Genomic DNA, 576,716 nt, shown 5'->3' on the forward strand with positions numbered 1-576,716 from the left:
CATGACAAAATGTGGTAAATGTTAGGGGTGTGAATACATTTTCAAGGCACTGTATGTCAGTCTCATGGGAGGTCAAACCTGTCATTGGACTCTTTGCTCCCTAGGCTCTGTGCCAGAAAAAAATGCTAAATGTGCTTTTTTGTCCATTCTGGTGCATTGGCAGCCCTTGCAAAACTGAATTGGCTGCCTTAATAAAAATGTATCTAAAATTATATAGAATGTCCTGTGAGCCTCCGCTAACAATAATAGACCAATAAATAATAATAATGTATAAAATAAATAATGAAAAATATATAAAATGACACGTGCTTAATAGCCAAATAATAAAGTGACAATGTGCATTCATATAGTGATAAAAAAATGTTTTTTTAAAGCAAATAAGTCAGTGGAAATTAAAATAGATCCAAATATTGGAATTGTAAAAGTGCTTAAGTGCACTGTCCAAAGTTCAAATTGATCCAATTTACAGGTGCTCCACATTGTGAAAGTGATGCGATACTCAGATTCTGTGTTCTCACTGAGGTGCTCCCCCCACAGGACGGCATGATTAGCAAATCAGCTGTCGTGTCATTTTATATATTTTTCATGATATATTTTATACAGTATTATTATTACGATGTAGAGGATATCTTTTTTCCAGTTCAGAGACTTTTTGCTTATACCTTTGATAGCGCAGCGTTTTTAATGTGATTTTAATAAAAATGTATGTTACTGTGGGTTCAGTAATGCAACACACAAGAAAGTCAAGGTGTGAATAGACCAATAAGTTATTTTGTTGCAAATTTCACTTAAGCAAAAACTGTAAAATTTGAGGCTAATTTTACCTATATTTTGACAAGCCATAATTGATAATTTCACAGTGACAGTTTGCTAAAATCACTCCTTTCATCCCTAGTGACTGTATTTCTTACAAGCCAAATTACACTGCAGGTGTACTTGATTTCTAAACAGGTGAAAAGCATTTGAAATACATCAGACTAGGACAAAGCAGCATTTTACAGAAGCAACACGTGAAGCATACCAATTGCACCCATAACTGCACTACTTAAAAAAGATCCACCAGCAATGGGCTAGTTCTTGGGAGCAGATATGCAAATATAAAAATGCCTTGATGAGGAGTGGATGTCAGCCTGAAGGTGTGGGCATTATTTAGTAGGCTGTATTTGCGTGCAGGTTGCCCTGGGTAACACCTACTTTTGATTGTGAGGCTCCATAATTGAAATAACTATAATTAAATCCCATGAATGAAATGGATGGGCCGGGGACCTTAACCACTCGCTTACTGGGCACTTAAACACCCTTCCTGCCCAGACCAATTTTTAGCTTTCGGTGCTCTCACACTTTGAATGACAATTACTCAGTCATGCAACACTGTACCCAAATTAATTTTTTGTTCTTTTTTTCCCACAAATAGAGCTTTCTTTTGGTGGTATTTGATCACCTCTGGGGTTTTTATTTTTTGCGCTATAAATGAAAAAAAACGCATATTTCTTTGTTTCTGTGACAAAATTATGCAAATTATTAATTTTTCTTAATACATTTTGGCCACAATTTATACTGCTACATATCTTTGGTAAAAATAACCCAAATTAGTGGATATTATTTGGTCTTTGTGAAAGTTAGAGAGTCTATAAACTGTGGTGCGAATCATACAAAATTGATCACATCTGATGTACTGGTGGCCGATCTCACTTCTTGTGACCCGAACAAGCCAGGAAAGTACAAATACCCCCCAAATGACCCCTTTTTGGAAAGTAGACATTCCAAAGTATTTAGTAAGAGGCATAGTGAGCTTTTTGATCTTGTCATTTTTTTTCCCACAGTTCTTTGCAAAATTAAGATTTTTAATTTTTTTTATTTTTTTCCCACAAAATTATCATTGTAACAGGTTATTTCTCTCACATGGCATGTGTATACCACAAATGACTCCCCCAGAAAAATTCTGCTACTCCTCCTGAGTATTACAATACCACATGTGTGGGACTTTTTCACAGCTTGGCCACATAGACAGGCCCAACATGCAGGGAGCGCCATCAGGTGTTCTAGGAGCATAAATTACACATCTAACTTGTTGACTACCTATTACACTTTTGAAGGCCCTGGAGCACCAGGACAATGACACGTGACACTGATGACAGATGGCACTGATACGTGGCAATGATGACACTTATACATGGCACTGATGACAGATGGCACTAATATGTGGCACTGATGACAGATGGCACTTATACGTGGCACTGATGACAGATGGCACTTATACATGGCACTGATGACACGTGGCATTAATACGTGGCACTGATGGCAGATGGCACTAATACGTGGTACTGATGACAGAAGGCACTAATACATGGCACCGATGACAGATGGCACTAATAGGTGGCACCGATGGCGCGTGACACTAATGACAGATGGCACTGATAATTGGCACTGATGACAGGTGGCACTATGTGGCACTGATGACACATGGCACTGATGACACATGGCACTGATGACAGATGGCACTGATGACAGATGGCACTGGGGACAAATGGCACTGACAACAGATGGCACTGGGGACAGATAGCACTAACAGGTGGCACTGGGGACAGATAGCACTAACAGGTGGCACTGGGGGCAGGTAGCAATGGGATGGATGGCACTGGGGAGGATGGCACTGGGGCGGATGGCACTGGGGAGGATGGCACTGGGGGAGCATGGCACTTTTTAAAAAAAAAAATATTTTTTCCCACTTACGGCCGCTGCAGCCGTTCATCTGTCCCCTCTCACACGCTGTCTGTGTGAGGAGGGAGAGCGGCGCTGAGAGATGATCTCATATGTTTACATATGAGATCATCTCACATTGGTCACGCCGATCGCGCTGTAAACGGCCACTGTGATTGGCCGTTTACAGCGATCTGTGTTTGCCTGTCTCCGGGGGCCACTGCAAATACAAAACTTCCCCTGATGCGCGCATTGCGGAAGTAAACACCAGGACATCCAGGGACGGCCTCCCGGACTAAAGCGCCTGCTCTAAAGTCATCATTCGGCTATAGGGCGGGCGGGAAGCGGCTAAGTAATTCCACTTTTGTTGAAAAATAATAAATAAACCCCCCCTGAATGATCTATGTACATTGCAAGGATTTCAACAAACTTTGTTGCAGATTCCTACTTTTTATTATCTGGTGAAATCCCTGGGTGTTTCTCTGTGTCCATGTGGGAAAGTGAGTATAATGGAAGTGGTTTCATAACTATCAGCTGCAGCACCTGCAGGGCACTAAAGGGGACATCCGCTGGGCCTGCATCCCTTTAGATGTGATTCCCTATCGGGAGTATCTCACCAAAAATGACATTTTTGGTGCAGGGGGTGCCTGAAATCTGACTTGTATCTTAGTGCATACTTCTGGGAAAATCAGTGAGACAATCACACAAGTAAGAAACTATGTTTCTAGGAGGTGTTCTGTAAACATTCTGTGTACAGAACACCTCCAGGGAGCCATATTGCAGTGCATTTTCAGAAAATTACAGAGCTGCACATTGAAAAGGAAAAGTCACTTTTTAACAACATAAAATAACAATATGACTTGTGTTGCAATTGTATACACTATATTATTTTTTATTTATTTGCTATTTTTATTCCCCATGAATGTGGGGTTACCCTTTAAGCCTGGGGAGGAATCTATCTGACTTGCTTGTGTGCATCAGAGTATGTCATTTCAGAGTTCCCGCTAAGGGGTGTCTGGGGTGTTCCGATATTTCCACTGGGGTCGACTGCTACTATTACTTATCTAAATATCTCCACTGGGATCGAATGTTACTATTACTTATTTGACTATTTGTACTACTATGTACTCAGGCCTTGTGTTGCAATTGTATACACTATATTATTTTTTATTTATTTGCTATTTGCTATTTTTATTCCCCATGAATGTGGGGTTACCCTTTAAGCCTGGGGAGGAATCTATCTGACTTGCTTGTGTGCATCAGAGTATGTCATTTCAGAGTTCCCGCTAAGGGGTGTCTGGGGTGTTCCGATATTTCCACTGGGGTCGACTGCTACTATTACTTATCTAAATATCTCCACTGGGATCGAAAGCTACTATTACTTATTTGACTATTTGTACTACTATGTACTCAGGCCTTGTAACTATACTCTGTACTCATGATATATATTTTGTTATGTATTTCTTTTGTTTATTTTTGATTATCCTTTGTATTATTTTACTGTTTGAAAACAATAAAAAGATTTGACGCAGAGTATGTCATTTCAGTACAGGAGAGGAGCTTGTACAACTGAGGAAGACTGAAGGCAAACATGGAGTTTAGCTTTAAGGAATTTTCGGTCTTGTGTTTGAAATTATGGAATTTTCCAATCTGGCCTTTCATTAATCAAGGTTACTGCACATGCTACAATATTTAAATGACATGAGCATACCCTCTTCACCGTTTCCTACAAAGAGACGGATAGGAAAAACATGTATTTGCATCATGGGTGATATTTTTTTTTTCTGGTTTAAATATCTATCCTGATCATTTCAGTAAAGGTAGGCCCACCTCTTGGTACATGTTGGCCCCATAAGAACATCCAAGCAGATTGACGACCCCATATATCGGTCACAGTCTTTCTTAATGTGCAGTGATTCTCTCTCTAATCAAGTTAGTCTCTAACTCTCTGATAGAAATGAAAGATAATTTGATTGGTGAGTGATAAGACATTCTTCCAATGCCCAGAAGTATCTTCTACCCAACTGCTCCACAGCATGCATCAGCAAGAAGATTCCTTGCAACCTAGCTACTTCCGGATATCCAATCCATTGGGCAGTTTAAAACTCTGGGCCTCTGGCATATGCCCAGGCAGAGGCAAGGATCAAGTTGAGAGATACTTTAAACACACATCCTCTTACTTACTTATTTTGCAAAGATTCAGTCGCATTTATGGCAGACATGCAGCAAATGTTCTATTGCTTTCTTGTTAAAGAAGAACACCGTAACTTTCTGAGGTTTCTCTGGTTCAGGGACAACAACTCTGGAGACATCACAGAGTACAGCATAAGGGTGCACATATTTGACACCAGTCCTTCCCCTGCAGTTGCTATATATGGCCTCAGACACTCTGCTAGAGTGGGAGAGTTAGAGTATGGATCACATATCAGACAGTTTGTGGACAAGGATTTCTATGTAGACAATTGCTTGAAATCACTACCCACAAATGAAGCTGCAATCAATCTCCTTAAAAGAGCTCAGGCGATGCTTGCTTGTTCCAACTTAAGACTCCACAAGATTGTTTCCAACAATAGAGACGTTTTAGTAGCCTTTCCTGTCCAAGAACATTCTAATGAGTTAAAGGACTTAGATCTAGGCACAGACTCACAAGTAAACACAGAAAAAAAAAAACTTTACCTGTAGAGGTGTCCTGTCTTCCATAAACAGCCTGTATGATTCCTTAGGCTTTGCAGCACCTGTCACCATCCAGGTTAAGGCACTACCACATAGGGTTTGTAATGGGAAAGCAAAACTTGCACCACTTGCCAAACACACCATACCCAGGCTGGAACTTTGTGCTGCAGTATTAGCCACAAAGGTAGCTGAACTATTTGCAAGGTTTACTCACAAATGTTTAGTGACATTTATGGCAGAAGTTACAGCTATCATTAACGCCAGACCTTTGACATCAATTTCAAGTGACTCTGAAGATTCAGTGTTCCTCACACCTGCCATGTTACTCACGCAAATGACTAGTCTTTCCGGGGCTCCAGCTGGAGAGTTTTGTGAGAAGGACCTTTACAAACGTCAATGGAGATAAGTACAAACCCTTGTCAATACCTTCTGGAGCTGGTGGAGGGAACAATAAATATCTACTCTACAAGTAAGGAGAAAGTGGCACACTGAAAAGCCTAATCTTAAACCTGGTGATGTTCTGCTCATGAAAGATTGTCAGACACTAAGGAATATGTGGCCTATGTCTGGTCACCAAAGTACTCCCAAGTAAGTATAATTGTGTCTGTAAAGTCGAGGTCAAGATCTTTCAAAAGAATAAAGCTAAAGTATTCTTAAGACCAGTGACCGAACGTATTCTGTTGCTTTCTATGGATGTCAGGTGGGGAGTGTTCTGTCCACCAGATGTCTATGCTGATTATCTGTACCTGTGTTTTTAAATGTATATGTAAGATGTGTAATTTACATAAGACAATCATATGTGGTGTACAGGCTCTATCTAGCGTTCCTTTTTGGTATTGTTGCAGTTATTTGACTCACTGTTGTTTATTTGACTCACTGTATATGTAGTTAAGGAAGTTGTTAGTACGCAGGGAATTCTGGGTAAAATATTCACAGGAAGTGAAGCAGCCATCATTCTTTGAGAAGATATTACAGGAAGCAAGACATGCTCAATCGATCGCCATCACTCCTTAGAGAACTTAAAAAGTATGTTTTTACTATCACATCTTGTATATCGTTTCTGTAATGTATGCTGTATTGTATGCAATATTGTACTTACTGAGGTCTATTTCTGTTATTTTGTAGTTTCACCTGGCTTGTTCTAATAAAACTGAGATCAAAGAAATATGGTATCAGAAGTTAATGGGACAAGAACATTTAGCTATATGTCCTTGAGACAGAAGAATATGCACCTGTCAAACAGTTGCGAAAACATTGGTCTTTGGGTGTTAATTGTGCCCATGAAACTTACATCAAAAACATTGTTCCAGATAAAAATCAACACACACAACACTAGGCAGCCTAGAAGTCCTGCAGAGAATCCACATCCCAAACACTTGCAACATCGGCATCAGGGTCTTCATAGCTGCTAGTAATCCAGGACTGATTCCTTTTGATAAAAGTCAGACGGTCCACTGAGTCTATGGACAGACGTATTCTATGATCAGTAATAGGGATGAGCTTGGTGTTTGAGTTGAACGCAAAGCCAGAACTCTGTGGGCCGTTTGCGCCATATTAGTGTGGCACTCACGGCCCACAATGCACTGTGCCATCACAGTGCATTGCTGGCTCATGATTGGCCAAGCATGCACTGTGACCTCACATGCTTGGCCAATCACAGCGCCGGCAGCGAGGAGAGCCATAATTGGCCACAGGCAGGATGCCTGTGGCCATTTATAGCTCAGGGGGGTTTAGTACGCGCCCCACACTATATAAGGCCACCAGCACGGCGGCCTTGTGTAGTGTTTTGCAGCAGTTAGGGAAAGAGGATGATAGGCAGGGACAGTGTCTTTACTGCTTGGGAACCTAGTGCTGTTACAGTGGGTGTTGTGTGCTTCCTGCACAGTATACACCTGAAGCTACCCTTTATTGCTGGTGTTCTGTTTCTGTAATACAGGCATCTGCAGCAGTTAGAGTGGGTGTTGTGTGCCTTTTGCACAGTATACACCTGAAGCTACCCTTTATTGCTGGTGTTCTGTTTCTGTAATACAGGCATCAGCAGCAGTTAAAGTGGGTGTTGTGTGCCTCATGCACAGTATACACCTGAAGCTACCCTTTATTGCTGGTGTTCTGTTTCTGTAATACAGGCATCTGCAGCAGTTAAAGTGGGTGTTGTGTGACTCCTGCACAGTATACACCTGAAGCTACCCTTTATTACTGGTGTTCTGTTTCTGTAATAAAGGCATCTGCAGAAGTTAGAGTTGGTGTTGTGTGCCTCCTGCACAGTATACACCTGAAGCTACCCTTTATTACTGGTGTTCTGTTTCTGTAATGCAGGCATCTGCATCAGTTAGAGTGGGTGGTGTGTGCCTCCTGCACAGTATACACCTGAAGATACCCCTTATTGCTGGTGTTCTGTTTCTGTAATACAGGCATCTGCAGCAGTTAAAGTGGGTGTTGTGTGCCTCCTGCACAGTATACACCTGAAGCTACCCTTTATTACTGGTGTTCTGTTTCTGTAATGCAGGCATCTGCAGAAGTGAGAGTGGGTGCTGTGTGCCTCCTGCACAGTATATACCTGAAGCTACCCTTTATTACTGGTGTTCTGTTTCTGTAATGCAGGCATCTGCAACATTTACAGTGGGTGTTAGGTGCCTCCTGCACAGTATACACCCGAATCTACCCCTTATTGCTGGTGTTGTTCTGTTTCTGTAACACAGGCAAGCAGCTGCAGTAATTACAGTCGGTGCACTGTGTCATCTTCTCAGTGTGCACCTAAAGCTACCCAATTGCTGGTTTTCCCATCTCCCTGCAGGCCATTACTATGTCTGGAAGGCCAACAAGGAGAGGCAGACAGTCACGAGCCAATAAAAGAGGGCAAGCAGGCTCTGTGTCTAGAGACAACAGTGCTGGTGGTGGACACGGTGCATCGTCGTCAGCACGTGGCCTTGGGACACGCTTGTCCTTATTTTCGGCAGCTGGACTTGTTGAGCTGCATCATGCCAAAAACTTGGTAGAGTGGATGACCAAGCCCTCCTCATCCTCCTCATCCTCTCTCACCCAGGCTCAGAGTACTAGCAAAACAGCTGCCAACGCGTCCTTTTCCCTCATCTCAATGTCAACAGTCACTGCTTCCCTAAACACACCATGTCCTCCTGAGGAGTCCCCCGCACTGTTTGAGCACAGTGTTGGGTACATGCTCCAGGAGGATGCCCAGCATTTTTTAAGGCTCTGATGATGATACCCAGCTAGAGGAAGGCATTAGCATGAGCGCAGAGAGAGGGGATGCTCAAGAAGGAGAGCAATCTGGCAGTCATGTTCCATCAGCTGCAGCATACTGCCAGGTTTGCTCTAGTGATGAAAAGGGAGCTGATGATGAGGTCACTGACTCCACGTGGGTGCCTGATAGGAGAGAGGAGGAGGAGGTACATCTCCAATGAGGCAGGATGCCCTCCAGGGGCCAGGTGAGGGCAGCACACCGACTGAATCACACCGCATAGCTCCGCCTGTGCAGGGCGCTGCCTCTGCACCTTATTCCAAAAGTTCTTTGGTGTGGGCTTTTTTGAGACGAGTGCATCAGATCGCACCGCTAGACATGTGCATTTTGTTTCGTTCCGAAACGATATTCGGACGAATTTTCATTATTCGGACATTCGGATGCATCCGAATAACCGAATTACAATGCTAACGAATTCAACCGAAATCGGACGAAATTCGAATCAAATTAGAAAAATTACATTTTTTCGACCCGAATTTGGGGCCACGTATCTCGGGGCCACTTGTAGTTAGAAACCTCAAACCCCAAACCCCATTTGGTATGCAAACACAGTAGAACTAGCACTACAACATGTCTCTAGCTATAAAATTGTTGTAGTGCTAGTTCAATTGTGTTTGCATACCAAATTTGGTGTTTCTAGCTATAAGTGACCCCGAGATATGTGGCTCCAAAGTCGGGTCATAAAATGTAATTCTCTGCTGCAGAAAAGTGCTTGACATATTGTCCTTATCTCTGGGTCACTCGGTGCTAGGAACCCCACAACTTGTGGCAGGTGACGTGGCAAGTGTACAATTGTACAATCCACAACTTGGTCATGTGGCACTCGTGGCAGGTCATGTGGCACTCTTGGCTGGTCACGTGGCACTCGTGGCAGGTGTCATGGCAAGTGGACAATACACAACTTGTGGCAGGTGATGTGGCAAGTGGACATTGTGCACAAAATATCAAGCACTTTTCTGCAGCAGAGAATGACATTTTGTGACCCGATTTTGGGGCCACATATCTCGGGGTCACTTATAGCTAGAAACACCAAATTTGGTATGCAAACACAATAGAACTAGCACTACAAAATCTCCAAATTTGGGATTTCTAGCACCAAGTGACCCGAGATACATGGCCCTAAATTCGGGTCGCAAAATATTTTCGAATCCCGTTGAAATAGTTTTGAATGCGGTTGAAATAATTTAGAATCATGTTGAAATCATTTCGTAGAAATATTTTCGAATTTGGTAGGAATATTTTCGAATGCGACCGATTTTTCGAATTCGGTAGAAAACAAAACAAAATCCGAAAACAAATTTAATGAATTTAATGAATATACAGTGGTGTGAAAAAGTGTTTGCCCCCTTCCTCATTTCCTGTTCCTTTGCATGTTTGTCACACTTAAGTGTTTCGGAACATCAAACCAATTTAAACAATAGTCAAGGACAACACAAGTAAACACAAAATGCAATTTGTAAATGAAGGTGTTTATTATTAAAGGTGAAAAAAAATCAAAACCATCATGTGTGAAAAAGTGATTGCCCCCTAAACCTAATAACTGGTTGGGCCAACCTTAGCAGCAACAACTGCAACCAAGCGTTTGCGATAACGTGCAATGAGGCTTTTACAGCGTCCTGGAGGAATTTTGGCCCACTCATCTTTGCAGAATTGTCCTAATTCAGTTACATTAGAGGGTTTTCGAGCATGAACGGCCTTTTTAAGGTCATACCACAACATCTCAATAGGATTCAGGTCAGGACTTTGGCTAGGCCACTCCAAAGTCTTCATTTTGTTTTTCTTCAGCCATTCGGTGGTGGACTTGCTGGTGTGTTTAGGATCATTGTCCTGCTGCAGAACCCAAGTTCGTTTCAGCTTGAGTACACGAACAGATGGTCGGACATTCTCCTTCAGGATCTCTTGGTAGACAGCAGAATTCATAGTTCCTTTTATCACGGCAAGTCTTCCAGGTCATGAAGCAGCAAAACAGCCCCAGACCATCACACTACCACCACCATATTTTACTGTTGGTATAATGTTCTTTTTATGAAATGCAGTGTGCCTTCTACGCCAGATATACTTGGACACACACCTTCCAAAGAGTTCCACTTTTGTCTCATCAGTCCACAGAATGTTGTCCCAAAAGTCTTGGGGATCATCAAGATGTGTTGTGGAGAAATTGAGACGAGCTTTGATGTTCTTTTTGCTCAGCAGTGGTTTTCTCCTTGGAACTCTGCCATGCAGGCCATTTTTGCCCAGTCTTTTCCTGATGGTGGAGGCATGAACGCTGACCTTAACTGAGGCAAGTGAGGCCTGCAGTTCCTTGGACGTTGTTGTGGGGTCTTTTGTGACCTCTTGGATGAGTCGTCGCTGCGCTCTTGGGGTAATTTTGGGCGGTCGGCCACTCCTGGGAAGGTTCACCACTGTTCCATGTCTTCGCCATTTGTGGATAATGGCTCTCACTGTGGTTCGCTGGATTCCCAAAGCTTTGGAAATGGCTTTATAACCCTTTCCAGACTGATAGATCTCAATTACTTTCTTTCTCAATTGTTCCTGAATTTCTTTGGGTCTCGGCATGATGTGTAGCTTTTAAGGATCTTCTGGTGGACCTTACTGTGTCAAGCAGCTCCTATTTAAGTGATGCCTTGATTGTGAACAGGTGTGGCAATAATCAGGCCTGGGTGTGGCTAGAGAAATTGAACTCAGGTGTGGACAACCACAGTTATAGTATGTTTTAACAAGGGGGGCAATCACTTTTTCACCCAGGGCCATGATGGTTTGGATTTTTTTTTACCTTTAATAATAAACACCTTCATTTACAAATTGCATTTTGTGTTTACTTGTGTTGTCCTTGACTATTGTTTAAATTGGTTTGATGTTCCGAAACTCTTAAGTGTGACAAACATGCAAAGGAACAGGAAATGAGGAAGGGGGCAAACACTTTTTCACACCACTGTAACTAAACAAAATTAATTAATTAACGAATTAAAACAAAACAAACTAAACAAACTTTTTCCTTTTGCACATGTCTACGCACCGCTACTATTTGCAACATATGTCTCAAGCGTATCTGACGTGGCCAAAACATCAGCCGCTTGTTTACCACATGGTTGACCAGACATATGTTGACCTGCCATGCAGCTCATTGGCAAGCGTACCTTAAAGATCCACACCAAAGAACAAAGCGGACCTCTCCTTGCTCCTCATCAGCTGGGATCTCCAACCCCACTAGACCTTCAGTCCTCTCTGAAACCTGCACTGAGAGGAATGAAGGTGTAGAATTAGGTGTGTCACAGCCAAGTACTTGCGGACACTCTGCTAGCAGTACACCAAAGTCCAATTATAGCAGGCAAATTTCCCTGCCCCAGCTGCTGGACTGTCGAAAGAAGTTCACTCCCAGCCTTTCACATGCCCAGCAGTTGAATGCTAGCTTGGCTAAATTGCTAGCCTTTTCAGTTGGTAGACTCGACCCACTTCCATGAGTTTGTGCAATGCGCGGTTCCTTAGTGGCAGGTTCCCAAATGCCACTTTTTCTCATGGAAGGCGATTCCGTCTCTCTACCGGCATGTGGAAGGCAATGTCCATGCCTCACTGGTCATCGGTAAGATGCATATTACTGCTTTCTCATGGTCCAGCAGGCATGGGGACGTTGCCTATCTTTCACGGCACATTGGGTCACTCTTCTGGCAGCTGGGAAGGATGCAGAACAAGGTGCAGTAGTGTTGGAGGTTATTCTGCCACCACACCTCCAAAATGCTACTACTGGTTGTGACACACCTCTCTCATCCACCCCCTCCTCCTCTTCTTCCTCTGTGGCCTCTTCCAGTGCTTTGTCCTCCGAACCAGCGGTGCTCCGTAGGCGTTCAAGGGGCTATGCAAGTATGCAGGCAAAAAGATGCCATGCTTGCACTGGTTTGTTTGGGGGACAGGAGCCACACTGGGGCAGATATTTTGTCAGCTCTGCAGGGGCAGGCTGAGAGGTGGTTGACGCCATGCCAGCTTAAGCCAGGAATGGGGGTTTGCAACAATGGCACCAACCTTCTCTCTGCCCCCTCCGACAAGGACAACTGACCCATGTGCCCTGTGTGGCTCACGATCTTAACCTGGTGGTGCAGCGGTTCTTGGGCAGGTATCCTGGCTTACGGGATGTCCTGAGGCAGGCCAGGAAAGTCTGTGTGCATTTCCGCCGATCATATAATGCCTGTGCTCGGCTGGCTGAGCTCCAAAAGGAGTTGAACCTGCCCAAGAACCGCCTTATATGTGACATGCCCACCAGGTGGAACTCAATTTTGGCCACGCTGCAGCAGCTGCACACACAGTAGAGGGCCATCAATGAGTACCTGTGCGACTACGGCACCAGGACAGGGTCAGGGGAACTCGTTTTTTTTTTCACCATGCCAGTGAGGCATGATCAGGGATGCATGCACTGTCCTTTCACCATTTGAGGAGGCCACGAGGATGGTGAGCAGTGACAGTGCATGCATCAGTGGCACTGTACCTCTTGTCCACTTGTTGGAGCATACGCTGCATGGAATAATGGACAGGGCACTTGAGGCAGAACAGAGGCAGGAAGAGAAGGACTTCCTTGCCTCTCAAGGCCCCCTTTATCCAGACAGTGTTCCTTCTGTCCCACCCATCACACAGGAAGAGGAGGAGGAGGAGGATTGTGTCAGCATGGAGGTGGAGCCTGGCACTCAGCATCAGCAGCAGCAGCAGTCTTTTAGGGATAATTTACAGACCCAAGAAGTTCAGACAATTTTTTAGTCCGCAGCTCCAAGGTATGATCAGTTCCAGCAACCATTGCCAGCGTCTGATCTACATGGTGCAGGAATACCTAGGGGCAAGGTCAGACTTGGACACCTTTCCCACCGAAAATCCTCTGGCTTACTGGGTCTTGAGGATGGATCACTGGCCAGAGCTTGCACAGTATGCAATTGAGCTTCTGGCTTGTCCTGCATCCAGCGTTCATTCGGAACGCACCTTCAGCGCTGCTGGAGGCTTTGTAACCGATCACAGGGTACGCCTGTCCACTGACTCGGTTGATCTACTGACCCTCATAAAGAAGAATCAGTCTTGGATCTCCACCAGCTACCAAGCACCTGAAGCTGATGTAACCGAATATTGTTTTTTGAAATGTCACATCCCTTCAAGACTGCCTATGCTGATGCTGAGTGACTGTCCTGTTATCTTGACTGACTATCCTCTTCCTCCTCAATGATCATGCTGATAGCTTGGAAGAACATTTTTGGTTCTGGGTGACGCCACCAGTGGCTAAGGCCCAATTTTTTAGCCCCTGTTTAACAGGGGCATGTAATTACAATTTTTGATGCAATCATTTACAGCAGTGCTCATTCCTGCACTCCAACTAGAGTATATGGGAGAGGTTGCGGTGTCGTGATACCAGCACCAGTGCCTAAGGCCCAATTTTTCAGCCCGTTTTACAAACGTCTACTACTTGCAAACGGAAGGAGACAACAGGAAGGGAGATAAAAAAACAGAGGTGATAACTCTTCCCTATGTTTTCCAAAAAGCTTAAAACTAGATTTTTTGACTGGAGCTACACTTTAAAAATGTACCAGTTCAAAATTACAAACAGATTCTACTTAACACAACAAATCTGCACAGTCCCTGTCTTGTTTGCATCGCCTGTATACTGCTGTTCTGAGTATATAGGGCCTGGGGGCCCTACGCCTTTACTTTTTAAAATTTGGGTACGGGGTGCCCTTTAATATCCGTACAAGACCCAAAGGGGCTGGTAATGGGCAGGGTGGCCACCCATGCCATTTTTCTCAATGATTTTCATCCGTATTGCCGGAACCAGACATGACATTAAAACCGCAAGGAGTTTTAAATTACTTTTTTTCGTTAAATGTCATTTTGTGCAGAGACTGTTCTAAACACAGAAAATACGTGCCACTTCACAGGCATACTATAGACACCCCCCAGGCATGATATTTAAAGGAATATTTCACTTTTTTTTCACTTTAATCATCATTAAAATCAGTGCGCCCGAAAAAACTGCAGTTTACAAAAATAAATTGGCATTGACCGATGTCCCCTGGGGCAGGAGCCAGGTCCCCAAACCCTTTTTAGGACAATATCTTGCATATTAGCCATTAAAATGAGCACTTTTGATTTTGAACGTTCGAGTCCCATAGACTTTAATGGGGTTCTAAAGTTCATACAAATTTTCGGTCCGTTCGAAAGTACTGGTGCGAACCGAACTGGGGGGTGTTCAGCTCATCCCTAATCAGTACCAAAACCTCCAGCAGCACTGAATTTCCCGTTCGGAAAGCACGCTGGATGCAGAGCAGTCCACAGCTCAACAACACACTGGGCAAGTTCTGGCCAGTGGTCTATTCTCATGAACCAGTAAGCCAGTGGATCGATGATTGGAAAGCACTATCTCTGTTTTCACCCCTACATAATCATCCACGATGTGCTGTAGACAAGGCTGATGGGATGTGGAAGCTGATAGCCCTGGGTGGACTAAAAATGCATCACTTAGGCGGCCGCTTTCTCTACCGCTCCTCTCTTGACCAACAGAAGCCTCATAACAACATTTTCCACGACACTGTAGCCTATCAGAGTCGGGAAAAGTGATTGATAACTTCTCTTTAAGGTGTCCTCAAGAAATGTAATCTTCTGCACTCTCTGTGGGGATGGGATGAGTTCTGAGACTTTCCCCTTATAACAGTGGTCAAGGAGGGCTGCCAACCAATAGTGATCCTTTTCCATGTATTCTTGGGTCCTTCGCAGGCTTTGAAGCATGAGGGAGCCCATGCACCGCAAATTTGTGGAGGCATGAGAAGCAGACTTCTCGGGGTCACTGAGGATTAGAGCATCTGGAACTGTCTCCTCCCAGTCATGTACTACTTCCATGGGTTCTGCAGATGGAAACCCAACTCTTACTGTTTGACGTATGTATTCTTCTGCTTCAATGCCTCCTAAACTAACAGAATCCTCCTCTCTCCTTTTGTGTGTTCTGTGGCATAGGAATAATGGTGTCTGCATAAAGTGGTCCTTGAGAGGAAAGGAAGTCCTCCTCTTCGTCACGCTGCTCTGACTCGAGTGCCCTGTTCATAATGTCACACAGAGTCTGCTGCAGCAGGAAGACAACAGGGATTGTGTCACTGATGCATGCATTGTCACGGCTCACTATCCTTGTGGCCTACTCAAATGGTGACATTACATTACATGTATCCTTTATGTTAAACTTGCAGTAATGCACAGAACTATTTGTGCTCAGAGACTCTTGTAATAATAATGGAAAGGAAAATAGAAGAAAGCTGAAAAGATGACCTGGGATGTGCTGTGGTCACGAGGTCAGTATGCCTAAAAGGGTACATAACCAAGTAGTAGCCCCTCCCATGAATTCAGGTGGGCCCCGCCTTTCTACTTGTGCTCAGAGACTCTTGTAATAATAATGGAAAGGAAAATAGAAGAAAGCTGAAAATTTGACCTGGGGTGTGCCGTGGTCATGAGGTCAGTATGCCTAAAAGGGGGCAAAAAATACAAAAGACAGCAGGATGAAAAAATGCAAAGTTTATTTAAACAAATAACAATCAATAGAGATGGACGAACTTCCGACGGGATGTTTCGCGAATGCGAACCGCGAACGCGGCCAAAAGTTTGCGAACCGCAAACTTCACGGCGGACCCCATTGACTTCAATGGCAGGTGAACCTTAAAAACCTACAGGTCATATTTTCAGCCACAAAATACTTACTAGATGTGCACACATAGTCCCACCACATGCCCACTGACATAACAAATGTATGAAGTGAATCTGGGATCGACAACTACAAGCATTCTTTTTTTATCTGTGAAATTTTGACAATTCAGGACTCAGGAGCGCATGAAGGCAATGGAGGGGAGGAAAGGTCAGGGTAGGCTATGAAGAGGGTGCAGGAGATGATCACCAGCACCGTGATAGAGAGCACTGACACCAACACCGTGATAGAGAGCACTGACACCAGCACCAATATAGAAAGCACTAACACCAGCACCAGCACTGAGATAGAGAGAGAGCACTGACACCAGCACCGTGATATAGAGCACTGACACCAGCACCGTGATAGAGAGCACTGACACCAGCACCGAGATATAGAGCACTGACACCAGCACCATGATATAGAGCACTGACACCAGCACCGTGATATAGAGCACTGGCACCAGCACCGTGATATAGGGCACTGACACCAGCACCATGATATAGAGCACTGACACCAGCACCATGATAGAGTGCACTGACACCAGCACCGTGATATAGAGCACTGACACCAGCACCAAGATAGAGAGCAATGACACCAGCACCGAGATAGAGAGCACTGACACCAGCACCGGGATATAGAGCACTGACAACAGGACCATAATATAGAGCTCTGACACCAGCACCGTGATATAGAGCACTGACAACAGCACTATGATATAGAGCACTGACACCAGCACCGTGATAAAGTGCACTGACACCAGCACCGTGATATAGAGCACTGACACCAGCACCGAGATACAGAGCACTGACACCAGCACCGAGATAGAGAGCACTGACACCAGCACCGTGATATAGAGCACTGACACCAGCACCGTGATATAGAGCACTGACACCAGCACCATGATAGAGTGCACTGACACCAGCACCATGATAGAGTGCACTGACACCAGCACCGTGATATAGAGCACTGACACCAGCACCATGATATAGAGCACTGACACCAGCACCGTGATAGAGAGCACTGACACCAGCACCGTGATAGAGAGCACTGACACCAGCACTGTGTTATAGAGCACTGACAACGGCACCATAATATAGAGCTCTGACACCAGCACCATGATATAGAGCACTGACACCAGCACCATGATATAGAGCACTGACACCAGCACTGTGATATAGAGCACTGACACCAGCACCATGATATAGAGCACTGACACCAGCACCGTGATAAATTGCACTGACACCTGCACCGTGATATAGAGCACTAACAACAGCACCGAGATAGAGAGCACTGACACCAGCACCGAGATAGAGAGCACTGACACCAGCACCGTGATAGAGTGCACTGACACCAGCACCGAGATAGAGAGCACTGACACCAGCACTGTGATATAGAGCACTGACAACAGCACCGAGATAGAGAGCACTGACACCAGCACCGTGATATAGAGCACTGACACCAGCACCGAGATAGAGAGCACTGAAACCAGCACCATGATAGAGTGCACTGACACCAGCACCGTGATATAGAGCACTGACACAGCACCGAGATATAGAGCACTGGCACCAGCACCATGATATAGAGCACTGACACCAGCACCGTGATATAGAGCACTGGCACCAGCACCGTGATATAGGGCACTGACACCAGCACCATGATATAGAGCACTGACACCAGCACCATGATAGAGTGCACTGACACCAGCACCGTGATATAGAGCACTGACACCAGCACCAAGATAGAGAGCAATGACACCAGCACCGAGATAGAGAGCACTGACACCAGCACCGGGATATAGAGCACTGACAACAGGACCATAATATAGAGCTCTGACACCAGCACCGTGATATAGAGCACTGACACCAGCACTATGATATAGAGCACTGACACCAGCACCGTGATAAAGTGCACTGACACCAGCACCGTGATATAGAGCACTGACACCAGCACCAAGATACAGAGCACTGACACCAGCACCGAGATAGAGAGCACTGACACCAGCACCGTGATATAGAGCACTGACACCAGCACCGTGATATAGAGCACTGGCACCAGCACCGTGATATAGAGCACTGACACCAGCACCAAGATAGAGAGCAATGACACCAGCACCGAGATAGAGAGCACTGACACCAGCACCGGGATATAGAGCACTGACAACAGGACCATAATATAGAGCTCTGACACCAGCACCGTGATATAGAGCACTGACAACAGCACTATGATATAGAGCACTGACACCAGCACCGTGATAAAGTGCACTGACACCAGCGCCGTGATATAGAGCACTGACACCAGCACCGAGATACAGAGCACTGACACCAGCACCGAGATAGAGAGCACTGACACCAGCACCGTGATATAGAGCACTGACACCAGCACCGTGATATAGAGCACTGACACCAGCACCATGATAGAGTGCACTGACACCAGCACCATGATAGAGTGCACTGACACCAGCACCGTGATATAGAGCACTGACACCAGCACCATGATATAGAGCACTGACACCAGCACCGTGATAGAGAGCACTGACACCAGCACCGTGATAGAGAGCACTGACACCAGCACTGTGTTATAGAGCACTGACAACGGCACCATAATATAGAACTCTGACACCAGCACCATGATATAGAGCACTGACACCAGCACCATGATATAGAGCACTGACACCAGCACTGTGATATAGAGCACTGACACCAGCACCATGATATAGAGCACTGACACCAGCACCGTGATGAATTGCACTGACACCTGCACCGTGATATAGAGCACTAACAACAGCACCGAGATAGAGAGCACTGACACCAGCACCGAGATAGAGAGCACTGACACCAGCACCGTGATAGAGTGCACTGACAACAGCACCGAGATAGAGAGCACTGACACCAGCACCGTGATATAGAGCACTGACACCAGCACCGAGATAGAGAGCACTGAAACCAGCACCATGATAGAGTGCACTGACACCAGCACCGTGATATAGAGCACTGACACAGCACCGAGATATAGAGCACTGGCACCAGCACCATGATATAGAGCACTGACACCAGCACCGTGATATAGAGCACTGGCACCAGCACCGTGATATAGGGCACTGACACCAGCACCATGATATAGAGCACTGACACCAGCACCATGATAGAGTGCACTGACACCAGCACCGTGATATAGAGCACTGACACCAGCACCAAGATAGAGAGCAATGACACCAGCACCGAGATAGAGAGCACTGACACCAGCACCGGGATATAGAGCACTGACAACAGGACCATAATATAGAGCTCTGACACCAGCACCGTGATATAGAGCACTGACACCAGCACTATGATATAGAGCACTGACACCAGCACCGTGATAAAGTGCACTGACACCAGCACCGTGATATAGAGCACTGACACCAGCACCAAGATACAGAGCACTGACACCAGCACCGAGATAGAGAGCACTGACACCAGCACCGTGATATAGAGCACTGACACCAGCACCGTGATATAGAGCACTGGCACCAGCACCGTGATATAGAGCACTGACACCAGCACCATGATAGAGTGCACTGACACCAGCACCGTGATATAGAGCACTGACACCAGCACCGTGATATAGAGCACTGACACCAGCACCGTGATAGAGAGCACTGACACCAGCACCGTGATAGAGAGCACTGAAACCAGCACCGTGTTATAGAGCACTGACAGCGGCACCATAATATAGAGCTCTGACACCAGCACCATGATATAGAGCACTGACACCAGCACCATGATATAGAGCACTGACACCAGCACTGTGATATAGAGCACTGACACCAGCACCATGATATAGAGCACTGACACCAGCACCGTGATAAATTGCACTGACACCTGCACCGTGATATAGAGCACTAACAACAGCACCGAGATAGAGAGCACTGACACCAGCACCGAGATAGAGAGCACTGACACCAGCACCGTGATAGAGTGCACTGACACCAGCACCGAGATAGAGAGCACTGACACCAGCACTGTGATATAGAGCACTGACAACAGCACCGAGATAGAGAGCACTGACACCAGCACCGTGATATAGAGCACTGACACCAGCACCGAGATAGAGAGCACTGAAACCAGCACCGTGATAGAGTGCACTGACACCAGCACCGTGATATAGAGCACTGATACAGCACCGTGATATAGAGCACTGGCACCAGCACCGTGATATAGAGCACTGGCACCAGCACCGTGATATAGAGCACTGACACCAGCACCATGATAGAGTGCACTGACACCAGCACCGTGATATAGAGCACTGACACCAGCACTGTGATATAGAGCACTGATACCAGCACTGAGATAGAGAGCACTGACACCAGCACCGTGATATAGAGCACTGACAACAGCACCGTGATAAAGTACACTGACGCCAGCACCGTGATATAGAGCACTGACAACAGCACCGAGATAGAGAGCACTGACACCAGCACCGTGATATAGAACACTGACACCAGCACCGAGATAGAGAGCACTGACACCAGCACTGAGATAGAGAGCACTGACAGCAGCACTGATACCAGCAACTCGCTGCTGGGCCCCAAAAATATGACACCGCTCAACCTCTTCAAACAGGGTGCAGAAGAGTAAGGCTGAGTGAGCCACTCAACCAAGTCTGGTGTGTCCTTTGACGTAATCTCATGCACCTTCTTCAATTTGCCACTTTGGCTCAAGTCTGTTGCTCCTGCCCTACCCCTACCACCCCTGTGGAAGGGCCTGCCTCTTCCTCTGCCTGTCATTTTTTAAATGACCCTGTGACAAAAGTCTCTAGAGAAGTACAGTATGTATGTGGAAGAAGGTATATAACACCCTGCTTCAATCTGTCATTTTTGGGGGCCACTGGTCTATCACACCAGTTATAATACTTTTTTTTATTGCGTTTGTCACTCTTTGTAGTATCGCTGAAGAACCGCTCAGCAGCCACAATGCTGCACAGTGAAAATGCACTATACTGTGCTTTCTATATGTGCAAGTATTTTATACGTGTATTACACACCTATATACTGCACACCAAATAGTACACCTATGCCAGTCCTTAAAAGGACCTTTGTGGACCTAGTAGCTAGTGATTTGCCTACTGTCCCTCATTCCCTACGTTGATAAAAGACTGCTGCAGAAAGGGGGAGCAGTCAGCAGCAGTGCACCAGCACCCTATATATTGTACACCTATACCAGTCCTTAAAAAGACCTTTGTGGACCTAGTAGCTAGTGATTTGCAGACTGTCCCTCAGTCCCTACACTGATAAAAGACTGCTGCAGAATAGGGCAGCAGTCAGTAGCAGTGCACCAGCACCCTATATATTGTACACCTATACCAGTCCTTAAAAGGACCTTTGTGGACCTAGTAGCTAGTGATTTGCAGACAGTCCCTACACTGATAAAAGACTGCTGCAGAATAGGGAAGCAGTCAGCAGCAGTGCACCAGCACCCTATATATTGTACACCTATACCAGTCCTTAAAAGGACCTTTGTGGACCTAGTAGCTAGTGATTTGCAGACAGTCCCTACACTGATAAAAGACTGTTGCAGAATAGGGCAGCAGTCAGCAGCAGTGCACCAGCACCCTATATATTGTATACCTATACCAGTCCTTAAAAGGACCTTTGTGGACCTAGTAGCTAGTGATTTTCAGACTGTCCCTCAGTCCCTACACTGATAAAAGACTGCTGCAGAATAGGGCAGCAGTCAGCAGCAGTGCACCAGCACCCTATATATTGTACACCTATACCAATCCTTAAAAGGACCTTTGTGGACCTAGTAGCTAGTGATTTGCAGACTGTCCCTCAGTCCCTACACTGATAAAAGACTGCTGCAGAATAGGGCAGCAGTCAGCAGCAGTGCACCAGCACCCTATATATTGTACACCTATACCAGTCCTTAAAAGGACCTTTGTGGACCTAGTAGCTAGTGATTTGCAGACTGTCCCTCAGTCCCTACACTGATAAAAGACTGCTGCAGAATAGGGCAGCAGTCAGCAGCAGTGCACCAGCACCCTATATATTGTACACCTATACCAGTCCTTAAAAGGACCTTTGTGGACCTAGTAGCTAGTGATTTGCAGACTGTCCCTCAGTCCCAACACTGATAAAAGACAGCTGCCGAAACAAGCAGTAATCTGCAGCACAGCAGTGCACCAGCACCCTATATATTGTACACCTATATCAGTCCTTAAAAGGACCTTTGTGGACCTAGTAGCTAGTGATTTGCAGACAGTCCCTACATTGATAAAAGACTGCTGCATAATAGGGCAGCAGTCAGCAGCAGTGCACCAGCACCCTATATATTGTACACCTATACCAGTCCTTAAAAGGACCTTTGTGGACCTATTAGCTAGTGATTTGCAGACAGTCCCTACACTGATAAAAGACTGCTGCAGAATAGGGCAGCAGTCAACAGCAGTGCACCAACACCCTTTATATTGTACACCTATACCAGTCCTTAAAAGGACTTTTGTGGACCTAGTAGCTAGTGATTTACAGACAGTCCCTACACTGATAAAAGACTGCTGCAGAATAGGGCAGCAGTCAGCAGCAGTGCACTAGCACCCTATATACTGTACACCTATACCAGTCCTTAAAAGGACCTTTGTGGACCTAGCTAGTGATTAAACTGACTGTCCCTGCTCCACACAGCGTCCTGTCCCTACACTGACAAAAGACAGCTGCAATCACCAGCACAGCAGTGCACTGAACCCTATATACTGTACTACACCTATATCAGTCCTTAAAAGGACTTTTGTGGACCTAATAGCTAGTGGTTTGTGTCACTACAGTCTCTTCCTGCTGCACACAGCATCCAGTCCCTACACTGACATAAGACAGAATGTAAAATGGCCGCTAGATCAGGTCTATTTATAAGGTAGGGGGTATGTCCAATTGTCCATGTGCTGAAATGTCCCGCCTTCCTACATGGTGTTAAACCTGCAGCAACACACAGCAAAAAAACCAATGTTAAACGGTCGCTACACTCACACTGATTGAACTATCCCTACATTGACACTCGGGATGAGCTTGATGTTCGAGTCGAACGTAAGTTCGTCTCGAACACTGGGTGTTCGCCCGTTTGCCAAACAGCAAACTTTATGGGGCGTTCACGGGAAATTTGTGCACTGAATGCCCCATAATGCACTACGAGATCGCAGTGCATTCGCGTCTGATGATTGGCCAAAGCACGCACCTGACCTGCTTGCTTTGGCCACTCACAGCGTGCTCTGATTAGGGGTGCCTTTTGCCAATCGTGGCTCACTGGGACTAAGTCCACAGCCCACACTATTCAAGGCTGCTTACAGAGCGGCCGCATGTAGTGTTGTAGGCATGAACAGAGAGATATTCAAAAGGGGAAAACACCGCACTATGCTAAATCAACACAAAGAAAAAATTTCTAAAACAGCTGCCAACACTTCAAACAAACAAAGTTCAACCAATATAAGACAAAAAATAGTGTAGCGCTGAATTAGATAACAAATTAATATATAAAGGATAATGTTATTGTGATAAAACAAAAACAAGATATAGGTATACACAAATGTGAAGGCTGTGAATACTGAAAACCATTAATAATTAAATAAGTGAGTCCCAGAGAAAAAAAGGTCCACATGTATTGGATAGTGCACAAATGTTGTGGTAGGTATTCCTCCCAGGGAAATCTGGGAGTCCACTGATCAGATGAAACCAAGTAGATAGTCCAACCGGATGCTAGGAAGATTTAAAATTTAAAAAGTCAGAAAAGTAAACGAAAATTATGACATGTGATCACAAAAAAAGTACTGGATAAAAGCAATGTGGGGTTTTATCCAGTACTTTTTTGTGATCACATGTCATAATTTTTGTTTACTTTTATGACTTTTTAAATAAAACCCAATGGTTACCCACTGATCTGCACCATTTGGAGCTTTCTTTTTTCCTTTATTACATTTTTGCAGACCCTCTTCCACATTTGGGGTCGGAACCCCAAATGCGATACACTTGATCCTGACATCCCGAGAGACGCTTCGAGAGACGTCTACCATGGGCTCATATCCTCCGAAGTTTTCCTAGCATCCGGTTGGACTATCTACAACTTACCATCTGGTTCCATGTTTGGATCCCAAGCGTTTCTGACTCAACTGTCGTAAGACTGAGGAGTCCATCTTCTCTGGTAAGAGTATTCTACCTACCTTTTATATCACTTCAGACAAGCTGATACACTTGGTTTCATCTGATCAGTGGACTCCCAGATTTCCCTGGGTGGAATACCTACCACAACATTTGTGCACTATCCAATACATGTGGACCTTTTGTTCTCTGGGACTCACTTATTTAATTATTAATGGTTTTCAGTATTCACAGCCTTCACATTTGTGTATACCTATATCTTGTTTTTGTTTTATCACAATAGCATTATCCTTTATATATTAATTTGTTATCTAATTCAGCGCTACACTATTTTTTGTCTTATATTGGATGAACAGAGAGATAGCTTGAGCTATATTAGGCAGGCAGGTTAGTTGCAGTGTATTTGATATACATACATACATACACATATACATAATATATATATATATATATATATATATATATATATATATATATATATATATATATATATACATATATGTACACACATATACACACACACACACATAACTTTTCATGTGACAGTATTGAAGAAATGCCACTTTGCTACAATGAAAAGTAGTGTACAGCTCGTATAATAGTGTCATTTTGCTGTCCCCTCAAAATTAGTCACACAGCCATTATTGTTTAAAACGCTAGCAACAAAAGTGAGTACACCCCCTAAGGGAACTGTCCAAATTGGGCCAAAAGTGTAAATATTTTGTTTGGCCACCTTAATCCTCTTGGGCATGGAGTTCACAAGAGCTTCACAGGTTGCCACTGGAGTCCTCTTCTATACCTCCATGATGACATCACGGAGCTGGTGAATGTTAGAGACCTTGCGCTCCTCCATCATCGGTTTGAGGATGCCACACAGATGCTCAATAGGGTTTAGGTCTGGAGACATGCTTGGCTAGTCCATAACCTTTACCCTCAGCTTCTTTAGCAAGGCAGTGGTTGTCTTGGAGGTGTGTTTGGGGTCGTTATCCTGTTGGAATACTGCCCTGCAGCCCAATCTCTGAAGTTAGGGGGAACATGCTCTGCTTCAGTATATGTTGGCATTTATGGTTCTCTCAATGAACTGTAGCTCCCCAGTGCCAGCAGCACTCATGCAGCCCCAGACCATGACACTCCTAATACCATGCTTGACTGTAGACACACGTGTCTATGTGCTCCTCACCTGGTTGCCACCCCACACGCTTGACACCATCAGAACCAAATAAGTTTATCTTGGTCTCATCAGACCACAGGACATGGTTCCAGTAATCCACGTCTTTAGTCTGCTTGTCTTCAGCAAACTGTTTGCAGGGTTTCGTGTGCATTATCCTTCTGGGATAACAGCCATGCACAACAATTTGATGCAGTGTGCAGCGTATGGTCTGAGCAATGACAGGCTGACCCCCCACCCCTTCAACCTCTGCAGTAATGCTAGCAGCACTCGTATGTCTATTTCTCAAAGACAACCTCTGAATATGATGCTGAGCACGTGCACTCAACTTTTTTGGTCGACCATGGCGAGGCTTGTTCTGAGTGGAACCTGTCCTGTTAAACTGCTGTATGGTCATGGCCACCATCCTGCAGCTCAGTTTCAGGGTCTTGGCAATCTTTTTATAGCCTAGATCATCTTTATGTAGAGCAACAGTTCTTTTTTTTTCAGCTCGTCAGAGAGTTCTTTGCCATGAGGTGCCATGTTGAACTTCCAATGACCAGTATGAGAGAGTGAGAGCGATAACACCAAATTTAACCCTCCACATTCACACCTGAGACCTTGTAACACTAACGAGTCACATGACACTGGGGAGAAAAAATGGCTAATTGGGCCCAATTTTGACATTTTCACTTAGGTGTGTATTTACTTTTGTTGCCAGCGGTTTAGACATTAATGGTGTAGAAAAGTGTAATTTCTTCAGTGTTGTCACATTAAAAGATACAATTAAATATTTACAAAGATGTGAGGTGTGTACTCACTTTTGTGAGAAACCACTATATATATTTATATTGTAACCTGGGGGACAGGTAGCAGGTACAAAGCTCCCTGGGATGAGCAGTCTTTCAGGCACAGATACCAACTCCAATGAGGTAGTGGCAAACAAAAGTGCGGTGTGTATTTGTGTTATATACAAGTCTATATACAGGTGCTGTACAGTGTTCCAGAAAATAAAATAGGAACAAAAAATAGCAAAACAAAAAACTTAGCCATGTCTCGGTACTAACCCGACAATATTTACAGGCCCTAACTACCAGGCTGAGCAAGCCTGCAGCTTGTCAGCTTCCACTACACTGAGTGGTTCTTAAAACCAATCTTAATGTTGGTAATATGTTCATTGAGGCGAACTTGAAGGGCTGTTTGGTATGGCCCACATATTGCAGGCCACAAGGGCACTGCAACATGTATACAACCCCCTCAGTAGCACAAGTGATAAATGGTTTTATCACATGTGATTCCTGTGAGCTAGTAGAGGTAAAGGTTGTAATCTGTCTATGGGAACATGCACTCAATGAACAAAACCTACAACGTCTACATTGGTAGAACCCAGTTAGTTGATTAAAGAAACTAGGTTTTGTAGTTGGTTGGTTCAAAATATTTGATTTCTTAAAGAAGGTGCTCCTTTGAAGACAACCTGAGGTTTCTCCGGTAACACCTTATTGAGCACTGCATTACTTCTGACCACATGCCAATGTCTATAAACTAAACTCTTGACACTATTATGCTGCAAGGAATAGGAAGTCACAAAAGGGACTCCAAAAGAAAGGACTTCATTCACACGTGGTCCTCTTTCAATAAGCAGTTCATCCCTATTGACATTTTTGATGGTGTCCAGAATCTTACACAGGGATTCCCTCAAGTATCCCTTTTCTAGAAATCTGCCAGTAAGGACCTCTGCCTGCACTAAAAACTCATTCTGGTTGGAACAGTTCCTTTTGAGCCGTAGATATTGGCTCTTTGGGACTAATTCCAACCAGGGATGATGATGACAACTGTCCATAGGTATAAAGGAGTTTCTGTCAGTTTCTTTGAAAACATAACCACCCTATCGCCACTAACAGAAATTCTTAGGTCCAAAAAACTAATTTCAGTTTGACTTGTCTCATAGTTCAACAGTATGCCTCTCTTATTAGTATTAAGGTAGTACATAATTTCCTGTAAGGCAAGATGCTCATTATCCCATAGGAGGAGGATGTCATCTATGTACCTGTCCCACAAAACCACCTGAGGTGTATCGTGGGCATAGACGACATACTCCTCCCATTTCTCCATAAAAAGGTTCAACAGACGGGGGACATACTTAGCCCCCATAGCAACCCCCATATCCTGTCTGTAAAAATGATTGTCAAACCAAAAATAATTGTGGGAGGCAGCGCACACCAATAAATCCATCAAAAACAACACTATCCAAAAAACTCTTTACCACCTCCAAACCCAGGTTGTGTGGGATTATGGCATATAAAGACGTCACATCTGCGGTGACTATCCACAGGGAGTTTAGGATAGAGTGGGAAGGTGGTCGCAATAATTGAGAGGGGACAGGGTCCAGGAGACAGGTAGCAAGGTGGGCCATGGAGAGGAGATTATCAACTTCATCTGTGGTAACTGGGCAAAAGGAGGAGAGTATTGAGTGTGGTGTTGGACCCGATGTGTTGGTTAGGAGAGGAATTTGCGAATTCTGTCGATTTTGCTATTAAAATGGTTGGAAATCTGTTGAGCGGTAAGTTTGTGCATGGGGGCAGTATGGGGTGAAGTAAGGAATTAAGGGTAGAAAAGAGTTGGCAAGGTTTGGATGAGAGGGTTTTGATGAGAGTGTTGTAATAAGTTTGTTTAGCAGTGTGGAGGCAGGAGTTTTATTTGAGAAGGGCAGATTTGTAGAGGGTAAAGTCTAGCAGGGATTTCGATTTACGCCATGCTCACTCAAGAGCACGGCTGTGCCTCTTGAGACTTCTGGTATCATCTGTTTGCCAGGGTTGTGGCAGGGTTGTGGCAGATGGGGCCTGCTTCTGCATGTAGAAAGAGGAACATGTCTAGGGAGGATGACAACATGGTGTTATAGATGGAAGTGGTTAGGTCTGGGCAGGACAGGGGTGCAATTTTGGCATAAAGGCCATCAGTAGCAGAGTGAAGAAGGGAAGGGATGAGATTGAAAAGGTTTTTGGTGGTAGTGGTTTGTGGATAGTGGTTTGTGGGTTGGCAGCATGGGATGTAGGAGACAAGCAGAGTGTGAAATGGAGAAGGTTGTTATCAAAGAGAGGAAAGAGTGTGTTAAAGAGATTGCAGGAAGTGCAGAGATGGGAGAATATGAGGTCAAGAGTGTTGCAGTTGGAGTGAGTGGTGGTTTGTGTCCATTGTGCATGTAGAAAGAGGAGCAAGTATGTCTAGGGAAGATGACAACGTGGTGTTGTAGATGGAAGTGGTTAGGTCTGGGCAGGACAGGAGTGCAATTTTGGTATAAAGGCCATCAGTAGCAGAGTGAAGAAGGGAAGTGATGAGGTTGCAAAGGTTTCTGGTGGTAGTGGTTTGTGGATAGTGGTTTGTGGGTTGGCAGCATGGGATGTAGGAGACAAGGAGATTGTGAAATGGATAAGGTTGTTATCAGAGAGAGGAAAGGGTGTGTTAGAGAGATTGCAGGGAGTGCAGAGATGGGAGAATACGAGGTCAAGAGTGTTGCCGTTGGAGTGAGTGGTGGTTTGTGTCCATTGTGTTAGGTTAAAACAGGTTAGGTTGAGTAGTTTAGAAGTGGTAGCGTTATTAACATTGATTGGAATGTTAAAGTCAGCTAGGATGATGGCAGGCTCTTCATGTATATATCACAAAATGTACTTGGGACATGGTCATGAGTAGTGATGGACGAACTTCCGACGGGACGTTTCGCGAACGCGAAACGCGAACGGGCACAAACGTTCGCGAAAACGACCGTTCGCCGCGGGCTCCATTGACTTCAATGGGAGGCGAATTTCGCAAACCTTTAGGTCGAATTTGCGGCCACGGGGTAATTATTAGGGGGTAGCACGTAGTCCCACCACCTGGACAATAGCATAATACATGTATGAGGTGAATTTGGGATCGATAACTACAAGCATTTTTTTTTTATTTGGGAAATTGTTCTGACAATTCAGGACTATGGAGCTAATGAAGGCAATGGAGGAGAGGGAAGGTCAGGGACCAGGGTAGGCAAACAAGAGGGTGCAGGAGATACAGAGCACTGACAGCAGCACCGTAATACAGAGCACTGACATCAGCACCGTGACATACAGCGCTGACAGCAGCTCCGTGACATACAGCGCTGACAGCAGCTCCGTGACATACAGCGCTGACAGCAGCTCCGTGACATACAGCGCTGACAGCAGCTCCGTGACATACAGCGCTGACAGCAGCTCCGTGACATACAGCGCTGACAGCAGCACCGTGACATACAGCGCTGACAGCAGCTCCGTGACATACAGCGCTGACAGCAGCTCCGTGACATACAGCGCTGACAGCAGCTCCGTGACATACAGCACTGACAGCAGCTCCGTGACATACAGCGCTGACAGCAGCTCCGTGACATACAGCGCTGACAGCAGCACCGTGACATACAGCGCTGACAGCAGCTCCGTGACATACAGCGCTGACAGCAGCTCCGTGACATACAGCGCTGACAGCAGCTCCGTGACATACAGCACTGACAGCAGCTCCGTGACATACAGCGCTGACAGCAGCTCCGTGACATACAGCGCTGACAGCAGCACCGTGACATACAGCGCTGACAGCAGCTCCGTGACATACAGCGCTGACAGCAGCTCCGTGACATACAGCGCTGACAGCAGCTCCGTGACATACAGCGCTGACAGCAGCACCGTAAGCAGCCCCAGGAGGAAGTCAGCACAGCACAGGGATGGTGTGATCCCCTCATAATAAGAACCCCCAGGAGGAAGTCAGCACAGCACAGGGATGGTGGGAGCCCCTCATAATAAGAACCCCCAGGAGGAAGTCAGCACAGCACAGGGATGGTGGGAGCCCCTCATAATAAGAACACCCAGGAGGAAGTCAGCACAGCACAGGGATGGTGGGAACCCCTCATAATAAGCAGCCCCAGTAGAAATATGACACCGCTCAACCTCTTCAAAGAGGAGGGTAGGGGCATATAGTACGGTGTGCTTTTTTGGGTCAGGGAAGTGAGCCAAATGAATTAAGAAGGTCTGTGTGCTTGATTCCAAAAATTGTTTATAGACATATACATGGTCTACTGATCACATGTGTTGAATTCCTCCGAGATCCATGCCTCATTCATTTTTAGAAATGTGAGGTAGTTAACACTGTCGTGAGCTAGGCGAGTACGCTTATCGGTCACAATCCCCCCTGCTGCGCTGAACGTCCTTTCGGACAGGACACTGGATGAGGGGCAAGCCAACAGTTCGATTGCAAATTGGGCAAGCTCTGGCCAGAGGTCAAGCCTGCCCACCCAGTAGTCTAGGGGTTCATCACTCCTCAGAGCGTCCACATCGGCCGTTAACCCAATGTAGTCGGACACCTGACGGTCTAGGCGTTCCCTGATGCTGGATCCGGATGACACCTGTCGATGGGTCGGCTGAAAGAATGACCTCATATCCGAAGTCACCAACACATCTTCAAACCGGCCTCTTCTTGCAGGCGCTGTTGGATTGGTACCCGCAAATCCTTCTCTGGGAGTGGGAATTGCTCCTCTGCCAGCGCACGCAAAAGCAGAATGCAGCATTTCTCGAAGCAAGGCCTGGAAGTGCTGCATTCTGACAGCCCTCTGCGACGGCGGTAACATTTCCGCCATTTTGTGTTTGTACCGGGGATCTAAGTACGTTGCCACCCAGTACTGGTCCTTGACCCTCATGCTTTTTATACGGGGGTCCCTATTAAAACACTGGAGCATGAAGGCCCCCATTTGCACTCAAGCGGAAGGTATGTGGTGGTGGTGGTGTTGTTGGTGGTAGTGTCTTTGGGGGTGCACATAGCAGAGAGTGAAGAAGAGGGTGCAGATCGAGAGGATGAGGAGGGTGCAGAAGAATAAGGCTGAGTGAGCCACTCAACCAAGTCTGGTGCGTCCTTTAAAGTAATTGAACGCACCTTCTGCAACTTCCCACTTTGGCTCAAGGCTGTTGCTCCTGCCCTACCCCTACCACCCCTGCGGAAGGGCCTGCCTCTTCCTCTGCCTGTCATTTTTTAAATCACCCTGTGACAAAACTCTTAGTCCCTATACCGCTGAAGGACTGCTGCAGTATAGGGCAGCGGTCAGCAGTAGTGCACGTCAACCCTATGTATTGTGGACCGATAGCGGTCCTTACAGAACAGCAGACTGTACTGCACTCAGGCCTATGTACCGTAGCACCCTATACCAAGTTACCAGTCCTTATAAGAACTTTTGTGGACCAAGCAGGTTGTGTGTTAGTGATTAGCAGACTGTACGTCAGTCCCTATACCAATGAAGGACTGCTGCAGTATAGGGCAGCGGTCAGCAGTAGTGCACGGCAACCCTATGTATTGTGGACCGATAGCGGTCCTTACAGAACAGCAGACTGTAACGCACTCAGGCCTATGTACCGTAGCACCCTATACCAAGTTACCAGTCCTTATAAGAACTTTTGTGGACCAAGCAGGTTGTGTGTTAGTGATTAGCAGACTGTACGTCAGTCCCTATACCGCTGAAGGACTGCTGCAGTATAGGGCAGCGGTCAGCAGTAGTGCACGGCAACCCTATGTATTGTGGACCGATAGCGGTCCTTACAGAACAGCAGACTGTAACGCACTCAGGCCTATGTACCGTAGCACCCTATACCAAGTTACCAGTCCTTATAAGAACTTTTGTGGACCAAGCAGGTTGTGTGTTAGTGATTAGCAGACTGTACGTCAGTCCCTATACCAATGAAGGACTGCTGCAGTATAGGGCAGCGGTCAGCAGTAGTGCACGGCAACCCTATGTATTGTGGACCGATAGCGGTCCTTACAGAACAGCAGACTGTACTGCACTCAGGCCTATGTACCGTAGCACCCTATACCAAGTTACCAGTCCTTATAAGAACTTTTGTGGACCAAGCAGGTTGTGTGTTAGTGTTTAGCAGACTGTGCGTCAGTCCCTATACCGCTGAAGGACTGCTGCAGTATAGGGCAGCGGTCAGCAGTAGTGCACGGCAACCCTATGTATTGTGGACCGATAGCGGTCCTTACAGAACAGCAGACTGTAACGCACTCAGGCCTATGTACCGTAGCACCCTATACCAAGTTACCAGTCCTTATAAGAACTTTTGTGGACCAAGCAGGTTGTGTGTTAGTGATTAGCAGACTGTACGTCAGTCCCTATACCAATGAAGGACTGCTGCAGTATAGGGCAGCGGTCAGCAGTAGTGCACGGCAACCCTATGTATTGTGGACCGATAGCGGTCCTTACAGAACAGCAGACTGTAACGCACTCAGGCCTATGTACCGTAGCACCCTATACCAAGTTACCAGTCCTTATAAGAACTTTTGTGGACCAAGCAGGTTGTGTGTTAGTGATTAGCAGACTGTACGTCAGTCCCTATACCAATGAAGGACTGCTGCAGTATAGGGCAGCGGTCAGCAGTAGTGCACGGCAACCCTATGTATTGTGGACCGATAGCGGTCCTTACAGAACAGCAGACTGTAACGCACTCAGGCCTATGTACCGTAGCACCCTATACCAAGTTACCAGTCCTTATAAGAACTTTTGTGGACCAAGCAGGTTGTGTGTTAGTGATTAGCAGACTGTACGTCAGTCCCTATACCAATGAAGGACTGCTGCAGTATAGGGCAGCGGTCAGCAGTAGTGCACGGCAACCCTATGTATTGTGGACCGATAGCGGTCCTTACAGAACAGCAGACTGTACTGCACTCAGGCCTATGTACCGTAGCACCCTATACCAAGTTACCAGTCCTTATAAGAACTTTTGTGGACCAAGCAGGTTGTGTGTTAGTGATTAGCAGACTGTACGTCAGTCCCTATACCAATGAAGGACTGCTGCAGTATAGGGCAGCGGTCAGCAGTAGTGCACGGCAACCCTATGTATTGTGGACCGATAGCGGTCCTTACAGAACAGCAGACTGTAACGCACTCAGGCCTATGTACCGTAGCACCCTATACCAAGTTACCAGTCCTTATAAGAACTTTTGTGGACCAAGCAGGTTGTGTGTTAGTGATTAGCAGACTGTACGTCAGTCCCTATACCAATGAAGGACTGCTGCAGTATAGGGCAGCGGTCAGCAGTAGTGCACGGCAACCCTATGTATTGTGGACCGATAGCGGTCCTTACAGAACAGCAGACTGTAACGCACTCAGGCCTATGTACCGTAGCACCCTATACCAAGTTACCAGTCCTTATAAGAACTTTTGTGGACCAAGCAGGTTGTGTGTTAGTGATTAGCAGACTGTACGTCAGTCCCTATACCAATGAAGGACTGCTGCAGTATAGGGCAGCGGTCAGCAGTAGTGCACGGCAACCCTATGTATTGTGGACCGATAGCGGTCCTTACAGAACAGCAGACTGTAACGCACTCAGGCCTATGTACCGTAGCACCCTATACCAAGTTACCAGTCCTTATAAGAACTTTTGTGGACCAAGCAGGTTGTGTATTAGTGTTTAGCAGACTGTGCGTCAGTCCCTATACCGCTGAAGGACTGCTGCAGTATAGGGCAGCGGTCAGCAGTAGTGCACGGCAACCCTATGTATTGTGGACCGATAGCAGTCCTTACAGAACAGCAGACTGTACTGCACTCAGGCCTATGTACCGTAGCACCCTATACCAAGTTACCAGTCCTTATAAGAACTTTTGTGGACCAAGCAGGTTGTGTGTTAGTGTTTAGCAGACTGTGCGTCAGTCCCTATACCGCTGAAGGACTGCTGCAGTATAGGGCAGCGGTCAGCAGTAGTGCACGTCAACCCTATGTATTGTGGACCGATAGCGGTCCTTACAGAACAGCAGACTGTAACGCACTCAGGCCTATGTACCGTAGCACCCTATACCAAGTTACCAGTCCTTATAAGAACTTTTGTGGACCAAGCAGGTTGTGTATTAGTGTTTAGCAGACTGTGCGTCAGTCCCTATACCGCTGAAGGACTGCTGCAGTATAGGGCAGCGGTCAGCAGTAGTGCACGGCAACCCTATCTATTGTGGACCGATAGCGGTCCTTACAGAACAGCAGACTGTACCGCACCCAAGCCTATGTACCGTAGCACCCTAGACAGACCAAGTTACCAGTCCTTATAAGAACTTTTGTGGAACAAGTGAGTTGTGAATGATTAGCAGACTGCAGCAGAAGGGCAGCAGTCAAGTATAATATTCTTTCTATATTTGGAAGAAAGAATATTATACGTGTACAAGCCTATTACCGTACCACTGATACCAGTCCTGAAAAGAACCTTTGTGGAACTAATAGTAACAGCAAGTCTTTAAAATTATCCTCACTGCCTGACACACTGCTTCCTGCCTGTCCCTATACAAATTGGCAAAAAAGAGTAGGCTGGAACGATTAGCTGGAACAGCTCTTTTGTGGACCTGATAGTAACAGCTAATGATGATGATGATGATGATGATGAAGAAAGACTAATCTGGCTGAGCTGTCCCTAAAATAGCAGCATACAGCGCTCTGTCCCTTTATCTAAACTGACAAAAGAAACTCAGGCTGCTGACCTAACACCTATACCAGTCCTGAAAAGAACTTTTGTGTACCAAATAGCTAGCGTTTTCTCTGTCCCTACTCCACACAGGATCCTTTCCCTACAGTGACAGAAGAAAGAATGTAAAATGGCCACCGGATCGGGTGTATTTATAGGTTAGGGGGAATGTCCAAGTGTCCATGAGCTGTCATGTCTCAATTGGTTGTCCTGTAACACATGATAAACGTGTCACGAAAGGTTAAAGTTCTTGTATACATTAAACACGTAAGTCCGCCGGGGCGAACGACGGAAAAAGGCGTTCGAACCCGCGGACGGCGAAAGTCGGAAATTCGCCGCGAAACGACCGCCGGGCGAACCGTTCGGCCATCACTAGTCATGAGTAGGGATGAGCCGAACACCCCCCCGGTTCGGTTCGCACCAGAACTTTCGAACGAACCCCAAATTGTTACGAACTTTAGAACCCCATTGAAGTCTATGGGACTCGAACGTTCGAAATTAAAAGTGCTAATTTTAACGGCTAATATGCAAGATACTGTCCTAAAAAGGGTTTGGGGACCTGGCTCCCTGCCCCAGGGGACATGGGTCAATGCCTAAAATGTTTTTTAAAATGGCCGTTTTGGCGGGAGCACTGATTTTAATGATGATTAAAGTGAAAAAAAGTGAAATATTGCTTTAAATATCATGCCTGGGGGGTGTCTATAGTATGCCTGTGAAGTGCCACGTTTTTCCCATGTTTAAAACAGTCCCTGCACAAAATGACATTTAACGGAAATAACGTCATTTAAAACTGTTTGCGGTTTTAATGTTATATCTGGTTCCTGCAATATGGTTGAAAATCATTGAGAAAAATGGCATGGGTAGCCCTCCCTGCCCATTACCAGCCCCTTTGGGTCTTGTACAGATATTAAGGGGAACCCCATACCCATATTAAAAAAAGGAAATACGTGTGGCCCCCAGGCCCTATATACTCAGAACAGCAGTATACAGGCGGTGCAAACAAGACAGGGACTGTGTAGATTTGTTGTGTTAAGTTGAATCTGTTTGTAATTTTCAACTGGTACATTTTTAAAGTGTAGCTCCAGTCAATAAATCTATTTTTAAGCTTTTTGGAAAACACAGGGAAGGGTTATCACCCCTGTATAATTTGTTTTGCCGTCTGTCTTTTTTCATCTCACTTGCTGTTGTGTCCTTCCGTTTGCAAGTAGGAGATGTTTGTAAGTTGGATGCTTGAAAGTAGGGGCCTGCCCTATATGCTCTGCAGAAATGGCGGAACAAGGTGTTGGTTTTGCCACAACATTGTAAGCCCTCAAAGTGACTCTTGGTGGGCGCTGGAGCGCCCTGCTTTGAAGGATTATATCAAGAATTGTAATTACATGCCATTGTTGAACAGTGGTAGAAAAATTGACCTTTGGTGGTTGTGGTGCTGGTGCCAAAACACTATAAGTCCTCACAGTTACTCTGGGTGGGCACAGGAACGGGCCCTCCTGTGAAATATTATATCAAGAATTGTAATTACATACCCCTGTTAAGCAGGGGCAGAAAAATTGGGCCTTAGGCACTGGTACTGGTGCCACGACACTGCAACCTCTCCCATATACTCTAGTTGTAGTGCAGGAATTAGCCCTGCTGCAAAGCATTGCATCAAAATTTTTTAATTAAACGCCCCTGTTAAACAGGGGCAGAAAAATTGGGCCTTAGGCACTGGTGCTGGTGCCATGACACTGCAACCTCTCCCATATACTCTAGTTTTAGTGTAGGAATGAGCCCTGCTGCAAAGTATTGCATCAAAAATTGTAATTAAACGCCCCTGTTAAACAGGGGCTGAAAAATTGGGCTGGTGGCATCACCCAAAACCAAAAATGTTCTTCCAACATATCAGCGTAGGAGGAAGAGGATAGGCAATCAACATAACAGGACAGTCACTCAGCATCAGCATAGGCAGTCTTGAAGGGATGTGATATTTCTAAAAAAAATTATTCGGTTACATCAGCTTCAGGTGCTTGGTAGCTGTGGGTGATCCAAGACTGATTCATCTTGATGAAGGTCAGTCGATCAACTGAGTCGGTGGACAGGCGCACCCAGTGATCGGTAACAAAGCCACCAGCAGCACTGAAGGTGCATTCCGAAAGAACGCTGGATGCAGGACAGGCCAGTAGCTCAATTGCATACTGTGCAAGCTCTGGCCAGTGATCCATTCTCAAGACCCAGTAAGCCAGAGGATTTTCGGTGGGAAAGGTGTCCAAGTCTGACCTTGCCCCTAGGTATTCCTGCACCATGTAAATCAGACGCTGACGATGGTTGCTGGAACCGATCATACCTTGGGGCTGCGGACTAAAAAATTGTCTGAAAGCATCGGTCAGACGGCCACCTTCTCCACCGCTCCTTCTGACTGATGCCTCAGCAACACGTTGTCCAGGACCAGGAGTTTGTAACCTCCCAGTCTCTGGGAACGCGTTGCACAGACCTTTCTGCAAGGCCTCCCAGAGATGTTTCATCCTCTGCTCCCTCTGCGACGGCAAGATAAGGTCGGCAACCTTACCCTTGTACCGTGGATCAAGGAGAGTGGCCAGCCAGTAATGGTCCCTCTCCTTGATCCGAAGAATACGAGGATCCTTCCGCAGGCTTTGCAGGATCAGGGAGGCCATTCAGCGTAGGTTAGCTGAGGCATTCGGTCCGGAGTCCTCTGGGTCACTAAGGACAGCATGATCCGCAGCTACCTCCTCCCAGCCACGTACAAGTCCACGGGTTTCTTGGGACTGTAAATCATCCCTACAAAACTGCTTCTGCTGCTGATGCTGAGTGCCAGCCTCCACCTCCATACTGACACAATCATCCTCCTCCTCCTCCCCCTCCTCATCATCCTCATCCTCCTCATCCTCTTCCTCATCCTCTTCCTGTGTGATGGGTGGCACAGCATGAACACTGTCTGGATAAAGGGGACCTTGAGAGGCAAGGAAGTCCTCCTCTTCCTGCCTCTGTTCTGTCTCAAGTGCCCTGTCCATTATTCCATGCAGCGTATGCTCCAAGAGGTGGACAAGAGGTACAGTGTCACTGATGCATGCACTGTCACTGCTCACCATCCTTGTGGCCTCCTCAAATGGTGACAGGACAGTGCATGCATCCCTGATCATGCCCCACTGGCGTGGTGAGAAAAAACCGAGCTCCCCTGACCCTGTCCTGGTGCCGTAGTTGCACAGGTACTCATTGATGGCCCTCTGCTGCGTGTGCAGCCGCTGCAGCATGGCCAACGTTGAGTTCCACCTGGTGGGCATGTCACATATAAGGCGGTTCTTGGGCAGATTCAACTCCTTTTGGAGCTCAGCCAGCCGAGCACAGGCATTAATTGATTGGCGGAAATGCACACAGACTTTCCTGGCCTGCTCCAGGACATCCTGTAAGCCCGGGTACCTGCCCAAGAACCGCTGCACCACCAGGTTAAGGACGTGAGCCACACAGGGCACATAGGTCAGTTGTCCCTGTCGGAGGGTGGAGAGGAGGTTGGTGCCATTGTCACAAACCACCATTCCTGGCTTAATCTGGCATGGCGTCAACCACCTCTCAGCCTGCCCCTGCAGAGCTGACAAAACATCTGCCCCAGTGTGGCTCCTGTCCCCCAAACAAACCAGCGCAAGCATGGCATGGCATAATTTTGCCTGCGTACTTGTGTAGCCCCTGGAACGCCTACGGAGCACCGCTGGTTCTGAGGACAGAGCACTGGAAGAGGCCATGGAGGAAGAAGAACAGGAAGGGGTGGAGGAGAGAGGTGTGTCAAAACCAATAGTAGCATTTTGGAGGCGTGGTGGTGGAACAACCTCCAACACTACTGCACCTTGTCCTGCATCCTTCCCAGCTGCCAGAAGAGTGACCCAATGGGCCGTGAAAGACAGGTAACGTCCCTGTCCATGCCTGCTGGACCATGAGTCAGCGGTAATATACACTTTACCGCTGACCGCCCTGTCCAGCGAGGCAAGGACATTGCCTTCCACATGCCGGTAGAGAGCCAGAATTCCATGAGAAAAAGTGGCGTTTGGGGACCTGCCACTGAGGAACCGCACATTGTACAAACTCACGGAAGGGGGCAGAGTCTACCAACTGAAAAGGCAGCAGTTGAAGTGCTAGCAATTTAGCCAAGCTAGCATTCAACCGCTGTGCATGTGGATGGCTGGGAGTGAACTTCTTTCGCCGGTCCTGCAGCTGGGGCAAGGACATTTGCCTGCTATAATCGGACGTGGGTGTACTGCTAGCAGAGTGCCTGGAAGCACTTGGCTGTGACACACCTAATTGTACACCTTCATTCCTCTCAGAGCAGGTTTCAGAGAGGACTGAAGGTCTAGTGGGGTTGGAGATCCCAGCTGATGAAGAGCAAGGAGAGGTCCGCTTTGTTCTTTGGAGTGGGTCTTTGAGGTACGCTTGCCAACGAGCTGCATGGCAGGTCAACATATGTCTGGTCAAGCATGTGGTGCCCAAGCGGCTGATGTTTTGGCCACGCGAGATACGCTTGAGACATATGTTGCAAATAGCAGCGGTGCGATCTGATGCACTCGTCTCAAAAAAGGCCCACACCAAAGAACTTTTAGAATAACGCGCAGAGGCAGCGCCCTGCACAGGCGGAGCTCTGCGGTGTGATTCAGTCGGTGTGCTGCCCCTAAGCTGGCCCCCGGAGGGTATCCTGCCTCGTTGGACATGTGCCGCCTCCTCCTCCTCCTCTCTCCTACCAGGCACCCATGTGGAGTCAGTGCCCTCATCATCCCCTCCCTCTTCATGGCTGGAGCAAACCTGGCAGTATGCTGCAGCTTGTTGAAAATGACTGCCAGATTGCTGTCCTTCTTGAGCATCCCCTCTCTCTGCATTCACGCTACTGCCTTCCTCTAGCTGAGTATCATCATCAGAGCCTAAAAAAAACTGGGCATCCTCCTGGAGCATATACCCAGCACTGTGCTCAAAGTTCAGGAGTTCAGGAGACTCCTCAGGAGGACGTGGTGGGTCTAGGGAAGGAGTCACTGATGATGATTGAGAGGAGGGAAGACGATTCATTGGCAGCTGCTTTGCTAGTACCCTGAGCCTGGGTGAGAGAGGATGAGGAGGATGAAGAGGGTTTGGTCATCCACTCTACCAAGTCGTTGGCATGTTGCGGCTCAACATGTCCAGCTACCGAAAAGAAGGACAAGCGTGTCCCATGGCCACGTGCTGATGATGACGATGCACCGCTTCCACGACCAGCACTGTTGTCTCTAGACACAGAGCCTGCTTGCCCTCTTTTATCGGCTTGTGCCTTTCTGCCTCTCCTTGCTGGCCTTCCAGACATGGTAATGGCCTGAAGGGAGTTCGGAAAACCAGCAATTGGGTAGTGTATATTGTGCTGGAGGCACACACAACATCCACTAACTCCTGCAGATGGCTCAATTAGAGAAGAGCTATGTAGGTGGATATAACGGTGTATACTGGGTTCAGAGCACGCAGACAGCACGCACAATCTCCTACAACTGACTGCAAGCTCTATTTAAAACGAGCAAGATAGCTAGCTATATAGGTGGATATAGCGGTGTATACTGGGTTCAGAGCACGCAGACAGCACGCACAATCTCCTACAACTGACTGCAAGCTCTATTTAAAACGAGCAAGATAGTTAGCTATATAGTTGGATATAGCGGTGTATACTGGGTTCTGAGTACGCAGACAGCACGCACAATCTCCTACAACTGACTGCAAGCTCTATTAAAAAAGAGAAATATAGCTAGCTATATAGGTGGATATAGCGGTGTATACTGCGGTCAGGGCATGCAGACAACAACCACTACAGAAGAGCAAGAACAAAAAATCGGCCGATAACGATCGGTGTATACTGTGTTGAAGGTACACAGAACACCCACTAACTCCTACAGACGCCAACACACTACACAAGGCTGCTGCGCCGGCGGCCTTATATAGTGTGGGGCGTGTACTACACAGCCTGAGCTATGATTGGCCACAGGCATCCTGCCTGTGGCCAATCATGGCTCTCCTCACTGCCGGCGCTGTGATTGGCCAAGCATATGGGGTCACAGTGCATGCTTGGCCAATCATGAGCCAGCAATGCACTGCGATGGCGCAGTGCATTGTGGGCCGTGAGCGGCACACGAATTTGGCGCAAACGGCGCATAACGTTCGGAATTCACCGAACGGGTGAGCAGCCGATGTTCGAGTCGAACGTATGTTCGACTCGAACACGAAGCTCTTCCCTAGTCATGAGTGTAGACACCTTGCAGCAACCAACCCCTAAACAAGATGACCAGACAATTGGTCACTGGTCGCTGTCCCTTTGATCTGACAGAAAAGAGGAGAAGCCAAGACAATGGTCAGTTCTCCTTCTACCATCCAAGCAGGAACATCTACCAAGTTTAAGAATCGATTACCCAGTTCATCGATCGAACTCTGATCAACCCTCGGACGTTAATTGCAAGTATTCTTCTTCAGATTCTACCTTATTTCTTTGCGGCTGTATATTGTCTTTATCTCTTTGAAACATATTTTTTTATGCAAATGTTTTATTTGCACCAACTTTGACCTTTTCATAATAAACCCTTATGTTAAAAAGTGTTAACCTTGTCTCTAAGAGCCCTTTCACACTGCGCCGCCTAGGGCAGCAGCGGTAAAGGGGTGCTATTTTCTTACCATTGTTTTAGCGGCGCTATTCGGCCACTAGTGGGGTGGTTTTAGTGGCCAAAAAGGGGTTAAATCTGCTCGAAAAACCCAGCCGGAGCGGCGGTTTGCTGGCGGTGTTGCATCGCTGCCTCATTAATTTCAATGGGGAAGAGCGGTGAGTTCACTGATCCAAAGAAGCTGCTGGCAGGACTTATTCAGATGCCCTGCCAGCGCACGGCCAACACACACCATCGCACCCTCGGGCTTTCACACTGGAGTGCATGGAGCAGCTATTTTAGGGCGTTTTGCAGGTGCTATTTTTAATGCTATATCACCTGCAAAATGACCTCAGTGTAAAAGGGTTTTAAAAGCTCTTAATGCAAGCTATAAAGGAACCTGCCTCTTAAAGAGTGCTACTGCTGTAGATTAAGGCCGCGTACACACGGGCGGACTATCCGTCCAACTAAGTCCGTCAGACAATCCGACAGACAGTCCGTCCTACTTTTGAATGAACGGACTTGACCACACACGACGAACAGACAGTCCGCTGAAAGCTTGCGCGATGACGTGTACAGCACGTACGACGGGACTAGAAATGTGTGTCACAACCAATAGTAGCATTTTGGAGGCGTGGTGGTGGAACAACCTCCAACACTACTGCACCTTGTCCTGCATCCTTCCCAGCTGCCAGAAGAGTGACCCAATGGGCCGTGAAAGACAGGTAACGTCCCTGTCCATGCCTGCTGGACCATGAGTCAGCGGTAATATACACTTTACCGCTGACCGCCCTGTCCAGCGAGGCAAGGACATTGCCTTCCACATGCCGGTAGAGAGCCAGAATTCCATGAGAAAAAGTGGCGTTTGGGGACCTGCCACTGAGGAACCGCACATTATACAAACTCACGGAAGGGAGCCGAGTCTACCAACTGAAAAGGCAGCAGTTGAAGTGCTAGCAATTTAGCCAAGCTAGCATTCAACCGCTGTGCATGTGGATGGCTGGGAGTGAACTTCTTTCGCCGGTCCTGCAGCTGGGGCAAGGACATTTGCCTGCTATAATCGGACGTGGGTGTACTGCTAGCAGAGTGCCTGGAAGCACTTGGCTGTGACACACCTAATTGTACACCTTCATTCCTCTCAGAGCAGGTTTCAGAGAGGACTGAAGGTCTAGTGGGGTTGGGGATCCCAGCTGATGAAGAGCAAGGAGAGGTCCGCTTTGTTCTTTGGAGTGGGTCTTTGAGGTACGCTTGCCAACGAGCTGCATGGCAGGTCAACATATGTCTGGTCAAGCATGTGGTGCCCAAGCGGCTGATGTTTTGGCCACGCGAGATACGCTTGAGACATATGTTGCAAATAGCAGCGGTGCGATCTGATGCACTCGTCTCAAAAAAGGCCCACACCAAAGAACTTTTAGAATAACGCGCAGAGGCAGCGCCCTGCACAGGCGGAGCTCTGCGGTGTGATTCAGTCGGTGTGCTGCCCCTAAGCTAGCCCCCGGAGGGTATCCTGCCTCGTTGGACATGTGCCGCCTCCTCCTCCTCCTCTCTCCTACCAGGCACCCATGTGGAGTCAGTGCCCTCATCATCCCCTCCCTCTTCATGGCTGGAGCAAACCTGGCAGTATCCTGCAGCTTGTTGAAAATGACTGCCAGATTGCTGTCCTTCTTGAGCATCCCCTCTCTCTGCATTCACGCTACTGCCTTCCTCTAGCTGAGTATCATCATCAGAGCCTAAAAAAAAACTGGGCATCCTCCTGGAGCATATACCCAGCACTGTGCTCAAAGTTCAGGAGTTCAGGAGACTCCTCAGGAGGACGTGGTGGGTCTAGGGAAGGAGTCACTGATGATGATTGAGAGGAGGGAAGACGATTCATTGGCAGCTGCTTTGCTAGTACCCTGAGCCTGGGTGAGAGAGGATGAGGAGGATGAAGAGGGTTTGGTCATCCACTCTACCAAGTCGTTGGCATGTTGCGGCTCAACATGTCCAGCTACCGAAAAGAAGGACAAGCGTGTCCCATGGCCACGTGCTGATGATGACGATGCACCGCTTCCACGACCAGCACTGTTGTCTCTAGACACAGAGCCTGCTTGCCCTCTTTTATCGGCTTGTGCCTTTCTGCCTCTCCTTGCTGGCCTTCCAGACATGGTAATGGCCTGAAGGGAGTTCGGAAAACCAGCAATTGGGTAGTGTATATTGTGCTGGAGGCACACACAACATCCACTAACTCCTGCAGATGGCTCAATTAGAGAAGAGCTATGTAGGTGGATATAACGGTGTATACTGGGTTCAGAGCACGCAGACAGCACGCACAATCTCCTACAACTGACTGCAAGCTCTATTTAAAACGAGCAAGATAGCTAGCTATATAGGTGGATATAGCGGTGTATACTGGGTTCAGAGCACGCAGACAGCACGCACAATCTCCTACAACTGACTGCAAGCTCTATTTAAAACGAGCAAGATAGTTAGCTATATAGTTGGATATAGCGGTGTATACTGGGTTCTGAGTACGCAGACAGCACGCACAATCTCCTACAACTGACTGCAAGCTCTATTAAAAAAGAGAAATATAGCTAGCTATATAGGTGGATATAGCGGTGTATACTGCGGTCAGGGCATGCAGACAACAACCACTACAGAAGAGCAAGAACAAAAAATCGGCCGATAACGATCGGTGTATACTGTGTTGAAGGTACACAGAACACCCACTAACTCCTACAGACGCCAACACACTACACAAGGCTGCTGCGCCGGCGGCCTTATATAGTGTGGGGCGTGTACTACACAGCCTGAGCTATGATTGGCCACAGGCATCCTGCCTGTGGCCAATCATGGCTCTCCTCACTGCCGGCGCTGTGATTGGCCAAGCATATGGGGTCACAGTGCATGCTTGGCCAATCATGAGCCAGCAATGCACTGCGATGGCGCAGTGCATTGTGGGCCGTGAGCGCCACACGAATTTGGCGCAAACGGCGCATAACGTTCGGAATTCACCGAACGGGTGAGCAGCCGATGTTCGAGTCGAACGTATGTTCGACTCGAACACGAAGCTCTTCCCTAGTCATGAGTGTAGACACCTTGCAGCAACCAACCCCTAAACAAGATGACCAGACAATTGGTCACTGGTCGCTGTCCCTTTGATCTGACAGAAAAGAGGAGAAGCCAAGACAATGGTCAGTTCTCCTTCTACCATCCAAGCAGGAACATCTACCAAGTTTAAGAATCGATTACCCAGTTCATCGATCGAACTCTGATCAACCCTCGGACGTTAATTGCAAGTATTCTTCTTCAGATTCTACCTTATTTCTTTGCGGCTGTATATTGTCTTTATCTCTTTGAAACATATTTTTTTATGCAAATGTTTTATTTGCACCAACTTTGACCTTTTCATAATAAACCCTTATGTTAAAAAGTGTTAACCTTGTCTCTAAGAGCCCTTTCACACTGCGCCGCCTAGGGCAGCAGCGGTAAAGGGGTGCTATTTTCTTACCATTGTTTTAGCGGCGCTATTCGGCCACTAGTGGGGTGGTTTTAGTGGCCAAAAAGGGGTTAAATCTGCTCGAAAAACCCAGCCGGAGCGGCGGTTTGCTGGCGGTGTTGCATCGCTGCCTCATTGATTTCAATGGGGAAGAGCCGTGAGTTCACTGATCCAAAGAAGCTGCTGGCAGGACTTATTCAGATGCCCTGCCAGCGCACGGCCAACACACACCATCGCACCCTCGGGCTTTCACACTGGAGTGCATGGAGCAGCTATTTTAGGGCGTTTTGCAGGTGCTATTTTTAATGCTATAGCACCTGCAAAATGACCTCAGTGTAAAAGGGTTTTAAAAGCTCTTAATGCAAGCTATAAAGGAACCTGCCTCTTAAAGAGTGCTACTGCTGTAGAGTAAGGCCGCGTACACACGGGCGGACTATCCGTCCAACTAAGTCCGTCAGACAATCCGACAGACAGTCCGTCCTACTTTTGAATGAACGGACTTGACCACACACGACGAACAGACAGTCCGCTGAAAGCTTGCGCGATGACGTGTACAGCACGTACGACGGGACTAGAAATACGACGTCCAATACACTGCAATGCAGCCTTCGGCCGTGTAAATCCTTTCTGAGCATGCGCCATACTTAGTCCGTCGAACTAGCCTACTCACGAGCGGACTGTCCGCTGAAACTAAGTTTGGACGGACAATATTACGGAAATTCCGAAAGACTTAGTCCGCCAGACTGTCCGCTGAAAAAGTCCGCTGAAGCCCACACACGAGCGGATTGTCCGCTGAAACAAGTTTCAGCGGACCAAGTCCGTCAGACAGTCCGCCCGTGTGTACGCGGCCTAAGGCCTCTAAACAGACCTGTCTCTGGTGGCAGTGTGTGTTGAAGACGTTTATTCAAAATTTTTAATTGGTATTGCTAAAATTACGAGTCTCTTCCGGCTCGGTCTTTTAAAACGGGGGTGGTGGCAATTAAAGGGTTAATTGCGTAATTGTCAGAAACCATGAACCAGACTGAGACAGAAGTACAATTAAATCACACTTGTTTATTAATAAAAAATAAAAAGGTAAATAGAGTAAGGCCGCGTACACACGCGCGGACTGTTCGCCCAACCTTGTCCGCTGAACAGTGTTTGGGCGGACAGTCCGCTCGTGTGTGGGGCTTCAGCGGACAGTTTCAGCGGACAGTTGGCCGAACAAGGTCTTACGGAAATTCCGAAAAACTGTCCGCTGAAACAAGGTTTCAGCGGACTGTTCGCTTGTGTGTAGGCTTGTTCGGCCAACTAAGTCTCGCGCATGCTCAGAAAGGATTTCCACGTCGGAAGGTTGCATTGCAGTGTATAGGACGTCGTATTTTTCGTCCCGTCGTACGTGCCGTTCACGTCATCGCGCACGGTTTCAGCAAACTGTTCGTCCGTCGTGTGTGGCCATGTCCGTCCATGCTAAGTTTGAGCGGACTGTTCGCTCAAACTGTTGGACGGACAAAGTTGGGCCAACAGTCCGCGCGTGTGTACGCGGCCTCAGTGTTGTCAAAGCATAGCCAGAGTCCAGTAACTAGATCGTGTAGTCAGCCAGTCCAGAGTTCAATAACCAGATAGGGTAATCAGCCAGGCCAGAAGTTAGGGATCCATGTGGATCCCTAACAACAAGCAGGATCCCCTACAACAAGCAGGATAAGGAACCAGAAGGGATGTCTGCAAGCCAGTCTTTAAACAGAACCGCAGGAGATAGTTTCTTGTGATGTGACCAGGGCGAAGGCAGAGATGAAGTGAGCTGGACAGCTTTAAGTAGGCAGGTCAGATGAGCAGGATCAGGAACAGCTGGTAACTGTGGAGAGAGATGAGAGCTGGCAATTAGCCAACAGCTGAGCAGCCAGCCCAGAGAAAGAAGTGCTAAGCCAGCCCTGACAGTAATTAGCTCAGTGACAATCGCTCTCAGGCTGTCGGCACCTACATTGTTGTCCACAAGCTGGAGAATCTTCGTGCTGGGCACAGCTGGGAGTGGCATTCTTACAAAAGTGACAGCATGGTGTGAGGTTGGCCGGTCCTTCGTCGTGAGTTTGCGAGGAGGACAGAGATCTGACACCCACGTTCATCACATATTGGTGCCAGCAGTGGGACGAGAGAGGTGGGTGTCTCGGAGGAGATTCCCACTGTTGTGTTGTTGGGTGCTGATTTAGGTACCCTTGTTTCTTACTATGCCCCTGCTAAGAGCACCCAGGAAGCTCCTACTGAACTCTCCGGACCTACCAAGGTACTGTTTACAGATGTTGGGGTAATATCTGGGCAACTTGTGGATGGACAGAGGGAGGAGGAGAGTGAAGTTGAAGTGCAAGGTTCTCCTTCTTCAGAGACAGGACAGAAGACCCCCTTGCTTGTGAAGATAACTGATGTATGTTCCAATGATGCTGCAATGGTAAATGTTAAATGTGGTGATCATTGATGATGATGACAATGCATTGCCAGTATTGGTGGTCACTCGCAGTGCTGCAAAGGCAGCCCAAGTGCAGGCCCTGATCGCAGAACAGCAGGAGGAGGTCTCTGGGCCTTCTCTCTGTTCTGACTCAGTGGACTCCTTCTCTGTTGAGTCTCAGCAGCCATCATTGTTTGCCACAGGACTGCTGGCTGGGACTTGTTGTTCCACCTTTGAAACAGCACTGCAGACAGATCAAACACTAGCATAGCTCAGGAGTCTAGCTGATCGCCCCCCTGCAGAGAATAACAAAAGGTCTACTGAGACAAAGGAAAACTGTACAGAGAAGGTTTGCCTGCAGAGGGAAATAAGGCTGACATAGGTAGCAGGTAGCTGGTTGCACCAGTCAATTTAGGGGACAGCTGCTAAAATTGGCTCATGAGATTCCCCTAGCAGGGCACCTGGAGATCACTAAGACCCGAGGGTGGTTGATACAAGACTTTTATTGGCCTATGATGCTCGCTGACATAGCTGACTACTGTTGGTCCTGTGTTATCTGCCAGCAAGTTAGCAAGGTAGGGGATGTACACAGGGCTCCGCTAAAACCTTTTCCTGTAATTGACAAACCTTTTAAGAGGGTGGCAGTGGAGATCATTGGGCCTTTGCTCATCCCTAGGAGTTCAGACAAAAGCTTTCTCCTGACAGTTGTCGACTATGCCACGCGTTATCCAGAGGCATTGGCTCTCTCCTCCCTTTGGGAAGACAAGGTCGCTGAAGCTCTGCTGGGAATCTTCACAAGAGTGGGATTCCTGGCCAAGCTCATTAGCGATCAAGGCCCTCAGTTTGTGTCGGACTTGATGCAAGCTCTCTGTCTGAAAATACAGAAGATGCATATCATGGCCAGTCCTTATTATCCACAAACAAACGGCTTGTGCGAGCGTTTCAATGGCACCTTGAAAAAAATGTTACGCACCTTTTTGCACTTCCAGGGCAAGGACTTGGAAAGATATCTGCCTCATCTGCTGTTTGCTTACAGAGAGGTGCCTCAGGAGTCCACAGGCTTTTTGCCATTTGAACTTGTGTACGGACGGAGGGTAAGAGGGCCCTTGGACCTACTCTGTGAGACCTGGGAGGGAAAGATTGCCGACCCAGAGGTCTCTGTTGTGGATTACATTCTAAAATTCAGAGATAAAATGGAGACACTGGTGGGAATTGTGTGGGAAAACATGACCCAGGCCCAGACCAGGCAGTGGTATGACCGTAATGATAGGGAGCGGCATATAACGTTGATCAGCAGGTGTATGTTCTGCTTCCCCTGTGGCAGAACAAACTCCAAGCAGCATGGGAAGGCCTGTACACCATCACCCAGTGTCTGAATAATGTCACCTACTTGGTCAGGTTGAGAGAAGGGAGTAGACGGCAGAAGGCTATTCAAAGCCCATCATGAACGCATTGGCCTATGTCATGCTGGTCTGCAGCAGGCCGGAGCCTGAGGAGGCTGATCCACTTTTAGACCCGCTAGCTGACACCAGGGAGGTAGACTCAGAACTCCTGATAAGCTCCAATCTGACCCCTACCCAGGTACCTGGGTTGAAGAGAGTGCTGGCAGTATGTGGTAGCAGGTTTATGGGAAAACTTGGAAGTATACATCTAACAGTCCACCAGGTGGACACACTGGGGCACATCCTTCCATTATACAGTTGGCCTATCGTGTCTCCCTGGAGGTGCTGGCCGACATGAAGAGGGAGGGTGGAGCAAATGCTGCAGCTGAGGGTGATTCAGAAGTTCCACTGTAAGGGCTTACCTTGGTTAGAGTCCATAGTGCAGAGATGTATGAGATGTATGCTCACCCTTGCAAAAACACACAGCCAATGGTAACAAGGTAAAAGGCTACCTGGGCTGTGAATCTGTGCGCGGGGGCTTGACAGGGAATTTACCAAAGGATTGTCGAGGTGAAGCCATAGTTAGGGATTCCAAAAGTCAGAGTTAACAATGAACAGAGCCAGGGTCAGAAGCCGGGGTCAGTCTTGGAACACTGAAACCTTAAAATAAGAATACAGGAAACAGGACCCTTTGGCAATACAAGAGACAATGAACTGACACAGCCCTCAGAGTGAGGCAGTGTTTTATACCCAGCTGATTAGATAAACTGCCTCAGCTGAACCAGGAGTGACGGGTGCTAATTGCAAAGCAAGATCCAGAGTATAGCCCTCAGTGCTGCATGCAGGACAAGGCATAGTTTGAAACCAGGCTGATTAATGAGCTGAGGTGTGGCTTAGAGGCAATACAACAGAAGCAGTACACAGAAAGGCATGGGTTCAATACCTCCTTGAGCCACCTGAGGGGTGGCCACACCTGGCCTTTTGCATTGCACAGTAGGAACCATGACACCCACAGTGCCTGGGCGTCCCCCGTAGTCTTGGTCCCCAAAAAGGACCAGACGACCAGGTTCTGTGTGGACTACCGGAAGCTGAATGCCATTACCACTGCAGATGCCTACCCAATGCCCCGGATTTATGAGTTGTTAGCTCGCTATATCACAATCATGGATATGAGCAGGGGGTACTGGCAAGTTCCTCTGGTCCCTGAGGCTTGGGAAAAGTCGGCCTTCATTGCCCCAATTGGCTTGTTCAAATTTACCGTCATGCCATTTGGGATGAAGGATGTCCCAGCTACCTTCCAGAGAGTCATGAATGACTTACTGGAGAGGCTGGAAACCTTTGCAGTAGCCTACCTGGATGATATTGCCGTGTTCAGCCCTACATGAGAAGAACACCTGGTGCACCTGCCACAGGTCCTGGACCAACTGACAGCTGCCAATCTGACTGTCAAACCCAGTAAGTGTCAGATCAGCATGACTGATGTGCAGTACTTGGGGCACCAAGTAGGAGGAGGCACCCTGAAACCTGAGACAGGGAAGTTTGTGGCCATCCTGGCCTGGCCTACCCCCCAAACCAAAAAGCAGGTTATGTTTTTCTAGGGGACCACTGGCTACTATAGGAAGTTTGTATGTAACTATAGTAGCCTGGCCAAACCTCTGACTGACCTAACCAAAAAGAAACTGCTCAAAATGGTGTCTTGGACACCAGAATGTGTCCAAGATCCAGAGTATTGCCTTCCTGCAGCATGCAGGACAAGGCATAGCTGCAAACCAGGCTGCATAATGAGCTGAGGTGTAGCTCAGAGGCAATACAGCAGGCGCAGTACACAGAAAGTCACGGATTCAATACCTCCTTGAGCCACCTGGGGGGTGGTCACGCCTGGCCTTTTGCATGGCACAGAAGTAACCGTGACACCCACAGAGTCTGGGCATCCCCAGTAGTCTTGGTCCCCAAAAAGGACCAGGCGAACAGGTTCTGTGTGGACCACCGGAAGCAGAATGGCATCAACACTGCAGATGCCTACCACATGCCCTGGATTTGGATGTGGATGCAAGTAGAGAGGGACTCAGCAGCGTATGTTTGAAGAATACAACAGCCATCAAAAGACCACAGTCTCACACCTGCTGAAAAGAACTATCCTACTCACAAGTTACTGTTGTGGGCCCTAAAATGGGCAGTTGTACAACATAGACAAGCTAAAAGACTACCTGTATGCAAGACACTGTAAAAATGCATACCAGACCTTTCTCTTTAATTGGGTAACCCATGCAGGTTCACCCAAAAATATCCCTCATTTTGGTTTCAAACTGGGATGTTGAAAGTTTTGGGGGGGGGGGGGGAGTGCTCCCAACCCCCCTCACCCCAGGGAAATGAGTATAGGGTACAACGTTTCAAAAATAAATATTAATAATTAAAGGACACCCACACCATAGCAGAGTCTTTTATTGAAAAATAAAATGTATATAATGTCCCACAATGGAAACCCAATGTTATTCACAGTGATTTTGCCTTGTCACCACAAAGACCTGCCATTACACAAAGGTTTCCAGCCCCAGTACAAAATTACAGATCCTAAGCTGGCTGCTGGGATTCCAGGGTGACATCTTTGACCACATATGGCCATCACCATATTTGATCAATTATGTCACCAAAATGCCTGGTTGGTTTGTTTACTAACAGCAACCGGGGATCTGACATTTACTGCACTACCGCTTGCTAAAATGACAGATCCCCAAATTCTGTTTGTAAACAAATCTGCAAATCTACCCTGTACTCATTCCCCTAGGGGAAAAAGAGAGCTTTCAGATTCTGAAGTCTGCCTTCACGCAAACCGCAATATATCTTTTGGGGGGCAAGATGTGGGGATGAGGCCCTTGTTCCTCAACATTGGGGACAAGATGCCTTGCTGGGGGAAGATTTGCACACATAGCTAATATGTTAGTTCTTAAAATAAAGCTTTTTACTGTGTGATTTAGGTATTTCTGAAAAAAATAAAAATAACAAATTATTCATATTGGTTGGTATTTGAAACTTTAATTTTAATAAATTGAACTCTAATTCAGAAAGGTCACAGCTGCAATCATTATATATTAGTGGTAATTGTTGAATTCTTAAGCAAGATTACAGACTCCTACTGTGTACAAACGTAAACTGACAGATTTTGCAAAATGAAGGCATAAAAGGTTAAATTTGCAAGCGTTTTTATAAAATTATTTAGTGCATGCACTACTATATGTAATTAGTTGAAACACTTTGTCTATCAGCTCATGGCTTTTATTGTAAATCTCCCCATCTAGTGGTCAGAAGTATTGCTGCACTGCTTTACATAACACGTCCAAGATGTTCACAATATAGTATATTTACAATAAAAAAAACAAGAATATTGTAGCTGGGGCACTGTAGCTGGGGAACTGTAACAAACAAATACATGTTTAATTTCCTTTAAAGTTGTTCAATGGGGAGCAACCCAAAACCCCAACCACTCCCCAACTATTATGTTAGTAAAAAAAAAAAATCTTGAAGCCCCTTTTACTTACCTAGATCTATGGTCATGTAATAAGTCAGGTCCTAAGCTGGTCTGGACTGCAGAGTGTGAGGGACCACTTCAGGTGCCCACATTGCTGCCTGGGTGAAATGGAAACTTTCCATTGTCTATCCAGTGGCAGGATTCTCACAAGCTCCTTAGACTTGTAGCATCATATTGAACTGGTTTGTGGTGGTCACAGACTGCAGGGCTGAGTCAATGGTTTCCACTCCCAGAAAAGGCCTCCAGCAAGGGAAACATAACAGCATACTTAGGTAAATAAAAACAGGGTCTCTGTTTTCTTTAAGGCTCCATTAACACCTAACACACACCTAACCTAACCTAACCTAACCTAACCTAACCTAAGCGTAGTGCAGTGACGCCTCCTGCACTGTGTTTTCTTTAGCTTTTTTGTGTGTTTTTGTGGTGTGTTTTTGGAGCGGCACAATTCATTAGAATGGGGCCTCCCACCACTTCAAAAATGCTCCAAAGAAGCTCATGTACCAAATTTTGGCACATAGCCATGAGCATTTGGCAGTGCAATTTTTTGCCGTGATTTTAGCGCGTTTTGTCACTCGACAATTGCAAAAATAATGGCATCACAAACGTGCTCTGTGTTTTGCTGAGATTCTGGAATCGCGGGCGGAATTGTGCGATTCCAGTATGTTTAGGTGTGAATGGAGCCTACAAAAATTAAAAATCAAAACTTTCTACTTGGATCATTTTTATGCCTTCTGAAGGTGTGTGCTCAATACTGTGATGCAACCAACTGGATTTCAGCTTTCAGAATAGAAACATTATTACTGGACTTTGTAAATTGCCCTGTGCCTTATTAAAGTGATTGTAAAGGAGGTTCTCTATTTTTCTGATGGAAAAAGTTCCGATCGGAAATTCCGATCGTCTGTAGTAATGCAAAATTCCTAAGCATGCTCGAAAAACAAACTGACGCATGCTCAGAAGAATTGAACTCAGCTCATCGTAGTGTTGTACATCACCGTGTTCTTGACGGTCGAAGGTTCAGAGAACTTTTATGTGACCGTGTGTATGCAAGCCAAGGTTGAGCGGAATTCCGTCAGAAAAACCATCCAAGATTTTTCCAAGATAGAAATTCCACTCGTGTGTACAGGGCATCAAGCTTTTGCTGGCGGAAATTCCTCCAGCAAAAGGCCGATGGAGCATACACAAGATAGGAATTTCCGACCAAAACCTCACATCTGACTTTTGCTCCCGGAATTTCCGATCGTGTGCATTACTGTGAAGAAACCTCATTTGGAGATAAAATCTCTTTTCCTCTAGACGTAAAGAGTGCCCCCTTGTCCTTTTGTCCCCCATGTGTATGCAAGCCAAGTTTGAGCTGAATTCCGTCAGAAAAACCATCCAAGATTTTTCAGACGGAAATTCTATTTGTGTTTACAGAGCATAAGAGCTGTGAAAATGTGGAATAGACTCCCTCCAGAGGTGGTTCTGGCCAGCTGAGTGTTGCTTTAAAAAAGGCCTGGATTCTTTCCTAAATGTACATAATATAAGTGGGTACTGACATTTATAGGTAAAGTTGATCCAGGGAAAATCTGATTGCCTCTCTGGGATCAGGAAGGAATTTTTTTCCCCTGCTGTAGAAAATTGGAGCATGCTTTGCTGAGGTTTTTTTGCCTTCCTTTGGATCAGCTGTAGGTATGGGATTATGTATATGGGATTGTATGTTTTTTTTTGTTTTTTTTTTTGTTTTTTATCATTGGTTGAACGAGATGAACTTGTGTCTTTTTTTTAACCTGACTAACTATATGTAACTATGTAAAGGTATTATCTAAAAAATAACAAACATGTCACACTTACCTGCTCTGTGAAATGTTTTTGCACCAAGCAGTCCAGATCCTAATTTTCTGCGGTCCCCCCGCCCAGCATTCCTGCCCCTTTAACCTTCCAAGTGCCCTCATAGCAAGTGGCTTGCTACGGGGACACTTGTGCGGGACTCGATCCTGAGCTAGGCTCTGTGTGTCCATTGATGCACACAGTATGACTGCCCTTTACTGCCCAAAGTATAACACCACTTTACGATTCTACAGTGCTTTGAAAAAGTATTCACACCCCTTTACATTTTTTTCACATTTTGTCATGTTACAACCAAAAATGTAAATGGATTTTATTGGGATTTTATGTGCTAGACCAGGGATCTTCAAACTACAGCCCTCCAGCTGTTGCGGAACTATACATCCCATGAGGCAATGTAAAACTCTGACATTCAAAGATATGACTAGGCATGATGGGAATTGTAGTTATTGTACAACTTGAGGGCCATAGTTTGGAGACCCCTATGCTAGACCAACACAAAGTGGCACATAATTGTGAAGTGGAAGGAAAAATTATAAATGGTTTTCAATTTTATTTTACAAATAAATATCTGAAAAGTGTGGCGTACATTTGTATTCAGCCCCCTTTACCATGATACCCCTAATTAAAATCTACCCATTGCCTTCAGAAGTCACCTAATTAGTAAATAGAGTCCACCTGTGTGTAATTTAATCTCAGTACAAATACAGCTGTTCTGTGAAGCCCTCAGGGGTTTGTTAGAAAACCTTAGTGAACAAACAGCATCATGAAGGCCAAGGAACACACCAGAGCTTGAGCTCTTTTGCAAAGAACAATGGGCAAAAAAGTCACTCTCTAGATGTGTAAAGCTGGTAGAGACATCACCAAAAAGACTTGCAGCTGTAATTGCAGCGAAAGGTGGTTATACAAAGTATTGACTCGGGGGGCCGAATATAAATGCACACCACACTTTTCACATATTTATCTGTAAAAAATGTTGAAAACTATTTATCATTTTTCTTCCACTGCTTTGTGTTGGTCTATCACATAAAATCCCAATAAAATAAATTTATGTTTTTGGTTGTAACATGACAAAATGTGGAACATTTCAAGGGGTCTGAATACTTTTTAAGGCACTGTAGAATACATTAAGGTAAGAACCCATCTTGCTAAAATCACTACTATATAGATACATACAATACTATAAACCTTTATTTTTTTTAAAGATATAATTGGACTGGACAGGGGATAATATTAGAATCATAACTGAAGTTATCCTTTGCAGAGATAATATTAGAATCATAACTGAAGTTATCCTTTGCCAGCAATGGCAGGTAATTCGCTTTAGCCAAACTTACCTAAATATAACAGCCAACAATGAGTGTGTAAAAATACATTTCAGGCTTGATTGTGGCACAAAGACTACACCATCTCTTCTTTCTCCTGCAATTATAAAGCTATTCCCATATCCAGCACCTTCCTCTGTGACTTTATGCTAGATTTTAATGTTTGCTCTGACAAGCAGGGCTAAAATCCAACATTCTATTATCATTTTCTGTATTAGGTATTCTTCTAGCATGTCAAGGAAACAATCAAATTCCAATCAAGTCTTATCTGTGGTTTGTCTGAATTCTCCCAGTAGTCCATTCTAGAAAAGCCCAAAGGGCGAAACATGTACCTAATAATGTCTGATCATCATAAACAAGTAGCCTGGGTACTGTGCATTTGAAGGCGGTAGTTTTGGTTTTCATTTTAAGCAATCCCGAATATATGGTTTATTTATTCATGAGGCTTCTTGTTTGAAGTGTAACAAGCAGCAGTCAATTAATTACACCTTACATTTGGAATACATGTTTTACAAGGATATATATCATAGCTCAGAGAAAAAAAAAAGAAAGAAAAAAAGATTTTTGGCAGGTAATAGAAAATTATTTTGAAAAAGATATATCAATTCCTTTAGTCTTTCTATTAAAAAAATCTCTAATCTCCATTTATATATAACTGGTAACATAATCTCAGTGCATTTTGAAGCTGAAGTCCAGTATCTTGCCTTTTCTTAGCCCACAAATCTCCCTCCTCCTATGTACAGCATTTTTTCATGAAGATCAATTCTTTAAACATGTGATGTCACCATATTCCCTTTACTGTGCAACAGGGATGTCAACTGTCAGTAAATTTACAAACAGTTTGTAAAACCCATCATTTTTTAATCTGTACTTGAATGTCCATTAATGGTTTGCAGTCTTATGCCCTGTACACACTGTCGGATTTTCCGACGGAAAATGTTTGATGGGAGCTTGTTGCCAGAAATTCCGAAAGTGTGTAGGCTCCATCGGACATTTTCCATGGGAATTTCCGACACACAAAATTTGAGATCTGGATCTCAAATTTTCCGACAACAAAACCCGTTGTCGGAAATTCCAATCGTGTGTACGCAATTCCCACACACAAAGTTCCACGCATGCTCGGAATCAAGCAGAAGAGCCTAACTGGCTATTGAACTCCTCGTATGTGTTGTACATCACCACACTCTTGACGTTCAGAATTTCAGACAAGATTTGTGTGACCAGGTGTATGCAAGACAAGTTTGAGCCAACATCCGTCGGAAAAAAAATATGGATTTTGTTGTTGGAAAATCCTATCGTGTGTACAGGGCATGAGAGGCATTCACAGACAGATGCAAAGATTATGGATTTTACAAACTGTTTATAAATGTACTGACAGTTAGCAACCTTGTTGTTCAGTGAACCCTGAGTGCTTGATCCACATCAGTCAGCATTGATGCATGGAGATCTGTACTTCCTTCTAAGAACTAAGAAGGAGAGACAGCAGTATTGACTGGTCAGTGCTGGCCTACAGTCAGTGGTATCACTACAGAGGGGCAATTGTCCCCCCCCCAGGTTATTCCTTGCTCCTCCCCCCAAGTCCCCCCCTGTTAAATTAGGCTGCCAGGCAAAGGGGATTTCCTTGGTCCCAATGCCATAAAATGCCTGAATTCCTGTGGAGCCGAGACCTCTAAAACTCTTCCTCGGCTATGTGTTACACTTCTGATAGGTGGAGACTGCACTGCGTCGGCTGCGCTGCTCTGAAGCTTTTGTGAAGAGGAGAGTTGAGAAAGAGCTGTAAAAAAGTAAGGCGGGAGAGCAGTTATAGAGAGAACAGAACAAAAGATTACAGCGCACACATATAAAATTGAAATTTCAATCCTGCAAGGCTGTTTAAAACACCTGAACATATTCAGAAAAAAATATGTGGATTTTTTTCAGTTATTGAGAGGGGCAGCTGGCTGACTTAATGCATGGACACCCCTGGGCACTGCCCAGGGGGCCCATGTGCATGAGGAGGCCCTTGCAGTTCTCACTGCCCTATCACTGTAGAAACAGCACTGCAGCAGGAAGGATTCAGCAGCCTAAAAACTGTATAGGAATGGCTGCCAACCAGCCAGCAGGACAAGGAGTGAGAAACTAAAGAGTTAACGGTCAAGCTGATCCATCTCCAGGTGCCTACTGATCCAATGGGCGCTGGTGTTCCCACCCCCTTCCCAAGCCTGCCATCTTTGATTGGGAACAGAATATCAGTGTTAATCTGGAGAAAGAACCAAACTGTCTGGGGCAAGGGGAGAAGAAGAGCTGGGCAGGAGAAGCATAGAGATATACATCGATTTAAGAAAATGTGCACAGGAAAGAGATACTTACTATGGGGGCTCCCCTTCCTCTCTCTTCTCTTACCTCTCTGTACTCTCTTCTGCCACTCCTTCTCTCTCTCTATCTTTCTCCCTCCCACTCTTACCCCTCTTTCTCCCTCTCTCTCTTTTTCCTCTTTTTTTTACCCTCTCCTCTCTCTCCCCCTCTCTCTTTCTATTTCCCCCTTCTCTCCCCCTCCTCTATCACCCCCTCTCTACCCTTCTCCTTCCTCACCATTTATTTCTTCTACCCCCCCCCCCCCTCTCTCTCTCTCTTCTCTCCCCCTCCGCTCTCTCTCTTTCTCTCTCTCTCTTCATATTTAACATAGGAGATTATTTTCACAGCCCTGATGTTTGCTGAAATTGCTTTAAACTATAAAGACAAGCCTTTTAGAGTTCTCCTCTCTTTCTCAGATCTAAAGCAATACCTGAGATAGAAAAGAAAACTCTTGAAAGCTTGTCTTTTAAGTGTTAGGTTAGTACAATAAATTGGTACTATGGTACTGTATTATAGCATACTGCATTACTCTCGTATTTTGTAATCCTATACTTATTTTGTTCCTTTCGATGGTTTCATCTAGCGGTGAAAAATTATTAGTGCCCCTCCTCCCCAGTTTTGACAGTAGTATCGTATGTACCCCCACCTCCCGGCTATATATTGTTCCCAGAGTCGCCTTCAGTGCAAATTTGGCATTTTTATAAACTGCATTTTGGTTACATTTCTTCATGAAAACTAAAAAAAAGGACTTAAAAAAGGAAAATGATTAGTTCTATAATACTATTTGTGTTTTGTTTGCTTTTTTTTCTTCCTTGTTTGTTTGTTTGGCAGTAGTTAAGCTTTAAGAAAACTTACAATCTTTGAGAGAAAAAAATAAGTTTTATGTGAACCACACACAGGTACCAGTGAAATAATTAGAAGTGTACCTATCCACTTCAGCATGCCATTAGTGTAGATGGTAGGGATAGACACAAGCACAACACACCTCCCATTGATGCCTAATAATCTAGGAGGCCCATCTTTGGACAAGAAAGAAGATAATTTGAACACAAATTTGGACAAAAATGGGGCATTTTGGTAGAATTTTTAATTTTATTATGGCAGCAATTATTTAGAGAGAGTGAAAGAAAGTGGGAGTGATTGCCCATTTACCAAAATGAAATGGGCAATCACTGGAAATTGCAGGAATTTGGAGCCATCTGCAATCTGGCTCTGGCTCACTACACAGTGCCTTGAAAATGTATTCATACCCCCTTAACATTTTCCACATTTTGTCATGTTACAACCAAAAACATATTTTATTGGGATTTTATGTGATAGGCCAACACAAAGTGGAGCATAGTTGTGAAGTGGAAGGAAAATGATAAATGGTTTTCAATATTTTTTACAAATAAATATGTGAAAAGTGAGGCGTGTATTTGTATTCAGCCTTCTTGAATCAATACTTTGTAGAACCGCCTTTCACTGCAATTACAGCTGCAAGTCCTTATGGGGATGGCTCTACCAGATTTGCACATCTAGAGAGTGAAATGTTTGCCCATTCTTCTTTGCAAAATAGCTCAAGCTCCGTCAGATTGGATAGAGAGTGTCTGTGAACTGCAATTTTCAGGTCTTGCCACATATTCTCAATTGAATTTAGGTCTAGACTTTGACTGGGCCATTCTAACACATAAATATGCTTTGATGTAAACCATTCCATTATAGCTCTGGTTGTATGTTTATGGTCATTGTTCTGCTGCAAGGTGAACCTCCACCCAGTCTCAAGTCTTTTGCAGATTTTTCTTCTATGGTTGTCTTCTAAAATTGCCCTGTATTTGGCACCCTTTATATTCCCATCAACTCTGACCAGCTTCTCTGTCCCTGCTGAAGAAAAGCACCCCCACAACATGATGATGCCACCACCATGTTTCATGGTGGGGATGTTGTGTTCAGGGTTATGTGCAGTGTTAGATTTGCACCACACATAGCCACCCATAGATAGCTTAAATAACCAATACTAATGCACATGGAGAATGGGAGAAGGGATGCCAGCAACAAAGTAAGTATGTTTTGATCCTGCACTGGTTTTGAAACCCACAATAGATATTATGCAAACTCTTCATTTGTGTTGAAACCTGCTACACACATCAACAAACGTGTTTTGTTTAATGGAGGCCAATGCAGCAATATTGCTTATTAAAGTAAATTTGTAGAGAGAGAAGCATATAGCTGCCGTTAGCTACCATACTATGTTCTTCCCTATGCCCCTGGTTCTTTTGTCTCTAACCCTTTGGAGATTTAATTCACATTACTCCATTACTCTTTTTTTTAAAGCAAACCTGTGTCAATCTATCTGGAGAAAATTATTCATATAGCTCCCTACTGTCTCATACAGCTGTCTCTTATCCTACCTAAAAGTTTTTTTTAATCTTGTGATCCACCAACCAATTGTTTCACTAAAGGGTTTGTATTTTAAAATATTTTCTGTATGGAAGTGAATTCCATGGATAAGACCAGTGTTTCTCAACTCCAGTCCTCAAGGTGCCCCAACAGGTCATGTTTTCAGGCTTCCCATTATTTTGCACAGCTGATTTGATCAGTTCCACTGCTTTAGCAATTACCACAGCTGTTTCACCCAAGGGAAATCCCGAAAACATGACCTGTTGTGGCTCCTTGAGGACTAGAGTTGAGAAACACTGGGTAAGACAATAATACACTCCGGTTTTAAGTTGATTAGTCATTGTTTCGGATGATGTGCACTTTCAACAGTACTTTTTGTACATATTACATATTTTAGAAGGTTATTTAATTTTACTCTAAGTGATCATCTGTATCAATAACATTTGTTGAAGATAAATAGGAAACGAATTAGGACTAGATAATAGCATTTCTATCTGTCATCCTGATAGAACAGAGCCTAGGGGACAAGCTGAACATGTTCAGTTTGGTGTGCATTACTAGAGATTTTTTTTTCTTTTCTTGGGAGAGCACATATGATCAGCACAGGGCCAATTAGCAATGTCCAGACAGAGGGCTAGGGGTCCTGCAGCCTTATAGGATAGTCAGACCAGAATTAAAACTGCTGTTATGAGCTTTAACCAAACACTGATAGAAGTCACAAGACTGCTGATGAGAAAAGATATTTAGCAGTTTATATTTATTAAAAATAATTGGATTTCAAATTCCATGGGAGATCAGATATAATGAATGCAGGGTCCTGGGTTAAGTAACACTTTAAGTGTGCCAATACCTAGTGTCTTCTTAGACAGAGAGGCATCTAGTACTAAGCCTGCACAGTTGCCATATAGGACCTCCCAAAATATAAACATTTTACATTTTAACATATTAACCACCTCCCGCCCGCCCTATAGCCGAATGACGGCCTTAGAGCAGGCGGGTTCCTTCGCCTGGCCGTCCCTGGACGGCCTTGTGTTTACTTCCGCAATGCGCGCCAGTGCCGCCAGTGCCACGTGCCAGTGCCACCTGCCAGTGCCAGTGCCACCTGCCAGTGCCACCTGCCAGCGCCAGTGCCACCTGCCAGCGCCAGTGCCATCCATCAGCCCCAGTGCCGTCAGCCCCAGTGCCGCCAGTGCCAGTGCCGCCAGTGCCAGTGCCGACCTACCAGCACCAGTGCCATCTGCCAGCCGCAGTAACATCTGCCAGCCCCATTTGCCAGAGCAATTAGCCAGAGCAAATAGCCAGCACCATCTGCCAGTGCCAGCTCCAGTGCCATCTGTCAGCGACATCTGCCAGCCCCATCTGCCAGCCCCATCTGCCAGCCCCATCTGTCAGCCCCATCTGTCAGCCCCATCTGCCTCCAGTGCCATCTGTCAGTGCCACGTGTCATCAGTGCCACGTGTCGTCAGTGCCACGTGTTGTCAGTGCCACGTGGGGTCACTTTGTGGGCATTTCCATTGTCCTGGTGCTCCAGGGCCTTCAAAACTGTAATAGGTGGTTGAGAAATAAGATGTGTAATTTATGCTCCTAGAACGTCTGATGGTGCTATTTCAATATTGGGCCTCTGTATGTGGTCAAGCTGTGTAAAAGTCTCACACATTTGGTATCGTTATACTCAGGAGGAGTAGTAGAACGTATTTTGGGGTGTCATTGCAGTACATGCTATGTGTTGGAAATATCTTATAAATGGACAACTTTGCGTAAAAAAAAATGCGTTTTCATTTTTTTTCCACATTTTCCCAAAACTTCTGGAAAAAAAATGAACCATTTAAACGACTCATTATGCCTCATAGATTATACGTTGGGGTGTTAGCTTTCCAAAATGGGGTCACTTTGTGGGCATTTCCATTGTTCTGGTGCTCCAGGGCCTTCAAAAATGTAATAGGTGGTTGAGAAATGAAATGTGTAATTTATGCTCCTAGAACGCCTGATGGTGCTATTTCAATATTGGGCCTCTGTATATGGCCAGGCTGTGTAAAAGTCTCACACATTTGGTATCGTAATACTCAGAAGGAGTAGCAGAACGTATTTTGGGGTGTCATTTGTGGTATACACATGCCATGTGAGAGAAATAACCTATTACATTGAAAATTTTGTGAGAAAAATAAAAATAAAAATCTTCATTTTGCAAAGAATTGTGGGAAAAAGATGACAACATCAAAAACCTCACCATGCATCTTAGTAAATACCTTGGAATGTCTACTTTCAAAAAAGGGGTCATTTGGGGGGTATTTGTACTTTCCTGACTTGTTCGGGTCGCAAGAAATGAGATAGGCCACCAGTACATCAGGTGTGATCAATTTTGTGCGATTCGCACCACAGCTTGTAGACTCTCTAACTTTCACAAAGACCAAATAATATCCACTAATTTGGGTTATTTTTACCAAAGATATGTAGCAGTATAAATTGTGGCCAAAATTTATGAAAAAAAAATTATAATTTGCAAAATGTTATCACAGAAACAAAGAAATATGCGTTTTTTTTTCCAAATTTTCGGTCTTTTTTCATTTATAGCGCAAAAAATAAAAACCCCAGAGGTGATCAAATACCACCAAAAGAAAGCTCTATTTGTGGGAAAAAAAGGACACAAAATTCATTTGGGTACAGTGTTGCATGACTGAGTAATTGTCATTCAAAGTGTGAGAGCACCAAAAGCTGAAAATTGGTCTGGTCAGGAAGGGTGTTTAAGTGCCCAGTAAGCAAGTGGTTAATTTAGGAATTTGCACAAACACTACATAAAACCATTACAAGAGACATTATTTATTTTATTTTGGAGCAGCTTGTCAGCTGTTTTTTGTAGTCTGAGTGACATTCTCTGCTGGAGAATATTAGAATACTCAACGTCCCTCCACACTGCACAACAGATCATTCCAAGGATGGGGAACAAGAACTTGCAACATCATTCTAGCAAGTCAACCTGATATATATATTAATGTAACATTACCATATACATACCTGATAATGCCATTACAATAAATCATTAGTAAAACATATAATAAATCTTTTTTTTTTATCAGAACAGTGTTGGGATTAGGAATACATGAATGTGTTTGGATTTGGTTCATGGAACATTCATCAAACCCATCATAAAGCAAGAACATTTCTAACTTAAATCTGAACCCATTGAAGTCTATGTGGAAATTTTGTAAACAAAATGTATCCATATTCACCGGCAATTTAAATAAAAACATTTTTTTCTAATTATTAGTTCACAATTTAAGAGGGAAAGACAAGGAAGTTTTTATACAAATAAAAAGTATAATATTTCAGAAAAATAGCCCAAAATAGTGTATAGTAGCTGTGCAGTAAATAAGTAGCTTTATTAGGTTGCAAAGTGAAGTGCAATCTAAACAGGCACTATGAAGAGACCATCAATGTCACCAGATTTTTGGACCTCACTGCATATAGATAATTGACAATAAATCAACATGATGGGAAATTTTGTTTTTATAAAGGACTTGTCAAAAACTATGTAATTGTTTTTAATAATGTTTACTTTTATGTTGTGAACAATTAGGGATACATAATTATTTATATACACTGAAGGAGAGTGTGATATCCTATTGTTAAAGAGGGCTTCCTGATAAGCCCACTGTCAGCAGAGGTCCTTGTCCTCATCAAAATGGGCATAAGGTGCTTTACCAGCTCTGGAAAGGTTTCCTTCTTTGTCGAGGGCAAAAGGCTTGGTATGGTTCAGAAGGTGGGGGAAGCTGACCCCACTCCTTCCTGGCCAGCTAGACTGCATGCTTGGATAAGGATCTGGTGTTCCCCCATGGTGGGACCCCATTTTTTTTTCGTGATTCTTGCATGAGGTTACCCACTTAAAATCCATACCAGAGGAGGGACCCCAATTCCTTATCTTTTTTTCTGTGTGGAAACCAAGTCCTTATCAAGGAAAAGTGTATGATGTAAAAGTGTATGATGTACATTTTTAGTAGAACCCATTGCTATTGTTTTTTTGTATAACATCTATACCAGATCTAGAATAAAGGTCTGTTATAGATGAAGGGAATCCCCACTTTATTTACTAACAGAACTAAAGCAGCTGATGCTGTAGTAGGTTGTATATCTCATACAGATGTGTCACTTCACAGGCAGGTTAAGGGCATCTCCCAGGTAAGATATTTAACCTTTTGCCGTCCGCCCACTGTCATATGACGTGATAGATTTTGACGATTCCCTACACCATAAGAACAATCATAGCGGCTGTTCCACCACTTGATTGTTCTTACGGGAGGAAAAAGGGGACGTCCTCCCCCTCCCGCCGCCCTCCAGTGCTTCTACCGACTCACTGCTATGATTGGTGAGTTGGAGACAGGATTTACCAGCCCCGGATGTTGATCATAGAAATTTACGGTGGATCAAATGGTTGCTAGAGTCTCTATGATCGTTGGAGGCCGGGTGCGATGTTATGACGTCACACCCAGCCTCTGCATTCAAAAAAACAGCGTCGCCTCGGCTGGGAAGCCATGATCGGTTTATTTTTTTATTTTATTTCAGGCTTCCCAGCCTAGAGGGGAGATGTGGGGTCTTATTAACCCCATATCTCACTGTAAAGAGGACCTATGGTGTCATATTCCTGATACAAGGGATGTTTACATTCCTTGTAATAGGAATAAAAGTGATCAATTTTTTTTTTCAAAAAAGTGTCAAACTAAAAAAAAAAAAAGTATAATTAACAATAAAAAAAATTATTTAAAGTGCCCCTGTCCCCATGTGCTCGCACGCAGAAGCGAACGCATACGTAAGTCCCAACCACATATGAAAACAGTGTTCAAACCATACATGTGAGGTATCGACGCAAACGTTGGAGTGAGAGCAACAATTTTGACCCTAGATCTCCTCTGTAACTGAAAACATATAACCAGTAAAAAAATTAAGTAGCGAACTTTGGCGCCATTCCACGAGCATGTGCAATTTAGAAGGGTGACATTTTAGGTGTCTATTTACTCGGCGCAACTTAATCTTTCACAATATGCAAAAACATTGGGCTAACTTTACTGTTATGTTTTTTTTTTTTAAACCACAAAACAGTTCTTTCCCCAAAAAAACGCATTCAAAAAATTATTGTGCAAATACCGTGCGAGATAAAAAGTTGCAATAACTGCCATTGTATTCTCTAGGGTCTTTGCCAAAAAAAAATATATAATGTTTGAGGGTTCTATGTACCATATTTATCGGCATATAACACCCACCCCAAGTTTAGGAGGGAATTTAAAAGAAAAAAACTTTTAGGAGGAACGTTTAAAGAAAAAAACTTACATTTAAATGCCCTTCAATGCAGCCTTATCAGTGTGATTTGCAGCCTTGCATTGCAGCCTTGTCAGTCATTTGCAGCCTTGTCAGTCATTTGCAGCCTTGTCAGTCATTTGCACCCTTGTCAGTCATTTGCAGCCTTGCATTGCAGCCTTGCATTGCAGTCTTCCATTGCAGGCTTGTATTGCAGCCTTCCATTGCAGCCTTGTCAGTCAATTGCAGCCTTGTCAGTCATTTGGAGCCTTGTCAGTTATTTGCAGGCTTGTCAGTGTCTTTGCCATTTTAAAAATGGCGCTGCCAAGATACAGAGTGGATGTCCTCTGTATCTCGGCGGCGCTCGTTCTCGGCCGTTCTCTGCGGCCTTCGGGTATTTTTGGCCACACTCGGCCGTTCTCGACTATTTTCGGCCCTTCTCGCCTATTTTCGGCTGCACTCGCCCATTCTCGGCATTCGGCTTTCTGAAAGCCGCCGAGAACAGCCGAGTGCGGCCGAAAATAGGCGAGAAGGGCCGAATATACCCGAGAACGGCCGAAAATACCTGAAAGCCGCCGAGAGCGGCAGAGAAGGTTAGGAATGGCAGGGAATCGGCGTATAACATGCACCCCCAATTTTCCCCTGATTTTAGGGAGAAAAACGTGCACTTTATATGCCGATGAATACGGTAATTTTCTAGCAAAACAATTATGATTTTTACATGTGGAAGAGAAATGTCAGAATTGGCCTGGGTGGCAAGTAGTTAAAGTTTTAAAGTTTTTTTGCATTTTAAAGTTTCACTTTAAATATTATTAAAATCACTCCTCCCTGCCAAACAGTATATTTGTTTTTACAATTTTTTTTTAAATTTTTTCCCACTGCCCAGCTCACTATGCATATGTTTGAACTTCCAATGTTTATTAGCCTAGAAAATTGCTAGAACTGAATTTCAATACTTGGCTCCCATTGACTTCAGGCATCCGAACTCCTTGTAATGTTTGCTGAACCTGCCTCAAACTAAATTTGGTTATCTTTGTGTCATCCATAGTAGCAGGCCAGGAGAGGTTGCATTAGTTGGTAATGTTGGAAGGCCAGGAAAGGTAGCAGAATCTGGTAAGGGAGGCATGAGATAATAATGGTAGCAGTCCAATAGTTGGCAGAAGGTGATAATGGTGACAGTTCATTAGAGGTGGCAGATGATGATAATAATGGCAGGCCAGGAGAGATGGCAAGAGTTGATAATGATGGAACGCCAGCAGAGGTGGTGGGAGATGGTATTTTTAGCAGGCAAGGAGAGGTGGCAAATGCTGGCAACAGTGAGAGTTCAGCAGAGGTGGCAGGAGTTTGAAATGATTGCAGGCCAGGAGAGATGTCAGGAGCTGGTAATGTTGACAGACTGGAGAAATGGAAGGAGCTGGTAGTGAAGGGAGTGTAGCACAAGCAACAAGAGCTGGCAATACTGGCAGGATCTGATGTTGGTGGTAGCCCAGGAGAGGTGGCAGTAGCTGGTCATGATGCCAGGCCAGGTGGGGTGGCAGAAGTTGGTAATGTTCATGGCTGCAGGGCAGGGAACTTTGCAAGAATTGATATTTGTCACAGCTATAGACCAGTAAACATGGCAGGAGCTGGTAATGTTGGCAGTCCAGGAGAGGTGGCAAGAGCTGGTAAGTGTGACAGGCCAGGGCAGGTGTCCGCTGCTGGTGGTATTGGCAGGCTAGGAGAGGCAGTAGGAGCTGTAATGATGACAGGAGCTTGCAATGGCAGCAGCTTAGGAAAGGTGGCAGAAGCTGATAATGGTGGCAAGCCAGCAGAGATGACAGTAGCTAATAATAACAGAAGCAAAAAAAAAAAAAAAAACAGGTGGTCTAGGATGGCTCACTGGAATATAAATTACAAATTCTAAAAACATAATTTATTATAAACATAGCATAAAAGTCTCCCAATAAATGGGTATAAGAGACAACATTTATCACACCATCATAAAAAAGGGAAAATTCCTTATTTTGTATACAAATGTCACATATTACATGATCAACATGTTTCGCAGTCACAAACCCCTTCTTCGGGACTCTGTACTTATATATTACATATATTACATATTTCATGGAAGGCTGATACAGGGACAGCTGACATGTAGATGCATGTTTAAACCTCACATGTAATACCTAGGTAATATAAGTCAAAACCCTTCAAATGCAAGACATGTTCTTGTTATAAATTCAAAGCCAGAAACCAAATTCTGTGAGGTGTTTTATAGATCTATCTATCTTTAAGCAGTCTAGACATGTGCAGAGTAAAATATTTCGTTTTGGAATTTTGTTTTCGTCCGAAAAATTAATTTATTTAGTTACTCCCGAAATTCGTTTTTATTTATTTAATTTTTCGTTTAAAAATTGCATTCGTCCGAAAATACACATGAATTACGGTCTAATCTGTCTTTGAAGGCTTATGGTGTCTGTCGAATGTATAAAGAAGATTCGACGGAGCTAGTATATAGCATACTTCGTGTGAACTTTAGAACCCTAAGTCTATGGGACTCCAACGTTCAAAATCTAAAGTGCTAATTTTAAATGCTAATATGCAAGTTACTGTCCTAAAAAGTGTTTAGGGACCCGGGTCCTTCCCCAGGGGACATGTATCAATGCAAAAAAAAGTTTTAAAAACGGACGTTTTTTCGGGAGCAGTGATTTTAATAATGATTAAAGTGAAACAATAAAAGTGTAATATTCCTTTAAATTTCATAGCTGGGGGGTGTCTATAGTATGCATGTGAAGGGGCGCATGTTTCTGGTGCTTAGAACTGTCCCTGGACAAAGTGTAATTTATGCAGGAAAAAAAGTCCTTTGAAATCACTCGCAGCTATTATGAATTGTTGGCTCCGTAATACAGAGAACACTCACTGAAAGTCATTGATAAAAAAAAAAAAAATTTTTTTAAAAAGCGTGGGGGACCACAAAATTCAATTACCAGGCCCTTCAGGTCTGGTATGGATATTAAGGGGAACCCTGCGTCAAATTTAAAAAAATTTTTTTACGTGGGGTTCCCCCTAAATATCCATACCAGACCCTTCAGGTCTGGTATGGATATTAAGGGGAACCCCCCTGTTTGAAATGGTAAGGGGGTACAAAAGTACCCCTACCATTTCATAAAGAAAGTGTAAAAAATTGTTAAATAAGACAAACACACTTTTGAAAAATTCCTTTATTAAAAAAAAAAAAAAGATTACAGCGGTGGTAATCCACTCTTGCTATCCAGCGACGGACGATCATCTCTCCGGGGTCCAGCGATGGCTCATCTGAATCAGCGCAGCAAATCCATCCATCTTCTGTCTCCAAGGAGGAGACACTGCAGGGATTCCGGCGGCCTGACGTTTGTTATATGCGGAGGGCAGGGTCACCCGTCACCTGACCCCGCCCCCCTCTGACGCAAGGGGAAACACAGGCTTCCCCGTGACGTATGGGTGACCCTGCACCCCACGGAAACCTGCCTGTGTTACATCAGAGGGGTGCGGGGTCACCACCGCTGGAATTTTTCAAAAGTGTGTTTGTCTTATTTAACTATTTTTTTGCACTTTCTTTGTGAAATGGTAGGGGTACTTTTGTACCCCCTTACCATTTCAAACAGGGGGGGCCGGGATCTGGGGGTCCCCTTGTTAAAGGGGGCTTCCAGATTCTGATAAGCCCCCGCCCGCAGACCCCCACAACCACCGGCCAGGGTTGTGGGGATGAGGCCCTTCTCCGCATCAACATGGGGACAAGGTGCTTTGAGGGGTCACAGACCCCCAAAGCATCCTCCCAATGTTGAGGGCATGTGGCCTGGTATGGTTCAGGAGGGAGGGGGGCCGCTCTCTCGTCCCCCCCTCTTTTCCTGCGACCTGCCAGGTTGCGTGCTCGGATAAAGGGTCTGGTATGGATATTTAGGGGGAACCCCACGTCAATTTTTTTTTTAATTTGATGCAGGGTTCCCCTTAATATCCATACCAGACCTGAAGGGCCTGGTAATTGAATTTGGGGGACCCCCACGCTTTTTTTTAAATTTATTTATTTATTTATTTTTATCAATGACTTTCAATGAGTGTTCTCTGTATTACGGAGCCGACAATTTATAATATCTTCAAGTGATTTTAAAGGACTTTTTTTCCTGCATAAATGACACTTTGTGCAGGGACAGTCCTAAGCACGGGAAACATGCGCCCCTTCACAGGCATACTATACACACCCCCCAGCTACGAAATTTAAAGGAATATTACACTTTTATTGTTTCACTTTAATCATTATTAAAATCACTGCTCCCGAAAAAACTGACGTTTTTAAAACCTGGGGCAGGACGCGGGTCCCCAAACACTTTTTGGGACAGTAACTTGCAGAATCTTTTCTCTCTGTCAAATCTTTTTTCTCTGTCGAATATTTTCTCTATATAATCTTGGACTAATAGAGGTAAGGTTAGGCACATTCGACCACAGGTTCTATAGACACAGATTGTTATTGTCAGAGTCACGTCGAATCTCCTATTCTATATCGAACTGTTGTAACAACGAAAACGAAAATAAAGCATTTATTTATGTCGGATCTTTCGTTTTTCGGATTCTGTGCTTTCGTTATCGTTTGTCAAAACGAAAATAGCTGAAATTCGGACGAAAATGCATTCGGACGAAAACGAATGCACATGTCTATTAAGCACTCTCCAGATAAATCAGGTTAACAAGCTCCTATGATAGATATACGATATACATATGTCCATGAGGTGACAGATAGCATTACCTGTACTAGCTGACAGAAACACCTCGATCAAACAAACCAAGGGGTAAAAGGAGGGAAAAGAGAAGGGGAAGGGAGGGGGATGGAATGAGAGGGTAAAGGAGGAAGAAGGGAAAGAAAAAATGCCCAAGAAACTTCACCAACCCTCAGATATCAAAAGATGTCCGTCATTACAAATGAGGACAGTGCCTTTTAAACTGATTCCTCATGTATATAGATAAGCTCCAGTTACAGGACAATAGTCCAGCCTGGGGTGCCTCCAAACCTGGTGTGCCTGGTAACCTGAGTTTGATACAGGAGAGTGGTCATGGTGTGCAGCATTGAGATATATAATTACTAAGAGTAATAGGTTGGATGGTTCTCTGATATGTCTTTTTGATGTCTTATTCTTGATGTCTTTATAGCTATAACACTTGTTGGTAGCCTCCTATGACACAGTATATATTATTAAGAGATCGCTCCTTTGGAGTCACACAAGGTTGTACTACTGCCCTACCTGTAACCGGAGCTTATCTATATACATGTGGAATTGGTTTGGAAAGCATTGTCCTCATTTGTAGTGGTAGACATTTTTTAACTGAGGGTTGGTGAAGTTTCTTGGGCTTTTTGTCCTTCCCTTGCCCTCCCCCCCACACACACATTCACCCCCCCCCCCTTCTTTCCCTTTTTCCTTTTCCTCTATGGTTTGTCTGGTACATACGACCATGTAATATGTGACATTTGTATATAAAATAAGGAATTTTCCCTTTTCTATGATATGTGATGAATTTTGTCTTTTATACCCATGTATTGGTAGATTTTTATACTATGTTCATATTAAATAATGTTTTTAGAATTTATATTCATTATCAGTGAGCCATCCTAGACAACCTGGTTTTGCTGTTTTCTTCTGTTATTATTCGCTTCTGCCATCTCTGCTGGCTGCCACAAATACCAGTTCTTGAAAAGTTTCCTGGCATTCAGCCATTTACATTACCAATTTCTGCCACCCCTCTTGACCCCTTATACCCATTGTAGACATGTCACTGGAGAAGTGGTTGAGGGGGTGTACATCTCACCTAGGTTGCTACACAGTGTGAGATGGTAAGTCCAGGATGGATCAGTTTCTCAGCAGCAATATGCTGCTGAGTTGTTATTTAATCTTGCCGGGCCTGGGTTTATATGGAATGGCAGGTAGGTTTGGTAGAGGGACCTGTCATTCCACACCCCCCATCCCTCGTTCCAGTTCTGGGTTTTGGATCAGGTGAGCTTTGATCCTAATTAGCCTGGGAAGGTAAAGGCTCTGCGGGCCTGCAGGTGTTTGCTCTCAGCCAGGGAAACGAACAGTCTGTGTGTTTGAGGAAGCTGCAAGCACAGCCACTGCTGGAGCTAAAATCCACCCTGCGATATCCAGGCGAAAGACGCTGTGTTTATAAGTGTCAGATAGGTGAGAAGAACCTGTTAGTAAGCGCCCAGCCGGGCTAGGTTGTTTGTTTTTGTTATTATTTTGTTCCTGTTATACACAAGAAGCACGGTGTTGCTGTATACTTTGTTTGTTGGACTGTTTGTACCACGAATAAACGCCAAGGTCTGCTTTATAAAGTCCAAGTCTGCTGTGAACTGTGTCCAAACACACCCTACCCCGGGAAGATCCCTTACAATTGGTGGAGAATGCGGGCAACACGGTTGCTAGGGGCAACGGTGTGGACAGACTTGGCTACAGCTGCTGATGTCCTGGGTGAAAGCTGCAACTACACTCCAAGAACAGTCCAGCAACATGGAGGAGATGCTGAAGCAGTTTATGCAAGTGAGTTTGCAACAACAGCAGGCTCAGATAGAGGCCAATAGACGACATGAACAGTCCATGGCTGCACAACAACAACTTATCGAGCACCTGATAGCAAATCGAGAGGCGCCTGTGGTTGCTAATCCACCCACAGTGATGGGAGCCGCTCCAGAGATTTTTTTTTGGGAGAAGGACTGTGCAGAAAGCGCTGCAAAAGATGACTGCTGAGGACGATGTTGAAGCCTATCTAACAGTATTTGAGCGCGTGGCTGAGCGAGAGAAGTTACCAACCGCTGAGTGGGCAGAGGTAATTGCGCCCTATTTAACAGGTGAACCTCAAAAGGCCTACTATGACCTCAGTGAGCAAGAGGTTAAGGACTATACTCGGCTAAAAGAGGAGATACTTGCCCGACTAGGAGTTACTACTGCAGTCCGTGCCCGGAGGGTACGCAACTGGAGCTACAGTCTGGACAAATCAGCGAGGTCCCAGATGTATGACCTAATCCATTTGGCAAGAAAGTGGTTGGAGCCAGACACTTCTACTCCTGCACAAATCCTAGAGAAGGTCGTGATGGATCACTACCTCCGAGCGCTTCCTACTGACCTGCAACACTGGGTGGGACAAGGTGATCCTAAGAATGCAAACGAACTTGTCAACCTTGTGGAGAGGTTCCAGGCGACTGAGGACTACCTCCGTGATGTTCCTGCAGCATCTTCACCTCCCCGGAGCGCCAGATCTGTGCCGTCAGCTGGTAAGAGACTTCCATCTATTGGGGGAGTGTGGAGGGGTGCTGATGGAGGGAAAAGGGCTCAAGTGGTGTCTCAGGGACAAAAGACTGGTGATGGTCCCGGGTGGCTAAGGGGCTCTGAAAAGGACTCCTTGCCAAAGAGACCAGGCCCTATCCAGTGTTGGAGATGCCATGAGGCGGGACACGTGTCGGCCCATTGCCCTCTTACCACTGAACCCATGGAGTGTGACGCTAGCCGGCGTCAGTCGCTGTTTGCGGAACCATCTTGTGCTGCAGTTCCTGGACTAGAGACTGAACCGCAAATCTGCAATATTACCATCAATGACCTTCCCGTTGAGGCGTTAATGGACTCGGGAAGCCTCGTAACCTTGGTGCATGCTAGCCTGGTGGCTGGGGACTTAGAGTCTAAAAAGCATATGAGTGTTGTGTGCATACATGGTGATACAAAAGTGTACCCTATAGTGCTGGCTAAAGTCGGGACTGAACAAGGCACCGTACAATATGAAGTGGGTGTGGTAAAAAACCTCATGCATAATTTAATATTGGGGCGCGATTTTCCATTATTCTGGGCTCTCTGGGAAAAAAGAAAAATCCCCAAAAGGAGTGGGGATACCTCTAAGGGGGTTGCTTTGTCCCCTGTGAATGATAGAAGTGTGCAGGATGAAAATGATTGTTCTCCTTTGCAGGTCCTGGCTGGGGAGGAGGAGGCTCCTCCCACTGAGCAAAATATACTAGACTTAGAGGTGTCTAGGGATAATTTTGGCGCTGCACAATTACAGGACCCCACTCTCAAAAATGCAAGAGAGCAGGTTGCTGTTATGAATGGGGTACCTCAGGAACCAGATGCTGAAAAAAGATTTCCACATTTTTCGGTGACTAATGATCTTTTCTATAGAGTCAATAAGGTTAAGGATGAGATTGTGGAACAGCTTCTGGTACCTAAGCCGTACCGGCGTCAGGTGCTTGACATGGCACATAACCATGTTCTTGGGGGACACTTGGGGACTGACAAAACGCGAGAGAGGGTTCTCCAGAGGTTTTTTTGGCCGGCGATATATGATGACATTAAAAAATACTGCGAGTCGTGCCCCACATGTCAGGTTAGTGCCCCAGTGTCACATTTTCGCAGTCCTTTGGTTTCGCTCCCTATTATAGAGGTGCCTTTTGAGCGTATTGCCATGGATTTAGTGGGTCCCGTGGTAAAGTCAGCTAGAGGACACCAGTATATTTTGGTAGTCATAGATTATGCGACCCGCTATCCTGAGGCTGTACCCTTAAGAAACACTGCATCTAAAACAATTGCACGTGAGTTGTTTTATATGTTCTCTAGGACTGGGATCCCCAAAGAAATCCTAACTGACCAAGGTACGCCATTTATGTCAAAACTGATGAAGGAATTATGCAAACTATTTAAAGTCTCACACATCCGTACCTCTGTATACCACCCCCAGACGGACGGATTGGTGGAGAGATTTAATAAAACTTTGAAACATATGTTGAAGAAAGTGGTGGGAAAAGATGGTCGTGACTGGGATCATTTATTACCCTACCTCATGTTTGCTATTAGGGAGGTGCCCCAAGCATCCACAGGGTTCTCACCATTCGAGTTGGTCTATGGTCGTCACCCTAGGGGTCTACTGGACATTGCAAAAGAGACATGGGAGAGTGAGTCCACCCCATACAAGAGTGTTATTGAGCATGTAGCACAAATGCAGGACCGTATAGCCACTGTAATGCCCCTGGTAAGGGAACACCTCCAGAGAGCTCAAGAGGCCCAAAGTAGAATTTACAACCGGTCCGCAAGAATCAGGACATTCAACCCAGGCGATAGGGTCCTTATACTAGTCCCCACTGTTGAGAGTAAATTCTTAGCGAAGTGGCAAGGTCCTTATGAAATTGTTGAAAAGATCAGTGAGGTGAACTACAAGGTGCACCAACCAGGTAGAAGGAAGCCTTTCCAAGTTTATCACATAAACTTGATCAAGCCCTGGAAAGACAGGGAATCCTTGGTGGCGACAAATACTGTTAATAATTTGTCACCACCAATCCCTCCAGTCAAAGTAGGTGATGCTCTATCAGTGTCACAGAAACAGGAGGCTCTGGAATTTTTACAGAAAAACAAAAACAAGTTCTCTGACCTCCCAGGGCGTACCCACCTCATCCATCATCACATTGAAACTGAGCCTAGAAGCAGAGTAAACCTAAAGCCCTATAGGATACCGGAGGCACGTAGAAAAGCCGTATCTGACGAGGTAAAACGTATGCTTGATCTGGGGGTAATTGAGGTGTCACAGAGTGAATGGTCCAGCCCGATTGTGCTAATCCCAAAGCCCAATGGAACTTGGAGGTTCTGTAACGATTTCAGAAAGTTGAATGAGATCTCCAAGTTCGATGCTTATCCTATGCCCAGGGTAGATGAGTTGATTGAGAAGTTAGGTAACGCCAGGTACATAACCACCCTCGATCTCACAAAGGGCTACTGGCAGATTCCACTTTCTGGCGAGGCTAAAAAGAAAACTGCATTCTCCACCCCTGATGGGCTATTCCAGTATGTAGTGATGCCATTCGGGTTACATGGAGCGCCTGCAACTTTCCAGAGGTTGATGGACTTGATTCTGCGACCTCATCGGGATTACTCAGCCGCCTACCTCGATGATGTGGTCATTTTTAGCCCTGATTGGGAAAGTCACCTCTGTAAGGTACAGGCCGTGTTGGATACCATAAGTGATGCAGGGTTGACCATAAATGCCGAGAAGTGTGCTCTAGCCCTAGAAGAGGCCAAATATCTGGGCTACATTGTTGGGAGAGGATTGATTAAGCCACAGCTAAATAAAATTGAGGCAATACAGAATTGGCCTAGACCCCTGACAAGGAAACAGGTTAGAGCTTTCCTGGGTATTACCGGTTATTACCGTAGATTTGTGCCGAACTTTGCCTCAGTTGCTGCTCCACTAACTGACTTGACAAAGGGCGGAAAGACAGCAATGGTCACGTGGACCCCAGAGGCCGAGAAGGCTTTCCAAAGCCTTAAGTCTGCCTTGTGCCAACCACCTGTGTTAGTTACCCCCAATTTCAGGCGAGAATTTCTGGTCCAGACAGATGCCTCTAACACAGGCTTAGGTGCAGTACTCTCACAAGTAGTGAATGGTGAGGAGCATCCGGTGACGTACTTGAGTAGAAAACTAACCCCGGCCGAGAAAAATTATGCCATTGTGGAGCGAGAATGTTTGGCAGTGAAGTGGGCCCTAGAATCTTTAAAGTATTACTTGCTAGGCAGGAAATTCAAGTTGGTGACAGACCATGCCCCCCTAACATGGATGAAGTTAAACAAGGAGAGAAATGCAAGAGTGACTAGATGGTTTCTGTCCTTACAAAACTTTAATTTCACTGTGGAACACAGGCCAGGGAAATTACAGGCAAATGCTGACGCATTGTCGAGGGTGAGTTGTCTGTGGGGACAAAAGGCTCAGCCCTCCGGTCTGAAAAAGAGGGGGGGATATGTAGACATGTCACTGGAGAAGTGGTTGAGGGGGTGTACATCTCACCTAGGTTGCTACACAGTGTGAGATGGTAAGTCCAGGATGGATCAGTTTCTCAGCAGCAATATGCTGCTGAGTTGTTATTTAATCTTGCCGGGCCTGGGTTTATATGGAATGGCAGGTAGGTTTGGTAGAGGGACCTGTCATTCCACACCCCCCATCCCTCGTTCCAGTTCTGGGTTTTGGATCAGGTGAGCTTTGATCCTAATTAGCCTGGGAAGGTAAAGGCTCTGCGGACCTGCAGGTGTTTGCTCTCAGCCAGGGAAACGAACAGTCTGTGTGTTTGAGGAAGCTGCAAGCACAGCCACTGCTGGAGCTAAAATCCACCCTGCGATATCCAGGCGAAAGACGCTGTGTTTATAAGTGTCAGATAGGTGAGAAGAACCTGTTAGTAAGCGCCCAGCCGGGCTAGGTTGTTTGTTTTTGTTATTATTTTGTTCCTGTTATACACAAGAAGCACGGTGTTGCTGTATACTTTGTTTGTTGGACTGTTTGTACCACGAATAAACGCCAAGGTCTGCTTTATAAAGTCCAAGTCTGCTGTGAACTGTGTCCAAACACACCCTACCCCGGGAAGATCCCTTACACCATTTATTGAAGATTTTTATACTATGTTCATAATAAATGTTGATTTTATAATTTGTAATTTTCTATATATTACCATTGAGCCATCCTAGACCACACACTTTTGGTGTTTTCTTCTGTTCCCTTTTTGGGCTGATGACCCATGAGTAAAGCTCTAAGTTCCTTCCACAACTATAATTGTACAAAATAAGAAACTAATAATAGTGGTAGTCAATCAGAGGTGACAGAAGCTGATATAGGTGCCTGTGGAATGCCAGCAGAGGTAGTAGACACTAATAATGGTGGCAGCCCAGAAAAAGTGTCAGGATCTGCAATGGTGGCAGTCAAGCAAATGTGGCAGCAGGTGGCAATGGTAGCAGTTCAGCAGCATTAACAAAAGCTGGTAATGGTGGCAGGCAAGCAGAGGTAGCATAAGCTAGTATAGGTGGCAGACCAAAAGGGGTGGAAGGAGCTTTAAATGAAGGCAGCCCAGCAGAGGCAGCAGGAACTGGTAATGGTGGTTGGAGTTGGTAATGGTGGCAGTCCAGACAAGGCGGCAGAAACTGATAATGGTGACGGGTCAGCAAAGGTAATGAAAGCTAATAATAGTGGAGTTCCAACAGAAGCTGATAATAATGACCGTGGCAGGCCAGCAGAGGTGGCAGACGCTAATAATGGTGCCAGTCCAGCACAAGTGTCAGGAATGAGTTATGGTGGCAGTCAAGGAGATGTGGTAGGAGGTGGTATTGGTGGCAGTCCAGCAGAGATAGCAGGAGATGGTTGGGGTTGTAGGCCAGGAAAGATTGCAGGAGCTTGTACTGGGGACAATCCAGAAAAGGTGGTAGGTACTGTTATTTATTGCAGACCAACGGAGGTTGCTGGAGCCGGCATTGGTCACAGTCCAGCAGATGTGGAAGGAGCTGGTAATGGTGGCAGTCCAGTAGAGGTGGCAGGAGCTGGTAATAGTGGCAGACCAGTAAATGTTGTATTTTTAGTATTTTTAGCAGGCCAGTAGAGTTGGCAGAAGCTACTAATGATTGCAGGCCAGGAGAGGTGGCAGTAGCTGATAATGGTGGCAGGGCAGGAGAGGTGGCAGGAGCTGGTAATATCGGCAGGTTCAAAGAGGTGGCAGGAGCTGGTAATGGAGGAAATCCAGAGGCAGCAGGAGCTGGTAAAAGAGACAGAAACTGGTAATGTTGCCAGTCCCAGAAAAGGTTGAAGAAGCTGATAATGGTGGCAGGTTAGCAAATGTGGCTGGCAATGTTGGTAGGCAAGAAGAGGCGGCAGGATCTGGTAATGGTGACAGGACAGGAGAGGTGGAAGAAGCTGGTAATAGTGGGAGGACAGAAGAGATAGCAGCAACAGGTAATGGTGGCAAGCCAAAATCTGTGGCAGAAGCTGGTAAAGGTGTCAGACCATGTGAGGTGTAAGAAGCTGATAATGGTGGCAGGCTGGAAGAGGTGGTAGGAGCTTGTAATAGTTGCAGCTGCAGATCAGGAAAGGTGTGTATCTAGGTGCTTAGCTAGTAGACAGAGAGCAAATACAGACACTGTGCTGCAACCATCTTATGCCGGCTTCAGCCAGCTAAACAGAAAGGACTAACATAAATATGATACAGCTGGCTCATGGGAGCTGTAGTTTGTGGGAAGTACTGTGCTGTGGAAGTGGATGAAGCTGCAAACTATTATGCCCACAAAAACCTGTTAAGTGGGAAGATGCAGGGAGAGTTTCCCAGGTTGGTGACATAGAGAGCACGCTCTTGCTGTGTGGGGGCTGGAGCTGTACACACCTGTGTGCTGTGTGTGTGTGTGTGTGTATGTAGAGAGGGCTGAGAATTGAGCTACTGAGGATGGAGTCTTTGAGGGCCAATTGATAAGGAATGAGCCACTAAGGAATGGGTTTCTGACAATCAGAGTGTCAGAGCTGGGCTCAGCCCTTCCTTCTCAAAGCTGGCCACTCAGCTGTTGGCTAATTGCCAGCTCCTATCTCTCCACAGTGACTCACTTGTTGGTATCCTGCTTGTCAGTCCAGCCTACTTAAGCCATCCAGTCCAGATGATCTCTGCCTTTGCCTTGGTCACATCTCTAGAGACGCTCTCCTGTGTTCCTGTTAAAGACTTGCTTGGCTGGCATTCCTTCTGGCTCCAGATCCTGCTTGCTGTTCTACTACGCTCCTTTCTGGCTCCCTGATGTTTTGGCTTGTCTGACTTTCCGTTACGGTTCCTAAACTCTGGCTATGTTTACACTGTTTACCTTTTTTTATGATTATTAAACAAGTGTGCATTTAACTGTACTTCTGTCTCAGTCTGATTCATTGTTTCTGACACAGAGATAGACAAGTGTCGAAGACCAGGTTTGCTGGGTGTCAGGACTGGTGAGCTGCTACCGATGTGCTAACTTGATCACTGTTTAGTAGATCGGGGTAGTATGAAACTGCTTATTTGCCTAGTAGCCCTAAAAACAAATCACAGCATGCAGAATTAAAGGGACTATAATTAAGTGCACCACTGTATAGACTGGGTCCCACCATTAAGCTGGCTGAAGTTTGCAGGTCAGGGGCCAGATACTGAACAATTGCCCCTCTCATATACAGTTCTGTACAAAGTTTTAGGCAGGTGTGAAGAAATGTTGCATACAGGTTTTGAAGTACCGTATATACTCAAGTATAAGCCGAGATTTTCAGCCTCTTTTTTGAGGCTGAAAGTGCCCCCCTCGGCTTATACTCGAGTCATCGCTGTCTGCCTGCTCGATCAGCGTGTCGAGCAGACAGACAGCGGACATTCTACCATTCAAACGCCGCGCCTCCGCCTCCGCCTTCGCCTGTGATAGGCGGAACACTGAATTTCCCAGCAGCCTGTGTTCCGCCTATCACGGACATCGTCTCATCCTCGTACTACGGACGAGGATGAGACGATGTCCGTGATAGGCGGAACACAGGCTGCTGGGAAATTCAGTGTTCCGCCTATCACAGGCGAAGGCGGAGGCGGAGGCGCGGCGTTTGAATGGTAGAATGTCCGCCGAGGCGCCGACGAAGAGCGGCGATCCTGGCAAGGCACGGGACGGAGGCAAGGCAAGGCACGGCACGGGACGGGACGGAGGCAAGGCACGACACGGGACGGAGGCAAGGCACGGCACGGGACAGAGGCAAGGAGGCAAGGCACGGGACGGAGGCAAGGAGGCAAGGCACGGGACACAGGCTCGGGACACAGGTAGGCTGGACACACACACACACACACACACACACACACACACACACACACACACACACACACACACATGGACACACACACACAGGGATGGATGGATACACACACACACACAGGGATGGATGGATGGAGACACACACACACAGGGATGGATGGAGACACACACACACAGGGATGGATGGATGGATGGAGACACACACACACAGGGATGGATGGATGGATGGACACACACACACACAGGGATGGATGGATGGATGGACACACACACACACAGGGATGGATGGACGGACACACAGGGATGGACGGACACACAGGGATGGACGGACACACACACAGGGATGGACGGACACACAGGGATGGACGGACACACAGGGATGGACGGACACACAGGGATGGACGGACACACACACAGGGATGGACAGGCATGTCTCACCCTCGGCTTATACACGAGTCAATAAGTTTGCCAGTTTTTTTGGGGGTAAATTGGGGGCCTCGGCTTATATTCGGGTCGGCCTATACTCGAGTATATACGGTAATTCCGCAGGTAGGTTGTTCAAAACATCTTGGAGAACTATCCACAGATATTCTGTGAATGTAGCCTGCCTCAAATCCTTCTGTCTGTTCATGTTATGCCAGACAGACTCGGTGATGTTGAGATCAGGGCTCTGTGGGGATCAAAGCATCACTTCCAGGACTCTGTTTTTTACTTCAGTTAGCTTACTGCAAGCACACAGATTTTTTTACCCATTCATTGATATTTGTGCATTGCCATTCACTTTGCCTTGTGACAATATACTTACTTTATTTAACACTTAAGTAGCCTGGTGCCTATTTTCTATAAGCTAATATACAGTGCCTTGCGAAAGTATTCAGCCCCCTTGAACTTTTCAACCTTTTGCCACATTTGAGGCTTCAAACATAAAGATATAAAATTTAATTTTTTTGTGAAGAATCACCAACAAGCGGGACACAATTGTGAAGTGGAACAAAATCTATTGGATAATTTAAACTTTTTTAGCAAATAAAAAACTGAAAAGTGGTGCGTGCAAAATTATTCGGCCCCTTTACTTTCAGTGCAGCAAACTCACTCCAGAAGTTCAGCGAGGATCTCTGAATGATCCAATGTTGTCCTAAATGACTGATGGTGATAAATAGAATCCACATGTGTGTAATCAAGTCTCTGTATAAATGCACCTGCTCTGTGATAGTCGCAGGGTTCCGTTGAAAGTGCAGAGAGCATCATGAAGACCAAGGAACACACCAGGCAGGTCCGTAATACTGTTGTGGAGCAGTTTAAAGCCCGATTTGGATACAAAAAGATTTCCCAAGCTTTAAACATCCCAAGGAGCACTGTGCAAGCGATCATTTTGAAATGGAAGGAGTATCAGACCACTGCAAATCTACCAAGACCTGGCCGTCCCTCTAAACTTTCAGCTCAGACAAGGAGAAGACTGATCAGAGATGCAGCCAAGAGGCCCATGATCACTCTGGATGAACTGCAGAGAACTACAGCTGAGGTGGGAGAGTCTGTCCATAGGACAACAATCAGTCGTACACTGCACAAATCTGGCCTTTATGGAAGAGTGGCAAGAAGAAAGCCATTTCTCAAAGATATCCATAAAAAGTCTCGTCTAAAGTTTTCCACAAGCCACCTGGGAGACACACCAAACATGTGGAAGAAGGTGCTCTGGTCAGATGAAACCAAAATCCAACTTTTTGCCCACAATGCAAAACGATATGTTTGGCGTAAAAGCAACACCCATCAACAACATCACCCTCAACACACCATCCCCACTGTCAAACATGGTGGTGGCAGCATCATGGTTTGGGCCTGCTTTTCTTCAGCAGGGACAGGGAAGATGGTTAAAATTGAGGGGAAAATGGATGCAGCCAAATACAGGACCATTCTGGATGAAAAACTGTTGGAGTCTGCAAAAGACCTGAAACTGGGACGGAGATTTATCTTCCAACAAGACAATGATCCCAAACATACAGCAAAATCTACAAAGGAATGGTTCACAAATAAACATATCCAGGTGTTAGAATGGCCAAGTCAAAGTCCAGACCTGAATCCAATCGACAATCTGTGGAAAGAGCTGAAAACTGCTGTTCACAAATGCTCTCCATCCAACCTCACTGAGCTCGAGCTGTTTTGCAAGGAAGAATGGGCAAGATTTTCAGTCTCTCAATGTACATACCCCAAGCGACTTGCAGCTGTAATCGCAGCAAAAGGTGGCTCTACAAAGTATTAACGCAAGGGGGCCGAATAATTTAGCACGCCTCAGTTTTCATTTTTTTATTAGTTAAAAAAGTTTCAAAAATCCAATGGATTTCGTCCCACTTCACCATTGTGTCCCACTTGTTGTTGATTCTTCACAAAAAATAAAAATTTTAGATCTTTATGTTTGAAGCCTGAAATGTGGCAAAAGGTTGAAAAGTTCAAGGGGGCCGAATACTTTTGCAAGGCACTGTAGTTGGACGCAGTTGGACGCAGTTGGACGCAGAATGATAATACTAACCAGATGTGTCAGAGGGGACAAAGCAGTTTCAGAGTTTCAGAGTCATGTCGAAAAACAGAGAACCCAACATACAAATTGGCTCCTTGGGGTAAGCGCTACAGGTGGTAGGAGCTGGTAAGGGTTGAAGTTACAATTTTTTTTTCTAGAGGCTAGATTACAAAGACCATTTAGTGCCCGTTCACACTACCGCGACTTGTCAGGCGACTTAGCCGCCTGACAAGTCGCGCTCCGTTCTGTACTTAGAAAAAGGTTCCTGTACTATTTTTCGGGCGACTTCAGGCGACTTGCATTGACTTCTATACAGAAGTCGTTTTGCAAGTTGGCGCTGAAGTTGTGTGCAGGTTGCGTCTGTGAGTCGCGCTGCAAGTCGCGTCGCCCCTGTGTGAACGGGCACTTAGGGTCCAGCTAGGCAGCTGAATAAAGGCAGAACTTCTGGCAGAAAAGGCAGCATTAAAAAATGCTCACAGTGGCTCATATTGCACAAGAGTTTATGTGAGTTTATGGGCATTTGCTTCTGAAAGTGTTTTCTTCTAAAACATTCCCCCTGCTCATTTTCTACTATAATCAATGTACACTTGAAATTGCTGAACATTCCTAAACAGCATGTTTAGGCGCATTTAGTCATGCTTATGGATGCCAAGCATTTTTTTATGCCTGAAAGCTCATGTCAAATACGCACTCGTAATGGGGTTTTTTTCAGCCTGAAAATGCTCCACTGCAAATATGTCTGTAAACGTCCAAACATGCATGGACTAATTCATATAAAGGGGTGTTATTTGTGGGCCCCTTTATTGTCAAAAGAGGCTTTCAAATTCCCTCTGCCTACAGATCCCCACAACCATCAGGCCAGTGTTGTGGGGAAGAGCCCCATGTCTTCATCAGCGTGGGGACAAGGTGCTTTGCAATGGAGGCATCCCAGCAGAGTGCCCCTTATTAAAGGCCCCCAAAGACCAAGAATGCTGACACTCACTTCAATGTGAAGCCAAGGCCTGGATTTCAAATCTAACTTGGAAACTTGGCATATGTCTGCCCCACTGGACGTAATGACCATCAACTTTTTTACACTCGATGTATCAGAAGAGAGATAGATCATGTTCTACTTTACAAAGTTTTCTGTGTCAGTACTGACCTATGACCATATTGCCAAGAACAGTGTCTAAATTATGTTGTTTCTGCCTTCTTTATGGCTGTCCTCAGAAGATAGAATCAGACCAGGGACCCTGTTTCAAAAGTGAGCTTCCAAAAATGGTGCCACTCACTAGGCATTTTAAAGTCATACAGTACCTGTATCATCCACAAGGCAATAGGGCATGTAATAGGTTCAGTTCAAGATCTACTAACACCTCTGCCACCAGAGGTGCAGTGGTGACTGTCTCCTGCTTCTCCACCATTATATAAATTTCATAAATTCTGACAATATGACACAACCCAGTGGTCATCCATGCTCTGGAGCCCTCTGAACCACCATCCACTGACATGTCTGAAGACAGAGACATGATGTATGGCACATGCCCTGGACATCACTTGATTGGGAGTTTCACTCTGTGGGCCCAAAAACATTCTCTGATTCATGGAAACTGCATAGACAGTACATGTTACACTCCCCACCCCCCACCATGCTGCTGCCTTTTGCTCTCATGAATGCTTGTGATTGGATGCTAGCCCTCACAGTTTTAGAGCAACCAATAATATGCTTGTCCAGCATTTAGAGAGGGAGGACGTAAATTCTAACTGCCAGTGCTCTGACTCCCAGCTGTAAGGGGGAACTCTGGGGACTCTGATGTAAAGGGGAACTCTAGGGACTCTGATATAAGGGGGACTCTGATGTTTGGATGAACTCTGATGAGGATGATGTAAGGGGGGCAGTCTAGGGACTGTTGATGTAAGGGAAAAATCTGGGGACCCTAATGTAAGGGGGGAATTCTTATTTATACTCCTATTTAAATGTGATGTGAACAGTAGGTTTTTCCTTCAATCTATACAGTTGTACATTGCATAGTCCTGACCTGAATAACCTTAATAGGGTTCTTCAAGATAGTCTCAGTCAGACAAAGAGGTAAATTCACTAATGTTTACCGCATGTAATAACACCGTCATGTGACTCATTTGCATAAATGATTGCATACAGTAAATTAAGTCCAATTCATAAAAAAAAAATTGCCGCAAAATCAAAAATGTGCCACGTGGTAAGCTCTTAAAGAGGTTGTAAACCTCCAAAGAAAAAAAAAAAACCTGCACGACAAAGGCATAATGAGCTAGTATGCCTCGCATACTAGCTCATTATGAAATACTTACCTTAGAACGATGCCCTGAATCAGCACACCAAGTACACGACCTACATCTTTCACCGGAGTTAGTTCCGGGTTTGCGGGTTCCGGTGCTGTGATTGGCCAGAGCCCCAATGATGTCACTCTTGTGCATACGCATGGGAGCCGCCACGGGCCCTGGAGAAATGGCACCGGCGGACCGCATCTTCAGTGCGAATGTGCTGATGGCAAAAGCGTATATAGTGAATATCTCCTAAACTGTGCAAGTTTAGGAAATATTTACAGTACCAACTAGTAAGCCTTATTATAGGCATACCTGTAGGTACAAGAGTTTACAACCACTTTAAATCCAATTCACAAATGGACCAGAGAGTATAAAAAATGCAATATTTATCACCGGGATTTTGCTGGCGGTATCACATGGGGTATTTGTCAAAAAAGCAATGTGGGGGACCCCACAATAGCTGGTTGCTAATGAGTGGGCTGGGAAGCTGGCCACTTTGTCCATAACAACAGATGACTCATCAGCTGTCAATGGGCCCCCACTGACAGTTGAATGTAAAACAATTGCAGACAATGATAAATTATTATATATCATTATTTATTTTTATTTTTTTGTTGATTAAAAAAAAAAAAGCGTGGGGTCCCCCTCCCCCCCCCGAATCCATACCAGACCCTTATCTGAGCATGCAGCCCGGCAGGTCAGGAAAGGGGGGGCAAGCGAGTAACCATACAAGACCACAGTATTACTAATAATTGCTTGTCAAACAACCTTACTGCATTAGGTTGTTTTTTTGTATTATGCTGACATCTAGTGATGGTTTTGGGCCACTACAGTTTGTTTAATGTGATTTTGGTATCTTCCTCTGTCCTTCCCCCTGTTTAGTGCTAGTTGATTTAGTCCTAGCTAGACTCCCTCCACGTCTTCTATGTTCCCTCAGTCAGTGTTAGTTATTCATGGAGACAAGGCTTAGAAAAATCATTGTCTTACACGTGGAAAGACTGGACAAATATCCTCCGTAAAATTTTGTTGTATTCAACTTTTGTGTCTTATTGAAGAGTTAGGATACCTGTAGATGGTTCCAAGTCAGTAGGTGACCATACTTATTGGACAGACTAGGTCCAAGTTGGTATGCCAATGCATAATGTGGCATTTAAAACAGAAAACATGCCTAGAGATCATTGCTTATTTTGTTGAATATTTCTGGAATTTCTGTTTAAAATTTGAAAACCCTTACCTATGTATATAGGTAATCCAGTCTATGCTGGTTATGGACCAGGGTACTTATTCTGTTTCAAGTCTTGTGATGTACTGATTATCAAGAAAGAATGGATTTGGTAACCACTGGGGGTTCAATGTGGGTAGCAGCACTATGGGGTATTCCAAAAGCTATGGTTGAAACTGGAGTTAAAAGTGCCAAAATGTCTGCCTTGGTAAATCTTTGTGCAGGACTGTTAGATCTCAGTGCTTTACAGTAGAAATTAGCTTCACCCGCTTGTTGGGAGTTTAATGTCATGTATAATAGCGGCATTAATACCGCTATTATACAGGACAGCTTCCCACTGTCAATGATACAAATGTCTATTCTTCCCTAACTCTTATACTTATTTTGATCATTACCTATTTTTCTTTCCAAGTCTTATCTCTTTAACCACTTCAGCCCCGGAAGATTTTACCCCCTTCCTGATCAGAGCACTTTTTGCGATTCGACATTGCAACGCTTTAACTGACAATCATGCGATGCTGCACCCAAACAAAATTGACGTCCTTTTTTTCCCACAAATAGAGCTTTCTTTCGGTGATATTTGATCACCTCTGCAGTTTTTATTTTTTGCACTATAAACCAAAAACAGCGCCATTATATATTTTTTATTAGTAAATGAGGTGATGCAATTTTTTTATCATGACTGTGACATTATCGTGGACACATCGGACACTTTTGACACTATTTTGGGACCATTGTCATTTATACAGCGATCAGTACTATAAAAATGCACTGATTACTGTGTAAATGACACTGGCAGGGGAGGGGGTTAAACACTAGGGGGGCGATCAAGGGGTTAAGTGTGTCCTATGGAGTGAGTCTAACTATGGGGGGATAGGATTTCACTCACATGACAGCGATCACTGCACCCGATGACAGGAAGCAGTGATCTCTGTCATGTCACAAGGCAGAACGGGGAAATGACATGACACGATCGCCCGGAGACCGTGAGACATCGATTCTGCCGGTTCCACGGGCACGGTCACGCTGTATGCGGCGGGCACGCACACACGCTAGGCCCGCCAATTAAAGGGGACATACAGGTATGCCCGTTTGCCCACTGCTGCCATTGTGCCAACATATATCGGTGTGCAGCAGTCAGCAAGTAGTTAAATTCCAAAGTGAATTTATTAATTTTATCTGGCAAGGTAAATCTCCAAGGATTGGCAGGGCAGTTCTATATCGTTTACATAGATCAGGAGGTTTGGTAGTCCCTCAAATATGATTATATTATCTTGCAAGTGGATTCTCGCAATTATGCCAATGGAATATTATAGACCCTCAGGTCTACTGGCTCAGGTTTGAACAGGTCTCTATCTCTCCATACTACCTTCCGAGTTTATTATGGCCCTCTAAAGTCCCAATATTGGACATATTGAGCCATAATATAGTGGTTGCCCAATCATTGAAATAATGGGATCTATATAGACACAATTTATCACTTACAGTGCCTTGCAAAAGTATTCACCCCCCCTTGGCATTTTTCGTGTTTTGTTGCCTCACAACCTGTAATTAACATGGATTGTTGCATCATTTCATTTACAGAACATGCACACAACTTTGAAGTTGTTTTTTTATCTTTATTGTGAAGCAAACAACAAATAGAACAAAATAACTGAAAAAAAATCAATGTGCATAACTATTCACCCCTCTAAAGTCAATACTTTGTAGAGCCACCTTTTGCATCTATCACAGCACCAAGTCACTTTGGATAAGTCTCTATGAGCTTGCCACATCTTACTACTGGGATTTTTTCCCATTCGTCCTTGCAAAACTGCTCCAGATCCTTCAAGTTGAATGGTTTGCGCTTGTGAGCAGCAATCTTTAAGTCTGACCACAGATTTTCAATTGAATTGAAGTTTGGGCTTTGACTAGGCCATTCCAACACATTTACATGTTTCCCCTTAAACTACTAAATTCCTTTAGCAGTGTGTTTGGGGTCATTGTCCTGATGGAAGGTGAGCCTCTGTCCTAGCCTCAACTCACACATAGAGTGGTACAGGCTTTGCTCAAGAATATCTCTGTATTTAGCACCATCCATCTTTCCCTCAACCCTGACCAGTTTCCCAGCCCCAACTGCTGAAAAACATCCCCACAGCTGGTGTTCTTTGAGTGATTTGATGTGATGTGTTGGGTTTGCGCCAGACATAACATTTTCTTTGATGGCCAAAAAGTTAAATTTTAGTCTCATCAGACCAGAGCACCTTCCTCCATACATTTTGGGAGTCTCCCACGTGCCTTTTGGCAAACTCAAAACGTGCCATCTTGTTTTTTGCTGAAAGTAATGGCTTTCTTCTGGCCACTCTGCCATAAAGCCCAACTCTATGGAGCGTACGGGTTATTGTCATCTTATGTACAGATACTCCAGTCTCTGCTGTGGAACTCTGCAGCTCCTCCAAGGTTAGATTAGGTCTCAGTGCTGCCTCTCCGATCAATGCCCTCCTTGCCCAGTCTGAATTTTGGTGTGTGGCCGTCTCTTGGCAGGTGTGCCATGTTCTTTCCATTTGGTTATGATAGATTTGATGGCGCTCCTAGGGATCATCAAAGATTTGGATATTTTTTTATAACCTAACCCTGACTTGTACTTCTCAACAACATTGTCTCTTATTTGTTTGGAGAGTTCCTTGGCAGTGTCTGGTTAGTGGTGCCTCTTGCTTAGGTGTTGCAGCCTCTGGGGTCTTTCAAAGAGGTGTGTATATGTAATTACAGATCATGTGACACTTAGATTGCACACAGATGGACATAATTTCACTAATTATGTGACTTCTTTAGGTAATTGGTTGCACCAGAGCTTTTTATGGGTTCCTAACAAAGGGGGTGAATACATAATACGCACATGCCAATTATCCGCTTTTTTATTTCTGAAAAATAGTTTCATGTATATATTTTTAACTTCACCAACTTAGACTATTGTGTTCTGATCCATCACATATAATTCAGTTTAAAAAAACATTGAACTAAAGGCTGTAATGTAACAAAATAGGTAAAAAGCCAAGGGGGGTGAATACTTTTGCAAGGCACTGTATCACCAAAGCTACCCCCTGGGCTTCATTCTTTGGTGATACCAGACTTTCTGCAGCCTTTAAAGTGTCAAAATGCAATTCAATGGGGGATAGGCCGAGGCCTGACTACAGTAATGGATCTTCAGTTTGAATCAAGGTTTATATCCTTTTCTCAGCTGCAGACTCCAAAAAATTTCCCTTCTCGGGAATGATATCATTATTTACAAATTTACGGCATTTTTTTCTAACCCATTATTCCCTGGTCCCCGCAGATAAAAATTCTTATTTTCCGGTCTCCATAAATCTATGGCTACCATAGGTGATGACTCCAAATTACAATATATATCTAACTGGGAATGGGAGTTGGGTACGCAGTATGATATACAGGAGTGGGAGACTAATTGGCTTAATATGCATAATTGCATTAAATCACTAAACATACATGAGACTGCTTTGAAACTTTTTACATGCCGGTATTATACTGCCTTGTGCCTACATACTATCTAAGTCTCCCCCACCTGCTTTTGTGGCTGTGCTCTCCCTGGTTCCTTCTTACACATATTTTGGGAGTGTGATAGATCACAACCTACAAAGAGTTATTCACCCTGATTGACACGTTGGCGGGCAGATATCTTGCTCTGACACACAAACGTTGCCTTCTGTTTGGTAAAATCCCTGATGTCCCCAAACATCTGTTGAGACTTATACATACCACATGTGTAGCTATGCAATGGGCAATTGCCCTTAACTGGAAGTCGAATGGTGTACCTTTTTCCCAAGTAATTTCATGTATTGACCAAATTATGTTGATGGAAAAAAAAAAAACATACATTACATGATTCCAAATCTTCTTTTGATGCATAATGGGACCCATGGTTCATTTACCACCACTCAGATTGAGTTGATTCTAGCAACTATGGGCTTCATGACATTTGGTCCTCATGTAATGGATTTATGCTTTGATTTGTTCTTTTTGTTCTCTTGCAACAGTGTTTTCTTTTCAGATGCTATAAAGTCTTTATATTATACACATTCTTTGTCCATTTACAGACTGTAGTATACTCCTTTGGCTTTTCATTTTTTTGCCAATGGACATCCCTTATTTGGCGATCCAGTTTCTTTCAGTTATATTGAGCATCTCAGTATACATACATCACCTTATTACAATCTTACTGTATTGTTTTATATTTTCTTTTCAATAAAAAGTTTGTAAACAAAAAAGAAATGTGTGAGGTTTCCCCAAATTAATTTTAAAAGGAAACCCCATGCAAAAAAAAATTAAAAAGCGCGACTCCTCCCAAAAAAAGCTACATCCTAGTGTGCAGCCTGACAGGAAATAAAAGGGGGTTATCATGCGACCTTCCCTCCTGAACCATAGCTGGCAACATGCCTCAACATAGGAGGGTACCTTGCCAGGGGGAACATTCTTGACAAAGCACCTTGTACCAATGTTGATGGGGACAATAACCTTTTCCCCACAACACTAGCTTGGTGATTGTGGGAGTCTGTGGGCAGGGAACTTATCAGAATCTGGAACCCACCTTTAACAATACAGGGGCACCCAAGAACTTGCCAACCATCCCCTATGTGAATGATACCATTGTGTACATTTAATATCAGTCATGTCACCCAGCAATGCAGATCCACATCAATCACCATGTCCATCAATCTGCAAAGAGATGAAAAAACCTGTTGACCGCCAACACACATCTGTTTCTGCAGGGCTTTTTTTCTTAAAAAAAAGGTACAGGAACTCTAACACAACCCCCTCAAAAGACCCCCTCCACACCTTCCAAACCGCATCAAATAATGAGTGTGGTCAAATGTCACTAACAGTGGGAGGGCTTAAAAAAGTGCATTACAAACAGAGTCCAGTGTTCGGGGGTGCGCTGCATACAGAGTACAGAGTTCAGCCTTCTTACACTTTTCTTTACCTCTGCATCCACATCTAACTTTCACCCCTTTTCAGCTCTGACCTCTACATGCAATACCCCCCCCACTTCTTTGTCCCCCTTAAAAGTTCCACATGTCTTACTTTTGTTTCTGTATTAGGCTGAAGGACCCAGACAGCTTTAGTACCTCCCCACACACTGTAGTTGGCTCCACCTCTCTCACTTGTGGGGAGCTTATCCAGTGGAGGTGTCAGCATCTGCACTGCACCCCGGGTACTCAGGAGATCAGATCTGTGGGAGCCATTGGGAGACAAGCTGTCACTTGTAAACACAGAAGCCGTACTTCTGTGTTTACAAGTGATAGTGGTGAGCAGGGTGCAGAGAGCCTGAGCCAAAGGTGGTGGAACCAAATTCCACCAAATTCCACCAAATTCCAGCTGAAAAAAAGCCCTGTGTTTCTGTCAACAACACAGGTCCAGTGGATGACAATTGTAATAAACAGAGGGTCTAATAGACCCCTGATGTCGCCAAAACGAGCACCTATTACTACCCAAAGTTATCACAAGGGGCTTGTTCACCCCTTGTGATAGAAAAACTTTAAGGCTTCTTTCACACTGAGGTGCTTTACAGGTGCTACAGTGCTAAAAATAGCACCTCTATAGCTCCTGTAAAGAGCCTCTCCTGTGTCTCCAGTGTGAACTGGAGCGGTGTACTTGCAGGAGGGTCAAAAGTCCTGCAAGCTGCTTCCTTGAAGCGTAGAAACTTTTTGTTATCAAACAATAACATTTGTAATAAAAAAATGTAAAGCTCATGCGCAAATGCACATGCACACGTAGCTCTGACTGGCATATGTGAAACAAGATTGCACCACACCTGTGAGGTATTGCTATGAATGTCAGAGAGCAATAATTCCAGTGCTGTAGATCATGTTTACCTGTAAACTGATAACCTGTAAGGGCTTTTAAAATTTTACCTATGAACAATTTTAGGTATCATACTTTTTGCCATTTTACAGACATGCTCAATTTTATATTTGGAAGAAACACATACACAATATTGGTATAATGTTCAGCGCTAAACCCAGAGGCGTAGTTTGAAGCTTGTGGGCCCCGATGCAAAAGTTGACCTGGCCCCAACTACCACCCACCACTTCCACCGTGTGTGCAGATACACCCACCGCATGCCAAAATACTCAAAGTGGCTTAAGAGTTTAGAGTTCCCAGTGTTCCTCCTTACATTAGAGGACAGGGATCCCCCCTGAAAAATCAGAGGACATGGATCACCCTTGGAGAATCAGAGGGCAGGAACCCTTGGCAGATCATTTGGCAGAGCTCCTTTCCCATTCCAGCACTGTAAACAGCTCCTCCCACCCCACAGTACACAGGGCTGAAATCACATTCCTTTACACAGTCTATCAGTCTTCACAGGGTGTATCTGGCTTTTATGTTGCCGTTCTGTGTGAAATACCCTGGTCAGAATGGCAGTATAGTTGCAGTAGGCAAATACACCGTGTGAAGATCGTGGTTGACTGGCTGTGTTGTAAAGGAATGTGATTTCAATCCTGTGGAGGAGGAGCAGTATAGAGTGATGTACTGGGGAAGAAGCTCAGCAGCAGGCATAGCATCCAGGGCAGAGGGGCTGGTCAGGGGGCTTTGGGGGGGAGACACAACTTAGATCTGGGGGGCAAAGCCAGGTGACACAAAATCTGGAGCCTGCAGCCCTTCAGGGCCCCTCAGGAGGTGTTAAGGGATTTATTTTAGCAATTTCAGAAGGTTTCTCTGTCAGTGTTGGCAGGTGTTGGTGGAAGGTCACCTCCTGGAGGTGCGCGTCTTTTCCCCATTTGTCAGGGAAGAGGGAAGTGGGGTAAGAGGACATCCCTGAGTGGGGGGAGGGTACAGAGAATCCCAGCTAAAGACTAGAAGACACTGAGCGGTGTCATACCTCACCAGTGACATCGGTCCCATCGTGGCTACAGGACGGCACTCTCCTCCTCTTTACTCGTTGAGCTCGGTTACCATTCCATGTTGCCAACACACAGTAAAGACACTTCCCCATCATGGGCTGTTCTCACCCCATGCTTCTCTCCATTCAAGAAATGTCTCACAGCTTCTCCCCAGCCAATCAGAACAGAGGGGTGTGGACTGTGAAAGGCCAAGTGGAAGTCCAGTACGTGAGCGTGGCTGTGGGGCCCTAGGGCAGATTGGAGATAGACTTTGTCGAGGATATGATAATATGACAGGGAGGCTGCAGGGGCCCCCTGGAGCTAGAGGCGATGTTGGGATTGTGACCCCTGTAACCCCTTATGCTATGCCAATGGCTAAACCATATGATGAAAAAGATTAAAGTTTAAAATTTAAATGAAAAGGCATGCATCTGCATTCTGATACATGAAGGTGCAACCATGTGAATGATGAGTGGATTGAAAGTTCTGGGGGATGAACCCCTAAAAATTAGTCTCTAAAAATATATAAATTTTTATATATATGATTCTCACATATTTTTCACACATATATTACACATTTTAAATGATGTGTCTAAGTCGTACACTTGCTTTTTAACAATTACAGCATATAGCTTTTTAAATCATTATCTTCCCAGCTGACACCACTAATTGCGGCTCGGAGTGGGTTAATTGTATCCTCTATATAAATGTGATGTGACTGTTAGAGGATCATCTGATGAAGCAGGCGAGGCCATGCCTTCGAAAAAACACGTTCTGATTGGCCAGACAGCGTGTGGGCAGCACCCCAGTTTGACAGCCCTGGACCACTCCCACCCAGAGACACACAGCCAAGGTCTCCATGAAGCTTATCGAGGCTCCAGCTGCGGCTAACACACGGCGCTTGTGGATTCCTCAATAGAGACTTTCCGATGGTCCTCCTGTGCTCCTGTGACACTGCACATGGAAGCTCCCACCCGCTCTAGCACTCTGCAAGTGCGCACACATTTTTCAAGCAAGTTTTTAGTGTTATTTTATACTGAATAAATTCCTAAGCTTTTTAAAGGATTGGCTTGGCGCTTCTCTCTCCTCCTCTTGCAATTTTAAATTACATATTTGGTATCTATTTACTCAACATAACATCATATTTCATATCTCACTGCCTCCCGTGATTGTGCCCACACCATGCGACCGCTGCAGGGCAAGGGTGGCTTGCTCTGTGATCACAGTCTCTTTTGGATACTGTTAATCACAGCTTGAGGCAAAAAGCCAATCAGTGGCTCTTTACCATGTGATCAGCTGTGTCCAATCACAGCTGATCAAGGATGTCAACAGAAGCTGGTTACCGGCACTCCTTTCCTCATGCTGACAGCATAAAGAGAGGAGAAGAGAGCCAACTTTGTGTAAAAGGGACATGTACACTGATTATCAGTGCAGTCCCAAAAGTGCCCACCAGTGCTACCAATCTGGGCTCACCAGTGCTGCCAATCAGTGCCCACCACTGCTGCCAATCAATGCCCATCAATGCCTCTTCATCAGTGTCACCTATCAGTGCCGCTTACCAGTGCTCATCAGTGTCACCTATCAGTGCCGCTTACCAGTGCTTATCAGTGTCACCTCTCAGTGACCATTGGTGCCACCTATCCATGCCCATCAGTGCCACCCATCAGTGCCCATTTGTGCTGCCTATCAGTGCCTGTCAGTGCCACCTATCAGTGCCCATCAGTGCTGCCTATCAGTTAAGCCTCATCAGTGCCTCCTCATCAGTGGCCACCAGGGCTACCTCATCAATGCCCATCAGTTCAGCTTATCAGTGCCCATCAATGTCACCTCATCAGTGCCCATCAGTGCAGCCTATCAGTACCCATCAGTGCAGCCTCATCAGTGCACATCAGTGAAGGAGAAAAATAACCTGTTTGCAAAATCTTCTAACAGAAACTAAGAAAGATGGGTTTTTTTTCAAAATCTTTGGTCTTTTTTCATTTGTTTAGCAAAAAATAAAAAATAAAACAGTGCTGATTAAATACCACCATAAGAAAGCTCTGTGTGAAAACAAAAAGGTAACAATTTTGTTTGGGTACAGTGTTGCATGACCTCGCGACAGCCCTTCTAAGTTGAAAATTGGCCTGCAAGATGAGGGTAAAAGTGCCCATACTGAAAACATTTTTTACTTTGATATATGTCCACCCCCCCCCCCCCCCCCATTTGTTGGACAAGCGCCAGCATTTTGCCTACATTGGGCAATACTTTTTTTTTTGCATTGCAGCAACCATGACTGATGGATTTCATGTTTGGCACCAAACTTTTGTCATGTTTGCGGAAACTTCCCCAATCTAAACTCCGGTATGCTCAGTTCATCACTACTTCACAGTTTTAAGAGGCATTTAGGGTTAGATTGAATGGTAAGGGGTAAGTTATGGTTAGACAATAGGGAGGGAAAAATTGGGAAGGAAGGAAGGAAAATGTAAATAGAGAATGGTTAAAGAGGGCAAGGAAGGCAGTAAGCAAAACTAAAGGGCGTGAAAAGGAGAAAAGGTAAAATTTGAGGGGGTAGAGGAAAGGAATAAGAAGGAAAGAAAGAAAATGGATAGTAATGGAAATGCAGAAGGAAAAAGAAACAAAAGGAAAGGAAAAGTAGGGGAGGGGAGGAAAGGTGGGAGAAGTAAGGGAAAGGAAAGATGAGAAGGAGAGAGGAAGGAAGGAGGGAAAGATATAAATAAGGCAGAAAAGTAGAAAAGCTTAAAAAAAAGAATAATTGGATATTAGGAAGGGAGGGAAATCAGTAAGAAGGAAGTAAAGAGAGTAAAAAGGAGAAAAGGTAAAGGTGTAGGGAAAGGAAGATGAAAGGGGAAGGAAGGGAGAGAGGGAGGAAGAAAGGAAGGAAGGAAGGAAGGAAGAAAGAAAGGAAGGAAGGAAGGAAGGAAGGAAGGAAGGAAGGAAGGAAGGAAGGAAGGAAGGAAGGAAGGAAGGAAGGAAGGAATGAGGAGAAGAAAGAATAGTTGGGGAAAAGGGAGGAAGTAAAGGAAATAAAAGGAGAAAAGGTAAAGGTGGAGGGGAGGGAGGGAGGAAAAGAAAAGTAAAGAGGAAAGGGTGTAAAGGAAAAAGATGAAAGGGAAGAAAAGTTAATGAAAAAGGAAATAATTCATGAAGGGGAAAGGAAGGAAGGAAAGAAGCAAGGGAGGAAAGAAAAGTAAAATGAATGAAAGGAAAGGTTGAGGGAAAGGAAAAAGGAAAGGAAACAAAATGAAGAAAATGAAAGAGGGATGAGAGAGAGGAATAGAAAGGTAGAGGGGAGAAAGGGGGTAGGGAAGAAAATAGAAGAAAATATCATGGGTAGTGGGAGGAGGCATAAGGCATAAAGGCAGAAAGGGACATGGAAAAGTAATGTGGGACGAGGGAGAAAAATTGGAGTAGGGTTGATTAACAGTATGTAAAAGTTAAGCAAAATAAATGATAGCTAGTTAGATAAAAAGCGTAGAAAATCCTTTTTTTAAATAATAAAGTACCCTCCTATTGAAAGAGAGTTTTTGTTGCATGTAGTCATCATCAACAAATCCAAATAATTTTGACCTATTCATAGATCTACTGGACTGCCAGAGATAACCTGTGAGCAGCATTATATTTCAGGTAAAGAATGTGGTTGGAATTTTTCAGCCAATGCCCAGTTGTTCATGATGGTATATACTGTATAATTGACACACACACACACACACACACAAAAACAAATTGACACACTGATCATTTTGAAACAAAATTAAGTGGAAAATATTGCATATTCATGTTTATATTTTGATAATGTGACAGTTTAAATACGATGTCTGCATTGAAAGCAAATCACCCCAGCAGTCGGGTGAAAAAAATAAAATAAAACAAAATAAAAATTATAAAAATAAAAACACAAAAAAGCCCACACGCAGAAAGGTTGATGTTTTTTTTTTCTTTTCATTTGTAAAACCAATAGAAGGCTTTCTGCAGACAAAAAGAAAATGAAATGTGTGTGTGAATTTTCATGTATGACGATGAAAGTGAGTGTATCCATTATTCAGCTCAGGTCCTGTTCATTTACTCTGGAGAAGCAGAGAGTAGCAGATGACATAGAGGGAGAGGTGTGTCTAAATGTTGATGTGGAGGTTGAGACTGTGCTGAATTGGGGCTGTGCTGTGCTGATGTGCTGCTGTGAACAGCTGAATATCTACTCCGAGCAGCTGAAATGATCAAAAAATGAGCCTTGGCTGGACAGACACATCCATATCAGGTAGGAGTTCTTTTACATCCAATGGGAAAAAAAAAGTTTGCATTTAAAGAAAAAAAACATCATTTCTATACAGTGTGTTTATATTAAATGTGTTTCACCCAGCTTTATGCTGGGAAAATGTATTTACATATATAGTTACTGTAGCAGGATTTATAAGATAAGACAGGTATGAATATTGAAGACAGTCTCAAAAACATTTACATGCTTTTCATCTTGCATGACAATTTAATTTATTTCTCCCAGCTGGGCATTGCATGTGAGGATTTAATTCAGTGTAGATAGCTTGGAAAATTGAAAGTGTATGCGATTGAAAGTGTACAGACGTTATAGGTGCGCTGTTCTCCCTTTGCAGATGTTCAAATCCTGGCTGAGACTGTGTTAGTAGGGAATCCAGCCTGGCAGGGTGAACTGTGACATTCTAATGTTTTAAAGTTAACACATCCAGGATTTTTGGAGAAAATGTAAACGTTAACCTTTACATAGATGTAAATGAATGCAAATTAACTTCACTGCTCATGTATTACATACATTTTTGTTTACCTAACTTCAAAACCATGCACTCTAATTAATTTTAAAAAATAACTGTTAAGATTTTTAGATTTTTTTTAATTACCACCATATCTAAAATAACCAGATTAAAAATGGCTGTTGACGGAACCAAATCGTGTCTATATTTATTTTGAATAATTATGTACAGTATGTATGTTTCCTTTTAATTTTTAGTTTTTTTTTTTAATTCTGTAAAGAAGAACACAGTTTAACATGCATAATAATATAGCAACAGTGAATGCATACATGTTATGGTGACATTAAATATTTTAGGCAAAATACATTTAGTTTGTGCTAAATCGTGAGCAAAAAATAACAAAATTTCCTATGCTGTACAAAGTCAGTGCTTTTCTATATGGTCAGTATTATTAGAAGAAAGTAGAGTTCAAGGAAGAGACAATATTCAAGTCTTTAATATTTTACAAGGGTTGCGAGTGCAGGCATTAACATCACCAAGTTATGGATTAGTGATTAGGTCTGTGCTAGTTGTTCTCTGTCTGTTGCGATTGCGCTGTTTGTCTTGCTCATTTTAATACAGTGGAACAGAGACTGGTTTGGCTGAGCTGTGTGCGGAGTACTGAAGGTATTGGCATGTATCTTCAATACACCATGCATTTATATTTCACAAATGCATTGAAAAATCCAGTAGAGCTTTTAATCATCGCTAAATTCATTTAACGACAGCCACGTTTAGAAAAGGCTTTTATTTTAGGGGATTAATGTTTGAATTTTCTGAAAATTATCAGCTTCAATTAATGTATGCAAATGTATATGACAGCTTGCAGAAGCAAGGTTTCCTTGCTGTTATTATTATATTGCATTTAAGGTATGCATATGTATCTACTTTAACTTCATGGACCATCAGTCTATGCTTGCTTTAAAAGAAACTGGGTCAATTATTGCTTCTGACATGTATCCCTTTCTACAAAAAGCCCAAGGTCATCAATGCTTTGCTTCTCATCGTCAAGGACATGGAATGGTGGTCTTCTTTGTTTTGGGATGACATTGAAGCAAATCGGAATTTAGTACTGAAACAGCTAACTTTAATTTGAACGTTGAGCTTTTCTTGTTGAAGAATCTCGTAGGTTTGGTGAACCAATGTTTTGAACTCATTGATATTAGGATTTTGAGGTTTTTCCATTGGTTCTTGAAAATGACTGCCAATTAGATATTCAACGTCAGACACCTTGGATGGTGTTATTTGACTTTATTAAGGTTGTGTCTTGTATTTATGTCTCAGTTGGAAGGCTATATGTTATCATCATTGAAGCTAGCATAGTACACCTGTAGCTTCATACCTGTAGATTTGTCCACCATATTGTCTTTATACCCATTCATTTGTTAATCTATATATGTTTCATACCTATACTGTAGGCATCTCCTGGTTGCAATGGTTGACTTCAGCTGTTTGCACAAATTTACAGCAATGAAAATTATGTATGCAAAAGAAAATGATACCTTTTATTGACTCATTTTTTATTTACATTATAAATAGCACCAGATAAAAAATGAAAGCCTGTGTTCCCTTTCTTGCTCTGTAAAACATAATAAAATCTTAATTAAAAAAATATAATTTATTATATTTATTTGCAAAATGTCTGCAATTTATTGTAACACACATTGCACCTGCTGCTGGTTTACTACTGCATGTTTTTTTAAAGAGTATCTTTAATGGTTTACATATATCAGTTAAAACTGTTGATTGTTCCCATTTCTAAAACAGCTGTTGAAAGAACTTGCATCTGTACATAAAACAGTTTTTTCACCCCTTTGTGCAGCATAGATAATCATTGTAGAAGGAAAAAAATAAGTAAAAATAGAGGGAAAAAGTAGTTCACGCAACAACCAAGCTTATTCCAGCATTTTTCAGGTATTGGTTATAAAATTAAAGGGTGCAATTAACTTGTAGTTATGAGAAACACCTCCATTATGCCATCTTCCTATACACATTTGCCTCAATGAATAGAATGTCTTAGGGTTCTCTATAGCTACTCACAGATTGTATTGTCATTTTTACATTTTTTATATAGTATGTATAAAATCATATAATAATCAGGCCCACAGTTTACACATTTGAAGGATTAAGTAGGAATGGATAAAGTACATATTTACCAAGTGAATTGCTATGCTTTATTTATTGACTTGTTACCATTGAATATGTACTGTATGTAGATTTTCATATTCCATGGTGATCTGGTGATTTATAAATCCCAGTACCCAGAATTTATTATTTGTTTATTTCAATCAAAATTGGCGTGTGAGTTTTGCCATGAAAAAATTCCTATTCTCCTGGAAAATATCTCATCTAACCCTTAATTTTTATCCAAAATCTGCAATTCTATTTTCAAAACTGATTGTACATACCATTAGGTTTACTATATACAGAGAGGGACACTTGCATAATCCAGATGTGCACAGCTCAACCAAGCAAAAATCTTGCTCTAGAAGGTGCACTAACAACCATAGTTGGGACTGACTGGGAATGTCAGTGTACTCAGAGATGGTTTAGTGGCTAGGAAGTTGTAGTACGGTTTGCTAGTGTTTCCTATTTGCTCATTGGAAATTAGTATATGTGTAACTTTGTCTACACTAAGGAGCTCAGGCTGTGCAACCTGGACAATGGATGTGCTTGACAAGGGGAATAGAACCTGGATCCTGGATCTGATCCTTTGAAAATTAGCAATCTCTGTCTCCTTTATATGGCTGATCTATCATTGAAGACAATAGGTAACAAGAGATTCCCTAAGCTTATTCAATTTCTATACCTACCAGAGAACTACTGCAACTGCCTCCCCCTAATTTGGATGATGTAGGCATGGTCAATGCACAGTAAAGGGTATGTTCCCTTTCTTTGTCAGTGGAAAATCACAGAGTTTTGTAACATATTAGGGCATTTGTCTGAGCTATAATGAGCACTTGTGCTTGAATAGCTAATTATTATTTGTGAATTAACCCCTGCATGGTACCATTGTCAAAAGCATTAACTGAGCTACTCAAATCATCTACAGAAGTTGGCCTTTGGCCACTTTCAACCAACTAGTGCAGGAACATCTTTTTATGTCAGATGTTCCATTGAATGTTATTGAATTGAACGTAACAAAATATAATGGAATGTATTTGATAGGCATAGACAAATGGGTGAGGAAATCCATGAATGAAAATCTCATTGAAATTCATTAATACTAATGATCTAACTCAGTGGTCGCCAAACTATGGCCCAGGGGCCAGACGTGGCCTTTGCTTGCTTTTAACCGGCCCTTGAGGCACTATATCATCCATTGATATCAACAATGGGACATAATTCCCCTCACTGACACCAATGAATGAGCACAACTCCTCACAATGACACCAATGATAGGAAACAATTCCTCCCAATGACACCAATGATGGGACGCAATTCCTCCCAATAACACGAACAGTGAGGTCCAATGACACCCATGACACAATTCCTCCCAATGACACCAACAATAGGGCCCAATTTCTCCCAATGACGCCAACAATGGGACACAATACCAAGGGTGGGGCATCATTTTTTCCCACTGACGTCAGGACCTTTCCTACTCTCAATGGCCACATTCCAGCACCCCCCACCCCCCCCCCTCAAGTCTAAAGGACAGTAAACTGGCCCTTTGTTTATAAAGTTTGGAGACCCCTGATCTAACTGATTAAGGGTAATTTTGGATTTGTCAATTATTGCCTACAAATATTATACTTTTCCAACAATGGCTTGGCTAATGCCAGCTAGAAACATTCTCAGGAATTTGGAGATATTTATGCTTTTTTGAAGTTCCAAGCCTTATATATTGGCCATCTGTAAATTTTTTCACAGTAGGGACTGTCACAACAAGTGTGAGCATGGTCTAAGCCAGTAATCTGCTTAGATAATGTAAAAATATATCAATATGTGAAAAATGAACTGAGCAGGATGATAAAAAGTTAAAAACATTTGAAGAAAATCATCCTAGATGTAGTTAAAAGGTTGGGGTAAGTGGTTGACCAGCTTTCATTCTTTAACTGAAGAGTAGTCAGCATGGAGGTCAGCCATTGGTGCTCACTCTCATTACAAGACTGAAGACAGTAATGGATGTTTAAGGGCTAAGTATTGAGGTTATTGACTTAAGATGAGTGTAAAAGCTTAAATTGGAACTTCAGCTTCTATTATTGAGCTTCTAGGCTTTCAGTAGGTAAGGGGACTTCCATACTTCCATTTACTCCTCACTGTCTTTGTCTTTTGCTCTACTACTGATGCTGCCAAATTCTCTCTACGTCAATGACTGTAATAGAATTTCTAGCTTTGTGACAGGAAGCATCACTCAGGATTTCCTGTCTGCTTTTGTTTACACACTCCCCTCCTTCCCCCAGTAGTTCTCCAGGCTCCAGGCTACATGGATGATGTAACAAAAATACTGAGGCTGCAAGTGGGTTTTAGAAGTGGCTAGTAGTTCTTATTTTGCCACCAGTACCTAGCAGTTTCTGGATGAGTGGTGTGCAGTGATGTAGGTTAAGATGTAGGAGTAAGCCTTCCTCAGATGGGGTAATCCAAAAGGAACTATAAGAAAAACAGAAATGGAAGGCATGCACACCTAGTGCATTACCAAAGATAATTTAATAATCAAAATGTTTTATATAAAAGTAGGTACTCACAAAATGCAACTGACAAAAGGCCATAAAAACAATGCATGGACATGCACAGAACACGGGGTACTGCTAACATGTTTCGGGGGCGCACCCCCTTCCTCAGAGCTAGGCCTACCTCTGAGGAAGGGGGTGCGCGCCGAAACGCGTTAGCTGTACTGCGTGTTCTGTGCATGTCCATGCATTGTTTTTATGGCCCTTTGTCAGTTGAATTTTGTGAATACCCACTTTTATATAAAACATTTTTATTATTAAATTATCTTTGGTAATGCACTGGGTGTGCACGCCTACCATTTATGTTTTTCTTGAGATTTAGGCTTATAGGGGTTAAGTGTAGAGTACATTTCTTTGTTTTAGGCCTTTTGAAATACTGGCACACCAATTTCCCTACACGTGATATTCAGCAAAGCCAAATATATGTCATCAATAAAATGACTCTAGTTTATTGGCACTGGAACTTCATGTGCTAAGGACCCATCTAAACTTTCAAACTTGCATATATCATTTAATACCAAAAACAAATGCACCAGTTATCAAAAGATGATTATCAACACATTTTGCAAGTGTAACTGAAATCTTGCCTGGTTTGTTATCTATGCAGCCAGAGTCTGTTATGTGCATGTGACATCTATCAGAGAGGTTTAGGGACAATAGGCTCATTGAATTGAACTATAATACCTGATTTTCTTTTTACTGCAATATGTTATCTCCTTCTGCCACATCATGCACCTACTTATTGATGGATTCACTGTAGTAATTGTAATTGATCTTTGTGACTGACAGCATGATGTGAAAGATGTATGACAAATAGAAAAGCTGGACTCTTGCATTATCCAAACACTTTCCAGCCCTAGAGCCCCCTTAAACATTTCTAGCTGCAGGAATCTATTGTGTTTTTAAGGCTCTAAACCTGCACCTATGAAGGTAAATAAAATCATTTGACAAGAGGTTGCAGTGCCATATATCTAAATATATCTGGCTGTACATTGTGTAGTACAACTCAGATAAAATATATGAGAATGTTCTGACTCCAGTACAGTTGTAATACTTCCTCTAAAGCATTAGGAGTTCACTTACTGCCATTACTGAATACGTACCTGAATACACTCTGTAGGTATTGCCTGTTTGACACACATTAGCTAGTGATTGATTGCACTTTAATTAGCATGGAAAGTATTGCCAGGTTTGTATAATCAGTTCCTTCTTATAATGTTTTAAGATAGAAGTTTATAAATTGGTTGGCATACTAAATCTGTCTCGATGGGTCAGAGTAGATAGTAGAAATTCTATCACCTTAAAAAGAACATGTCACTGTTATAATACCTAAATGACTTACAATTACAAACACATTTTCAGAAATTTGCTTCTGTGATTGTAACTATTTTATATTAACCAGTTGTTCCAATTACCGCAAATACAACAGGTTTCGTAAGATATATTGTTTTCTTTTTATATAGACTTGAGGGGAACAGGGTAGATGAGTTCCTTTATTGGTGTATGAATGAAACCTTAGTTTTGTTCGAGGTTTGTTTCAGGTAAAATTAAAATGAAGCCCTGAAATACATACAGGGATTATAGCCTACCTGGTTATGACTTCCCATCTTTTCATCTAGGGATGGCTATGTCTTGGGCCACACTCCGATGTTGTCAGTTTTAAAAAAAACTATATTCAGGTAAAGCACGCTGGAAGTCCACATCCAAGAACCGCTCCTCCCTGATGTGTTTCACCCTTATAGGCTTAATTGTAGAGATTGGTGATATTATTAAGAGTGGGGCCTTTGGTTTGTTACAGTGACAGCGAATGGAGTGGTGATGGTCTCCTTTGGCCAGCAAATGATACCTATAGGGTTGGAGGGGGAGGCCTGGAGCCTTGGAGTGGTGCTGCCTTTCTGGATTCTACTAACAGTAGGCATTGCTATAGTCAAAGTTGGATTTCTTTGCATTCAACATAGGCTGTGGCCAATGCAGCATAGCTGCTAGGTGCAGTACACAACCATCCATGCAACATGTTTCTGCTTGATAGAAACGCATTCTTGTATGTAATAAAAGGTTGCAGATTGCTGCCCTGTTTGGCAGAATAATCTGGTCCGCATTTTTCCTGTTGCTGCACAGTTTGTGCATTTTTGATAGTGAAAATCTGCACTGTATACTTAGAGTAATTCATTTTGGGTCTGTTTACGTGCATCCAAAATACTAGCAAAAAAAGGATCACTGCTCTTCTAGTTGTAAGGTCTAGGTTTACTTAAAGAGACTGGACAAATCTTTAATGCTAGACTTGGCATTCCTTGTGTTTCTAATACATCTTATCCTGTTAGTATGTGATACTACAGTTAGCCAGTCAACTGGGGTAGGAGAGGTACAGCACAAGATAGTTGGTCTAAGTGGATAGTAAGTTCATGGCTATAGTGAGCTAGTGTGCTTCACCCTGTTTTGTTGGTGTTCTGGGAAAAAATGTCTTGGAACATACCCATTTTATGCTCCTTGCATCCTTTTACATAGAGTATTGTATTATTGTATTAAAGTTTCACCACTAAATTAAATGGATTTATTTTATCACAGGCATCAGCCAGAGTCAGACCTACACTGTTAGTTTGAAATTAACTTATTACACTAACAAAGAGAGGAAGTTGTACATAACAGACTCAGGAAGCAGACCTACCCATCCGCCATGTGAGAAGCTCTCTATAATCTGACTTCAATGAGTTACTGAGAATGTAGATTAAGGTAAATTGAGTGTACTTTTTGATTTAAGTATAGCTAAACATTTGCAGCATAGAATTGTCATTTCACTTGTCACCTGTAATTGCTCCCTAACTTTCAATCAAAGGGCTAAAAACAACCTGCCAATAATTAGTTCTAATGGCAGGGTAAGAAGATTAAGGATAGTGTTCCCAGTTTTCCAGAGACAGAGATGTTCTTCACTGTATTAACATATTTTACAATTTAAATGTAGCCTTTCATGAAAAAATATGGAGGCCTAATGCAGCCTTGCTCTTGAAAATGCTAGGTGCGTAGCTTCATACCTTTATAGGTACCTTTCTAGTCCTCTTGAGACATTGAGTTGTTCAAAATAGTGCTTGGGTCAAGTAACAATAGTGCAGACTGCTTTGGGGTCGGGGGGCCTGAGATAGAAATTTGTGGGGCTCAGTAGCTAAGGAACACAAAACTGTTAAGTTTCCAGTAAAGAAGACATGAAGGCAAACCTCAGGGCGATTGCTAATCATAGATCTTTGTGCTCTAAGAAGCATTTGCTTATCTGTCCTTGTAGTGTAGATTTATTGCCCTTTTAACTTCTTCTTCAGACTGAAATTAACCCTGTTTGTTTAATACATTCAAAAATACTAGAGTTCCTCATGAGCTAAAACTCTGTAGGACCTTTGATAACATTAAGGTTATTGTTACTATTATTATTATTCATATTACTACTACAATTATAACTTTTATCAACAACATCGTTCCTTTCTAGTGTACTAAGTTGACTATGCTAACAGCTATTGTTGCCTGACCTTTATGTAGGCATACTTTATGTAGCACTTACATTTATTATTATTAAACAGGATTTATTTAGCGCCAACAGTTTGCGCAGCACTTTACAACATGCGGGCAGACAGTACAGTTACAATACAGGAGGAATCAGAGGGCCCTGCTTGTTCAAGCTTACAATCTAGGATGTGCAGCACTGAGAACAACCCTGAAAGCTATACCTTTGAAATCTGTCAAATCATTTAGACTTTTAACTTATGTTCTGTATGGCATTGTCAGGCTAGTAAGGGGGCCTGCTTAGCCTACTATGTTTATGATTAAGGGTGGAAAAGCATGCAACTGGCATACTGCTACCTCTTTCTTATCAGGGGGTACAATAGTACACTGACATATAGACCACAGTCTAAAAAAAAATATGTTCTGCTATATAAGTGATTCATTTATAATATGAATGTCATATTGTGCTGCTAATTTAAAGGCTTTCAACATCTGGCCCATGGGACTATATAATCAAACAAGCCATAATTATGCAGCAGTTACATTTTTACTAGAATCCTTTGTACAATGCAAGTATGCAGGCACATACATTCTTGCAGAACATTTCTAGATCAGACAGTGTTCTCTCATTGGAGTTGTGTGCAATTATTATATACATTAACCACTTATATCAATTATACATTATAACTTTTCTTCCCTGATCCCCCACCCCCACATCCCATTTCCTTTTATGGATTTCTCTCTTTTGTTAGTGGTGCTCAACACTCTCTTGGCTAGACCATCTCAAGCAGAATTGCCACCTAACCACTCATAGTACTTAGAGCAGTGACAGTACACCTTTTGACCAAATGATGGCAATAAAGTGTCAAGCAAGCTTTAGTCAGCTATATTTCTGTTTTACAATAAATGCATATTCGGAACATTTCTACAGTTTTTAGATGAAATAAACACAAAGATAGAATGAATAAAATAAGCAGAGTAAGAGTTGTACATGCAAGAGCTTAGCACGGCTTTAGTGAATTAGAAGGTTACTTCTAGAGAAGACTAGGTGAAAACCTTCAATGCTGAAACTGGTAAAAATGTACTGCCTAGCCCTTAGGCACACTGAGCGTTTAGCCCCTATGCCTCAGATATTTTGTAGATAAAATGAGAAGGAAAATGGGACGTTGTGGGTACAAATAAATTGTCAAAATGTCAAATATAATGTCTAAAAATTATTTTATTTTCTATTTTGAGGAGCAAAATAAAAAATGTAAATATAACAAATGGCTGGTACAGTTAGCCACAATTTCATTGAAACAGCAATATAAGGTGGACTGCAAGATGTTTTGCCTATAGGTTGGGCTTCTTCGGGGGATGCTGTCCAGTTTGTGGGTACAAGCCTTCTATTAAAAAGCACAAGCATATATACATATCAATACATTTTTTAAAACTAATATAGTATATAATATATAAACATTTTCATTTTCATAATTATACATGTGTGTCTTCACTGCCAAGACACCACTGCTTACCTATATCTCCTAGGAATATCGATCCAAGAACTGCCAAGATAACTAGGTATCTAACTGCATCAAAGGAACCGTGCATTACAGGCGGCATACAAGGAACAACTAAAGGGATAGAAAAATGTATCAGATGCGCTTAGATATTAGAAGGTAATATGGAATATCCTTCCCAGTATAAAAATGCAATAGGCTATAATATATAGTCCACTTACAGGAACAGGTTCTGCAGCAGAGTTAATACTGAGGGCCACACACTTTCAACACTCTAAGGTGCTTCTTTCTCTCTAAAGCCCCATACACACTATCAGATTGTCTGCTGATTTTTTCCTTCAGATTTACCAAAACCATGTAGTACAAGGGCCTATAGTGGAGCTATTTTCCAAGATAGCTGGTTAGAAAGTTCCCTGATTAGTAGATAGTGGCGTGCTTGTGCCTCTCCGTTCCCACAGCATCTGATTGCTGCACACAGTGTCCTTAAATGCCATCCATTCGGTCCGAGAACCGGATGCGGATGTGAGAACCATGCTGCATATGCGCAAGCTGCGTCATTCCGCACGTCTCATCCATCCCCGCCACGATTCCAATTGCAAAAGCTTTTGGTCATTGCTACCTCCTCTAACGTCAGGGGGGAATGTGCTTGAGAGCCATAAATTTGATTATATTTAGACTAAAGCCATAGAATAACCCCACATGGAGACTTATCGGCGTTTCCATTTTCCATTTCTTTATAAGAGATATATGATCATTAATTCTCTTATGAAGTTCATATCTATTGGGTTGAAGTTCCTCCACCCCAAACTTGCTTATCCATGTCATTATGCACCTTGCATTTTTGGGGGGGCAGGGAGCGGGGTAATTGTGCTAGTAAGGATAATTAGGGAGTATTTGTGCTAGGTAAGGGCATTTTATGTGGGGGGGGGTTCTTGTGCTAGGAGGGGGAATTGGGGGGGGGGATTTGTGCTGTGAGGGAGAATTTGGAGTGGGGGGAGAGGATGTGTACTCAGAGGGGAAATTTGAGGAGTAGAAGATTTGTGCTGGAGGGGTGATTTTTTTTGGGTGGGGAGAGTTTGCTTGCATTGAGGGGGTTGTGGGATGAGGGACAAAGATTTATGCTGGGAGGGGGGCTTTCAGCAGGGGGAGATTTGTTATGGGAAGAAGGGGAATTTATGCTTAGGGGGTAAGCATACAGATTTGTGTTCAATTTTTGGGGGGGAATCTTTGCTGACACATAAAGCTCATACATCTTGGGGGATGTAGTTTGGCATGTTCGCCCTGGGGTCTAGATGACATTGTCCCAGCACTGGCTGGAATGGTTTATAGAAAACTTATATTAAAGTAAATTAAGTGATTGTACATTAATACAGGTAGCTGCTCTTGAAGACTTTGAAGAAATGGACTTGCAACAGTCAGATTTTTAGGAAAATATAGGTTTTAAGGTTAAGAATTCAACTGGCAATAGCTGATGCTTGAAAATATAAGCAATATCTCAAAGAACCTCCTTGGATATGCGGGGATGATTGAAGGAAAAAAAATCAATATCCAATAAATAAGAGAGAATAGCACATTATCTGCCCATTAAAACTCAGGGTGAAAATGTCGAAGGTTGCCTTAGAAGCCATATACTGCTGTCTCTTTAGTAAATCAATCCTATCACATTCTACCTTTAGCCTCCACTGATTTTCTGACAATCCATAGATAAAGCTCTCCTCACTCCATTTAATCAACGACCTCTGCTGTTCTGTATGCCAAACCAGCTACTATATGAGCTTCCAGGTTGTTATACAGGGAACAAATTGTGAGAAGAATGCACATTTGCTGAAATAAATGTTTGTCTATTTATACTGCTAAATGAAGATATAATAGATACCGTATAAAGTAAGATTTTTCAAGTAACCTTGCACTGTCATTGGTGTCTCTAAAAATGCTACAGTAGTTGGCTGCCTGTCATGGTGATCCAATGGATTCCTTACTTTCTAAAGAGCTGACCAAGAACAAATTTAGAGACTCAAAAAGTATTGATGTCAGAGACAACTAGAAATCAACTGTTCAGCTAGAAATCGGCGGGACTTTAATGGCAACTCGTATATTGTATTTTTTAATGGGTAAGAGTTTTTCTTTGATAAAGTTGGAAAAGTATAATTGGTCTATATCTGAACAGAAAAATGTAAAGAGTAGAGTGTTAGACTCTCAAAAGCCCATGTATCCTGGTATTCTTCAAACTCATAATTATATGAATCGACCATGGTTCTTTTTATTTTTTTGTCACTTACAAGCGGTGACTCTATAGAATAAAATGGTGGCAGTTGCAATTTTATATGTCACACGATATTAGTGCAACTGTTTATTAAACCCATATTTCAGTTCACTGAAATTAGTTTTAATGCACACAAAAACACAATATCATACCCATTTTTTTGTAAAATGTTAGATACCAAACATGTCAAGCCATAAAATTGTGTGCTTTCATAAAACAGCAAAAAAAAAACAGTACCCAAATGTGTCTAATAATGAGTCTTTAACCACTTCCTGCCCGCCACCTGTCAAATGATGGCTGGGCAGTGCGTCTCTCGTTCTAGGTGGACGTCATATGACAGCCCTCCAAAACGACCATTCTTGCGCACATGGTGCCGCACCACTACACCAATCTCTGACAGAGGCTTTTTACCACGTGATCAGCAGTGTCCAATCACGGCTGATCATAATGTAAACAGGAAGAGCCATTGTCTGGCTTTTCCTCACTCGCGTCTGACAGACGCGAGTAGAGGAGAGCCAATCGGCTGCTCTCCTGACAGGGGGGTCTGTGCTGATAATGCAATTACACATTATCACAATTTTTTATTTACATACTGTCATCAGTCAGTGTCCTTTATCACTGACTGTGAGAAAAAAATGGTGAAAAAATATTACATTTCTTCCAAAACATTCTGAGAAATTACAATTTCAAAAAAATCTTCATGCCTCCTACTAAATATTAGACATGTGCAGACTGAAATATTTTGTTTCGAAATTTGGGTTCCTTCTGAAAAATAAATTCATTTAGTTACTCCCGATATTCGTTTTTATTTATTTTGTTTTTCGTAAAAAAATTGCATTCGTCCGAAAATCCAAATGAATTACGGTCAAATCTGTCATTGAAGGCTTATGGTGTCTGTCGAATGTTTAAAGAAGATTCAGCGGAGCAGCGAAACTCACTGTATGATGCTTCAATCATACATTCCCGGTCGAATATTTAGACTACAAGCTATAGTAGGATTCTAATGTTGAACGTCTTCTGAGGTTTTTTTTAAGGTTATTTGCATTGCACACAGGTCATGTTAGCATTAGCATCAAGAAAAAAAAAATTAAGAAAAAAAATTTGTGGGGGTCCCCTGAAATTCCATACCAGGCCCTTCGGGTCTGGTATGGATATTAAGAGGAACCCCCTGCCAACAAAAAAAATGGCATGGGGGTCCCCCTCAAAATCCATACCAGACCCTTCAGGTCTGGCATGGATTTTAAGGGGAACCCCGTGCCAAAAAAAATAATGGTGTGGGAGTCCCCCTTAAAATCCATACCAGACCCTTATCCAAGCACCCAACCTGGCAGGCCGCAGGAAAAGAACCCCCGAACCCCCCAAAGCACCTTCTCCCCATGTTGATGAGGACAAGGGCCTCATCCCCACAACCCTGGCCGGTGGTTGTGGGGGTCTGCGGGCGGTGGGCTTATCGGAATCTGGAAGACCCCCCCAAGATCCCGGCCTCCCCCCGTGTGAAATGGCAAGGGCCTACCATTTCACCAAAAAAGTAACAAAAGTGTTAAAAATTACAGGAGACAGTCTTTGACTTTATTAAAGTCTTCTTTCATCTTCTTTCTTCTGGTCTTCTTCCTTCTTCTTTTCTTCATCCTTTGGTTTCTTCATCTTCTTCCTCCATTTTCTTTCTCCTCCGATCCGCTTCTTCTTGCTCCGATGTTCTCGTCCAGCATCTTCCTCCATGGCGTCTCTTCTTTGTTCTCGGGCTGCTACACACAATGGGAGGCTCCCACTGTGTGACGCTTCTCTTCTTCTGACAGTTCTTATATAACAGAGGGCGGGGTCACCCGGTGACTCCACCCCCTCTGACGCATGGTTCCATGGTTATATAAGAACTGTCAGAAGAAGAGAAGCGTCACACAGCGGGAGCCTCCCATTGCGTGGAGCGGCCTGAGAACGAAGAAGAGACGCCGTGGAGGAAGATGCCGGACGAGAACACCGGTGCAAGAAGAAGCGGATTGGAGGAAGAAGAGGATCGGAGGAAGAAGAAGATGGAGGAAGAAACCAAAGGATGAAGAAAAGAAGGAAGAAGACCAGAAGAAAGAAGATGAAAGAAGACTTTAATAAAGGACTTATCAAAGACCGTCTCCTGTAATTTTCAACACTTTTTTGTCACTTGTTTGGTGAAATGGTAGGGGTACTTTTGTACCCCCTTACCATTTCACACAGGGGGAGGCTGGGATCTGGGGGCCCCCTTGTTAAAGGGGGCTTCCAGATTCCGATAAGCCCCCCCGCAGACCCCCAGAACAACTGGCCAGGGTTATGGGGATGAGCATCCTCCCAATGTTGAGGGCATGTGGCCTGGTACGGTTCAGGAGGGGGGCACTCTCTCACCTCCCCTCTTTTCCTGCGGCCTGCCAGGTTGCGTGCTCAGATAAGGGTCTGGTATGGATTTTGAGGGGGACCCCCACGCCATTTTTTTGTGCGGGGTTCCCCTTAAATCCATGCCAGACCTGAAGGGCCTGGTATGGTTTTTGAGGGGAACCCCCCGCCATTTTGTTTTTAGCATGGAGTTCCCCTTAATATCCATACCAGACCTGAAGGGCCTGGTATGCTTTTGAAGGGGAACCCATGCTGTTTTTTTTTTTACATTAAAGTCGTGTTGTAAGTCGCGCTGTGATTCACACTCAAGTCGTGTCCAAGTTGCCTCCCAAAGTCGCGCTGGAAGTCGTGTTGCCCCTGTGTGAATGGACTGTTATGATACAAGTTTAATAGACACAGATTGTTATTGTTAGAGTAACGTCAAATCTCCTAGATTCCTGTAATGTATGACGTCATTTGGCCTAGCAAGAAACCAGGAAGCAACTGAAGAAATGTAAAATAAAAAGTTTAAAACAAGTCAATTTATTATACCTTCCTATATATTTACTAAGGCTTGTAGCCTAAAGCCGTGTACACACGGGCGGACTGTATGGCCAACTTAGTCCGTCAGACAATCCGACGGACAGTCCGTCCTACTTTCAAATGAACGGACTTGACCACACACGATGAACAAACAGTCCGTCGAAAGCTTGCGCGATGACGTGTACAGCACGTACGACGGGACTAGAAATAGGACGTCCAATACACAGCAATGCAACCTTTCGCCGTGTAAATCCTTTCTGAGCATGCACCATACTTAGTCCGTCGAACTAGCCTACTCACGAGCGGACTGTCCGCTGAAACCAAAGTTGGACGGACAATATTACGGAAATTCCGAAATACTTAGTCCGCCAGACTGCACGCTGAAAAAGTCAGCTGAAGCCCACACACGAGCGGACTGTCCGCTGAAATGTGTTTCGACGGACTAAGTTGGCCAGACAGTCCGCCCGTGTGTACGCGGCTTAAGGATTAACCACTTGACCTCCGGAAGATTTACCCCTCTTCATGACCAGGCCATTTTTTGCAATACAGCACTGTGGGGGTTATTTACGAAAGACAAATCCACTTTGCATTACAAGTGCATTGCAAGTGCACTTGAAAGTGCAGTCGCTGTAAATCTGAGGGGTAGATCTGAAATGAGGGGAAGCTCTGCTGATTTTATCATCCAATGACGTGCAAGCTAAAATGCTGTTTTTTATTTTCCTTGCTTGTCCCCCTTGGATCTAAATCGACTACACTTCCAAGTGCACTTGCAATGCAAAGCAGATTTGCCTTTCGTAAATAACCCCCTGTGTTAGTTTAACTGACAATTATGCGGTCATTAAAGTCAGTACCCAAATAAAATGTATGTCATGCTTTTCCCACAAATAGAGCTTTATTTTGGTGGTATTTGATCAACACTTAATTTTTAATTTTTTACGCTATAAACAAAAAAATAAGGACAATGTTTGAAAAAAAAAACATTATTTTTGTTAAAAAAATATTAATAAGGGTATATTGATTGGTTTGTGCAAAAGTTATATGATGTATATATACTGGAATTTTTATTTATTACATTTTTTTTATACTAGTAATGGCGGCGATCAGTGACTTATATTGTGGCGGACATTCTGACACTAACTAACACTTTTGACACTTTGTGGGAACCAGTGACACTAATACATTGATGATTGCTAAAAAATGTGTCCTGTCACTGTACTAATGACACTAGCTAGGAAGGGGTTAATCATCCAGGGCGATATAAAGATTAAATGTGTGTCTAGCTAGTGTTTTTGTGTACTGTGTTTGGTATGTTTAATAAGGGGAGTGATGGATTTTATTCCCTGCTTTGCAGGGAAAGAAATCCATCATTTTCCCCCTGTCAGAATGGAGCTCTGTCTTGTTTACATAGGCAGAACTTCCTCCTGTGTCTCTTCCACATGATCGGCGGGTGCCAGCGGACATCCATTGGCCGGCACCCATTGATTGGCTTCTGCTGTGACAAATCACAAGAAAAGTGGTGCGCTGGTGGCACACTTGTGCCTCCTACCCTGAAGTGTAAAATCACGTATATATACGTGATTCTGCACAGCGTGGCTGCCCTGTAGCAGTAAATCTGCTATGGGGTGTTCAGCAAGTGGTTAAAGTGGTTGTAAACCCTTACAGACCACTTTGACCTACAGGTAAGCCTAGATTAAGGCTTACCTGTAGTTCCAAAAATTTCTCCTAAACCTACATGGTTTAGGAGATATTTGCAAAAAGACAGGCACTGCTGTCTACAGCGCATGCGCCATAGACATCGGCGTGCAGGCTCACTGAGCATGCTGCTGCTAATGGCGATATGCCATTAGTGGTGGCTCCCATGCACATGAGTGACGTCATCGCGGCTCTGGCCAATCACAGCACCGGAGCCACAATACCCGGAAAAAAATGGACACTCTGTGGAAGAGGAGACAGCGGTGACATCGCTGGCTCCTGTGTCAGGTAAGTGACACATAATGGGCCAATGGACGCCGAATGCAAGACTCAGCCCTGCCCCCAAGGGCTGCGTCATTGGATTTAATTGACAGTAGGGGGAGCCAATGGCCGCGCTGCTATCACTCTATCCAATCAACAGCCAAGAACCCCAGACAGAGAGACGGTGCGTCCCTGTGGGACAAGTTTGAGGGGTCAGGTAAGTAAAATGGGGTGGGCTGGGGTCCGGTCACTGACAGGTGTTTTTTCACTTTAATGCATAGGATGCATTAAGGTGAAAAAACACTTACCTTTACAACCCCTTTAACTTTATTGCTATCACATGTGAATAAACACATCCCTTGTGATATCATGAGCTGTGACAGGTACTCTTTACTGAGAGATCTGGGGTCTGTTAGACTCCAGATCTCTTCTCTTCCCTGAAAAGCACACTTTACAAGCTGGTAACCACTTGAAAAGAACAAACCAAGAATTTTGTCACTTCCAGTTTTGATTTGTTGGGTACAAGCTGTTACCTGGAGGTAAAGCATACGATCAAACCAATTTTACTTTGAACAGATGCTTTTGAGGTCAGAAGAGAGATGTGGGGTCTTATAGACCCTAGATTTCTCAGCAAGAAGTGCATGTCACTGCTCATGCTATCACAAGGGATGTTGATTCAAAAAAAAAGTTTACAAAAAACAGTGTTACAAATTATTTTTCATTCATCACAGAAAAGCCTGGGAATGGCAGCGGGAGAGGGGGTTTTCTTCCGTGTCCTGTAAAATTAATTAAGCAGCTATAGAGCTGCTTGGATCACTTTTACAGGAAAGCCCATTGCTGGCTCCTTACTAGTCATGATCCTGTTATTACTGCTTGTTCATGGGGACATAAAGGTATGTCCTAAGGACAGGAAGCTGTTACCCTACCAGATAGTGTCCTGGCTGGGATTCAAACCAATGACCCCAGTGTTGCAAGGTAGAAGTGCTAACCTCTAAATCAATGTCCTTAAATTTAGCTTTTTCCAAGGGTCTCCTCTGCAAATGTGCCATTTTAGTCTCAGTGAAGTTAAACTTTAGGAGTAAAACTTCCAACACGCGGTATGATTGTTGGCAGGGAATTGTCTGTTGACAATCCTGACTGTTGTCCTAAAACCTTACCATTAGTATGCTCCTTTTGACAATTGTTGGCCAACTTTTGACCAAAAATGTTGGATGACAGGCTAGTAAATTTTCAGCGGGCAACGGTTTGAGGTCAGATTTTCGTATGGTCAGTACACAAATCCGTCACACAAAAGTCAAAAGTAGAAACACGCATGCTCGGAATCAATGCTCACCAAACACAAAATTAGCAGAAGGGGCCTGAAGTGTGGCCCTCAAAAGCTGAAATTCCTCGTAGTACGTCACTACGTTTGTGTTTGTTGCACGACAATTGTGTACCAGTAGTATGCAAGACAAGATCGTGGCACACGCCCTTTTGACATAAATCACACACTCCGTTGGCCAACAATCGGACCATGTGTACAAGGCTTTAGTCTGATTTCAGTATATGCCTGTGATAGTGGCTAACATCTATAAACATAGAAAAAAAAGAAACATCTACACACATATACTGTAATAATATATATTGGTACAAACTCTGTAAAACTGTCTGTGTATACAGTATATCTTAGAAGTCTTTTTTTTATAACTTAATCTCTTCTTCAGAAGTTAGAGAAATATGTGTAAGCAATTAGTTCATGATAATTTTATAATACCACAAATCCATCAGAGGTGCTGAGTTACAAGGTTTTGACTTAAAACTGACTTTTTGGAGTTTAGAGAAGTTCATTGTAATATGGAAATTTCCTAATCTGTAGAATATCGACTTGACTGAAATATTTCATTGTGGAAGTGTCAGTACTATTGCCAGTTGCCGGTCAGAATATTTAGCAGTGTGATGCGTATTTAAAGTTGAGGTGGATTTTCTTTGCATCAAACGAGTCTTTAATTCTAAATCTTCTTTAATATCAGATTTTGTGCTTTTGTGCTTAGCACCACTAGGACTTTTACTTCTGTGTGTATAATACTGTAAATTCCATCTGACACAGCACGTGCCTTTTGAGATATCCTCAACAGGAACTTGTCATTAAACTTTCTTAAAGTGACTCTGACACTAAAAAGTAATCGGTCAACAACAGTTCCATATGGGTCATATTGCTAGTCTACCATGTTATATTGTACAAGTATACCATGTATTACTGAGACATTAAAACTAGCTGAACAAAAAAAATCAAAAAACAGATTCCTCCATCCATAAAAATGAGATGAATGGAGTAATCCCCTTGCCAGGATATTGTATTCTGATTCGGCACCCACTGCTGTCAGAATACACTGATCAACAGCTACAGCTAATTGGCTGCAGCTGCTGATCAAGCAAAATTGTCCAACATTTCCCTTCAATAGAAGTTGATCAAATATTTTTACTGAGTTCTGGTAGCATAGCTGTTGCTGTACTTCCAGTACTCCAACAATGGATCTTCGAGTCTCAGCTCCTGCTCATGCTCAATCACTGAGCACTTTGTATTATGTAAACCCATTCACAAAATACAAAGCCTCCTGTGAATAGACAGTGGAAGAGAGAGGTGGGCAGAGTAAGCAGCTGCTGTATAGGAAAGCAGAATCTCTCCTGTCAGAGCACTGGGAGTATAGTGAAAGCTGTACTCCAGGCGCTTAGTAAAACTGTCAATTTTAATACAAGAGATAATTCCAAAAAGTGGCATGCCCCTACTTGGACTTAACCTTCTGTTTATGAAGCCAGCACATTTTAGAAAATGGCTGAATTCCTGGAGTTCATCTTTAAAGCTGAACTCCAGACAGATTAACTCTGTTATGTTTAATACATTTGTAAATGTATTTTTTAATTCCAGTAGAGTAGCTACCTTTATTTGACACAGTGTAAGCCTCTTGCAATCAACCTTACAGCAAAGCTCAGACTGGGAAAAGTAGATACATTGCACTATGAAAAAGCAGTGTCCATACACAGGCTGGGGAAGGACAAGCCTTTAAGTGTTAATTCCACTTGTTTTTGTGTTTATTAAAAGTCAGCAGCTACAAAAAGTGTAGCTGCTGACTTTTCATTAACACACACTCACCTGTCCCACGATCCAGCGATGCAGTCACCCGAATCCTCAGTTCTCTCCCTCACCTCTCCCCAACACCAGCAATTACAAGTGTGGGCACCCAGTTGTGACAGCTTGCGGCTTCACAGCCGGGTGCTTCACTGCGCATGCGCGAGTCGCGCTGGGCCTAATCAGTAGCCAGGCAATCTTCTGGGACCTGTGACATGTCCCAGAAGATTGCAGGGAGGGGGGGAGAAGAGAACTTTTGCGCACGAGTTGCCTAGGAAGCGGAAGTGGGAGTGGGGTACCTGACAAAACTAGGTACCTGCCCCCCCAAAAAAGACATGCCAAATGTGCCATAGAAGGGATTGAGAATTGCTTATAGCGTAACCTCCACTTTTGGGTGGAACTCCGCTTTTACTGTAAGTGTTAATTAAATACAGCAGAGAAAATGCAAGTATCTGTTCCTGCCAGACAGTGTTGTACAGCAAAGCTGTATAATTATCATAACCAGATGAATAGAAATACAACCCTTTTGGAAAATAAAATGTTCTCTTATATGTATTTCATATGTGCATTACGTTGTTTGCCTGGAGTTCAGCTTTAAGCCTATGTCATATATATAAAATCACTCTATGTAATGCAAAGAAACCAATCGTGCAAACAAAAAGAGTCTAATGACTTCATTCTTGATTTAACGATGAATGTATTGATTGAGCTGGAAATAACAGTTCATTAAGCTTCAATGTAATCTCCAACTTTATTAACTGCTAAGAACCTGTACTGTAATCTAAGCCTTTCTTCCCCCATACCCCAGATTCATAATTACATACCTTTGTGTAGGGTATTACAATATTTCATTTGTCATTGGCAATTCACACTTTTTTAAGATACTATATACATTTCAATGCTCACATACAATTTACCTCATGCATATTTTAAAACATTGAGGCCCATTATTTCAAAGTTCATATGATGGAGTAGATGGCCTAAGATCTCTCATGTACTGTAATCTAAACCTTTCTTCACCTCACAATGACATACCTTTATGTAGGGTGTGAATGGAGCCTAAAGATTCTGTTTCATTCACAATTCACCCTGCTTCATTATGTTTCATGAATCTACGATATACTTATTGAACTAAGGAACCTAGAACACCACCATGTCTGAATAAATGGGAACAAGAATTCAATGTAGCCCTTCAAATGAGACAATGAGTAAAAATACTGAATCTGACAGACACCTCCACAACACACTTAAAAACTGTTGAATCGAATTTTAAACTCTTGCCAAGATGGTATGTAAACCCCTGTAAAAGCACAAATGCTTTAGCCAGATGTATCACCTCTGTGTTGGAGAGGATGTAACTCTCAAGGAACTTTTGCACTTATTTGGTGGAACTGCCCTTTACAAATGGAAACTAGGCATGTGCAATTTGTGTCATAAAAATCAAAATTCAGACGAATTTTACATCTTTCAGGCATTCGGATGCATCCAAATGTCCGAATAATTTTTTTTTTTATTTCAACGAATACAAAAGATCTAAAGATCTAATGAAACAAAAGGTCAACTCAAAGTAAATCTTACAGTCCAATCAGATGATTAATTGTATGCTGGAGGTTGGATTACTGGCAAAGTGCATTCCTGAGAACTGAGTGAGAAGGATGTTGTATTGTATTTGAGCAGAGGAGAAGAGATATTGTCATTGTGTGTGTTAAAAGATTCAATAAACAAATGGCTTTCCAAACTACGAGTCATTATCAAGAATATATATACATATATAAATATTGAATATAAACAAATGAGAATGAAATTATAGCGCATATAACAAATTAATTCGACATGATTCGAGATTCAGTATAACGAATATCGACACTCTACAGAAATAACAAATTATCCAAAAACGCATTAACGTAACATAACACATATAACAGAACAAAATTATGTATTTTACAAATGACAACGAACCCAAACAAACAACATTTTCAGTTGTGCACAAGTCTAATGGAAATGAATGCAGCTACCATATTTAAGGATTTGTAAACTGCAATATATTTTATTTTAGTTTGTGGCTTAGATAAACTTTAAGGCTTTGCCATAGCTAGCCAATTTATTCTCAACAGTGCATAGAGATAAAAGATTCTCCAAAATAATATCTGTACTAAACTTGTTTATGCACCATTTTTTGTTGGGGAGAATTTATGTAGATGTAGCATCGAAAGCCCGTATGGAGTCTGCATGCACTGTTTTTACGATACTGGATTTTAGTGGGTATTTTTTATGCCCCATACCAAATTAAGTACTTTTTGTTTTTCTTGTGATGTTTGGGGGTTGTTCAGTTTAAGTGTAGTGCACTGCACACTTCTGGCTGCTTCTATGCGATCACACAGACTCCTTGGGAGGATGGAGCCCAGAAACTCAGTTCCAACTCCACAAAAAACCCAGCTCACACCTAATCAATCAGTGTGCCCATTGTTTCCAAAACCAGGATCCAGGATTGGAGACTTCATCCCACACAAGGCTCTAGAAAACCTCCAGGCCCCAGGTCCCAAATCTGAAAGAACAGTTTCCTCCTGTCACGTCTACCCCAACGCAGGTGGTCAGACACTATAGCTGGCTACTGTGTACTTCGCCTATGGCAGCCCCTTTCCCATAAGGCAAGCAGACCTGCCAGTACTTGGTTGCCCCCGGGTCTTATACACAATGCTATAGTGCCTGGCCACCACGCCTGGGCAGGCAAAAACTGAGCAAAGCAAACAGGTACGTGCAGTTGGCAGACAGGCAGAGGGGTTCTATGACAGTCAAGGTAAAAGGCAGGCTGAGTTCAGGGAATCTTCCTATATCCAGTCCAAGTGCATACACAGCAAAATACAAACTAGCAAAGCAGGGCAGATGGACAGGGGGCTTGATCAGGAATTATATATGTATCACTCTCTATCACAAGCATTAGACTGAAGGTTTGGCTTGCTTATAACAGGCTTGGTTTCCACCCAGAGACTGACCACATCAATCACCTTGCAGGTGGACAAACACAGGGAGAATGCCATAGCCAAAACCAGGATGCTAGACACTCCCGACACTTCCACTTGAGACAAGCATCCTGGAGCCCCTCAACCTGCCTGGCTGAGAATCCTGCTTGGTATAAAAGCCTTTTAACAATGTGACAAGGCACCACACTGTCAATATATTTTTCTTTATTGATAATTCCAACTATATCTGATCTGTTTGACTGAGTAAAAAATTCTTCATTTTGCTAGGAGAAAAAGAAAATGGGAATTCAACATCTGTTATACGTTTTCTCTACAATCTGATTGATGATTTGTAGGGAAACAAAATGATTAGTCTTTGTCAGCTTGTTTTGCAAGATCATTTGTCGTGTTGTGTATGAGAGATGACACAAGGAGGTGACAACTGTATTCAGCACAAAGACTACATTTGGAACTATGAATTACATGTATTACAAATGCAAAGTGTCTTTTTTTTCCAGCTCTAAACTGTTTGATGGAATATATGTGTATAAAAATTCTGCCAGTGAGCAGTACACCTAGAACAATACGCTATTCAGTCAAATATAATGTTTTAAAAGACAATAGCAAAACAACAACACACATTAATTCAGGTGGAATATTGAACTGGAAAACATCTTACTTGTTTTTCTCATAGGAATGAGATACAAACTATGTTATAATATTTTAAAATCCTTGTTTCTCATTACAGTTGTTGGTTAAAGTGACATACAGTATCTCACAAAAATTAGTACACCCCTCACATTTTTGTAAAATGATACCTTTTCATGTGATAACACTGAAGAAATGACACTTTGCTACAATGTAAAGTAGTGAGTGTACAGCTTGTATAACAGTGTAAATTTGTTGTCCCCTCAAAATAACTCAACACGCAGCCATTAATGTCTAAACCACTGGCAACAAAAGTGAGTACACCCCTAAGTGAAAATGTCCAAATTTGGCCCAATTAGCCATTTTCCCTCCCCAGTGCCATGTGACTCGTTAGTGTTACAAGTTCTCAGGTGTGAATGGGGAGCAGGTGTGTTAAATTTGGTGTTATCACTCTCACTCTCTCATATTAGTCACTAGAAGTTCAACATGGAACCTCATGGCAAAGAACTCTCTGAGGATCTGAAAAAAAGAATTGTTACGCTACATAAAGATGGCTGAGGCTATAAGAAGATTGCCAAGACCCTGAAACTGAGCTGCAGCACGGTGGCCAAGACCATACTTGGGGTTAACAGGACAGGATCCACTCAGAACAGGCCTCACCATGGTCGACCAAAGAAGTTGAGTGCATGAGCTCAGCGTCATATACAGTTGTTATCTTTGGGAAATGGACATATGAGTGCTGCCAGAATTGCTGCAGAGGTTGAAGGGGTGGGGGGGTCAGCCTGTCAGTGCTCAGACCATATGCCGCACCACATTGCAACAAATTGGTCTGCATGGCTGTTGACCCAGAAGGAAGCCTCTTCTAAAGATGATGCACAAGAAAACCCTCAAACAGTTTGCTGAAGACAAGCAGACTAAGGACATGGATTACTGGAACCATGTCCCATGGCCTGATGAGACCAAGATAAACGTATTTGGTTGCTAAAGAAGCTGAGTGTAAAGGTGATGGACTGGCCAAGCATGTCTCCAGACCTAAACCCTATTGAGCTTCTGTGAGGTATCCTCAAATGGAAGGTGGAGGAGTGCAAGGTCTCTAACATCCACCAGCTCAGTGATGTCGTCATGGAGGAGTGGAAGAAGACTCCAGTGGCAACCTGTGCAGATCTGGTGAATGCCATGCCCAAGAGAGTTAAGGCAGTGCTGAAAAATAATGGAGGCCACACAAAATATTGACACTTTGGGCCCAATGTGAACATTTTCACTTAGGGGTGTACTCACATTTGTTTCCAGTGGTTTAGACATTAATAGCTGTGTGTTGAGTTATTTTGAGGGGACAGAAAATTCACACTGTTATACAAGCTTTACACTAACTACTTTACATTGTAGCAAAGTGTAATTTCTTCAGTGTTGTCACATGAAAAGTTATAATAAAATATTTGCAAAAATGTGAGGGCTGTACTCACTTTTGTGAGATACTGAATGTGAATTGGATCAAATGGGCCAAAAGTTACCTTTACCTTCAGCGGGGTTGTGTTGTATTGGACTGACTTTCCAACCCATGTTGTTCTATATTACATCCATAAGTAGGCTTAACCTCTTAGCAGACAACTAAAACAGGGTCCTGAAATGCCACTAGCTTTATTGAACAGTGGAATTACAGTCGTCAGGGCTCGGCCATAATATCATGGGAATTAGATTTTACCGTACAGTCTATTTATTAAATATGATCATATATTCAGTAAATATGATTATATTTAATAAAGAATTAAAAATGTAATTCTCAGGCCGCGTACACACGCGGGGACTGTTCGCTCAACTTTGTCCGCTGAACAGTGTTTCGGCGGACAGTCCGCTCGTGTGTGGGCTTTCAGCGGACAGTCTGCTGAACAAAGTTTTTCGGAAATTCCAAAAAACTGTCCGCTGAAACTTTGTTTCAGCGAACAGTCCCCTCGTGTGTAGGCTTGTTCGTCAAACTAAGTTCCGCGCATGCTCAGAAAGGATTTACACGCCGAAGTTTGCATTGCAGTGTATAGGACGTCGTTTTCTATTCCCGTCGTACGTGCCGTTCACGTCATCGCGCACGGTTTCAGCGGACTGTTCGTTCGTCGTGTGTGGGCAAGTCCGTCCATGCTAATTTTGAGCGGACTGTCCGCTGAAACTGTTTGACGGACAAAGTTGAGCGAACAGTCCCCGCGTGTGTACGCGGCCTCAGAGGTGTTTTAGCTTAATGCATTGAGCACAATAAAAATAAACATTGCTCAGTAAACTATTTGTTAAAATTCTTACCCCAGCACTTGCAGTATAGAATTATTATTTCTGTTCCCAATTTATATATTCTTTTTTTTTCCTGTGGCTTCTTTGATGTCATATTTCACCATAAAAATACTAACAAAAAGATGTAAACTGTAACAGACAAGACAAAATTGTCATACCCCCAACTTTAGATCTTGAGAATGAAGGACACCTTAGGGAGATGAAAATCTGTGGCACACATAGTGCAGAAAAGTGCGCAAGGTTAAATTACACTGCAATATAGGGCTTGGTTTACAAACATTATATACCAATACTTGTTGTTGCACTCCTTGTACTAACAAAATACTCCTTTATTACAGTGGGGCAAATGAGAGTCTTACAGGGATGTACAGTATATCCCTCAGCACAAATAATACAGCAGTATAGTCTGTCAGAACCCAAGGATCTATAGCCACTGTTACCTGTGCAGTGGATTAAAGTGGCACATGTGGGGTTTACTAATTCTTTCCAACTTCTTAGTGAGTATGGGAAAGGATCAGCCAAATTCGATCAAAGATTTTCCAACAAGATGGAAAATGCCTTTTTTGTGATACAATTACTTTTTACATTGTAAACAGCTAATTTTTCCTTTAAAGTGACATGAAATGATATCTTTATTTTCCAATAATAATCAATACACAACCACTACTTAATGGCCCTATAATCTCTTTTTCATGAAATAATTTCTAAATACATTTTTCTGACTAAATGTAACATGCCATATGAGTTCAAAAAACCTCTACTTTTGCCCTTCACTTGAGTTTCTGTGGAAAAAACAGTGCATGTTAATTGCGGACATGTACACTACTCTATGCACACTACACATCCCATATTCTATAACTCCTTGTCCATCTGTGGGACTTTGGTGTGATTGTGTGTGGCCAAGTCCGTTCATTCGGAAAGTCTGTCGGAACTCCGCCAAAAGTCCATCGGAAAGACCGTCAGACCTAGTCCCTCGAAAAGTCCAGTCATGTGTACGCGGCATTAGGCTCCCCCTCAGCTTGTTTTGTGATGCCATGTAACAAAGCCAAGGAGGAACTTATGGCCCCCTCTCCAGTCTGAGCTGCACTAAATCTGAGGTTTGAATGTTGGCGGTGACAAGAGCCACATGTCGTAATGATCGCTTTAGCACTCGACTGTGGGACATAGCCCAGATCTATGAGACACCGGGATTTTGTTGCAATCCTGGGACAAGCCAGTGGAATTCAGGACAAATGGGACATATGGTATTATATATACTGTAAAGCCCCATACACACATCAATCAGTTTTTCTGCTGAGTTTTTCCTTTAGATTTACCAAAACTATATAATATGAGGTCAAACCTTAGGAGTTTCAATTTGTATGCAATCAGGCCGGCTTTGGACTACATGGTTTTGTTAAACCTGAAGGAAAAAATCAGCAGAAAATCTAGTAGTGTGTATGGGGCATAAGACATTTAGTTATGTGAGACCATATTACTAATTTAGAGTTTATTAATTCTGTGATCATCATCAACTCAATGTTTTGAAGTACCACAGACATTAAAGTCTTACAGCTTTTATACACAATAAGGTAATAATGGTTTCTGTTTTTAAAGTTTTAAAAATACGGCCTAAGAGTAGATACTATAAGATGACACATATGTGCCACTCTCTGATTTAGTTCCTCTTTTTTACTGGAGCTGGACTTTCTTTGATTTCATGGCTATACATCACCGACTGTCATTCCACTGTTCAATGAGACCCCCTTAGTAGCCAGTAAGATTCTGAGAAAGAAAGTCCAGACGGCCACACTATTGGAATAACCTTTATTAGAAATCATCCATAAAATCTAAATTAGTGCACAATATGAACAGCGGAGGGAATAGAAGCTGGCTAATGTGTTACTCACTGAACTAGCACTTAATCACATGATTAAGCGATAATATAGCTTGAAACACGTTAGCCAGCTTCTATTCCCTCTGCTGTTTATATTATGGGCATCAGTATATCTATACTGATAGAGCAATGTTTAAAGTGCATATAAAATGATACAAGGAATGTGAATCAGTTTATCCGTTGATATGCACTGTTAATCCACTATATAGCTATACTGATGCTCACGCATTATAACATATGGTACACTTACTTATGTTAATTAGCGCTGCACTTTTTTCTTTATTCACCTATACAATTTTGTCACATCGTAGTGTCAGCTACTGTACGTTTTCAATATTTTGTGGTAAGCTCAGTAATTAAAAAAAAAAAATCTGTTTATATTATGGACCAATTTTGGTTTTATGGACGATTTCTAATACAAATGATTCCAGTAGTGTGGCCATCTGAATGTTCTTTCTTATTATCTATGTCAGCTGAGAGCTGGACTGTCACTTGGACAGTGTGTTAGTTATGTTTTTTTCTTTCTTCAGCCAGTAAGAGTCTCTTGTGATACAAATGCTCATGGAACTCTGGCAAATGTGCTGTGTTTTAAACAAAGTGATTGCACTGTTGGTGATTCTTACATGGTGAAAGTGTGGATACTCACCAGTGTTTTCTAACGTTTTCGATCCATTCTAAAAACAAATTTATGTATAAAAAAACGCTAAAAAAACTCTAATGAGGAAAACCGCTAAAAACACGAATAAACTCTAAAAACGCTATTGCGAAAAAAGTTGAAAAAAGTTGAAAAACTCACTGCAAAGCTACTGACATGCATCTTTTGGCAAGTAAAAAAATTGTGCATTTATTATTTTTTTTATGCTGCAGCCTGTAAGGCATTGAACTTATGAACAGCGGATTGCAAGGGCAATGCCTTGATCCTGCAGACTCTCAATACAATGTCTGCTTGAACCTCTGATATGAGCAGATAGTTACTGAATGAAAGGAGGAATCAATGGACTATGAGAACGCTCACCAGTGCCCTCGTAGTTAAATTGAGAACTATAAGCAGTCAACTGCAAAGGCCGACGGTACTTGCCGTTTATTTATTCACAGAACTTTGTGAATGAATGATGTGGCCATGTACGCGGAGCTGCGCACATCTGTGCTGTTTTTAAATTTAACATGTTCCAAATATGAAATTATCTTTTAACCACTAGAGGACCAGCCACTGCAGATATACTGCCACAGGCTGGCTCCCCTGAGCAAATCGCCATAGCTGTACATCGGCCACTTTAAGACCACTAGGGGGCCCCGGTGTGACTTCAGATCCAATGCGCATGCCCAGAGGCTGCGATGTCCACCGGGCACCCGCGATTGCTCCTGAGAAAGACAGAACGAAGATCTGTCAATGTAAACAAACAGATCTCCATTCTGTCAGGAGAGAGGAGACAGATCTCCTGTTCATACTAAGTATGGACAGAAATCTGTCTCCTCCTCCAGTCAGTCCCATCCCCCCTACAGTTAGAATCACTCCCTAGGACACACACCCCTTGATCGCTCCCTAGTGTTAACCCCTTCCCTGCCAATGACATTTATACAGTAATCAGTGTCTATTTTTTGCTCTGATCGCTCTATAAATGCCAATGGTCCAAAAAAAGTGTCAAAAGTGTCCGATCTGTCTGCCGTAATCCCACTAAAAATCACAGATCACCGCAATTACCAATAATAAAAACAAATTATAATAAAAATGGCATGATTATATCCCCTATTTTGTAGACGCTATAACTTTTGTGCAAATCAATCAATATACACTTATTGCAATTTTTTTACCTAAAAACATGTAGAATAATACAATAATACATGCCTAAACTGAGGAAGAAATTCGTTTTTTTATATTTTTTCGGGGGATATTTATTATAGCAAAAAGTAAAAAGTATTGCTTTTTTCCAAAATTGTCGCTCTTTTTTTGTTTATATCGCAAACAATAAAAACCACAGAGGTGAATCAAATACCATCAAAAGAAAGCTCTATTTGTGGGGACGTCAGTTTTGTTTGGGTACAGCATCGCTCGACAGCACAATTGTCAGTTAAAACAACGCAGTGCAAACAATGGCTTGGTCATTGAGCAGCCAAATCTTCCTGGGTTGAAGTGGTTAAACAGTTACAGAAACTTTTTTTTGGTATAAAAGTTTTTCCTAACTGAATGAAAGCTCTAATTTCCACTTTTGCTGGACAGATCGGTCTGTTAAACAAAAGTTGAAAAACATACTGACTGATACTGATACTGATACTGACTCGTAGAGCTTGCCTAAATTTAATAGCAGTTATGGCAATAGGGGGAATACATTTGTGGTGTTTTGATGCATACTACTTTATTGCACAAGCATGGGGTGATGTGCTACAAACAAAGGGCAGCTTTGGCCATGCTGTATCCTGCAGACCCTGAAATAAAAAAAATAAAAAATAATAAAAAAATAAAATCATAAAAATGATTCCTCTTTCCCAAAAAAATGAACACTAAATAAATAAATGGATAATAATAATGGATAAAGATTAAAAAAAAAAACTCAAGAAAGAAAAGACTGACAAGTTTATGTGTGTTGGGGAAGGGGACAGCAGCTAATCAGCAAGAATATGTAGCCCATCATACTGCAATTCACAGTAATATAGCAAAACACAGGACAGTATTGCGTCATATAGAAACTACCTCGCCCTACGCAGACCTTCAGCTCTCCCTAAAATACTGACAAAAGGCAGCTGGTAACTAACCATTTTGCTGACTGGCAAATTTTGCAGGACGGCCTTTATGCTGAATTTAATATTACATTATCAATTTCAGCTGAACAAGCCGAATAACGTTGCATGCATGCCGTTGTTTTGTCTAACCAGGGAACTTGTGTATGTCAAAATGCTTTACAGGGGGATAGATTTCCTTTAACCGGTTTACGACCACCCTGCGTACATTTACAGTGGCAGGGCAGCCACTGTGAGCAGAATCACATACCTGTACATCATTCTGCACTTCCGGGTCTGGGACGCTCACGAGCGCTGCCAGTGACCCGCTACTGCTATGATTAGACACAGCAGGAGCCAATCAGCGGGTCCAATGAACGTGATGTCGGCTGGGACTTGCTGCTAATATAGGAGAGAAGCAGAATGGCAGTCTGCCTATGTAAACAAGGCAGATCATACCGCTCTGTTAGTAGGGAAGGTAGTGATCCTGTGTTTCTGCATAGCAGGAACACGGATCTATGCCTTGCCCTAGTCAAAGCACCTCCCCCACAGTAGTCAAGCACATTTTAGGCACACATTTAACCCTTTGCTTGCCCCTGATGTTAACCCCTTCCCTGCCAGTGTCATTAGTACAGTGACAGTGCATATTTTTAGCACTGATTACTGTATTGGTGTCATCGGTCCCCACAAAAAGTGTCCTTTAGTGTCTGATTTGTCCACCCGCAATGTTGCAGCTCTGCTATAAGTCACTGATCGCCACCATTGCTAGTAATAAAAAATAAAAATTCCATAAATATATCCATTTCTTTGTAGACACTATTACTTTTGAGCAAACCAATCAATATATGCTTTTTTGGGGGTTTTGTACCAAAACCGAAAAGAAAAGTAGAAGACTACATATTGACCTAAATTGATGAAGAAATTAGATTTTTTTAGATTTTTTTTTATTGGATGTTTTATAGCAGAAAGTAAAAAAAAATTTAGTTTTCAAAATTGTTATTTTTTTTTTATAGCGCAAAAAATAAGAACCGCAGAGGAGATCAAATACCACCAAAATAAAGCTCTATTTGTGGGAATAAAATCTTATTTTACATCGTACGATCGCACAATTGTCAGTTAAAGTAATGCAGTGCCGTATCGCAAAAAATGGCCTGGTCATAAAGGGGGGGTAAACCTTCCCGGAGCTGAAGTGGTTTATATTAGGATATAATTTAAAGATGGAGCTGTCCAGTTTAAGCCTTTACCATTATTTTCTATTTAGCGATATATTACCAGCTTTGTATAATGTATAGGGGGTTCCCCAGCTGCAGAACGTAAATCAAGACTGAACTCATAATGATAATTTATAGACTATTGTCTCTCATTTCATGTTAAATTCATGCTTTAATAAGAAACTAACTGTGCAAGACGAAGGGATGAATAATCTGCAAGCAGTTTGATAAATATCATCTGCATTTAAAGTCTGATTATCATAACTCTTTAAACAGAGCGTGCATTTGTAACGATTTGCATAAAATAAATGCTGAAAATTAGATTTTGTTTCTACTTGTTTGATATTACAGTCTCATCTGTACTTCCTGTGTTATCAATTATTCATTGCTTTCACAAATTTACAGCTGGCATATATATGTATGTGATACAGTATCTATACATGTGTATTAAATGTATAGAGATAGAGAATGCATACTATGTACATATTAACAGAGAATTACAGTCAGGATAACTATCACAATAAAACTAGGGCTGGTGATCGATATCTATATAAGGGCAATTAGACATGGAAGTTTAACAGAATAGGTAATTGACCAAATGATTAGACAGGGACTAACAGTAATGGCTCATTTACATATACATTGCCTTCACCATTTGACAGGCAGTAAAGAAGCAATATATCACCTCCTGACTACTTGTTTTATGCCGTAGAAGCCTACACCAATGTGCAGCATGCATTGCACACATTTGCAGAATGGTTGCGGCGGGACATCATTCACTTAATTGGTTCACACCAAATGTGACAGGGGTATAATAATCCCACCTGGCTGCCTTTGTAGCTTAAGGGAAGGTGAGGAGGTAAAAATGTAATTCAACCACTTGTTTCTACAGTCCCCCAACCACAAGTGTAAACTTAGCCAAACTAAGCCTAGTTTAGCTTAACTTGCAAAGTTAGAAGCAATAATGCAAAACAAGTTTAGAATGATGGAAAAACACTGCAGAGTAAAATAAAAGAGGTTGATAATGGCAAAAAACATGTATACACTGTAGAGTCTAAATATGCACCTACATGTACCATCCACTGCAAAGTCTCTGTAATGCCGCGTACACACGACCGGACTTTTCAACGGGCTTGCTCCGGCGGACTGGAATCCGTCGGACAATTTGAACGTGTGTGGGCTCCAGCTGACTTTTTCTTCCCAAAAGTCCGGCGGAGCTAGAAATAAAACTTGCTTCAAATCTTTACGACGGACTCGAGTCCAGTCGAAAAATCCGGTTGTCTGTGTGCTAGTCCGACGGACTAAAACCGACGCTAGGGCAGCTATTGGCTACTGGCTATGAACTTCCTTATTCTACGTCATCACATTCGAATCCGTTGGACTTTTGGACTGATCGTGTGTGGCCTGTTCGTTTGAAAGTCCGGTGGACTTCAGCTGCAAAGTCTGTTGGATTGTCCGCCGGACCAAGTCCATCGAAAAGTCCAGTCCTGTGTACATGGCATTACTCATTCAAGGTAACGTGTGGATTCATAGCATAGCCCTGTAAAAAAGAAGGTGACAGCTGCATATAAATAAAGGGGCAGTGTCTCACAGGTGACATAATTGATCAGATATGGACATGATCATATTTGGTCAATAGAGAAAGCATAGGCGCAATGAGACTATTCCCCTCAAAGTTCTCCAAAGCAAAACAATAGGGGGAAATGGACTATCTTTGGTACCCTGGACAGATTACACATCAAGTAAAAAGTATATGTTTTATTAATACAAAAATACACATTACACTGATGCTGAATGTACTTCATGATGAAACATATGACATAAAGTGAGTCCTCAGTGAATGAACATCCTGTACATGTTTTTACGGAAAGGGGGGAAGGGGGAGAAGAAAAAAAGGGGGGGCGAGGGGTAAGGGAGGAAAGAGAAGGGAGAGGGAGATAAAAAAAGAAGGGGAAAAAAAGGAGGGGAGGAGCAAAGGGAAGAAGGAAGGGGGAGAAAAGGGGGCTTGAAGAAAATGGGGGGTTGGGGAAAGGAGAGGAAGGGGGAGGAATGGGGAAAAACAAAGAGGGAGACAAAGAAAAAGGAGGAAACTTGATATCATATAGGGACCCAGAGTGAAAAGGGGTGAGAAGGGGAGGAAGGGGGAGGGAAAAAGGGGAGAGTGAAGAGAAAGGGAACAGTGAGGAAAGAAGGGAGGGTTGAAGGAATTTAAACCCATGTATGTCAAAAAACGCTAACCTGAGAAGCTAATAATATTGTATAGTGCCAGGGGGAAAAAAACAAAAGAGAAGCTAGAGTGGGGTATGGATATCCCCACATGCACCTCAGGAGAGCAAAACAATGGGATAGCCAAAACTTGGTGCAACAATTGAAACTTGAGCCGTTAGTGTTCCTAGGCATACAAAGTCTCTGAAATCATTCAAAGTAAGACAGCAAACCAATCACTTTAAACTAAAAGCAATATGGGGAGTATAATACTCCCATGGTATTCTGTTAGGCGTGGTATTTTACTCCCCATATTGCTTTTAGTTTAAAGTGATCACTTTTTTATTTTTATTTTTGTATGTTGGTTTTTATCAATTATAACCAACCTATTTTGACCTGTACCATTGTAGCCCCTATTTTTCTTTCTTTTTTATGCTCTACGGATGAAAGTGTTTTTGGGTTCCATTACATTTACCGCTATCACTGTTTGAATTTTTGTCACATTCAGTGTAGCTGCTTTTCGTTTTTCCTCTTACACTTTAAGGAAGGCGCAATAATCATCTCCACTTCATATTGTCAGGTTCACCCAGCTGTATCATCTATTTTAAAAGAGATATTCAGTACTGTATTCTATCAAATTTATTGTATATAATGTATATAATGTATGTATATAATTTACTCTATCAGTTACTTCTTGTGGTATCAAAACTGTGTTTCTAAGCTTATTTAACTCATTGTACAGTGTTGCTAAGCTTTGGTGACTTTTGCTTTAAAAGGAGAGATATTTGGGCCGTGGACATCAGCTGTGTCTTTTTTTCCCTTCGGCAACATGTGATCACCTGGGTCTGTGGACGGTGTTTGAGAGATTCTTCCAATCCCTCCCCCTATCTGCAAGAGGGCGTGGCTTGGGTCTATTGATTCTTTGACCGTGATCCCTGTGCACATGCAGGCTTATTATCTCCTTTCAGATCTTTGGGCCATCTGTCCAATGATTTCAGAGACTTTGTATGCCTAGGAACACAACGGCTTAAGTTTCAGTTGTTGCACCAAGTTTTTGCTATCCCGTTGTTTTGCTCTCCTGAGGTGCATGTGGGCTTCTCTTTTGGTTTTCCCCACCGGGCACTATACAATATTCTTGGCTTCCCAGGTTAGCGGCATTTGACATACATGGGCTTAAATTCCTTCCCCCCTCCCTTCTTTGCTCTTTTTTCCTTTCCCCTTCACCCCCCCCCCCCCCCTGTTTTCCCGTCTGGTTCCCCATATGCTCTACATTTTCCTCCTTTTTCTTTGTTTCCCTCTTAGTTTTTTCCCCATTCCTCCCCCTTTCTCTCCTTTCCCCACGCCCTTTTTCTTTCCCCTTTTCTTCATTTTCATTATACTAAATAGAAGGTTTGGCTTTCCAATAAATATCTGTTCACATAAGCTGGATTTATAGGACAAAACCTAATTCATTAATACTGTATGTGGCTTTGGTAACTAAGGTGGATTTACAAAACTGAGCAAAGCTGGAGACAGGTATTTAAAAAATCATGTTAGCACTAGGTTACTTTTATATAATCTTTTGGCCACTCTTCCCAACCTCTCCACACTTTTTCCCCTCTCCTCTCTCTAGAAAATGACAATTGGAGCATGAATATCTTGTCATTGTGGTTTATCATATAATGAGAAAGCAGTTACTGTATTCTATAATTACAGTAACTGAGATAATCTATCATGGGCAACAATAACTACTATTTTTCATAAGGCAATTACTAAGTCTCAAACTGAATTTTATGTAAACTGAAAGTGAAGAGTAAAGGACATTATTACATTAAAAAGCGAGAACTCGGCTTTCTAATCCCAAATAATTCCTCAAATATTCAAAATATAGCCTTCAGATATGTGTTTTTAAGAAGTTGGCTAGCATCAGGACAATACTTGAGCACTTGATAAGGCAGCAAATAGAGAGAAAACGAGGCAGGTTTTGTCTTGCCATGAATATACAAGTGTATTATCTGAGAGAATATAGCCTCAAATATTGTTCAGTAGCTTGACAGTATGTAGGCAGCTTTGTTAGGCCTCAATATAAGAGAAGGAGATGAAGCAGGCTTTATCTTGCAATAAACATTATAGTGTATTATGTGAGAAACAATAGTCACAAAAATTGTTCAACAGCTGGCCAGTGTGTAAGCAGCTTGACCATCCTGAACATGGCCCAATGCCCCTCTTTCCCACTTGATGTCATGTATCCTAGGTCTCTGAAACCCCTTAGGAGGGTTAACTCTTTGTCACAAGAGGCAAAGAGGCAAACCACAACAATGCTTTTCACCAGGTGATACATTAAAAAGGCCCAGACTGCAAAGCTCCATGGGCCATCTCTAGTAGCCTGTATATGTGGGGCAATACTGCCAGATGGTTTGGGATGGCTACTGCCTTTTCAAGTTGCCACTGGTTCTAAACACAATCCTCCTTTGCTGTTGTTCAGCCTCTTCCTCAGACTTTTCTTCCTCTCTAATTGGTGGCACTCAGTCTACAGCCTCATCATGCACCCATTCTCAATTGCTAAATCCCACTTGGCAGTAAGCTCCAGCTGCTAGAACATTATAGATTTTTGCTGTTCCTTGCCTGAAGTCCCCTCCCTCTATGGCACTGGCATTATTTTTCATTTTCTAAAAATCTGCAATGAGTAATGCTTGCACATAACCAAAACTATCATCCTGCAGCAATTCAGTGACCATATCATCAAACAATTCCACCAACTCCTCACTGCCAGGGCTATGGCAGGATTAGAAGAAGAGCAGGAGGAGAAAGAGCAAAAAGAGACTATTCTGTGCATGGGAGAAGGAAGAAGAAGAAGGCTTTGTCAGCTTCCTACTGTGTTAGCTGTGGCTTTATAGCATGGCCACTGTGAGGCAAAAAAGGCTGACTTACATTGGTTCTAGTTAACGCATCCTGTTGGAGATTTTTACTAACGAAGGTTTTCTAAATGTATTGGCAGTTATGGCAATAGGTGGAATAGACATGTGGTGCTTTGTTACAGACTATTTTACCAAATACTATAAGTATGCGGTGATGTGCTGAAAATAAAGGCCAGCTTCACCTCGTTCAGCAACAAATGTATGCTGCAGACCGCACAGCTCAAATAAAATAATATAAAACCCTCTCCCGCTAAAATATAAACCCTGAAACACCAACATTTTAAAAATGGCTAAATGTGAAATAAAATAAAATAATAATAAAACAAATTAAAAAGACTACAGGGGGGCAATTAAAAGTAACTACAGTTGTTGCTTACACACTCAAAAAAGGTAGTCCTAAAAAGACTTTTGGGTCTCAGAACTGTGAACACATGAACACAAGAAAATGTAAGCCACCACATTTCAATTCACAGTAATTTAGCACAACGTAGCACGGTGTAGCACCTTATAGCTCAACTATTCCAACACACACTGACAAATGGATTCTGGGAACCCACCCTTTTGTAGTGAAATGCTCAGGAACCACAAACCATGAGCACTGGAAAACTGCCATAAACATGGAATCTCTTCATTTCATTTTTGGAGGCCCTAATTTAGAAGTTTGGAACCCAGATTAAAAAAGGTGCTCACATTTTTGAATTTGCTTTTAATTGAGTATACCCATACTGGGCAAGGTTTTTCAAAACCATGATCAGGTATGCTTGCCCCCCCACCATACTCCACTACAGGTCGGCACTCATTACCTCTGCCAACCAGATCACGGTGGTCCCTGCTTCTGTGCTCTATAAGTGTTCAGTACTCTTTGAGAGTTCTGTGCTTGGCTTGATTTGTGCTCTGACTGAAGTAAAATTTACTTGTCTCCAATTAAATCATGCCTCAGAACAACATTTCCAAGTGGCCCTTGGCATGATACGGTTTGGAGCACTCACAATATACAAATAAACCAGACTAAATCTAGCCATACATAGTAAAAATTTTGTCTGGTTACATAGTTTATAAGGAACCATCAGTAATTCACTCAGCAGGTGGCCCTGTCGGCTACCTCCTGTCCAACATCCTTTAATTGATAAAATTGAAGAAGCCAGGCGAAAAATTGTAATCCAAAAAGTAGCCGTATCCAATCAGCTCAGACTCTGTTTGGGTATTTTAACATCTAGCGGGAACAGCAGTCAAAATATAATAGGCATAGCTATATAGCATGGATGGAGGAAAGTGTTAGCCTGTTATCAGGCTAAATAAAAATACAAACTGGCCAGCTTTAGGGGGTGAACTGTGCCCGAGTACAGTTAAAACACTTAGTACATCCTTATAGTCCACTCTAGGGTAAAACTATTTTTTATTACCATTGCTTCCTCCCACTACCCTCTTGCCCATCTTACTATGCATTTTTTTAAGGAGTGGGACTTCAAAGCCTAACTCCATTGCTAATGTCCCTTTAAATAGATTGTTTAGACCAAGCTGGTACAAACAAACAATTTATTGCACTTACAGGTTCAATTTCTGGGAATTCTGTATTACCTGTATGTAGCCTCAGGTACATACAGTATATAAAGTAACAGTATACAGCGCTTTGTTCCAGCAGTAGGACAGGGACTTCCCATCTCACTCCCTGAACAAAATAGTCAGGCTGAGTGCTTCTCAGCTTTTAACAGGGAGCTTTGTAGTCTATGAATGACTATAAAACTTCTTCTAATTGGCTTGAGGCGGAGTTTGTGATGTCATCTGCCCAGCTTTCTTCCTCAGCCAATCAGAGGAAGCATTATATTCATTCTTAGAATACAAAACGTCCTATGACTGAATGAGCAGCACTCAACCCGACAATATTTTGTTCTGGGAGTGAGACGGGAAGGGTTTGGTTTGTATTTTATCTTTTAATTGGCTATTAATTTGTATCCGATTTTTGGATGGCGTTCTGCTTTAAATGAAGTAAGCTATATACCATAAGTTATATCACTATTCTTTCACATTACTTATTTTATTTGATAAATGTAAAAGTTGGAGAAACAAAATGGTTTATTATTATTATTACTTTCCTATTTTTGTTCCCCACTATCGATTGCATTGAAATCAAGTACTTTTGCTCTTCATCTACTTGATTCTGAAACCATCCTATTGAGCCACAGACACACGCTCTATGTGGAATTGTTGTGGAGTGCTATTACATGTGCGTAAAAAAAATAAATTACTTAACTCTTTCTTCTTAACCTTCTTTGTCAGCGTTTAGTGCTGTAGAATACTGGTAAGTAAAGTGCTCTGCCTTTTAATGTAGCAGTTGTGGGTTTTTTCTTTTATCTATAGCAGAAAACATTAAAGGAGCTTTGATGCAGTGGAAACAAGAAGAAGGGAAACAGGAGAGTACTTCCAGCATTAGTTTATAGCTCAATAAAATTGCCACAATTTTTAAAAAATCGCTCTGAGGTTCAGACAATACCCCTATTCTCAAAAAGTACTTGCCAGCACTATTAAATTCATAGATTATTAAGTTGTGAAAAACTATGGTACAGGTATATACTTTTGTTTGTATTCTACAGAGTGAGTTCTAAATGTAAGTGTAAGTAAAGGAATTAAAAGGCATATCAGGCCTTCAGGATGTTTCCCATTCCCCCTGCTTCTCCTAATTATTAAGAAACTTCCTCTCCCCAGAGTGGAATGCCCTTCTATATTTTATTGGTGATCCTCCGGTAAACTCATTCTTGTTTCCCCAATTTTTACAGGCTAGACATTTTTCAAAGAGCTGAACTACCATTGCCAATTACTTTCCAAGGGAGAAATGTCACTATCCACAACCTGCACATTTGGAATATTCACAGCCCTTATAGTATTATTATTACATTTGAGCTTTTCTGCCTTTTCCAGGCTCATATCAATGCTTTACTTATCTCTCACCCCATGTTAATTGTACACCTCACAAGTTTACAAAAAAATCACATAAAGCTAGGGAGGATTGTGAAAGATCTGGCCTGATGAATCAAAATGCTTCATGAACATGACCTCAGTGGAATATATTGTTTATGGTTTGTATCCAAGCATTATTCAATTTTATTCCTGAGTCTTTGGTCTTTTACACATCATGATTCATAAAGACCCATGGATTGCAAAATAGAAAACCTGCATTAAATACAATAGAAACTCGTTTCTTCTGTCTTTTAGAAGCTAAGCAGGACATGCAGAAGACTTGAAAAAGGGCTAGGATGCACTTTGGTTAAGTAAAAAAGGAAAAAAATATATACACAAAGAAGCACAATCCAAAAACCTAAAAATTTGGAAAACCAGGAGGCAATATCCCTTTCCTTTAAGGCCACCTAGCTTAGCAATCTGAATTACCTGAGTTAACCTGAGTTATCTGAGTTATAATTGAACTGGAGAAGTTCACCACTGTTGCCTCCCTACTCTGCCTTCATTCCATTTCTTTCCCTTTCTCTCTCTACTCTTAGAGCTTGCATAGTTACATAGTTAGTCTATCCAGTTCAACCAATAGAAGGGAAAAAAATATACAATCCTATATATACAATCCTATGCCCACAGTTGATCCAGAGAAAGGCAAAAAAAAACAATAAAGCATGATCCAATTTGCCCAAGCAGGGGAAAAATGTCCTTCCTGATCCCCCAAGAGGCAATCGGATGTTCCCTGGATTAACTTTACCTATAAATGTTAGTACCCAGTGTATCCAGGAAAAAATTCAGGCCTTTCTTAAAACAATCTACTGAGCTTTGCTATAACCACCTCTTGAGGGAGTCTATTCTACATTATCACAGCTCTTATTATGAATAAGCCTTTCCGTAATTGAAAATTAAATCTCTTTTCCTCCAAACGTAAAGAGTGCCCCCTTGTCCTCTAGATGAATAACTCAACACCACGTTAACTATATGGACTATTGTTCTTATTTGTTTCATGGATCCTTATTTCTTCTTTCCTCACTCTCACTTTTTTGTTTTTTTTGTTTGTGAGAGATTTTAATGATAAACGGAGGAAGACGAGCCAGCCTTTTTTTTCATGGTATATCTTCAACTTTATAGTATAAATGTAGTAATCGAAAGCAACCAATCAGAATTGATTTTATTGAAATCATTCCATGATGGATTCTAATCGGTTGCTGTGGGTTTTGCACTAGCATTTGATCATTGTGCTGTTTTACTAATCAAGCCAGTTTATGTGATACAGCTCTTAGGCCCCTTTCACACAGGCTTTCCAATCAGGTCTGCCTTTCAGTTTTTTAGGTGGACCTGATTGGATGCTCCACCTACCCTTATGGGGCAGCGGATGCTAGCGAGTGAAAATGGACTGCCTGTCCATTTTCACCCAATCTTATCCGATCCTGTCCGCCAAATCCAGATGGATGGTGACCCTATTTTCCATCCGTCTGGGGGATCGGATCAGAAACTAGATAGAAACTCTGTCAGTCTCCTCTCTGTTCAGTAAACGTAGACAGACCTGTCATCCGCCTGCTCAGTGGGGATCCATGGTACGATCCCCCTGCTGAGCAAATTGGAGTCTGCCGAGTAGACCGCCCGTGTGAAAGGACCCTTACAAAGGCTTTTTCTGTTGCACTTTTTGGAGAACTTTTCAGTTACTGCGTGTCCTGAAATTACCTAGCTTGTGAAGTTCAAGTCTCCTTTTTCAGCTCTGAATTTAATGGATTACTAAAGTAATAGTGCTATAGATTGTATAAAAATGCACAAGGAGTACTTTTGGGCTGCTACTTGATTTAAGTTTAAGTTTTATTACCTTTTAAAGGGCATTTTACTATCATTATTATTGTTTGGCATGTTTTTCACTCCTATATTGAGGTTGTGCTGCCATGATTGTGCAGGAAGCAAAAATAATAGTATTACATTCTACCAGCAGACACATACAGTTTAAAAGAACTGTCACCATTTATCAGGGATCTGCCCTGATGCTGGCATCAATCTGATGTGTTGTGCAATACAGTAAATTCTTAGTTAACTGATTACATTTAATTACCCGTGTCGGAATATGCACCCATCTTAGTTTATCTCCTGGGACTGCATAATTTCCCTTATTTCATGCCTCGGTCCTTGCATCTGTAACGTGTTTAAAACTGTTAACTTAAAAGAGCTCAGAATGATAGCCTTGGCACAAGAAAATACAAAAGCCTGTAATAGCCATAATAATAGACTTGCTTGAAGGATACTGGTTGCCTTGACAACAATGTATGTGCAATACAAGATAATGTAACTGCTGGAGTGGAGGGTTCTGAGCTGCATATTAATAATCCCAGTTTGTTGTGAGGATTTGCTGATGTGTGGTTGCGCTTTCCTCTGCTGACGATTCATTAGATGGAATGTTATTGTTTCTATGCATCGAAAAAGGGCAAGAGGAGACAAAAAATGATTCCTATATGGTAGACACATAAATAACAATTTGTAGGAGATTAAGATGTGTGTAAAATGGCTTACTCTGTAGTACAAGGCATACATTGCATACACCGAGCTTTGAATTTTTCTCCACTCAGATTGCTCAGAATTGTGTTTCCTTGTTACATCTTTTATTTTTTTCATTTATATCTATATATATTAATATTTTTAACCACTTCAGCTCCAGAAGATTTACCTCTATTCCTTACCAGGCCATTTTTGTCAATACGGCACTACATTACTTTAACTGACACTTGCGTATTTGTGTAAGGCTGTACCCAAATAAAATGTATGTCCTTTTCCCCCACAAATAGAGTCTCCTTTTAGTAGTATTTGATCACCTCTGTGGTTTTTATTTTTTCCGCAAAAAAAAAACAATTTTGAAAAAAAAACAATATCTTTTACTTTCTTCTATAAAATATATCCAATAAAAAAATTTAAAACATCTAATTTCTTCATCAATTTAGGCCAATATGGCTTCTGCTACATATTTTTGTTTAAAAAAAAAAAAAAGAATCCCAATATGCATATATCGATTGGTTTGCACAAAAGTTATAGCGTCTACAAACTATGGCATATATTTATGGATTTTTTTTCTATGGATTCTGCTACATATTTTTGGAAAAAAAATAAAAATAAAATCCCAATAAGTGTATATCAATTGGTTTGCACAAAAGTTATAGCGTCTACAAACTATGAGACATATGAATTTTTTTTCTACTACACATGACGGCGATCAGTGACTTATAGCGGGACTGCAATATTGCGGCAGACAAATTGGACACTAACTGACACTTTTTTGGGGACCAGTGACATCATCATTATAGTGATCAGTGATAAAAATATGCACTGTATGAATGACACTGGCTGGGAAGGGGTTAACATCAGGGGTGATCAAAGGGTTAATTGTGTGCCTAGCTGGTGTGTCATTGTAGTGGTGGAGGTGCTTTTACTAGTGATACGCACTGAATGGTGTCCCTACTTTACAGGAACAAAGGGTCCATGCCTTCTGTATGGACAGAGCGGTAGAGAACGTGTATAGAACAATCAGCGGGTGCTGACAACGGTGCCATGGGACCTTCTGATAAGCTCCAGCTATGTAGATTCACAGCGGGAGCGAGCCCCTGGCGGTGCACACTCGCACCCCATACCCAAAATTGCAGAATCCCGTATATATACATGGTCCCGCACAGCGGTAAGCAGTAGCAGTAAAAGTGCTGTGGGGCAGTCAGCTAGTGTTTAACTTTACAGATGGTCTGCCTATGAGCCACAGCTGTTGAGGAGCTAAAGCTCTCAACCAATATAAAGTCAATAGATACAGAACTTCAACTGTGCTACTAAATATGCACAATATATACAAACACAATCACACAGCAAAATACACGACATTCAATTGACAATAAATGTGATATTTCATATATTACAATCTTATCTGTACAGAAAAATTCTTTCCAGTATATCTGTTCCTGAATCCTCCAATAATATCTGTATCTTCATTCTATACCTTTGTGATGAAGTCATTCCCAACATATCCATTTACAGCTAGTATAAGACCCCTATTACAGGAAGGTCATACTAGCTTAATAGAATTTAAATAACTTTTCTCCATAAATATACTATAATATTCGGCTGACCTTTGATTAATTTTCCACCAGGTGCTTCATAACCGGTGAAGAGATATGAAAAGGATCTATACAGCAAAATGTAATTAAAAACAATGAAGTAGCCACATCACATCTGTAATCCAATGGGAGCCTTAACAATGTCCAAGAGACAAAATGTGGTAGATTTACTAAAACTGGTGCACTCAGAAGCTGCTACAGCTGTGCATAATGGCTAATCAGCTTCTAACTTCAGCTTGTTCAATTAAGCTGTGGCAATAAAATCTAGAAGTTGATTGGTTTCTATGCCTAGCTGCACCAGATTTTAAACTCTACAATTTTAGTAAATAACCCCCAATGTGTCATGTAGGAAAGAGGTGTTACATTATATCTTAATGCTATTGCAACCCTGTGCATGGTCACTATTATCATTATTATTTTTATTGTACAGGATTTATATAGCCCCAACAGTTTGCACCATGGTTTACAAAATAATGGTAGACAATACAGATACAAGTTACAATTACAATACGATGCTACACAAAAGGACTAGGAGGGCCCAATTTTGAGAGCTTACAAATTAAAAGAGAGGGAAAAGTGATACAAAAAAATAGCAACTGCGGGGGAAATAATTAATGGAGAAGGTAATTTTAGTTTGAGGTAAATGTAGGATATGCTTTCCTGCAAAGATGAATTTTCCAAAGGTGGACAGAGTTGAAGATAGCCAGAAGTATTGGAGTAGGGATTTACAGAGGATGGAAGGGACTATTGGGATGTCCTGGAGGTGAGCATGGGAGGTGATCATGAAAGAACTAGAGAGCAGGCAGTCTTGGGAGGGACAAAGAGGATGGTTTGGGTGATATTCTGAAATAAGCATTGTGATGTAGCTCCAGATAGACTTGTGGATTGAATTGTATGTTGTTGTTGTTAGCACTGAATTTATTCATTGGGCAAACAGACACCAGTGGAGGGATTGACAGAGATGGGCAGCAGATACTGAGCGGTTGGTAATGTGGATGAGTAAGATAGGAGCTTTCATGACAGTGTGAATAGCCTGAGTAAAGGTTCCAATAAGGAGGAAGTTGAAATAGTCAAGGCAAGAGATAACAAGTGTGTAATTTAAAGGGGTTGTAAAGGTTTGTGTTTTTTCACCTTAATGCATCCTATGCGTTAAGGTGAAAAAACACCTGTCAGTGACTGGCCCCCCAGCCCCCCCATTTTACTTACCTGAACCCTCAATCTTGACCCGGAGGGGATGAGCTCTCTCTCTGGCCAGAGTACTCGGCTCTTTATTGGATAGATTGATAGCAGCAAAGCCATTGGCTTCTACTGTCAATCAAATCCAATGACACCTGCGCTGGGGGGCGGAGCCGAGTCCTGCATTCGATCTCTATGGACGCTGAATGCTGGACTCAGAAACGCGCCCGCAAGGTAACCCCCTCGGGGAATCGATTCTCCGAGGAGGTTATCAGATGTGGGGAGGAGCCATGAGAGCCGCCGGAGCACCACAGAAGACGAGGTTCAGGGCCACTCTGTGAAAAAAAGTTTTTTGAGGAGGAGCAGGTGGTCAACTGTATTGAAGGTAGAAGAAAGATTTAATGATATGGAAGAGTGACCATCGGTTATAATAGTTAGGTAGTCAATAGTGAGTTTTTGAATGGTTCTGGATGGTTTCTGAAGACCGTAAGGGGTTGATAAGATTGTTATTGGTGAGGTAGTAGTTCAGACAGTTGTAAACCAGACAGTCTATAGAAGCGAAAGCAAGAAGATGGGTCTTAAGTTGTTCAGACTGGTGGGGTCCAGTTGATAGCTTTTCAAGTATGGGGGTGACCAGTGCATTTTTTTAGAGGGAAGGAGAAGATGCCAGTAGAGAGAGAGAGAGATTAAAGATGTGGGTTAGACATAATAGAGCAAGAGGGTGAAAACAGGAGTTGTGAGGGGATGGAATCCAGGGGGCAGGTGCTTGGCTGGGCTACAAAGAAAAGTTGAGCAGCCTCCTCTGTAGTAACGGGATCAAAAGATACAATAATTGAATGTTGTGGTAGACCTGGTATATTAATTAGGGGAGATGTCTGGACAGTAATGATCTCATAATAAATAGCATCTATCAAGTTTTTTTTAAATTATTGGCAATGTCCTGGGCAGTAAGTGAGTTGGTTAGTGGGGGAAGAATGAGAGTAAGGGATGAGGGGGTGGTAATGAGAGTAAGATCATGGGTCTGTCTGACAGAACAAAGGGAGGAATTATATTTAGGAGGGTTGAGTTACACATGATGAAGTCTTGAAGGGAATGTGTTTTATGTCACACTCACTGAAGAACAGTCTTTGGAGACTTTGGGTGTCATCTACTTGCCACGATTGTAGTGGTCGGGACCCAAATCTGTTTAGTGAGGGGATCAAGTGTATCCAGGGATGATTAGAGTAAGGTGTTGTAGACAGAAGTGACCAGGTCAGGACAGGGAAGATATATATTATCATAGAGGGATTTGTAGAAGAATAAAGAAGAAAAGGATAAAAGCAGCAAGTGTTTCTATTGGTAACTGTTTTCTGCATGGAGGGATTGAGGGTTGAAGACAGGGAGACAGTGAATCTAATAAGGTTGCGATCAGAGAGAGGAAAGGGGGTACTGGAGAGGTTGCAAAGAGGTGGGAAGTCAAGAATGTCACCACCAGAGTGAGTAGGAGTGTGTGTCCATTGTCAAAAGATGAAATTAGGTTGAGAAGTTAAAATGTAGCAGGGATGTTAGCATTAACAGGGATGTTAAAGTCACCAATAATGATGGTGGGATAGGCAGTAGAGACAGTATAGACAGTAGAGTAGCCAGGCAGGGAAGTCAACAATTACAAGTAGGTTAACAGAGCTGAAGATAAAAAGGGCATGGACAAAAGTAAGCTTGCTACAAACAAAGCAGGCATTCTAGATGGCACATGAGAATAGAGGACTGGTTCCTGGAAGTTGGGGAATACAAATTAGAGTGTATAGATTGTGGCTGCTGACAGAAAAGAAGGGTGCTGGGTCTGAGGTAAAAGGTAGACAGTGGAGGTCCAAATCTAGGGGAAATATTCACAGAAGTTAGCAGAAGCATGAGAGTGAAGGAAATACGATAGGGGTGATATTTATAACTGGTCTTCACCAGTGCTTCTGATGGTGGAGATGGGCTTCACTGCGTGCTGGTGCTAGGTCGCAGTCCTCAGGATCTCCCCACCAGGAGGATGGCAAGCCAGGGTCCAGATGTAGCAGGTAGGGATGAAGCAGAAACAAGTCAGTAAACAAGCCAAAGGTTGGTAACTAGTGGTTGCAGCTTGGGATCAAGTATAAGCATAGTCAAGGAATAAGCTAAAGATCAGTAACAAATGGTTGCACAGTCAAGAAACAAATCTAGAGTCAGTAAGAGTGGTAGCGAAGATAAGGACAGTTGCAGGTGCACAAAGCAGCAACATATCAGGTAGAGAGAGAACAATAAGTGCAGAAGTACAGAGACCTGGCTTAAAATAGGAAGTTAATTGGAGGAGCAAACAGCTCAGTTACCTGCTCCTAAATACTCAAAAAGTACTTGGCTGGGCACTTAGCTGGGAAAAGGGAAAGAATGGAGGAAGGGAGATAAGGTAAGTATAAGCAGTTGTGAGGACCAGCATTAAAATGTGTATGGACCCTAAATCTGCTTTTTAATATGTTTTGCATATGTTGTTTTTTTATGTAGGAAAGGTGCATGATGGTCCTACCAGTAACAACCCTTCCTGTTAAGCTACTTCCTCATAATTAACAGCAGCATTGTCAACCTGACATGCAAGCTCCCGCAGTTGACTAATGGACTGATATCTGAAAGCCCATCTGAAGCCCAATGGCCAATTGAAGGAGCACAGCTGACGAGGTTATCTTTTTGCTCCCTTTTTCTGTAAAAGTCCTTTTTCAGTTCACCTGACAGTATAGCGCATGGCGATAGAGTCCTGGTGGCCTGAGAATTCGAACCCCCCTTCTCTCTGTCCTAATGCCACAGTGCATTGTGCAGAAAAATCACAGGTGGCTAAGAAAAAAAGAGAGGCAGGTACATATGCCTCTTTTATGTTAAAATATGTTTTATGATTTTATTCATATGTAGAGTATAAAGCAGGGTTCATCGCGAGTAGATAAGAGGTTTTGTACTCTTTATGCATAAGATATCTCCATGACAATGTGTTGTTTAGTCTTTCCGTGTCACGTCTGCTTTAAAAGTCTGTCCGCTAACGTTGCATGACAATCTTCAATCCCAAAGGACGCTATTTCTGGGGAAACAGGATGGAGGGGGCATGCGTGTGATGTCATCATGTGTCGGATGTTGACACCGTGGCCAACTCACTTCTTTCATATAATACCTGTGATACATGACTTTGATGTAAGCGCAATTCTACTTTTAATAAAGCCTACTTAAACGGTATTACACTATGAGTTTTCTCCCTATTACTATTTCACATATGTCTGTGTGAGGAGCGACTTTGTGAGCCTAGGAGGTGGCCTTTATCTATACACAATTGTTTTTGCAACACCTGAAGTGCCTTGCTATTGAAAAAGCCCTCTTTAGAGAAGGTTTTTGTGCGTGTTTGATTTCTATAATATGAGATCCATTTCATCTGGTAAGAGGCCATTTTTCAATATACTGAGCACCTTGAACACTGCAGCACTTTGGAATAGAATCTTTCATAAGCACTAAGCACTTACCACCATATATTTTATATGGACTTTTTAGGAAAAGATATATCACATGATGGTCTTTAATGTTTATCTCACAAGAGAGTGCACATCCAGACATATTGCATTTTGGTCATTTGCACTTGTACTTTATGCGCCTAGAGGCGATTCAGTTCGCATTGTGCGCTATACAAGTATTTCATTCATTCATTCATTCATGATCCTTTTTTCTTACATGTGGTTTCTCTATTTTTATTCATTTATAGGTGATATCACACAATTTTTCATTCATCTACTTTTTTATATTAACCCTTTTGGCTTTGCACTGTTATATGCACATGGTGAGTATTTGCCCTTATTTGTTGCATCAGGTATTTATTTTTGAATTTAAAGGAACAGCGCACCTAAACTTGTTACACTTTTTATACAGGATATGGAGAAAAGTGCAGTATCAAGACTATGGGGTTGATTTACTATAGGTAAGGAAAGTTGCACTTTGCGAGGGAATTTGCTGAAGAGCTTAAGCCCCATACACACTATCAGATTTTCTGCTGATTTTTGTCTTCAGATTTGCCAAAACCATATAATATGAGGTCAAACTTAGGAGTTTCAATTTGTATGCAGTCAGGCAGGCCCTTGTACTACATGGTTTTGGTAAATCTGAAGACAAAAATCAGCAGAAAATCTGATAGTGTGTATGGGGCTTAAGTGTACATGAGGGGAAGCTCTTCTGACTTCTGTGATCCAATCATGTGCATGCAAAAATTCAGTTTTTATTTTAGTTTCCTTGCACGTAATTGGCTATTCTTTGCATTCAGTAATCTCTAGAGGAAATCCCTTTGCAAAGTAAACATCCCCTTTGCCTTTAGTCGATCAAGGCATGGCAAAGATTAGAGGAACTGAATTTATTCTCTCTTGAGAAGAGGAGATTACAAATACACAATGGAATAGGTCCATATAGTGAGCTTGGTTTGAGTAATTCACATTAAGTTCATCACAGAGGACAAGGGGCACTCTTTACATCTATCAAAAAAGACATTTAATCCCCAAATATGGAAAGGTTTCTTCACAGTAAGTGCTGTGAAAATGTGAAATAGATTCCCTCCAGAGGTGGTTCTGGCCAGCTCAGTAGATTGCTTTAAAAAAGGCCTGGATTATTTCCTAAATGTACATATTATAATTGGGTACTAACATTTATAGGTAAAGTTGATCCAGGAAAGATTTTTTTTTCCCTGCTGTAGAAAATTGTATCATGCTTCGCTGGGGTTTTTCACCTTCCTCTGGAACAACTGTGGGTATTGGGTTGTGTATATGGGATTGTATGATTTAAAAAAAAAACACGTTTATTGGTTGAACTAGATGGACATGTGTCTTTTTTCAATCTGACTAACTATGTAACCCTATGACTAGTGTGTGGAGAAGTATGGGATACAAAGTACAAGTTCCACACAATACATATCCAGCAACAACTTATAAAATCGAAAATTAGAATTGTTATCAATAGAAAACATGTGCAGAAAAAAAAACAGAGAGTTAGCAGTTTCAGACTCATAAGTGGCAAACGTGGCAGTAAACATTTTTAGAAATTCACTCATCTCCACGCTTGAAGAAATACGCCCGGGTGATGCAAACTACATCTAACATTTGAAACTAAACATCATAGGAAGGACACATCTGGTGCAATCCTATCTTCAGCCATACCCAATTTACTTTTATTGATTTAGTCCACAGTGTGGGTCATTTTCTTGTTACGAGTTATCTGAATTATAATGAACATAGGTTGGCAAAGTGATTTAAGAACTTGATTCTGCAATGAGCCTAATAGACCTAGCATGTGATGCTATTTAGCTGTTGTCTAGCCCAACATTTAATGCTCCATTTGCCACCATTTTCTGCACAGGTCAAGATTGAAATGTTACAGTTGACCCTTTTTCCTAATCATTGGATTTTGCCAAGACTTTGTAATGTGACTATTTATTATAGAAGCTGGGTAACACCTGAGGTTTCATCAAAGATTATTCATTTATACGATATTGGAGGTTTTCAAGTCATATTCGTGGCTTGTAAAAATGTATCTGTATGTTTGTATAATAGTATTCTTCTATGAAACACTGGGTATAAAATTCTGTGTGCGAATACTACTATGAATCAGAAGAAATAGAATACTTTAACAGCAATTTCTGTTTTGCAAGAACAGTCAGTTTAAAATCCCCATTGGCTTTACATAATATAATGCTGCATGCACATTTTCTTGTTATTTGTGACATAGAATAGCACCCACCTGCACGCTGAAAGTTAGAATTTACAAAGAAGGTCCTAAGGGTAAGTTAATGGGGAGTGATTATTATTGTATCAAACTCTACTGCATATAGAGTAGATTTTTGTCCAAGAATGAAAAGCACTGACAGAACCTTCAACATAACCCGCTCCTTCAAGTAGAGAAGAAATTAGTTTTTGCCTGGTGCTCTCATATTTTGCCTTTGAAAAAATTATACTTGTCTTGAGCAGATCAGGCTTCACGTGGATACATTTTAGAAGACATGGGAATATACGCCATCAGATCTTGAAACTATAATGTTCATTATAATGTTCATGTGCCCTATCAATTAGATTTTCTCGCCAAAACTTTCTCTTTTTTCAATGTTCATTATATGTTTAAATGTCATAAGTAGTTTAGGCTTATATATGCTTATATGCTTCTTTATTTTTATATTTAACATTTTAATTTGATTTATTTATTTATATTTAATTTATATTTACAATTATATACTGTGTGTATATATATATATATATTTACACTATATTACCAAATGTCTGCCTTTACACGCACATGAACTTTAACGGCATCCCAGCATTAGTCCATAGGGTTCAATATTGAGTTGGCCCATCTTTTGCAGCTATAACAGCTTTAACTCTTTTGGGAAGGCTGTCCACAAGGTTTAGGAGTGTGTCTACGTTTGACCATTCTTCCAGAAGCACATTTAAGAGGTCAGTCACTGATGTTGGATGAGAAGGCCTGGTTAGCAGTCTCTAATTCATCCCAATGGTGTTCTATCGGGTTGAGGTCAGGACTCGGTGCAGGCAAGTCGAGTTACTCCACCCCAAACTCGCGCATCCATGTCTTTAACGGACCTTACTTTGTGCACTAAACCTTATGGACAGCTTTCCTAGAAGAGTTGAAGCTGTTATAGCTGCAAAGGGTGGGACAACTACATTTTAAACCCTACAGACTAAGACTGGGATGCCATTAAAGTTCATGTGCATGTAAAAGCAAGCGTACCAATGCTTTTGGTAATATAGTGTATATCCTATATATCATGACATATAATACTGTATATAACATTATTCATCATATATATCATAACATTATAACCACTCACCTTATATTGAGTAGGTCCCACTTTTGTCACCAAATCAGCCCTGACCCATCAAAGCATGGACTCCACTAGGCCTCTGAATGCATGCTGTGGTATCTGCCATCAAGTAGCACCAAGTAGCAAGTCTTTTAAGTCTTGTAACGCCGCTTACACATGACTGGACTTTTCGACGGACTAGGTCCGACAGAACAAATCCACCGGACAATTTGATTGTGTGTGGGCTTCATCGGACCTTTGCTGTCTAAAAATCAGACGGACTTTAGATTTAAAACATGTTTCAAATATTTCCGACGGACTTGAGTCCAGTCGAAAGATCTGTTCGCCTGTATGCTAGTCCAACAGACGAAAACCAACGCTAGGGCAGCTATTGGCTACTGGCTATGAACTTCCTTATTCTAGTCTGGTCGTACGTCATCACGTTTGAATCCGTCGGACTTTGGTGTGCTACTGTGCTTGTGTGTGGTCAAGTCCGTTAGTTCGGAAAGTCCAATGGAACTCAGCTGAAAGTCCGTTGGGAAAAGCGTCGGACCCAGTCCATCGAAAAATCTGGTCGTGTGTACGCAGCATTAGTTGCAAGGTGAGGCTTCCATGGATCAGACTTGTTTTTCCAGCACTTCCCACAAAGTTAACATCTCTAAAACACCTTCTTCCATTGCTCTGTGGTCCAGTCCTGATATTCATGTGCCCATTGTATGCACTTTTGGCTGTGGACATGTGTCAGCATGGGTGCCCTGGCTGGTGTGTGACTATGCAACCCCATACGTAACAAACTACAATGCACAATGTGTTCTGACACATCGGCAACAGCATTACCTTTTTCAGCAATTTGAAATATAGTGTCTCCTCTTTAAATAAAATTGGACTACATGGGCCAGCCTTTGCTCCCTACATGCATCAATGGCTGCCCATGAACCTGTCAATGATTTTTTTCTTTCTTGGACCATACTTGGTAGGTCATGATGACTGTAGACCATGAACATTCCAAATGCTGTAGTTTTGGAGACGCTCTGACCCAGTCTTCTAGCCATTACAATTTGGCCCTTGTAAAAGTTGCTAAAATCCTTATGTTTGATAACTTCTTGCGTTTTCAACACATCGACTTCAGAGATAATGTGTTCACTTGCTGCCTAATAGATCCCAACTGCTTTCAGGTGCCATTATAACAAGATAATCAATGATATTCATATCCATAAATATTCAAAATATTAATTTGTCTGTGGTCATAATGTCATGGCTGATCAGTTTATAGTTTAAAAAGAGAGAACAGCTTTTTTCTTTCAGACACCCTGTTTCTAATTGAAAGCTGAAGCCACACAGAAGGAAATGTGTGTGTTGTGTGCAAATGTCAGTTATTAAAGCAGAAATTTAGTCATTTTTTTAAACTTTCCATCTATTAAATCTTCTGCCCTTGTTGTTTTAACTTTGGATAGTAAAACATTTTTTTTTCTGCCAGTAAACACCTTATACAACCCACTTCCTGTTTCCTGTCTGGTAAAAAGTCTAGGAATCATGAGAATTTGCCAGGAAGGGAAGGGGGATAAGTCATAAGAGGGCCAATGAGAGCTGCAGAGCTGTGGGTGTGCCTCTGTGTGTCTGTGTAAATCCAGGAAGTAAACAGGCAGCAGCTTCAGCTGCCCACAGTTAAAATGGTTGCAGCCAGAACCAGTGGAGGGAGATTTCTGCCACATATTTGGCAAGTACAGAATCACAGTATATATAAAATAATATGCAAAGTGGTTAGAGTGAAGCTTCAGAATGGCAAAGATGTTTTTATTACAAATTATGTGAGAAGACTGCAGTTCCTCTTTAAGTTATTAAGATCTGTAAACAATAGGAGCATAGAGCTTCACCGGGTGGTTGGATATTATAATACAAAGTATACATTTACAATGTTTAAGCTATATTATCTGATTTCAAATAAAAACAAGTAGTTTGTATTTTTCAGTGCTGAAAAAAGAAAAACATGTACAAAACGACTTTTACGTTCCATTTAAGTGCAGCTTCCAAATAAGTCTGGAGAAAATACATGCTGTGGCTATTGTTTAATTCGTTGCTCCTGCATCTTCTGGTGGTGATGGAACACCCTTTATGCTGCATGTCACAGAAATCCTTGTTATTAAAAAAAATGCCAGTTCTAAGACATTTATCACAGCTACCAATCGCATTCAGATCTGCCTCAGTCATTTATATGTGATTGATGATGCAGCAAGAACGTTGGGGGCAGGGACTGAAAAAATGGTTCCATTTTTTTGTATGTCCCTGTTGAATATGTCAATAATAAAGTAAAAAGTAAACTATTATGTCCATTGTTCTTTAAAAAAAAAAAAAAAAATCTGACCACTCTGCATTCTGTAAAACAGTATGGAATGGGTCAATTTTTAGAGCTCACTTTTTGTCAAATTGGAAAAAAATGATAGGCAAAGTGCAGTGTTTTTGTGGGTGATTTCTCTCCATGGAAAACATGTTTAATATATTGTTGCCTTTTTAGAAAGAAAGGTAACTATGATATATTGCATACAAATGTTTCAGATTTACTTTTTATCCAATGGGTGGAGCTCCAAGGTCCTGTTTACCTGCTTCCCGACCGCCTCACACAGATATACTGCGGCAGAAGGGCACGTACAGGCAGATTAACGTACCTGTATGTTGCCCTTTAAGCCCTTGTACACACGGTCAGACATTCTGACAACCAAAGACGGACGGATTTTGTCCGTCTGATTTTGTCCGAAACTGTTGCATACACACGGTCGGACAAAGTTGTCGGAAAATCCGACGTGATGACGTTATTTCGTTAAGACAGGACTACGTTCACGCTAGTAGCCAATAGCTTTGGTGTAGGAATTTGATCTGAGCATGCGTGGCACTTTGTCCGATCGAAATTCTCTACACATAATCGGAGTATGTCCGATGGAAGCATTTTGTCTGAAAATTTTACCAGCAAGTTGGAAAAGTTGGTCCGTCGGATATTCCGATGGAAACAGTCCGATGGAGACCACACACAGTCGGAATATCCGACCGTGTGTACAAGGGCTAAGAGGCGGCTCGGGGGCGTGCCTGCCGGGAGCTCCATGACCGTGATCGTGGATCCCGCGGACCCGATGTGTGCAGGGAAACCCACGATGAGGAAGAACAGGGAGATGCTAATGTATTATTATTATTATTATTATGCACGATTTATATAGCGCCAGCAGTTTACACAGCACTTTACAATAGGGGGAGACAACACAATTACAGTACAACACAAAACGTACAGGAGGGCCCTGCTTGTAGAGCTTACATTCTAAAGGTAAGGGGTGGTGGTACAAAAGGTAATAGCTGCAGAGAATGAATTGATGGGGCTGGCTTGGGGACAGTTGTTAGGTGGGTGTGGGATAGGCTTCCCTGAATAAATGAGTTTTCAGGGATCTCCTAAAGGTGGACAGGGTAGGGGCTGATCGGATATACTGGTGCAGGGAATTCCAGAGGATGGGAGATGCTCTGGAGAAGACTTTAAGGCAAGCATGGGAGGAGGTAAGAAGGGAGCTAGAAAGCAGGAGGTCCTGGGAGGAGCGGAGGGGGCGATTTGGGCGATATCTGTAGATGAGGTTGGTGATGTAGATGGGGGTGATGTTGTGGATGGCTTTATATGTTATGGTTAGCATTTTGAATTTTACATGGTGGGGTAGGGGAAGCCAGTGAAGGGATTGGCAGAGAGGGGCAGCAGTCACGGATCAATTAGTGAGGTGTATTAGCCTAGCAGCAGCATTCATAATAGACTGAAGGGGGGATAGCATGCTTAAGTGTAGGCCATTAAGAAGAGAGTTTCAGTAGTCAAGGCGGGAAATAATCAAGGAGTGAATGAGTTGCTTTGTGGTGTCATTAGCCAGGAAGGGTCGAATTCTGGAGATATTACAGAGGTGAAGGCAGCAGGATTTAGCCAGTGATTGGATATGGGGGCTGAAGGAGAGGTCAGAGTCGAGGATTACACCCAGGACCCTGGCATGTGTGGAGGGACCAATGGTTGTGTTTATGATATTAATGGTGAAGTCACGGGGGGGGGGGGGGGATTGTGAAGGAGGAAATATAACAAGCTCAGTTTTAGAAAGATTGAGTTTTAGGAAGTGGTGTGACAGCCATACTGATGTGTCATTCAGTAAGTTTGAGATCTGTGAGGAGATCGAGGGGGTGCGTTGAGGAGTGGAGAGATAGATCTGGGTGTCATCAGCATAGAGGTAGTATTGGAAACCATGGGAGGTTATCAACTGGCCCAGGGAAGAGGTATAGAGCGAGAATAGGAGGGGCCCAAGGACGGAACCTTGGGGTACCCCAACAGAAAAAGGAAGGGGAGCAGACCAGATGGAGTTGTAAGTGACACTGAAAGTGCGCTGAGATAGGTAGGAGGAGAACCAGGATAAAGCAATGATAATGTAAACAAGCATCTCCCCCTTCTGCCTAGTGACACTGACACTGATCAGCTCTCCCTGTAATCGGGAGCTCTGATCAGTGATGTGTCACACACAGCCCCTCCCCCCCAGAGTAAGAATCACTCCCTAGGACACACCTAGCTCCTACAGCGCCACCTAGTGGTTAACCCCTTCACTGCTGGTGACATTTTTATAGTAATCAATGCAATTTTTTAGCATTGATCGCTGTATTAATGCCAATGGTCCCAAAAATGTGTCAGAATTGTCTGATGTGTCCGCCATAATGTTGCAGTACTGAAAAAAAACGCTGATCGCCACCATTAGTACTAAAAAAAATTATCAATAAAAATGCCATTAAATTATCCCCTATTTTGTAGATTTTATAACTTTTGCGCAAACCAATCAATAAACACGTATTGCGGTTTTTTTTACCAAAAATATGTAAAAGAATACAGATCAGCCTAAACTGAGGGAAAAAACGTTTTTTTGATATATTTTTTGGGGATATTTATTATAGAAAAAAGTTATAATAGTTTAATACTTAAAAAAAAGATACAAAACATCACCTTAAAGTAGTTCTAATCATTTTTTTCCTTAATGCATTCCCTGCATTAAGGTAAAAAACACCCCAATAACTGTGTGTCTATGGATGCACGCAGTCCAGCTTGAAAGCACATGGGTGACCCCCATATCACAGGGATTGCTTGGAAAAAGGAACAGACAGTGCCAAATAAGATAAAGGTACCACGGGCAAGTATAACCTCTTTTTTTTTTAAATAGCTTATAGAATCACTTTAAAAACTGCTAAATATGTCTAAATAAAATTGACCACATACAATTGTAGTTTTCTTTTAAAGAATACAGGCTGGTTATACACAATATTATGTGTCTGAATTATGATTAAGCTCAATTTAAATGCATTAATATAACAGCAGGGAATGGCTTTAATAGACTGATAAAATGTTTATATTAAAGGTAATGAATTTGCAAATATAGTTGTCTAACAAAGCATGAGGTATAAGATCATTGATGGATTTCTAATTACTACAATGTTTAATAGGTAAGTATTAATATCCAGGTAATAGAAAGGGAAAATTATGAGAGGCATCAAATGTAAACTAGTGATTAGTGGTTTGCAGATTTCATTATAATATTAGTGTTTATTGGGCCGATCTGTTTACATGATTAAGGGAAATTCAATGAGACAAGGTAGACTATTTACACACAAGTAATATACTGTATATCATCTTCAATTTTTACCCCAGCGTTTCTTAAAGAACAAGTCCACCCAGAACCACCCAGAACCAATATTTACGTTTTTTGGTAGATGCTGGCATGGTAAATCAGCTACTTCTAGCTCTAAGTTAAAGTGGTTGTAAACTCTTACATATACCCACTGCAATGACAAACCTCTGTTGGTAAGCAGAGATGAAACAAATACTCCTACATACGTTGTACCTGTTTATCTGCAGAAGTATCTCCTCTAAAGCCTTCTAAAACACATAGATCAAAGTTTTTTTTCTCAACCCCAATAGGCAGGGGGCATGGATCTGACCTCACTCACTGCAAAGCACAGGGAGGAGAGATGAGTGTAATCTGAGACCTGAGTGGAGGAAAAGGACATACCAGCCTCTACACAATCTTGAAGGCAAACATGCACAACTTAGATTGTCAATCACCTGTTGTGTGCTATATTGGGGAGGGGAGCCATCTCCAGAGATTCTGTGGTGCTAACATAAACTGTCAGAAATTACTAATGCAGATAGGAGAGGAAACAAAGAGTATGCAGAAATCACACTTTGTGCTTTGGATTGAGGCTAGGACACACTATAGAGGAATATGATCTGTTCATTTTTTCTCAGAGGTTTACAACAACCTTTAATGTCTGTCCACCTGCTGATGTCATCACATGCTCTCCCTGTTAACTGTTTGTTGGTGCATTGCTGTAACATAGGAGGCCTGCCTAACTGACAGCCCATGGGTTACATGAGGTCATAAGGGTTCCAATCCTGAGGGCTATGTAAAATAAGTTTCTTGTGATCATTCCCCAGTGACACGATTTCCAAGGTGCCTCTTACCTTCTCCTATGCAGTGACGTAGGTAACTCAGTTAAAATAAATGTAGTTCTAACTGATTACTCTTCCCCTCATGGTAACACCATTCCCATTACTTGGGTGGCGTTACCATAATTACATCTACCGCCCGGGACCAGGTAGACAGGACTAGTGAAGGAAGTGAATGTCGCCGCCTCGAGGTGTCAATCTCGCCGGGTATGGATTTAAAGGAGAACCCCTACGCCAAAAAAATGTCATGGGGGTCCCCCCAAGGTCCATAGCAGACCCTTATCCGAGCATGCAGCCCAGCCGGTCAGGAAAGGGGGTGGGGATGAGCGAGCGCCCCCCCTCCTGAACCATACCAGGCTGCGTGCCCTCAACATGGAGGGGTGCTTTGGGGAAGGGGGGTCCTGCGGCCCCCCACCCCAAAGCACCTTGTCCCCATGTTGATGAGGACAAGGCCCTCTTCCTGGCAACCCTGGCCGTTGGTTGTCGGGGTCTGCAGGCGGGGGGCTTATCAGATTCCGGCCCCCCACCCAATGTGAATGAGTATGGGGTATGATGTACCCATACCCATTCACCTGGGGAAAAAAGTGTTAATAAAAAAAACATAACACAAGGTTTTTAAAGTACTTTATTAGACATCTCCGGGGGTCTTCTTCCGACTTCGGGGGTCTTCTCGCTAGGCTATCTTCTTACAGCTCTTTTACTAGCGTTGGCCCGGTCTTGTCGCTGTCACCGCCGGTGCCTTCTTCTTCTTCCACCTCTATATGAGTGGTTGGAGAATATAACTTAGTGTATTGTCACCTATCGTAGTCCCAGTTTCTATAAACAAAGCAAGCCTAGCCTACTGGTACATGGATGTCCCAAGGAATGCCATGTTTACTGACTAGCCAGTACAGTTGGTTAAAGAAAGGAAGAACAAAAAAGTCACAGTTACTTTGCTGAGTAACTAATTACTTTCCAATGTAGTTAACCGAGTTACTAATACAATTACTTTTTGGGAGAAGTAAATTTGAACTTAACTAATTACTTTTTTAAAGTAAGATGACCAACAGTGCTCCTATGCCACTGCTCCCTCACTGGTCTGACCATTACTATTTCACTCCAACAGTGCTAATTACAAGGGAGCGCAATACTGCAGCCTTCTGGTCAAGTATTGAAAGTAAAGTTTTGAAGACCAGGCACAAAATAGAGCAAAAAGCTATGCATACTGGTGTCTTATCCACTGCTATACCCAATCCAGCAAAGAGTATGGCTCTCAAAATTTATATTTTGTGCATTCTGTCCAAAGTATCCCCCTGTTGCTCTTTCATAAATTTGGGGCTGCCTCATTAGGCAGATATAAATCTCCATCATAGACTTTGCACACCAAAGTAGAATCTAATACAGTGTTCATATCCAGCACTTCCCTCCTACAGTTCTAGGGAGGTTTTTAATGCTGTCTGAGTTCCTGCATTTGATTTTGAACCCTCTTTGCAGTCATTACACATTTTTAACCTCCTCCCTATGGACAGCTTGTGTGCACTCTCTAGAGAGACGCAACTCTTTATAGTGGTGCAATCTGTGACTGCTGTGTTCACCAATCATTTTACTGGGCCACTGTAAGTGGCCCTGGTACCATGTAATTGCTGTGACCAATCCCAGTGATCACAGTTACAGTAGTAAACAAGGCTTTCATTAATAATGTCTTAATTACTACTGTGTGATCTATGTGATTGGTCACAGCAAACACATGGTACCAGGGTCAATCACAGCTGCCCTGTACCATGTGATAGCTGTGACCACAACATTACAGTAATAAACAAAGGTTTAATGAATGAAACCGTTGAATAGTTTTCACTAGTTCCAGTGTTTCTGATCATATATTCCCTGATCACCACCACTCTAGCCGCATTCTCCTAATTATGGTCACATCAGTTACAATCCCTGATCCCCACCACACCAGTTATGATGTCCCTGATCACTGCCACACCAATTACAGTGTCCCTGATCACCACCACAGTCATAGTGTGACCATAAAGACTTATTCACATGTGTATTGTATTGTGATTTTCACCTGTACTGACCCTGGTGTGTTTGTGTGTTTACTGAAAACATTTGTGCCTGTTTCCCCGCCCCATCCTTTACCTGTTTTCTGACCATGTCTCTGTCTTCACCTAAACTGACCCATTTGCACATCTGACTGATGATGTTCCTGAGAGACACCAGTCCCAGGCATGCCTTGTGCACAACTGCATTCCCAGAACCACAGGAACTCTTTTGTTCTTCCTTTCTTTAGCCAACTGTAATGCCTAGTCAGTAAACATGGCAATCCTTGGGACAGCCATGTACCAGTAGGCTAGGCTTGCTTTGTTTATATAAACTGGGACTACGATAGGTGACAATACACTAAGTTATATTCCCCAACCACTCATATAGAGGTGACCATTACAGTACACTGGTTTTGAAACAATTGGTTGATTTTTTTTATATACAAGATACAATGTCTGACACATAATAATCAGTCCAAAAAGTGAAAAATTCTCAGACATGTGATATTGCCATACTTAGAAGGAGTAACAAAATGTGTTTGGAGGTGAAAATCTAAGTATGCTTATGTTGTGTGTGATAAATATCCTATTAAATTAACACTTTGCATAAAAAAATAGTTTCTATTTTCATTCTGCATTTTCCAAGTCTCCAAGACGCACTATGCCTCTTGGAAAATACCTTGGGATGTTTGCTTTCCAAAATGTGGTCATTCTGTGTGTATTTCCATTGTCCTGGGGCTCCAGGGCCTCCAAAAATGTAATAAGTAGTCAGGAAATTAGAAGTGTAATGTATGCCCCTAGAACACTTGAAGGCGCTCCTTGGATTTTGGGCCCCTCTGTGTGGCTAGGCTGTGAAAAAGTCCCACACATGTAGCATCACCAAACTCGGAAGGAGTAGTAGAATGTGTTTTAGGGTGTAATTCTAAGTAGGCCTATGATATGTGCTAGAAATATCTAATTAATTGACAAGTTTGTATAAAAAAATATATTTTCATTTTCTTTCCTGCATTTTCAAACAAAATGTGGCAAAAAATGACATTATCAGAAGACTCACTTTGCCTTTCATAAAATACCTTGGAGAGTTTGCTTTCCAAAATGGCATCATTTGTGGGTGTTCCCACTGTCCTGGGGCTCCAGGTCCTCCAAAAATGTGATAGGTAGTCAGGAAATTAGATTTGTAATTTTTGCTTCTTGAAAGCACAAAGATGCTCCTTGGATATTGTGCCCCTCTATGATGTGTGTGAAATAACAACTTTGTGGATAAAAAAAAATATTTTATTTAATTTCTTCATTTTCCAAAATATTTTGACATGTCACGGTCATCAATTAGGACTGATTTAAATTAGGGATGGGCTTGATGCGTTCAACTCAAACATCAGCTGTTGGAGCTTTCAGCGAGTTCACCCGCCATAGAGCGCCCGATAATGCACTGCGAGATCACGGTGCATTGAATGGCTACTGATTGGCCAGATCATGCACCTGATCTACCTGCTTTGGCCAATCACAGCACGATGTGCTGTGAGAGCCATGATTGGCCAAAGACAGGGTGCCTTTAACAAGGGGACCCCCAGATCCCGACACCCCCTATGTGAATGGGTATCAAGTATATTGTACCCCTACCCATTCACCAAAAAAAGTGTCAAAAAGTGAAAACCATAACAGAAAGTTTTTGATAATTCCTTTATTAAAAAAAAAAAAAAACAGTGTCCTGCATCCATCTTCAATCACGCCGACACCCGAAAAATTTTTATTTTTTTTTAAAAACTCTGCCTTGATGGGAGGTCTGCAAATGTCTCTTGGCTTCAACAAGAGAAAAGACAGCAGTCCCCGGAGGCCTACCACAGAGGCAGAGTTTTTTTGGGTCTATCGAGCGGCGTGATTGACAATAGATGTACATCATGGGACACTGTCTTTTTCTTTGTTAAAAGGGGCTTACAGATTCTGATAAGCCCCCCACTGTACAGGCAGATTAAGCCCCTGTACACACGGTCGGAGATTTCCATAACCATTTTGCCCGTCGGATTTTGTCCAACGGATCTTGTCCGAAACTGTTGCATACACACGGTCGGACAAAGTTGGCGAAAAATATGATCTTTCAGAACGTGATGACGTAATTTCATTACGATGGGACTACATTCAGGCTAATAGCCAATAGCTTTGATGTAGGAATTTGATCGGAGCATGCGTGGCACTTGGTCCGATCAAAAATGCTCTACACATGATCGGATTAGGTCCGACCGGCCCAGTTGGTCGGGAAATATTTCCAACATATTGGAAAATTGGGTCCGACGGAGATTCGGACGGAATCAGTCCGATGTATACCACACACAGTCGGATTATCTGACAACACGGCCCGATAGGACACATTCCGACAGATTCTCCGACCGTGTGTACAAGGCTTAAGGGGACCCCCAGGCATGATATTTAAAGGAATATTTCATTTTTTTGTTTCACTTTAGGCATTATTAATTTATTATATTATATTATTTATTTATTTGCTCCTGAAAAAATACTTAATGTGATTGTAGCCATATTAGTGCAATTGTGACAGAGAAAATTGAGTACTGTTTGTGATACTTTTTTTATTTGCACTAACATACAATTTTTCAGGACAAGCTTTCGGGCTTGGACCTTGAAGAAGGGGACATACCCCGAAAGCTTGTCTGAAAAATTGTATGTTAGTGCAAATAAAAAAAGTATCACGCACAGTACTCAATTTTCTTTCCTGAAAAAACAATTGTTTTAAAAACTTTTTTATTTGCAATGATACATGTCCCCTGGGGCAGTACCCCGGTCCCCATGCATTTTTTATGGCAATAAACTTGCATATAAGCCTTTAAAATTAGGACTTTTGATTTTTCATGTTCGTGTCCCATAGACTTTAATAGGGTTTGCATGTTGGATAGAACTTTTTGCCTGTTCGAGGTGTTCTCGAACTGGGGGGTATTCGGCCCATCCATAATTCAAATATATATGTCATAATTCGTAATTTGTAGACTCATAGACTAAATAATATAAACTAATTTGGGTTATTTTTACCAAAGAAAAGTAATTTTTGAAATGTTATTGTTTATATAGCAATAAATAAAAATAAAAAGACAGTGGTAATTAAATATCATAAAAAGAAACCTCTAGCTGACTCAAGAAATTATAAAATCATAATTTGGCTATACTATTGCATGACTGAGTAATTGTCATTCAAAGTGTGACAGTGCTGAAATCTGAAAAATGGCCTGGATTTACAAATTGTGAAAATTGTCCAGATTTGAAGTGGTTAATAGACCTATGGAGGATTGCATCTTCTGACAATTATTTTAATGCTGTCAGCGCCTTCTTGTTGCAGTGACAACTGTACCGCCATTTCATGGGGACAAGAAAACTCCTTTCCACTCTACCCAAAAAAACATTTGGCTTGAATTAGGCATTAACAAACTCGTGAGTGCCCGAATTTGTCACCCATGTCCACTGTGAATGCACCATGCAAAGTTTATCACAATACTTTTTATAAAGAAACATTTTTCAGGTTAGAAAGTTTATTTTATTTTTTATTTTTTTTGTATTACACACACACACATGTTATTAAAATTAAAAGGGCAAATTAAAAAAGCCGAAGGGAAAATGTAGACAGATTTCTGGAAATGTTGTTGTGTTCATCAAATGCAATTTGCTAATGACATCGTTTTTCACACAAAAGAATGCACTACATGACTCCATCCGAAGGCTTTTTAATTATCTACAAATGACAGAAAATAAAATTGACCTATAAACACTGCACTTCAAGATGACTTCCCATGTAGAAATATAAATGCAGGAACAGTATACAAAGTGTTGGTTATTAAGTTTAGCAGATATTTCTAAGGTAATTAGTGCTGAGGATAACACTTAACACATGTTACTTGTGTAACTTTATGATCTAATAGGCCAAGTACTTGGAGGTGTCTGTCAACACTGTTAAAGCGTGTGCAACTTATCATTTCTGCTTGTTATATCTTTTTCAATTAAAGCTCAGGAAAGTCTTATATATGCAAAGTGTAAGGCTATTTACTTTTCTTTTCGCCGCCCAGTCACAGACAGGATAAGGGACAAGACCTCTTATGCCGCGTACACACAACTGGACTTTCCGGCAGAAAATGTCAGACGGAATAATTTCATCGGATATTCTGATCGTGTGTGGGCTTCATATGACTTTTCTTTCAAAAATTCTGATAGACCTAGAAATAGAACATGTTTTAAATCTTTTCGACGGAATCAATTCCTATCGGGAAAACCATTTGTCTGTTTGCTATTCCAACGGGCCAAATACGACAAAATGGCAGCTATTGTCTACTGGCTATTGAACTTCCTTTTCTAGTCCCGTTGTACATCATTGTGTTCTAAACGAACGGACTTTGGTGTGATCTTGTGTAGGCAAGTCCGTTTCAGCGGAACTCCGTCGGAAAAACTGTCAGAGTTTATTCTGATGGAAAGTCTGATCATGTGTACGCGGCATAAGTGTTATTAAGTGTATTTCCACTAGTTCTCCTAGTTTATGAAGATCTTTGGCAACTTTGTTTGCAATAGATAACCCTGCCTGTACCGTGTTGGCAGATCTTCAGATTGTAATCTACATTTGAACACTCTCTGCCCTATTAAAGGGTTCAAGCTGTAGAAGCTGCATTGCATTGAATGCCAATAAGGGGAACCTCAACCTATCTTTAGGACAGACTCACTCTGACAATTATTCAAAAAATACTTGCAGTTAGACATGTGCGGTTCACTTTATTCTGAAAGAATATTCGGACAAATGTTTTGTTATTCGGAGATTCGGATATATCCGAATACCCGAATTACAATATAAACAAATTGGGACTGCAATTCAAATTGAATTTTAAATTGAACTCCAGTCATATTCTAACTACACATAATGCTGAAATCAAAGACTGTGTGTTTTATTGGAGTACCATTTCGAAATAATGCTGTTTTTGTTATGCCAAAGGTGATTTAAGTTGTACTCAGTTGCTGAAGATCTTTCTCTTGTTTGTTCACTTTGCTGCATTCAAATTGAAAACAATATAACATTTTCGTTTCGACCGATTCGAAAATTTAACGATTTGAACATTTTGAATCAAAAAAATCCATGAATTCAAAGAAAATTTGAAAATTAGGAATAAGAATTGTGAATATGAATTTAACGAATCAACAGAATTGTACTAATCTAAATAACTAAAATCAAAACAAATGTTTTCCCCATGCACATGTCTACTTGCAGTCAGCCATGAGGCCTTCTAAAGAAAAATATTGAAAAGGTAAGAAATATTAAATATAAAATGTAGGCATTCTGTGTGAATGGGAACACATAACAAACATATAGTGGGGTTTTACTTCAAAAGTGGAAATAAACTTTACCTTCAGCTGAAAAATCAACTCTCCTGCCCTAAAGGACAATATAAATTTGAGGACAAATGGACAGCGATGCAAACCCCTTGGCGGGGAAAACAGCTCCCATACATGTGGTTAATTTGCATATGTGACTGGTTGCCTGGACTTTAGAATTCAGGGAGGTTGAAAATAAAACAGTACAGACAGGAAAGGAATTTAACATTACACGTGGTTTACATAAAGTAGCTATAACAGGAATTAAAACAATTATTACTCAATTATACTCAATAGTACTCAATTATAAACAATATTGTAACACTTTTTAAAATTTGCTGCTGTTTTGTACAATAAGCACATCAATTATTGCTATACAGTATAAACTCTCCATGTGTCTTCTACATCAGGAGCTTCTTTAGATAGGGTTGGTTTTGTAATGACTATCACTTGGTGATGTGGCTGATATAAATAGGGGGCAGCTTGGGTAGGTATCATGGAGGCTGCAGGCAGATTGCTACATTGGTTACAAACAAGAAGGGTTGGAGGGGGCTCAGGACAATCCCCATTGGCCACTATTAGATGATTATCTGTGATTCAGGAATGAATTAAGACCACAGGAGCCCCTTTGTGGCAGACAGTATATCTAAGAAATATGATGAGGTCATGGTGGGGTTTAAATAAGTAAGTAAGTAAGTAAGTGTCTGCCATGGAATACGAATGTACAGCTCCCATGCAGTGATGTATTTTTCCATTTACTATGGAAGACCTTAAATAATCACTTATCTGACCCAAAGATTTTTTTAGTCCCCTTTAAGAAATATTTGGACATTTGCACGTGTTTCGTATTGCTCAATTATTTAAGTGTGACTCTACTTTTAGTAAGAAAGACAAAGCCTATGGACAATCTATGTAAATTGCAAGGATTTTACCAAGATTGTTGCAGATTTCTACCATTTTCCGTTCCTAATGCCGCGTACACACGTACACCAACTATCCGGCGGACTTAGTCTGACGGACTTCCCGCCGGACTGTCCGGCGAACTTTCCTAACGAGCTACTTGCCACACACGGCACTTTTTCAGCGGACTAATACGGCGTACTAAGTCCGCTGGACTATCCGCCGTACTTTTGAAATGAACGGACTTGCCCACACACGCGGAGGAAAGTCCACTCATTTTGAGCGCGTCTCCAGCTCACCTGGTGTGGACTTAAAGGGGAACCCCTATGCCGAAAATCGGTCCCCCCTAGGTCCACATCAGACCCTTGTCTGAGCACGCTACCCGGCCGGCCAGGAAAGCGGGTGGGGATGACCCGTGCCAGGCCGCGTGCCCTCAACATGGGGGGTGCTTTGGGGAAGGGGGGCCGCCCGCAGACCCCGACAACCAATGGCCAGGGTTGTCGGGAAGAGGCCCTTGTCCTCATCAACATGGGGACAAGGTGCTTTGGGGTGGGGGGGGAGTGCGGCACGGCTCAGGAGGGGAGGGGCCGCTCGCTCGTTTTTTGGCGTAGGGGTTCCCCTTTAAGTCCATACCAGGTGACGGGGCCAGCGACACCTCCTTTGCTGGCCCCAGCTACCTGGAGACATGCTCAAAATGAGCGGACTTTTCTCCGTGCGGGAAAAATCCACTCATTTCAAAAGTACGGCGAACTAGCACACACACGGCCGTACTGTCTGCCGAAAAGCGAGTCCGGCGGACAGATTGGAGTGCAAAAATACTTTCTTAGTCCGCCGGACTTTTGGGTAAAAAAAGTCCGCCAGAGGCTACACACGGGCGGATTGTCCGGCAGACTTGAGTTTGCCGGACTTTTCCACCGGATTGTTTGATCATGTGTACACGGCATAAGAAAAATTGGTTTGTTTCAAAAAGTCCTTTAGAGACTTAATGGGAGGGCCTGTGTTCTGGTGCCCTTTCAGTGTCTGCATCCCTTCAGAAGTAATTTACCCTTAGGGAATATTGCACCACAAAGTATGAATTTCCCATAGCAGATGGTGCCTAAAATTCCTCTTGAATCTTAATGCAGATGTCTGAGAAAATTTGTGATTTAATTACACAAGCAGAAAATGACAGCAGCTTCAGACTGAATTGAAAAGGTAATGTTTAATACATTACATTGCAAAATGATCCGTGTGGCAATTTTATATGAAAGATATAGATTTTTTTTATGAAGTGGAATTCCCCTTTAACTCTCACACTGTCCAGTTATTTTAATAGATTTGCAAGCTGGATGTATCTTTGTATAAATGTATACATACATTTTATGTATAATGTTGTATGGTATATGAAAAGCCTAAACTTTCCCCAGTAGATTGGTGTATCAAAGTGATATTAAAGTCTTGTTTTTCCTTGTTTTGTTTTTTAAAAACAACAAACATGTTATACTTACTTGATCTGTGCAGTGATTTTGCATAGAGTAGCCCAGATCCTCTTCTTCTTGGGTCCCTCACTGGTGCGCCTGTGTCCTTCCTCCTGCCGAGTGCCCCCACAGGAGGTAGCTTGCTGTTGGGGCACCCAAGCCGAGTCGCTGCTCTGTGTGTCCATTCAGACATGAAGCTGCGGCTTGGCCCTGAACCTTCACTCTCCCCATTGGCTCACTGTCTTTGATTGACAGCAGTGGGAGCCAATGGCTGTGGCTCAGCCAATTAGGAAGGAGAGTCCTGGATAGCCAAAGCTCTTGGGCAACATGGCTGGATCAAGATGGGGCTCAGGTAAATATTAGGAAGGCTGCTGCACACATTTATCTTCATGCACATAGAATGCATTGCGATAAAATCCTTCTGCTTTTAGAACCACTTGAAGGCAGCGCCCAAAATCAAATTCCAATAACCACAGAAAAAACACAGCAACTGTCTACCAGTTGTACTTTCGACCTTTCACCAAAATACAAAAGACCCCGGCAGATACTAAAAGAGGCCACGCCGATACACATTGTGCAGGGATGCTCTATCTTTGTCACTATTGGGAAGCCATTTCAGAACTATGATGTGCAGCCAAGCCTGGAGTGAAAACATGTAGATAGGAAATGGCTGAAAAAGGCTGGAAGAGATCTAAGATACAAAGAAAAAAGGGTTAAACCGTATTTTAAGAAAAAAAAAAAGCAGTTGTTTATGACACTCAAAGCTTTGACTTGTGTCACACAGTGCTGGTTTACATTTATTTTAACATTATACTGGGCTCACTTTGCATTTGTTTATTTCAAATCTTAGCATCAAGGAAAATGTAGTGATGTTGCCCATAATGATTAGGAAAAAAAGTTTGATTTAATTTTCTAATTTACTCTGGAGGAGCCATAATAGAATGAATACTTTTTGACAGACACTCATGTTTTTATGTGACTTTTTGTTTTTAAAAATATTCTTTCTGAGAAAGTATCCCTTTGGCAAGAATAATGGATTATGTTGTTTTTGCCTGTATTTGCAATGATGGACATAATGATGGGAATATGGCATGATGTCTTATGCATAGATTTTTAACACTAAAATATGTTGGACAGATTGGAGTGATCTATATAGCATTTGGTAATGTATACACATTATTTTAATGCACAGTACTTATAATAGGTGTCAAATATATCTATAGGGAACTTAGTTTTATTAAAATTCACAGTAAAGTATAGTCAAGAAAAAACCCTGAGTGGATAAAATTAGCTTAAATTGCATGTAGCAATAATTATGGTTATTAATCAAGTGGCAGTAAAGTGATTTTTGCTTCACAGATACTTCAATTAGCATTAAAACAGCAGGCCTAGAATGTAAATTTGCTAGCTTTATTTAGGGATCCTGAAAATAAAATCTGAATTAAATTGCTGATGCCCAGAAATGTACTGAATGCTGTGCTTATGTTTTATTTTATTTTATTGTCCTTTTTCCACAACAATTTTTATTTAAAATTTTCAAGGTATAACAGATATGAAAAAGCAGTCAGTTATAGAAAAAACGCATTTCTAACATTCATACGACCAAGGCGATGTACAGTCAGGGGTTTTAGTGATTTTTCCATTTGAAAATAAAGATGCATTTGTTGCAAACCCGTTGGTGTATGACTTTGTGATACATTCCTAGCTATTGATGGAGTCCTCTCGTTACTAGGTTGATGAGGTTGTTTAATTGTTGTGTTTCATTCACCTCCTGTGGTAGAGGGATATTGTTCATACTGTCTGTCACAGGTCTAAGTAGTGTTTTGTGGTGCACCAGTGATAGGGTTAGGATAAAAGCTAAATGAGTGAAAGAGAAGGGGTGCTGAACAAGGAATCATCACTTTTGATATGGGAAGTAACTAAAAAGTTTTCATCCATATTTTATGAATGGGAGGTTGGGTGGATCCTGCCAGTTCATCCCTTCTTTTAACTTCTGGACATAGAGGTTCACATACCAAAGTGTGCCTCAGACCCTACATTGCAGGTAAAAGTGTTACCATGGGCTGTCAATGAAATGAACAAACTAGTCTCATGTGTCTGACAAAAACAAGGAAACAAATTTAAAGTCAGTAGCTACAAATACTGTAGCTTCTGACTTTTAAAATAAGGACACTTCCCCGGCCAGGGAGACTGCAATGTCCTCACCCGAAGCTGACCTGTCCTTCGGCTCCAGGTGGAGACGCTGGCATCTTAAGGAAGTGAAGCTGGTTCCTTACTGCACATGCACAAGTCACATTGCACATTATGAGTTGTCCCTGCTGTCTTCTGAGACCTGTGTGTCTACCAGAAGACAGCGGGGGGATGAAGGAGGGGCTGAACTTGCCATAGATCACCGCGGATACTGCAGCGATCTTTTGCCGGAAGTGGGAGCAAATACCTGTATTATACAGGTATCTGCCCCCCCCCCCCCCAGAGGTCAGGGGCCACTGATACATTTTTTCAGGTCTCTGATGATTCTCCCATTTGGGTGAAGTGCACTGAGCAGAGCTTCTAGGCTGACATCAGACGTCACATCGACTCTTTGGTGTGAGAGATGTATATCTTGCTTTTAAAAGTTTAAATAATAAGCGATAATCACACTGATCATTTTTACCTTGTTTTCTTATGTGAATCATTGTATGATCAAGTTGAGCTTGAGTATACCACCAGCACTGTTTCTCATCACTAGATACCCCCATTACTCAGCAGAGGTAATACCAGCGCCTCTGAACCTAAAAAGCACCCCACAGCTAACTTGTTACCAAAATGGATACTAGAAAGCATATCATGTGAAACCCAGTGCCCAAAAGTAACTTGCAAGCTAGTCCATTAAAATCCAGTCCTGCGTGGTCCAGGTAGGGCATTTCAAAACTTGTCCAAGGAAAGGCCGTTCCGGATAGCTGCCATGTAGAGACCAACTCAAGCAGCAATCTGGCAAGGATGATAAAAATTAAACAGAATCAAAGATAAAAGCTAGTGAAAAATAGACAAACTTTTCCCAACAGAGCTTAACAAAAGGCACCCATCATCTTAGGACACTAGCAAAAAAAAAAGCATGTTGGGTAGATAAGCAGCAGTATAATCCAACAGTATCTGACTTTTTGTGTCCCTGAATGGACAAGTTAGATAAAAAATCTTAACGGGGAGGGAGGGTAATTATTCCCTATTGCCTGCTTTTTTTCTTAAATATATTTTATTACTCCCTCATTAATTTTTCATTGCCATAAGGGATTTGTTTACATTAGGGCCATTATAAGGTCAATGAAATTATTTGTGTCAATAATTTTTTTCTCAATATTTGTTTACATTTACAAACATTATTATCACATAATTGTGAATACATTATTATGTCTTGTGAAATGGACATTTAAATTAGACAAAAAAAAACAAAAACTTTTTATAGTAGGGAATGATTATTTGACAGCAGTTTCTATAAACACCGTACAAAGAAAGGGTTGCTTTAACCCCTGCAAGCCTTCACCTCCTATGCTTTTTTCCACCACAGATGGCTGCTTTTCCTGCTCTCCTCAATAGATGCCCATGTATAGCACCAGCGATAATCTATGGGTATTTTAGTAGTGATTGTTAAGTAATTGTTGTGAACAGTAGATTTTACACCTGAAGTAACCTTATTGGTAGTATAAAGAAGTTGTACCAGCACCCCCTGTAAATGAAGATGTTGAATCCTTACCTGTGGATAGATGGGCAGTGAGTGAAATCTTTGCCCTTTTGCAGGGCTATGGGTGATGCTTCCTGACGCATACAGGGAAACTAAAAGTGAATTTAATTTTAATCTGTAAAAAGTAATAACTTGTGCTACTAAAAATATTATGAAGTCTACTGCCAGTATTGCTCAGTGCAGTTTATAGCAGCTTCAGAGACATGGAGGGGTTGATTCACTAAGGTAATTAAACAAGTTCACTTTGTAAAGTAAATGTTTACTTCAGTGAATGAACTTTGGTTGTTTTCACTTCATTATTTTTTTCTTCATTTAATTTTTACATCAATCACTTCCCTTGCATGTGATTGGATTGGGTGCACACAATAAACTTAACTTCACTTTATTTACTGAGCTAAAAAAAACATTCAATTTGTTGACTAGCCTAAATAAATAGGGATGGTTTGTGCATGGCCAACTGAAGATGCATTCTTACAGGATTTAAAGCACATGGATAATATTTAGCTCTCACAAATCTCCATCGTGCCAGCAGAAACTCCCCAAACTGACAGGGAAAGAAAGGAGAACCCCCTGCAATCCTCAGGGGGAACACACGAATGCAATGATTGGTTATCAAGGGCTTTTTGCAGCAGCCCTAGCAGATGTATGCAATAGCCAGCATGGGGAACCTGGATACAGCTCTGGAGGCATTTCACAAATCTACAGATAAAGGCAGCCCTAGTGCCCCTAGCCCTACACTTCTAGATAAGAACATAGTGATGGCTCACTCTAAAGACTGTACTGTGCAGGTTTACATTTGTTCTATGCCCACAAGAGAAGACATGGACTGGTAAATTCACATAATGGAGAACTCAATATAAGACAATATAAGTTTACAGTAGTAAGAACAAGGTTACTGCCTTGGAAACAGACACTTCAGCTTTTGAAATTAGACTTTCTGCCACCAAATCTCTGTCATTAGCATACGCATAGACTGAACTATGCCATCTACTCTATAGATGACTTTGAGAACAGAAACCGACAGAACAACATCCATGTTTGGGGACTACTAGAAGACACCAGGCCCTCGGGACCTAGTTCCCACTATCCAGTGCATCTTTAATGTGATATTAGATTATCTACTGCTGATCTCCTTTGAAGAGAGCACATTGGACTCTGAGGACTAGAAATTCCAAATCCCAAATGCATCATTCAGCGGGATTTAATTTGGTGTGTCCATTAGCTTGGTATCAAAATAGTGAAATGGCAGCACTAATAAATAATTATCAAATATAAATTACTAAAAGTACAGTGCAAATAAACAAATAATCCATGAATACTAGTGTGCAAAAAATATGCTCAACCCATGTGTTGTGAAAAAACACACACATTATCATGAATGCCCTCTCATAAATAAATGTATAAACTGCATATACATTACACGCTCAACCTTTTGAAGAGCAAAGGTCACTTAAGTGATTTGATAACCAGGTCACAGACCTCAATAAACAATGGGATTTTACAGCCCCCCACACTGCATATGTAAATAAGCCCTTACTATCCTGAGGCCCCTATAAGGTTGCTTTCTCAGGCCGCGTACACACGCGGGGACTGTTCGCCCAACTTTGTCCGTCAAACAGTTTCGGCAAACAGTCCGCTCAAAATTAGCATGGACGGACATGGCCACACACGACGGACGAACAGTTTGCTGAAACCGTGCGCGATGACGTGAACGGCACGTACGACGGGACGAAAAATACGACGTCCTATACACTGCATTATAACTTTCGGCGTGTAAATCCTTTCTGAGCATGCGCGGAACTTAGTTTGACGAACAAGCCTACACACGAGGGGACTGTTCGCTGAAACAAAGTTTCAGCGGACAGTTTTTCGGAATTTCCGAAAAACCTTGTTCAGCGGACTGTTCGCTGAAACTGTCCGCTGAAAGCCCACACACGAGCGGACTGTTTGCCGAAACACTGTTCAGCGGACAAAGTTGGGCGAACAGTCCCCGCGTGTGTACGCGGCCTCACTGATGTGCTGCGGTTTACCTGCAATGGGGGTGTGGCACAGTGCACCTGCAGCTTTCCTGTGGGTAAGTCATAGACTTCTATTACATCTTGCGGGTGTAGTGCACTTTCAGAAAAAGCGCACCAAAATTCAAGCATTCAGGAGTTTTGGTAAACTTTCAGAAAGCACACCAAACCAGCAGTATATGATAAAAGCCTATGGCTCAGTGCAGCTAACCTGCAGGAAATTTGCAGGTGCAGTGCAGTCATCAGTGTAGATCAGTGTGAAACCAGCTTAATAACTGTGACGGGAGTCAATTTGGGTGGGGGGCTGGTAGAACCCAGAATCCCTTGGAGAGGTTGGGAAACCATTGCTTCAGCTCCCCGTGCACCTCCTATGTCTAAGTTACCCTGTGTCTTTTAGGGGCCAAGAAAATAACGAACATTAAGAATGTGGCTTGGATTACTTAAAATGGAACATGGATTTTTATCCACAATATCTCACAGGAAATATACAAAGACTATTCCTGGTTTGTTTAATTCTGAACTATACATGCTAATTAAAAGAGCTGATCACATTGGCCTCTGTAAAATGTAGGAGATGGTCCGTCTGCTACTGGAAGCTCCTGCTATTGTGTGAGGGTGTTCTGTGTTTATCCTTAAAGCACATCGGCTGCTTTAAGGGACTAGGTAATTAGCTATGTTAATTCTGTTTCTGGATACAATTTGTATTGCTAGAGTAATATTATTTGAGGGGGGGATGTCCCCCTGGTGTATATATTTGTGTTTGTTCAAATAAACATTCCAAAAAGAGTGATACAGAGCGCTATTTGACCTGCATTCTTATCTAAGAGGTCAAAAATATCTGCTGAATGCGGGCATATACTGGGGTCACCAAGGGAGCACACAAGCCCCATGGATGAGAGCTGTGGCACAAATTTTGTTTTTGTGGTAGAGTTTGCACATCATTTTTGAGGGGGTTTTTTTGGACTTCTTTTGCACAAGCACACAGCACTGATGTATATGGACTTCTATTATCCAGCACTATGGGGGTTATTTACGAAAAGGAAAATCCACTTTGCACTTTCAGTGCACTTGAAAGTGCACTGAAAGTGCGCTTGGAAGTGCAGTCGCTCTAAATCTAAGGGGCAGATCTGAAATTAGTGGAAGCTCTGCTGATTTTATCATCCAATCATGTGCAAGCTAAAATGCTGTTTTTATTTTCCTTGCATGTCCACCTCAGAGCTACAGCGACTTTACTTCCAAATGCACTCACAGTGCAAAGTAGATTTTCCTTCAGTAAATAACCCCCAATATGTTCTTGGATTGATCATTTATGTGTGTTTATACATTATGAGGGAGCATTGATGATGATGTGTGTGGTTTTTCATCATACATGAGTTGACCACCTGTCATTTTTGAACATTAGCATTCACAAATTATTAGTATATTTTCACAGTATTTATAGTATATATAATTTAATAATACTTTTTTGGCACTGTCATTTTACTCAGTGCTAAACTTTCGATGCTTAGGCAGCTTATGGCAGCTGCTTCACACACACCTATGTTTTTTTGAGGGAGCACAGGAGATTATTTAATTTTTCAGTTTGGTATCAAACAAGAAATCCTGATGGTGGCTACAGCGGTCTATTGACTTTGAATGAGCACACATTTTCCTAATACTAGAATTGTCTAGACAGACTGGCAATGCAGAGAGCAGTCAAACCTCTATTGAAAGCTCTAAGGCAGTGATGGCGAACCTTGGCACCCCAGATGTTTTGGAACTACATTTCCCATGATGCTCCACTACACTGCAGAGTGCATGAGCATCATGGGAAATGTAGTTCCAAAACATCTGGGGTGCCAATTCACCTACAGGCCTGATTTTACCAACAAATGGTAATGTTCAGGGACTATTAAGACTTCCTCAACAAGCTGAAACTTCAGCTTTTTTGAATAGACCTCTTGCAGTGGCTCCAAGTCAGTTTTGGACTGCCAGCCAGACCGCTGAAACAGGATCACGATCCCTCCACACACCTCTTGAGTAACATGCATGTAGTAGCCATTGCTGTAGTGCCCCCCACGAGGGTCATTCCTTCTATGCATTCATTCTCAATTGATCTTCTGTTTATATGTAGTTTTGAAAGATTTATTTTAGTTTTTACTTTATGGTAACAACACTACTGCATGGGTAGTGAAAGTTTTTGTTTTCTGGAATGCATTCACAATTAATAGGGAATAAAGCCCTTAGGATAAGCAAGGCTGGTTGACCTTTAGATATCTGCTTTACTGTCCTGGCTCTTCTATATGAAGAGGCCTTTTCCAAGTTAACCATTGTTTTTATACTGAATCTGAATCTGAATCTCTCTCACTTGTGATCCCTATAATGCAACATAATTATGGGCTAAAATTAGACGCATGCTTGCTCTGTGTATGTGATAATATAGAGCTTCTGTGACCTAAAACATAAATCACAGGTACCGCTAAAGGCTCCACCAGGATCTCTTGCATGACAAACCACTAGGAGTGCTGACAAGGACAGAGCTCATCTCAGCTCAAAACATCTAGTAGGGAAAGGAAGTCGTAAAAGTCACACATCACAGTAAAACCCTGTAATGAGCTCTATGACAGCCTCAGCCTGGGCTCCAATCAGGCCACACTCCCCAACGCATTTCATTCTGCCCCTGGAGCTTAATCATGGGAACCCCTATGATTAGGCCCTTTTCGCTACTAAATATAGAGCTTCTACTATGTGGCATATTCACATTAGCAAGAGAAAGAGGTCCAGTATTCAGTATACTGCCAATATAGTCTTGGGCAAGAGTGCAGTTTTTGACTGCCAATTATGTCCCATGCTCCCACTTTAGTAAAGAACAGACTTAGCTTAAGTCACATATAGAAGTTCTGCAGGTGACATTTTCTTTTTCTCCTGCTATTTTTTGTTTTGTTTTTATTTTTATTTCTGCCCTTCTCTTCACTACTCTTTAGGTAAATCTACCCTAACTAGTCAATACGGGGCAATTAGAATAATTTTTTTGTTTTTTAATCCATTTACCATACCAACAAATTATATATAAGATGAGATAATATAAGAGGGGAGTTATTTTCATTTAAAGTATATATTGTAACACAAAGGAAGTCTCGGAATTCCATATAAGCCATAAAAAACATTTAAGTGCTCTAATGTGTTTACTGTTTATTTTCATGTGCAGGATAGCATAACAGTATGAAAAACTGGTTGCCAGGAACAACAAGCATATATTTTCCACCAGAAACTTTTCTATAAAGATCCCAGGTCCAAAGTATATGCCATGTATATAACTTTGGTAGACATTCTAGTTCTGAAAACTCCCAGAACTGGATGTAATGTGGAACTATTGCTTATAGAAAATTCATCCCATCTTGAAAACAAGCACTGGAAACAAATCGGTGGCTATGACCATCAAACTTATTTGCCTGTTCCAAATTCATCTGATTTTGTAATAACCGTGATTATAATCATCATAATTATTTATCACTGGCCAGGTGGAACTATTATTAGAGTTGGGATATTGTAAATTTTAGTCATTTTAGGTCTGAATCTGAGTATTATTGCTTTTGATAGTGAAAAACATGCTTGACTGGAGCTGGAAACAAGTATAGCAATAAAAGTGCCCTTTTAAGTCAAAATAGTTTATGCATAGCAGAAAAGTGGCAGTATTTTACTAGACAGAAGTTTCATTGTTGATGTCTGTAAGTACAATTTGTTCTTCAAGCAATATTGGTCCACAAAGCATAACATAGACAAAAAGAAGGACAAATAAACCACTTAAAGTGGTGTTAAACCCAAAAGCAACCATGTATTATATTGCAGCTTAAGAATTCTTATATGTGATGGCTGTTTCCTTTTTTAGGCTTTCTTTCTCTTATTTTCATCTGGTGATCAAGACAGTGGGGGTTATTTACAAAAAGCAAATCCACTTTGCACTTGGAAGTGCAGTTGCTTTAAATCTGAGGGGTAGATCTGAAATAAGGGGAAGCTCTACTGATTTAATCATGTGCAAGCTAAAATGCTGTTTGTTATTTTCCTTGCATGTCCCTCTCAGGTCTACAGTGATTGCACTTCCAAGTGAACTTGTGGTGCAAAGTGGAGTTGCCTTTAGTAAATAACCCCCAGTGAGTCAGTTATTTTTCAACAGAGCAAGCTCTCCTTCAAATATATCACTTATGCCCCATACACATGGTCAGACATTCGGACCACAAAATCCGTCAGATTTTTTCCGATGGATTTTGGCCCAAACTTGTCTTGCATACACACGGTCGCAAGTTGTTGGAAAATCCGATCGTTCAGAACGTGGTGACATAAATCACGTATGTCGGGACTATAAAGAGGGCAGTAGCCAATAGCTTGCATCTTGTAATTTATTCTGATCATGCGTGGCACTTTGTCTACACATGATCGGAATTTAAATGATCAGATTTTGTTGTCGGAAAATTTTGGATCCTGCTCTCAAACTTTGTGTGTCGGAAATTCTGACATAAAAAGTCAGATGGAGCCCACATATTTTCCAATTTTCTGACAACAAGACCAGATCGCACATTTTCCGTCCAAAATTCCGACCGTGTGTACAGGGCATTAGAGTGTTGAGCACCTTTTTTTTATTCATGTAAAACCTTTATCCCAATCTCTGCTGAAGGAGAAGGTCAGGTGTGAATTCCTTACCCTCAACAGAGATCATAAATCCAAGTATCTAAGTTTTCTAACATGGAAGGAATACTGAGAGAATTTGCAGCAGTATTTTGTCCAGAAAGGTAGCTATTTTACCCTTTTAATTACTCTATTTTATACATCTTGGTGAGATTGTAAATACTTCTATATGTTAAAATTTGACCATAGTTCCTCTTTAGGTGTTTTGCTTGTTGGTTCTTAACTTTGGAACTTGTTAGCATCTGGATTGCTAATTACAGTATATCTTAACCCTAACTGAATACTAATTAGTTTGCCTATAGCACAGTTTATTATAAACTATATTGATTTTGTTATTTAAAAAAGGAAAAAAACAGTTTTCCCCTTCTTTTCATCCTTTCCCTTTAATCTCAGATTAAAGGGATTTTCATCCTTCTTTTTCAGCAACTTTCCATGTATATGCATCTATATGCACTCTCATTGACTAAAGTAGGATTTTGAAAAAAAAATTTGAAAAAAAATTCTCTAAAAATTTGAATGTTGTTTCAAAATAGTTCAAGATTTAATTTTCTTTTAACTCAATTAATTCACTTAATTAGATATTCAAATGAATGGACTTTACCAAACAAAAACTATACACATTTTTGGAGTACATATGATAAAAACTTTCCATCCTGCTCAAATTTTCTCTTTGCTATTAATTAGAAAAACGACTGAGCGTTATTACAACATTCTTACAATGAAAAATATTGAACAAAATTCTGCTAATGTATACTAAGCTTTGGTTGGCTTACTTATAGTGACGTGCCTATGCAATGTTTTTCAGCACAGACGCCTATAACTTCCACTGGATCAAATAACAATGCAGAAGAGTTATTGGGAGATAGGGATGGAGCATTGTCATCCTATAAGAGGAAGTGCCTGAACAAGGACCTTTATTACAGAATCACTAAGTGTTTTTTAATTAAAGTTATCAATTTAACAAGATCAATTACATTAACATGTAAAAAAAATTGTAAGCCCTTGTACACACGGTCAGACATTCCGACAACCAAATCCGTCGGATTTTGTCCGACGGATTTTGTCTGAAACTGTTGCATACACACAGTGGGACAAAGTTGTCAGAAAATCCGATCGTACTTAATGTGATGACGTTATTTCGTTAGGACAGGACTACGTTCAGGCTAGTAGCCAATAGCTTTGGTCTAGGAATTTGATCTTAGCATGCGTGGCACTTTAAATACATCTATTAACAGACTTAAGGCAGATTAGTTCAACTAAACTCAGTTATGTACAATGATTGCTTGTAAAATTTAAATATGTTGAAATGGGTCACAGGTTGCAGTTACTAGAAGTCATGTCTGCATTTTAGTTTTTTAAATTAAGAACTCAATCAAATATCATTCTAGGTTTTTTTTGTCCCAATAGGTGGATGTATCTTATAGAAGCACACATGGCATGCCCAGTGCCCACTAATCCCATAAACGTTAATTCTTAGTTCCTTTCCACGCTACTGCCCACATTAAAGACCAGTTGTTAACAGGGCAAATTGCTAACTCTACTCTCAACCCTTCTGCTTTCTCAGCAGCTATGGCAGAACAGGAAATTCTCACAAGGTACAATTAGGTCAGATGCCAGTCAACCAATTACCAGTATGATTTTTGACTGTGTAAGGATACCCATGCAAACAGAGAGAGAGAGAAAACATACAATCTTGCTGCAGGCAGGCAAATCCAGACATTAGCAAGAATGCCATTGGCAGGGTCATCTGATTTTCTATTACTAGAAAAATTTTATTGAAGCGCAAAAAAGCAGTGTATTTTGATGTAATATATATATTTATGTTATAAGTTCATTCCATGTCAAATCCCGTCAGTTTACATTTATTACATTTTTATGATTGAAAACAGCATTTAACTTGGAAGGTACCTAGCTCTGAAAGATACCTAGCCGATTCAAAATAATAATAAATAAGACTTTGCTGTTTTCAAGAGAAAGTAATTTCTATGATTTTGTGAGATCAGCTTGCTGTAATCCAAAAGCTTTGGACTGTTACATGTTTTCATTTTGAAAAGCAAGCATGGTATTTGGGTTGGGAATCATAGTTATCCTTTCTTTTGTGATGTGTGAATAAACAAATGTTTGCTACCTAGTTTGATAAAGTGAAGGGCTCTATAGCATACCAAAGATAAACATCAATGATTGGAGAGTCTGAAACTGAAAGTAATGGATTCATTATGTAGTTCTGACTACACTTCTTTTTTCAAAGGACTAATCTAGGTAAAAAGCCCTAATATCGATGGCAATCGCATTATTGATTACAAAGTCAACCTAATAGTTACATAGTTAGTCTGGTTGAAAAAAGACACAAGTCCAATTAGTTCAACCAATATTCCAATAGTTGTTTGTAACATGGGAACCTTCTTATCACCTGCCATACCCATCCCCCCATCTAACCCCATTCCACCCACCAATAGGGACTGACCCCTGTCTGATGTGTCTGACCCATTATAATCTAATTCTCCCTCCCCCCTCAATTCTAGTTTAAATAATCCTCCAGCCTTCCCATGAACCTCTCCCTCATCACAGCAGTCCCTCTTCCATTTAGGTGCAAACCATCTTTAGTATACAGGTTATACTCCAGTGAAAAGTGCTTTAAAAACCCACATCCGTCCTTCTTACACCAGGTCTTTAGCCATGCATTCAGTTCTCTAATCTCCCCCTGACTTTTCTGTGCTGCACATGGTGCAGGCAATATTTCAGAGAATATCACCTTGCAGGTCCTTCCCTTCAACTTGCAGCCTAGTTCTTTCCATTGATTATTAAGGAGCCTCCACCTTCCATATATTCTGTTATTGGTTCCAACGTGCAGCCTCTTCATCTACACTGAGCAAAATTGTAAACGCAACACTTTCGTGTTGTCCCCTATTTATCATGAGCTGAACTTAAAGAGCTTCAACTTTTGCTATGTACATAAAAAGCCTATTTCTCTCAAATATTGTTCACAAATCTTTCTAAATCTGTGTTAGGGAGCACTTCTCCTTTGCCGAGATAATCCATCCACCTCACAGGTGGGGCATATCAAGATGCTGATTAGACAGTACGATTATTGCATAGGTGTGCTTTAGGCTGGCCACAATAAAAGGCCACTCTAAAATGTGCAGTTTTATCACACAGCACAATGCCACAGATGTTGCAAGTTTTGAGGGAGCGTGCAATTGGCATGCTGACTGCAGGAATGTCCACCAGAGTTGTTGCCCTTGAATTGAAGTTTCATTTCTCTACCATAAGCCGTCTCCAAAGGCATCTACAAAATAGGGGATCGTTTTATGTTTTTTTATTATAAATTTTTTTTTTTTTACTAGTAATGGCGGCGATCTGCAATTTTTATCGGGACTGCAATGTTATGGCAGACAATTTAGACACATTTTTGGAACCATTGGCATTTTTACAGCGATCAATGCTATAAAATTGCATTGCATTGATTACTGTGAAAATGGCACTGGCAGTGAAGGGGTTAACCACTAGGGGGCAGTGAAGGGGTTAAGTGTGTCCTAGTATGTGTTCTAACTGAAGGGGGATGGGACTGTGCAGGGGAGATGACAGGTCTTCATTTCATACTCTGTGTGAACAGACAATCTGTCTGTTCTCCCCTCAGAGAACCGGAAACTGTGTGTTTACACACACAGATCTCGGTTCTTGGTGTGCCCCAGCGATCGTGGGAGCCCAGCGGTGATCGCGACTGCTGGGCACTCTCATCGGCTCCATGGGCAAGCAGGGGGACATGCACCTGCCCCCTAGTGGGCATCTATAGTACCGACGTACCATGATGGCGATTCGCTCTGCAAAGCCATGTTGCCGCAGTATAACTGCGGCAGCTGGTCGGCATGCGGTTAAGCATGTTGGGGATGCTCTGGATCGGCATATCCGACAGCGTGTTCCAGTTCCTGCCAATATCCAGCAACTTCTCAGAGCCATTGAAGAGGAATGTATCACCATTTCACAGGCCACAATCAACAACCTAATCAACTCTATGTGAAAGAGATGTGCTGCACTGCGTGAGGCAAATAGTAGTCACACTAGATACTGACTGGTTTTAAGACCCCCGACCCCCCCAATACATTAAAACTGCACATTTTAGAGTGGCCTTTTGTTGTGGCCAGCCTAAGGCACACCTGTGCAATAATCACGCTGTCTAATTAGCATCTTGATATGCCACACCTGTGAGGTGGATGGATTATCTTGGCAAAGAAGAAGTGCTCACTAACACAGATTTAGACAGATTTGTAAACAATATTTGAAAGAAATAGGCCTTTTGTGTGCATAGAAAAAGTCATAGATCTTTGAGTTCAGCTCATGATAAATAGGGACAAGCACAAAAGAGTTGTGTTTATAATTTTGCTCAGTGTATGAACCGATAAGTTGTAATATATTAAATGTTTATTTTTGGGTTTAGATATGCTTTAAGTATATGTTATTTATCCTAGAAGGGCGGTATGAACTAAAGTTTTTACTGTGTTTGATGTAGCTAAAGTGGAATTCCAACATTATACACTTTTTTTTGGCACAATTAGCAATCTACAGCAGGGTATAATAACTTTGTATAGGGTAAAGATGTTTCTACTCTACCCATCCAGGAATGTCTGTAAATCTTCAAGACATGATATAAAATAATGATTCTTGATTAAAGGTTATTGGCGCTACCTCCACCCAGTTAATTTCAGTAACACTCTTTGCTTCCTCAAACCTTTTATGTCTATCTATCACCTTAACGTGTCCCCAGGGACTATGTGAATTAAACCCGTGTTCCGTATTTTATCTCAACAACACCCCATTTATCCAACACCTTAAACTCAAGGCAAAAATTGATTGCACCCCACTTTGTATCACCTAAGTGAGCTAGTGCCACTTATTTTACATATAGTTTCATTAATATTTAAGAATCTCAGATCAAAAAGATATAAATATAAATACGAAAAATAAAATAAAAAGTGATTGGTAGAGGCCTCTGCCGTAGAAAAACCTAACCACAAACCAAAAAGCCAAAAAACACAGAAAAAAAACACAGAAAAAAAGGGGAGAAAAGAACCCCCAGAAATTTTAGTGTTTACCAGTGCCAAACCTCTTCCTAATTGGGGAAGAAAACTATCTCCAATTTTCATACAAATTCTTTGTGCTAGTTATTAAATATTAAATACACCAGATCTCCTTATATTAATAAGTGTAAAAGGAGGAAGCACAAGATTTCCTCATGCAGTAATATCCAAAAAAATATGCAGTAAACAAAAAATCAAAAAAGACAAAATATGTGAAAAGTCCAATTTCATCCAGTGGTCTATACACCAATCCACGAACATGTGAGAATGTGAAAGGGTCAAATGAGACCAATATATGTAAGAAATAAACAATAAAAATATCATAAAAATATTTCAGTCCACATTGAGTCTTCTATAACCGTATCAATGCAATTACGCCTCTTCAGAATACAGGAAAGGTGACTTTCGTGAGATTGCCTGCGCTTTATTAGTGACTTTCGTGCTTGTTCCCCCTCAAGGATCCCCACTCACCAGATCCATTCACCCCCTAGGGGGTTATACGCCTGTAATCTGTATCCTATTTGTCCGAAGATTCCACCATCCAGTTATATCTTCAATGGGTCCTTCTCAAGGTCTTTTAAAGAGATGCAGGTAAGTCCTTATATCCAATAGTGATTCCTCAAATAAAAGAAAATTCCCTCATGGTGTAGTATTTTTGATTATAGTTGGGAAAGAGGGGAGAACAGTCTGATATTCTTCTTTAAAAGCAGGTATTTTTAGTTGTGTAGAAATAGTAGGAGGCTAGTTTCCACTTAAAAATACTTTATTACAAAAAAAGCTTTATACAACACTCTGTGTAGAAAAAGGGTTTTTTTTTATGCAAGATGCAGTCTAACAAACCATGCATCAGCATACACCGTGTATAAGTTGTGTTATACGGCTCAAAAAGATGTAATGTAACAACCCTTTTTCAGCAAAAAAAGAGACAATATAAAATATAAAAAATAAATAAAAAGTAAAAAGAACAAATGCAAGATAAGGAAATATAAAGCACTGATTCCGGAGTGCAAAATTTTTTTTTTATATATGTACCAAAAATCCACCAGTTATGGAAAAAATAAAAATCAAAATCAAAATGAAAAACAGAATCACCTACGGCCCTTTACATAAGTCTGCAGAGTAACTGCACTTAATCCCAAAAAGCCCTATTCCCCCAGTGCTACAGTCCCCTTGCTACAGTGGGGTTAAATGATGGTCTCCTCTGGGGGCCGTTTGTCAGGCTTAGTTTAGGTTAGGAATGGAGCTACGTAGGTAAAAAAGCCGAAAAAGAAAAAACATTAATGTTAAAAGAATTTTAAAAAGTTATCGGGCTTGTTCCCACTAACTTCAGCCCAAGTTCTCAACTCGCCGGTCCGCCGTAGAGACAATTCCCCTGAACGCGCGGCGTACGTTCCAGGCTGCGTTCCAGCGGGTCCAGGCGCACCGGAAGTGACGTGTGTGCGTAATGACGCTGTACGCGTTTCGTCAGAGACGTCCTCAGCAGCGATGATATAAAATAAATATGAACGTTTCCAGTAGGCAACAATGGACACTTGAACAGACTTAAACCATATGACATTGTATTATAGCGCAGCACCAGCAGGAAGATTTCTGAGTCACTTATACAAGTTGTTACTTTCTCATGGTCACAGTTTGCATAAACTCAGGCTGCGTACACACGCGGGGACTGTTCGCTCAACCTTGTCCACTGAACAGTGTTTCAGCGGACAGTCCGCCCGTGTGTGGGGCTTCAGCGGACAGTTTCAGCGGACAGTCTCCTGAACAAGGTTTTTCGGAAATTCCGAAAAACTGTCCGCTGAAACTTTGTTTGAGCGAACAGTTGCCGCGTGTGTAGGCTTGTTCGCTCAACTTTTGAAATGAGCAGACTTTTCCCGCACGGAGAAAAGTCCGCCCATTTCGAGCGCGTGTACAGGTAGGCGGGGCCCGCGAAGGAGACGTTGCGGGCACCGTCGCCTGGAATGGACTTAAAGGGACACCCAACGGCGAAAAAAATCGGCGTGGGGGTTCCCCCAAAGTCCACAACAGACCCTTGTCCGAGCACGCTACCCGGCCGGCCAGGAAAGGGGGGGGCGAGCGAGCGCGCCCCCCCCTGAGCCGTACCAGGCCGCGTGCCCTCAACATGGGGGGTGCCTTGGGGAAGGGGGGACCGCGTGGCCCCCCCACCCCAAAGCACCTTGTCCCCATGTTGATGAGGACAAGGGCCTCTTCCCGACAACCCTGGCCGTTGGTTGTCGGGGTCTGCGGGCGGGGGGCTTATCGGAATCCGGGAGCCCCCTTTAAGAAGGGGGCCCCCGGATACCGGCCCCCCACCCTATGTGAATGAGTATGGGGTACAATGTACCCCTACCCATTCACCTGTGAAAAAAAGTACAAAAAAAAAACACAACACAGGGTTAAAATATTTTATTGCACAGCTCCGGGGGTCTTCCGTCTTCGGGGGTCTTCTCCGGACTCCTCCGCTATCTTCTTGTAGCTCTTTTGCTAGCGGAGGAGTCCGGCTTTCTTCCTCCCTGCCGCCGGCCTCTTCTTCCGACTTCGGGGGTCTTGTCCCCCTCTTCGGTTCTTCTGCCGGGCCACCGCGCCTTCTTCTAGCTCTTTTAGAGGCGGTGGCCCGGTCTTCTGTCGCCGCTGTCGCCGCCTTCCGTTCTTCTTCTTCTTCTTCTTCTTCTTCTTCTTCTTCTTCTTCTTCTTCTTCTTCTTCTTCTTCTTCTCCAGGAGATGTTGACAAGTCGCTCTCTCCGGCCGGAATGCCAGAGCCGCGCTGTGCTGCCACTTATATAGTGCCAATGGGGCGGTGTCACATGGTATATGTCACATGGGTTGGTCACATGGGTTGATGTCACATGGTGACCCCGCCCCCTTACGATGCCATAGTCCCCATGTGACATCAACCCATGTGACATATACCATGTGACACCGCCCCATTGGCACTATATAAGTGGCAGCACAGCGCGGCTCTGGCATTCCGGCCGGAGAGAGCGACGTGTCAACATCTCCTGGAGAAGAAGAAGAAGAAGAAGAAGAAGAAGAAGAAGAAGAAGAAGAAGAACGGAAGGCGGCGACAGCGGCGACAGAAGACCGGGCCACCGCCTCTAAAAGAGCTAGAAGAAGGCGCGGTGGCCCGGCAGAAGAACCGAAGAGGGGGACAAGACCCCCGAAGTCAGAAGAAGAGGCTGGCGGCGGGGAGGAAGAAATCCGGACTCCTCCGCTAGCAAAAGAGCTACAAGAAGATAGCGGAGGAGTCCGGAGAAGACCCCCGAAGACGGAAGACCCCCGGAGCTGTGCAATAAAATATTTTAACCCTGTGTTGTGTTTTTTTTTTGTACTTTTTTTCACAGGTGAATGGGTAGGGGTACATTGTACCCCATACTCATTCACATAGGGTGGGGGGCCGGTATCCGGGGGCCCCCTTCTTAAAGGGGGCTCTCAGATTCCGATAAGCCCCCCGCCCGCAGACCCCGACAACCAACGGCCAGGGTTGTCGGGAAGAGGCCCTTGTCCTCATCAACATGGGGACAAGGTGCTTTGGGGTGGGGGGGCCGCGCGGCCCCCCCTTCCCCAAGGCACCCCCCATGTTGAGGGCACGCGGCCTGGTACGGCTCAGGGGGGGGGGGCGCTCGCTCGCCCCCCCTTTCCTGGCCGGCCGGGTAGCGTGCTCGGACAAGGGTCTGTTGTGGACTTTGGGGGAACCCCCACGCCGATTTTTTTCGGCGTTGGGTGTCCCTTTAAGTCCATTCCAGGCGGCGGTGCCCGCAACGTCTCCTTCGCGGGCCCCGCCTACCTGTACACACGCTCGAAATGGGCGGACTTGCCTCCGCCTTACGTGGGCGAGTCCGTTCATTTCAAAAGTTGAGCGAACTGTTTGGCAAACAGTTCGCTGAAACAGTCCGCTCAAAAAGTGCCGTGTGTGGGCAAGTCCGCTCATGCAAATTTTGAGCGGACTGTTGCGGCAACTGTTTGACGAACAAAGTTTCAGCGAACAGTCCCCGCGTGTGTACGCGGCCTCACAGTAAGCAGATCTCCCATGTACCAACACCAGGGTCAGATTTTAGACCACTGAGGTCCAAACATTGCTCTGTGCATGCAAGTAAAGGGTGTTGTGATAATAACATTCTCAGATCCCACTGCTACAACCAGAATGTGAAGTCTTACACAATCAGCTTCAACCCGTGCACAGATTTTCCAGTTCTGGGACAACAATCTAAGCACCAACAAACTGAGGGTGATTGTCACTGGGAAAGGTAACTTTACTGTTATCTTTTACACACACTGCATTCGTCACGTGTTTTAACAGAAACATGCACTACAGAATATTGACATGCATTAAAAAGGGGATTACCTCAAGAGATAAAGCGGTAATTCTCCCACTCTACAAGACTCTGGTCTGGCCTCACCTGGAGTTTGCTGTCCAGTTCTGGGCACCAGTCCTCAGGAAGGATGTACTGGAAATGGAGCGAGTACAGAGAAGGGCAACAAAGCTAATAAAGGGAATGGAGGATATTAGTTATGAGGAAAGATTGCGAGCACTGAACTTATTCTCTCTGGAGAAGAGACGCTTGAGAGGGGATATAATTTCAATTTACAAATACCACACTGTTGACCCTACAATAGGGATAAAACTTTTCAGTGGAAGTGGGTTTATTAAGACACGTGACCACTCATTAAAATGAGAAGAAATTAGATTTAACCTTAAACTGCATAGAGGAATCTTTGCTGTAAAAGTGGCAAGGATGTGGAATTCCCTTCCACAGGCGGTGTTTTCAGCGGGGAGCATTGATATTAAAAAAAAAAACTATTAGATAAGCACCTGAACGACCACAACATATAGGGATATACAATGTAATACTGACATAAAATCACGCACATATGTTGGACTTGATGTACTTGAGTCTTTTTTAAATCTCTCCTACTATGTAACTATGCATGTCTATATCACTCACTGTCTCGTCCATATAGGAATGGAACAGAGTTTAAAACACATGAGCTTTTTTCAAAGAGGCAAAAGTTTTTAATCTCTGATTAGCATGCCAAGATTCAGTGTAATAAATTTTAATATACCGTATTTATCAGCGTATAACACGAGCCGGCGTATAACACACACCCCAAGTTTAGGAGAGAATTTTAAGGAAAAACACTTTTTGGAGGGAAGTTTAACCACTTTCTGCCCAGTCTATAGCAAAATGACGGCCTAGCGGTGGTTCAGTTATCCTGACTCTATGACGTCCTTCAGGATAACAGCTGCCACGCTGATTATTTATCATGGAATATGAGTTTGGCTCTAGCACCTAAAGCGGACTCTGAATGTATATTTACTGAAACCATTGTATGGCCAACTATTATGAATGGTCTGCATAAGGAGCCTTTTGAGGATTCTGGCTAATGGAGGTTTTTGACATCCAGCTTTGCTGCTAGCTTCTTCTTTCCATTTAACTTTCTTCATTCTGTCTCTCAGGATAAGCTGCATTCCATTGGAGTTTTTATGAAATACATTATGTCACCTTTTCTGGCTGCCCACCACAGACATGATATTTAAGTTTGACTATTTTTTTTATGTCACTGACTTGATAATTACGGAGAAATCAGAGTGTCATTGTGGTCAGTATGATTTTCCTATTCCCTCCACGTAGTTTGGGGTCCGTCAGACCTCATTATCATTATAAGCGTGACTACTCCCTTGTACGTTGAAGGCATTGTACACTGCTATTTTGTTAGATAATACAAATGCAAATTGTCACAAATACATACATTCATGAATCAATTTTAAGGTGTCAATTAGCACACAGGAAGTCAATATAAATATCAGGGTTTGACATCCTAAATATTCTGATTTATGTCTGTAAGGTTTTGTTGATCCCATGATAGGAGTAACATTCATGACAGACTGAAGGTAAACATGTATATGAGCCAAAGTGTTTATTCTGGAAAGATAGCATCTTGATTTACTTTAGGTTCTCAGAATCTGATATAACAGTAATTGTGTGTTGTGTATGGATAAATGAAAAATAAGCTTTAAAATGCTGATTGGATGTAGTGACATTTTGCAAAGAGACAGAGGTGTACTGCTATAGTGAAATCTCACATGGGAGCAATCTGAAAGCCAAAGAAAAAAAATCCAGCCAGCAATTCATTTCAAGGGTACACAACCAAAACTAATGTTATAGTAGGCCTTGAAATGATAGCTACCATTTAAACTCACTTATTTTTTACTTCTCTCCTTCTGTCTGCCAGCAGCTTGGTCATAATTTAAACATACTCATTACCAGGCTCCTGACAGTTCTTCCTTGTAGGCATGTAGGATCTTTCCTATGAACTCTTCAAAATTCTGCACAGCACTATCTTGACCATCTGTGGGCAGACCTTACATTGAAGGGAATAGTGTACACAGAGCACAAGCACTGTTAGTATTGTGCAGAATTTACCAGGGAAATGCTGGATTATAGGCGTAATAAACTATAACTGACTTTGGACGGAATAAAGGGGAACAGTAAAAGATACATACACTAAAAGTGATATATTTCCCCAGACTAAAAAATGTAAATCCTTCCTTGCCCTGTCCAACAGCTACACATACAGGGGTTGATTTACTAAAATTAGAGTGTGCAAAATCTGGTGCAGATGTGCATGGAGGTCAATTAGCTTCTAACTTCAGCTTGTACAAATAAGATTTGACAAAAAAAAACTTGGACGTTGATTGGTTTCTATGCAGAGCTACACCAGATTTTCCACCCTCCAGTTTTAGTAAATCAACACCAGTGTCCATTTAGACCTCATTTTGACATTGTCACTCACCTAAATTTGATTTTTATTATTCAAACCTCAATCAAAATTAATCAAATTAATATTTTAACAAGGGACGTTCATGTACAAAAACGGTTGGATAAATATTGCTCACATTCTTTCACAGCGTGTGATTATTCTAGCCGATAAAAACTGTAGGAGTTTAATTAAACATGTTGTCTACCAATTTCACAAAAAATTATGTTAGCAATGTGAGATATCTAGCAATGTCAGATTCAATTTCCACCTTCAACATTTCCTTGCCATATGCAAGTCTTTGTAGACGTGATTCAGCAAGGGATAAGAGCACCACAGGAGGAGGGATCCTTGGGGTTGTTGCTGCTTGTTCAATGAAATAAAAGCTTTAATAGCTTAAATTCACCATGGGTCTTAGCTCAGAAATAATAATCATTCTGGATTGTTTGACACATGATTTATGTTAGCTCTAATTGATTTGAATGAGCATTTGGAGTGCCTCAGTTGTCTACACATTAGTAGACTGTGCAATGGGTGTGTTTAAGTAAAGCATAAATAGTACATAACCAGAATTGTGTTTTCTATGATCTTGTGGTTGGGGAAGTTGATGTGACCTTCATAGCTCTTATGTTCCTATTTGGTGGATTTGGATCCAATAGGGTTTATAATAAAAAAAAAAGCTGTCCATTCCACACCCCAAAAGTAACACCAGGCATATTGCCTTGTATCCCCACTGCAAGAATAAAGCGATCAGTTGACTCCAGCCTCCAGCTTCGACTCAGCATCAGGCAAATGTTTTTGAACAGAGACCCACTACAGCCTACATTATAAGACTAATCTGGAGCTGAGGGGAATCGGGAATCGAGTTCTATCTCAGGTCCAGTGCCTGGGACAAAATATATGAATTTGGAGTTAAGTGTAGACTACTTTAGTACCTCCTGTCTTAGTACACTACTAAGTGATTCTTCTAGACCCTTTCCCATCTATTAAAATTAGGCAAAAGCGTTTTTTAGATTTGGATAGAGTGATGAGTGATTAAAACTGTGTCAGGTTTTTATTGCTATCTCTGTCCTCTTTCCTCACTCTAATTGTCCTAATGTCATCTGAAATGAAATGGAGGGTAAATGCTAATGTTTTAGTTGTTACCACAACAGGAATAGAAAGGAAATCTTTCAATGGAACACGTGCTCCTGTGACAACTGTCCAAAGGGGGATGCTCTTTACATTGTAAATATGCACATTGTAAACCTAATAAAGCACAAGAGGGATATCTCCCTAATAAAACCAATGGAAAAGGAATGACAGTGATTTTAACCCTCCCCTACTACATACAAAATTAGAAAAATGATATGTTGACTTTAGTTATACTTTAAACTCAAGGAAAGGCTACACCTAACCCCAAAAACTGCTTTAAGAAAAAAATAAGTTACTTTTTTTTTTAAGTAAAGAGTAGAGTAAAGGTGCTTTTCTGTCTGTATTTACATGTTGAGTTCTCATCATCTAAACAACAATTCATGGTAAAATGCCCTTACACTGTTGTTTTGTGACTAAAGAAAAGCATCTTAACGAAATGATAGGCTTATTCACTTATTCTATAGGGCAACATATGCTCTATTTCAATATTCTTATTGATTTTTATAGTGTACTTGCTGGAATATTAACATGTTCCTTACATATTGTCCAAAGTGTGCAACAAATAGAAAACCACATATAAATAGAAATAGTAAAAATGCATAAAATGTAGTACAGGATAACAGTCATGTTAGTTGCTTGTAATATCTTCTATTATGACTTGCAACTCATTCATATAGTGTCAGTAATAGAATTACCCATTATTCAAGCTTTCCCCCACTTTATCTGAATGGATTACTAATTCAGTAACAAGCAAAGAAATAAGGCTACAAATCGGCAAATAAAGAGAGGAAAAGAAATCAGTCATCCTGGCTAGATACCCACCCCAGGCCTCCCACTCACTGCCCTGGTCCCTGAGCAATGGGCCTAAGATGAAGGATGTGTTATAAAAGATGAATATTTAATTGGTTTATTTAGTAGGGCTGCTTGAACTCTTTTGGCAACATGTTCTCTAAAGATCCCATGGATCCCATGCATTACTATAAAAAGTAAAAAGAACCTATAGATTTCTAACAAACTGGATTAACAGATAACCTACGTGGCTACTTCCTGTTCTGTGCTCTTCTTACATGTTGAGGATTTCACACATAGGGGGTTATTTACGAAAGGCAAATCCACTTTGCACTGTAAGTGCACTTGGAAGTGCAGTTGTTCTAAATCTAAGGGGTAGATCTGAAATGGCTGGAAGCTCTGCTGATTTTATCATCCAATCATGTGCAAGCTAAAATGCTGTTTTTTATATTCCTTGCATGTCCCCCTCGGATCTACAGCAACGTTACTTCCAAGTGCACTTGCAGTGCAAAGTGGATTTGCCTTTCGTAAATAACCCCCATAGTATTTCATGGATTCAACATACATTATAGCAGAGGGGAGATCACAGATCAGGGTGCACCTGCTGAAACTTGCCTTGATGATAAAGTTTGAAGCCGCAGGCTGGATGACCAGGGATAGAAGGGTAAATGTACTGTAAACTATACAAAAGACCTGCTCTTTTTGGAGTTGTGCTTAATTAAAGCTGTTCATGTTCAAATTTAACAATGAAGAACACTTTTTTAAGATTGGTACTGATAAACCCTGATTTTGGGAATATAGTGCCATTGTAATCAATTGAGATTTGGTACCATCGTCATTCCTATTTGTGTTACTTGTATAGGTATTTTAAAGATAGTAGCTGATTAGTCATTCTCAAAGAATTTGTTTTTGCAGTGTGAATATAAATCTTTTTTTATGTTTTTGCAGCTCATCATTTAATCTCATAACCAATTGGGGATAATTGGGGGTATACATCTGCAGTCATCAACAAAATACTTCCCAAGCACCTTTGTAACCCTAGTGAAGTCACCGGGAGCCGCGAAGCTGCTGTCCACGTGGACTGGTGCTGAAATCTCTCGTCTGGGTACCAGGCACTGCCATTCCAAACCAAGAGACATGGCAACAAATGGAACTAAAGTGGCAGATGGACAAATTTCTACGGAAGTTAGTGAAGCTCCTATTACAAATGATAAGTCCAAGACCTTGGTTGTTAAAGTGCAGAAGAAAAGAAATGAAGATCCTGAAAGAGACACCTGGAAAGGAAGATTTGACTTCCTTATGTCATGTGTTGGTTATGCAATTGGTCTAGGAAATGTCTGGAGATTTCCCTACCTCTGTGGAAAGAATGGAGGCGGTAAGTTTCTGTTAAAGATAATTATACATACAATATTATAAAGCACTGTTATTTTTGGGGTAGATTGGCCTTCAACATATACTATAGTTTGAAGTTTTACTTTGCACTTTATTAGGTTTAGGCTACCTCTTTGTTTTTGCTTTTTATTTATTGAATTGTGGGACATTTTTATTTGCTCATACAGTATCCGTCTTTAGTTCTGCAGAAGGTGCATGGGTAGTTGACCTACTGGAGTAACAACTTTATGTTGCCTATCAGAATTTCCTAAATATGCCACAATTTTGCATTCAGATGATTACAGCTTATTTTGCAACACTCCATATGAGAATTCACTTAACATTTTCCTAAAATGTGGTAGCTTTGTGGAAGGTACTTATTTAAAGTCAAAATCCAGCCCAAATCTAGTTGCAATAAACATACAAAATGATTTAATGTTTTGAAATAAACAAAGAGGAGAGGCGCCACTAAGTGTAGGAGTAAAAACAATTTATTGAGAACCATACCATTGGAAACTCACATGTACGCGGAATAAAACAGGCACATCTGTGGTGTCGAATAGCCCAAAGGATGTCATTAGTAGACGTTGGTCCCCTCCAAGGACAGCACTGAGTGGCGGTGGTATCCCCGCTGATGGAAAGTCAGCCATGCAGTGAATAGTCCCAGAGTGAGGCTTGGTGCGCAGATAGCTGGGTGGCATGGAATGATGATGTCACTGGAGTGCAAGCACCATTTCCAAGCATGCGCGCTGTGAATGTTATGGCTGCCATGCTCCTTTGTCCAGGCTTGACAAAACAAACCAATGGCACACAGCGCTGTCAGCGCAGGGGCCATGTCTACTGATGACATCCTTTGGAATATCAGATACCACAGATGTGCCTGTTTTATTCCACATACATGTGAGTTGCCAATTGTATGGTTCTCAATAAATTTGATTATGGAATTGATGCCAAAAACACAATGAATTTGGTATAGATCTACTCTGTACTGTCACATGTATATTTAAGAATTTCTATTTTTTTTCTTGTTATTTTTCTTAGTGTTGGGTACCATGTAGCTTGATGGTCCCTAACACTTTATTTTATTTTGTTATGTTTCTGCAGAATTAGCCTATATGTGTAGGTACTTTTCATCCTATTTTGTTTTGTCTGGAGACCCCTGGCTTTCATTTTGGTGACAATGTTTTTACATTCACATGCTCAACTGTGCTTGCCAGAGCCACTAAGTGTGTTGCTATTGACAACATTGGACACCACCTATATGGGGCAAGAGCTTGAGCAATTATGTCTTATGCACATCTACAGTATATTCATCCACTATGAATAGTTGAGATCTCCCCAATGGAGACACAGACAGCAGTAAAAACTTGACAATGGTTCTAATCCTTCTCCACTCTGCCCAAATCTAGAAAGTAAAGTTTTGCCTGGACTTTTATTTTACTGTATTGGAAAGTGTAATGAATGTTGAAAATGCTCTGGGCAAAGCAGCAATAATTCTGTTTATTGTAATAATATCATTAAATGGTTTATTCTGATAGGTTGGCATGTGTTACGGCACTTATATGCATATAATATTTGTACTTTGTTTTACATTGACACCACCTTGGAGATGAGCACACAGATGTCTTTTGCTTTAGTTTTCTAGCACTTGTCTAAAAGAGAGAAAAATGGTGCAGCACAGGGTTTGTTTTGAAAAGAATATTAGGTGCTGTGCCATTAGGTCTACTGCTGAGCAATCGCTATTCACCTTTTGTTGGCTCCCTCTAATGCTTAGGTCAGCCACCAGGAGAAAATACCCGGTACTTCTCGGAGTGGAGGAATGTGTCACTAGGCCAATCACCAAACACCAGAACTGTCACATGTGGAGATTCCATAGCCATATACTGTATAATCTATGACATGAGTGATTGATAGTCTAAGCAAGGTGGCAACTCCTGCTCTTGTTTTTGTTTGTGTTTTCTTTCCCAAATGATAGATACCACTGGTGTAAAGATATGGCTTCACTGGCTTTATGGTGTAGTGTATGTGAACCCAGGGAAACAATACCAGTAAGTTTGTGGTGAGGCAGTACACAAAGAACCAAAAATCCCACCTCTAAAGTACTGTGAGATGCAGCATTACCTTCTTATAACATATCCTCTCTTCCAGCATCCATACAAATTGTTTTACCCCTTTTAGTCAGAACCACTGGTGTACAGCACAGATGTAGCCACACTTATTACATAAAATTATGTTACACAAGGGGCAGAAAAAAAGGACGATATTCATGACTCCACCAGCTTTTTGGTTCCTTTTGTGCTGCCTCAGCATGACCTTAATGGTTGCACTTTTTTCCTTTCCTGACTTGAAAATTAAATATGTCACATCCTGCCAGTCTTTTTGGAAAGTAGATGAAAAAGCAACATCTGTATTTTTCACTCTTGATTCACTTTCAATCTTTATTTTCTACTCTTTATAATATTAAAAGTAGAAAGACAATAGACAGGAATGAAGACTACATACAACTTAAGATAAGTATGTCTTTTTTAATTTCAGAATCATACTTACCAAGGTGGATGCAGCATCGGTCCGATGCTGCATCTGTCCCTCACCGGCTCTAAGACTGAGAACTGAGTGATCAAACACTGCCGATCGCTCGGAGCTCAGAGCTGCCTGAGCAGAGAGTTGCTCTTCCTCTCCAGTGCTCATTGGAGGACTGGACTGTGCAATGGACAGGAGCAGTTGGCTCAGGCTCTCAGCAGTGCATTGAGAGGCTGGGCCAGCTGCTGGTCAGCAATCTGGGTGGATCTCAACACTAAAGTTGGGATCTTTTGAGAGTCTGGACTGACTGAGTGATGTCAGCTGACAGTGAACTTTAGCCCTCTAAATGAGTCCCAGGAAATTAGTGCACTCCTGTGACCCACAGGAGAGGTAGAAACAAAAGAGCTTTAATTCACTTTCATCTCCAGTCAAAACTTTAATTTTACCTTTGCGGTAGAGTGAGTAAAGAAAGAACCTCCATCAGATTTACGACTGTCTGTGCCAACAGAACAAGCAACTAGGACAAAAGACACAGACAATAATAAAAACTGACAGGGTCTGTCAGGTTAAAGCAGAGCTTAACTATGTCTGAGCACTACAAACTGAAAACGCTGTTTAATACATCTTTAATATTCAAAGTGCACCGCTTAGTAATGCTTGTCCCCTGGAGCCACCCTGACCTTGCAAACCCCTCAACCCTTCTGACACTCTAGGTTAGACATAGTTTAGACAAAACTGGTCACCAACAATACCTAACACAAAGTAAAGGCGATGAACACAACTTTCAAGTATCACTGCTGTATTGAATATTTCAAAGTAATTTAAATCAATGCAGCAATACACAGAAAAAATACGGAACAATTAGCAACAAGAAACCACCCCAATAAATGGGAAAAGACCACATTAAAATATCTTGGCATCAAATGAACCCCAAAATTAGAACACCTTCGTGAACACAACTGCCAACCACTACTAAAAGGGATAGACGAGGATCTAAAAAAGTGGAACCCCAAACAATTCTGGGATTCCATCTGCCAAGATTGTTGTACCTATTCCATGCTCTCCCAATAGAGATTCCAACCATCTTCTTTAAAAGATTAACGACAGCTCAAAGAAATGTTATTTGGGCTAGCAAATGACCACACATTCAATTGAAACTACTTCACCTACCTAAACCAAAAGGAGGTATGGGAATTCCTGACTTCAGAAAATCTTATTATGCTACACGCCTGACCAGGATAATAGATTGGCACTGCCACACCAAAAACAAAGATTGGGTAGAACTTGAAAGATCATGGTCAATTTTCATACACAATTCCTTCCTTGGTCAGACCCATCACATTATCCGCCTTTAATTAAAAATCACCTGTTAATACACACAGCCTTTAAAAATTTTCATAACATTGCCTCATCACATAAATTGTCTTCATATCCTAGCCCTCTATTCTCAATAGAAAATAACCTGGACTTGCCTTCAGGACAAGAAAACCATGCACTACCCCAAGCCAAAGGGAATACATCCTAGTATTACATTGTAAAAAAAAAATTTATATAAAATTTGACAAAAAAACTCTAAGGCCGCGTACACACGCGGGGACTGTTCGCTCAACTTTGTCCGTCAAACAGTTTCAGCAAACAGTCCGCTCAAAATTAGCATGGACGGACTTGCCCACACACGACGAACGAACAGTTTGCTGAAACCGTGCGCGATGACGTGAACGGCACGTACGACGGGACGGAAAATACAACGTCCTATACACTGCATTACAACTTTCGGCGTGTAAATCCTTTCTGAGCATGCGCGGAACTTAGTTTGACGAACAAGCCTACACACGAGGGGACTGTTCGCTGAAACCAAGTTTCAGCGGACAGTTTTTCGGAAATTCCGAAAAACCTTGTTCAGCAAACTGTTCGCTGAAACTGTCCGCTGAAAGCCCACACACGGGCGGACTGTCCGCCGAAACACTGTTCAGCGGACAAAGTTGGGCGAACAGTCCCCGCGTGTGTACGCGGCCTTACTTTCTAATCTTTCTAATCATATCTACAACTACATAATTTTATCCAAAATAATAAGCATAAAGCTCTAATGACAAGACCTCTCACAATCTTCGAACAAATGTGTTACAAACAAACACCATTACTAAAAGCTACCTTGTTATCTTACAGATGGATCTCTCAGCCATACTCCGGCTCACCAGATAAATTCAAAAAAATCTGGGAAGAAGCCGTTCAAACCCAAATCTCAGACGAACACTGGGAAAAAGCTTCTGTCTTTACCCACAAATGTTCTCTGAGTACCCGAATCCAAGAAATATCTTACAAAATACGCACTTAGTGGTAGATCACACCAGTCAAAATTAAAAGTTGGTCTTCTAATGAGTCAGATATCTGCTGGAGATGCAGCAATAATAGAGGAACCTCTCTACATCTTTGGTAGCCTTGCACGAAGATCCAAACGTACTGGAATGAGAAAAAGAGATGGATAAAACACATTACCGGCACCAATCTCAATCTCAATAGCCTGTTGTTTACTACATGTAAATAATCTCATCTATAAAAAAATACAAAAACTCCCTAACATGCCACCTTCTAAATGCAGCCAAAGCTTTAATACCACCACTATGGAAAATTAGAAATACTCCTTTGCTCAAAAAGACTGGCTTCTGAAAGTTAAATCTATCTATGAGATGGAAGAAACAATCTCAGATCATGGAATATGCTCACACTAGCTGAAACTTATAAGAATTTAACAGATGTATAAGTAAACAAGTCATTGAGCATTAGCTAAAATCCATCTTAATAAACACAACTAGACATAATTCCCATCTAAAACCTGTCTAATATAACTAAACTAAACGACCTCTCTCTCATATCCATATAGCATTTCAAATATGATTGAGACTCACTTAATACACATTTCACATAACCCCTTTTTCTTAGGATAAAGCTACAACCTATTCATTACCCAAAACCTAAAGAGTAACAAATGTAATTTTCTAGTATATCAATGTGATGTATCTATAAGACTGAAGTATGCAATTGTATAAACCCAATATTTAGCTTGAGATACGCATATCATTGTTTATATACTTGATATATTACATTCTCTGATACAGAGTAAAATGTTAATATATATTGTATTTTTAAACTATATACAATAAACCTTTATTGAAGAAAAAAAAAAGAAAAGGAAAAAGAGAAGAGTCATTTAGTTGTTGAAGCTGAGTTCTTTGGCTAGCAAGTTGGGGCCCTTTATACTTGAGTTACAAGAGCAGAAGATAGTGTCAGGTCTGCAGACAGGAATAAGAAAAGAGCAAGAGCAAACAGAGCAGAGCAGCTGCCCTCTCACTAATCCCCACTGGAAGAAGGTCTCTGGTGCTGTAAGAGGAATTGAGCAGGCTGAGCAAGATGAGGCAGCAAGATGAGGCAGCAGGTAGCGGTGTGTCTATGAGTATCTCTGGTTCCTGGGATCATCAAGAGCCACAGGAAGCTCTTGGTGAAGTGATGTGTGATGTCACAGAACCTATAATGGTATATCCATAGAGGGTCTCTCACTGGTGTCTGAGTGTCTGGGCTGCTGAAACTCTGTACAGCTGTGAGCATAACAGCAGTGTTTACCTGACCCTGGGGATGTCTCCAAGCCAACAGAGAGAGAGCCCGCCAGCTCCAGTCAAATTTACAGACTTTCCCAGAATCCCTTGTTGATTCAACAACCTGAGATTTGTAGTTCTAATAAATCCTAGGGTTTAGTTAGTGCTAACCATGGGGCTACAGGTCCCAAGATCCTCTGTCCTTTAATGGGAAGGCTGATCTCCCTCAGCAGGAGGTGATGTAGCAGCTTTATTCCTAAGCATCGGGGGAAAGCTAGACAGTCTTTGAGTACTTTTTGGAAATGTCTCCTATTTTCTATTTCTTAGTAGTCTGCATCTGGCTACAAAAATAAATGCAATCATCCTTCTATGTCTCTGTTTTATTGAGAAAACACTTTGAAAAATGCACCCAGCATTTCTTGCCAGGGCTCTCTTAAGTAAGGGCAGAAGATTCATATAACATTTACCTACTGAAATACATCTGCCTTTAGCTCATACATGCAGACAGGGTGTAATTAGCCGAGAAAGCTCCTCCTCTAGATTAAAGAAAAATAATTTCCCATGAAGACTTCTGAGATGGCCTACACCAGAAACTGGGAAGAAATTAAAGAAATGTAAAAAAAAGTTTAAAACGAGTAAATATACTGTATCTTCCTATTTGTCTACTAATGCTAGCAGTATGAGGATTACAAATAGTTAATGGGTGTTTTAGAGAATTTGCACTTTAATATTGCCTTGTGTGTCTACACTGAGATTTCCCATTGCTTCCTGTCTCATTTACTTTCTGGCACTAGGACCAAAAAAGAGGGGAGATTTCCCAAACATTGACATAAATAACAATGAAAACCTGACAGGAGCTTTAACTCCTATTTAAGACCCTAGCTGAGAAATCAGGTTCAGAGATCTACTGAACAAACCAGAGTCATAAAGGATATGAGAAGTTGTTTTCTTCCTATTGAACTGTGCTGTCATTAGAACACGACTGGTCACAACAGTTGTTAGGTATCAGTTCGCCTTGCTGTGTGGGCCTTTGCATTACTAAAGCCCTGACATTTACAATTGTGCACACAGTGGAGAGGTAATGGCAGGAGGTTCCCCATACTTGATAGGTTAATGATTGTCCCAATGAAGCCCCATGTGTTCCCCATACCTGCTCATGTGATTTGTTAATTGCTCTGAAGATTAAAAGGATCTGGCTCCTGTCTAGTATTGAAGTCTTCTGTACAGGAAACAACAGGAAATGTGGGTGTGGGGGTGAATTTTGTATTAAACTGTAAAGCCCAGTAAATTCATATTTTTAAAATGGTCGGTACATCAAAGCTTATTTCTCAGCTTTGGTAGATTATGTTAAACTACTGCCCAGTGTTCGTATGCTTCTCAGGGACTTTATTGCTTAAATCTTTATGCTTGATAACTTTAGTCTGTACTTGGTCAGCACAACTGTTCCACCCATTATGGAGAACCATTCTTTTTATTTATTTCATATTATGATGAATGCAGCAAAAGATACTAAGATGCTCAAAGGTGGGCGAAAACACCTCAAAGACAGATGGCAGATCTCACTGTTGAAGTAGTGTAGAAATATAGGAAGCCAGGGTCTAAGTTAGCCCACCAAGCTCCAGTTATTACTAAAATATCATTTTAAATTTGGCTGACTTGTTTACTAGTGAATTGTTGCATACTTAAATGCTGCAGCTGCCTTTAACACTAATCCTCCTGGATTCTGCCCACTGTCCTAGACTGTACACTCACCAGTCCACCTGCCTGACTTCTCCTAAAATGGAGAACTCCTAAATATTCTGACTCTCTCCCGCTGTCCTCACACCTGCTCCCATGCATCCAGGACAGTACTCCTCTGTGTGTCATTCAGGATCCCTACAGCACCCTAGCCCCAGGCCCAAGGTCACCCCCCCAGGCTAGGGGGCACCCTCAAGGGCCACCGACAGCCTCCTCAGCACTCCTTCTCCATATTCCACCTAATGCCCATGCTGGCATGACCCAAAAGTATTTAAGAGGTGCCCACCCCTGGCCAGCCCACTCACTGGGGATTGGCTGAGGCCCTCCTCAATACTCCAAGCAGCTCCTCCTAAACCTGCCACCCCTTCTTCTGGAAGGTTCTCCGAGGTTCCAGCAAGTAGGGGGAGGTACGAGAGGTGCTGCTTGCTGAGTCATCCAGCCTCCCCGAGTCACTCAACTCTAACCTAGATTCAACCCAGGCTTGGCTGCCAGGCAAGCCACATTTACCTACACTAACAAAAAAAACCCTATATAGATTTCACACTAAGCTAGAGGGTGTGGCACTGAATTTAGAAGGGAGCTGATATTGTCTTCTGTCAACAATAGGGAGGAACAAGAGGTCACTAAAAGAACATTTCTGGGGCAGAAAGCCCCATTAATTTCCAATTTTAAAGTGTGGAGGCAGATTTTATAGTGCTATTGGTACTTATCTTCAGTAAATACTAATCTTTAGCTAACCAACAGCTACATTGATTATGTCCTAGACACTCTTACATAGCAATGAGATCCCAGACACATTCAACCTCAGGTATGATTCTTTTCTTAGGGTGTTAAAAGAAATGAGCACTATTGGTTTTAATGAGCATAAAGTGGTTGTAAAGTTTAAAGGTCTTTTTTTTTATGTAAAAAAACTTGGTGTATACACTGATGTATACGCAGAGTGGTGCCCCAAAGGTACCACCACTCTGCGCCTTATGAATGTAGATTGCCCAAAGTTTAAAAAAATATAATAGTAATCTAAAAGCAGCTACTATTTTTTAAAAGGTCATTTTTAAAAGGCAATAAATAAGAGATCTTATATTAAATAAATTACTCTAAAATTTTGCAGCAGCACTTAATTCTGGCCATCAAGCATTATGAACACTCAAATGCAATTATCAAATCAAATCAATATAGTCCATAAAGTCCCAGAAAAAACAGGAAAGATGCACAAGTGGTTTAAGTGAGAAAGTCCTTGCTGCCCTTTTGTCTGAAGCTTCTACCAAATTCCACCACGTGAAGCAAAAGGATCTTTACTTTATCCACTTTCTCCCTGTTATTCCAGATTCTCTCCACCAGATGTCAGCAAAGCATGGGAAGGGTTCCCAACATATACAAAAAACAAAGGGACATCCACATAGTGTAATCCCATTCAATTTATTGATACAAACAAACCCCCACACATCCAGTTCTGCGTACCATAAAATTATTACTTTAGGAGCATAAATGTAAAATATAAGTGCACTGTGCCTTTAGACTTTTCCGGCCGCCGGAAGACTCCGAGACATCCGCTGCATACAGCGGCAGATGATTTCCTGGAAATCCAGCTGGCTGAAACACTCGTCCTGAGGCGCAATCGTCACATGCGGTAGGCCACGTCACTGACGTTTCGTCATAAACTGACTTCTTCTGAGACGCCGAGGTGACCTACATAAGGTCTGTGGCAGAGACTTGTTCTTTTTTTTTTTTTTTTTTTTTTTAACCAATAGTTTTTATTGAAAACTTTTCAGAGTTACAAGTATAAACAGACATAAAAAAAGGTACATCAACTCTCGTACAGGCGAGGCAAATAGTCCGTATAGATAACAGACAATTCAGGCTTGTCCAGGTAACCTCATAACAACATCAATAAAGTGGTAGCATATACTTTCAATATAACATGTTTCCACAATAATGTCTACGTTATAGCCTGGGTCTATGCCGCACTTCCACCAGAGGCGCCCCTTCCGGGATCTAGCTGCACCTCCGGGGGAAGAAACGCCCGGGACTTTTTGCAAGATCCCGCAGTACACAGAAACCAGCCAAATGAGCCCCCATCAAATGAGTTATGTCAGATGACCCTTCGGTTACCATGTTACCATTACATAGAATCACCTGTACATGGAAAAGAAATTCAGGAACAATAGGAAGAACGGAAACGTAAAACCATAACAGGGAGGGGAGAGGGAAGGGACCTTACACTAGGTCCCGTAGAATGAGATTATCACTCAATTATTTGTATGCAGTTATGCTCTCAGTAAGAGGAAAGAATATAGTATATCAGTCAGTGTGAAATATTAGTTTTGTACCAATCGCACCAAGGCTGCCAGTTGTTTTGGAAGGCAGTACGCCTCCCTGATGTCGATGCTAAGATAAGTTCATAGGCATAATGGGTAGCAAGGACTCTAACAACCTCCAGAACTTCTGGGGGATGAGGAGCCTTCCAGATCCTGAGGAGTACCAGCTTAGCTGCTAGAAATAGGTGGGTTACAAACTGCCTAAGTGAAGGGGGAATGTCCTCAATTCCTACGTTAAGCAGTGCCAAGGCGGGGGTGGGGGGGGGGGTCGCTATGCCTGTCACTTGTCTAAATAGCACGAATATACCCTTCCAGTATTCAGCTAGCTTACTGCATGACCATAGGACATGAAATATGGTGCCAATTTGGGAGCAGTTCCTCCAACAGAGAGGTGAGATCGAGGAATTAAATTTAGCAAGACGGTAGGGAGTCAGATACCACCTTTGTGTGGTTTTGTGGGCTAGCTCCCAGAGGGAGGTACTTTTAGTGGCAGCGTAGGTATGATGGATAGCTCGGCCCCACTGATCATCAGGGATCGAGATCCCAAGATCTCTCTCCCAGGCCATCATGGGTCCCGACTTTTCCAAGAGTGACTTATCGTTTAAAGCGTCATAAAACAAGGAGATACCGCCTTTCTTTGCACATCTAGCACTAAGATATTGTTTAACTCTCCAATAAACCACGAAAGGGGGGATAGGCTTTCTTGTGAGATAAGATTGTACCCGATAATAGGTGAAATAGTCGGAATGAGGTAGACCGTATTCCGCCTGCAACTGAGCAAACGGCTTGAGTCGGGGTCCCTTAAAGAGATCCTGAATCCATTGTAATCCCGAACTATTCCATCTGTGCATGGATAGCTCGGGGATTAGCCAGGTCAATATTGATATAGGCATTGGGATTGAAGAGGTTGGGCTGCTACGCGGGTGTGCGGAAACTAATAGTTTCCAGGAGTTCAGAGACGCCACTACAGGGAGTGGGCCGCTTCAGGAGTGGGAATGCCAGTGCTAGATCGAGCAAATTGCGACCAGGAGTACAATGTCGCTCTATGTCGCCCCACAGCGAGGGTGGTTCGATAGCAAACCAGTCCCTCAGTTGTGCCAGAATAGCTGCTCTGTAGTAATCTACTAATACAGGAAGGCCTAAGCCACCAGCCCCCCTGTTTTTGCTCAATTTCTTAAAAGCACTCCTAGCCTTTTTACCTTCCCAGAGAAATCTTGAGAGCAAAGACTGTAGACCAGGAGAGAATATGTTTGCTGAGGGATAGAAGGCCCGTCTTCAATTTATCTATAAGAGGGACATAGTTAGCTTTAAATAGTTGTTCAGGAAAGGGGGTTAAAGTGATGCCTAGATAAGATATCCTGGAGTCCTTCCAAATAAAAGGGTAGCTAGCTTGCAGCATTTTCTTTTCATGTGGGGCAATTCCTAGGTCGAGAACATATGATTTGGTTGTGTTCACCTTATAGTACGAGACTTTGCTGAAATGTTCCAAGGTTCTGGCGACGTGCATCAGTGAGGTTTTTGGTTTAGTAAGCATTAGGATCACATCATCAGCGAATAGGCCTATGACGTGTTTGCGATTATGCACCTCGAACCCACAAATCCTAGGGTCCTGTCTAATGCACGCCGCCAGAGGCTCGATTGTCAAATTAAAAATCAAGGGGGACAACGGGCACCCCTGACGGGTACCATTCGTGATCTGAAAGGGCTTTGACAACATTCCAGAGGAGTAAACTCTAGCCGAAGGCAAGGAATAGAGAGCCAATATAGCCGATAAAATATGACCCGTAAATCCAAATGACTTCAACACCTCCTCCAAATATCCCCAATGAACTCGGTCGAACGCCTTCTCCGCATCCAAAGCAAGGAGCAGAGAAGGCGTTCGCCGAGCCCGTGCTAAGTGGATAACATCAATAGAGCGCCTAGTGGCGTCCGAAGACTGCCTCCCCATGGTAAAACCAGATTGGTCAGCATCAATAAGGTTAGGTAGCATCGGCATCAGGCGAAGTGCAATCATTTTAGCATATATCTTTAAGTCGTTATTTAGCAGAGATATAGGTCTAAAGTTCTGAGGTACCTCCGGGGCTTTGCCCGGCTTGGGTATCGTAACAATAACGGCTTCCAACATCTCCTGCGGGAAGAGAGCAGAGGCAGCGGCATTTTCATAGACCCTAAGAAGATGAGGGCCCAGAATCATTTTAAAAGATTTATAGTAGTCCCCAGTTAGCCCGTCAGGCCCCGGTGATTTATTAATAGGAAGGGTATCTATGGCCCTGTAGGTCTCATCAATCGAGAAGGGCAAATTTAGTTCATCTAATTGTTTAGCAGTAAGAGTAGGGAGTTTTGTTAGGGCAAGAAAGTTTGATATGTCTTTCTTAGTCGGTTGTGGAGTGGAGTCATCTTTGTTCAAATTGTATAGGGAATTGTAATAGTCACTAAAAGAGTCAGCGATCTGCTGGGGATCGCATTCTTTGACATTAGTCTTAGAATTAAGTAAATAAGGAATTTTTGATTTGTATCTCTGGCCCTGAAGTCTACGTGCCAAGGCCTTACCAGCCTTGTTGCCCGAAGAGTAAAAAGATAGTTTAAGCCTCCTCTCCACCTGTTCAAATTTGTACAGTAGCACTAGCCTAAGTTCATGCCGTAGATGGCCCAAGGCAGAATGAAAGGCCGGGGTGGGATTAGATTTATGTAGGTTTTCTAAAGCAGCAATTTTGTTCAGGAGTTCATCCGTCTGCCTCTGCCTCTGCTTCTTCAACCGCGCCCCCTGCTGTATAAAGATACCTCGGATAAACGCCTTATGCGCATTCCATATTATATCAGGAGCGATCTCGGGGGTAGAGTTGAACCGAAAAAACTCGGACAGGTGGTCCTCAATTAATCGTTTGGTGGTGGGATCCTGGATTAATCGGGAATTAGATCGCCACAAATAAGCGGCGTTAGAGGGGCTATCATCGGCAATGGTGATCAGCACTGATGCATGATCCGACCAGGTGATTGTATTAATTTTAGTATGCGTGACTTTTTGGAGGAGCCACCTATCCGAGAGAAAGAGATCTATCCTGCTATAAGAGCGATGCCTATGAGAGTAAAATGAGTAGTCCCTCTCACCAGCATGTCTACAACGCCAAACATCAAAAATGTCATTCCTACGAAGAAAGTTGCCCAGAGACTGAGGTCTCCTAGTAGAAGTACAAGTTGAGTCCATTGCAGGGTCAGGTGCAACATTAAAGTCTCCGCACAGCAGCAAAGCTCCCTGCTTAATTTTGCAGATTTTGACCATAAGTCTATTCAAAAAGCGGATCTGGCGTACGTTAGGTACATAAGTATTCACCAGCGTGTAGCGCACGTTATTAATATCACAAACTAAAATTATGAAACGACCGTTCGGGTCTGTGAGCTCCTGATGCAGTTGAAAAGCGACAGTATCTCTAATGGCTATCATAGTCCCGCTCTTCTTCTTGTGAGCGCTAGAGAAGAAATAATGTTGAAATCCCCTAGCTGTACATTTTGGAGGAGAGTCCTTGCTAAAATGTGTCTCTTGGACGCATAGTATATCACATTTAGAAGAATCGGCCTCCTTCCACAAGGAAAATCTTTTTGCCGGGTGATTTAAACCATGGGCATTAATAGACAAGATATTAAGAGGCATTAGTACTCAGAGGTTGGAAGCTAAACTTGGGGGGATACTGGTACTCACAGTACAATACGACCTGTTGAAACCGTAGCAAGCTGAGAGGTAGGTACGATGGGTGGGACATCTTCTCCAAGTCGTCAACATGAGAAAGGCATGTAAATAGCTTAAGGATGACGGCGTCTGGACCCTGGGAAGGCATTGAAATCTCCTGGGGGAAAAAACAGAACAAGGGGAAAAGAACTAGAACGAAAACAGAAAATGAATAAAAGGAGGGTCGTCATGACCCGAGTGCAGATCTTATCTGCTCAAGTGAGTGGGGTCTGTATTGACCAACAAAGCACAGCTCCATCAGGCGGGCCCCATTAGGGACTAACTAAAGAAGTACAACGGCCGTCAGCTGGTGTCAAGAAAAGTAATGAAAAAGTAACGGCAGGAAAAGACAGTTATTCAGCAGATGATCGACTCTTAGGGCTGTGCACATCATGGGGCAAAGAGGAATCGTCAGGGAGTATCTTCCATTTTCTAAGTAGTTGGAGGCCTTTATCCGGTGTAGAGATCACATAGTTGGACCCGTCTCTGTGCACAACTAGCTTGGTGGGGAATCCCCACTTGTAGTTAATGTCATGATTCCGCAGGACCTTAGTAATATTATTCAAGTTCTTGCGTAGCTGCAAGGTGTGCTGCGATAGATCAGCATAGAATTGCAGGCCAGAGATGTCTGTATTGCGGTGTTCCCCTCGCCTGGTCACTTGCATCAGGCGATCCTTAGTTTGGAAAAAATGCATACGGAACAGTACGTCCCTGGGAATATTTTCTGGGATAAAGGATGGTTTGGGGATCCGGTGGATTCTGTCAATGGACATCTCGATTGGCGAGAGATCCGGCATGAGGGTGGACAGCAGCTTGGTAACATAAGGACGCAGCTCTGCCGGGGTCACGGACTCAGGGATACCCCTTAGCTTCACATTGTTTCTCCTGGCCCGGTCCTCCAGGTCTGCCAATTTGGCTTTAATCCACTGTTGGTCCTCTTCGACCGAGTCATGAGCATCGATCAGGTCGTTGATGGTAGTGGCGTATTCCCCCATTTTGTTTTCGACATGGCTCACCCTCTCGCCCACCTCCTTAAGTTCTGTGCCGAAACTCCGCATGCAGAACATCATGTCCGTGTGGATAGTGCTTCACAAGGAGACGAGCATGTCCTTAAGGGTGGTGTCTAAAACCGGCTGATTAGTGGTGGGGAAGGAAGTAATGGAGTCATGAAACTCCCTAGTGTCTGCTTGAGAGTCAACAGGGGATCTCACCTCAGGTTGGTGCGGTGTGTCAGAGTAGTCTCTTCTGCTCCTGGCTTTAGCTGGGCTCCTACTCAGCGGGGTGGATGTCCGCGAGTCGTCAGGGGAGAGTTCGCCGCTGGTGTGGGTCGATTTCTCCTGTTGTTCCCAGGGATCATGCGGAAGGAGCGGAGTGGAGGACGCGCCGGCGCCATCTTTGGTGTGCTGTCTAGGCGGCTGCACGAAGTAAGCCGTCAGTTTTCTGGGCTTCTTCTCCGCTCTTTTCCGTCTGGTCATGCTGTCGAGAGGTGCCCGAGTCAGATCGCCACTACGGATCCGAAAATTAAGGCCGCTGTGTTCCGTGAGCCGCTTGGTATGCCCGCTATGCGCCGGAGCTCTGATGCTAAGCTGCCATCTTGGCTCCGGTCAAGCCACGCCCCCGCAGAGACTTGTTCTTGATCTGAGCACCCTTTTGGTTGCTAGGCCTGGGGAGAGAAGGACTATCCATAAGGGGGAAAATCCAGCTGTGAATGGCTATTCTCTGGATTTGCTGATACGAGAGACTTTTTTTTACACTAGCACTATGAGTACCTGGATTTTTCCTACCTAACCCTCTAACCTTATGTCGAGAGTTGGTAACTATTTTTCGAAAATAAAAATCCCTTCAAGTGGATCTGGTGTCAGTCTCTGCAGTCTTTGGGCCATCTACCTAGGGAAACCCCTAGATGCACACGAGGTGAAGAAGGTAACGGTAAGCCCAATAAAATCAGCCGCTCCTTTGGGAGTCAGTGCTACAAATATACAAAATGATCATGGACTTTTCATCTGGTTTTGGTCTTGGCGACCTTTTCTGTAGTTTTTTGTTTCAAACTCTTCCGACTCCAGAAGCCATGAAGACCTCCTAGTAGCAGAGATCCCTGTTTCTTTCAAAACCCTAGGGGCAAGTCCTGGGGAGAAATACAGATCTTTTATTGTAACATCTTGACAGAATAGAAGCCCATGAGGGTAGAGAGATCAGGCATGTCCCAAATATTTAACCGTTCTCTTAGCATTCATCAACAGACACAAGCCTACTGACTGGCCAGGTCAAAAAACATTCCTAACACAATATTACACCTCTCTAGCACACCCTGCTGTAACAAGCTCAAACAGCAAGTGGCAGCGAAAATACACTATATGATTAAAGATCACTCCCGTTGAGGTACAGATAGGGTGAATACAACCCATTGTCTCCTACAGAATCTATAAAATACAAAAATAATTTAGCAAAAATACTACATTCCTAGATATGTAATATTTACAAGGTGAATAGGTCTGTAATGTGTCAAACATTTGTCTTGGCCATAAGGTAACTTCATCAGTGAATGGATTATTGAACTGTTGTTCATTTGCAGCTAGAGTAATGCAGGTTGCAGATCCTCCATTTCACATAAAAGGTCACAGCAACCGAATAATGTTCATCATCAAGCTTTACATAAGTGAACAAAAGCAGATTTTTTTTTCCTTTTTGGTACTTGCGTTTAATCAAAAATTACTGTGTCAAATCTCTGCCGAGCAAGCAAGTACTGCGTAGTGCTGAGTAAAACTGACCTTTAGGGAGTTTTCTGTGTTTATAAATGCTCTGACATTAAAGCAGGAATGATTGCACTATAGACACTGTTACATCTGTGAAAGATTAGATATATTGTATTATGTAGCTTAAAGCAAACATTTATGATATTGCAGCTTATCAATTCTTGTTTGTGATGATTGTATTAGTTTCCTTTTTTGAGGCTTTCTTTCTTCTATTTTCATCTGGTGATCCAACCAGTAAATTTTTTGTTTTTCAACAAAAAAGATCTTGCAGTTACAGGGATAAGATAGACCATTTAACGCTGACAAGGGTGCTTAACACCTTTGTGTTTAAGTGTAAAACTAATGTTAATGCCTAAGTACAATTTTACAACTTTGACACGTGTTAGTAAAATGTACATATCACAACTACTTTGTGCATCCAGTTGGAGTATGCCTTGTTTTTTTCAGGACAAATTGGGCTTTTATTTGGTGGAAAATGTCAAAGGATATCCCCTTGGCCTAAAATAGTATATTTTTTTTTAATTTAGCTATATATATCTTGTTGCTACCATAACCTACCACCAAAGAACAACCCAAAATATATTTTCCTGTTCCCGTTGATTGCAGCAATACCACATATGTGCATATTAGTTGTTGTTTGTACCTGTAGTACAACCCAGAAGCAATAGTGCTTATTTTGCTTTTATTTTTTTATCCTACCTAAAACACACCAGGGTCATTTAAAGTGGTTGTAAACCCTTACAACCAACTTTGACCTACAGGTAAGCCTAGATTAAGGCTTAACTGTAGGTCCAAGAAATATCTCCTAAACCTATACGGTTTAGGAGATATTTACCCGAAGACAGCCACCGCTGTCTACGGCGCATGCGCCGTAGACAGCGGTGCACAGGCGCACTGGGGCAGGCCGCAGTTCGCGACGATATGCCTCGAGTGTCAGCTCCCATGCGCATGCGTGGGAGTAACATCATCGCGGCTCTGGCGAATCACAGGGCCGGAGCCGCGAGACACGGAAGTCGCTCCGGGATCCATGGCAGCGGCGAAGAGGAAGACGGAGGACCACTTCGGGGGCTTCATTCTCATGTAAGTTATTCATAATGATCTAGTATGCTATGCATACTAGCTCATTATGCCTTTGCCTTACAGGGTGTGCTTTTAAAAAAAAAAAAAATGTGCCTTTACTTCCTCTTTAATATAGCACCAAAAAATGTTCTGTTACAAATGTTTTTGGAACCAACATCGCTCGGCACGCTTTGATCTAAATGGTAGCTTTTCATGTGGTTGTGTTCCTTTTATATAAGTGGGGGTTTCTACATATCAACACGTTGCATGGAGTTAATTGTTGCAGTCCATTTCAGCTTGGTACTTTTCATCTACCTTTAACACCAGGTTTGTTGTCATCGTATACACGGTACATGATCATTCTTCACATTGTAGGTATTATGGCATCACACCACTGCAGTGTTACCTATCATGTTTATGGGTACTTGCGGGGTTGAGATGGTCGTTTCTAATTGTGTCTAATATGTTTCCCCACTCAACATACATTCTTATGTCAGGGTGTTTTTACTACTCAGATAATGTGGCTAACACATTTTTAGATTTCCTGGGCCGGAATTTGCCTACTACGCCTTAGGTGTTTTAGCCTCACACAAACGTACATTTCCTTTTTCATTGTCACCTCATATATGTCGCATTCATATCTTCACGTTTTAGATCTTACGGCAACAAGCCACTGCAGGTGTACCTATCACATTTATGGGTACCAACGGATTGAGATAATCGTTTCTAATTGGGTTGTGCGATGGCAAATGTCCTCATCCTTTTCTCATGGCTTACGTCACGACTTCATATGTCATGACATCTCACTAACACATATTCAGGTTTCATAGACCCGAATTTACGTTTTTAATTTGCCTGATATGCCTCAGTTAACTCGGCCTTGCTAGTTTCTTAAGACTGATACATTTTCAGTTCTGCACAACATATAATACTTCATCATTTAATCACGGATACCTTTATGAGGTTGTTTAAAAGTAAAAAAAAACAAACAAAAAAAAGTAGAAATTGTCCTTTCCTTAGGGTAAGTTTGGGGTACATTTGGTTATAACTCTTGCTTATGACGGTGTTGTTCTCGATTGCATAGGTAATGTCACAGACAGCAGATATCGAAGATTTTGCCTCCATCCCTCCTGCTCCGGCTAAGGGTTCTGAACATGGTAGCACACCCTCCTTAAAGCGGGAGTCCGCCAGGAGTCCGCCGTTTTTTTTTTTTTAAAGCCAGCAGCTACAAATACTGCAGCTGCTGACTTTTAAAATAGTGACACTTACCCGCCCAGCACACCCGCGATGTCGTCACCCGAAGCCGATCTCTCGATCGTCTCTCGGGTGCTGCCGCCGCCATCTTGGGTATGGGAATCAGGAAGTGGAGCCTTTCAGCTTCATTTCCCGGTTCCCAACTGCGCATGCGCGAGTCGCGCTGCGCAATAAGGATGGTCCCCGCTGTCTCTGGGATCCGTGTGTTTCCCAGCAGGCAGCGGGGGACTTTCGGAAAGGGACGTAGATTCTGCGGAAAGGGGAGTACCTTCTGCAGAATCTACGCTGGAAGTGGGTGCAGATACCTGTACTGTACAGGTATCTGCACCCCCCTCCCCCCTGAAAGGTGCCAATTGTGGCGCCAGAGGGGGGGAGGATTCCAATGAGCGGAAGGTCCACTTTAGGGTGGACCTCCGCTTTAAGAACCTGGACTGTCACAGGACTCATGATGGAACTACAACACAGGGATATTTTGTACCTGGCTTCAGCTCGCAAAACAGAGCTATTCAAATTATTATTCCCCTATGCTTCAGGCTCTAATGCTGAGCAGGTTACCCTACCGTCTGTCACCTCGTCTCTTTCACAGATTCACGCCACCCTAAGCTCACTGGCAAGTTCCTGTCATGAGTTGTGGGCCAAGGTTGAGGTTTTGGAAAACCATCAGAGTCCAGCTCCAGAGGCTCCTACCATTCTAGGAACATCAGCAGGTTCCGGGACCCCCTTGGTACCATGCCCTGTACCTTTAGCTTTAGATAAAAGTACAAGTGCTCCTTCCATTACCCCAACATCCTACCAGGTACGTCCAGGGCATTCCAGAGTTTACTCCAGGCCCCAGCTCATTCAGCTGACATAGCAGATGCTTTCAAACTTCTCGGATTCGGCCATCAATCTGGCAGTAGCATGAGATAAAGTGGAGAGGTCTGTATTATTTTTCTACTAAACTTACCTTTGGGTCCAGAAGCAGCCCTTGGCTGTTTTATACTTTCTCGCAGGCATTCAGCTGGATACTCACCCATATAGAAAGCTGTCAAGAATAGTGATGGACGAACTTCCGACGGGACGTTTTAACGAACGCGGACCGCGAACGCGGCCGATAGTTCGCGAACTGGAACGTTTGCGGTGGGCCCCATTGACTTCAATGGGAGGCAAACTTGGCAAACCTACAGGTCAAATTTGCAGCCACAAAATAATTAATAGCTGTGCAAACATAGTCCCACCACATGGCCAATGACATAACACATGTATGAGGTGAATCTGGGATCGACAACTACAAGCATTCTTTTTTTATATGGGAAATTGTTGTGACAATTCAGGACTGTGGAGCTCATGAAGGCAATGGAGGAGAGGGAAGGTCAGGGACCAGGGTAGGCAAAGAAGAGGGTGCAGGAGATGATCACCAGCAGCATGACATACAGCAATGACACCTGCACCGTGATAGAGTGATCTGACACCAGCACCGTGATAGAGAGCACTGACATCAGCAGCGTGACATACAGCAATGACACCTGCACCGTGATAGAGTGATCTGACAACAGCACCGTGATAGAGAGCACTGACATCAGCAGCGTGACATAAAGCACTCACACCAGCACCGTGATATACAGCACTGACAGCAGCACCGTGATAGAGAGCACTGACATCAGCAGCGTGACATAAAGCACTCACACCAGCACCGTGATATACAGCACTGACAGCAGCACCATGATAGAGAGCACTGACATCAGCAGCGTGACATACAGCAATGACACCTGCACCGTGATTGAGTGATCTGACAACAGCACCGTGATAGAGAGCACTGACATCAGCAGCATGACATAAAGCACTAACACCAGCACCGTGATATACAGCACTGACAGCAGCACCGTGATAGAGAGCACTGACATCAGCAGCGTGACATAAAGCACTCACACCAGCACCGTGATATACAGCACTGACAGCAGCACCGTGATAGAGAGCACTGACATCAGCACTGTGACATAAAGCACTCACACCAGCCCCGTGATATACAGCACTGACAGCAGCACCATGATAGAGAGCACTGACATCAGCAGTGTGACATACAGAAATGACACCTGCACCATGATAGAGTGATCTGACAACAGCACCGTGATAGAGAGCACTGACATCAGCAGCGTGACATAAAGCACTCGCACCAGCACTGTGATATACAGCACTGACAGCAGCACCGTGATAGAGAGCACTAACATCAGCACCGTGACATAAAGCACTCACACCAGCACCGTGATATACAGCACTGACAGCAGCACCGTGACAGAGAGCACTGACATCAGCACCGTGATATACAGCACTGACACCTGCACCGTAAGCAGCTCCAGGAGGAAGTCAGCATAGCACAGGGATGGTGGGAGCCCCTCATAATGAGCATAGCACAGGGATGGTGGGAGCCCCTCATAATAAGCAGCCCCAGGAGGATGTCAGCATAGCGCAGGGATGGTGGGAGCCCTTCATAATAAGCAGCCCCAGGAGGATGTCAGCATAGCACAGGGATGGTGGGAGTCCCTCATAATAAGCAGCCCCAGGAGTAAGTCAGCACAGCACAGGGATGGTGGGAGCCCCTCATAATGAGCATAGCACAGGGATGGTGGGAGCACCTCAAAATATGCACAGCAGAGGGGGCGTGGCGACCGAGCGCTAAGATGGACGCTTGAGCTGAGAGCTCCGTTCGACTACCGGAGAGAACAACTCTACAACGACTCCATTGGTGACATATTTCCACATAAAACTATCTATAACGCAGGGTAGACACCTTCGCTTCTACCGAAGATGCCAAAAAATAGAAAGAATCAACAACCGCCACGGAAACTTCCGAACCTTTTCAAGGCGCACAGAATCACACAAAATGGTGCCGGTTCGTGCGTGACTGAAACTCAAGAGCAGGCCTCGCAACAATCTCACCTCCGAACGACTTCCCTCAGCGATTCCTCCTCTGGAACGAATAGCCCCACGACTAGAAGCCCAGCCAAACAAAGGCAACGGATATCTTCTCCTGAGGTAAACCGAGCGGACATGGAGGTAAGCGGATCCGCTCCCATAGGCCACACTATACATCCACCGGCATCCGACCTGATTGCGGCCTACCCCACATCCAATCGACCGGTCTCAGATACGGTCCTTAAGGAGATGCTTATGTCACTCAAAGCCTCCATACAAGCTGACCTCACTGTAGAAATTACTAACTGCCATAAAGAAGTATTGGCACTAGGTAATAGAGTGGACCAAATGGAACGTAACATGGGGGAATGCACAACTTCTTTCAATACTTTAGTAGAGGCCCACAAATCCCATGATGAAGAAATAACATGGCTAAAGAGTAAAGTAGCAGACCTTGAGGACCGCTCTAGGAGGTGCAATATTAAAATCAGAGGTATTCCTGAAGCCATACCTCCAAACCAATTAATACAGTATGTACACACGCTATTTTCCACCATTATCCCCACATTATCTCCTCAGGAACTGACCATTGACAGGATTCACAGAATCCCCAAGCCAGCATTTCTACCTGAAGGTACCCCTCGGGATGTTTTGCTCAAGATGCATTACTATCATATCAAGGAACAAATTATGACTGCGTTTCGTACTCGAGGCAACAACATATCTCAATATGCTGAATTGATCCTCCTCCCTGACCTATCAAGACATACTCTGCAATTGCGCCGAAACTTAGCAACCATCACTAAGGCCTTACGCAACCACAATATACCACATAAATGGCGTTACCCTGCGAAATTGTCCATCTCACATGATGGTACCACGCACACAGTTACTACTTTAGCTGAAGGTATCGCACTCCTGCGTCAATGGGGCATACTTCCACAACAAAACCCTCTGGAACCACCTGCAACACAACTACGCCCTATTCCGGATGAGTGGCAAGTAGTTTCACACAGAAGAGCCCCCAAAAATGTCACTGATGGCAGTAAATAATCACACACCGTTGACAAATATGTTCTCTCCCTGGGCACAAGGATTTCTTCATCTTTCCTTGTTCTTACCCCTGACATTTGTCATTTTTGCAGCTTTGTTTGCATATGGATCGCTTATATGATTCTATTTTTATTGTTCTACACGTTATTGTTTATTTTTGTGGTTACACCCTTTGTTCCATTAGCACTGGACCTACACGTGATGGACTCTTCATCCCCTGTTCTACTACATCTCTAAATACCATAGCGGCATCTCTTCTGTCAATCTCATGGAGCTCAGATGACTCTAATAATTCTCGAAGGATTCTGTGAGTACACTTACACATCTTTTTTTCTTACCTCAAAAATGACCATTACCTTTGTTTCCATTAATGCCAAAGGCCTCAACCACCCTGTGAAACGCTACTCGCTGTGGACAGAAGCTCAGAAACTAAAGGCGGATATTTTATGTGTACAGGAAACTCATTTTCAACAGGACAACCATCCCAAATGTACACATAAAAACTACCCACATATATTCCTGGCAAATAACCCGAATAAAAAAAGCGGAGGTGTCCTTCTTGCCGTCCGTGACACGGTCTCCTTCCATCTCAAGAAATCCATCACAGCCGACAATGGTCGCTATATTATTCTTCAGGGTGATATTAATTCTAAACCGTACACCATTGTATCTTTATATGCTCCAAACACCCGACAGATTAGGTTTTTGAATAGACTACTCCGTAAAATACAACCTATCCAATATGGTAGTCTCATTCTTTGTGGCGATTTTAACCTCATTGTCGACCCACAACTTGACACTTCTAATGCTAAACGCAACAACAACACCTGCCTAAATACAGTCCTGCACTCTGAAAAACTGTACGACGTCTGGCGATGCACACATGGCAACGAGAAAGACTTTACCTTCTTCTCCCATGTACATGGGTCTTATTCCAGAATAGACTTTTTTTTGTCAGATCAATGGACCTTACAAAATGTTTCATCCTCTGAGATACATGATATTACGTGGTCTGACCATTCTGCCATATCACTTTCTATTCATGAGAAGGGTGTCTCTCCCTCATCACCCATCTGGCGCTGCAGTGTTAGATTACTACAGGACCCCGATACCAAAGTACTGATTTCTCAAAACCTTAAAACATATTTCCAACAAAATGAACATTCAGTAGAGAGTCCCTTCACACTCTGGAACCCCCACAAAGCGTTTATTAGAGGCATCCTTATCCAGCTAGGAGCTAGAGCTAAAAAAAAGTATACTGCAACCATAGACTCCATTACTTCCGATATCCACAATTTAGAAACCCTCAACAAAGCATCTCCCTCTCACCAGCGGACTACCCAAATAACCTCTCTTAGAGAAAAATTGAGAGATCACTTGGCCCAAAACTATGATTTCTACCTTAGATGCTTGAAGTTACGTACCTATGCCTGTGCGAATAGAGCAGGTAAATATCTTGCCAATAGGATTAGAGCAATACGCACCAAAACTAGGATTTCCCACCTGATACACCCTACATCCCTTCATAAAGTAATCAATCCTCAAGAAATCGCAAACCAATTTGCACAATATTATAGTGAGCTTTACAACCTTAACACCGACCCCCACACTCCTCAACCCACTGTTCCCAAAATACAGCATTTTCTCAAAGATTTAGATCTCCCTAAACTCTTCGAATCACAGCTTGAATTGCTGAATTCACCGTTCACAAACCATGAAATAACATCAGTCATTACTTCACTCCCTCATGGGAAATCCCCAGGTCCTGATGGACTAAATAACGAATATTTTAAAACCTTTTCCACTATTCTTTCCACATGTCTCCAAAAGATGTTCACACAGGCAGCACACTCAGCATCCTTTCCAAATGAAATGTTAAAAGCATACGTGACCACTATACCCAAACCTGGTAAAGATCCCACTACCCCTAGTAATTTTAGACCTATTTCTCTCCTGAACACAGATATAAAGATCTACGCCAAACTTATCGCCCTTAGACTATCAGAGTTTATGCCTTCTTTAATTAAAAGCGACCAGATGGGCTTCATCAGGGGGAGACAAACTTCTGATGCTACAAGACGTATTATTGACATTGTTCATTATGCTAATTTAACTAAAACTCCTTCTCTGCTTCTCTCCATAGACGCAGAGAAGGCGTTTGATAGGGTGGAGTGGTGTTACATGAAGGAAGTTCTACAAAAATTTGGCTTTCAAGGTTTTATCTCTAACGCAATGTTGGCTTTATATTCCAATCCATCCGCCCAAGTCTTAACAGCTGGAATGCTTTCTACACCTTTCCCTATTTCTAATGGCACTCGTCAGGGGTGTCCATTATCTCCAACCATTTTTAACCTTATGATAGAGCCTCTGGCGGAGGCCATTAGATCCCAGGCCGATATTACTGGACACGTGTTAGGATCTCGTAACCACGTTATTAACCTATTTGCCGATGACGTTGTACTGATGCTGACAAACCCGACCAGATCTCTCCCCTTAGTCCATGAAACTTTAAAAAACTTTGGTGAGATTTCGTACTATAAAGTTAATTTCGCCAAATCATTGATTATAGATTTAGGAATTGACAAACGTAGCAAACTCCAACTTCAAACCACTCTTCCATATGTATGGAAAGAAGATGGCATACCCTACTTAGGTATAAAAATTACTAATTCCACGAAAACTCTAGTCTCCGACAATATTAAGTCATTGCTTCTAAAGATAGATGAAACGCTCAAATGTATAGCCAAGACCGAATTATCCTGGACGGGCAGATTGGCAGCATGTAAGATGTTAGTTCTCCCTCTCATATTGTATATGTTCAGATCCATACCTATACCTATCCCAACCCATTTCCTTAAGACCTTGTCTACTACTCTGTGGAAATTCATATGGAATGGTAAAAAAGCTCGCTGCTCTCCTAACAACCTGATTCCGCATAACCGAGTAGGTGGAGTAGGACTGATTGATGTTTCTGATTATTTGTGGGCATCTAGACTGGACCAACTCCAACACTGGTTCAAAACTATAGATTCACCACCTTGGGTTGAGCTGGAAAGGCATATAGCCCCAATACCAGATCTAGTGGCATTACTCGCGAGTGATGTCTGGAAACCCTGGGCTCTCCATTCCATGGCTCCCACCCTTATAGCCTCCCTACAAGCATGGAGGTTCTTCATACATCATACCCATAACTCTCAAAATGCTGTGGAATACAAATTTCCGCTTAGCCTGCTCGAGCATAAAATCCCTATGCTGTCCCTAAAGCAGTTCCCCAACCACGGTATACATACCATCCAAGACCTATTGTCTAATGGTACAGCTCTTTCCAGCACACAGATTATGACTCAATACAATCTTCCCAACAAGTACCAGTTTACATGTATCCAAGTGGCACATTTTCTAAAACGTAACCCTCCCCCTATTATAACAATGCCATCCAGTGCGTGGAACTTCTTAACTCGAGAACGCCCCACCAGGAAAGGCATTTCGCTTTTTTACTCCCTTCTACATGCTAAACAATCTTTTGTGAAAACAAAACCGATTGCTAAATGGGAGACGGATTTAGGGAAATCATTTACAGATGATCAGTGGACAACCACATTTCGAGAAATCCAAAAAGCCTCCCATTCTATTAATCATTGGGCAATTACTATTAGAATAATTAACAGGTGGCAATACACACCGTGTAGACTGGCAACATTTTCTCCATCTGCCCAAAATACCTGTTGGAGAAATTGTGGACAGTTAGGACATCTACTGCACATGTTTTGGGAGTGTCCCAACTTAGTTAGTTACTGGAATCAAGTTTTCCAACTTATAACATCGCTCACGGGTATTGTCACTCGCCCCAATCCATCCCTAGGAATTTTACATATGGGTATTGAACAATTTCTGCATGATATGCGGATTGTTATTTCCAACATCCTTCTTTCTGCTAGATCCATGATATTACAACATTGGAAAACTGCCATGACAGTAAACATCTCTGACCTGATTAGAAGAGTGAACCAACACCACACTATAGAGCGTGCTCTTGCCATAAATACATTGAAGTGCGATCTATTTGATAAGCAATGGAAAATTTGGACCAACAAATATAAGAATTCTGTGAACTAGATCTTAACCCTGATAAGATATATCCTGTGTAGTAACCAGTATTTGCATTATTGTTTATGTAACCACCTACTTATCCGTTTCTTTTTCACCCTTTCTTTCCCTCTCCCCTCTTCCCTCCCTCTATTACATTGACTGTTAATTACAATTGTAAAAGTCAACATGTCCTGTACCACTTGCCTTTGTATATCCTTTATAAATTAATAAAAATTTATTGAAATAAAAATATGCACAGCAGAGGTACAGCCCCAGGAGGAAGTCAGCACAGCACAGGGATGGTGGGAGCCCCTCATAATATGCACAGCAGAGGTACAGCCCCAGGAGGATGTCAGCACAGCACAGGGATGGTGGGAGCCCCTCATAATACGCACAGCAGAGGTACAGCCCCAGGAGGAAGTCAGCACAGCACAGGGATGGTGGGAGCCCCTCATAATATGCACAGCAGAGGTACAGCCCCAGGAGGATGTCAGCACAGCACAGGGATGGTGGGAGCCCCTCATAATAAGCAGCCCTAGTAGAAATATGACACCACTCAACCTCTTCAAAGAGGAGGGTACGGGCATATAGTACGGTGTGCTTTTTTTGGACAAGGAAGTGAGCCAAATGAAGAAAGAAGGTCTCTGTGCTCGATTAAATTTTTTTTTATAGACATATACATGGTCTACTGGTCACATGTGTTGAATTCCTCCGAGATCCATGCCTCATTAATTTTTAGAAATGTGAGGTAGTTAACACTGTCGTGAGCTAGGCGAGTACGCTTATCAGTCACGATCCCCCCTGCTGCGCTGAACGTCCTTTCGGACAGGACACTGGATGAGGGGCAAGCCAACAGTTCGATTGCAAATTGGGCAAGCTCTGGCCAGAGGTCAAGCCTGCCCACCCAGTAGTCCAGGGGTTCATCACTCCTCAGAGCATCCACATCGGCCTTAACCCGATGTAGTCGGACACCTGACGGTCTAGGCGTTCCCTGATGCTGGATCCGGATGACACCTGTCGATGGGTCGGCTGAAAGAATGACCTCATATCCGAAGTCACCAACACATCTTCAAACCGGCCTCTTCTTGCAGGCGCTGTTGGATTGGTAGCCGCAACTCCTTCTCTGGGAGTGGGAATTGCTCCTCTGCCAGCGCACGCAAAAGCAGAATGCAGCATTTCTCGAAGCAAGGCCTGGAAGTGCTGCGTTCTGACAGCCCTCTGTGACGGCGGTAACATTTCCGCCATTTTGTGTTTGTATCGGGGGTCTAAGTACGTTGCCACCCAGTACTGGTCCTTGACCCTTATGCTTTTTATACGGGGGTCCCTATTAAAACACTGGAGCATGAAGGCCCCTATTTGCACTAAAGTGGAAGCGGTGTGGTGGCCTGGCTCCTGCTCATCATCCAGGATAATGTCGTCCTCTTCATTCTCATCTCCCCATCCACGCACAACAGGGATCCCAGAAAGGTTTAACGCATGCTCTTCTTGCTCCTCCTCATCCGCCCCGGCACCATCCTCCTCTGACTCCTCTTCAGACTCCTGTTGTTGACTTGTCTCAGATAGAGTAGCCCCCCCCTGGGAATTCATCCAGCATTGCGACTTCCTCATCTTCCCGCTCCTGCTCCTCCACAGCTTGATCAATGACATGACGCAATGCACGCTCCATAAAGAAGGCATAAGGTACCATGTCACTGATGGCGCCATGGCTGCGACTGACCAGTTTGGTGATCTCCTCAAATGGGCGCAGAAGTCTGCATGCGTCGCGCATTAGCAGCCACTGGCGCGGTGAAAAAAACCCAGCTTCCCAGAACCGGTTCTGCCGCAGAGTTGATACAGGTAGACGTTAACTGCACATTTCTACTGGAGCAGCCTATCAAGCATATAGAAGGTTGAGTTCCATCGCGTCGGGCAATCGCAAATAAGACGTCTGACCGGCAGATTGTGTTGCCGCTGAATGTCAGCAAGGCGAGCCATGGCCGTGTAAGATCTTCTGAAATGGGCTGAGATTTTCCTTGCCTGCCGCAAGATGTCCTGGACCCCAGGGTATTTGACAAGGAATCGCTGCACGACCAAGTTTAAGATGTGTGCCATGCATGGCACGAGCGTGATTTTGCCCTGTTTCAATGCGCTAAGCAGATTGGCACCGTTGTCACACACCACTTTACCAACTGTCAAATTGAGCGGTGTTAGCCACTGATCTGCCTGTGAACGCAAAGCTGAAAGGAGTGCCGGGCCAGTGTGGCTCTTGGCTTCCAGGCACAACAGACGCAGCACGGCATGGCAACGTCTCACCTGGCATGTCGAATAGGTTCTGGGGAGCTTGGGCGGCGCAGCGGAAGAGACGCTAGCAGCGGAAAAGGAGGAGTCAGCCGAGGAGGAGAGGGAGGAGGATGGAGTAGGAGGAGGAGGAGAAGAAGAGCCAGGCCTGCATGCAATCTGTGGTGGTAAAACCAAATCTACACGGGTGCCACGGGTTACATGCTTGACGGCCGTCAGAAGGTTCACCCAGTGGGCAGTAAAAGTGATATACCTTCCCTGCCCGTGTTTGCTAGACCACGTGTCTGTGGTTAGATGTATCTTTTCACCGACACTGTGTGCCAGAGATACATTCACTTGCCGCTGAACATGGCCATATAGCTCTGGGATGCCCTTCTCTGAGAAATACTTCCTTCCTGGGACCTTCCATTGTGGTGTTCCAATGGCCACAAATTTACGAAAGGCCTCCGAGTCCACCAGTTTATATGGCAGTAGTTGGCGGGCTACGAGTTCTGACAAGCCAGCCGTCAACCGTTGGGCAAGAGGGTTATCCGGCGTCATCATTTTTTTACGCTCGAACATTAGGCCCACGGAAGCCTGCCTTTTTGCAGAAAAAACGTGAGCTTGGCGTGATGGAAGGTGGAGTGGAGGACAATTGTGAGGAGAGAGGAGAAGGAGAAGTAGAAGACGAGGCTGGACGGTGAGAGCCTGCAGTGTGGCTTTGTGTGTTCCGTTGCTCCCACTCGGCTCAGTGATGGCTGCTCATGTGCCTTCTTAAGGCGGTCGTCCCTAGGTGAGTGTTGGGCTTACTGTAACTAATGCGTTGACTGCAAAGATTGCAGATGGCAACGCTATTGTCAGCAGCGGACACGTTAAAAAAAGCCCACACTGGGGAGCCATGTGCCGGTGTCCTGGGAGCACCAGATGTGACCGTACATGGTCGATGACTCGCTCCTGATACATTTGCAGTCTGCTTTGTCCATCTTGTGCAAATGTAAGTTATTCCTGCTTCTCCTCCATATCTGCTGGTCCATATCTCCCTCTGAACTCCCCTCCTCTTCCTCTCTTGTGAGCACCCACGTGACATCACTAGACACGTCATCATCAACGTCACCTTCCCCACCGCTATAAGTAGAGATCTCGGAGTAGGCAGCAACACCGGGGACCAACCTCCTCCTTGGGCTGATCTGGGTACTGTCGTCAGACTGCTGAGTAGCGGTTGTTGCTGCCTCCTCTTCCTGATCCAATACCAAGAGTGGCTGCGCATCAGAAATGTCTTGATATGGATCGGAAAATAATTCCTGTGACTCAAGCGGAAGGTATATGGTGGTGGGGGTGGTGGTGGTGTTGTTGGTGGTAGTGTCTTTGGGGGTGCACATAGCAGAGAGTGAAGAAGAGGGTGCAGATCGAGAGGATGAGGAGGGTGCAGAAGAGCAAGGCTGAGCGAGCCACTCAACCAAGTCTGGTGCGTCCTTTAAAGTAATTGAACGCACCTTCTGCAACTTCCCACTTTGGCTCAAGCCTGTTGCTCCTGCCCTACCCCTACCACCCCTGCGGAAGGGCCTGCCTCTTCCTCTGCCTGTCATTTTTTAAATGACCCTGTGACAAAACTCTCAGTCCCTATACCGATGAAGGACTGCTGCAGTATAGGGCAGCGGTCAGCAGTAGTGCAACTCAACCCTATGTATTGTGGACCTATACCAGTCCTTATAGAGTAGCAGACTGTACCTCACTCAACCCTATGTACTGTAGCACCCTATACCTTACCAGTCCTTATAAGGACTTTTGTGGACCAAGTAGGTTGTGTGTGAGTGATTAGCAGACTGTACGTCAGTCCCTATACCGATGAAGGACTGCTGCAGTATAGGGCAGCGGTCAGCAGTAGTGCACCTCAACCCTATGTATTGTGGACCGATACCAGTCCTTATAGAATGGCAGACTGTACCTCACTCAACCCTATGTACTGTTGTACCCTTTACCTTACCAGTCCTTATAAGGACCTTTGTGGACCAAGTAGGTTGTGTGTGAGTGATTAGCAGACTGTACGTCAGTCCCTATACCGATGAAGGACTGCTGCAGTATAGGGCAGCGGTCAGCAGTAGTGCACCTCAACCCTATTTATTGTGGACCGATACCAGTCCTTATAGAATGGCAGACTGTACCTCACTCAACCCTATGTACTGTAGTACCCTATACCTTACCAGTCCTTATAAGGACTTTTGTGGACCAAGTAGGTTGTGTGTGAGTGATTAGCAGACTGTATGTCAGTCCCTATACCGATGAAGGACTTCTGCAGTATAGGGCAGCGGTCAGCAGTAGTGCACCTCAACCCTATGTATTGTGGACCTATACCAGTCCTTATAGAGTAGCAGACTGTACCTCACTCAACCCTATGTACTGTAGCACCCTATACCTTACCAGTCCTTATAAGAACTTTTGTGGACCAAGTAGGTTGTGTGTGAGTGATTAGCAGACTGTACGTCAGTCCCTATACTGATGAAGGACTGCTGCAGTATAGGGCAGCGGTCAGCAGTAGTGCACCTCAACCCTATGTATTGTGGACCTATACCAGTCCTTATAGAGTAGCAGACTGTACCTCACTCAACCCTATGTACTGTAGCACCCTTTACCTTACCAGTCCTTATAAGGACCTTTGTGGACCAAGTAGGTTGTGTGTGAGTGATTAGCAGACTGTACGTCAGTCCCCATACAGATGAAGGACTGCTGCAGTATAGGGTAGCGATCAGCAGTAGTGCACCTCAACCCTATTTATTGTGGACCGATACCAGTCCTTATAGAATGGCAGACTGTACCTCACTCAACCCTATGTACTGTAGTACCCTATACCTTACCAGTCCTTATAAGGACTTTTGTGGACCAAGTAGGTTGTGTGTGAGTGATTAGCAGACTGTACGTCAGTCCCTATACCGATGAAGGACTGCTGCAGTATAGGGCAGCGGTCAGCAGTAGTGCACCTCAACCCTATGTATTGTGGACCTATACCAGTCCTTATAGAGTAGCAGACTGTACCTCACTCAACCCTATGTACTGTAGCACCCTATACCTTACCAGTCCTTATAAGGACTTTTGTGGACCAAGTAGGTTGTGTGTGAGTGATTAGCAGACTGTACGTCAGTCCCTATACCGATGAAGGACTGCTGCAGTATAGGGCAGCGATCAGCAGTAGTGCACCTCAACCCTATTTATTGTGGACCGATACCAGTCCTTATAGAATGGCAGACTGTACCTCACTCAACCCTATGTACTGTAGTACCCTATACCTTACCAGTCCTTATAAGGACTTTTGTGGACCAAGTAGGTTGTGTGTGAGTGATTAGCAGACTGTACGTCAGTCCCTATACCGATGAAGGACTGCTGCAGTATAGGGCAGCGGTCAGCAGTAGTGCACCTCAACCCTATGTATTGTGGACCTATACCAGTCCTTATAGAGTAGCAGACTGTACCTCACTCAACCCTATGTACTGTAGCACCCTATACCTTACCAGTCCTTATAAGGACTTTTGTGGACCAAGTAGGTTGTGTGTGAGTGATTAGCAGACTGTACGTCAGTCCCTATACCGATGAAGGACTGTTGCAGTATAGGGCAGCCGTCAGCAGTAGTGCACCTCAACCCTATGTACTGTGGACTGATACCAGTCCTTATAGAATGGCAGACTGTACCTCACTCAACCCTATGTGCTGTAGCACCTTAGACAGGCCAAGTTACCAGTCCTTATAAGGAGCTTTGTGGAACAAGTGGGTTGTGAATGATTAGCAGACTGCAGCAGAAGGGCAGCAGTCAAGTATAATATTCTTTCTATATTTGGAAGAAAGAATATTATACGTGTACAAGCCTATTACCATACCACTGATACCAGTCCTGAAAAGAACCTTTGTGGAACTAATGCAGCGTACACACGGGCGGACTGTATGGCCTACTTAGTCCGCCGAAACACATTTCAGCGGACAGTCCGCTCGTGTGTGGGCTTCAGGGGACTTTTTCAGCGTGCAGTCCGGCGTACTAAGTATTTCGGATTTTTCGAAATACTGTCCGTTGTACTCGCATTTCGGCGGACAATCCGCCCGTGTGTATGTCAATCCGCCGTACTTTTGAAATGAGCAGACTTTTCCCACCTGGAGAAAAGTCCGCTCATTTCGAGCGGGGATCCAGGTAGGCGGGGCCCGCGAAGGAGACGTCGCTGGCCCCGCCGCCTGGTATGGACTTAAAGGGGAACCCCAACGCCGAAAAAAATTGGCGTGGGGGCCCCCCCAAGTCCACAACAGACCCTTGTCCGAGCACGCTACCCGGCCGGCCAGGAAAGAAGGCGAGCGAGCGCCCCCCCCTCCTGAGCCGTACCAGGCCACGTGCCCTCAACATGGGGGGTGCCCCAAAGCACCTTGTCCCCATGTTGATGAGGACAAGGGCCTCTTCCCGTCAAACCTGGCCGTTGGTTGTCGGGGTCTGCGGGCGGGGGGCTTATCGGAATCCGGGAGCCCCCTTTAATAAGGAGGCCCCCGGATACCGGCCCCCCACCCTATGTGAATGAGTATGGGGTACAATGTACCCTTACCCATTCACCTGTAAAATAAAAGTACAAAAAAAAACACAACACACGAGATAAAATACTTTATTGCACAGCTCCGGGGGTCTTCCGTCTTCGGGGGTCTTCTCGCCGGACTCCTCCGCTATCTTCTGGTAGCTATTTTGCTAGCGGAGGAGTCCGGTTTTCTTCCTCGCCGCCGGCCTCTTCTCCCAACTTCGGGGGTCTTGTCCCCCTCTTCGGTTCTTCTGCCGGGCCACCGCGCCTTCTTATAGCTCTTTTACAGGAGGTGGCCCGGTCTTCTGTCGCCGCGGCCGCCGCCTTCCGTTCTTCTTCTTCTTCTTCTTCTTCTCCAGGAGATGTTGCCTCGACGATCTCTCCGGCCGGAATGCCAGGGACGCACTGCGCGGCCACTTATATAGGGACAAGGGGCGGTGTCACATGGCTTTATGTCACATGGGTTGGTGTCACATGGTGACCCCGCCCCCTTACGATGTCATAGTCCCCATGTGACATCAACCCATGGGGAGAGTGCTTTGGGGTCCCCCAAAACATGAGGACAAGGTCCTCATCCCCACAACCCTTGCCTAGTGGTTGTGGGGGTCTATCAGAATCTGGAAGCTCCCTTTAACAAGGGTGCCCCCAGATCCAGCCCCCCCATGTGAATGGGTTTTCTGGTACATTGTACACCAAAAAAAGCAGTGAAATGTGACAAAAAACAATAGCCGATTTTTGACAATTCCTTTATTGTAAAATAAGTGAGTGGGCTTTTCCCCGAGCCGTGTTTCTCCCCGTCTTCTCCTGGTGCTGTCTCTCCTGCCGTCATCTTCTGACGCCACAGCCTACTTCTTTTGCTGCTGTGTTCTTCCTTGCCACCATCTTCATCCGTCGTGTTGTCCCCCGCTGTCTGGCATCTCAGCTATGGGGCATGACCACCTGTTAATGTCACATGGAGAGCCCACCTCCTTTATTTTTGGAAAAAAGGGGGCGTAGAGACAGATCATGTTCATACTAAGTATGAACATAGATCTCTCTCTCCTGCTGGACATTTCTGTCCCCTCTACAGTTAGAACACAGTGAGGGAATACAGTTGACCCCTTGACCGCCCCCTAGAGTTAACCCCTTCCTTACCAGTGACATTTATACAGTAATCAGTGCATATTTTATAGCACTGATCACTGTATAATTGTCAATGGTTCCAAAAATGCATCAAAAGTGTCAAATTTGTCCGCTACAATATTGCAGTCCCGATAAAAAACGCAGATCGCCGCCATTACTAGTAAGAAAAAATACAAATATTTTATAGTCGCTATAACTTTTGCACAAACCAATCTATATACGTTTATTGCAATATTTTTTACCAGAAAATATTTATTATAGAAAAAAGGAAAAGATAGAGAAGAGTTTTTTTCAAAATTGCCGCTCTTATTTTGTTTATAGCACAAAAAATAAAACCTGCAGAAGTGATCAAATAACACCAAAAGAAAGCTCTATTTGTGGGAAAAAAGGATGTCAATTTTGTTTGGGTACAGCGCCGCATGACCTCGCAATTGTCAGTTAAATCGACGTAGTCCCGTATCGCAAAAAATGGCCTGGTCACTGAGCAGCCAAAACTTCTGGGGCTGAAGTGGCTAAGTGAATTCAATAAGAAATGGTGTCCCTGGCATAGCAGAAGCTGAATTACAAAGTCTTGGTTCACACCGACATCAGGAGGAAATCGTGTGAGTTCAGCTGAACTCACACAATTTCATTCCCACATGTCAGTCCCCACTGTGGGGACATCTATGCAGGTTTTTGCACTGATGTCAATAAAAACCTGAAGTCGCCAAAAAGTGGTACAGAAACCCCTTTTGGAAATTGCGGTGCGTACCAATTAGATAGGTGCAATTGCCACCGATTTGACAAGTTAAATCACATTTCAAATCGCACCAATGTGAACCAGGGCTGACACATACAACACTGCCTATTCACCAGCTGAATTCATTACCTGCAATTCTCCACAGCTGTTATATATAAAGATTCCACCTTTATCATTTACTTGCAGGTGTGCTGAAGAGATTTGTTTTTTGGTGCACAAATACAAATAGAAATTATAAGATATAAAAGAAAGATATTGCACTTCCCCAAAACCAACACCCCAAAACTAATTAAAAAACAACAACAAACAAGCTCAATAATGTAGTTATTTTTGCCAGCAGAAACAAAATTATTTACATTCATTTACTAGCTTCAAAAAAATGTATACAGGATATATGGTGCTACATTTAGCAAAACAGTTAGCAATTGGGTTTTAAGGGCCCTGCTCATAGTAGCTTACAATCTAAAATGTGTCTAAACCTTAGAGTGGACACAGATTTACTTTCAGTCTATAACAGTAATACGTCACATTTTTACCTGTAAGATCTGCAAGATTATAGAAACATACTTAACAGTCATTCAAAGCATTCCAACATAATATTAAAAAAGGCACATATTCAAAATATAACACCCACCACCAGCCCACATTCTGCACACATACATACATTGGTGAGTATATTCTGCTGGAAGCTGCATTTCTGTGTACATGATTAAGCAATGAGATCAAGTAGAGGGTCAGCGCATGGTCAGACAGGAACAATACACATACAATATTGACAGCATGGCCACATAAACCCACTTTTGATTGAACAAATGCACAAGAATTTCAGCAAACAGCCTTAGTTGGGCGTTTGTCAATATGCACAATATCATTCTTTCTCCCCACAAATCACAGTACATGCCAACCAGTATCTTTCAATCTGTCTCTCCATGTATGTCTAAAGTGATTGTACCTGATGAGCAGAAACACATAATACTATTTGCAACTGTGTTAGCCCTTGGCTATGTGCATCAAATCTCCAACTACAGGCCAAAGATCAAAGTCCATTTGCATGCACATAAACAAAGCAACAGTTTTCTAAGCATATGTACCTCTGCAGTGTAAACCCTACAATTTTAAATGTCCAAGTGCCTGGGCATGATTGGTGCTAACAAACATTAACATCAGTCCCTGGCTGCAATGAGCTTCCAATCTAAAGTCCAAAACTAACTTTCTTATATTAGAGACTATTTTGACAGGAGACAAATAAAATTCCAGCATGTCTTCATTGTGGTGAGAAAACAACACAGTGAGAACATATAAGCTTCAACACAAGCTAATATTAGCATGTTGGGGAATTGATGCAGCAACCCCAGTCTTGCTCATCAAAATCGCTAGCCACTAAGCCAGCCTCACACATGTTGTCTGCATCTCTGTGGTGTGAACCAGCCCTAAGTCCATAGCCATGCTCAGTGTCACAAGCAATATACAATATACTGGCCTAAGTATTGGGACGCCTGCCTTTAAACGCACATGAACTGTAATGGCATCCCAGTCTAAAGCCCATTTCACATGGGACAGATCCGTGATGATCTGCCCTGTGAACATCCGCTTGCTCAGCGGGGATCACTCCTCTCAGCAGTGGATGACAGCGTGGTCCCTGCACACTGTACAGGGACCGCCCTGTTAGATCTCCACTCTCCTCTATAGGGGATCGGATGAACGCGGACCATCCGTCCGTGTTCATCCGATCCACTCTGCAGACAGATAGAAAAATAGGATTTTTCTCTGTCTGCAGAATCGGACCATAGCGGAGATGGATGATATCAGGTGTCAGTGGATGTTCATCCGCTGACACCTGCTATCCCATAAGGATCCATGTATGTTCGTATTTCATCCGAAAATGGATGGATGAAATACGGACAGTCTTTCTAGCCTTTCCAGAAGCTGTTCTAGCTGCAAAGGGTGGGCCAAATCAAATTTTAACCCTATGGACTAAGACTGGGCTGTCATTAAAGCGGAGGTCCACCCTAAAATGGACCTCCGCTCATCGGAATCCCCCCCCCCTCCGGCGCCACAATCGGCACCTTTCAGGGGGGAGGGGGGTGCAGTTACCTGGATAATCCAGGTAACTGCACCCACTTCCGGGCTAGCTCTCTGCGGAACGAGCGTAGGTTACGCCCCCGTTCCGCAAGCGCCCGCCCCCTTCAGCAAGTGCCCCGCTGCCTGCTGGGAAACACACAGCTCCCAGAGGCAGCGGGGACCGTCCGGATTGCGCCGCGCGGCTCGCGCATGCGCAGTAGGGAACCGGGAAATGAAGCCGACAGGCTCCATTTCCTGATTCCCATACCCAAGATGGCGGCGGGACCCGGCAGCCGAGCGAGCGATCGGCTTCGGGTGCCGACATCGCGGGCGCGCTGGACAGGTAAGTGTCACTATTTAAAAGTCAGCAGCTGCAGTATTTGTAGCTGCTGGCTTTTAAAAAAAAAAAAAAAACGCGGAGTCCCGGTGGACTCCCGCTTTAAAGTTCATGTGTGTGTGTATAGGCAGGTGTCCCAATATTTCTGGCTAGATAGTGTATCTGGCAAGATTTACAACCCTCCTACACATAAATATTACATTTAGACATTGTTTTAGGACCTGGGAGATGAGACAACTTCTCTACATGAAGTGGCATGTTTGGGATTCAAACCCAGATGCTAAGCAGAAATTCTAAACTCTAAGCAACGGAGCTTCCACGTGTGAAAACTTCCTACACATGAATACACATAAATACTGCATTTGTTTGGACATACAGGTAATTAAATTATATTACTCAAGAGTTATTCTTCTTAATTTATTCTGTGATATTTGCTGGTTCTTTGTGGGTGAGTGTGGTTTTTGGGAATTACATTTTGATTTTTGATGTACACATATCACATGTTTTGGCCTCAAATTACGATTATTTAGAAATAATAAAAAGCAATAATAATTGTGACTCATTTTAAATTTGCATCAGCAATGGTATTGTTTGTGGATTGTAAAGACACCTGTGTCAGTTTGGGTAAAGATTGTTGTGAGATGGAGAGTAACAAGTGAAAGTGACAGAGAAAAATTATTTTAGCAAAACATAAAAAACATTCCACATTCTTGCATTCTTAAAAACAAAATAGATTAAGTAGAAGCAACAATGTTGCAAAGGAAAATGTATGTCAGAGAAAGATACATTTCATCTCAACATTAAAAGGATTTATTTGGAGAAGTTACAATTGTACCATTAGAATCAAATGCTAAAACTTGCACTGGACTATAATAGGGCCGATTTTCACTCCCAAAAAATGCTCTTTAATACGGTGCTCATTTTGGTATTTACTATAGCGCCCTGTAAAAAAGACAGAGCTACTTGCAGGTCTGAGCATGCTCAGTTGTGTTGGCACCTAGTTGTACAAAAACGGGGAATTAAAATCTTCTCAGACTTTTAAAGATTGTTCGGTGTAGAAATCACTTTTTCATACAGTTTAAAAACAGATTATCTTTAAATAATATACCGCATATTTCAGTACTAGGCAATTATATCATGCTCTAAATATTATTTCCATGTGCACTACTCCAGGTTTTAGCAGAGTTTTAGCAGAGTAAGGGTTTGGGCGCTATTTGGTTTCAGGGAACTTTAGTAAATTCGATTTTAGGAGTATATTTTTACCAGCGCTAGAGTTAATACCATTTTAGCACTAATTAGTGCTGATTTGTGGTAATTAGTGCAAATTTTCGGGAATTAGCACTAATTAGCGCTGTAGCACTATAGCAAATGACCCCCACTGACACTAACTGACACTCATAATAATTAAAAAAAAAAAATTCCCCAGATATACTGACCATGACCTTTGACCTTAACCTTTGACCCTGACATTGACCCTGACTTTGACCTGACCCAAACATTAATTCTGGCACTGACCTAGATTGACCCCCTAATCTAGTTTTTTTTTTTTTTCATTTTTTCTTTTCTTTTTATCATTATTATTATTTTTACACACTGTTGTCTGTTTATCTTTCTCTGCATGGAGGGAGAGAGAGAGAGAGAGAGATGCAACGGGGTTCATTTACTAAACCTGGAAAGTGCAAAATCAGGCTCACATCTGCATAGAAACCAATTAGTTCCTAACCTCAGCTTGTTCAATTAAAAGAGTTGTAAATCCTCATGTTTTTTCACCTTAAATGCATCCTATGCATTAAGGTGAAAAAACTTCTGACACTGACCAGCCCCCTACCCGTTTTACTTACCTGAGCCGGTTTGTTCCTTCGGCAGAGATCTGCTCACCCTCTCTGCCCAGGGTTGTCGGCTCTTGATTGGATAGAGTAATAGCAGTGCAGCCATTGGCTCCCGCTGCTTTCAATCAAGTCTAATGATGCAGTGCTGGGGTGGGGCCGAGTCCGGCATTCTGTTTCTATGGACCCAAATGCTAGACTCAGGAGCACACCAGCAAAGAAACCCCCCGGGGAGAGCACTTCTTCTAGGGGGTTTACTGACGCGAGGAGGAGCTGCGAGCGCAGTTGCGGGACCCCAGAAGATGATGATCGGGGCCACACTGTGCAAAACGAACGAAAGTATGATATGATTGTTATTTTTTCAAAAAATGAGGGTTTACAACCCCTTTAAGCTTTGGAAATAAAACCTGGAAGCTGGTTTCTATTCAGAAGTGAGCCTAAATTTTCACTCTCCAGCCTTAGTACATAAACCCCCTTTTGTCTTTTCTCTCCATTCACAGAGAGAGTAACTGATCATTGTTATAGCCAATCAGAGGCTATCACAGCAATCATGTGACCCAGAACCAGGATTTAGTATGGGACAAGGGGCTCATGCTGAGACCCCAATTTCTGTGTTGGGTGCGAGCTGTGTGGTGATCTCCCAGCACAATGACAGATACGCATATACAGTATCTCACAAAAATGAATACACCTCTCACAGTTTTGTAAATATTTTATTATATCTGTTCATGTAATTACACTTTTCTACAATGTAAAGTAGTGAGTGTACAGCTTGTATAACAGTGTAAATTTGCTGTCCCCTCAAAATAACTCAACACACAGCCATTAATGTCTAAACCACTGGCAACAAAAGTGAGTACACCCCTAAGTGAAAATGTCCAAATTGGGCCCAAAGTGTCAATATTTTGTGTAGCCATTATTATTTTCCAGTACTGCCTTAACCCTCTTGGGCATGGAATTCACCAGAGCTTCACAGGTTGCCACTGGAGTCATTTTCCACTCCTCCATGACAACATCACGGAGCTGGTGGATGTTAGAGACCTTGAGCTCCTCCACCTTCCGTTTGAGGATGCCCCACAGATGCTCAATAGGGTTTAGGTCTGGAGACATGCTTGGCCAGTCCATCACCTTTACCCTCAGCTTCTTTAGCAAGGCGTCTTGGGGGTGTGTTTGGGGTCATTATCATGTTGGAATACTGCCCTGCAGCCAGTCTCTGATGGGTGGGAATCATGCTCTACTTCAGTATGTCACAATACATGTTCGCATTCATGGTTCCCTCAATAAACTGTAGCTCCCCAGTGGCGGCAGCACTCGTGCAGCCCCAGACCATGACACTCCCTAAATGTTTGAGTGTAGTCAAGACACACTTGTCTTTATACTCCTCACCAGGTTGCAGCCACACATGCTTGACACCATCTGAACCAAACAAGTTTATCTTGGTCTCATCAGACCACAGGACATGGTTCCAGTAATCCATGTCCTTAGTCTGCTTGTCTTCAGTAAACATTTTGCTGGCTTTCTTGTGCATTATCTTTAGAAGAGGCTTCCTTCTGGGACGACAGCCATGCAGACCAATTCAATGCAGTGTGTGGTGTATGGTCTGAGCATGGACAGGCTGACCCCCTACCCCTTCAACCTCTGCAGAAATGCTGGCAGAATTCACACATCTATTTCCCAAAGAAAACCTCTGGATATGATGCTGAACATGTGCACTTAACGTCTTTGGTCGACCATGGCGAGGCCTGTCCTGAGTGGAATCTGTCCTGTTAAACCGATGTTTGGTCTTGGCCACCATGCTGCAGCTTCAGGGTCTTAGCAATCTTTTTATAGGCTAGACCATCTTTATGTAGAGCAATAATTCTTTTTTCAGATCCTCAGAGAGTTCCCATGTTGAACTTCCAGGGACCAGTATGAGAGAGTGAGAACAATAACACCAAATTTAACACACCTGCTCCCCATTCACACCTGAAACCTTGTAACACTAATGAGTTAAATGACACTGGGGAGGGGAAATCGCTAATTACGCCCAATTTGGACATTTTTACTTAGGGGTGTACTCACTTTTGTTGCCAGTGGTTTAGACATTAATGGCTGTGTGTTGAGTTATTTTGAGGGGACAGAAAATGTACACTGTTATATAACCTGTACACTCACTACTTCTTATTTCTTCAGTGTTGTCACATGAAAAGATATAATAAAATATTTAAAAAATTGGGAGGGATGTACTCACTTTTGAGACACAGAAAAAAGCCCCGTCCAGTGAGGACGCATATATGCGTACTGTCGGCAGGAAGGGGTTAAATAAATAAGTTTTTATTTATTTATGTAAAACCTTTATTCCAAAAGAAAATAAACAGTCTGCTGTAACTGAATATAAAGTATTATCTGGAACTCAGATTCAGTTTGTTACTGTATTTAAATCTGCTAGTACCTCAACCAAGACACATTTGTAGTAAAGAAAAAAAGACTTCATATTTATTGCACAAATAATGTCTATTTTATTTGACTAGTGTGGAAAAAAACTATTATTGTCATTTTTATACCTCGTCCCCTTCATGGGCTAAAAACAGTTTCCTGTAGGACCCAGTTTTAATGCTTTTAACCAAGATACCAATATTTCTCCTTTGCATGGTTTTGTACTCACAACAGTAGACAGCAGTTTCAGCATAGGTTTGTGGTCTTCCAGGGCCTTTCTCCATCTTCCTGCTTTTTCAAGGTATGGAGAGTTGCGAACCTATTTGATCATGTAACATTAGACCTGTAGCATCCATTTACAGCTCTGCCGTGCATTTTCTCCACGTGCCCTCTGCACTACAGTCAGTTGACAGTGGAAAGCAAGGTGGGTGGAGTGCTCATCAACAGGGCCACTGATAGGGGGATAGAAGTTGAACTAACCCTCTGGTACCAGGCCCCATCAGTTCTGCAGGAGACCCAGGGGGACAAATGTGCACTAATCCCATGGACTGTGTTTTCCTGGCTCCATTAGTTCCGGGGGCTGGACAGAGAGGGGACTACTTTCTAATTTTTGAGATCAGGCAGAATAATCCGCTGTGCTGCTGCTCTGATGGGTGGCACTGATAGGCACTGATGGGCAGCACTGATAGATGGAACTGTTCAGCAGCACTGATCAGCACTGCGTTATTTTAACTGACAATTGTGTGGACGTGCAACACTGTACTCAAATAAAATTGATGTACTTTTTTCCCACACATAGAGCTTTCTTTTGGTTTTATTTGATCACCTCTGTGGTTTTTATTTTTTGCGCTATAAACAAAAGAAGATGGGCGTTTTTGAAAAAAAAAACACAATATTTTTTACTTTCTGCTATAATACATATCCAAGAGAAAAATGTCCAAAATCTAATTTCTTCATCAGTTTAGGCCGATATGTATTCTGCTACATATTTTTGGTAAAAAAATCCCAATAAGCGTATATTGATTGGTTTGTGCAAAAGTTATAGTGCCTACAAACTACGGCATCGATTTACAGGATTTTTTTTACTGGTAATAGCAGCAATCAGTGATTTTTAGCGGGACTGCGACATTGCAGCAGACAAATCTGATACTAAGTGATACTTTCTGGGAACCAGTGACACCAATACAGTGATCAGTGGTAAAAAAAATGCACTGATCACTGTATAAATGACACAGGCAGGACAGGGGTTAACATCAGGGGCGATCAAAGGTTAAGTGTGCTCCTAGGGAGTGATTTCTAACTGTGTGGGGGAAGTACTGACAGGAAGAACACAGAGATCGCTGTTCCTGATTACTAGGAACAGACGATCTCCATGTTTTCCCCTGTCAGAACAGGGATCTGCCTTGTTTGCCCTGTTGTGCCTCTCTGTGAAGTGATCGCGGGTGGCCGGCAGACATCAGGTCCACTGCACATGCACATTGCCTCCTCCTCCGTGCAGTACAGGTACATTGTTTTGCGCAATAGAGCCGCCCTTCCACAGTATATATTCAGTAGCTGGTCCTTAAATTGTTAAATGCTTTTACAGCTCATCAGGTTAAAGTTAACCTGAAATGATGGTCCTAGAATTATTGCTCTCACTTAGAAATTCACTGAAAAAAAATGAAATAAGCTTACTATTGCAATGCCAATGCAGCTGATAGCTTGTTTTAAATGTTTAAACACTAGGGTTTCCCTCTCTCCAAATTACTATTTGCTCTCACAGTTGAACCTTTGGTGGCTCTAATCAGGTCTTACAAGGGAATAGTTGTTTTTTTCCATGGCCCCATCCAGGAAAAAAATGATGCTTTATGCTGACTATATGCTTTTGCTTTTGGGCGACACAGGACCGTCGTTAAGAGAAGTAACGGAAACAATATACCAGTTTGGGAAATATTAGAGTTTAACCGTAAATTGGTCTAAGTCTGCTCTTTTCCCTTTAGATGATATTGTGGAGCCACTATTTCCTCTTCTTGTTATCTTTTAAATATCTTAGTAAAACTGTTAAGCCCTGTACACACGGTCGGAAATTCCGGCGACAAAATCCATCGGATTTTTTCCTACAGATTTTGGCTCTAACTTGTCTTGCATACACACGGTCATAAAAAAGTTGTCGAAAAATCTGATCGTTCAGAACGAGGTGTCGTATAACACATACTTATAGTAGCCAATAGCTTTTGTCTCATAATTTATTCTGAGCATGCGTGGCACTTTGTCCATTGGAATTGTCTACACACGATCAGAATTTAAACAATTGGATTTTGTTGTCGGAAAATTTTAGATCCAGTTCTCAAACTTTATGTGTCGCAAATTCCAACAGAAAAAGTCAAATGGAGCCCATACACGATCGGATTTTCCGACAACATGATCCGATCGCACATTTTCCGTCGGAAAGTCCGTCTGTGTGTGCAGGGCATTACTGTGAATCCTTATGATTATTGCCAATTAAATGTACTACTCCACCTCTCCCATTTTAGAGACAAAATTAAGCTTTGGAATATGTTATGTTTGTCTTTAATTGGTTGGGTTAACCTAAGTAAAATAATTCTTATACCTCAATTGCTTTACTTTGGCTACTTGCTATTGAACTTCCTTTTTTAGTCCCGTTTTACGTCATCACGTTCAAAATGAATGGACTTTTAAATGGACTTAGTCCATTCGTTCAGAAGTCCGTCGGAAACTCCATTAAAAAGTCAGTCGGGAAAACCATTGGACCTAGTCTGCTGGAAAGTCCGGTCGTGTGTACGCGGAATAAGAAGCGGTCAATGGGTGTTAGATTACTGGATGTAGTAGTGGTGTAGAGGGAGCTAAAAAAACTTGTAAAACATTGCGGTTTCTGCTGCAGGTTCAGTTACCATCTCACCTGATGGGTTCCGCAGGGATATCATTACTGCGGGTCTGTCCTCCCTGTGAGCCATGTATGCTAAAAGCTTTCTCGCTCTCTCTCCATGTTCAAAGAGTTTCTGTCTAGAAAAGAATAGCTTTCTTCTAGATATCTCATATTTCAGCTGGATAACTACTCTAGATTGTAGATTTAGGTGGGATGCTTTATCAAGAGTTGGGTCAGTCTCATACTGACAATCTGCAAGGGAGAGCTCGTACAGCACTTTATCAGCCTTTTCAGCTGTGGTTGTTTTAAGTCTATTTATTCGAGATATCAATGTGGCCCTTACATGGAGTTTGAATGAGTCCCATATATTTGCAAATTAGGTACAGTGAGCGCTTTCCTGGAAGTATATTTTTGATTCATCATCCATCCAACCATCAACTGGTAATAATGAGAGCCAGAAAGGGTTCAATCTCCATGTCCTAGATGGTTTAACTATACAGTTAAAGTTATCCAGTACGGACTATGATCCGAAAAGAGTCTAGGGCAGAAGACTACTAGAATCTAGTAGGCAAGGCACTAGTGTCTGTGACATGAGGATAAAGTCTATGCAGGACATGGTGTTATGAGTGGAAGAGAAGCATGAGTATGCCCTGGCATTTGGGTGTTTAGTCCTCCATGAGTCAGTCAGACGTAAGGATGAAGGATGATATCAATCTGGCAAATCTGGTGGATGTAGAAGGTCTAGGAGTCGAAGGAGGCTGTTGTGCTCTGTCTAGGTCAGGGTTTAAGGTGGTATTGGAGTTTCCCAGCCATATGACAGGTATCGTCGGGTGCTGAGCTACAAAGTTGAGTCTCTCTTTTAATACTTTCATGGAAAATGGAGGTGTTATACAATAAGCCATTAGTAGAAACTGTTCACCATATATTTTAGCATGAATAAAAACATGGGGGTCTGAGCTCAGGTCACACAATTCGAAGTGCAGGGACTTGGTTATGAGCAATGACACCCCTCTTGCATGTGTGGTATAGACTAAATGATATGCCCAGCCAATCCAGGGGCATTTAAGGGCAAGCTGTAAACGGCCATCTATATGCATCTCAACAAGGACTATAACATCTGCTCTCTGTTTTTTAAAGTAGGATAGGACTGCTGTGCGTTTAACTTTGTCTCGCAATCCTCTGACGTTAGAAGTTAAGAATTTCAGAGAGGCAATGGTATAGTGCAGTGATGGCGAACCTTGGCACCTCAGATGTTTTGGAACTACATTTCCCATGATGCTCCTGCACGCTGCAGTGTAGTTGAGCATCATGGGAAATGTAGTTCCAAAACATCTGGGGTGCCAAGATTCACCATCACTGGTATAGTGTAATGTAAATAACAGAGGAGTTTAGTCATGTAGTACCATAGTGTCACACAAGAGGAGGTCATTACCCCATACATGTAGGCAAGTCTTCCAAATAGCATGGAGAAATAGACTGAACATTGCATTCTGAAAATGATAGCATTTGTATTGGTTGCATTGGACTTTTGATATAACAATCCACCCTTCCTCCCATCCAGCCCAACACTGGCCCAGACCCGGACCCCAACTGGTGTGGGCATATTCCCATAACAAAACATGAACTGAATGTGAAGTGGGTCAGGCACTTAATTCAAGTAAAACAATAACATAGAGATAGCCTGAATATGGGCCCTGAGTACTATATCAGTGGTCCAGGTCTCTCTGGAAGTGTAAGGGGGTGAAACTTCGCTGAGTAAGTCTTGCATATTGTAAGACTTCTGTGACTCCTAGTTGTAGTCCGCCATTTGTAAAAGGGGATGTTTAATTTGCTTGCAGCCTTGGCCTAAATGTTGTGCTGTCAAGTCATAGTTTTTGGGTGCACTTGCAAGTGTTCGGACAGGGTGGTGTTAGTTTAGAGCATCCTTAAGGGTTGGACGTGTTGGTCTCCGAATATTGTATTGTTTCAGGTAATGTATATGAAGGATAGGGTCTTTTCATCTCAGGGGTAGATGGTAAGGGGGGAAGAAGAAAACGGGGGGGGGGGGGATTAGTGTGGACAGCAAATAGGGAAAAAGTGAAATTGAAATCGAGGCCCGGTATGAAGTCTACAGTACCTGGGAAAAGTGCAGAGAAAAGAGGCTTGTGATCCCTGGTTGCAGTGTACTGCTTTATGCTGTGTATTGTAGGTTAATCATGCGCTTTCATGTTGGTTTCTCAGCTCTCCAGCCCGCAGCGGTAGTGTCTTCAGGAGTTTCAAAGAAAATGGCGCGGTCATCATCTTCCACGTAAAGGTGTGCAGGGAACAGCATTTATTTAAGGTTTTTAATGCTTAGGCGTCTTTTTGGCTTCAGTAAAACTTTGTCTGCATTTTTGTACTTCAGTGGAAAAATCAGGGAAAATGTTCACCTTGACTTTGCCAGTGGGTATATTGCCTTTCACTCATGCCATACATAGGGCTGCATTGTGATCTTTGTAATTTAGCAGTTTGCCAATAAACGTGCGTGGAGGGGCACCCTGTGGCTGCTGTCTAGCAGGCATGCGGTGTGCTCTTTCAACAGCAAATGTAGCTGAGATGGCCTCTTTGCCATACATTGTGATGAGCAATTGTTCTAGGAATGTGGTTGGATATTTCCCCTCTGTCCCTTCTGGCAGACCAATGAAGTGAAGGTTGCACCTACTGAGCCTGTTCTCCATGTCATCCTGTTTTGCAAGGAGTTGATTGATCTTAGACTGAATACCTTGTCCGTATCTGATCCTGCCATCTCTCGCCCCTCCGAAGTGGTTCTGCCACCATCCTCCAAGTTATCTTTCTAATTTCTGCAATATTTGTCCAGTTTGGCAGCCACATCTCGTTTGTCGATTTCGTCTGAGCCATGGCTGGTATATAGTGGAGGCAGTTGTAAGAAGCTGGGTGATGCTGGTGATGGTATTGGGGGTGAGCTGTGCCTCAAGGGAGTATGTAGGCCGGGACTGGGTATGGGCACTGAAGAAGGCTGTAGTAAAATGGCCACCGGGTATGGCAGGAGGGATAGGGCCCCGACTACTACTCACCTCTGATGGAGCTGGATTCTCGCTGAACCCCAAGCCAGGGATAGTTCTCTGACAGGCCAGGGTGCTTCGATAACAATGTGGGGTCAGACTCTGGCTGTAGAGTGATAGGGAGGCCCAATGAGGTGTAGCAAGATGGCCGCTGTTCCTGGATTGGGGCCTAGGGATCATCTGCAGGCCTGAGCTCAGCAATGACACTCTGTATGGAGTGGGGAACGAGTTAGGCATCTAACAGCACCTTGTGTGTGGCGATCCAGGAGGCAGCAGGGCCAGGATACAGAGCTGGCCAGAAGATCGTGTGAACCAAGATGGCCACTTTCCTAAATAAGGGGAGAGCGATGCTCCGTCCAGGCTGCCGTGTGGCTAGAAGCTTGTGGAGCCAAGGCAGGGTATGCTGAGGGTCCCTAGGCAGATTTCCCAGGCGAATGCAGGAGTTTGCGGAGTGCAGGATAAGTTACTTCAGGAGTAATGCATGGAGCTCAGGGCACACACGTCCTACTCCATGCTGCGTCAGGCCATGCCCCCCCTCCCCCCATTACTTTACTTTTACTTTATTTTTAATACGCCAGTTGTCATTTCTCTGAAGATTTGGGGTAATTTACACTATATTTCACTTCTTATTGTGATGGCTAAAGTGGCTAGGATTAAGATCTGCAGCATCCTAAAGATGGTGGGGAGTTACTCTTCCAAATCCGTGGTTATATCATAGGACAGCTCAGTTATAACACATGGTTAGAAAAATGTTTTTACCTCCATCAATATCTATCAACCATTCCAACCTGTGAACCCTACTCTTGCGTTAATATTATACTTCAGAAAAACTAAAACTTTAAAGGCGGATTGGGGTCTCTATCTTTGAGTAGATTTAACAAATATTTTCTTATATGCAGATTAATGCATAGAATTTGGGAAAAAGCTAAGCAGCTGCTGAATGCTATTGGTTTTACTTCATACCGTCCAATATGGTTAAATGATACATACACTGAACTAGCTAAGTTGCAGTATAGTGGTAAATGACAAACATATGGAGTTAGTCACCTACATCATATTTTGAGGTGAGCTTGTACCCTTTTCCACTCTTTAATCTTAATGTAATCTTCACAATAGTATATATGTTTATTATTTGCAACTTAAAAAGACTTATACCCCAAGGATAGAACTCTGGCATATGTCTCCACCACCCATTTTTTTTTTTTAGTTAATGCAGAATATCACTATAACTAAGGGTTTTATATACAGGTGTTATACTTACTTCTAAACACATATTTGTATACTATACTATTCTTGTGTATTTTTTTTTTTTACTTTTTTGTCTGAGTATAGATCTATGTTTATCCCAAGCATGTTTGAAGCCACTTACTGTTAACTGACCCACTACCTCTGCTGGAAGTTCATTCCAAGCAACAACTACCCTTTCAGTAAAATAATACTTTCTAAGGTTAGTTTTGAACTTCCCTCCAGTGAGTTTCAGGTCATGTCCCTGTGTTCTTGATTTTGGTTTCATATTGAAAAAACTTCCTTCCTGAGCCTTATTCACCCCCTGGATGTATTTAAAGGTTTCAGTCATGTCTCCTCTTTTCTTTCGCTCCTCCAGACTGTACATATTAAAGAGAAAGTAAACCCTGCAAAGTAAATGCATAATGCATAATGTGATGGTATGCATCGTATACTAGCACATTATGTGACACTTACCTCCAAACAAAGGCCGCATCCCTGCTGAAGGTCAAATCAATCTTTGCCCGTCTTCCTTCCGGGGCTGCGGACTCCGGCTGTGTGACTGGCCGGAGCCGCGTGACATCACTCAAACTCATGAGAATGAGATCCGCCGGTCACAGCACAGGCTTCTGGAAAAATGGCATAGATGGCCATTCCTTCAGAGCACATGCACCGATGACATCATCGGCACAGTATACAGTAAATATCTCCTAAACAGTGCATGTTTAGGTAACATTCACAGTACCTATAGGTAAGCCTTATTCTAGGCTTACCTATAGGTACAAATAATACAGGAAGGTTTACTTCTTCTTTAAGTTTCTGAAGTCGCTCTCTATATGTTTTATCCCCCAGATCTTTCAACATTTTTGTTACCCGTCTCTGGATTTGTTCCATCTTATTAATATCTTTTTGTTACTGGGGTCTCCAAAACTTGGCATAATATTTCTAAATGAGATCTCACTAAAGATCTATATAGAGGAATCATGACGTCCTTCCTCCTGCTGATGATCCCTCTGGTGATGTATCCAAGAATGTAGGAATGTAGATAGTAGGTATGTACCTGAAGTAGGTATGTACTTGAGGTAGTTGACCAATTTTTCCAGGAAGCGTTGGTTTCCTAGCAAATTTTGGGGGATGATTATTTTGAAACAAACTGGTGCTCAGTTATATGGGCAACAGCAGAGGTTCTTTTTTACAGAGAGCTGCTTTATTTAAATTTTTACGATTGTTTAAGAGCTTAATATTGTATGTGCCTATTACAGTTATACCAGTACCCAAGAAGACAGAAACAATTTACTCTAGTTTGATTGTAGAATTGGGAGGAAATCAACACAAGCACAATGAATACCTGAGAACATAAACCAGGCAGGTAGGTTAAATCCGACATGTTAACCACTTGCTGACTGCCATACATATATATTATATATACGTCCTGTCAGCAAGTTGTTATACCAAGATCATGGCTGCTGGTATTGATTTTTATGGTGATCAGCTCTCTAGTAAAAGTGAACTAGGTGGCTCTACAGCTGTCCAACCACTTTACAGTACTAAAACAAAACCAAGGTTGTCAGCGCTCAATGGGTTTAGAAGCAGCATAAAACAGCATGAAAAGTTTAATAAGACATGCACATAGGAAAGCCAACATCCAGAGACAATGTAATAATGATGTGGATGAGGGAAATTTTTTATGTATTAAAAGCAGCTTATGGTACGGCTGGAGTTCCCATAGCCACGGGGAGCTGACGGCATCCACAGATGGAGTAAGCCTGGCAGTGGGGAGGGGCCAATCTCCCTGCTGCACTTGGCCAGACAAAGGATCCGTTGGGTGGCCTGGACTCGAAGGCTCAGTCCGGGGGTAGGCCACAAGCTGTGGAGGGGTGGGGCACCATATCCCACCTGTCAGTTTGCAGAGCCAGCTGGTGTACTGACAGGGATCTGGTGGTATACTGGCAAGAGTGTGGCTGCTCTTGTAGGACAGACAGAGCTGTACTGGTCCAAATGGGGAAGCCACGGTGTGGGAGCTGAGGTCAGACTGGGTTGGCTCATGTGGGTGGCGTCCAATGCTGAAGGCAGCCGAATGGGCTGGGGAACCTGCGTGTGCTCGGGAACCAGCATGACTTGCAAGCAGTACGGTTGCCCTGACTACACGTTTCACGCTCATGCAAATACATTTTTAGTGTATTTTTTCCTGAAAATTTGCATTTGATAAATGTCTGCACAAATATTGTGTGGCATAAGGAATTTTAACTACCACCATTTTGTTCTTCAGTGTTTATGCCCTCAGGAGATATATAAGTTCTAGGTAATTTTCTAGCAAAAAAAGCTGATTTTAACATTGCGTGAAAAGTAAAAAAAAATACCTTGGACAGTAAGTGGTTAAAATCATGTTTTTGTACCATACGTGGCCCCTTTCTCTCCTTCTTCATAGTTTCATAGTTAGTAAGGTTGAATAAAGACACCAGTCCATCCAGTTCAACCTGAGTGTCTACAATTGTCCCTATCCCTGTACATTACACACTCACATTTGTCCCTACCCTCAAGGAGCCCACAATCCACGGTCCCCATTCATACTAGGGCCAATTTTGGACAGAAGCCAATTAACCTACCTGCATATCTTTGGTTTGTGGGAGGAAACCGGAGTACCCGGCGGAAACCCACGCAGGCACAGGGAGAACATGCAAACTCCAGGCAGGTAGAGTTGTGGTTGGGATTTGAACCAGCGACCCTTCTTATTGCTAGGTGAGAGTGCTAACCACTACACCACTGTGCTTTGTGGTCCTCAGTGGTGTAAGAATATATATATCCCCTCAATTTGGCTTAATAGTTTATTTTAGTTTGGAATGTCTGGAGACTGTACATTATACAAAGTTACACTCTTACATTAAGAAAATTGACTATTGTTTTTTTCCTTTTAGGAGCATTTCTTATACCATATTTCTTAACCCTTATATTCGCTGGAGTTCCCTTGTTTTTACTGGAGTGTTCTCTGGGACAATACACATCTATTGGCGGTCTTGGAGTATGGAGACTCGCGCCAATGTTTAAAGGTACGTGAGGAACTGTTTTACTTACCGTATATACTCGAGTATAAGCCGAGATTTTCAGCCTCTTTTTTGAGGCTGAAAGTGCCCCCCTCGGCTTATACTCGAGTCATCGCTGTCTGCCCGCTCGATCAGCGTGTCGAGCAGACAGACAGCGGCCATTCTATTCAAAAGCCGCGCCTCCGGCTCCGCCTTCGCCTGTGATAGGCGGAACACTGAATTTCCCAGCAGCCTGTGTTCCGCCTATCACGGACATCGTATCATCCTCGTACTACGGACGAGGATGATACGACGTCTGTGATAGGCGGAACACAGGCTGCTGGGAAATTCAGTGTTCCGCCTATCACAGGCGAAGGCGGCGGCGCAGCTTTTGAACTTTACAATGGCCGCCGACGAAGAGGGCACGGGACGGCACGGCACGGGACGGGACGGGACGGGGGCAAGGCAAGGCACGACACGGGACGGATGCAAGGAGGCAAGGCACGGCACGGGACGGAGGCTCGGGACAAAGGTAGGCTGGACACACACACACACACACACACACACACACACACACACACACACACACACACACACACACACACACACACACACACATGGATGGAGACACACACAGGGATGGATGGATGGATGGATGGAGACACACACACACAGGGATGGATGGATGGATGGATGGAGACACACACACACAGGGATGGATGGATGGATGGATGGAGACACACACACACAGGGATGGATGGATGGATGGACACACACACACACAGGGATGGATGGACGGACACACAGGGATGGACGGACACACAGGGATGGACGGACACACAGGGATGGACGGACACACAGGGATGGACGGACACACACACAGGGATGGACAGGCATGTCTCACCCTCGGCTTATACACGAGTCAATAAGTTTGCCAGTTTTTTTGGGGGTAAATTGGGGGCCTCGGCTTATATTCGGGTCGGCCTATACTCGAGTATATACGGTATTTATTGGGACCATGTCTTCTATTATGATTTCACAATATATGTTACATAGTTGCATATCATTCATGTTTTTTGTGTGTGTAATGTTGAAATGTATGTACAAATATGTATAACATGTCACAAAGAATTTATTAATTTGTAAAAATGTGTGATATTAATGTCCTAACCTAAGGAAGGAATCCCTTCTGGAAAAATTGGTTGGCAAAATATGAAAATACAACATACCTGGACACGTAAGGCAGTGAGAGTGTAGGTGGCAGATGCAGTAAACCTTTATGAAAATTAGAGAAATTAGAGAAATGTTATAAATAAAATCACTGCAGTATATTAATAAGACAGTAGCAACCAGCACTGCAATCTAAGAAAATTGCGTGAATACATGAAATAAAAATGTGCAGCGCTAAATATAAAAAGTGAATATTAACATATCAACATAATAAAATGCACTCTGCAAACATGTGACTGTCACTGGCAGTGCATCCACAAGGCCACCCCCTCTCTCCAGCCACCCCCTCTATCATCAATAGATAGATCAATGCATTGCATGAATCTATCTATGGCCCTGCTGCCACCCCCTATTCAGTCGCCCTGCCCCTTCATTTGCCCTGCCCCTTCATTTGCCCTGCCCCTTTTCAGCACCTGAATTAAAGCAGCGGAGGGTGTTTTTGAAGCATCTGATTAGAGCCATAGGATCTAATAGACATAAAAAAAGGTGACCCGTGAGCACCATGCTTGGCGTTCGCAGTTCTCCCAGGTATGTTAGAAAAGCAAATAAATAATAGCTTTCCTGACACTGAACCGCCTCTCCGCCAATCAGGTGCTCAGGTCTGTTACCCGTCATCTGATTGGCTGAAACGACAAGCTCTGTGATTGGATGTCAGGCGTCCAATCATAGGAGAGGATGGGAGAAGGCATCAAGGAGCATGGAGGACACTGCTTGCTGCCCGTCACCCACCGGCATCACCTGCTGTCCACCAAGACAGGGTAAGTGCCGGACACATGGCGAGGGGGTGGGTGGGGGTGTCACAGTGGGAGCATTTGATGGGCACAGTGGCTGCATTTGATAGCACAGTGGCGGCAATTGATGGGCACAGTGGCTGCATTTGATCGGCACATTTATTGCCGCCACTGGTGACTGCCATACATTATCTCATAAAAGTCACATTTTTGTAAATATTTTATTATATCTTTTCTTGTGACAACACTGAAGAAATTACACTTTGTTACAATGTAAAGTAGTGAGTGTACAGCTTGTATAACAGTGTAAATTTTCTGTCCCTTCAAAATACCTCAACACACAGCCATTAATGTCTAAACCACTGGCAACAAAAGTGAGTACACCCCTAAGGGAAAATGTCCAAATTGGGGCCAATTAGCCATTTTCCCTCCCCAGTGTCACATGACTCATTAGTGTTACAAGGTCTCTTGTGTGAATGGGGAGCAGGTATGTTAAATTTGGTGTTATCGCTCTTACTCTCTCATACTAATTGCTGGAAGTTCATCAAGAATTGTTGCTCTACATAAAGATGGCCTAGGCTATAAGAAGATGGTCAAGACCCTGAAAGTGAGCTGCAGCATGGTGTCCAAGACCATACAGGGGTTTAACAGGACAGGTTCCACTCAGAACAGGCCTCGCCATGGTTGACCAAAGAAGTTGAGTGCAAGGGCTCAGCATCATATCCAGAGGTCATCTTTGGGAAACAGACATATGAGTGCTGTCAGCATTGCTGCACACTACACTGAATTGGTCTGCATGGTTGTCATCCCAGAAGGAAGCCTCTTCTAAATATGATGCACAAGAAAGCCCACAAACAGTTTGCTGAAGACAAGCAGACTAAGGACGTGGATTACTGGAACCATGTCCTGTGGTCTGATGCAACCTAGATAAACATATTTGGTTCAGATGGTGTCAACCAGGCGAGGAGTACAAAGACAGGAGTGTTTTGCCTACAGTCAAGCATGGTGGTGGGAGAGTCATGGTCTGGGGCTACATGAATGCTGTCAGGACTGGGGAGCTAAAGTTCCTTGAGGGAACCATAAATGCCAACATGTACTATGATATACTAAAGCAGAGCATGATTCCCTCCCTTTGGAGACTGGGCTGCAGGGCAGTATTCCAACATAACGACCCCGAATACACCTCCAAGATGACCACTGCCTTGCTAAAGGAGGGGAGGGTAAAGATGATGGACTGGCCAAGCATGTCTCTAACAGCTATGTGATGTCTTCATGGAGGAGTGGAAGATGACTCCAGTGGCAACCTGTGAAGCTCTGGTGAACTCCATGACCAAGAGGGTTAAGGCAGTGCTGGAAAATAATGGTGGCCACACAAAAACTTTGGGCCCAATTTGGACATTTTCAATTAGGGGTGTACTCACTTTTGTTGCCAGTGGTTTAGACATTAATGGCTGTGTGTTGAGTTATTTTGAGGGGACAGAAAATTTACACTGTTATACAAGCTGTACACTCAAGTGTCATTTCTTCAGTGTTGTCACAAGAAAAGATATAATAAAATATTTACAAAGATGTGAGGGGTGTACTCACTTTTGTCAGATACTGTACATAACCAAATATAGAAGATTAGGTGACCTGACAAACATCAACTATATAGTCCAATTGGTGATTCAAAACGCTAGTTCATTCACATAATTTGTGAGACGAAATCCAAGAGTATTGACTTAAGGAGTCACCACGATATGTGCATCCATCACCCAGTGGAGGAGATGGAATATGATTACCATAAGGCACCATCAACCAAGCGTGTAGTATTAAGGATCAGGATGGTAGTCATAAAGATGGTATCCACAAGTAAAGGTGGCAAAGTTTTCCTCCACAGCCTAACCACTTGTTAAGTTACAGATTGCAGCAACCATAAAAAACAAAAGACCTTCACAGAGTGAAAAACTGTTTGACTACGGGTTTTATTTAAAAAGTAGAAAACTCACATAAATCCAGGATATCAAGCATCAATAAAATGTCTCCTTATTGTGATCACAAAGGCATAGAAAAATGGGCGCATATACCCCAGTTGAAGTCTTTGTAGATGAAACGCATCGGATTGGATGAGTCCTTTCCATGCCATTGCACCAATTTTCCTATGCCTTTGTGATCACAATAAGGAGACATTTTATTGATGCTTGATATCCTGGATTTTTCTACTTTTTAAATAAAATCCATAGTCAAACGGTTTTACACTATGTGAAGATCTTTTGTTTTTTATGGTTGCTGCAATCTGTAACTTAACAAGTGGTTTGGCTGTGGAGGAAAACTTTACTGCCCTTAAAGTGGATGTAAACCCACTCTCATCCTTTCTAAACTACTACCATAGTGGTTCTCTATAAGGATATACATGCCTCTCGCATGTATCCTTACATGTCTAATGTCTCCCCTCTGTCTGTTATGTTGTGATAGTGCCAAGTGCTTTATGGAAGAAGACCACCCATTGTGCTCTGTCTGTTATAAGACCCAAAAAACTGCAGATTCTGTGGTGTGCGATGTCAGTAGGCTCCCCACCAACCTCTACACTCCCCTTGTCAAGATGAATTTTCTCCTGTGTATTTCTTACACTGAACTTCTGCTATAATCACTAACATCCAGTCAAAACCCAGAAAAGTCACCACATGACTTCAGAATGCCCAATCATGCTGAGGTGTGGAGCAGCCAATCCTGGGAGAGCTGGAGAACAAAGGAGGAGGGGATGAGAATTACACATAATGCCTCTCTCAGTCTCGTGCATGAGATATGTAAATCACCTGTCACTCGCAGCAGGGGGGGAGGGGGTGAATGGACTGGTGTTTCTCTGTCTGTCCTTTTTTTATCTCACTGAAAAAAGATAAGAGGATTGCTCAGAGCTGGATTAACTCTTAGTGGCAAGAATGGGCACAGATGATATGAAATCCTATATTGTACAAGTTACAAGCCTAAATGAAAAAACAAATCGGGTTTACATCCACTTTAAGTATGGATACCATCTTTATGACTACCATTCCATTCCTTAATACTACACGCTTGGTGGATGCTGTCAATACTCTTGAATTTTTCTCACAAATTTATGTGAATGAACTAGTGTTTTGAATCTCTAATTGCACTATACAGTTGATGTTGGTCATGTCACTCAAGTTTCTTTTTATTTTTATATATGAAAGTATATTTTTGCACAGTGCACTTTATTATGTTGATACGCCAATAGTCAGTTGATGCTGTTCAGGTCACCTAATCTTCTATATTAGGTCTTTTTGAAAATTAAACTTTATATCGGTGTGTGTAAAACCAGAAAAAACAACAAGCTTTTTCATTCCCATTGACTTGTGTGGGGGAAAGCAGAATTTCAAATTCAAATAAAAGTCTATCTACACATGCCCTTTCTTGGTGACTGGATCTGTAAAAACCTTACCTTTTAACTGAAACATGTGTGTCTCTGTTTATCACATTCTACATTATAAGAACATAGTCTGTATATTGGGAAGCCAAATAATTTCTAAAATGGAATTACAGAATTGGTTATGAAAATTGGTCTGATATAGATCTTCTTTGTGCTTGTAGTGCTCATCCCCATAGGGGCCGCTGTGGATTTAAATAGGTTCATTCCCAAGTTAGTGCAAAAAAGCCATGTACATAACAGCAGTCCATCCAGTCTGGCTCAATATATAGTCTAGGTGACTTTTTGTTGCTCCAATGTGTGCCTATCACTTCTGTTTAATAGTGACAGGAAGTCCCCACCCTTAAATGTCCTAACAAAACACCAAATTCTGTCCTCGGCTCTACCATACACAAGGATATGCGCCCTGGATAATATATAATATATATATATATATATATATATATATTTTTTTTTTTTTTTTTTTTTTTTGTGGTACACTAATAGAAGCTAAAATAAGGGTATTAATATGGACTTAGTGCTATATTTAACTGGAACATTTTTGTTCTGGTTTATTTATATTTTATTTTATTATGAGGTTTTATTAATACAGCTGCTGGGTTGGATGGTCGTTGTTATGTTTACCCAGTGGGCCTATTGGAATAAAAAAGATTATTATTGATTACTCACAGAAGCAGACTGGGGGTTATAATGTAATTATTTATATATTGTTAAATGCAATCCACTATATAGACTATGCATCAGTTTGTAGTTGGTTCTAAGATATCGCAAAGGCTATATATGATTTGCGGAGGACTGCAGGTTTTTCCTTAATTTTTTATATTCATTGAGTGTGTAAAGGGTGTTAAAAACATTTTATGCTAGCCTAGTACAGCTTCTAATATTAGCCATTTTTATTTACTACATGGTGAAACACATTTTCATATGTGATGTACAGTACCTTGAAAAAGTATTTATGCCCCTTGAAATTTTGCACATTTTGTCAATGTTACAACCAAAGACGTAAATGTATTTTATTGGGATTTTATGTGATAGATCAACACAAAGTGGCACATAATTGTGAAGTGGAAGGAAAATGATAAATGTTTTTTACATTTTTATACCAATAAATATGTGAAAAGTGTAATGTGCATTTGTATTCAGCCCCCCTGAGTCAATGCTTTGTAGAACCACCTTTCACAGCAATTACAGCTGAAAGTCAGTGACATTTATGCTTATTCTTCTTGGCAAAATAGCTCAGGCTCTGTCAGATTGGATGGACAGTGTCTGTGAACAGCAATTTTCAAGTCTTGCCACAGATTCTGAATTGGATTCAGGTCGGGGCTTTGACTGGGCAATTCTAACACATGAATTTGCTTTGACCCAAACCATTTAATTGTAGCTCTGGTCGTATGTTTAGGGTTATTGTACTCAGTGGCGGCTGGTGGTCACAATTTTAGGGGGGGGCACAAAACAGACCTGGCTCCCTCACTCACCCCCCCCCCCCCCCAAGGCAGGCTCTTGCACTACATAGTAACTGGCAGATCTATAGGAGATTGCACAAACTGTATTGTGTATGGTCTGCTGTAAAAGGGGATTGGACAGAGTATGGACAGATTTAGGACAATACCAAGAAATAAATTGCTTTCATATAGGAAAGAGGAGGGATAGCCAGCATATACACAACCAGCAGGAAGGGGTGTGCAGGAATGGATGGACAGGTAGGTGAGTAGGTGGATAGATGGATGGGTGAGGAGATGGATGTGTGGGAGGATGGGTGGATGGATGGATGGATGGATAGGTGGGTGGATGGATGGGTGGATAGGTAGGTGGATGGGTGGGTGGGTGGGTGGATGGATAGGTGGGGGTGATGGGTGGATGGATGGGTGGATGGATGGATAGGTGAGTGGATGGGTGGGTGGATGGGTGTATGGATGGATAGGTGGATGGATGGATGGATGGATGGATGGATAGGTGGGTGCATGGATGGGTGGATAGTTAGGTGGATGGAAGGATGGATAGGTGGGTGAGTGGGTGGGTGGGTGGATGGATGGATAGGTGGGGGGATGGGTGGATGGATGGGTGGATGGATGGATGGATGGGTGGATGGATGGGTGGATGGGTGGGTGGATGGATGGATGGGTGGGTAGATGAATAGGTGGGTGGATAGATGGGTGAGTGGGTGGATAGATGGGTGTGTGGGTGGGTGGGTGAATGGATGGATGGATAGGTGGATGGATGGATGGATGGGTGGGTGGGTGTTTGGGTGGATGGATGGGTGGGTGGATGGGTGGGTAGATGGGTAGGTAGGTGGATGGATGGGTGGATGGATGGGTGGATGGATAGGTGGGTGGATAGATGGGTGAGTGGGTGGATGGATGGATGGGTGGGTGGGTGGTTGGGTGGATGGATGGGTGGATGGGTGGGTAGATGGATAGGTAGGTGGATGGATGGGTGGATGGATAGGTGGGTGGATAGATGGGTGAGTGGGTGGATGGATGGATGGGTGGATGGATGGATGGGTGGGTGGGTGGGTGGATGGATGGATGGGTGGGTGGGTGGGTGGGTGGATGGATGGATAAATGGATGTGTGGATAGATGGATGGGTGGGTGGATGGATGAATGAATGGGTGGATGGATGGATGGATGGGTGGATGGATGGGTGGGTGGATGGATGGGTGGATGGATGGGTGGGTGGATAGATGGGTGGATGGGTGGGTGGATGTATGAATGGGTGGATGGATGGGCCGGTGGATGGGTGGATGGATGGATGCAGCAAGGAAGGAGATATTTAATGATCAGGAGATGGTAGATCTGCCTGTCAGTGTTCTGATCCAGCACAGATTAGTGTACAGTGAAGAAAGCCTGTCTTCCCCTCCTGCTGTCATCTCCTGTCTTCCCAGCACAATGTCACCATGCCATCCAGTATGATTAGTTCCCCGCTGCCAGGCAGACACTCTAATCTCTGCTCTCAGACTGGGAGTAAATGTAGCTGGATGAGAGGAGAGGAGAGGACAGCCCGAACAACTAGCATAACATTTCCCACTGTGTGCCGAGCTGCCCCTCCCCCTACCTGCCACACATTTAACACTAGCAGCTCAATCCAGATGTACTGTCCTGGGAATGCGCTAAAAGCTTCTCAACCCTTCACTGCCTCTGCACTCCCCCCTCCTCCTCCCCAGATCCACTACACAGACAGCTGCTGTGATCACACTGCAGGTCTGAGAGCACAACACAAGTGCACTCTGCTTAATCTTACCTCCTAGCAGCTTCGTCAGTGATATGCCCCGATCACCAGCTGCCACCTCTGCTCATGTTTCGTGTTCCATCGTACCAGCCAGGATGAATCACTCAAAAAACTGAAAGTGTTTGGCGGGTCCGATAAAAGCACCACCCAATCACTAACCACCAAACGACACATAATGCCAGATGGGAGTGTGCAGAGCGCAGACCCTGGCACTCATGGAAGTCTAAATGCTAGCTTATAGATTTGTTTGCCCGCAATCACATGATTGTAATGACATAATGCATCCCATAGCACCTCTGTATCCAGCGCCCTGACCCCCCGCCCCCTATGGACAGGCCCCCACTGGTTGTACTGCTGGAAGGTGAACCTCCGCCCCAGTCTCAAGTCTTTTGCAGACTCTAACAGGTTTTCTTCTAAGATTGCCCTGTATTTGGCTCCATCCATCTCCCCATCAACTCTGACCAGCTTTCCTGTCCCTGCTGAAGAAAAGCATTCCCATATCATGATGCTGCCACCACCATGTTTCACGGTGGGGATGGTGTGTTTAAGGTGATGTGCAGTGTTGGTTTTCCACCCCTATAGCATTTTGCTTTTAGGCCAAAAAGTTCAATTTTGGTCTCATCTGACCAGAGCACCTTCTTCCACATGTTTGTTGTATCCCTCACATGGCTTCTCGCAAAAACTGCAAAGGGGATTTCTTATGGCTTTCTTCTTGCCACTCTTCAATAAAGGCCAGATTTGTGGAGTGCACGACTAATAGTTATCCTGTGGACAGATTCTCCCACCTGAGCTGTGGATCTCTGCAGCTCCTCCAGAGTTACCATGGGCCTCTTGGCTGCTATTCTGATTAATGTTCTCCTTGCCCGGCCTGTCAGTTTAAGTGGACGGTTATGTCTTGGTAGGTTTGCAGTTGTGCCATACTCTTTTTATTTTGTTGACAATGAATTGAACAGTGCTCCGAGTGATGTTCAAAGCTTGGAATATGTTTTAATAACCTAATCCTGCTTTAAACTTCTCCCCGACTTTATCCCTGACCTGTCTGATGTGTTCCTTGGTCTTCATGATGCTGTTTGTTCACTAAGGTTCTCTAACAAACCTCTGAGGTCTTCACAGAACAGCTGTATTTATACTGAGATTAAATTAGACACAGGTGGACGCTGTTTACTAATAAGGTGATTTCTAAAGGCAATTGGTTCCACTAGATTTTAGTTAGGGGTATCAGAGTAAAGGGGGCTGAATACAAATGCACGCCACACTTTTCACATATTTATTTGTAAAAAAAATTGAAAATCATTTCTCATTTTCCTTCCACTTTATGTGCCACTTTGTGTTGGTCTATCACATAAAATCCCAATAAAATACATTTACGTTTTTGGTTGTAACATGACAAAATGTGGAAAATGTCAAAGGGTATGAATACTTTTTCAAGGCACTGCATTTATATATTGTTATATGCAATCCACTATATAGAATATGCATCAGTTTGCAGTTGGTTCTTAAATACTGTAAAGGATATTTATGATTTTGGGATGTACTTTTTTCCTTAATTGTTTACATTCATTGAGCGTGTAAAGGGTGTGAAATACATTTGCAAGCACAGCTCCTGATAATAGCCATTTTTATTTACTACATGGTGAAACGCATTTTCATATGTGATATATGTGAGTGACTAGCATTTTATTATGAAAATCTTTCTTTCTCTCTTTGTCTCTCTGTTCAATCAATGCACATTTGTTTTCTCTACAGGTGTGGGGCTGGCTGCTGCTGTTCTCTCCTTCTGGCTAAATATTTACTATATCGTTATTATCTCCTGGGCCATTTATTATTTGTATAATTCATTTACCACAGTAAGTATTGGTGCATTTATTTTTCCTGATGAGCTTGTTTGGTGAACTGATTTACAATGTAGTCATTTAATATCTGATTTCCAAAATGTATCCCACGCTTCAAGGCAGATATAAACCACACACAATAATTCAGCTGTGGTTTAAATTAAAAAAAAATAATTTAATGAATGTATCGACATTTAATTAATGTGTCGACAACTGTAAGTACCTGAATTTGACTTAGTATCAACATCCTCCAATCTCCTGCACAGCAGAACTCAAACTGGAATAGGGAGGGGCAGCACTAGGTGTGCTGCATCTAAATGTGTGCAGGGGTATAAACGTAATAGTAAACTGCTGCTCCTTCACTGTTCAATCAGCAGAGAGATGATCCCATTTTTTGTCTTTGCTGTAAAAGTAAAAGGGATGCATTGCAGAACTCTGTAAATCTCAGACCCGAACAGACAGAAATGCAAATCCTTTGGCGGGTGAAGCAGCACCCATATATGTATTTTAATGGCACTATTGGTTGTTTAAAGTGCAGCTTTAAAGTGGTTGCAAACTCTCCCCCACAACTTTGTCCCATGTAAATTAGCATAAAAAGCCCTAATGAACACTGCTTGTAGATATCTCCTTACTTGCTTAGTATTGTAATCTTTTTTGTTCTTTAGAATGACGTCACTGAGCATGCCCAGATCTCCCCTGATTTACGGCACACTCTCTATGTGCTTATCTATCTGTTATCAGGACTTCCTACAGGACATTACTGATATCCCAGGAGACTGCATAATCACTCAGATCTTCCTCCTACACCCCATGTGACCATGTGACATCACATGCAGTGTAAACCTGGCCATTACTGCAGACTTGTCAGCTGAAGCTGATAAGACTCAAACAGGCAAACATTGGACACAAGTAAATACTATGCAATAAAACAAGTCCGCTATGAGCAGGGAAGCAGGGTTGCCATATAAACATTGGATTGAGAAGGAGGCTTGGTTAACAGTACAGGAAGTTCTCAATATAAGGGGGTGGAAATACACTCCACTGTGGACTCAGAAAACAATACTTAAGATGGTGCTGCCTAACCCCTGGAAACAAGTTTTTTTTTAAAGTTTCTTTAAACAGTAAGTAATATGCGATTTGGGCTGGATTACAGTGGCTATAGTTTGATAATTACTTATTTTAATGGACTAAATGAAAAGAAGCGTCATAGTGGGAGAGTTTACTTCCTCTTTAATAGCACTACTTTTCTATGTTTGAAAAGTGATATTGGAGTTTTTCTACATGGTAATATAAGTCTGAATCTGCTGTCCATGGTGCTGAAATAAATTCACCAACATTACGTGTGCCAAATCAAATAGCATGGACTATAAGGTCATTTCCTTTGTATTTCTTCTGCCAGCAAAAACACATACATGCCTAGGTTGCTGGGTCTAAGCTCTTATATATAATATACTAGTTGGATAAAAGTCAGAGCTACAGGTGAAATAATCTTCCAGGCAGTCCAATCTTCATGGAATCCACATGGACATGTCTTCAACCTTAGACAACCCAAATGGACCACTGTAGGTTTTAAGCCAACTGGACCACCAATGTATGTACTGGAGCCCTGTTGCCCTCTTCAGTTTGGAGAAAAAACAGAACTAGAAGCAAACAAAGAAAAAAGAAGCGCCAGCCTAGTGCATTGCTTTATACCGCTTTAATAAATATTTCAAAATAAGTACATTACACTCACAAAAGGAGAAAAATCACAGGCATTAAAAGCGTATCTCCACCAGACCCACAACCATTGGGTAGGGTGCAGCTGATGAATTTGAGGGACATGCTGCCTTCCTCAGGGGTGAAGCATTGTTTTTAATGCCTGTGATATTTCTCCTTTTGTGAGTATAATGTATTTATTTTTAAATATTGGGTAGGGTGCAGCTGATGCCTTATTTATTTTTAAATATTGGGTAGGGTGCAGTTGATGCTTTTTTCCGGGACATGCCTACTTCCTCAGGGAGGAAGTGTTGTTTTTAATGCCTGTGATATTTCTCCTTTTGTGAGTATAATGTATTTATTTTTAAATATTTATTAAAGAGGTATACAGTTATGAACTAGGCTGGCACACCCTCTTCCTTTGTTTTCTTCTTATATACTAGTATTATAACATCACCATACTGCTGAACAAGTGAGATAGCATGTGTAAAGAAACCCACACTATGGAAAATATAAGAATTGTGTGGCAGATTTCAGTTAAAGGTAGTATAGCAAACCCATTAAACATGAAAAACAATATAAAAAATATGTATCGCCACTTATATACAAATTACATAAATGTATCAATCTATGTGCAAAATAAATCAATTCATAAAATAATATGAATGTCCTAGTGAATTATTATTCTGCGTGAAAACTGAAGAAATGGTCCACCACCATCAAAAGTGAAAAAACCCTTCTTTAAAGCGGTAGTAAACCACCAGTGATTTTTTTTTTTACTCTGCAAGGCAAAGTTATAATATGCTAGTATGCATTTGTGTGAAACTTACCTTAGAAACTTACCTTAGAACAAAGCCCTTCCTGCAGCAAGCAGTCACCGCTGACAGGAATCCATCTTCACCCATCTTCCTTCTGGGTGCGTGGATCTCAGCTGTGTGAGTGGGCAGAACCGTGATGACTTCACCACCGTGCATACGTACGGGAGCCGCTATTCACAGCATGGGACTTTGAAGGAATGGGTGGTCGTTCCTTCAGAGCGCATGCAACAGTGATGTCACCAGCTGCATGTACAGTAAATATCTCCTACAAATTGCAGTTAAAGTGCAGTTAAAGTGTAAGTTCACCTTTACAGAAAAATCTGTAAGGCGAGCTTAAACAGGACCCCCTCCTCACCCCCCTTCCCCCAGTTCCACTGACCTGTTGCAAGGCAATCTCCCATTTTGAGCCCTGCTATAGCCTTGTCACATGTCAGGGGCTTAGAAATCCCCTGGCATTCACGCATCTTCTTCCCCGCTGACAGGACGGGCTACACGAGTTCTGATTGTTCGGCACCATCCATGTGATGGTGCCGACCAATTAAAATGCTCCTAAACGTCCTTCCGGATGGGGTACATTTTGGAAATGAAGCTGCAGGGATTTCTAAGCTCCGCACTCGTGATGCAGCTATAGCATGGCTCAGAACGGGAGATCTTCGTGCTGTAGGTCAATGGAACTTGGGGGGCTAAGGAGGGGGTCCTTAGTAAGTTCACCTTTTAGATTCTTCTGTAAAGGTGAACTTACCCTTTAAGTCTTATTATAGGCTCCCCTATAGGTAGAATTTATGTATGGGAGTTTACTCCGACTCTAAGTGTATGAAGACCAGCCACCATCTCCCTGTAGAGTCAACACTCACCAGGACGGATGACTGCCCTTACAACAGCATAAGTGCCTGTGACTCATGTCAGAACTCTCCAGAATGCATGAGAAACTTCACAATAATCTTCATCCAATGGCACTCCAGATGAAGTGCTTTCTTTTGATTTTAATGTGGATTGTTTTTATATCATATTCTATTAAACTACTACACTATTGGAGATAATTCCTGACTCCTGGCAATTTTTTTTTAATCATAGCTTGATTCCATCAGTCTCACATGCCCTTTGGGAAGTTCTGACATGAGTCGCAGGTGCTTATGCTGTTGTAAGGGCAGCCATCCATTCTCAAGAGTGTTGACTCACTCCATGTCTTGTGAGACATGTCCATGTCCATGTGTGTTGACTATATGTAGGCATTAGGTATGCTACATGCCTGATGTTTTATCTTACAGATACTAAGTTACTATACATTCAGCTACACCTGAAGAAGGGAACTAATGCAGGCCATACACGGTCGAATTTCGAACGAATTTTCTTTTCAAAATCAGAAAATTAGTTTCTTTTGTGATCCGATGATGCCACCATTGATTTTCGAAATTCCGCTGACCAAGCCTTCAATTTCACCTCATATTGCTACAGAAAAGAATTTTCTTGGCTGGGAATCTTCTTTTCTCTCCGTACATTTTCTTTTATCTCCGTACATTTTCTTTTCTTATTACGTTTCTCGCACGATTCTCCCATCATTGATTAGAAAATCGTTTGTTTTTCAAAAATTTTCCAACATGTCCGATTCCTCAAATTTGATTTCCGCACGAAAATCGGCTGTTGCTGCAGCCCACTAATGGTGCGAAATTCATACGGAAATTCTTAGATACGATTTTCGAAAGAAAATTCTTTCGAAATTCGAACCATGTATGGCCGGCATAAGAGTCACAAAACGCGTTGAGTTTTTGGATGCAATTTATGTTTTAAATATGTATTGACAGTTGGATTGTATACTACAGGCAACATTATATTTAACTATGTATGGAATACATTAATATGGATTCATTACAAATCAGCTTGTTACCATTTTATCCTCCTTTTGTATGCAATATTTATTAATTTATTAAGCAACAATGTGGGAATCTAGTTATTCATTGGCTGTATGTGTTGTGCCTCATTTAAAGTCCCAGGGCAAATACATTGGTTGTATGGATATGAAGGATGGAGGCACATCACTGGGTGCATCATGCCACATTCTATGTTGATATATTTAAGACAAAATGTCCCCAACTGTTTGCATACCTTCTACCAACAGACCCTTGAGACAATGAGCACAGATTGAATATTTTGGGCACAATGGATATCGTATTGTATTGCTTGTATTTACAATATATCCTGTAGTTTCAGATGTTCCTCACACTCCCAATCATCTAGCCTACAGTATTTGACAATAAAATGTTATTTTTAAAAATAATTTCTGTCATAATGTATTTTTTTGTTTAACACGTTAGGAATATCCTTCTGCTCTTATTACCTCTTTATTATCTGAAATGATTATTCATTTATTTCATCCAGCCCTCTTAGTCTCACAACCCCCCCCCCCCCCCCCCCCATATTTGTGTTCTTTGCCTCTTTCTCCTATTCCTCCTTTCACCTCCATCTTTCTTATTCCACAATCTATATTTTGGTCTGTCTCTTTTGCTTTTTCAACCTCTTCTGACTGTTGATCTTCCAGACTTTCTCTTTCTATTTCTAAAAACGTTTTCCTTTTTAGATTATTTCGGTCTCTCTTAAATTTTCTATCTCTCTTTATCTTGCAGGCTTTCTCTTTCTATCCATTTAGTCAATTGTCTTCACTTTTAAACAATTTATATCTCAATCATATTTTTTTATACCTTTTTTTTAAAGATCCGCTGCTTGCAGCTACAAAATAAATAAGTGAAAAACCAATGCCAACATGTTTTAACACATATAGTGTCTTCATCAGGCAGAGTGCAATTTAGTACCATTGATTAGTGTATGGTGTACAAATAAATCACAGTATCTTGTATTTACAAGCATTAAGGAACAATAGATATTCACAAATGTATATTCTGCTGCCAGACCAAAACAACATATATTTCAGAAAGGTGGGTTCATCCTTAAGCAAGGGATATGCCATTCGTTTTCCTAGATTACCAGAATCTGAAAAAAGAGAAATGCTAACTTGATAATCAGATGACAAGTCTACTTCCTTTATATGGGCACACTTTTTATGTGAATAAAGATATTGTTACATAGTAAGGTTGAAAAAAGACACAAGCTTATCAATAGAAAGGATAAATAAATAGAAAACCTCCATATTCAGAACTATATACACATAGCTAATCCAGAGGAAGGCAAAAAAATAAAAAAATAAAACATGGTTCAATTTGCTAGAGTGGGGGAAAAAAAATCCTTCCTCATCCCCTGACAATAGTTACATATTTCCTGAATCAACAATGTCTGGTGTCATTAGCTATACATTTTAATATCCAGTAATATTTTGTCAATTTAGGAATCTTGTTATTAGAATAATCTACAGAGGTGGCCAGCAATATATATCTTTTGAGGGAGACTATTCCACATTTTTTACAGCTCTAACTGTGAAGAAGCCTTCCTGTACTGTATGAGGAAGTAAATATATTTTCCTCCAGATGTAGAGCGTTGTAGTGACCTTAACGTGAATAACTGCACCAAGCTCACTTTAGGAACCACTTATTTATTTATACATGATGATCCTGAACCCCTTAATTGCCTCTTCTTATAAGAGAATACATTTAGCTCATCACAAAGGGTTAAAAGCACTTACAAGATTGTTGAGTGTTAAAAAGCATGATAAAATCAGGAGTCCTCATCTGGGGCATTTGTCCATCCTCTGCATGGCGGTAGAGAACAGTGTAGAGCCATCCAACAGCAGTAAAGCCTTCTCATACGTGCTGGAGAGAGGAGGCAGCAGGGAAGCCTTTGTTCCGGGTTTACTGCGGGACACGCGAGACTGGTGGCATCAGTAGGGAGAAAGAGGCGTGTGCCGCTCCATCCTCAGACCTACGCCCATACTCCTCAAGCTGGCTTATGAATGGTGAGGGAGAGGAGTAAGGGGAGGAGTATGGGCGGATGTTGGATATACAATGATAAGGGAAGTGACAAGTGTATTAGGAGGACGGCCAAGACATGGACAGCCAAGACGTTATTATCATTAATGTCAGGCTTACATACAATGACATCCTGAAAGAATTTGACACAGACGTACAGGGCACAGATGGCATTGGTTAAATTGGCAATAATAAATAAGTATACAAACGTATGGTAGACATTGAATCAGTATACAGGCGTGTTACATGGTTAGCTGGGAGTCAATATTCACATGTTATAAAGGCGGCCAGGCGTTTGTACACTTGCAAATAAGATCGTAAATCTAATGTTGAATTGACAATGAATAAATATACAACCGTGTTACAAGGGCAGCCGGGCGTCTATACACATGTGTTACGGGGGCGGCCAGGCATCTATACATATGCAAATAAGCTAATAAAGCTATTAAAAGGGGATTATAAAAATAGGAAAGAGCGATATAATATAGTGGATGTTGTGTGAATTGTACTGATTATGGCTGTAACAATGATAAAACAATGCTGGATAATACTTGAGTGTACACTTATTCATAATCAAGTAATATCCAGCATTGTTTTATCATTGTTACAGCCATAATCAGTACAATTCCCACAACATCCACTATATTCTATTGCTTATTCCTATTTTTAAAATCCCCTTTTAATCAGATTTATTACCGTATTTGCATGTGTACAGGCATCTGGCCACCCTGCAACACATGTGTATAGATGCCCGGCAGCCTTTGTAACACAGCTGTATATTTATTAATCGTCAACCCAATATTAGACTTATGACCTTATTTGCAAGTGTACAAACGCCCGGCCGCCTTTATAACACATGGATATAGACACCTGGCTGACCATGTCACTCCTATATACTGATTCAATGTCAACCTTATGTTTGTATACTTATTTATTATTGCTAATTTAACCACTGCCATCTGTGCCCTGTACCTCTGTGTCAAATTCCTTCAGGACTTCATTGTATGTAGCACTGACATTACCCATCCAATTTGCGGGTGCATGGTCGTCTTGGCCATCCTCATAATACACCCGTCACTTCTCTTATCATTGTGTATCCAAGATTGACCCATACTCCTTCCCTTACTCCTCCCCCTCACCATTCATAAGCCAGCTTGAGGAGTATCGGCAAAGGTCTGATGAAGGAGCGGCACATGCTCCAAAACGCGTTACCACCTTTTATTCCCACTGATGCCATCAGCCTCGTGTGCCCCACAGTGAACCCGGAACACAGGCTTCCCTGCTGCTTCCTCTCTCCAGCACGTACGAGAAGGCTTTACAGCTGTTGGACGGCTCTACACTGGTCTCTACCACCTTGCCGAGGATGGACAAATGCCACAGATGAGGGCTCATGATTTTTTCATGCTTTTTAACACTCGACGATCTTGTTGTTGCTTTTAACCCTTTGTGCGCTTTATTAAATGTTGCATACTGCACTTAGAAGCACCTTTCTTTTCATTTTTAGTTTAGGGCAGCCTGGAGAAAGCGAGAAACTCAGCCAGGTGGCTTTATTGCTTTATCTTATGTGCCAAGATTCTTTCTTACTCACTATTCCAAGTGACCAGTATTCCTAGGGCAGAAAATGAGAAGTCTCCCATTATGGTGCACATAAAGCCAAACAAAATTGTCAGAGGTGCTAATATTTCCTTGCTTTTATGGAGAAATGTACCCTCTGTTCTTATTGTAATTACCATTTTCACCAGGACAGGAAGTATTGTTAAGTATTCCCCCAACTGGACACAACCAGGAACTAAAATGAAGCAAGGGCTCTAACAAATATGATATAGTCTGGGATTCCACCATATCTGTTATATGTGCACATTTTAAGTTTTAAAGCATTTCCACTTTTTGTAACCATTTAGGCTCTACCTTGGAAACACTGTGACAATCCATGGAATACGGAGCGCTGTTTCTCCAATTATTCTATCGTCAACACCACCAACCTGACCAGTGCTGTGACTGAGTTTTGGGAGTAAGTAAATTTTTCATCTTCTATGTCATCTGGACTGTATTAAATGTGAATATGATTAATGTTCGCTTAAATTGCATTTACTGATAATGGTTGTGGGATATATATGTAAATATTGGCTTAATATTGGTAGTAAACCCGCAGATTTTATTTTTTTAAACCTGTAAGGCAAAAGGCATAATGAGCTAGCATGCACCGCATACTAGCTCATTATGAAATACTTACCTTAGAACGAGGTGTCGGCAGGTGATCGCGCTCCACGCAGAGGGAGCTGACATTTTCCTTTGGTGTGTGTTCCTGGTATCACGGCTCCGATGCTATGAGTGGCCGGAGCCACAAATGTCGTCGCTCCCATGCATGCACACGGGGTCCGCCAGACCTTTCAGCCAAGAAATTCAGAGCGCATGCACCCATGGAGTCAGCGGCTGCATGCAAGGGGAATATCTCCTAAACCATACAGGTTTAGGAGATATTCTTTTTACCTACAGGTAGGCCTTATTATAGGCTTACCTGTAGGTCAAAGTAAAAAAAAAGACTTTACTACTGCTTTAATTACAAAAATTGAGAAGGCTGATAATATGCTTCTGAAATGTACTTTAGCTGGTCCAGTGGCAGACACATTGTTCCGTGAGTTGTTTTTAATTTATGGCCCACCACCATTTTATTTGGATCATGAATAAGGGTCAGTGTACACAGACATTTGTGTTGTGACATGTTTTTGTGAAACATTCTTGCAGGATTTGGAAGACGGCATTCAAATTTTGAATTTGATCTTATTAAGAAATAGACTGAAAATTACTTATCTGATGATGGCAGGTGGGAGAGTACATAAGGGAATGGAGTGTTTCAGAGTGGCTCTGAGTGTCACCAGTGTCCCCCGCACCTCTGGTCAAATGCGGTACTGTACATCCCATTGGCTTAAATCCTGCTCATCTTGTGAGACAACACTCGCAAACCAAGTCAGGATTTAAAAATAAATAATAGCTCTTATTGTGAAACACTTGTAAACCATGTTACTCGTAATCCGAGGTATTGCTGTATTGTGTATGATCTTAATACAAAGGCTATAGTTGCTGATCCTTCAATTTTTACGTCTTTAAGTCCAAAGACTGGCAGAGCTGAAATTGACTGAAATTGATAGTGCTGAAGCGAAGAACCTTTTCTTTTTCGTTATTATTATTATTGGGCGGCCACATACAGCTACAAAAAGTTTAAAATTTTATACATGTGGATAACGTAATGCACCACAAATAGGGGTTGATTTACTAAAGGCAAATAGACTGTGCACTTTGCAAAATGAAGTTGCACTTTGCAAGTGCAATTGCTCCAGAGGTTTTTACAAAGAATACTCAATCACATGCAAGGAACATAACAAAAACAGCATTTTTTGCATGATTGGATGATGGAGGCCATCAGAGCTTCTGCTCTGGAGAAACTGCACTTGCAGAGTGCCACTGCACTTTGCAAAGTGCACAATCTATTTGCCTTTAGTAAATCAGCTCTATAGTGTTTTGTGTATTCTCAGAGTTTTACGTAAGGACACTGGGTCAGGTTACATGCTCAGTTTAAATGCAAGCAGTGATTAACAGAATTCATTGTAAAACGGAATCTATTTATGCTTGATAAATATGCTAATAAAATCATGATCATGGTTATTATATACCATTGTTTTGATGAATACTATCCACCTTATGTGTTAAAGCTGTATACAATAGTCAGCTAAACTGTAAAGTGGTCTGGCATGGGGTAGTAGATACATTGTGGATGTGTATATTGGTTGACAGTCATCACTGACTGTGAGTCAGTGTATGTTACACCTTGACCCAACTGTAAATATAGCTGATAGTAAAATTATGAGTGTACTTATGATCAATTGTGTAAATTTGCAAGCTCTAGCATGTCTTGTCATGCCTTTACACAGCAGTGTACACAAGCATGGCACATACACTATATTGTCAAAAGTATTGTGACGCCTGCCCTTACACACACATGAACTTTAATGGCATCCCAGTCATAGTCTGTAGGGTTCAATATTGAGTTGGCCAGCCCTTTGCATCTATAACAGCTTCAACTCTTCTGGGAAGGCTGTCCACAAGGTTTAGGAGTGTGTCTATAGTAATGTTTGACCATTTTTCCAAAAGCACAGTTGTGAGGTCAGGTACTGATGTTGAACAAGATGGCCTGGCTCCACTGTAATTTATAAGGGACCATCCACAAACTGTTTCCACAAAGTTTGGAGCATGAAATTGTCCAAAGTGTCTGGGTATGCTGACGCCTTAAGAGTTCCCTTCACTGGAACTAAGGAGCCAAGCCCAACCCCACACCATAGCCCCCCTCCACCAAATGATTTGGACCAGGGCATAAAGTAAGGTCCATAAAGACATGGATGAGCAAGTTTGGGATGGAGGAATTTGACTGGCCTGACCTCAACCAAAAGAACACCTTTGGGATGAATTAGAGTGGAGACTGCAATCCAGGCCATTTTCTCCAACATCAGTGCCTGACCTCACAAATGTGCTTCTGGAAGAATGGTGTCACGTACCTGGATCATGAGCCTGACTTGTAGATGAGAGCCTCTCTTGCCGCACCAGCTTGTGGGCCCCTGAGGTTGAGACAGCAGCCACAGAAGCATGGAGATGCAGGAGTGCCTAGGATCAGTCCAGTATTGGTATGGCTGGATACTCGTGGCTGAAGATGCAGCAGGAAGACCGGTAGGACTGGGTAGACCAAGACTGTGGTAGACTGGATCACAGAGGAAATGGGAACTGGTGTGATTTGAAGAGCAAAACTACAGCAGGCTGGAGGAGTGGATGCTGAGTCAGGCAGGCTGGGTTGGTAACATTCTGATGGATCAGACAGAGCAGCAGGCAGAAGAGAAGTCCAAAAAACAACCCAGAGTCAGGGTATCAAGCAGACAGGGTTATTAAGAGCAAGCCGGGTCAAAGAACAGGGGTTAGCACAGATAACAGGCTTCAGGACACACAGAAGCTGCAGACCAAACAGCGAGAATAGTCTCTTTGGCGCCAACGTTGGTGACAGTGCTTGCCTTCTGTGCAATTCCTGCTGCACGGTCATGCCTTTCCTGACAAATAGTCAAACATTCCCATAGACACCTCTCCTGGCTTGCCACTGCCACCATTGCCAGATCATGGCACTTCTGTTGGACTGCCAGCATTACCAGCCTCTGCCACCTCTCCTGGCCTGTCACCATTTCCAGCTTCTGTCTTGATTACCACTTCCTGTGACCTTTCCTGGCCTGCCACTTATACCAACTCTTGCCCCCTCTTCTGGCCTGCCACCATTACCAGCTCCTGTCTACTCTTTTGACATACCACTATTACTGCTTTATCCAGCCAGCCCTATTCCATTGCTCTGCACTGTAAAAGTGACACTTATAATGTTTCTAATGCTGATCCTTGGCTGCATAATTTTTAAATGCTTGCTGCAAGGTTTTGTCAACTAGTTTGTGGCCTATTCCAGTGCTGCAGCACTAAAAAATATATGTGAGATTTGCCCCTGTTAAATAATTTATTTCAAGAGAAAAACTAGCTTGTCTTTTCCACTTACATTGCAGCCTAACCAAACTGCTTACATACTCTCAAATAAATGTCAAATATTTGTGGCAATTGTCTCTGAAATGAGTAATTCTATTATTTATTGCAAGACAAACCCTTCTTTGTTTCTTTCAATTTGGTGCCTATTCAAGTCCTATTGTTCTGTCCGGATACTAGCCAATTTTTACTAAACACATGCCTGAAGTCTATAGTTGTAAAATGTTGGAATATTTTGGAAACTATTAGGGAAAGGGTTTGAGGAATGTGAGGATGTGGCTCTGAAATGTTTTTGTGTAATTGTGACTTTTAATAAACATTTATGAAACTAAGACAATACTGTTTGGTACTACAAAAATTAAACTCACGAGCTATACTATGAAGCTGTTTTGGCATTGGCCAATTGATGTGTAAATTGAGAGCTTTGTCTTTATTTGTTTAATTGTACACTTTCATATAGCTTTTAGATCTATTGGGGCCTGTTCTACCACTCAATAATTCCTTCCTATTTACTACTGGATAACAAAAAAAATCAGGTGTTGCAGCCAAAACTACCTATTAAGCTTATTTTTTTACATGCCCCCCATGACAGTATCCAGCTCTGCATGCCTTTTTTGACAGTCCCTTGTCTATCAGCCTTGAAAATAGCCAAAATTGATTTTCGAGACTCAACTTCATAGACTTCAACAGAGCTTGGCTTAACATTCACAATGTTCAGATTTTATGATGGAATTTATTAATTGTTAAAAAAATAACTCATTTAAAGTACTGTATATCTAAAACAAAAGCTTTTTCTGCCCTGTTGCACACCAACCTTTCTTTACAATGAACAAAAAATGGCTTTAGATATACTTTAATCTCAAAGTCATTGCAAGGGTCAAGTGTGGATAGAAGCAGTTTTTCCCAATTGTGAGAATTGTGAGAATGGCAGCAGCTTTGCTGAAGTTTGCATTTTAAACGTAATCAAGTTGCCATTGGCGTCTTTTGAGCCTTCATTACTTTAATAATAGTTTTTTTGCTGCCTACAGTGCTTAAAACACAGATAAGGAAGCTATTTATCTGCCAAGAATTTGTATTCCTGTCCATCCAGTACTGAGATTTACATAGCTTTGCCTTATGCCACGTAAACACGACCAGACTTTCCGGCAGACTAGGTCCGGCGGAATCAGTCCGACGGACAATCCGATCATGTGTATGCTAATCCGATCATTTTTTCACATAAAAAAATCAGACGGACCTAGAAATAGAACATAAACGAGAAAAGAACTGAAAATGGGTCAAATAACGGTGAAGTGGTCCAATCCCTATATACTTATCAAAAAAAAAAAGGCTTCCCCCTGAGTGGGTGGGATTTTAAATGACCATCAACTCCGGACACAAATGGACACAATAATATACAATTTTTATTCATAAATTACACAATGTACATAATATTACCAGGAAGTGCAAATGGGCTAAACAATGTCCTCCTGGTATATTAATAAATAAACAAACATATATACAGAACAAAATATGATTAAAACAATGCTTGTCCTATATCACCCACACCCGACGTGTTTCCAGTTGCTGATAATTCAGAACCTTCATCAGGGGTGAACAAACTTGATGATATAGCAATCTAGTGAGGTGTAAGTTCGAGGATCAAAATGCCTGCCATTTAGAAAAATATAAGTATGTCTGAAGAGTACTTCAAATACTATCGAGATGTCAACCAAGTACAGGATGTCCTGCAAATTACTTCCAGATCAGTTAGACGGATTCTATGGCAAGGGGGGGTTTTGTTTCTATGTGAGACATTAATTGGAACAAACAATGGCTATCTGCACTGCCATCCATACACTGCACATAGAGGACTGCTTTGCCATTTGTAATTTGTGGTTGGACTACAGCTTCCAGTTTTCCTTTTGGGCTTATTTCCTGGGAATCGGACAAGGCAACCCTGGGTGCAAGTCATATACATGCTAATTCAGCTTGACACACACATGAAGGTGGACTTGAAACATCCAGATAGCCATTGTTTAGTTGATATAGGACAAGCATTGTTTTAATCATATTTTGTTCTGTATATATGTTTGTTTATTTATTAATATACCAGGAGGAGATTGTCTAGCCCATTTGCACTTCCTGGTAATATTATGTACATTGTGTAATTTATGAATAAAAATTGTATATTATTGTGTCCATTTGTGTCCGGAGTTGATGGTCATTTAAAATCCCACCCACTCAGGGGGAAGCCTTTTTTTTTTGTTGATAGAAATAGAACATGTTCCAAATCTGTTCGATGGACTCAATTCCTATCGGGAAAACCGTTCGTCTGTATGCTGGTCCGACGGACCAAATACGACGCAAGGGAAGCTATTGGCTAGTGGCTATTGAACTTCCTTTTTTAGTCCCATCTTACATCATCACATTCAAACATTCAAAACTAATGGACTTTCGAATGGACTTAGTCTGTTCATGTGTGGGCAAGTCCGTTCGTTCAGAAGGTCCGTCGGAACTCTGCCGAAAGTCCGTCGGGAAGACCGTCAGACCTAGCCTGCCAGAAAGTCCGGTCGTGTGTACCCTGCATTATAGTTTTGCTTGGCAGGAGAGGTGATATGGTATTATGCTTTAAATTTTAGGCATCCTCCCTACACACACCCAGTTTGAGACAGGATAGAGAAACATCCGGCTGATGAGTTCATCTCCCATCACTCTGTTCACTCTTCCCATCAGCATGCTTCTTGCACTGCAGCACATCTGATTGGTTTCTTGTGCTGCTTCTCCGTCAACTTCTCAGAGCTGTGCTGTACAGTGGACAGATGCCAAGACACATCCAGGCACTAAAGCCCTGGTACACACGATCGGATTTTCTGATGGGAATTGTGTGATGACAGACTGTTGGCGGAAAATCTGATCGTGTGTATGAGGCTTTACTCTGCACGTTGTAATTTGTGCATTTTATGTGTGTCTGGAGTCCAGCTTTGAATTTACCCTGAAAAAATTTATTCCAATTATATCTATGTATACAATCACATCATACCTTTTTTCCAGTTAGGCATTAAAAAAAATAACTCCTGTTTATTATCCACTTTAGTTAACATAACTGTTTGCTAGTGAAAGTATTGAGGTATATGCATACTATTAGTATTATAGAATGTACTGCTGTACTATTACCTCTGTAACTTTCATATGTACATGTATAACATGGAAAATTAATAAACTTTTAAGTAAAAAAAAAAAGTGCCCCATCAGCAACAAAGGCTCATATGCCTGCTCTGCTGTCTGACAATTCTCAAATTGTTAAGGGGCATTGCCCCCATGTGATGTCACTGGCCCAGCATGCACTGATCGGTGACGTTGCCTTACCTATTTAAGAACTGTCAGATGGCGGTTAGCGTTCATCACGGCGGAGCTTTTTGTTTTCTTTTTTCCGGGTACGGTAGCGGCGTCATGATTGACCATGAATATACATCGGGGGGACTTTTTTTAACTACTTCAATACCAGGCACTTACTTACTGCCCAAGTCAATTTTCATCTTTCAGTGCTGTCGCTGTTTAAATGGCACTTGCACGGTCATGCTACACTGTACCCAGACAGAATTTTTATAATTTTGTTCCCACAAATAGAGCTTTCTTTTGGTGGTATTTGATCACCTCTACATTTTTTTTTTTTTGCTAAACAAATAAAAAAATACCTAAATAAAAAAAAAATAATAACTCCAGTCATTGGGGAAATGAGGGGTGAAAGTTAAAGTGAATTTAAGTAAGTAGGCCTGCTTGAACAGGATGAATAGTTTTGAATCCACCCCTTGTAGTTTTCTACAGGCAGTGTGCAGTGAGTAGAAATGTGTACACTGAAATATTTTGTTTCAAAATTTCGGTTCTGTCCAAAAAATAAATTGATTTAGTCCCAAAATGTGTTTTTATTTATTTTATTTTGTTAAAAAATGCATTCATACAAAAATCTAAATTAAGGTTGAATCTGTCAATTGAAGGCTTAATATATTCCATTTATAATCACTTAAATGCTTACTATTTTTTTATTTAATCCTGCATTTGTGGATATAATCACTCTAAATAACGAGTACTGTAATTGTCTACAAGTGTATTGCTTTAAATACGCATTTGAAGAATCTACCCTAATAATTTGTAAAGAATTCATAATAAATGCGACAGATGCTTAAAAAAAAAGTAAGACTACGGAAATGATAAAAGTCAGCAAGAAGAGAATTGCAGGGAGACTGTGAAGTAGTCAGCGGGCACCTTATTAAACTAAATTTACAGCTTCAAGGTTTCATATAAAGTATCTTATAAAAAAAGAAGGTCAGAGTAGGCAGACAAATGAAGCGTCGTTGCAAAGTTCAGTTCACTAATCACAAGACTCCAGTTCTGGCTTCGCCACAAGAGATATCTCAACCACAGTCAAGAATACATTCAGATGATTAATGTCAGCAGGGGACCAGTAACATTAAACGTAAAAGATGCTAGTAAATTAAGTATGTCTGCCAGAGTTATTCTTTAGAGTTATTACTTTTTTCATAAGTACAAGGAGCTTTATCTTTCTACAGTGACAGATAACAGTGTCCCCATTATCTTATACTGACGTGTGAAGTAGACAGCCCTTTTATTTTCATTCCTCAGCAAGTTTATACACTTTAATTTAGGTTTTCAAATGGTTCTGTAACTTACATTATTCTTATATTTATGTTGCTGTCAAATAGTTGGAAAAAAAACACATCCTTTTGCACTTGTAACCAAGTTATAGTGTAACTTTTTCTTTTGCTTAAAGATTAATTCCAGGAAAGTATAAAAGACACAAATGAATGCAACTGTGTATTTTTAGATTCATCATTAAGGGCTCATGAACATTGGGCATTAGAATTTTTCCTTTGAACGCCTTTCACTCCTAGTAGCTTAAAAAATGTGCAGCAAGGAACTTATTGCACACGTTTAGCCATGCTTATGCCCCTCAAGTGTCTAAGCATTTATTGATTCCATTAGCCAGAATATTAATGTGTGCATGGACATATAGGCTATTATAGAGGTGTTTTTACAGGCTAGAAAAAAAAAAACATGAAACACCTGTAAAAGAGGCATTTTATAAGCCCTGTATGCATAAACACTAAATGTATATTTTTTTAAAAAAATTTATTGCAAGCAATGTACGTACCTGAATTTGAATTGGAATCAACCACTTGCGATCCCTGTATGGAAGAGCTCAAATTGGGGGGGGGGGGGGGGAGAGAAGCAGCACAAGGAATTTGTCAGCTGTGCAGCAGTGCTCATTTGCTAACAAGGAACAGGTCCCTTAAAAATGTTCTCCAAACATTTACCTGTCCAAGGATCCAGCGCTGTCCTCACCTGGACCAGTTCTTCTCTGGTCTTTAGGTTCCTGGTTCCGGCATGTTTACTAAGGGAAGCCAGATGTGACTCCCTGCGGCTTCGCAGCCAGCTTCCCACTGTGCTTGTACGAGCAGCGCTGCACTTTGTGAATGGTCCCGCAGCCTTCTGGGACCTGTGACGTGTCCCAGAAGGCTGCAGGCCAAGGGGGTGGGGACAAATCAGGTACTCCCTCCCCCAAAAAGAATTAATGTATACAAAAGTGATAGAGGAGGGAGGCAGAAGAGGGAAAATTGGAACTTCCGCTTTAAATTTATTTTATCCATGTATTTCATTTTTTTTTTCCATTAAACAGGTAATGTTTATTGAACATTATTGCAGAGATTACAATCACAGTGGCATACACCGAACATTCAAAAGGTGTTGCGTCATAACCATAACAGTAGATAAAAGACATTTTTCCATTACAGTAGCCATTATGTATCACAGCCAAGGAAAGTCCTAACATTGACATGTTATTTACTGTAACAGTACATCAAATTCCCTCAACACACGTGGCAGCCTCCGGCAGCCATTTATCCCATATTTTATGATATTTAGCTGGGCAACCCCTATTTTTATATAAGAATTTTTTGTATGGGAGCGTAAAATTAACTTCCCGTTTCCAGTCCTCAACCCAGGGTGGAAGGGGCCTCATCCACTGTCTAGCTATTACTTTTCGAACAGAAAACAAGGTTTCCTGCAGGAAAGTGCTAGTAATTTTATCTAATATGTCAGGAAATATCCCTAGTAGACAAGGTTTGGGGTCGAGAGCCAAGGGCGAGCCCATAACATCATGTAGAAATGATACTACTTGTTTCCAAAGTTCCTGCAGTTTGGGACAAGACCAGATAAGATGGAAGAACGTCCCAGTCTCAAGAGTACACATCGGGCAGAGCACAGATTGATTCGTATTATATTTGGCGGTCCTGAGGGGGGTTAGGTATGCTTTATGTAAATCTGCTTTATGTAAATCTGAGAAAGCCTGTCCTGGAGCCTAGGGGACACCAACTTGCACGTCTCCAGAGCCTCCTCCCATTCCTCGTCTGTCAGTTCACCCACATCACCCTCCCAGCGGGACTTCAGAGCATACGCTAAGCATACCATAAAAGCACGAGATAAGCTTTTTGGGATCAGTGTCCTTCACTATGGCGACAATAGAATCGGGAGCAGGCCGAGGCAATGACTGCGGGAATTGTGCTCTAAGTGCATGCTGAACCTGTAGGTACTGAAATAGCATAGTGTTTGGAATACCAAATTCCTCCTGCAGCGCCTGAAACGTTTTAATAGTACCATGGTGAATCAGGTGATGCAAGTAGTATATTCCCCTCGATACCCATAACTGAACACTCTGGATCTTTTGAAGTTCCGGCAATTGTTTGTTATGCCAAAGTGGGGTATAGTCATTTGGTGATGCAACATTCAGTTTAGTGGATGCCAGATCCCAAATCCTTCTGTAATGAAAAAGCATGGAGTGTTTACCTGGCTCCACGACAGAGCTCCCCGCCCCCGTCGAGATAGCAGCTATTGGATCATCTGCAATTTGTGCCCAAGTAGGGGAGAGAAGGGTAAGAAAACGTTGTTTATCAGTCTTGTCTATATGAAAAAGCTGAGACAGTTGTGAGGCAACATAGTAGTGATTTAGATCTGGAAGAGCCATGCCCCCCATATCAGTCGGGCTTTTCAAAGCCTGCCAAGCAAGCTTGTGTCTATTATTCCCCCATACAAAGGGCCTAAGGAGACTTTCAAGGGATTTAAAGTATTTCAGCGGCAAATATACCGGGGCATGCCACAACACATACAGTATTTTAGGTAATAGGACCATTTTAATCAGATTAGCACGCCCCCAAACCCCAAGGGGGAGGCGAGACCAGGCCTGAATCTTGGTACGCACCAGGGAGAATAATGGTTCTACATTCAGCGCAATGTAATCTGCTGGATTCCTAGAGACATATACCCCCAGATACTTAATAGTGCCAACTCGCTGAAGAGGCAGACTGGCCTGAGATTCTGACTGTGGAAAACTGTCAATAGGTAAAATTTGGGATTTTTCCCAGTTTATACGAAGACCGGAAAAGCTACCGAACCACTCTATCTTGTGCAGGGCCTTTGCGAGGGAAGGGCCAGAGTCCGCCAGGTATAACAGCGTGTCATCAGCGTATTGACTGATTTTTTCGGTTAGTCGACCCATCGTCAGTCCCCTGATCGCAGGGTCCTCACGAATTGACACCGCTAAAGGTTCAGCAGCCAAGGCATATAGTAGCGGGGACAGTGGGCACCCCTGTCTGGTACCCCTACTAAGGCCAAACGCCCGGGAGGACCACCCATTCGCCACCACCTTAGCCGTTGGGTGATGATACAGCAGCCTCACCCACCGGATAAAGTTCGGGCCAAAGCCGTATCCCACTAGACACTTCCACAAATACTCCCATTCCACTGAGTCAAATGCCTTAGCCGTGTCAAGTGTCACCACCACACGCTCACCCACCGCCTCATGCGTTGCCTGTAGATTTATATAAAGCCTGCGTAGATTGAACGACGTATTCCGCCCCGGCATAAAGCCCGCCTGGTCAGCCTGAATCAGGCTAAGGATCACTCCGTTCAATCTAGTAGCGAGTATTTTAGCTAAAATCTTAATATCTACCTGCAATAGGGAGATTGGGCGGTATGATTCCGGGAAACCCGGATCTTTTCCAGGTTTGGGAATCAAAACTATCGTTGCCTCCCTCATGGACGGAGGCAATGTCAGTGTATCAAAAAGACTCCCGTAGAGGGCGAGAAGCTTAGGCGCCAGCACGTCTTGGTAACGGGAATAAAATTCAATTGGAAGACCATCTGACCCCGGCGACTTGGATTTTGCAAATTCCGCAATAGCACCCACTATTTCATCGGTGGTCAGGGGAGCCTCCAGAGCCTGCACCTGTTCCTCCGTAACTTGGGGGAGGGAAACCTGAGCCAAAAAGCTGTCCATCGGAGTGGTGTCGTCTGAGACTGTAGTGGTGTATAAGTCCGCGAAAAAGTCCCGAAATCTAGCTGTCACCTCAGAAGGGTCGTGATCATTGTATCACCCTGACCCCGCAAAGAAATAACAACCGGGGGCCTGTCTTCCCTGTGCACCAAATATGCTAGCAACTTACCAGCTCTTTCCCCGGATTCAAAATATTTTTGTTTGGTAAAAAAAAGCTCCTGTCGGGCCTTGTCTTGGTGTAGCTGAGAAACCACTCTCGACTGTAGTCTAAGTGCATCAGCGTTTGCCGTAGACGGGTCATCTATGTAGGTGCGTTCCATGGAGCTCAAATCTGCCTCAGCCTCAATAATGACAGTAGCCGAGTCAGCTTTGAGCCTATTAATGTGGGCAGTCAGCACCGATCGAGCGTGTAATTTAAATGTATCCCACACTGCTGGAACTGAGGCCGTGTGGTCATTATCCTCAAAAATTTTTATCCACTCCGCCTCAATAGTGTCATCTTCGGGTAATAATGTCAGCCAGAACGGATTTAGCCGCCACGCCCGCGGAGGCCTACCCAGGGGTACGTCAAGCACTACAGAGTAGGGGCTGTGGTCCAAAAGTAGTCTGGGGCAGAACAATACTTCCCTGAGTCTGGGAGTGAGTTGTTTAGATATTAGTATAAAGTCAATACGGGAGAGAGAACCGTGTGTGGGTGAGAAGCATGAATACTCCTTCTTTTGAGGGAATTTGTGCCTCCAAGTGTCCACAAGGTGAATGGTGGTTATAAGCCTGGACAACCTAGTGGTCCCAGCTTGCCCCATCATCAACTCAGGGGGTTTGAGCCTATCCAGGGAAGGGTTAAGCGTAGTGTTGAAATCCCCCAGCCAGATAACAGGAACCGCCGGATGTCTGGACATAAAAGACAGTCCCTCAACAACCAACGTCATGGTAAATGGAGGGGGGATATAAAAGGCCATAATAAGGTAGGGTTCCCCATACAATTTAGCATGTAGAAAAACAAACCTGCCCTGTGGGTCAGTAAGAATTTCGCAGAGTTCAAATTGGACAGACTTAGCTACAAGTACCGAAACCCCCCTCGAATGAGACGTGTAGGAGGAATGAAATGCCCACCCAATCCAAGGGCGTTTAAGGGCCATCTGCAGTCCACCCTCCACATGCGTCTCAACTAGCACCATCACTTCCGCCCTTTGCTTTTTGAGGAACGTGAAGGCTGCCGCGCGCTTAATTTTATCACGCAGGCCCCTCACGTTCCAGGTAAGAAACCATATAGATGCCATATAGAGTCATATAAAGTAATAAGTGCAGTCGGCTTACCCCCTAACAGCCCTCCTATGAACGCACCCCAATACAGTTGCGCTTGATCAAGCCCAAACAGGGGCTGCATAGGCAGTAGTGGTAAAAAACATTCAGTAAAAGCAACACTTAGTCCAGATACATATTTCAACTTATTTATAGTAATCTTCTGCATGGAAACCCTAACCAAACCACCCCCTCCCCCCACCCTACCCTGCACCAACCCCAACTTGTGCGGGCATATTCCCTGAAAAACCAAACATGTCTGGCTGGGAAAACCAGTTTCATTAAATCAATAAGAAAATTTAGAACAATAAGTCTGAAAGAGGGTCGCGGCCACCGGTACCAGAGGGCAAGGCAAAGCAGAGCCTCCCGTATAACAGCACACAGTGGTGACCCGGGTAAATAGGCAAAAGTGTCAGTTGCTGTCCAGTCCCAGTGACCAGCTCCCTCATAACAAAAAGAAGTCCCAGCAGACAATGGAGCAGTTTTCCGCTGCACCGTGCAATTAGACCGTAGGTCTAACATGTCTCCCCTTGCTCCGGGAGAAAAAAGAAGAAAGAAAAAAAGGAAAACCAAAATTGTTGAAACAAAACAAACAGGTATGTATTGCAGAAAAGGTCCCTCAACAGGGACACTAAGAAAAAAGGGAAAAAGTTGATCCATAAACGTTGACACCATCAGCAGGCGCAAATGTCCCAGAATCGGAAAGTTCAGCAGATCTCAAAGTATAAAGGGCATAAAGGTAAAATACGCCTCAGATGCAAGCACCCTAGCGATAATAGAGCAGCAAAGAGAGATCAGGCAACCTGCCACAGTTCCAGGACACCAGGGGAGAAACAAAAAAAAGTGTTAGCTCACACGTCCCAAAGGGTCTCAGGCAGCTCCATCTTGAGGCACTCTGCGTTCCAGCCATGCTATGACCTCTCTGGGTTGTTCAAAGAAGAGCGCCCGGTCTCCTGCCTCCACCCTGAGGCTTGCTGGGAATAGCATAGAGTATTTCACTTGCTGTGCACGTAGTAATCTTTTGGCCTCCATGAAACTCTGTCGGCGTTTCTGGACGTCCGCGGAAAAATCAGGGAAGATTGCAACTTTAGTATTGCCCACAGGGATATTACCCTTTTCCCGGGCCATGCGGAGGGCAGCATCTCTGTCCTTATAGTTCAGGAGTTTTGCAATAAAGGTGCGTGGAGGTGCACCCTGAGGTGGAGGCCTGGCAGGCATACGATGCAGGCGTTCAACCGCCAGCATGGGGGAAAAAGACTCTCGGCCATAGGTACTTATCAGCAATTGTTCCAGAAAAGTTGTGGGGTCCTTACCTTCAGCCCTCTCCGGAAGACCAATCAATCGGATGTTGCATCTGCGTATGCGATTTTCCATTTCGTCCTGTTTAGCAATCAGGAGGTCTATTTGCTTCTGCATGTGGTCAGCATCATTTTGCAGTGGTGGGAGAGCGTCTTCCACATTGCTAATACGGGTCTCAGTGTCCCTTACCCGGTCACGCAGTTTCTGAAATTCCTGCCTCAATAAAGATATGTCCATTTGCACTTCCTCAATTTGGGATGTAATGGATGTGCGGCATAATGTAATGGCTTCAAGAAGCCTGTCCGTGTCTCCCGCCACACGTGGCCCTCCCGGCTCCTCCGTGCCGCCATTTTCCTCCCCCTCCTCACTCACATGTCGGCGGTATTGTGACAACCGCGCCGCCGCCGATCGTTGGGATTTCGAGGGAGACATATGCGCCGGAATGGAGGGACGCCTGCCAGACGTGTTCAGGTGAGTATCGGTGCTGTGGTGTCACAGGATCAGCGTGGGAGACAGGATTCCTCGGCGGAGCTCCGGAGACACGCGTCCTACTCCATGCAAGGTCAGGCCACGCCCCTCATGTATTTCATTTTTAAAGAGTTTGTAAATCGAATATTTTTTTAACTTTTGGATAGAGTGAGAAAGTATTAAAAAAAACCTTCAGGTTTTTATTGCCATTTAAGTGCCCATTGTGGAGTATACCTTACATTGATTGTCTTGGTGGTCCTTGTATCTAAAGCAAAAAGTGAGGGGAAATCCACATTTTTGTAGTTGTCATAGAAAAGATAATGGAAAATCTTCCAATAGGCGCTTTTAAAGAGAATATTTCATCCAACTTTGGAGAGATGTTGGCTTGCTTCATCCTATTTCTCTGGGACGGGAAGTGAAAGGATATCTTGTTGGCATGACACAGACACAAAAAAAAAAGATGGGTTTAACTATTCCCTATTCCACCCAAAACAAAAAATGTATTTTACATATACAAACCATTCCAATGATATCCCTCTTACATTCCAATATAACAGAGGCTGTTTGCAAACTCTTTTTTTGCACCCTCTCTCATGTCACAGTTTTCTAGCAATCTCTTTTGAAGGTAATTGATTTTTGAAGTCAGCCTCTATGTATACAATCACATCATACCCTTTTTCCAGTTAGGCATTCAAAAAAATAACCCCAGTCATTGGGGAAAGGAGGGGTGAATGAAGTTAAAGTAAAATTAAGTAAGTGGACCTGCTTGAACAGGGTGAATGGTCTTGTATCCACCCCTTGTCATTTTCTACAGGCAGTCTGCAGTGAGTCTGCAGTGAGTAGACATGTGCGCGCTGAAATATTTTGTTTTGGAATTTCCGTTCCGTCCGAAAAATAAATTGATTTAGTTACTCTCAAAATTCGTTTTTATTTATTTTAAAAAATGCATTCGTACAAGAATCCGAATTAATGTTGAATCTGTCAATTGAAGGCTTATGGTGTCTGTCGGATGTTCTAAGAAGATTCGACGAAACAGCTAAACTGTACGATGCTGCGATCTTACATTTCCAGTTGAATGCTCCGTCCACAAGCTATACTAGAATTTTAATGTTGTTTGACTTAATTATTAATTATTATTACTTGTCACACAACAGTAGAATTCTTCTATAGCCTATGGGTGGAGCATTTGACCGTAAATATCCCCTCGATCGTATGGTTTTAGCTGCTTCGTCGAATCTTCATGTCTCTATAATGTCTCTATAATGTCGAATCTTTTCTCTCTATGTCGAATAATCTTGAACTAATAGAGTTAAGTTAGGCATACTCGATGGCTGGTTCGATAGACACAGAACTCTATTATCACCATCATTAGTGATGGCCGAACGGTTCGCCCGGCGGTCGTTTCGCGGCGAATTTCCGACATTCGCGGTCCGCACGTTCGAACGCCTTTTTCCGTCGTTCGCCGCGGCGGACTTACGTGTTTAATGTATACAAGAACTTTAACCTTTGGTGACACGTTTATCATGTGATACAGGACAGCCAATTGAGACATGACAGCACATGGACACTTGTACATTCCCCCTAACCTATAAATACACCCGATCCGGTGGCCATTTTACATTCTTTCTTCTGTTAAGATAGGGACAGGTTCCTGTGTGGAGTAGGGAGAGATAAACCACTAGCTATTTGGTACACAAAAGTTCTTTTCAGGACTGGTATAGGTGTTAGGTGTTGATAGGTTTGCTGTGCTGCTGATTCTTGCAGCAGCCTGAGTGTCTTTTGTTAGTTTAGAGAAAGGGAAAGGACGGTGTATGCTACAGGGACAGCCAGATTAGTCTTTCATCATCATCATCATCATCATCATCATTAGCTGTTACTATCAAGGTCCACAAAAGAGCTGTTCCAGTAACCACTAATCGTTCTCTTTTTTTGCCAATTTGTATAGGGACAGGAAGGAAGCAGTGTTGTCAGGCAGTGAGGGTAATTTTAAAGACTTGCTGTTATTATTAGTTCCACAAAGGTTCTTTTCAGGACTGGTATCAGTGGTACAGTAATAGGCTTGTACATGTATAATATTCTTTCTTCCAAATATAGAAAGGATATTATACTTGACTGCTGCCCTTCTGCTGCAGTCTGCTAAACATTCACAACTCACTTGTTCCACAAAAGTTCTTATAAGGACTGGTAACTTGGTATAGGGTGCTACGGTACATAGGCTTGAGTGCGGTACAGTCTGCTGTTCTGTAAGGACCGCTATCGGTCCACAATAGATAGGGTTGACGTGCACCACTGCTGACCGCTGCCCTATACTGCAGCAGTCCTTCAGCGGTATAGGGACTGACGTACAGTCTGCTAATCACTAACACACAACCTGCTTGTTCCACAAAAGTTCTTATAAGGACTGGTAACTTGGTATAGGGTGCTACGGTACATAGGCTTGAGTGCGGTACAGTCTGCTGTTCTGTAAGGACCGCTATCGGTCCACAATAGATAGGGTTGACGTGCACCACTGCTGACCGCTGCCCTATACTGCAGCAGTCCTTCAGCGGTATAGGGACTGACGTACAGTCTGCTAAACACTAATACACAACCTGCTTGGTCCACAAAAGTTCTTATAAGGACTGGTAACTTGGTATAGGGTGCTACGGTACATAGGCTTGAGTGCGGTACAGTCTGCTGTTCTGTAAGGACCGCTATCGGTCCACAATAGGTAGGGTTGACGTGCACCACTGCTGACCGCTGCCCTATACTGCAGCAGTCCTTCAGCGGTATAGGGACTGACGTACAGTCTGCTAAACACTAATACACAACCTGCTTGGTCCACAAAAGTTCTTATAAGGACTGGTAACTTGGTATAGGGTGCTACGGTACATAGGCTTGAGTGCGGTACAGTCTGCTGTTCTGTAAGGACCGCTATCGGTCCACAATAGATAGGGTTGACGTGCACCACTGCTGACCGCTGCCCTATACTGCAGCAGTCCTTCAGCGGTATAGGGACTGACGTACAGTCTGCTAATCACTAACACACAACCTGCTTGTTCCACAAAAGTTCTTATAAGGACTGGTAACTTGGTATAGGGTGCTACGGTACATAGGCTTGAGTGCGGTACAGTCTGCTGTTCTGTAAGGACCGCTATCGGTCCACAATAGATAGGGTTGACGTGCACCACTGCTGACCGCTGCCCTATACTGCAGCAGTCCTTCAGCGGTATAGGGACTGACGTACAGTCTGCTAAACACTAATACACAACCTGCTTGGTCCACAAAAGTTCTTATAAGGACTGGTAACTTGGTATAGGGTGCTACGGTACATAGGCTTGAGTGCGGTACAGTCTGCTGTTCTGTAAGGACCGCTATAGGTCCACAATAGATAGGGTTGACGTGCACCACTGCTGACCGCTCACCTATACTGCAGCAGTCCTTCAGCGGTATAGGGACTAAGAGTTTTGTCACAGGGTCATTTAAAAAATGACATGCAGAGGAAGAGGCAGGCCCTTCCGCAGGGGTGGTAGGGGTAGGGCAGGAGCAACAGGCTTGAGCCAAAGTGGGAAGTTGCAGAAGGTGCGTTCAATTACTTTAAAGGATGCACCAGACTTGGTTGAGTGGCTCGCTCAGCCTTACTCTTCTGCACCCTCCTCATCCTCTCGATCTGCACCCTCTTCTTCACTCTCTGCTATGTGCACCCCCAAAGACACTACCACCAACAACACGACCACCACCACCACCACCACATACCTTCCGCTTGAGTCACTGGAATTATTTTCCGATCCATATCAAGAGGACATTTCTGATGCGCAGCCACTCTTGGTATTGGATCAGGAAGAGGAGGTAGCAACAAGCGCTACTCAGCAGTCTGACGCCAGTACCCAGATCAGCCCAAGGAGGAGGTTGGTCCCCGGTGTTGCTGCCTACTCCGAGATCTCTACTTATAGCGGTGGGGAAGGTGACGTTGATGATGACGTGTCTAGTGATGTCACGTGGGTGCCCACAAGAGAGGAAGAGGAGGGGAGTTCAGAGGGAGATATGGACCAGCAGATAGGGAGGAGAAGCAGCAATGACTTACATTGCACAGCAGGGACAAAGCAGACTGCAAATGTATCAGGAGCGAGTCATCGACCATGTACGGTCACATCTGGCGCTCCCAGGACACCGGCACATGGCTCCGCAGTGTGGGCTTTTTTTAACGTGTCCGCTGCTGACAATAGCGTTGCCATCTGCAATCTTTGCAGTCAACGCGTTAGTCGCGGTAAGCCCAATACTCACCTAGGGACGACCGCCTTAAGAAGGCACATGAGCAGCCATCACCGAGCCCAGTGGGAGCAACGGAACACACAAAGCCACACTGCAGGCTCTCACCGTCCAGCCTCGTCTTCTACTTCTCCTTCTCCTCTCTCCTCACAATTGTCCTCCACTCCACCTTCCATCACGCCAAGCTCACATTTTTCTGCAAAAAGGCAGGCTTCCGTGGGCCTAATGTTTGAGCGTAAAAAAATGATGATGCCGGATAACCCTCTTGCCCAACGGTTGGCGGCTGGCTTGTCAGAACTCATAGCCCGCCAACTACTGCCATATAAACTGGTGGACTCGGAGGCCTTTCGCAAATTTGTGGCCATTGGAACACCACAATGGAAGGTCCCAGGAAGGAAGTATTTCTCAGAGAAGGGCATCCCAGAGCTATATGGCCATGTTCAGCGGCAAGTGAATGTATCTCTGGCACACAGTGTCGGTGCCAAGATACATCTGACCACAGACACGTGGTCTAGCAAACACGGGCAGGGAAGGTATATCAGTTTTACTGCCCACTGGGTGAACCTTCTGACGGCCGTCAAGCATGTAACCCGTGGCACCCGTGTAGATTTGGTTTTACCGCCACGGATTGCATGCAGGCCTGACTCTTCTTCTCCTCCTCCTACTCCATCCTCCTCCCTCTCCTCCTCAGCTGCCTCCTCCTTTTCCGCTGCTAGCGTCTCTTCCACTGCACCGCCCAAGCTCCCCAGAACCTATTCCACATGCCAGGTGAGACGTTGCCATGCCGTGCTGCGTCTGTTGTGCCTGGAAGCAAAGAGCCACACTGGCCCGGCACTCCTTTCAGCTTTGCGTTCACAGGCAGATGAGTGGCTAACACCGCTCAATTTGACAGTTGGTAAAGTGGTGTGTGACAACGGTGCCAATCTGCTTAGCGCATTGAAACAGGGCAAAATCACGCACGTGCCGTGCATGGCACACGTCTTAAACTTGGTCGTGCAGCGATTCCTTGTCAAATACCCTGGGGTCCAGGACATCTTGCGGCAGGCAAGGAAAATCTCGGCCCATTTCAGAAGATCTTACACGGCCATGGCTCGCCTTGCTGACATTCAGCGGCGACACCATCTGCCGGTCAGACGTCTTATTTGCGATTGCCCGACGCGATGGAACTCAACCTTCTATATGCTTGATAGGCTGCTCCAGCAGAAACGTGCAGTTAACGTCTACCTGTATGAACTCTGCGAAAGAAACGGTTCTGGGGAGCTGGGTTTTTTTTCACCGCGCCAGTGGCTGCTCATGCGCGACACATGCAGACTTCTGCGGCCATTTGAGGAGATCACCAAACTGGTCAGTCGCAGCCATGGCGCCATCAGTGACATGGTACCTTATGCCTTCTTTCTGGAGCGTGCATTGCGTCGTGTCATTGATCAGGCTGTGGAGGAGCAGGAGCGGGAAGATGAGGAAGTCGCAATGCTGGATGAATTCCCAGGGGGGGCTACTCTATCTGAGACAAGTCAACAACAGGAGTCTGATGAGGAGTCAGAGGAGGATGGTGCCGGGGCGGATGAGCAGGAGCAAGAAGAGCATGCTTTAAACCTTTCTGGGATCCCTGTTGTGCGAGGATGGGGAGAGGAGAATGAAGAGGACGACATTATCCTGGATGATGAGCAGGAGCCAGGCCACCACACCGCTTCCACTTTAGTGCAAATGGGGGCCTTCATGCTCCAGTGTTTTAATAGGGACCCCCGTATAAAAAGCATGAGGGTCAAGGACCAGTACTGGGTGGCAACGTACTTAGACCCCCGGTACAAACACAAAATGGCGGAAATGTTACCGCCGTCGCAGAGGGCTGTCAGAATGCAGCACTTCCAGGCCTTGCTTCGAGAAATGCTGCATTCTGCTTTTGCGTGCGCTGGCAGAGGAGCAATTCCCACTCCCAGAGAAGGATTTGCGGGTACCAATCCAACAGCGCCTGCAAGAAGAGGCCGGTTTGAAGATGTGTTGGTGACTTCGGATATGAGGTCATTCTTTCAGCCGACCCATCGACAGGTGTCATCCGGATCCAGCATCAGGGAACGCCTAGACCGTCAGGTGTCCGACTACATTGGGTTAACGGCCGATGTGGACGCTCTGAGGAGTGATGAACCCCTAGACTACTGGGTGGGCAGGCTTGACCTCTGGCCAGAGCTTGCCCAATTTGCAATCGAACTGTTGGCTTGCCCCTCATCCAGTGTCCTGTCCGAAAGGACGTTCAGCGCAGCAGGGGGGATTGTGACCGATAAGCGTACTCGCCTAGCTCACCACAGTGTTAACTACCTCACATTTCTAAAAATGAATGAGGCATGGATCTCGGAGGAATTCAACACATGTGACCAGTAGACCATGTATATGTCTATAAACTATTTTTTTAATCAAGCACACAGACCTTCTTAATTCATTTGGCTCACTTCCTTGACCCAAAAAAGCACACCGTACTATATGCCCCTACCCTCCTCTTTGAAGAGGTTGAGCGGTGTCATATTTCTACTGGGGCTGCTTATGATATCCCTGTGCTGTGCTGACTTCCTCCTGGGGGTTCTTATTATGAAGGGATCACACTATCCCTGTGCTGTGCTGACTTCCTCCTGGGGGTTCTTATTATGAGGGGATCACACCATCCCTGTGCTGTGCTGACTTCCTCCTGGGGCTGCTTACGGTGCTGCTGTCAGTGCTGTATGTCACGGTGCTGCTGTCAGCGCTGTATGTCACGGTGCTGCTGTCAGCGCTGTATGTCACGGTGCTGCTGTCAGCGCTGTATGTCACGGTGCTGCTGTCAGCGCTGTATGTCACGGTGCTGCTGTCAGCGCTGTATGTCACGGTGCTGCTGTCAGCGCTGTATGTCACGGTGCTGCTGTCAGCGCTGTATGTCACGGTGCTGCTGTCAGCGCTGTATGTCACGGTGCTGCTGTCAGCGCTGTATGTCACGGTGCTGCTGTCAGCGCTGTATGTCACGGTGCTGCTGTCAGTGCTCTGTATTACGGTGCTGCTGTCAGATGCCTCTATCACGGTGCATGTGTCATTCCGGTATGTCACGCTGCTGGTGATCATCTCCTGCACCCTCTTCTTTGCCTACCCTGGTCCCTGACCTTCCCTCTCCTCCATTGCCTTCATTAGCTCCATAGTCCTGAATTGTTAGAACAATTTCCCAAATAAAATAAAAATGCTTGTAGTTATCGATCCCAAATTCACCTCATACATGTATTATGTCATTGTCCAGATGGTGGGACTACGTTTTACCCCCTAATAATTACCACGTGGCCGCAAATTCGACATGAAGGTTTGCAAAGTTCGCCTCCCATTGAAGTCAATGGGGCCCGCGGCGAACGGTCGGTTTCGCGAACGTTTGGGTCCGTTCGCATTTCGCGTTCGCGAAACGTCCCGTCGGAAGTTCGTCCATCACTAACCATCATGTCAAATCTTCTATCTATCTATATCGAACTGTTGTCGTAATGATACGAAAATATAATGGATACGAAAATAAAGTATTTTATTATTTCAGATTTTTTATTTGTTTCACAAAGTTTATTAGGTGTACATCATGGCACAAGAACAAACACCCAAACTTATTGACAATGTTAAATGAGTTGAAGTACATTTTACAGAAGGTTATGGTATCCATACATTTATGACTAGAACATTTATTTGTGGACACATTTATAACATATTTCACGTTTTTTTTCGGATTTTGGATTCTGCGTGTTTGTTATTGTTTTGTTAAAAAAAAATCACGAAAATCCATGAAATTTGGACGATAACGAATGCCCATATCTAGTAGTGAGTTGGTCTAATGGGTCCTCACCCCCCCACAGCTCCGCTCCGTGAATAGGCTATGTGCAGATGATGTCACTACCACTGTTACAAGGTAATATGTGGGTTTGGAAAGGCATTTAGTGCATAAGTGGATTTGGTATCCTTTGTGGGTATTAAAGGATATGTTTAAAGCGGTTCTTCACCCTAAAGGGGAAGTTCTGCTAATCTGATCCCTCCCCCCCTCCGGTGCCACAATCGGCACCTTTCAGGGGGGAGGGGGGTGCAGTTACCTGGATAATCCAGGTAACTGCACCCACTTCCAGCCAGACCACCGCAGACCCCCGCAGACACCCCCCCCGTTGTGTTCTGGGAAACACACAGTTCCCAGAGACACAGCGGGGGACCATAATAGACGCGCAGCGCGACTCGCGCATGCGAAGTAGGGAACCGGGCAGTGAAGCTGTAATGCTTCACTTCCCAATTCCCTGACAGAGGATGGCGGCGGGGGCAGCAGCGAGACGAGCGATCGCTCGTCACCTGCCGCCGACATCGCTGGACCCTGGGACAGGTAAGTGTGATTTGATTAAAAGTCAGCAGCTGCAATATTAGTAGCTGCTGGCTTTTAATATTTTTATTTTAGGTGCAGAACCGCTTTAAATTCATTTTTGTGTCCAGAATTTAGCTTTAGGGGTCCATTTACCCTGTTGCACTGCAGTGTAAAAATAAGTGCATGTTATATTTTTTTGTAATGCAGAAAACAAAATAGGCAACTTTACAGAGATGCATCATTGTAATACAGACATGGGGGGAAATTTACTAGAACTGGAGCAGACAATATCTGCAGCAGCTGTGCATAGGAACCTTTTCACAGCTTAAAGTGGATGAAAACCAGATTCATGAAATTTGATTTTGGCCACATATATCTGCAGTGTTTTCTTATCTCTCTTCAAAGCATTATGTCAGGGATATGCAATTAGCAGACATCCAGCTGTTGCAGAACTACAAGTCCCATGAGGCATAGCAAGACTCTGACAGCAATAAGCATGACACCCAGAGGCAGAAGCATGATGGGACTTGTAGTTTTGCAACAGCTGGAGGTCCACTAATTACATATCCCTGCATTATGTCCCATAGCTGTCTCCAGCTCCGTAGCTCTGTTATCAGCCTGATAAGTTCTCACACGTTCTCTGAGACGGGAGATAGAAGTGTGTGTGTCGGGGGGGAGGTTGCTATAAATAGATTAGCAGTCAGGTTGCCGTCTTAGAGCAGACGTCTGCACATTCCTTTCTTCCTTTGCCTATGAGGAGAGGGGGTGTGTGCCTTTCCTCCAATCAGCTGTCTTGGCTGTATGCCCAGGCTTCTCTGCAGTGTTAACTAGGAATAGGAAAATCTATACCACAAAGGGGGTTATTTACTAAAGGAAAATTCACATTGCACTGCAAGTGTACTTGGAAGTAAAGTCGCTGTAGATCTGAGGGGGACATGCAAGGAAAATAAAAAACAGCATTTTAGCTTGCACATGGTTGGATGATAAAATCTGCAGAGCTTCCACTCATTTCAAATCTACCCCTTAGATTTAGAACGACTGCACTTTCAAGTGCTTTTGCAGTGCAAAGTGGATTTGCCTTTCGTAAATAACCCCCAGAGAGCACTTTCTAAAGGATATATACAGATGAAGACAGCAGATATACATGTAAAACTTATGTAGGGAGATTTGTTTTATATCTGTGTATCATCTGAGGCTGTTAACTTCATTGAGTATATGTGAGGGTTTACATCCATTTTAAGGCTCCATTTGCTTGGGTGTTTACACATGATTACAGATACAACAATATGTAGATTCTGGCAGCTGGAATTGACAGATGCATGTGAATAGCTGCCGTGGTGACTGGCTGTGCGAGCCGTCACAAATAGCGGCCTGTCATTGCAATACAAGGGATCAGTGGTCACAGCTATCCACACACATCTGTCAATTGCAGCCACAGAAATCTGCAGATTCTTGCCGCTGGGATTCCAAGCAAGGGAAAACACCCATTCAAATGGAGTCTAACTGAACAAACTGAAGTTAGACGTTAAAGACTAAGATAACTTCTAAGAGAAAAAAGTTAATGGGCATAGTTTTGCAGGCGAAACAATGTGTCCACAAAGTATTACACCCATGATCAGCAGATTGTGGGTGCAGTATCAGGCTCCTGTGCACACTGCCTATGGCTCTGTTGCCCATACCTCTGTTTTCTAAGCTGTAGGCAGTGTGAATGAACTATGGGTGGTGGAAATCATTAGTTGTGTGTTATTCATTCACAGGAATCTGTGACTGAAAGACACGGCTGTGTGTGCGAACCACTATTTTTAACAAGTGACAGTGGGTTCAGGGAGAGGAATTCCTGCCCACTGTCACAGTCTGACAGAATCTTTTCATCGGATATTCCGTTCATGTGTGGGCCTCATCGGACTTTTCTTTTAGAAAATTCTGATGGACCTAGAAATAGAACATGTTTTAAATCTTTCCTCTCGGGAAAACCGTTCGTCTGTATGCTGTTCCGACGGACCAAAAACGAAGCATGGGCAGCTATTGGCTACTGGCTATTGAACTTCCTTTTTCTAGTCCCATCGCAGGTCACCACGTTCTAGATGATCAGACTTTGGTGTGATCATGTGTAGGCAAGACCGTTTCAGCGGAACTCCGTCGGAACTCCGTCAGAACTCCATAGGAAGAACCGTCAGAGTTTATTCTGACGGAAAAAACGGTTGTGTGTACGCGCCATTATCCTTTAACTGGTTACTAAGCACAGCTGCTCCAGATTCTGTCTGCTGTGGTTTTAGTGAATTTGTCCTTTAGTTCCTTACTAAAAACACCTTTCTTCTTCATACTGATCAGAGTGATTTTGACAAAATTGATTTAATTGAATAAAAGTTTTTCTTCCTGAGCTACTTAGAAGAAGTCTGTTCTACCGTCCCCTTATTTAGATTGGTGTGCTTTTCTATTTATGATAGGGTTAATTTTTTTTTGTGTTTTCTTTTTTTATTGTAAAAGTAATATATAAAAAAATAAAAAAAATAATGAGGAGTTGTTCTTTGGCCCAAGAACAGGTCTAGTATACTTGAAACCCCCAGGGTCCATTGAAAGCCTTAAAATTACCAAAAACATTCTAATTTTGCCTTTATTTTGGTCAAATTAAACTCTCAAATGCAAGGGACTGGAGCACACTCTTGCAGGATTTTAAGAGACCACCTTTTTCTGGTAAGCAGTGAGATAATACAGCAACGTCACCCATGCCTTCCGAATCCCAGGGCTGAGGTAAGTATTTTATTTTTATTTATTATTAATTTTATTTTTCACATGCCATTTAGAATTATGTGTATTTGGGGTTGTGCTTTGATAATAAAGTGGGCCTTTCATTTTGATGGAAAGTCTGCTTGAAAGAATATTTAATTCAATTCAATAATCTTTAAAATACACCAAATCTATATGTTTTTGCACAATATGGATTGACATTTTTTACTTTGCAGTTTTATCGGATGTATGTTTGCTATTCTCTGCACAAAGACTTCCATAAATATGACTAGCAGTGCAATGATTACCTCTTGATTGCTCTTTAAAAGGCATCTAATATTGTAATCTCTCCTTTTAATCATGCTGTCTTCCGAGCTTCTCAGATCAAGGTCACTTTTTGTGATTTAGTGAGAAACTGAATTGATCATCAGAATAATTATGTAAAAATACTTTTGTATACATTTTAAGGCTATATATAATGGTATATTTTATATTTTGCATAAAAAAGTCTCTTTATTTATTAATTTATTCATTTAGCACCATACTGATGAGTATGTACGCAAAGTAACAAAAGTCACATGTTACGAACAGACCGGCCACCGCACCCCCTGCTCCCCAATCTGACAGTGGTGCTCTTCTCCCTCCCCACTGGCTGTCACAATTTTTAAAAACATGGCTGTGCGGGGCTCCGCCCACCCATCCGCGTCACATCACAGTTCTCTGTAAATAGAAAACTACAAGGTCAGGCAGCCTTTGTGGCTGTTGGCTTGTAGCTTTCAGTGAACTACCACGGCGCTACAAGGTACGTGCAAGCTGATACACTGACAGTCTTCATTAGACCTGTATGGCATCAATGATTTGCTGATCACTGGTGCAATGCTTTATGGGTTCCTACAACAAAAAATAATAAATGTACATTTTTTTTTCTTACCAGCATACAAATGTGCATTTATTTTATTTTTTTTAAAAGTGAACTTATACTTTAACCACTTCAGCTCCAGAAGGATTTACCCCCTTAATGACTAGGCCATTTTTTCGATATGGCATTGCGCTGCTTTAACTGACAATTGCGCAGTCGTTGTTGTACTCAAACAAAATTGATGTCCTTTTTTCCCACAATAGAGCTTTCTTTTGGTGGTATTTTCTCATCTCTGTGGTTTTTATTTTTTGCTCTATAAACAAAAAAGAGCGACAATTTTGAAAAAAAAAAACAACATTTTGAACTTTTTGCTATAATAAATATCCCCCTCCCCCCAAAAAAAAAAAAAAAAAATGAATTTCTTCATCAGTTTAGGCCAATATGTTTTCTTTTACATATTTTCGGCCAAAAAAATGCAATAAGCGTATATTATTGATTGGTTTGCACAAAATTTATAGCGTCTACAAACTATGGGAATAGATTTATGGCATTTTTATGGCATTTTTATTATTTTTTATTTTTTTTACTAGTAATGGCGACGATCTGAAGGGGATTGCGACATTGCAGCGGACAAATCAGACACTTTTGACGCTTTTTTGGGACCACTGACATTTATACAGCAATCAGTGCTATAAAAAATGCACTGATTACTGTGTAAATGTCACTGGCAGGGAAGGAGTTAACACTAGGAGGCGATCAAGGGGTCAAGTGTGTTCCCTAGTTGTGTTTCTGACTGTGAGGGGATTGGATTGCCTAGAGGAGGAGCCATATCAATATTCCTACTTAGTAGGAACACACAATCTGTCTCTCCTCCCCTGTCAGAACAGGGATTTGTGTGTTTACACACACAAATCCCCATTCTGGCTCTTGTGTCTGCAATCGAAGGTGGCCGGCAGCGAACGCACCCGTTGGCCATGCGCAGTGGGTCCCCCACTGTGCATCCTGCTATGGCTCTTAAAGGAGCATATATGGCGATCCACACAGATGAGCCAACTTGCCGCCATATATTTATGGAAGCCGGTCGGAAAGTGGTTAAGTGTAAAACAGTGCTATTATCAGTGTTTTTAAGTTATACGAAAAGATGAAAAGCATATTTTTCCTTGAAGGTCAGGTTAATAAACCCCAGCAGTTTTGTCACCTGTGTCCATTTGGAGAGATTTTCGTTTCAACTTCTGTCCCATAAACAATTAGCCACGTATTTCCTGAGTAAATCTACCTTGACCACTCTTTGCTGACAGCAGTCCTTCCAACATGGAAGTTAAACGTTTGTTCCTAAGATCAGTTTTTAACATGTTATACCTCAGCAGTCCAATGGGGAAGGGTGGCATAGTTTTTGCATATTTTACCAGAAGTCGGAATCTAGGTACTTTCAGATTGTCTTGAAGGATACAGCTCTGTCTTACCATGTGCCAATAAGCATCATATGTGAGGGTCACTGTCTGACTCTGGGGAACATCTGGGAAAACTGTTACCTGGTATGCAATAAATTCAGTATTCAGTGTGTCAACATCAGATAGGAGAACAATCTGTGGAAAATACCTAGCTAGTTCGATAACGTGGATGATTTCGCAGTAGACCCGGTATCAGTAATAAAGTCAACAGCTTATTGATTCTGTTTACAATGGACATGCTTTTTTTTAATGGCAGTTATTTTTCTTGTGTAAAATGTTGTTCCTTGGACCATGAACTATTAAACAGCTGAAAAATCATCTAGTGCAGTAAGATGTTCCCGTGTTTGGTAGCCTATGAAAATGCTGTCTGTTGATTTACAGTTAACACGGTTAGTGTGGTCAAATGTAATCAGTGCATGATTTTCAAGAGCCACTAAGAGATTTGGCATGATAAAGTAGCACATAAGACTTTTAAGCAGCTGGCAGTACTTCAAGTACAAGTCAGATAGCATAGGGAAATTGCTCTTAAAAATTTGATTGAATTGGGTGAAATTTGGCAGAACTGCTTGAAGGAACAGAAAGTAGTACTGCATCATCACTTGACTGAATGCGATTGACACACTCAAGCACAGAGGGCCACTAGTAGAACAAAGCTAGAATCTTCAAACAATGTACCGCAACAAATTTGTGATACAGTCGTATGCGTTTGCAACAATGTGGTTATGTATGTCTCTGCAATGTTGCTCAACAGTTTTAGGTATGGCTTTAAAGGCATCTGTAGCACACTGGGCAGCAATATGGCAGGTACAATGAATGTGAAAGATAAAAGGCCACTCTATTTTGAAGCCGGATAGTACAGAGTTTCTTGGACCAACCATCATACTTGCTCTATCTGTATCTTCCACAAATCTGCTCAAAAATTGCATCAGCAGTAGCTTCAGTAAGATCAAGGCGGTAGAACTGGTACTGGGTTTTACCAACATCTTCATCAAAATAAATGACCACCATGGCAAATGTTTTGGTTGTCGAGATATCTGTAGTTTCATCAACCTGTAATGAAAAGTTATAAGAGGAAAGTTTGTGGCACAACAGCTGTTTATTGTATTTGCCAATGATGTTTTGAAATCGGCATGCACTCTTTGGTATGCTTACAACAAAGGGAACTTGCAATTTTAAGTCTGGAAGCCAGTCAGCCATGATATTAGTAAGATCATCTAGCAACCGTAGGGGCTAATTTTTTTTGACAATAAAATTAGCTATTTTTAGTTTTAGTCGCTTTTATGAGCCAACACTTCTGATTCTGTGGTTTGTTTAGAAAACTTAACAATTCCAGAGCCGAGTTGCCTGGCTGCAGCAATAGTTTTGTGTTTGTAATTTGTGGAATTACTACGGACATCACAAACACTGCAATGTGCTACGCTGAACAATTTTTTTGCACCACAGACACTTAGCATTTTGTTTGGACTCATCATCAGCTGAAAACCAGTATTTGAACTGCAGATCCGTTTTCCATGAGCCTGAGAAGGAGCAGTGCCTCAGTTTCTTCTTTTTTTCACAGGTGGCTCAGACATTGCCCCTTCCATTCATAAAGACTGTCACCTTAAAGACTGTCACCTTAATCAAAAAATTTTTTAAACTATTCTGTTATCAACAGCACTGACATCAAGGAGCAAAACTACTGCCAAACCAGCCCTGAATGAGCCTTCTTAAATCTCAGTACACTGAATCAAAGAACCAAACTACTCCAGAATGAGCCATTTACAACTGTGTAACCTGTACTAGTAATGCCTTGTATGCTGCAGATGCCTGTATGTGTACACAAAAGTCAGGAAAGCTATAGTTAATGAAGACTGATCTTTAGAAATTTTGTGAAGAATTTTAAAAACATGGTAGCTGCCATTAGACAGAATTGTATCATGTGTGAAGATTGTTATGGTTGTGGAGTTTTGGAAAGTCTCTCAATCCTGTAGAGTTTGCTAGGGAACAAGAAACAAAAACATTAGCTTGATGTAACCTCAATCCCCAGAGACTCCTACTCCCCCCACCCAAGATCCATTCCCCACACTAACCATCACATAAACAAAGTAGACATTCTAAAACAGGCTTCTATACTTACCAGAGGACAGAGCTCCAAGAAAAGAGATCCGATCCAGACAGACTGGATCAATAGTGGGTGGCATAGGCATGTGCAAAGGGTTTGACGGGTGTGCCGAGGCACACCCTAATCATTTGATGGACTTGTGTCTTTGTGTCTTTTTTCAACTTCACCTACTACCGTATGTAACTATGTAACTGCAAAAACATTCTCTATTTGCTTACTGGAATCAAGCTAAAGGAAATGCTTCAGGACAGGAGTTGCAGCAGGCAGGTGGTACTTCTTGATGGTAGCAGCAGTGGTGTCCATGGAAATTCAACCTAACAGCACAAAAAATAAATAAAGGGGTGGTGGGGTGAAGGAGAAAAGCAAAAATGATAGTGGCTATCAGCCACTCGGCCAGGCCCAATGGCCACTATTATGTTTGCTTTTCTCATTCATCCTCCTGGTCAAGCACATAAAATGTTCAAGATTATCTCAGTGCTGCCAATAGTGGTAGCAGTACACATTCACAATCACATACATGTGGCCTGTGCCAGCAGATGTAGGCTTAGGCAGGCAAGTGGCATGACCCAATTGCACTCTCAAACTGAACTGGTCAAAATAATCTTAGTGGATGAGTGATACTAGCATACTTACCTTCTACGGCTTGTGCAAGCAGAGTTGCACAGGCAACCATGCTAAGTGAGCAAAGTCAAGGCAGACAGAGTAGGCCTAAAGTACAAAAAGGGAGAAAAGAACTCTAGAGCAGATCATTTGTTGACACACTACAGAAAATTGTGTATTTGATCACCATATTAAGAAAAGGGAATACTTCTCAGGAGTTGTGGCAGGCAGGCATGGAAAACGTCTTGTGTAGCGGCAGTGGTGGCACCATGATTTGGAAGCTGACATGATTGGGTGTCCACAGTCCGGGGAAATCCAGAAATCCAAACTAGTAGCACAAAGAAAGAAGGGGGGGGCAGGGTGAAGGATGAAAGAAAACATTATAGTAGCCAGTGGCCACTGCCTTTTTTTGGTTCAAATTTAAAGGCTGTCTTTACATTTATGGACAGTTGACAACCCTGTGGGTGGTTAGACATCACAGAATCCCATGACAAGAGTTTGCAGTCCTACCCAGATGTTTATATAGCAGCTTGCTAAAATTGGATACAATGGATTTTAATAATAATGTCAAATTAAAATTAAAGGCTTTCATAGAACTGTGGGTTTTCCTGTACAGTATTAGCCATTCACTTATTCTCTGAAGTTCCTGATTGGTGATATTGCTTACAAACCATAATGCGCTGTAAGCTTTGGCAAAAATGTATCCATTTTTATCTAGCATGCTCCCAGCATTATTATTGGTGCTCTTTGCAGATCTGCATTTTGTAGTTTTTGTTACGTTTGATGAGATTGTAAACTCAACAAGCAAAACTTGTATGCCTTTGTCTTGTTTATGCATTGTATTATGTTTCCATATTGGTTATAATTTGTGGAAGCATAATAATTAAAAGGTAATAATGTAGAGGCAGATTTTTACTACCTATTGCAATAGCAGTCAACCATTTGAATTTATCCACTGACGAATGATAGGCAAAAAAGGAGGGCATGAAGGCTGAGTGTAAGAGCCATGAATTGCAGAAGAGAAGCAGATTGTCAGGTGTGTGTAGACAAAGATGTGACATACAGTTGTGCTCATACCCTGGCAGAATTTATGATTTCTTGGCCATTTTTCAGAGAATATGAATGGTAACACAAAAACTTTTCTTTCACTCATGGTTAGTGTTTGGCTGAAGCCATTTATTATCAATCAACATTGTTTACTCTTTTTAAATCATAATGGCAACAGAAACTACCCAAATGACCCTGATCAAAAGTTGACATACCCTGGTGATTTTGGCCTGATAACATGCACACCAGTTGACACAAAGGGGTTTCAATGGCTATTAAAGGTAACCATCCTCACCTGTGATCTGTTTGCTTGTAATTAGTGTGTGTGTATAAAATGTCAAGATGAGCGAGTGCCCCCCACCCCACCTAAACCATACCAGGCCGCATGCCCTTGACATGGGGGGGGGGGTGTGGGTGCTTTGGGGCAGGGGGCAATAGAACATAATAGGGAAAGAGCTAAAGCCTAGTACACACGATCAGATTTTCGGGCAACCATTCGTCCATTTTTTGTTGCATGCTAGTCTCATGTCGAAAGTGAAGTGGTTACTCACCATATGAAAATTTTCGTATGACAGAATACAACTTCAGAAGTGATGTAATGTGTTAAATTGTTTTGTATGTGTTCTTTCGTTTCTAAGCATGCGTAGTCTGGCTCTTATGATTTTTTTCGTATGAAAACCATACTAATTAAACGAAAATCGGATGCTGAGTTTACGTACGACAAAAAATGTATAGTCTGCACAGCCAGCTTTTGTCATACGGAAAACCGCAAAACCGCAGTCGCCTGTTGAAAGCACCATACTAACGATCTGAAAATCGGAGGAAATTTTACTTCCAGTTTTCGTATTGTGTGTATGGGCCTTAAAGTGCTTGTATACCGATTTCAACGACTTATGTAAATGGACAATTGCAGGTTTTAAAATGAGTTGCACTATATGAAAGTCTCCTTACCTACTTGCCTTTCCTGTATTCTGTATATTTTTCACTTCTGACATCACCTACACACGCACCTTATTTCCTATTTTTCCGGCAAACAGAGACCCTGCTGGAGAAATGCAGGGTCTATGCCGGGGCTGAGCCATTTCCGAGTGTCAACTTCAGTCCCGACATCACACGAGACTTGATTGTACTTCTGCAATGTGAAGAGGATTGTGGACACTTTGGATAGCGATATTACTGTGCATGCGCGGGATCAGGGACAATGATAGCTACTGCGGCGGAAGTAAAATAGAATATAGAACCCGGAAGACCACAGTTCCAATCGCGGCGGCTAATATCAATGATGAGCATTTAGAATATAAAAGAAAAAAAAACAGTAAGAACAATTTTTTGGGCATACTCTTAGTGCCCATTTGAAAATCGATATTTACATTAGAATGTTGTTTAAATAGGGTATGTTTTAGAGAATTTACTACCGCTTTAAGGCTTCTGTGCCCCTACTGTGATTTTGACAATTCATTTTTCCGCAATGCCTATAGCTACAGAGGTAACTGTGGGCTTGTTTTAAAATGCTTCTATTGTTTAACAGTCTGGGTTTTTCACCCTTTTGTTCTGGCAACAGAACTAGCAGTGACACTCAGAAAACTTAACTATGGTTGAGACTTTTGGAGAGACAAGGGGTCCTGCCAGCAATCTCATGCTTGGCGTTATTGATCTTCAGATACGTGCACCTTCCAGTAATCCTGGGATTAAGCTTAAGATACTTTGAGTATTGTTCATAATATACCCAAGTAGAAACATGCACAATACATTCTTAACCAATCATGGTTAATAATAATAAGCTTCTGAACCAATCATCATTGCTAAAGAAGCATAGTAGAAGTACAGTGTATGAACACTGCATTACAAAGTATCTTCTATACATATGCTCCTAGCTAATCATGTTTGCTTGTTTTAAATACTATTATGGACTTTGTAAGCTATTGTGGACTTTGTAACCATAATTTTCTGCAATCCTTAAAACTAGCAAGCTTAAAAAGCAAGCTTTTTCACTATCAAGACACTGGTAGGACCTGGCAAAGGCCTACCTTCAGCCTATGTCCACATGCAAGGTCTTTGCTGACCTCTCCTGAATAGAAATGCAAGTTGCTTGACTATGTCAAACACAAGGCCTGCAGGCCAAATTCAGATCACTAATCCATGTCATGTGGCTTTTGTGACCCAGTTTTTCAGCTAGATCATCACAGAACATGGAGTTCTGCCACTTCTGACTCTCACCCTCCACTCCCAGCTGTAAACACAAGTCTTCTGTGTTTACAAGGACAGCTGTGCTCTGGGCAGATCACAGATCCCTGCAGGCAGTCATGGCAGGGCACGGACAGATCTGAAGAATTCCGACAGACAGGATGATCTCCCTGCAAGGCAAGGCAGAGCTGCCTACACTGGTACTTGGGTCGTCTACATGGGGAGGTACTAGAGTCGAGCCAGGTAGGAGAGAGTAGAGATGGGAGTAAGCTCTGGGTAGGATGAGCACTATGGAGACGTGTACAGGGGTGGGGGAGAGATAGGGAAGAGTGGTGCAAAGCACAGAGCTAAGGAGGAGTGGTGGAAATGAGATGTGGACAGCCTGTGCTACACACTGTGCATTACGCACCACTAAACTCTGCACTGTGTATGTAAGGCCCTCCTCAACCCTACAGTCTGTACGTAACGCAATCCTGAACTCTACAATTTGTACATAGAGTACTCCTGAACTCTTCATTCTGTATGTAGTGTAATCCTGAACTCTGCACTTTGTACGTAACACACTCTTGAACCCTGCACTATGTATATTGTGCACCCCTAAACCCTGTACTCTAGTACTTACTAATAATTGAATGTAGAAGCAATTATTTAATATGATAAATAGTAGATCTTACAGATACAACTAGCCTTTTGAGGACAACCATGCTACTGATGTCTAATTGATAGGTGGCTTCAATATTTTCTGAGCTGCTGATCAGAAACAAGAACACTTCTGATTTTCTAACTGGCATATTTCTTCTGGGTCAGTTGCTTAGAAGGTATCAAAGCCACCTAACAACTAGTACTTTCAGCAGGAGGTCAGCAGTGGAGACCCTCATAGCTCTCTTGTTACTGGTTTCCTGTAAATGACAATCTAGCATTCCTTGCTTCAGTTCCATAACAACAATTCTAACAAGTGTTAGTGGCAAAGTTAGTTATAAAGTGGCTAGTAGTAGAATGATAGGAAGCTTGGAGACCCTAGGCATTTGCATGAAAAGACATTGTATAGTGTTAGTTGTAACACCATGTAAATATGTAGTGTTTCCATATTCTTTCTATTTATATGCAGATATTAATGTTTGACTGGTGTGTATCTGTATTTGCACAGTATTCCCCCATAATGTGCTAACTATATCAGTAAGTGCTCCAAACTATAGTCACTTCAGGCAAAGGTTTTAATAAGCTTTTCTCCCTCCTATAGTCACAGTACTTGCACATTGTATAATCTGACAGAATGAGTACTTTCCATGTGTGAACTGGTAAGAATGATCCTCTTAGTGCCACAGTTGTGCCAGTCTCCTCTATCACTGTTACCTTTCTTATGTCTTTATAAAAGGCATTTTCCTATTCCTGTCTCTGTATGTGGGTCATTCATTGCCTCTTTAGTCCCTGCTGGCTGCTTTATCCACTAGTCCGTCCAGTTATCTGATAGGTTTTATAAAAGACTCTGCTGCTAACCACTAAATGACTGATATTACCTGTTTGGCTCCAAAAAAGTATTATTATTATTTTTATTAAGTATTGGCATTAAAAGTGTATGTAGTTAGTGAACATCTACCCAGGATTTTGCTGTCAGAGGATGGCAGAAAGATCCTGCATAAAAAAAATGCTTGAAATGGTCTATAAATGCTTATGTGGACACATGTATAAAAACATCAACATTCATACAGCATTAAGATATATAAAATTATACTTCCGTTCTTTAACACTTTCCAACCCAGCCCCAACATCTTTTTTTTAGCTGGGCTATTACTCCCAGGAGGTTGGAAAGTCTGACAGAACATGTACCCACTGTGATTGGCTGTCATAGTGGTCTAGTTCTTCCAGCTCCCAATCATTACAAGAGACTGGAAACTGTCTTTGACAGTGCAATCATTGTGCAGGGAGCATGCAATGAGCATGCTTCCAGCACAGAAATCTTTGCCACCCATGGACGCATATTTGTGGGTAGCAAAAGGTTACATTTATGTGCATATGTTTAATGCTAAATGCATACGTAGGTAAATTATTGAGCATGGATGCAGCCTTTTTTATTTTACAGTTGCATAGTAGGTAAGGTTGAATAAAGACAATAGTCCATCCATTTCAACCCTTGTAGGTGTACGTGTGTCAGTGTCGATAATCATTTCCCATATCCCTGTATATTGTGCTCACTAAGATAGAAGTAGAAGAGTCTTTCAAAAAAAATAAAAAAATAACACTCCCTGCTGACACCACCAATTGTGGAAGAGCATTCTACATTTTTATCGCCCTCGCGGTGAAAAACCCCCTGCGCAGGTTAAGGTTAATCTGCTTCTCCTCCAATCTCATTGTGCGGCCCTGTGTCCTCTTACACTCCCTGAGACTGAATAGTTTTGTCTTATGCTGGGATCACCATTGATTTGTATATACCTATCATATCTCCTCTCAAGCGTCTCTTCTCCAGGGAGAATAAAATTAGCACTTGTAATCATTCCTCATAATAGAGATCCTCCAGTCCCCTTATTCATTTTGTTGCGCTTCTCTGGACTCTCTCCAGCTCTAGCACATCCTTTCTGAGGACTGGTGACCAGAACTGGATGGAATACTCCAGATGTGGCCCCACCAGAGTTTTATTAAGTGGCAGAATTGTAGTTTTATCTCTGGAGTAAAACACCTTTGTATGCATGCTAATATTCTGCTGGCTTTGTTAGCTGCAGCTTGACATCGCATGCTATTGTTCAATCTTTCATCTACTAGGACCCCCAGATCTTTCTCCATCCTTGATTCTCCAAGAGATTCTCCCCCTAGTGATTAGTTTGCATTTATGTTTTTAGCCCCTTAGTGTATTACTTTACATTTCTCCACATTAAACCTCATTTGCCATGTAGTTGCCTACCTCATTATTTTATTCAGGTCTTCCTGTAAAATTTTTGTATCCTGATTTGAAGTTGTTGCCCTACTTATTTTTGTGTCATCCGCAAAATCTGAGATTGAGCTATTTATCCCATCCTCTATATCATTTATGAATACATTAAACAGAATTGGTCCCAGAGCAGAGCCTTGGGGTACCCCACTTACCACTCCAGACCAGTCTGAGTACACATTATTTATTACCACCCTTTGGACATGCCCCTGTAACCAGTTTTCTATCCAAGAACAAACCCTATGGTCCATGCCTACAGACCTCAGTTTGTAGATTAAGCATTTAAGGGGAACTGTACTGATTGCCTTTGCATAATTCAGATACACCACATCAACAGGCCTTCCCCTATCGAGATGTCTGCTCACTTCCTCGTAGAATGTTAACAGATAACATATTTTCATTTTATAGTTCTGAATGCAGCAAAAACTTGCTGATCTTTACTCACTTTGGGCACTGGCCATGTAAAAACATTAGAAATGTGTTCAGATATTTAAAAAATGGTACAGATAAAAATGCTGCCTTTTGTGGCTATGTACATGAGCCCTAAAAGCATTTTGTTATATCTGTACCTTTTGATCCGGGGAGGTGATGACTTCCTGGGCTCCCTGCCTAATTGATTGATAATAAATTAGCTCTCCCGGGCAAAACTAGATTGATTATTGGTTGATAATGAATAATATTTTATTATTATTATTACTATTTTGGAACTGGTAAAAACTTTTCATTTAAGTCTACCTTTTTTTTTGTGGTTGTCCAGTTTTAAATGTCTGTTTTTTTTATATTTTTATTATTATTGATATTTTCCAGACGAAACATGCACCAGATGACAGATGGCTTAGAGAAACCAGGCCAAATTAGATGGCCATTAGCTATTACCTTGGCTATTGCATGGGTGCTTGTCTATTTTTGCATCTGGAAAGGAGTTGGCTGGACGGGAAAGGTAAGGCAATTACTCCCAAATGTATTGCTGAGTCTAGTGGATCCAAAAAGTCTATGCAATTGGTAGCCAAGAAGTTCAATTACTAGAAATATTTTGGCAGTTTTTGAGATATCTGAAAAAAAAATAATTAGGAAGTATTAAGACAACTGCTCTATTTACATAAAATCAGTTAAATAAATATTAGCAGTATTTAAGTGACATCATATGGTCTGTGCTAGAATGTTCAATTCAATGCCTTGGCTGAACCTTACAAAATGCAACTGCTGGATGATAACAATAATTGCCAGGAGATACTGTAGATTCCATTGAAAATGTAATATAAGTGATGAGTAGTTTGGAGAGCCAAACTCTATATTTGAAAAAGTTATTTTGTGTAGCTTAGCATTTTTTTTTAATGCAGAATATTTACAAGTTATTAACATGCATGCCTTGTATTTATTTCCCAATACTGTGTGCTATTATAGTCCAACATTTCTGGGAAAAAGATGATTTTCACAGTCTACAAGTCTACATGTAAAGCTTAAAGAAGCCTTTAAAACATAGTTTGGTTATGGTGCACTAGATACAGAGCATCATTAATGTACAGGTCGTATACAGAGAGAGGGGTTAATGTACAGATCACAGAGTAGGAGAAGAGGGCATTAATGTGTAGATATGAAGGTTAAGGGTGTTAAGGGTTAATAAACACATCCAATATAGAGATAAGAAGGAGCTGAGATGTACAGGAGAGAAGGGTGGTGAAGGGAGAGTTAAAAACGATCCCACATTAAATAAATAGCTTGAATCTGATGCTGCTTCTGATCTTCTACTAATGCATGAATAATTAATTAATTAGTTAAAGTGTTACTAAACCCGCAACATAAAATCAGTCTGTATATATGTGTAGTAAAGCATGCTTGTTATACTCACTGTGGAACCTAAGGGATTAATCCTCTGCATTGTGTAAAAAGGCTGTCTCCTCTAAACATCACCTTCTCCCATTGTCCCCAACATATCTCTGGTTAGTACAGAGGGTAGGGGACAAGCTGCACATGCTCAGTTTGGTGTACAGTATATTGCTAGAGAGTTTTGTTTTTCTTGGGAGAGAGCATGTGATCAGCACAGGGCCAATAAGCACTGTCCAGACAGGGGGTCAGGGGTCCTCCAGTGTTATAGGACAGTGAGAGCAGAATGAAGCCTACAAGCTTTAATCAGACACTGATAGAAGTCACAAGACTGATATATACTGCTGATGAGAAAAGGTATTTTGCTGTGTATATTTACTAAAACTATTGCATTTACAAGGTCTGTGTACTGTGGGGGACCAGATATGGTGAATGCAGGGCCCTAGGTTTAGTAACACTTGAACTCTTCCACAATTGAGAGAGGAAGAGGAGAGTTTTCAGTATAAACAATTGTACTGTTTACATGAGTGATCACTGTAATATGCTGGAACAGCAATCACAAGGCATAGCGTTGTGAATTTTGCCTATGCTCTCCATTGTCTAATGACAACAAGAGCAGAGGCATTGTGCATTTGTGCCACCAGAAATATACAGATGGACATTTTTAAATGTCCATTTAGTATAACCTCTGCCCCTAGTGGTTGTTTTACAGCAACAGCTGGGATGGGATGGTTAAAGTGACTCATAATATTCCTCATACGATCTCATCCAACATTACCTGTGCATAGAGACTGAGGCTCTTTATTTCCCCCTTTCTCATGTACCAGACCTCTAGCAATTCCTGGATAGCAGCTGAGAAAACTCTATATATGGAAAGCAGTTCCTGGTAACCCACTGCCTCACACCACTTGGTGGCCAATTGAACTTAATGAAATAAACATAAAATAACTTAAAAAATAAATAAAAAAGGAAATTTTACAGCCCATTCATAAAATGCAGGCTGTGGTGTGAGATATTAATGATATATCATGAAATTCTCTCTGCTTTACCACTTGAGTAGTTGCCTATACTGTATATATGTTATTATTATAAAATTATTATTTTTGGTGGTACTTATTAGTGATTTTTTTTTATTTGTTACTATATAAAGGAAAAAATGTAAAGGCATTAAAGGGTGCACTGGCTGACCATGTGTGTTTTCTACATCGCCATTTAGAAATGGCACTCCAGATTAAGTCTACCTACCCGCCATTTGTTTACATTATGGCAGTAATAAGGTGAACCACAAAGCATACAAAACTCTATGACTGAAGGAGAGGTGAGTCACATAACTTTGACAGGCCACATGACTGGCCTTTCCTCTTGGCTTTTTTTTAACACATTTATATTAATAGAAGTCCCGAAAGTGACTAGCAGGGCACTAATCTATATTGTAAAGTGCACCCCTATTTGTTTTAAAGTTTTTTATGCTGGAATGTATAAACCTATAGCAATAAATAAAAATGTATTTCCTTAGGTGGTCTACTTCTCCGCCACTTACCCATACATCATGCTGATCATTTTGTTTTTTCGTGGAGTAACTTTACCTGGAGCCAAGGATGGAATCTTATTTTACATCACTCCAGATTTCAGCAAATTGTCAGATTCTGAGGTAACACACATCTTTTTGTCACAAGTGCTTACTGAGTTCTGATTCTGTGTAATTACAACAGCTTATTTGTCATCTTTCTGGTTGCAGGTATGGCTGGATGCTGCTACCCAAATCTTCTTCTCGTATGGACTGGGACTTGGGTCACTAATTGCCCTCGGAAGTTACAACCCATTCCACAATAATGTTTACAGGCAAGTGTACAGTTATATCCCTATAGTCATTCTAAGAAAATATAAAATGCCTTTATATGGCAGTAGTCTAACTGTTGGAAACAATCTGGATATCTTAATTAACTAATGTTCAAATCACTTTTAAGGCTTTATTGTAGTCCAGCATTCTGTAATAGCGGCCCTCAAATTATGGCCCATATGGCCTTCTTATTGCTTGCTGTAGGGCATTACAGTACCAGGAAATGTGTTTTAGGCACTGTTGGGAGGAGTGATCTTTTTCCCAATGGTGCCTCCAATAGTTCAATCCATGATGTCATCCCGATCAGGAGAGAATCAGTACATGGAGCATATTCATAGGTAAGTAACCCGTGTATACCAGTGCTGGGGAAGGGTTTCCAAACCCAACTGCCATAAACAATGGGAAACTATCCCTCCCAGTGGCACCAATGATAGTGTACTTTTTCTCCCATTGACACCAATCATTGGGCATCATTTCTTCTATGGGACTCAAACTATAAGGTTCTATCCCTCCAACTGACACCAACTATAGGTGCATTCCTCCCACTGACACCAACCCTGGGGAATTAGTCCTCCCACTGACTCCAACAAGGGGGAAAGATTTCCTCCTGTTGACATCATTGAAGGGGCACAATACCTTCCAAACACTGCTTGGTATTTTCCTCACCTACTGATAATGAATGTTCAGGCATTAATTTGGTTCTGGTCATGGCATTTTTTTTACTTCAACTGACCACCTACAGTATGCAAGGGAATTAATCCCACCGATGCCAGGCCATTTTTATTTACTCCCATTGACCAACCATACAATTATTATTTTTTTCTCCTTCTGAGCAACAAAAGGGAAGTATTTTTACTCCCAGTGATCAATGAGGAAGGGGCTTTCTTTACTCCTACTGACCAATATTGAAGGGGATATTTTTGCTCCCATTACCACCAATAAAACATCAGGATTTTTTACTCCCATTGATTAAAGATTCAAGGGGATTTTTTTATTCCCAATGAACAACAAAGTAGAAGAATTTTTTTAGCCTCTTGATCAATGAAGCAGGGGAATTTTTCACTCCTACCAAACAATACAGAGCGTTTTTATTCCCGCTGGTCAACAACGCAGGAGTATTTTTTAGTCACACTGATTAATGATGCTGGGGCTTTTTTTTTACCCTCACTGACCAACATCCAGGGGTATTTTTTTTAAATCAACTGACCAACAAAGCAGGAACATTTTTTACCCCCACTTGTAACAGCAAACCATCCTAACAGTCTGACAAACAGTAATACCTGTTCTATATAATTAGCCATTTATACCATATTTTTCCACACAGAACAGTTTCAGGCCAACTGGATTTATGTACAAGCAAGCAACCAGTGCATAGAAAATGTTCTTACTTTTACGACGACGCATCTACTGTATATTAATTATGTTCAGTTCTGATACACTTTTGAAACATTTATAGCAAAATATGTAAATGTTACTATGAATCATAGTAATTGCTCTTCTTTATAAACGGAATTGTAATTAAGGTTTTCAGGCATTTAACAGACTTAAATTACCTAGTTACAGTGCTTTGAAAAAGTATTCACACCCCTTGAAATTTTGCATATTTTGTCATGTTACAACCAAAAACGTGAATGTATTTTATTGGGGTTTTATGTAATAGACCAACACAAAATGGCACATAATTGTGAAGTGGTAAATAAATGGTTTTTCATTTTTTTTTACAAATGAATATCTGAAAAGTGGTGTGCATTTGTATTCAGCCCCCTTTACTCTGATACCCCTATCTAAAATCTAGTGGAACCAATTGCCTTCAAAAGTCACCTAATTAGCAAATAGAGTCCACCTGTGTGTAATTTAATCTCAGTAATAATGCAGCTGTTCTGTAAACCCCTAAGCCCTTGTATACACGGTCAGAAATTCCGATGGAGAATGTTCGATCGGACCGAGTTGTCGGATAATCCGACCGCGTGTGGGCTCCATCGGACTTTTTCCATCGGAATGTCCGATCAACAAAGTTTGAGAGCTGGATATAAAAATTTCCGACAACATGATCCGATCAGACTTTGTCCGATCATTTGTAGAGAATTCCAATCAGACAATGTGCCACGCATGCTCAGATCAAATTACGAGATCAAAGCTATTGGCTACTAGCCTGAACGTAGTCCCGTCATAACGAACGAACGTCATCACTTTCTGAACGATCAGATTTTCTGACAACTTTGTCCGACCGTGTGTATGCAACACCAGTTTCGGACAAAATCCGTCAGAAAAAATCTGACGGATTTTGTTGTCGGAATGTCCGACCATGTGTTTGCTAGAGAACCTTAGTGAACAAACAGCATCATGAATGGCAAGGAACACCCCTAAAAGGTCAGGGATGAAGTTGTGGAGAAGTTTAAAGCAAGGTTAGGTTATAAAAAAATGTCCCAAGCTTTTAACATCTCACGGAGCACTGTTCAATCCATCATCCAAAAAAGAGTATGGCACAACTGCAAACCTACCAAGACATGGCTGTCCACCTAAACTGACAGGCTGGGCAAGGAGAGCATAAACAAAATAAGTAGCCAAGAGGCCCATGGTAACTCAGGAGTAGCTGCAGAGATCCACAGCTCAGGGGGGAGAATCGGTCCACAGGACAACTATTAGTCGTGCACTCCACAAGAAAGCCATTGCTAAAAGATAGCCATAAGAAGTCTTGTTTGCAGTTTGGTGAAAAGCCACGTGGGGGACACAGCAAACATGTGAAAGAAGATGCCCTGGTCAGATGAGACCTAAAGCAAAATGCTATGTGTGGAAGAAAACTAACATTGCATATCACCATGAACACACCATTCAGCAGGGACAGGGAAGCTGGTCAGAGTTGATGGGAAGATGGATGGAGACAAATACAGGGCAATCTTATGCTGCGTACACACGAGCGGACTGTATGGCATACTTAGTCCGTTGAAACACATTTCAGCGGACAATCCGCTCATGTGTGGGCTTCAGCTGACTTTTTCAGCGTGCAGTCCGGCGTACTAAGAATTTTGTTTTTTTCGAAATTCTGTCCGTCGTACTCGCATTTCGGCGGACAATCCGGCCGTGTGTATGCCAGTCCGCCGTACTTTTGAAATGAGCGGACTTTTCCCGCCCGGAGGAAAGTCCGCTCATTTTGAGCGCGTCTCCAGGTAGGCGGGGCCCGCGAAGGAGACGTCGCTGGCCCCACTGCCTGGTATGGACTTAAAGAGGAACCCCAACGCCGAAAAAAAACGGCGTGGGGGTCCCCCCCAAGTCCACAACAGACCCTTGTCCGAGCACGCTACCTGGCCGGCCAGGAAAGGGGGGCGAGCGAGCGCCCCCCCCTCCAGAGCCGTACCAGGCCGCGTGCCCTCAACATGGGGGGTGCCTTGGGGAAGGGGGGGCCGCGCGGCCCCCCACCCCAAAGCACCTTGTCCCCATGTTGATGAGGACAAGGGCCTCTTCCCGACAACCCTGGCCGTTGGTTGTCGGGGTCTGCAGGGGGCTTATCGGAATCCGGGAACCCCCTTTAATAAGGGGGCCCCTGGATACCGGCCCCCCACCCTATGTGAATGAGTATGGGGTACAATGTACCCCTACCCATTCACCTGTAAAAAAAAGTACAAAAAAAACCACAACACACGAGATAAAATACTTTATTGCACAGCTCCGGGGGTCTTCCGTCTTCGGGGGTCTTCTCGCCGGACTCCTCCGCTATCTTCTTGTAGCTCTTTTGCTAGCGGAGGAGTCCGGCTTTCTTCCTCGCCGCAGGCCTCTTCTCCCGACTTCGGGGGTCTTGTCCCCCTCTTCGGTTCTTCTGCCGGGCCACCGCGCCTTCTTATAGCTCTTTTACAGGCAGTGGCCCGGTCTTCTGTCGCCGCCGCCGCCACCGCCGCCTTCCGTTCTTCTTCTTCTTCTTCTTCTCCTTCTTCTCCAGGAGATGTTGACTCGACGCTCTCTCCGGCCACAATGCCAGAGACGCACTGCGTGGCCACTTATATAGGGACAAGGGGCGGTGTCACATGGCTTTATGTCACATGGGTTAGTGTCACATGGTGACCCCGCCCCCTTACGATGTCACAGTCCCCATGTGACATTAACCCATGTGACCAACCCATGTGACATAAAGCCATGTGACACCGCCCCTTGTCCCTATATAAGTGGCCACGCAGTGTGTCCCTGGCATTGTGGCCGGAGAGAGCGGGGGCTCCCGGATTCCGATAAGCCCCCCGCCCGCAGACCCCGACAACCAACGGCTAGGGTTGTCGGGAAGAGGCCCTTGTCCTCATCAACATGGGGACAAGGTGCTTTGGGGTGGGGGGGCCGCGCCCCCCCCCCTTCCCCAAGGCACCCCCCCATGTTGAGGGCACGCGGCCTGGTACGGCTCTGGAGGGGGGCGCTCGCTCGCCCCCCTTTCCTGGCCGGCCGGGTAGCGTGCTCGGACAAGGGTCTGCTGTGGACTTGGGGGGGACCCCCACGCCGATTTCTGGAGACGCGCTCGAAATGAGCGAACTTTCCTCCGCGTGTGTGGACGAGTCCGTTCATTTCAAAAGTAGGGCGGATAGTACGGCGGACTTAGTACGCCGTATTAGTCCGCTCAAAAAGTGCCGTGTGTGGGCAAGTAGCCCGTTCGGAAAGTCGGACGGACAGTCTGGCGGAAAGTACGCCAGACTAAGTACGTTATACAGTTTGACCGTGTGTACGCGGCATTAGAAGAAAACCTGTTAGAGTCTGCAAAAGACTTGACACTGGAGTGGAGGTTCGCCTTCCAGCAGGACAACGACCCTAAACATACAGCCAAAGCTACAATGGAATGGTTTATATCAAAATGCATATTTATGTGTTAGAATGGCCCAGTCAAAGTTCAGACCTATATTCAATTGAGAATCTGTGGCAAGACTTGAAGATTGCTGTTCACAGATGCGCCCCATCCAATTTAACAGACCTTTAGCTATGTTGCAATGAAAAAATGCGCAAAAATTTCACTCTAGATGTGCAAAGCTGGTAGAGACATTCCCAAAAAGATTTGCAGCTGTAATTGCAGTGAAAGGTGGTTCTACAAAGTATTGACTCAGAGGTCTGAATACAAATGCACCCCACACTTTTCACATATTTATTTGGAAAACAATTGGAAAACTATTTATCATTTTCTTTTCACTTTACAATTATGTGCCACTTTGTGTTGGTCTATCACATAACATCCCAATAAAAATAATTCACATTTTTGGTTGTAACATGACAAAATGTGCAAAATTTCAAAGGGTATGAATATCTTTTCAAGGCACTGTATATAGATACTGTAGGTTTAAAGACAAAATATATATATGCATCTTTGAAACTACAATCTCTTTAGTATCTTTATATTTATATTTGTATTACTTATATATATATATATATATATATATATATATATATATATATATATATATATATATATAAAATTAATAAAAATAAATTCTTTCTCTTCTATATATTAGTTTCCATTTTGGTAATTGGTAAAAAATAAACTATTAACTATAGCTTTTGTTCACACCTGCCTAACTTTTGCACAGTAGATTATATATAATTATATATTTTTAAACCTTTTTCTTAGTACCTTTAATGTCAATCATAAGTTAGGAAAGATCTTTTATATGTCAAACAATGAAAAGTCATTTAATTTTGTTTCTTCTTTTTCCCCCCACTTGTTGAAACTTGTGGGAGCTGTATTATTGCATTCAGTAGCACAGTTCAAACTGCACTTTGGCTAGATACATACTGCTTATAACAAGCCCTTACCTACAGGCATACCTGCAGTAGGGACAAATGGCAAAATGTGTAAAATGCACATTAGTAATGTAGCGATACCCCCGTAGGAGCCACTTGTTCTCTGCCTCGACCTCCTCAGCCCCTCTGACACGCTAGGTTGAATGTATAAACATGCAATGACACTGAAAATCACCGAAAGTGAGAGCTGGCACTCAGTAATAATACCTTGTCAAAGAAATAGGCACTAGTCAAATCAATAAACACAAAACTTAAAGAAGATTTCCGCTTAAATTTTTTTTTTAAGTCAGCAGCTACAAATACTGCAGCTGCTGACTTTTAATAATCAGACACTTACCTGTCCCAGGGTCCAGCGATGTGGGGGAATGAAGCCCCCCCTCCTCTCTGCGGCACTGGCATTGTCACTGTGGGCACCCGGTTGTGGCTTCATAGCCGGGCACACACTACACATGCGCAAGGTGCTCTGCTCACTGTGACTGGCCAGGCAATCATCTGGGACCTGTGATGTGTCCCAGATGATTGCCGAGAGCGATGGGGAGAGGTGATCTTCCTTCCGGCGCCACGGATACGCTAAGAGGACATGAGAGCTTAAAAAGAAGGTTTCCGCTCCCCCCCCCAAAAAAAAATTTTTTACGTGCTAAATGTGGCTTGTCAGGGGGTCACCTTCCCTTAAAACGGAAGTTCCATTTTTGGGTGGAACTTTGCTTTAATATATAGTCACTAAACAAAGTTGGTAACAAAGTAAAAGGGCGAATCAACAATAGTAGTAACAACCTGATGAGTGGTAAGAACTAAGCATAATGTAACATTTGGTGTTCAGATCAGCATAAACAGTAGTAAGGCCACCTTAGATGAAATAATGAGTAGTAATAGAACTTATGCAGCCAGATTCAGAGGCTCTACTGCCAGCGTTCATTAATGGTGGTTATGCTAGGCATAGACTGACTGGTATACACTGTCTGTGGGAAAATGGTATTAATAGAAGAACAAAAGTGGCACATAGGGTGATTTAGCACCATCTCCAATAATGGTGTGGCCTGATCACTGTGGTCTGTGTTCTGCAACAAAGGTGTCTCTCTTCTCGGCCTTCCCGCTCAATCTCTCCTAGTCCAGCCTGTCAACAGTCTGACCCGGCTACATGGCACCAAGATAGGGAAGTTCCATAAAAGCCATCTCAACACCGCCCCTGCTCCTCAGTGCTTCCTGGGAACTGTAGAGTACAGAGTCCACTGGCCCCATTGTATGGCTGCCATCTTGAACTACAACTCCCATGGTTAAAAGCACTCTGCATAGAAGTCTATGGGGTGGCATGTCTGTGTCTCTAACCACTGTTGATTGGAAGTTATAGTGCAGCATTACAGTAAAAAGTAGAGCAACAGAGGACATGGTCTCCTTCTCCATGTTGCTGTAGCCCCACACCCGGCTACACTAAATTTTAAGTTCATTTATAATTTGCAGCTGCATCTAAGCAGGAACATAGATATGCAATAGAAAACACAAAAAAATACAAAAATGCATGCAAAAGTGCACCCTGACCTTCTTAAAATGTAACGCAATGCATGAGAAACTGAAACCATATTCCATTTTTACCAGTCTTTCTTGTGGCACATTAAAGCCTATAGTCTTTTTTTTTGTTTTTTTAACTATAAATGTATCTAATTTCTGGGCTTCTAATTAACCTAACTAAATAAAAAGTATTGATTTTTGCTAAACCATATTACAGCTAACAAGAGATTACAATCTTTTTTAGGGATTCAATCATTGTCTGCTGCATTAATTCTTGTACAAGTATGTTCGCTGGTTTCGTCATCTTTTCTATTGTTGGATTCATGGCTCATGTGACAAAAAGATCCATAGCAGAAGTGGCAGCTTCAGGTGTGTATATCCATACTGATTGGGCTAGCATTTCTATTACTGGTAGACACAGTGGCATATGAACAGAGGTACCAGAGATTGCTTCTAAGGGGCTCAAATGTCAACTTCTACATCACTTAAGCGAGTATGTTGCTAAACCACTTCTCTTTGAGTAGAGTGGACATTCTATGCAAGTTGGAGGGGATTAGAGGAGTTGGCCAAGGGCGAGGAGGAGGCATCATGAGTTGCTGATGGTGGGAAGGCTTGTTAATAGTAGGTTAAATTGTTGGATACAGGAGGAGTCACGATGGTTGTGGATGTAAGGTCTAGAGCAGGGGTCTCAAACTGGCGGCCCTCCGGCAGTTGTGAAACTACAAGTCTCATGAGGCATTGCAAGGCTGACAGTTACAAGCTTGACTCCCACAGACAGAGGCATGATGGAACTTATAGTTTTGCAACAGATGGAGGGCCACCAGTTTGAGACCCGTGGTCTAGAGCAATGGGTATTAGATTAAGGCTTAGGAGTCCAGGTTAATATCTTTATGCAAGGACGAGGTATGCCAAGATATGCCATTGGTAGCAGAATTGTTTAAAAAGGCAAATGATAACATAAGTAAAGTAACCAATGAGAATTATTTATTCCCCATGTGTCATCAAGAAGTAAAATCAGTTTTTGGGGTGTTATACTTCATTCATTATCAATGTCTCTGCACCAATGCATTAAAAAAATCCAATGTCTGCTCTTATAATGAACAATATCAGCCAACCTATGTAAAAAAAGATACATGTATTCTTCCTTTAGGACCTGGATTAGCATTTTTGGCTTATCCAGAAGCTGTCACACAACTGCCGATTTCTCCACTATGGGCTATTCTCTTCTTTTCCATGTTGCTGATGCTTGGAATTGACAGTCAGGTATGTTTTTCTACAAAATCATAAAATGTAAAAGCATATACAGTATCTTGCTGTCATATCTCTGTGTACTTATTGCAAAAGATTATTTGAATGAATGTGCTAATGGTAGCAGACAGAAGAAATTGAAGTCGGTGGTCTGTAACTTCAGGCACTGAGGAGAAATGCATCTTCAAAATTCCCAGAAGAAGCACTGTAGTCACCCGGGTTGTTCTCTCAGCAGCTCAGAGTACTCTATTCCTCCTACATGTAGTGACTTACTTGGACAACTTTATTGCTTCGGCTATATATTCAGCTAATATTCAACTTTGAGGTGTCTGTTGCTGTATTGGATGTGAAATCAGGCAGACCGATCCAGCAAAATTTAGCCGGAATGGGTGGCAAACATATCATGTGTATCACTAGCTAAATTCAGGGATGCTTTACTATTTCATCCCTATCTAAATTACCGGAAACATCATCATTATGTGTTTAACAGCTAAGCTTCTATGCTCATGATTTCATTATACTGTATGCAGCAGCTGTGTACATGGCAGCTGTTACTAATAAAGGGGAAATTTGTGAAGCTTTGGTTTACATTTTTATACCAGGGCTCTGAGCACTTTGGCTTCACTAAGAAAAGACCAAAAAACAAAAAAAACAAAAAAATCCTCTAAAGACAATACCGATGTCATCTCAAAATACCAACATAAGAAATCAGAGGCAACAAGTCAATGGTACTATAAAATGCTACAGCAGAAAAGGGGTTCTAACTAGAGAGCCATATTGACTTATAAATATATTTCCTGTTCCTTTGCATGTTTGTCACACTTAAGTGTTTCGGAACATCAAACCAATTTAAACAATACTCAAGGACAACATAAGTAAACACAAAATGCAATTTGTAAATGAAGGTGTTTATTATTAAAGGTGAAAAAAAATCCAAACCATCATGGCCCTGTGTGAAAAAGTGATTGCCCCCCTTGTTAAAACATACTATAACTGTGGTTGTCCACACCTGAGTTCAATTTCTCTAGCCACACCCAGGCCTGATTATTGCCACACCTGTTCACAATCAAGGCATCACTTAAATAGGAGCTGCTTGACACAGTAAGGTCCACCAGAAGATCCTTAAAAGCTACACATCATGCCGAGACCCAAAGAAATTCAGGAACAATTGAGAAAGAAAGTAATTGAGATCTATCAGTCTGGAAAGGGTTATAAAGCCATTTCCAAAGCTTTGGGAATCCAGCGAACCACAGTGAGAGCCATTATCCACAAATGGCGAAGACATCGAACAGTGGTGAACCTTCCCAGGAGTGGCTGGCCGCCCAAAATTACCCCAAGAGCGCAGCGAAGACTCATCGAAGAGGTCACAAAAGACCCCACAACAAGGTCCAAGGAACTGCAGGCCTCACTTGCCTCAGTTAAGGTCAGCGTTCATGCCTCCACCATCAGGAAAAGACTGGGCAAAAATGGCCTGCATGGCAGAGTTCCAAGGAGAAAACCACTGCTGAGCAAAAAGAACTTTAAAGCTCGTCTCAATTGCTCCACAACACATCTTGATGATCCCCAAGACTTTTGGGACAACATTCTGTGGACCGATGAGACAAAAGTGGAACTCTTTGGAAGGTGTGTGTCCAAGTATATCTGGCGTAGAAGGAACACCGCATTTCATAAAAAGAACATTATACCAACAGTAAAATATGGTGGTGGTAGTGTGATGGTCTGGGGCTGTTTTGCTGCTTCAGGACCTGGAAGACTTGCCGTGATAAAAGGAACTATGAATTCTGCTGTCTACCAAGAGATCCTAAAGGAGAATGTCCGACCATCTGTTCGTGTACTCAAGCTGAAACGAACTTGGGTTCTGCAGCAGGACAATGATCCTAAACACACCAGCAAGTCCACCACCGAATGGCTGAAGAAAAACAAAATGAAGACTTTGGAGTGGCCTAGCCAAAGTCCTGACCTGAATCCTATTGAGATGTTGTGGTATGACCTTAAAAAGGCCGTTTATGCTCGAAAACCCTCTAATGTAACTGAATTAGGACAATTCTGCAAAGATGAGTGGGCCAAAATTCCTCCAGGACGCTGCAAACGCTTGGTTGCAGTTGTTGCTGCTAAGGGTGGCCCAACCAGTTATTAGGTTTAGGGGGCAATCACTTTTTCACACAGGGCCATGATGGTTTGGATTTTTTTTCACCTTTAATAATAAACACCTTCATTTACAAATTGCATTTTGTGTTTACTTGTGTTGTCCTTGACTATTGTTTAAATTGGTTTGATGTTCCGAAACACTTAAGTGTGACAAACATGCAAAGGAACAGGAAATGAGGAAGGGGGGTAAACACTTTTTCACACCACTGTATATATATATACATTATATATATATATATATATATATATATATATATATATATATATATATATATATATATATAGATTGTAAGCTCTAAAGAGCAGGGCCCTCTGATCCCTCCTGTATTGATTTGTATTGTAAGTGTACTGTCTGCCCTCATATTGTAAAGCGCTGCGCAAACTGTTGGAGCTATATAAATCCTGAATAATAATAATAATAATATATAGCTGCTGAACTCCTATAGTGTCACCACCAGTAAAAATAATAACAATCAAATGAAGCTGCGCTATATATATAAAAATCTGATAAAAATCAAATATTAAAGTGCAATCTCTATATGATCAAGGAAAATATCATAACATATATAAAGTGCATATATTCAAAAGGTTAATATATTCAATCAAAGTGCAAATGCAATAATAAATGCAAAGTGTAAATGCAATGATAAATAATGTGAAGTTCAAAAAACAGTAGTATTCCAATCAATTCAGTGCTGGAAAAAACTGCAATAGTCTCTAAAATAGTCTCTTTGACTGTGCAAAAGAGAAGGGGATGGAGGAAAAAAGTGTCCAAGTGCAGAGGAAAAATAAACATGATGAAAACTTGCAGACCACTTAAAAAATCCACATCCAGTGTGCTCTAGCTTCTCACCACCAATAGAGACCCCAGTGGGTCTAGTCATGCATCTAGATAATCTTTAATGGCAATCGTAATTCTTTCTTCTCTGTTGGGGATATCACAGTGTGATAAAGAAACGGATGCAGCTGTAGATGAAAAAGGCTCTTTTCCTGTACATCTAGGTCTTGAACCAACCTCTCTCCAAAGCTCCTCCTGTTAGGGAATATTATGTAAGGACAAAAGGGATCTCCATTGTGTAATGAATGGGTTAAAACTAGGGGTGCACCGAATGGGTTTTTTGGTGCCGAAACCGATACTGAAAATTAAAAATACACTAGGCCAAAAACTGAAACCGATACCAAAAATGACCGACACCGAAAAAAAAATATTTTTATATAAAAATGTATTTTTATATTTTAAATAAAATGTATACATTTTTATATAACACATTGCTAATAGTATTAGCAAAATTTCCATGCGGTGCACCTCTAGCAGATATGATACAGGAGATGATCAGAGACTGCAGACATAGTACAGGAGATGGTCAGAAACTGCAGACATACAATAGGAGATGGTCAGAGACTGCAGACATGGTACAGGAGATGGTCAGAGACTGCAGACATGGTACAGGAGATTGTCAGAGACTGCAGACATGGTACAGGAGATGGTTAGAGACTGCAGACATGGTACAGGAGACGGTCAGAGACTGCAGACATGGTACAGGAGATGGAGTGCCCAGCAGCTTACCAGTGCCCATCATGCAGCCTGCCTGTGCCTCACCAGTGCCCAGCAGCTTACCAGTGCCCATTATGCAGCCTGCCTGTGCCTCACCAGTGCCCATCATGGAGCCTGCCATATTATGTCAGACAGGATCAGGACAGGGCAGTGTTAGCAAGGCGAAGCCAAGAACAGTGCTCTATCTATGGAGAAAAGCTGTCAGCAGACCGCGCTAAGAAGTGGCTTGTCGGTATGATCATCAGGAGGAGCATTATCAGTGTGCAGTGCCGCAGGGGGTTAAGAGTGCAGGACTTGTTGTTTGACATGCTGTTAGAAAAGGTAACATAAGCTTCACCAAGCGGGCTCACTGTTGGTATGATACCACTTCTCCAATCTTCATAGCTCAGACAGTTCGGTGCATGTCATGAAAGCGGATGGCTGTACGTGCTGAGAGTTGATCAATTGATCAGGTGGGGAGGCAGATGAAAAGAGCAGTGCAGATGCAGGACAGGGCGGGTCAGATGACGTTGAAACATCAATGCATTTCACTCACATGACGTGAGTTTCATCAGGGCACTGTGAAAGTCCAGAACTGGAGTTTATAAAGGGTAAATTATATACCTTCCATTTAAATTGGCTCCATCACTGATAGCACTGATAGCACTAGTGGTTCATAAAAATGGTTATAAGTGTAGTGATGCAACCGATAAAACCCATAAATAGCTTGCTTGTATAGACAAATAGTACCAGTATATATCATGATGCTAATTCCCACATGTATAATAACAAAATGGCCAATATGTGGATCTAATTGTAGAAACCACCTAGCACAAGCATCTATACTTTATTAGCAATATAGGTTTTGATATCCACAGCAAAATTGAGGAATTGAATTAGATGAAATTATTTAATTGAAAGGATGAAAATAAATATAAGTGATTAATGAGTAATTAACATACCTTATTTTAGACCCAGTGACATCATCACTGGTTCTCTGTGCCTATCCATGCAATCTAGGCAGAATATGATGGGAGGAGCAGGTAAGGTGCTGTACATAGCTTCCTGATACCAGCACAGCACCCTGCCTCACTACTATGTGTATTGTAGTAAATACAAATGTAGTAAATAAAGGCGGACAAGAGAAGGAAGAAAACAGACATAGCTATATTTTGCCTTCCCTGGTTCTTCCCGCTCCCAAAATTTGAATGAAATTAAATAAAACCTTTCCATTTTCATTACATGCTTTATTTTAGACCCAGTGACATCATCAGTGAGTATCTGTGCTTATCAAAGCAAAACAGGCAGATCATGGGGAAGGGGATGTTCACATGTCACGATCATTGTTGATATATCAGGGTTCCAAAAATACTAGACATGTGCAGAGTAAAATATTTCGTTTCGGAATTTCGTTTTCGTCCGAAAACTTAATTTATTTAGTTACTCCCGAAATTCGTTTTTATTTATTTCGTTTTTCGTTCAAAAATTGCATTCGTCCGAAAATCCACATGAATTACAGTCAAATCTGTCTTTGAAGGCTTATGGTGTCTGTCGAATGTATAAAGAAGATTCGACGGAGCTAGTATATAGCATACTTTAGAACCCCTGTTAAAGTCTATGGGACTCCAACATTCAAAATCTAAAGTGCTAATTTTAAAGACTAATTTGCAAGTTACTGTCCTAAAAAGTGTTTGGGGACCCGGGTCCTGCCCCAGGGAACATGTATCAATGCAAAAAAAAGTTTTAAAAATGTCCGTTTTTTTCAGGAGCAGTGATTTTAATAATGATTAAAGTGAAACAATAAAAGTGTAATATTCCTTTAAATTTCGTAGGGGGGGGGGGGGGGGTTGTCTATAGTATGCCTGTGAAGGGGCTCATGTTTCTGGTGCTTAGAACTGTCCCTGCACAAAGTGTCATTTATGCAGGAAAAAAAGTCCTTTAAAATCACTCGCAGCTATTATGAATTGTCGGCTCCATAATACAGAGAACACTCATTGAAAGTCATTGATAAAAAATAAAAAAATAAAAATAAAAAATAAAGCGTGGGGGTCCCCCAAATTCAATTACCAGGCCCTTCAGGTCTGGTATGGATATTAAGGGGAACCCTGCCTCAAATTTAAGAAAAAATTTGACGTGGGGTTCCCCCTAAATATCCATAACCAGACCCTTCAGGTCTGGTATGGATATTAAGGGGAACCCCGCATCAAATTTAAAAAAAAATTGACGTGGGGGTCCCCCTAAAAATCCATACCAGACCCTTTATCCGAGCATGCAACTTGGCAGGCCGCAGGAAAAGAGGGGGGACGAGAGAGCGGCCCCCCCTCCCTCCTGAACCGTACCAGACCACATGCCCTCAACATTGGGAGGATGCTTTGGGGGTCTGTGACCCCTCAAAGCACCTTGTCCCCATGTTGATGAGGACAAGGGCCTCATCCCCACAACCGTGGCCGGTGGTTGTGGAGGTCTGCGGGCGGGGGGCTTATCAGAATCTGGAAGCCCCCTTTAACAAGGGGACCCCCAGATCCCGCCCCCCCCCCTGTTTGAAATGGTAAGGGGGTACAAAAGTACCCCTACCATTTCACAAAGAAAGTGTAAAAAAATAGTTAAATAAGACAAACACACTTTTGAAAAATTCCTTTATTAAAAAAAAAAAAAAAAAAAAAGATTTTTTTTTTTTTTTTTTTTAATAAAGGAATTTTTCAAAAGTGTGTTTGTCTTATTTAACTATTTTTTTACACTTTCTTTGTGAAATGGTAGGGGTACTTTTGTACCCCCTTACCATTTCAAACAGGGGGGGGCGGGATCTGGGGGTCCCCTTGTTAAAGGGGGCTTCCAGATTCTGATAAGCCCCCCGGACGCAGACCTCCACAACCACCGGCCATGGTTGTGGGGATGAGGCCCTTGTCCTCATTAACATGGGGACAAGGTGCTTTGAGGGGTCACAGACCCCCAAAGCATCCTCCCAATGTTGAGGGCATGTGGCCTGGTACAGTTCAGGAGGGAGGGGGGGCCGCTCTCTCGTCCCCCCTCGTTTCCTGAGGCCTGTCAGGTTGCGTGCTCGTATAAAGGGTCTGGTATGGATTTTTAGGGGGACCCCCACGTCAATTTTTTTTTTAATTTGACGCGGGGTTCCCCTTAATATCCATACCAGACCTGAAGGGCCTGTTAATTGAATTTGGGGGACCCCCCCGCTTTTTTTTTTATTTTATTTTTATTTTTTTATCAATGACTTTCAATGAGTGTTATCTGTATTACGGGAGCCGACAATTCATAATAGCTGCGAGTGATTTTAACCACTTGCCGACCGCCGCACGCCGATGTACGTCGGCAGAATGGCACGGGCAGGCATAAGGGCTTACATGTACGTCCTTGCCTGCCCGCCGGTCGGGGGCCCGATCGGGCCCCCGCCCGGTGCCTGCGGCGGTCGGTATTCGTTCGGGAGCGATCCCGGACGAGGGAACGGCCATTCATTCATGGCCACCCCCTCGCGATCGCTCCCGGCGAATGAAAATGTCCGGTGACATCACTTCCTCTCCTGTAATGTAAACACAGGAGAGGAAGTGATGTATTCTCTCCTCTGTGTCAGTAGTTTTCGTTCCGGCACCGAGGAGAGAGGTTCGGTGAGTTGCACCAACACCCCCCACATACAGTAGAACATGCCAGGCACACTCACACCCCCCCTTTACCCCCCGATCACCCCCCAATTACCCCTGCCCCCCCAGTCACAGTGACACCAATTGCTTTTTTTTTTTTTTTTTTGCATTGGTGTCATTTGTGACTGTAGTAACTGTTAGGGCAGTTAGGGTTAGCCCCCTTTAGTTCTAATGTGCCCCCCTAACCCCCCCAATAAAGGTGATCACCCCCCGTCGCCAGTGTCACTAAGGCTGGGTTCACATTGCAGCGGTTTATGAGAACGAATGTGATTCGCACCGCACTGCAGTGCAAATCACATCCGATCTCTGTGCGATTCGAGTTCAGCCATACAGATAGTATGGCTGAATTCGTGTCGCACCCGCCGCACCCGCCGCAAACTCGCACGGGACCCTTTTTTTGGTCCGCAGCAGAATCGGATCGCATGGGTGTTCACACCATGCGATCCGAGTTTGCAGATCGCACTGCGATATGCGAACTGATCTGGGGGTGTCATTAACATTTCACTGACACTCCCAGCAGTTCGCATAGGGCAGTGTGAACTGCCGCCGGGAGGCATGTGATGCGGGAACCCGCCACGGATACGTGGCGTTCCCGCATCGCTCCAGTGTGAACCCAGCCTAATAAGCGATCGTTTTTCTGATCACTGTATTAGTGTCACAGGTGACGCTAGTTAGGCAGGTAGGTATTTAGGTTCGCCACAGCTTTTTATAGCGCCAGGGACCCCCATATACTACCGCATAAAGCCCCCTGATTGCCCCCTAGTTAACCCTTTCACCAGTGATCACCATATAACTGTTACAGGTGACGCTGGTTGGTTAGTTATTTTTTTTATAGTTTCAGGGCACCCGCCATTTATTACCTAGTCTCACTAGTGTACCCCTAAATTTAGGGGTGTCTACTTTCCAAAATGGGGTCATTTGGGGGGGGTTTGTGCCATCTTGGCATTTTATGGCCTTCAAAACTGTAACGCCCTTAGAAAGCCTGAAGGCGGTGCTTGGTTTTCGGGGCCCCGTACGCGGCTAGGCTCCCAAAAAGTCCCACATATGTGGTATCCCCGTACTCAGGAGAAGCAGCAGAATTTATTTTGGGGTGTCATTTCACATATGCCCATGGCATGCGTGAGCAATATATCATTTAGTGACAACTTTGTGAAAAAAAAAAAAAGTTTGCAATTTTCCCGCAACTTGTGGCAAAATATAAAATATTCCATGGACTCAACATGCCTCTCAGCAAATAGCTTGGGATGTCTACTTTCTAAAATGGGGTCATTTGTGGGGGTTTTGTGCCATCTTGGCATTTTATGGCCTTCAAAACTGTAATAGGTAGTGAGGAGTGAAGTCAAATATTTACGCCCTTAGAAAACCTGAAGGCGGTTCTTGGTTTTCGGGGCCTCGTACGCGGCTAGGCTCCCAAAAAGTCCCACATATGTGGTATCCCCGTACTCAGGAGAAGCAGCAGAATTTATTTTGGGGTGTCATTTCACATATGCCTATAGCATGTGTGAGCAATATATCATTTAGTGACAACTTTGTGAAAAAAAAATAAAAAAAAATTAAAGTTTGTAATGTCCCGCAACTTGTGGCAAAATATAAAATATTCCATGGACTCAAAATGCCTCTCAGCAAATAGCTTGGGGTGTCTACTTTCTAAAATGGGGTCATTTGTGGGGGTTTTGTGCCATCTTGGCATTTTATGGCCTTCAAAACTGTAATAGGTAGTGAGAAGTGAAATCAAAAATTTACGCCCTTAGAAAGCCTGAAGGCGGGGCTTGGTTTTCGGGGCCCCGTACGCGGCTAGGCTCCCAAAAAGTCCCACATATGTGGTATCCCCGTACTCAGGAGAAGCAGCAGAATTTATTTTGGGGTGTCATTTCACATATGCCCATAGCATGTGTGAGCAATATATCATTTAGTGACAACTTTGTGTAAAAAAAAATAAATAATTTTTTTTTTGTCATTATTCAATCGCTTGAGGCAAAAAAATAAAATATTCAATGGGCTCAACATGCCACTTATCAATTTCCTTAGGGTGTCTACTTTCCAAAATGGGGTCATTTGGGGGGGTTTTGTACTGCCCTGCCATTTTAGCACCTCAAGAAATGAGATAGGCAGTCGTAAACTAAAAGCTGCGTAAATTCCAGAAAACGTACCTTAGTTTGTAGATGTGACAACTTTTGCGCAAACCAATAAATATACAATTATTGACTTTTTTTTTACCAAAGACATGTGGCTGAATACATTTTGGCCTAAATGTATGACTAAAATTGAGTTTATTGGATTTTTCTAATAACAAAAAGTAGAAAATATCATTTTTTTTCAAAATTTGCGGTCTTTTTACGTTTATATCGCAAAAAATAAAAATCGCAGAGGCAATCAAATACCATCAAAAGAAAGCTCTATTTGTGGGAAGAAAAGGACGCAAATTTTGTTTGGGTACAACATTGCATGACCGCGCAATTACCAGTTAAAGCAGCGCAGTGCCAAATTGTAAAAAGACCTCTGGTCATTTACCAGCAAAATGGTCCGGTCTGAAGGTGGTTAAAGGACTTTTTTTCCTGCATAAATGACACTTTGTGCAGGGACAGTTCTAAGCACCAGAAACATGAGCCCCTTCACAGGCATACTATAGACAACCCCCCCCTATGAAATTTAAAGGAATATTACACTTTTATTATTTCACTTTAATCATTATTAAAATCACTGCTCCCGAAAAAACGGCCGTTTTTAAAACTTTTTTTTGCATTGATCCATGTCCCCTGGGGCAGGACCCGGGTCCCCAAACACTTTTTAGGACAGTAATTTGCAGAATCTTTTCTCTCTGTCAAATCTTTTTTCTCTGTCGAATACTTTCTCTATATAATCTTGGACTAATAGAGGTAAGGTTAGGCACATTCGACCACAGGTTCTATAGACAGATTGTTATTGTCAGAGTCATGTCGAATCTCCTATTCTATATCGAACTGTTGTAACAATGAAAACGAAAATAAAGCATTTATTTATGTTGGATCTTTCGTTTTTCGGATTTTGTGCTTTCGTTATCGTTTGTCAAAACGAAAACGAAAATAGCTGAAATTCGGACGAAAATGCATTCGGACGAAAACGAATGCACATGTCTAAATAATACCTGTAGACTTAATTTGGTGTTGAGGCCCTTGGGGTCCATAGTTTTTTTTATTAAATAGCCACTCTTTTTTCTTATGGAGGATGACCATGTAAAAATCTCCCCTCTGCTTGAATAGAGTAAGGGCAAAAAATCCCTTAAATTTGAGATCTTCAGCAGACAAGCAATGGAACCATGGGAGGGCATTTGGACTTGTCATTGCTTTTGGGATTCCTAATGCTAACAAGATGCTCACTGATACGGATGCCCAACTGATGCTTGGTCTTTCCCAAATAAAGCTTTTTACAGGGACACTCAAGGATGTATAACACCCTTGAGGTACTACAGTGGATGAACTGCCTTTTGGGGTACTTTTTTTGGGCATCAGCATTGGTGAAGCTAGCTGTATGTTCAACAAAACGGTAAATATGCCAATGTCCACAAGGGAACATGCCAAGCGGACAGGACCTGTCGGATAACCAATTTGTCATAGGAGTCCTAACAAATTCTGAATGGACTAAGTTGTCCTGAAGATTTCTTGCTCTCCTAGATACCAGTAGAGGACAAAGACGAACAAGTTATGACAAATCATCAGATCTATGTAAGACATGCCAGCGTTTGTTTAAAATAGACCTAACCTCATTCCACTGAGAGCCATAGTGAGTTATGATATGGACAGGAGAGTTATCAACTGACGGAGTTCTACCTTCTATTGGCTGAATGAGATCTTCCCTTTTAGCAGATGATGCTCTTTTCCGTGCCTGCCTAATTGTCTTACGGGACAAGCCCCTATTTCTGAACCTTCTGTAGAGGTCCTCTGCTTCTGACCTATAGGTTACTTCATGAGAGCAATTTCTCCAGATACTGAGAAATTAACCCATGGGGAACAAGTGATGGTGGGTGATGACTAGAGGCCAGAAGTAAAGTATCGGTAGCTTCTGGCTTTCTAAAAGTTCTGGTCTCGAGTCTACCGTTGACGATAGAAATGGATAGATCTAAAAAATCTAAAAAGGATAAAGTTTCCGTATGGAAGGTAAACGTAAGTTTACCATTTTTGGCATTTACATTAAGTTCTGAAATTAACTGATGAAGTTCTTCTTTGGTGCCACCCAAGATTAACAGAACATCATAGAGATACCTCAGACTGAGCTGCATATGACGTAAATACAGCGATGATACATAAACCTCACTTAGCTTCCACCTGCCAAAATGAAGGCAGGCCTAGGCAGATACCCAAGGTGCCATCCCCATGGAGGTACCTCTAAGTTGATGGTAGTACGTCCCTGCAAATTAAAAACCGTTGCGGGTGAGAGCAAAGTTGAGTAGGTCTAAGATTAACTCATTTTAGGAGCCCATGGTGGGATATTTTTAGTCTAGGAAATGAGCTACAGCAGAGACGCCACATTTGTGGGGGATGGAGGTGTAGTGGGATGTAGTGCTGGCCAGCATTGAGCCCCCTGGCACCTCCACCCCTGCAATCTTTTGGAGGACATCCCTTGTATCCTGAACGAAAGATGGTAACTCTTTAACCATCCCACCGATCAGGGCATCAAGGAACTGACCGATCCGTTCCAGTGGACCTCCATTGGCAGAGATTATTGACCTTCCAGGTGGTTTAGATAAACTTTTTTTGGACCTTGGGGATCACGTATATAGTGGGAATATTGAAATCTTTAACCATAAGGAAATCTAATTCTTTTTTGGTGAGTAGTTGAGCCTCATAAGCAAGTTGAAGTTCAAAGTTAAGTGAGCTAATTATCCCAGGAAAGGTATTGGATGGAAGTTTAGAATAAGTTAGGTGGTCGCCTAGTTGACTCATTATTTTGGCTTTGCAGTCCTGCTCGGATAGGAGTACGACATTCCCCCCCATATCACTAGATTTGATAAATAGGTTAGGGGCCTCCCTTTGTTTTTTAAGTGCTACTTGTTTGTTTGGTAAAAGATTGTCATTGGTAATTTTGTGCCAGTTAATCCCATTAAAATCCTCTTGGACTAGGCCAAGAAAAATCGCAAGCCAGCCATTATTCCTAAATTGTGGCATCTTGGTAGACTTGATGTTAAAATTGTCTCTTCCATTGGTCATGAGAAAAGTCCACCTCATCTGTGTCTGAGGAGGATTCTCACATCAGAGAGACAAGGTCATCCAAGGCTTGCTGTTCCCTGGTGCCCCCAAGGGGCTCCTGACTATTGCATTCATGTGATGTTGTTGTATGTACAAGTCTGTAATAGATCTTACCGAGAAAAAGATTAAGGTCCTTAAAAAACATTTCAACGTCATCTGACCCGGCCTCACCTGCATCTGCACGGCTCCTTTCATCTGCCGCCCCATCTGATCAAATTATCAACTCTCAGCACGTACAGACATCTCCTTTCTTGGCGTGCACCAAGCTGTCTGAGCTTTGAAGATTGAAGAAGGGCTATCAGCATCTTATACACCTCCACGTCTGCATCAGCTGTCATGCTGATCTGCTGACCCGGCGGTCTGTGGATCTCTGGAAGAGACTTCACTGGCAGCCCACTACCTACATGAACAGATCTGTCAGTGAGGAAGGAGCATCAGCGTGGCCGTGGGTGAGCTTGTTCCAGGGACGTAGTTCCCGTTATTTTCATCCTTACTGCACCTCCGCTTCCGCTGCTGAGTGAATGTTCCCTCACCTTCTTCACATATCAGGCTGTAATATTGACAGTTAGTCTCATCTGCTTCTGTTCCTCTGTCAGCTTCTGTACATGCTAGTTGATCTGATCCTTCATCTTCGGTTAAGTGCCTGCAGGCATTCGTTTAATCAACAAGCAGTCCACACATTATGGACAGATTGGTTCCCCTCATTGTTTTCAAGGACTATTTTTGATGTGTTAAAACCATTCTTCTAGCTAGATTCGTAATTGTTTCAGCAATTCAGTGCTTTCAACTAAGTGCCTCATCCCTGCATATGGTTGACTGCTGGTATGATAGTGGGTAATGCATGTGAGCCCGGGTCTTTTTCTTTGTTTTTAACACTATTGACAATGTTGTCTTTAAGACTCCTTTCACACCAGGGCATTTTGCAGGCGCTATAGCGTTAGAAATAGCGCCTGTAATCCGCCCTAAAAAAGCTGCACCATTGTCTGTAGTGTGAAACCCCCGAGGGTTTTCACACTACAGCGGTGCGCTGGCAGGACATCAGGGAAAAGTCCTGCCAGCAGCTTCTTTGGAGCGGTGAAGGAGCGGTGTGTTTACCGCTCCTCCACCGCTGCTCCCTATTGAAATCAATGGGGCAGCGCTGTAATACTGCCGGCAAAACGCAGCTATTGCGGCGTATTGACGGTGGTTTTAACCCTTTCTCGGCTGCTAGCGGGGGGGTAAAAGCCAAAATGCGCCGCAAATCCGACGCAAATCCGGCTGTAAAACGCAGCTAAAAATAGCGGCGTTTTACCACCCACGCTATGGGCGGTGTGGTGTGAAAGGGGTCTAATGGTTTTTCACTGTGGTGTGGTGAATGTTGCCTTTTTGTGGAAATCTTATTAATAAATGTTTACTATTTTTGTGACTATCACACTGCTCTATGTTTCCCTTTGGAGTTACTCTCTCTTAGTATATTTCTATATCCAAGTCCTCCCCTTCTTTTCACCTCCATTGTGTAGTAGTTAAAACAAATACATTTATTAAAAAGTAGCAACTTACATCTCAAATTGCAAAGATCAGCAGCTTGTAAAACACAAACTTCCAGTCTTGACCATGACTGGAAGTGATGTCAGTAAGCCTATAATAAGGCTTACCTGTGGGTAAAGTGAATATTTTTTAAATGTGTGCTGTTTAGAGATATTCCCATTTTGTAGAGACCAGTGACACCACTTGTGCATGCACACTGTGCTTTGAGTAGACAACACACTGGAATATGCCATCCATTGAGAGTGCATTGGCATGACCATGACTCCCGTGCACATGGAAGGGACGTCATTGTATCCCGGCCACCATTTAAATGGCTGGAGAGCGCAAACCTGGAAGGAAGACTGAATAATGATGGAAGCGATGATAGCAATGACAGCATACTTCTGGAGGGCTTTATTTTAGGGTAAGTCTGTCATAATATGCTACTATGCTGTGCATACTAGCACATTATGACTTAAATCACGTGGGGACCCAATTTTTTTCTTTATATTGTCGGAGTTTAAAACCACATTAATTGTTCATCAAGGCTTGCATGATCAGTTGAATCTCAGACTGTTGGGTCATACTGTCACTTTTAGGGGGAATTGGGCACTGGAAAACCAAAAAATACATCAGGCAGCAAAACTGAACCTCTCCCACTTCCATGATGCTTTGTTTTTTTGCTAGTGTTTTAGGGTTGATGTCTTTTGTTTTAGAAGAAAAATTCACCCATTTTTACTTAATGTTTTTATTTTTATCAAGACTATTTTTCCTACAATCAATAATCTTTGTAATGCTACTGAGCGGGGCTCTGTTTAAAGCTATCCATTGGCTGATCCTTGATGTCACTTAGAAGTCATGCCCAAACCTTGCAGGACTAAGATTACTGGGTTAACCTGGTATGCTGCTGTTGGGCACTGGGCTCTGCTGCTCTCAATAGACACCTAGCACCTTGGTTTGTTAGCCACAGAGGGCTTTAGTGGCCCAGGGCATGATCCTGATCCCTGAAGACTCCATTTGGACTATGCCCACAATCAGGGTGAAGGTTTGTCCAGAATTTTATATGTTTACTGGGTTTGGCACTCTCCATTATTTTGCTACTGTGCTTCTTAGCTGAAGAACACTACTCTGGTCCACTTCATGTTGTCAAATCTTTCAACCTCTCTGCAAAGACTATCAGATCTCTACGCTACCCTGGCAGAGTTCCCAATACAAGAAACTATTTCCATGGTTCCCGAAAAGGAAAGGTTTGAAAGTTTCTGCTCTTCACTGTTTCAAAATTTTCAGCCAAGGTGCCCAGTACAGTGAGTACTTCCTGGGCTTTCCAGTATCAAGCACCAATCTCCCAGATTTGCAAGGCCGACACCTTCTCTTCTGTACACACATTCTCTAATGCCGCGTACACACAACCAGACTTAGGTCCGACAGACTTTCGACGGAGTTCTGACAGAGTTCTGACGGACTTTCCGAATGAACGGACTTGGCCACACACAATCACACCAAAGTCTGACGGATTCGAATGTGATGACGTACGACCAGACTAGAATAAGGAAGTTCATAGCCAGTAGCCAATAGCTGCCCTCGCATCGGTTTTTGTCCGTCGGACTACCACACACACGAGCGGATTTCTCGGTAGGAACTGGGTCCAGCGGAGTTCTGGCGGAAAAATTTGAAACATGTTCCATTTCTAAAGTCTGTCAGACTTTTGCAAATCAAAAGTCCGCTGCAGCCCACACACGATCGAATAGTCTGCCGGAATCATTCTGTCAGACTTTGGATGTTGAAAAGTCTGGTCGTGTGTACGCGGCATAAGTTTGCCAGATGGATGTGCAAGCATCTACTGATGTAAGCTTTAGGTATAATGTCCAGTAGGCAGCTCTTTGGGTTATGACATTGCTTTTTTTTATTTGTGGATTGTTATCCTTGCTGTTTGCAATGCCTCCCCCCCCCCCCCCCCTTTCCTCTGCTAGGCTGCTTTGGGATGTTCCAGTTATCTCAGACTTAACTGACCTTGTGTCCCTTGATGAAGAATTAAGAAAATACTATTTTTGTACTCACCATTAAATAATTTTCCTGGAGTTCATCAAAGGACACAGGTTCCATCCCTCTGTGTTTATGATCCACTCCTAATACTGTTTTTTTTTTTTTTTTTAATGAAGCACCATGGGAGGGAGGTTTTTGGCTGGTCAGTGTGCAGTACCTATTAAGGGCAGCACTATAATCCAGCAATCTCAGGTTCAACTGATTGTGTCCCTTGATGAAATCATGTTTAAGTGAGTGTTCAATGAGTAGAAAAATACAGATTTGTTTTTTTTTCCAATTCCCATTTCATACAGATAGGTATTAATAGTGAAAACAGTTTCAGTTTACTAAGTGAACAGTCAACACTGCTTGGTAAATTAGCCCCAATGCATTGCTTTGCATGTAAAGATCCTTGGCATCTTTCTGTTTCATGCTGTTTCATAAATGCTGGCTGGCCTTTTGCTGTGTAGTTGTCAAGTCATACAAAGAATGTGGGTCACTGTATGCCTTAGGATACGGGAAGATCAGTGAGAAAAAGTAATTTATGTAAAGATGGCTTCCGTATCTATCACTGTAAATATTGTGAAACCTTGTTGGAAGTGCCACGATTATAAATGGCTCATGAGTAAAAAGTCACTCATTTAGGTATTCACACTTAGCAATGTTGAAATTTATGGTGTACACACCAATAGATTTTTTTCCTATATCACATTGTTTTTTTTAAGAACTCTAATTTTGCCCAGTAGCTGATAAACATGACATCTCGTATTAATCATTGTACTGATTACCCATGTTGCCTTTGGTAGATTTTAGAATGTGTCTAAATGTATCTTTTTTTTTCTGCTCTTGTTTTTACATTATAATGTGTTCAGTACATAAGAACAAAGGCTTACAAGGGAAATTAGGATTATACAATGATTGTTCAAAAACTCCATAGTAGCCTTAACCCAAAAGATAAATGAAGCCAAGAAGATAAATATGATGAGCTACAAGGCACCAACTTTTTTTTGCCATGAACACGTCCTATGTCCTAGATCTTGTCTGGACAAATAGTAGTTTTTCAGGCTATCCACATTTCAAAGGTTCTGCTCAGAAGAGAAGGAATTAACATGTCTTTTGTCATTACATATCCTAAAAATAAGAGGACTGTTTTTCATTTTAGGACTGTGGGCAGAGCCAAGTGAAGCATTTCTTTACACCCCAATCCAAAAAGGTGCATTCAGAACCACTAGGGTATAGTGTATATAGCATACTCTTATAGAGCCATTTATTTCTAGCTGCATACAGCTCACCGGGTCCCAAGACCTACATTATAGAAGCCATGGTTTCCACAGCTTGCGCTGATAGGAAAAAATCAGAAACAGCTGTATGCAGTCTTGGTCAGTGAAACCAGTGAGTCAACATGGTACCAAAGTAATTAGCTTTTTCTGAAGGAGAGGTTAGCATTAGCAGCCTTCATTATTATTTTTATGATTATACAGGATTTATATAGCACCAACAGTTTATGCAGCACTTTACAATATAAAAGGGAGACTGTACAGTTACAATATCAATACAATAAAATACAACAGGGTAAAGAGGGCCCTGCTCATAGGAGCTTACAGGCTAATGGAGGGGGGAGGGGGGGGGGGTGGTACAAAAGGTTGTAACTGTGGGGAATGACCTGCTAGAACATAAAAAAAACCTTCAGTTGTAGGTGTGATGGGCTTCCCTGAAGAGATGAGTTTTCAGGGCTCGCCTAAGGCAGCCATAGTAGGCGATAGCCAGAAAAATTGTGGTAGAGAGTTCCAGAGGATGGAAGAGGCTCTGGAGAAGATCTGGAGACCAGCATGGGAGGAGACAAGATTGGTGATGTAGCTCGGGGCAGAGTTGTGAATGGCATTATATGTTGTTGTTATTATTTTGGGTTTAATTTGCTGGGCGTTCTGAAGCCAGTGTAGGGATTGGCAGAGCAGGTTGTCAGACACTGAGCGGTTGGTTCATGATTCTGAAACAACCGTTTTTGATTCATCACAAAAACATGCTCTTTAATAAATATAACATTTTTGTAATCACAAATTGGTTTAAAATGTTAGCAGATTCAAAGGTAAATTTAAGGCAGATATAAAACGAACAAATAAGGTTGTGTTGTATTCATTATTACACCATTACATTTTTAAAATGCTAAAAGTGCAAGTGCCTAAATGTGGCTGGGTGCCAACCACTTAGGTCCCAGGAACACTGGGCATGTAGCCCTTGTGATGGAGCTGTAGAATTTAGCTAGGGGAGGGAGGCATAGGTGCCCCATCCAGCCCCACTGCTGGCAGCCTGTCAACTCGGTTAAAGCCTAACAGCTTCTGCTGCTGCCAAAGAGGGCTGTGCCTGCGTCTAGGAATGAATGACTGTAATACAGAAAATCTGTGTTGTGGGCATTTGTCCCTGGGTGCATATTGCCTAAATGTTCATATCATTAGGTGCACCACCCAGGTCTGTCTGGCTTCAGCAACTGTCAATTTTTCATAGAGTTTGATAGGCTGATGGATGTGGGGCTTGACTGGGCACGGATGTGGGGCTTGACTGGGCACCTGTCTCTGCCCACAGCTGAATGCCAGAGCTTGAACTAGGGAAGAGAGAAGCAGTACAAGTAAACAACACTTGTTCTGCAGTGCAAGGAGCACAGACTGACAGAGAATGTAGCTCATCAGTGTACTGCTTCTCCTTTTACTGTCCATTCACAGGCTAAGCAAGGACCAGAATTGTAATTCCCTGTACACACGGTCGGACTTTCCGATAGAAAATGTGCGATCGGATCTTAGCGTCAGAAAATCCAATCGAGTGTGGGCTCCATCTGACTTTTTCCGTCAGAATTTCCGACATACAAAGTTTGAGAGCAGGATCTAAAATTTTCCGACAACAAAATACGAACGTGTGTAGACAATTCCGACAGACAAAGTGCCACGCATGCTCAGAATAAATTAGCTATTGGCTACTGCCCTCTCTATAGTCCCGTCGTACGTGTTCTATGTCACCTCGTTCTGAACGATTGGATTTTCCGTCAACTTTGAGCGACCGTATGTATGCAAGACAAGTTTGGGCCAAAATCCGTCTGAAAAAATCAGACGGATTTTGACGTCAGAATGTTCGACCGTGTGTATGAGGCATCAGTGTTACTGGACTGCAGAAGAATAAACTTTGATCTCCCGACCTGTCAAACAGATCTTTTGGCAGATAAAGCAGCTCTCATGCGTGTACTTCATGTGTATATTTAGCTGTTTGCCTAGAGTTCAGCTTTAACATGCGTGGAATGTCTTCTTGTGAAGTGGAGCTAGTTGCTTTTTCTCTTTTTCTAGAATGTTTCTTCCAGTTCACTGCACCTCTTAGGCTTCAATAGCAGTGCAAAAAATACATTTATGTCTCTGTTACTATTCTGAACTGATACAAGAATGAGCAATGATAGAAAAGTCATACATAACCCAGAGGCAATATGCCAGTGGTATTGTCAAGGCAGAACTGAAATGAATAGAGAAGGAAGATGTTATTGTGGTAAAGTCATAAATAGTAGAGAATGCTGTACAATGTTCAGCAAGTGAAGTATGGTTTATTTTCAAGGGGTGAAGGCCTACACTTAAAAGTTCCCAAATTGTTATACTTATATAAAAATGTGTGTTTTTTTATTTTTTTAATCAGATACTTTTTTTATTAGAATCATTGTTTTGCAATTATGCATACATACATACACATACATACATGCCCGCCGAACAACTAAAATTAAATTTACAGAAAAAAAACAATCCTAATAGACTATGCAACGTCTAGATTATGCATTCATTGCTACCTTAGATCTACCATCTAAGCAATGGGTTAATAATTACCGTTTTCATAATAACTTTACAATCTTATAACGTAAGTCTTTATGCGTGTTTAATAATTACAATACTTCGTTCTTAACAGCGTATATGTATTTCTGTTGCCTACACAGGATCTATCACTCTTACTAACTTTCATTCGACTCATCGGTAGGCTCATCTTATTCATACAGATTAAAGTCTAACCATCGTGATCAAATCTTTTTGTGTGTGTGTGTGTATGTGTTTATTATGAGGAACAGCTGGTTGAGGCAGTTTCTGTTATAAGATGACTGACAACTGTCTTAAATTTATGCTACTGCATTGCCACCCTGTCACAGGTTCCCCTGATGAAGTCTGCAAGTGGCCGTGCACATATTGCTCAGGCATGGTGTAGAGTTGCCACAGAGCAACCATAGGTAGCTAATGCCAAAAATTAGAACTATAAGCAAACCCTTTTTTTCATTTTGGATAGAGTATGGGAGTGTTATAAACCCTGTCAGGCTTTTTTTTTGCTATTGTGTGTCCCATTGGGGGATTTATCTTCAATTCCTGTCCCATAGCCAAAACAGGAAGTGAGAAAAAATCCTTGCAAATTAGGAGAATCCCTGGGGTCCCTGCCTCACCAGATCTAGTGTCCCCAATGGAATATTTTTCCCTCTATTACTCTTCTGGGGACAACACAAAAGTTGGAATTTTCTTTTACTTTCACTTTCAATGATAATGGTAAACAGAATAAATAGAGAGGGTGAATCTTCAGAATGGGGGCCACAGACAGCAATAAAAACCAGATAGGTGTTCTAATCCATCTTCACTCTATCCAAAACAAAAAAAAATGTTTTGCCTTTAGTTATACTTGAAGTCCATGCATGTAGACAGGAAGTGATTGAAAAAGAAAGTATAGGAGACATTTATTAGACTGGTGCACGGAGAATATAAAAAAAAATTGTTAAAAACAAAAGTATTTTATATAAAAAAAAAATGGCTGTTCTTTGACCACTTATGGACTGCCCACCATCATTATACCGTGGCTGTTTGAAGAGAAATACCATTGTTATGGCAGCAGATAGCATTGCATTCTTGCACAATATGAGAGACTTACCTTAGAATGAAGCCCTCCAGCGCTGAGAGGGCCAACCTCTTCCCCCAGTCTTCCGTCCGGGTTTATGTCCTCCAGCTACATGTGTAGCTGAGGGGGCAATGACGTCACTCCCATGCATGCACGTGGGAGCCACCATTTACAGCATAGGCTCTGAAGTTTAGGAGATATTTACAGTATCTACAGGTAAGCCTTACTATAGGCTTGCCTGTAGGTACAATCGGTAGAATAGATTTTACTACCTCTTCAAGGTCATATATATATATATATATATATATATATTGTTTTTGTATTGTATTGAGTATATATGTGTATGAGTGAGATATAAATAGATTGGGGTATCACTTAAACTAAGCACTAAACGATATTCTGTATCCAAAAACAAATCAATACACATCCACTACTTAATGGCTCTGTAATTTAATTTTCATGAAATTATTTCTTAGACCTCCTGCACACGATACACCTGTTTGAGCATCTGCTTTTTCAGACTTTTTTTTTTCTATGTATTTGCACCTATTTTCGTGCATTTTTGTGCATGCACACAACTTATTCTCACGTTCACATAATGTTAATGGTTGATTGAGCACAAATGTGCAGGATTGCACGTGTAAATTACTGGCCAAAAATGCAGATTTTCTATTTTATTTTTTTTACTGAAGAATACATGGTGCTTGTTTATGTTTTTTTTTTACTGAAGAATACACAGCGCTTTCTGTATTTTAGCTCAGTAAAAAAAAGTTACATAGTAGGTGAGGTTGAAAAAAGACCATCAAGTCCAACCTATGTGTGATTATATGTCAGTATTTGTATATTGTATATCCCTGTATGTTGCAGTCATTCAGGTGCTTTTCTAATAGTTTCTTGAAACTATAGATGCCCCCCGCTGAAACCTCTGCCTGTGGAAGGGAATTCCACATCCTTGCCGCTCTTACAGTAAAGAACCCTCTACGTAGTTTAAGGTCAAACCTCTTTTCTTCTAATTTTACTGAGTGGCCATGAATCTTGTTAAACTCCCTTCTGCGAAAATGTTTTATCCCTATTGTGGGGTCACCAGTATGGTATTTGTATATTAAAATCATATTCCTCTCAAGCGTCTCTTCTCCAAAGACAATAAGTTCAGTGCTCGCAACCTTTCCTCATAACTAATATCCTCCAGACCCTTTATTATCTTTGTTGCCCTTCTTTGTACTCGCTCCATTTCCAGTACATCCTTCCTGAGGACTGGGGCCCAGAACTGGACAGCATACTCCAGGTGCGGCCGGACCAGAGTCTTATAGAGTGGGAGAATTATTGCTTTATCTCTGGAGTTAATCCCCTTTTTAATGCATGCCAATATTCTGCTTGCTTTGTTAGCAGCAGCTTGGCATTGAATGCCATTACTGAGCCTATCATCTACTAGGACCCCCAGGTCCTTTTCCATCCTAGATTCCCCCCAGAGGTTCTCCCCCTAGTGTATAGAGTGCATTCATATTTTTGCCCCCCAAATGCATTATTTTACATTTTTCTACATTGAACCTCATTTGCCATGTAGTTGCCCACCCCATTAATTTGTTCAGATCTTTGGCAAGGTTTCCACATCCTGCAGAGAAGTTATTGCTTTGCTTAGCTTAGTATAATCCGCAAATACAGAAATTGAACTGTTTACCCCAACATCCTCTATGAGCTTCCGAGCCTCTCCTTTTTCCCTCCTTTCCATTTGGTTGGAATGAGCAGTGCATGTTAGTTGCACTCTGCTATGCACGATATAATTCCCATAGTTCATAGTGCTTTGTCCACCTTGGGAACAAGCAAGAAAGGGTGGCTAAATTCCTACATATAGTGGCACTATGGAGAATAAACATAGCCACCCTCTTACTGGTACTCAGATCACATCAGTAAAAAAAAAGAAGTGTGTACATTTGGAGGCGGCTGGGAGCAATAGAAGGTACGTTTTTGAGCTAAGAATACATACTTGAATGGAATTCAGATTTTTTTTACGCATGATTTGATGATTCAAGTAAACTTCACCTTATTCAATGGTGTAACTCTCCACTCTTCTAGTAAATCAACCCCCTGCCTCTTTTAATTCTAGAGTGAATTTTTGTAGCTCTTTTTCTGCTCTTTCATACAGTCAGATGAGGATTTTATAGAAAATATATGTTGATCTGCTGTCAACACTTTGCTACACTACTCTATAATCACCTTTTTACAATGTGCCTTGTGGAAGGAGAATGTTCACTTGATTTAAGAACAAAGCTTCCTCCTGTTATATTTACATGGAGTCTTTTATGCAAACACATCCACATCTCATTCTGATGAATCGAGTGAGATTAAAAGAACCAAAAATTGCCATGCTTATTTGTATGCATTTATTCTACAACGGCTGTGCTGTTTAACTATTTAGAAGAAAACTCAGGAAAGTAGAATAAGTAATGATATGCTTGTCTATAGACAATGTTATGTAGCGCGGGCCTTTCATTAATATGTCCTGGTTCTATGTAATGCATAATTTCACATTGGTTTGCTGCCATTAGGGACTGCCCGTATCTAAGGCTATGAGATCATAACTTGGCTAAGTCTCAAAACCAATGTTTTAGCTAATACAGAGTATATTTTTGCTTTAAAACACTAGTGTGGTTGTATTGGATATTGCAGTTTCATCACAAACGAATTGACCATTCTCAAAAATTGTTCACCCCTGAAAAACAAACAGTCAAATTGGTCCCTAGACTCTTGAGCTTTACCCCTAAACCCCAACTTAAATCTTTAAATTTAAAACTTAAAGTGGTTGAAAAAGCAGAAGGAAATTTAATTCTGAAAAAGTACTTTAACATAGGGTGACACTATGAAAGTACTAATAATAGAGTGCCATCGTCCCGAAAATAGCTTAATTGAAAATTGAAGTACTACACGGAATAGACTTTGTAGGCACCCAAGTAAAAGATCTAGAATAATATTAATAGTATTTTCTAATTTTATTAAAAAATGTATATATATAAAAAAAAAATGAGATACAATTATTACAATAACATGTAAAATAGAATTAATTATTAATATACCCTGTACATATAAAGAATGACATCACATAATAACTAATGTAACCACACTCATAACAATGAACCAGACAGGTTCTTAGAATACTGCCTGATGTAAATATCCAAAAAGTTGTGTGTCCAAATCTAGATCCGGGTATATCCACATGTTGCATGTGGATTACGCTTCCTCAGGAGCAGCAATTTTCATAAGGATAAGAGGCTAATAACGCACAGTAAGTGCCACGCAGCCTGAGCAATTGCACAGGATTTTCAGCATGAAAGTACGCAGTAACATAACCTCAAAGAAAGCTGGACTTCAAAAAATCTTTTGTAATAAAAGTATCTGTCAGGGTAAGTAGTTAGTCCTGTCGATATATTATAGGCAGGAAAAAATATAAAAGACCCATCCAGAGATGAAGTGCCTTATCAACAGATATCAGCATCACAGCACGGCATTAAGCCATCGTAGTCCGGGTGAAATCGGCAACTGCCGTTTATGTTTTGAGGATTGTATAGCATTGTTTAGGTTTTTTTGTAATGCTGGCTGGGTGGGAAAAGGAGGGTTGTCTGCCAAAAAAAATGTGGTTTCAATTTCAGATTCACTCTAACTTGAACTTAACCCTAGAACCTTCCACCAAGGCATGAAGCATACCTTGAACCTAAAAATAGCAAAGTCTTCCTTTCAGTAACATTCTGGAAAAATACATTCTTGGCGTGTCATAGTATGTGGTAACAGTATAATTATTTTAGAAAAGATCCACCTATCATCATTTAAGCCATCCTTGGGCTCCAGAAAGTGACTTTGCTTAGACTGAGAGGATTTCATCAGTGTGCTGCAGGAAGGAGGAATCATTCTCATCTTCCTTCCCTTTGTGATCAGATTGCAACAATGTAACTTTGTAGAAAATCACAAGGTGAAAGGCTGCAGTAGGGGCTGATCTACATTTGTGAGCACAGACCAGAATTGCACAACTACCAGGATTCATATGATTATGTCATCTCAGAATCGACATCTCGATCCAGATGCTGATTTTGGACGATGCCTAAACAAAGTTGACACTGTCTTTCTGGAGAGAAAAGCAGGTGAGGGCATTGTCAGAGGAAGTACTGTGCTCTATGTGAGAAGTAATAAATACCTATAAGTTAAATTTACAAATGACTTAGCAGGCATGACCTTAACTACTTGCCGACCAGCCTTCGTAGTTGTACTGCGGCAGAATGGCACAGGCAGGCGAATCACTCTTATGTTATGTTGGTGCCTAAGGTGGCCACTGGGGGGGCATGTGTGCTGCTCGCCCCCGGAGTGGATGCGAGTGCCCAGCGGTCTGGATGACCGCTGGGCTCCTGCGATCACTCATAGCACGGCGAGAACCAGGATCTCTGTGTGTAAACACAGAGATCCAGGTTCTCTGAGGGAAGAAGTGAGAGATCATCTGTTCATACAGAGCGTGAATAGGGACCTGTCATCTCCCCTAGTCAGTCCCCCCCCCCCCAGTTAGAACACACATTAGAGAACACAATTAACTCCTTTATCGCCCCATAGTGTTAACCCCTTCACTGCCAGTGACATTTTTACAGTAATCAATGCATTTTTATAGCATTGATCGCCTACTGCCCCTGCAATCTACATGAGTCACTTCTGAAAAGTTTTGCTGAGGGAGGGCTCCAGTACACAGTCTCAGTGCATTTTTCTCTGTGAGACTGTATAGAGGAGGGGAGTATCCATTCCCTCTACTCAGGTCTCAGATTACCTTCAGCCCTCTGCTATATGATGATTGGTGTGTGACATCAGATCTCTGTCCCCTCCCTTCTGGCAATCAGAAATGCTTTGGCTGTGGATAAGAGATGGCTACAAATAAACTGGTATAACTTATGTAGGAGGATTTGTTTCAACCTGTGTGTATCACATGAGGCTAGTCACTTCACTGGGTATATGTAAGGGTCTACAAACACTTTATTATGAAAAATACCAAGACTTCAGCTCAACACACATTTTCTATGGTTGTGAACTGGGTTTGACTTTTTCGACAGGTTTCAATATCCTGGCTATAGAGATAAAGCATCCACCCCTGTTGAGGTCTTTGAAAACCATTGGACTTCACATGATTTCAGTGATGTTTTTGCAAATGGATGTTACTATTGTAGTTACTTTTTTTTTAAATAAAGTGCCTGATGTTATTTATATTTAAGGACAGATAAATAGCTGATGACTTACCATTCTTTTGCAGTTCTGTACTGTTGAAGGATTCATAACAGCTCTTGTAGATGAATTTCCAAAGCTGCTGCGTACTCGAAGAGAAATATTTATAGCTGTTGTCTGTGTGGTCTCTTATCTTGTTGGGTTGTCAAACATAACTCAGGTACGTAAACATAAACCTGAAAATCGACTTTATCAATGCTTCCTTCCTTCTGATTCACTTTTTCCTACTTTGTAAATATGCTAATGTCCCCATACTTATGTACTGTACATATGATTTTACTACTGGAACTCCTCAGCACTAGTCCTTTATAGCATGGTTTACCGTTACAATCATCTATTCAGTTTTATCATGCTTGAAGATTACTATTAAAATAACTTAGGATTTTGTTTTGTAACCTCTGCCTTTTAATTCCTCATATTGTGGTGTTCTGTACATGGATCTAATCCTAAAAGATATTTCCATTTACTTGCTGCATTGCTTCTTCTATGTTAAAACTGATGTGAGCTGCGCTGTATACAACCAGTTTTGTGAAATGCCATTGGTTATTTACTGGCTGTAGCAGCAGCAAGAACTTTTACATATTCTTTGCACTACGTGATGCAGAGATACCATAGTATCCAGTTTAAATAAATATACACTGGTCAGCCATCATTTTATGACCACCCACTTAATATTGAGTAGGTCCCCCTTTTGCCACCAAAACAGCTACATTTTCTACCAAAATAGCCCTGACCCATTAGGGCATGGACACCACTAGACCTCTGAAGGTATATTGTGGTATCTGGCACCAAGGATTCTGTAGCAGGTCCTTTAAGTCCTGTAAGTTGCACTGTGTGGCCTCCATGGACTGGACTTGTTTTTTTCAGTACATCCCACAGATGCTCAATGGATTAATATCTGGAGAATACAGAAAGGCCAAGTTAACACCTCAAACATGTTGTGAACCACTTTTTTGCAGTGTGGCAGGGAGTATTATCCTGGTGAGAGAGGCCACTGCCATCAAGGAATACTGTTTCCATGAAGGGGTGTATTTCGTCACCAACAATGTTTAGGTAGGTGGTACCTGTCAATTAACATTCACATAAATGGCAGGACCCAAGGTTTCCTAGCAGAACTTTGCCCAAAGTATCACACTGCCTGCTTTCTTCCCACACTGAATCCTGGTGTCATCTCTTCCCCAGGTAAGCAATGCACATGCATCCATCCACATGATGTAAAATAAAATGGGATTCATGAGACCAGACCACATTCTTTCATTACTCTGTGGTCCAGTTCTTCTCACTACCTGTTTCTGTAATAATGTACTGTACAAGGAATAAAAATGTGGTAAAACAAGAAAGCACAGACAACAATAAAAACATTATTAGACATTTTAACTCTTCTCCACTGTACTAAAAATTTGGTTTTGGCTGTTTCTCTATTGGAGAGATTTTCCATCACTTAATATTTATCCAAATGGCAATTCATCTGTAAAGAACATTATAATTCATTAGCAGTTTTAATTCAGAGGAGCATTTTTGGGTCCTGGACATAAATTCATAGTAACCCCCCCCCCCCCCCCCCCCCAAAAAAGGCCCATAGACCTAATTTCTACAGTATCTAGTCCTTTCCGTTTATTATATTTCCTCAAACCCCGCCAATAAAGTGTATTAACTAGAAAATTTGATTTACTTGCCAGCTTCATGCATAAATCTCTAAGTCATAAGGTAATTTTATGCCCTTTATCGTACTTAGAGGAAATCGCTGGTACGAGATGCATAATGTCCAGAATTAATTTTATTTTAATGTTGTGTGGAGTAAAGTAACCAATGTGTTTTGGAGGTTCAGAAGATGAAGAGTAAATTTACAGAATAACTAATAAAATTATAATTCTTGAAATCTTGAAATTGAATATAATAGGTTTTATGAATAGTAAATATTTTACAGAAAACCATATACACATAACACATTACCTCAAATCAATTCTCAGAAAAGTGGTTCAGCGCCCCACATTTCTATTGCTTCATAATATGTACCTTGTCAATTCTATGACCTGGGCCACTAAGCCAAATTCCTTTCTGAACCATAACCCTTGCAGTGAAACTATATATTTCTTACTGCATCATCAGCATATTATTTTTGCATATTCTAATATAGAGGCTATAGTTAAACATGACATTTTAGATGTTTAATCTCAGGCAGTCTACAGAATTACATTTTTTTTCATGCCATCATCCCTTTTAGAATAATAGAAGGACCTTTTCACAATGTCCTTATGCAAAGAAGTATCCATTTTAAAAGAAAAAAAAATCAATATTGCAGAATGGAATCTGAAAGCTTTAGCCCTTGTACACACGGTCGGACATTCCGATGGACAATGTCCGATAGGACCATGTTGTTGGATAATCCGACAGTGTGTGGGCTCCATCGGACTGTTTCCGTCTGAGTATCCGACGGACCAAGTTTTCCAGCTGGGCTATAAAATTTTCCGACAACATGATCCGATCGGACTTTGTCCGATCATGTGTAGAGAATTCCGATCAGACAAAGTGCCACGCATGCTCAGATCAAATTCCTAGACCAATGCTATTGGCTACTAGCCTGAACGTAGTCCCATCATAATGAAATAACGTCATCACATTCTAAATGATCGGATTTTCCGACAACTTTGTCCGACTGTGTGTATGCAACAGTTTCGGACAAAATCCGTCGGACAAAATCCGTCGGACAAAATCCGTCGGACAAAATCCAATGGATTTGGTTGTCAGAATGTCCGACCGCGTGTAAAAGGGCTAAAACAAATATGCAGGTTGTGGGGAAATACTGACAGTTCTTAGTACGGACACTTTGACACCGAAGACCAAATCATTGTGCTTTAATGTTCAGAAGGTTGCACTTCCTAATAGTATAATTTGGCCCTTTATAAATGCTATTAAAGGAAAAATGTAATATTTATAACATATGTTTTTGTTTTTTTTAGGGTGGCATTTATGTGTTCAAACTTTTTGACTATTATTCGGCCAGTGGAATGAGTCTTCTGTTTCTGGTGTTTTTCGAGTGTATCTCAATATCCTGGTGTTACGGTAAGATTATGGTGTTTGTATACTAAATATAAAAAAAATGTTGCTACATGAATCATTTTATGAATGGAGAACAAATAATATATTTTTTTACAATACCCCTTATTTCTGGCTAGTTACAAGGCCACCAGAAACCTAAATAGTCATAATACAGATCTCCAAAGACAGTGGTAGGTAGGATTGCCAGTCATCCTTCCTCACATATAAAGCAGTGGTGCTCAGCTCTTATTTTCAAAACAAATGAATAATAAATATTTTCTCCGCTAACAGATGGGGCCACAGCTGTATCAATAATTGTGGGACATTTAGCATCGCTGATGCAAAGGATAGGCTTGTGACTTATTGGTCACTGGCTTGAAATGGTTTTGGATCAGATTTATTTAAAGTGGTTATAAAGGCAAACGTGTTTTTTTAATCTTAAATGCATTCTATGCATTAAGATAAAAAGTCTTCTGTGTGCAGCAGCCCACTCAGCCCCCCTAATACTTACCTGAGCCCCATTTCGATCCAGCGATGTTCCACAAGAGATTCTGCTGTCCAAGATTCTCCCTCCTCATTGGCTGAGACAGCAGCGTAGCTCCATTAGCTCCTGCTGCTGTCAATTAAAGTCAGTGAGCCAATGAGGAGAGAGGAGGGACGGGGCAGGCAGTGGCTCTTTCAGGCACTCAACAGGAGGGAGGGGCCAGGAGTGCCAAAGTGGGACCCGAAAAGAGAAGGATCCGGGCTGCTTTATGCAAAACCACTGCACAGAGCAGATAAGTATAACATGTTTGTTATTTTGAAACAAAAAAAAATGAGACTTTAGTATCACTTTAAATGGTTTCTTTTTCAAGTTTAATGTACTAGGCCTTTGTGCCCTCTTTGTCTCTTGTTGTTTCCTGCACAACTTTTTTAGAAGGTGAGTAGAGATAAGACCTTGAAATTGGAAGTTTCTAGCGCAATGTCTGTCTAACTACATATCTGTTCCTGCAACTTTAAATGCCCTATATAATTCCTTCAAAAGCTCCAGATATGTACCAAACCAAAGTGTAGCGCTTAACAAAGTTATGAATAATCTAGTTAGTGCATCATCGTACAATTTAACCCAAACACCTTAGGTGTGAAAATTCTTAAAAAAATACATAGAAATAAAAAATACACTTCCAAAAAAATATAAATGAATTAAAAGTCTCTATGTAAAGAGTTGATCCAGTCCAAACGTGAAATACGGGTCACCATCCACCTTCTTAAATGAGGCTAGCATGCAGACACCCTGTGATATTCCCGTCACCTTTAGAAGTAAAGGCTTACCGGATAGTATGGATCCAAACGAATATATATTCGAAGGATCATGCAAGCTTATAACTTAGAAGGCGAGATTTGCAGGTGTAGATTTTCAGGGAAGTAACAAGTCAGACTCCTCATATAGTTGTCCCAACTAGTTGTTAAATCCACATCGGTACACTCCAGCTCAAAATGTTGAACTCATACAAAGGAAAATAAGGAGCCACAATAGTGTAAATCCGTTTAAAAGAAAAAATTTAATAAAAAAGTAATGAACTCACATGTAACCAAAGAAATCAAGCGCTTATTCCATAAAAACAGTGCTACAGCAGTAGTCCCGACGCGTTTCGTCCTCTACAGACGTCATCTGGGGTAGCACTACACTGTAGCATCATCACTTATATAGCAAACAATCAATTTGGGCGAAAATTCCATCTGCCTGTGTCACCGCGTGTCATTTCCGGTTTAAGATGGCGCCCGGCGTGCGTTCCACGCCTCATTACAATGTTACAGCATGTATCAGCAGACAGACCATGCCAAAACATATATAAAATAAACCAATAAATGAAAGCTAGGTTGGCCCAAACTTTAGAAATATACCAAACGTAAAAATTAGCCAGACGTTGTAATTTATTCCCCTCTGTAATACCGTTAGTAGTATTTCCGGGTCATGATTGAACACATAAGGGGCGTGGGTATGGATCCAATCATTATCCTACCCAGCCACTTATGCCGACGAAGCCACACCCACTACAGGGAAGTACTAACATAGTGGGCGTGTCGTATATAGAGAGCACTGATGCCTCCGTCTAGCGGTGATGGAACGCACCGCGTACCGGAAGCACCAGTATTACACGCACGTCCGACGCAAGAGGCGGCGTAAGAGGAAACACGTCACAACCAATCGGAGAGCGTCGAACATCGGAAGTGACGTAAACGGAAAGTACATCGCATCCGGCCAGGATGTGTCCGACAACAGGAAGTGATGTGATGAAAATACATCATCTCCGGTGTCAAGTAGGACGTATGTAAACATACGCTTGACCATACATCCTAAAGGGGCTGTGCATTTAAGTACACCCATACTAATAAGTATGGGGTGGGAACAGTTATGTATATGTAATGAAAAAATATCTTTAAAACAATTTTTATACAAAGTATATATCAGCACCGACACAACGCATGCCCGAACGTGCATTGTGACAAATACTGATAGCATCTAAGGCAGATAGAATTCTGTCCCAAGACCAATAGTATTGATATAACATAAACAACAATGGTAGAAAAACCTACCACTTACATAAAAATCGAAAAATGTTAAAACAGATAAGCAAATTAAAATAAAACACTAAAATAAAATATTGTCAATGTGCATATTAACCATTATTAATGAAGGCATTAATATCCCATTCTATATTCAAGCCAAATGGCGAGTAAGAACGAATCAAATATATCCAGTAGGTTTCTAATCTGGAAACACCCCGAGTCATAGCACCCCCCCTCCACGGAGGTGTATATTTGTCAATAGCTAGAAATTGGGTACCTGTTGGGTCACTGTTATGGTGTTCCCTGTAGTGTCTCGGGACAGTGTGTTTAGAGACCTTACTCTTTATTAAGGCTATGTGTTCCCCTACTCTAATCGCAAACGTCCTTGTCGTCCTCCCCACATATTGTTTACCACACGGGCAAGTGATCAGATATACTACATACCGGGTACTACAGGTACAAAATGATTTTATAGTATGTGTTCTATTAGTTGTTGTTGATGTAAACTCAGTTGTTTTATATCTCCCGGCTATATTAAACTGACATACCACACATTTTTTACAAGGATAAAAACCTGTTAGATTGTGAAAAAATGATGGACGACAGGGAGGGTTAATAACATTGGGAGCAATAAAGTTCCGTAAAGAGGGTGCTCCCCTGAAAAGTACTTTCGCCCGCTCAGGTAACTTTGAGTTGAGGACTGGGTCACTTCTTAATACGTCCCAATGTTTATTAATAATGGTCTTGATTTGTTTATGCTGTACCGAAAAGGATGTAAGCATAGACCACCTATAAGTATCCACAGGATCATGACGGGCTTTCTCAATCACTAGGCTCTCCCTGTTAGTGTTAATAACTTTCTGTATCTCTACATCAAGAACCATAGCATCATATCCCTTATCCTCAAATTTTTGTTTGAGGATTCCTGCTTGTGTCCTAAACGTATCAAGGTCCGTGCAATTCCTTCGCAATCGTAGGAACTGACTGCGTGGTATCGAACTCAACCATGATCTATGGTGGCAGCTGTCAAGGGGAATGAAGCTATTCCTATCAGTCGGTTTGAAGTGCGTTTTGAACACAAATTTATTGTCTACTAATTCAATCTCTAAATCAAGAAAATTTATCCTAGAGAGGCTCATTTCAAATGACAGAGAAATACCCCTATCGTTATTGTTCAAATTCTTAAAGAATTCAGTCAATGAATCCGATGAGCCATTCCATAGGAGGAGGATGTCGTCTATATACCTAGCCCACAGGACCAAAGAGGGGTTCCCCTGGGCATAGACGACATCCTCCTCCCACTTAGCCATGAATAAATTAGCAAGACTAGGGGCAAATTTGGCCCCCATTGCTACACCCCGTTGTTGTAAATAATACTTGTCGTTAAACCAAAAATAGTTATGTTCCATGGCAAATTCTAACAGCTCTATGAGGTAATCACATTGGAATGATGCCAAAGAGTCCTCGCGATCTAAAAAGTATCGGACAGCATCTATACCCATTCCCTGAGGTATGCAAGTATAGAGGGACGCTACGTCAGCTGTAGCTATAATACATTGCTCATGAAGCACTAAACTTTCAAGTCTCCTGATTGTAGCACCCGTATCTTTAAGATAGGATGGGGTTTTTTTAACAAGGGGTTGCAAATAAAAATCTATATAACGGCCTATACGTGAAGTGACCGAATTTATGCCACTCACTATGGGCCTACCGGGAGGGCTCACCAGATCTTTGTGGATCTTCGGTAAGTAATAGATTACAGGAATTGAGGGGGAAATGGGAACCAAAAAGTTTTTTTCTTTATTGTTCAATATTTTTTGATCATAGCCTTTATTGATAAGATCCTTAAGTTGTTTTTTGTATACAATCGTAGGATTATTGGGGAGTTGTTTATAGGTACCTGGCTCACCCAAGATCCTATGCATTTCAGCTTCGTACTTATCCCTGTCTAGAATCACAACACCCCCCCCCTTATCGGCTGGACGTATAACTACGTCTTTTTGCTCACATAAGGACTTAAAACCGTTTGTTGAAAAAGTGGTTCTATTATTACATTTCGTAGGGAGTCTATCAAGATCTCTTAATACTAAATCCTTAAATATTTTTACAGCTGGTACAGAGGGTACAGGGGGTATAAATAAAGATGGGTTAGCCAACCCGGAATGTACAGTTCCCGATGTGGCCGCTAGATAATCCGTTCTGAACGGATTGGTTATCAAATACCGTTGAATGTTAATCTTTCTGATAAATTTGTGTATATCAATAAAAGTATTGAATTTATTAAGTCGTTTAGGGGGTGCATATTTCAAGCCCTTGTCCAATACTGATAATTCAGCATGGGAGAAGGATTTCTTGCTTAAATTAAACACACCCTGTCCCACTAAACCCGCCTTCTTTTTCCTCCTCTGTAATCGCTCTCCCCCTCTACACCCTCTCTTGGGTCTTGATCCCTTTTTCGAATATGCGGATCCTCGCGAAAAACCTGGTTCCTATAGTTAGTATTAGGTGGATTATATCCAGATGGAATGTAGGTATTATTCACATTGTCTGAATCTCGTATTTCTCCCAATGGAGAAAATCTGTTATAAGTAGAAACGGGAGCCGCATTGTAATATTGGGGTCCACTATAATGAGGGTTAGATGGGGCATTGTAGTAAGAGTTAAGAGGAGCATGTCTAGGTGATGGAGAATAGTAGGGAGAGTCATTATACTCTCTAAATTGGTGAGCATCATAATTATATGATCGTCCTCTATTAGAACCTCTACCCCCTCTTTTTCCTCGATTATTACCTCTTCCTCTGTGAGGATTATTAGGGGTGTGTGGAGTGTAATGATGCACCCTCTGCTGAGAGGAGGGTGGGCCATCATACACCTTACTCTGTGCAGCCTCACTATAAGACATAGGAGGCAAAGCAACCCTCTGTGGGGCAGTGGAACCTCCAGATTGGGAACCACTCATGGGTTGTATATCAGTGGCGGATGTGTTCTGAACCAATTTCTGCCAGCCAAAAACAGTACCCATCTTGTAGTCGTTAACATCTCTGGAGTATTTTTTCTGTTTCTTATATTTTTGTTCTCTATCCTCTTTTTCCAGATGGTTCAACAAGTTGGCAGAGAGAGAATTATATTCAGGGGTGTCCTTATATGACATTAATTTATCCTTAATTTCCTTAATTTCTTTATCAAGTAGGACCATTTTACTGTTCTTCCTTGCAATCAGGAAACCCAACAAATTGGTTCCAGCCTCATTAAAAAACTTGAACCAGGTGTCTAGGTCCACTTCACCTTGTTGGGGATTTACATCCCACCTTAAGCTTCTGGGGACCATATGTTCTGCAATATATTGCTGTAAGAACACAAGGTCCCATTGTAGGTGAAGTTCGGATGTCATAATATTTTTAAGTCTCATGAACATCCCTCCCACCTCGGTGTTACTACCAGTTGCCACAAAAACACCATCAGTGTTAACTTTGTGCGAAGCACGGTATTCAAACACATCCATATCTACAGTGACGTATATGAAAAGGGATTGCTGCAATGTGTATATCCAAACAATATATAGACAAAAAAACTTTCCCTGTGACACTGCGCTATCCAAAAAAACAGAAAAAAGCTGCTAACACAATCACAAGGATAAAACAGTGAATAATAAACAAATACCAAACCAAAGTGTAGCGCTTAACAAAGTTATGAATAATCTAGTTAGTGCATCATCGTACAATTTAACCCAAACACCTTAGGTGTGAAAATTCTTAAAAAAATACATAGAAATAAAAAATACACTTCCAAAAAAATATAAATGAATTAAAAGTCTCTATGTAAAGAGTTGATCCAGTCCAAACGTGAAATACGGGTCACCATCCACCTTCTTAAATGAGGCTAGCATGAAGACACCCTGTGATATTCCCGTCACCTTTAGAAGTAAAGGCTTACCGGATAGTATGGATCCAAACGAATATATATTCGAAGGATCATGCAAGCTTATAACTTAGAAGGCGAGATTTGCAGGTGTAGATTTTCAGGGAAGTAACAAGTCAGACTCCTCATATAGTTGTCCCAACTAGTTGTTAAATCCACATCGGTACACTCCAGCTCAAAATGTTGAACTCATACAAAGGAAAATAAGGAGCCACAATAGTGTAAATCCGTTTAAAAGAAAAAATTTAATAAAAAAGTAATGAACTCACATGTAACCAAAGAAATCAAGCGCTTATTCCATAAAAACAGTGCTACAGCAGATATGTATTATTATTATTTTTTTGTTATAGGTTTTAATTGGGTTTTTTTAGACTAAGAAATGGAACTAGAAACTATGAAAATAAAGGAATATAGCCAATTATGTCACTTTAGCTACAGATGACAAAAGTTGCTTTGGATTGGCTTACAATACTTTGGTTATTAATATATTTTTGTTAGAAAAGGTGATCATAGGGATATTTCCCAAGAGATGGAAAGCTTCCTTAGTAAATCAATTTTTTTTTTTGTTTGTTTTTTTTTTTCCAGAAAGTTTTTATTAAAGTTAAAGCTACATGTAACAAATCTCACAATTTGACATTAATACAACATGACTTTAACAGGCAGTTGATTAAATCACATGAGTTTTAGATGATTAGAAAAGAGCATATATTAAAGAACATTGATATTCATGACAGATTTGCTCAATTTATTATTCTCTACTCGGAGATAACCATGAAATAGGGTTGGTTTATTAATGTCAATATATAATATTATTTTTTAAGAGATATTGTTTGAAAAAAGGGTGATTTTTTTTTTTTTTTTTTTTAATAAAGCGAGAAGGAAGAGGTAAAATGTAGAAGACAGAGTGGGGGAAAGGGATGGAGAGGGGGGTGGGTTCCAGAATCCCCTCTCTCTCCACTAGAGCATGTACAGGTGAAGTAAAACATTTTAGGGTTAATCATTTATTACTAGAAATTAATGAAATTATTGGTCCCTCAATTCAACCGAAGCAACTTAGGGACCGTGAGGAGAATTATTGGAAGAAGTGTTAATTTAGTATATATTTTATTTGAAAGATTATACTAAGAAGAAATTAAAAATCACTCTCAGAATATGCAGGTGTTGTCTTAAAGTGTTGCCAACTGTACCATGTTGATGTGGATTTGGATATCCTTTCTTGTGAAATAACGATGAGTTTTTTCTATATTATTGAATCTGCAATACCATAATACCTTTTTCATTGGGATGCCAGGAGAGCGCCAGTGGCAGGGTATGCAGTGTTTAGCTGCATTTATCATTAACATTGCAAGTGATTTGAGGTAACGCCTCTTTGGGATGTCAGTATGATGACGCAGGTATTGAGTCGGGGAGAACACAATATTTTCTGAAGTGACCAAAAGAATAGTGTCATGTACTAGTTTACAAAATGTTTGGATTGTCGGACATGACCACCATATGTGTAACATTGATCCATCCTTGGTAAATTAAGGTTTTAATTCAAAAGTTAGATCCTACTTTGTCTTGTCATTTAGTTTCCTGGGATTCCTGGGATTCCTATTCATAGAGCAATAGCTGCAGTAATAAGCATTGGAATTCTACTATCTGGCTTATTAAGTAAGACAAGAGCTATGTGGTATTAATTATCTTAAATATTGTTGATATGGGTTACTTCCTGATGTACAGTGTAATACCATTGAATTTATCACTGCCCCATATATGCCCCTGAATAAATCAGGAGTTTTTGTGGCCTGCCTGAACATTATATATAATATAAACCACATGCAGGGCACTGGATAAAGCATTAGGGGCAAAAGGGATGTGAAATTATTTGATACAGTAATGTAATCTGTGAGAGTACACTGTATTTGTTATGTTGCCACGCTCGCAGGGAATAGAGCCAGGCATACAGAGCATCGGGCGGAGGACACAGCAGGGGGACATCGCAGTATCCCGGGGACAGGGTAAGTAACCTGGACCAGGATTCTGCAATGCAATCCCGAGCATGGCTTGGGGTTACCACTAATGGAACTGAAATGTAACAATGTAACCCCCGAGCCACACTCAGGAAAACTGCCAGGGAGGTTAATTGAACAAGCTGAGCTTAGAAGCTGATTGGTTTATATGCAGAAGTGAGCCTAATTTTGCACTCTCCCGCTTCAATAAATAAATCCTCTTGCAAGGGAATTTTGCCTTAGCTTAGTGAATGAGATGAAGATCTGCTGACTTCCATCTTCCAAACACTTTTTTTTAATTTTCCCTTGCAATTTGAAAATTCCTATGCAAAATAGCCTATTAAATCAACCCCAGTGTCTCAGGTTAATGTACATTATTTTGCATGCAATGTACATTGTATTCATTTCGAATGGGCTGCCAATGCACCACAAATCAGGCAATGGCAAAATGAATGGCACGAAAGTGCACCACATCATGGATTGTGCATTGCTATGCACCGCTGTAATATATGACTTTCTACATAGGTGTGAAGGTGGCCTTTAAGCTTATTTACTGCTCATTAAAACAGAACTAAAACCTCTTATTCCCCCTACCTGTCAATGGCGGTGCCATTTTAGTCTGTATTTTGATTTGTAGTTGCACTTGTGTTGCACACGTGGTCAGCTATGACACCAGCTATTTGAGGGCTTGAAAGAGCTGGCATAAGTACACTGGCAATTGTCACAGTCTTCACATAAGGAATGCCTTGCCTATAGTATACACAGCACATGTACTACTAGGAACAATATAAGTGAAAGCACTGAATAAACCAACAGTTACATCAAAGGGTTTAGTCCTTCTTATGCTGCGTACACACGACCGGACTTTCTGGCAGACTAGGTCCGACGGAATCAGTCTGTCGGACAATCCAATCATGTGTGAGCTAATCTGATAGTTTTTCATTAAAAAAATCAGACAGACCTAGAAATAGAACATGTTTCAAATCTGTCCGACAGACTCAATTCCTATCGGGAAAACCGTTCGCCTGTATAATGGTCCGATGGACCAAATACGAGGCAAGGGAAGGCATTGGCTACTGAATTTCCTTTTTTAGTCCCATCTTACGTCATCACGTTCAAAACAAGCTGACTTTTGAACAGACTTAGTTCATTCGTGTGTGGCCAAGTCCGTTCGTTCAAAAGTCTGTCGGGAACCTTGCCGAAAGTCGGTGGGGAAGACTGCCTGACCTTTTCTGTCGAAAAGTCCGGTCGTGTGTACGCGGCATAAATGTTCCTAGCCTGGCCACAATTCTACTTTGAAGATTTGTATGCCGGTCCAGTATAATTGTGTAAGAACAAATAGGACTTTGTGGAAATGGTAGACTGGAAAGTAGAAAACATAAAATAGTGGTTTTCATTGTAATGGCATTGGCATGTTATAAATAGTTATGTTGGTCCAGTTTGGATGTCATACCTAGCCATAAGCTGCTGGAAGATGGAAATCAGCTTCAGTGATCTCCACTTCCAGGTCCCGTGCTCAGTTGTTAATAGATTCTGAAATACAGATCAATCCTATTGGCTGGAATGTAAAGCTTCCTGTAAGCTTTCCTGTAAGCTTTCCTGGAATTTTGTTTTGTTCTCATCCCATAGCATTTAATTATTAGATTTTTGTGGACCATTGTAGGTTATTCTTGGCTCTTTTGAAACTGTATACCGCATGTTACATTTTTATCTCTTCTGTAAAATGAATTTATCCTTTATTCTCTAAATCACAGGCTTTGCTAATTCCCTACTTTTATACTGTATAATTTCTAGCCTTGATCTAGGAGGAGGAAAGATTATGTTGGGTAAATTAAAAGAGAACTACAGGCATCCGTTTTTAGTAGATGATGGAAAGTAAACTCACCTGACAATTTTTCTACCTCCTATGGATTTTGTTGATGAGACCTCTACACTTGAATTCCTGGGTCTGCACCCCTGCTGTAACCCTATGGGAGGTTCTAACCTTCCCTGATGGATTTTTTTTTGTAATTTTATAGCATGGAGAACAGAAAAGGAAAGCTGGAACATGCAAAAACTCCTATGTGGACAGGAATAGAGTCTGGAATTACAGAATGATGATCTTTCTGAATATCCATGCCGTTTAAGAAGTCAGTGACTGTCAGTGTGGGCAAGTCCATTCATTTGGAAAGTCCGGCGGACCTCCGCCAAAAGTCCAGCGGATTGTCTGCCGGACCTAGTCCGCTGGAAAGTCCATTCATGTGTGGTCGTGTGTGTGCAAGTCCTCTCGTTCGGAAAGTCCGGCGGACCTCTGCTGCAAAGTCCGCCGGATAGTCCAATCGTGTGTACGTGGCATTAGTGTATATAAACAAAAAAAGTAAAAATATCAATTGTGTCAATAAATAAAAAATAAATATTATTATTACTACAAAAAGGTACAGACTAAGCTCATTTAGTGGTAGTTCCCTGCATGGCAGGTACAAATAGGGTAGATCAGAATATTTCTAGGTGTATTGGTGTTCACTGACTTACTTGCAGTTACATATGTTAGTTTACGTTATGTGAACTGCATAATACTTTACAAATAATTTTCTTAACTTTTTTTATTTACAATTCATGATTCTGTCACCAAATATGTGACAACTTTGGCCTTCAGCCAGGAGATCTAATCTGCACATATTTAAAGTGGTTGTAATATCTTAAAGGCTAAGTTCACCCTTTGAAAAAAAAATAATAATTGCATCTTTTTTTTGCAAGTGAAAAAAGGCGCATCTATTTTTTTTTCTAAGAAGCCTGCAAAGCATTGCAGACTCTCAGGATAATTGTCCCATACCTCCGATACTTGAGAGCAGAAAGATCAATGAACTATGAGAACACTTAGCAGTGCCCTCATAGTTCATTGAGAACTACAAGCCATCAGCTGCAGTGGCTGACAGTACTTGTAATGTATTAATTCACAGGAAACACATTTCACGACAATTGGAGTGGAGCCCAGCATGGCCGTGCTGCTTTCAAATTGGGACAGTTAGTGTGGAGAGCAGGTATCTCCTACCACTATCACACATAGCAGGGTGTGAGGGGGGAGAAGATACAGATGCTGGAACATGTTACATGTTCTACCATAAAGAATATGTAACATGTTCTAAAGCTGTACTTAAAGTAGAAGAATGGGATTTTTTTTTCAGTTTCATACTTACCTAGGTGGATGCAGCATTGGTCCGATGCTACATCTGTCTCCAGGTGCTTCTACACTGAGAACCGAGCCACCAACCATTGCCGATGGCTCAGTTCTCACAGCTTCCTGAGCAGAGAGCTGCTGACTGTCAATCAGAAGCTCTCCTGCTCTGCTCCTCCACGCTCACTGGAGCGCTGATCTATGGTGGGGTGGAGAGCAGCCATCTCAGGCTCTCAACGGGTGACTGAGAGGCTGAGACAGGTGTCAGTCCAGGCACCTGGTGGATCCAGACTCCCATTGTTGGGATTATGCGGTGCCTGGATTGATTTCTGTGACGTCAGCAGAGAGCCAACTTCGGCCAATTTCAGCCCACTGCACCCCCGTGATTTATAGGAGAAGTATAGCCAAATGAGCTTCTCCTGTAATCTTTAAGGTTTTCTTCTAAGTTCAGCACCCCCTCTAAATACTTACCTGAGCCAAAAATCGATCCAGCTCTCACTCCTCACTGGACATAGAGGCTGCTGTGTAAGCCACAAGCTCTTGCTGCTGTCAATCAAATGCAGTGTGGAAGGGGCGGGGGCCAATCCACACTGTGTGTGTCAATAGATGAATACAGCCGGGCTCAGAGATTGAGCCTGCATATGTACCATCATGGGAAGTGGCTTCCTATGGTGGCACATGAAAAATAGGATGAGCCATGAGCGCTGGCAGGGGACCCGAGAAGAGGACAAAGGCCACTCTGTGCAAAACCATTGCAGAATAGGTAAGTATGACATGTTTGTTTAAAAAAAAAAAAAAAACTTTAAAATCAGTTCAAAAGTCCTTGATCAGGTATTCAAAGGCAAAAAAAAATTGAAAGATTACAAACAAGGGGGCGTGGCCGGAAGCTGAAGAGGACGGACATGTCCGAGTGAAGCTCCGTCAGGGCCTCGCTTTATCCACGTCCATCCTCACCCATCGCACCATCCATCCTGCCGGTGGGACTTCTGAGCTCCGGACGGGGCTGTTCTTTTCGACCTCTCCGCCGCCGTAATCGGACCCGCGGCCGCGGACGGGCCGGACTCTGCCGCCATCTTGCGGCCTACCCCGCTCCTCGGGACCTCCAGACAGCGAATCTCGGATCCCATCTCGGGCCGGTCTGCTGGCGTCGCCCGCCGCTGGGCCTACAGGACACCCCCGCCTGTGCCAGAGATCCGGTGGCCATTTGTCAGATGCCTGGAGAGAGGCCAGCGTTCCAGCCTGAGAGGTGAGCTCCGGTGGCCATCTTGCTACACCCAAGGCCTCCTGCAGTGTATCTGCTCACCCCCTCCTGCTGCTGGCTTGCTACCCCATCCAGCGAAGGCGTTAACCCCTGCCTCATCGGAGCCTGCCTCCCCCTGAGTGGCTGCCTGTCCACATAATTCACCTCTTCACACCCTGCAACTGCCCTCGGCCTGGCCAGCGGCCATCTTGGTTCACCCAACTCCTTCTTCTACTCCCTGAGGCCTACATTTGCCTGCTCCATGCCCTGGCTTTTGCCTTGACTCTTCCTACAAACTAGTGGTGCAGTGTTTCCTGGAGTTTCCCCCCCGATTGCTTGGGACTACTGCTGTCTGTTCACCCGCTCCCCTGCTGGCTTGTGTTCTCTACCCTGCAACGTCCTATTTTGGGGTCACACCCTGGGTCCCCCCTGCTTGACAGACATGTGATCATCCTACGTGGGCCTTAGCCGCCTTCCAATGCTCCCGTGCTACTCACAGTCGCTACTTCCATATGGGAAGCACCACATGTAACTGAATATATGCCTAGTCCCAACGCCTCATGGTGAAATACGGGCCGAAACACCTTCCTCAGTCTTTGTCCCCGGATTTGCGGCCCTCACAGACTCTAGATTGTTTTCTGAGCAGGCCAGCCTCCCCTGCTTCATCTCCAGGTTCTTCCACATATGCACAAGTGGCCTCCCAATTGTCGGTACAGGATAACTCAAGCTCTCTGTCAAACAGCCACTCAGACACAATGTCCACCCCTGTCACAGTTGAAGTTCTTGATGATAAACTGCGAGCTCTCCTGCAAGACTTGACAAGCAATGTTTCTAAGGAAATGGGTAAACTTGCCCATGAGTTGCGAGGGGAGCTTGCTCAGATTGGAGAACGGACTGACGTCCTGGAAACCAAATTTGATGACTTGCTACAGTATGTACATGTCTTAGAAAAAGACAACGCCGGTTTGAAGCAATCTGTCTCTCAGCTCCAGTCCCAACAGGAAGACCTGGAGAACAGGGAACGCCGCCAAAACCTATGTATCAGAGGAGTTCCTGAGGCCGTTAGTGAGGGAGAGATCAAACCGTACCTACTCAGCCTCTTTAATGTTGTCGCCCCTAAAATCCCGGACATAGACTGGAGATTGGATAGAGCTCACAGATCCTTGGCCCCAAAGCCCCCTGCTGGGGCCAACCCTAGAGACATTATCGTACACTTCCACTACTACGACAGCAAAGAAGCTTTGACCATGGCCACCCGGAACAAGTCTCGTTTGGAATTTAAGGGGGCCAAGATACAAATTTTCAGTGACTTATCCCCTATCACCCTTGCTAAACGTTGTAGCTTTCGCCCTGTGACTACTCATCTGCAGAATCATCAGTTCCCGTATCGCTGGGGTTTCCCCTTTCGCCTTTCGGCTACTAAAGACGGGACTCAATACTCCATGAGGGATCTTCAGGAAAGTGAAGCTTTCATAGGCAACCTGGGTCTACCACCATTGCCAGACGAAGATCCCATGCCGCTTCCGACGACACCTAGACCCTCATCCATCCCAGCTCGGATTTGGACCCCTGCGCACCAGAAATGGCAGAAGTCCTTCTCTACCCCCCCAGCGCAACCTACATCCCAGGCTCCCTCCTTGATGAGAACTTTCATGTGCAGTGTTTGGTTGGCCTCGGCCTCTGCCCTTATTTCACCATGTTTTCCCCTTGACAGGGGGTGTTTGCAACCTTAGTTACGGGTTGTACCTTTTCTCCTTCCCCTATTTTTGGTTGTTGGGACTACAGTATACTATTCTCACTACCTGTAACTATTGCTGGAAGGTGGCGGGGTCTCTCCAGATGAGCTGGAACCCCTGATGTGCCTCCTTTTGTTCCACGGCTACGGCTGTGGACTCCTGGGTGTTTTTACCCCCCAGGCCTTTTTTCTCATACTAAGGCCGCGTACACACGGGCGGACTGTTCGCCCAACCTTGTCCGCTGAACAGTGTTTGGGCGGACAGTCCGCTCGTGTGTGGGGCTTCAGCGGACAGTTTCAGCGGACAGTTGGCCGAACAAGGTCTTACGGAAATTCCGAAAAACTGTCCGCTGAAACAAGGTTTCAGCGGACTGTTCGCTCGTGTGTAGGCTTGTTCGGCCAACTAAGTCTCGCGCATGCTCAGAAAGGATTTCCACGTCGGAAGGTTGCATTGCAGTGTATAGGACGTCGTATTTTTCGTCCCGTCGTACGTGCCGTTCACGTCATCGCGCACGGTTTCAGCAAACTGTTCGTCCGTCGTGTGTGGCCATGTCCGTCCATGCTAAGTTTGAGCGGACTGTTCGCTCAAACTGTTGGACGGACAAAGTTGGGCCAACAGTCCGCGCGTGTGTACGCGGCCTTATGGTTCTTTTTTCTATTTTTAGGCCTTTTTTTGGCCTTTTTTTTCATTTTTTGCTCACTTTGGATGCTCTTTTTTTCACTCTTTAGATGCATTGTTGTTACTATATGCTTTCACCTGCTTTTCATTCCTAGGATACACCACGGAACCCAATATGTTCTTGGTTTGTACGGTTATATCTGTTTACTGTCTGTTTATTATGGGTACTTTAAGCTTCAATTATTTTGTACACAATGGCTTTGAGGGTACTTACTTACAACGTTAAGGGCTTGAACTCAATTCATAAGCGTTGGTTAGCTCTGAAGGAGTTGAAGTCCTCAAACGCAGACGTGGTCCTAGTCCAGGAGACTCACTTCCGCCCAGGGGGCTCCCTCAAATTTGCAGCCAAGCATTTTCCGGTATCTTTTATGGCCTCTGACCCCTCTGGTAAAGCAGGGGTTGCGATACTGATTAAAAAAACCTGTCTGTTACGGGTTAAGTCTTCATTTATTGACCCACAGGGTAGATACATTCTCCTGGACTGTGACTACTTGTCCCGTTCTCTTACTGTAATTAACATTCGGGTCAGATTCAATTCCTCACTGAGGTCTTGGGTAATCTGGGCACATATGCCCAGCCATTCATGATCATCGGCGGGGACTTTAATATGACCATGTCCGCTAGGAGGGATAGACAGACCCTGTTCTCAGATAACCCCTCCTCCAAAACGGAACGTCAATCTACTGCGTTTCGCAAACTCATTAGGTCCCATAATTTTTTAGACATCTGGAGGATTAAACACCCTACACACCGGCAATTCTCCTTCTACTCTCCCCCACACAAGATGTACTCCAGATTGGACTATATCTTTGTTACGGCTCCTCTACTAACGTCTGCAGTATCCTCAGAGTTGAACCCCATGACATGGTCGGACCATGCCTCGGTCCAGCTCGACCTCACCCTTTCCTCCTCTACACCCAGGACCTGTCACTGAAACTCATCTGTCCCAAAGTTTAGCCGAATTTTTTCAACTTAACGAAGGGTCAGTGCGGGACGTGTCCACCCTTTGGGAGGCCCACAAGGCCTTTTTCAGAGGATTGTGTATTTCGGCCGGCTCCCGCCTTAAGCGGGACTCGGCTGCGCAGAGACTGGACATTCTTTCGCAATTGCAAAAAGCTCAGGCTCTGCTCTTGTCCTCCCCTTCGGTGCCTCGTCTTCGCACAGTGACCTCCCTACGCGAAAGGTTAAAATCCTTAGATATGCATAAATGCTCTAAAGCCCTACTTTGGCCAAAACAGAAATTTTATGAGTTTGCCAACAAACCTCATAGGATGTTGGTGAATAAGCTTAAGCCCCGCCCATTTCATTCCTATCCTGATCTCCTTATACAGTCAGATGGCACTCCGACTTATTGCCCCTTAACAATGACTAAAGTCTTTGCCTAGCTTCTGATCCCAACCATGTGTTCTCTCAAGATAGCTTTGATGACTTCTGTGCTTCCTTGAAATTGCCAGTGTTATCCTCTTCGCAAGTAGATACCCTTAATGCTACCGTCACGCCAGAAGAATTGGCAGCGGTTGTAAAGGAACTCCCATCCCATAAATCCCCAGGTCCCGATGGGCTTCCCTATATTTATTATAAAACTTTTCTTCGGACACTAAGCCCTCACTTGCTAAAACTTTTTACCTCCCTACAGAAGGGCACCGTGCCTCATTCCCAGTTCCTCCATGCACACATTACAGTTATCCCGAATCCGGGTAAATCCCCTACTCTACCGGATAATTACAGACCCATAGCCTTACTTAACTCTGATTATAAGATCTTCACAAAAATTTTAGCTAATAGACTTTCCTCAATGATTCCCGCCCTGGTCCACAACGACCAGGTGGGATTTGTCCTGGGTAGACGGGCTGGTGACAACACTAGACCTACCATTGACCTCATAGACCTGCTCGATAGGACTTCCCGCCCTGCCATTATTTTGAGTTTAGACGCACAAAAAGCCTTTGACAGGCTGGGATGGCCTTACATGTTTGCTACGCTCCAACGTTTTGGTTTTTCTGGTTCTTTTCTGTCAGCCCTGCAGGCCTTGTACTCGCTTCCCACATCCCAAGTCCAATTGGCATCTTATAGATCCCCGCTCTTTACACACAGTAATGGCACTAGACAGGGATGCCCTCTTTCCCCCTTGCTGTTCATATTATGCCTTGAGCCTTTGGCTGCAGCTATACGGGAGGACCCGGACATAAGCGGAATCTCCCTCAGACTGAAAGAATACAAGTTGTCTCTTTTTGTGGACGACATACTCCTCACCTTGACGAAACCTCACATCTCCCTTCCCAAACTTCACACTCTTTTAGATACCTTCAGCGGACTCTCGGGATATAGAGTTAATACAACTAAAACTGAAGCGCTCCCCATTCATATTCCACCCTCGCTACTAGCTTCTTTGAAACACAAATTTCCCTATCATTGGTGCCCTGTTTCCCTCAAGTACCTTGGCATCAACCTGACCGCCACGTACAGCTCCCTATACGAAGCTAACTTTACCTCTCTAATCGCGGAAACACATAGCCTGCTTCGAGGTTGGACAACATGCCCTCTGTCTCTCCTGGGCAGGATTAATGTATTAAAAATGGCCATACTCCCTAAGTTTTTATATCTTTTTGAAACTTTAGCAATTGCTATTCCCATGCCTCAGCTTAGGAATATTCAACGGGCCTTTACTAAATTTATATGGGGGAATAAATTGCATAGAATAGCCCAAACAGTGGTTTTTGCTCCACGGTCCCATGGAGGGTTGGGAGCCCCCGATATAGTGAAGTATTATTATGCAACTCATCTTCTTGCGGCTATCTCCTGGTCGTCGTATTTCGCTACCAGTAGATGGTCAGAGCTGGAAATGAGTGTTATCAACCCTGTTCATCCTTGCTCCATGCTGTGGTCAGATCAGCCCTCCTCTATGGCTCAGCTTAGGCGCATGGGCCTTGGGCCGATGCTCTTTACTCTGTCCATATGGAAAAAATGTCATAGGAAGTTCTCTCTCTCTTCTCCATACTCACCCCTGTTGAATGTCATCTTTAACCTAGATATGCCAGATAGTCTCTCTGTGAAGAATATGTTTCCTTGGTTCAGTTCGGGCATCTTCCAACTCCGCCACCTGGTGCACCCGATATCTCGCAAATTCCTATCTTTCCCAGAGCTTCAGAATAAATATGACATCCCGAATCAGCTCCTTTTTTCATACCTTCAATTTAAACACTATTTTCACTCCAGATCTCCTGACCTGACCTTAGTCAACCCTAGCGCCTTTGAAACTTTGTGCTCCCCGGGTCCTTGTCAGAAGGGCCTCATATCCTCTATTTACAGCATTCTTCACAATTCAATCTCTCCCACCACGGAAACCCACCTCTATATGAGGAGATGGGCCACAATTCTACCGATTCCCTTAACTCTTTCTCAATGGCAGGACATCTGGACGTCCACTTCTAAAGTCTCTAGATGCGTGGAGCAGAGAGAGACAGCTTATAAGATACTGATGTTTTGGTACAAGACCCCTGAAATGTTGCACAAATACGATCACACCGTATCTAAGCTGTGTTGGAGGTGTCTACGAAATGAAGGCACCCATTATCATATTTTCTGGAGCTGCCCTTCGATTGTACCTTTTTGGTCTATGGTCCAATCCCTACTCCAATCTGTATTGGGGATAGATATCCCTTTAGACCCTAGGCATTATTTACTAGGCCTACCTATTGCGGCGTGTTGGAGGTGTCTACGAAATGAAGGCACCCATTATCATATTTTCTGGAGCTGTCCTTCGATTGTACCTTTTTGGTCTATGGTCCAATCCCTACTCCAATCTGTATTGGGGATAGATATCCCTTTAGACCCTAGGCAGACCCCTGGCCTACCTATTGTGGCGCTATCTAAATACGCCAAGAAGCTGACAGCTTATATCCTCCTAGCTGCTAAGAGAGTGATCCCTATCCTCTGGCTGTCCCCTTCCCCCCGACTCACTCACAGCTAATCTCCGCCATTGCATATATGCGCAGGATGGAACATATGACTGCCCTGGTACAGGACTCCCTACCCAAATTTTCTAAAATATGGGACAGGTGGGACAACTCCATATTTAACCCTGAGACAACACCCTGATCTGTAGATACGAACTCTCAGGAATGTTTTCCTAAGGTTTAATCTCAGGATTCTAACTCTATGTCCCCTTCACAAATTACAACTCTTGGTTTAACTACGTATCTTTGTTTGCGGATCTGTGGTGTATCCTTTTTCCTTCCCCCCAACATGTTGTATTAAGCTATCAACATTTTATATCCCGCCTGCGGCGGTTTTTACTGTTACAATTGCATTGTTAATTTAGATTGTCTGTATCGGAAGTATATTTTTTCTGTTATGCAAAAATCTTTTTTCAATAAATATACATTAAAAAAAAAAAAAAAAAAAAAAAGATTACAAACAAAAATGACAGCAATTAACACAAAAAGCCATTATTTACTGATATAACTTATATAACCTTCTTCTTTCCTTCAGGAGTCAACCGATTCTACGATAACATTGAAGAAATGGTTGGTTACAGACCATGCCTCTGGTGGAAACTGTGCTGGTCTTTCTTTACACCCATTATTGTAGCGGTAAGATTTATATTTCTTAATTAATATTAGATTATATTTGCTATGAAACAAAAAGAGTGGCTACAAATAATGCCATCCATAAGTGCTCCACTATGAGGCGTAATCGATTAAGTAAGCGATGTGCAAGGTTCATTAACTTAAAAAAGGAATCTGATATTTGTCAAAGTAGTCAATCATTTGTTAAATTTTCTGTGACTAAAGGTTAGCTTTTATTCCTATTTAGCAAAGAAGGCCACTGCCCCCTAATAATTCACCTTATGACATAAAAATCATATATGAAATTCATGCAAAACATAATAATCATTCATCTACTGTAATATCAAACAATGATAGAATCTGTGATATTAAATGACTGCTGCATACAGAACATTATTCTTAAAAGAAGCAGGTGCAAAATCAACATGTGGCAATTTACATAGTTCACTGTGCTATATGTTTTCTGCTGCACCATTGGCATGGTTATATCTTCTTAGTCCTCTCCATAAAATGATCAGACATTTGTGCTTAAAGTAGAACTATAGGCAACACTTTTTTTTACCATTTTGGAAAGAGTAAGGGAGGGTTATAGCCCCTGTCAGTTTATTTTTTACCATCCCTGTCCCATTGCAGATATTTTCCTTCACTTCCTGCCCCATAGCCAAACAGGAAGTGAGAGGAAATCTATGCAAATTAAGGGAATCCATTGCCCCCCCCCCCAGGCCCTCAGAACTAGTATCCACACTCAAAAATTTCAGGACAGGCCTTAAACAGCAAGGGGTGTGGCCTTGACAGGAAGGGTGGGTCATATTTAAATTAGGGGGTGCACAAGTTTATTCAGGCCTGGGGCAGCACAAAACCTAAATACACTACTGAATAGCAGTCCACATATTATCAGCCAAGGGCGAACCTACCCCCTTCCCAAATATAGCTTTTATTTCTATCTGTGCCCTAGTTGAAGAAATCTCCATTCAACTTTGTGCCTAGTGATAGTTATGATCAGAACCAAAAAAAATCATGCCAGAGGCTCCAGCAAACCGAACAGTGAGCAACACAGTACTGAAATGACCAAATCTCACTTAGGGCTCATTTACACTTGCTTCGGCTTTAACACACATTAAAGCGCCTACCGCTTCAACATGTTTTTTTGATGTTTTTATGATGCTTCTGTGATGCCTCTGTGATGCTTTGATGAAGGTCTTTTGAACCTTTGATTAAGCTTGGCAGATGCTCCTTGTGTGTGTGTTAATATCTCTTACCTGCAATTTCTCCAAAACAAAGTGAAGCTAAAGATGAATAAAAGCCTCTCAAAAGCTTCAGGTGCTGCAAGCAAGCTTTGTCATAGACTTCTATGGAGGCTTTGAAGATGCTTTGACCACTAAAGCAACATGGGGTATCATTTTTGAAGCAAAGCAGAGCAAACACAATGTGTGACCAGGACTGTAAGCTAACCATTTATTTGATTGCCATTTAGAGTGCTTTAAAAAGCGTGTCCAATGCTATGTTTTGAAGCTAGTAAACAATCCCTTAAAAATTCTTGGGACTAGCAGTTGTAGTTCTCACAGTGCTGACATACAATTTAAGGCTACAGACACTCTAATATACCAGCAAGCAAACTAAATTATTTCAGGAGGAATTCCAGACCAAAGTTATATTTTCAGGGTACTGCTTAGGCATCTTTAACATTTCTAAATATTCTCTATAGCATAGCAAATAATCACTTTTTGATTTCAGGGCCCGTTTAGCAGACAGTTTTGTTAGAAGCCTATGTACATGTAGCAGCCATAACACTTTGTAGGGCGGCCTTGACTTATTGGGCTTACCGGTTACCTCCACTTGGCTTGTTCTTCCATGTTTAGGGGTTCCCAGGGTTGGTACCCAACAACATGGACGCTGACACCAATAAAGTCCTTTTGAAAGGTTTTATATTGCAGGGGTAACATCCAACAACACAGTCCCATATGGGAACAGAGGGCAAGCGTGAAGAACTCAGGCACCTTGAATTGCAAAGTCTCTAGTACCACCCAGAGAGTAGCCAGTCGTAGCTGGGCGCTTCAAGGCTGAACAAATCTCTAGCCAGAGATTATGGCAGTCAGCACTTTGATTCAGAACTTGTAAAATCTCTGACCCTGAACAAGTTGTAACTGAAAGTGAACAGGAACCTTTTTCCTCAGTACTCCTTGATAGTACTGGAAAAAGCGTGGATTCGTCAATATCCTTCCCAACTCAGTAAACAGGCACTTCTCAGGATGCCAGCTTGTTGACCCTCCTCTGAAGAGTCCTCCCCCGGTCACTTTCACGAGCTGTGGTGCCCCTCCAAGCCGAGAGCAGACCTGGACACCTTAAATCCTCCCTCAGTTACTGCGCCTCGGACCAGCCAGTTCCGAGACTCGGGAACAGACGGATCCCTACCCCAGACCAGGCGGGTCTAATGGGGGTAACCAACAGAAGCATGTCATACACCCCCTAACCGTTACCCCTCACGGTGCTACCCCAGTCCAGGAAACAAGAACAGGCCGCTCGGGCCTCACAAACTCCTCTTCAACATCTTAAGTACCCCTCCCAAGACTCCTCAGCGGGGCCCGGCACACCCACTGATTGGTTTCCGAGGAAGCTGATACCCAAAATATCCAACCAGACCTGGTTCTGTCTTGTCATGTGCACCTCACTGTACACATGACCACGCAGAACGCCTAACACAGCCCAGCCAAACTGATGTCAAAGTTAACCTACATAATTAACCCTCAGAACCCCACTACTGTTCTGAGGCAAAAACTAAATTTACACATGAATGACACTTTGTCCAAAATGTCATCCGCTACATACACATAAGTATATTTCTGAATTATCTCCCTGTGAGAACACTGCAAATGTACAAATTCCTTCACAGATAGTATTTTCATTGGGCAAAAAAAAAAAAAAACTTGGGGCCATAGGGCTGCGAAACCTGAAAAAGATTTTCTGATGATTTTTGTCTTCAGATTTACCAAAACCATGTATTGCAAAGGCCTGCCTGATTGCATACAAATTGAAACCCCTAAGGTTTGACCTCATATTATAGAAAATACAAACAAGAGGTTTCCCCTTGGGGTTTTTTAAGCAGCAATGAGAAACAAAAAGGTTTTAAAAATTCTTGGTTTTATTGTCCAAAACACTGATTATTTCACATGGGATACAAATTTTTTTTTTTAAATATGAGCTGGGGTCAGTACCCGTTGATATACTCTCTTGCCCACACTGAGCCTCCCAGAAATAAAATGTACCCTATGGATACACTATACAAATATTCTAAAGGATTATGTAATTTTTTGTACAAGATTTGGATGCATTTTGACTTGGCTCTAATAAGAAACAAGCACCATAAAAATCATTATTTGCCCCTCTCCAACCATGACCTCATATTATATAGTTTTGGTAAATCTGAAGACAAAAATCAGCAGAAAATCTGATAGTGTGTATGGGGCTTTAGTCTCAAAATTGGATACGTCCCTGATCTTAACATTAACATTGAGCATTACGTACGTTTAGCTGTGTTTACTGAGCTGCAACTTTTGTAAATTGGATAAGTCTAAACTACTATTTTAATTGTTTTTTAATCCCTGTCCCAAAATACGCATACATTTAAATGCAGAGAAGTTAGCTGCTAAATGATATTGACACATATTAAAAGCAATCTTACCAATATGATTATATGTGCATTTAATTTTTTTTATGTATGTGCATAGACATCCAGAAGCCCTGAGATTGCAGGAGTCCCACCATCTTGGATGTGATGCCAACAGTCTCACAATTCTCGCTCAAGCAACACTCTCTAGTATTCCCCTTTGCTCCTTCCTTGGCAGCCAGGAGGAGGGGGGTAAATGATCCAGCACAGACAGTATTCAGACCCTCTCAGAAGAGGAGAGGCCTATGACGATTAATGAGGGAGGGGGCTGTGCTAGGGAATTGACTATTGCTAAAGAAGTCAAATTGTCTTGCAAATTCAGAGGCATGTTGCAACCAAAAATTGTTTATGAAAAGTAAAAAACACTGCAGGCAAGCATTAAAAATGCTAGATTTTACTGTACTTGAAATATTTTCAGTTGGTAACAGGGCATCTTTAAATTAAATGAAACAGTATAAAAACAATTATTTTTTTCTGCATTATTCTAGTAATATCAGGCTGACTTTTTTTTACTTACCACTTAGCAATGCACTGATTAACAAAATGTCAACAAGCTTCCCTTAGGAAAAAGCATTACACTGGCTTCTATTTTGGTCTTTTTTTGACACCAGGAAAACAACACTTTGCATTAATTTTCTTCATGTTGACTTTGTGCCCTTTTCAACACTAATTCGTTTTTGGCTTGCTGTACTTAATCCTAAAATATGCTTCATATTTCACAAGACATTAATGTGGTACATTGATTTTCTTTTTGCAGGGGGTGTTCATTTTCAGTGCTGTTCAAATGACTCCTCTAACCATGGGAGACTACGTCTTTCCTGCCTGGGGCCAAGGTGTTGGTTGGTTCATGGCCTTGTCTTCGATGGTGCTGATCCCAGGATACATGATCTATATGTTTTTAACGCTAAAAGGGTCGTTAAAACAGGTATGGACTTCCTCTTTGAGCTGTAATATAATTATTATAATACAATTATTTCGTTTCATTCAGTATAAGAAAATACCATGGCATAGTTTTGAAATAATGAAAAATGTATAAATAATTTAAGAAATGTCTGCTATAAGAAATGCAATTCTACATTCTTGATTGAACAGGTCTTACAAATGGTTGTAATTTCGTAAAGTCTGGTAATACTTAAATAGCAAGCAAGTTGAAACTACATGTCATGGGGTCCCATAGAAAAAACATTCAAGCTCAATTCAACTTTTAGTTTTAGTTTATATCAACTGAATACATCTGAGGTGCATTAAAACAAAAGGTGTGCAAATTAATTGTATCATCAATTTCTTTAGAAAGCATCTACAGATGGAGTAGAAAAGCCTGTCCCCTGTCAGCATGCTGAAGAGAGGGACCTTTGCTCTCTGTGTGGAAGCAGTAGTCTCTCAACTCTCAGTGGCCACTCTGCTACCCCTTGTTTTCCTTTATGGTGACAACTAGTGATGGCCGAACGGTTCGCCCGGCGGTCGTTTCGCGGCGAATTTCCGACATTCGCGGTCCGCACGTTCGAACGCCTTTTTCCGTCGTTCGCCGCGGCGGACTTACGTGTTTAATGTATACAAGAACTTTAACCTTTGGTGACACGTTTATCATGTGATACAGGACAGCCAATTGAGACATGACAGCACATGGACACTTGTACATTCCCCCTAACCTATAAATACACCCGATCCGGTGGCCATTTTACATTCTTTCTTCTGTTACGATAGGGACAGGTTCCTGTGTGGAGTAGGGAGAGATAAACCACTAGCTATTTGGTACACAAAAGTTCTTTTCAGGACTGGTATAGGTGTTAGGTGTTGATAGGTTTGCTGTGCTGCTGATTCTTGCAGCAGCCTGAGTGTCTTTTGTTAGTTTAGAGAAAGGGAAAGGACGGTGTATGCTACAGGGACAGCCAGATTAGTCTTTCATCATCATCATCATCATCATCATCATTAGCTGTTACTATCAAGGTCCACAAAAGAGCTGTTCCAGTAACCACTAATCGTTCTCTTTTTTTGCCAATTTGTATAGGGACAGGAAGGAAGCAGTGTTGTCAGGCAGTGAGGGTAATTTTAAAGACTTGCTGTTATTATTAGTTCCACAAAGGTTCTTTTCAGGACTGGTATCAGTGGTACAGTAATAGGCTTGTACATGTATAATATTCTTTCTTCCAAATATAGAAAGGATATTATACTTGACTGCTGCCCTTCTGCTGCAGTCTGCTAAACATTCACAACTCACTTGTTCCACAAAAGTTCTTATAAGGACTGGTAACTTGGTATAGGGTGCTACGGTACATAGGCTTGAGTGCGGTACAGTCTGCTGTTCTGTAAGGACCGCTATCGGTCCACAATAGATAGGGTTGACGTGCACCACTGCTGACCGCTGCCCTATACTGCAGCAGTCCTTCAGCGGTATAGGGACTGACGTACAGTCTGCTAATCACTAACACACAACCTGCTTGTTCCACAAAAGTTCTTATAAGGACTGGTAACTTGGTATAGGGTGCTACGGTACATAGGCTTGAGTGCGGTACAGTCTGCTGTTCTGTAAGGACCGCTATCGGTCCACAATAGATAGGGTTGACGTGCACCACTGCTGACCGCTGCCCTATACTGCAGCAGTCCTTCAGCGGTATAGGGACTGACGTACAGTCTGCTAAACACTAATACACAACCTGCTTGGTCCACAAAAGTTCTTATAAGGACTGGTAACTTGGTATAGGGTGCTACGGTACATAGGCTTGAGTGCGGTACAGTCTGCTGTTCTGTAAGGACCGCTATCGGTCCACAATAGATAGGGTTGACGTGCACCACTGCTGACCGCTGCCCTATACTGCAGCAGTCCTTCAGCGGTATAGGGACTGACGTACAGTCTGCTAAACACTAATACACAACCTGCTTGGTCCACAAAAGTTCTTATAAGGACTGGTAACTTGGTATAGGGTGCTACGGTACATAGGCTTGAGTGCGGTACAGTCTGCTGTTCTGTAAGGACCGCTATCGGTCCACAATAGATAGGGTTGACGTGCACCACTGCTGACCGCTCACCTATACTGCAGCAGTCCTTCAGCGGTATAGGGACTGACGTACAGTCTGCTAATCACTAACACACAACCTGCTTGTTCCACAAAAGTTCTTATAAGGACTGGTAACTTGGTATAGGGTGCTACGGTACATAGGCTTGAGTGCGGTACAGTCTGCTGTTCTGTAAGGACCGCTATCGGTCCACAATAGATAGGGTTGACGTGCACCACTGCTGACCGCTGCCCTATACTGCAGCAGTCCTTCAGCGGTATAGGGACTGACGTACAGTCTGCTAATCACTAACACACAACCTGCTTGTTCCACAAAAGTTCTTATAAGGACTGGTAACTTGGTATAGGGTGCTACGGTACATAGGCTTGAGTGCGGTACAGTCTGCTGTTCTGTAAGGACCGCTATCGGTCCACAATAGATAGGGTTGACGTGCACCACTGCTGACCGCTGCCCTATACTGCAGCAGTCCTTCAGCGGTATAGGGACTGACGTACAGTCTGCTAAACACTAATACACAACCTGCTTGTTCCACAAAAGTTCTTATAAGGACTGGTAACTTGGTATAGGGTGCTACGGTACATAGGCTTGAGTGCGGTACAGTCTGCTGTTCTGTAAGGACCGCTATCGGTCCACAATAGATAGGGTTGACGTGCACCACTGCTGACCGCTCACCTATACTGCAGCAGTCCTTCAGCGGTATAGGGACTGACGTACAGTCTGCTAATCACTAACACACAACCTGCTTGTTCCACAAAAGTTCTTATAAGGACTGGTAACTTGGTATAGGGTGCTACGGTACATAGGCTTGAGTGCGGTACAGTCTGCTGTTCTGTAAGGACCGCTATCGGTCCACAATAGATAGGGTTGACGTGCACCACTGCTGACCGCTGCCCTATACTGCAGCAGTCCTTCAGCGGTATAGGGACTGACGTACAGTCTGCTAAACACTAATACACAACCTGCTTGGTCCACAAAAGTTCTTATAAGGACTGGTAACTTGGTATAGGGTGCTACGGTACATAGGCTTGAGTGCGGTACAGTCTGCTGTTCTGTAAGGACCGCTATAGGTCCACAATAGATAGGGTTGACGTGCACCACTGCTGACCGCTCACCTATACTGCAGCAGTCCTTCAGCGGTATAGGGACTAAGAGTTTTGTCACAGGGTCATTTAAAAAATGACATGCAGAGGAAGAGGCAGGCCCTTCCGCAGGGGTGGTAGGGGTAGGGCAGGAGCAACAGGCTTGAGCCAAAGTGGGAAGTTGCAGAAGGTGCGTTCAATTACTTTAAAGGATGCACCAGACTTGGTTGAGTGGCTCGCTCAGCCTTACTCTTCTGCACCCTCCTCATCCTCTCGATCTGCACCCTCTTCTTCACTCTCTGCTATGTGCACCCCCAAAGACACTACCACCAACAACACGACCACCACCACCACCACCACATACCTTCCGCTTGAGTCACTGGAATTATTTTCCGATCCATATCAAGAGGACATTTCTGATGCGCAGCCACTCTTGGTATTGGATCAGGAAGAGGAGGTAGCAACAAGCGCTACTCAGCAGTCTGACGCCAGTACCCAGATCAGCCCAAGGAGGAGGTTGGTCCCCGGTGTTGCTGCCTACTCCGAGATCTCTACTTATAGCGGTGGGGAAGGTGACGTTGATGATGACGTGTCTAGTGATGTCACGTGGGTGCCCACAAGAGAGGAAGAGGAGGGGAGTTCAGAGGGAGATATGGACCAGCAGATAGGGAGGAGAAGCAGCAATGACTTACATTGCACAGCAGGGACAAAGCAGACTGCAAATGTATCAGGAGCGAGTCATCGACCATGTACGGTCACATCTGGCGCTCCCAGGACACCGGCACATGGCTCCGCAGTGTGGGCTTTTTTTAACGTGTCCGCTGCTGACAATAGCGTTGCCATCTGCAATCTTTGCAGTCAACGCGTTAGTCGCGGTAAGCCCAATACTCACCTAGGGACGACCGCCTTAAGAAGGCACATGAGCAGCCATCACCGAGCCCAGTGGGAGCAACGGAACACACAAAGCCACACTGCAGGCTCTCACCGTCCAGCCTCGTCTTCTACTTCTCCTTCTCCTCTCTCCTCACAATTGTCCTCCACTCCACCTTCCATCACGCCAAGCTCACATTTTTCTGCAAAAAGGCAGGCTTCCGTGGGCCTAATGTTTGAGCGTAAAAAAATGATGATGCCGGATAACCCTCTTGCCCAACGGTTGGCGGCTGGCTTGTCAGAACTCATAGCCCGCCAACTACTGCCATATAAACTGGTGGACTCGGAGGCCTTTCGCAAATTTGTGGCCATTGGAACACCACAATGGAAGGTCCCAGGAAGGAAGTATTTCTCAGAGAAGGGCATCCCAGAGCTATATGGCCATGTTCAGCGGCAAGTGAATGTATCTCTGGCACACAGTGTCGGTGCCAAGATACATCTGACCACAGACACGTGGTCTAGCAAACACGGGCAGGGAAGGTATATCAGTTTTACTGCCCACTGGGTGAACCTTCTGACGGCCGTCAAGCATGTAACCCGTGGCACCCGTGTAGATTTGGTTTTACCGCCACGGATTGCATGCAGGCCTGACTCTTCTTCTCCTCCTCCTACTCCATCCTCCTCCCTCTCCTCCTCAGCTGCCTCCTCCTTTTCCGCTGCTAGCGTCTCTTCCACTGCACCGCCCAAGCTCCCCAGAACCTATTCCACATGCCAGGTGAGACGTTGCCATGCCGTGCTGCGTCTGTTGTGCCTGGAAGCAAAGAGCCACACTGGCCCGGCACTCCTTTCAGCTTTGCGTTCACAGGCAGATGAGTGGCTAACACCGCTCAATTTGACAGTTGGTAAAGTGGTGTGTGACAACGGTGCCAATCTGCTTAGCGCATTGAAACAGGGCAAAATCACGCACGTGCCGTGCATGGCACACGTCTTAAACTTGGTCGTGCAGCGATTCCTTGTCAAATACCCTGGGGTCCAGGACATCTTGCGGCAGGCAAGGAAAATCTCGGCCCATTTCAGAAGATCTTACACGGCCATGGCTCGCCTTGCTGACATTCAGCGGCGACACCATCTGCCGGTCAGACGTCTTATTTGCGATTGCCCGACGCGATGGAACTCAACCTTCTATATGCTTGATAGGCTGCTCCAGCAGAAACGTGCAGTTAACGTCTACCTGTATGAACTCTGCGAAAGAAACGGTTCTGGGGAGCTGGGGTTTTTTTCACCGCGCCAGTGGCTGCTCATGCGCGACACATGCAGACTTCTGCGGCCATTTGAGGAGATCACCAAACTGGTCAGTCGCAGCCATGGCGCCATCAGTGACATGGTACCTTATGCCTTCTTTCTGGAGCGTGCATTGCGTCGTGTCATTGATCAGGCTGTGGAGGAGCAGGAGCGGGAAGATGAGGAAGTCGCAATGCTGGATGAATTCCCAGGGGGGGCTACTCTATCTGAGACAAGTCAACAACAGGAGTCTGATGAGGAGTCAGAGGAGGATGGTGCCGGGGCGGATGAGCAGGAGCAAGAAGAGCATGCTTTAAACCTTTCTGGGATCCCTGTTGTGCGAGGATGGGGAGAGGAGAATGAAGAGGACGACATTATCCTGGATGATGAGCAGGAGCCAGGCCACCACACCGCTTCCACTTTAGTGCAAATGGGGGCCTTCATGCTCCAGTGTTTTAATAGGGACCCCCGTATAAAAAGCATGAGGGTCAAGGACCAGTACTGGGTGGCAACGTACTTAGACCCCCGGTACAAACACAAAATGGCGGAAATGTTACCGCCGTCGCAGAGGGCTGTCAGAATGCAGCACTTCCAGGCCTTGCTTCGAGAAATGCTGCATTCTGCTTTTGCGTGCGCTGGCAGAGGAGCAATTCCCACTCCCAGAGAAGGATTTGCGGGTACCAATCCAACAGCGCCTGCAAGAAGAGGCCGGTTTGAAGATGTGTTGGTGACTTCGGATATGAGGTCATTCTTTCAGCCGACCCATCGACAGGTGTCATCCGGATCCAGCATCAGGGAACGCCTAGACCGTCAGGTGTCCGACTACATTGGGTTAACGGCCGATGTGGACGCTCTGAGGAGTGATGAACCCCTAGACTACTGGGTGGGCAGGCTTGACCTCTGGCCAGAGCTTGCCCAATTTGCAATCGAACTGTTGGCTTGCCCCTCATCCAGTGTCCTGTCCGAAAGGACGTTCAGCGCAGCAGGGGGGATTGTGACCGATAAGCGTACTCGCCTAGCTCACCACAGTGTTAACTACCTCACATTTCTAAAAATGAATGAGGCATGGATCTCGGAGGAATTCAACACATGTGACCAGTAGACCATGTATATGTCTATAAACTATTTTTTTAATCAAGCACACAGACCTTCTTAATTCATTTGGCTCACTTCCTTGACCCAAAAAAGCACACCGTACTATATGCCCCTACCCTCCTCTTTGAAGAGGTTGAGCGGTGTCATATTTCTACTGGGGCTGCTTATGATATCCCTGTGCTGTGCTGACTTCCTCCTGGGGGTTCTTATTATGAAGGGATCACACTATCCCTGTGCTGTGCTGACTTCCTCCTGGGGGTTCTTATTATGAGGGGATCACACCATCCCTGTGCTGTGCTGACTTCCTCCTGGGGCTGCTTACGGTGCTGCTGTCAGTGCTGTATGTCACGGTGCTGCTGTCAGCGCTGTATGTCACGGTGCTGCTGTCAGCGCTGTATGTCACGGTGCTGCTGTCAGCGCTGTATGTCACGGTGCTGCTGTCAGCGCTGTATGTCACGGTGCTGCTGTCAGCGCTGTATGTCACGGTGCTGCTGTCAGCGCTGTATGTCACGGTGCTGCTGTCAGCGCTGTATGTCACGGTGCTGCTGTCAGCGCTGTATGTCACGGTGCTGCTGTCAGCGCTGTATGTCACGGTGCTGCTGTCAGCGCTGTATGTCACGGTGCTGCTGTCAGCGCTGTATGTCACGGTGCTGCTGTCAGTGCTCTGTATTACGGTGCTGCTGTCAGATGCCTCTATCACGGTGCATGTGTCATTCCGGTATGTCACGCTGCTGGTGATCATCTCCTGCACCCTCTTCTTTGCCTACCCTGGTCCCTGACCTTCCCTCTCCTCCATTGCCTTCATTAGCTCCATAGTCCTGAATTGTTAGAACAATTTCCCAAATAAAATAAAAATGCTTGTAGTTATCGATCCCAAATTCACCTCATACATGTATTATGTCATTGTCCAGATGGTGGGACTACGTTTTACCCCCTAATAATTACCACGTGGCCGCAAATTCGACATGAAGGTTTGCAAAGTTCGCCTCCCATTGAAGTCAATGGGGCCCGCGGCGAACGTTCGGTTTCGCGAACGTTTGGGTCCGTTCGCATTTCGCGTTCGCGAAACGTCCCGTCGGAAGTTCGTCCATCACTAGTGACAACTCAATATTTTGGATTTCCCCCTCTTTTCTGTTTTGGTGACAGTTGTTACAAGAATAAATAGAGAGCATAAATCTCCCTAGAGGGGGCACAGACTATTATGATTATACAGGATTTATATAGCTCCAACAGTTTACGCATCACTTTACAATAAAAAGAGGGACAGTACAATTACAATACAGCTCAATACAGAAAAAATAGGAGGGCCCTGCTCATGAGCTTACAATCAGAAGGGAGGGGGAGGTGGTGCAAAAAAGTAATGGCTGCAGGGGATGATCTGATGTAGGGGACTCAAGTACAGTTCTTAGATGGAGGTGGGGTAGGTTTCCCTGAATAAGTGAGTTTTCAAGGATCGCCCAAAGGTAGGAGCTGACCAGACATACAAGGGAGCTAGAGAGCAGGAGGTCCTGAGAGGAGCGGAAAGAACGATTTGGGTGATATCTGCAGATGAGATTGTGTAATGTAGCTGGGGGATGTTGTGGATGGCCTTGTGTGTTGGGGTTAGTATTTTGAAGTTTATACGATGGGGTAGGGGAAACCAGTGAAGAGATTGGCAGCAGTCACGGATCATTTAGTAAGGTGTCTTAGTCTGGCAGCAGCATTCATAATAAAGTGCAGGGGGGATAGCCTGTGTAAAGTTAGGCCAGTGAGGAGGAAGTTGCAGTTGTCCAACCAAGAAGTGAATACGTTGTTTTGTGGTGTCGTTAGTTAGAAAGGGGCGAATTCTGGAGATGTTACGAAGGTTAAACAGCAAGATTTATACAGTGACTGGATGTGGGGGGCGAATGAGAGGTCGGAGTCTAGTAATACACCCAGTACCCTGGCAAATGTGGAGGGACCAATGGTTGTGGAGTTGATCTCAATGGTAAAGTCATGGGAAGGTGATTGGGAAGGAGGAATAATTACAAGTTCAGTTTTAGAAAGATTGAGTTTGAGGAAGAGGTGTGACATCCATACTGATATGTCGCTCAGTAAGTTTGTGATGCGGAGAGGCGGTGAGCTGAGGAGTCAATATATAGATCTGGGTGTTATCAGCATAGAGGTGGTATTGGAAGCCATGAATGGTAATCAACTGGCACAGGGAAGAGGTCTAGAGAGAGAATATGAGAGAGAATAGGAGGTCAGAGCCTTTGAGTATCCCAACAGGAAGTGGAAGAGGAGCAGAGGAGATGTTGCTGTATGTGACACTGAAAGTGGTCTGAGATAGGGAAAGAACAGAGTCATGGAGGCTAAGGGAGTGGAGTTTATTGAGAAAGAGTGGGTGGTAAACTGTGTCAAAGTGTCATGTACCTGGTCAGAGGCCGAAATGCAGAGAGGGCTCCCCTTGCAGCTAAGTGCAGTGCACCCCTGAAGATGGTACAGAAGGTGCAGTGCCCAAAGAAACACAGGTTGCCAGACAGCTTCTGAAGAGTAGGATTGATGGTCACCTGATGTATACTGGATGCAGCAGGCTACACAGCTGAGCAGGAGTCTCTTATAGAACCTCAGTAGTACTTGGCAGCAGTGCACACAGGAGATGGTAGTGAAAGCCAGAAGTCAAACACAGTGGCTCCGTCTGGAGCAGATGCAGGTAGCAAAACAGGAACTAACTAAAGTCATATAAAGGAAGGCAAGCCAGGAATAAATAGCAAGATCTGTAATGCAAGCTGGGGTCATATACTGGAGACAGCAGCAGAGTTGGTAGAACAAGGCAGGGGTCAAAGCCAGGAGAGGAGATCAGACAGGTCACAGGCAAGCCAGTCACAACAGGAAATTTCAAGGGTAAATGTACAAGGGCTCAGGAACACAGGATGGCTGAAGACAATCCAGCAATTTGTGAGAAGAGCTCCTGTTCTTATATCGGCCAGTGGATACTAGCAATTAGCAAGCTTTGCGTACGCCGATGTTCTGATGGATACACAGATTCGCCACTGCATACCATTCGCTAATGCGTATGCGTAATTCTTCCACGACACAAAGACAGCAGAAAGGTCTAAGAGTATGAGTATGGAGAACTGCCCATTGGTTTTAGCAGTTAGTTGGTCGTTGGTGAGTTTTAATAGAACAGTTCCAGTGGGATGTTGTGGGCGGAAGCCAGACTGTAGGGGATCGAGAAGGTTGTTGTCAGTGAGGTAGCAGACAATAAAATGCATACAGTGATTTCAACCCTTTATTTATACAGTTATGGATTTAGTTAAAATTGACCAAAAAGGTGTCCAAATGGCAGTCGACTTAGCAGTTTTCAAAGCTTGATTAATTTATTTACATAAAAACATATAACAATTGATTTATCCTTCCAGCGCTTACAAGTCATGATACAGCCAAGAGAGGATGTTGTTCACTCAGAAAATGGACCAGAACAGTTGTCAAAGAGTAATTCAGCAAACAAGGAAGCCTATATTTAAAAGCACTGTACTAAGAAAATGCAAGTGTAATGTTTTATAAATACAGAATGGTTGACATGACCACATATTTACATCTGGAATAAAGAATTTACCTACCTCCAGTGGCAAAAAAAAGGGGACCACCAATAGAAGAGCACAAGGAATTCAACTAGGCTATTTTCTTACAGTTTTGTGGAGTAAAATGAATGGTTTGTGTGTTCAGGCAATTTAGACTGTTACTGTTTTTATCTTTACTGTGAGAGTTGAATTTGTAAACCGACAACACCATTTCTAAAGCTGTATTTGGCTATGAAGATACGAGGTTTTTGTGTGACTGATTTTTAATTATGTATGGAAAAATTTCTTAAGAAAACAGCTCCCGAGGTTTTGAGTATTTCAATACAAATATTAGTTCTCTTTTTATTTAACTCCAAATTTTTACACAAATTAGTTATCACTTATAAATTGTTAAAAAATATTATTTTTAAGAATAATGTAACTTTTCTTTTTCTGAAAATATTAATCTGTTTATTTTCTAAACAAGGGTATCCAAGCACAAATCATTTAAAAAAATGTTTTAAGGGACCAAATTTTACTTGTATCTTTTGTAGCAAATTGAGGAATTTTATGACACCAGCTTTGCATTCCTTTCAGTAAATTTCATTTCACAGTAGCACAAATGACTGCACTATGAACGCAATATTTAATTCAATAGCAGCAAGCTTCTCAATAATTTTTTCTACATTATGGGCATTTAAATAAACATGTCTCCTATCTAATTTTGTCACCAAGAGGCACTGATGTTGTAAGTGGTAGGGATAACATAATATTCAGAAATATTAGAGAAATATAGGTCACAAAAACTGAAAAAGGGCACCAAATTGTTAGGGCAAAGGACACCCTTAAGCCACACAACACCCTGGTTGGATCTACAGCACCTTCTAAATGGTCAAAATACTATAAGAAGAAACTATACTATAGGTTTAATACTATAAATAAAAGAATATGTTGAATTGCTTTTCGCATTGTTTGGCATTTACAGAAGCACTTTAAATGCTTATGAAGGTGTGACTGTGAGAGAGATGCACAATGAACTTGATAGTTGACCAAGTTTTGTGCTTTTAAAACAATGTTATATAGCACATGTACTTTAAAGTAAAAATATTATGTGAAAATATGTTTCTTGTGAATGTTAGTTTGGTTTGTCATTTTTGTCCAAAGAGTATAAAATTTAAAAAAATGATATATATGTTCTTGCAATAAATTAATATTCTCAGAATGTCAAGCACATTTATTGTAGAAAATATATACAAAATATTTTAACAGAATTTGTTAAAAGTATTGTTTAGTAGACCCTGGGTCGTCTCATACTCAAATGTAACATATTCTGAATTATAATGTTTGGTATGTCTGTAGCTGAACCAGGCAATACGTCTTGTTGTAACTTTATTTTGTATAAACCTACCAATCTTTGTGAGATTCTTTTGGTATCAGAGCCAACAATATAATGGCCACTGACTGCTGTTTAATAAATGTATTTCAGTCCAATGTTGTTTGGAAACCATGCAGTATTTAAATGTTTGATTGTACACAACAACAACATAAAAAGAAGTTGACAGATACGCTTTGCAGCTATCTTGTATACAACATACCTTATCTACTTTAGCAAAATAGTGATGTAGAAATTACTGTGTTTAAATTGTATCTGTATCTTTTGTAGTATCTACCCTGAAAAAAATATATTATATCATTCAATAAGCTTACCTGCAATAAGATATTATTGTTGAGATACAAATAAAGTTATCTATATATAAAATCTATATGTAATGTAACATATGCATAGACAACTATATACAGAGCCTGTTAAAGAGAAAAATACAGTATCCTTTATATTTAGTATCTTGCAACCTGTTCTATGGACCAAATGTAATATAAGATACATTTTAAATGTCTTTTAATGGTGTCTATCTGTAATAAAAGCACGGTTGTCATGTACGTTTAAAGACTTAGAAATCAAATAAAGAATATATTACAAATAAAGCAGGCATTGACTTTTTAAATTAATTCAGAATTTTGCACTGCATTGTGGTAATATGCACTTTTTGGAAGGAAGGGGCTAATTATATAGCTACAGTTTTTTTTTCTTTTACAGTCAGAGCTTATTTATCAGAGGGGCTATCTGAAATTAAAGAAAACAGATGTAACTTGTCTGCAATACCTAATGCTATACATACACTATAAGGTCTATAATGTATGCATTATGGAAAGTGGATTCCATTATCAGCTCACAAGGTTACTTGACACCATGGCCTGCAATTTATGGTGCATTCGTAAAATGTAGGTCTAGGTGTGGAGCCTGTGGTGTGTCGCAGATTTATTTCTGATTAACTTTGCAGAGAGAATTCTGTTTTCAAAGGAGTGGCCAGTCACATGATTTTGACAGGCCATGTGACCAGGGTGTCCTCTCCACTTTTTTTCTTGCATTAATACCAATAGCGCTTTGCTTACAAGATTCCAAAACCAAGGGAATTTTTATGGAGTGGGCCCTATTGTTTTGGATATACAGTGCATTGCAAAAGTATTCACCCCCTTGGCATTTTTAGTGTTTTGTTTCCTCACAACTTGGAATTAACATGGATTGTTTGAGGATTTGCATCATTTAATTTACAGAACATGCCCACAACTTTAAAGATTTTTTTTTGATTGTGAAGCAAAGAGACAGGACAAAATAACAGAAAAAGTCAATGTAAATAACTATTCACCCCCCTAAAGTCAATACTTTGTAGAGCCACCTTTTGCGGCTATCACAGGTCAAGTCTCTATAAGCTTGCCACATCTTACAAGTGGGATTTTTGCCCATTACTCCTTGCAAAACTGCACCAGCTCCTTCAAGTTGGATGGTTTGCACTTGTGAACAACAATCTTTAAGTCTGACCACACATTTTCTATTGGATTGAGGTCTGGCCTTTGACTAGGCCATTCCTACACATTTACATGTTTCCCCTTAAACCCCTCAAGTGTTGCTTTGGCAGTGTGTTTGGGGTCATTGTCCTGCTGGAAGGTGAACCTCCATCCTAGCCTCAAATCACATACAGAGTTGTACGGGTTATGCTCAAGAATATCCCTGTATTTAGCACCATCCATCTTTCCCTCAACTTTGACCAGTTTGCCAGTCCCAAATGCTGAAAAACCTCCCCACAACATAATTCTGCCACCAACCTATTTTACTGTGGGGGTGGTGTTCTGTGGGTGAGGTGATGTGTTGGGTTTTCTCAAGACAGCATTTTCTTTTCTGGCCAAAAAGTTTAATTTTAGTCTCATCAGACCAGAGCACCTTACTCCATACATTTTGGGAGTCTCCCACATGCATTTTCTCAAACTCAAAATGTGCCATTTTGTTTTTTGCTGAAAGTAATTGCTTTCTTCTGAACACTCTGCCATAAAGCCCAACTCTATGGAGGGTACAGCTTATTGTCATCCTATGTACAGATACTCCAGTCTCTGCTGTGGAACTCTGCAGCTCCTCCAGGGTTACCTTAGGTCTCTGTGCTGCCTCTCTGATTATTGCCCTCCATGCTCAGTCCGTAAGTTTTGGTGTGTGGCTGTCTCTTGGCAGGTTTGCTGTTGTGCCATGTTCTTTCCATTTGGTTATGATAGATTTGATGGTCAACAACATTGTCCTTTACTTGTCTGGAAAGTTCCTTGGTCTTCATGGCAGTGTTTGGTTAGTGATGCCTCTTGCTTAAGTGTTGCAGCCTCTGGGGCCTTTTAAAAAGGTGTATATATGTAATGACAGATCATGTGAAACTTAGATGGCACACAGGTGGACATCATTTCACTAATGATGTGACTTCTGAAGGTAATTGGCTGCACCAGAGCTTTTTATGGACTTCATAACAAAGGGGATGAATACATTCACACATGCCAATTATCAGTTTTTCATTTCTGAAAAATAGTTTTATGTATATATTTTTCTAATTTTACTTCAACAACTTAGACTATTGTGTTCTGATCCATCACATATAATTCATATTAAAAAAAAACATTGAACTACAGGCTGTAATGTAATACAATAGGTAAAAAGCCAAGGGGGTGAATACTTTTGCAAGGCACTGTAACAGCCTGCAATCTTCAGGGAGAGCGTTTCACAAGATTTTGGAATGTGCTTATGGGGATATGTGTCCATTCAGCCAAAAGAGCATTTGTGAGCAGAGGGATTGATTTTTGGTGTGAGGACCTAACTCACAAACAACATTCCAATTCACCAGGAGTTGTAGACCTCTTGAGTTCCTACACTAAATGTGTCAAACCATTTCAGGACCACGCAGGATCACTTTTCTTTAGCAACAAAATCCTGCATTGTCCTAAAGTGTTGGTTTATGATAGTCATTATTTTTGATGTTTAAATAAAAGACCTTATTTTTGTGAGGATTTGTGCTCGTGAAGATGAACATTTGCAGTAAACCTGACAATCCCATGGGCTATACATATATATTGTCTGCAAAAATGTTCAGACCAATACTCCAAATTTACAGAATAAAAAATTGTTCTCTGTGATATTTTTATTTAAAAGCACTGAACTTCAAATATGTTTTCCTTTTGAGTACGATGTTCTAAAATAAAAATTATGCAAAAAAAACAAACAACAAAGCATGCTGTTTGCCATATTTTATCCCCACATTTAATATTTATTACATCCAACTTGCAGTAATTTGCACAGGTTTAGTAGGAGAACCCTTTTAAACAAATGGATGGAAATTACTGCCTTATTTGGGCCAATAGATTTTTTGCGTAATTTGTGATCCACTCAACATATTCTTCTCAATGCCTACTGCCTGTTGATGAAAGCAGTCCACACCAAATGTAACCAAAACCTACACCATTATTTGCTGTAAGTACTGTTTTTTAAATAAAGCTTTGTCATGCTTGCAGCCGGGTCACTCGAATGCTGTTGAGAATCTTATTACATGCTTTTGCATGGTTGCTGTTTTTGATTAATGTCTTCTTATGTGTCAACATCCCCCCCCCCCCAATTACAGCCAGTGCTTTATTTCGCTTTATTGGGCATCAAATAATATACTGTACCTGTACCCCAGTTTCGGTTACCAAACCCTATGTCATATCATATTTGAAGACAGAAGGAGACAACACTAAACTTTACAAGCCACTCTAAAATGTATTCAGCTAAAAGGTGCACAGAGAGATCCACCTGGACCTCACATGGAGGAATAAATGTGTGCACCCTTTGGCTGAATAAGCTTCAGAGCAGATTTTACAAGGGAGTGTGGCTTCCTTCTATATTCATATGCAATGTGTTATTGAAGCAGATTGTGGACATCTGGTAGATCTACACCCAAGGTCAGAGGTGCTGGGGCATGAAGGTCTGTAGCACAGCTCTGGGTTGTTATAGTTACCAAATTATTTAGCTGTTTAAATTTTCTAGATTTTCATAATAAGAGATGATCTGCACAGCACATTCCCAAGAAGAACATAACAAAAACAAAGGAAAAGTATGTATGGGACTTTCACTGTGTGATCTCTCAGTAAAAGTACATCAAATCACAAAATGGGGGCATAGTCTGGAAGTCACGAAGCGCCTCTGCGACACGGTCCCAATCTCCGCTGGGTCAAGAAGCACAGCTCGGCAGGCAAATCCCCAAGATTTCTAGGTCGCGGCCTAGGGACAGAACTCAGACTCCACAGGCAGCCTCCTCACACGAGTCTTGCTCCCCAAGCACCAGCCCGCAATGCTCTGGTATCCGGAGATCACTCGGAGCGGAGATGGAGAAGAGACATCCCCCTGCAGTGAACCTTGACGACCTCCACAGTGTAGCAGCAGACATCAAGAACACACTGATGGCCGCTATCTCAGATATGCAATCTGACATGCAGGCGATGGCCATCAGGGTGGAAGAGGTGGAACTCACACAAGCCTGCCATGAGACTTCATTATGCCATGTGCAGCAGATCACAGAATCCCACACTATCCATCTGAGAGAGATTAACCACCAAATGGAAGACCTGGATAATTGTGGGAGACGTCGGAACCTCAGGGTAAGAGGAGACCCTGAATCCATAGATCCCAGCCAGCTCTCCCTAACGGCCACTAACATCTTCAATGATGTCCTGGAGAGGTCCCCAGACACCCCGATTGCATTTTAGAGAATCCACAGAGCGCTATGCCAGAGGGGAAGTGATACAGATCCCCCCAGGAAAACAGTGTGCTGCCTCATGGATTTCCAGCTAAGGGAAGAAATACTCCGTAAAGCCAGAAACCGCAACTTTCTTTCCACGTGACAATGATCAAGATTTACCAGGACCTCTAACATCAATTTACAGCGCAAAAGGGAAGTCTTTACTGGATGTCCTGAGAGCCAAATCCATCATCTACCGCTGGAAGTTCCCATTCTGCTTATCAGTGTCACAACAAGGCTGCAATGATAACCTTAAAGTACCGGAAGATCTGGATAATTTCTGTGATGCTCTAGGCATACAGCCAGTCGAACTACCTGATTGGTACAGCAATTTCCGCCTGCTGTCACCTAAAAGTGCTCCGTGCATGGAAGACATCAATGAAGCGGGCAACTCCGGCCGCAGCCTCCGCTGCTCCCATCCTCTTCCTCCTCGCACACTACCGAAGGACTCTGGAGCCCCACGAAATGGTAGCCCTTCAGCTTCATCAGCGCACCACAGGGCTCGCCTCACCTAGCCAGGTAAATACTCTCTGCTTCCCCTCCCCACAGAGACGTAACCTTTACCTTTAGTTACTCAATACCCGGGAGACCATGATTCGGCCACTAACATGGAGGCCTGTTTACACCCCCTGAAATGCTGACAATTGAACTACCACAGTCCCAAAATACATAAGAACTTCCCCATGGACCTAACTATATATACCACCAAGAGGAATCCTAGGTAGCCTTCCCAATCCACTTTACCCACCGGATACCCAAAAGCGTGAGCACCTTAGCCCGATTCCATCTACCTACTATACTAAAGACTACTTACTCTACAACTGAAAAACAAACTTTTGACCCGCCATATTTAAAACAAGCAGATCAAACCTCAGGAAATCCATCCTATACCACTTTCAGTAAAATTCTTCTCTTCAGCTGCATAAAAGAAATCTCGGGGCTACATTGATGATCCCAAAACCATAGGCGCCTTCCTTTAGACTCAGGGCACTTTCCAGGAACCACACCAATGACTTACTGAGAATAGCCCACCTCCCACAGGGAATTATAGCAAACGGACACCTTTTCCTGAAAACAACTCCCAATTGAACCTCCCTAATGTTTGGCAAATCGACGCTACTCAACAACGCCAACAAGAAAACAGAGACCATGGAATATAGATGGATATCGTCCGAGCACTTGCAGCCACACCTACGGATCAAAGCTGATCTTCCATTGTACTGCCCGAAGATACCACCTGTCCTGGGATATCACCCCTTACTAACACTCTGAGAAAAAAGAGGTACAGTACTCCAAACCACCCTAATGCTGACCCGATTTGGAATAGCTCCCATTCAACCTCCCTTCCTGCTCCCCCTCGATTCCTTCTTATCCTTACCTGCTAGAAAATTGTTCCCCAATATCCCCCTTCTCCTCCTCATTTTCTTCTGCTACCCTTACCTTTCTCTTGCTCCTGCTCCTTAACAGGTAAATGCTAGTGTAACGCAATGTTCATTTAATATGTCAGTTTCTTTACCCCTTCCCATACCACAGGGAACAATGGCAATGAATCCCTCACTGCTCCGGCAATGAACACAGGGTTGAGGCTTCGAAGGGGTTGTACTCAGGTAAGACTCTCGTTCTCCTTCCTAATTTACATAGGCTACTCTCTTTTACAGGAGCAAGTGCCTACCGCTCACCTAAAATGCATCCCTTCCTTCCCTATTTGGGGTAAAAGGGAGATACACAAGGCTTTGTGTAATGAGTCAGAACTAGTTGTACCCCCTTCGGAACCAACCAACCAGCACCCACCTCCCTAGAGTATAGTTATGCTTATTCAATGTTAAGGTTAATACTGTTATTTCTTATAAAGTTACTGTTTTTGTTAGCAATCTTGTTCTCCACTCAGTGTCAGGTAAAAACTAACTTCCAAGCCTAAAGTTTTAAGTTAGAGTTATTTATAACCGCAACCCATACAGAATCCCCTCATCCACACACTATCTGCCTAAGCCGCATATTATTATAATTGTTATGCATAATTCCTCTTACAAGATACTGCATATTACCTAAGCCTTAAGACCCCCCCCCCCACACTAGATGGACGACCCATAATGGTCTAGTCTTACCAAGCCAACCGTCTATCTACACATCATGTTACATTAACTCACATGTGCTGTCACCGGGACCACCTGGGAAACCAGCTTCCCACCTGGACCCTGACAGAGCCTACACTAAGCACCCCATACAGCCATAACGACCTCATAGGGACACAGAACTCACCCATCTAGTTGAACGCCGCCTACTATTCCTCCTTGAAGTGGCCTCTGGTAGACACCACTGACCCGCACTGGAATCTTCCCCACATATACAGTGGGATTGCAGATCAAATCCCACATCCGGTAAAACCCCTTGATCCCCCAAACTGAGCATATCAAATGCCCTTGATCTCTCCCCTCTACTTCCCCAACCTTAACCAAGACTCACCCCTCCCCTTCTCTCCCACCCTTCCCTCTTTCTATCCCTCTCCCAAACCCTTCCTTCCTCCCACCGTCTCTGACTCCCCTGAGCCGCTCTGAAGATATCTATACCCCCACCCCTACACCAAACATGGCTCTTCACGAACCGAAAACCTCCAACTTCTTGCTAAAGTCAGTCTCCCTTAATGACAAAGGACTGAATACCCTAGAAAAACATTCCCAACTACTATCCCTCATGCGCAGCATGAAGGCGGACATAATCTTCCTACAGGAAACTCACTTCTGCTCAAAGAAAATACTAAACTTAACAAATCGATTCTACCCCCATAGCTATCATTCAACCTCCACGTCACAAAATCCAAGGGAGTTTCCGTGCTCCTCTCCAAAAAAGTTCCCATCCAATTTTCAGACACCCTCATTGATGACCAGGGAAGATTTGTCTTTCTCAAGGGTACCTATATGAACAAGACAATCACACTGGCGAACATATACAGTCCCAACTCGTCACAGGTTCCCTTTTTCCAAGCCATTATACGACTCTTAACCACCTTCCACTAAGGAATATTGATCCTAGGAGGGGATCTTAATGTCCCACTAGATCCTCTTTTAGACACCTCCTCTGGAAAATGTCACCTACCTTATAGAGCACTTAAACAAATTAGATAATGCTTCCAAGACCTACTGTTACACGATACCTGGTGAACCCTGCACCAGGGTGTTAAAGACTTTACCTTCTTTTCTGTTCCCCACAATAAATACTCACGGCTTGATAATTTTTTCCTCACACAACAGGAATCTGACAGTGGCTGCTATAGAATCAATGACATTCTCGGACCACCACCCTATCTCAGCGATCCTCACCTCCCCTGACAAATTCGAATACATATGGAGATTAGACCCAACTATCCTAACAGATATCACAAAAGAACAAGAAATCCACAACTGCCTAACAAACTACTTCATAGAAAATTACACTGCAGACACTTCAAAACTGACACAATGGGAGGCCCACAAATGTGTGGTGCAAGGCAAACTGATTTCTCTAACAGCAGTGCTCAAAAAAGAGAAGAAAACTAGACTTGCTACATTATTCACTAAATTAAAAAACTAGAAGCACTGCACATGCGCAACCTAGCACGACAAACCCACTCAGAATTAATTGAAATCCGCATGCACATACAAGAGGAATTAGGCCGTTTTCTTAGGAATAGATTCGCCCCTTTTCAGAACCTTCTCTACGAGTTCGGAAACAAGTGTGGCCACCTCCTCGCACAAGCTCTGTGCAGGAAAGAAACCAACAACACAATACACCAATTACAATCACATACGGGCAAAACGCTCACACATAACAAAGACATAGCAGGAGAGTTTGAGAAATACTACTCCTCCATGTACGACCTTAGTAAGTCTGACCCTCCCACAACTTCACCCTCCAACAGACTTAACAAAATAAACTTGTTCCTAGATCAATTTGCCCGTGGAGGATCCCCAACAACATTGCAACTAACCTAGAATCCCCAATCACCATAACAGAATGGAAACAAGCAATAAAACCTGGTAAGAGCCCTAGCCCAGATGGTCTATCCGCAGCTTATTACAAATCATTTTCGGATACCTTGCAAACGCCCTTCCTACAAGCTTTCAACTCCCTCTCCCCCTCAAATCCTCTAACACGAGGGATGCTGGAAGCTCACATTGTAGTCATACTCAAAGACGATAAAGACGCTACACAAACAAACTACTATAGGCCAATTTCACTACTAAATGTGGACATAAAGATATTTCCCAAGATACTAGTCAATAGACTCATACCGTTACTCCCCTCTGTCATTTCCCAAGACCAAGTAGGATTCATCCCTGGACGTGAGGCCAGGGATAAGACCATCAAAGCAATCAAATTATACCACCTGATAACATAAACTAACCAAAAAGGCTTTTTCCTGTCTCTAGATGTGGAGAAGGCATTCAACAGTGTGGCATGGGACTATATGAGAGCAGTTCTATGAGCAATAGGCTTGGGCTCACATATGTCCCACCTAATCCTCTCGCTTTATACAAACCCTTCAGCTAAAGTTCAGGTCAGCAACACTCTGATGAAAACCTTCCCCATCCGGAATGGAACGAGACAAGGATGTTCCCCATCCCCTATCCTTTTCGTACTTACACTCAAACCATTCCTCCGCAAACTAAAGCTTAATCCCGATAGTCAGGGTATCCGCACACCCAAGAGGGAATATAAATATGCCGCCTTTGCAGACGATATATTGCTATTCCTCAATAAACTGACTGCTGATCTCAAAACTTGGAACAAACCAATCTTTTCATGGTTTGGCAGAGCGGCAGTTCTCAGAATGAACACCCTACCGAGAATGCTCTACTTATTACAAACGGTCCCTATACGTATACTCCCAGCCTTCTTCAAAACATACAGAAGTATTTGTTCCAGATTTGTTCCAGATTTCTTTGGGGGCTCGCAAACCTAGAATCAGCTATGCATTGCTTGCCCGACCGAAAACACCTTGGAGGAATCGGCCTCCCACATCTCCTTAATTATCACACGGCTATCCACCTCACTAGAATAGTAGACTGAAATATACACTCACCCCACAAGGATGGGGTCTCCCTGGAAGCATCTTTCACAAACTTACACCTGAATTCTCTCCCCATTATTTCCCTGAACCACATTCCCCTGGAAATTCGCCTTCACCCCTTGATAGGACCTACCCTAGATTGCTTCCACCTGACATGCAGACAAACCTCCATTTATTCCATACCTGGACCGTTGACCTCAATAAAACTAAACCCCACCTTCCCGCCGGGTATGCATAGCCACTATCTCTCCGATAACAGGCCACATGATCATGTTTGAACACACCAATTTTCCCATCGAGGGAAACTCCTCTCTGCATCCCAACTCTCCATTAAGCTGGAATGGCCACCAATCCCTTCCTGGACATACTTACTGCTCACACACTACCTAAAATCCACAGATAGGAACTCAGTGTTCAAGACAACTTACACCCTTTGAAAGACTCTGCACACAGCAGACATCTCAACCCCACTTAATATCCTTGATACACAATCTTCTCTTTGCTGACATAAAAGCCAACGAGAACCTAGCTTGCAAAAACTGGGAGAAAGATCTCTCCATCCCACTCTCGGAAGAAAACTGGGAACAAATTTTTCTGAATATTCATAAAGGGACAACCAACGTCACTACTCAAGAAAATGGATACAAAATCCAATCTAGGTGGTATCGTACCCCGTCCCTCCTAAACAAATTTAACCCAGCTACACCCGACACCTGCTGGAGGTGACACCAGGAGAAGGGCACCCTACTCCACATCTGGTGGTCCTGCACTTCCATACAAACTTTTTGGAAAGAAGTCTGCCGTATCACTTCCGGGGTTATTTTCTACAACATGAAATTTTCCCCAGCTCAATTCCTCCTCCACCATTCACCCCTACCACATAAGTCCTATCACAAATCCCTAGTGATGCACATGATTAACACAGCTAAACAATGTATCCCACTGTACTGGAACTCAACACAACTACCCACACGTAAAGAATGGTTTACCAGAATTCGTAATGTCACTGATATGGAAAAACTCATTCACACGACACACGACACTGCAACAAAATTCAATAAAATATGGGCCTGCTGGACACACTTCCAGACAACATCTGAATACAAAAACACAACAGACTCTACCACCTGACCAATATAAAAAAAATACAATCTGAATAGTCATGAGCTTTGCCAAAAACACCAGCCGTCTGTCGCATCCTTCATTTCTCAACTAACTTTCTGGTACCTCTTCCCCTCCCAAGACTACCAATCTCTAATACACACCCAATTTCAATCCCATGATTGGAATTCTTTCACACTCACATAATCGAAGACTTTGGGGAGTCAGAGACAACCGCCTCCAGTCCCCACCCCTTCCCCATACCCTGCCTCCTACACACCCCACTCCCCCCAGTTGATCTGATTAACTGCCCACATACCATTATCACCTTTCAATCCCACACACAGCCCTGATACACCTACTGCAGATACAAGACACAGGAAAACACCAGCTCCACCGTTTTCCAACTACAAATCATGCCTACACCCAAGTGAAAACCTACTACAATAAAGCCCCATACCAAATAAGCTTCTCCCTGAACACATAGTTTCTACATTTGGGAACCCATCGCATATACTTCAGACCTCTGTCCAAATTACTGTCTCTTGCCGTATCCCAGCACCTTTAACCCTACAAGATGGTTCCCAACTCCTCCATTTGCTTAGCCTTTTATTGTAGTGGAGGCTTCTCTATAAAACGGACTCTGTAACCTTGTAAATTTCCATTGTATAACGGTTGTTCAAGATATCTATACAAACCTCTTATTTTTTACTTTTCAACAAAATAAACTTTTTGGGAAAAAAAAAAATCACAAAATTATGTTACATAACGCAAAAGGGTAAAAACCTTGTAAAATCATGAATTGGCATTCGGACCGCCCCAATGGAGCCTAAACACAACAACCATATGTTAACCAGTTAAAATATCAAACAACCTCAGCAGCACTCCATCACTTAACATCACTAAATTGCATGCATGTAAATGTCCTCCAAATACTATATATCCAAAGGAGATATACAAGATGACCCAGGCAATATTGTATTCACCCCATGGGGTTATATTGTCCTCATATATCTATCATTAGAAACCAGATAGAGTAATGAATGAATGAATGAATGAAATACTTGTATAGCGCACAATGCGAACTGAATCGCCTCTAGGCGCTGTGGCGAGCTTTGATCATCTGCTAAAAGAGGAAGGTCTTGAGTTTTTTCCTAAAAGCCAGGTGATTTTCTTCCAGGCGGATGTTGATTGGTAGAGCATTCCATAGCCGAGGCCCTTGGACAGCGAATCTCCGATCACCCTTGGATTTATACCGGGCTTTGGGCACGAGGAGGAGGTTTTTGTTGGCTGATCGAAGACTGCGGCTTGGTGTGTAATGATTTATTTTCTCCATTAGGTATTGCGGAGCTTCTCTATGCACGCATTTGTGGGTGAGGCAAAGGGTCTTAAACGTGATCCGATTTTTTACGGTTAGCCAATGTAAGCTCCTCAGTGAAGGAGAAATGGATTTCCACTGTTTTTTTCCTGTTATCAGCCTTGCCGCCGTGTTTTGGATCAGTTGTAATCGCGCAAGTTGATATTGTGGTAATCCTATGTAAAGCGAGTTTGCGTAGTCCAGTCGTGAATTAATGATTGTTCCAACTACCACTGCTTTGTCATTCTTTGGGATAAAAGGGATGAGTCTGCGAAGCATGCGCAGCAGATGGTGAGATCGACTGACTACAGATCCTATTTGCGCATCCATTGACATTTGTGCGTCTAAAATAACCCCGAGACTCTTCGCTTTGGTCTTTGGGGAGATAGTCTGCCCAAAGACGGTTGGTGGAGACCAGGAGGTTTTGGTTGCGGTCTTATGATTTGGGTGTAAGATAAGAAGCTCTGTCTTTGATTGGTTCAGCTGGAGGGAGTTGGTGGTCAACCAGTCCTCTATTGATTTGAGGCAGTTTTCAAGTTGTTGTTGGTGATCTTTTTTTCCATTGATCCGGAAATAAAGTTGCGTGTCGTCAGCGTAAGAGTGGAAGCAGAGATCTGAGCATCTGATGATTTGAAGGAGTGGGCGAATGTAAATGTTGAAGAGAACGGGTGACAACGGAGAGCCTTGAGGGACTCCGCAGGTGACTGCCCGAGTTTCGGAGAGGAATTTTCCTAGTTTCACTGTCTGTGACCGATTTCCTAGGAAGGACGCGAACCAATGGAGATCTATGTCTTGGACTCCGGCTACTTCTGTGAGGCGGACGAGTAGAGTATTGTGATCTACTGTATCAAACGCTGCCCTTAGGTCTAGCAGTACGAGGAGACACGGCTCTCCATCATCTGCTGCTTCGAGGGCGTCATCCCAAATCTTGAGGAGAGCTGTTTCTGTTCCATGACTCGGGCGGAAGCCTGATTGCAGCGGGTCCAGGAGTTTGTGAGTATCCAGGTGAAGTTGTAGCTGATGTACTACAGCTTTCTCCATGATCTTAGAAATGGTGTTGAGGCTTGTAATCGGCCTACGGTTGTTTGGATCCTGAGGGTCCAGGTTTGGTTTCTTGAGTAGAGGTTTGACGATGCCTTGTTTGAGGATGCTGGGAACAATCCCTTCGTGGAATGATCGGTTTATGAGGTGGGTTATGGTTGGAGCCACGATGTCGGAGCATTCTTTCAGTAGTTTTGTGGGGATGATATCAATAGGTGAGGTACTGTCACGCAGTTTATTAATGATGTTTTTTGCGGTGTCTACGGTAATTGGGGATAGTGAAAATTTTGGCGGTTGCGGTATGTTGGTGCGGACATCCTCTTTATGTATTTGCTGGCTGAGGTTGGATGTTTTCTTCTGACAAATTGTTTCCCTGATGGTTTTGACTTTATCGATGAAAAAATCCGACAGTTTGTCACAGTAATCCTGGGATTCGCTTTCTGGGGGTTCTAGGCACACCGGATTCATTGATTGATTAACCAGTTTAAACAGTTCCCGTGGTTGGTTTGCGGCCGTTGAGATTGTATATGAGAAGTGGTCCTTTTTGGCTTTGAAGATTGCTTTCCGATAATTCTCTGTCAGACCTTTGTAGTTAAATAGGTTTTCCTCGGTGGGATTTCTTCTCCATGTTCTTTCCGCTCTTCTGCGTTCTTGCTTTAGTACAGAGAGGGAGCTATTAATTAGTAATTAGTAATAAGCATGAAGTGTCTATATAGACGCTATAAAGCACCTCCAAAGAAATCTGTGATGTCTATCACCAAAATCACCACAAGTGGGTCCCACTCCCCTTAAATTCAACACTCACCACAATTATCTTCCATACTTCAGGGTGTTATGGCACGCGCCAAATAAAGCACAGCACCATAGCGTAATCCCATACATAAAAGTGTATTGCAGACCATCCCTCCTTTAAAATTGCACTTACAGACACGCAAACAATGGTAGTGGTAGATATATGAGGACAATAGAACCCCACGAGATGAATACAATAGTACCCCCAGCCGATATTACCAGGGGGTACTGGAGCCAAAGTCATCCCACTAAGGGAACCACCAGCGGAAAGGATGTAATCAGCGCCCATTCAACACACCAGTAAAATGTCCTAAATCTGGGAGATATCAAGATACCTATGGGTGGTCATAGCCTATTCCTGCATGGCACAGAGCAATCCGGATATATAAAAGATCCCGTGGCATTGGTCTCTAAACTAGATAGGGAAGATGTGCTGCAGTGTGTAGCCAGCTGACTATGAGAGGTAAAATATTGTTTATGAGAGGTCACACAGTAAAAGTCACATATATTACTTTCCTTTGGTTTTGAATGTTCTTGCTTGCTTGCCTCCCTAAAACCTCTTTTACCATCGCCCTTCCTGTCTGTGCATAGAGGTTTTAAGAGCTATCCCATCTAGACTCCACCTGGATGTTTTGCAGCTTGATAATTAAATAGAATTGCCCTCGGAGATTTGTGAACAGTTGGGAATCATTTCCTACTGTGTGCATTTGCGTAACTTTATTTTGGAATGCTCTGCTAGCTTTATTTCCACAGCTGAGGAAATGAAGCCATTGTTTTCACAATTCTTTGTTCGTGGAGGTCAAATGTAAATCTGTTGTGTCCAAACTAGACATCAATTTTATTTGTGTGAACTTAGCTACCAAAGCACAAAACATTTATATACATATGCAAGCAGCATAGCTTGTTTTATATTTTTCAGACATAAAGTACTGTCACATAAATAAGCAACTGAGCTTCAGCACTTTGAATCCAGCATTCCACAGAGAACAACATTACCATGTAAGTTCTGCAGTTCAGCAAAATGACAGAATTAGTCACGGTTTCGAAAAAATGTTGCACTGCATACTAGTATATTCTTGCAAGTAATCTTGGGGCTCAGCTACCTACGGTTTAATAATTGCTTCTTTTAATCTTAAAACTCACGTAAGTGTTAAAATGGTAACATTTTCTTCTTTAGCAGCTACTGAAACTTAATGTGAATAGTTCCCATTTTCTGTAGCTAATGGCTTGGAGTCTCCTATTGTGCTTAGTTTGCAGTATATTATTATACGCCTTCTCAACCAATTTACACTACTTATCAGAACTTGTGCCTACCTCTCTGATGTCAGGCAACAGTATGAAGCAACACTGATTACAATGTTCCTTGATTTTCCTATGTTGTGCCCTTTAAATGGATAATCAAACAAAAAGCAATGCATGTATGTCTGAGCAGGAGGTTAGCCTTAAAAATAGGATGAGGATGATTCGACAGCAAAGCTCTTGTATAGTGACTTTTAAAAGAAAAGTTTTGACAAAGCAGGATATTTTTTTTTCAAACAAACGCAGGTTTATTAATTATGTAAAAGTGTTACAGAAAAAGTAGTGGGTGCAACCACACATTTTGTAAAGTAAACAAATACCAGCATATGCTCATCCCCAACACAGTGGGGAGAGACAACCCAAACAACCGAATAGTACAAACATGGGAGCTTCCCGTCCACCCCCCCCCCACTTTCCCAGGGCACGACCACCATGCGTCGCCACATCAGCTGACGCAAGTTTCAACTGCATTCAACCATCTATCCCACACTTTGTTGTATTTGGCAGGGCATCCACGATGACTATACACCAATTTTATATACGGTAATTTATTATAAATTTCTATGATCCAGTCCCGGACCCGAGGAGGTGCAGGTCGCATCCAATGTTTCGCTATCAACTTTCTAGCGGTAAATAGTGTGGACTGTAGGAACGTAGTAAAGTACGTATCCATAGCTACGTCTGGGAACATTCCCAGTATGCATACTTTCGGGTCAAGTTGCAAGGGCGACCCCATGTGGTCATGCAGAAAATTAATTATGTGCATCCAATAGGATTGAATCTTAGGACACAACCACATTAGGTGGTAGAAGGTTCCAGAGATGCATGAGCACATGGGGCACCCCAGACTATGGCCAGGCTGGAATTTCGATCTATGAATTACGTATAGTTGGGGGGCGCATGCGCGGCGCGGAGCGAGCAGGTCGCTAGTCACAGGAGCTCCGGGGACAGCGGAGATACTAAAGCACTCCCAGGGCCGAATTTGCTCGCCGATCGCTACCACAGCTAGCCCATCGGCCCGAGGGACCAATCGTGCATGCCGACGGCTAAGAAGGGCAAGCGGAAAACCGCTCAGCGCTCCTTGACAAACTATCTTCTTCGAGTCAGTGAGAAGCAGGAGATGTCTCAAGATGGCGCCCAGGCCTCCGTGGATGCAGAGACTCCGCGCGCAGCGGGCTCACAGGCAGGTACGGGGGACTCTCAGCTGACAAAAGCTGACCTAGAAGACAGCCTTGCCCACATGTACGATAGGCTAGCCAAGAAATTCCAGGCGGAATTGCAGAAGTCGACTAGCACACTCTCGCAGGAGTTAGCGGCCCTGGGGAACAGGACAGACCTCCTGGAAGTAAAACATGATGAGCTCCATTTAGCCTATGCGGATCTACGGAGGGACCATGAGATGTTGGGGGACACGGTTGTCCAGCTCCAGAATCATTTGGAAGACCTGGACAACCGAAATAGGAGGAACAATGTGAGGGTGCGGGGGATCCCTGAGTCAGTGACGGATCTCCCGGCCGCGATCACCAAACTTTTTCAACTGCTTCTCCCCACCCAGCCTAAGGAATCCTTCATATGCGACAGACTGCACAGGGCTTTAAGGCCTAAACCGCCCCCAGAGAAGCCCCCACGGGACATTGTTATGTGCCTTAAGGACTTCCTGATTAAGGAGGAGATCCTCAGGGCCTCCCGCAACACCCCACGTATCCTTCTGGATGGGATTGCTGTGCAAATTTTCCCGGACATCGCCCCGGCCACGCTGGAAAAGCGGCGACAGATGAAGGAAATTACTTCTGCACTACAAACAGCTCAGGTGCGTTATCGCTGGGGGTTTCCGTTTAAGTTGATTGTCCCGCATAATGGCTCCACGCATGTTGCCACCACGGTTGTGGAGGGTAGAGAAGTCCTGATGAAGCTGGGCCTGTTGGAAAGACAGCAAACACCAAGGCACCCACCGTCTCCTCGTCCATCTCCCATTTGGGCCACTCCATCGCCCCATAGGGACAGGCGTTCTCGCAGGCTTCAGCCGCTTCCTGAGGAGTGATCCTTCTTTTTTTTTTTTTTTGGTTTTCCTGGATTTTCCCAGTTTGCTCTGCACGGATTTTGACAGTGTTCAATGGAGCATATGCCCAGGTTCCCTCAGATATCCTACCTGGATACTTTGAATCCCTTCCCCTTTCCCTATTCTTTGAGCAAGCTGTCCGAAGATAATCGCTATATGACTCTGGTGTCTCCCTGTCCCCGGAGATGTTTGCCGAATTTTTTTTCCCTTTTTTTGTGTGTGTTCCATAGTTCCTTCGCTGGATAATTTTTTCTCTTTTTTTTCTGGCGCTGTGATTCTCCCCCCTCCACACTGGTCCTCCACTCCCTGTTTGGACTGTTCGTTGGCGGGGAGTGAATGGAGCAGGTGGATGTTGGGGCCTTAGGGTCCCAGGTGTACATTTTTTTGGTCTGGCTGGATTTTCCACCCAGACTCCACAGTTATTTTGTTTTTGTTTTTATCTCAGTTTATTTGTTCTTAGGTTATACTGACCGTAACACTTGCCCTGATCTATGGATAACTTGGTTTGCTATTTTTGACTTCTTTAAATGGTGGTCAGATGGCCCTAATTGCCGTTGGTTCATGATTTTTTCTGGTATATGTGAGGGTGGCTCCCATGGCACTGGACTCTGGCACGGGGTACAACGCCTCTTTGGTGGGGTATACGGAATAGCGTGCATATACACCACATGACATGGGTCTTCGGATTATCTCACATAATGTGAGGGGCTTTAATTCTCCCCAAAAGAGAAGGAAGGCTTTCCGTCAATATAGGCATATGGGAGCTGATATAATACTTTTACAGGAGACTCACTTCTCCTCTTCGTCTTGTCCTAAATTCTTTGACAAGTCGTACAAATTGCATTACTATACCACCTTTGAGTCCAGGGCCAGGGGAGTTGCGATTTTTATCCGCAATACTTTGCAGTTCGAACCATCTCATGTGTATAAGGACCCAAATAGTAGGTTCATTGTGTTGCAAGGGTTGATACAGGGTAAGGCGGTGACTGTAGCTAATTTATACGCTCCAAACTTTGCACAAGGCACTTTCTATCAACAATTCTTAAAAATTTTAGACAGATATATTTCCCCTCATCTGATTGTGGGGGGAGATTTTAATTTAGTGGCCAACCCCGCGTTAGACCGCAGCAAGCCCACTCATTGTGCTAAGGCCTTTCCGAAACTACTGAGCCGTTCGTTAGATAGGTTACAACTTATAGATTCGTGGAGGGCACTGAATATTGGCGTAAGGGAATATACCCATTATTCCCACCCCCATGATAGCTATGCTAGACTAGATTATATATACACTTCCCCTATATTGCTGGCTAACTCGGCTCTCGCATCTATACATCCGTGCCCCTGGTCTGATCACCAGGTGGTTTTATTCCACACCTCCCACATTGGCCTTTCCCCCAAGGCAGCCTCTTGGAGGCTTAACGACTCATTGTTGACGGACCCGGAGATTTACACTCGTGTGTTGGGCCTCCTAGAGGAGTACTTCCAAATTAATGATACTGGGGATATCTCCCCTCAAACACTCTGGACGGCTCATAAAGCGGTCCTTCGGGGCCATTTAATTGAGATCGCAGTCTCCAAAAAAAGACAGAGGGGCGAGCAGATCCGTTCCCTTACCCATGACTTACAGCTATTATACCAATCCCATTCCGTCTCCCATTCGCTAGACACTATGCAGTTAATCAACCAAAAGAGAGCCGAGTTGGACACAATCCTTTCGGGTCATACTGAAAAGGCACTGCGTTGGTCTAAGGCTAAATTTCTCCTACATAGTAATACGGCCTCCAGTATGTTCTCTCGCAAACTTCATCAATCCCTACAGCCTCCCCATGTTTACAAGCTAAGAAACGATTCCGGTCACATAGTCACCCACCCTACAGAAGTACTTCAAATATTTAAAACATTCTACTTGAAGTTGTTATCTCCTCCTCCCCAGCCTGTCTCCCCGGATGTGGATCAGTGGTTAGATTCGGTGACCCTCCCATCACTGTCAGACTCACAACTCCAAGCCTTAAATGCCCCCTTTTCCGAACAAGAGGTTATAGCCACTGTGAAATCCCTTAAATCCTCTACGGCCCCTGGCCCGGATGGATTTACCTCATTATACTATAAAAAATTTCCCCAAGTCCTGGCCCCCAAGTTGACGAAGCTTTTTAACCAGATTTTACAAGGTCATGCTATCCCAGATGAAATGCTTCATGCCAACATGACGTTAATCCCCAAACCAAATAAGGATCACACCCTACCCCAAAATTATAGGCCCATTTCGGTATTGAATAATGATGTCAAAATTTTAGGAAAATTATTAGCAAACAGACTAGCCCCTATAATTGGTACTCTGGTGGGCCCGGAACAAACGGGATTTATACCAAATAGGCAAATTACTGACAACATTAGATTAGCCTTGAATGTTGTACAGGACGCCAACCTTTTCTCCAAAAAAGTCCTGCTCCTGGGACTGGATATACATAAAGCCTTTGATAGTGTTTTATGGCCCTACATTGACAGAGTTTTACATAAGTTTGGGTTTACTGGTGCTTTTGTCAACGGATTTAAGGCTTTATATCTGCACCCTCAATCCAGAGTGAAGATCCCGGGCTGTTCCTCGGAGCTGTTCCCCTTGGGCAGGGGCACCAGACAGGGTTGCCCGCTGTCCCCTTTAATATTTGCCCTGGCTTTGGAACCCCTGGCCAGGGCACTTATTGCTAACCCGAATATAGGGGGGTACCGGAAGGGGGAGGGGGAATACAAGCTTAGCCTATATGCGGATGATGTCCTTTTGTTTTTACCCAACCCTCTAATTTCGCTGCCCAACCTCATCGACACCCTGAACTCATTCCGGAAACTTTCAGGTTTGGCAGTGAACCTTTCCAAATGTTCGGCCCTTCCTGTTAATTTCTCCCCCCCCGAAGTTTTACACCTCCAAAACACATTTGGCCTCCTAGTATCTAAAAATACGCTGAATTATCTAGGGATCCATCTTGCCACCACTCTATCGGACACCTATAATGCTAATTTTCCTGTGGCCTTTTCGTCTGTTAGGAGATGGCTAAAACTGTGGTCCACTTATCATATCCCCTTGATGGGGAGAGTGGTCGCGGTTAAGATGTCTATTCTGCCCAAATTACTTTATTTTTTTAGGGCCCTCCCCCTGTATGTCCCACGCCGAGCTCTCGCATTGTTGCAACGCGACATTAATGCTTTTATATGGCAGAATAAGAGGCCCAGGTTTGGGAAACTTCTGTTACATCGACCCCTGCCCCGGGGGGGACTGGGTTTACCAGATATCTGGTTATATTACCTGGCAGCAAGGTTGGCTCAAACGGCCCAATGGCACGCTACTGATTGTGGGGTGCCATGGCTGATTTTCGAAACCCAGTCCATACGCCCGTATTTTCTCCCGGGCATCCTGTGGCAGGGGGAGATGAGACCAGGGGTTCTAGCCCCCCTGAACACTATAGTTAGCCGCTCCCTTTATCTGTGGTCACTCTATCACTCTAAATTTAGATTGCTACCTAGCAGACCCCGGTTGGCTGCCTTTCTGGGCGATAGGAGGTTTCCCCTGGCATTCGAGTCCCCCGGCTCTTTCAGCTGGTGGATTCGGAAGTCACTGGTTACCCTCCGAGCTCTCTGCAATGATAGCCCACGTTTTACATCCTTTTTGCAGCTTCAGAGGAGCCATGAGATTCCGAGGGGGGAATTCTATAAATACCTGCAAATTCGCCATTTTTTCCAATCGCACTATTGTGTAGCTAGTGACCCCTCTAGGGTACAATTTGAATCACTATGTTATCGACATTCCAGAGATAGAGGCACTATCTCTATGATATATAAGCTCCTATTAGAAGCTCATCTACCTGAGAAATCTAGAGCCATGGGATTGTGGGAAGCAGACCTGTCCACCGAATTCTCTCAGGAGGATTGGCAGGACATGCTCCGGAATATGCATAGATGTTCCCGTTCCATGGCTATTAAGGACACGGTAGTGAAATTACACACACGTTGGTACCTCACCCCAGTGAAGGTACATAAATTTTTTCCCTCGGTCTCTGACGGGTGCTTTAGGGGTTGCCTGGAGCCTGGCACACTGCTCCATATATTCTGGAGCTGTCCTCTACTTCGACCTGTCTGGGATCGAGCTTCAACATTAGTCACCACCATAGTGGGGGCTGGCGTTGAACTGACGGCAGCACACTGTCTACTTTTTGCACCCCTCCCGGGGACTACCAGATCCTCCCAGAGTTTGATTAATACCCTATTTAGCGCCATTCAATGGGCGGTGGCGCTACATTGGCGCTCACCCTCGGTTCCCTGGGCTCAGGTTATTCGAAGGATGGAATCTATCCGTCTTATGGAACGGATCCACCATACGCTACTGGACTCTATGCACATTCACACTGCCAAGTGGGCAACTTGGCCGCTCGGTTTGGGGGCGGAGGGGTTGGTACTTCCTCCCCTTTCCCCGCAGGTGGATCCCTGAGATGAGATAGCACTGGGCCTTGCTTTTGGGACATAGCAGTTTTAAGGACCCTGTTTTGGTTACCTTGTCCACCAAATCTCCGCACATTTTCTATTTTCTGAGATTGGTTCTATACCAGTCGTTATGGGGCTGAAGTCTAGGAAAGAAGAGATTTTTTTTTCTTTTCTCTGCTACGGTCAGTTGTTGTTATTATGTTATATTGAATGTGTTTTTTCCTTAACCTACACAGTCATCCTAAAGGTCTTAGCATGGTACTTTTAGAACAGTTGCATACGACCTCTCTGATGACAGTTTACGTTTAACTGGCTCTATAGCCCTGTTCTATTGCTTTTTTGTTGTATGTTTTCTCTGGACATTGTTCCTCATTATTTCATCGGAGCGTTACTGTAACTCTGTACAATGCTACTGCAAGTTGTGTATATGTGCACTACTGTGTATTCTGTTTTTTACCCAATAAAAACGTTTGTATTAAAAAAAAAGAATTACGTATAGTTGCGTAAGGCGGTCTGGAATTTTCAATGATACCTGTTTAACATTTTCAAGCAAGTCCTCCCAGTCTGACCCCTCCAGTGGACCTACATCCTCCTCCCATCTAAGCCTGGCCCTCTCCGAGATCAGAGCCGACTCCCTCGCCCTCAATAAATTGTAGAATGTGGAAATCAATTGAGCCGAGGTGTCACCCAGCAGCAGGTCAACCAAAGGCAAGGTCTGGACATTAGGGAGGCCTTCAACAAATTGGGATCTAAGTGCGTGTCGTAATTGCAAATACCGGAAATACATGGATTGGGGTAGGTCAAACTCCACCTGCAACGTAGAAAAATCACGAACGCCAAGGGGGGATATGACTTGGTATAGAAAAATAACGCCCCTAGCGGCCCAGAGTGCGGCCCCAGGGACCGCTAGTAATACCTTCAAAGCAGTGTTACACCACAGGGGGGTGTGCGAATGGTAAAAATCAGCTCCAACAACACCCAATGCCGACCTCCAGATCCTCCTATGGTAGGACAGCATAGGGGTCTGGACAACTCCCGCCCTCCCGGCTCGAAAGAGCATCTGCAGTGGGGTATGAGTGTTTAGGCCCTCTCCGCCTCCCACTAGCGTCTGGTATCTTGTCCCATCTAATCTGTGTAGGTGATAGAAATGCGACAGTTGTGCCGCCAAATAGTAACTCCGAAAGTCCGGGAGGGCCACCCCTCCCGAGTTCGATGGGTTTTTGAGCGTAGTCCACGCCAGCTTGTGCCTAGAGGAGCCCCAAATAAACGTATTCAAAATTTTATCTATCGTTTTGAAGTAGCGGAGAGGGATCAGGACCGGGGAATGCCAGAGCACGTAAAGAATCTTGGGGAGTAAAATCATTTTGGTTAAATTAACCCTGCCCATCACCCGAGAGGGAGACGGGACCAGGCCTGGGTGCGTGTTTTAAGAAATAAAAAGAGGGGCTCGACATTAAGTAGTAGGTAATCCCGCGGTTCTCTAATGATATAAATCCCCAGATACTTAATTACGGAGACCCTGGAGAGTGGAAGGGAGGCCGCGCAGCGGTCCGGCACCGACACATCCAAAGGTAAAACCTGGGACTTAGACCAATTTATGGTTAAGCCCGAGTGTCTGCCGAACTCCCCCAACACCCCCAGCGCACTCCGCAACGAAGGACCCTCGTCTTCAAGGTACAAAAGGGTATCCTTTTGGGTACATACTCACGGATTCCACCAGGATGCCACTGCGGAGGCCGACTATCCCCGGATGATGCCGGAGCCTGGCCGCCAGGGGTTCCGCCGCAAGGGCATACAAAAGGGGGGAGAGCGGGCACCCCTGACGCGTGCCCCGCCCCACGGGGAAGGGATCCGATACCCAGCCATTTACTGCGACCCTAGCCATCGGCCGAAAGTAAAGCAAAGTGACCCATTTTATAAAATTGGGGCCAAATCCAAAGCGCCCCAGACACTCCCAGAGATAACCCCATTCAATGGAGTCGAAGGCCTTGGCAGCGTCCAAAGACACTACCGCCCTCGATCCCACCGAGCCATGCCCCGCCTGTACATTCATGTATACACGCCGAATATTCATAGCCGTGTTTTTCCCCGGCATAAAGCCTGTTTGGTCAGGGTGCACAAGGGACAATATAATCTTATTCAGTCTGATGGCCAAAATTTTCGCTAGAACTTTAATATCGGTCTGAAGTAGAGAGATGGGACGGTAAGATTCAGGAAGAAGGGGGTCTTTGCCCGGCTTGGGTAATACAACTATGGTGGCCTGCCGCAGCGTCTCGGGAATCGTCTCTGAGTCAAACATATAGTTGTACAATTTCAGCAGTTCCGGAACCAGTACGCTGGAGTATTGGGCATAGAAATCTAAGGGTATACCGTCCTGTCCGGGGGCCTTAGCAGAGGCCAGAGACGAGATCGCCAATGCGACCTCATCGCTGGTTAGGGGGGCATCAATATCCGCAACCTGTATTGGTGACAGTCTAGGTAGAGAAATACCCTCTAGATAGGTCCTGGTCTCTGATCTCGGAGTAGCCACCTGGGAGGTATAGGTCAACCTGTAAAACTCCCGAAACATCTCCGCCACCACCGGCGGATCAGACACCACCACCCCCCGGTGATCAGTTAAGGAGACAACCACCGGAGGTCTGGAGTCCTGATGCGCCAGATAGGCCAAAAGCCGCCCCGCCCGCTCCCCCTGCTCGAATACACGTTGCCTAGTGAAAAAGAGCTTTCGCCTAGCTTGTTCATATTGTAAATGCTCCAACGCGCGAGTGTGATGCCTAAGCGACTGCGCCTTAGCCTGAGTGGGGTTAGCACTGAAGTCAGCTGTAACCGCCTCCAGCGCCTCTGCAGTTTGCGTCAATTGGGTCAGGGATGCTTTCTTCAAACGGCCTATCCGCTGCGAGAGAGTGGAGCGGACATGTAGTTTAAAGGCCTCCCATACGTGATCTAACCGGGCTGTGTCTCGGTTGGTATCAAAATAGAACCGCCATTCCTCCTCTATGTCCTTGCATTCGCCCAGCCTCGACAGCCAAAAGGGGTGTAGCCTCCATCGCCTCGGACCCGCCTGACATGCCAGCTCAAACGTAGCCCAGCAAGGAGCGTGGTCCAAAAGCGACCGGGCGCAGTACCCGGCGTCCAACAGTCTGGGCAGCAGGCTTCTGGTAATCAAAATGTAGTCAATGCGGGACATAGAGGAGTGGGTAGCCGAGAAACACGAGTACTCCCGCTTCCCTGGGTACCGGTGACGCCACGGGTCGATAAGGGAGAACTCCTGTAAGGTACGACCCAATCTGGTTTCACCGTGGACTCGATCACCCCCAGCCAGACGCATCCTGTCCATTTCCCGGTCCAGAACCATGTTAAAGTCCCCAAGCCAAATGGCAGGGGTAGTGGGGTGCATGGCCATGTAGGATAGCCCCTCATTAATAATTGTAGAGTTATATGGCGGGGGAACATAACACGCCAACACTAGGTATTGAGCCCCATAAAGCACACAATGCAAAAATAAGTACCTGCCCTGGGGATCAGTCCGCAAAGAAATCAACTCAAATTGGGTAGACTTAGTCACCAGGACAGCGACCCCACGGGAATAAGGGGTGTAGGAGGCATGATATGCCCAGCCAATCCAGGGGTGCTTCAGTGCCAACTGTAATTGTCCGATAACATGCGTTTCCACCAATACTATAACATTAGCCCTGTATAATTTAAGGCGGTCAAATACAGCCGTGCGCTTTAATTTGTCACGCATCCCCCTGACATTCCAGGACAGAAACTTCAAATCACCCGTGAGAAATATCTTGTAAATGCATCGAGAGGAGGGAGGCGGACAATCCCCAAAGCAGTGACTCTCCCCAACACAACATGGTCATAGAGCAAATAGAAAAGCAATCGAATCATAACTGGTAAATATACATTTCCTGCAGTTAAGCACAGTGAAAGTGAGTGAAAGCTACACAATACAAAGAAAACCTGCATCCAAATCTAAAACTTAAACAAACCAACCCCCCCCCCCCCCCCTCCCAGCTCTCGGCCTCCCCAACCAAGCCGGAGCATATATCCCTGAACAAAACTCAACCAGGTTCAACCCTGGTAAGCTATGGGGGCGAAAAATCCGCTGGGTGTAGTCCCAGCGATGGAGCAAAGCGCACATACACCGCTCTCTGGCACGACAACCAGCGGCTAAAGATCAAGCTGAGCCGAACCCGCCGTACCATAGTCATGGAGCGCCCATAGAATCCTATCATCAGAAATGTAAACATTATAGTCCTTTAGGTGCGAGAACTGGATCCATGGCCCCAGGGTCTTAGAAAGAGTCCGGCACCGACCAAGTCCCACTCCCCAGGTTTAGTTCAGTACCTGCCAGACATTATACAGATAAGGAACCCAATACCACAGAACCGTGGCCCCGAGGGGGGCTAAAAGAAAGAAAGAAAGCAGATTCAGAGATAATAAGAGGAGGTGGAGGGTATAGAAGGAGGGGAAGGGTAGGGAGAGGGGGAGAAAGTGGCAGTACCCAGAAAGGAGAAAACAGTGGTGAGCAGGAAAGGAGGGGAAGAGAAAAAGAAGCGAAGAGGGGAAGAGAAAAAGAAGCGAAGAGGGAAACAGCAGTAGAAACAGAGACTCAGAAGGGGAAGGAGAAGAGAGGGGGAAAACATGGCCGGTGCTAAAGCATAGGAGTTCCAATGAGCCGGAAGCCGAGTGCTGATCCAGGCGACAGTGAGGAAAGTCCAGCCACTCGCAGTAGAACAGTCATTCACAGGCAAGTATCCTCCATGTGGTAGAGAAGGCATCACAGGGAAAAAAGAAAAAGGGAAAAAAAAAAAACCCCACACACTCATGCCCTCTTCATATCCACGGGAGGAACAGGGGCAAACAAAAGAAGGGGAAACAGGGGGAACACCCGTGTCCAGATAGGCCTTCAATAGCTCCGTAGCGGCAGGGCCCAGTCCACGACACCCCGTCAGCCAGGACGGCAGAGAACAGAAGAGGTAAGTCACAGGTAAATTATGTACTCACAGGCTCGCGGATCATTCAGTCCCGCGGAGGTCGGTTACGGGCCGCGTCCCTCTGATCCAGCCAAGCCACCACCTCCGCTGGATCTTCAAAAAAGTGAGCACGATCTTCCCCCACCACACGAAGCCTGGCTGGAAAAAGCATAGCATACTTCACATTGTGAGCCCGGAGGCGTCGCTTAATCTCCACGAAACGGGAACGTCGCCTCTGGACCTCCGCCGAGAAATCCGGGAAGACCGAGATGTGACCATTTTGAAAGGGGATATTCCCCCGCTCCCGGGTGAGTCGCAGGATGGTGTCTCGGTCCCGGTAGTTCAGGAGCTTGGCGATGAAAGTACGAGGTGGGGCACCATCAGGTGGTGAGCGCGCCGGCATCCTATGCGCCCTCTCCACCACAAACGAGGCAGAAAAGGCCTCCCTCCCATAGGACGTAATAAGAAGATTCTCCAGGAACGTAGCCGGGTCTGCACCCTCCGAGCCCTCCGGCAGGCCCACGAACCGTAAATTGGACCGACGGGCTCTGTTTTCTAAGTCGTCCTGTTTCTGGGCCAATTGTTGTAATCTCCGCTGGATATCCTCCTGTGCGTTCTGTAGCGGGAACAGGACATCCTCGGCCTGGCCAATCCTGGTCTCCGTCTCCGTAACCCTGTCCCGCAACTTAGAGAGATCCTGGCGGATCAGGGAAATGTCCACCTTGACTTCCTCGATCTTGCAGGTAAGGGCAGACTGGCATGAGGAGATTGCCTCCAGCACCTTCGCCGTCTCCGCCGCAGCAGGCTCCGCCGGAGGAGCGGCCGGGCCGCCATGTTGGTCCTCGTGGTCCCGGTCCTGCCTCCTATATTTGTCGAGCGCCGCGGCCGCTGCAACGCTTCTTTTCGGCGGGGACATGTCCGCGCACACTCCGGAGACCGACTGGTATGGTATGGCTACACAGGAGGGCTTGCGGGCTCACAGGATAGTCGTGAAGGATGGTGAAAGGTACGGAGCTCAGCTCACACGCGGCTCACTCCATCGCCGGCCAGGCCACGCCCCCGACAAAGCAGGATATTTAGTAATAAATGTATATATGGTCTTTGCGAAATAGTGCAAAATACTTTGAATATTTTGTAATAACTTATGACCTCCAGGTTCATTTTTTTTAATGATTTGACTGCAGTGTATAGCACAACACTGTAATACTATATACATGACTGCACTTTAGGACTAAAGCGTGAACCTAAGGGAAAGTGTGCTAGTAGTAAAGTTTGAGAAATTTGGGTTTGCTTCAAATAGCTAATCATGTTTAGGAGAATTTAAGAAAATAGATCACGATTTGATGTTTTACATGCAGACAGGTACACTTTCAAGGAGAAATTTAGCTCTGTGATGTTTTCATTCCATTACTCCTCACTTGTACCACCATCTTCCATGTGCGGAGGTGTACCAAAAGTCTGCCAGATTTTTGGGACACGGCTTAGACATGCGGCATGTCCGTACATGAGTGTGAAATTTCTGTTCAAGCGTGTGTTATCGGGGACCTTGACACCTGTAGCATCTGCATGCATGCATGGGGATCCCCCACGCTTATGGTGTGCTGAAGGTCTTTGCCATGCTCCAAAGACCTACACCACATCTGTGCATGCACATATTCTGCAGCATGCAGCACTTATCACTGAAACTTCTTCTTGGATTGTGTGGTGTGATCATCCCAGCAGGTGGTGGGCAATCTGTTTGAACTGTGTACAATATTTGTGTGGTAATCTGTTTAAACTGCGTGAAATGAAAACTAGTGAAATGCGTCATAACTCAGGACTAGTATGATTCCCTGCAGAATGGATATATCTGAATGAAGTGCTTAGGACATAAATCAACATAGCATTCTCTGGTCTACTGTTAATATATTTGCAAGTCACTCTTCAGGACAAACAATAGCTATATCACATCTTTTTTTTTTTTTTTTTTTTGCGGCACATATTAATGAATACGACTGAAGCAACATTTAAACAGGTATTTTTTTTCATAAAGGGGAGAAGATCATTTTTATTTACCATTTCTGGCAGATCAAAAGGTAATTTTCAGTATTTGCAGTAGTAGCAGATAAAACATAGAGAAATGTGCATGCATAGCAGAGATGTACAGAAATTTTTTTTAGAGCATTTTAAGTACTGTTTTATAAACATCCATTATTTTGGCAGAAACAGTGTAGGTCATTTGCGATTATTAAAGAACATCTAGAAAAACATTTACAATTGTGAAAGCCCCCAGAAATTCAGTCCATCAAATCAGATCTATAGTTGCTAGAGAAGTCCGTAAGTCTAAAAGTTAAGGTTATTGTCTCTTTTTATATATTTTTTAAAATAACAAATGTTTTTTTTTACCTGCACTGTGCAACAGAATTGTCACCCTGGGCCTCCTCTTCTTGGGTCCCTCAATATTGATTTTCAGCAACATTTTTCAACATCTCATGATTGTGGTAAAATCTGTTCCATGGACAGTTTCTCATATCTCGGATATGGATCTCTTAGCCAGCTCTAGAATTAATGTTGATCTATTGGCTAATTTCTGGGGTAAAACACTATTTACCTAATCAAGAGTTTTGGTGGATTGTTTTTTCTAGGCACAGATTTTCCACATTCATACCATTTTTAATATTAGATTTATTGGTACCCCAAAGGATGTTTTAAGTTAGGAACCATTATATAATAAAATTCTCATGGGTGATTTGCCAGAAGGCTACCTCAAGCTTGTTTTGCTAGAACTACTCTACTCTGATTATGCTGTTTGTTTAGGTATGTCTTCTATCAAACATATGGGCCCTCTAGAAAGAGGTGTGTTGAGTTCATGTGAAATTGTTATTGTATGCAGATGGACTCTAATCAATAAATTATATTACTGAATGCAGTTGGTTGATTTCCCCTATAGTTAAAATGTTTAAGTTGTTAGAAGTGGAAGCTGTCCCAAAAAGGACAAAGTGGGCAAAAAAAATGTCACTAGCATTGTCTGTGATCTCCCTGTAGCTGGTCTTTTCCCCATGACGGACTTACCATTCTTTGTTTTGTACATTGTCTCAGCATGAAATCAGCCATCTTGGTAGAAGAGAAGGAACTTGCTTCCTCATGCTAGATCTTTCTCCAATGATTGATGATCTGAGGACTGGTGGGATATTGATCAAAAAGCAGTAGGAAATGTGGCAGAAGTATATTTTCACAGAATGACTAAAGCAGGAACAGGAAGAACCTTGTTCTGCAGATTTTCTGGTACAGTAGTAGTAACATCTCCAAATCTCATGAGACCAGCAGTGAGAGGCAGCATTGCTGTAGATAATATCCATTTTAAACCGACAGCACGGTGCAAAGTAATTAATATGATTTTCTCAGAGTACTGACCCTCCCTTTCTATATGTAGGTTAGATTGCAGTAAGGGTATATACACTTTAGTAAAAAAAAAGTATTGTGACGCCTGCCTTTACACACACATTAACTTGAATGGTATCCCAGTCTTAGTCCATAGGGTTCAGTGTTGAGTTGGCCCACCCTTTGCAGCTATAACAGCTTCAACTCTTCTGGGAAGGCTGTCCAAGGTTTTGGATTGTGTCTATGGGAATGTTTGATCATTCTTCTAGAAGCCCATTTGTGAGGTTAGGTACTAAAGTTGGACAAGAAGGCCTAGCTTGCAGTCTCCACTCTAATTCATACCTAAGGTGTTCTTTCAGGTTGAGGTGAAGACTCTGTGCAGGACAGTCAATTTCCTCCATCCCAACCTCACTCATCCATGTCTTTATGGACCTTGTTTGTGCACTGGTACGCAGTCATGTTGGAACAAGAAAGGGCCATCCCCAAACTGTTCCCACAAAGTTGGGAGCATGAAATTGTGCAAAATGTCTTTCTATGCTGACTCCTTAAAAGTTACCTTCAGTGGAACCAGCCCCTGAACAACCTCACACAATAATCCCCCCTCCACTAATTGATTTGGACAACATTTGGTGGACATGATATGCACATGTTCAAAGCAGTTCTACTGTCACAGCACACACTTTAATTTCATTTATAACATCAGCATTGTCTATTACAAGAAATTTGCACCATTATTAACACCCAAACTAACCAAATTATTCAATCATATTTTACAAGGTAATCACTTCCCCGATGATATGCTATTAGCTAATTTATACCTAATCCTAAAACCACATAAGGACCATTCCCTCCCACAAAATTTTTGGCCCATTTCGGTCCTCAATAATGATTTAAAAATCTTTGGTAGAATACTAGCAGACAGACTAACTGGGGTTGTCACATCTCTGACAAATAGTAGACAATATCAGGCTGGTCTCAAATATCATTCAAGATGCTAACCTGTATTCACACCCGGTTTGTTTACTAAGCTTTGACATACAAAGGTCTTCGATAGAGTAAATTGGTTTTATCTAAATCACATACTCCCTAAATTTGGAATTTCTGAAAAATGTATACATGGATTCAATGCCCTATACCATTCCCCCCAAACTAGAATCAAAATCCCAGGTAAGAACTCTTCCCATTGAGTAGAGGCACCAGACAGGGTTGCCCGTTATCACCTCTACTCTTCCCTTTAGAGATTCAACCTCTTCCACAATTATTAGGGAACAATATTAATATTAAAGGTTACACAAAAAGCCATAGAAAATTCAAACGTAGTTTATATGCAGACGTCGCACTCATATTTTTAACTGACCCATTTATCTCTTTACCTAACCTGTTAGAATTTCATAAATTCCATAAGCTCTCTGGTCTGAGTATGCATTTAAACAAATGCTTGGCACTCCCTATTAACATTCCCCCAGTCATGACCTCCATATTGCAAGAAAAATTCTCATTCATATGGTGCCCCATTCATTTAGATACCTAGGCGTACATATCACATCTTCCTATAACTCTCTATACAAATCCAACTACCCTCTACTCTTTTCTCATATAAGCACATTACTGAATTTATATTCCTCCTACCATATTTCCTTTCTGGGTAAAATTTGCACTTTCAAAATGACAATCCTCCCAAAACTTCTCTACTACTTCCGAGCTCTTCCAATCAACATCCCCAAAACGAGATTGGAAGCACTTCAAAGGGAAATCAATACATTTATTTGGTCGGATAAAAACCCCAGATTTAGCTACTTCCTAATGAATAGACCACAATACAAAGGTGGTATGGCCTCCCAAATATTTGCCAATACTTTCTAGCTGTCAGATTTTCACAGCTGCCACAATATTCCACCCATATAGACAATATACCACGGATCTCCTTTGAATCTCTCTTGATTTCCCCTCTATTTCTTCCAGGTCTTCTATGGTCTGATATAAATTCTCACCACAATATCCTCAAGAAAAATGTAATTGTCGCACATTCCTTTCAATTGTGGCTCAAACATAAAAATACCTTTAAACTATCCTCAACAGTCCCACCATTGGCCTTATTCCTAGATCCTAGATTTACACAAGCATATAAAGATCACAGTCCCTTCATACTATGGTTAAACAACAACCTAACCTCTTTTAGACCTATAGTTCATGATATGAAGTTTCCCACCTTTGAATTTCTCCAATCTAAATGTGGATTTCCAAGCTCAGAATACCCGAGATATATTCAAGTGTGAAATTTCATTGCAAACCATTATGCATTATCAATACAATCTTCAAACACAGTTTTTGAGCACATTTGCATAACCTCCCCGAGGGAGAGAGGTTTAATTTCCCAATTATATAGTCATCTTAACAGAATTTCCCTACCAGAGAAATCTGGACCCATGCTACATTGGGAAACAGAACTAGATTGCTCAATCACAACACAGACATGGTAAACAATTATGGATAACCTCCATAAAAGCAACTGTGCCATCTCATTTAGAGAGACACCATTAAAACTATTAACTAGATGGTATTTGACCCTTAAAAAGATCCATAACTTTTACCCTACAACTTCCTGTAATTGCTTTAGAGGATGCTCAGAGCAAGGGACGTTTGTACACATATTCTGGAGCTGTACATTTCTGAAACCAATTTGGCAAGCTGCAGCTAACAGAATTAAAGAAGCATCAAGCAAATCAACTGAACTTTCCAGAATATGTCTTCTGTTTGCTTCTATACCAAATATTTCAACATCATGCAACAAATTAATAAATTCACTGTTTAGCTCCATACAATGGATGATTGCTTATAATTGGAGATCAAACAATCTTATTTGGTCACAGGTTCTATCTAGGATGGAAATTATGAAACTTACTGATACAATTCACCACACACTGCACGACAATATGTTTATCTTCAACAAAAAATTGTCATTTTGAGACCTGCCTTAATCACTCAGATCTCTCCAAGTATCAATATGCTATTGTAATTTTAATTTCTCGGTCCATATAGTCAACTTTATATGATTTCCACTGCGTTTATTCACAACATTCTTTTAATGTGATTTTTTGTACAACATTGTATTATTGTTTATAACCATTCACTGTGTACTACTTTTTATATGATGGATCTTCCAATAAAAAAACATTTTTGTAAACAATAACATCAGCATTGTAATATACATATGAACAATAGTTATTTTTATCTATAATCTTTGTTTATTGCAAGTTCCAAATTATTACAAAAGTCCGAAAAAAGTACAAAAACAGTGATGTCGCCAATTCAAAAGCATACAGAACCTGTAAACAAAGTACAACAGATGTGTTTGTATAAAAACAGCATGTAATTTAACAGATCAGAGAACATAAGGTTCACACCATATTCAAGAGTAACCAGAAAGGCAGTGGCATATCAGTCCAATAAGGAAAGTGAACCTATAAGGCATCTGGCACCAACATGCAAAACAGCAAGGAAAAATCGTCAAAATAAAACAAACGAACATTCAAGACTAAATCCCACAGAGACCAAATAACAATCATGCAGGTTTTTATAGATCACTGTAGATACAAAAATATAGAACAAAAGCAAGAAGTTGCATTAGAAGAACAGAATCGCAGAGGTAGGCACTACCAGGGACCAGCAAAAAAAGGGGGTTTAGACTCATAAGTATAAATGTTCTGTCACTCATGTAATGTTGAAAGGGGAAGAGAGATATAGAAGAGAGAACAAAAAAGGGAGGGGAGAGGGGGCGTAAAGAAGAGGGGAAGGGGCAAAGAGGGCAGAGCCCCAATATGCACACCCAAGACTCAGTGGTAGGAAAAGAGACTAGAAGCATGGGGGGGGGGGGTTAGGGGACTGGCTTGCATACTTTAAAGATTGTGAGAGAATTTTGCTGAAGCGTAGAAGTATTCCCATTGTGTCCACGCCATCAGAAATTGTTCCAGTGCCATGAATCATCCTCTCCATGGGCTGGAGCTAATTTATCTCACATACCCATTCTGCTATAACAATAGTTATTATGACAATTCAATAAAATCTTACTTTAAAAATCTCCTTTCATGTTGTGAATGCCACCTATATGCTGGTCATCTCTTTCCAAAAGGCTGGTTTCCATGAATGCTTTGCAGCTTCTCCTCTGCTGTTTAATTGCAATTTCTAAGGACTACATATCCCATAGTACCTTGCTGCCTGCAAGCAGCGATACCTGTTCTGACTCCGCCTGCTGAAACTCCTCTTCTCAGCACCTCCTAGTTCAGAAGGCAGGATCTGTGAAATGTGTGACACAGCTGGGACTACTCACGTTAGTGAGTTTTGTCACAGATATCCAGAAAGTAAATGTGTGAGAATCTCCACAAAGAAAGTTTTTAAACTTCAAGATCATTCTGAATATTAATAGTAGGCTAGAAGTAAATGTGAACGTTGATATAATGATTTTACATTTTCATGATTTGATCAGAGAAATGCTTTAAAAACACACAAATAACCCACATACAGTGCCTTGAAAAAGTATTCAGACCCCATGAAATTTTCCAGATTTTGTTAACCAAACAATGAAAATTTACTTTATTGTGATTTTATGTGATAGACCAACACAGAATGGCACATAATTGTGAAGTGAAAGGAAAATGATAAATGGTTTTCAATTTTTTCAAAAATAAATATTTGAAAAGTGCGGCGTGCATTTGTATTCAGCCCCCTTGAGTCAATAGTTTGTAGAACCACGTTCACTGCAATTACAGCTGCGAGTCATTTTGGGGATGTCTCTACCAGCTTTGCATGTCTAGGCAGTGACATTTTTGCCCATTCTTCTTTGCAAAATAGCTCAAGCTCTGTCAGATTGGATGAAGAGCATCTGTGATCAGCAATTTTCAAGTCTTGCCACAGATTCCCAATTGGATTTGGGTCTGGTCTTTGACTGGGCCATTCTAACACATAAATATGCTTTGATCTAAACTATTCCATTGTAGCTCTGTCTGTATGTTTAGGGTCATTGTCCTGATGGAAGTTGAACCTCCGCCCCAGTCTCAAGTGTTTTGCAGACGCTAACAGGTTTTCTTCTAAGATTGCCCTGTATTTGGCTCCATCCATCTTCCCATCAACTCTGAGCAGCTTCCCTGTCTATGCTGAAGAAAAGCATCCCTGCAACATGATGCAACCACCACCATGTTTCACGGTGGGGATGGTGTGTTCAGGGTGATGTGCGGTGTTAGTTCTCCGCCACACATAGCGTTTTGCTTTTAGGCCAAAAAGTCAAATTTTGGTCTCATCTGATCAGAGCACCTTCTTCCACATGTTTGCTGTGTTCCCAACATGGCTTCTTGCAAACTGCAAATGGGACTTCTTATGGCTTTCTTCTTGCTACTCTTCAATAAAGGCCAGATTTGTGGAGTGCATGACTAATAGTTGTCCTGTGGACAGATTCACCCACCTGAGCTGTGGATCTCTGCTAGCTAATCCAGAGTTATCATGGATTGACTGCTTCTCTGATCAATGCTCTCCTTTCCAGGCCTGTCAGTTTAGGTGGACGGCAATGTCTTGGTAGGTTTGCAATTGTGCCATACTCTTTCCATTTTCAGATTATGGATTGTATAGTGTTCTGTGAGATGATCACGAGATGTCAGCTACCTGGCTCACCCCTCCTCGTCCCAGCTCCCGCTAGTAGCCACTCGGTGTATACTGGTCAGCGTTCCGTGTCTACTTCAATGATCGCTTAGTAGCCACGCCCCAGACATGTTTCGTCATAAAATCGACTTACTCATGGGATTCCATGATCTTGTAAGCCCTGGGTCTGCCGTGGCCCTCCATTATCCAGCTACTTATGGTTTTGGAGTGCTGTGCATTTATTTATGGTGTGCCTTTGTTATTCCACATGTGAGTGCAGTGTAGTGAAGTTTTATGAGATTAAAAGTGTGTGAAGTTTTTACAATCGGAGGCTGTGCTTTTTTTCATTTACATGTGAAGCGTTTAAGAGGATAAATCGGGAACTCTGCATTTATCTCTGACTGGCACCTGGAGATTGTTCACTCTTCATCCCTATGAAAAGAGGGTTAAAGCGTCTTTAGCCAAGCACGGCAGTGTGAAGCATAAACAGCTGGTGAGTGTGTGCACATAAGGGGATTGGAGTCACGGCGGTGTGGTGGAGGAGTGTTCCTGGAAGTTTTTATGGACTATAATTATAAGTGATTCACTGGTAACCATCTAATGAACTTTTTTTGGAAGTGGACCTTTTGTTTTTAAAATATTGGACACTTTATTTATATTTTCTTTTGGAATCACTTATTTCACAGGGTGTTTACACTATAGTTTAAATTTCTACAAATCACTGTTACTTTTGTTATTTGTATGCATTTATTGGATACATTTGGGTTTAGAGTGTGTGCTATTGGCACATTCACTTAGTATTTAGCGCCACTCATTCTACACTGTTTGGTAGGATTTTTTGCACATTATTCATTTACTTAGAGTGGTAGCAGGATTTTTTAATCTTTTTAGGTTTTTACAAGCGCAGTGGTGATACACAGGTGTGAGGGCGTAAGTGTATATTATTGTTTATAAAATATTTAGGTTGCTTTCCATGTTAAAGACCCATACTAGGTCTCTGTAAATATACACTATATTGCTAAAATTATTGGGACGCCTGCCTTTACACGCACATGAACTTTAATGGCACCCCAAGTCTTAGTCCGTAGGGTTCAATATTGATTTGGCCCACCTTTTGTAGCTATAACAGTTTCAACTTTTCTGAGAAGACTGTCCACAAGGTTTAGGAGTGTGTCTATGGAAATGTTTGACCATTCTTCCAGAAGCACATTCGTGAGGTCAGGCACTGATGTGAACGAGAAGGCCTGGCTTGCAATCTCTCTATCAGGTTGAGATCAGGAATCTGTGCCAGTCAAATTCCTCCATCTCAACCTCGCTCACCCATCTCTTTACAGACCTTGTTTGTGCACTGGTCTAACTCCTTTGGTGGAGGGTGGATTATGGTGTGGGGTTGTTTTTTCAGGGGTTGGGCTTGACCCTCTGGTTCCAGTGAAATCTTAAGGTATCAGCATAGCAAGACATTTCAGATAATTTCATCCTCCCAACGTTGTGGGAACAGTTTGCGGATGGCGCCTTCCTGCTCCAACATGACTGAGCACTAGTGCACAAAGCAAAGTCCATAAAGATATGGATGAGTGAGTTTGAGGTGGAGGAACTTGACTGGCCTGCACAGAGTCATGATCTCAACCTGACAGAACACTTTTGGGATGAATTAGAGCAGAGACTGTGAGCCAGGCCTTCTCGTCCAGCATTAGTGCCTAACATCACAAATGAGCTTCTGGAAGACTGGTCATACATTCCCATAGACACACTTCTAAACCTTGTGGACTGCCTTCCCAGAAGAGTTGAAGTTGCTATACCTGCAAAGGGTGGGCCAACTCAATATTGAACCCTACATACTAAGACTGCAATGTCATTAAAGTTCATGTGCATGTAAAGGCATGCGTCCCAATAATTTTGGTAATATGGTGTAACTCTAATGCCCCGTACACACGAGCGGACTTTTCGACATCCAAACTCCGACGGACTGAGTCCGGCGGACTATCCGATCGTGTGTGGGCTGCAACGGACTTTAGCGAAGCTAAAGTCTGACGGACTTTAGAAATGAAGCATGCTTTAAATTTTCCCGACGGAACTCCGCCGGACCCGGTCCCCTTTGAAAAATCCGCTCGTGTGTGTGCTACTCCGACGGACTAAAACCGACGCTAGGGCAGCTATTGGCTACTGTCTAGGAACTTCCTACGTCGAATCCAGTCGTACGTCATCACGTTCGACTCCGTCGGAGTTTGGTGTGATGGTGTGTGGTCAAGTCCGTTCGGTCGAAAAGTCCGCCAGAACTCCGTCGGAACTCCGGCGGAACTCCGGCGGAACTCCTTTGGAGGTCTGTCAGACTTAATCCCTCTCGTGTGTACGGGGCATTAGAGTTAGGAGTCTCATAGGATAACTGTTACTGCTATTAAAGTATATTTTCAAAGCAAAGGATAAAATAATCTGTATAACTTGGATATCTAAACGCTACCTCTCCTCTTTAGTTTATCACATGTACAATACTAAAGGGCTAAGCAGCGGGGTATTGGATTCCTGAAGGAATCTAAAGTACAGTCTGTGATCTTCCTAACCTCTCCCTAATCATCACCCTCCTCTCTCCCCAGTACTAGGAGCAGCCAGCTGCAATATCTGTTCCGCCTCCACACTTAGGTGGAAGGACTTCTAAAGAAAGCTCTGCGCTCGTGAAAAACACTGGCAGAACTTAAAAAAGGAAAAAGCGACAAGACATCAGCCCAAGGTAAACCTTTCTTTTCTGTGAGTACTGTACTTGGAACAAAATGTTACTTCGGAAATACAGCTGACCATGCTGAGAGACACAAAACTTGAGGTCACCCTCACTGTGAATGAAAGAGCATATTTGTACCAAACATTGACTTCTTTGCTCAACTGTTTTTCTTTTTTGGAACATTTTGGAAATATAAATATTATTTCTTATTTGTTAGCCTGTGCGTATATAACAAGCATCATGCAGTGTTCTTCATTTTGTCCTGAAACTGTGGGCCTTGATTGATGAAAGTCACCAAAATCACATTTTGAGGACTTTTTATTTTTAAGATGACCACATAGCACAAATCCAGAGCAATTTCAAAAATGTATAGCAGTGTAGATGAAAAAACCCTGCAGAATATTTAAGTTTCCAACTGTCATACATGTGTAGAGTTAAAATTACATCAAACTACAGTTAGAAAAAATTATATACATTATATATATATATATATATATATATATATATATATATATATATATATTTATGTATGTTTTCTTAACCACTTCAGCTCCGGAATGTTTACCCCCCTTCATGACCAGGCCATTTATTGCGATACGCCACTGAGTTACCTAAACTGACAATTGCGCAGTCGTGTGACACTGTACCCCAAAACTTTTGGTGGTATTTGATCACCTCTGTGTTTTTTATTTTTTGCGCTATGAACAAAAAAATACAGACAATTTAAAAAATATATATATATTTTTTACTTTCTGCTATAAAACATATCCAATTTAAAAAAAAATTTAAATCACACATCTTCATCAATTTGGGCCAAAATGTATTCTGCTACATATTTTTGTTTAAATAAAAAACGCAATAAGTGTAGATTGATTGGTTTGCATATCTCTACAAACTATGAGATATATCCATGGGATTTTTTATTTTTTTTACTAGTAATGGCGACGATCAGAGACTAATAGGACTGCGATATTGCGGCAGCCAAACCTGACACCTAACTGACACTTTTTGAGGAACCAGTGACACCAATAGAGTGATCAGTGATACAAATATGCACTGTCACTGTATTAATGACACTGGCAGGGAAGAGGTTAACATCTAGGGTGATCAAAGGGTTAAATGTGTGGCCAACAAGCTTTACTGTGTGAGGAGTTTCTACTAAGTCATGTGCTATTTTTTCCTTCCTTATTTACAGGAAGGAAAAAAAGCTCATTGCTGTTTCAGAAAAGAGCCATGTGTTTGCTTAGCTACACTGGGTTTCCTTCGGTAATCTCTAAAGCTGATCGTCGGGTGCCAGCGACCAATCAGCAGCCAGCACCCACTGACTGGTTAATGCTGCAGCCAATCGCAGCACAGCCTAGGTATGTGATCCTGCGCAGGAGAACTGTCTTACCGCCGAATATGTACTGTATATGGCCGGCAAGTGGTTAACTCACAAAGTGCCTTCTATTGCTCTCATCCTACTCGTAATCTGTAAATTCCTTTTTTTTTGTGGCTGTGATCTGGCTTACTGTTAGAGGGTGGCTTCACTGTCCATGGTTGCACTGTATATATGTAGTTTATTTCTGTCTTTAGTAATAGAGTACACTAATTGGGTGGTTGCAGTGGTTCCAGATCATGTTTGCCCCTCGGGGCTTTTCCCGTGTGAAAGCCCCGCGGGCTTTCACACGGGAGTGGTGCATTGGCAGGATGCAAAAAAAAAGTACTGCTAGCAGCATCTTTGGAGCGGTAAAGGAGCGGTGTATACACTGCTCCTGCCCATTGAAATCAATGGGGCAGCGCGGCTCTATTGCTGGCATAGCGCCGCAAAATTTATGGTAAAGCGCCACTAAAAATCACAGCACTTTACTACCGATGCACCCACCATCCCTGTGTGAGAGGGGACTAAGAAACAATTATATGAAAAATACAGGACCATTAACCACTTGCTGACTGCCCTATAGCAGTGTTACTGTGACAGGGCAGCAGCTGTGGGCCAGATCATATATATATACGTGATCTGGCTCTTCTGGGTAGTGGGCGAGAACACATCGCCGCCGGCTTGCTCCCACTATGATTATACACAGTGGGAGCCTATTAGCGGGTATAATGGACTCGACGTTGGCTGGCACCCGCTGATCATCCTGCAGAGACACAGAACACTGGTCTGCCTATGTAAACAAGGCAGATCGCCATTCTGTCAGTAGAGAAGGCATAAATTCTGTGTTTCTGCAAAAGCAAGGACTAGGATCCATATCTTCCCCTAGTAAAAGCACTTCCCACACTGTAGTAAAACACAGGCTAGGCACACAGTTAACCCTTTGATCTTCCCAGTCAGTGTCATTAGTACAGTGACTGTGTATATTTTTAGCACTGATCACTGTATTATTGTCACTGGTCCCCATAAAGTGTCAGTTAGTGTCCAAACGCCCGCAAAAATATTGCATTCCCGATATAAGTCAGTGATCGCCACCATTTCTAGTAAAAAAAAAAAAACATCCTATTTTTTGTAGACGCTATAACTTTTGCACAAAGCATTCTATTTATGCTTCTTGGGATTTTTTTTACCAAGAATTTGTAGCATAATACATATTGGCCTAAATTTATATAGAAACAGATTTTTTTACATTTTTTATTAGATATGATTTCTTTTTTCAAGGATTTTATTACAATTTTTTTTCAAAGAATACAAGTTTACAACATACACTGTCAATGTGTCAAGTATTTAAAGATATTCAGTCATATACAGTTAGGAGAACAGAAAACTTATGGAAAGTAATCAACAATATCAAGATAATTGAGTATTGTCATATCGTCATATCCAAACTGAACAGGTGACAAACATATATAGACGTCATGTTACATCTATCTATAGAGATGTCATAGAGTGTCTCCTTATGGGACAGGGGAGGAGGAGAGTAAGGGGGGAGCTTGGTTGTGAAGTACATATGTACTGGGACTGCGAAAAAAAAACTGAAAGGGAGGGCCCAACCCTATGTGTACTGGATATACCAATGGTTATGTAAACCTATCAGGGCATGAGGGACGTCTCATTGTTTCCGTCTCTGGAAATTGTGTTTTTGGGAACTTGTCTGGCATCCAGCACTGGCCTGGGAGTTGATTGTGAATTATCAACACGTAGTGACTCTTGGAAGCTGAGCTAGCATGCCTACGTGCTTGTAAATATAGAGGGATCATCGTGCACCACACTGATCATCTCCTGTCTGATGGATATGATGATACCATTCTGCATGCGTTGGGGTAGAGAGGATATTGGATATGTTTTATAGCAGAAAGTAAAACATATTTTTTCCTTAATTCAAAATTGTTGGTCTTTTTTTTGTTCATAGTGCAAAAAATGTAAAATGCAGAGGTGATCAAATACCACCAAACAAAAGCTTAATTTGTGGGGAAAAAAGGCGGAGCATGACAGCGCAGTTTCAGTTAAAATAAACCAGTGAAAATGTGAATGGTCTCACAGTTAATAACAACTAAAGATAATTATGTACTGTACCATCATCCATAAATATATTGAATATGAACTTGGAGATCTGGTCCCCAACCAGAACTACAAAAAGGAGAGAAGAGCTAAGGGACTATTGCGGTACATGTTAAAGAGGAAGTAAACCCCTTCAAACCACTTTGACCTACAGGTAAGCCTAGATTAAGGCTTACCTGTAGGTCCAAGCAATATCTCCTAAACATATATGGTTTAGGAGATATTTGCCCGAAAATGGGCACCGCTGTCTACGGCGCATGCGCCGTAGACAGCGGCGCGCAGGCGCACTAAATGCGGCAAGTCCAAGAATGGATTTGCCTAATTTGTCGACTCCCGTGCGCATGCGCGGGAGTGACGTCATCGCGGCTTCACCGAATGGCAGCGGCGGAGCTGCGAGACGCGACTCCCGTGCGCATGCGCGGGAGTGACATCATCGCGGCTTCGCCGCTGTCATTGGTCGGAGCTGCGAGACGCCACCAGCAAGATGGATGCGGCGGACTACAGGGATCAGCGGCGACTTCGCTGGCTCCTGTGTCAGGTAAGTGACACATAATGAGCTACTATGCGATGCATAGTAGTCCATTATGCTTTACCTTTGCAGGGAAAAAAAGAGGAAGTAAACCCATCAGGGTTTACTTCCTCTTTAAGACTGTAGTAAATACACTTTATATAGGCCAATTTGTAAAAACAATACATCAATTTATTAATACAATAAAACTATTTCAGAATGACAAGCTGGTACAGGTGGTGAAGTATTTCTACTAGTTTCGCTATATCTTAGCTTCTTCAGGAAATACATACATCTGTAAAAGAGTATTGACATATGATAGCAAAAAATACATTGATAGATTTTATTAAATATAAAAAAACAATGAAAAAAGGGGGGAAAAGTTAATATACATCATACATCACAGGTTCTTACCCCACTCAATGCACCAGCAGAGTGAATGAAACACCCAAGACAGCCTCCCCCGGCGATTGGGGGAGATGTTCCATAAAACAGGCCGGCGTCTGTGTAGAAAATAATAATGTATATACTAGTCTAAGCCCTTGTACACATGGTCGGATATTCCGATGGACAATGTCCGATAGGACCGTGTTGTCGTATAATCAGACAGTGTGTGGTCTCCAAATGTTCAAAAACAGAACAAAACTCTGGATAGCCGCACTCCGGGTTGAGTAAAAAATAAAGTGCCTTTATTTCTTCAAATGCAAGTGCAAAACTCCATGGAACAACACATCACAGCAAAGAGGAACAAAAAAAAATAGAACAAGAATGCTGACGCGTTTCACGCTACAAACAGCGCTTACTCATAGCTGACTTTTGTTCTGAATAATAAACAAATATATACTATTCACGTATAGACACACCATAGTAAAATCAGAGGTAAAACCATGACAGCTGGTGAAGCTATCATCGTAGATTCTCCACACATGTATTCCACACCCAGTTGTTAATTATTAAGAATGACTGGGAAAAGGAAAAAGGGGGGTGAAAATATGCGTGTGGTAAAACGTGATTGTATGAATTTAATACAAAATGTGAATATACAAAAATATGTGGGTGAAAGTGATGGTGTATAAAGTAAAAGAAAAAATATATGTGTAAATGTATGTATATATATATATATATTAGTATGAATATAATACAATGTAATAGTAATTATGTGTTTGTGCAAAATATACTATGAATACATAAACAAGGGAAGGGTGAATGAATATTATGCAATTTAGAGTAAAAAACTGTGTTAAATGTTTATGTATTTGTAAATAGACTCAAATATTTAGAGAAAACTGTGATCTAAGAGTAACAGGAATGAACATACACCGAACAAAGCCGCATCAATGCAGTGGCCATGTTTATGTGAACTGTTAGTGAATAAATGTAAAAGCCAGTATAGAGCCATACAATTGGTAGAATTATTCGGATGACAAGTAGTGTGCATGCATGGAGAATCCAGGACTCAGAACAGACCATAGTCACCAAATATTTATAAGGTTGTACATACACCAACCGATCTCATGCTTTTATCGGTGTGTAAATAAATGTTGATATTTAACCAGTTGCCGACCGCCGCACGCCGATGTACGTCGGTAGAATGGCACGGGCAGGCATAAGGACATACATGTACGTCCCTTGCCTCCCGTGGGTCGGGGGCCCGATCGGGCCCCCGCCCGGTGCCTGCGGCGGTCGGTATTCGTTCGGGAGCGATCCCGGACGAGGGGACGGCCATTCATTCATGGCCACCCCCTCGCGATCGCTCCCGACGAATAGAAATCCCCGGTGACATCACTTCCTCTCCTGTAATGTAAACACAGGAGAGGAAGTGATGTATTCTCTCCTCCGTGTCGGTATTTTTTGTTCCGACACGGAGGAGAGCGGATCAGTGAGTTGCACCAACACTCTACACACACAGTAGAACATGCCAGGCACACTCACACCCCCCCTTTACCCCCCGATCACCCCCCCAATTACCCCTGCCCCCCAGTCACAGTGACACCAATGTCATTTTTTTTTTTTTTTTTTTTTTTGCATTGGTGTCATTTGTGACTGTAATAACTGTTAGGGCAGTTAGAGTTAGCCCCCTTTAGTCCTAATGTACCCCCTAACCCCCCCAATAAAGGTTTAACCCCGTGATCACCCCCCGTCGCCAGTGTCACTAAGGCTGGGTTCACATTGCAGCGGTTTATGAGAACGAATGTGATTCGCACCGCACTGCAGTGCAAATCACATCCGATCTCTGTGCGATTCGAGTTCAGCCATTCGCCGCACCCGCCACACCCGCCGCACCCGCCGCAAATTCGCACGGGACCCTTTTTTTGGCCCGCAGCAGAATCGGATCGCATGGGTGTTCACACCATGCGATCCGAGTTTGCAGATCGCACTGCGATATGCGAACTGATCTGGGGGTGTCAGTAACATTTCACTGACACTCCCAGCAGTTCGCATAGGGCAGTGTGAACTGCCGCCGGGAGGCATGCGATGCGGGAACCCGCCGCGGATTCGCGGCGTTTCCGCATCGCTCCAGTGTGAACCCAGCCTAATAAGCGATCATTTTTCTGATCGCCGTATTAGTGTCACAGGTGACGCTAGTTAGGCAGGTAGGTATTTAGGTTCGCCGCAGCTTTTTATAGCGCCAGGGACCCCCATATACTACCGCATAAAGCCCCCTGATTGCCCCCTAGTTAACCCTTTCACCAGTGATCACCATATAACTGTTACAGGTGACGCTGGTTGGTTAGTTATTTTTTTATAGTTTCAGGGCACCCGCCATTTATTACCTAATAAAGGTTTAACCCCCTGATCACCCGGCGGGTGTCATTTGTGACTAATAACTGTTAGGGCAGTTAGGGTTAGCCCCCTTTAGTTCTAAGGTACCCCCTAACCCCCCCAATAAAGGTTTAACCCCGTGATCACCCCCCGTCGCCAGTGTCACTAAGGCTGGGTTCACATTGCAGAGGTTTATGAGAACGGATGTGATTCGCACTGCACTGCAGTGCAAATCACATCCGATCTCTGTGCGATTCGAGTTCAGCCATTCGCCGCACCCGCCGCACCCGCCGCAAATTCGCACGGGACCCTTTTTTTGGCCCGCAGCAGAATCGGATCGCATGGGTGTTCACACCATGCGATCCGAGTTTGCAGATCGCACTGCGATATGCGAACTGATCTGGGGGTGTCAGTAACATTTCACTGACACTCCCAGCAGTTCGCATAGGGCAGTGTGAACTGCCGCCGGGAGGCATGCGATGCGGGAACCCGCCGCGCATTCGTGGCGTTCCCGCATCGCTCCAGTGTGAACCCAGCCTAATAAGCAATCGTTTTTCTGATCGCTGTATTAGTGTCACAGGTGACGCTAGTTAGGCAGGTAGGTATTTAGGTTCGCTGCAGCTTTTTATAGCGCCAGGGACCCCCATATACTACCGCATAAAGCCCCCTAATTGCCCCCTAGTTAACCCTTTCACCAGTGATCACCATATAACTGTTACAGGTGACGCTGGTTGGTTAGTTATTTTTTTATAGTTTCAGGGCACCCGCCATTTATTACCTAGTCTCACTAGTGTACCCCTAAATTTAGGGGTGTCTACTTTCCAAAATGGGGTCATTTGGGGGGGGTTTGTGCCATCTTGGCATTTTATGGCCTTCAAAACTGTAACGCCCTTAGAAAGCCTGAAGGCGGTGCTTGGTTTTCGGGGCCCCGTACGCGGCTAGGCTCCCAAAAAGTCCCACATATGTGGTATCCCCATACTCAGGAGAAGCAGCAGAATTTATTTTGGGGTGTCATTTCACATATGCCCATGGCATGCGTGAGCAATATATCATTTAGTGACAACTTTGTGAAAAAAAAAAAAAAAAAGTTTGTAATTTTCCCGCAACTTGTGGCAAAATATAAAATATTCCATGGACTCAACATGCCTCTCAGCAAATAGCTTGGGGTGTCTACTTTCTAAAATGGGGTCATTTGTGGGGGTTTTGTGCCATCTTGGCATTTTATGGCCTTCAAAACTGTAATAGGTAGTGAGAAGTGAACTCAAAAATTTACGCCCTTAGAAAGCCTGAAGGCGGTGCTTGGTTTTCGGGGCCCCGTACGCGGCTAGGCTCCCAAAAAGTCCCACATATGTGGTATCCCCGTACTCAGGAGAAGCAGCAGAATTTATTTTGGGGTGTCATTTCACATATGCCCATGGCATGCATGAGCAATATATCATTTAGTGACAACTTTGTTAAAAAAAAAAAAAAAAAAAAAAGTTTGTAATTTTCCCGCAACTTGTGGCAAAATATAAAATATTCCATGAACTCAACATGCCTCTCAGCAAATAGCTTGGGGTGTCTACTTTCTAAAATGGGGTCAATTGTGGGGGTTTTGTGCCATCTTGGCATTTTATGGCCTTCAAAACTGTAATAGGTAGTGAGAAGTGAACTCAAACATTTACGCCCTTAGAAAGCCTGAAGGCGGTGCTTGGTTTTCGGGGCCCCGTACGCGGCTAGGCTCCCAAAAAGTCCCACATATGTGGTATCCCCGTACTCAGGAGAAGCAGCAGAATTTATTTTGGGGTGTCATTTCACATATGCCCATGGCATGCATGAGCAATATATCATTTAGTGACAACTTTGTTAAAAAAAAAAAAAAAAAAAAAAAGTTTGTAATTTTCCCGCAACTTGTGGCAAAATATAAAATAGTCCATGAACTCAACATGCCTCTCAGCAAATAGCTTGGGGTGTCTACTTTCTAAAATGGGGTCATTTGTGGGGGTTTTGTGCCATCTTGGCATTTTATGGCCTTCAAAACTGTAATAGGTAGTGAGAAGTGAACTCAAAAATTTACGCCCTTAGAAAGCCTGAAGGCGGTGCTTGGTTTTCGGGGCCCCGTACGCGGCTAGGCTCCCAAAAAGTCCCACATATGTGGTATCCCCATACTCAGGAGAAGCAGCAGAATTTATTTTGGGGTGTCATTTCACATACGCCCATAGCATGTGTGAGCAATATATCATTTAGTGACAACTTTGTGTAAAAAAAAAAAAAAATTTTTTTTTTTGTCATTATTCAATCGCTTGAGGCAAAAAAATAAAATATTCAATGGGCTCAACATGCCTCTTATCAATTTCCTTAGGGGGTCTACTTTCCAAAATGGGGTCATTTGGGGGGGTTTTGTACTGCCCTGCCATTTTAGCACCTCAAGAAATGAGATAGGCAGTCGTAAACTAAAAGCTGCGTAAATTCCAGAAAACGTACCTTAGTTTGTAGATGTGACAACTTTTGCGCAAACCAATAAATATACAATTATTGACTTTTTTTTTACCAAAGACATGTGGCTGAATACATTTTGGCCTAAATGTATGACTAAAATTGAGTTTATTGGATTTTTCTAATAACAAAAAGTAGAAAATATCATTTTTTTTCAAAATTTGCGGTCTTTTTACGTTTATATCGCAAAAAATAAAATATCATCAAATACCATCAAAAGAAAGCTCTATTTGTGGGAAGAAAAGGACGCAAATTTTGTTTGGGTACAACATTGCATGACCGCGCAATTACCAGTTAAAGCAGCGCAGTGCCAAAGTGTAAAAAGACCTCTGGTCATTTACCAGCAAAATGGTCCGGTCTGAAAGTGGTTAAGTAATACATCAATCAATACATAATCATAAAAATATATTCACAATTACTATCATGTTTTCAAAAAATGAAAAACACACATATGACATATAAAATTGTTGATGTAAAGTAAAACAAAACAAAACAAAAAAAGAAAACAAAAAACTTTGAGAACCCTCACGGACAATAAAGTGAGTCTTAAAGCCTCAATCAAGTGCATAAAGCAATAAATGCACCCAAATGAAGCATATGCTCTTGGTGGCCGACCATGAACTTAAATATTCCATTAACATTATGATTAATGAATTAAGAATGAAGGGGGAAAATAAGAATGGAGGATAGCCCCCCCCCCTAAACTATAATAACCCTGCACCATTCACACAGGTCGCCCATGTGAAAACCGACGCAGAGGCATGCAAAGGCATCTGTGATACAATAACTGCGACTGGTGTGTGGACACCGTCTATTCCAGATAGGATAATAATATATAATATGTGATCGCAGTGTGTGTGAACTCACTTGAACATTGTTTATAAATTGTGTATATATCGAAAATATCCCACTGCAATACTATAAATGATCTCCTTTTCTTTAAAGACCAATGACCTGCATGAACAATGCAAAGGCATCTATAATGGGATAGGAACAGGAATGCAATAACTGTGACAAGTGTATGGACACTGTCCATTCCACATAAAATAATGATATATATAATCGCAGTGTGTGTGAACTCATTCAAACATTATTTGTAAATTATATGTATACAGAAGGTGTCATACTGCAATACTATAAGGTATCTCTTTATTTCTTTCTTTTTATTCTCCAAGTTTAATAGGCACCACACTAGATTGTGTAGAATATAAAGTATATGGGCTTACCTATATCTAAACTATGTTAAAAGGCTATATTCACGGGAAAAGATGTTTCCAAATCTATGCAATTGTCGGATGTAAGATGTACTGTATATAGTGTGTGGGCTCCATCGGACTGTTTCCATCGGAGTATCCGACGGACCAAGTCTTCCAACTTGTCTATAAAATTTTCTGACAACATGCTCCGATCGGACTTTGTCCGATCATGTGTAGAGAATTCCAATCGGACAAAGTGCCACGCATGCTCAGATCAAATTCCTAGACCAAAGCTATTGGCTACTAGCCTGAACGTAGTCCCGTCGTAACAAAATAACGTCATCACGTTAAGTACGATCAGATTTTCTGACTGTGTATGCAACAGTTTCGGACAAAATCAGACGGATTTGGTTGTCGAAATGTCCGACCGTGGGCTTATAATTAAGTAGTAGTAAATGGCCAGAGGTCCTGTCAAAATACCAAATGGCAGGATCAATACACCATAGCCAGTGCAAAGACCATATATATAAACCATCTATATATAGTACTTGGCATGCTTGGTTCCAAAGTGACCAATACCAGGGATACTGAAATTGTGTGAGAAAAGACAGGGATGTGTTGAGATAAGGATAGCAAGATGTTGGCTATACCCCGCTGCCTTTTCTTTCAGGGGCGGTGTCTCCCTTCCCCTTGCATACGTCCCGGCCCTAGATTTGGCCATGGGACCTATGCACAGGCGTGCCCGTGTTGATCCCGCGCGTGTGCGCTGTGGGTCCTGATGCACGCGAGTTTGCGCGCCCTGCATGTATTGGTGGCGCACACGCATGCCGTGGTTCATCTCCGCGTGCGCTCTGTGGGACCATTGACCCCGTGATGCTGTGTGCCGGCGATGACGCCTGCGCCCAGCTTGGTGGACAGGTCGGCATTTGACCCGGAGGGTCACTGTATTTTTTGCTATCATTGTTGATGTCTATACTCTTTTGCAGATGTATGTATTTCCTGAAGAAGGTAAGATATAGCGAAACTAATAGAAATACTTCACCACCTGTACCAGCTTGTCATTGTGAAATGGTTTTATTGTATTAATAAATTGATGTATTGTTTTTGCAAATTGGCCTATATAAAGTGTATTTACTACAGCCCTAACATGTACCGCAATAGTCCGCTAGCTCTTCTCTCCTTTTGGTAGTTCTAGTTGGGGACCAGATCTCCAAGTTCATATTCAAAATAAACCAGTGCCGTATCACAAAAAAAACCTGGTCATTAACCCCTTAAGCCCCGGACAAATTTGCAGCCAAAAGGACCAAGCCCCTTTTTGCGATTCGGCACTGCGTCACTTTAACTGACAATCGTGCGACGTGGCTCCCAAACAAAATTGGCGTTGATTTTTTTCCAAATAGAGCGACATTTTGAAAAAAATTCAATATTTTTTACTTTTTGCTATAATAAATATCCCCAAAAAATATATAAAAATTGTATTTTTTTTCAAAAAACATTCATACTATTCAGTAATGGACGGGGGGGGGGGGGGGGGGGCGTGCCGTTTTTTCAATTAGATTTATCTATATTGCCAAGACACGACAATTCATTACAGCCACGATCAGTTTTAAATTACTTTTTTTCCCTTTAGAAATGTAATTTTGCTGTGGTACTGTTATAAAAACTGTGCCACTTTACAGGCATACTATAGACACCCCCAGGCACAATAGTTAAAGGAATAATTAATTTTTATTGTTTCATTTAAGTATTATGAAAATCACTGATCCCGAAAAAACGTCAGTTTTTAAATCTTTTGTTTTGCATTGATACATGTCCCCTGGGGCAGGACCCGGGTCCCCAAACACTTTTTATGACAATAATTTGCATATAAGCCTTTAAAATTAGCACTTTTGATTTTTCATATTTGTGTCCCTTAGACTTTAACAGTGTTCATGTGTTTGTCTGATTTTTTTACATGTTCGCAAGCTCTGGTGCGAACCAAACCGGGGTTGTTTGGCTCATCTTTAATCATGACACTAATAGTCAGTGCCCTGATTATCAGTGCTGATGTCCCTTTTGTAGAAGCCAGTTATCAGCTCTCTTCTCCTCTCCTCATACTGTCAGCATGTTGAAAGGACTGCCAATAGCCAGCTTCTGTTTACGTTTTTGATTGGACATAGCTGATCACGTGGTAAAGAGGCATTGATTGGCTCTTTACCCAAATATGTGCTCAGCAGTGTCTGAGCATGTTGTCTGTACCTTGCAGCGGGCACACAGTGGTCGCGATCACGGGACACTGTCATATGACGGCATCCCAGAACTAGCCAGCCGCCCTGTAGCCATAATTTGGCTATAGCATAGTCAGCAAGTGGTTAATATCAGTGACTCATTTAAAGACTTGGAACATACACCTTCACAAACAAGGATGCAGTGGAAGTTTTCATAATCTCATAGATTATTATTAACATATAAATGATGAAATTATATATATATATATATATATATATATATATATATATATATATATATATATATATATAATTTTTTTTTTTTTTTTTTCTGATAAGCTAGGATTCACTTTCATGTCATTCTTTTACAGACAAGTATGGAGGGAAAAATATTATGGGCATGCATTGGTATATTGTTGTTTCAGACAGCATGTCTTTTTCCTATGACGTCACATTCAGACCATGGCAATGATTTTGGATCATCAGCTCAGTTTAATGCAGAAGATCCCAATTTTGTAATAGTTGGTAAGTAAAGTGCCATATCTTAATATTACCATTCATATAGGTTTAGGTTTACACCATTGTAAGATGAACCCGTGGTATGGCTATAGACATTTAAGTTTTTACATACCTTAAACAGTAAACAAGCAATAAATGAGCTTCTGAAATCCACTCCTTCATTCACCTCTGTAATTGTATGTGCTGTGGAGCAATACATCCTTATAGTTCATGCAGAAGCACTGACACAGTAGTGACTAGGAATGGGCCGAACACCCCCCAATCGGTTTGCACCAGAACATGCGAACAGGCAAAAAATGTGTTCGAACATGCGAACACCGTTAAAGTATATGGGAAATGCAGAAAAATAATAAAGTATTTTCTTTACACAAAGTTGTCAATTTAATAAGATATATTTACCACACAGCATGGGCATACTTAGAATGTCACCCCAAAACACATTCTGCCACTCCCCCTGAGTATGGGGATACCACATGTGTGAGACCTTTTTAATGTTTGAACTGATTATCTACTGGACATTATATCACAAAAATCAACCAATTGTATTAACAAAAGTGTACTGTAATGGTCAACTTTGTATAAATGGTCAGGGAATATAGATTGGTGTAGCATCATGTATAGCAGTCCCCATTCCTATGCAAGCTTAGCCTACTGCTACGTGGCTGCTCCTAGGAATGCCATGTTCACTGGCCAGGGAGTACAGAAGACTGAAGAAAGGAGGAACAAAACAATTCCTTGTGGTTCCAGGAGTGCAGTTGCGCTTAAGGGATGGCTGGGACAGGTGTCTCGTTGGAACATAGTGGGATATCGGACCTGTGTGATGTGATCAGGAACACTGATGATGGAATACACAGGTCTGAAAACACTGGGACTTGTGTGGTGGTGATCAGGAAAACTGTTGCTAGCAACACTAGTCTTGTGTGGTGGTGTAAGGTTGATTTACTAAAACTGGAGCATGCAAAATTCAGTGCAGTTCTGCTTAGAAACCAGCTTCCAGGTTTTATTGAATAAGCTAAAGTTATAAGCTTATTGGCTACTATGTACAGCTGCACTAGATTTTGCACTCTTCAGTTTTAGTAAATCAACTCCACTCTTTCTAGCTACACTGGTTTGAGGACACTGCGACTTGCTACAGGATTAAGGCTTGCTGTGTTTGAGCAGAGGTTTTACCACACCCCCTTCAGCTGCTACCCCTTTTAGCTGCAGATTCTGACAATATGGATGGAAATATGCCATGGCTGCAGCGTTTTGCTTTGCAGCCATAGCACGAATCTATATAAAAAAACAACAAAAACAAGAGAAGGGCACAACCGACCTAGTGCAGTTCCATTATAAACATTCATTAAAAAATAAAAAGTAACACACATAATACTCACAAATGTATGATGTATACACGCATATCAAAGCTTGACTGACACGTTTCGAGGGGGAACCCTCTTCCTCAGAGCTACTCTGGCTCTGAGGAAGAGTGTTCTCCCTCGAAATGCATCAATGAAGCCATCACGGACTCCATCTGGTCTCCTTGCACTATTGGAATCTTCCAGCAGTCCTGGAGGTGACTTGTCTTCATTTTGCTTTGATATGTGTGTATACATCTTGCGTTTTTGAGTATTATGTGTGTCACTTTTTATCTTTTAATAATGTTAATAATGGATTTGCACTAGGTCGGTGCACCCTTCTCTATTTTTCGCAGTTTTTCAGTATATTTGGATAACCATGGTCCTGAGAGGGCAGCAAGACCCTAGGCTTTGACACACTTCCTTCCCTTGAGCATTACACCTAAGCGCAGGAGGGTTACTTTCTTATAATCTCAGGAATTTATACCCCCTGTTGCTTTTGGCAGGTGACTTGCCCACCAATCATGACTCATTTAGGTGAACGGTGGTGTTTGGTCCTAGGGGTTAAAGCAAGTAGGAAGCAGGAAATACAACACCACTTCTCCACCTGTCAAATGCTCTTTGAAGAGTGATCCAAACACATATGTGAACAATAACTTATGATAGCATTAGGACTTATGTGGCGGTAACTGGGGACACTGAGACTGTCTGCACTGACATTTACTGCTGTGGCAGTGATCACTTGCAATGGCTGGCTGCACTGACATACAGTGATATCAGAGCACTTAGCCATTGTAGGCGATTAACGCCAAAGCAGAACAACATCACAATAGTGACACATCACTACTCCGGTGATAGTATGTAAAAGAAAATTGGCAAACATTGTTTTGTTTACATTCATCTTGCCTGCGGCCTACCTTGTAACTGCAGACAATAAGTACTAACAGAGAAGGCATCTGCTCTTCAAGCTATGGTAGCTGTAACAACCAGGCCCAAGGACTTAGACCTCTTTCACACCAGGGCGTTTTGCAGGCGCTATAGCGTTAGAAATAGCGCCTGCAAAATGCCCTAAAGAAGCTGCACCATTGTGTGTAGTGTGAAAGCCCTGAGGGCTTTCACACTACAGCGGTGCGCTGGCAGGACGTCAGAAAAAAGTCCTGCCAGCAGCTTCTTTGGAGCGGTGAAGGAGCGGTGTGTTTACCGCTCCTCCACCACTGCTGCCCATTGAAATCAATGGGGCAGCGCTGTAATGCCGCCGGCAAAACGCCGCTATTGCAGCGTATTGCCGGCGGTTTTAACCCTTTTGCGCCTGCTAGCGGAGGGTAAAAGCACCCCGCTAGCGGCCGAAATGCGCCGCAAATCCGGCGGTAAAACGCCGCTAAAATAGCGGCGTTTTACCGCCGACGCAAGGTGTGGTGTGGTGTGAAAGGGGTCTTAGACCCCTTTCACACCACACCGCTGATAGCTGATAGCGCTGATAGCGCCGGATTTGCGGCGGATTTGCTGATAGCGCTGATAGCGCCGGATTTGCGGCGGATTTGCAGCGCATTTCAGCCACTAGCGGGGCGCTTTTACCCCCCGCTAGCGGCCGCAAAAGGATTAAAACCGCCGGCAATATGCCGCAATAGTGGCGTTTTGCCGGCGACATCACAGCGCTGCCCCATTGATTTCAATGGGGAGCAGCGGTGTAGGAGCGGTAAACACACCGCTCCTTCACCGCTCCAAAGAAGCTGCTGGCAGGACTTTTTTCTGACGTCCTGCCAGCGCACCGCTGTAGTGTGAAAGCCCTCAGGGCTTTCACACTGCACACAATGGTTCAGTTTCTTTAGGGCGGATTGCAGGCGCTATTTCTAACGCTGTAGCGCTTGCAAAACGCCCTGGTGTGAAAAGGGTCTTAGGGTTTGACATGTCAGGATAAGAAATTTACATAAACTTCTATTTGTTCTTTTAACCAAAGTTTTAATTTACAACCCCATGAAAAAGTACAAAATTAATACTTTGTAGGATACATCTCTATCAGACTAATGAGAACAGTAATGTAGAAAGGAGTAGCTGGACTATTGAATATTCTTCTTGAGGATTTAGTAAATTAGTAATTTAGAAAAATGATTTTTTTATATTATTTTAGCTCTACCTTTCAACTTTGATTTTTATGATATGAACAAGGATGGTGTTATAACACTGGCTGAACTGTCAAATGCCACAGAGACTCAGATTGATGAGGCAAATGAACCATTTAAAAGTGCTGACAGAAACGGTAAGATTATTTACTAATTAACACGTAAAACGAATGTATTTTCTATTATTTATACCCTTTCTTTAAAGGCCAGTTAACACTAATATGGCTGGAGATTACTGATACCTAAATGCCAGGCGCAAGACTGGCCCAAGACCAAGAACTGAGTAATCAGCGGCCATGTGATTGCTCAGTTTTTGGGCTTAAAGCCAGCAGGGGACAGCTGCAGCAGTAGACTGATGCCGCACCATGGATGTGAGCATTGATGTCCAGACACCTCCTTTAAATAAATTAACACTGCCAATTTCAAGCTGCAATGGCATCTTCAATGTCATGTGCAGATTTAAAGTTTTTTTTGCAATTGAAGCCTCCAGCCTACATGTGATCACTTATAGCTGTCATAGCAATCACATGATCAGAAACCACTTTGATTGGTTCCCAATCTATGTGCAGGCTGGTGTGAACAAGCCCCAACATTTAATGTTTGTACTGTACACGTCTGTCCATGTATGTATAACGTACCCTATATTTTCTTTTCTAGGGGACCATCTTCTATCAGAAAAAGAATTTCAAGATGCCTCTTGGGTATTTTTTATTCCTTAGGCTAGTATAAACTTCAGAGGATCATTACTAAGGAGAAATAGAGGCATTTTAAGGTAAAACACCAGTGCACATGTTTTACAACTTTTGGATAGATTAGAGAATCATTTGAAACTCCATACTGCTATAACCACTTGGGAGCTTGGCCACCACTTCCTTTCCCAAAGGCACAACATGAATGAGAAGAAATCTCACTAGAGTGAAAGGAAGAAATGCTCACCTAGGCACAATGTGGTTTGGAATCCCCAAGCAAGGACTCAGATAGCAGTATAAACCAAAAATAAAATTGTGAAAAGAGTTATTCGTTAAGGCAACTCTGTCACTTGCAAAAATCATTAAAATATGGGCTGCTGGTAAAGAAAAAAACAGCATATTGTCTCTATGCCCATGCTACTAACCTTTGCTGTCTTGAAGACCTACAGTGGCTAAAGGATCTTTTATATCCCTGGTTCTCCACAAAATACTGTAGTTTGATCCATCAGCATCAACCTCACTATTGTGTCCTGTAGTGACTTAGAAAATTGTCAGATACTAAAGATTTTTCAGCAAACCTAGCTCTTCAAGAGATGGAAGATTGTCAACAGGAGAGGCAAGTCTTTCCTTTACAGCGTTATTTCCTTTCTAGCCATTATTTTCACATTTTTATTTTAGTGGCAGAGTTGCTAAATGCCTCTCAATGATGGGTTTCAAAATTATTTGGCAATCAATTTGCTATAAGCAAATTGATTAACAATGCATTTTAACTGAGAATTTCAGGCTAGAAAAAATGGGGGGGGGGGGGGGATTCCTTCCTGATCCCCCAGGAGGCAATCAGATATTCCCTGGATCAACTACCCCTGGTGTTACCTCTTTAATATAGAGTTATATTTTGTGCTTTTAAGAATACATCCAGCTCTTTTTTTAAACAATCTACTGAGGTGGACAGAACTAGTTCTTGTGGAAGTCTATTTCGTATTTTCGCATTTTCACTGCTCCCACTGTGAAGAAGCCTTTCCGTATGTGAGGGTTAGACCTCTTTTCCTCCAGATATAAGGAGCAGTGGCGGCCCAGAATGCAGGGTGCAGGGCCACATGCAGGCACCTGATGCATAGATTGCAATGGGTTTATTTATTTTTTTAAGCATGTGAAAAGAGCCAGAGGCTCTAATAGGCTTAAAAAAAGGGTGGGCTTGGGGCACAGTTCGCTATTGTCACACTAATTCTCCTTCTGGCCGATCAGGAAGCAGGTCTTGAGACCCATTTCCTGGTTGGCCAAAAGTAGGAGCAAACGTTTTGGCCTGGGAGGAGGAGGGAGGAGACTCACAGCCACCGCGATGACGAGGAGGAGATGCAGGGGAAGCCATCGCCTGGAGGGAAGCACTGCCCATGGCAAAGATGGCGTAAGAGCAGCGACCAACCACCACTGATAAGGTGTGCCCCCTTATTCTCGGTTATGACCTCGAAGTGAATAACTCTACACTAAGGTCACTATTTGGACCCCTTATGTTTTTCTACATGTTGATCATATCCTCCCTTAATCTCCTCTTCTGTAAAGAGAATGAATTCAATTCAGCGAATCTTTCCTCATAGCTCCATGCCTCTTATCAGTTTGGTTGCCCTTCTCTGCACTTTCTCAAGTTCTTTGATGCAATTTTTGTAAACTGGTGCCAAAACTGCATATTATAGATCAGGTCTTACTAATTATTTGTACAGGGGCAAAATGTTCTTGCTTGCACTTTCTCTCTCTCTCTATCGCACTCTCTCTCTCTCTCTCTCGCACTCTCTCTGGAGTCTATACCTCTTTTAATACAGGAAAGACTTTTTCTAGCTTTAGAAATCTCAGCTTGGCATTGCATGCCATTATTAAGTCTATGAACTACCAGAACACCCAGATCCTTTTCCACCATTGACTCCTCCAGCTGCTCCCCTTCTAGTGTGTATGATGCATGCCTATTTTTTGCTCTGAGTACATAACTTTATACGTATCCACAAAAGTTTATATGAAATATTTTTATAGTTTTTTTTTTAAATATCAAACATCTTATACTTACCTGCTCTGTGCAATGGTTTTGCACAGAGCAGCCCCAATCCTCTTGTTCTCAGGTTCCCTGCCTGCGCTCCTTGATCCTCCTCTTTTTTGAGTGCCCCTATAGCAAGCTGATTGGGGTGTGGGGCTGAGCCCCATTCTGTGTGTCTTATGGACAATTGAGCAAACAAGATATTTGGGGGGCACACCCTAAAAGATGCATTAAAGATGGTGCAGACATAAGACCATAAAACAGAACAAAATATTACAGCGCACACATGCAAAAAGACACTTACCTCCTGCAAGGCTATTTAAAACACCTAAACATTTTAAAATAAATATGGGGATTTGATCACACCATATTGCTATATGGTGCTTAAGCCCACTTACTGCGACAAAGTACCCCATAGTTAGTTCCCACTAACTATGGGGTACCTGGACAAGGTAAGTGGGCTTAAGCACCATATAGCAATATTTTGTTCTTTTTTTATGGACAATGAGGAGGCAGAGACCCAGGAGATCAGTTGCTCTTGTGCACATTGCTGGATCGTGATCGGGTTTGGGTAAGTATTGGGGGGGCTGTGGGGAGCTATATACAGAAGGTTTTTTACCTTCATGCATCCTTTAGAACCACTTTAAACCTCATTTGCCACATAGTTGCCCAATTAAATAGTGCATAGAGTTTGGATTGTAGGTTGGAGACAACCTGTAAGGACATAATTCCACTGCATAGCTTGGAGTCACCTGCAAACACTGAAGTTTTAAAAAGCAAGGGCCCCAACTCTAAACCTTGGGGTACACCAATAAAAATTGTAGACCATTCAGAGTATGAGTCATTAAAGAGGAGGGCCACCTTAAAAAAAATTATTAAAAGTCAGCAGCTACAAATACTGCAGCTGCTGACTTTTAATAAATGGACACTTACTTGTCCATGGTGCCCGCAATGTTGGCAGCAGATGATGAGCAATCGCTTGTCTCCCAGCTGCCCCTGCCGCCATCCTCTGTCAGGGAATCAGGATGTGAAGCGTTGCTGCTTCACTGCCCGGTTCCCTACTGCGCATGTGCAAATGCGCTGCGCATGTTCACCAGTCCCCTTTGTGTTCTGGGAACTGTGTTTCCCAGAATACAATGGGGGGAGGCATCTACGGCTAGCTGCAGCTAGCTATTCCCAGAAGTGGGTGCGGATAACTGGATTATACCGATATCTGTACCCCCCTCCCCCCTGAAAGGAGGAATCCGATGAGCGGAAGTTCAACTTTAGGGTAGAACTCTGCTTTAATCAATAAACTCTGAATACAGTCTTTTAGACATATTTCCATCCATTTACAATCTACATTTTCTAAGCCCGTAGAACTGAATTTGGACATTGGAACTGTGTCAAATGCTTTGGCCAAATCCATGTATACTCTGTCCACAGTCACTCCTTTGTTTGAGTTTTTTCTTACTTTCTCTTAAAAAGAAATCTGATTTTTATTTTTATTTTTGACAACTTTGATCTTTCATTATACCTTGCTGTTATTTTCTAGCAAAAACTCCTCTATGTGTTCTTTTAATAAAGTCTTCAGTATCTTACCAGCTATAGAAGTAAAACGAACCCGTCTTTAGTGACTTGGCAAAAACTGTGATCCTTTTTAAACAGAGGCACCATGTTTGCCTTGTGCTATTCCAGTGGTACCATGACAGTCATTAAAGAATCTCTAATACCAACAGACTCAATAAGATGATTCGCAAGGCAAGTGATGTTGGATTGGAGTTGAAATCTTTAACAACATTGTCAGAGAGGAGGATGTTGTCCAAGGTACGTTCAGTGAATGTATCCATTCACACCCCATTGTCGTTTGATCGTCCCAGATAGAAGGGAATGGATCCCCTTTCCATTTGTTTTTGGTGGATTGGATCGGATTGGAAGTAGGTGGATGTAAACAGACACAGGTCCTGATACATCTATGCTTCATAGTGGAGGATGGTCCAAAAATGTCTGCCTGAAAAACGGACAAGCAGACGCGATCGGATTACTCATGTGAAAGGGGCCTTATTTAATTTTCTGTGAGGATTTTAATCTTGTTTATGATTACTATTTTTATGTAGCTTTGAAAATTATGTTGGTATCAGGTTATTTATGCGTAATCATTTTAGGGCACTGTTTAAAGAAAGTGGTGCAATATTTGCATTTTGTTATTTTGCTTTTTTTAATAGATATTATTTATTCAATCTAGTATTTTAATGGTATGGTTTATTACAGTATAATATTAATTATGTTTTCATTTGTTTTATTCATTTATATTAACTTGTTGTTAATGGTAATTTTAATATCTTATATTGTGTCTTGTTTTCGTTCATCATGTTGTGTCTTTGTTGAATGTACCCGTATCTTAATAATTTACCTTGGGATTATTTATTTTTTTGAAATAACTGCTTTAGTATAATTATATTATAAAGTATTATAAAATAACTCCAAAAAAGTAATTACAAGTGAAAATAAATATCTCTGCAAGGGAATGGTAAGAATGAACAGGTCTTGATTTGAATGCAGCCTTTCAGAGTCCACACTTGTCACATGTCCTGAAGTCATGCTGTAGACCTGCAGTTTGACATGGCCACTCCTCTCCTCACCCTGCTGAAATTGTGCATCTCTCATCAAAGTGGGGTGGTCAAAAGTTAAAATGAAGTAGATTTGTGTTAGGCTTCTGAGAGCAGCAGGTAGATGATGATGAACAGCACCAAGTCAAACAGTAAGAAGATCCATAGACTGAACCAGTAGAAATGGCAGGACAGAGTCTTCAGACAGCCCTCTGCCTCTTTCCTCCTCTCCGACAGCTGTGCAGGCTCTCTGCTCCCCTCCTCTTTCTCCCTGGTAGTGCTCTCTCCCAGCTCTCCATACTGTCTCTGTGTACAAGAAGCGGCGGCCAGCCAATGCAGCTACCTTGGGATTATTAAGGTATTCTGAATCTGAAACTTCCTGAACTGTTGAATGCTGAAGACTTTGTTGGAGGCTTTAGTGTTAATAGAAAGTGGAGTCTGGACTCGTCTTCTGTCAGAGAGGTAAGGATAAAGAGTTTTATATTGCAGGAACAATGTTTTAGATTTTTATTTTTGTTGGTAAGCAACAGGTTCACTTCAAATTTGGTCTTCATATTTTAGTGATTTTGTTGACAGATACTTTAAAAGTTGTATCGCCGTAGTGTAGTATATACGTTGCTGTGTTAAATTGTTTAACATGGGTATGAAGCCAAGCATTAAAAATACAGTTGGGCTGAAGCATGATTTATTAAAGGAGTATGGAATGTAAGCTTTGAAAAGTAAATGTTCATGTAGCTTCATGAATAAGGTGAAACTCTATTCACTTCACTCACCCAACAACATGCCTTTTAATTTCACTTGCATCGCACAGTCAACCTGAACATAGCTTCACCTTATTTTTAAGCCAAGTGATTACCCCCTTCCCCCTTTTAAAATAATATTCACTTTGCTAATTGAACATTTTTAATTCCTTTAGTAAATCAACCCATTTAAATAAAAAATAGCAACGGTAATTTAAAGCGGTATTTATAAAAATGTACTATTTTGCAGCTTGCCAATAGTTAAATGTGGTGGCTCCATTATTTTCCTTTTCTTTTTTTTCACTTTATCCAGGCAGTCAAACAAAATAAAGGTGTGTTGCGCTACAGTGATTGATATAAAAATTACTGAAAAAATATATAAATAAACAGAAAAATCTGTCTCTCAAATGGACCATAATGGTCAAGAGGCAAACTCCATTATTCAACTGTGGATAAGGTTACCCAATCCCTTCTCCAAGTGAACACGCTGCCACCACAATAGGTTGGACTTTTACCAGAGAGCCTGGACCCTTTATTATGAAGGGTCAAACAGGCTTGATGAATATAAAGGGGAAGAAAACTGCGCTAATGTAACAATTTAAAAATTAATCGCTAAAATCAAATTCAATGAGCAGCAGCGTAATGTGAGATATACACAAAAAAACATAGGAAAGAAGAAGCCACACTAATAAAGTCCAATTTATAAATAATTGACTTTAGAAATTAAGATCATCTCTCATATCTCACATATGATGAAAGGAGGATACATGCTGACGTCACCACGCTGTCTCATTAGGAGGATGGGAGTTTGTAGCCGGCCGGCTCTGTTATTTTATGCGCAATTTTTAAACTTATAAAATGTAAGTGCAATGTTGTTTTTTTTATATAAATAAATATCCAATTAGGCAATATTACACTATGGTAGTTCTCTCTTTCTGGGTTTACTGCTGAGTGGATTGCTGAATTTATGGTCTTGGATTGAGCAGTGTTATCAGTGTTTAGATATATTAATGTTCGTCCATCCAGAGCCTCCACGATTTTATGTGCAAGCAAAGGCTGGGCTATAGCTACATGCCTGGTTTTGTTTGCCATCTGGTAGGCAAGTTTTTCTTAAGGTGGTGGCACACTTATTGAACAAACTCACTGTGGTGTTAACATTAGAAGAATCTGATTATTATTCCACAATTTTCTTGCCATATGAGAGATGATCTTCATTTCTACAATCAATTATTTATAAATTGGTCTTTATTAGTACGGCTTCTTCTTTCCTAGGCTTGATGAATATGTCCCGGTAGGGGTCATCAGCAGGGGATCTACAAATGAACCATGTCAGGAACAGCTCCAGAGCATCTAGGGGACTCCACCCAAACGTGATCATGTAGTCAGATCCAAAAAAAAAACATAAAAAGCTGGATAGTGTAAAACCTCTTAAGAGTTACATTTAATATAAAATATTGCACTTACATGTATCCATAGTAAAAACAGCATTGCATGGTAAAAAAGGAAGGTGGCTGCCACAGAACATGCAAACGTAAAATGTGTGATAACACGAACATACAGCTCAGCCCCAGGCAGTCAGTCCGTTATTTTTCAACTTTCTTTAACAGACCAAGCTATCCAGACAAAGTACATTGTTGTAGTTAGAAGATTGCATCAACTCATGTAACACTAACCAGGGTTCTTACAATGGTCATATTTTCTTTATTTATGTAAAACCTTTATCCCAAAAGGAAAAAGACTGTTGCCTGTAGCTGCTTAAAATATGTTAGCTGGAGTTCAGCTTTAAAGTGGTTGTAAACACTAAAGGTTTTTACCCTAATGCATACCATGCATTAAGGTAAAATCCTTGCACTGCCTGTTTACTACTAGATTTCTCAGCTTCAAACTGACAGATCACTTTCGCTGTACTGTACAGAGCTCTGTGTTGTTTACCAACAGAGTTCTGGGCTGTGATTGCACACAGCCTATCAGTATGTCCCAGATGATAATCATTGGCCGGGACTTGCTTAAAGGCTCCCACTGTGTATAATCAGAGCAGTTGCCTAAACCCAGAAGAATGCAGTGTTGCACGGTGCCTTGGCAGTTGCCAAGTGGTTAATTTGTTAGTCAAGTACATCTAAATCTGCTAGTGCATCTAACAATGCCCTCCCCCTTTCCAAAGTTGTCTGCATTGCAACTCCATCCAGAGTGGAGACACCCTGACAGCATCACCAGATGAAAATATGCAAATTAAAATTCTAAAAAAATATAACGAATGCAACCACCATATTTGAGGAGTTAATTTTTGTTTTTGGGTTTAATCTCACATTAATTCTTCAATGCTGTATATAAGAAAAAATAAAAATGAATACCAAAATTTGCATATCTTTTTAAACAATCATTTATCAAATAAAAGTCATGGTTGAGACATTGAATCAGAAAAATCAGATGCTCTTGTAACTTATTTAAGAACAAAATGTATTCACAAATATGCATAAAAATACCTAAAATTGTAACAACTGTTACATTTTGATTAAAGCTTGTTGACAAACCTACCGCATGTGGCATGTGATCTATCTGTAGAATCCTACATATATCCCTAATGTGCATTTTGTTAAAGTAATACCAATTTCACAGCACAGTGCACACATGTAAGTCATTTTTTTTTATCTTAGCCCCTGTGTCTTTTTCATGTCCTTGGGCTGCAGTAACATATATCACCATAGAAACAACTTGTTTTTATTAAAAAGTAGTAATGACTTTTAAAAAATGGACTGTAATGTTCTCTACAAAGTAAAAAGGTAAAACAGTAAAATTTATGCAAATCATAGTTTTGGTTATCCAAACATATATGATTAGCACAAAGGTTTTGCTTCAATAACACTGTCCTCCTCATCCTATGTTGGAATGTTTTATGGTTCTCTTTAGGTAGGTTCATGTTTGCAATTTCCATTTTCTATATATATTTTTTGTGCCGACAATTCCCAGCCCTGGTCCCGTATTTGTTGTTATGTCATGCACCACATGAGAGCACAGTGGTGATCAGGAAGAAGTGCTTTAGATATTAATGACATTTTTTTGGGATTTGAATCTCACAACACTCAATTTTGATGAACTGTCATTTTTTATGAACTATGCTACTCCTGTAATGAGTAGTAACTGCTCTTCCACGGCAGCCCCTCAATTTGTACTCCTGAACCATGCACCCTGTTTGATATGTGCACATGATAATTGCATTCTGTGCAATATGCATCTCCTGAGCCCCGCACCCAGTCTGTTATGCACTCCTGCGCCCTGCACTATGTACACTTTATGGTGCATTTGTTGTACTCCTGACCATTGCACTCTTAAAGCTATATTTTATATATTACATACTGACCAATGTGCTTATTTTCTTATTAGTTGATGATTGCTAAGTAGCATCAGTTGATGGTTGCTAAGTAGTCACTGACTGTTTTATATAGTACTTCCTTAAAGCAGATCTCCACTAGTTTTTGTGTTTACTAATAGTCAGCAGCTACAAAAAGTGTAGCTGCAAATGTTTTATAAATACACATTCACCTGTCCCAGGATCCAGCGATGTGGTCGCCCCAGCCATTGCTTCTCCCTCTCCTCTCCCCAGAGCCTTCATTTCAACTGTGGACACCTGGCTGTGACAGCTTGCAGCTTCAAAGCCAGGTGAGCACTGCGTGTGCCTCTTGAATGGTCCAGCAGTCTTCTGGGACCTGTGACATGAACATGGACTTTAAATTGGTAGCCACCAGTAGACCCAAATGAAAGAGAGAACACTCAATTGAATAAAAATCCAAATGTATTTAAGCGTCATGATTAAAATCATTTAAAACCACAAATTGAATCAAGTAATATCATATATGTACATATAATTGTCCCAGACAGGTGTGGGCTATATGAACACAAATTAACCTATATGTATGCCCATAGATATGGGGGACTCTGGCTGGTGTTTAGAAAAGGTCTTTGATATCAGGGCCCAACAGTAAATCAGAGTACCGAAGGATCGCTACATGTTTCGGTTACAGCTTTCTCAGGGGATCCTATTGGTACCAGATTGCAATCAGGAAACATGGAGTGCCCAGCTCGACACCACAAGGAGAGACAGGAGAGCAGCACATAGACAGCCCCAGAACGTGAGTGCATCAGACGTATTTCAGCCAAATAAGAGAGATGTCAGACGTTTTTGTAGAATGTTATGAAGCCATCCTTTATGGGTAAAAAATACTCCACATATTATGTATCCGCTTGCATTTGATACACTTTCCTAGTGCTTGTGCCAATCCTGGCGGCAACCAGACCCCTCTAGTGGATGTCCCATTCTTACCCAAGCAGAGGGGTCTGGTTATATGGTTTAATTATTCTCCGCTTGCCAAACTAATAATGTGATCAATATTGTATGTAATACAATATTATATGTGATACCAAAAAATAAAACAAGTGAAAAAAACAAGTGCAAAAGAGGGTGTACGTGTGTATGTGTATGCTGCTATCTCCAAGAATTAAATACTCAATTCACAAACATATTTAGAAAAGAAGATGCCTAAACCTTAAACATATTATTGAATAATCATACAAAACACATAACCATGTGAGTGAATCAATCAAAGTAAATCAATTAATATTCTGTTAAAAAGTCCAAAACTTGAAGTGAATTGATAATAAATGCAACTTTAAAGTGAAGTAATGAATTCAGCTTATGCAGCACCCAAAAATCGGTAATGGCAACTGGTCGGTACTTTATATCCAAGTGAAGAGGTAAGCTAAAAAGCCAAATGGCCTCTTACCAGACAGGATAGACCCCAAATTATAGGGCTCAAGCTCACCTGATATGCACAGTAATCAGCTGTGGTGTTCCACCTGGTCCACTCCAAACACTGGCCACTCTCCTCCGCCAAAGACAACGAGCCGTTTAATAAGTTTACAACCTTCCAGTCAATCTGCCTGCTGCTCCTCCAGTAGATATAAAGGATTTGGAAAAAAGGAACTTAATGGTGCAGTAAAAAGTGGTAGTGTATTCCAAATTTGTGTTGCATAAGCACAGTGAAAAATACGGTACAAGACACAGCCACAAGCTTTCAAACTGCCAGCTGGTACGTGGTGACGTCACAAGGTTCTCTCCAACAGACACATTTCCCTTTAAAGCCCCATACACACGATTGGATTCCCGTGGACTTTTGTACAAAGGGCGTTGGCCGTAAGTTTGTATTGCATACACATGATCTGACTTTTTAGGCAACAAACTCGAACGTAGTGATGTTTCAACATACTGACAACACTTCAAAAGAGGACGTTCAATTACTCCAGCGCCACGTTTGGTCAACTTCTGTATTGTTGTCTGATCTTTTGCCTTGGTTCTGAGCATGCGTGCTTGTAGTTTGTACAAAAGTCTGATGGTTTTGTGTACACCCGATCGGACTTTGCTTCATCGGACTTATGTTGTCAAAAAGTTTGTCCATTCGCACAGCCAACAAAAGTCCCATGAAAACCAAAAAAGTTTGTCTGATGGAGCTTACACACGGTCAGATGTTGCTCCAAAACAGCTAATTTGCATGTTTGTTGTCAAAAAGTCAGATCGTGTGTACGGGCCTTAACAAGCATTGACTGGGAATGGAGACCAAGGGGTCTGGTTGCAGCCAGGATCGGTACAAGCACTAGGAGAGTATACCACTATGAAATGCAAGCGGATCCATAATATTTGGAGTATTTTTTACCCATAAATGATGGCTTTATAACATTCTACATAACCGTATGACATCTATCCATGTCCTGCTTTTTGTTTTGCACATGCTTCTTTGGATAAATCTTATGTATGGTATATGCTTTTACTTAATGGCAAGCTCCCTTATTTGGCTGAAATAAGTCTGATGCACTCTCGTTCTGGGGCTGTCTGTGTGCTGCTCTCCTGTCTCACCTTGTGGCGTCGGACTGGGCATTCCATGTTTCCTGTTTGCAATCTGGTACCAATAGGATCCCCCGAGAAAGCTGTAAGCAAAACGTGTAGCGATCCCTCGGTGCTCTGATTTCCTGTGGGGCCCTGATATGAAAGACTTTCTCTAAACACCAGCCACAGAGTCCACCATATCTATGGGCATACATACAGGTTAATTTATGTTCATATAGCCCACACCCGTCTGGGACAATCATATATACATATATGAAATTATTTTATTCAATTTCTGATTTTAAATTTTTGTTTATCATGATGTTTAAATAAATTTGGATTTGTATTCAATTGAGTGCTCTCTCTTTCATTTGAGTCTACTGGTGGCTACCAATTTAAAGTCCATGTCCATCCTTGGTTTTTCTTTTCTGTATCTATATTTGGATGTGGTGCCTCTACCTGGGACATATGACATGTCCCAGAAGGCTTCAGGGAGGGAGGGGGAGAGAAGAATTTCCACCCAGATCACCTGTCAAAACTAGGTACCCGCACCCCCCAAAAGAATACATACCAAATGTGGCAGGGGGAGGGGTTGTTAAAGTGGAACTTTGCCTTTTGGGTAAATCTCCACCCTAAAGTAGACTGAAAAGCATATGTTATATAAAATGTTTTATATCCCGAAATATATCTCATCTCAATCTGGCAACCTTGGTTTAAGTACTCCTCACTCTTTCAAAATACACCAAGTCTCCTGCAGCTGTGATTGGATGGACAGTCTCCATAAATTCCCACGGGTGTCCTCCACGGAACCTCACTTCTCTTCCACTATCCCTGGTCATATTTGTCATACAGTACATAGGGGAAATCTGGCCTATCCTCTTTTTTCACCTTCGTTTCCATATTGTATACCACCTTCAGGGCCTATTGGATACCTCCATGCCACATGTGGCTGGAACAATGAATGTCTTTTTCCCTGTTTAAAAACTACCAAATTGCATGATCCTGATCTACAGGTTTCCTCATCCACACTAATTGCATCTGCCCATTCTTGAATGTAAACTACTTTTTAAATTGTATTGCTATACGAACATATGATTCTTTTTCATTGTGCACCATACAGTGGATATAAAAAGTCTACACACCCCTGTTAAAATGTCAGGTTTCTGCAATGTAAAGAAATGAGACAAAGATAAATCATTTTAGATTTTTTTCCACCTTTAATGTGACTAAATAATTTTAGATTTTTTCTACCTTTAATGTGGCCTATAAACTGTACAACTCAGTGGAACAACAAACTGAAATATTTTAACCACTTCCCGACCGCCGCACGACGATGTACGTCGACAGAATGGCACGGGCAGGCATAAGGGCTTACATGTACGTCCTTGCCTGCCCGCCGGTCGGGGGCCCGATCGGGCCCCCGCCCGGTGCCTGCGGCGGTCGGTATTCGTTCGGGAGTGATCCCGGACGAGGGGACGGCCATTCATTCATGGCCACCCCCTCGCGATCGCTCCCGACGAATGAAAATGTCCCGTGACATCATTTCCTCTCCTGTAATGTAAACACAGGAGAGGAAGTGATGTATTCTCTCCTCCGTGTCGGTATTTTTCATTCCGGCACCGAGGAGAGAGGTTCGGTGAGTTGCACCAACACACCACACATACAGTAGAACATGCCAGGCACACTCACACCCCCCCTTTACCCCCCGATCACCCCCCAATTACCCCTGCCCCCCCAGTCACAGTGACACCAATTGCTTTTTTTTTTTTTTGCATTGGTGTCATTTGTGACTGTAAGGCCGCGTACGTTTCGGCAAACAGTCCGCTCAAACTTAGCATGGACGGACATGGCCACACACGACGGACGAACAGTTTGCTGAAACCGTGCGCGATGACGTGAACGGCACGTACGACGGGACGAAAAATACGACGTCCTATACACTGCATTATAGCTTTCGGCGTGAAAATCCTTTCTGAGCATGCGCGCAACTTTGTTTGACGAACAAGCCTACACACGGGCGGACTGTTCGCTCAAACAAGGTTTCAGCGGACAGTTTTTCGGAAATTCCGAAAAACCTTGTCCGTCCAACTGTCCGCTGAAACTGTCCGCTGAAAGCCCACACACGAGCGGACTGTCCGCCCAAACACTGTTCAGCGGACAAAGTTGGGCGAACAGTCCGCCCGTGTGTACGCGGCCTAATAACTGTTAGGGCAGTTAGGGTTAGCCCCCTTTAGTTCTAATGTGCCCCCCTAACCCCCCCAATAAAGGTTTAACCCCGTGATCACCCCCCGTCGCCAGTGTCACTAAGGCTGGGTTCACATTGCAGCGGTTTATGAGAACGAATGTGATTCGCACCGCACTGCAGTGCAAATCACATCCGATCTCTGTGCGATTCGAGTTCAGCCATACAGATAGTATGGCTGAATTCGTGTCGCACCCGCCGCACCCGCCGCACCCGCCGCAAATTCGCACGGGACCCTTTTTTTGGCCCGCAGCAGAATCGGATCGCATGGGTGTTCACACCATGCGATCCGAGTTTGCAGATCGCACTGCGATATGCGAACTGATCTGGGGGTGTCATTAACATTTCACTGACACTCCCAGCAGTTCGCATAGGGCAGTGTGAACTGCCGCCGGGAGGCATGCGATGCGGGAACCCGCCGCGGATTCATGGCGTTCCCGCATCGCTCCAGTGTGAACCCAGCCTAATAAGCGATAGTTTTTCTGATCGCTGTATTAGTGTCACAGGTGACGCTAGTTAGGCAGGTAGGTATTTAGGTTCGCCGCAGCTTTTTATAGCGCCAGGGACCCCCATATACTACCGCATAAAGCCCCCTGATTGACCCCTAGTTAACCCTTTCACCAGTGATCACCATATAACTGTTACAGGTGACGCTGGTTGGTTAGTTATTTTTTTATAGTTTCAGGGCACCCGCCATTTATTACCTAATAAAGGTTTAACCCCCTGATCACCCGGCGGGTGTCATTTGTGACTGTAATAACTGTTAGGGCAGTTAGGGTTAGCCCCCTTTAGTTCTAAGGTACCCCCCTAACCCCCCCAATAAAGGTTTAACCCCGTGATCACCCCCCGTCGCCAGTGTCACTAAGGCTGGGTTCACATTGCAGCGGTTTATGAGAACGGATGTGATTCGCACCGCACTGCAGTGCAAATCACATCCGATCTCTGTGCGATTCGAGTTCAGCCATACAGATAGTATGGCTGAATTCGTGTCGCACCCGCCGCACCCGCCGCAAACTCGCACGGGACCCTTTTTTTGGTCCGCAGCAGAATCGGATCGCATGGGTGTTCACACCATGCGATCCGAGTTTGCAGATCGCACTGCGATATGCGAACTGATCTGGGGGTGTCATTAACATTTCACTGACACTTCCAGCAGTTCGCATAGGGCAGTGTGAACTGCCGCCGGGAGGCATGTGATGTGGGAACCCGCCGCGGATTTGTGGCGTTCCCGCATCGCTCCAGTGTGAACCCAGCCTAATAAGCGATCGTTTTTCTGATCACTGTATTAGTGTCACAGGTGACGCTAGTTAGGCAGGTAGGTATTTAGGTTCGCCGCAGCTTTTTATAGCGCCAGGGACCCCCATATACTACCGCATAAAGCCCCCTGATTGCCCCCTAGTTAACCCTTTCACCAGTGATCACCATATAACTGTTACAGGTGACGCTGGTTGGTTAGTTTTTTTTTTTATAGTTTCAGGGCACCCGCCATTTATTACCTAGTCTCACTAGTGTACCCTTAAATTTAGGGGTGTCTACTTTCCAAAATGGGGTCATTTGGGGGGGTTTGTGCCATCTTGGCATTTTATGGCCTTCAAAACTGTAACGCCCTTAGAAAGCCTGAAGGCGGTGCTTGGTTTTCGGGGCCCCGTACGCGGCTAGGCTCCCAAAAAGTCCCACATATGTGGTATCCCCGTACTCAGGAGAAGCAGCAGAATTTATTTTGGGGTGTCATTTCACATATGCCCATGGCATGCGTGAGCAATATATCATTTAGTGACAACTTTGTGAAAAAAAAAAAAAAGTTTGTAATTTTCCCGCAACTTGTGGCAAAATATAAAATTTTCCATGGACTCAACATGCCTCTCAGCAAATAGCTTGGGGTGTCTACTTTCTAAAATGGGGTCATTTGTGGGGGTTTTGTGCCATCTTGCCATTTTATGGCCTTCAAAACTGTAATAGGTAGTGAGGAGTGAAGTCAAATATTTACGCCCTTAGAAAACCTGAAGGCGGTTCTTGGTTTTCGGGGCCCCGTACGCGGCTAGGCTCCCAAAAAGTCCCACATATGTGGTATCCCCGTACTCAGGAGAAGCAGCAGAATTTATTTTGGGGTGTCATTTCACATATGCCCATAGCATGTGTGAGCAATATATCATTTAGTGACAACTTTGTGTAAAAAAAAAAAAAAAAAATTTTTTTGTCATTCAATCGCTTGAGGCAAAAAAATAAAATATTCAATGGGCTCAACATGCCACTTATCAATTTCCTTAGGGTGTCTACTTTCCAAAATGGGGTCATTTGGGGGGGTTTTGTACTGCCCTGCCATTTTAGCACCTCAAGAAATGAGATAGGCAGTCGTAAACTAAAAGCTGCGTAAATTCCAGAAAACGTACCTTAGTTTGTAGATGTGACAACTTTTGCGCAAACCAATAAATATACAATTATTGACTTTTTTTTTACCAAAGACATGTGGCTGAATACATTTTGGCCTAAATGTATGACTAAAATTGAGTTTATTGGATTTTTCTAATAACAAAAAGTAGAAAATATCATTTTCTTTCAAAATTTGCGGTCTTTTTACGTTTATATCGCAAAAAATAAAAATCGCAGAGGCAATCAAATACCATCAAAAGAAAGCTCTATTTGTGGGAAGAAAAGGACGCAAATTTTGTTTGGGTACAACATTGCATGACCGCGCAATTACCAGTTAAAGCAGCGCAGTGCCAAATTGTAAAAAGACCTCTGGTCATTTACCAGCAAAATGGTCCGGTCTGAAGGTGGTTAAGTGGAGAGAAGTAAAAATAAAAAAATAATAATAATATGGTTGCATAAGTTTGCACACCCTTATACTAATACTTTGTTGAAGAACCTTTTGATTTTATTACAGCACTCAGTCTTTTTGGGCATAAGTCTATCAGCATGACACATCTTGACTGAGCAATATTTGCTCACTCTTCTTTGCAAAAACATTCCAAATCTGTTAGATTGCAAAGGCATCTCCTGTGCACAGCCCTCTTCAGATCATTCCACAGATTTTCAATCAGATTCAGGTCTGGGTTCTGACTGGGCCATTCTAAAACTTGAATCTTCTTTTGGTGAAGCCATGCCTTTGTTGATTTGGATGTATGTTTTGGGTCGTTCTAATGCTGGAAGGTGAAGTTCCCCTTCATGGTCAGCTTTCTAGCAGAAGCCTAAAGGTGTTGTGCCAAAATTGACTGGTATTTGGAACTGGTCATAATTCCCTCTACCTTGACTAAGGCTCATGTTCCAGCTGAAGAAAAACAGCCCCAAAGCATGATGCTGCCACCACCATGCTTCACTGTGGGTACGGTGTTCTTATGGTGATGTGCAGTGTTGTTTTTGCTCCAAACCTATCTTTTGTAATTATAGCCAAAAAAGTTCAACCTTGGTTTCATCAGACCATAATATATTTTCCCACATGCTTTTGGGGGACTTAAGATGTGTTTTTGCAAAATTTAGTTGGGCTTGGATCTTTCTCTTCGTAAGAAAAGGCTTCTGTCTTGCCACTCTACCCCATAGCTCAGACATGTGGCTAGGCTGGCCGCCCCCCCCCCCCCATACACACATATGTTGTACACCCGCCGATTCGGCCGTCCTTCACTCTCCCCTCCCTCAGCTCTCCGGCAGTCGGCTCTGTGTTCCTGCGGGGGGGGGGGGGGAGGTGATCGGCCGTCCTTCGCCCACATTCTCCCCTCCCTCAGCTCTCCTGCGTGCAGTCCGCCCTTCCCACCGGGTTTTCCCATGGGGGGGGGAGGTAATCGGCCGCGCCGGCTCCCCCTCCCCCCCTCACACATGCAGGATACCCACCGGTGCTCCTGGCGGGGGGAGGGGGAGGTATTCAGCTGCGCTGGCTCCCCCCCCCCACATAGGTGTTTTCCTGTAGTAAGTTTTAGCACTGTGTGCAGGCTCTCCATCACAAACTGCATTATGTTTTCATTGATGCTGCTTTGGTCATTGCTTTTCTGTCATAGCGTCCTGCCAGCGGTTTCTGTCTTAGCGTTCTGCCTGCATTTTCCGTCACTGCGTTCTGCCAGCGTTTTCTGTCATAGCGTTTTTGCCAGCGTTTTCTGTCATAGAGTTCTGCCGGCATTTTCTGTCATAGCGTTCTGCCGGCGTTTTCTGTCATAGAGTTCTGCCGGCGTTTTCTGTCATAGAGTTCTGCCGGCGTTTTCTGTCATAGAGTTCTGCCGGCGTTTTCTGTCATAGCGTTCTGCCGGCGTTTTCTGTCATAGCGTTCTGCCGGCGTTTTCTGTCATAGCGTTCTGCCGGCGTTTTCTGTCATAGAGTTCTGCCGGCGTTTTCTGTCATAGCGTTCTGCCGGCGTTTTCTGTCATAGCGTTCTGCCGGCATTTTCTGTCATAGCGTTCTGCCGGCATTTTCTGTCATAGCGTTCTGCCGGCATTTTCTGTCATAGCGTTCTGCCGGCGTTTTCTGTCATAGCGTTCTGCCAGCGTTTTTTCTGTCACAGCGTTCTGCCTGCGATTTTCTGTCGCAGCATTCTGCCTGCGATTTTCTGTCACAGCGTTGGGCCCAGCAATTTCTGTCACAAGCATTGGGCCCAGCAATTTCTGTCACAACGTTTGGCCCAGCATTTCTGTCACAGCGTTCTGCCCAGCATTTCTGTCTCAGCGTTCTGCCCAGCATTTCTGTCTCAGCGTTCTGCCCAGCATTTCTGTCTCAGCGTTCTGCCCAGCATTTCTGTCTCAGCGTTCTGCCCAGCATTTCTGTCTCAGCGTTCTGCCCAGCATTTCTGTCTCAGCGTTCTGCCCAGCATTTCTGTCTCAGCGTTCTGCCCAGCATTTCTGTCTCAGCGTTCTGCCCAGCATTTCTGTCTCAGCGTTCTGCCCAGCATTTCTGTCGCACCGTTCTGCCCAGCATTTCTGTCGCACCGTTCTGCCCAGCATTTCTGTCGCACCGTTCTGTCCAGCATTTCTGTCACAGCGCTCAGTCCAGCATTTCTGTCACAGCGCTCAGTCCAGCATTTCTGTCACAGCGTTCAGTCCAGCATTCCTGTCACAGCGCTCAGTCCAGCATTTCTGTCACAGCGCTCAGTCCAGCATTTCTGTCACAGCGCTCAGTCCAGCATTTCTGTCACAGCGCTCAGTCCAGCATTTCTGTCACAGCGCTCAGTCCAGCATTTCTGTCACAGCGCTCAGTCCAGCATTTCTGGCTCGTCGTTCTGGCCAGAATTTCTGTCATAGCGTTCGGCCAGCATTTTTCTGTCATAGCGTTCGGTCCAGCATTTTAGTCACAGCGTTCTGTCCAGCAGTTCTTTTTAGCATTTCTGCCCGGCATGTCTGTCATAGCGTTTCTGCCCGGCATATCTGTCATAGCATTTCTGCCCTTGGATTTCTGCCTTAGCGTTTCCGCCCCCGGATGCCTGTCTTGGCGTTTCCGCCCTCGGATGCCTGTCTTGGCGTTTCCGCCCTCGGATGCCTGTCTTGGCGTTTCCGCCCTCGGATGCCTGTCTTGGCGTTTCCGCCCTCGGATGCCTGTCTTGGCGTTTCCGCCCTCGGATGCCTGTCTTGGCGTTTCCGCCCCTGGATGTCTGTCCTGGCGTTTCCGCCCCTGGATTTCTGTCTTGGCATTTCCGCCTCTGGACTTCTGTTGTGGCGTTCTACCCCTGGATTTCTGTCGTGGCGTTCTACCCCTGGATTTCTGTCGTGGCGTTCTGCCCCTGGATTACGGTCGTGGTGTTCTGCCCCTGGATTACGGTCGTGGTGTTCTGCCCCTGGATTACGGTCGTGGTTCTGCCCCTGGATTTCGGTCGTGGTTCTGCCCCTGGATTTCGGTCGTGGTTCTGCCCCTGGGTTTTGGTCGTGGTGTTCTGCCCCTGGATTTCTGTCATAGTGTTCTGTCCCTGGATTTCTGTCATAGCGTTCTGCCCCTGGATTTCTGTCATAGCGTTCTGCCCCTGGATTTCTGTCATAGTGTTCTGCCCCCGGATTTCTGTCATAGTGTTTCTGCCTCTGGATTTTGTCTCGGCGTACAGTTTTCTGCATTTCTGTCTTAGCGTTTCCTGCCCCAGTATTTCTGTCAGTGTTCTGTCTTGCATTTCTGGCTCAGCGTTTCGGCCCCAGGATTTTCTGTCATGTCATTACTGCCTCAGCGTTTCTGCCCCAGGATTTTTTGTCATGTCATTACTGCCTCAGCGTTCTGTCATTACATTCTGCTCCTGGGTTTCTGTTCGTTTCTGCCTCATCATTCGGGTCAGCATTTCTGTCGCAACATTCTGTCATAGGGTTGCTGTCCTTGCATTTCTGGCTCAGCATTCTGTCACTCATGGCATACTACGGTACCTGTTTTCATATTTGTTGTTTGTCAGGTCTCATTGTGCCTGTGTTCATGTGGTACCAGGGCAGTTAGCTAGGGCTCACACGTCAGGATCTGTCACGTCTACAGATCCATACGGGCTGAGGTTTCGTTATGATTGTTGACCACAATCTTCTCGCCCGTATACCATACGTCATACGATGCATGTTTCATTCACCACACCTGTACGTCTACCCACCACGGTCCGTGGGTACTCTAGGCCTGAGTTCTGTTAATTACCTGTCTCTGCGCTGCAGGTTACTCGGGCCAACTCACTACTCACACGGGGGGGGGGTCGTCATCAGGTTCATTTATGCGCTGTGGTCTTGTTTTTCTGTCAATGTTCTCATTCTTAAGTAGGCAGAGGGGCGTTGTTGTTTTCATGTCTGGTTGTCTGTCTTTCCTTCTAGTTGCGTTCTCAGGTTGGGCCGTCTTGGCATCCATATCAATATCACCATGCCTGCACTCACTCACAGATGTCGTTTCGCCATCGGGCCCCCCCCCCTAGGGTCAGAAGCAGACGTCAATTTTCTTCAGTTGACATCCTGTTGCATTGAGGCCCTGGTTACCACCCTGGGATGTATACTCTCTCAGGGTGTGTCTTAAGACACGGTCCTTAGGTGGTAGGTTGGGGGACATTGTCATGATTCTGGATTCCATTCTCAGTTCCGATCTCTTGTCTAGGAGGTTTTTTGGAGTACTGCTCAGGGACATCAGTCCAGTCATCTTTTCTGATCCCCGGTCTGGTCCAGGTGGGGGGGGGGATCATGCCATGGGACTTATTTCCCTGGGTTGGAGTCTGTTTCTAGTTCTTCGGTGCAGAACTCGGTCTCGGTTGATAGGTCTCAGGCAGTAGCATGACCTGTTCGCATCCGGTGGGACCAATCTGTCTTGGCGTCTCCATGTTGATGAGGCTCATTGCCATGGCACCTACTCCATCACATCAATCGGGCAGCCAGCTTTTCCTCTCCTATCACTGGTATTTTTTGGCACTCACCCTCTCACTTCCGCTTGCCAGGTATGGGTGTTCCATGGTGCTTCTTCTGGTGTCCGTTGTGGGTTTTTCAGTCTGCTCTGCCATCTTCTTGCAGGGGATCCTCGGGTCAGCCCTCGTTCCCTTTTCCCATGTATCCTCTCATTCACAAGCAGTTCATTCTCATGTCTGGGTTACCTTGGGCATCAGGCTCATCCTATCCTTCACAGGACATTCATTTGGGTTGCATAGCTTGCAGGCTTTAAGGGGGTTCCTTCTCATTTCCAGGTCAGGAGTCGGTGGGTTCTACTCTCACAGTGGTTACTTATCGGTTACTTACAGTTGGCGTTTGGGCATACGTCATTTTATGGCTGGGATCTTTACCTTCCCTTCTCCACCTAAACTTGTGTCTTTTTGCCCTCTTTTCAGGCATACTGACCAGCCAGGCCATGGCACACCTCAGGCCTTGTTTCTTAAGTAATATCGCATTTCCCACTCGAAGACTCCGATTACAAGTGGGAAGGCTAGCCGCAGGCCAGCCTGTATTTGTGGGAGGAGTCGGAGGGACTATTTAACCCTCCTCCTCTGTCAGGGCCAGGGTTGGTGATTTCTAGGTGCCCACCCACCCGTTTCCCCCAGCTTTGTCACTCATACTCATAGTATTTTTTCTTGTTCTTACATTCAGGGTATGCCCTCTTTTCAGGCATACTGACCAGCCAGGCCATGGCACACCTCAGGCCTTGTTTCTTAAGTAATATCGCATTTCCCACTCGAAGACTCCGATTACAAATGAAGAATATGGGAGATTGTTGTCACATGTACCACACAGCCAATACTTGCCAGATATTCCTGCAGCTCCTTTAACCAGTTGCAGACCGCCGCACGACGATGTACGTCGACAGAATGGTACGGGCAGGCATATGGGCGTACCTGTACGTCCCTGCCTTCCCGCGGGTGGGGGGCCCGATCGGGCCCCCCCCGGTGCCAGCGGCGGTCGGAATCCGTTCAGGAGCGATCCGGGATGAGGGGGCGGCCATTCGTTCATGGCCACCCCCTCGCGATCGCTCCTGACGAATGGAAGTGCAGCGTGACATTACTTCCTCTCCTGTAATGTAAACACAGGCAGAGGAAGTGATGTAATCGCTCCTCCGTGTCGGTATTTTTCGTTCCGGCACAGAGGAGAGAGGATCGGTGAGTTGCACCAACACTACACAATACAGTAGAACATGCCAGGCACACTCTCACCCCCCCTTCACCCCCCGATCACCCCCCCAATCACCCCTGCACCCCCAGTCACAGTGACACCAATTGCATTTTTATTTTTTTTGCATTGGTGTCATTTGTGAATGTAATAACTGTTAGGGCAGTTAGGGTTAGCCCCCTTTAGTTCTAGGGTACCCCCCTAACCCCCCAATAAAGGTTTAACCCCGTGATCACCCCCGTCACCAGTGTCACTAAGGCTGGGTTCACATTGCAGCGGTTTATGAGAACGGATGTGATTCGCACCGCACTGCAGTGCAAATCACATCCGATCTCTGTGCGATTCGAGTTCAGCCATACAGATAGTATGGCTGAATTCGCATCGCACTTGCCGCACCCGCCGCAAACTCACACGGGACCCTTTTTTTGGTCCGCAGCAGAATCGGATCGCATGGGTGTTCACACCATGCGATCCGATTCCTGTCCGAGTTTGCAGATCGCACTGCGATCGCATAGGGCAGTGTGATGCGGGAACCCGCCGCGGATTCGTGGTGTTCCCGCATCGCTCCAGTGTGAACCCAGCCTAATAAGCAATCGTTTTTCTGATCGCTGTATTAGTGTCACAGGTGACGCTAGTTAGGCAGGTAGGTATTTAGTTTCGACGCAGCTTTTTATAGCGCCAGGGACCCCCATATACTACCGCATAAAGTCCCCTGATTGCCCCCTAGTTAACCCTTTCACCAGTGATCACCATATAACTGTTACAGGTGACGCTGGTTGGTTAGTTATTTTTTATAGTTTCAGGGCACCCGCCATTTATTACCTAATAAAGATTTAACCCCCTGATCACCCGGCGGGTGATATAAGTTTGAGGGTCAGATAAGGTCTGCGTCGCCCCAGGCAGCGTCAGGTTAGTGCCAGTACCGCTAACACCCACGCGCAGAGCATACACCTCCCTTAGTAATATAGTATCTGATCAGATCTATATTAGCGTCGCCAGCAGTTTAGGTTTCCCAAAACGCATTGTTAGCGGGATCAGCCCAGATACCTGCTAGCACCTGCGTTTAGCCCCTCCGCCAAGCCCAGCCCAGCCCACCCAAGTGCAGTATCGATCGATCACTGTCACTTACAAAACACAACACACATAACTGCAGCATTCACAGAGTCAGGCCTGATCCCTGCGATTGCTAACAGTTTTTTTTGTAGCGTTTTGATACAGTCGCTGACAGCCTAGGTGCTTTTTTACCTGTGAGTCTCACTAGTATACCCCTAAATTTAGGGGTGTCTACTTTCCAAAATGGGGTCATTCGGGGGGGGGGGGGGTTTGTGCCATCTTGGCATTTTATGGCCTTCGAAACTGTGATAGGTAGTGAGGAGTAAAATCAAAAATGTACACCCTTAGAAATCCTGAAGGCAGTGCTTGGTTTTCGGGGCCCCGTACGCGGCTAGGCTCCCAAAAAATCCCACATGTGGTATCCCCGTACTCAGGAGAAGTAGCAGAATTTATTTTGGGGTGTCATTTCACATATGCCCATGGCATGTGTGAGCAATATATCATTTAGTGACAACTTTGTGAAAAAAAAAAAAAAAAAAGTTTGTAATATTCCCGTAACTTGTGGCAAAATATAAAATATTCCATGGACTCAACATGCCTCTCAGCAAATAGCTTGGGGTGTCTACTTTCTAAAATGGGGTCATTTGTGGGTGTTTTGTGCCATCTTGGCATTTTATGGCCTTCAAAACTGTGATAGGTAGTGAGGAGTGAAATTACAAATGTATGCCTTTAGAAATCCTGAAGGCGGTGCTTGGTTTTCGGGGCCCCGTACGCGGCTAGGCTTCCAAAAAGTCGACCATATGTGGTATCCCCGTACTCAGGAGAAGCAGCAGAATGTATTTTGGGGTACAATTCCACATATAACCATGGCATGTGTGAGCAATATATCATTTAGTGACAACTTTGTGTAAAAAAAATAAATAATTTTTTTTTATTCAATCGCTTGAGGCAAAAAAATAAAATATTCAATGGGCTCAACATGCCTCTTATCAATTTCCTTAGGGTGTCTACTTTCCAAAATGGGGTCATTTGGGGGGGGGTTTGTACTGCCCTGCCATTTTAGCACTTCAAGAAATGAGATAGGCAGTCATAAACTAAAAGCTGCGTAAATTCCAGAAAGTTTGTAGATGTGACAACTTTTGCGCAAACCAATAAATATACAGTTATTGACTTTTTTTTTACCAAAGACATGTGGCTGAATACATTTTGGCCTAAATGTATGACTAAAATTGAGTTTATTGGATTTTTCTAATAACAAAAAGTAGAAAATATCATTTTCTTTCAAAATTTGCGGTCTTTTTACGTTTATATCGCAAAAAATAAAAATCGCAGAGTCAGTCAAATACCTTTAAAAGAAAGCTCTATTTGTGGGAAAAAAAGGACGCAAATTTTGTTTGGGTACAACATTGCATGACCGCACAATTTTGCTGTCAGGAAAGACCTACTAGAACAACTGAATTTTATTTGGGGTTAATCAGAGGCACTTTAAATTATAGCAGGTGTGTATTGATTCCTATTTAACATCAGTTTGAATGTGATTTCTTAATTCTGAACACAGCTACAACCACATTATTTTAGTTTTTTAGTTTTACTTTCCCTCCCTAAAAGATTTCAGTTTGTTTTTCAAATGAGTTGTACAATTTATAGGTCACATTAAAGGTGGAAAAGGTTCTGAAATGATTTATCTTTGTCTCATTTTCTTACATCACAGAAACCTGATATTTTAACAGGGGTGTGTAGACTTTTTATATCCACTGTACCTAGCCCTTTATTGTTGTAAACTTAAGCGGTCTATACAGTATATGCAACAATATACATTTTGTTATTAAAAACTTTTGGTACCAATATCAAATATATACACGTATTCAAATATAAGAAACATTTAAAAATTAAATGTTACATAAAAACAAGTAAATAGTTCTTGTTCCTTATCTGAGATTGCTAAATTTCCTGATAAACAACGTTGGGCCCATGTAGGCCTCAAATATGCACATCAGCTACTTTCCTCCTGGACATTTAAATCTTTAAAGCTTTGAGGACTGTTTGGAGCTTCTAATACACACTATTATCTCTACATCTAACTCATCTAACTGGAGATCTTCATCTTGGGCTCTCTGAGCTTGAAACTGTGCTGATAGAAGACAACAATTGTAAGCAGGGCAATAACTTCACATCAGGATATATACATTTTACAGAAAGACCTGAATAAAATAATGGGATGGGCATCTACATGGCAAATGAGGTTTAACATGGAGAAATGTAAAGTGATGCACTTGGGGGCTAAAAATATAAATGCTACTCACTAGGGGGAGAACCGCTGGGGGAATCAAGGATGAAGAAAGATCTGGGGGTCCTAGTAGAAGACAGACTGAACAATATCATGCAATGCCAAGCTGTTGCTACCAAAGACGGTGTTAGGTCACCTGAGACCAGATGACAGATGTACTCCGTAGGAGTCAGAAGATAGTGGACCCCAGGACTGACTGCTGCGGATAGTACCCACGGAGGTTCAGAAAGCAGGTCTATTGGATCACTAACACAGATCCCAGTGGGAGCTAGAGCATAGATTCCCCAGGGTGCAGAGTCTAAGAGCCAGCAGGTGTTCACCAGAGCCTCTAGTGGTGAGGATGGACTGCGCTGCAGTCTGGCTCCAGGTTGTGGCCCCTAGGGTCTCACAGCTCACGCTCACGGTAGACTACAGGAGAAGGAAGCAGCAGGCTAGAACAAAAGAGATAAGGCAAAGGTCAGGGCGACTAGCAGACAGGAACAACAGAGTACATACCAAAAGTTCAGGGTCACAGGCAAACAGGTATAGTCAGGAACACGCCAAGAGGTCAGGGTCACGAGCAGACAGGAATCGTTGAGAACACACCAAGGTCGGTAACAGAGACAAAAGAAGAGCATACGGCAAGCAGGAAACAGGAAACCAAGCACACAATGAATACACAATGGTTTATCAGCACCGCTGGCTTGCAGTGCACAGGTTAATATAGGTTTCCCTGATAGGGTCTGGGGTGGAGCCATGCTTAGAGGAGAGGTTATTAAAAACAGCCAGGTGAGAGTGGCTGGCCTCTTAGTCTGAGCACATGAGGAGAGATAAGCTGACAGAGAAAGATTATTAAAGATTACTGCATAACTATGACAGCTGGCAGAATGTTAGCATGCATAAAAAAGGAGATATATGCCAGAGATAAAACTATAATTCTGCTAATTTATAAAACTCTGGTTAGGCCACATCTGGAGTATCCTGTCCAGTTCTGGTCACCAGTCCTCAGAAGGGATGTGCTGGAGCTAGAAAGAGTCCAGAGAAGGGCAACAAAATAATAAGGGGACTGGAGGACCTCAATTATGAAGAACGACTACAAGCACTGAATTTATTCTTGCTAGAGAGGAGATACATAAGAGGGGACATGATATTGATTTACAAATACCTCAAAGGTGATCCCAGGGTAGGAAAAAAACTATTCAGTCTGAGGGAGTGTAAAGACACGGGGCCACACAATGAGACACATTTTTTCACTGTCAGGGCGATAAATATGTATAACTCTCTTCCACAATTGGTGGTGGCAGTGTGGAGTATTGGTATTTTAAAAAGACTCTTGGAAGTGCATTTTAAAGAACACAACATACAGGGATAAGGGAAATGTTTATCGACACTGACGCACATACACCTACACCTACATGGATTGAACTGGGTGGACTTATGTCTTTATTCAACCTTATCTACTATGTAACCATGTAACTATGAAAGTTGATTTCTAGGTATGATTCTTTATTATTATCCTATACACCCATGGCTAAACCTAAGACTCAATGGCTGACAGATATTCCTGCATTACATAATGATTCTTGGGAGGAAGTGGTAGGAAGTCAACTATCTGGGGTTGTTGCAGCTGGGGATAAGGTCATTCAGCTAAAATACCTACATAGGATTTACTATAGTCCACTTAGATTGCATAAGATGGGCACGTAAGACTCTTCAAAAAGTTATAGATGTCACACGGCTACCGATGATTTTTTTGCATATGATATGGACTTGTTCCAGTGTGGGCCTTTTCTGGTCTTCTATCACTGCTTTTATAGAGTCGAAACTAGCCGTATGTAACATCTGTACTCTGAATAGATGTCTCTTAGGTGACCTTGAGGATGAGGACTTGTTTGAAGGTCAAAAATTGTTATTGAAATGTATTTTCTTTTATGCTAAAAAGGTCATTGTTTTACAATGGGAAAAAAACAGACCACCCCTCCCAGTTTGCATAGGTGGGTTAATTTGGTAAACACAGCCTATACCATGTAGAAATTGACCTATATTGCTGAAGGTTGTCTACGAAATGTTTTGAAAATCTGGTCTAGCTGGATGACTACTGTGTCAGGAGATATTGAGGTTTAAATCTGTTGCAGGTATGACCATATTGCACTAGTTTGTTGTCACTCCACTGGGTTTATATGTGCCATGTTCACGCTCTTTATTTTGCCATCAATGCTTATGATCTTGTTTGTTTGTACCAACACCAGCTCTCATGTTTTTTTTCTTTTTGTTTTTTTTCTTTTTGTTAATATGTACTTCGGATGGGATTTCAACTGATATACATCAGTTATTTTCATATATACATATACCTACATAATTTTCATCAAGTAGTGCTTTTTATACTGTATTGTGTCCCTCGACCATCATTGGGTACCCCGTTACATACTTTCTTTTGTATGTTACTTCAAATTATTAAGACTATCTTTAAAAAAAAGAGAGTTCTTGTTGGTAATGAAAAATGAATAATCCCAAACACATTTTTCACATATAGCCTCCAACTATATTTCTTAGATTTTTTGCATTTTTCTCTGTTTTTGTAAAACGATGAACTGCTTTTATTGTAATATACTATTGAGCTAATTGGTATTTAGGGGTAGCAGTTATATTGCCTATATATTTTTTGTGTGCAGCAAAGTCCCGAGCCTCCAGAGGCCTAAAGGTGACCTCAAGAGTTGGGGAGAGCTGTCACCCTTCCTTGTAGAGTGGGCTAACTGGCATGGCGGGTGTAATGCAAGATGAAATGATGGGCGCCAGTCACTTTTTGAATGCGAACAAGAGGTTTATTGTCTCTTAGCAAGAACTGTGGGAGAGCGGGTTGGGGCCAGAATACCCTTGAGTAGATGCAATGATAATGGGCAGACTCCGAAACTCTATAGGTAGACAGCTTTAAAGAGAAAGGCCTCCAACCAGATGTCACATCTGTATAGGTAGGACTGCTGTCTCCTATGAAAACTGAACTTGTAACAGTCACTACAGATATTTGCATATAACTCTGGGTAACACAGAATAGTTCTTCTCTTATCTCACAGTATCCCACTGTAGATCTTCACTCACTGACCTCCCAGTCTCCCACTAGAATTCCAGATCCAATCGTCACCCCAATCCTGCAGTCCCAACCCTACGCTGCTTCTCCTGCTCCTGGATAGGCCTCAGGCAACCTAGCAGCCAAGTGTCCCTGGGATAGGCCTCAGGCTTCTGGCTTAGCAGCCCAGGGTGACATAACACACATCCACCCAGACAGCCACCCAGGTGGGACAGAACCTCGATCACCTGACTCCACCCAAATAAATAGGCTCTCCCAGCAGGCCAAGGAACTACAGAAACCCCTGCCAATTGGCTAAGACACCCATCCATTCATCTTCTGACTTTGCAAAGCCTTTATCAATCTAATGTCACCAGCCACAGTGCCACCTAGTGATAGAAGAGAAAAGGTGCAGCAATTCCAGAATTAGAGAGGAATCAGTGGATCTACTAACAATTAACCAGGGCAACTTCTACCTGGCAAACTTAATTTGTTTGAAACCCTGCCTAAACACCAGGGTGCTACATATGTGTCAGCAGTGATGGGGTATTCACATTCACTAATCATTAGTTTAAGCTTTGCATGAACCGCCTACCTCCTCTCTGCTCAACTATAGCCATGATTCCTCAAAAAAGGACCATAGAAATATCTAGTTCATGCGGAAATGGGCGGGCATATAACATTTCCCCTGTCTCCCCACAATGCAACAGTCTGGCCTATCACCTGGTCCATTTGCTGCTATTTTATTTAGTTTTTTTTTTATATCACTATGTCTATTGTGTGTTTTTTTTTATAAATAAAGCTTTGAAAAAAAATATAAGATTAATAAAACACCTGGAATGTATTTCTTGTTGTCTGCGGACTGGCCATAAACCTAACCTCCCCTATTTATTCTGTCATTGTTATCTATTAAATTTATTCTCTGCAGAATACAGATTTGTTTGCAGTTGTATGGTAGATAACCTCAGCAATGCCATAAAATGCCTTAGGTTTACCTGAGCTCTTCGGAAGTAAAGTTAAACAGATCTCGTGATCACCATACTCACATTCAAAAACTGTAAGTAACCCCAAGAAGCAAACTTCTCCTATTTTTTTTTCCCTTTTGTTTTATTAAACATACAATTGTAAACATTTTGTTATATCAGGTCAATAAAAGCAAAACTACCTACTTTTCCTGCAAGAAATCCAGTGAACTGATGATTTCTTGTGCTTTCTGCTGAATTTCATCAGTAACCTTGTTTCCAGCTCTCTTTGTGACTACAGAATAATCCCCCTATCTTATGGAGATGAGTGGGCGGATAAGGGGATTGTTCTGTAGTCCTAACACATTTCATGTTTCTAGAATGACAACTCTGTCCCACCTTAGATACAATCAGCAGGTGTATTCAGGTGCCCTAGAACAGAAAGTGTGATGTTGGCAGGATTAAAAAGTAACACAGTCATCTAAGGACTGGTAATCTCCAATATATAACATTTTTGTTAATGAGTTTAGTTACACTTTTATTGTATGCCAAACACTGGGAAAAACACAAAGTGGGGGCCTTGTTTATGGACAGTGATTTAAAAAAAAAATGGAAATCTGCAACTGGTATTATGAAGATCCTGCCAGAAATCTGCTCTCCAGGCTCTCTGGCGCGGATTTGTGTGCGCCATCGCGCATGCGCGTGCGCGGGAGCCTGCGCGCACCTCTGTTGGCGCCAGATGGGCTATTTAAGCCTGCCTGTCACAGACAGTCCCCGCTGTCTGCTCTACAGCGTTCTGTGTACCCTAACCTGATCTGACCTTTGATTACCTGGTTAAAGACCCAGCTACCTGTTGTGACCCTTCCTGCCATCCCCCTACATCTGACCATCGGCCTTCCTGACTATTCTCCTGCCTGATCCCTAGTACCTCTGCTGCCCATCTGATACCTGACCACCGGCCTGCCTTACCTCTCTTTGGTGATCCTGCCAGCTGCTGATTCCTAGTTCTAGTCCAGCACTACAGTTTCTGGCCTATCTGCCATCTGTTCCAGCTTCCAGTCCAGCAGTTCATTCTGCTCTCCAGCTTCTGCAAGTGGTTCCTGGACTTCTGACACTGACTGTTTATTCTGCCAGGCACCCATACCACTCCTTACTCCTGTGCCCTCTGTCTCCATTCCAGGGGGCCACGAGTGGGAGCCATAGCAGAGGTCTATCTCTGCAATTCAGGCTCAAAACCACCAGGTACGTAACAGTTATCTTTCCCTTTTTTCTTAATTGTGTTTTTATTCATTTTTAAAGATACACTCTTACTGGAATTAAATATTTTCACTGGCTTATGACTTGGGGGGTATTAAATTAGATCCTGATCCCGCCTTAGCCCTATTTCATATAGGAGCAGAGAGTGGTGGCTGGCAAACAACCCCCCTCCCCCACCAGGTCCGCACTTAGCCCATTCAGACGGCTTTCACGGCTTCTCTTCCCGACCAATCCGGTTTTATGGCTCGCTTCCGGTCCTGATGGGCCAAAAGGAGAAGCAGGAAGACAATAGCGAATGTTATGAAGTGGGTGGGCCCAACCTTTTTGAAGCCAATTAGAGCTTCAGGCTCTAATCATGTGCTTCAAATAAAAAAAAAGCTTGTAAAAATATATACGTCCGGCACCTTGCATGGAGATTAGGGACTGGTGCATGGAGATTAGGGGCAGCGCCCCTGTGTCCCTTATAGACCGGCCGCCACTGGGAGCAGATCAAATTCCCGAATGTGCTAGGACTGCTGTGATACACCTAATCTTAGCAGCTACACTAAGCCCTTGTACACACGATCAGAGATTCCGACAACCAAATCCGTCGGATTTTGTCAGTCTACCAATCTTTGGTCCATATGGTTGGATAACTAACTGTGTTATGGATTTTTGACATTATATACTATCTGGTGTAACTGTTCATCAGCTAGATACCCGTATTTATGTCTATTACTTTTTAGTGGATCCTTACTCCTTTCCACTTCCCCCTGACTTCCCCTTCTTTCCTCTGCTACCCTTGCTTTCATTTTCTCCCTTCTTATTTGCAAAAGTAGAAGGTACTAACAGTAACTACAAGTTCACAAATTTATGGAGTCTACTGTAGGTTTCTTTTTTTTGTTCTTCACTTATTATTGGCTTATGTGATATTGCCGCATACTGATTTATTAGAAAAATTAAAAATCCTTACGAAAGAGTTGATTTAAAAAAAAATTAAACTGGCCTGCTTGTGACCTTTGGACTCTAAGCTTCTACTTTATCACATGTTCTGTTCATTTTTCTACACCTTAGAGGGCACTATCATTAAATACTACTCATGAAATGTACTTGCTCAAGCTACTCAATATATGTTCCACTATACTGGATCCATTTACCTTTACAACCGTAGCATGTACTGTTTTAGTGTCAGTCTTTTATGTATTCATTGATTTGTGCAGGCATTATTAGTTAGGGTCTGGTAATGTGTCTACTGACCCCATTAAATTAGAGTAAAATCTTCACAGGAGGCTAATGATGGGCAATATCTTGAATGGTTCATAGAAACAAAAAGGTCTTTTAGTTACTATAATGTGCTCATTGGCCTTATCTGTCACTGCAAAAGATAATAATCGCGCAACACGGGTATTGGGAAGTGAAGCCAACAAAAGTGCACCATTAGTTACGTATGACTGAGTAAAATGGTCCCTACTTTACAGTTGTCATTAACACACTTTATGTTTTTCCCACATTATCACTTGGCTAAAGTCCTTTCACACCAGGGATATGCTTAGATTCTGCAAACACTCCTTAGGCAGAGATCTATCTTTATGACCTGTCGATGGGCAAATGTAGTCTGTTTTTATATTAAAGTATAACTAATGACAATTTTTTTTAAACCTTGGATAGTGTATAGGAGGGTTATAACCCTTGTGAGTTTTTATTTGTTGTCTGGTTTTTAACACCTGAATTCAATTGGGGAGATTTCCCTTCACTTCCTGTCCAAACAAGAATTAGCAGAAATCCCTGCAGGCCAAGGCGCGGTAATCCCATGTTATCACCCAGATCTCCAGAACTAGTGTCCACGTTGGACAATTTCCCCTCTATTCTTTTCCTGTTGACAACCCAAAATGTGGGATTTTTTTTGTTCATCAGTAAACCAGTAAAGAGCACAAAACAGCATGATACTACAGACCGCTGACTCTGTGTTACGTACTACTAAACCATACAGTCTGCGTTACTAATGCCTGACCTATGAAATTGTCCACTTTTGACTTCTGACCCCTTCACTCTGCTTTATTTACTCCTTACCCCATGCACTGTGTGTTATATAAAACTGACTAGTGGACTCTAATTTACTTACTCCTGACCGCACAGTCTGAGTTACTACTGACCTCTGAACTCTATGTTACTTACCATTGCCCCTGATTTTTTTAAAACTTCCTTACTTTCTAAAGAGGCCTCGTTATCTCCTTTAAAAATCCTGTTGCACCATGGTGATTTTTTTTTATCCTTTCCATATTACTCAGGTAGAGTCCCGTCTTTGCACAGTTGTCCATTCTTGTTCTATGTTGTGGAGAAGAGGGGATGGGAGGTTATTCTAGTCCTGTTCTAGGATGATAACACTGCCTCTCCAGTCTTCAAAAGTCACCTAATTAGTAGTCCACCCATGTGTAATTTAATCTCAGTATAAATACAGCTGTTCTGTGAAGCCCTCTGAGGTTTGTTACTGAACATTAGTGAACAAACAGAATCATGAAGGCCAAGAAACACACCAGACAGGTCAGGGATAAAGTCGTGGAGAACTTTAAAGCAGGGTTAGGTTGTAAAAAAATATCCCTAGCTTTGAACATCTCAAGGAGCACTGTACATTCCATCATCCGAAAAAGGAGAGTATGGCACAACTGCAAACCTACCAAGACATGGCTGTTTGCCTAAACTCACAGGCCAGGAAAGGAGAGCATTAATCAGAGAAGCAGCCAAGAGGCCCATGGTAACTCTGGAGGAGCTGCAGAGATCCACAGCTCAGGTGGGAGAATCTGTCCACAGGAGAACTATTAGTTGTGCACTCCACAAATCTGGCCTTTATGGAAAAGTGGCAAGAATGCCATTGTTGAAAGAAAGCCATAAGAAATCTGTTTGCAGCTTGCAAGAAGCCATGTGTGGGACACTGCAAACATGTGGAAGAAGGTCAGATGAGACAAAAATTTACCTTTTTTGGCCTAAAAGTAAAATGCTATATGTGGCAGAAAACTAACACTGCACGTCACCCTGAACACACCATCCCCACGTGAAACATGGTGATGGTAGCATCGTGTTCTGAGGATGGTTTTCTTCAAAAGGGACAGGGAAGCTGATCAGAGTTGATGGAAAAATGGATGGAGCCAAATACAGGACAATCTTAGAAGAGAACCTGTTAAAGTCTGTAAAAGACTTGAGACTGGGGCAGAGGTTCACATTCCAGCAGGACAACGACCCTAAACATACAGCCAGAGCTACAATAAAATGGTTTAGATCAAAGCATATTCATGTGTTAGAATGGCCCAGTCAAAGTCCAGACCTAAATCCAATTGAGAATCTGTGGCAAGGCTTGAAAATTGGTGTTTACAGACGCTCTCCATCCAATATGACAGACAGAGCTTGAGCTATTTTTCAAAGAAGAATGGGCAAAAATGTCCCGTTCTAGATACGCAAATCTGATAGAGGCATACCCAAAAAGACTTGCAGCTGTAATTGCAGCGAAAGGTGGTTCTACAAAGTATTAAAGTAAGTGGGCTTAAGCACCGTATAGCAATATGGTGTGACCAAATCCCCATATTTTTTGATAATGTTTTTTGAAAACGTCTAGGCGTTTTTAAAAAGCCTTGCTGGAGGTAAATGTTAGTTTTGCATGTGTGCGCTGTAATATTTTTGTTCTGTAGTATGGTCTTATGGCAGCACCATCTCTTTATGTATTTTTTTAGGGTGTGCCCCCCAAATATGTTGTTTGAATATGAATGCACGCCACACTTTTCAGATATTTATTTGTAAAAGATTTTGAAAACCATTTATAAATTTTCCTTTCACTTCACAATTATGAGCCATTTTGTGTTGGTCTATCACATAAAATCCCAATAAAATACATTTAAGTTTTTGATTGTACTATAATAAAATGTGGAGAATACTTTTTCAAGGCACTGTATTTACACTATGTGCATTGGACTGCATTGTGCTGCATTTGGCTGTATTGGGCAATATTGATCAATGCAGGCCCAATGCAAGTTAAAATCCCATTTCACACTAGCATGTTGCTTTTAAATACAGCATACGCAAGGCAGGTCAAAAAACAGTAATTTGTCTCCTGCTGTAAAAAAAAGAAAAATGTAGTTTAATGCAACAACGATGCACCATGATGCAGGTGCAATTTACCTGCATCAACGGGGGTAAACACAATACATGTGGTGAGCAACTTGCTTTATTTTAAAGCTGTGCAGAAAAACTGATATCAAGAATCAGTAATGAGCTTGAACAATTCCAGCAGACCCGTACAGTGCTATAGAGCTATTGCTGACCTAGGAAAATAGCTAAGCTGACGGCTCCACAAGTCACTTCCAGTTATTTTCCTTAATCTGTTATTTTAGTGAGCTCACATTGTTTCCAATTGCTGGCCCCATAGGAAGTCTTTCTAGAAAAACAAACGCTCTTAGCAGGGCAAACTGATTCTCAAGGATTCTTTTTTTTATTATTTCTGAATGTGGTCTACAAACAGGGAAGAAATTCAATATTTTTTTCAATAGACATTTACCACTTTTACAGTATTTTGAAATAACACATATATTGTATTATTGTTATTCTTATAACTCAACAGCCTTCATACACAGTGAACTTCAGTCACTTATCATATATAAAGTGTATCTACAGCCAAAACATTTTATTTTGGTTTTGAATAGGTGGTGTGTTTAAAAAGTTTGGTGAATGGTTTGATATCTCAACGGCAACAAGGATCAGGTGCTCACGCATGCACATGGCTGTCCAGAGACACGTTGAGAAGCGCCACCTAGCGTGGAGTACATTTGACTGTCAGTGTAAACCCACTACGAGCAGTCTAACATAGTCAGTGTGAGAGGTAGGGTCACAGTGCAATGGAGAAATGAGTTAACATCAATTGTTTTTACAAATTGTGGAAAATGCTGACAGAAACGCATAAAACGTTGGTGCAAGTGTATGGGATGGAAGCCGTGAGCAGAAAATGTGTTTACGGTTAAAATGCTTTCCTATTCCTTTAGATAGAGCTATGTGGTGTGGCACGGCTATACCTCCTATATTAAGAGCCCATCCTTTAATAGGACCTACGCTTCAGATGGGAGCTAAAGCCATACGGATCCCCAGAATTTCAACAGCAAAATCCCCATTATTTCCCATTCTTGGGAATCCACATTTCCTGCCTGGCCTGGAAATAGGAGTATTTAGGAATTTAAGAGAGAAGGGATGTTTTCAAGCATCACATTTCTTGAGGTCAAAAAAATGGCCATCAATAGAAATGTTAATGCAATCAGGAGGACAATATGAACTACCCCTATGGCAGGCGTTACAGGTTAAACATTTTTTGGATACTCTGGGATCGACTGAGGATTATGATCGGCCATTTACTAAGTTTGAAGGATATTGTGAGGAGAAGGAGCCCCTATCCCATATTATTTCTAAAATATATGCTTTATTAATTTCTCCTTTAGAGGATATTGATATAATGAATTTAGATAAATGGGAAAGGGATCTCGGACAAACCTTTACCTCGGCCCAACGACAAAAAATCATATATTTGACTTTTAAATCATCTAGATGTGTCAAGATACAGGAATTAAATTACAAAGTATTAATGCGTTGGTATTATACTCCATCAAGAATGCATACTTTCTTTCCAGAGTCATCAGATAGATGTTGGAGGTGTGGTAAGGAGAGAGGCACTATTGCCCATATCTTTTGGTTTTGCCCAGTAATTAAACAGTTTTGGGAAGAGGTTCGGAAAATCTCTCAATTGTTTACTGAATATTATATTGAGGAAGAGCCGGCCTTTTTTCTATTACAATGTACACATATTCCATCAGAGAGATACAAGAACTCAATATTATGTCATCTGGTGAATGCAGCTAAAAGCTGCATCGCCACCTGCTGGAAGGAAACAGGGGCACCGCGAATTTCGCAATGGTTAAACAAAGTAAGGAAAATTGGGATCATGGAGAATTTGATCCCTATGCCTCTGAAGGAAAGGGAATCTATAGTGCAAGTCTGGGCCCCATGGGAAATATTTTTACAGTCGGAGGAGGGGAAGGGGTTGATTGGAGAGGAAGCTGAGGATTAGACCAAATGGTTGAGTGATGTAAACCTTACCCTTCGTTGGGCGGGGTCGGCTTCCACCCCCTTTCTCCCTCTTCCCTATCCTCCAACTGCTCCCTCTCTTTTTTTTTTTTCTCCTTGAAAAGGGAGAGGGAAGAGGCCCGCTAGGGGGAATCAATATTGTATTAATATTAATATTGTATTAATATTGTTTTGTTTGTAAAAATGGCAAGAATATAATGTGGTGTTTTTTTTTCTTGTTGATGTTTATTGGAATATGTGGCGATTAGAAAGTATTTTGTATATGTAATTTTCATTAACACCTTACGTTTTGTATTTTTGCAAAGAAATAAAGAATTAAAAAAATAAAAATAAAATGCTTTCCTGTGGGAAAGGAAAACGATTCAGGATGAGCCATGTTCAGGTTGGCCATTAACAAGCAGAACCCCAGACATAATCGAGCGAGTGCAACAAATGCTGGCACGAGATTAGCATCTGATTCTATTATTCATGGCAGAGGTATTGAGCTTTAGAAAGTGCACAGCACACACCTTCATCAGCAAAAATGTGGGTAAGCAGAAGAACGATTAGCAGTTGATGCCGCCCAAGCTGACAGACAAACAGAAATTAAAAGGGATGAAAACCTCTGGAGATTTCATTACCAGGACCCATTATATCAGCAAACCATTGTCACAGGGGATGAGACCTGTGCATCAATTCTTGGCTCAGCACAGCATACCTGTTCTCGATCATCCACCGTACTCCCAAGGTCTGGATGCCTGTGGACCTCTTTCTTTTTCACCACCTGAAGAGCTTCATGAAAGGCGCACATTTTGCGGATGTGGCGGCAATCCAACAATGTGTGACAATGTTTCTGCAATTGATTCCTAAAGAGGTCTTTGAAGACAGTTTCCATAAGCTTTATGAACGTTGCCAAAAGTGTGTTGTGAAAGATGGTGATTATTTTGATGGCCAATAAAGTTTACTTGTTTGTATCATCAGTTTTGTTTGTTTTCTGATAAAATTCGTCAAACCTTTTCAACACACTTCATAGACTGGGTAACGGTTACAACCTATGTCAAATTTTTATTGCTTTAAAAATGTCAGCACAACCAGTTGTATTTAGCAGTTTACTAGAGTTCTATAGAGACTGATATTTTCATTTCATGGACACAGTGGCCCCTTTTCTCAAGGTAATATACATATGGCTCTATAGATTTGATATAGTGCCATTGTTTGTTTTCCGAAGAAAGTACATTTTTTGACTATTGGGAGTATACAAGTTAGCCAGCATATACAGATTGTTTTTGAATTCACAGATCAAAATTAAATATCTGCCTTCCGGATCAACATGTAGTTCCAGAAGATTAAAGATTATGGAGTTTTTAATGGCTACAAGGACTCCCATTTGTTTTGTAGGTGCTGAGGCCATGAAGACATGAGGAAAGAATCTATGGTGGAAGGTAGGGGGTGAGAGGCTTGAAAGTGTGTTTCCTGAATGCACAGGACATCACTTTTGAGCTTGAGGGCTTCTCTCCACAGTGATGATCTTTTTTCTGGGTGATTTAACCCGTTAACATTAAACAATATGAAATTGAGAGACATTTCTAGTGGTCAAAGAGAAGATTAAACAGTATCTTGTAATCCCATGGGGAGTTCAGTGGGTCTCAGGATCAGATATTGTGGATCTCTGAGAATGGAGAAACTGAATCAGGTGGAGTGTTGAGCAGGCTGTGGAAAAGAAAAGGTTATTGGATGGAGAGCTGGACCTTAAAGCGGAGTTCCACCCAAAAATTGAACTTCCGATTTAAGTGCTGGAGACCATCTGACATGCCACATTTGACATGTAATTTTTTGGGGGTGGAGTGGGTACCCAGTTTTCACAAGCACCCAGCTTCTACTTCCTCCCCTGACACAGCGGTGCCAGAGGGAAGTTCACCTCTCCCCCCTCCCAGAAGATTACCTGCCCATTCACAGCCTGAAGTGCAGCTCGCGCATGTGCAGTGCAGTGCACGCCCGGCTGTGAAGCCACAGCTGGGTTCCCACGGTTAGAATGCTGGTGCCACAGAGGGAAGGGGGAGAGGAGCGAGGCTTCATGTGCTCTCATCGCTGGACTGTGGGACAGGTACTGTAAGTGTCTAAATATTAAAAGTCAGCAGCTACACTTTTTGTAGCTGTTGACTTTTAAATGGGTGGAACACCGTTTTAAACATAAAGGGTAAGAGTAAAAAATGTAAGTCAAAGAAAGAGAATAAAAAACAGAGCATGGAAATAGTATAGAAAGTGGGAGGTAAGTTTGTGGACTGTAAACTCCAAAGTGCTCAAAGAATCAAGTTGTTTCACAGGAGAGGTAAACAAAGAGTTGATCATCAGTTGCGCTTCCCATTATGACATTTATGGGACACCACCTACCAATCATCTTGGGTATCCAGCTTAGGAGGAGTAGATTGCTTTGGAGGCTCTTGATCAAGGATTATGTCCCAGGGGCGAAGTAGCTTTAACCCTTCATCAAGGGAGGAGATCACGGTGGACTTACCATCTCTTGTGATAGTTAGTTTAGTAGGGTATCCCCAGTGATATACAATGTTGTGATTTCGCTAGGCCTTAGTAACAGGAAGCAAAGCCCTGCATTTTTGCATAGTGTACTGGGATAAGTCTGCAAAGATATGAATGGTTGCATATTTAGCTGCAGGATGTAGATTCTTGCAGAATGCCATCATGAACTTGTCCTTGACGTGATAAAAATGCACTCGCATCAGTACATCTCAGCTGATGCGGACAAAGGACATTGTCAGCTAGGAAGGCTGGTTTAGGCAGGCGGTAGATTCTGTCTATCACCAGCTCAGGGTCAAGAGTGGACAGGAGGAATTCCTTCATGAAATCTAAGGCATACTGTTGTAGTAATAGACTCGGGGATGCCATGGATCTTTACATTGTTTTACGTAAGCGATCCTCTAAGTCCGCTACTTTAGCTTTAAGCCAGGTTACTTCATCTGATTGATTGTTATGAGCATCTACAAGGGAGTTATAGGATGATGCAAATTCTCCCATTTTCTTCTCCACATGATTCATCCTTCCCCCTAGTTCTGTCATCTCAGTTTTAAGGTTTTAAATGCAGGACATCATATCAGAATGAAGGGAGCTGTGGAGGAAGACCAGCAAGTCCTTAATGGTGGTATTCAGGATAGGCTGATTGTTAGTGGGAAAGGAGCTGATAGGATATTTTAGCTCTCTTGTGTCATCTAATGTGAGCTGTGTCTTGCTGGTGTCTCCAGGGGGAGAGTCAGCTACTAGTCGAGGTCAGAGCTGCAGAATATTGGAGTGGAGACACTGGGTTAGCTTTGCTGGGAGCAAGGCTATGAACTGGAGCCATGTGAGGCAGCAGGTAAGCTGCTGGAGGCAGCCAGTAAACGGCCGCTGGTGTCATCTTGGACATGCTCCCGCTCCGCGGTCCAGAAGAAAAGGGAGAATTTCTTAGGCTGGGCAATGTGCTTTCGTTTGTGGGCCATGGCAGGCAGCTTAGCGGACTGTCAGGGAGTTACTGAAGGAGGAGGAGAGAAAGTCAGCTCACCTCTGTATCAGAGGTTTCTCAATTAAGCAGCTATTCAGCAGCACAGTAGCCATGCCATGGTGCCCTTGTTTGTTGAGCACCCTAATCACTTTGTGATTGTAGAGCTGTGGTCATCAACCCTGTCCTCAGGGCCCACTAACAGGCCAGGTTTGCAAGATAACTAAAATACATCATAGGTGATAGTCACCATTGCACACCAAAGGGTTTAATAAGGATACATGAAATACATTAAAAATATGCATATTGGAAGGAAGGTCTAATGCATAAGCCACTGGGTTAATCCTGTGAAGAATACGGAAAGGCCCAATAAACCAAGGTTTGAACTTCAGTGAGGGAACATGAAGTCAGAGGTTGCGAGATGAAAGCCAGACCCTGTCCCCAATCTGGTAGGAAGGTGCAGGCAGGCATCTGTGGTCAGAATGGAGTCTGTACTTATCATTAACATGTTGCAAAGCCTCCTGGACTTGTGCCCAAGTGGAACAAAGACCAAGGAGATGCTCCTCTAACGAACAAACGAGTCAGGCAACATGGAAAGGTGGAAAACATAATTCGCCATAAACGGGGACAATCAGAAAGCAGAATTCAAGGCACTGTTGTGAGCAAACTATGCCCACGGGAATAGGTCTGACCAGTTGTCATGCTGGTCATAAATATAGCAATGTAGGAATAGCTCCAAGGACTGATTGGCTCGTTCTGCAGCCCCATTGGACTGCAGGTGATATGCAGAAGAGAAAGCAAGCTGAATTCCCAACTGTGCACAAAAGGCTCGCCAGAACCGGGACACAAACTGACTACCCCTGTCTGAGACAATCACCTTGGGTAGCCCGTGTAAGCGAAAGATCTCCCGAGTAAAAATGGAAGCCAGTTCCTTAGAAGTGGGCAACTTCTTAAGTGGAATACAATGAGACATCTTTGAGAACCGGTCAACCACCATAAGGATAACTGTGTTGGGTAACTCTACAATGAAATACATAGACAGGTGGGTCCAGGGCCTCTCCCCATCAGGTATGGGTTGTAAGAGGCCCACTGGAAGGTGTCGGGGAGTCTTACTCTGAGCACACATGGAACAGGCAGCTATGAAGGCAGTTACATCAGCAGGTAGACTAGGCCATCAGAATTGTTGGGAAATTACTTAAAAGTGTTGATTCTTCCCAGGGTGGCCAGCAGCCTTTGGAGAATGGTAAGTCTGGAGCACAGCAGTATGGCGACTCTCTGGGACAAAGCAGCAGTCAAAGGTTTCTCAGGAGGAGCATGGACCTGAGCAGTAAGAATTTTGTCACCCGAAGGAAAAGTGAGACTGGTGCGAACCATAGCCTGAATACAATCAGGAGGAATCACAAGAACCAGAACCGACTCGGAACTTGGAAGTGGAGGAAAATTGTCGTGACAAGGTGTCAACCCTTACTTTCTTAGTACCGGGGCTTAACCTAAGATGAGAAGTTACGAATAAACTTCTGATAATAGCTGGCAAAGCCCAGGAAATGCTTCAGAGGACATAAACCCATGGGTCAGGGCCACTGTAGAACTGCCGAAAGTTTCTCTGGGTCCATCAAAAATCCAGCAATGAAAATGACATAACCCAGGAATTTATCCTGTTCACAATGGAACTCTCACTTCTCCAGTTTACAATAGAGATTGTTCTCTCTTTGTTTCTGAAGCACACAACAGACATCTGCGGTGTGGTTCTCCAGCATCTTCTTGCATTTTTAGGGACAGCGGAGTACTACAGGAAGTTTGTACCCCACTATAGGGACATAGTCAAATCCCTGACATACCTCACCAAAAGACTCTCCCTAGACAGGTCCTGTGGTCCCGGAGTGCGAGACAGCGTTTCATCAGTTAAAAGCCACCCTAACGCGAGCTCTATCCATACAGACGCCTCCATGTTCTGACTGGGAGCCCTACTAAGTCAAGTTGGCGGTAATGACATATCTCAGCCGTAAGTTCTTACCACGTGAAGTTGTATATGCTGCCATGGAAAAAGAGTGTTTGGTCTTAGTCTGGGCTTTAAAGCAATTGGAGCCCTATGTGTATGGATGCTCTTTTACTGTCATGATGGACCACAATCCCTTGATATGGCTAAATCGAGTGGTGGGAGAGAACAGCTGATTATTAAGGTGGAGCCTATACAATTTCATCATAAGATATCGGCCAGGGCCTCAAAACAGGAATGCAGATGGGTTATCCCGGGCAGACGGACCTGGAACCTTCAGACTACGTTTCCAACATCCTCGAGTTGACCCATTCGGGGTTCCACTGTGGCTGTTGAACTGTTTCCCAGGTATTGTCATGTTCCTTAGAATACTGAAGTATTTTTCCTTGATGCTATTACACAGTGGTGGGTCCTCCGTCCTGTCTTATGTTTGGATCACCCTGTGTTTGTTTCATTGTTCACCGTAAAGGCTAACCCCCTCCATCTTATGGTTCGAAAAGGGCACATAGAGGGATCTGAGTTAGCTGCACACCCAGTGTCGCATGGAAAATACAACCAAAAAAAGGTTTCCCCAAGGTTTTTTTTTAGCAGCAAATGAGAAAAAATGTCTTGGTTTTATTATCCAAAACACTGATTAGTTAACATGAGGTACAAAAAGTATTTATTAAAACATGAGCTCTGGTATACATAGTGCGAAAAATTAATATTGGTAGAGGGAAACGCATATACAATTTCACCGTTCAGAAAATGAATCTATTAAATACAAATAAATAATAATAAATAAATTCCCATAACATATAATTTGAATCACCATCTGGTATACAAGATACCTCAATGCATTTCGACCTTGGAAATATTGTGGCCTTCAGGGGGTGGAAGAGGGAAAATAATTTCTACATTTCTGCAAGTACAGCAAGTCTTAACATTACATTCAATTAATTATAATCATTATTATTTCCTTCTGTTTGTTATATTTACCCTATCCACCAAGGACTCTTGCCACACTGACCAGAGACTTTCCTTTAAAAGAACCCCACGTCTTTCTTCCTGGAGGTGGTCCTAGAGCTCGCCGCACACTGCCCCTCCCGGGGGGGGGTAGACAATTCTAGAGCCCAAAGACTTACAGGGGGTGACCGGTTTAGTGAGACATCCCCACAACCACTGGGGAGCATCCCTTAATGGGGTGCGGCAGCATCTGGGGATAATAATCAAAATGACATTTGTCTAGTAATATAGAAATAATCTTAAAAGATGTATATTTGCATAATATATCTATGGTATTGACAGACTACAGTTTTTCTATATCTAGTGTCTATATGTTATATTGCAAAAGAAAATAGTAATTGTGTATTGCCTTTATAAAATATTTTTATTTCTATGTACTACTTTAATTATTTATACCAAGGGAATGATCTTCTAAGAATATATATATAAAAGGAAAAAATATATATAAAAAGAAAAAAAATCATAGATAATTAAATGGTGATAAGAATATAATGTGAATGTTGGTGCTTATATATTAAACGTGAAAGTAAAAATTGAATGGAAGTAAAACTGCATAACCTTGAATCAGACCAGTGCAATTTATTATAGGTATTAAATGTTGATATATTTTCTTACAGTTTTTTTTTAATAAACATTAGTATAGATTTAGTTTTTTTCTTATTTGTTAGAATAGGGCAATCACAATTTTCTATTTGTTTAATAAGCATAGTAAATTACCTTATACTTGGCTGGATAACCAAACACACTTCGTTCAGAGTGTATACAGCCTCTGGAATGGTACCAGTATGTATGTTACATCTAGATTGCAACAAAAGTTTTAAATGTTTCATTAAAGTAGAAATGTAAATAATAACTATAGCTGCTGCTTAAAGAGGAAGTAAACCCTTCCAAACAACTTGGACCTACAGGTAAGCGTAGATTAAGGCTTACCTGTAGGTCCAAGCAATATCTCCTAAACCTATATGGTTTAGGAGATATTTGCCCGAAAATGGGCACCGCTGTCTACGGCGCATGCGCCGTAGACAGCGGCACGCAGGCGCACTAAATGCGGCAAATCCATGAATGGATTTGCCTAATTTGTCGACTCCCGTGCGCATGCGCGGGAGTGACGTCATCGCGGCTTCGCCGAGTGGCAGCGGCGGATCTGCGAGACGCGACTCCCGTGCACATGCGCGGGAGTGACGTCATCGCGGCTTCGCCGCTGTGATTCGTCGGAGCTGCGAGACGCCACCAGCAACATGGATGCGGCGGACTACAGGGATCAGCGGCGACTTCGCTGGCTCCTGTGTCAGGTAAGTGACACATAATGAGCTACTATGCGATGCATAGTAGTCCATTATGCTTTACCTTTGCAGGGAAAAAAAGAGGAAGTAAACCCATCAGGGTTTACTTCCTCTTTAATGTAGCATGTCTTACCTGTTTTTGCTCAGTGAATCACATAGCCCAGATCAGCACACTCCAGGGATCAGCTGATCTAACCTGGTCTGTGCTACATCTTAGGTATTTATTTTAATTAGCTGTAATCCATGCCAGGTGCTTAGTCCATCTTAAGGCTAACCCCCTCCAGACGACTCCATGGTATGGAAGGAGGGCATTGTTCTGTGTTTGACTGTTTGTTTATGTACTTTAATTACCTCCTGGGACTTCTTTGTGTCATTACGCATATCAGCCCTCCCATTCAAGCTATTGGACCAATCCCTGCTGACCCTGTTTCAAGTCCTCATTTGCATGGCCAAGAGGACCTAAGTAAGGGCTAGAGTGTACTTTACAATTGACCAATAGGAAAGTAGTTGTTTGGGCGGGGTGTTCAAACTGTGGTGTAAAAAAATGTGTTGTGTGCATCCAATAAAAGTGAGATTCCTGTTTGAACTTACATACAGCTTGCCTGGTGTTTGTTCTGAGCTATCACTACTGGATTTGAAAACCACCAAAAATATCAGACGTTGCAATCTGATCCAATAGCTGCAGGGGAGTGTCGGGAGAGTGGAATAGAGCGAGCAGGGGCTCATTACAGGTCACATTTGCTTTCGTATCAATAGTGGTTTATAAATTCCCTGAAGAAGCCCTAGGTGGCAAAACATGTTGTAAATATGGACCACAAAATTATTGTCTATGTAAATACACCACTGACCATGTAACAGACATGTGTTGGATTTTAATCTGTTTGATTTTAATCATGTAATAATAAATAATGAAGTTGAATGGTCTGTCTACTATCGTTTTGGCACCAATGTTTTCTGCCCTGTTAATTTCAATCCAAAACTAGTTTTTGGCTGGTGTTTGCCTTTAATAATACATCTTCTTAGTCAAGGTTGAGGTTTAACCCAAAACAAGTATTTTACTCGCAGGAGGATTTTTTTTTTATAATCCAAGACAATTTACAAGTCAAGGATGGGAGTTATCTCTTTGACACAAAAAAGGCTTATTCAATAAAGCAGCTTAACTAACACTGTGAACCTGCAAAGTGCAGCAATCCAAAGAAACCAATTAGAAATAATTTCTTATCTGATCTGACTAAGTAAACTGAAACGTGATTGGGTGCTATGGATTATTACTGGCCTTTGCACATTGTAACTGCTATTGGCACTGTTCTACTATAAAAGATTGAAAAGGTTTATTTTCTTTCTAGACCACCAAAGAAAGGAAGGTGGCTTAGGGCTCCTCTGTTTAAGTTCTGCACTAAGACTATAAAGATGAAAGAACCTGGACCTGAAGAAAAAGTAATTTCAAGTTGGTCGTGCTCATTAAGGCCCATACACATGATCAGACTTTTTGACAACAAACATGCAAATTAGCTGTTTTGGAGCAACATCCGACCGTGTGTACGCTCCATCGGACAAACTTTTTTGGTTTTCATTGGACTTTTGTTGGCTGTGCGAATGGACAAACTTTCTGGCAACAAAAGTCTGATGGAGCAAAGTCTGATCATGTGTACAGAAAACCATAGGACTTTTGTACAAAGTACAAACAGGCATGCTCAGAACCAATGCAAAAGATCAGACAACAGTACAGAGGTTGACCAAAGGTGGCGGTAAAGAGCAGAAAAACCACGTGATTTGGTGAAAGTTGGCTGAAAAAGTCCTGCTGTGTGTATGCAATACAAGTAAGGGGCCGACGCCCTTTGTACAAAAATCCAAGGGAAAGTTTGTACAAAGTCCTATCGTGTGTATGAGGCTTTATAATGACTTGAATGAATACTTCACAATTTTATTATATAATAATAGGAATAAATTAAGATATCACTTTCTGTCTATAAAAGTAAATAAAATATCATAACAGGGATAGTACATCTAGCAGTACAGCAAGTGTTTTTTGTATAAAAACCCAGTTAGTATAAAAGGACTTTTTAGCTGATAATTATGTATAAGTACAAACGGGCCATTTCCAGTGTCTGTACTGGGTCTCTTTAATAAATAAATGGTGGTATTTGTGCTGTCCAAAATTAGAAAGAGTGTACTGTGAAAACAAAATGAATAATACATGTGTATAAAAAGTGTATATCCAACTAATATATCAAACATATAACTGCATAAATAGTGTGATAAATTCCTTGTGAAAAACATGACAAAATAAACGAAATAATCCAGTAAAAAAAGTTAGTATCAAAGTACAAAGTAATAAGTGACAAATCCAATAAAAGTTTGTGTCCAGTATACAAAGTAAATCCCACCACCAAAATGGCAAAATGAGTGCTGAAAAAACACACAGATCTTCAGTGGTGACACCTGTGTATCTGCAAGCCGCTCACCTTATGCCAGCCATACACGGTTCGAATTTCGAAAGAATTTTCTTTCGAAAATCGTATCTAAGAATTTTCGGATGAATTTCGCACCATTAGTGGGCTGCAGCAACAGCCGATTTTCGTGCGGAAATAAAATTTGAGGAATCGGACATGTTGGAAATTTTTAGAAAAACTAACGATTTTCTAATCAATGATGGGAGAATCGTGCGAGAAATGTAATAAGAAAAGAAAATGTACGAAGATAAAAGAAAATTTACAGAGATAAAAGAAAATTTACAGAGATAAAAGAAAATTTACGGAGAGAAAAGAAGATTCCCAGCCAAGAAAATTCTTTTCTGTAGCAACATGAAGTGAAATTGAAGGCTTGGTCGGCCGAATTTTGAAAATCAATGGTGGCATCATCGGATCACAAAAAAAACGAATTTTCTGATTTTGAAAAGAAAATTAGTTCGAAATTCGACTGTGTATGGCCTGCATAACTGCTGTAAGGTATACAGCATTGATAAATCACAGGTGCAGTGTTCAATGATTCCCTCCTGGTTTGATAGCTTTGATCCTTCTTGAATGGTCTCAGTAGCAAGTTAAGGCACATAAGAAAAAATAAAATGAATTCCGTAAAATTAAAGGGGGATGGATAAAAAGCAGATCCAAAAAGTGATAGACTCGCTTTTTAAATAGAAGCATGAACATCAATCATCAGAAGGCAGCACCAGGATTATACTCAGAGGCTTAGGGCCGGTTCACACTGCAGGCGCGGCAAGGCGTCTCCGACTTGCCTCGCTGCGACCTGCGGCGACCTCAGCGGCGACTTGCAGAGGACTTCTGTATAGAAGTCAATGCAAGTCGCCCCCGAAGTCGCCCAGAAGTAGTACAGGAACCTTTTTTCTGAGTCGGAGCGACTCGAGTCGCTCCTCTCAGAACGGTTCCATTGTACAGAACGGGGGCGACTTGCGGGAGCGAGGCGAGGCGAGTCGTGTCGCCTCGCATCGCCCGCTGTGTGAACCGGCCCTTAGGAAATCGGCGTTCAGGATTAGATTTCCAGGTGTTTGCAGCAGTGCCCCCTAGCTTTTATATATTTTTTTTTAGACAGCGCAGGAGTTATCTATTTGCACTGGGTCTCTTTGTTGCCGTAGTCCATAGCTGTGTCACAATATAATTATCAGTCATGAACCTTGTACATAGCAACCTTAAAAATGACTTTTCGCTGTAATTAATGTATAACATTTTTTCAAGGAATAAAATAGGAATTCTGAGTTTCCATTAAACACAGGAGACTACAGGAGACTAAAAGGAAAAAAAAATGGCTTAGTCACATTAAATTCTCCCTGGATAGAGACTTTCTACCTTTCCTTGACCCAATTTATTTAATCAATTCCTTGAAATTAATGGAGCATAATACATTTCAGGAGTAGGAAAAGAATTAATGGTAACCTTGCGCTTTGTTAGATTAATTTAGATTCTCTATTATATATTGGTGAATATATATATATATATATATATATATATATATATATATATATAGAGAGAGAGAGAGAGAGAGAGAGAGCAAGAGAGACAGACTAGAAAAATAGAGACTACTATAAATGAATATGGTATAAAATAAAAATAGAGTTAAGAAATTTTATTTAATCATTTCATTACATTTTTTAAGTGCAACTCAGTTGCGGACTTTGTAGATAACATCAGTGATATAGACTACTTTTTCCTAATTAATTGAAATGCCAGAGAGTGAAAATGCTATATCTTTAAAGGTTTCATTTTCCAGTTCACTTAGCAGCAGATGAGCTCTGTGTGAACCAATTAGAGGCAGGGTATTATGTTTGATGTCAACAAAGTACTGCCTTATAAATCAGTCTGTGAATGAAGAAAACATGTCAAATCCTCATCGTCTTGATGAACAATTGCTTTCTCGACGCAATTCAGTGTTTCTACCTCTAGGATACAAATTGTAAACAGCAGGATGCATCCAAACAGACTGTGTAATACAATGTTACCCCTGGAATAATCTGAAAATTACATTTTTAGATCTTTCATTACACATAGATGAAAAGGTGCATGGGACCTATTATTTATCTGCTTGGGAAGTGTTTTTTTTATTGCTGCCCCTAAATTTAGAAGACAGTGCAATAAATGCATCCACTAACATTTATAAAATGGCCTGTGCTTGCCCTATGTAGTTTGTAATATCAATGTAATTATTAGGCTTTGTTCAAATACCATTGTACATAAAGATGCTAATGAGTGTCACTGAATCCATGAACTGGTGAGCAGAGTTGCCCAGTAGAGCAGAACTTAAAAGAGACTGAAACCCTGAGAAACAGCAATTCTATTAAAAGCAGAACGCCAAGCATAAGTAATGTTACAGTACTGTTCAAAAGTTTTAGGCAGGTATAAAGATCGACTGTAATATAAGAATGCTTTCAACAATATATATTATATATATAAACAATATATATTTTATTTGTTTATTTTTTTATCAATTTACAAAATGCAAAATGAGCGAACAGAAGAAAAATCTAAAGCAAATCAATATTTGCTGTGACCACCCTTTGGCTTCAAACCTTCCTTTGGAAGGAACTCGGCAGGTAGGTTGTTCCAAACATTGTGGATAACTTTCCACTGATCTTCTGTGGATGTGGATGGATGGTTTGGCCTCCACAGAGCCCTGATTTCAACATTGAGTCTCTCTGGGATTACATTTACCTCCCTGGCGGTATGATTATTTCAGATTTTTGATGCTATAAGCGGTACAATTATTTTGCATGAAAATTTGGCATTTTATATTGTAGGCCTGTAATTCTTAGGAATAACGCACATAAATCTATCCAAACAAGATTCTTCTTGACATCCTGGGTATGATAAAGTTTGCAACACTAAATCCTAAATTATAATATAATAAATAACCATAAATAAATATAACAAATAATAACATATTAATAAAAAAAAATATTTAATAATGTAATCAAATCAAAAACACTGAAATTTGCTCAGTTGTAGAAATGTCGCTGTCATTACATTCAGTGTTTGATGACGGATTTCCCCACAAATCACTATCGCTCAATTCTGCAAGTGATTCTAATTTATTATTGCTGTTTTTTAGCTGGTCTAAAACTACTTTTGATGTAAAGGGACACTTTTTGGTTGCTATGGACAATCTCCAGTTTCCAGGCATAAAGAACAGTATTTATAATATAAAACTGCATGCAGGGCACTGGCCAAACCACCAGGGACAAAAGGGATGTGAAATAAATTGATACAGTAGTGTAATCTGTAAGATTATAGTGTACTGTATATGTATTGTGTTTTTTACTTTTTGAATTTGGCACCGTTCTCCGTCCGCACGCGTCACCACGCTCGCAGGGAACGGAGCTTGGCTCTGTGATAGATCCGGTGGAGGAGAGCTTGCACACAGAGCGGGGAGGACATCGCAGAATCCTGGGGACAAGGTAAGTTTGCTGTACCTGGATCCTGCGATCCTGAGTGTGGTTTGGGGTTACCGCTTTTGGTGCTGAAAATCCACCCTGTGCCACACTCAGGAATACCATCAGAGAGGTTAAGAGACAGAAGGATGATGAAGCCTACATCCACAAATGAGATTAGGAAAGCCACACTCAGGAATGTCTTGCCACCCTACAAGTCGTCAGCCCCCACTTGGAGGCTGTGGGCATTTAACCGTTTACAATAATAGTATGGGGCTCTAGGCGCTACCTGTAGCTACAGCGGAAAATATTTTATTTCACTTTTATAATCTTTATAATTTATTTTGTACACTTGATTACTCTAGACTTACCTGAATTGTAGTGCCCCGGTTTTAACGTACATAATTTTACGTACCACTTACCTCCGGTTTACAATATCTCATTATATAGCAATGGGCTTTATACATAGGGGGTACGTAGGAAACGTGTGGTAATAGCTATTGTGGTCTCTCCTGGTGGGGATCTTGGTTTCCGAATCCCACCTTTCTTTCCCTCTCTCTATTGCCCTCCCCAGGGCTATCATTCCTTTCTAGTACTTCGTGCATATATACCCAGCATGGTGGCCTGCCGTATAAATGAACTCTATCTAGCCTTTGTAGATTGTAAGTCGCCGCTGACTGGGGAGTTTAATTTGTATATTATGATTTGCACAGAACAGTGTTTTTTCCATAAAGTACGGATTCAGTTAATACATTCACAAAAGATCTGTGGTTAGTTTTCCAAGATGTGTGGAACAACCCACTTGCCAAGGTTTGGAAGGCAAAGGGTGGTCACACCAAATATTGATTTATTTGGATATCTTTTCTGTTCATTTACTTTCCATTTTGCTAGTTGATAAAAAAATAAACTATTATACTATTAACACTTCTTTTGCTGAAAGCATTCTTCATTTAGAGCATTTTTTCACACCTGCCTAAAAACTTTGCAAAGTACTGTATATATAATATACTGTATACCCTATGTATATATATATATATATATATATATATATATATATATATATATATATTATCTCACAAAAGTGACAACATTGAAGAAATTGCACTTTGCTACAATGTAAAGTAGTATACAGCTTGTATAACAGTGTAAGTTTGCTGTCCCCTCAAAATAACTCTACACACAGCCATTAATGTTTAAACCGCTGGCAACAAAAGTGAATACACCCCTAAGTGAAAGTGAAAATGTTCACTTAGGGGTGTATTCACTTTTGTTGCCAGCAGTTTAGACATTAACGGCTGTGTGTTGAGTTATTTCGAAGGGACAACAAATTTACACTGTTATACAAGCCGTACACTCACTACTTTACATTGTAGCAAAGTGTAATTTCTTCAGTGTTTTCACATGAAAAGATATAATAAAACATTTACAAAAATATGAGGGGTGTACTCACTTTTGTGAGATACTGTATATAGATATAGATATATATAGAGAGAGATTTTCTAATACAATTATATATTCCTTACAATTGTACAGTACACTCAAGTAAGGGAAGGGCTAATTGGAGCTTAGTACAGGAACATTTTTGCAGGAGGAGAAAGCAAAGTGATGACCTCTTTAATGTGCTGTTTCACCTTTTTTTGTATAATACGTTATTATTGAGAAAAAATGGCATTCGTAATCTCGTAGAGGCAACAGCAGCCAAGTATAAATCAACAATTGTTGCTGCAATCGCAAGCAATTTAGCATAGAATTTGAGGTCAATGTTAATGAGGGAAATTGAGTGGTAGCTAGTAGACATGTGCAGACTAGAATATTTCGTTTAGTTTTTTCGTTTTCGTCCGTAAATTTTATTTATTTAGTTACTCCCGAAATTCGTTTTTATTTTTTTCGTTTTTCGTGCAAAAATTGCATTCGTCCGAAAATCCACATGAATTACGGTCGAATCTGTCTTGGAAGGCTTATGGTATCTGTCGAATGGATAAAGAAGATTCGATGGAGCTGCTAAACTATATAGCCTATAGGCGGAGCATTCGATTGCCGAAATGTACGATTGCAGTGTCGTATAGTTGCGACGATCCCGTCTAATATTATTATAAACGTGCAACGATCCCGTCGAATATTATTATAAATGTGCAACGATCCCGTCGAATATTATTATAAACGTGCAACGATCCCGTCGAATATTATCATTATTTTTTTTTAATTTACTTCCCCCACCCAATTCCAGTATCGTTTCTCTCTGTCGATTCTGTTCTCTCTATGTCGAATATTTACTCTCTGTCGAAGCTTTTCTATATAATAGGACTAATAGAGGTAAACGAAACTTAGGCACATTCGACCACAGGTTCAATAGACATATGGAGTCACGTCGAATCTCCTATTCTATATCGAATGGTCACTTCGAATCTCCTATTCTATATCGAACTGTTGTAACAACGAAAACGAAAAAAAGGATTTATTTATGTCGGATCTTTCGTTTTTCGGAATCTGCACTTTCGTTATCGTTTGTCAAAACGAAAACGAAAATACCTGAAATTCGGACGAAAATGCATTCGGACGAAAACGAATGCACATGTCTAGTAGCTAGAGTATTGGTGGCTAGGGTCCTTCTGATCTTCAGGAATTAGAGTGATATGTGCTTCTTAAGATTGACATGGGAAGGCACATGAGTCCGAAATAGAAATAAATAGAATTAAATGTAGAGTTTAAAATAGAGGCTAAACTATCTCAAAATTTCTTATAAAAGGCTTTAGAGAATAGAGTTTGTCTGTCAGCTTACCTCTCACCATGTGTCCCTCTCTAGAGACCAGCCACTCTCACCTGACTGCTTTTATAATCTCTCCTCTAAGCATGGCCCCACCCCAGCTCCTATCAGAGAACTCTATATTAACCTGTGCACTGCAGGCCAGCCGTGCTGATCAACATTGTGTGTTTGTCTTCCTGTTTCCTTTTTGCTGTGTGTTCTTTGTTTGTTACTGTTACCGACCTTGGCGTGTTCTCAACTATTCCTGTCTGCGCGTGACCCTGACCTTTTGGCGTGCCCCCGGCTATCCCTGTTTGCCTGTGCCCCTGATTCTTTGGCGTGTACTCGGTTGTCCTTGTCTGCTTGTGGCCCTACCTTGGCTTATTCCCTTACTATCCCTATCCCCCTGTTGCCTACGGTGGGTCGTGAGCTAGGGGACCCTGGGGGCCGTGACCTGGAGCCAGTTGCAGCCCAGTCCATCCTCACCACTAGAGGCTCTGGTGAACACCTGCTGGCTCTTAGATTTTGCACCCTAGGGAATCTTACACTCTAACCCCGGTGGGAGCCATGTTGGTGTTGCAGCGGCCCTGCCTTCCTTTACGACCCAGTCTCCCATCCGCAAAAGTCAGCCGTAGGGTCCACTACCATCTGGTGGACTCCTGACCCCAATGGGGTGCATCTGTCACCTGGCCTCAGGTGGCCTGATAGTCTGATCAGCCATGGATCCGGCTTAAGTGTTGCTTCCTGCAGCCGATCCATTGCAGGGCATAGTTTGCAGACTCGAGACCCAGGAATCTAATCAGACTCAGGTGATGCGATTCCTTCAAGATCTGGCTTCCTGCTTCGAGCAGCTTCAGGCCTCCTTGGGAACCCCGAACCCGCAGCCTCGAGTACAATCAGCGGCTGCACCTATTGCACCAGTCGCAGCCATGCATTCATTATTACTGCCAGCTCGGTCCCATTTCTCTGGGGACTCCAAGGCCTGCAGGGGCTTCCTCAGCCAATGTACCATTCATTTTGAGCTCCAGCCTCAAAACTTTTTGTATGATTGGGCTAAGGTAGCCTATATCATTTCCCCCCTTTTCAGTGAAGCTTTAGCTTGGGCTGCCCCCCTGTGGGAGAAGAATGATCCGGTGGTTTCCAGCCCATCCGACTTCTTGAAGCTTTTTCGTAAAATCTTCGAGCAGCCAGCTCGGGCTTCTTCAGTGGCTAGTGCCCTTTTACACCTTTGCCAAGAGTCGTGTTCAGTGGGACAATATGCGCTTCAATTCCGTATCCTCACAGCTGAATTTAGCTGGAACAATGAAGCTCTGGACGCAACCTTTTTACCTCTCTGACCGTGTGAAAGACGAATTAGCAGACAGAGCCATTCCCGCCGGTCTGGACTTCCTGGGCCCTAGTCAGCCTGAGCTCTTCCCCCGTCTCCCTGTGGAGCATGCTCTGCCTGCTGAGGAACCTATGCAGCTGGGCCAGGCCAGACTAACCCCCAAAGAATGTGCTAGGTGCAAAACTTTGGGCTTGTGTCTTTATTGTGGGGGCAAGGGTAATTTTCGTGACACCTGCTCACTTTGTTTGGGAAACGCTCCAGTCTAATACATTTTGAAGGTGGAGTATTGGACCCAGAAACATCACCTTCTCGTCTTCTTCTTCCGATGTTCCTCCATGTAGGCTCTTCTCCCCAATCGGTCCTAGCATATCTGGACTCTGGGGCTGATTGTAATTTTATGGACTGGAGAACTGCTTCTTCTATGAAGCTTAGCCTTTCTCCTCTCGCTACACCACTGGTAGTCTCGGCAATTCATGGCACTGTGCTCCCAGGGGGCCCTATCCGCTTCCAGACGCTACCTATTAGGAAAGTAGGGATTCTCCAACAGGAGTGGATTTCCTTCCTCAATCTACCCAAGGCCTCTACCCCCATTGTGTTGGGCCTTTCTTGGCTACAGCTTCACTGTCCACATGTGGACTGGGTCTCTGGGCAGATCCTGGCTTGTGGTCCTTTGTGTTTCTCGTCCTGTCTTCTCAAGGTGTCCCCCAAGGAGAGACTTCCCATTTCTACCACATCTGTATCTTCTGATCTTCCCACGGCATACAGCGATTACCGGCATGTGTTCTGTAAGAAGTATGCTGAGGTGCTTCCTCCCCACAGGCCTTTTGACTGTGCTATTGACCTTGTCCCTGGGTCAACTCTGCCCAGGGGTCATACCTACCCTTTGTCCATTCTAGAGACCCAGGCCATGTCTGAGTATGTCACCGATAATCTGGAGAGAGGTTTCATCTGGAAATCCTCATCGCCTGCAGGAGCAGGGTTCTTTTTCATCCCCAAAAAGGATGGTACTCTGTGACCCTGCATCGGCTATCGAGGTTTAAACGCAGTGACTATCAAAAACCGATACCCCTTACGTCTAATATCTGAGCTACTTGACAGGTTGAAGGGGGCTTCCATCTTCACCAAGTTGGATCTCAGAGGTGTATGCAATCTCATTCGAATATGGGAAGGTGACAAATGAAAGACTGTGTTTAACACTAGGGACGGGCAAATACCTGGTTATGCCTTTTGGTTTGTGTAATGCTCCAGCTGTGTTTCAAAACTTTGTCAATGAAATCTTCAGGGATCTACTGTACCAGTTTGTTGTCATCTATCTGGATGACATTCTCATCTTTTCCGAAAATCTGCCTGCTCACAGAAACCATGTCCGCACTGTACTTCAGCGCCTTAGATAGAATAATCTGTATGTCAAGCTGGAGAAATGTTCCTTTGAATGTTCTGAGGTCCTGTTTCTGGGATGTTTTGTTTCTAGTTTAGGTCTACGTATGGATCCCGGAAAGGTCTCGGTTTTTACCAACTGGCCCAGAGTTGGGTGGGAAGGAGATTTGAAATGTTGTACACAGTTTAACAGTAGTCATGGAATGTTGCAGCATTCACATCCAAGGAGTATACCATGCTCCGCTTAGGGAAACATACACCATATTACCAAAAGTATTAGGTCACCTGCCTTTACACACACATGAACTTAAATGGCATCCCAGTTTTAGTCCACAGGGTTCAATATTGAGTTGGTCCACCCTTTTGCAGCTATAACATCTTTAACTCTTCTAGTAAGGCTGTCCACAAGGTTTATTAGTGTGTTTATGTCTGACCATTCTTCCAGAAGCGCATTTGTGAGGTCAGACACTCTAATTCATGGTGATTATGGTGTGGGGCTGTTTTTCAGGGGTTGGGCTTGGCCCTTAGTTCCAGTGAAGAGAACTATTAAGGCATCAGCATACCAAGACATTTTAGACAATTTAATGCTCCCAACTTTGTGGGAACAGTTTGGGGATGGTCCCTTCCTGTGCCAACATGACTGCGCACCAGTGCACAAAACAAGGTCCATAAAGACATGGATGAGTTTGGGTCAGAGGAACTTCACTGGCCTACACAGAGTCCTGACCCCAACCTGATAGAACACCTTTGGGATGAATTAGAGACTGTGAGGCAGGCCTTCTCTTCCACATCAGTGTCTGACCTCACAAATGTGCTTCTGGAAGAAAGGTCAAACATTCCCATAGACACACTCCTGAACCTTGTGTACAGCCTTCCCAGAAGAGTTGAAGCTGTTATAGCTGCAAAGGGTGGGCCAGCTCTATATTTAACCCTGCGGACTAAGACTGGGATGCCATTAAAGTTCATGTGTGTGTAAAGACAGGCGTCCTAATACTTTTGGTAATATAATGTATCTTAGGGATGTACGTCTGCCCTAGTTTCATAGGAATTGATCCAGCAAGGGATCTGCTGGCTTTGTTACCAAACTCATACATGGTCCAAGGAATACACTCTTGATGGCGGTAATAGGAATGGTCGAACAGTTGTCCAAGGTATTTACACTTTGTTTTCAGTTGCTGGAAGGTGTTTGCAGCTTGAGCGTGTACAGTGGTGTGAAAAAGTGTTTGCCCCCTTCCTCATTTCCTGTTCCTTTGCATGTTTTTCACACTTAAGTGTTTCGGAACATCAAACCAATTTAAACAATAGTCAAGGACAACACAAGTAAACACAAAATGCAATTTGTAAATGAAGGTGTTTATTATTAAAGGTGAAAAAAAATCCAAACCATCATGGCCCTGTGTGAAAAAGTGATTGCCCCCTAAACCTAATAACTGGTTGGGCCACCCTTAGCAGCAACAACTGCAACCAAGCATTTGCGATAACGTGCAATGAGGCTTTTACAGCGTCCTGGAGGAATTTTGGCCCACTCATCTTTGCAGAATTGTCCTAATTCAGTTACATTAGAGGGTTTTCGAGCATGAACGGCCTTTTTAAGGTCATACCACAACATCTCAATAGGATTCAGGTCAGGGCTTTGGCTAGGCCACTCCAAAGTCTTCATTTTGTTTTTCTTCAGCCATTCGGTGGTGGACTTGCTGGTGTGTTTAGGATCATTGTCCTGCTGCAGAACCCAAGTTCGTTTCAGCTTGAGTACACGAACAGATGGTCGGACATTCTCCTTCAGGATCTCTTGGTAGACAGCAGAATTCATAGTTCCTTTTATCACGGCAAGTCTTCCAGGTCCTGAAGCAGCAAAACAGCCCCAGACCATCATACTACCACCACCATATTTTACTGTTGGTATAATGTTCTTTTTATGAAATGCAGTGTTCCTTCTACGCCAGATATACTTGGACACACACCTTCCAAAGAGTTCCACTTTTGTCTCATCGGTCCACAGAATGTTGTCCCAAAAGTCTTGGGGATCATCAAGATGTGTTGTGGAGAAATTGAGACGAGCTTTGATGTTCTTTTTGCTCAGCAGTGGTTTTCTCCTTGGAACTCTGCCATGCAGGCCATTTTTGCCCAGTCTTTTCCTGATGGTGGAGGCATGAACGCTGACCTTAACTGAGGCAAGTGAGGCCTGCAGTTCCTTGGACGTTGTTGTGGGGTCTTTTGTGACCTCTTGGATGAGTCGTCGCTGCGCTCTTGGGGTAATTTTGGGCGGCCGGCCACTCCTGGGAAGGTTCACCACTGTTCCATGTCTTCGCCATTTGTGGATAATGGCTCTCACTGTGGTTCTCTGGATTCCCAAAGCTTTGGAAATGGCTTTATAACCCTTTCCAGACTGATAGATCTCAATTACTTTCTTTCTCAATTGTTCCTGAATTTCTTTGGGTCTCGGCATGATGTGTAGCTTTTAAGGATCTTCTGGTGGACCTTACTGTGTCAAGCAGCTCCTATTTAAGTGATGCCTTGATTGTGAACAGGTGTGGCAATAATCAGGCCTGGGTGTGGCTAGAGAAATTGAACTCAGGTGTGGACAACCACAGTTATAGTATGTTTTAACAAGGGGGGCAATCACTTTTTCACACAGGGCCATGATGGTTTGGATTTTTTTTCACCTTTAATAATAAACACCTTCATTTACAAATTGCATTTTGTGTTTACTTGTGTTGTCCTTGACTATTGTTTAAATTGGTTTGATGTTCCGAAACACTTAAGTGTGACAAACATGCAAAGGAACAGGAAATGAGGAAGGGGGCAAACACTTTTTCACACCACTGTATATGTTGATTCTCCAGTGTGTGGATTTCTTGAAATAATTTAGTGATGTCAGCACATGTTTTTATCAGGCGTGCAGCCTCGGCTATAAGGGTGCCCCTAATACCACACTTCAAGTCTTCCCATTTGATAGGTTCTGCAGTCGTATTGAAGGCATGGTCCGCAAGATATTGAGATACAGTTTACACGATTGCCACTGCTGGAGCGTCTTTCAGTAAAGCTTTGTTGAGCCTCCAGGATGCAAATGGCTTAGGCCGCGTACACACGAGAGGATTGTCCGTCCAACTTAGTCCGCTGAAACGTGTTTCAGCGGACAATCCGCTCGTGTGTAGGCTTCAGCTGACTTTTTCAGCGGACAGTCTGGCGGACTAAGTCTTTCGGAATTTCCGTAATTTTGTCCGTCCAAACTTGGTTTCAGCGGACAGTCCGCTCGTGTGTAGGCAAGTTGGACGGACTAAGTATGGCGCATGCTCAGAAAGGATTTACACGCCGAAGGTTGCATTGCAGTGTATTGGACGTCGTATTTCTAGTCTCGTCGTACGTGCTGTACACGTCATCGCGCAAGCTTTCAGCGGACTGTCTGTTCATCGTGTGTGGTCAAGTCCGTTCATTCAAAAGTTGGACGGACTGTCTGTCGGATTGTCTGACGAACTTAGTTGGGCAGACATTCCACCCGTGTGTACGCAGCCTTAGAAGAATGTGGCATAGTACACAAAAAAAGATTGGAAAATGGTTACCAGATTGATTACCAATGGACACACAAGGCTGCCAACTCAGCAGACAATGGGAGACTTAAAAAGGTCTATCTGACTATAGATAGTGTGAGTAAGGGAGTCACATGTATAGTCCCATTTGGTGGGATGTAGCACCCAAATGTCTACTAGTTGATAGTCACGTAAATGACATTTAAACCTGTTAAGCTGAGAGAGGCAGCGATGGGGGAGAGCAATGTGATGTCCATAGACTGGTTAAGCATAACATTCAAATCCCCCCTGAAGACAAGTGGGCCAAGCTATCTCAAGAGAGTTAATAGCATCGGAATCTGACTCTTAAGCTTTAATTAATGTGAACGGTTTGTTGTAGATGATTGTACACTGCAGGATCAAAAATCTTTCTCCTGGATCCGATACCTCTTAAACGTATCAAGACCGGGAGCAAGGAGTGGAATCCTATAGCTACTCAGGTGCCATTTTACGTAATGATGGGTAGGCATGGCTGTAGCGGAAGCCACCTTAAAGTGTGTTTCCTGTAGAAAGAGGACATTTCCATATTGTTTATGTATACTATATAAGACTTGTGAATGTTTTTGTGGGATATTAAGGCCTCTAACATTGAGGAAGCCAAACGTGACCATGGTCATGGTGGTTGAAGGCGAAATGTTAAAAGCAGCGTCAGGTGGAGCCCCCTCCACCAGATAGAGAAAAGGAGGTAAGCATGAGAAACAAAAGAGACATAAGAAGAGAGACTGCTAAGAGAGGAGTGGAAAAAGGATATGAAACAAGGCGCCCATGCTGGGCAGTAAATTCAGATTGCTGAGGAGGGAAAATGGTAAGGGAGGGATAAACAGGGTGTGGAAGAAGGGGAGGCAGGGAAGAGAGGGAGTATAAGGTTTAGTGTATAGCCACTAGCACACATGCCATCTAGGTATACCCTAGGCAGGTGTAGAAATGGGAACAGAGGGGCGCCAGACTGAGTGCAGTATAAATCATATATTTAATAAAAACAAGTAGTAACTCACAGGTTAAATTAGATGAGTTCAGTATGTGGTGAAAATCGCCAGTCCTGGAGTCTCATAAAAGTCTTCCTTTTGCAGCCTGGGGCACTGGTGTGATCTTAAAGGGATCCAGAGAATGCTGGGAACCAGGAGGCAGGAAACAAGAAGCAGCTGGTCGTTGTGACGAACGCGGGTGCCAGATCCCTGCCCTCCTCGCTAACTGGCGACAAAGGACCGGCCAACCTTACACCCCGCTGTCACTTACGTAACAATGCCACACTCAGCTGCACCCAGCACAAAGATTTTCCAGCTTGCGGGACCACAATCTAGGTGCGGGCAGCCTGAGAGCGATTGTCACTGGGCTAATTACACAATTAACCCTTTAACTGCCACCACCCCCGTTTATAAGACAGAGTCGGGGGGACTCGTAATTTAAGCAATACCAATTATAAGTTTAGAATAAGCGCCTGCAACACACACTGCCACCACAGACAGGTCTGCTCAGTGCCTTCCTCTACCACAGTAGCGCCCTTTTAAGAGACAGGTTCGTTTATAGTTTGCATCAAGAGCTTTAAAGACAAGGTTAACACTTTTCAACATAAGGATTTATTATGAAAAGGTCAAGGTTGGTGCGAATAAAACATTTACAGAAAAAGGATGTTTCAAAAAATAAAGACAATATACAGCCACAAAGAAATAAGGTAGAATTGAGAGGGTAGAATACTTGCAATTAATGTCCGAGAGTTGATCAGAGTTCAATCGATGAGCAAAGGTAATCGGTTCTCAAACTTGGCAGATGTTCCTGCTTGGATGGTAACAGGAGAACTGACCATTGCCTTGGCCTCTCCTCTTTTCTGTCAAATCAAAAGGGGTGTTGACAGCGACCAGTGACCAATCGTCTGGTCATCTTGTTTAGGGGTTGGTTGCTGGGAGGTGTCTACACTCATGACCCTGTCCCAGGTACACTTTATGATACATATTCATATCTCTGCCTCTCTATTGTTTATAGACTGCAGATATCCATTTTAGTGATCAGCATGATATTTGCTTCAAAACAAGTCCACACATGACAGGTTTCCCATTTCAGGGTTACATAGGAGCAGTAAGGGGTCCCAGTGGCTTCCCATATGACCTGACATAGGGGTGTTTGGACTTGAAATGTTAGAAATTATCAGAGGAAACCAAATATATCCATATTATGGCTGTGCTATGATGGCTTTGAAAGTTATAAAAAATGTTGAAGTTTCAAAAACTTTACTAATCTTTCTGCAGTCTGTGGTTGGAAGTATTTACGACGGGTATCTGTTTGTTCTCTGAATGGAGAAAGTGACAGTTTTACGACAGGCCAGACTATCTTGCCAGGCAACTTGAGCCTTGTTTATGGTCCTAGCCTGGCTCTGTTTTCTCTGCTAAGATAACCTTTCTTTCCTTTTGAAGATGTTAAAAGCTTCGGAATTCCTAAGACAAGGGAGGGGGGAGTTTTTACAGATGTAAGTAAGTTTACAAGGTAGCCAAACTGTCATGGCTGCGTTCCACACAAAATGGCAACTAGTTACAATATATCCTGGCTCAGACGTGATATCGTTACAGTCGTGACTTCACAGGAACAGGAAATGTGATTATTCACAGTGGCAAGGAATGGTAATGCATTTCGAAGCTACAGCTTCTTCATCAGACCATGATTGGCTGGCAAACCTGGCAGTCTTATATTACAGAGGAAATAGAAACAGAGAGATCTGATGGGCTGGCCAGCCCGTCAATCAAATACACAGATTCAAAGAGGTAGATGGCTGGAGACCGAAGTGAATGTAAATATGAGTAAGAAGCTTGCTGATTAATAGTGGAAGATACGTTTATAACGTTTGCAGAAATCGATCAATTCACTAATTGATTAAATACATAAATATAAAATGTATAAATATACCTCAAATTTAAAATGAATACATTTTTATAAGTAAATTAACTAAAAAATGAATTAAGAAAATTATTAGCAATTTGGAAATCAATTGATTATTATAAATTATAATGAATTAAGAAAATGGGGAGAATGGAGGAAAGAGAGGACTCTATGCTAGGTATAATATTAAGGTTCTAAGTTATATCATGACCAAAAATACTTCTCAAAAGGATAAAATCGAATCTTCAGATAATAAATGGTTAATGGATAATGCTGGTGATACCCACTGTGTATATATGTGTGCACACATATATAGTCATACATATACACACACACAAATACAATAGCAGCTCATGCATACCCACATACCTGCACGTACGTGCAGTTGTAAACATGTACATGTGCAACAAATGCATTTATATACGTGAGTATATACAAACATCTTTCTTTCACGTATATACATGCGTTTGTTGCACATGTACATGTTTACAACTGCACGTACGTGCAGGTATGTGGGTATGCATGAGCTGCTATTGTATTTGTGTGTGTGTATATGTATGATTTATACTGCACTCAGTCTGGCGCCCCTCTGTTCCCATTTCTACACAGAGCTCATCTCTTCACTCTAAGGGAGCTGCCTCCAGGTGCTAATCATACAAGATCTCGGATCATTTATGGACATTATGTTTTAACAAATGTTTTAATATTATGTGTGCTTATTCACACACATTTTATGTATACCTATATTCCAGTTGCTATATAATTTTATGTTATCACCATATCTAGCGCCGCTGTTCACCCCTGTTTATACCCTAGGCAGGTACCTTTGGGCACAAGAGGCCTGCCAAGGGTTTTGAGCCCACAATTACTCACCATGAAAAACATGCGATACATAGGCCTCTTTATGAAGCAAATTAAGACCATGTAAATTATTGAAAAGAGATATACAGTAAAATAAGTTACATTTAGAGTAATTCAATTAAGCAGAAGAGAGAACAGCAGTCATAAACCTAGGAAAAAGCGATTATGGGAATGACATGCGACCATGCCAAACAGGGACACCCCAGGGGCCAGGACTCCAATCAAGGCACACCAAACCCAGGCCCAGGTCCAGGCCCACCCCTGTCCACTTGACTGGTGGGTGCGGTGCATTAGACAAAAAAGTAAACATGTAACAAAAGATTAGGGATGGGCTGAACACACCCCCCCCCCCCCATTCGGTTTGTACCAGAACATGCGAACAGGCAAAAAAAATTGTTTGAACATGCAAACACCATTAAAGTCTATGGGACACGAACATAAAAAATCAAAAGTGCTAATTTTAAAGGCTTATATGCATGGTACTGTCTTAAAAAGTGTTTGGGGACCTGGGTCCTGCCCCAGGGGACATGTATCAATGCAAAAAAAAAGTTTTAAAAACAGCCGTTTTTTCGGGAGCAGTGATTTTAATACTGCTTAAAGTGAAACAATAAAAATGATAAAAATGGCATGGGAATCCCCCACAGGGGAACTCCGAACCAAAATTGCCCCGAACCCAAAAAAATGCATGGGGGTCCCCCTAAATTTTTATTTTGGCGCGGGGTTCCCTTTAATATCCATACCAGACCTGAAGGGCCTGGTATGGAATTTGGGGGGACCCCCACACATTTTTTTTTTTACATTTTGGTTCGGGGTTTTAAATTACTTTTTTTCCTTTAGAAATGTCATTTTGCTGTCAGACTGTTCTAAACACAGGAAACATGCGCCACTTTACAGGCATACTATAGACACCCCCAAGTACGAAATTTTAAGGAATATTACACTTTTATTGTTTCATTGTTTTACTAAGCATTATTAAAATCACTGCTCCTGAAAAAATAGTCAGTTTTTAAAACTTTTTTTTGCATTGATACAAGTCCCCTGGGGCAGGACCCAGGTCCCCAAACACTTTTTATGACAATAACTTGCATATTAACCTTTAAAATTAGCACTTTTGATTTCTCCCATAGAGTCAAGTCAAACTCATGTTCGACCTGAACATAAAGCCCATCCCTACAAAAGAGCATGATGTCTCAACCCATGTTGTACATGCAGAATAGACAGTATTAAATATACTGTGTGGGAGGCTATTAACTAACTATCCAACATGTGAAGAGTCTCCGTAGGGGAAGTGGGGGGGGGGGCCCAGAGTTAGGATATGTGAGACGCTCAAGGTCGGCACCCTCAGGACAAAGCCCAAAAGGGCAGATCCCAAGGACAAGGTAAATCACCCAATGTGAAACAATCTTACTTTCCCCTGTGAAAGTCCCCAAGAGGCCCAAAGGTGAGCAACTCCAAAAGCCAAGGCTTCAGGGAGCTTAACCAACAGAACTAAAATGCCAGGGATAACATGAGCTATGTTACTGAATCGCCTGTCTCCAGGAACTGGTGCCCAGAAGAAGGAAACCCCCCCCCCCCCAAAGCAACAGTGGACCCCCAGCTACTGGGCAAAATAGAGAAAAGAATGGGAATCATGACAATCATACTGTACACATATGATCTCAAAATGTTAATGAAAGGGGGCAGACATTAGTAAAGATAGACATAAAGCAAAACCATTGAGGGGGTCTCAGGAAGATCATCCTCCTAATACTTAGAGCCCAGGAATCCACGACCCACTGCAGGTAGGCCCAAAAAGTACAGCCCCAAAACATAGAGGACGAAAGGGATCATAGCTCCATCCCAACGTCCCCCCAAATACAATCAGAAAACCTCTTTGAGTGAAGAGGAGGTGACTATATGGAGACAGAGACCTGCAACATAAGTTGACCGTTACATATACATTCTTTGTGAGCTAAAGGCATTTGTGTCTGGGGCCGAGCACCCCAGAAGGGAGGTTCGACCAAAGGGACGGATGGGAGCCCCACATCAGTAACTTAAAGTGTTTGTAACCCTTAAAAAAAGAAAAAGAGAAATCCTGTTCCCTTATAGCAGGTTAAACAACACAATGATTGTGCTGTCTAACCTGCCCCTCAATAAATTATAAGGAGCCTAGCTGATCCTGCCTGTTTCTGCCCTCCGCCTGTAAACTGATTATGATTTATCATAACTGCTGACCCCTTACACCGTAGTCAGTTTACATGCCTCCATCAGCTTTCCTGTCCTCCTCTGTTCTCCTCTCCCCCTCCCCTCCCTGTCTGTCAACTCTGTGTCTGTGTGAGTTCTGGTTGCATATGGTATAATCATACTTTGTATACTTTTTTTTAGGTAATCAGTTTATAAACTAGCGCCCCCTACCACTTTCACTGTATATCCCTTTAGTAAATCAACCACAATGCATGTGTAATAAGGGATAGGACGTACATAATTGTTTCAAAGTTAGCTATAACATGCAACCACTTGATAGCTTTATCTCAACCTTTATAAAATATAATTTTTTATTTGATGGTTTTAATAGTAGGTGGCTTCTTTCAGATAGGTAATTGTATTTAGCTTTCTAGATTTAAGGAAGAGATGCCAGCAAGACTGTATACGCAAACAGCACAAAAAAAAATCTTCAGCTTCCTTAAAATTACATACCGTCACACATGGTAATTTAGCCTATTAATCTGTCTTTAGAACATCTCCCCATGCCTAACAATCAGGCTAATAGCCTAGCCCGTGAGAGCAGCAGCTGGAGTACATCTCAAGCCTAGAAGCAGCTGGGTTCTAAAACACAAACACCAAAAAAAAATGCTTATTTCAAACTAATCTTTTTTCCTGTGTAGAACGGTTTTGAACTGAGGACTCCAAAGCAATTACAGTATTTTCTGATAATGTTCTTTTCCAGTAGGTGTCTAGCAAAACTCAATTTTTTCATTTATGTCATCTGTGGCAGGCTGAGGTTTCAGGAAACACTGTGTTCTCCTCATTGCTCTGATCTCTACGAATAAATAACATGATTCTAATCCTCTTGTAGGATACAATTGAACAAGGTTGGATCATGGCTGCATAGTCTATACAGGTGCTTTTACATCCATGTTATATTTTAATTCTGCAGATTTGGTTATTTATAAATGAAGAATTGGCGGTAGTATTTATGCATAAAAGGTAGTTCACCTATACAGCTAAATGATAAAACATATCAATTGCTTTACCTGTTTAATTCAATGTTTATAATCTTGTGATCTTATGATCTGCTTCAGCCTTAGCTGCATATTATATTAACCTCCCTGGCGGTATGATTCAGTCTGGAATAAGGTGCTGAAAGCGGTACAATTATTTTGCATGGAAATCTGGCGTTTTATTTTGTAGTCCTGTAATTCTTAAGAATGAAGCTCTTAAATCTCTTCAAACCAGAGTCTAGCAGACATCCCGGGTATGATAAAGTTTATAATATAATAAAGAATAATAAAAATTATTCAATAATGTAATTAAATCCTAAAACACTGAAAAAGGGACACGTTTTGGTTGCTATGGACAATCTCCAAATTCCAGGCAGAAAAAAACAGTATTTATAATATAAAAGTGCATGCAGGGCATTGCACAGACCACTAGGGACAAAGGGGGTGTGTAATTTTTTAATACAGCACTGTAATCTTTGTGTGTGTTTTGTGTCTTTTTACTTTTTTGAATTTGCCGCCGTTCTCCGCTCCCGTGCGCCGTAACGCCGCAGGGAACGGAGCTCGGCGGCATTCGGCACTGTGAATCGAGCGGAGGACGGCTCGATCACACAGCGCGGCGGACATCGCTGGATCCAGGGGACAAGGTAAGTAAGTCTCACTGTGTCCTCCCTGCATCCAGCGATGCGATCCCGAGTCTGGCTCGGGGTTACCGCTCCTGCTAGTAAATTCCCAACCCGAGACTCGGGATTACTGCTAGGGGGGTTAAAGGTGACAACACTTTTTATAGTCTGCAGAGAAGGCACCGCCACTAAAAGACCGATTTCATCTTTCAGCTATAGTGTAAGAGTTTTGTAGAAAGACAAATTTCAGGTATGTACAACACGTCGACACAAGTAATGATTTCATGGCTTTTACAGGAATACAGACAGTAAGGAAGCTAGATATTATTCTTATAAATTCACCCCAATAGCGTTTTTCTGAGTCAGATTTTTCTTGTTGGATTCATTGTTTAGAAGAAAAAGTGCAGACAAAAATGAATGCAGCTCTGTATACATTAATGTATAAATATTGTTATGAATGGTTCAGATTTTTTTGTTCAGCCAGCATGCCGAGCAAAAAAAAAAAACTGATTCCTCCACTCACACAAGCAAGGTGGATTGAGGAATACCCCCTTCCCTGCTGGGATGTTGTATTCTAAAAGTGGTACACTCCACTGTCAAAATTATTATTATTAACCACTTGCCTACTGGGCACTTAAAGTGGTTGTATAGTCCTTTTTGTAACTTTTACCTACAGCTAAGCCTATAATAAGGCTTACCTGTAGGTAAAAAGAATATCTCCTAAATCTGTACGGTTAAAGCGGTAGTAAACCCGCAAATTTTTATTTATTTTATTTTTTTAAACCTGCAAAGCAAAAGCCATAATGAGCTAGTATGCATGTGGTGCATACTAGCTCATTATGCCTTTTCCTTTACAGGTGTAAAAAAAAAAAAAATTCAGCGGGTTTACTCCCGCTTTAAACCCCCTTCCTGCCCAGGCCAATTTTCAGCGCTCTCACACTTTGAATGACAAAATCTGTTTGATTAATAGGTGGCACTGATAAGGCGGCATTAATAGGTGGCACTGATAAGCACTGATAGGGGGCACCGATGTGTGGCACTGATGGTTGGCACTGATAGGTGACACTGATAGGCATCACTGATCGGTGGCACTGATGATGAGGCACTGATGGGCATTATTTGGCAGAACTGTTGGGCACTAATGGGTTGCACTGGTGGGCAAAGGTAGTGGGCACTGTGGGCTCTGTTAGGTTGCACTGGTGGCTACTGATAGGTGGCACTGGCAGGTGGCACTGGTGAGCACTGATGAGGCAGCCGCGGCTCTCTGTGTGAGCATCTGATGTCTCTCTGACAGAAGCCAGTGAAAAAAAAATACAGATTATCCATCTTCTGTATACATCACATGATCAGCTGTCATTGGCAGACAGCTGATCACGTGGTAAGAGGCCAGGATCAACCTCCTACTCCGATCTGTGATCAGCCAGGTCTCATGAATCCAGAGCGCACCACACGTGACCCGCAGGGATGCACAGGCAGCTCATGCATGGGAGGACGGCCATGAATGCTCTCCAAACAATTATGGCTCTAGCCATTTTTTGGTTATACCGCGGAGGGCCATGAATGCTCTCCAAGCAATTAAGGCTCTAGCCATTTTTTGCCTATACCGCGGGCGGTAAGTAGTTAATATTATTATACAGAATTTATATAGCGCCAACACTTTGAGCAGTGCTTTACAACATCAGGGCAGACAGTACAGTTACAATACAATTCAATATGGGAGGAATCAGAGGGCCCTGCTCATTATAACCCTTGGAAGGGGGTGACAAGAGAGCTTGAGAGCAGAATGTCTTGGGAGGAACGAAGAGAGCAATTAGGTTGGAATTTTGAGACTTGAGCTACTGATGTAGGTGGGGGCCAAGTTGTAGGATTTGTATGTTTTTGTTAATGAAGGGTTTTCAGGGATCGTCTAAAAGCAAACAGAGTAGGGCATAATTAGACAGATTGGGGCAGGGAGTTCCATAGAATAGGAGAGACTCTGGAAAAGTCCTGGAGGCGAGTATGAGAGGAGGTGACAAGGGAGCTACAGAGAAGGAGGTATTTGGAGGAACAAAGAGAAGTTGTTTTCAGTATTAAAAATGTAATTTGTTAGATGAGCAGAAGCCAGTGGAGGGATTGGCAGAATGGAGTAGCAGACACGGAGCAGTTGGTAAGGTGGATGAGCCTGGCAGTAGCATTCATGATGGACTATGGGGATAGAGTATATAGAGGTAAGTCAACGAGAAGGGAATATATTTAAGAGCTGGGTGATAGATCAAAATTCGGTATCACATCCCATTTAAACAGAGAAAAGGAGGAAGGGGCAGGCGGGACTTTTAAGGTGCCAAGGCGTACAATAATCAAACGATTCAGAAAAATATAAATTTTATTTAAACAATTCTTTAAAATTGCAGTAAACATTTACAAGAGTCACATATTATTTCTTTTGACATGTACAACCACTTCTTACTCTACATGTTTAGCTCAGAAGAGCTTCTTCAGGTGTTTTTTGGAAGAGTCGCATGAAGTAATAAATACTATAAAAGAAACAACAATTGGAAATGATTATGCTAGAAAAGTGTCATGAATAAAATCACATGTCATGTCAAAAGGACATACCTTTATATATTTTCTTTATATTCCTTTATATATTAAAAAAATAATCATACATTATATAAAATACATTTTATACAAAATAATGATGAACTGAAGATGAATGCCTACTGGATGCTTGGATTCATGAAGTATTCATTTTTGATTCATAAATTGAATCCAGGATTTATAAAGTGAGAAGACCTTTTAATAATAAATTATCAACATATTATTATAATTCTAAATAGGACTCCGAAGTGTGGAGTAGTGAGTAGGGCAAAGCATTTACCTTAATTCTAGATAATAAAGAGAGTGGAATCAATTTAATCTTCCATCCCTAAATTGAAGGGATGATCTGAGGATATGGATATGGACAAAAATCAGAAGGACTGAAGATGGAAAATGCTGCGCCTTGTTTTTATCCTTCCAGCGCCCGAAGACGAACCCGTAGCACGCCTACTGGAGGGTTCTACTGTTTGAGAAAACAGCCTGAGTTTGTCGAATAAATAAGAAGAAATAAATAAATTTGCCTATAAGCCCTTGTGCACACGGTCGGAGATTCCGTCGGAATGTTTCCTATCGGACCGTTTTGTCGGATATTCCGACTGTGTGTGGTCTCCATCGGACTGTTTCCGTCGGAATATCCGACGGACCAAGTTTTCCAACTTGCCGGTAAAATTTTCCGACAAAATACTCCTATCGGACATACTCCGATCATGTGTAGCCTACTCCGATAGACAAAGTGCCATGCATGCTCAGATCAAATTCCTAGGCCAAAGCTATTGGCTACTAGCCTGAACGTAGTCCCGTCGTAATGAAATAACGTCATCACATTATGTACAATCGGATTTTCCGACAACTTAGTCCGACCCTGTGTATGCAACATCACTTCCGGACCTCTTCCGGAATTAATCCGTCGGAATTACTCAGACGGATTTGGTTGTCGGAATCTCCGACCGTGTGTACAAGGGCTAAGAGCATTAAACATATTCCAAGCTTCCTAATTGTTGTGGGTGATTCACCAAGGGGTCAGTTTAGAAGGGGGGTTTTAGCAGGAGCAGCGCCCATGAGGATCAGATGGTAATTAAATCCTGTGAAGGCTCTGCAGACAATACCACCCCTCCAAGCTGCATAAGCAGATCACTAGACACCAGTCCACACAGCAAAAAGGCTATACAAAGGAATAAGTTCCAAAAGGTACTTACTAAAGTAGAAGAGGTCCCAACAAAAAATTGTCTGACAGGGGAAGAAGGGAGAGAGAGACAGCAAAGCAGTCTCTCTCTTTCGTGTGATGTTTACCTGTCAGTGTAGGGTGTACAATTGACACCATTTGTACCTCTCTCCATCCCACCAGTGTCTGATGTAGCCAGCGCCATTGTGCATGTCCGTGATGCAAGCGGCGGAAGTGACCTCACACGCATATCACGTCTGGCCACCCTCTGCCATCTTGGGTAATTCACATCTGCCCGGCTGATGTCAGGGACGGTCAGATAGAAATCCAACCTACCCAAGCAGTGCAGCAGATGGATGGGCTCTCCCTGAACGTGACACTAGAGCTGATAAACAGCCCACAGTCAGGACATTGGAAACAAAGGAGCATGGGCAGGCTAATAAACAGCACCTAAGGGCCCGAGTAAAATGAAAATTGATTAGTTGGAAACTATTTTTGCAAGTGCCCGGGGCGTCCATAAGGTTACTGATTCTTGCCCAAACCTGGTAACTTCATTCAATAACAAAAGAAAAAAAAAGCAATCAAATTATTCTTTTAAATAGCATTTAAACAAAAGGCATCGATGATCAGTTCCACATGTACAAAATAAATGAACTACACAGTGTACCCTCATCAGGGGGAAAGAAAATGAAATAACGAAAAAATATAATACAAATAAATCAAAGGGCAAAAAACAGAAAATAAACCACAAAAGCAAGTTAAGGGCTCATTCATTGGAATGTCTATTTTGATTTGGTTTTCAAATCGCATCAGCAAAATGAAGTTGAAGTTGCACTATTACCACTTTAGCTTGTCCATTAAGTTGAAACGTCTAAATGCATTGGAGTCAGAAAATGGGTGTGAAGAGAGGGGATAAAAATACCACATTTTAGACAAATTATTATGCTTTACAAGAAAGGCTTGAAACTGAATGCATCATTCAGTCCAGGTTTCTTGAGAGTCGATAGATTATGAATCCAATGTGCTTCTCTTTGGAGTAATAATTTATCATTGTCACCTCCTCTCTCATTTTTTGGTAACTACTACAGTGCAAAAAATAGCATTTTTGACAAATCAAATGCATGAAAGAAACCCATATGGAAGCTAATTGGGGTTTCCATTTTGCATTTGGAAACCAGCCTGACATGATCTCGAATTTGATATAAAAATGGTCTCTTAGTCTTCCCCACGTAGTAGGCCCTGCAGTCACATAGCATGATGTAGACCACCCCCACCGATTGACAATTGTCCATCAGGTAACACAATCTCACAGGCCCCCCAGATGAACCTGCAGAAATTGCATTTACCACAGGGAAAAGTTCTTGTGCATGCATGTGGATCTGTTTGTCTGGGGTGATGGTGACTGTGAACCAGATTGTCTTTTAAGGACCTTGATCTTCTTAAAAGTTATTTCCGGGTATGTTTTAACATACTTAGATATAGTTTAATCAGCAAGTAGAAGATACCAATATTTCTGCATAATATTTCTAATTTGCTTATGTTGCCCCGAATTACAGGTAATTATCCTTATCCCACTTTGGGCTTTGGTTACTTTTTTCCCATGGATGAGCTGTTCCCTACCCTGATTCCTTGCTCGGTTATAAGCCTTCTTTAGGTGTTTGTTACTGTAGCCCCTTTCTAGAAGGCGAGAGTGTAAAGCCTTAGCTTCTTCTTAAAAATCAATCTCCCTACTGCAATTTTGTTTTAGCCATAGGTATTGGCTATATGGGATATTTATAATTAAAGATAGAGGATGAGAACTATCTGCTCGTGAAAGCTCCCTGCTGACGATTTGCAGAATAAAGTGCTACCATCAGGATTGATGAATAGCTGGACATCCAAAAAGTGTAGTGTTTGTTCATCGAAACTGATAGTAAATTTTAAATTAAAATTTTTAAATTGCAAAGACTCAAAAAAGGTAAATAGCTCATTCTGGGTGCCTGTCCAGATCAAAATAATGTTGTCGAAAAAAACGGCACCAGATAAGCACCTTCTCAAAAAATTGCTGCATGTCCTCTCTATAGAAAAGGTCCCACCCCCCAAGGTACAGGTTGGCATACGATGGGGCACACTTAGTACCCATCGCTACCCCCTGCACCTGGAGGTAGTGGGAGCGACCAAAGAGAAAAACATCAAGGTCAAGAATAAATTGGTTATAGGGACCTGTTGATCGATCCCGTTCACAGATGAAGCCCCCCACAACTCCAACCCCTAAAGCACGGGGGATGGAGTTGTAGCCACCAAGAGGGCTCCCTCTGGAACAGGAATTCCATCAAGGGCCCCCAGGAGGTCCACAGTGTCTCTGATGTAGGAGGCTAGAGATCCCATGTGAGGATTAAGATAATCGTCCACCATCTGGCTGGCTGTTTCAGTTAAGCATCCATTACCCAAGACAATGGGTCGACTTTTATGGATTTTAGGCAGCGCGTAAAGTGTTGGGGTTTTTGGCAATTGTATATTCAGAAATTCCCATGTTTTTTTCGTAATAAGATTGCTTTATGAGTCTGAACCTATTCTGTTCCTATATTGGATCTCAATATTTTTGACAAAACCTTGGATACCGTTTTATACCTTTCCCGATTTTTCAAAAGGTCCATGACCATATTTTCATATTTGGCACAGTCCATTACTACCAGATTGCTCACTTTGTCCGAGGGTTTTATTATTATATTGTGGTTTTGTTGCAGGGAGCGAATTGCTTCCTGTTGATCAGCAGATAAATTAGAGTGAAAGATCCCTTTCCATTTTGCTTAATTTATTTAGTTGGTCACCTGGTGTGTAAAAGCCCAGATGTTGGGATTGGCTTGAAGGGCCGAGAATGTTTGGGATTTGAGTTCATACTCTTTAGAGAAGAGAAACCGATGGAGCGTCAGCAGGGGGAACACACTGAGACTGAGACATAGGTTCCTCCAATGGGATTGGCCCAGTCTCATCGGTGTGGCCCTCCTCCCAAAGCTCCATTAGATCATCCAGAGCCTTAATATCATTGATGGTCATTTCACTCCACAGAGGGTTCAGTGAGTGTTGCGTAGTTTCCTGTTTTTGATTTTTATCAAAAAGGACCTTAAACATTAGTTTTCGTGAAAACAAGTTTAGATCTTTTATGAGTTCAAATTTGTCTATGTCAGACCTAAACCCAAAACTTGAATTTGCTCCTTTGACAAAGGTTAAGAAGACAAGTGTATTACTTCAGACTTTTTAGATCCAATACCTGTTGAGAAAAAATTGGAGCTGGACGTAGGTCCTGCTTAGGGATGAGCCCAATGTTTGAGTCGAGCGTGAGTTTGACTCGAACATCGGGTGTTCGGGTGTTCGCCTGTTCGCCGAACAGCGAACAATTTGCAGTGTTCGTGGCAAATTCGAAAGCTGCCAGAACATTGTTAAAGTTTATGGGACACTAACATGAAAAATCAAAAGTGCTAATTTTAAAGTCTTATATGTAAGTTATTGTCATAAAAAGTGTTTGGGGACCCGGTCCTGCCCCAGGTGACATCTATCAATGCAATTTTTTTTTTTAAACGGCTGTTTTTTCAAGAGCAGTGATTTTTTTAAAGTGAAACAATAAAAATTAAATATTCCTTTAAATATTGTGCCTGGGGGGTGTCTATAGTATGCCTGTAAAGTGGCACATTTTCCCGTGTTTAGAACAGTACCACAGCAAATTACATTTCTAAAGGAAACATTGTCATTTAAAACTGATCGCGGCTGTAAGGAATTGTCGGGTCTCAACAATATAGATTAAACTCATTGAAAAAAAGAGCATGGGATCCCCCCTCAGTCCATTACCAGGCCCTTTGGGTCTGGTATGAATATTAACCACTTCAGCCCCGGACCAATTTTCAGCCTAAGGACCAGAGGTCTTTTTACAATTTCGCACTGCACTGCTTTAACTGGTAATTGCGCGGTCATGCAATGTTGTACCCAAACGAAATTTGCATCCTTTTCTTCCCACAAATAGAGCTTTCTTTTGATGGTATTTGATTGCCTCTGCAATTTTTATTTTTTGCGATATAAATGGAAAAAGACCGAAAATTTTGAGAAAAAAATATATTTTGTACTTTTTGTTATAAGAAAAATCGAATAAACTCAATTTTAGTCATAAATTTAGGGCAAAATTTATTCAGCCACATGTCTTTAGTAAAAAAAATGTCAATAAGTGTATATTTATTGGTTTGCGCAAAAGTTATAGCGTCTACAAACTAGAGTACATTTTCTGGAATTTACACAGCTTTTAATTTATGACTGCCTATCTCATTTCTTGAGGTGCTAAAATGGCAGGGCAGTACAACCCCCCCCCCCCAAATGACCCCATTTTGGAAAGTAGACACCCCAAGGAAATTGCTGAGGGGCATGTTGAGCCCATTGAATATGATTGAATAATGACACAAAAAAAAAAAGTTTATAAAAAGTTGTCACTAAATGATATATTGCTCACACATGCCATAGTTATATGTGGAATTGCACCCCAAAATATATTCTGCTGCTTCTCCTGAGCATGGGGATACCACATATGTGGGGATTTTTGGGAGTCTAGCCGCGTACGGCACCCCGAAAACCAATCACTGCCTTCAGGATTTCTAAGGGTGCAAATTTTTGATTTCACTCCTCACTACCTATCACAGTTTCGAAGGCCATAAAATGCCAAAATAGCACAAAACCCCCCCAAATGACCCCATTTTGGAAAGTAGACACCCCAAGCTATTTACTGAGAGGCATGTTGAGTCCATGAAATATTTTATATTTTGCCACAAGTTGCAGGAATATTACAAATTATTTTTTTTTTGCACAAAGTTGTCACTAAATGATATATTGCTCACACATGCTATAGGCATAAGTCAAATTACACCCCAAAATAAATTCTGCTGCTTCTCCCGAGTATGGGGATACCACATGTGGGGGACTTTTTGGGAGCCTAGCCACGTACGGGACCCCGAAAACCAAGCACTGCCTTCCGGATTTAAATATAAAACGCTACCAAAAAAACTGTTAGGGATCGCAGGGATCAGGCCTGACTCTGCGATCGCTGCAGTTATGTGTTTAGTGTTTTGTAAGTGACAGTGATCGATCGATACTGCACTTGGGTGGGCTGGGCGGAGAGGCAAAACGCAGGTGCTAACAGGTATCTGGGCTGATCCTGCTAACAATGCGTTTTTTTGGAACCCTAAACTGCTGGGGACGCTAGTATAGATCTGATCAGATCAGATATTGATCTGTTCAGATTCTATACCACTACGGGTGGTTTATGTTTTGCGCATGGGTGTTAGCGGTACTGGCACTAACCTAGCGCTGCCTGGGGCGACGCAGACCCTGACCCTAAAACCTAATTGATATCACCCGCCGGGTGATCAGGGGGTTAAACTTTTATTGGGTAATAGATGGTGGGTGCCCTGATGCTATAAAAAGCAAGCTAACCAGAGTCACCCGTAACACTTATACGGTGATCACTGGTGAAAGGGTTAACTAGGGGCAATCAGGGGGTTCAAATTTTTATTAGGTAGTATATGGGGGTCCCTGGCGCTATATAAAAACCTGACGGGGAACCTAAATAACTAACTGGCTAACCAGCATCACCAGTGACACTTATACTGTGATCGCTGGTGAAAGGGTTAACTAGGGGCAATCAGGGGGTTAAAACCATTATTGGGTAGTATATGGGGGTACCTAGCGCTATAAAAACCTGGCGGTGAACCTAAAAAAATAACTAGCTACCTAGCGACACCAGTGACACTAATGCAGAGATCAGAAAAATGATCACTTAGTGACACTGGCAAAAGGGGGTGAAAGGGTTAACTAGGGGCAATCAGGGGGTTAAAACCATTATTGGATAGTATATGGGGGTACCTAGCGCTATAAAAACCTGGTGGTGAACCTAAAAAAATAACTAGCTACCTAGCGACACTAGCGACACTAATGCAGCGATCAGAAAAACGATCGCTTAGTGACACTGGCAAAAGGGGGTGAAAGGGTTAACTCTAGGGGCAATCAAGGGGTTAAACCTTTATTGGGGGTGTTAGGGGGCTACCCTGGACCTAACACTAACTGCCCTGACACTTTTTACTGTCACAACTGACACTGAATGCAGTGATCAGTAAATAAATGATCACTGCAATCAGTGACACTGTGACTGGAAGGGGGAGGGGGGCGATCGGGGGGGGGTTTGTGTCTATGTGTGCCTACATGTTAGTGTAGTGTTTGGTGCACTTACTTTCAGTGTTCTCCTCGTAGTCCGGTCAAAAAGACCGCCCGAGGAGAATGACATCACTTCCTCCCTGCCTGTGTTTACTATACACAGCGGAAGGAAGCTTCTCATTCGCCAGGAGCGATCGAGAGGGGGTGGCCAGAAACCAACGGCCATCCCCTCATCCCAGATCGCTCCTGAAGCGAAACGGACCGCCGCATCCAGCGGGAGGGGGTCCGATCGGACACCCCACCCGCTGGAAGGCAAGCACGTACATGTACGTGCTTGTGCCTGTACATGCCATTCTGATGACGTACATTGGTCCTTAAGTGGTTAAGGGGATTTAAAATTTAAAAAAAAATTGTGTGGGGGTCATCCTAAAATCCATACCAGGCCCTTTGAGTCTGATATGCAAATGAAGGGGAACCCTGCGCCAAAATTTTAAAAAATGGCGTAGACCCTTCTGGTCTGGTATGGATTTTAAGGGGGGGCCCCTACGCCAAATTTTTTTTTAAATGGCTTGAGGTCCCCCCCAAAATCCATACCAGACCCTTATACGAGCACAGAAACTGTCAGGACACAGGAAAAGAGAGCACCCCCCCTCCTGAACCATACCAGGCAACATGCCCTCAACATGTGGAGGGTGCTGTGGGGCAGCCCCACAAAGCACCTTGGTCTCAAACAACCAAACCCTTGCCCAGTGGTTGTGGGGGTCTGCAGGCGGGGGGCTTATCAGAATCTGGAAGCCGCCTTTAACAAGGGGACCCCCAGATCCTGGCCCCGCCCCTGTGTGAATTGGTAATGGGGTACATTGTACCCCTACCATTTCACAAAAAAAGTGTCAAAATGGTAAAAAAGACAAGAGACAGCTTGGGACATACCAGGCCAAAGTGCCTGGTATGGATGAAGGGGGGACCCCCAGTCAGTTTTTTTTTATTTTGGTTTGGGGTTCCCCTTAATAATAATGTGCATTGATACATGTCCCCTGGGGCAGGACCCGTGTCCCCAAACACTTTTTATGACCATAACTTACGTATAAACCTTTAAAATTAGCACTTTTGATTATTCATGTTAGTGTCCCATAGACTTTAACAGTGTTCATGTGTTCTGCCAAATTTTTTACCTGTTTGCATGTTCTGCTGTGAACCGAACAGGAGGGTATTCGGCTCATCCCTAGTTCTGCTGTTGGGAGTTCTTACCTGACTAAGTGTAGGTGGGGGTGGCATTTGGGGTGTTCCAAAAGGTACTGCTCCACCTGCCCGATCCAAAGGGTTCAGTAATGCCTGAGCCCCAAGTGATTTACCATGTGTTGAACGTGCATTGGATTGAGCCAGACCCACATTAGGAGTGTGCTTAGGTGCGGATAATTGTGCATTCTCAATATCTTGCTTACGTTTTTGTGGTCTCTTTGTTTTACGGGTGCGCATGTGATCATGAACATGTGGAAGAGAAGTAGAGGATAAAGATGAGGCATCATAATCATTAGGATCATTAGTTGAATCCCTTGGTGCTGAAGTTTTATTGTTACGTATCCTGTTTCTAGCATTTGTCCAATTATAGGCAGTATTGTTGTCATATGCTAGTTTATCACGCATACATTTCTTCTCTTTTGTTTTTAGAATCTCGGAAACAAAGGTTTCCAAATTGCTTTTTAAGGTCAATTCTTGTGTGTTAAATAAAAGATCCAGTAGTAGAGTCTCGTTAGCTTGATAGAGTATCTCTATCTCTTTATCAAGTGCTTCCAGTTCAAGGGAGTATTGTCGGAGTATTGTTGACAGAGCAGGTCCATCATCTGGATTTTCCTCCCAGCCAGATCTGAAATCTGTATCAATTTTGTTCACATTGGGAAATATCTGTATTCTCAAACCCCAAGGAGAAACGTTCTCCTCCATACACTTGATGAAATACCATTTGTTCCAATATACTCTAGACTTTTTTTCCAACATTTGCTGGAACCTTAAGCCGCGTACACACGGGCGGACTGTCTGGCCAACTTAGTCCGTCAGACAATCCGACGGACAGTCCGTCATACTTTCGAATGAACGGACTTGACCACACACACCACTTTTTGAGCGGACTAATACGGCGTACTAAGTCCGCCATACTATCCGCCCTACATTTGAAATGAACGGACTCGCCCACACACGCGGAGGAAAGTCCGCTCATTTCAAGCACGTCTCCAGGTAGGCGGGGCCCGCGAAGGAGACGTCGCTGACCCCGCCGCCTGGTATGGACTTAAAGGGGAACCCCAACGCCGAAAAAATTTGGCGTGGGGGTCCCCCCCAAGTCCACAACAGACCCTTGTCCGAGCACACTACCCGGCCGGCCAGGAAAGGGGGGCGAGCGAGGGCCCCCCCTCCTGAGCCGTACCAGGCCGCGTGCCCTCAACATGGGGGGGTGCCTTGGGGAAGGGGGGGCCGCGCGGCCCCCCCACCCCAAAGCACCTTGTCCCCATGTTGATGAGGACAAGGGCCTCTTCCCGACAACCCTGGCCGTTGGTTGTCGGGGTCTGCGGGCGGGGGGCTTATCGGAATCCGGGAGCAAGGGGGCCCCCGGATACCGGCCCCCCACCCTATGTGAATGAGTATGGGGTACAATGTACCCCTACCCATTCACCTGTAAAATAAAAGTACAAAAAAAACCACAACACACAAGATAAAATACTTTATTGCACAGCTCCGGGGGTCTTCCGTCTTCGGGGGTCTTCTCGCCGGACTCCTCCGCTATCTTCTTGTAGCTCTTTTGCTAGCGGAGGAGTCTGGCTTTCTTCCTCGCCACCGGCCTCTTCTCCCAACTTCGGGGGTCTTGTCCCCCTCTTCGGTTCTTCTGCCGGGCCACCGCACCTTCTTATAGCTCTTTTACAGGCGGTGGCCCGGTCTTCTGTCGCCGCCGCCGCCTTCCGTTCTTCTTCTTCTTCTTCTTCTTCTTCTCCAGGAGATGTTGCCTCGACGATCTCTCCGGCCGGAATGCCAGGGACGCACTGCGCGGCCACTTATATAGGGACAATGGGGCGGTGTCACATGGCTTTATGTCACATGGGTTGGTTTCACATGGTGACCCCGCCCCTTACGATGTCATAGTCCCCATTTGACATAAAGCCATGTGACACCGCCCCTTGTCCCTATATAAGTGGCCGCGCAGTGCGTCCCTGGCATTCCGGCCGGAGAGATCGTCGAGTCGACATCTCCTGGAGAAGAAGAAGAAGAAGAAGAAGAAGAACGGGTGGCGGCGGCGACAGAAGACCGGGCCACCGCCTGTAAAAGAGCTATAAGAAGGCGCGGTGGCCCGGCAGAAGAACCGAAGAGGGGGACAAGACCCCCGAAGTCGGGAGAAGAGGCCGGCGGCGAGGAAGAAAGCCGGACTCCTCCGCTAGCAAAAGAGCTACAAGAAGATAGCGGAGGAGTCCGGCGAGAAGACCCCCGAAGACGGAAGACCCCCGGAGCTGTGCAATAAAATATTTTATCTCGTGTGTTGTGTTTTTTTTGGTACTTTTATTTTACAGGTGAATGGGTAGGGGTACATTGTACCCCATACTCATTCACATAGGGTGGGGGGCCTGTATCCGGGGGCCCCCTTATTAAAGGGGGCTCCCGGATTCCGATAAGCCCCCCGCCCGCAGACCCCGACAACCAACGGCCAGGGTTGTCGGGAAGAGGCCCTTGTCCTCATCAACATGGGGACAAGGTGATTTGGGGTGGGGGGCCGCGCGGCCCCCCCTTCCCCAAGGCACCCCCCATGTTGAGGGCACGCGGCCTGGTACGGCTCAGGAGGGGGGGCGCTAGCTCGCCCCCCTTTCCTGGCCGGCCGGGTAGCGTGCTCGGACAAGGGTCTGTTGTGGACTTGGGGGGGACCCCCACGCCGATTTTTTTTCGGCGTTGGGGTTCCCCTTCAAGTCCATACCAGGCGCCGGGGCCAGCGACGTCTCCTTCGCGGGCCCCGCCTACCTGGATACCCGCTCGAAATGAGCTGACTTTTCTCCGGGCGGGAAAAGTCCGCTCATTTCAAAAGTACGGCGGACTGGCATACACACGGGCGGATTGTCCGCCGAAATGCGAGTACGACGGACAGTATTTCGAACATTCCGAAATACTTAGTCTGCCGTACTGCACGCTGAAAAAGTCCGCTGAAGCCCACACATGAGCGGACTGTCCGCTGAAATGTGTTTCGGCGGACTAAGTAGGCCATACAGTCCGCCCGTGTGTACGCCGCATAAGGAAGAATATTCCCATTGAAAGCCCTCCACTTTCCGCATTTTGGGAACAATGGATTTTATCCATTAGTCCATTAACGTCATTGCACAACAATTGGCCATGATTACAAAAATTTATGTATCCAGTTAATTCACAAACAAAGAATTAAAAATACAACAAAATGTGTACACTGTGAGCTAAATAAAGTCTGGGAACCATATACAAGGATTGTAGGAAATCAATAAATAAATATTGAAAGCTCGTATCACCCAAATGGGCTGGGTGGGTACACCCTGCAAACAGTATATTTAAGAGCTGGGTGATAAGAAATCAAAATTTGGTACTGCATCCCATTTAAACAGAGAAAAGGAGTAAGGGGCAGGTGGGACTTTTAAGGTACCAAGGGGTAGAATAATCAATCGAGTTAGAAAAATATACATTTTATTTAAACAATTCTTTAAAATTGCAGTTAAAATTTACAAGAGTCATGTATTATTCCTTTTGACATGTACATGACTCTACATATTTCACTCAGAAGAGCTACTTCAATAGTTTTTTTGGAAGTGTCGGATGAAATAATATATACTATAAAAGAAACAACAATTGGAAATGATTATGCTTTGTGGTTTATTTTCTGTTTTTTGAACTTCGATTTATTTGTATTATATGTATTCATTATTTCATTTTCTTTTCCCCTGATGAGGGTACACTGAGTAGTTCATTTATTTTTCTATGATTACATGTACATGTGGAACTGATCATGGATGCCTTTTGTTTAGATGCTACTTAAAAGGATAATTTGAATGCTTTCTTTTTTCTTTTGTTATTGAATGAAGTTACCAGGTTTTGGGAAGAATCAGTACCGTATTTTTCGGACTATAAGGCGCACGTAAAAGCCTAAATTTTCTCACAAAATCGACCGTGCGCCTTATAATCCGGTGCGCCTTATATATGACCTGTTGACATCGCTGGAGTTCTTTGGTTAATGCACCCGGAATGATGGCAAGCACCGAATTCGTTTTCTTCACTTGGGCTTTAACAGTATCTGTCAGATGGGCGCGCATGGAGTCACAGATCAATAGGGATGGAGATTCGTGGAAAAAGCCACCCGGTCTCTTACCGTAAACTGACGTACCGTAAACCTCTCTCAGGTTGTTCTACTGCGTGACTGATAGCGATGAGTTTGAAATCCGCTTCGTAAGCATGTCTCTTAACAGGAGCCATTTTTGGGGCAGCGGGTATACCGTAGAAAATGAACGAATGAATGCGCACACCTCCTGACTTAGATGGCCGTAATGCCCAATCCAAGCAGTGCAGCTTCGTGAGCATTACGGCCATCTTAGTCAGGAGGTGTGCGCATTCATTCGTTCATTTTCTACGGTATACCCGCTGCCCCAAAAATGGCTCCTGTTAAGAGACATGCTTACGAAGCGGATTTCAAACTGAAGGCTATCAGTCATGCAGTAGAGCATGGAAATAGAGTAGCTGCGAGAGAATTCAACATTAATGAATCAATGGTACGGAAGTGGAGGAAGCAAGAAGATGCCCTGCGCCAGGTAAAGAAGACCAAACTGAGTTTCCGAGGAAACAAAGCAAGATGGCCACAGTTGGAGGACAAAATTGAACAGTGGGTTATTGAACAGAGAACCGCAGGTAGAAGTGTCTCTACTGTCTCTATTCGACTCAAAGCAACAGCGATCGCACGCGACATGGAGATCAACGACTTTCGAGGAGGTCCCTCTTGGTGCTTCCGTTTCATGAAAAGGCGGAATCTCTCTATCCGCACAAGAACCACTATGTCACAGCAACTGCCAAAGGATTACGAAGAAAAGCTGGCCATTTTCCATACCTACTGCAAGAACAAGATCAATGAACAGAAAATCCGACCAGAGCACATCACCAACATGGACGAGGTCCCCCTTACCTTTGATATCCCTGTAAACCGTACTGTCGAGAGAACAGGGACCAGTACGGTATCTATACGCACTACAGGAAACGAGAAGTCATCCTTCACTGTAGTTCTCGGTTGCCAGGCTAATGGCCAGAAACTACCACCCATGGTAATTTTCAAGAGGAAGACTCTGCCAAAAGAAAAGTTTCCGGTTGGCATCATCATCAAGGCTAACCCGAAGGGCTGGATGGACGAGGAGAAGATGAGTGAGTGGCTGAGAGAGGTTTACGTCAAGAGACCGGGTGGCTTTTTCCACGAATCTCCATCCCTATTGGTCTGTGACTCCATGCGCGCCCATCTGACAGATACTGTCAAAGCCCAAGTGAAGAAAACTAATTCGGTGCTTGCCATCATTCCGGGTGGATTAACCAAAGAACTGCAGCCACTAGATATAGGTGTCAACAGGTCATTTAAAGTTAAATTGCGAGCTGCGTGGGAGCATTGGATGACAGAAGGCGAACACACATTCACCAACACAGGGAGGCAACGCCGGGCGAGTTACGCCACTATCTGCCAGTGGATCGTGGATGCCTGGGCGAAGGTATCAGTCACCAGTGTAATCCGAGCTTTCAAGAAGTCCGGAATTATCACTGAACAGCTAAGTACCGGTACCGATGACAGCAACGAGACTGACTCGGATACTGATGAGAATGATGAGAGGGATACGGGCGTGCTTGATGCCGAAATTGCCCAATTGTTAAACTCAGACACTGAAGATGAAGAATTTGATGGATTTGCGGGAGAAGAATAAAGTGAAAAAGTGAGTGTCTGGTTTTGTACGGTATTCACCGGTAACTGAACAGTGTTAAGAGTTATTGAAGAATAAAGTGAAAAAGTGAGTGTCTGGTTTTGTATTTAATTGAACAGTGTTAAGAGTTATTGTTATAGACCATTTTATGGTTATTGCTAAAGAGTTGAATAAAATTTGACTTACAGTACCGCATCCGAGTTGTGTTTCATTAAATGCGCCTTATAATCCAGTGCGCCTTATAGTCCGATGCGCCTTATATATGGAAATATCCATTATATCAGCCGGTCGTTGCTAGTGCGCCTTATAATCCGGTGCGCCTTATCGTCCGAAAAATACGGTAACCTTATGGATGCCCCGGGCACTTGCAAAAATAGTTTCCAACTAATCACTTTGCATTTTACTCAGGCCCTTAGGCACTGTTTATTAGCCTGCCCATGCTGCTTTGTTTCCAATGTCCTGACTGTGGGCTGTTTATCAGCTCTAGTGTCCCGCTCAGAGAGAGCCCATCCATCTGTTGCACTGCTTGGGTAGGTTGGATTTCTTCCGACCGTCCCTGACGTGAGCCGGGCGGATGTGAATTACCCAAGATGGCGGAGGGTGGCCAGACGTGCTATGCTATGCCAAACGTGCTATGTAACGCACAAACTGGGACAGGAATGAACAAAACTGCCAGATGGACAGGAATAGAGTGGTAAAAAGCATCAAACTAAGCTGTTTGATTTTCAAGCAGTGTAGGAACTCAAGAGACTGATACGACCAATCAGTCCCTTGAGTTCCTACACTGCTTGGAAATCCAACAGTTTAGCAAATAACCCTTTTAGGGGGACTAACTCTTTAAGAAAATTCATCATAAATCTACAGTATCGACGACTGCACTTCTAATTCCTCTTTATATATTGCTTTTTTAATTTTAACAGCAGCACATTCACAACTTCTAATATATGTAAAATGCAATTATATTCCTGCTCCTAATCTTACTGCTTTCTTTTAATTGATTCCAAAGGTTGATGTGAATTTGGATAGAGATTTGTTTTAATCTAATGCTTTTTAATTTCTCTTTCAGCTTTCTGTTCATATCTCTTAGAATATCCTGAAGAAAACTTCAAAAGGCAATACTCCTAAATCTGCATTTTTCATTTATTTTGAAGTTTAACTCTGAGAGCATCAGACGTAAAAGCAGGAAACAACTTACGGCAAAAAATTGATGAAGTGAGCCTTGTTTCCTTTTATTGTATTTCCATACAATTTCTTTGCAATAAGCACTTTATTATTATTAAAACATTGTTATATTATCAGTATTATTATGCATTATAGGAGTTTTGATTATTGAAGCAGAACCAACCTCCCCCATCCTCAAAATGCAAAGTTAGTGTGGGAGTCAATATCTGGACAGGTAGTGTAAATGTTAACACTATTTGTGTATTTTGAGCTGCCTTCCCAGAAGGAATCAATGGCAGAAATATGATTATTGCCTTGAGCCCTGTAAGAGGCTTCTCACACGAATGCATGGCTGTGACTGCAGTCAATGTATGTTACCGCAGTGCACAGTAATACATCAAGCACAGTATGAGTGCATCAAGCACAGTGCAGTGCCAATTATTTTGAATGGTATCCTAATACATCCTACACAAAACAAAATTGCAACACACTTGCATTTTAATGCATCAGACAACAAAGATGTTTACTATCTGTGCTATGGTGTGCTGCATTGAGCAAAATGTACTGGAGAGGGATGCACCAATACCAGTTTTTTAAAGCTAAATCCTCATACACACGATCAGATTTTCCAACGGGAATTGTGTGATGATCCAAAATCCAACCATTTGTACGCTCCATCGGACAATTGTTGTCGGATTTTCCGTGAATAAATGTTGGATGGCAGGCTTTAAAATTGTCCGCTTACAACGCACGGTCTGTTGTCGGATTTTCCGATTGTGTGTACACAAGTACATCAGACAAAACTACAAAGTACAAACACGCATGCTCGGAAGCAAGGACGAGCTGGAAGCGGTCGGTCTTGCAAACTAGCGTTCATAATGGAGAATTAACATTTGTGACGTGGCAAATTATGAAATCTCGTAATGCAGCACACATTCTCTCCTTCTTTAATGGGATAAATCAGATTTTCTGCTGGAGTTATGGCAAACAAATTGTAAAGGCTTTTTTTTTCTAGTGATATCAAGGATAATATTATTATGCTTGTTATTTTTTTTATTTTTTATTTTTCTTTGGTGCAAGTTACCATAACACCATTATCCCATAGTTTTTAAGATCAGAGATACAACTATGTTGGTGTCCCTTGTTATATTTACATTGTATTTTTTTAAATGTAACTGCCTACTCCCAAACTGTCATTTGAAGTAAAACACATAGCCAAGTATTATTCTCCACAATTGTTTTTTATTGTGCATTAAAAAAAGAAAACAAATAAAATTAGACATGCTCTCTGCCAATAGAACTTAACCAACAAGTGCATTCTATGCATCCAAAAATAGAGAATATATACCAAATCAAATCATTATTCAAACAAAACAAAAAATAAAAGCCTCATGCATGTTTCCTGCTTCTTAACCTCCCTAGCGGTAATCCCGAGTCTGGCTCGGGTTGGGATTTTAATTACATAAGCGGTAACCCCGAGCCAGACTCGGGATCGCATCGCTCGATGCAGGGGAGGACACAGGGAGAGTTACTCACCTTGTCCCCTGGATCCAGCGATGTCCCCCGCGCTGTGTGATCGAGTTGTCCTCCGCTCGATTCACAGTGCCGAATGCCGCCGAGCTCCGTTCCCTGCGACGTTACGACGCACGGGAGCGGAGAACGGCGGCAAATTCAAAAAAGTAAAAACACACAAAACACACACAGCACTGTAATCTTACAGATTACAGTGCTGTATTAAAAAATACACACCCCCTTTGTCCCTAGTGGTCTGTGCAATGCCCTGCATGCACTTTTATATTATAAATACTGTATTTTCTGCCTGGAATTTGGAGATTGTCCATAGCAACCAAAACATGTCCCTTTTTCAGTTTTTTTGGGATTTGATTACATTATTGAATAATTTTTATTATTCTTTATTATATTATAAACTTTATCATACCCGGGATGTCCGCTAGACTCTGGTTTGAAGAGATTTCAGAGCGTTATTCCTAAGAATTACAGGACTACAAAATAAAAGCCAGATTTCTGTGCAAAATAATTGTACCGCTTTCAGCACCTAATTCCAGACTGAATCATACCGCCAGGGAGGTTAATATAGGGAGTCAACAATGGCAAGAGTTGGTGAAAGCAGGGGTCTGTCGTCCGGAGATAATTCCAAAAATCATCTGGATTATTCTCCTGGAGCTCCTGCAGCAAAGGCATATGACATAATTGGTCACGATTAATAAAGCAACCCATTTTTGGTCCAAGAAATCCTCCTCCTCCTCCTGTTCCTGGACTGGACTTGAGTCAAAACAATAACTCCAAGCCAATAATAAATAACACGTTATCTCCTCCGATTCAGCAACATGGCTGGTTGATGAACGGCCGATAGAAGCAAACTGAAAAGCACAAAATGAAAAGCACGAATCAACACTCACCAAACTTCTACTAACACGAAATTAGCAGAAGGAGCCCAAAGGATGGTGATAAAGAGCTGAAAAACCACGCAGTACATCACTACGTTCATGTTTGTTGGCCGAAAATTCCTTGCCGTTTGTATGCAAGACAAGTTCCTAGTCAACGCCCTTCGTCCAAAAGTCTGAGGTTTTGTCTGTGGAAAATCTGATTATGTGTACGAGGTTTAAGTAAAAGTACAGGTACTTTTTTTCAAGTACTAGCCAATGGCAATTACCGCTACCTATTTTTAGTATCACCAGGGCCGTCTTTAACATGGGGCAAAAGGGACAGCTGCCCAGGGCCCTGTCATTGTTGGGGAGCCCTGTGCTGCCCGCCTCTTGAGCCCCGCGCTGCCCACCGGAGTTTGGCCAACTCCGGTGCTGGTCGCATGCTGGCTGCTCGCTAATGTCACTTGGAAATACAGAAGCGCTCCCCTTCTGGCGGCTGATACACACACAATCTATGAGAGCAGAGGAGAAAGAGGGCAGGGAATCTGCACAGAGGAAGCTGCCTCTGGAATTGGCATGCTGCATGGACATCAGAGGACAACATGCCGTGAGTAGCATTTGTGACAGAGGAAAATGGTGTACTGGAACTGGGGGGGGGGGGCTTTGTGTGGGAGGAGAGTCTTGCCCTGTACTTGGGGGGAGTGGAGTGTGGAGCTCTGTACTGGAATTTGGGGGGAAGGAAAGCCCCTGCACTCACCTCTCCCCCTGCACCTTGCACTCACCTCACTCCTGCACTCTGCACCCACCTCACACCTGTACTCTGCACACACCTCACCCCTGCACCCCTTAACCCTGCACTTTGCACATAGCACACCCCTCAACCCTGCACTTAACACACACCCCCATCCCTGCACTTTGTTCCTAGCATACCCCTGAACACTGCATTCTGTACATAATGCACCCTTCAACCCTGTATGTAGCACACCTTCCAAATATGCATTCTTTATGTAGTGCACCCCTCAACCCTGCACTCTGTACATAGTGCACCCCTAAATGCTAGTGCAGTTTGGTCACCTCTACCAACCAATCAGCAAGCGGAAATGATGTGCTGTATCCTCTAGCAGCCGCCAATCACAAATGCTACCTGATCTGCTGCAGTAAATCATTTTGAATCATTTTGAATCTAGCTGGAGGGGGGGGGGGGGGGGGGACCCAATGAAATATTTGCCCAGGGTCCAATCAATATTAAAGAAGGCCCTGAGTGTCACGTTACAGTTTTTTAGGCATCATTCACAACACACATCCATGAAAACTAATAGGAAAATCGCACAGAGTTCACTTGCAGAGACATCAGTTTCACATCAGTTTTCATGGGGGTTTCAGTGAGCTATTACAGCCTGTTTACATATGTGCAGTGCAAATTGAAAAAGAGTCCTGTGTGATTGCAGTCCGGTGAGATTTCTAATCTCATACACTACAATTCGCATTACATAGTTACCGTATATACTCGAGTATAAGCCGAGATTTTCAGCCTCTTTTTTGAGGCTGAAAGTGCCCCCCTCGGCTTATACTCGAGTCATCGCTGTCTGCCCGCTCGATCAGCATGTCGAGCAGACAGACAGCGGCCATTCTATAATTCAAAAGCCGCGCCTCCGGCTCCGCCTTCGCCTGTGATAGGCGGAACACTGAATTTCCCAGCAGCCTGTGTTCCGCCTATCACGGACATGGTATCATCCTCGTACTACGGACGAGGATGATACGATGTCCGTGATAGGCGGAACACAGGCTGCTGGGAAATTCAGTGTTCCGCCTATCACAGGCGAAGGCGAAGGCTTTTGAATTTTACAATGGCCGCCGAGGCGCCGACGAAGAGGGCACGGGACGGAGGCAAGGCAAGGCACGGGACGGAGGCAAGGCAAGGCACGACACGGGACGGAGGCAAGGCACGGCGGCAAGGCACGGCACGGGACGGAGGCAAGGAGGCAAGGCACGGGACGGAGGCTCGGGACAAAGGCTCGGGACACAGGTAGGCTGGACACACACACACACACACACACACACACACACACACACACACACACACACACACACACACACACGGATGGAGACACACACACACACAGGGATGGATGGATACACACACACACAGGGATGGATGGATGGATGGATGGAGACACACACACACAGGGATGGATGGATGGATGGATGGAGACACACACACACAGGGATGGATGGATGGATGGATGGAGACACACACACACAGGGATGGATGGACGGACACACAGGGATGGACGGACACACAGGGATGGACGGACACACAGGGATGGACGGACACACACACAGGGATGGACAGGCATGTCTCACCCTCGGCTTATACACGAGTCAATAAGTTTGCCAGTTTTTTTGGGGGTAAATTGGGGGCCTCGGCTTATATTCGGGTCGGCCTATACTCGAGTATATACGGTACATAGTAGGTGAAGTTGAAAAAAGACACAAGTCCATCAAGTCCAACCTATGTGTGTGATTATATGTCAGTATTACATTGTATATTCCTGTATGTTGCGGATGTTCAGGTGCTTATCTAATAGTTTTTTGAAACTATCAATTCTCCCCGCCAAGACCACTGTGGAAGGGAATTCCACATCCTTGCCTCTCTTACAGTAAAGAATGCTCTACGTAGATTAAAGTTAAACCTATTTTCTTCTAATTTTACTGAATGGGGTCACAGTACGGTATTTATAAATTGAAATCATATCCCCTCTCAAGCATCTCTTCTCCAGAGAGAATAAGTTCAGTGCTCGCAACCTTTCCTCAACTAATATCCTCCAGACCCTTTATTAGCTTTTTTGCCCTTCTTTGTACTCGCTCCATTTCCAGTACATCCTTCCTGAGAAGTGGTGCCCAGAACTGGACTGCATACTGTAGGTACAGCCAGACCAAAGTCTTGTAGAGCAGGAGAATTATCATTTTATCTCTGGAATGAATCCCTTTTTAATGTATGCCAATATTCTGTTTGCTTTGTTAGCAGCAGCTTGGCATTGCATGCCATTGCTGAGCTTATCATCTACTAGGACCCCCAGGTCTTTTTCCACCCTAGCACTGAAATTGCTCCTGAATGGCTGAATGAAATTGCACATGACCAGGCTTTGAAATCACACTGCAAACTGGCCCACACATACAGTATGTGAACCGAATCTGAAGGTATCGGTTTTAGCATTGGAATATTTGCACATTTGGTATTGGTATCCATGCAACGCTACTGGAAAGGTAAGTATTATGTGGTCAGGGGTTGGTTTGCACAGACCCTGTCACTTTGTCCTAAATTAGGTCACATGTGGTCTTTTTTTTAAGTAACTAAAAAAGCCACACGAGAGTTGGAGAATGGAGAAGTCCTATTGGGTTATATTGGTTATCGGGTAAAGTTGGTACTTTAATTGTCATGTAAGACAGTTGACTGTGAGAGAGAGCACATGTGTTGGTTAACCACTTGCCTACTGGGCACTTAAACACCCCTCCTGCCCAGACCAATTTTCAGCTTTCGGTGCTCTCACAATTTGAATTACAATTACTCAGTCATGTAACACTGTACCCAAATTTATTTATTTTTCCTTTTTTTTCATACAAATAGAGCTTTCATTTGGTGGTATTTGATCACCTCTGGGTTTTTTATTTTTTGCGCTATAAATGAAAAAAGACAGAAAATGTTGAAAAAAAACGCATTTTTCTTTGTTTCTGTGATAAAATTTTGCAAATTATTATTTTTTTCATGAATTTTGGCCACAATTTATACTGCTACATATCTTTGATACAAATAACCCAAATTAGTGGATATTATTTGGTCTTTGTGAAAGTTAGAGAGTCTACAAATCATAAATCATCTGATGTACTGGTGGCCTATCTCATTTCTTGCGACCCGAACAAGCCAGGAAAGTAAATATACCCCCCAAATGACCCCTTTTTGGAAAGTAGACATTCCAAGGTATTTAGTAAGAGGCATGGTAAGGTTTTTGGTGTTGTCATTTTTTTCCACAATTCTTTGCAAAATGAAGATTTTTTATTTTGATTTTTTTCCCACAAAATTGTCATTGTAATAGGTTATTTCTCTCAGATGGCATGTGTATACCACAAATGACACCCCAAAATACATTCTGCTACTCCTCCTGAGTATTACGATACCACATGTGTGGGACTTTTTCACAGCTTGTTGACTACCTATTACAAGGCCCTGGAGCACCAGGACAATGACACGTGACACTGACGTGGCACTGATGGCAGATGGCACTGATACGTGGCACTGATGGCACTTGACACTGATGTGACACTAATGACAGATGGCACTAATACGTGGCACTGATGACAGATGGCACTAATACGTGGCACGTAATGACACCTGACACTGATGACAGATGGCACTAATACGTGGCACTGATGTCACGTGACACTGACAGGTGGCACTGATGACACGTGACACCGATGACAGATGGAACTAATATGTGGCACTGATGACACGTGACACTGATATGGCACTGATGACAGATGGCACTAATACGTGGCACTGATGACAGATGGCACCAATTCGTGGCACTAATGACACCTGACACTGATGACAGATGGCACTAATATGTGGCACTGATGACACTAACAGGTGGCACTGATACGTGGCACTGATGACATGTGACACTGACAGGTGGCACTGGGGACACATGGCACTAGGGACAGATGGCACTGGGGCCAGGTGGCACATGGCACTGGGGAAAGACCAACATTTTTAAAAACAAAAACAAAACGGTTTTATATTTTGTCATAAAATTTAGCAAACAGGTAATGTTTCTCCTTTATTGATGTACGCTGATGAGGCTGCACTGATGGGCACTAATATGCAGCACTGATGGGCACTGATAAGGCGGCACTAAGAGGCAGCACTGGAGGGCACTGATGGGTGGCAGCACTGGTGGGCACTGAGAGGTGGCACTGGTGGGCACTGAGAGGTGGCACAGTTGGGTGGCACGAATGGGTGGCACTGAAGGGCATTAATAGGTGACTCTGAGGGGCACTGATGGGTGGCGCTGATAGCTGGCACTAATAGGTGGCAGTAATGGGCACTGGTAGGTGACACTGATAGGCAGCACTGCTAGATGGCACTGATGAGGCACTGATTGACATCACTGGTGGGCATTGATAGGTGGCACTCTTGGACACTGGTAGGTGGCACTGATATTCACTGGTGGGCACCGATTGTTGGCACTGTGGACACTGGCAGGTGGCACTGGCAGGCGGCACTGGTTGGCACATATGAGGGGCTTTGCCTCTTCCTCTTCGGGACCAATGTCCCTTCAACAGAAGCCGGTGATTTCCAAGCTTCTGTTTACATCACGTGATCAACTGTCTTTGGCTGACAGCTGGTCATGTGGTAAGGGGCCGGGATCGTCCCCTTACTCCGATATATGATCACCCGAGTCTCATTGACTCAGTGATCACAGAGCATGCCACGCACAACCCGCAGGGAGAGCGCAGGGAGCGTGCAAAGGGGAGGGTGTCTATTGACGGCCTCCCGGCAATGTAGGTTCGCGTTGTATCCATCATTTGGCTATAGCGCAGATGGGAAGAGGCTAATCTTCCAGAGACACATACTGGGCTTTACAGTATGTGTAGCTCAGTGTATGACTGTTTCAGTGATGTAATGATGCTTGAATGGATTCCTCCATAGCAATGCCAGGCATCCTCCCTCAGTGATGTGGCAGTCAAAGCTACAGTCAGAGTAGCAGTAACGATTTACACATCAAAATGTATCTGTGAGACATTCCATGCAGGGAGGGCACTGATAATAGCAGTAAGTGTGTAAAAAATAGTATACTGTATATATACTGTGTATACAGTGTACAAACAAATGCCCACTGCCCACACCTCTAACTGGCCTTTGGAGCAAGGAGCACATGGAAGGGTGACGCATGTCAAACAAACCTAAAAGATTACTGTTTATTAAGATACTTATCAATTGGGATATTGGTATATGCTCAGCGGAAGGCAACTCATGAATACCATAATTATTTTGAACCCTAATTAAATATAATTTAAAAATAGAAAATGCATAGTCAATTTGTTAGTCAAAAAAAAAAAAGGAAAAAAGGGAACCAACGCTAGCTTGTTTTCTTTGTTTCCTCTGCCAGACTGTCAGCACTGAATTCACTGTAGAGTAAGTGTTCCTTTGTTGACCTGACCTGAGTGACAGCTTGTACAGGGATGTTTGTCAGAATCTTAAAGCGACGAAAACATGATGGGAAAGGTATTAATATTGCTGCTGGAAAAAAATGAGCAGATCAGCTCAGTGCACGTGACAATGCCGTTAGCCTCTCCTTTTACCCTTCACTATCTACAACTTGCAAGACCCCAAGTACGTTTGCTCACCTCCAGTTGCTAGGCAACATGCCTATTCTATGGATGGGCTTCTTTCTGCTACGCTGATAGAGAAAGGAGACTGGAAGGGCAATTATATGGTAACCATCAACTTATATTCTTTTCCCATAATCTAAATTTCAATCAAAATATTTCAGTTAAAATGCTGTACACGGGCATTTACTAAATCTCCTGTAATACAAATAACATCGAATGAACGAGAGCGGCCTAGACAGTCACTGCAGTAAACACTGGATTTATTATGTTGGCAATTTAGAGTGCAACAGAATTTTCTTGCAAAAAAAAAAGCAGGGGGAAAAAAAACAACATAAAAAGTAATTAAATAAAGAGAGAGCTAGAGAGCTAAATATACAGCATAGAGTTAAACCCGCACTCTGGTAAAAATAAAAATTGCCTCTTGCAGTGGAGCTCACACTGTAGATCAAAGTGTTAAATGTTCCTTTTTGTTTAGGGGAATAGAAAAAGAAAATATACTTACCACATTCCTTGCTCCCACAATCACCAGCTGTACATCCAGTTCCCCAAAGCCAGTTTTCTTTACCGCTCCATCAGTCACAAGCACTCTGATGTCATAATGTGAGGACACTGCCCACAACCTAGAGCATCGGAGAAAGGAGACGATGGCCAGCTGCCAGTGGAGCAAAAGATAAGGTAAGTATAACCACTCTTTTTATTCCCCCTAAACAAAGATGAGCATTTATCCCTTGCAGTGTATGGGAAGCCCCACTGTCATGGCTTAATTTTTATTTTACTAACAGTTTCCACTTTAAATACATGTGTCAGATGCTTAGCACTTGTGGCATGAGGGAGATGTGTTTTACCTAGATACACAACAAACAATTTCTAGATACTGTTTTGATGATATGTTAGTTTTTAGTGCTGGTGTGCTGGCTTAAACCCCGTATACACAGGCTGAACTTTGGGTGACATCCTCCAGTTCAATAACAACCAGCCAACATTTAGACTGTGTGTATGGCAGCCGATACGAAAGAAGGCAGCCATACTTCTGGCCGGCTTCTGTCGGACGAGCATGCTGGAAAACCAGCAGCCGATTGGCTCCAGATCACCGCTCGGAGATCATTGATCAGAGTGTTCTGGCAGGGGGGGCATGCCCCTTTCAGAACACCTCAGCTCAGTGGGGGAGATCGCTAATCTTGGATCGTTAGTACAGCGGCTCTGACTGGAGCAGACAGTTTTTTTCATTCAACCCACCAGGTTGAATGTAAAAAAACTCATAGAGGTTGATTTACTAAAGGGAAATAGACTGTGAACTTTGCAAAGTGTAGTTGCCCTCTGTAAGTACAGTTGCTCCAGAGCTTAGTAAATGAGAAGAAGCTCTGCTGACTTCCATCGTCCAATCACGTGCAAGCAAAAATGCTGTTTATTTTATTTTCCTGGCATGTGATTGGGTATTCTTTGCAAAGTGGAGCTTTACCTCATTTACTAAATTCTGGAGCAACTGCACTCGCAGAGTGCAATTACACTTTTCGAAGTGCACAGTCTATTTGGCTTTAGTAAATCAACCTCATAGTGTATACTAGGCTTTAGTAAGCTTGGCATAGAGTTTACAGTACGAGAAACAATTAAAGAGTACCTAACCTTAAATTATCCTTAATTGAAAAGCATACTGGTAGTTCAAGAATAGGGATGAGCAAATTTGCCTAGATTTAATACACTGAGGGTTTGGCAAATCCTGTTTGAGATTCAGAGATCTCAAAATCCAAGTCTAATGCCGCGTACACAGTTTTTCCGCCAGAATAAACTCTGATGGTTTTTCCGAAGGAGTTCCGATGGTGTTCCAACGGAGTTCCGCTGAAACAGTGTTGTCTACACATGATCACACCAAAGTCCGATCGTCTAGAACGTGGTGACGTACAACACGTACGACGGGACTAGAAAAAGGAAGTTCAATAGCCAGTAGTCAATAGCTGCCCATGCATAGTTTTTGGTCCGTTAGAACAGCATACAGACCTTTTCCCAATAGGAATTGATTCTGTCGGAAAGATTTAAAACAGGGATATGTAATTAGCGGACCTCCAGCTGTTGCAAAACTACAATTCCCATGAGGCATAGCAAGACTCTGACAGCCACAAGCATGACACCCAGAGACAGAGGCATGATGCGACTTGTAGTTTTGCAACAGCTGGAGGTCCGCTAATTGCATATCCCTGATTTAAAACATGTTCTATTTCTAGGTCCATAAGAATTAACCACTTGACCACTGGGCACTTAAACACCCTTAATAACCAGACCAATTTTCAGCTTTCGATGCTCTCACATTTTGAATGGCAATTACTCAGTCATGCATCACTGGACCTATATGAAATTTTTGTCCTTTTTTTCACACAAATAGAGCTTTCTTTTGGTGATATTTAATCACCGCTCGTTTTTTTATTTTTTGTGCTATAAAAGAAAAAATACCGAAAATTCTGTAAAAAATAATAATTTTTCTTTGTTTCTGTTATAAAATTTAGCAGATTAGTAATTTTTTCTTCATAAATTTTGGCCAAAATTTATACTACTACATATCTTTGGTAAAAAATAAGTACAAATTGGTGGATATTATTTGGTCTTTGTGAAAGTTATAGAGTCCACAAGCTATGGTGCCAATATCTGAAAAATGATCACACCTGAAGTACTGACAGCCTATTTCAATTCTTGAGACCCTAACATGCCAGAAAAGTACAAATACCCCCCAAATGACCCCTTTTTGGAAAGAAGACATTCCAATGTATTTAGTAAGAGGCATGATGAGTTTTTTGAAGTTGTCATTTTTTTCCACAATTCTTTGCAAAATCAAGATTTTTTTTTTTCACAAAATTGTCATATTATCAGTTTATTTCTCACACACAGCACATGCATACCACAAATTACACCCCAAAACACATTCTGCTATTACTCCTGAGTACGGCGATACCACATGTGTGAGACTTTTACACAGTGTGGCCACATACACAGGCCCAAAATGCAGGGAGCGCCATCAGGCGTTCTGGAGCATCCAGGACAATTCTGACATTTCTCTTCTACATGTAAAAATCATCATTTATTTGCTAGAAAATTACATAGAATCCCAAAACATTATATATGTTTTTTTTAGCAAACACCCTGGAGAATACAATGGTGGTTGTTGCAACTTTTTATCTGGAAAATAAACAGTTTTGTGCTTAAAAAAAAAAAAAAACACAGTAAAGTTAGCCCAATTTTGCATAATGTGAAAGATGAAGTTACGCTGAGTAAATAGATACCTAACATGTCACTCTTCAAAATTGAACATGCTCGTCGCTACTTAAAAATCCCCAAAGGCGACGATTTAAAAATTTTTTTACTGGTTATATGTTTTGAGTTACAGAGGAGGTCTATGGCTAGAATTATTGCTCTCGCTCTAACGTTCGCAGCGATACCTCACATGTGTGGTTTGAACACCGTTTTCATATGTGGGCGGGACTTACGTATGCGTTCGCTTCTGCATGCGAGCACATGGGGACAGGGGTGCTTTAAAAAAAAAAATGTTATTGTTCATTTTACTTTATTTATTTTAGTTTGAGATTTTTTTTCCCCCAAAATAAATTTTTTGATCACTTTTATTCCTATTACAAGGAATGTAAACATCCCTTGTAATAGGAATATGGCATGACAGGTCCTCTTTACAGTGAGATATGGGGTCAATAAGATCCCACATCTCCCCTCTAGGCTGGAAAGCCTGAAATAAAAAAAAAAGATTCTGGCTTTGATCGTATTGGCAAATCGGTAGAAGCACCGGAGGGCGGCGGGAGGGGGGATGTCTATGGCTGGGTATTGCAGGGTATCACCTACTATGGCTGGGTATTGCAGGGTATCTCCGAGTATGGCTGGGTATCTCCGAGTATGGCAATTTATGGCAGGGTATTGCAGAGTATTGGCAGGGTATTGCAGAGTATTGGCTGGAATTTTACTGCAGAGTATTGGCGGGTACTGCAGAGTATTTGCGGGTATTGCAGAGTATTTGTGGGTATTGCAGAGTATTTGCGGGTATTGCAGAGTATTGCAGAGTATTTGCTGGTACTGCAGAGTATTGCAGGGTATTGCAGAGTAATGGCAGGGAATTGAGGGGTTAAATTTCGGTGAGTAGCGATGTGGGCACTGCAGATGCAGCCCACAGCGCTGCTGACACCGATCTCTTTCCTCTCCGCTGTACCGATTGATACAGAGAGGGAGAGGGAAGAACCGGCGTCATGTTATGTAGTTTGTTTGCAAGTGATCACTCCGTCATTTGACGGAGCGATCACGTGGTAAACGGCCGCGATGAGCGGGCGTTTACCGTGATCCGTGATGCGCCGGGTCCTGTGGACCCGGCGGTCACGGATGCTCTCGAGTGCGCGCCCCAGGGGGCGTGCGAGAGCGGAATTCTGGGAGGACGTCATATGACTGCCTCCCAGAGGTAAACAACCGCCCTGTAGCCGTCATTCGGCCGGTTGTAAAGTGGTTAAAAAAAAAAAAGTCTGATGAGGCCCACACACGATTGGAATATCCAATGAAAAGATTTCATCAGATTTTTTCTGCCGGAAAGTCCGACCGTGTGTACACGGCATAAGAGACAGTGACTCATGTTTCTGAATTCTGCCATTTTTTAGGGCTACCCTAACCTACTGTAAAAAAACAAAAAAACATAGGAAGCAGGGCACTGACATGTGTCAATGCAAAAAAATATGTATAAATAAAAATATCGTACGTTCTTTCATGCAAATTTCAGGGGCAACATTTAAAATATGCAAACCCTAAAAAAAAAACATGCTTAGGGAATGACTTCAGACATAAAATATGAACAGCATATCCCTCTATAGTGTCTGATTTCAGAGCACTAAGTGTCATTTCTGTCTGCTGCCCCATTTCTCTGCTGAGCAATTTCTGACGAGTTTTCCTGAGAAAAAAAGTTACACGCCAAGGATCTTTAGCACACAGCCTGTAAATGACAGCCTTAGCTCTGTTCCTGGATGCTGTGTGAAGGGAGGGGTGTGTTCCTTCCTCCAATTAGCTCTCAGAGCTCTCCTCACTGAGCTCCGCAGTGCGTCATTTCAGCTCTTCTGCCAACAGTTTTTTTGACAGCTCGGACAAACTTTATAAATTCTGCTTTTTTAATGAATGTAGAGAAGAGACGACTGCAGATAAACAGGTACAACGTATGTAGGAGGATTTGCTTAATCTCTGTGTATCACTGGAGGCCAGTCACTTCACTCGGTATAAGTAAGGGTTTACAACCACTTTAAAGCTGCACCTTGTTTTGTAGAACACTAAGATTTTTTTCAGGCAGTGTCAGAGCCAGTGCACACTGGCAGCAAATATTTGGCTGCACAATTGAGTTTTTTTTTTTTTATTATAACAATTAGATTGGCTTACATACAGCAGCAACACCCCAATCAGTTTCATTTCAGTTTGAAAAAAATGCCTTTTTTAGTGAGTTTTAGTAGAGACACATGCTTTTCCATCAAACGGTAATATGCCCGGCTGGCAGATAGAATTTTTTTCTATTAGTTGTTAGTAATAGTTGACAGTGGGTGTCTCTGTTCTCACTGAGACAAAACAGTCCTGCCGCTAGATAATTTCAAACTTTCAAATCAAACTGTCATTAGCAATTAAGAGACTGTAGCTGGCAAAACATTAGGGGTTATTTACTACAACTGGAGAGTACAAAAACCAGCTTCCAGGTTTTTTTGCCAAAGCTTAATTGAACAAACTGAAGTTAGAAGCTGATTGGCTATCATGCACAGCTACACCAGATTCTGAGTGCACCAGTTTTAGTAAATCTCCCCATTGTCATATTGGCCAGTAGCAGGACATTAATAAGTAGGGCTAGGCCCAAATTTACTAGAAACAAAATGAACAGGCAGGGTTTTACTACTAGAATACAGCAATGTAAAACTGACCATTAGCAGGACAATTTTGACCATTTTACTGTGACCACTGTACATCTAATGGCAGTGGCAATAGGAGTTTATACAGACTCCCAGCTGCCACAGTGTGTGTGTACTTCACAGGCCAAATGTTGGCTTTTTGATGACTGTGACCCCCCAAATTTTTGTCCCCTATGTGATAAAGAAGTTTAGTAAACAAAAAAAGTGTCAAAATATAAAACTACACCCAAGCAATTGGAAACCTATCCAAATAATTTTCAGCCTGCCCCCATGTACGTGCACAGGTCGAATGTAAACCCACCCATTGGGGGGGGGGGGGGCTCCTACATATAAAAATGTATGCGCTTGTACTGTACATGTTACATATAGCCGCACACACCAGAGTGTGAGCAGAAATTATAGGGCCAATATTCACAGATAAAGAGGAAGTAAAGTTGTTGATGAATCAAATGGCTGACAGGCAATGTATTTATTAAAGAAGGGACCCTATTGGAGGTCCTTGATGACTCCTTGTGGGAGGGTAAAACGCGTTGATGTAATTTTCGGTGCCGAGTCCAAACGACATCACTTCTGGTTTCAAGAGAACACACACTGGATGCAGCGTTTCCTGCATGTGATCCTTGCATTGTGGAATGCTTGTTTTACTTCTCTGTCCTGTAAGTACCAACTTAACTTTTGCGCAATAAACACCTGTCAACTGTACTTCACTTTTAGTCCCCTTTTTTTCTATTTTTGTTGTTATTACCATCGCGTTGGGGGAGATCTCCATTGGGCCCTTCTGTGAATTGCCATTTCTGGCCAGCATTTCAGCTTGAATGACCCCTGGACTGAAAACCTAGGGGTCCATTTCATTCAGTGAGTGGGGACACAGAAGGGGTGTGTGTTACACCTTGAAGTTTGGAGCACTACTGCACTTGTAATGATTGGAGCACATAAGCCCTTTATACATGGGACGTTTTACATGTTTTCACATCACTATTTGATTGATTTTCACACCATTTTGATCAATAATTATTCATGATGCATACATAACATACGCATAACATACGCTGTAGTTATTTTATTTCTATTGGTCTCTTCTGCCATAAATGCATCCTTCTGCCTGTCAGCTGATATGTTCACTGAGCCACGGAAGTAGCGTCCTCGCAGCCTGGCCTATCATATGGCCGAAGGCACGGGCCTGGAAGGAAGAGCGGGTGAAGATGGAAGCTCCATGGGCCAGAGTTGCACTGGAGGACACCATATGACAGGTAAGTCTGCCATAGTGTACTAGTATGCTGTGCATACTAGTACATTATGGCATAACCCAACTGGGGATGTTAAAAAAAAAATTTATAGCGGACTTTACTTTCACTTTAACTCTGTGATGTGATGACTTAGCCGCTTGTAAAGTGTCACCTATGGAACATATAGGGTATTGAAGTTCATTGTCCACATGTACAATTTTAAAGTTTGACATGTTGAGTATCTATTTATGCGACACAACGTCATCTGTAATATTTTACCAATAATTTGTTAATATATTGGGTATATGTGCCCAATGTGTACTTTTTTTACTGAAAATGTGCTCTTGATAAACCATTGTACAAATATTATATACAAAATTAGAGCTGCCACTATTTTATTCTCCAGGGTGTTTGTTTAAAAAAATCTTCAGGCCTAAAATCACATGTATGCAAAAAAAAATGGCTCTGGCATTGAAAAGGCTAATCAGGAATAATAGGCCTAACCAGTGTATGCTTAACTTTTCTTTTTACAATGAGGATATAAGGTGGGGTGAATGTGAGTGATATAATTTGAAGTGGTTTAGGTGCACATTGATCTTACACTTATTATTTTTTCTTTCTTTTTTTATTTTTTATTCATGTAGCATGTGCTGCGAACAATAGACAGCTTCAAGAACAAGTGGTAGGTAACAAATGAATGTTGCACATTAGGCCCCCAAAAAATTTAAAAAGGCCAAATCAACATAAAACACGAAAACCTTTAAAAGAAGTTAAAATCCCAAAATACCATCCAGAAATAAAAAGCCCCCCCCCCCTTATTTTGAAGGGAAGCTGTGTGTGTGTGTGTGTGCGCATGTTTACTGTAGTTAATTAGAAGGTTAGTCTTTTTGCCATCATGACATATACCAGGCTTGCTTGATCTCCTTGAGAAATAAGGCAGTTGGATGCCGATCGTTTTTTACAACCACGGGGACTAGTTATGCTTTGTCAAGCATTAGGTGGCATATATTTACAAAACAAATTACTATTACTTCTGGAGATCTCATAACAAGGTTTTACATTCACAAAATTAAGAAGACCAGACTAGAACCCTTCTATCTACTTGTATTATAAGGAGACCTGTAATATACAAAATGTCATGTTTTTTCCTTTACGCCCCTATCTGCATAATGGAAAACACCCAGAGGCATAAAACAAGTAATATCTACTTGGTGAACTAACTTGAACCTTTTATTGATTCCCACATACAGTTTGTGAATATTGCTATTTGGAAATGGTAAGGGGGGGGGGGGGTGTTTTTTGTCGAAATCACTATTCAGTCTATCATCCCACTTTTTTGGTCAGTGAGTCCAGATATCACATTTAGAGGGAAATAGTAAAGAGTGGGTATCAGGCATAGCTGGGCCAAGTATCCCAGCTCAAATAATATATAACATAATAAAATAAAAGTTATAGTAGATTTTTTTCTTTTAACCATAGATTTTTATTGAGTTTCATAGTATACGGTACAAGGTAGGCAACAGGTAGTGCAACATGCCATTTGTACATAATGAGAACAACAGCAGAACAGATAGAAAGGTTAAAAAAAAAGGGAAAGAAAACAAAAAAAGGAGAGGAGCTCAGGGTTTGCACAGTATCACAAATATACAGGATTCATATGGCATAGTAGGAGATGTCTTTAGTGTGAGGTAGAACCCGTCACCCCATCTGGGTACTAACTGTGAGCGGGTTCGTGAGGGCGCCATAGGAAGGAGCCCAACCTTGGCCCCAGATGGGGATCCCTAGAGCTCCATCTCGCAAATGTATATGTCCAATAGTGTTGGCTAGAGAATGAAGGAGGGGAGAACTTCTGCTACGGGTGTAGCACAAAACATATAGCATAGCTCAGAGTTGTAGTAGATAACTTTAACAAGAAACAACGTGTTAATTGGGGGAGCAACACAGGTACACAGGGTAAGAGCTTCAGGTACTGACGGGGTAAGGGTGTCAGTTAAGTATTAGGTCCATCATAGGGGGTTTGCATTTAGGGTGTTTAAGCCAAAGGTCCCAGTTGCTTCTGAAGCCAGGGATAAGGAGGTGGGCTTTGGCGTGCATGAATTCCATCAGGCAGTGGTTATTTAAAAGTGCGATTATTTCCACACTGGAAGGGGTTAGAGGGGATTTCCAGTTCTTGGAATGGCTAAGCGTGTAGCGATAAGAACATGGGCTATAGTAGATTTTTTTGTTATGATTCTAGTAAAAACTCAAGTAAGAGTCACCAAATATGATTAAAATGTTGCCTACACTTTTTACAAGATTTAAAGTTTTGATTCCCAGATAAAATACATAAAAGGGAGCTATTTTACAAGATAAAAGGATTTGAATTTCTATCTATCCAATCCTGATATTTACAAAGCCCTGCATAGAGCACATCCAGGACAAGGACATACTGTAATGTTGTGATAAAGAATTACCCTGCTGACCAGTGGTGGCTGGTGTTTTTTTTGGGGGGGGTGGGTCGGTTGGTGGCACACCCCTGCCCTGGCACTTACCCCATCGGTTGCAGGCAGGCTCCTAAGGCGGCGGCCAGAGGTGGGGTTGCGGGCTCATATGGGCAGGTTGCAGGCTCCTACGTGCGGCCGGTTATGAGCTCCTGTGTCCTCTCTGCATCGCGGTGGCATCTTTAGGTGGAAGTGGTTATACCAGGAATATGGCTGTTGCTGCAGCTTTGACTCTAGTATCAAAATGTGTAGCCGACAATGAACTTTCTTGAAGGAGAGCGAGAGTAATTCTTGCACCTGACCTTCTGTTGAACTCTAAACTGGTAACCTGTAGATGTTTTAAAGTGTTGTTTAACGATAAATTGTACTTTAGTTTGTCACCATTCCACTGGCGTGCACAATTTTAAAGCGTGACATGTTAGGTATCTATTTCCTTGGTTTAAAATTGTCTTTTAAATTTTACCCCAAAAAATTGGGCATTATATTGTGTTTGTGTGCACTTAAATTTATTAAAGTTTGCCTGATGATTTGCTTTTTAAAGATGGCTGCACAAAATTGCAACCACCACCATTTTATTCTTCAGGGCCTTTGCCTTGAAAAACTATAAAATGTTTGGGGGTTCTAAGTAATTTTCTAGCAAATTTTAACATGTATGTAAGAAATATCAGAATTGGACTGGTAGGCAGGTGGTTAAATGTTTTCCTGAAAAAGTTTTGTAAGGACTCAGGAGTAAGTTTCCCTCGCTTTAACATTAAAGATTCATACTGTTGCTGATTGGGTCCAAGCACAGAACCAAACAGGCAGCAGAACATCACTTCACTTTTCCTGCTCTTTTATTCATCTATAGGTTTACTGTGGCCTAATTGGGGTGTCCCTATCTGGTTAACCGGGGGTGCGGGGTTGGGAGGGTGTCGAGAACTACAGTGCATATGCTATGTTCTTTAGAAGGTACTAACTGATTTACTAGAAGCAAAATGAGGCCCATACTTGTGTCAAAGGGGAAGCCAGCCTTGCTTGCCCTTTGCCATGCCCGCATGTACTTCTCATCTCACCTCACCCAGCCCAGGGTTGGACTCACCCCAGCCCTGCATGATAAACAGTCAATTCCTTCATACACTGTCCTTAGAACAACATTTTTCCAATTTTCCTCTAAGCACTAATCTCCTCTTCCACAGAATCTGGTAAAGCTGTGCATAGTAACCAATCAGCTTCTAACTTCAAATTGTTCAATTAAGCTTTGACAGTCGTACCACTTTGGATCCGACTTTGCCCTGCGACTTGAAGTCTGACACGCATCCGCGATCCAACTTTGATCCCCCACAATTACAGGCATTGTGTCTGGTATGAACCTTTCATGCAAAACTTTCATGCAAAATGTTAAAAAAAAAAAATCATGGGTTCCCCTTTTAAGGAACATACAAGGCCCTTTGGTCTGGATTTTAAAGTTAAATCCCCCACGCCGAAAAAAAGTGTGGGGATCCCCCCCAAAATCCATACCACACCCTTATCCAAGCACGCAGCCCAGCAGGTCAGGAAAGGGGGTGGGGACAAGTGAGCGCCCCTCCGGAACTGCACCAAGCCGCATGCCCTCAACATGGGGGAGGGTGCTTTGCACCCTACTCCCCAAAGCACCTCGTCCCCATGTTGATGAGTACAAGGGCCTCTTCCCGACAACCTTGACCGTTGGTTGTCAGGATCTGGGGGTGTGGGGCTTATCAGAATCTGGAAGCCTCTTTTAACAAGGGGGGCTGCTATGTGAATGAGTGTGGAGTACATTGTACCCCTATCCATTCACCTAAAAAAATGTCAAAAATAAAACACAGTACACAGGTTTTTAAAGTAGTTTATTAAGGCAGCTCCATCGTCTCTTCCGATCTCTTCTCCCCTCCGGCTCTTCTGCCTCTTCCACTGACATCTTCTGCCTCTGACGGTTCTTCTTCCCTCTTCGGGTCTTCTCTGATCTCCACTGATGTCTTCTAGCCCTCTCTGGTTCTTCTCTCTCTGTCTGCTGTCTTCTCCACTGTCTGGGTTTTTACGCTATCTTCTTGCTCTTTTGCTGGGTCTTCGCTGTCTTCTTCCTCTGTTCTTCTTCCGATGGTGGCTCTATCCTGCTTTAATGGTTGGTGCGTGGTAAGCCATTACTTTTTTTTAGCATGTGGAGGAGGCAGAAGAGCCGGAGAGGGGAGAAGAAATCGGAAGAGACGACGGAGCTGCCTTAATAAATTATTTTAAAAACCCGTGTAATGTGTTTTATTTTTGATATTTTTTTTGGTGAATGGGTAGGGATTCAATGTCACATAGGGTGGGGTGCTGGAATCTGGGGGCCCCTTTGTTAAAGGGGGCTTACAGATTCCGATGAGCCCCCCGCCCACAGACCCTGGCAACCAAAGGCCAGGGGACAAGGTTAACAAGGGGACAAGCTGCTTTGGGTTGGGAGGCACAGGCTCCCTCTGCCCCAAAGCACCCACCCCCATGTTGAGGGCATGTGGCCTGGTACGGTTCAAGAGGGGTGCTCACTCATCCCCACCCCCTTTCCTGACCTGCCAGGCTGTGTGCTTGGATAAGGGTCTGGTATGGATTTTCGGGGGACCCCAATGCCGTTTTTTCGGCGTGGGGTTCCCCTGGAAATCCATATCAGACCGAAGGGCCTGGTATGCTCTTGGAGGGGGAACCCATGCCATTTTGTTTTTTAATTTGGCTCTGAGCATAAGTCGCATGTCAAAGTCAGGTCAGTTAAGATGACAATCTGACTTTCAGTGATATTCAATGGGCTGAAGTAGGATCAAAGTCAGACCAAAGAAGTGCAGGGAGCATTTTCAAAGTTGGACCAACTTGTGTCGGACCAGTTAAGAGGGCTCTCATAGGGAAACTATGCTTTTTACACGTCATGCACCATGAGCTCCCAATGTCACAGCGTTTTTCATACCAGTGTGAACTCGGCCTAAAACCTAGAAGCTGATTGGTTGCTACCAGAGTCAGTGTGCATCAGTTTTAGCAAAATGCCTTCCCTTCAGCCTGCTTAATAATTCTATTGTCAGTATTCCAATATTTAAAACATAAAAATAGTATGATCAAAAAGTAAAAAAAAAAAAATGTAAATATGTTTTATATTTGATTGGGTTTGAATTACTGCAGCCTCATGCACGCTGTGTGGAAAACAACGACACCTTTTTTGTTTTTAAACTCTTTTTAGTGCCAAGATGCACAAAAAGAAAAACATATTGGTACAATCAGGGCAGCTGATAGGGCAGTACAACCAGCCCTGTTGTACCGGGCCCAGCCAGCAGGGGGGGGGGGGGCCCGAGCAGATTTCTAGCTAAAAAAAGAAATTTGCTAAATAACTTTATTAACCTGCTCCTACTTGATTGGCAAGGTATATAGTACCTTTCTGGGCCCCATCAGGTTAATAGAGGGGCCTAGGAGGTGAGAGAAGAAGAGGGACTTTTTCTCCATTTTCGGGTGGAGGCATACAATCCCTGCTTTGCATCTGTGTACCTTGTGCTCACTGTATGCTTTCCTGGGCGGATGGATTCAATTGTAATGCTGCTCCCTTCCCTCAATAAGTTCCGGGCTGCTGCAGCCTGAAGGAGAGGCTGAAAGAGAGAGTAATCCCGACGCTGGTCCCACAGGCAAGCAATTCCCCTACACACATCACATCACACACACTGACACACATCACACATCACACATCACACAGGCTGAGGCTTAGTCCCCTGACTCCCCATTGTGTGCTCATGGTCATTATGATGATCAGGGCACAGCAGGTTCTCTATGGCTCTGTCAGTGTAACATGCTGTGTGGTGGTGACTTTCTTAATATATGGCTGTGCTGTGTGTTACACACTATATAATAGAGCACAGCCGTAAGAAAGTCAGCACCACACAGTCATGTTACACTGACAGAGCCATAGAGCACCTGCTGTGCTTTGATCATCATAATGACCATGAGCACATAGTGAGATGCTACTTTACACATGTGATGGGGGGAAGGGACAGTAAAAACACACAGCCAAAGTGCATTTTTACAACCCCCAAATCACTCCCCTTTAAGAATTTTTCACCCAAGCCTTGCAATCAGGTCCGCCTGTCAGTTTTTCCTGTGGACCAGTGGGTACAGTAGCTGTGTATGATGGGCACAGTGGCTGCATTTGATGGCACAGTAGCTAAGTTTGATGGGCACAGTAGCTAAGTTTGATGGGCACAGTAGCTAAGTTTGATGGGCACAGTAGCTAAGTTTGATGGCACAGTAGCTAAGTTTGATGGCACAGTAGCTATGTATGATGGCACAGTGGCGGCAATTGATGGCACAGTAGCTATGTTTGATGGCACAGTGGCGGAAATTGATGGGTACAGTAACTGCGTATGATGGCACAGTGGCGGCAATTGATGGGTACAGCTGCATATGATGTTCATATGATTTTCAGTTTGTTTGTGCCCCCTCATAAATTTTGAGCACCGCCTGCCACTGATGTGGACCAATTGAAAGCCCCATGTAGGTCTACAGGAGTCCAGATATGAATTGACTTGTGTCCATTCAGGTAAAAAAAAAATATATATATATAGAATAATAATGGTTACACAATTGGCACCTTTTGAGGGGGAAATGGGGGGGGGATAAGGTATCAGCTATCCTTTTCCACTTTCGGGAGTCACTGCCACAGAGCTGTGATGTCACCATGGGGCTCCCTCCTCCTCCCATGGCCCCCGGGCCAAAAGGGGAGAGAAGCGGGGCCTCGCGCATGTGCAGTAGGGTTTCCGGCGTGAAGCTGAAAGGCTACACTGCCGGGTTCCCTTACCCACAATGGTGGTGGAGCACCCAACAGCTGATTGAAACATCCGCTGCGGGTGTCGACATCGTTGGACTCCAGGACAGGTAAGTGTCCATTTATTAAAAGCCAGCAGCTGCAGTATGTGTAGCTTCTGGCTTTTAATGTTTATTTTTTTGGGGGGCGTAACACCATTTTAAAAGGTTCACCTTTTGGAACATCTTACATGTTTCAGCTCCTGCCACCTTTCCCCCAGATTTCGTGACAGCATGGGGTCAGGGGTGGAGCCAGGGGTGGGGTTGTGGGCGGGGCCAAGGGGCCCTGTCAGGTACACTGTATGGGGCCCCGTGATTTCTAACAGCGGCCCTGGGTACAATGACCAATATGCTCAACCTGAGCACAAAGAATAAACAATTCAGTACACAATTGCATATCATATTTACAGCTGCATGTGCAGAAACCAACGGCCCAATTTAGACATATGTCCAGTCACTCAGCAACCAGTTAATAATAGGTCGGGTATCAGGCAACTCTTTACAAAGTACAGAAGTATATTCCCATCCAAACTTGGTTTGAAAAAAAAAGGTCTCAAGCTCCTCAGGTAGTTGTAATAGTAAGCGTGGATGAACACCAAAAATCCCAACCTTGTTGTATTTTTTATGGTAACCCCTGTGCTCAAAGATGATGTTTTCTAATGGGAGCTTTGCTTAAAGCCTGGTCTGTACCTGGAGTAATGTCCAGGGTGCTTGTACCAGGTTACTACTAGATGTCTCCCTTTACTTACAGGCCTCAAGAATATTTTAGGCTTTGGGTATATGATTGGGCCAACTCCTTTCAGCCCCATCTTTCTCTGCCCGCTTCAAGTATTAGGATTGTGCCTTCATGTCCCCTAGAGCTCTGAAATTGGTCTACATATGATACAGTTGGCTTTCAGGTGAGCTGTTTTTCTCCCAGAGTATAATTAAATGTTAAATTGCCTCTCATTCAATCTCCTTTTCTTTTCCCCCATTTTCTCCCTTTTTTTTCATTTTCTACCCCCCTTTCCACTCCCTTTTCTCCCCCCCCCCCACCTCTTATTCAATCTCCTTTCCTTTTCTTCCCCCCTTTTCTTGTTCTCTCAACACCCCACCACCCCCTCCCCCTTCTACCTTCCCCCTTTTTTCCCTCTTCTCCCTCTCTTTATCCCCTCCCCCTTTTCTTTTTCCCCTCCCACCCCCCCATTCCCATCCTTCTTCCTCTAACTTTTTGTCCCTTACTCTTCACCAATTAACCCAAACCCCCCCCCCCCCCTTTCCTTTTTCTTTCCATCTTTTTCCCTTTTTTCCCCATCTTTTCTCTGTTCCCTCTCTTTTTTCTCCCTCTCCCTTGTCTGGTCTGTATTGATTGGAAAGTGATACATTATATACCATTATTTTATACAACATTTTCTATCTAGATACCTGCATACAGCCCCCTTGTCCGTCGTGAGGCGAATTATTAGTTTGTGTCCGCGCTCTTACATGTAGCCACTGTCCAGCCTGGTGAGCAATCTGATTATTATCTTTATCATATTATTTGCTGAATTAAAATTGTTTATTATTACATTTGAATATAATGCATTTGACTTGTGCCTTACTTAAAGTGGAGGGCCACTAAAAAAAAAATTGCCTAAAAATGTTTCTAAAAAATTGGAGGGAAATCATTTTTTTTAAATTTACCAGAAATGCCTGTTGCTAGGCGGATCGTCCTAATCTGCCTCTTCCTATTCTGCGGTGATCTTCAGTCTTCTCCTCCTCATGTCGTCTTCTAGTGAATGGGGCGTGAATGGGAACTGTGTGTGTCCCAGAACACAGCACGCCCCATTCACAAAGCGCTGCATGACTCGCGCATGCACAGTAGGAAATGGGCAGTGAAGCCGCAAGGCTCCACTGCCTGGTTCCCTTAGTTGGAATGGCGGCGCCGGAACACGAGAGCCGAGGGATGGTCGGCCTTGGGTGGTCAACATTGCAGGCACCCAGGACAGGTAAGTGTCCTTATTAAAAGTCAGCAGCTACAGTGTTTGTGGCTGCTGACTTTTAAAAAAAGTTTTCCCGGCTGGCCCTCCCCTTTAAATATCTATTTTATAGATTACTCCTCCTGAAGAAGCAGTAACAATACCGCAAAACTAGTAGAGGAAAAGTCAAGAATTTTTTTTTTTTTTATATTATAATTCTTTCTACAAATTATCATTTTTATGTACCATGTATGTTTTCTCTTTTATATGTAATAAATAATTTTTTATATTATCTATATGGTTTGTTATTAGTACTGAGACGGTCCATCACATTTTTTAAGTCTGGGAATAATACATATGGTCAGCTTCAACAGCTGCCCTATTTTTTCCACCCTCATTCCCTTTTTCTATATATCAACCGGGAAGATGGTACTGCGCCGTCTTATCCACAAAGCTGAGAGCTGTGGAGTAGTGATGGCCGAACGGTTCGCCCGGCGGTCGTTTCGCGGCGAATTTCCGACATTCGCGGTCCGCACGTTCGAACGCCTTTTTCCGTCGTTCGCCGCGGCGGACTTACGTGTTTAATGTATACAAGAACTTTAACCTTTGGTGACACGTTTATCATGTGATACAGGACAGCCAATTGAGACATGACAGCACATGGACACTTGTACATTCCCCCTAACCTATAAATACACCCGATCCGGTGGCCATTTTACATTCTTTCTTCTGTTACGATAGGGACAGGTTCCTGTGTGGAGTAGGGAGAGATAAACCACTAGCTATTTGGTACACAAAAGTTCTTTTCAGGACTGGTATAGGTGTTAGGTGTTGATAGGTTTGCTGTGCTGCTGATTCTTGCAGCAGCCTGAGTGTCTTTTGTTAGTTTAGAGAAAGGGAAAGGACGGTGTATGCTACAGGGACAGCCAGATTAGTCTTTCATCATCATCATCATCATCATCATCATTAGCTGTTACTATCAAGGTCCACAAAAGAGCTGTTCCAGTAACCACTAATCGTTCTCTTTTTTTGCCAATTTGTATAGGGACAGGAAGGAAGCAGTGTTGTCAGGCAGTGAGGGTAATTTTAAAGACTTGCTGTTATTATTAGTTCCACAAAGGTTCTTTTCAGGACTGGTATCAGTGGTACAGTAATAGGCTTGTACATGTATAATATTCTTTCTTCCAAATATAGAAAGGATATTATACTTGACTGCTGCCCTTCTGCTGCAGTCTGCTAAACATTCACAACTCACTTGTTCCACAAAAGTTCTTATAAGGACTGGTAACTTGGTATAGGGTGCTACGGTACATAGGCTTGAGTGCGGTACAGTCTGCTGTTCTGTAAGGACCGCTATCGGTCCACAATAGATAGGGTTGACGTGCACCACTGCTGACCGCTCACCTATACTGCAGCAGTCCTTCAGCGGTATAGGGACTGACGTACAGTCTGCTAATCACTAACACACAACCTGCTTGTTCCACAAAAGTTCTTATAAGGACTGGTAACTTGGTATAGGGTGCTACGGTACATAGGCTTGAGTGCGGTACAGTCTGCTGTTCTGTAAGGACCGCTATCGGTCCACAATAGATAGGGTTGACGTGCACCACTGCTGACCGCTGCCCTATACTGCAGCAGTCCTTCAGCGGTATAGGGACTGACGTACAGTCTGCTAAACACTAATACACAACCTGCTTGGTCCACAAAAGTTCTTATAAGGACTGGTAACTTGGTATAGGGTGCTACGGTACATAGGCTTGAGTGCGGTACAGTCTGCTGTTCTGTAAGGACCGCTATCGGTCCACAATAGATAGGGTTGACGTGCACCACTGCTGACCGCTGCCCTATACTGCAGCAGTCCTTCAGCGGTATAGGGACTGACGTACAGTCTGCTAAACACTAATACACAACCTGCTTGGTCCACAAAAGTTCTTATAAGGACTGGTAACTTGGTATAGGGTGCTACGGTACATAGGCTTGAGTGCGGTACAGTCTGCTGTTCTGTAAGGACCGCTATCGGTCCACAATAGATAGGGTTGACGTGCACCACTGCTGACCGCTCACCTATACTGCAGCAGTCCTTCAGCGGTATAGGGACTGACGTACAGTCTGCTAAACACTAATACACAACCTGCTTGGTCCACAAAAGTTCTTATAAGGACTGGTAACTTGGTATAGGGTGCTACGGTACATAGGCTTGAGTGCGGTACAGTCTGCTGTTCTGTAAGGACCGCTATCGGTCCACAATAGATAGGGTTGACGTGCACCACTGCTGACCGCTGCCCTATACTGCAGCAGTCCTTCAGCGGTATAGGGACTGACGTACAGTCTGCTAAACACTAATACACAACCTGCTTGGTCCACAAAAGTTCTTATAAGGACTGGTAACTTGGTATAGGGTGCTACGGTACATAGGCTTGAGTGCGGTACAGTCTGCTGTTCTGTAAGGACCGCTATCGGTCCACAATAGATAGGGTTGACGTGCACCACTGCTGACCGCTGCCCTATACTGCAGCAGTCCTTCATCGGTATAGGGACTAAGAGTTTTGTCACAGGGTCATTTAAAAAATGACAGGCAGAGGAAGAGGCAGGCCCTTCCGCAGGGGTGGTAGGGGTAGGGCAGGAGCAACAGGCTTGAGCCAAAGTGGGAAGTTGCAGAAGGTGCGTTCAATTACTTTAAAGGATGCACCAGACTTGGTTGAGTGGCTCGCTCAGCCTTACTCTTCTGCACCCTCCTCATCCTCTCGATCTGCACCCTCTTCTTCACTCTCTGCTATGTGCACCCCCAAAGACACTACCACCAACAACACGACCACCACCACCACCACCACATACCTTCCGCTTGAGTCACTGGAATTATTTTCCGATCCATATCAAGAGGACATTTCTGATGCGCAGCCACTCTTGGTATTGGATCAGGAAGAGGAGGTAGCAACAAGCGCTACTCAGCAGTCTGACGCCAGTACCCAGATCAGCCCAAGGAGGAGGTTGGTCCCCGGTGTTGCTGCCTACTCCGAGATCTCTACTTATAGCGGTGGGGAAGGTGACGTTGATGATGACGTGTCTAGTGATGTCACGTGGGTGCCCACAAGAGAGGAAGAGGAGGGGAGTTCAGAGGGAGATATGGACCAGCAGATAGGGAGGAGAAGCAGCAATGACTTACATTGCACAGCAGGGACAAAGCAGACTGCAAATGTATCAGGAGCGAGTCATCGACCATGTACGGTCACATCTGGCGCTCCCAGGACACCGGCACATGGCTCCGCAGTGTGGGCTTTTTTTAACGTGTCCGCTGCTGACAATAGCGTTGCCATCTGCAATCTTTGCAGTCAACGCGTTAGTCGCGGTAAGCCCAATACTCACCTAGGGACGACCGCCTTAAGAAGGCACATGAGCAGCCATCACCGAGCCCAGTGGGAGCAACGGAACACACAAAGCCACACTGCAGGCTCTCACCGTCCAGCCTCGTCTTCTACTTCTCCTTCTCCTCTCTCCTCACAATTGTCCTCCACTCCACCTTCCATCACGCCAAGCTCACATTTTTCTGCAAAAAGGCAGGCTTCCGTGGGCCTAATGTTTGAGCGTAAAAAAATGATGACGCCGGATAACCCTCTTGCCCAACGGTTGGCGGCTGGCTTGTCAGAACTCATAGCCCGCCAACTACTGCCATATAAACTGGTGGACTCGGAGGCCTTTCGCAAATTTGTGGCCATTGGAACACCACAGTGGAAGGTCCCAGGAAGGAAGTATTTCTCAGAGAAGGGCATCCCAGAGCTATATGGCCATGTTCAGCGGCAAGTGAATGTATCTCTGGCACACAGTGTCGGTGCCAAGATACATCTGACCACAGACACGTGGTCTAGCAAACACGGGCAGGGAAGGTATATCAGTTTTACTGCCCACTGGGTGAACCTTCTGACGGCCGTCAAGCATGTAACCCGTGGCACCCGTGTAGATTTGGTTTTACCGCCACGGATTGCATGCAGGCCTGACTCTTCTTCTCCTCCTCCTACTCCATCCTCCTCCCTCTCCTCCTCAGCTGCCTCCTCCTTTTCCGCTGCTAGCGTCTCTTCCACTGCACCGCCCAAGCTCCCCAGAACCTATTCCACATGCCAGGTGAGACGTTGCCATGCCGTGCTGCGTCTGTTGTGCCTGGAAGCAAAGAGCCACACTGGCCCGGCACTCCTTTCAGCTTTGCGTTCACAGGCAGATGAGTGGCTAACACCGCTCAATTTGACAGTTGGTAAAGTGGTGTGTGACAACGGTGCCAATCTGCTTAGCGCATTGAAACAGGGCAAAATCACGCACGTGCCGTGCATGGCACACGTCTTAAACTTGGTCGTGCAGCGATTCCTTGTCAAATACCCTGGGGTCCAGGACATCTTGCGGCAGGCAAGGAAAATCTCGGCCCATTTCAGAAGATCTTACACGGCCATGGCTCGCCTTGCTGACATTCAGCGGCGACACCATCTGCCGGTCAGACGTCTTATTTGCGATTGCCCGACGCGATGGAACTCAACCTTCTATATGCTTGATAGGCTGCTCCAGCAGAAACGTGCAGTTAACGTCTACCTGTATGAACTCTGCGAAAGAAACGGTTCTGGGGAGCTGGGTTTTTTTTCACCGCGCCAGTGGCTGCTCATGCGCGACACATGCAGACTTCTGCGGCCATTTGAGGAGATCACCAAACTGGTCAGTCGCAGCCATGGCGCCATCAGTGACATGGTACCTTATGCCTTCTTTCTGGAGCGTGCATTGCGTCGTGTCATTGATCAGGCTGTGGAGGAGCAGGAGCGGGAAGATGAGGAAGTCGCAATGCTGGATGAATTCCCAGGGGGGGCTACTCTATCTGAGACAAGTCAACAACAGGAGTCTGATGAGGAGTCAGAGGAGGATGGTGCCGGGGCGGATGAGCAGGAGCAAGAAGAGCATGCTTTAAACCTTTCTGGGATCCCTGTTGTGCGAGGATGGGGAGAGGAGAATGAAGAGGACGACATTATCCTGGATGATGAGCAGGAGCCAGGCCACCACACCGCTTCCACTTTAGTGCAAATGGGGGCCTTCATGCTCCAGTGTTTTAATAGGGACCCCCGTATAAAAAGCATGAGGGTCAAGGACCAGTACTGGGTGGCAACGTACTTAGACCCCCGGTACAAACACAAAATGGCGGAAATGTTACCGCCGTCGCAGAGGGCTGTCAGAATGCAGCACTTCCAGGCCTTGCTTCGAGAAATGCTGCATTCTGCTTTTGCGTGCGCTGGCAGAGGAGCAATTCCCACTCCCAGAGAAGGATTTGCGGGTACCAATCCAACAGCGCCTGCAAGAAGAGGCCGGTTTGAAGATGTGTTGGTGACTTCGGATATGAGGTCATTCTTTCAGCCGACCCATCGACAGGTGTCATCCGGATCCAGCATCAGGGAACGCCTAGACCGTCAGGTGTCCGACTACATTGGGTTAACGGCCGATGTGGACGCTCTGAGGAGTGATGAACCCCTAGACTACTGGGTGGGCAGGCTTGACCTCTGGCCAGAGCTTGCCCAATTTGCAATCGAACTGTTGGCTTGCCCCTCATCCAGTGTCCTGTCCGAAAGGACGTTCAGCGCAGCAGGGGGGATTGTGACCGATAAGCGTACTCGCCTAGCTCACCACAGTGTTAACTACCTCACATTTCTAAAAATGAATGAGGCATGGATCTCGGAGGAATTCAACACATGTGACCAGTAGACCATGTATATGTCTATAAACTATTTTTTTAATCAAGCACACAGACCTTCTTAATTCATTTGGCTCACTTCCTTGACCCAAAAAAGCACACCGTACTATATGCCCCTACCCTCCTCTTTGAAGAGGTTGAGCGGTGTCATATTTCTACTGGGGCTGCTTATGATATCCCTGTGCTGTGCTGACTTCCTCCTGGGGGTTCTTATTATGAAGGGATCACACTATCCCTGTGCTGTGCTGACTTCCTCCTGGGGGTTCTTATTATGAGGGGATCACACCATCCCTGTGCTGTGCTGACTTCCTCCTGGGGCTGCTTACGGTGCTGCTGTCAGTGCTGTATGTCACGGTGCTGCTGTCAGCGCTGTATGTCACGGTGCTGCTGTCAGCGCTGTATGTCACGGTGCTGCTGTCAGCGCTGTATGTCACGGTGCTGCTGTCAGCGCTGTATGTCACGGTGCTGCTGTCAGCGCTGTATGTCACGGTGCTGCTGTCAGCGCTGTATGTCACGGTGCTGCTGTCAGCGCTGTATGTCACGGTGCTGCTGTCAGCGCTGTATGTCACGGTGCTGCTGTCAGCGCTGTATGTCACGGTGCTGCTGTCAGCGCTGTATGTCACGGTGCTGCTGTCAGCGCTGTATGTCACGGTGCTGCTGTCAGCGCTGTATGTCACGGTGCTGCTGTCAGCGCTGTATGTCACGGTGCTGCTGTCAGCGCTGTATGTCACGGTGCTGCTGTCAGCGCTGTATGTCACGGTGCTGCTGTCAGTGCTCTGTATTACGGTGCTGCTGTCAGATGCCTCTATCACGGTGCATGTGTCATTCCGGTATGTCACGCTGCTGGTGATCATCTCCTGCACCCTCTTCTTTGCCTACCCTGGTCCCTGACCTTCCCTCTCCTCCATTGCCTTCATTAGCTCCATAGTCCTGAATTGTTAGAACAATTTCCCAAATAAAATAAAAATGCTTGTAGTTATCGATCCCAAATTCACCTCATACATGTATTATGTCATTGTCCAGATGGTGGGACTACGTTTTACCCCCTAATAATTACCACGTGGCCGCAAATTCGACATGAAGGTTTGCAAAGTTCGCCTCCCATTGAAGTCAATGGGGCCCGCGGCGAACGTTCGGTTTCGCGAACGTTTGGGTCCGTTCGCATTTCGCTTTCGCGAAACGTCCCGTCGGAAGTTCGTCCATCACTACTGTGGAGGGGCGGAGTGGTTGAGCCGGTGTTTATAGGAAGATTCGGTCCCTTCTGTGTTAGCTTTGGCTGACATGGAGCATGCTCAGACTGTGCCCATTGAAGTAATGGAGTCTGTCAGTCACAAGGCTCCCCCTGCTGGCCAGAAGAGAGGTCGCAAAGGTAACAGGGGAAAAAGGTTGAGAATGGAAGATTCCCCCTCTTCCCCTGTGAGAGAACAGGTGAAACAGGCAAGGTCTCTCTCATCTAACAGAGCCATGATGGAATCACCTCAGCTAGCTTCTGTGGGCATATCAAATGAGGTACCAACATCTGGGCAGTCTGTTAGCATGGACCATAATTCTGGTGAGAGAAATGATTTGAATTTATTAGCATTATGTAAAGTATGTAAAGTAGTTGGTTCTTTAGCCAATGTACTTGAAAGAATGTACTTGCCTATTAATATTGGCAATGTATGGAGTGGCGGTGGAGCAAGTGGTTTGAAGGTACCAGTTAATGATGTTTTTTCACAGGGTAACACCGCCACTGTAGTGAGTATTAACCCTTTGAGTAAGAATATTTCTATGGATAAGTTACCTGTTAAGACCATTATTAATTAATCTATTCCTGTTTCTGTCTCTGATACTACTATACCTGTATACCTTTACCTATTAAAACTATGGTTTCTGAATGTTTTAAAAAAAAGAAATTGGTGAAGAGAATTCATGGACATTTTGTCATTGCTCCCGTCATCTAAGGAATTTTTGTTAAAATCTGAGAAAAGAATGGATGACAGGTCTGAGGAAGATAGGAGGAGGGCAATTCCCCGGACTTTTCAGAACTGGCTTCAGGCCTTTTGTATTTTTGCTTCTGTCATGCGTGAACATTTTCCTGACAGGATTGTTTCCACACCTTGATATAGTTGCGGAAGCATACCGCCACTTTGGTGCCATTGCATGGTTTAGCTATGATGAGAGCTTCAGACAGAAGCTTTCAGTTCACCCATCCTTCCGCTGGGGAGTTAAGGACGTGGGTCTGTGGCTGAATTTGATGTTGCCGCAAAGACCTCAATATACACAGAGGCCTCAAATTACGAATATTCAATCGACTTTTCATAAAGGAGTGTGCTTTGCATACAATGATTCACAATGCAGGTTCTTATCGAACTGCAGATATAAACATGAGTGCTCGTTTTGCACGGGTACCCATCCAGCAGCCCGCTGTTTCAAAAAATCAGCTAACGCATCTCAGTCAAGGGACAATATTTCAAAAGGCATGGATTCCAGTGTAGTTGTCAAAAATGCAGTTCTGGCTAGATCAATATCCAGACCGCAAGATGGCGGATCTTCTTTATGAAGCCTTTAAGTTTGGCTTTTTAGTTCCTGCTTTTTTTGGTGAAGGTTGTCTTTCAGTTAGAAATTTACGCTCTCTTCTTGCGCACCCGGATATAGTCAGGGAAAAAACTTCAAAGGAATTACAAGAAGGTAGAATTGCTGGACCTTTTTCTTCTCCCCCTTTTTAAATTTTTGTTTATCTCCTTTAGGTCTGGTCCCAAAGAAGGAGCCAGGCTCCTTTCGGCTGATCCATCATTTATCTTTTCCACACGGGAATTCTTTAAATGATGAAATAGCGGAATTTGAATCAACAACGTGTCGATGCTCTTTGTCTTTTAAAGCATTTTGGCAAAGCAGCTTATATGGTGAAAGCAGATATAAAATCTGCATTTCGGCTTTTGCCAGTCAATCCCATAGGTTTTAATTCATTGGGTTTATTTCGAAGATCAATTTTACTTTGATAAATACCTACCAATGGGTTTTTCCAAGTCAGGCAGTTATTTTGAGACCTTTTATACTTTTTTGCAGTGGGTCTTTACGCAAAATTCCCCTATTCATTATTTAGATGATTTCTTATTTATAGGCCCCGCAGAGGTGCAAGTTTGTTATGAAATGTTGAATTGTTTTTTCAACATGTGCGAATCGTTTGGCAATAGTTTGGCACATGAAAAAACAGTGGGTCCAGTGACGGTGATTGAATTATTGGGCATCAAAATAGATTCAGTTGCCATGGAATTCCGCCTGCCAATGGAGAAAATTATCAAAATTAGATTAATTATCAAAATTTTTTTGTCAAAATGAAAAGTTCTGTTGCGTGAGGTTCAGTCCTTGTTGGGTCTCTTTGCATTTGCGTCTAGAGTAATCCCAGTAGCCAGAATTTTTTCTCGACGATTTGCTCTAGCCACTAGGGGTCTTAAAAACCCCTTTTCACATGTCAATATTACTCGACCCATTAAGGAGGACTTAAAAGTTTGGGACCAATTTTTGATAAATTTTAATGGATGCGTGGTACGGCAGAACAAATTAATTGAAGATTTTTATATATTCGCTTGTTTACCGATGCATCCGGTTCTGTTGGTTTTAGTGCCTTCTTGAATGGTCATTGGTGTGCTAAGGAATGGCCTGATTCTTGGAGGTCTCCAGATATTATCCATAATTTAGTATTATTAGAATTGTTTCCTGCAGTGGTGGCTATTTCCATTTGGAAAGAATTCTTAAAAAATAAACGAGTCATACTGCATACGGATAATAAAGGAGTATTCTTTGCAGTAAACTGTTTGTCGTCAAAGTCTGACATTGTGATAAAATGGTTTTGCAATGCATTACGTTTAACATTTGGCTGAAAGCAAAACATGTTCCAGGTATTACTAATGAGAACGCTGATTCATTATCTCGTTCGCAGTTCCAGAAGTTTCAGGAACTCGCTCCGGAGGCAGATCAGGAAGGTTTCCCTTGCCCAGATTTTCTCTGGGGCCTGATTTGGGAATAATGGAAGAAAATATAAGAAATTCCATCGCTCCCAAAACTTGGGAAGAATACTCACAAGCCTGGTTTAAATGGTGTAATTTCTGCGCAGAGTCTAATTTTTCTGTTGATACAGTTAGTGTGCATATGGCTTTAGGTTTTGTTTCTTCCCTGCTTCAAGCTAAACTTAGCCCTGCTTTAATCAGCAAAATTTTAGCAGGGGCCTCATTCTTGTTAAACTTTTCAGGACTTCCCGCTCTCAATTCCCTTTTTCCAGTTAAGCAAATGCTGAAAGGTTTTAGAAGGTCCTCTACAGCTGTTGACAATAGACGCCCTATTTCTTCAGAATTACTGATAAAATTGATGTCTTTCCTTGAATCAGTTTGCTTTTCCCCTTTTGAGACTTCGCTGTTCAGAGCAGTGTTTGTCATTGCATTTTTTTGGTGCTCTTAGGTTGGGGGAATTCACTGCACCTAATAAATTTTCTTCTTCCTTTTCTCAGACATCTATGTTTCAGAAGATTTGGTTAACATTTTTCTCCGAAGATCTAAAATGGATCAATTAGGCAAGGGTTGCTGTTTAACTCTTTATAGAGCCCTTTTTCAGATAATATGTCCAGTCTTTAGAGTTTCTCAATACCTTTCTTCACAACCCCAATTTTTAGGTTCATTTTTTATTCATGATAATCTATCTCCATTAACAAGATTCCAGTTCTCTTCTGTCCTGTCTTCTTGCCTTAAGCAACGTAATCTATCTGGTTTCCAATTTTCCTCACATTCATTTAGAATTGGGGCTGCTACAGTAGCTAGCTTGCTTGGGTTTTCTAAGGCCGCGTACACACGGGCAGATTGTCTGGCCAACTAAGTTCATCAGACAATCCGACAGACAGTCCGTTCAAAATTTGCATGAACGGACTTGACAACACACGATGAGCAGACAGTCCGCTGAAAACTTGCGCGATGACGTGTACGGCACGTACGACGGGACGAAAAATTTGACGTCCAATACACTGCAATGCAACCTTCGATGTGTAAATCCTTTCTGAGCATGCGCCAAACTTAGTCTGTCGAACTAGCCTACTCACGAGCGGACTGTCCGCTGAAACCAAGTTTGGACAGACTGTCTTACGGAAATTCCGTAAGACTTTGTTCGTCAGACAATCCGCTGAAAAAGTCAGCTGAAGCCCACACACGAGCGGATTGTCCGCTGAAACACTGTTCAGCGGACTAAGTTGGGCAGACAATCCGCCCGTGTGTACGCGGCCTAAGGCTGGTTTAAAGCAATTGGGGCATTGGGATAGTGATAGATTTAAATTGTATGTTCGCCCTGATCTTATCACTGTTTAATTTTTTTCCTTAGGTCCTTCCAAGCGTGTAATTTGGATAATAGGACATTCCTTTATATTTTGGGCCAAAAGGAGAGCTTCCATCAAGAATGGCAGAATAAATTTGGGATTGGATGAGAGACGTTTTCAGGTTTTGTGGTGGGAAATAAAGGGGCTGAGCTGGAGAAATTTAAAAGATCAATTAATTTACCTGTTAGGTCAGGTTAGGTCTGTGAGATGAAAAAAGATTTATCTGCCTTTAAGTTATTATTTCCTTCCACAGTTATGTTTTTTTCCAAAATGGTCCCAAGACTTATTTGGTCAGATTTAAGTAATCTTCACTATTTAGACAGAATTAGGAGACGTGTGAATAGAACTATACGCAATTTAGTTGTTTCACAAGGCGGCCTTTCCTATCGCCATATAGACCTTGAGGGTTTCCTGCCTGGTCTATACAGATTTGATTTTGTACACCTTTCTGAAGTTGGTTTAGATATATTTCTTTTGGGTTTACAGAACATGGTTGAGCAGGCCACAGCATTTTGGGAGCTTCAGCCACTCAATTTGTGAGTGGCTTTCAGCTGTTGGGGTTTGTCATCCAGTTCAGTTCTGGATGGACTACGTGATATTAATAAATTAAATAATTTATGGTTATGTAATTTTAAGATTAAAGATTTTGTTATGAGTGATTATTGTTATCTTGGGTAACCCCTTAATAAATGCCATGGCCATTTTTTGCCAAACATGAAATTGTTTGTGTCTCTTTATTTATATATCTTTATGTATAGTTATTTTAGTCCTTTGTGTTGTCCCATGAATGAGCCCCTAGCGCATATGCGGGGTACCATGGGAAAGTACATAGGGCGATAGTTAGTCTGTTCCCCCCCCCCTCTCCCTCATTCTTTTAGGTTGCCACAGGTGATGGAAGACTGTGCGGCGCCATGGCAACAGGTCCCCATTGGCTGAATCGGGCGGGATTGAGCCGGGCTGTGTCTATATAAGCCAGCGGCTTTCCCGCTACGTTCACCGCCTGAGGAGACCCTGCTGAGGATGGACCCCTGCACTGCTCCCACCCTCCCTTCCTGAAATATAATACATTTTGAATTTGTCATGGCATTTTTTAGTGGGGTTTGTCATCCAGTTCAGTTCTGGGTGGACTACGTGATATTAATAAATTAAATAATTTATGGTTATAGAATTTTAAGATTAAAGATTTTGTTATGAGTGATTATTGTTATCTTGGGTAACCCCTTAATAAATGCCGTGGCCATTTTTTGCCGAACATGAAATCGTTTGTTTCTCTTTATGTATATATCTATGTATAGTTATTTTAGTCCTTTGTGCTGTCCCATGTATTGGGCCTTTGTCCAATTGCTTACTGTAATTAGCTCAAGAGACACCTAACTATACTCGCCACTGAACACAGGGTCTCCGACTGTAAAATGTTTCCAGGAAAAGCTTTTCACAGATGGAAAACTGATCAGATTAAGGACATTGGGTCCTCAAATATTTGCTAACTAGTTGGAGCTGGTTATCAGTTGGCACCAACAAAAGCAATCAAACAGATAATCCGCTAAGCTGCCTGCAGCTGATTACGCCTTGTACACACGTTATTAAGTTATTAGTATCCTCAAGAAATTCTGCCAGTCTTGAAATGGCTGTTTCACAGCAGGTGCTGTAAAGCAGTCTTCAATTCTAGCAGCATTATCAGTAACACATACTTACACGCAGCTTCAGGGGCCTAATACAATTTACTCCAGAATTCCAGCTGCTCGTGGTCTCATTATTTTTCTTTATCAACAGTTTAATATGCCTATAATATTAAACTGTTATTTACTAATTAAGTAAGAATTTTACAAGAATCTTAAGAATGCACATTAGAGTTTTAAGGGGACACCAGCATATTTTTCTTAAATGTGGTATTTGCTATATATTTTGCTATAGTGAATCTGTTATTAACAAAATCTCTTTCATGGTGACAGTATGCATTGCAAGTATCTTAGCAAATGTTTTTTGCAGAATGTACCTGCTTTTTAATGAAATAAAATAACTGTTCCAGGTGAAAACTTGTTTTCCTGCTGCAGAAAACGTGTAGATAAACAAAAATAGGATGGCCACACTCCCAATTCGATGCAAAAGAGAAATTTATTAAGAAGTATAAAAACAAATACAAGTAGATTAGCGTGCTTCGTCAAAACCATTAACCACTTGCCGACGGCCTCACACCGATGTACGTCAGCAGAAGGGCTCGTATAGGCAAACTAACATACCTGTATGTTGCCCTTTAAGAGGCGGCCTGCTGGCGGGCACGTGGCAAGCTCCGGAAGTCGGGTCGCGATCATCTCACGGAGAGGAAGAACAGGGAGATGCTTGTTTACATTAGTTCTGCCTAGTGACAGTGTCACTGATCTCTGCTCACTGTGATCGGGAGCAGAGATCATTGACGTGTCACATGTAGCAATGCCCACCCACAGTTGGAAACACTCCCCAGGGCACACTTAACCCCTACACTGCCCCCTAGTGGTTAACCCCTTCACTGCCAGTGTCATTTACACAGGAATCAGTGCATTTGTATAGCACTGATTGCTGTATAAATGACAATGGCCCCAAAAATGTGTCAAAAATGTCTGATGTGTCCGTCATAATTTCGCAGTCATGATAAAAATCTGATCGCCGCCATTACTAGTAAAAAAAAAAATCATTAATAAAAATGCCATAAAACGATCCCCTATTTTGCAAACGCTATAATTTTTTCACAAACCAATCAAAAAATGCTTATTGCAATCTTTTTTACCAAAAATATGTAGAAAAATACGTATCGGCCTAAACTGAGGGAAAAAAATGTTTTTTTTATATATTTTTGGGGATATATATTATAGCAAAATGTAAAAAATAATGCATTTTTTTTCAAAATTGTCCCTTTTTTTGTTTATAGCGCAAAAAATAAAAACCGCAGGGGTGATCAAATACCACCAAAAGAAAGCTCTATTTGTGGGGAAAAAAGGAAGTCAATTTTGTTTGCTTGTTTGTCGCACGATCGCGCAATTGTCAGTTAAAGTGATGCAGTGCCGAATCGCAAAAAGTGCTCTGGTCAGGAATTTTTTTTGCGGGGCTGAAGTGGTTAAGAATGCAATCACCAACACATTGATATACAAAAATATCACATAATATACAAAAATATCACATAATCACATGACATAATTAACTGCTGTTACACCTGTTTTTAGTTCATTATGCCACGTGATTATGTGATATTTTTGTATTTCAATGTGTTGTTGATTGTATTCTTAATGGTTTTGACGAAGCACGCTAGCCGTGTGAAACGCATCACCTTTTTTTCCCCTGATATTGCCCTTGTCAGTGATCCTTTGCACTTGTTTTTATACTCTTTAATAAATTTCTCTTGTGCATCGATTTAGGAGTGTGGCCATCCTATTTTCGTTTATCTACCTGCTTTTTAATGGTTGACCACAAGCAAAGTGGTTTCAGCAAAATTAAATTTTTCTGTGAAATGATCAAGTTTGCCTTTGGAGAAAGTTTACTCATCAAGCTGCTTAGGCAGTATTTTCTCCTAAAAAACGTATTCTTTATTTAATTTACTTGCCGCGATGCACAGTAGTGACGTCATCGCGGCTTCGACGAATGACAGTACCGGAGCAGCGAGACCCACTGAGAAGATGGAGGCTCCGTACACAAGGGGGCAGCGGTGACTTCGCTTGCTCCTGTGTCAGGTAAGTGACACATAATGGACTATTATGTGATGCATAGTAGTCCATTATGCTTTACCTTTGCAGGGAATCAAAGAGGAAGTAAACCCATCAAGTGGTTAACATCATGATGTTACATCAAGTCAAAGGTGTGGCCTCCTAATGCACGCAGGCACAATCTGGCAACCAGTGGGGGATCAATGAGATGCTATCAGCACATCTTCTGTTCTGGGGATGGGGGCAGGAGACTTGCAGTTGTTGCAGGGGTGGTGGCAATACTCTACTGTGGAATTAGGAGGTAAATTGACAAATATCATTTTGATGTTTTTGATCTTTTCCAAATAGTTACCAAGAAGGACTGATTAGCAATATTATATACTTCTATAAGTTTTTCTGAGATACCTGCTGAAGACTCCCTCTTTTGGGTGAGCTATATCCTCTTCTCTTTAGAATTGGTAAATCTGTTGGATCACCACTCCAATAGTTAAAGTTTTTTTTTTTATCTTAAAGTGGATGTAAACCCGAAAAAAAATATTTTCATTAAGGCTTGCACCTTGTACAATATAGGATTTCATGTCATCTGTGCCAGTCTTGCCACAAAGAGTTAATCCAACTCTGAGCATTCCTCTTATCTTTTTGTCAGTGAGATAAAAACAGACAGAGAAATAGGAGTCTGTTTCTCCCCCTTGCTGTGAGTGACAGATGATTTACATATCTCATGCATGAGCCTGAGAGAGACATTCTGTGTACTTCAGATCCCCTCCTCCTTTCTACTCCAGCTTTCCCAGGATTGACTGCTCCACACCTCAGCTTGATTGGGCATGCTAATGTCATGTGGTGACTTTTCTGAGTTTTGACTGGATGTTAGTGATCATAGCAGAAGTTCAGTGTAAGAAATAAACAGCAGAAAATGCATGTTGACAATGGGAGTGTAGAGGTGGGCGGGTAGTCTTTTGACATCATGACTACACCCACGAGCTCCGGACAACAGACCTGCGACATGTTCCAGAAAATTACAGAGAGGAAGGGGAGAGGAGGAGTCGCCTAGGAGGAGAGGAGGAGTCGCCTAGAGGCAGCAAGGCAATGAGAACAGGAAGTGGGAGCTGGGTACCTGTGAAAACTAGGTTCCCGGCCCCCCCACAAAAAATGACATGCCAAATGTGCCATGTAAGAGTGTGAGGTGTGCTTAAAGCGGAAGTTACACTTTAGGGTGGAACTCTGCTTTAATACTCTACAATATAATATTGTTGTTATTCCGAGGTCCATATCTTTAAACTTATTTTGGCTTCTTTCCCATGACTGCCCTGCAGTCCTCTCTGGCACCTAGAATATTTTTTTCGCTCACAGGGTACTGTTTTTAATAATTCTAGAGTACTATCATAGAATGTGTGCACGTAATGTAAATTTGTTTGCTATATGGATTCCCTGTGTAAGCATGTCATATTGGTGCACATGTAATAAGGTACTGTATGTTTAGGTATATTCTAGATTTTCATCCTCCTTATTTTCTCTAAGGGTAGTCTGTTGGTCTAAGAAATACATAGAAAGCTTATTATCCCACCATACGGGCCTACTGGATGTATAGATACATTCATACTATCAATATACAGTATAAACCTTTTTTATACTTGTGCTTTTCTAAGGGTCTTTGTAATAAAAGATTTCCAGAATTTTAAAAGGATGTAATTTCAATGCATTTGACATTTGATGTATGGTGCCATGAAAGGCCCATCTTTCTATTTTTTGGCTAATGCTATTTCAGGATGTTGGTACATTTAGACCCTTTCTATCATGATAATGTTTTATATTAATATTTACTCCAGAAGCTTTGATTATATGTTATACAAATTAACAACCCTATTAGATAATATATCATGTCTATTAAATATTAAAAAACTTGATAACCCTCTTACCATCATGGAAATAAAGAGCGCCATTGCTTTATACAAACATGTAAAACACCTAATCCCAAACGAAATATCACACAATAACAAAGATCAAAGTTGTACATGTAGCCCTTTTGTGAGACGATTTTTAATCTTTGCAGAACAGTAAATGACTTAATCAATATTTCAAAGTGAAATTTAAATTGCCTGTTCAAGGTTTGCTTGAAAGACTGCTCATGTCTAACTTTCCCATGTTCTTCTTGTTTGTCCAATGTAGGTCCAAGGAAAAGTGGCATGCAAGCTCCTGTTTTGTCTTTGTCTGAGCTTACACAGTACTATGACCCAGCTATGTGACAATGCATATACACCCAACGTTGCATCATAAGGAAAGGTGAGGGGTCACATGATCCCTCATACCTTGAGGTATGAGGTGTTTCACAGGTTGATGAATAAGGTTGAAGGAGATTGTGGGGTTATAAATTATTAGCAGTGATATGGTCCTGAATAGGCAAAGTAAAGGTTCACGTTAAGGTTAAAACACAATTTCTTAACTGAACAGCATATAGGCATCTTAATGATTACAAGTAATTTTAAGAATCATGGTCCCATCATACTGTGCATAACAAGCATTATATTCGGTATATGAATGAAATGATTCGATACAAATGGTTTATTTTTCCACAGTTTTTCTTAAACTGCTTAGCAAGCTATTGTGTTTCCCAAGTGGGAAACAGAAGTAAAATTCTGCCTTTTATAAAATGGTTACAAGCCCTCGGGGGCTTCCATCCTGGCTATGGTAAATCTCATTAGCATCATGATTGCCCATGGGTAGTATAATTGATCACACCTCAGTCATCACGATGACATGGATACCATAGAGAAATACAAAGTCCTATAACATTACTGCTCCAGTGATAAAATTCACTTGCTGTGTAATTTATATTATAATAAAAAAGTTACCAAAATCAATAAAATATAGTGTTATTAAAAAAATACAGTTCAAATATAATACAAATGTACATTTTACCAGGGTTCCTCACAGACATACAAGTGAATATTTGTATTTTATGTAGAACTACTGACTGCATCGAAAAAAATACAATAACATAAACGCCACATTAACAAACCGGGGGACATTAAAGGGAAGATTAAGCTAATGAGAACATTAGTGAGTTCATTGTTTCTGTGCAAGACGAGAACTATTACTTTAGCAGAATTGAAATGGCAGTTGGTCCTCAGACCATGGAGGATCAGATAATTCCACAAACATCTTGGAGTAAAAGAAGTCTCATTGATTTGCTTATATAATGGAAATTGCCAAAGGATAAAGAAATAAAAGAAGGAAAAAGACAGTGGACTAGGCAAGCAGGAAGGTAGCTGATAAGGAGGTAAATATAATGGGAGATGCAAGAACAATTTACAGCTCCATTCAGTTGCTAGGTCACAGTAAGAATAAAAAGAAAAAAATGGATCTGCTAGGAAGTAACAGTCATTGTGACAAAGTTTAATGACATATTATTATGATTATTTAAATTGTTCTACTTTGAAAATTCAAATATATCTTTTTTTTGTTACTTTAACAGCTTACAGTTATAATGTTTTTAAAAGAACACATAAGATGCTTCTTGCTCTGGCCCTCTGTTCCCTTTTAACCTCTGTTATTTGACTGTTAAAAACAAAGGCATATAAAAGAGTCAATCAGCATGACATCTGCTGGAAGGCAATGGTTGATATGTTGCTTGTATGGGATTGATTACTATAGGTTAGGCTAAGGTTAGAGCTAGGGTCAGGCTAAGGTTAGGAACTACAGTTAGGTTTGGGTTAGATTTAGGGTTGAGAAAAGGATTAGGATTTAAACATGTAAAGTTAAATGCACCCTTCAGTAAAATCTGAAGATGAAAACTTTAAGTGCCAACTGGCAGCGCAGTCTATTTCTCAGTACTCAACTAACTACTTCCCCCAGGATGGACATCACATGATATCCTGGGGTTTTGATGGTTATGTCGAGATGATGCCGGCAGCAACAGGCATCATCCAGGTATCAATTTTTTTTTTGCAGCTGATTGCCTTTTATGTAGAAGTGATTTGAGTGGCTATACAGCCACTCGATCACTTCTACAGGGGACATAAGGGGGTGTTACTGCCACCACCTTTCCTGGACTTTCCCATCCCATCAGGGAGCCCAGAACTGTTCTGGCCAGCGGCATCACCAGCAGGGACCAGAGAGAGAGGAACTGATGTTGTTCCTCCCTCTCTGTGAGAACAGAAACCGGAATCAGCGATTTTGTCACTTCAAGTTTCTGTTCTTTGTTTACTTGCCTGTTGCAAGCCAATGAAGCAGCTGATCAGACCAATCTGTGTCTGATTGGCTGCATTGGAGATAAGAGGAAAGATCTGGGGTCCATAAAGAGGATATTGTTCATCCCTATTGTTCATCCCTCGTGATAGCAATAATGTTGATAAAAAAAAAATATATATATATATATATATAAAAGGGAATGTGTAAAAAAAGATTTAAATAAAATAAATAATATGAAAAAAATGAAAGGTGCTCCTGTGCTTATGCACAAATGCAAACGCATACAGTACACAAGCCCCGCAGGCATACAGTATGTAAACAGTGATCTCACCACACACTACACATGTGAAGTATTGTCACGAATGTCAGAGCAGGAGCAATAATTGTAGCACTAGCCTTCCTGTGTAACTCTAAACTGCTAACCTGTAAAGGCTTTTAAAATGTCACCTACGGAGATTTTTATGTACCCTAGTTTGGCGCTGTTCCACAAGTGTGCACAATTTTAAAGTGTGACATGTATCTACTTGGCGTAACATAATCTTTTAAATTTTACCAAAAAATTGGGTATTATATTGTGCTTGTGTGCACTAATATTCATTAAAGTGTTTTTTCGCCCAAAAAATTGCAATTGAAAAACCGTTGCACAAAAACCATGTGACATAAAAAATTGTAATATATATATATATATATATATATATATATATATATATATATATATATATATATATATAATATGTATGGGGGTTCTAAGTAGGGATGAGCTTCGAGTTCGAGTCGAACTAATGATCGACTCGAGTATTGCCTGTTCGCCTGTTCAACAGCGAACAATTTGGGGTGTTTGCGGAGAATTTGTATTCGAACACCCTGTACAAGTCTGTGGGAGAAATCTAAAGTGCTAATTTTAAAGGCTTATATGCAAGTTATTGTCATAAAAAGTGTTTGGGGACATATATCAATGCAAAAAAAAGTTTTAAAAACGGCAGTTTTTTCGAGAGCAGTGATTTTAATAATGCTTAAAGTGAAACAAAAAAGTGTAATATTCCTTTAAATTTAGTACCTGGGGAGTGTGTATAGTATGCCTGTAAAGGGGCGCATGTTTCCTGTGCTTAGAACTGTCCCTGCACAAAGTGTAATTTCTGCAGGAAAAAAAGTAATTTAAAAGCATTCGTGGCTATAATGAATTGTCGGCTTCCAGCAATACAGATAACATTCATTAAAAGTCATTGATAAAAAAAAAGCGTGAGGTTCCCCCCAATTCAATTACCAGGCCCTTCAGGTCTGGTATGGATATTAAGGGGAACCCCACGTCAAATTAAAAAAAAGTGGGGTTCCCCCCAAATATCCATACCAGAAAATAGATTTGGTTCAACTAAGCAGAATAAGCACCCATAGGAATAGGCACCACATCCCAAAAAATTAGAAAATATAATAGAGAAAGCAAAGGGATTTTAACGGTGTTTAATATTTTTTGTAATACCTACTTATACAAAAGAGATTTTATTTAAATATTTATTTAGCTCAAAGTTAAAAATGTCATATACACATGAAATATACAGACAATAGCGGTATAATGTTATACAGTGCAGTGATGGTCTCAATAGTTGAGTGTACTGGATGGAAATATCTTATTGCACATTATTCTAAAATGTTTCGCAGAAATGCTTCCTCAGGGGAAAGTGCCCATACCATTTTAGAAAAGAAAGTGTAAAAAAATGACAAAAACACACACACACGTTGGGAAAAGTCCTTTATTAAAAATAAAAATTGCTTTAAAAAAAATATTCCAGCGGTGTTAATCCACTCTTGCTATCCAGCGATGGATGATCATCTCTCCGGGGTCCCGAAGTGTCTACGGTGGAGACAGGATGGATGCGCTGCACTGGAGGGAGAGATCTCCCATTGCTGGATCAGATCACCCATCGCTGGACCCCGGAGAGATGATCATCCATCGCTGGATAGCAAGAGTGGATTACCACCGCTGGAATAGTTTTTACACTACACTACACTAAAATGCAATAAAAAATAAAAATAATTTATGTCATTTGAAAAAAAAAGTCCTTTTGCTTCTGCCCTGCAGTGGTATGGAGACAGGTGGGGGCCATCTTCTCCTCACTTGTCTCCATGCCAAGCCAGGGACAGGACAGCCGATGGCTCCGGTAAGCAGCAGAGGGCACCAGAGAATCCGCCACAGAGACCACTTTTATCTTGAAGCGGACCGCCCGCTGAAGAAGAGGATACTGGAATTATAGCAGCTAGCTGCTGCCATAACAACGGTTAAATGTAAAACTAGCAATGTAAAACGACAGCAGGCGGTCCGTAAGTGGTTAAAGCAGGGTTAGGTTATAAAAAATATCCCTAGCTTTGAACATATCATAGAGCACTGTTCAATCCATCATCTGAAAATGGAAAGTATGGCAACTACAAACCTACCAAGACATGGCCGTCCACCTAAACTGAAAGGCTGAGCAAGGACAGCATTTATCAGAGAAGTAGCCAATAGGCCCATGGTAACTCTGGAGGAGCTGCAGAGATCCACAGCTGGGAGAATCTGTCCACAGGACAACTATTAGTAGTGCACTCCACAAATCCACAAATCTGGCCTTTATGGAAAAGTGGAAAAAAGAAAGTCATTGTTGAAAGAAAGCCATAAGAACTCCTGTTTGCAGTTTGCGAGAAGCCAAGTGGGGAACACAGAAAACATGTGGAAGAAGGTGCTCTGGTCAGATTAAACTTTTTGGCCTAAAAGCAAAACACAATGTGTGGCGGTAAACTAACACTGCACATCACCCTGAACACATTCCCACCGTGAAACATGGTGGTGTCAGCATCATGCTGTGGGGATGCTTTTCTTCAACAAGGACAGAGAAGCTGGTCATAGTTGATGGGAAGATGGATGGAGCCAAAGGCATGGCAATCTTAGATGAAAACCTGTTAGAGTCTGCAAAAGACTTGAGACTGGGGCAGAGGTCCACCTTCCAGCAGGACAACGACCCTAAACATGCAGCCAGAGCTACAATGGAATGGTTTGGATCAAAGCCAAATCCAATTGAGAATCTGTGGCAAGACTTGAAAATTGCTGTTCACAGACCCTCTCCATCCAATCTGACAGAGCTTGAGCTATTTTGCAAAGAAAATGGATAAAAATTGTATGCTCTAGATGTGTAAAGCTGGTAGAGACATCCCCAAAAATACTGTAATTGCAGTAAAAAGTGTCTCCACTAAGTATTTACTCAGGGGGGCTGAATACAAATGCCCACAAATGTGCGGGAAAATTCATAGCATCTGTGAACTGTGTTTGGGGTGTCATTAACTTAATACTGACACCTGCTACAGATCACAACTGCAGTGCATTTTGCACACAGTGTGGGAAATGTGGGTTTCCCACTCCATGTTCTGATGTGAATGGGCCCTAACAATTGGCCACTTGGCTGGAGCACTGCATCATGGGAAGAGGTCACATGTTCCCCTGTTTTTTTTCCCAGTGGTGGCCAATAAAGAAGGAGCGTTGGGGCAATGCTAAAGAGGTAAGTAGAAGGTATCCTGGGGGCAGACTATAGAAGGACACAAGGGTAGATTAACTAAAACTGGTGCATTCAGAATCTGGTGCCGCTGTGCATGGTAGCCAATTAGCTTCTGACTTCAGCTTGTTCAATTAGGCTTTCACAAAGAAACCTGGAAGCTGATTGGTTTCTATTCAGAACTGAATCCAATTTCGTAAGTTTCAGTTTTAATAAATCAACCCCTATGTCTCTTTAAAAAAAAAACGACACATCACTAATAATTACTTGATATTGTCTAAAACAGACTCTTCCTCAAAAAAATATAAATACAGCATATTGAAGATTTTAGAACATAAAATAAGCCATTCTAAGACCCACAATTGCTCATTTAAAGCACACATACAGTATGGTATTTGAGCATCTATGAATCCCATTATGTAATATAAGGTCGTCACTCTACATCACATCTCTTTTGCCCTTAGGATGCATCACTGAAGAAAGAGAAATGTCACTACAGAGCAATCTTTAGCTGTTCTCCTATCTGGTTAGCTACTCTAGTTTTTTATGCATGGATTAGTTAAAGTGACCTGGTGTAACGTGTAATTGTAAAAACGAATATATACATTTTTTGTTACAGAAGTTATGATAAAAGAATTACACAAACTTATTCATTAAAGTGTTACTAAACCCAGGGCCCTGCATTCACTATACCTGATCTCCCACAGTACACAGAACATAGAATTGCAATTATTTTTGTAAATATAAACTGCTAAATACTTTTTCTCATCAGCGGTATATAGAAGTCCTGTGACTTCTAGCATTGTCCAGCCTAGCACTAGTTATAGCTTGTAGGAAGAGTTTTCATTCTCCTCTGACTGTCCTATGAGGCTGCATAACCCCTGTCCCTCTGTCTGAACAGTGCTGATTGGCCCTGTGCTGATCACATGCACTCTACACAACTGAGCATGTGCAGAGTGTCCCCAAGACTCTGTACTATCAGCAAATGGATTGGGGTTTGTGGGCCAAGAGGAGAAAACAGGATAAAACAGCCATTTTATACAATGCAGAGGATTAACTCCTTAGGTCCACAGTATTTCCCTCCCACAAATATAGCTTTCTTTTGGTGGTATTTGATCACCTTTGCAGTTTTTATTTTTTGCGCTATAAACAAAAGTAAAGCGGCAATTAAAAAAAAAAAACACAATCTTTTACTTTTTGCTATAATAAATATCCCAATTTAAAAAGAAAAAAAAATAGTTTTCCTCAGTTTAGGCCAATATGTAGGCCAAGCGTATATTGATTGGTTTGTGCAAACGTTATAGCGTCTACAAAATAGGGGATAGATTTATGGCATTTTTATTATTTTATTTTATTACTAGTAATGGCGGCAATCAGGGATTTTTATCAGACCTGCAATATTGTGGCAGACAAATTGGACACTTTTAACAAATTTTTGGGACCAGTGACATTTATGCAGTGATCAGTGCTATAAAAATGCACTGAATACTGTATAAATGTCGCTGTCAGGGAAGGGGTTAACATTAGAGGGCGATGAAAGGGTTAACTGTGTTCCCTAGGTGCGTCCTAACTGTGGGGGGATGGGACTGACTAGGGGAGGAGACCGATCGGTGTTCATACTCAGTATGAACATGTGATCAGTCTCCTCTCCCCTGAGAGAACCAGGATTTGTGTGTTTACACACACAGATTCCGGTTCTCGCTCTGTCACGAGCGATCGCGGCTGTCCGGCAGTCATCACACCCCCCAGGCACTCACATCGGCCCCGGGAACACGCTGTGGGCGCGTGCACGCCTCCTAAATCATCTTAAAGAGCCGATGTATAGCTACGATGGTTTGCTCAGGGGAGCTTACCTGCCTGCAGTATAACTCCGGCAGCCCGGTCGGGAACTGTTTAACCACTTGAGACCCGCGCTATAGCCGAATGACGGCTACAGCGCGGATCTCCTTTTCCGGGACTACGTCTATTGACGTAGTCCCGTGCACGAGCGGCCTGCGCGCCCCCTGAGGGGCACGCGCGGTGCGCTCTGTGATCGGTGAGTCTACGAGACTCGCCTGATCACCGGTCCGTGCAAGGGGTCGATCCCGACCCCTTATCACGTAATCAGCTGTCAGCCAATGACAGCTGATCATGTGATATAACGGAGCCGGTAATCGGCTATTATTCCTCCTCGCGCTGACAGCGCGAGGAGAAAAAAAAAAGCCGATCACCGGCGGCCGTGATCGGGACATCAGTCCCGATCATGGCCAGCTCTGCCAGTGACCACCTGCCCCCTGCCAGTGCCCACCTGCCCCCTGCTTTGCCTGCCTGAATAAAAAATGTGTCCCCCCTGTCAGTGCCACCCAGCAGTGCCCATAGTGCCACCCAGCAGTGCCCACAGTGCCACCCAGCAGTGCCACCTAGCAGTGCCCACAGTCTGCCTCAACAAAGGTGCTGCACCCCAGTGCCACATATCCGTGCCCAGCAGTGCCGCCCATCAGTGCCCATCAGTGCCCAGCAGTGCCACCTATCAGTGCCACCTATCAGTGCCGATCAGTCTCATCTATCAGTGGTACCTATCAGTGCCCCTTAGTGCCACCCATCCGTGCCACCCATCTGTGCCACCCATCCGTGCCATCTTATCTGTGCCCGTCTTTGCCCATCAGTGCCGCCTTATCTGTGCCCATCGGTGCCGCCTTATCTGGGCCTATTAGTGCCGCCTTAACTATGCCTATCAGTGCCCACCAGTGCAGCCTATCAGTGCCCACCAATGCAGCCTATCAGTGCCCACCAGTGCAGCCTATCAGTGCCCACCAGTGCAGCCTATCAGTGCCCACCAGTGCAGCCTATCAGTGCCGCCTCATCAGCGCACTTCAATGAAGGAGAAAAATGACCTGTTTGCAAAATTTTATAACAAACTATTAAACATGATTTTTTTTTGCATCTTTTTTGTTTGTTTAGCAAAAAATAAAACTCTCAGCTGTGATTAAATACCACCAAAAGAAAGCTCTATTTGTGGGAAAAAAATTATAAAAATTTCATTTGGGTACAGTGTTGTATGCCCGCGCAATTGTCATTCAAAGTGCATCAGCGCTGAAAGCTGAAAATTGGTCTGGGACTGAGGGGGGTTTAAAGCGGAGGTCCACCCTAAAATGGACCTTCTGCTCAACGGATTCCTCCCCCCCTCCGGCGCCACAATTGGCACCTTTCAGGGGGGAGGGTGGTGCAGTTACCTGGATAATCCAGGTAACTGCACCTACTTCCGGGCTAGCTCTCTGCGGAAAGGGGCGTATATTACGCCCCTTTCCGCAAGTGCCCGCCCCCTTCCGCAAGTGCCCCGCTGCCTGCTGGGAAACACACAGATCCCAGAGGCAGCGGGGACCGTCCTCATTGCGCAGCGCGGCTCGCGCATGCGCAGTAGGGAAGCGGGAAATGAAGCCGAAAGGCTCCATTTCCTGATTCCCATACCCAAGATGGCGGCGGCAGCACTCGAGTGTCGATCTAGAGAACGGCTTCGGGTGCCGACATCGCGGGCGCGCTGGACAGGTAAGTGTCACTATTTTAAAAGTCAGCAGCTGCAGTATTTGTAGCTGCTGACTTAAAAAAAAAAAAAAAAAACGCGGAGTCCCGGCAGACTCCCGCTTTAAGTGCCCAGTAAGCAAGTGGTTAAGGAACTTACCGCTTCAACATGCTTTTTTGATGCTTCTGTGATGCTTCCATGATGCTTTGGTGATGCTTTTTTGAAGCTTTGATAAAGCTTGGCAAATGTCGTGTGTGTGTGTGTGTGTGTGTGTGTGTGTGTGTGTATCTGTGTGTGTTGATTTTTGATTTGTTTTAAAAGGGCTCAGTAGAACCCCCAGCTCAATATTACCCCCACTCAGCAGTTTCCCAGCCCATTAGTACCCTTGTTCAGCAGATCCCTTGCTCAGTAGTACACCCAGCTCTGCTGATGCACCACTCAATATTAACCCCTATGTCTGCTGATCCCCCACTCAGTAGTAATGTCCAGCTCTGTTGATCCCCCACTCAGTAGTAACCCCCAGCTCTGCTAATCCCCCACTCAGTAGTAACCTCCAGCTCTGCTGAACCCCACTCATTAGTAACCCCTAGCTCTGCTGATCACCCACTCAGTAGTAACCCCTAGCTCTCCTGATCCTCCACTCAGTAGTAACCTCCAGCTCTGCTGATGCCCCACCCAGTATGAATCCCCATCTCTGCTGATCCCCCACTTAATAGTAACCACCAGCTCTGCTGATCCCCCACTCAGTAGTAACCTCCATCTCTGCTGATTGCCCACTCATTAGTAACCCCCAGCTCTGCTGATCACCCACTCAGTAGTAACCTCCAGCTTTGCCGATCCCACACTCAGTAGTAACGCAACCCCCGCTATATTGCTCCCATGATGCACACCACGCATGATATTTCTAGTTTCCCCTGCTCTGGTCCCCCAAATCTGTTGATCCTCTGCTGCCCAGTCCTCTCTCTTGGGCCCCCACCTACCTTCTACAATAGTGTTGCCATGTTACACACCACGTGTGCTATCTGCTAGTTGCTTCGCTCCAGTCTGGACCCCACTCACCTTCCTCCTGCTCCATTCTGCACACCAGATGTAACTTCTGCACCAGACACTCCCAGAATATATATACACAAGAACTGGAATTGACTGCTGATGACATCTTTCTAGTTTGCTTGGTGGCTTAGCAGTGCATCCTGGGATATCTCATACCTTCAATACCTACAAAACAAAGTGAAGCTAAAGCTGAATAAAAGCCTCTGAAAAGCTGTAGGTGTTTTTAGCGAGCTTTGTCATAGACTTCTATGGGGGCTTTGAAGAAACTTTGATGCACCAAGAAAGTGACATGGGGTATCATTTTTGAAGTGAAGCAAAGCAAACACAATGTGTAAACAGGATTGTAAACTTACCATTTTATTCAGTGACAGGTGCTTTGATTGGTAATTCATAATTTTTAAAAAAGCATGTCCAGGAACGTAGGAACGTTGAGTAATTAAGAAAACCAGTTAACTGTGGGTATACTAGGCTTTAATTGATTAAATAATCCAAAAACATAAACAAAAACTTTTGTTTAACTAAAGGGAAAATTTTGGGTTGACACCAGAACAGTGATAGAGGAGAAATTCACCAAAGGGGACACTAGTTCTGGGGACACCCCAAGATTCCCTCACTTTGGAGGGATTTCCTTTTACTTCCAATTTTTGCTATGGGACAGGAAGTGAAGGGAAATCTCCCCAACGGGACATAGAAGGCAAAAATATTGATGGGGTTATAACCCTTCCTTACTCTAGCCAAAATAAAAGAAAACATGTTTTGCCTTTAGTTATACTCTAAGCAGTCCTGCCTTGTCTTTGCAACTTTCTAAATGCCAAAAAAGCAAGGTAAATATTGAGCATATATGTCTGTAGCCCTGGCTAGCTGTTCATTTAACCAGTGGGTGACACACAGCCCAGAGCATCATCACTATTGTGTTGCAGGACAGCTTCAGTGCAGCTTCATTGTGGTGAAAGGCCTTTGGCCACCCTTATTTGTATTGCTATCTTTGGAACTTGCCTGTCATCAGAAAGGTTCTGGCCAGCGTACTTTGGGAATAGTCCATCTATATTTGAGGATTACAAATACCCTTTGAGAACTTTTCGCTGTGAGGGTGAACACTTCAATGTAGGCCCCACTGCCAGCACACTGTATTATTATTCCGCTGGCCCATGGTTGGACAGGGTCTGCACTGTTATATGCATTATCTTGAGCCATAAAGGTATTTACTTCTGTTACTGTTTTTATGGTTGTGTAATAAAGTCATTCCCTTTTGCTCACCTAGTGCATTCTGGCAGAAGATGTGGGTTAAATGATGCTGGCGGAGGACGTTTTTGGATTAACACTAAATATTATAGCAGAAGCTGGCACGGGTATTTAATCTTCTATTCATTTTAATAAGGTATTTTTGGCTGCTGTTCTGCTTTAACTGCTTGCCGACTATATAACATATATATGCTGTGGCAGATCACATACTAGGTAAGTGATCCGGCACTTCCAGGTAGGGGGTGCACACACGCCGCCGGAGATATGGCTGTGCTGTGATTAAACCCAGCAGTTGTCGATCAGCGGTTGTTGGTAAATGGATTACCGCCAGCACCCACTGATCAACGGAAATTCACACAGGACCTGTCCTGTCAGTGGGCTTGCTACGCTTGCTTCCCATGTTGCTTTTTATACTTTTACTACTTTTGATCACCAGTATTTTTGTACTCATCTATTACGATGTATTGTACTTTTAAATAAAACCTCTCCATTTTTGACCTGCACCATATGGAGGTTCTCCACCTTTTTTTTTATCTTTACCCCGGTTTGATTGAGCCTATCTGCACACACCATCGACCTCCAGATGGCTCCCCTATTGGGTGGAGGTTCTATGCTCTTTTGAAGAGTTATTCAAGTCTAGGAATTTCAGTTGGACCATCACTGTCAAGGAAGGGAATTACCCTGATTTGGAGCAATCTATTTCCTGTCAACTTTTAACCGTGAGGCACTAAGCCTACACAAGCCTGATGGACACATTACCGCTAGTAAGTGGGTCCACCATATCTGGTAAGGCCGCGTACACACGGGCGGACTGTTCGCCCAACTTTGTCCGTCCAACAGTTTCGGCAAACAGTCCGCTCAAAATTAGCATGGACGGACATGGCCACACACGACGAACGAACAGTTTGCTGAAACCGTGCGCGATGACGTGAACGGCACGTACGACGGGACGAAAAATACGACGTCCTATACACTGCATTATAGCTTTCGGCGTGAAAATCCTTTCTGAGCATGCGCGCAACTTTGTTTGACGAACAAGCCTACACATGAGCGGACTGTTCGCTAAAACAAGGTTTCAGCGGACAGTTTTTCGGAAATTCCGAAAAACCTTGTCCGTCCAACTGTCCGCTGAAACTGTCCGCTGAAAGCCCACACACGAGCGGACTGTCCGCCCAAACACTGTTCAGCGGACAAAGTTGGGCGAACAGTCCGCCCGTGTGTACGCGGCCTAAGAGTACAAATCTATACTTTTTTGATAGAGGATTTCTTTGTTTCTGCAGCTTCACAGCTAGTCACATATTGCCCACACTGCCACCAATTCTATTGAGGAGTCACAAGCCATGTACCAGATGGACACTTGTTTTCCAGCAGTTTCTTTTATATTTGAACTTTCACATTTTTCACATCAGTGAATATTGGACTTTTGCTTATATTATTATTATACAGGATTTATATAGCGCTAACTGTTTATGTAGCGCTTTACAGCTTGAGGGTAGACAGTACAAATACAATATGCTTTAATACAGTAGGAATCAGAGGGTCCTGCTTCTTAGAGCTTACAATCTAAGAATGTTTATATACCTTCACTGTTTCAGTTCATTGCCTTTTTATTACCACATTTTCATACAGTGGGGAAGTAATGAATTACTTCCCTTAGTAAAAGCACCACACACACAGTACACCAAAACACTGGCTAGGCACACATAAGAGGCATGGAGGAGCTCAGTTATGAGGACAGATCAGAGGAACTGAATGTATTGAGGAGATTAAGGGGGATATGATCAACATGTATACATACATCAGGGGTCCATATGGGGAACTTGATGTTGAGTTATTCACTTTAAGGTCATCACAGAGGACAAGGGGGCATTCTTTATGTCTAGAGGAGAAGAGATTTAATCTCCAAATAGGGAAAGGCTTCTTCACAGTAAGAGCTGTGAAAATGTGGAATATACTCCCTCCAGAGGTGGTTCTGGCCAGCTCAGTAGTTCAAATAGGCCTGGATTATTTCCTAAATGTATATAATATAACTGGGTATTAACATTTATAGGTAAAGTTAATCCAGGGAAAATCCGATTGCCTCTCAGGGAATCCAGGGAAGAAGGAACTTTTTCCCCTGCTGTAGAAAATTGAATGCTCTGCTGGGGTTTTTCACCTTCCCCTGGATCAAGTGTGGGTATAGGATTGTGTACAGTAAATGGGATTGTATGATTTTTTTTTTTTTCTCTTTTATTGGTTGAACATGATGGACTTGTGTCTTTTTTCAACCTGACTAACTATATAACATGTAATTGATCACCCTAGATGTTTAACCCCTTCCCAACCAGTGTCATTAGTAAAATGACAGTGACAGATACAACAATGCATACAAAAAGGTTAATACAGCATAGTGTTTATTTTTATTTTTTTTATTGCAGTTGTTTATGACATGTCATTCAGTTTGGGCTTACATCTACTTTAAGATAATTTACAAGGAAGACCAATATTTGCAAGAAATAAATGTACAATATCTATAGCTGGATCAACAATAATATGTAAAATATAATAATAATAATATTATAATCATCATCATCATTATTATTGCTAAGAAATTCAGGCAGAGAAATGATTCATGAAAAATAACATCAGCATTAAGAGTCTGGGATTGAAAATTCAGCAATCTATCAGATTTTACTGTGCTTCATTTATTCTGCCTGAGGGTTTGTTTCTCATTGCAGAAAAGGGTCAAATTTTAGGCGAACATCAAGAAAAAAAAAACATAATTCAAAATATAAAGGCACAAAGCAAACAAAGGATGTGGCTGAAAATTTAAGTAAGTAAAAGCACCGCAGCCATGATTATCACTGCGGGCTGAACATACATTAGCGACAATTGTATGTTAAATGAATGGACCTTTTCACTGTAGATAATTGTTTCTGGGAACATTTAAAAACGGGCCATGTACTATTTTTTTTTTTTTTTTTTAATAAGAAATTATTACACGCTTTGAAATGCATGTATCTGATGTTGGGAACAAAAAAAGGTGAAAAATATTTCATAGGTTGCCTCACAGCAAGAGTAAGGATGATGCATAAAGAACTGCAACCCAAGGCACCCTATCAGATATATATATATATATATATATTCTTTATTTTGAAAAGGGTTTTCTTACAAGTACAATCATAAGAGTAGCCAATAGTTGTCCTTGTGTCGTTTTTTGGTCTGTCGGAATAGCATACAGACCAACGGTTTTGCCGATAGGAATTGATTCCATTGGAAAGATTTAAAACATGTTCTATTTCTAGGTCCGTCAGAATGTTTGAGAAAAAAAGTCAGCTGAAGCCCACACATGATCGGGATATCTGATGAAATGATTCCTTCTGACCTTTTCTGCCAGAAAGTCTGGTCGTGTGTACACGGCATAAGAAGTGATCATTGCGTATAATCAATACTCATACATACAAATGTTCAGTATCATTTTCAGATATACATCAAGATGAATAACTTTTCTATAGTTCAGGTTAGCCACATGTGTCAGAAATTTACACTGCAATATCAAGAGAAAAGAGCATTTTACTTGATTCAATGAATCTGCACTTACTTGTTTGCCCGAAAATAAGTTGTACCCTGAAAATAAGACCTAGCATGATTTTTCGGGGATGGCTGCAATATAAGCCCTACCCTGAAAATAAGCCATAGTTAAAGTCCTTGTAAAAACATGTAATCCATTTTGTAAAAAGACTATATAATGTGCAGTGTGTCTTCTTGTGTAACTTGTGGAAAACATCTTTTTTACAGCGCCGCTGGGTGCTCACATGACCCGCTGGAGATATTCTCCTCCCGGCTGACGTCAGCGGCTCCTCCCTATGCAGTGCTCGGAGCAGGGCTGACGTCAGCGGGGATCTCTGCCCCTCCATTTGCAGAATTCGGAGCAGGTAAGAAAAGCTTCAAAGGGTCACGTGAGTAACCAGTGGCGCTATAAATACGGTATGTTCCACAATAAAGTTACACAAGGAGACACACTGCACATTATATAACCTTTTTACCGAACAGATTACATAATTTTACAGTGACTTTAACCAAAGTTTTGGGATTACAGAATTGCATATTGCTGACTCTTGAGCTGATATGGGGAGAGGGGGAAAGAAGACAGGGGACACAGGAACTTTTTTTAAAGATTGTATTGTTTTATTCCAGGTTTTTTAGGACATAGAGAAGGGGGATTGACACAGCACAAGCACCAGGCTATCTATCATGCTTTAAAGGATCAGGATATTTTTTATAAAAAAAAAATCCAGAAGAAGATGACATGACTGTATTTGAATAAATGTAGATTATTGTACATAACGTAAATAAATAAGACATTGCCTAAAAATAAACCCTAGTGTGTTTTTTGTAGCCAAAATTAATATAAGACCCCATCTTATTTTCAGGGAAACAGAGTGATAAAACCTTAGAATTTAAAGTGGTTGTAAACGTAGAAGGTTTTAACTTAAAATAGTTGTAAACCCTTGCAGTTCATACAACTTCAGGCAACCACACAACCATGTACCATATGCTTCATAAATACGCTAACCAAAATAATTGAACCCTCTTATTTGGAGAAGTCAATAAGCGCTTGTATGTAAAGGATCATCTGTGGTGCAGTACAGTCGTCCTCTTATTCAAGTCTCTGCTAGTTATCCTCCTAGGCTTCACATTGCCCATGAAAATAAAGCCAAGGAATCCACATAGTGTAAAGCTGTATATGAAGATTTTTATTAAAATCTTAAAGATACTTACAAATATAAAAAAGAATCAGCGGTAATAACAATGGAAAAGCCAGTCCTAAAGCTACGAGGGGCCACTTCCGGACTCCAGAGCATGTGATGACGTCACAAACCCCCTATGCATTTCATCACATATGACATCTTCCAGGGCATAGGAAGCCATGTTTAGTCATCACGCACTATTTATAAGAAACAAACAAGGGAGAACCTGACCCAAGGCAGGAACCAACAAATAACTAAGCCTCATTTCTAACCAGCTAAGGACCAGCCACCGCAGTTGTACCTGTGGCAGGTTGGCTCTCCTCTGTGAATCGCCGTCATTGTACGTCGGCCGCTTTAAGACCACTAGGGGCGGGCATGCCCATGGTGCAACGCCTGAGCTGATGCGTGTGGCCGGCGGACGGGATGTCCACCAGCCACCCGCGATCACTCCTGAGAGAAACAGAACATGGATCTGTCAACATAAACAGACAGATCCCCGTTCTGTCAAGGGAGTATAGACAGATCTGCTGTTCCTAGTGATTAGGAACAACGATCTGTCTCCTCCTCCAGTCAGTACACTGCCCCCACAATTAGAAACACCTCCCTAGGGAACACCTAACCCCTTGATCGCCCCCCCCCCCCAGTGTTAACCT

At 42.8% G+C, this 576,716-nt stretch overlaps 2 protein-coding genes across 4 annotated transcripts; both read left to right on the forward strand.

Moving 5' to 3' along the window:
• Window positions 1-97,183: 97,183 nt before the first annotated feature.
• On the forward strand, window positions 97,184-377,821 carry SLC6A1 (solute carrier family 6 member 1). Of its 3 annotated transcripts, XM_077452110.1 has the most exons (16): window positions 97,184-97,360; window positions 181,717-181,849; window positions 190,883-191,309; window positions 243,632-243,763; window positions 254,091-254,191; window positions 262,505-262,614; window positions 300,841-300,973; window positions 303,374-303,508; window positions 303,596-303,699; window positions 311,211-311,335; window positions 312,117-312,229; window positions 338,468-338,599; window positions 341,400-341,502; window positions 361,237-361,337; window positions 365,735-365,902; window positions 375,698-377,821. In XM_077452110.1, exons 3-16 carry the CDS (start codon window positions 191,072-191,074, stop codon window positions 375,800-375,802), a joined length of 1,800 nt encoding a protein of 599 aa, XP_077308236.1. In that variant the 5' UTR covers window positions 97,184-97,360; window positions 181,717-181,849; window positions 190,883-191,071; the 3' UTR covers window positions 375,803-377,821. The 3 variants fall into 3 exon arrangements, with proteins under 3 accessions (XP_077308236.1, XP_077308235.1, XP_077308237.1); XM_077452109.1 differs by lacking the exon at window positions 181,717-181,849; XM_077452111.1 differs by lacking the exons at window positions 97,184-97,360; window positions 181,717-181,849 and adding an exon at window positions 98,472-98,492.
• Window positions 377,822-415,700: 37,879 nt separating this feature from the next.
• On the forward strand, window positions 415,701-433,440 carry LOC143927771 (uncharacterized). The gene is made up of 4 exons (XM_077452112.1): window positions 415,701-415,836; window positions 428,823-428,976; window positions 432,436-432,564; window positions 433,085-433,440. The coding sequence occupies exons 2-4, from the start codon at window positions 428,829-428,831 to the stop codon at window positions 433,144-433,146; spliced, it is 339 nt and encodes a 112-aa protein (XP_077308238.1). The 5' UTR covers window positions 415,701-415,836; window positions 428,823-428,828; the 3' UTR covers window positions 433,147-433,440.
• The last annotated feature ends 143,276 nt before the right edge of the window (window positions 433,441-576,716 follow it).

Source organism: Lithobates pipiens, unplaced genomic scaffold (assembly GCF_037356315.1).
Source record: "Lithobates pipiens isolate NorthernLeopardFrog02 unplaced genomic scaffold, aLitPip1_a1.2 Scaffold_23, whole genome shotgun sequence".
NCBI classification, from domain to species: Eukaryota; Metazoa; Chordata; class Amphibia; order Anura; family Ranidae; genus Lithobates; species Lithobates pipiens.

What these genes read in the sequence shown, in the direction of transcription:
- LOC143927771 (XM_077452112.1), top strand. Translation starts at nt 428,829, where the DNA reads ATGGAGGGAAAAATATTATGGGCATGCATTGGTATATTGTTGTTTCAG. An exon ending in TCCCAATTTTGTAATAGTTG is followed by an intron (nt 428,977 to 432,435) that starts GTAAGTAAAGTG and finishes ATATTATTTTAG; the next exon opens with CTCTACCTTTCAACTTTGAT. An exon ending in TAAAAGTGCTGACAGAAACG is followed by an intron (nt 432,565 to 433,084) that starts GTAAGATTATTT and finishes TTTCTTTTCTAG; the next exon opens with GGGACCATCTTCTATCAGAA.
- SLC6A1 (XM_077452110.1), top strand. Translation starts at nt 191,072, where the DNA reads ATGGCAACAAATGGAACTAAAGTGGCAGATGGACAAATTTCTACGGAA. An exon ending in GAGTTGGCTGGACGGGAAAG is followed by an intron (nt 300,974 to 303,373) that starts GTAAGGCAATTA and finishes GTATTTCCTTAG; the next exon opens with GTGGTCTACTTCTCCGCCAC. An exon ending in CTCAATATCCTGGTGTTACG is followed by an intron (nt 341,503 to 361,236) that starts GTAAGATTATGG and finishes TCTTTCCTTCAG; the next exon opens with GAGTCAACCGATTCTACGAT.